Below are 576,716 nucleotides of genomic sequence, written 5' to 3'. Positions count from 1 at the left end.
AAGAGAGCAGCTATAACCTTGACTGCTCAAAGCACTGCTTTCCTAGCCATGTGTGTTCTTACTGCCTCTAAGCTGCAGAAGTAAAGAGGTAAACCAAAGGGAGTAATGCCTGCATTTCACTTACCCACCCCAATTGCAGCAGCCCCTTAGAGCAGGGTGGAGAGTGGTCAGGACTGCAGACATTTGGGTTCAGAGTCACCTCCATGCCCTTTTTACTTGTGGTTCAGAGTCACCTCCATGCCCTTTTTACTTGTGGTTCAGAAACCTCTGTGCCCTCATTCTCAGAGCCACCACCACCAATGGGAAATAGTCAACAGATCTAACGCAGCTGACACCTGATGCTTCTATCTTTTTACTATCTGATGGAAGAACCTCTAAGACTAAGGCAGAGAAATGATCCCACGGCAATATATTGAGAAGCCAGAAATTTCACGGCGTAGGTGTGTGAATATTCAGAGAACATCTGAGAAACCAGGCTCAAGATAAACACTGCTCATGTCACAGTCTGTGGACATGTCTGGAGATAAATCAGATGTAAAATATGCTCTGTAACATCCAGAGGGAGAGTATCTCACAAGGCCTGTCTCAAGTACTCTGAGGAGAGGAACCCACTCATGACACGCAAGGAAGAACAACATCAGGCAGACAAGCTAAAGGATACCCTAGGCTGTGACCAGGAGTGGTGGCAGGATGATGTCACAAACCCCACATATGTACCTGCTGGTGACATGAAAGCAAAGTAGCTTTGGAATCATTTATGTTACATCATTGGTGTATTAACCTAGACCCAAGGTGAGATGTTTGAATGAACACAGGACCCATGCTTTCAAATGCATCTCTGTTTCATCTGACCCAGTCCTGGGTGTTTCAAAAGCAAAGACTTCCCCTCCCAGGTCGGCCTGCATGAGAATCCATGGGGCTAAGGGAGAAGGTAAAGATCACCATAAGATACATGTGGAATGCTTCAGCTATGGAATCTGGATGATCCCTATAGCAGAAGGGCTGAGACTGTCCTGCAGAAGCCAACACTCAGGAACATCAGGCATCTTGCAGAATGTGTGTGCAAGCATAGCAGAGGCTGGGAAGCTCAGCGACCTGCCCAGCCACCTTGTAAAAGCAACACAGCCATGGACAGTACCATGCCCATGTCCTCATCCTGGCCTCCCATACACACAAAAAACTAAAATAATGAAAATTGATGTAAAACTCTGCATTGCATGAGAACATTTTCCTATGTAGAGCAAAGCTGAGGGTAGGGTCAGGAAGAGCCTTAACTCATGGTGATTCCCAAGTATACAGGACATTGTCCAGATGATCTCCCCTGAGAATCATGAGCCGAACAATGGCTGAAGAGAAAAACTCACCGAGCACACATCTGTGAACAAAATAGAGCCAAGATGCCATACTACCGGGTGTCAGGAGAGAGAAACTGAGACACAGGCAGTGCCCAGTATCATAGGCTAACCACGACCAAGGAGCTGTGCAGAATCAACTTGCAATGTCCACCTGCAAACGTTCATGCAGGGCTTGTCCCTGATGATGTACAGTCCCTGATGGCCTGTGCCAGACAGACAGAATTAAGGTTGTTGAAATGCAAAGCCCCTAAGGTACATCCTTCAGTGTAGAGGTAGGAGCCCAAGACAGGTCCTTCACACACCCATTCCTTCAAAGACCTTGCAAGTCAGAAGACCCACCCAGTATAGCATTATAAATTAAAGGCAAGCACTCTAGCAGGTAGAATTGATTGGTTGCACGTGGATCAGGAACAACCCGCATTCCTTGTGAATATACAAATACCAAAGACAAAGGAAAAAATTAGAAGCCCTCTGGACTGCAGGGTGTTTTGCTTCCCCACAGCAGCAGACCAAGCCTCACTCTCTCCCCATACGCAACTCAGCTCCTCATCCATGAGCTTCCTGAGCTTCAGGTCAAGAATCTGCGAAAGGCAGACCCAGTCTAAACTTGCCCATTCCCACCTCATCATCTTAGAGCACAGCCTTCAGAAAATGTCAAAACTTTCTCCTATCAAGTGATGCCAGGTCCCAACCTGAGCACTCAAGACCATACTGTCACTTTCCATTTAAAGTGTTTCATAATATCAAGTTGATGTCTGCAGTTTTACAGCACGTACAAGGGTTAAAGGGGATGGTCTAGGAAGAAAATTCTTTAATGGAACAAACCTGTTTCACTCAATATATACGCCTACAACCCCCAGAAAATTTCATGATGAAGAGCAACAGTTTCCTGTAGCAATTTTTCTTGCCAGAACATTGGCTTCAAACATCCATGGTTGAAGATCCTCATCCAAGTCTCCCCCTAAAGCATTAACAACTGTAATAGAAACCTGTTCTTCCAAGGTAGATAGATGATCCTTCTGACATCCTTCTGGAAGGTTCATGTTAAGCAGACATCTCACTACAGTGCAATGAAGCTAGTCATATTACCCCATGGGCACAGTAGGCCCCATACGGTAATCATCCCAGAAAAGTTATCAAGACAGACCAGCCAGGGCCTTTGTCAGTGTTAACTCTCAGATCACTAGATGAAAGCAGTCTGTATGTGTTGATAAAGGAACTGTTCCCCTTGTTGCCTACATTAACTACATATTTATGTCTAGAATAGTTACGTCTGTACTGAATACACTGATGTCACATGAACTATGCCCTCCTCATCCCCTAAATGAAGCAACTATGTTCAAAACATATAAAGTGTATTAGGGACTGTAAGTAATCCAGAGATAGCTTAAAGGATGTAGGATTATGTGCACAGGTTACATGCCATTTTATACAAGAGACTTAAGCACTTGAAGGTCCTAGAATTAATCCCTTGCAATACAAGGCAAAGGTACTCATCTTATTCTGAGGGTTTAAAACTGGACTAGTCATAAGCAGTAGAATCAAAGAACAAAGATCTAAAGGTCAGATGATACTTAAGCTAGTAACCTTCCACCCTAGGACAGTACATAGAGATGGATTCAGCTAATTGGGAGGTAGAGAAATCAATGTTATTCACTTATGAATCATGGGGACCCATGTGCTCTCTTAAGTTTTGGAAATACAGACTACTCTTGGCAGCCCCTCCCAACCTCAGGCTGCCTCCTGCTGTAGTCCATTCCTGAATCAGCCTGTCCAGTGCAGATGTATGTGAAGAGCACTCAAGGGGGTGTTCAATCCCACTACATTAGTGAGAGACCACTTAAGTCTCCTGCGTGGAGATACAGATAAGTAACTTGTCACTAGGACCATCTTTTCCTTGTGGGAATGGTTAACCTTTCCACGAAGTTTCCTTCCAGAGTCCCAAGTGGCAATGAGAAATAAGGGAACCCCCAAGGGATTGTTCAATTCCACTACAGCTCTCTTTAGTACATGAAATTTTCTGTGGGTTGTAGGTATATTGAGTGAAACAGGTTTGTTTCATTGAAGAATTTTCTTCCTAGACTATACCCTTTAACCCTTGTACCTGCTGAAAAACTGTAGATATCAACTCAGTGTGTTGAAATACTTTAAATGGAAAGCAAGTATGACCTTCAGCGCTCAGGTTGGGACCTGAAATCACTACCAGCTACTAAAGGACATCCAACTAGGAAGGAAACCACACACTTCGACTTTGTGGGGAGAAACAGGACCTTCATCACTACTTTCATGTAAGATTCTTGTCCTCAAAGGCAGAAATTCATCTCAGTCTTCTGCAAAGAGATCATTCTTTCATCATTGATGTCATATTCATGGAAGATGGGCAAGGAGAAATGGTCGTCAGCTCTCTTTGACCAAGGGATTTCAAGCAGCAGCAAACTGTTCACATGAAATGAAAGCACAAAATCCTCCCTAGACTGAGGGGAGGGTCCTTTTAAGGCTGTAGTTATGTCACCAAGGTACCTTCAATGATAATTAGAAGGTAGGGTGAGAAAGGTAAGGAAGAGCAGCTGAATCCATGTAAAGAGGAGAAACATCACTAGTGCTAACTTTTCCCTGCACGAGTGGTTAAGCTTTTCAGGAAATGTTCCTTCAGAGTCCCAAGTGTCAGAGATAGAGGAGCACCCAAGAAGGTATTCAATTCCACGACAGCTCTTTTTAGTGCATGAGTCACACAAGAGACTTAAGAGATCTCTCACTAGTTGGGGGGTCCAACAGCCAAGGTCATATGCCAGGTAACGAACAAAGTTTGAACTCTAAGGCTACATCTACAAGCCCAAGGGATGATCTAAGACAAGATGACATCAGCTCACTTCTCCCAAAGCAGCCACATCTCCTAGGAAGAAATCCCCAGATGCTCAAGACTGGTAGAAACAATGAAAACCAGCTGTGTTCAAAGTCCAACATGGATCTGCTTCCCATGGACTCCTCTGATAGGAATATTCAGGAAACTGTTTTGAGGCTGGGCACGGTGGCTCACACCTGTAATCCCAGTACCTTGGGAGGCTGAGGTGGGCGGATCACCTAAAGTCAGGAGTTCAAGACCAGCCTGGCCAACATGGTGAAACACTGGTGGTGGGCGCCTATAGTCCCAGCTACTTGGGAGGCTGAGTCAGAAGAATGGCATGAGCCCGGGAGGCAGAGCTTACAGTGAGCCGAGATAAAGCCACTGTACTCCAGCCTGGGCGACAGAGCAAGACTCTCTTAAATGATGAGTTAATGGGTGCAGCACGCCAGCATGGCATATGTATACATATGTAACTAACCTGCACATTGTGCACATGTACCCTAAAAGTTAAAGTATAATAATAATAAAATAAAATTAAAAAAAAAATAGCTGGTCATGGTGGCATGCACCTGCACTCCCAGCTACTTGGGAGGCTGAGGCACGAGAATTGTTTGAACCCAGGAGGTGGAGGTTGCAGAGAGCCCATATTGTGCAAAGGCACTCCAGACTGGGTGACAGAGCAAGACTGTCTCAAATAAAAAATAAGCAAAAACCAAAAAACTAACCTGTTTTGGGCAGTAAGACCTACATCATTCTGGGGATGTAGATTCCTGCCTCTGTGTAGGAACTGGGGATGTGTTCCTTGCTCTCCTACTTCCTGCTGAAAGTTCCCAAAGGCCCATTCCTTTGCCAGCTTTAAACTAAGAAATAGGACTCTTGTCTGCTACTGAAAAACAGATTTCAGAGACCAAGATGGGGCAGGACCCAACTTCCAGTTAGTTTTCCCTGTGGGACTTTCTTACCCTATAGCAGGAGATGACTTAGTTTCACCCTCAATGTGCCAGAACATCAAGATCAACAGTCACCAGCAATAGGATCCAAGAATAAGTGAGGTTGTGAGGAAGATGAAAATCCAGGGTGAACCTAGTTGAACCTGCCCCAATTGTTGCAGGACAAATGAGGTGCCAGCAGGTATCCATGTAGAAAATCAAGTCAGAACAACTTTATGTTGAAGTCCCCAATGGGAGGCTATCATCAAGTCTGGGCCATTTTGTCATCAACTGAGCCCAATCTGACACAAACAGGCTCACTGCTCTTTCCTAAGGAAGGAAGATATGGAATACCTACTACAGACCAGGAAGAAGATACAAGTTCAAACATCGGTCCCCATGGAGATGAGCAGCTTGCTATCCTCCTCTGCATAGCTGTCCAGGTTTCATCGGCCTCACCTCTGGAGCAGGAAGTACTCACCACAGAGCACCCCGGACTCAGACTTATCCCCAAGGACCAACACACCTCAGTGGGTCCCCTGGCTGCATCCTCGCCAGCATCACTGGCAGAGTAACCAAGACGCCTGAGTGTTCAGAATCCCCAGCCCGGGAGCTCCCTGGGTTCACAGAGCTGTTTCTCAGCATCAAGGATTAGTGGACCTGCATCTTCTTGCAGCTCTGCTGACCAACGATGCTTCCTTCAGGGTCAGCCACTCAGACAATACACTAATTCCTTATAAGGGGCAGCCTTCTTGCTGCTTGCTTACTGTAGCCAACCTTCAGGGGGGCTGTGACCCAACAGCAGCAGGAAAGGATCTCTGAGAAAAAGCCAGATCAGAGAGAATACCTGCAAGACATGACCAACAGCTGCCTCCCCCACCTACAATACGGTGATAGTGAGCTGGCTGTCAGTTTGGGGACAGGGTCGGGTCACCACAGCAGTGCAAGCATGTGGGACTGTAAAGGTTCCAGAGATCAACGCCTTTCCACCAGAGTCGTCCTGGGTGCCCAGAGAAGGCACAGCATTGTCCACAATGACCATCATCCCATTTGTCCCTTGTCTGTAACAACTTTTATTGGTGCCAATGGCGTCCAGAGAAACTACAGGGAACATCCAACCCCAAGCTTCTAGTGTTCAGATGGCTTGACGAAAATTTCAGGAGCAGTACCTGAATCCTAACAGCTTCGGAGAAAACACAGATGTATGTCAAAACCTTCAACCTTGATGAATGTCCCCTCAGCCTGTTACTGGAAGGAGGGCCTTGAGTGAACTGTTCAGGTCCTTGGCGTTTTGAACACAACACAGAAGCAAAGTAACAAAGGAATGAAACACAAACGATGCAGCAAAAGCCAGTATCAAAGTGAGAAGGCATCCATGGGGTGGGAGTGGGCCTCAGCAAGTGGCACAAGAGCCGGGTTACAAAGTTCTCTGGGTTTTAAGTTCTCCTTTTGAGGTCCCCATCTGTTACCCCTTATCTGGATAAAGGATTTGGTCCATGGCTAATTAAGGGCTGAGGTGAACTGGCACCCTCTGCAGATAAACAGATGGTCCCTGCATAACCTGCATCCAAGCCAGGACACTTCCTTTCCTCTGCCACGTGGTGGACAGGGGAAGATGGAGGGAGAATAGCCTTGGATCCTATGCTACTCTTGTGGGGGAGATGGGGTTTTCCCTTGGGTTTAGCTTTAGGAAGTGGTTAATGGGACCTAGGTTCCCTGACCGCAGACCCAGGTGTTTTCCTTTTGATGCAGCTTTGGGAAGTCAGCACAGATTGAACTCAGGTTCCCTGCCCCCACGACCTTGGTGTTTTTCCTCAATTTAGCATAAATTACTTTAAGTTACCTGCCTGCAAAGGCCGTTTCTCCTGCCTCAAGCCAGTTAGAGTACAAAAGTGATCCTTGATAGACGTTTCCTACCAAGAGGACACTGTTGTGTAGCAACAGTAACACATAGAACTATAAAGTCCTAGTCATTTAAAGGGCACCGTCCCTTTAAGCTTTACTCAACATAGAGAATTATTAAAAATAAGGTAAAGAAACTGACTTACATAGAATTGATACTTTTCAAGATAAGGGAGCAGACATTAGACAAACAAAGGAGCACCCTGAAGTCTTAACACAGATGAAAATGTGCAGCCAGCATACAGTGTACCATAAACCTGAGAAATACTGGAATGAATGGCAGAAGATCACCTGGAAACTTCGTGATGATTAGAGGAAAATACCAAGGCTAACAGGAGGATAAGGAGATAGAGTATTGTCTTATATCAAATATACTTCACCTCGACCCCAAAATGCAAGCTGAGAGGTACAGGACTTTTAGGCATATGGGTTCAGGGTGCCCTCCACAACCCAAGACATGAGCTTCATCTATAGACCACCCCCCCCCCGCCCCGCTCAGACAGCTCATCCAATTGTGTGACTTACAGACATCACCACGAAGAACAGCAGTGGTGAATCGAACAGTTCTCTGCATTACTGATTTAGGATATTTATGACTACATCATCCTTAGCAAACACAATATAATCTTAATCCAGATTAAGTTGAGAATTCCGGATACCTACAATTGGCTTTTGTGAGCACTAAGAGTTAGAATATGCAGGGTTTTAGTTTGGTCTGGTCAGCACTGAAGCATGCCATGCCACTCCCAGAATCCAGGTGCATCTAACAGCTGATTTTGGCATCTTGGCAGGACTCTGCACTTGTGGGGCTGTATGATGGAGTTGCAGATATAACAAGTTTAAGTTGTCTCTCCATCCACTTTAACAAAAGGCATCACAAGGGGGACGGACCTGCCACACCTGCCACGGCACACACTGTGTGACACTTGTCCTGACGCTACAACTCTAGGGAACTTGATTTGGCATCCTAGAAAAACATGAAGCCAAGTTTCCCTGGCTAGCCAGATACCTCTTCTTTCTTGGGGTGAATAGGTTGAAGGGCATCAGCTGCTACATAAAGAGGACACATTGCCAAGACCGGGGGGCTCAGCCTACTGTCATCAGGAGGAGGGAAACATTGAGATGGGACTGCCAGTCCTGCAGCATGGATATTTTTCTGGCCTCATAACCTCCACCCCACAACACAGCAAAAGGAGCCCATGACAGAGAAGTCTGAACACCACAGACCTAGAGCCCAGGGTAACAGACTGCAGTGAGCCAGGCCCACGCCTGGAGCCAGTGCCCATGCCATCCACATCCAGTGGAACCTCCCTGTGTGTAAAGCAGAGCAAATCTCCAGCAGAGGTGATCAGTGGTGAGAAACCTGACCAGGAACATTCCAAATACTCATTTGACAATGACCATCATGTGCACAGATGGAACAGCGGTGTCAGTCATACAAGGGTCAAAGGACAACCTAGGCTGCGTGGAGAGGCTGAGGTAATTGAAGTAAAAAGCCACCTGCAGAGGGTAGCACAGTTAAAACCAAACATTAGCCAGCAGCTTCCAAGGGCAGACAGCATCGGGTATGGGAAATTCAGGGACGTGGCTTAGGCCTGCCAAGAACTGCAGGCAAGAGAAGGGGTGCACATCAGTTCATTCTTCCTTCTCAGTCCCCCAAATTTTACTTGGAAGCCAGAGTTCTTTTTGGCTGGGGTCACAATCTGAGGGAGCAGAAAAATCTACGATGTTGGATGAGGAGAAAAATTCTTCACAACTAGAGCTGTAGTTGCTCTAATTCAAATGGGATGCCAACTGTTCTTAGAAGCTCAAATACAGGACAAAAGCACACCTTAACAAAATGTAACAGTTTAGATCGTATTTGTTCTCAAACAAGGTATGGTATGTGGCAATGAAAAGCAATAGGTGACATACAATACGCTTCATGTGGCAGTCTAACCGATAACCTGCATTATACCCCCAATGAGTTTTGCACATTTCTACAGCAGTTGTCACATTGGCAACATGACACACAACAGGAGGTAGATGAAGGTTTAGCTCTATTTATACAATCTCACCTATTTTCTGTGGGGGGAGAAAGTATGAGATTTAAAGACAAGTCATTCATCGAACAAGTTAATCTTTCTCACTTTCTGCATCCTGAGATATTTAATAGAAACAGACATTGCTGGAGACAGATAAAGAGCAAAGGGTGAATGAGATATGGGGGTGTATGAGCAGCTCTCCCAAGGAGGAGAAAGTCCCCATCCACAGGAAGATGGAGTGGGGAGCTCCTTGCTGCAGTAGGTACTGAGCTTGCCTGTCTTCTGCTGAGAGGGGGAGACTCAGGCTGTATCCCATTCTACTTGAATGACTGGGCTGCTCCAGGCCACATCCTCACCCTCTGGGTCCATGGTTTTCACGGAGAGTCATAGCTCAGTAGCTCAGGGGAAAGTGTTACCCTAGGTCAAGGGGAAGCTTCAACAGAGTTGGTGGGTAACAGACTCTTAGCCCCAAGACAGATATTCTGCATGCAGTATTCATGGCTCCTGCAGGTTCCCCCCATCATGATTGAGCCTTGGTCACTGCTAAGTGACCAGCTCAATCCTGTCCCATTAGAAGCTGCTATTGCCACCCAGTCACCGATTCGCCATTGTCCTCTGGTGTTCACGGCATCAGTTCCAGGTGAAGTGCCAAGGAAAGCGGCCAGAGACAGTCCTCTAATGCCCATGTCCCCATCCTCGGAACCTGTGAATACATGCTACACAGCAAGGGTGAATTAGGACACAAGGCATTGGTTTGTAGTCAGCTGACTTTAATCACCTTGCTGACAGCGGGCCCCCTGGCCAAACCCACGGTAATCTTAGCTTAACATGATAAAGAGGAAGACAGAGAATTGGAGGCAAGAGTCAGAAGAAAAAAATCAGAGCATGGTGCTGACTCAACATCAATGAAGGTCCTGACTGAGGATTAACTAAGAAGCCACAAGTCATGTTTTATATGGGGTCTAAAGTGAGGAAAGTGATCTCTGAAGCAGCCAGAAAGAAATACAACCTTGCTAACATCTTTGTTTTCTCTAAATGAAACCTATTTCAAACTTCCGATTTCTAAAACTGCAAGAAAGTTGATTTGAGCTCCTAAGTCATTTGCAACACCATACAAAATATAGCACCTGTCAAATTTAGTTTCAACATTCATGGAAATCCAGAATCGTCTTTGTTTTTCCTTGTATTTTATATAGGAGCCCTCAGATCTGTTTCTCTGGCAACCCTGGATCAAGAAAGGCAGGTAAAGAAAATTGTAATGAATCTTAGCATTCCAAGGTAGAGATATTGGAAAAATTTAGAGTAGCCATTTATTTGTCAAATGTGTCAAATAGAAATGCCTTAAAAGATACAGATTCAAACAAAAGAGAACAGATTTTCAACGAAGGAAGCTAAATCAAAATTTCCAAGTTTGCTCTAGGCCCAGGCCATTTCCAACTAGATTCTACCACCAGCTAAGGTAGAAATATATAATATGCAGATTGTTTCCAATACAAGTCAGACATCTTAAAAACGGCATTCTTTCCTAACTAGGTGGATTTAGATAACTGGCTGCTTAAATTCTCCATCCTAGAGAGGATCCCATTTCAGAGTGGGCCACGAGGTCCCTACTGTTCATGATCTGTAAAGTCAGCATAGCTCCCATGAGGCAGAACATTCCTCACCCAGCACCCAGGATAGTTGTCCTGACACATTGCTCCAAGCTTCCTCCACCCTCCCCTGTGGCAGCCACCTTCCAGGCTCTGTGAAACACCTCCCCAGAACCTGAAAATAGCTAAGACCTGGAAAGCAAGACCAGCAGCTGCTTCCACATCACGAGAGCCCTTTGGTTCACTCTTGGGCCCCAGGAATGAGACAGCCAAGCACTTTCACACCCTGGTGATGGGCATGGAGTCAGAAGCAGGATTCTTGGATTCAAGACTACCGAGCCTTTCTTGTGCAGCAAAGCTGCTGACATGACCACAATCAGCACTGCACCCAGACTTTGTGGAACAGCAGATTTCAATGGTTTGCACAAGCCGTAAGAAAAGCAAAGATTTCCAGCACCACGCATTCTGCGCTCAGTCCTTCACCACCTCTGGGTGAGTTTAAGCTGTCGCATCTATCATTGACCTTTCTGAGAAATTGCCAGAGCAGGTTTAAATCACTGGATGGAACTACTTGTTCCTTTCAAGGTGAAAAATCACTCAGGAGAATGTGTTCTGCTGAACAGTCTGTGGGGAAGAAACAGAATCAGATAGCCACTCCATGTGAGCATGGGTCAAATAATTAACACTGAAGTCACAACAGTCTCCAGGCATGAAAGGAGTGTCTGACTTTACTCTACAGTCCATGAGGTCCAGATGTGCCATCTGGATGGCAGGCCATCCCATTTTTAGTTCTCCTTAACCTTAGATAAGCAGTGGACCAGCCCCAGTGACATTGACAAGGCAGCTGTTCCTCGTCCAGTCATAAAGGAAGGGTTTTGTTTTCAGCTCTCACCACACACGGTCACTTCCAGCCCAAATGAAGCTGAAGGTTAGATGCTGGGGTTAGGTACAGGCCTCACAGCACCGGCAGCTTGCAGTGAGTTATCCTTACAGTGGACTCAGTCTCTGGATCGGTGCTAGATTCCTGGCCCCAGGCTGTGGAATTATCCTACATAGATGAAGCAGCCTGGAAGAATGAGAACATTCAGGATGAAACCTGAGAAGCACCTGCCAGTGTAGAGCTGCTCACTGGATGCTGGGCAACACTCAGCAGGACCCTGAGGAGGTGCCATCAGGCTGGCTCTTAGCCCCAAGCCTCACCTGGCCCTAATAAGATCCCAACATGGGTTACCACTCGTTATTGAAGCAGGATAGTTTAGTTGCCAAAATATATATCATGCTTCAGGTAGAACTGCTGAGTCTATTAAAATTCTCACTGTACTGGCTCTCTAAAATCTCCCAAGGCACATCAGCCTCAAGCACCAAGGTACACGTCTGCAGTATGAAAAGAATACTACCCTTAAAGATGTAGGATGGACGTCGTAGGCAATCCTAGGAATGAGATTCTGGGACATCATTTTCCACGTGGGTTTTTAGAGGATTCCCAGGGAGACTGAGTTGCACACAGCATAGAGGTGACCTCTTCAATGCTCTCCCAGGTCTGGCTGCTCTTCCTACCCTGTCTTCATTACTCCTTCATGCTTCCTGGAGTCACTTTCACAAGCCTTTCTACCTCAAACATAGGTCTCAGGATCTGAATTTAGGATATCCATATGCAGATACTCGGGTCTCACTTCAGATAAGAATCTTAACTATTCTTCTACTGGCATGATTCATCCATTTGAAAATGCCCAATTATTTCTATCAAGAATAAAGGTGGGACTTGTTTTACAGTCTCTAGGGGAAGTGCATATTATGAACTCCGTTCAATTAATCCATTTTTTCAATGTTCTTAGCAAGATTGTCTGAAATCGCAGGAAGTAGGTGTAAGATATACAGGTGGCCCAGGGAACCAAATGAATACAAAATTAAAACCTCCCACCAAGAGCACTCTAGGAGGCCATTATCTTAAGTGAAACAACTGAGAAACAGCAAGTCAAATACCTGTTCTCACTTGTAAATGGGAGCTACATAATGTGTACATATGGACATAGGGTGTGAAATTACATACATTGGAGACTCAGAAGGGTCATGGGGTGACGGGTCAAGGGGTAATGGGAGTGGATCATGAAAAACTAATGGACACTATGCACATTATTGGGGAGATGGATACCCTAGAAGCACAGGTTATCACTATACCTGTAACGAAATTGCACTGTACCCCTTAAATGTGTAAGAAAAAGCACCCTAGGCCATCACCTTCTCCCCTTTTATACTAAAGAACTTCAATTAAAAGAAATGCACATTATTCAAAAATTTCCAACCAAAAGTGGTCAAAGAATTTCAACTGTTATGGGAGAGACCACATTCCACTGGAACGTTGGGATTAGAAGCAAATCTCTGGGTAAGACACAGAAGCAGCCTCACTCATGCTATTTGCTCAGATCCTGATAAGCTGTCCAAACCATCTCCCCGACTCTGAGAATCATCAATTGAAAAAGGCCTGAAAAGGGAACTGAGAATCGACCTAAAAACCGAACCAAATACAGCGCCAAAAGGCCCCATCATACAGGATCAAGCTGGAGAAACTTTTTTTCTCAGAGATGCAGGCAGTGCCCAGTATCACAACCACGAGCCAAGAGCTGTGAAGGAAAGGTCATGTCCATTTTCAAGCATTGTCCCTCAGCAGTGCCTACCCCTGAAAGCCTATTGTCCCTGATGGATGGTGCCAGCCACGCAGGATCATGCATCCTTTCGAATACAGGTAGGAACCCAGAGATAGGTCTTCACACACCCATTCATTCACCAAAAAGACCCTGCAATGTTGGCCACCACCCAAGAGCAGATGAAATGTTTTGGTTTGCATATTTTACAAGTTAAAAACAAGCTCTACAGCAGGTAGAGTATTTCTGATCACTTATGGATCAGGAATAAGCTGGAGCCTCTGAGATCATGCACATACAAAGGAGATAGAATCTAGTTGCACTTGCACAGAGCAGCCTGCCAAGCCCGACTCCATCTCTAGACACTTCAGTTAGTTCTTAACTAGCCATAATATGAAGCTCAGCACACTCAAGAATCAGAAGAAAGCACCTCAACTTCCCATTCCCACTTCATCTCCCTCAGCACACAGCTTTGAAAGATCTAGAAACTTATGTTTGATCGAATTATTTCAGGTTCCACTTGGCACACCAAAAACTCCTTTCTACCTGGATCTTCCTGCTCATCCCCATCACTACCTATATATATGTGGTGATCTGGGCTTGGCATATCTCCACAGTGTGGGGCCTGTGTTCCAAATAATGACGCCTTAGGTGAAAGCAAACACAGAAGCTAGCCATTCTCTGCAGTTAAGATGAGAATTGCCAAAGGCCACTGTGGCCTCCAAGACAATGACCAGGTAACAGTCCTTGGGTGAATACCTCTTACCTGAGATTAAAATGGCCAAGAAAAGTGAAGAATGATCCTTTTCCATGGTGTTGGTTTGTCATGCTTCCTACAGGTGATATTTTAGGCCAGCAACTTAACATTCTTGGAGTATACTTGAATTTGAGGTTTGAACTCAAAGATATTGATGCTGCTGCTTTAAAACCAAATGCTCTACGCTCTTCTCTAGTGATTCTTCCACAAGACTGAACTCAGAATCACATGAAATGCAGCAAATCTCCTTCCAGAGCTCAAGTGGAAAAAGACAAATGCAGTCTTCTAGTTAGAGATCAAGTCTCTGCCTATAAAATCCAATATAATCCCCAGAGAATAAAACTTACTAGTAATCCACAAGAAGGATTTCTAGTGTGTTGTCAGTTATGTTGGCATTAACATGGTAAGTTGGTTTTTCCACACGAGCCCACGAACTGACCCTGGAAAGACCTGGCAGATGAGCAATCTCAGTTATTCAAACACACATTTCAGTGTCAGTCCTGGGTATCATCCACACCACCCCAAACTCTCGTGGCTTCACTGCTGTCCTCCACCTCCCCACTACAAGAGATGGTAAGAATTAACCACCAAGACAGCTGGAGATGTGTCTCCAATATGCCAAAGTGTGTGAAATGCAGGCATAAGAGATTTATTTTTTCTTCAGGCTCTAGCACTTACAGCAAAGAAAGGTCGAGAGGAATCAGACGTGTTCCCACCAAGCAACTGTGGGATAACAGCATTAGAATTTCTGCTCTACAAGATTATTTACGCTTTTATTAGATTTTTGTCCCAGATTATTATTATAAGGGCTGTATCAGACCATTCTTACATTGCTATAAAGACATACCTAAGACTGGGTAATTCTTAAGAAAAGAGGTTTAATCATCTCATGGTTCTGCAGGCTGTTAGGGAAGCACAGCACTGGCATCTGCTTCTGGGAGGCCTCAGGAAGCTTATGCTTATGGAGGCAAAGGCGGAGCTTGCATGTCACATGGCAAAAGCAAAAGAAAGTCAAGGGGGAGGTACCACACACTTTTGAATGACTGCATCTTGTGAGAGCTCACAATGGTGAGGACAGCACCAAGCCATGAGGGATCCACTTCCATGACCCAAATACCACCCACCAGGCCCCATCATCCAACATCGAAGATTACATCTCAACTTGAGATTTGGTGGTGATATCCAAACTGTATTTCAGTGCAATATAGGGAAATATAAAAAGCAAATATGCATCTCAGGATCTCTTTGTCAGAGTTGTCAGTGAATATTTAGTTAAAAGGAGGCATTGGGACTACCATGGAGAATCAAAGGAATGAGAATGAGACACCTCTACCCACGTGGTTAAGAGTCCTCTCAGATAGGGAGACTCACAGACTGATATTGACCACTTTCTATGCCACTAGCATGGCAGGCAATGGCAATCCCTCAAAGACCACAGGAGGGAGGGAGAATGAGAAACCCTTTAAACTACAGAGGCTTCAGCTTCCATGGAGCAGCATACAAAGCCTCACTTCATCTCCTAACCCCTTAATTTGCTCATAATTCCAACCCAGATCTTCCTGTTCATCCCATCCCTACCTAGGTATTGTTGATCTGGGATTGGCATGTCTCCGAAACACATGAGGAGTGTTACAAAAGTTATAGCTCTTCAGGTGGCAACAAGCACAAACCTACCAAGCCTCTGTAGGAGTTTTCATGGAAGGCTGCTGTGGCCTCCAAGACAATGCCCAGGTGACACCCCTTAGGTGAATGTCTCATACCTGAAATTTAAGTGGTCAACCTGAGTCAAGAATAATCCTTTTCCATGGTATCAATTTGCCATGCTTCCTATAGGTGATATTTTAGGCCAGCAACTTGAATTCAAATATACTCCAAGAATGTTGAGTTTGGGCCTCAAAAATACCCATGTTACCCCTGTAAAACCAAATGCTCTGTGCTCCTTAGTGCTTGAACCGCAAGACAACTTGGAACCACATGCAATGGAACAGATCTCCTTCCAGAGCTTGAGTGGAATAAAGGAAATTCAGCCTTCCAGTTAGAGATCAAGTGTCAGCCTTAAAAATCCAACATAAGCCATAGAGATTAACACTTGCTAGTTAGAAGTCCACAAGGAGGATTTGTGTTCTCAGTTACAACATTGGTGTTATAAACATGGTAAACTGGTTTTTCCCAATGAGCCCACACAACCTGATTGGGAAGATACTACAAATGAGCAATCTCAGTTAAACACATACTTCAGTCTCAGTCCTGGACATCATCCACACCATCCCAGATTCTTCCTTCACTGTTCTTTACTTCTGTAGAGGTGGTGGTCAGAATGCCTAGATCAGCCACCAAGACAGTTGGAGATGTGTGTCTACATGCACAAGTGTGTGAAATATAGGCATAGTTGAGATTGTTTTCCAAACTCTGATGCTTGCAAAGAAAGGCTGAGAGGAGATCAGACATGTTCCCACCAAGCAACTGTGGGATAACCAAGAATTAGGGTTTCTGCTCTGCAAGATTTAAGCTTATAGTGAATTTTTGTCCCAGAATATCATTTTAGGGGTGGTGTCAAGCCATATCTTGCATTGCTATCAATACCTAAACTTGGTAATTTGTAAGAAAAGAGATTTAACTGTCTCACGGTTCTACAGGATGTAGGGCAAGAATAGCACTGGTATCTGCTTCTGGAGAGGCGTCAGGAAGATTTTACTTACAGTGGAAGACAAAGGGGAAGCTTGCAAGTCATATGGTACAAGCAGAAGAAAGGCAAGGGGGAGGTGCCACATACTCGAATGACTAGCTCTCATGAGAACTATGGTGAGGACAGCACCAAGTCATGAGGGACCCACTTCCATGACCCAAACACCTCCTACCAGGCCCTACTGTCCACCATTGGGATTATATCAACATGAGATTTGGAAGGGATATCCAAACTGTATCAGGGGCAATATAAGGAAATATATAAAAGGCAGATATGCATCTAAAGATCTCTTGGTCAGAGTAGTCAGTGAATATTTGGTTAAAAGGAGGCATTGGGACTATCTTGGGGAATCAAAGGAATGAGAACCAGACCAGCTCAGATAGGGAGACTCAGGCTAACATTGACCACTTTTCCACACCACTGGTGTGAAAGATAATGGCAATCACACAAAGACCACAAGACAATGAGAATTAGAAACCCTTTGGAGGACAAAGGATTGAGATTCCACAGAGGATTGAGATTCCACAAACCCCCACTTCTCCTGACCCCATAAGTTTTCTCATGCTTCCAACTTAGATCTTCCTGCTCATCCCATCCCTACATAGGTATGTGTTGACCTGAGCTTGGCATGTCTCCACACACGGTATGAGGAGAGTTATAACTTATGGCTCTTCACATGGAAACAAGCACAAACGTAGCAAGCCTCTGCAGGTGAGAGAATTTCCAATACTCCTCAGGTGAATGCCTCTTACCTGAGATTTAAAGTGTTCAACACGTGAGTCAAGAATTGCTCTCCTTTCACTGTATCAGTTTGCCATGCTTCCCGACAGCAACTTTGTAACATTCTTGGAGTATATTTGAATTTGACTGTTGGACTCAAAGATATTGACGATGCTGCTTTAAAACCAAACGTTCTGAGCTCTTCTCTAGTGCTTCTTCCATTAGACTGAACAACTCAGAACCACACGCAATGGAACAAACCTCCTGCCAGAGTTCAAGTGGAAAGAGGCAGATGCTGCCTTCCAGTTAGGGAACAAGATCCCAGCCTATAAAATCTAACATAAGCCCTAGAGAATAGAATCTGAACACACTAGAAATCCTTGAGGATTTCTAACTAGTAAGTTTATGTTTGTGTTATAAACATGCTAAACTGGTTCTTCCAAATGATCCTGCCATACCCAAAGTGCTCATCTGCACTACCTTTCCAGTCTCAGTTGGAACACATTCCAGTCTCAGTCCTAGGCATCATCCACACAATCCAAAAGTTTTACTTCACTGTTCTTTACTTCTCTACTATTGATGGTGGTAAGATTACCTAGATGAACCACAGACAGTCGAAGATGTGTCTCTCCATGTACAGGTGTGTCAACTGAAGGCATAATACTGAGATGTTTTTCAGCTTCCGGTACTTAAGGCAAAGAAAGGCTGAGCGAACTCAGGCTTGTTCACACCAAGCAATAGTGGGATGACACAGCAGGATTTCTGCTCCGGAAGATCAATTTGCTTTTCAAGCCTGTATTGAATTTTTGTCCTAGGATCGTTTCATTTTTGGGACAAGAGGAGGAGATATAGAAAATCAAGTATGCATCAAGAAATGTCTTGATTAGAGCAGTCAGGTAATATGTAGGTAAAGGACATATTGGGACTGTAATGGAGATCCAAAGGAAGGAAGGAAGAAGACACACCTCTCTACCTGTCTAAGCACACATCTTCTCCCAGATATGGAAACCCATAGGCTAATGCTGACCATCTTCCATACCAGCGTGGCAGGTGGCTGAAGACCATGCATACTGGGCACGTGAGAATTGGTGCTCTAGAGGGACCAAGGTAGACTTACCCATAAACAGGTCTCTGAGCTAGTGGTTATGAACACTCTCGTTCCACCTTCAGGACTACCTTCTCCCTACACAAAGGTAGGTGAGACTCCTAAATGGGAGGGTATTTCTGAGATGTTATAGCCAATGCAATACCTCTTAGAGAAAGTGTACCAGCAATGCACCAGCAAGAACATGCAAGCTACACTCCTGCTTTCCCACTGCCATGCATTCACACAACAGTTCACGCTTGGTTTCAGTGTTAATGAGGAGCTCAGGAAAATAAAAGGGAAGGCCATCTCCTTTTAAAGGGCGAGATCTTGATGTATCAATGTCACATTTCTCAAATGCCATGGTCACAACATATTTGCCTGATCCCAGCTAATGAACAGCAAGAACATCAATTCATATGAAGTTGACTCATGAAAAATTAAAGTGACCCTGGAGTAGTTATTTGCAGGCATAGACCTCATTTTCCATGTCCCCCTCTATAGATAAGGTGGCTCCACATTTTTCTTCTGGAGCAGGCCGACAGGAAAGTTGACCAAGAGCTCTTTATGGCCAAGAATCTGGACTATATACACAAAATTCTCCAGTCCTATTCAGAGGAAGATTTTCATAAGGCCACAGTAATGATGCCAGGGTCATTTCAATAGGGAACAGGCAGGGTATAATCAGGGATAAGAGAAAAATGACCTCCAAACAGAAGCCAAACATATGGTTTACCATTAGTGCTAAAATGTATGAGTGAACTCAAAATTGAGGTTCTCCTTCAAAAACCTAAGAAAAGGAATGAGGGCAGACTCAAGTTCCAATGCAGAGTCATGCTTCGAAGATGGCTATTCCATGTACAATGTTTCAAACTTGAGTAGGACGTGTACAAGATGGCATGAGGAAATGTAAAGGGTTCTATAACACAGAAGAATTAACATTCCTCCCAAGTGTTCCAAAATATCAAGTTGGCTCATCACAATTAGAAGAATGAAGCAATAAGATTGTGTTTGTCCAAGGTCACTTAACACACCTCAGAACCCTAGTGCAGATAGAACTTAGTTACATACAGAGCTAGCAGGGCAATTAGCTTTATTCAAGTTGACTTATGAAGACTCATGTGCCCATGCAAGAAAACTTGAGAAAACAGGCTCCTGTGAGGCCCTCTCCGCAGGCCAGCAACCTCCAGTCTTCTCCTAGGTCAGGATTCTCAAGGCAGATTGGCTAACAGCAGCCAAAGCAGAAATCCCACTGTGGAACAAACATCAACTGCTGTGAGAATTTATGAGGCGACACATAACCCTCATTTATCTGACCATGTGGGATCATGGTGCTTAGAGGAAATTGGTCTCTTCGCAAATACTTTTCAAAAAGACTGTTTACTCTCTCTGTGTCTATGTTATATTCATAGAAGATGAGGGGAGTGAGAAGGTTCATCATAAGCTAGGTAAGACCAAGAAAGATTCCAGAAACCAACAGATCACCAGAGGCTAAAAGCATAAGATTCTCATGTCTTATTAGTGGAGGACCCTAGTATGACAAGGATAATATCACCAACATATTATGGTCAAGACCAGGTAGAGTGAAAATTGAGAGGGACCAGGTATATCAGTGTAAGAAAATGTTCTTGATCATTAGTGCACATTTGTCTTTGGAAATGAAGGTCTCTGTGAGGTGCTCCTTTAACAATATAAAACGGCAGAGGACAGCATACTTTTTTATTTTGCTTTTTTTTATACTTTAAGTTCTAGGGTACATGTGCACAATGTGCAGGTTTGTTACATATGTATACATGTGCCATGTTGGTGTGCTGCAAGCATTAACTCATCATTTACATTAGGTATATCTCCTAATGCTATCCCTCCCCCCACCCCACAACAGGCCCCGGTGTGTGATGTTCCCCTTCCTGTGTCCAAGTGTTCTCATTGTTCAGTTCCCACCTGTAAGTGAGAACATGCAGTGTTTGTTTGTCCTTGTGATAGTTAGGACAGCAAATTTTTAAAGCCTCAGGAGAGGTTCACGCTATGAAAAGAGCTGTAGTTGGTACACCATCACCTTGGGTGCTCACCTAACTAGCTGCGAAGCCACAGCCAATGGCAAGATCCCAGAAATATACAGAGTTTAAAACTCTGAGGCCCCACTGATGGGTCTATGGGATAATCCAAAACAAGGTGGCATGACTCCCCAGATGCTGAAGAGAGGTAACAGGACTAGCTATGTTCTGTAGAGACCAATGGGAATCTGCTCCCACAGTGAATTCCTTTCTGGTTGGGATGATAGGGATTTTAACATTTATGGAAGGATGAGTTTAGCAGGCTCCTATCTCTGGCCTCTTCCCTGTAACTAACAATCATGGAGTGTTCTAGAACTGGGTTATTTCTACAGTAACTCACAGACTTCCTTTAGTCCAGTATTGAATATCTCTCAAGCAGTGTAAGCATTTCAGCCGACACTCCTAGGAGTGCAGGGTAGTGATATTTAGAAACTGGAAACATGTTCCCTGCTCTCCTACCTTCCTGCTAAAGGAGCAAGCAGACTTCCTGCCATCACCAGCTTTCAGGAGAATGAGGTGGTGTTAAGCCCCCTCACAAGTTTCAGAGAATGAAATGGGAAAAAGGTTCACAAACTTCCAGTTCATTTTTAAGAATTTCTTCATTCAGTACCAAGGGAAGATTAGCTTTTAATCTTTCACATGTCACACTGTTCAGGTGACTAGTTACCAGCTCTAGGATCAAGTAATAAAGCAAATAATGACCAAGATGAAATAGCCAGACTCAGGGTAGTCTGAACCTGATTCCATCCCTTCAAGAGTAATGAGCTTGTAGCAAAGAGAAGCAAGTCACATTAAAGGACCTTACTTTGATCTAGGCTGGACAGCATTGATTGGTGCTATACCCTGCTGAGGCTTCACTGTAATAAGCCACCACAGAAGAGTGTTCCAAAAGGCTTAAATGCTCTGCTCTCAAAAAAAAAATAAACATTTGGAATACGTGAGCAAGTCATCACAAGCTCAGAAATCTGTTCCGTTGAGAAGTTAAACTCCGGCTCCAAGGTTTTTCAGGCTGAACTGACCTCACCCCTCCAGTCACAGTAATCCTGACAGCATAGTGCATGCAATGGGCTCATGGTTCAGGACCCAATAGACTGAGTCCACTGGTTGAATTGGCAACAGCTTTGCTGCCAGAGTAACTAAGATGCATGAGTCCTTAGAATCCACAGCTGGTCCATGAGCTCCCTGCTTGTCATGTGGTTGTCAGCAGAGCTGCTAGAAGAGGCAAAATGCTTTCCCGCACACTGACAAGTTCTTTGTGGGGGGAAAAAAAGCTCTAGAATTACTTATTTTCCTTATTACAGCCATGGCATAGGACCCTCAGCCATCCTTTGCAAAAAAGCGTTGCCAAGAACAAACCAGAAGGCAAGGAATGACTAGAAACCATGACTAACAGCTGCCTCCCTTACCCAAAAAGGGTCTCTGGATCAGTTTTTGCCCAACATTCAAATCCTGCCAGTGGGATGCTTTCCAACTGAAGGTTTCAAAATTCTCTGCTTGTCTTCCAAACAGGCTCTACCTGATCAGAGAAGAACAATTCTCCCAATGATGATCACCATTACCCACTTTTCCGTGACAATCAAAATTCTACTAGGGCCAAAGGTATCACAAGACAGGCTGCAAGGGGGCATCTAATTCAAACCTTCTAGCATTTCAGTTTAGCTCCCATTGGAGAAATGTCAAGAGCAGCACCTCGAGCTTCACAGATTCAGAGGACATCCAGCTATCTTACAGAATGACATTCAAACCAGGTGGCCATCAACTCAGCCAGTTAATGTACAATTATTTCTTGACAGCGACTGTAAGAACCGACAAGACAAAGAGCAGTCACCTACAGGGAAACATTACCTTAATAAATTAGAACTTACACTCAATGAAGTTACTAAAATAAAATTAGTAAGTTTTTTTCAGATATACGAACAGGTATTGATGAATTCTGGAAGAAGGTATCAGCGAATAAAGTAGACAAATGTTTGGCAAGAAAAGAGTACTATATTTGAACATAAGGCAAAAATCATTGGCAGAAGATCACAAGGAGATTTTTGATAACCGAAGGGAAAGACAGACTAAAATAAGACACAGTGTATTTGTTTCCCAACATCTTTGAACCCCGGGGCCCTCAAAGTATGTGAAGTGAAATACAGGACTTCCAGACCTTGTGGTTCAGAGTATTCTCTGCCTATGGACATGTGGTTCAAAAATAATCTGTGTACCCTGCTCTGCCTAGACAGTTTGGTCTGAGTTACAGAAGTCAAAGATCAGCAAGAGGTAACAGAACACTTTATTATTTAGAAGGTAAATTTCTATCTGCATAAAGTATCCTCAGTAAATGGAATGTGGATTTTCACCTGGTTTCAATTAGGAATTCAGGATATCAAGATTGCTTTCTCTGGACTAGGAATGTCCTGAATTCAATTCCTGTTCTAGTCAATGCTGAGCCATGTTAATAAAGAGTTCACAGGATCAGGAAATGCTAAAATAGGTTTTATTTTCTCTAGATAACCTTTATCCATGCAATCTGTCCAGTAAAACTTTCAGAGGGAACAGTATAAATGAAACCCATTGCCTTTAATAGAAAGCACATTAAGAGGCAACAGGCTGATTATGCATTTAAGATACAGATTTGTAACACCTGTCATAGGCACAAACTGCATACTCTGGAGGCCAGTAGTTTACAGATCTAGATTTATACATCATTGTAAAGCCTCAAGTGAAGTGTCTTCTGATCTGGACAATTTGATTTGCCTTCAAACAACTCACTTCAAAGAATGTAACGGTTGGTGCCGTAAAGAGGCTACACCCATGTTAAGACCCCTGGGCAACTGTCTGAAGCTCAATCTAAGGTCAGAGTAGAAGGGAAAACACTTGCCTTGTCCATTGTACGTACCATCTACCAGAGGGTCAGCTCTGCACACAGCATGGACGTCACTGAGTTCTTAAGCTCAGCCCTTCACAGCCAAGGGAGCCTGTGGCACATAAGGCTGAATACCTTAGATATGAGAACCATGGAGCCTGGGGACAAACACCTTAGTGACCCGGGCTCACAACAGACATTGTCCATGTGATCTATACCCAGTGGGGCTTCCCTGGGGGTCAAACAGAGGGCATCTCCCCCACAACACTTAGGTGGTGAGGATCTTCATGACTCTGGCTTGGGAACGACTCATGTGGACTTATAAGGAACAGGAGTATCAGCCTACATCATGTTTTGACCCTTCCATGTCCAAGGGGCAGAAACAATGAGGATCAGACCCTACAACAGAGTTGGGAAGAGTCAAAGCTAAACATGAGCCAGGAGCTTTCACTTAAGGTCAATACTGTTATCAATCCAGGCACATGGGTTAGAGCTGCCAGAAGTGCAAGCAGGAGGGTTTCCAACACTGTCATTCTTCTCATGCACTCAAAGGGGTTTTAAATGCATAGGCAGTATCAACTAAAATAGGTTCCCTAAGATTTATGAAAGACTACAAGCAGAATGTCTGAAGTGTGAACAAATTCTTCACACTAAGGAGCACCGATTTTTCAAAGTCAAAGGAGATTATATTCACTTTAGAAGTCAAAAATTGAAGGGATCTCTTACAAAAATATAGGGAAAATAAAGACTTCAGATCATATTTTACTGTAAACTGTATAGAGGTATATAGCAATGAAATCCAATACTTAACATATTAAAATGTCCACAGAAGTATGGATCTAAACCTAGTATTCTTTACTGCCCTATAAGGCACAGTGTTAAACTATCATATTTTGAACTCAGGATTACATAGAGCTGATATATAATCAAATTTTAGATCATTAAACATACTCAACATTTGTGGCGGAATGTATGAGATGTAAAAGGCACATCCTTCATAAATACGTTATTAGAGTTTTGGCTTCCTGATCGATCAGGAAGATTTCCTCCTTGAAGAAAAGCATCTCCATCACAGAAAATGGAAGAAAAAGTTCCTTGTTGCAGCAGGCTCTTATCCTGTCCCTTTCCTGCTCAAAGACACATCCAGGTGTCTTGGCATTTGGTTAGAATGACTGAGCTGCCCCAGGTCACACCCTCAACCTCTTGGGTTACTTGTTTTCATTCAGAGCCATATACAGCAGCACAGAGGGATTGACTCTACTTGTGCAGAACAATCCAGGGCAAAAGAAAACAGGAGTCTTTCATGCAGGTTCCTAGGACAGTGCCCAAATCATTTCCCACTCAGACTTCCCAACTAAACAGGAGCAAAAGAGTCCACTTACAAACAGGACCTCACATGGCCAGCATACCATACCACACAAAACTGATGAAGTTTGTCTCCCAAAATGCATTCTCAGGCAGAGAAATCATAACTCATGATATAAAGAACCAACAGACCAAGGAAAACTATCCCTCACAAGTTACTACCATATAAAGACGCAGAGCCTACGGGGACAATGGTTAGAAGATGATCTCCTGTGCAAAGTGGATTAAAGAGCCTGAAATCTCAGCCCAGTGTGTGCAACCTCTTGGGGAGAGTGTGGCCAGGCTTATCACTGTGTGTCAACATCCTATGATCATTTAGGATAAACTGATAAAGTTTCTTCCAGGGCATCAGAAAGGTGAAAAACTTCACTGCACGATTCATACTTCTAATAGGAATGGACCCCTATTTTGACACAGAAGGAATAAGAGCATCAGGCAGACAAGCTGAAGAATTCTCTTTGTAGTCTCAACACAGAGGCAGCATTATGAGAATCACACTAGATCCATGTACACAGCGGATAATGGAAAATGGCCTTGGAAGCTTTTGCCTTGGTGTATTAACGCAGTGTCCAGCCTAGCCCTGTCCCTCTGCAGGGAACCCAGGTAGATGAGGGTTTCCAATACATCCCTGGCTTCCTTCTCATGCAGCTCTTGGAGGATCCAATGGGAAGGCAGTGTTTCCTTATCAGGCCTTGTTACTCCTGCGAACAAGCCCTAAGCCTGTCATAAACAGGCCTTAAAGAAACTGGTCATAAACAGGATTTCTGCAGCAATGTGACATGCTCGTGATGGCTCTCACGCACAATGCTAGCAGTTGTTGGTTTACTGGAGCAGGGCAAGGAACGCCTGGCCCATCCAGAGTGGAAAATGGCTCAAACCACCAATAGCATGAGCAGCCTGTGCCTTAACATGTTTTTGCTGCTGATAATCAGCCAGAGCCTGTTTCTCTGCTCCTCATTAAGAATGCTTTGTTTCTTGTAAGAAATACTTTTAGTTAATCTATAATCTACAGAAGCAATGCTTGTCACTGGCTTACTGTCAATATGTATGTAGCTCACACTCTTTTCGTGACTCTCAGCTCTGAAGGCTGTTAGCCCCCTGGATCCCACTTTGCACTCAATTTCTATGTCATTGTCTTCAATTCCTCTAGTCCTGCTGGGCTGGGGTCTCCATGACTGGAGCTGGTCTCAGTAAGTGGCATCCAACGTGGGGACTCAAACCTGGGTCAAAGGGTCACCAAAGTGATAGTTGGAGAACACAGAACTATGCTGGAGGACACCCGAGTACTCTTAAGCAATCCTCGTGGTAAGAAGGCGAGCCTAGAAGCATCAGGGTAACAATGGGACAAGAGTTGAGCAGGCACGAGGCTTATTTGAGTCTGCTTCCGCATCTCCTCAGAAAAGGAGGAGTGAAGGTTAGCACCAGCTGACTTATGCAGCTTTTTATTGCGGTAGAGAAATACTGCCCCTGGTTTCTGGACCGAGGAACTATGAACGTAGAGGTCTGGGAAAAGGTAGGCTAGCACACTGAAAAAGGCATAAGGATGGTGTTGAGGATATTCCTATAACTGTCTGGTCAGTGTGGGGCTCTGGTTCATTCCACCTTGGAGCCTTTCCACACAGATGACAAGGAGGAATCAGAGGAAGGAGGAGAGTCTAATGAAGTAACAGAAGAGGTGCAGAGCAGGTTTGCTTGCCAGCTAAAGTGGCAAAGGAGAGAGAGGTTTGTCCCTACCCTCTGTACCCACTCATTATTTTGAAAAAAAGGAGTGGCCTGACCCTCCAGATCTTTCTTTTCCAGAGGACACTGGGCAAAAAGTAGTTGCCCTAGTGACTGGTCAAGCAGTGCCTCGAACAACCATTCCCAGTTCTACTCACACAGGAATCCAGCAAGCTAGACTAGAGGGTGACATGGATGGCTTGGCAGTTCCCTGTTAGAATACACCCACCTGATCAACAGGAGAATATCATAGCTACATTTGAGCCTTCTTCTTTTAAAATACTTTAAAAATTTAAACAAGCTATCAATATGGACCAGGTTCTTTTGTAATGGGACCATTAAAGAATGTTGCTGTCTCCAGTCAGATGATGCCAGCAGGGACTGTAGGATTATTTCTAGGTAGGTCTAGTTTAAATTTAAAAGGAGTACAAGTACATACAGGAGTCATTAATTCAAATTACAATGGGGAAATTCAAATTGTTATATATCTACTTCTGTTCCCTGGAAAGCAGAGCCAGGAGAGTGTATAGCACAGCTCCTGATTGTGCCATATGTGGAAATTGGGAAAAGTGAAACTAAATGAAAAGGAGGATTTGGAAGCTCAAACCAACAAGGCAAAGCAGCTTATTGGGTGAATCAAATTACTGATAAACCTTCTGCCTGTGAAACAGCTATTCAGGGAAAAAAATTTAAAGGATTGATAGATGCAGGAGCAGCCATTTCAATCATTTCTCTACAGCACAGGACAGAAAGCTGTCCATGTGGCCAATTCAACCCACTCAATTTAACATAGTTGGAGTTGGTAAAGCCCCTGACATATCAAAACAGTTATATTTTGCATTATGAAGGACCCGATGGACAATCTGGGACTATTTAACCAATTGTAACTTCTGTACCTATGAATTTATGGGGAAGAGATTACAGCAATGGGGAACACAAGTGTTAATTCCAGAACAATTACACAGCCCTCAAAGTCAGCATATGATGCAAGAGATGGGGTATGGGACTCGCATGGGATTAGGAAAAAATTTACAAGGTTTAAAGAAACTGCTTCAAGTGGAAGGACAGAATTCTCATCAAGGTTTAGGATATCATTTTTGATGGCAGCCATTGTTAAGCCTCTAGAACCTGTACCTTGACAATGGTTAACAGATAAGCCAATTTGGATAGAACAATGGCTGCTGAGTGAAGAGAAACTGGAGGCCTTTGAGAACTTAGTTACTGAACAATTAGAAAAAGAACACATAGTTCCAACATTTTCCCCCTGGAATTCTCCAGTCTTTGTTATTAAAAAATCAGGTAAATGGAGGGTGTTGACAGATCTTAGAGCCATTAATTCAGTTATACAACCTATGGGAGCACTGCAGCCAGGATTGCCTTCTTCTGCTATGATTCCAAAAAACTGGCCTTTAATAGATTTAAAAGACTTTACTATCCCCTTAGCTGAGCAAGACTGAACTGTTTGCATTTACAATTCCTGCTGTAAACAACCTGCAACCTGCTAAGCATTTTCACTGGAAAGTGTTGCCACAAAGCATGTTAAACAGTCCAACAATTTGCCTGACGTATGTAGGGCAAGCAATTGAACCTACTCGTAAAATATTTTCACAGCATTACATTATTATATAAAAGATATTCTTTTGTGCTGCCTCCACTTGGGAAATATTACTCCCATGTTATGATCACTTGCAAAACTCGATTTCTCATGCCAGTTTAATTATAGCTTCTGACAAAATTCAGACTACTCTTTACTCCTACTTGGGAACCTCAGTAAATGACATTACAATAGTGCCACAGAAAGTAACCATATGTAAGGATCAATTGAAAACATTTAATGACTCAAAAATTACTAGGGGATATTAATTGGATACTACCTGATCTAGGCATTCCTACCTATGCCATGAGTAATCTATTTTCTATCCTTAGAGGAGATCCTAGTCTCAACTAACCCTCTGCAATTAACAAAGGAGGCTGAGGCAGAGTTACAGCTAATTGAAAAGCAAGTGCATAAGGCTCAAATAGAATAGATCCAGAGAAGATTCTAGATTTGCTATTTTTTCCGACTCAACATTCACCTACTGGTGTTATTGTTCAACAGCAAGACTTAGTAGAATGGCTTTTTCTTCCACATGCTAATTCACAGACTAACTCCTTATTTGGATCCAATTGCTACTCTGATAGGAAATGGGAGAACTCAAATTGACAAATTACATGGATATGACCCTAGAAAAATTGTCCCTCTTACAAAGGCACAAATACAACAGGACTTTATAAATAGTCTTACTTGGCAAACCCATTTAGCTGATTTCATAGGTATTCTTGATAATCACTTTCTGAAAACAAAATTTTGATATCAAAAATTGGATTCTCCCTAGAATAACTAAATTTGAACCAATTGAAGGTGCTGAAAATATTTTTAACAAATGAGTCTAGTAATGGTAAAAGCTTCTTATTCTGGATCAAAAAGTTAAAGTTTTTCAGACACCCTATACTTCAAGCTCAAAAAGCAGACACTTGTAGCTATAATTGAGGTGCTGGCTGCTTTTCAGATGCCTGTCAATGTAATTTCTGATTCTTCATATGTGGTCCATTCTACATAGTTGAAAATGCTCAGCTACGATTCCACACAGATGAGCAACATGACTATTTGCCCAATTACAAACCGCAGTTAGGAATAGAATGCACTCTTTTTACATTACTCATATTAGAGCTCATACACCTCTTCCAGGACCTTTGACTGCAGGGAATCAAATGGCTGATCATCTAGTTGCTACTGCAGTATCTAATGCTGAACACTTTCACAATTTAACCCAAGTTAATGCCTCTGGTCTCAAACACAGATATAGCAATACCTGGAAAGCAGCTAAAGCTATTATCCAGCGATGCCCAAGTTGCCAAAAGGTACATTCCTCATCTTTTATAGGAGGAGTTAATCCTCGAGGATTGGAACCTAATTCTCTTTGGCAAATGGATGTCACACATGTTCCCTCGTTTGGGAGACTAGCTTATGTACATGTGTGGACACCTTTTCTCACTTTGGGCTACATGCCAATCAGGAGAGTCTTCTGCCTGATGTTTAACACTGCACAGGCACAACCTTTTGCAGTGTTTTGCAGTGATGGGCATTCCAGCTTCTATTAAAACAGATAATGCCCCAGGCTATACTAAGCCAAGCTCTAGCTACATTTTTCTCTATATGAAATATTAAACACATTACTGGCATCCCATATAATTCACAAGGACAAGCCATTGTGGCAAGAATGAATCTCCCCCTGAGACAGCAATTACAAAAACAAAGGGAGAGAGAGTGACTACAGGACCCCACACATGCAATTGAATCTAGCATTATTGATTTTAAATTTTTTGAGCCTGCCTAAAGGCCAGATGCTATCAGCAGCTGGAACCAGTGGCAAAGACAGAAGCAGAACAACTGGTTTGGTGGAGAGGTCTGATAACACAAAGTTGGGAAATATGTAACATAACTTGGGGTACAGGTTATGCCTGTATTTCTCCAGGCCAGAATCAGCAGCTGATTTGGATACCATCGAGACACCTGAAACCTTATCATGAGCCAGATGCTGAGGAAGAGACTTTGGGAAGAACCCAAGGACTGCAGCCATGTCTAGACTGACAATAAGGAAGACACCAGTCCTGGCGAGCAACACTCATGGTGGCACAGCCACCCACCTGAGGCCAGATCAAAAAGTTGACACAGATGGCAGAAAAAAATCTGAAGAAAGTGGGACGACCAGTTACAATGAGTAATCTAATGGTAGCTATGATGGCTGTGCTCACCATTGCCATATTCCCCCAGTAACTGCTGAAACAAAAAACAATTACACTTATTGGGCAAATATTCCACCACTTCTACAGCCAGTAACATAGTTAGACCCCCCAGCAGAGGTATACACTAATGATAGTTTTTGGATGCCTGGTTCCACAGATAATAGAGGCCCATCTCACACCCAAGAGGAAGGAACAATTAAGAATATCTCATTGGGATTTGATCATCTACGTATTTGCATGGGAAAAGCCAATGGGTATTTACCTCCCAGTCTTCAATCTTGGCAGGCAATAGTACCTTAATGTAACGTCTTTGTGGCACAATCACTTATGCTTTCTGGTCTTAGTATTTATTACAATGATTGTGCTCCTGTAGCCAAAGTTTACCACCCTCAAAAACCTATCTGATAAAGTGGATTGGACATGGTCAGAAAAATGAAGGCATTTGCTTGGGAAGATTGTATAGCAAGGCAGGCAGAGGTGTTGTGTAATTGTTCATATGGAGTCATTATTGATTGATCCCCTACCTAAAGGTGCATTTATGAGGCCCACCTCTCAATCTGCAGGTAATGCTCACCCTGCATCTAAACAAAATAATCAGATGGTGGACACTATAAGAAGTACAGCAAGAGTTCCTATTATTTTGGCATATGGTGGTATAGTGGCACCTCAACCCCAAATGATATGGCCTGCTGTAGGAGCTAAACATAAGGAGTTGTAGAAAGTATTAATGGCACTAAAAAGGATAAAGATTTGGGAATGAAGATATACTAAAGCCAACCCCATGTAATCTTAATTATGTTAGAATTGGCTCATGATTCAGTCTGGATACAGAGTTGTGTCCGTCCTCCTTTCCTGCTTGTAGTGGGTGATTTAAAACTTGATCTCCCTAATCATGTGACTTGTCAAGAATGTAGTTTGTTTTCTTGTGTGATTTCTTCCTTGTATAATACTGATCATTCTATTTTAGTGGTAAGAGCCCAAGAAGGAGTACGGATACCTGTAAAGCTTTCCCGTCCTTAGGAAGCCTCTCCTGTGCGTATTATTACTGAAATTCTTCAAAAGATTTTGAGGTGCTTTTGGCATTTCATTGCCACTGTAAAATCATTATGGGATTGATTGCTGTCACAGCTACTGCTGCAGTAGCTGGAGTTGCTTTGCATTCCACAGTACAAACAGCAGACTATGTAAATAATTGGCAGAAAAATTCTACTCTAATATAGACCAGAAACTAGCTAATCAAATCAATGATCTCCACCAAACTAATGTGGCTAGGAGATCTAGTAACTAGTTTAGAGTATAGAATGGTTACAATGTGACTGGAATACTTCTGATTTTTACATTACTTCTCATCTGTATAATGAAACAGAACATGAGTAAGAAACAGTTAAGAGACATTTAAAGGGTCATACTGGAAATTTATCTTTAGATATTCCAAAACTGAAGGAACAAGTATTTCAAGCCTCTCAGGCACATCTGACGCTAACGCCAGGAAGAGAAGTGCTTGAAGGAGCTGCAGGCAGATTAGCAGTTATTAACCCATTAAAATGGATCAAGACACTTGGAGGCTTTGTGATTTCAATGATTGTGCATTTAATCTACGTCATCTTCGTGTAGTCTGCAGATGCGGATCCAGAATCCTGCGAGAAGTAGCCCACTGTGACAAAGCTGCCTTTGTCTTTATTGCTTTGCAAAAGCAGAAAGGGAGACATGCTGAGAACAAGCCCTAAGCCTATCATAAACAGGCCTTAAAGAAACTGGCCACAAACAGGATCTCTGCAGCAATGTGACATGGTCATGATGGCTATCACGCACACTGCTAGTTGTTGGTTTACTGGAGCAGGGCAAGGAATGCCCGGAGCAGAAAACTGCTCAAACCACAAATGGAATGAGTAGCCTGTACCTTAACAACATGTTTTGGCTGCAGACAATCAGCTAGAGCCTGTTCCTCTGCTCCTCGCTAAGAATGCTTTGTTTCCCATAAGGAATGCTTTTAATCTATAATCTATAGAAGCAATGGTTATCACTGGCTTACTGTCAATAAATATGTGGGTCAAGCCCCCTGGATCCCACTTTGCACTATTTCTGTGTCTTTAGCGCCACTGGGTTGGGGTCTCCATGACTGAGCTGGGTCTTGGTAGTTACAATTCATGGAACTGGAGGAAGTTAAAATGGCAAGACAGAATTAAGGTTAATCCTTCATAAGTGATTAAATTGCTTACATTCAAGTGAGAGCTATACTATTTTAGGCATTTAGAAACAAACTTAGTTTATAAAATAAAATGGTATTATGTTAGATAATCTTTCCCCTGAGCAGTAATAGAATGATGAGTGTATTGTCAGAAAAGCATTAATTGCCAGTAAAATATCCCACAGCAATAGAAACCTAGGACTTCTGGACTCATATTCCTGTCTGATGTGGGATAACAGGTTCATTTCTACCACACTGTCTTTCCATGACATTTACCATCATTTTCACAGGAAAAGAAATGCAGAATTCAAGTGTGCCTTAAAGGAAGCTGGGGTTAGAGTGGGAAGATATTTAGCTGAAAGACAACACTGACCAACTTCTGGATCGCAAGGAAGAGAACAGACCCAATCTTCCCCATCTTGGGGAGGCCTAGAGCTCATTTTCTCAGATGCTGCTGCTCAGAGACTCACTGAGCCACCTTCTATTCCACCTGTGAGTCGGGTGCCCGAAAGCTACAGAACTTGGGGTTGGTAGCGGTGAGACCAATAGACTATCCACTGAGAAGTTCTTGAACATGTGGTTACAGATTCCCTCCTACCTCCGTCACCATTTCCTCAAATATAGCTTAGGACACAAATAGGAAAGCAGTTCATTAATGACACGTACTAAGTTAACGGTCACCACTTAGAGGACACAGCAGTAAGAACGCACAAGGATCATGGCTCTACCTTTCCTCTGCCATTCCTTTAAGGGATTGCTCTTGAATTCTGACTCAAATAACCACAGAGGAAGAGGGAGGGGAGGCTGCATCCTTCTAAAAGGTAGGTTCCTAAAGGTCAAACACCACATCTGCTTATACCCCAAGGCCACATTTATTATTACAGGAAAGTGATGGGAATCTGCCTTAACTGTTCATGTGGACCTCAACTCCATATGACTAATAGAACTTCCTGGTATAACCACAGTGGCTGTGAGCTGTTAGCCCACTGACATTGCATACAGATCAAGGCACTTATCAAGCAGTATACCTACAAGAAACCACCCATTTGGTGGTGGTTTCCAGTAACGTGGACTTTGAGATGATAGAAGCACTGAGCATCACTTAGGAGGTGGTCTCCAAGACAGTGTTCACAGGAGTCTTGACCAAGCCTGATCTGGTGGACAAGAGCACTCAACGTGAGGTCACTCGCGTGGTACCAAACCTCCTGAGCCACCTGAATGACTGCATGATTCTCAAGCACCCAAGTCATCAGGATACCCAGGACTGGTTCAGCCTTGCTGAGGTTCTGCAGAATTTTAATGCCACCCACCCTTCAGGAATCTTCTGGAAGACGGGCTAGTTTCCTTCCTTGCAGGAGGACGACCAAATTTATTATGTTTATGAATCTCTGCCCTCGTTAGAAAACAAAGACAGTCACCAGAATATAAGAAGAGTCCTAAGTTGGGCATCAACATACTCAATAAACTTGAAAAGTGATCTGGTAGAATTAGTGCATTTATCACAGAATTATTGCTTTAATACAGAAAGTAAAAGGGAAGGAAGATATTTGGCTGTTTGGCAAATATCAAGTTGAGTTCTGCAAATGCAGTACTGTAATTGAACATATTTTCCGAGAAGGTAATAAGGCTGTATATGGAACAAACTGGCAGTTTGAAAATCAACATCTTCACAGAGAGGATGCCAAGACTTGTGAATCATAGGGCATTAGAGACTACCATAAAACAGCAAATCAAAGCACTGGAAGATCCAGCTGTTGATGTGCTACACATGGTGACTGACAGGGGGTCTAACTCACCTTCACAAACATTCCAGAAAAAAGGTTTTAACCTCCATAGAACTTCCAAGTCTAAAGTCCAAGCTATTAGACGTGAACAAGCTGAAAAACTGTTCTGACATTACCTCTTTATTCCAGAAAATCAGAAGGAAAAGTCCAAGAAAAAATTTGTTTCTTCATTTTTAAGGCAGATTCTTCCATAGCTGAAATCTGTAAGCACTCTATCTGCTAACATCAGGCCATCAACCACATGTACAACCTCGTGTTGGCCCATAGGATTCTCCAGGACAAGCTGAGGTCATCTCATTGCTCATGGGTCCCAGGTGCTCCACGTCTCTACAGAAAACACTGGGGACAAAGTCTATCCTCTCCATGTGCAACAGGAAGCACCTGCCACTGACAACTCCCCAACTATGACAGACTCTTGAAGACAGACTTCTACATTTTTCACCTTTAAGAGACATACAAGGCCTGTTGTCACCTAAACCTAGGTTTTTCCATGGCATTTGACAAACCACTTTTGTTCCAGTACAAAAGCATCAGATTGGTGGAAAAGAATTTCTGCAGACCCTTGTAGGGATGTGAATGAGTGATAACAAGTGGGGACAGGGAATGTGGTTTCTGTTCTCTCATCCTTCAGGTGAAGGACCAACTGTTTCATAGCCTGCTCTAGTTTCAGAAGGACCAAGGCCCCTTATTTTCCATAAGGGATTTCAGAGAGCAAGGAAGGCACAGTAAAGTCTTTGCATTTCATGTTGACTTTAAGACCTCACCCTGTACCAGAGGGCAACAATTTCCATTTCAAGATGTCAATTTCAAGGAGACTGTTCACCAGCAGAAAGATCAAGTGAGAAAAAAAATGACAAAAGTGAAATAGAATGAGTTCTCTGAACATGCTGCCATTTTTGGACAAGGAATAACGTGCCAGAAATCTCAATAAAAACAATCTTCGTACCAAGCTGGACACCATTAGAGGTATAACATGGCAAGATTTTATGATGGCTTACCAAAGACAACACAAGCTGCATGACAACTCAGATCTGTACGAAGTGGGGAAAAATGGAACATATACAAGGACACCATTATGAACTCAGAAATCTGTTTCCATAGGAATAACCAAGTTAAAAATACCTCAACAGAACTGTCCAGGCTGAGATGACCACTTCCCTTTAGTGGCAGTCATGACAGAGCAGCCTAGACTCATAGGCTCATCTCAAGACCAGGTAGATTTACCACATCTGCTGATTGAATACTCAGATTTACTAGAAGTTGGTTCACTGTGACGGGGAAAAATAATCCAGATGTGTTTTATTTTCTGCACCCAATCATCCATTACTAAACAAATTTGCTATTATGGCAGAGAAAAATCAAACAGATCAGGAACAACCTGTACAGCCTGTATGAGCAGAAGGTGTTAGGTTTTGGAGGGAAGGTGAGGGTTAAAGACGCACAGAAAGAGGGTGGCTCAACAGCAAATGCAGGCTTTATGTCCAGCATAAAACCTACAGAAGTCAGGGACCAGCTTAATGTCAGAGCCCACCACTGCTTACAGGCTGGGGGTACTTATAGGTATGGGCAGGAGAGGTCTGAGCAATATGGCTTGTTGACCAGCAGGATATTGTTAAGATGTTCCCATGATGAGGTGGTTCTGGTCCTTGTTTCATTGGGATGTCATCGTGATGTTCCTTGGAACTTTGTCCAGCAGGAAATGATAGGGATGTTTCTTTAGTTCAGCCTTTGTCCACCTTGTGGTCAAGTGGTTAGGCAGGATGTTTCTCATTGCCCAAACCCCCATGAACTATTTCACTTTGACCAAGATCTGCAAAATAGCAGGGAGCTTACAGAATGGTGCAGTTTAGACTAACAGAAGGTACACATCTGCGTTGCACTCACGAACTTTCAGAGGGCTCAGGACATGCAGTAAACATGGTCCTGCCTACCATGGCTGTCAGACAGAGCCTGGGCAAGATCTCATTCTGGAAACCCTAAGGAGTTGCCCTTCCCAAAGGCAGTGGCATTGTCACAAGATGTCCTCTATTATTGGGGCTGAAAAAACTTGTTTATGATGATAGGTGAAGAGACAGTGTCAGTCATTGGCCTTTGAGATCAAGATTTCAGATGCTTCAGAGACAGGAAGGAAAAAAAGTCACTGAAGCCCAATATTGCTAGCAAAGGAATATGAATCAGTCATAAGCTAATCCTACTGAAGATAGGTCCTCACATATCCAGTAGACCTTCCTGGTACAAGGAGTGTATTATTCATTCAGCCTGCTCACATTGAGTGGTAAAGGAAGGCACTCATCAAGAGGCACATTCACAAGCAAGAAATGATCCACTTGGTGGTCATCAGTTACATGGACATTTTTCATCATAGGGGTGATGAAAATTGCTCAGAAATTAGGCCCTAATACAGATAGCACCACAATAATCTTGACAAAGCCTAATCTGGCAGCCAAAGTACCAAATACAAGATCCTTCATGTGATATGAACCCTGGCGTTCCACCCAGGTGCTGACTCCAATGGGCTCACTGCTGAGGACCAAGTAAACTCAGGAGTTCCACTAAGTTCTCACCAGCTTTACTGCCAAGCTAAGACACATAAGTCTGAAAACTTCAAGGCTAGCCAATGAGGTCCCTGTTCCACACTGCTATCAGTCACTGTGCAAGGTAAAGGGTTTTGCATCTGCTCCACAGCCAACATAAAATTCATTACAAACGAGCCCCCATATTCTCTTCGTAGAGCCATCCACCAGGACTACTGAGCTATTCTCCCCAGAAAAGCATCTCCAGAAAACAGAAGGGTTAATGACTGGCAGACATCACCAAGAGCTACTTCTCCCATCTAAAATGGGTCACTGGCTCCGTACTTTGGCATGTGGCCAAAGTAGGCCAAGCTACAAAGCAAGTTACCAGTAGCTTCCACTAGAGAAGGTAACATAACACTGCCAGGCTTCCACAAGTCATGGGAGCTCAAAAAATGGTGTATGTCAGGAGAAGATTCGTTGAATTAAAAAACAGCATTAATAGTCCAGTTAAAATGGGATGTACATTGAGAAATGGGATCCAAAATACTTTGTTCACATGTAGTTTTATAAGGGATGTTTTTCTCCTTTTCAGAACTTGTAAGTACAGTGAAGTATATAGCAAGTAACAGCAAGAGGGAATAAACATAATACCCCTGTGTGGAGGTCCAAGCTTCCTAACCTCCACTACACTTGAGAGAACAAAGAGAGTTTTGCCCATTACCTGCAACAATCATCTTAGAACAACTAATGACGTGTAGAGAAATGGCAGAAGAGGTGGGTCTAGTTTTAGATCCTTGAATATGTTAAAATCCCACGTATTTTTTGAGTGAAAAAAGGCAGGACATTTAAAAAGACAAGCCATCCCTTGAAAACAATGAGACTTGGTTATTCAATGTTTACATTATCAAGTCTCACTTATTGCATTGCTTATTCTCTGCCTGTGCCAGCACTGAGCCCATCCGTCTGCACAAAGGGACTTCCAGGTGGTTTGCCATTTGATTACAATGATTGGCTGCCCTAGGCCACACCCTCAACTCGATTCACTTATTTGCATGCAGCATCACATCTCGGCAGCCCAGGGGAATTGATGCCACTGGAAGAAACAATGATCATGGCAGATAGAGCTTAAGGGTAAACTATCCAACTTGTTCAAGTAGGGAAGACATTCCTGGAGACATTCTACAACTTCCTCACAGAGAACCCAGTGATATGGAGCCCACTCACCTACTTAAGTGACCAGGTAGATTCCGATTCTACCCATTCAGTAGCTGTTATGCCCCACCCTACATTCCCTGCACCACCCCCACCACACACACACACACACACACACACACACACACACACACACACACACACACACACTGGTTCACCACCTTCCTCTGAAATTCCTAGGATCTCTTTAAATAAATGTCAGGTAGTGGCAAATAAGTGACCCCTAGAGATATCCTTGTCCTAATGCTAATGCTTAGAACCTATTAACATGTTATTCAACATGGCAAGAGGGAATGAAGGGAACACATGGAAATAATATGCTCCCCTGGATGATTTCTGTATCTTCAAGTCAGCTAATTGGCCACCATGTTATCAGAAAGTCAGACTAAGAAGAGGGAAGCAAAAGTGCAGGTGGGTGAAATAATTGAAGATACACATTCATCTTTGAGATGAATGACGATTCTAACTTTGAACAATAAAGGGGCCACAAGACAAACAGTGTAAGAAACCACTGGACAAGTCAGTCAAGGAAACAGTGTCCTTTAGAGAAATAATAGGAGCCCAACCCTACCATCTTGATTTTATCAAAGTGAGAACCATTTTGATTTTCCGGCCAAATATGAAAACAGGCAGCAGTATCATGACAGAGCTGCCAGGATTTGTGAATTACAGTTGAGTTGCTACTTTATGATGTTCAAGGCATCAGAAGAGCCAAGTGTTGATAGGCTGCACACAGTGACTAGAAAGGTCTGGATTGCCATTATAGATACTTCACAAAAAATTGATTTTAACTGTTGTATGGCAGCCAAGTCCAAAATTGAAGACTCAAGTTAATTTTGAAGACATTGATTCAAACAGAAAAGTTATCAAGTTGACTTTACTTCATCACAGAATGACAAAACAGCAGAATACAGGGAAAAGGCTCTAAAAATCTAGGAAGCCATTCTTTTAACCCATTTCTTCAGACTCTTACATGGCTGAAATCTCAGCTGCTGATCCCCTGTCCACCAGGAGGGCAGCAACTGCATCTCTAGCCACATGCCTTTCATTGTGTAGTTCTCATGTCCAAAAACTGCAGAAGGGCAGTCTGCAGCTACTCCAGATCAAGGATCTGCATCTGGCCCCTGGAGGAGCAGACACCATAAACAGGAAGAAGTTCCCAGAGAAGAGGCTTTCATGGCCATCCTATGATAGACACCAACTCAAATTCCCCTGTAAACTAGGCTCTCTGTCCAGCACTCTATCTCCACAGCAAGTCTCCAAGGAGAGGAAGCGCCATAACTCTTCCAAACTGATGACACAGCTAACATAGTAATGGGACTGTTATCAGTCTCCACTTAACCATTCGTCCCTGAGGAATTAGTATAAAAGCTGTGGTAGCAATTTGATTTCAGCACTAAGACTAAAGTCCTATTCTCAGAAGCACAAGTTATAGTTGGAACATCATCTCCTGACTGGGAAAGATTGTTTTCAAACATCGGAGTCCTCCCTGCTCTCTGAATTATCCCATTATCTTCCAGACTGATGAATAGCAAGTATATTTCCTGGTTTTGGTATTATCTTATGAACAAAAGTTTCAGGAGTATCAGTATCAACCTGCATGAATTCTCTTGGAGCCAATGTTATAACCACCTGTAATAAATCTGTTTATACATGATCATGAAGAGAGCAAGAAATGCAGTGGTTGAGAGATATTAGTCACCCAGGAAGGAAACCTGTGTATTTTTCACTCCATCCAGTAAAGAAACATCGAGATTTGTCCCACAAGGTTTTGCCTTCATATTTCCTGTTTTCATAACAACAACAAAAAAAAACATATATATATATATAGAAAAGATGTTCATTTAAGAAGCCTTAGTCTGAGCACTGAGTCATCTTAGTTAGAAGGAAACATGACAAAGTTCAGCATCACAGGAGAGAGAACAAGACAGAACTTCTATACCTGTCTGGGCAAGCTTAGAAATCTCTCAGATGAGGCTGTTCACCATTGAACTGTGAGCCACGTCCCATGTCTTCTGGGTGGAAGATGTCTGAAGACAGCTCAGCTGGGCACATGGAAATGCATGCTCTTGGAGAAGCAACATGCATACTCAGACATCCTTGACCAGGGGTGGGATGGTTACAGAAACAATTCTGGGAACATTTTTGTCTTTCAATGGTAGGTGAGGGCAAAGAATGTAAGTAGCTCTTTGCTGGGAGGGGCTACTCCACTGTACACCTCTTACAATACAAGGCATCATGATGGTTCAAGACACACCGTTTTGTTCTAACTACTTCCAGAGAGGGTAACTATTAATCTCCATCCTAAAGACAGTGAGAAATGGAAGGTTCAGAAATAGCACTTTTACTTTTAATCTGTCAGAGAGAATGAAAGCACATCACTAAAGCTAAGTAAAATGGAAGAGACAACTCCTCAAAATTCAGCTTCAATGAAGACAAGACTTTTCAGGGTAAGTACAAGATTAACTTCTGTGGCCCCCCCTGCATGTCAGCTATCAGCACAGGCATTTTCTGGGATCAAGCATCTCCATGCAGTTTAATAAAAAGGCAGCTCCAACAGAAATCCAAGGAGGAAAAACCACTATACACCTGTTATCCCCTCTTTTGAAAACTCCTGGTATTCACTTGCTTGTCTTCAGTGCTGTAGGGTTAAGACAATGTCATTTCAACTTCACTAAGGGACTGCTATTCTTTAAGGAGTTTGGTCACTTTTCACAAATGTCTTCTGCAAAGAGGCCTTTTAACTTCTACTTCATACCTCTTCAAGGTACAAATGATACTATCATAAGCTATCTGAGTAAAGAATTCCAGGAACATACAGCTCCTTAGGGCCATGAACCCCCACCTATGGGCAATATTCTCCCCATTTCATTTAGTAGAGGCTCATAATGAGACAGGGATGAGGATGGCAATTATCCTTCAAGAGTTTAACAGGTAGCATGATATCATGGTATCATGGGTAGTGATCAAGAGTCTTTTGTTGGCCAAACTGCAAGGCCTCCTAGCCTTCTGAGATGCCCCACTCTGTACTTCCTTATGAAGTACAACTTTAGTAAACAACCCTGTGAAGGCCATTTTGCAAAAACCTCCCACACACTTGACAGCCAATTATTTTCAATATCTGATGAGGTTCTTCCACCATCTCCCAGGTGATGCCTGATATTCCCAGCTGGTCCTTAGCATGAATCCTGTCAGTTTGGCCAGCAAACCCTTCTCTGAACTTTATCTGGGTAGTTTTCCATCAACTGACCCCACACTATTTCTTGACTATAAATTTCTATTTGCCTACACTGTACTTTAACAGGTGAGAAGGCAGCCAAAATTGTATTTAAAATACACTTTGTAGAAGTTTGAGTTTACATTTCAACTTTCGACTTTTAAGTAATCCATTGTATTAGTTGATTTAGAGATGAGATCCCCTTTGACTATTTGAGGGCACTAATCTGTCATGAAATTAAGAATTCTTCCCCTCTATTAATCTTTTACTGTTACAGTGGAAACCAAGGCTGTGTCGCTGTCACACTACATGAGATTCTCCAGGACAAGGTGAGGTCATCTTACTGATGGGTCCCAGGTGCTCCACATTTGCAGAAAACAGTGAGAACCAGCTGTGTCCTCCGGTGCCTAACAGAACTCTGAACACACTCAACTATGACATGGGAGTTCTTTTGAAAGAACTCAGCTTCTGTCTGAAATGTTCTATCTTTAAGGAACCTACAACCTGTTATGTGTCTCCTAATCTTGGGGTTTTGTCAATTGACAGACTACTTTGTTCTGGGACAAAAGCATCTGTTTGGTGAAAGAATTTTAGGAAACCTGTGTAGGAATGTGGGTTAGAGTGGTAAGTGGGGACTGGGAATGATGAGCTCCCTTCTCTCCCATCCTTCTGTTAAAGAACAAGTTGTTTTTCTTAACTCCCTCCAGTTTTAGACAAGAAACAGAAGCCTTTATTTTCCAGTGAGTGGAATGCAGGCACAGTTAAAACCCTTACAGTTGATGTTGACACAAACCTCCACCATGTCAAAAGAACAGTTTCCCCATTGCTTGTTTTTCTCATTAAAAAGTCAGGAAACAACAGGTGCTGGAGAGGATGTGGAGAAATAGGAACACTTTTACACTGTTGGTGGGACTGTAAACTAGTTCAACCATTGTGGAAGTCAGTGTGGCGATTCCTCAGGGATCTAGAACTAGAAATACCATTTGACCTAGCCATCCCATTTCTGGGTATATACCCAAAGGACTATAAATCATGCTGCTATAAAGACACATGCACATGTATGTTTATTGCGGCATTATTCTCAATAGCAAAGACTTGGAACCAACCCAAATGTCCAACAATGATAGACTGGATTAAGAAAATGTGGCACATATACACCATGGAATACTATGCAGCTATAAAAAATGAAGAGTTCTTGTCCTTTGTAGGGACATGGATGAAACTGGAAACCATCATTTTCAGCAAATTATTCATCATGTTCCCTTCCTTGGGCAAGTAAAGATGACCTACCAGAAAAAAACCCAAAGACTAAAAGCACCCAATTTCATGTTAAACTGGACACCATTCATTAGAGCTGTAAAATGGCAGGATCTCATTGTTACAGCCTGTAGTTGACCCAGACTCACTTTGCTTTCTATGAAAGGCGGCAAAATTTGGAAAGTACATAAGGAAGCAATTATGAGCTCAGAATTCTGTTCCCATGACAATGACTAGCAACTTAAACTCCCCTTTAGCAAAGCTAATGAGTCTGAATTGACCATACCCACCAGTAAAGGTAGACAGGACAGAGCACCCCAGATTCTTACAGATTCATGTTCGAAGACTAAAAACAGACACCCAAGCCATTGAATTCTCATTGGTTTTACTAGAGGACAGTTCATTCAGAACCGAAAATTGCCAAGTGCGATTCAGCTTCTGCATGCAACCTCAAATACTATATGGAGATGGTGATATGGCAGAGAAAAATCAGGATACAGGGACCAAGAACCACCTGAACAGCCAGCAGAGACAGAAGGTACATACCTGCACTGACCTCATCTACTCACGAGAGCCCTGGGCATGAAGGAAGGCCTGGTCCTATTGCACAAAGGGGATCAGAGCCTGGTCCAGAGCTCTGTGATGGAGGCTATCTGGGGAGCAGTCCTTCCTAGAGGCAGTGGTATTGTCAGAAGATGTTCTTTGGTGCAGAAACTGAAAAACTTTTGCATTAATCTCAGTATAGAGGAAAGGTAATTTTCAGGACACCCAGATAGAGATGTTTTGGACACAGATCAATAAAGCTCAACATGTCATTGCTGGGAAGAGATGGGAATTAGTCATGAGCTTATCAGTCTAGAGATCAGCTCCCAACACTAGACATTCCTGGTATGAGTCAAGTGGCTTGGGCTATCAGCCCACTGACCTTGCACATCAGATCAAGGCACTCGAGGATGACCTCTGTAAGCAGGAGACAATCCACTTGGTGGCTGTCCTCAGTTACATGGACATCCCCACCACAGAAGCACTAGAATATGGCTCAGGAGGTGGACAGCAAAGCAGGTAATACCATAGTTACCTGGACAAAGCCTGTTCTGGTGGACAAAGGTGCCAAAGTCAAGTTCCTTGATGCGGTATAAAACCTGGTATACCAATAGCCATGGGCTCATCACTGAGGACTAGATAGGATCACCAAGTCTACTGGTTTAGTGTTACTCCCAAAGTAACTGTCACATATCACAGCTAGACAATAAGGTTCCGGTTTTTCACGTTTGTCAGTGTGCAGGATCAAGGGTTCTGAACCTATTGGCAGCTGTACTGACACTGACCAACAGCTAGTTCATCACAAGAAGAGCCCTAGCATAACTTATTTCCCTTAGTATAATTATTCCAAGACTTCTGAGCCACTCTCCAAAAAAGTAAATCAAGGGAAAAAAGCACAACAGGGCTAATGACTGGAAGGTATCACCAACAGCTACATTTTCCACTCTGAAACACATAGGCTCCATGTTTGAGCCAAAGGTCAGTTAATCTGACGATGACACTGCAGACTGTAATGGCTTCAAAATTGTGCTGTCTCCCAACTGGCCCTGTCTATACTCAGGGTAAGATGCAATGTTGCTCATGACAAGTGTTCTTTCCACTTGTCTAGGACACTATTGTGTCTAGTGGTTCTAAAGGCATCTAGTGAAGACATATCAGTGTCCAGCTACAACCTACTGGCATTTAGGTCTTCGCTTTATGTAGGGGAAATTTGGGGGTAGCATCCGAGACACCACAGCTTTGGGGGATATCCAAGTACAAGATACCATGAGCCCATTGAGTATAGGGGGACATAATTTTAGCCAGAAACACAAAGTACTTCTCAGTAGCATCCCCACCAGTCTATGTTCAGGTAGGAGAGCTTCTACATGAACTCACAGGACAGAGAACACTCACCTAACAAGGCACCATGGTTTTTAGAACACAACCTTTGCAATGGAGACTAAGATCAAGAAAGTAGGATACAGTTCATATCCTCAAAGATCAAGTGTCAGATAGCAGCGTATCAAAGAATGAAGTCAGGAAACAGGTTAAGACATGCCACACCACTTAAAGTACAGTACTCTAAAATATGAGATCATTTACATGAGAGGTAGGATACAATTTTCTGATACCCTCAATCACAAAGAAAATAGAAATACTGCAATGCAGAACAAGTAGTTGTATTTTAGTCACTCAAACTGTTCTTATTTTGATTCCACAAGTGTAGCATAGAAAAAGACAATGCATTAAGGCATTTGGTTTCTGGATACTATCCATGGCACAGGCCACATGGTTCAAATATGGACTCTTCTTTTGGGATGGTTCATCTGTCAGAGGTATAGATCAACATAAGGAATAGCATCTCATGATGCAAAAGTAGCATAACGGACTGCAGAAAATGTCAATACTACCAGGAGGTAACAGCACACTTATTTTCTGCATCATATTTAGAATATAATTTCTATCATATCATCCTTATTAATCAGAACATTAAGTTTCATACAGAATTATTTTCAGTTCTAGACTTCCAAAGAGTTCTCTGTTGTAAGGGCTTGAAGAAAGCAGTCTATCCAGTGTTGAATTCCTGATCAAGTCAATCTTGAAGCATGCTAGACAACTCACAGTAATAGGAAATGTTAACGAGCTTATTTCTAAGCAAACCTTTAATCCAGTACCACTGTGCAATTAAGACTTTCACATGGAACAACTTCAAATGGAACCTTTTGACAGGCCCCAGCCCTGTGATTGCTGCCAGGAAATTATGCTGAAGAATCACTCTGTAGCCTTCTAAAGTATCAAACAAAAAGTCTTTCTGATTGGACAAATCCCTCAATTCATCGTCAACCAACTCTTAATTCTGAGCTGTTCCCTAAGAAGGAAACCTGTCTCAACTTCCAGGAAACCATGTTTGAAGCTCAACCTAAGACCAGCAGAGCACAGGGGACATGCTCACTTTGTCAGATGTAGGTTGTGCCAGTGGGTCAGCTCTACGCACAGCACGGAGGATGCTGGGCCCTTGAATGTGATCTTCACTATCCAAAGGGAGTCCATGGCAGAGAAAATGGAACACCTCAGATCTGAGAACCATAAATGTGGGGGCCAGGGAAGTGGGGAAAGAGCATGGTGACCCAGGCCCAGTCAATCAATATTACGTATGTAATCCACATCCAGGGGAACCTCCTGGGGTTAAATGAATGATCCCCACAAGAACAGTTTGGGATGGTCCAGGTAAAGTGTCCCACCACCTAAATCTGGTTTTGAAATGACCCTTATATGGATAGAAGTAACAAGAGTCTTGGCTACTTGTGTCCATAGAAGGGCATGGAAATGACCTAGGTTATATTAATCAGTGGCTCATATCATGGGGATCAAATGACAGAGGTGGGTAAAGCCAAGCCAAATCCAAACATGTCTGGGAGCGGCTTTCCCCTAGAGGAAGCAGCTTGACTTTGAGCTCCCATGATTCAAGAGAGCCTACCTAAAGTGATTCAGAGAATGGATACCTTTCACCAGAAACAAGAGTATTAATCCTCCAATCAAAGCGAGATGCACACTATTCTTACCAGCTCGAACTATGAAGAGGTTCTTTATGCAAGTAAGGGGCAATAGAGTATTTTAGATCCCTACCTCCCTAAACACATGAGGATTGTGGCAATGAAAAGCAAAAGGTGATAGACATTACAATATTCACACACATATTCACGCACACGTACCATGTGTGAATATTGTAATGAGATATCATTTGATCAGAGATCAAAACCTGCTGACCTCCACGACCCTCAAAAGGAAGAATGAGAAGTATCTCAGTCAGCTTAGAATAAATCATGTCATGTAAAGAAGATCTGACAAATGAGTCAGGTCTTATTTTAGAACCACAGGCATGCCATCGTATTCAGTTTTGTCAGAAAAAGCTCAAGATTTAGAACGAGTCAACTTTTCTTGTGTTCAGAGAAAAGTTACTGTCTTATGTTATTCACTCCCAATATTGCATTAATTATTCCCTATGCCCCCAACAGGCACTGAGCCCATTCTTCTGCACAAAGAGACACTTAGGTGGTTTGCTATTTGATTAGAATCGCTGGGCTCAGGGGCCATGTTCTTACCCTTTGTTCACTTTTTTCCAAACAGAGCCACATTCCAGCAGCACAGGAGATAAATGCCTCAGAAGGGGAACAGTATGATCATGGCAGGCAGAGGTGGGGCCAAAGATTCAGAGTCTTATCCCTAAGGAGAGACATTGTGAGATACATTCCACACCTCCCCAGAGAGACCTAAGGATGATTGGGCCACTGTCTTGTCTACATGACCAAGTGACAACTACCCTTTCAGTGGCTTCTAACCTTTCAGCAGTTCAGCATCCCACTCTGGGCCTCCAGAGATCACGTCCAAAAAAGACCAGATGTAGACAAATCGACGTCTTGATCCTAATAGACTCTGAGCGTGTTAAGAAACATGCCAGTGGCACATTTAGGGAACATATTGAAATATGGTTGAAATCCAACTGAATGTATAATTTAGATATCATCCAGGAGGACTGTCATCAAAAGAGGGACAAAAGTTCAGATGAGAGTCCAAGACAGATTTAAATATACATGCTATTTTGAGATTCCCGAGTGTGAAACTCAAAGTCCACAAGAAAAGCAATGCAAGGGACCCTGAAAGGTAGGTAAGTCACAGAACCACTGTCCTCAGACCAACAAGATAGGAACCCAACCCTGCCACCCACTTGACCTCATCCAAGGGACAGCCATTTCAAACTTGGAATTCCCAAGTGTAATATAAAATTGTAAGCCCTAAACATTATTTGTTAGGGCTTTCATTTCAAAGAATAAAAACGTATGTCTTCAAATACCCTATTCTCCTTCACGGTATACTTTTCCAAAAGCCATACCGAGTCACTAATTTGTCCTCATTATTAACAAATGAGAAGACTCAAATATTTTTCCTGGGAAGTCTAATCAAGAAAAAAAGAGAGCTGCGTATCCTTCTTGCCCTTACAATATGAAGAGGTTAAGATTATAAATGTTGTTTAAATTTCAAATGACATGCATCAATGCTATAGAATTACTAAAATATATTCAAGAAGTCTGAAGTCATATTGATGAATTTTTCTATGATGTATACAAGAAGTCTGAAGTCATGTTGATGAATTTTTCTATGCAAAAAAATAGTACACAATTGAAAATCTTCCTATATAGTGTTCCCTGGCCAGAGACCTTACTTACTGGAAGCTATGCTACCTACCCATTAATGAGGAAATACACATACCATTTTCCATTTATTCCACACAAGATAGAAACCTGGGAAAACTCAGAATGCCCATCTTTCCTCAAGAGCCAACCTTGCTGACCAAAAGCAATGGATACATTCCTCATCCCAGAGGGGCTAAACTGCTGACAGATCTCACACTTCAGGAGACCACAGGGCCCCTGCTTGGCAACGCCCAGGTCAACAAAACAGCAAGAAGAGACAGGCCATTTCTTACCTTCACAGACACACCACAAGGCCTTTCCACAGGGAGCTCTGACCTCCGGACCCCCCTAGTGGCAGCCATTGTTCTGGTTCTGTGACCACCCCCCACAAGGAAACATCTCTAAATACAAACCTGAGAGGGGTTAGGCACTGGAGAGCAAGACTGGTAACTGCTTCCACATCACAGGAGAGCACTCTGGCTCACACTTTTACCCCAGAGGAGCCAGGCAGGCCTAGCAAGGAGACTATGGATTCTGAAATCCTTTCCATCACCTTCCTGAAGATTCTTGACCCCTTCCTTCCTTCCCAGAGAAGCAGCTCCTATTGACTATACAGCTGGAAGTCTCTCCCCTCCTCATTTGACAGCTTTGGTACAAATAACATTGCTCCAGAAAGTCTGAGAAGAATACTGATCTTTCTACGATCAGTCCTTACTTCCTCAGGGTGAATTCCCAAAAGCTACACCAACCATTGCATTTTCAGGGAAGTTTCCAGAGGAGATTTAAGTCTGCTGCCCAATGGAAATACCTGCTCCTTGCAGGTTGGACTGATTCTATGTCCTTCTCCCTAGACTGCTCAGCAGGACATGGACTCTCCTGGGTCAGAGACCCTTTCACCGTAGTTACTAGGACAGGGGTCAACTTATTTCTTCATTCCGAGTAACATGAGCTGAACAAGGCCAAAACAATGCTCTAACTCACCAGAACCCACATTGCCAACAGGGTCCAACATGGCCAAGGGACCACAGAGCCAAGCCACAGAAAGCCCCTCTTAGCTCCTGACATGTTCCAGGCAGTGCACAGCAAAGATAAGCCATGCACAAGCAACTGGCAGGACCTACAATGTAATTCTGGTTTCAAGCATGTGTCCCAGCACAGGGCCTCTCCCATAAACTACATCCCTGATGAACTGTACCAGAAGTTCAGGAGTACAGCTGGGAAACTCAAAGGCATTGAGGCATACTAACCCGAGCAGAGGTACGAACCCAAAATAGGTCTACACACACCTATTTCTTCACCCAGTGAAACCCCTGTAAAGAAGCTGCAGACCCAGCCATGAATGTAGACAAAAGGTCCTTCTACCTATGGGCTGCATAGCATCAAGACGATGTCAAGAGCAGGTACGTCATCCACTCAACCATGAATCATGCCCAGTCTCTCAGGACAAAAACACAAAGAACCCTGGAAACCCTCTGGAATACAGAGGTTCGAGCTTCCACACAGCAGCATACAAAGCCTTGCTCCCTCTCCACATACTTCCGAGTCTAACTTGTCACTGACTTAAAGCTCAGCACACTAAGGGAAATGGACAGGATGCACCTTGTCTCAGCTCACGAGGCCCATCTTATCTTCCTAGCATGCAGCTTTGAGAGCTGAGAAAATTTCTGTTTATTCCAGGTCCCCCTGAGATACCACGATGCTTACTCACACTCCCATCTAGATCTTCCTGATTATATAAGCCTACCTAGAGATATGTGTTGACCTTGACTCAGGTCTCCAGATATGGTACAATGTGTTTAAACACAGGTAACATCGTCACTGCTGGAAAGCAGCACAAACCTAAAACCACCTCTTGATGTAAGATGAAGATATCCCACCAAAGGACCCAGCCTCCAAGACAATGCTAGGTAGCAGTGGTCAGGTGAGTGCATCCACCTGAAAAGTTGTGATCAAATAAGAAATAATCTCATCCCTTGCTGACAACTGGCCTTGCTTCATGGAGATTATGCCTAAGGTCAGCAACCTTATGACCTTCTTGCAATACATGTAAGTTGTTATATGCAGACTTTGATTCTTAGGGCAGTCTATTCACTCTAAGGCACTTCCAGCAGAAACGACCAGAAGCAGTGGTCATGAAAAAAATCCAAGAGCCTCTTTAATCCAAGACAGCTAAAACATGCTCCCCAGAAAATCATCAACATGAACCAGACAGGGGTTAAAACCAAGATGGCATGAGCCACAGTAACACCCTCAACCCAGAGAGATCATTGCCTCATGCTTTTCATCTCACTCAGTGATGTCTGCAAGATGACATTGGCAACTGCAACATACTCAAAATCCTCTTGTAACCTCCAGACAGGGGCCCTGGCTGCCCAGAGAACCTGCCACCGACGACCATGATGTGCACTGTCCTCAGCCTGTCTGGGCTGTCCCATCTCTGGTGTTTCCAAAGGCAACAAGACAAGGTCAGGGGCAGCTGGCTTCCACCTCCTGCCTTCAAGTCTGCACTTTGCATTTGGAAGTTCAAGCAGCAACATGCAAACAGACCACAGGTCTGCTGGGGAATGATAAGGACAACTAACCCAGGTGGATCACCTTTCGAGGATCAGGATTTGATACATTTCTGGGTGAAGCAATCCTCAGCAAACTAACACAAGAACAGAAAACCGAACACCGCATGTTCTCACTCAGGCTAGGGGAGGGAGAGCATTAGGAAAAATACCTAATGTACGCAGGGCTTAAAACCTAGAGGACAGGTTGGTAGGTGCAGCAAACAACTATGGCACATGAATACCCATGTAGCAAACCTGCACATTCTATACATGTATCCCAGAACTTAAAAGTAAAATTAAAAAAGAAAATGTATTCTCAGGCAGACAGCCTAAAAGCAGTAAAATAAAGACCCTGCAGTTTAGCTATGGCTGTGTCTGCAGTTAAGACCATGAAGGCATTAAATTCATTACTAATGAAAGCAATGGTTGTAGAATCCCCTGTGGCCACAAAACCTAGATCTCAGAGCCCAGGTTGTGCTAGCCTTGGGGATAAACCCAGGCTCATAAGGAACACTGCCCACGGAGTTGATATTCTGAAGATATTTCCAGAGAAAATACTAAAGCTGAAAATTCTTCCAGGGAAACAGGATGGTCAACAACAAACAATCCTAAGTGCATTCTAATGAGAATAAGTCCATTTGGGAATGTAAAGATTAAGAGCACCAGAGAGACAAGTTAGCAGCATTTATAATCTCATCCGAAGCTGGCAGGATGAGGTCACACAAAACCCACCCTAGACTTCTGTGTGCATGGAAGACAGCCTCCAAGCCTGTCTTCGTTCATCAGTGCAAAGTCCAGTCGTGCACCTCTGAATAGACCTGCAGGTAGGTCACCACTTCAGACACATTCTGTGCTAATGTTTCCATTTGCAGAGGATCGAGTGGGGAGGTGGCGTTTCTCTGTCAGGCTTCACTACCATCCATGAGCCCGAAGATTTTTAATATTGAGGACAGATTAAGCATATCTTTACACAAGAAATGTTTAATTCTCACTTAAGTATGAGAAATTAGACAGAAGTTTAAAAACAAACAGCTTACAAAAACAAAATGGTAATAAGTTAACTTTAAATCCTCTTCCCCCTAAACACAGGGACAAGCACAATGTTGGAAACGCATTTACTGACATTAAAATAACCACATGAACAGAAAACCAAGACCTCAGCATTCATTCCACTCTGATGTGGGCCACAGTGATTTCTCTGGATATTTTTCCTATTTCCCGGTTTCTTGTGACAGCAGAATGAAACAAACAAGCATGCCTCAAAGCTTTCCTCAGAATGGGAAGGTCCTATTTAGCTGAGGGGCAACTTGACAAAATTCAGGATCCCAGGCAAGAATAAAACAAGCCACCCCTGTCTGCTTGGGGAAAGCCTAGAGCTCTCCCTCCCCATCACACCCTGATGACGCTCTATGCTGCATCACTCTGTGCTCTCTTCCATCCCACCTGCAAGGCAGGTACCTGACAACCACACGCCCTGGGGTTGGTGAGAATGGGTGACCTTCAGGGATCAGTACACTTATCCATTGATGGATCCTTGACAGAAGATTCAGATTCCCTCCTTCAATTTCTGACCATTCTCTCCCCTCAAATGTAGCTCAGGGCCCACGAGTGGCAAGGCAGCTCATTAGTGACATGCTATAGGTTAATGGTCACCTCTGAGAATGTGTAACAACCAGAAGGTTCAAGATCAGTGCTACTTTTTCTCTGCCATGCCTCTAAAGGGTCCCTCTTGGCCTCACTGAACAGTAGCCACAAAGGAAAGCAGGGGCCAGCCACATCCTTCTGAAAGGCATTGGTCTTGAGGGTCAGCCACCATGCCTGCTTAAACCCCATGGTCAGAACATAGCCCATGATGACAGCTTACTCAACATAGCAGAGAAGTCATCTGTATTGATGTTGTCCCATGATGAACAACCCTGTCAAAGTTACAGGAATGGCCTCTCCTCTGCTGCCCACTCCTTAGGTCAGTAGCACCCAGATCCTCCCATATGAGGAATCAGAGGCTGAGTCAACAGGCAGTTCGAGAGAAATCCACCACAGTACAGGACACCACACACTTACCATTTTTCATGCAGACATGTCTCAATTGTAAGGTTTCACTCAAAGCTACTGACTGCGGGTAATAAAGACAACCCATTTCCACTTCAGTAAAGGATTGTGTCAGAGGGAACAGATCTCTTCAGAGAGGCTGTTCTCTTCCAACATTTATTATGTTCATTTAGTTTGTGAACAGAGGGGCAAGTGGTTGTCATATCATCTCAAAGAAATTCTAGAATCAGATTTATGGCTGCCAATATGGACCATATACATAAGTTTTAACATGTCCTCTTTAGGGAAGATACTCATGAAGCACTGGTATGGGTGTGGAGGTCATTTCAATCAGGCAGAACAAGAAGCCTGTCAGCAGGAATGAAAGAAACCACAAAGCCAGCCCAACATGAGGCTTGTCACCAGTGCCAAGTTCCACTTGGCTGACTGAAGTCACTGTTGAGGTCATTACTCTACCTAAGATGATGGAAAGAGAGAAACTCAAGTCCCGTTGAGGACGTATGCTTTCAAAAATGATTCTCTTGTATTTTAACACCACGTGTAATCGTTTAAGCCAGATACAATCTACACACTAAGGTGAGCCAGGCAATGTGAAGTCCAAAGTAATGATGTTCTGTGCCTCCCCCAAAATTGGATGTCAAGTCAGTATTTTCTCCCACATTTGCGTTTGCTGTTTGGGCCCCTTTCCCCACAAAACCTTAGTGTACACCAAGATAATCCACTGAAAAGGAACAGTACTGGAGTCAGGAGTAAGATCCTGAGGGCCAAAGCCACATGCTTCTACCTCAGCCCAGTAGATGCAGAACTTGACTCCTATCCCTGCTTACTGACTGCAGGGCAGTCAGCTTCCCCAGGTTGAATCATGAGGACTCAATCTGCCTTTCAATACAAGAGGGCAGGCTCCTCTCTGCCCCTCTTCCCTCCAGGTTCACAACCCCTGTACCTCCTAGATCAAGCTTTACAGAGGAGATTAACTAAATGTAGCCAAACAAACCCAAATGCAGAACAAAATACTGCTTGACACCTGATTTTAGGAGAGGCACAAGACATCATTGCTTTGGACACCACATTGTATGTGAAATCTTCCACAAGGGCCTACACCAAAGCAACCCAACTGTGCTAGTCTACAGAGGCTTGGTGGTAGGAAAGGGGAGAGTGGAATGGTGCAATGATGCTTGATGTGGCACGTTTGGAGGGTGTCACTCAGCAGTAGCACAGGCCATATGGCCAAATTTCAAAACGCTTTCCCAAGGAGATACAGGCAAGGCCCATTGCCTTAAAACAAATGAAGAGATTCAAAACCCATGTTTTCCTACAGTGTATGCCAAGGGCATTTAACGAGCAACATTTGCAGCCCTCCATTGGAGCAAAGCCCCCATTTCACTTCTACATGATGTGGACAAGAAGCTGCGGAGGCCCACTGTTGGAAAACTTGCAACTATACCCAAAAGTAGAGCTTTCTCATTCAACTGCTGTAGGTCTAGCATGGCCCCAGATTTCCACACAGTAACCCCCAGAACAGGCAAAGATGACTGTTCCAGCCTTGTGAGTTTTTATCAGATCATCACAGTTCTGTAACTTTCGCATTTGAGCACCTCATCAACGATTTCTAGTTGGCGGTAAAGTTGTCCGCTGTGGGATTTAGGATGGGATTGTTGTGCTTATGTAAAAAAGCCATTGGTCTCTTCCCAGATAGTTTCTGCAAAGACAGTTATTCTCATATTCATGCAAAGTGGAGGAAGGGAAGGGGTCATGAGCTGTGTCTACCAAGGAAGATTCCATAAACAGACCACCAAGAAGGAAGGGAAAGCATACTAATCTTTGAGTCTCCTTTGGAGAAAGACAATGTAACCAAGCAGGTTGACTTCCAACACAAGCTTTTTGCCTCTTTCCCCCTAGTCTTAAGATGTTACCTGCGAGCAAACTACAGAAGTCTTTTCCCTCAATCTTAAAATAGACTCCATGTGTCTCCCTTTCCCACCATATACTTCTTTTGCATTTCACTATATGCTAGTATCTAATTATGTGCTTACTTAGCAGTTCCAGGAGCTCATCTTTGGACAGACAGGCCAAGCATGGAGGCCCAACTTTAAAATTTGTGATTACCTCAAGGCAGCTACTCAGCAATCCCACCATTGACATGATGCCAGCCCGTGCTCCAGGTAGACTGAGCCTGAGATAGCCACTGGAATGAGACAGAGCGTTTGTACTCAGCACAACTCCTGCATAAATGCCTTCCCTATCAAGTTTTCCCTTCATAAACCCTTGCCGCCTTCTCCCCAGAAAGGCCAAGTGGCTACTTTGGATTGCAATCGGGCCAGTTCTCCATTACTAGTTTTGGTTAATAAAAAACCACTCTACCATACCTCACTCTTGCCACTGGAGTCTGCAAATGGTGAGTGGCTGATCTGTGTTTGGTTACAATGGGAGAGTGGTAATGTCACCAAAATACCTTCAACAACCAAGAGCAGCCAGGATGAAAGTAGGTGGGAGCAGCTACACCAAAACAAGGTGAAATATGACTTGTCACTATTGCTTACTTTTTATTGTGAAGTGGTCTGAGCCTCGGTGAAAGGTTCCTTGAAAAAAATAAACAAACGGCAATGAGAATTCCTGAGTCTCATGAGAGGCTCATGCTTTGAAAACTGCTTGTAATTGATAGACACTGACCCGGGGTGCTCACCTCCCTAGGTACCAAGTAACAGCCAATGGCAAGAGCCAAGAAATGGACAGGGCTTAAACCCCTCAGGCCCCACCTATATGTCTATGGGATGATCTAAAAGATGACAGCTCCTTGCTGCTCCCAATGAAAATATGTGTCCTGATCCCATAAATGCTCAGGTGCTGTGTGAGTGGAGGAAACTGAAAAGCAGCTGGATTAACAATGAACCCCACCGATTAGGGTGATCTGGACTGTCTACTGGCAAGACTGACTCAATGCTTGTACTTTCATGTATTTAGTCAGGACATCATTGCTTTGATACATGGTGAAGAAATCATAGGGGGGAAAAAATCACTCGTCTGTTTTGTATAATGGGTTCTGCATTAAGAAGATTATGAAGTTTTATATCAGAAACTGTAGAAATTAGGCAATCAGTATTTTGGCAGAGAGCTGCCAAGATTTATGAATCACAGGCAATTTGAGACCATCATAAAACAGTAAAAGCACTGGAAGAACTGCTGATGTGTAGCACACATGGAAGGATATGGCCCAGTTCATTTTCAAAAATGTTACAGAAAATAATTTCTTAGCTTCCACAGAACCATCAAGTCCAAACATGAAGACATTAGAGACTAAGTCTACAATGAAAACCTCACCACAAAGTATCAGGATTTAGATATCTTTACTGAACGCTACCCACCAGTAAAGGTAGAAATAATCATCCAAATTATTCCAGCCAATGTAAGAAATATTCTCAGACTGCCCCTTCCCTGAACAACCAACTAAACTGATCAAGACCCCGGATGCATTCTCAACATCCTCCACCCAGAGGCTGCACTGCTCCAACAGGGCTCCCGTTTCAGAGGGGACCAGGAGGTTCCTCATCAGGAGTTTTAGTCAGCACAGCTGCTGGCAGAGGCAGCACACTAACCACCTGCACACGTAGACACACGTACACGTAAGTCTTTTCACAAGCAGCTGTGAACCTCCTCCATGGGCAGCCACTGTTCTGGAAGTGGTCTGAGCCAAGAGAAGACATCTGCATATAGCATTCTGAAGTGGGCTCAGACCTGGAAAGGCAGACCCAGCAGCTGCTTCCACATCACAGGAGCGAGCTCTGGCTCATGCTTTTGCCCCAGAAGAGCCAGGCAGGCCCAGAACTCAGACAACATGGGGACAGGAATGCTTTCAGAATTGTGCCCTTTAAATCCTGAGTCCTTCCTGCCCAGAGAAGGTGCCATTAGTGACTGTGGAGCGGGAAGCTTCCTGCTCTCTTACCTTTGGAACAAATGAAACATCTCAGAAGCCTAGGGAATACTCACCACATATTCTACAGTCAGTCCTTTATTCTCTCATGGTGAATTCCAAAGCACTGCCCCGAATATCACATTTGTGGAAAAGTTTCCATAGCAAACTGTGACCCAGAAGAGATGCCCGCTTCTTAGAAGGTATCCTGTGACTCAGGAGAGGTCATGCTCTCCCCAACAGTCCAGAGGGAAAAGAACAGAGATAGAGCCTTTCACAGATGTTCTAAAGGACATTGCCCTTGTCCTTTTCCCACTAAGACTTACAAGATGAACAAAGCCCATAGACTTGTCAATTTTACCAGAACCCACTCTCCAGGAAGAACACAACCAATACAGCACATCAGAGCCAAGCTGGGGAACTTCATGGTGGGCTCCAGACATTCCAGGCAGGAACTAGAAGACCAAACCACATGTATCTCTTCAAACATGTCTAGTGCAGAGCCTCTCCTACAGTACCTCATCCCTCATGGACTGTGCCAGAGTGGGACTGGGGACACAAAGGTTCTGGAGTATATTAACCACAGGAGAGGTAGGAACCTGAGATAAGTCTATATACACAACTCCTTCATCCAAGGAGGCCCCTAGAGAGCAGCAGACACACACAAGAGTAGAAAAAAAAATGACGTTGAGTTGATAGGTTTTATGAGACAGAGACAAGGTCTAGAGCAGGTATAACGTATGTGATCAGCCAAAGATGGGCCCAAGCTCTGTCTCTTGGATGGGGGTGGGGCACACAAACAGATGAGAGCCCTGGAAACCCTCTGTGGTCCAGAGACTTGAGCTTCCACACAGCAGCATACGAGGCCCGGAGACCTCCCCGTAATCCTTTGAGTTGACCTTGTCACCGACTTGAAGATTAGCACACTAGAGAAAATGGGGACAACACAAGCTAAATGTGCCATACCCCACTTCTCACCATTCTTTTCCAGGGCATAGCTGTGGAAGATTTAAATATTCTGTATGGTCACATTTCTCTTGGTTCCCCCACTGGAGCACAGAAGTCCATACTCACTTCTTCCTAGATCTTCCAGCTCAAGCCATCCCCAAATACATGGCAATCTTGACTCGGATGATCTCCAGGTACAGCAAGGTGAGTGTTTCATACGCAGGCCATGTTTTCACAGGTGAGTAGACGCACACAACTAAATCGGACTAAAGGGAACTGGAAGATTTCACACCTGAAGCCACTGCAAGACAATGCCCAGGTACCAATCCAAGTGAGTGCCTCCACCTGAAAAGGAGGTGATGGTCAGTCAAGAATTCATCTCATCCCTTGGTGGCTGTTTGCTCTGCTTTCTGGACATAGGATGTGCAAGGTCAATAACCTCAGGCCCTTCTTGGAGTATGATCATTTTTTGTGCACACTGGAAAAATGAATAGAATGCTGTAAAATGAAATGCTCTCTGCAGAATCAAAGACCAAAGTCATTAGCAGAAAGCTGCACAAGCAGCAAAGCTGAATGGAACATCCCCACGATTGTCTGATCAGTTGAGATCCAAGGTTGGTATAAGAAACAGCCTACAATTAAAGTCAAGCGGACCCAGCTGACTACAATGTTAAGAGCTATATTTACATGAAATACAATCACAGCCTACGTTAAAGTACCTCTGCATATAGAGGAAGATGAATTTAGGAAAAACACCTTTGTATCTGGAAAACTATTTCCATGCATCTAACAACGATTGTAACTTCCCCAGAATAAGACCTGAAGCTGAAAACATCAGACTCCCTTTTCAATCCAGTGTTGACATAGCACTCTGGGCTCATTTGTCCAAGGAAGGTGGACACCCACAGCATAGTTTCATGCTCACCAACTTTCCAGCCAGAACAAGTGAGGCTTGAGGGGAGTTCTGACATTCAGAGCTGCCAGTGAGGTGCCTGCTTCACACCAGACTGAACGGCAGCATAGCCGCCCTGATAGGCCCCTTCTCTCCACGCACACCAAATTTGTTTCATACAAAGCTTGAGCAAATTGTTTTCTCTGACATCACTCTGCCATGTGTGAAACATGTTCCCCAGAACAGCACAAAACAGTAGCTAGGAAAGAGTTAAGACCAGGAAGGCGGGAAGAACAGTTTCCACCATGCTAACACCTCTATGCTGCTGCCCATACCTGATAGGGTCAGTGAATCTCTGCAGGGCGACACTGGGAGAGACTACAATAGATTCAAAATTCTGCTCCAGTCTCCAGATGGGCCCTGTCTGCCCAGAGACCATGCTGCTGCTGGCCATGCTGTGCACTGTCCTCACCCTGTCTGCAGCTGTCACATCTCTAGGAGGTACCTAAGGTGTCAATAAGGAAAGCTCAGGAGGCAGCTGGCTGCAAACTATCTGCCTTCAGCCTTGCACTTCCTATTTGAAGATTCAAGCAGAAATATGCCCAAGTGTAGGAAACCACCCATCTGCCAGGCACTATGGATAACAGCCAACCCAGGTGGATGCCCTTTCATCCAGGACCAGGATCTGATACACTCTGCGTGAAGCACATGCTCCTAAAATGTATTCTCAGACAAACCCTAAACCCGTCAGACAAAACCCACAGATCAACAAGTGTCTCTAAAGCTACTACTATCTAAAGTTACTGGTCCCATGACTCATGAAGACAAGTTTTGGAAGATGATGCCCTGTAGACTAAACATCATATGAGAGCCCAGGTTGTGCTGGCCTCGGGGGAAGATCCAGTCTTACAGGGAACATTGTCCATGGAGTCACCACTCAAAAGATGTTTCCAGAGATAAACAAGCTCGAATTCCAAGAATATCTGGATGGTGGAAGACGGACGATCTCAAATGCTTTCTAGTAGAAATAAGCCCATTTTGGCGAATAAAGATTAAGAGCATCAGGGAGCCAAGATGGAAGACAACCTATTATGTCCGCCATTAGAGGCTGGTGGGAAGAGGACCACAAAACCCACGTATACCACACTAAGGGTAAAAGACAGCCTGGAAATTCTTTCCCTTGGAGGGTCACAGTGCAGTGTCCAGTCCAGCCCTGTCCCTCTGATTAGCCTTGTGGGGAACACAGATAGATGGTTTCAGACACATCGCAAGCTTCCAATTTCATCCACAGAAGATCCAGTGCAAAGCCAGTCAGGCTTCACTACAATCCATGGGCTGAAGATTTGGCATATTGAGGACAGATTAATCTTTTTTCACAATATTCACACTCGAGTAAGCCAGTTTTTAGACACTTAGGAGAAAGGTAGCTGGTAAGAAGTTGTTCCATTTAGATTATCCTCCCACTGAGAAGTGCAGGGATGAGCATACTGTTGGAAATATCGACAGACATTAAAACAGTCACATGAAAAGAAACCTAAGACCTCAGCCTTTATTTTACCCTAATGTAGGCAGGAGAGACTTATTCCTCCTGTTTCCATTATGTTTCCCACCATTTTTATAACAGGATGAAACAGACAAGCTTGCCTGAAAGGAAGCTTTCCTCAGAGTGGGGAGATATCGTTTAGCTCAAAAGCAGTATTGTGACCCTTCAGGATCACAAGAGAACAGAGCCCCTGCCCCTATCTGGGGAAAGCCTGGTGCTCTTGTTTTCTGATGAGGCTCTATGCTGGCTCACTCTGTGCCACCTTCCATCCCACCTGTAAGACAGGTGCCTGATGATGAGTATCAATTCTTTATTCACCTACAGTGTGTTCTATGATGTCTGTGTGTGCACTTGCTATTCTTGCTATGTATTATAACCTTTATTAAAGCATTTTCATGCTGTGTGGGAACAAGCAAAAGACCATCCCAATCCCAGGCTTAGAAGTCTCCCTGATATGGACACACAATGTCCACAGCCCAGGGTCAGAGGATGACTTAGGTTGTATACAGCATGGGGGTCCAACATACACCACGGAAGTGGGCAAAGCCAAGCCAAACACATCTGGCATCAACTTCCACTCTATGAAGCAATATGACATTGGCAAGTCTCCCTCCCATTATGGGAGCTCAAGGAAGTGACAGAGGGGAGAAGTCCTTTCAATAGAAGAAGCATTAACGGTCCAATTAAAATGAGATGCACACCTTTCCTATGAGCTCAGAGGATAGAGAAAAGCAGCCCTCAATCAACCACATGTGCACAAGATATTTCACATACCATTTCCTCCCCTAACATGTAGTGAGGTGTATGCCAATGAAAAGCAGTAGGTGATGAACACTACAATATTCAAGCATCTTAGAGCCGTTCACGTGTATCTCAGCAATTTAGTGCTATTTTCACGTACAAGGCCTTCCTGCACTGGTACACAGGTGAGGGCATGGAAGAAACAAAGTTCGCCGAATCCAAGAGCAATGTGAATCAATGACCAGAGCCTGAGTATCAATGGTGATAGAATGCCAGGTGCAGAGACCAAAAATTTCTAACTTCCATGTTGCTCAAAGGAAGAGTGACAATTGTGAATATCTTCCCATAGTCATCTTAGAACTATCCATTAACATGAAAGGGACATCTGGCAAATTACATAAGCCTATTTTAGATACTTCAGTACACACTCTCACCTGTTTTGGGGTGAGAAACCAAGATTTCAAATAATGAAACCTTCAGTTCAAGTTAGCTTCAGTTGACTATCGACTTACTCAGTGATTGCATTCATTATTCTCAATGCTTCAGGAGGCACTGAGCCCATCCTTCACCTAAAGACATCCAGGTGGTATGACATTTGATTGGAATGAATGGGCTGCCTGGGGCCACACCTTCACCCTCGTTGGTTTTTCAGGCAGTGACATCTCAGCAAAAGGCAGTTAGCTCATCTGGAAGAGAAAAATTCCAGTGACCTGGCTTATAGAGGTGGAGAGTATGCTCAGACCCCTGTACTCATAAAGGAATACCTCAGCGTTCTTCCTATCCTCAGCTCTCTGCTTCTATTGTCAGAAACTCATTGCTAAGTATCACAGAAGGTGATTTTACTGGCCTTTGTAACATCTTTTCACACATCCAGTGTTTTACAGGCATCAGTTCCACGTGCGTGAATGCTTTTAGGAGCCATATCTTACCCATTTGTAACAAACTCACACCTAGAAGACCAAGGATAGTGCAATGAGTCATTGGCAAATATTTAAACAGTTATCCAGGAAAGGAAATTGAAGCCCTCTGGAATATTCCACTCAATGTATACAAGAGATATGGTTGAGATTTGACCCATAATATTTTGGCTTCATATCCCATTGTTTTCATAACAAAGAAACAAAGATGCCTCCCAGGAAACCTTGATCAGAGTGCCAAGATCTTACTTAAAAAGGCAGCAATAAAGCCGCTACAACATTTCAGGAAGGGTAACATCACACAATCTTTCTGTCTGGGCAGGCATAGATGCCTCTCCCAGGTGAGGTTGTTTTCAAGCCAACTGAGCTGCCTTCTTCCATTCCTTTGGCATGGAAGATGTCGGAAGGCTGTACAACCAGATACAAGGGAATGGGTGCTCTGTAGGAACGTGCATACACACTGAATCGTCCTCGATCTGAGGCCTACAGACCCATTTACCAGACCCCAGGCCTACTTTAATGGGAGAGTACTCTTTGCTGGAACGTCATACCCCACCAGTACTTTTATCTTACACAGGTGCCCTCAAGGAGGTTCATACATCACATTCCTCCTCTGAGGTCCTACTATTCCCAGAGAGGAGGGACTCAGTCAAAAAGAGGACAGTGGAGAAGAGGAGGGTCACCTTTTTAAGGGCATGATCCCAAAGTTCACATGTTGCTTTCACTTATGAACTGTGGGACAGAATGAAATTAGGTAACTACAGCTAAGTGAAGTAGACCAGACAGATGTTTCCCAGGATTCCACTTGAGTAGACAGAGCTACCATGACCGACTTCAGGGTAAGTTCAAGAACAGTCTCCTACTGCCACTCTTTCTGAAGATCAGCTATCAGGACTGACACTGTCTGGATCAGGCATCCCCAGTTTAATAAAAAGGCAGCTTGAGCAGAACTCCAAGGATGGACACACACCCCACACCTGCCCTCCCTCCTTGCGGACCTCCCGATATTGAGTACCCAGAGCCAGGCTGCAGTGCTTTGGGGGTAAAGATCATAACCATCATTTCAGCCTGAGGGATTTCTGTGCTTTTAAGCAGCAGCTGTGTTCACTTCCCAAAAGAACGTTCAGCAAAGAGGCTGTTTACCTTTTCTTATCAGCCTCCACCTAATTCAAAGTGGAAGAGGTAGAACCATCATAAGCTGTCTCTAAGAGCTCTAGAAAGGTACAGCTGCTTATGACCATCAAACCAAACCTAAGGACGAAATTATCTGCATCCCATCTATTGGAAATATCAGAAGAGACAGTGGTAAAGACAACTATTCTTCAAAAATTGAACAGCAGGTAGAGTGATCAAGATTCTTTCCTTGGCCAACTGGAGGCAGACTGAATCTTTTTAGGCCCATCTGTGTACGTCCTTGTAAAATCCAGTTTCAGCAAAGAACCCTAAGTCTGTTTTCCAAACCTCTTACCATTTGATATTTCATCACAGTCTGACCCAATACTACTTGGCTATCAATTCCCACTTGTCTATACTGTGTGTTCAGATTTGAGCCCATTCTTCTGTTACAAAACCTGGTTGCATCAGTCCCCTACCTATCTCAATGATGACGTACAAAGTGTTTCTTACTGTGCTTCCATGAGCACTAATAATAGCATAGCCTCCCTTATCAATAACCTCAAAGAAAATGGCAGACAGTGGCCAGACCAAGAATATGAAGTCATTACACACTTGGAATATTCAGCTTAAGATATAGTACTTGTTAAAATATGAACACACTATATCATATTAAGAGTATTTTACAGACATTTTAAAGGCAATTTAAAGATTATACTAAAATTTAATACAGTCAAGTTTCTAACAGTGTGAGGTGCAGAGGTAGAAATGGCAGCCCCTTTCACATGAAACAACTCTACTCCTGGGATGGATTAAAGCTCAAAAATGATTACAGCAGAAATTAACCACAGTACTCATAAGTAACCCCTGAGAAAATATACCAGCAAATTTAAAAGGTTCAAATTCTGATGCCGTGTATGTTGGCCCTTGGGATTCTCCAGGATGAGCCGACGTCATCTCACTGCTCCTGGGTCCCAGGTGCTCCACACATCTGCAGAAAGAGCAAGGACCAGCCCTGCCCTCCCCATGCTTGACAGGAAGCACCCGCCACTCTGAACGCTCCCCCCGCCCCAGTATGGTATTGGAACTGTGCTTTGGGGAAAACTCAGGCTTCTGACATTTTTAGTCTTAAGAGACACAGTCTGTTGTGTGTCACCTAAGCCTCGGTGTTTGCCATGGCAACTGACAAACCACTTTTGTTCTGGTACAAAAGCAATGGGTTGGTAGAAAAGAATTTCAGGAGATCTTAGGATCCATTTCTCCTGTTCCATGTCCTCCACACCTCAGGAGCTCCCGGTGATTTTATCACAGCCTCTGTTGCCCTGTGATCTGCAGGTCCTGGGAGATGCATAGCTAAGTTGCCAGGACATCCTGGAAGCTGGGAAATGACACATTGGTTATCAGCAAATCAGATGCTGATATTGAGGAAAGGCAGAAATGATTCCCACCCTCTGGATTTTTTCAGATTTGTGAAGAAATTTTTTCCAAAGGAAAACAACCCATCCCAGTAAGGCAGTGCAAGAGCCTGCAAAACAAAATGTATCTGAGGCCCACAGTGGGAAGGAATCTCCTGATATGTTCAAATGGGAGTTGCTCCAGTTTCCTGATACTTGAGTGAAGAACATGTACGTAGGTCTAGAAGCTCAAACTGATAGAAACTGTTGACATTCAGGGATGGGGTCATAGAATTCTCTGGAGGAATGGAAATACCTGGAACCCTTCTCAGCAGGCTTTGCATAGTCAAGTAACAATAGAGGACTACAAAAACATGGTCTCTGGGTCTTGCCATCTCCATGCTGGACCTGGTAACCTTTTTGGAGGGAAAGGAAAGAGCCCTGGAACATGAGTGAGGAGATAGTAGCCATACAGCTAGTTCTGGGATACATGTGCAGGATGTGCAGGTTTGTTCCATGGGTGAATGTGTGCCATGGTAGTCTGCTGCACCTATCCACCCGTCGCCTAGGTGTTGGGCCCCACAGGCATTAGTTATTTGTCCTTATGCTCTTTCTGTCAAATCCCTGATGGTGACCCAGGGCCCCAGTCAATAATGTCCATATAATCCACATCCAACATGTCTTCCCTAGGTAAGATTGAACAGGTCCACTAGAACTATCTGGTGATGAGAAACCTCATCTGGATCATCCCAAACTCTGGCTTTTATATGATCCCCCATATGGACACACAAGCAACAAACACACTGGGCAAGCAAGACTCAATGACCTGGGTCGTATCCAGCAGTGTCCCAGATCATGGAATTATCAAGCCACAGAAGTGGGCAAAGCCAAAGCCAAGCATACTTGGCAGCAGCTTCCACTAGAACTAGCCCTGGCATGGGAGAGGCTGGGGTGGGTGGTGCTATCATCAACTCTTACAAGAAAGTTCTAAGAATGTCTATCTCTTAGGGCCAGCAGCCTGGACTACCTGCATAAAATTCTCCATGTCATAGTTAAGGGAGGATTCTCATAAAACACGTGTCACGTGCCAAGGCCATTTCAGTAGCACACTACAGGGAGCCTGTAGTGTGGCATGAGTAAGCAACTACATCAAAATAGGAAAGAAAATGTAAGCCTCATCCTGAGTGCTGACTCCTAACTGACAAGTTTGAGTCAAAGCGGAGGTCCTCCAAAAATCTAAGATGAGGGAGAGAAAAACTAGTCCCACTTGGGAATCATGCTTTAAAATACGGTTTTGGTAGAAATTCATGGTTGTCTTTCGAACTAGAGGATAACATCTATACACTGACATGAACTATAACGTGTACAGGTTCCCTACAAGGGAGCATTCACTTTCCAACCTGAGTGTCAAAACATGTTGACCAGTCATAGCAGCAGAGTCAAGGCCAAGATCCTGAAGATGAAATGCCACTCAAGGCTCTACCTCACAACCCAAAGCAGAACTTCTGTCCGCAGTGTACTGACCACAAGGCAATCAGCTTTCAGGTTGAATCATGAAGACTCATCCATCCCCAAGTTGCAGGAATTCGAGCTCCTCTCTGCCATCCCTCTTCAGCATGGACAACTCCAGGCTTCTCCTGGAGCAAACTGCACCAGAAAGGTTAACTAAAGGCAGCCAGACAAATCCAAGCAGAAAACAGATGTGTATCTATCGTGTTTTGAGTGGATGCACACAACCCTCATTTTGTTGCTATGCCCTTGGACATCTCACGTACAACTTGAAGTGCAAAGGGAAAACTGCATTGGCCTACAGCTGATGGGTGGCAGGTGAGGGGAGAATGGAGCAGGGCATTATTTATGCAGCAGTTCTGCAAGGTGGCACCCAGCAGTGGTGCAGGCCATATCTGGCAAATTCTAACACAAACCTTTTCAAAAGAGATACAGTTAAGGCCCATCCCTTCAATGGCCAAATGATAAAATTCCAGCCAGTGTCATCATACAGTATATGCCAAGAACATTTTGTCAGTACCACTTATAACCCTTTATTTGAACAATGCCCCCACTTCCAATGTCTATACTAAATGGACAATGGGAAAGTGCCAAGGCCCTAGGGCTGCAGCTACAGCTGCTTTGTGCCTAGGAGGAAACAAAGCACGTACATGGGCTCCTGTCCCAAGCTGAGCATGCCTCAACTGCCAGCTCAGACAGAGCCTCATTCTGGGAAAATTTACCAATAGACTTAGGAGCAGAGTGTTCCTTATTTGTTACAGGTTAATGGTGGCCTCAAAAAATTTTATATAGTAATCCCGGTAACAGGCATAGGTAAGGATTTAAGCCCCAAGAACTTGACTATTGCTCATGTTTGCTATGTGTCTTATTAGCACTTTCCAGTTGTCAAGTTCTCAGCTGGAGATTCAGGATGGGATTGTTATGCCAACGTGAAGGAGATACTGGTCTCATTCAGAATACTGTTCTGCAAAGAATTATCCTCTCATTTTACTCATAAGAACATGGAAAAGGAAAGTGCTTATCATGAGCTGTGTCTGAAGAAAGATTCCACAAACAGAATAGCTAAGTCATACATCCCTAAGTCCTATTTCGTGGAAGAACCCAGCAAGACAATGGTAATGTCACCAAAGCACTTCAGTAAGAACCAGTGGTGGAAAAGTGAGAAAGCAGCTAATGATAAATCACTAGTGCTAACTTGTCATTGTAGGAGTGGTTTAGGCCACAAGAAAGGGCTCCTTGAATAATCTGAAAATGGAGCGAGAAATGAAGTCTCAAGAGCAGCTCATGCTTTAAGAGGTATCGTTGGTACACCACCACTTTGGGCGCTCACCTACCGTAGTTGCTAAGCAACAGCCAAAGGTAAGAGCCAGAAAATGGACAGTTTAGCCTGAGGCCTTAATGATGGGTTTAAGGGATGATCCAGAACAGAGCACTTTCATTGGTCCCCAGATGCTACATGAGTGGAGGAAACAGGACCACCAACGTTCTGAGGCCAGCAGCAGTCTGCTCCCACAGTGAACTCCTTGATGGGGATAATGGACCGTGTTTTTGGAAGAGTGACTTAATGCTTTATCCTAGAAACCTTCTCTAGGATAAGTTAGTGTATGTGATCAGGACATCTTGGCTTTAGTACAAGGGGAGGAAACCTTAGTGGAGAAAATACCATCTGTTTAGCAATCTCTATAATGGGTTCTGCAAATGGAGTGCTGTGATTGAAAACGTTTAGGAAGATCAAAAGATTTTTTGTAGAAAAATATAGAAATTTGAGGATTAATATTATGAAAGTTGTCAGGACTTAGGAATCACAGAATATTCAAGACTATCCTAGAACAGCAAAGCAAAACACTGGAAGAGTCAGTTGTCATGAAGCACATAAATGACATGTTCTGGCTCCTTCTCAGATTTCAGAAAATGCTTTGACTATAACCTCCACAGAACTGCCGAGTACACACGTGAAGGCTTTAGGAACTAAGTGCACAACTGAAATCTACAAGGTGTTCTCTGGGCCCAGAAGACTGTTTACTTGGTTCTATCCACCAAAAGGTAGAAATACAATCACATCCAAATCATTCCAGCCAACAAAGATGGGAAAACTCACAATTTTCATCTTCCCTGAAGAGCCCATTGCACTGACTCAGGCCACTAGAAGCATTTGCAACATCCTCATTCCAGGCCAGTGATGCTGCCTCACACTTCACAGGGGACCATGAAGTCCCTGACTCTCATGAGCTGTGGTCAGCACAGATGCAAGAGGCAGGACATTTCTCACCTGCACATACCCCCAAGTCAAGCCTTTCCACAGACGGCTGTGAACCTCAACCCTCCCACCTAGTGGCAGCCATCGTTCCGGTTTCTGACCACCTCCACCAGAAGACATCTGCCAGTACAAATCTGAAAGGCTAAGACCTGCGAATCAAGACCAGCAGCTGCTTCCGTGTCACAGCTCTGGTTCATGTGGCTTTTACCCTGGAGGGACCAGGCAGACCAAACATTCAGGTAACAAGGGGATGGAAAGGATTTTAGAATTATGCCCCTCAGATTGAGCACCTGCTGCCCAGAGAAGCTGCCTTGTTGACTATGGAGCTAGAAGCATCTCTTCTTTTTGGGTACTTATGGTAATAATGTCCTATCATGAAGTCTGGGTTGATTACTATTCATTCTGGAAACATTCTTCTCATCGTTAGGGGAATTTTCTAAGCCATGGCACTGTAAGTTTTCAGGGAGGTTCCCAGAGCAGATTTAATCTGTCACTATGTGGAAATACCCACACATTACAAGGTGTACTAAGACTTTAGTCCATGTTCTGAACAGTCCAAAGGGACAGAAAGATTCATTCACTGGGGAACCTAGCAGAGTGCCCAAGTTATTTCCCTACTCTGGGGTTTACCAATTCAACAGGGCCAGAAGCATGATTAAACACACCAGAACCCGTGTACAGGCTGGACCTAATACAACACAACCACATCCCCAGCCAGGCAGGAGAGATTCACTCTGGGCTCTGAAGACATTCCAGGCAGTGGCCACCATCAGCAGATAAGACATTAACAAGGAGTTGGAGGGACAAACCATGTGCATCAGTCTTCACAGGCCCATTCCTAGGAACTAAGCCAACTCAGTTTACAGGTTGCTTTCTCACCAGATTTACTAGAGGATAGTTCATCCAGAAGGGAATCTCAAAAGGTGATTCACCTTTTCTAACCAACCTTCTATTACCAAATGGAGATGCCAATAAGGCTGAGAACAATGGGGACAATGAAATGAAGAACCACCTGTAGAGCCAGGAGGTAGAGAAGGTACATGCCTGCACTGACCTCATCGACTCCCCATAGACTCCAGGCATAAAAATGTGACCTTCCCCACTTTCACTGTCAAAGACCAGATCTCATGCAAGAGCCCCATTCTGAAAGCTATGGGGAGAGTGGCTCTTCCAGGATGCATGGTCTTATCACACAATGTCTTCTGGTGTTGAAACTGAAAAAACTTGTACACAGATATGAGCAGAGAAGCAAGGTCACTCACCAGGACTTTAAACATGAGATGTCAGATGCTTTGGAAGTAGAAAGCAAGTCAATAAAGCCCAGAATGTCATCACCAGTAATTGGTAGGAGATAGTCATGAGCTGATGAATGTGCACATCAGATCCCCACACATCTAACAGGCCACCTTAATACAACAACCTGAGTGGTTTATGGGCAATCAGCCTGCTGCTACAGAGGCATTAACCACTTCTCAGGAGGTAGACCCTGACACATGTAGCATTAGTCACATTGACAGACTCATCTGGTAGACAAAGGTACTGAAGACAATCTGCTTTTGCTGTGGTATGAAATTTTATATCACCTAAAACGTGTAAACTACGATGGAGTCATTGCTGAGGATGAAGTAGCCCCACCAAGTCTGATGATTGAATCCTCACCAGCTTTACTCTCAAGACAAACAGATATGCAAGTCCTCAGGGCTCCACAGCTGGCCAGCGAGTTCTGATTGTCATGTAGTTCCTAAGTGCAGGAGGAAGGGTTTGCACCTTCTGGCAACTCTACTGACCAACAGTAAGTTGGTCACAAAACTAGCCCAAGGTTTATTTTCTCATAGCCATTCCCCAGGACTTCTTAGCCTTCTTCCCAGAAAAACAAAGAGGCTAGTGACCAGACGAAAAGAACAGCTGTGTGTTCCACCTAGAACTCTTCACTGGCTCAAAGTTTGGGCCAAAGGTTAGCTCATCTGACAGTGCCACTGCAGACTGATGGTTTCAGCGTTGTGCCCCATGTTTCCAGCCTCCACCTGTCTGCCCACAGAAGGTGCACTGTTGCCCATGGAAGCACTGTCTCTATTTCATTTCTAGTCGTGCCTAAGCCATCCAATGAAGATGTAAAGAAGTGGGGTTCCAGCTCTTGTCCCCTAGCATTTAGGTCTTAGCATCCTCAGGGCAATTTGAATAACAGATGTCACAGCTTCAGAGGACATCCAGGTTCAGTACATAATGACCTTCAACACGGATGGAGGTCACTTCAGCCAGTTAGAAAAAACAAGTGTTTCTCAATAAAGCCCCTCTATCAGTTTATAAGTTCAGGCAAGAAAGCCACTACAAGAACTCACAGGATAAGGTAGTCACCTAAGGTACACAATCATTTTCAGAAAACTAAACTTATAGAGCAAGAAGGAAATTAAGTTCAAGAGAGTTGATAACTTCAAAGACAAAGCAGCAGATGGTGGCCAGAACAAGAACATGAAGTCAAAATATCCATGAAAGCATTCAGCTTAAGATATGGTACTTATTAAAATATGAGATAAATGGGTTGCAAATAGCTTGAAGATAAGGAAGAAAGTTCCTACACCCAAAAGCACAGAAAAGGGGAGGCTAACATGTGGAGGAACAAGGGGCTGATGTGTTCGTCAGTCATTCCTCTCATTTTAGCAGTCAAGTGCACTATGGAAAAAAAAGATGCTCAGGCATTTTGATTCAGGATACCATCCATGATCATGGACATGTGGTTCAAAGACTCTTCCACTGGAACAGCTCATCTTTCTAACTTATGAGAAACAAGCAATAGGACTTGCTGATGCCACAGTAGGTCTGACTCCAGAAGTCAGTAAGGCTTGCAGAAGGCAATGCAATAGTTCTGTTATTTTTAAAATAACTTCCATTAGTATCATCCATCATCCCTACTAACTGGAATGTAGACATTGATCCAGAATTCTTTGAAGTTCAGGACTTCATAATTTCTGAGGACTAACACAGATCAGAAATATCCAGTGTTGAATTCCTGAGTCAATCTTGAAGCAACTTCAGACGCTCACAATGACAGGCAGTGTTAAATGTTATTTTCATTTGTAGACAAATCTTTCCTCCAGCAGGACTTAGGAGTTAAGTATAACAATTTCAGATGGAACCCATGGCTTTCAAAGAAGGGGGGCAACACATATGGCAACTACCCACTCACGAAAGTTACAATGATATGCAACATCTGTCATAGTCACATGTCCCGTGATTGTCAGGAAACTAGAAGGCTATACGCCATCCTTCTGCAGCATAATAAAGTATCAAGGAGTTCTCCTAGTTGGACAAATCCCTCAACTCACCAATTTCACCACAGGAAGGAAAAGCAGGGATGTTCCCTAAAGAGGATAAATTTATGTCAATCTTCTAGAAACCATGTCTGAAGCTCAACCTATGATCAGGACAGAGGGGAAATGCTTGCCAGATAGCAGAACTGCCAGTGGCAACAGCATTCATATCTTTCCAGGTCCTTGACCTTAGGTTTTCACCACTCAAAAGGGACCCCACAGAGAAGACTGAAATCTTGAGGTCTAAGAACCATGGATGTGGGAGCCAGAGGAAAAGACCATGGTAACCCATGTCCACCATCAATGGTACCCATGCTATGAAATCTCCCTTGGGGTAAAAATCTCCACCAGAACACATAGGTGGTGACAAATCTCACTGGACCATCCTAATCTCTGGATTTAAAATGACCTCCTTATGCATCCATAAGGAGTCTGTCAAAGGTCAAAAGGTGACCTAGTTTGTATCCATCAGTGGCCCAGATGGCAGTGATCAAACAATGGCAGAAGTAGGCAAAGCCCAGGCCAGTGTGATTGGCACCTGCTTCCACTAGAGGAAGCAGTGTGACATTGGCTAAGCTCCCTCAAAACATGAGAAAGTGATATCTGCAGAAAACCAAGTCCTTTCATAAACAGGACATTAATCGTCCAAGTAAGACAAGGTACACATACTTCTTACCAGCTCAGAGAATGACAAGAAGCATCCCTTACACAACTACCTATAGAAGAAAAAATTTCAAGTCCCATTTCTCTGTAATGGAAGAGTGGGGCACGTGGCAATGAAAAGCAAGAGGCAGTGGATATCACAGGAGTGAGGATCAGAAGTTTCTAGCCTCAGGGAAGTATGAGGAAGGTTTCTTCACTAAGCTCAAGGTGAGGAAATCAGTTGTCTGGGCCTTAGGTCCTGCGCCCTGAGGCAGGGAGCTCCAGTACTGAGATACTGGGGCTGCCTAGGGGCATGTCCTTTGGGCTTGGAACCAAATTTAACTGCCTCCTCCTCCCCCATACGGTGGAGAGAAGGAATGGAGGAAAAGCTACCCTCAGGCAACAGGACACTTGGTATAGCCTGGCTCCTTCAGGTTTAATGGTTTCAACAGTGTCAATGGAGCACACATGGAGCTTGAAGAACAAGCAGCAAGGGTTCTGTATTCTAAGCTCTGGAGTTTTATGGCTGTAGCTACATCTGCCTTACAATTGTTCAGCCATTTATCTATCAGCACCATGCATCAGATGACAGCAAATTCAGATTCTTCTAAGGAAGGCAGCACTGTTTTCTTGCCAGCAAGCAAAGAACAGTGGTCAGTGTGCAAAGCGGAAGGAGCTCATGTGGCTTGCCTCGTGAAAGCACTCAAGGTGAGGCTGCAACCACAGTGCTGTGTTCAGACTTAATGGACACGAGGGTAAAAAGGCATTTATATTGGAATACTGATGCTGCCTGATGGGGGAAGAGCTTCAGGTAGATTTCCTGAGTCATGTTCCCCTTACAACAAACAACTTTGCTCACAAGACACTCCTGAAGTTTACTTTTTGTAACATCAGAAATTCCTGCTAAGTGGATTTCAGCATCATGCTCGTGGCTACAAGTTTCATGAGCACTATAGCACTAAAGTACCCACTAGGCACGTGGGCTGGAGTAATATCAGACAATTCATTTCCAAACTGGCTACAGTGAGGTCCCAGCACTACTTTCTTTGACAATGTATCATACGTGACAGTCTTTCCCGGATGCCTGTTAGTTCCCAACAGACATTCTATACCTCATGCTTTCATATTCAATTCCTTCAGCCCCTCTGAAGGTTTCCTCTCCCAGAGAGAGGGGTGAACATCTACTCTTCATGTCCACGTGATCAGCATCACCACACCTGTGGACAGGAGGATGATTGAGGATGCAACACCAAGTCACAGTCAATCTGCCTTCCCTTCACAGCCCTACCCCAGTGGTTCCAGCCACCTCAGCCCAATGAGCTGGTCCACAACCCAAACCCCTGTGCCAGCACACAAGGAAACTCACTGAGCTCTGGGATCCAGGAGAAAAAAAAGTTAGACCTCATGGACAGATCCATGTTCTTCTGGGGAAATACAAGCCCATATAGTGGCACGCTCTGCTTAGATCAGGTCAGGCTCTATCAGAACTGTTTCAGGTTAAATGGCAGAGGCATTGCAGTCAAGATCCTCCAAGGTTGTCAACCTGACCCCCAGAGCAGTTCCAGGCCTTCAGAGATGAGGTGGCTGTCCTGAGCAGTGTAGGACATGTGGACATTCTGCTCTTGTTGGGGTTCATGACACAGGACAACCTGGCATTGTGACCCAGTGCTGTGAAGGCAGCCTCTACAGCTACCGGCATGTCCAGGAGACCAAGTTTCAGACATTCCAGCTAATTGACATTGCCTGGTAGACAGCTCAGGGAAGGGACTAGTTGCATGCAGAGAAGATCATCCACAGAGACATAAAATCCAACATATTTCTCCATGAAGGCCTAATGGTGTGAACTAGAGACATTTTGGTTTGGCAACAGTTAAGTCGCACCGAAGTGATTCTCAGCAGATTAAGGGAACCCACAGACAATGGCCCCAGAGGCGATCTGAACATAGGGTAAAAACCCACTCAGCTTCCAGTCCCATGTCAATGCCTATGGCATCCCATTTTATGAGCTGATGGGAGGGGCACTTCCTTTCCCCCACATCAACAACCCCGACCAGATTATCTTCTTGACAGGCTGGGGGTATCCCCCACTTCCTAGATCTTAGCAAGATACACAAGAACTGCCCGAAAGCAATGAAAAGGCTGGTAGCTGACCCAAAAATGCCTCTGAAAAACACCAGTTTTTCCTGAGGAGCCAACTGCATTGACCAAGACCATTGCATGCATTCAACATCCTCAGCCCAGAAAGGCTTGCTGTTCTAACAGGCCCCATGCTTCAGAGGGGACCACAAAGACTTGAAGCTGAGGTCTCATGAGCTGAGGTCAGCACAGCTGCCAGCAGAGAAAGACTGTTTCTCACCTCCAGACACAGTAAGGTGTTTCCAGACAGTTCCCACCTCAACCCTTCCCTAGCAGCACCCATTGTTCAAGTTTCCCGACCACCTCCACCAGAAAGTATTTTTAAGTATGAATTTGAAAGGAACTAAACCTTGAAGCCCAAGACCAGCAGCTGCTTCCACATTACAAGAGTGCTCCGGCTCATGCTCTTACCCTGCAGTAGCCAGGCAGGCCCAGCATTAAGACATGCTGATGGGAATGATTTCAGATTTCTGTTCCATGGATTGAAGAATCCTGAGTCTTTTCTGCCCAGAGAAGGAGCAATTGTTGACCATAGAGCTGTAAGCTTCTCTTTCAATATGTCTGCAATGAATCAAACATTCTATCATAAAGTCTGTGGATAGTACTGATTATTCCTACTATCATTTTCTTCATCAGAGTGAATTATGAAGCCTCTACTCAAACCACAGAGTTTCCCTGAAGTTTCCAGAACAGATTTAAGTCTTGCAGCATGGAAACACCTACTTTACAAAGTATACTGACATTTAGGAGACTCGACGCTCTGCATAGTCCAAGGAGGAAATAAACAGTTACAGAAAAAAAGAGCCATTCGCTGAGGTTACTAGGACAGTGCCTAAATAATTTTCCCACTCGGATTTAACAAATGAACAAGGCCAGAACAGTAATCAAACTCACCAGATCCCACAAGGAAACAGGACCTAACATAGCCAGTGCACCACATCTCCAGCTGAGCTACAAGTCACTGCAAGCTCTACAGACATTCCAGACAGAGCCCAGTGTCAGAAGATCAGCTGTAAACAGAGCAGGAAAGAAACTACGTGTTTCTGGCTTCAAGCACAAGTCCAATGCTGGGCCTCTTCCCTAAGGTACATCATCCTGACAGACCGTTCCAGAAGCACAGGAGTGGGACTGGAGAAATGCAAATGTATCACAGTATATTCAGAGAAGCAGCAACCTCAGATTGGTCCACATGTATGTTTTACTCAAAGCTGCCTCTACAAAGCTGCTGACCCACCCAGAGTATAGAAGAGAGGCCCTTGTACCACCTATAGACTGATGGATCAAGGCAAGGTCTAGAGCAGGTACAATGGGTTTGGGAAGCCATGGATTAGGACCAATCTCAGTCCATTGAGATACATGAATAAGAGCCCTAAAACCCCTCTGGAGTAGTTTTGAGCTTCTACACAGCAGCATAGCCTCTCCCTTTCTCCATATTCCCGAGTCCAGCTCATCAGTGATTTGAAGCTCAGCACACTCACAGAAATGTGGAGAGCAGACTAGAAAGTCCACATCTGAGAACCCAGTGTGTGAAAGCTATGGGAAGAAAACCTGCATGGCCTAAATTCACCTAAATCGTCTTATGGATATTTGCAGGGCAAACTGAAGCAGAAATTTCTTCCAGAGCATCAGGAAGGTACAAAACCTCCCTGGACAGTATGAAATACTTTGACAGGAATGAACTCATTTCAACACAATAAGACCAAGAGACACACAAGCTAAAGGGCAACCTACTACACAGGTTCACAGAATGAGAAGCACAAAACCCACATAGACCTCTGTGGGCATGGGAGACAGCCTTGGAAGGCTTGGTGGGTCAGTGCAGTGTCCAGTTCAACCCCACACCTCTGATTAGACCTGCAAGGCCACACAGATGATTTCAAATATATCTCATTTCCTTCTGATTCAGGCCTCGGAAGACCCCAAGGGGAAGGAGTTCTCATGGGTCACTATAATCCATGAAGCTGAAGTTGAAATATAGAAGGCAGAATTAAAGTTACCATTTTTTTTAAACACCAGCTATGGTTCTTTCAAAATTGTACAAGCTGTCAGTATGACCTGCACATGAGCAATTTAGTCTTTTGGAGGAGTGAGAAATTTAGGTCTTTTCCCTAAACAGTAAGACAGTGAAGACTATTACTCATTAGTTTCAGTGTATTAAATGCTATTAAAATATTTACAGAAAGAAAACTAAGACCTCAGCATTCATTCCACTCTGCTGTTGCTAGACAGATGGTCGATTTCTCCCCTACTAGGGATCAAGGTTCAGATCCTCCAACAATCTAAGATGGAGGAAGATAAGAAGTCTCATTGGAGTTATTCTCTGGGAAAACGGTTCCAGCAGAAATTAACTTCTCAAAATAGAGGATGACCTCTACCCACTGACGTGAACAAGGAAATGTACAGGGTTTCCTACAAAAGACAATTCACTCTTCATCTTCAGTGTACAAAAGTATTTAAGTTGAGCAGTCATAAGCAGTACATCTGGAACAAGATCTTGAAGGTCAATTTTAACTTAAGCTTATACCTTATAAAAGTAACAAGGGAGGGGAAGCCTCACCCATTTAAAGGCACGACCCTGAAAGGTAAGACGTGACTTCTGCATATACTTCATCAAGAAGTAATGTGGCCATAGCTAATCCAATATAGCAGACAAATCTTATTTAATTGAATTAACCTACAAGGAACTGTGACCCCGTTAGTGGAAGCTTCAGAAATACTGGGTTCTTCTCTGCTGCCCACTTCACAGGTCAGTGACCCTCTACACCCTCTCCCCTGTACAAGGCAGTAGAGGCCCGATGACCAAAGAGGCATCTTAGAGGACAGCACCCACCCATCATTCTTCTTGCAGTCATGGCTGAATTTTAAGGATTCACTTAGACTACTCTGCTATGATTTCAAGATTGTACCACCTGATATAGTTTGGCTGTGTCTCCACCAAAATCTCATCTTGAATTTTCATCCCCAGGTGTTGAGGGAGACTTGCTTTGAGGCGATTGGATCATGGGGGTAGTTTCCCTCATGCTATTCTCCTGATAGTTCTCATGAGATCTGATGTTTTTTTAAGGGACTCTTCCCCTTCTCTCCTCATGCTTCTCTCTCCCGCCACCAGGTGAAGGTGGTTCTTTGCTTCTCCTTCCACCATGATTCTAAGTTTCCTGAGGCCTCCCTAGCCAAGCTAAACTGTAATTAATCTTTCTTTTATAAATTATCCATTCTCAGCATTTCTTTATAGCAGTGTGAGAATGAACTAATACATCATTCATTTTTCACTTTAGTGGGGGATTGCTGTATGCATGAAGACAGAACAGTTCTCTTCACAAATACTGCCTTCTAAAAAGACTCCTCTTTTCATCTACGTTATTTTTCATTCAGTTTGGGAGGCAGGGTGGGTGGTGGTATCACAAGATATCTCTGACAGAAAGGAATTCTAGAGCATCCAGCCATTAGGGCCAGCCACCTGGACTATAAACAAAATCTTCCATGTCCTATTGAGGGGAGTGATCTTCATGAGACATCGGTATGGTGTCAGTTCTTTTCAATACAGAAGAGCGCATCTATAACCAGAGGGGCAGAGCAGCTACATCAAAATGGAAAACAAAATGAGGCTCATCACCGGCACTAACTACTTAGTTGTGCAACTAGTTGAGGTCAAGATTCAGGTCGTCCTTAAAACCTAAGATGGGGAGAGGGAACATCCCCATTGGGGAGTCACTTTCAAAAATGGCTGGGGGGAAAACGAGCCACACAGTATATTGTGTTATAGACTAGAAGATGTTCTCTACACACCGACAGGCACCAGAAGCTGTGCACGGTTCTCTGCAAAGGAGCACTAGATTTTCTTCCCAAGTACAGCAGGTCATCCCATTGACCACTCACAGCAGTAGAGTCAGGGAACAAGATCCTGAAGGCTGGATGTCACTTTGCCTGGACCTCATAACTTAGTGTATAGAACTTATGTCCCTAGCTTACTGACCATAGGGCAATCAACTTTCTCAGACTGAATCATGAAACTCTTCTACCCTTACATTATAGGAATGCAGTCTCCTCTCTGCCATTCCTTCTCAGGACTGACAACTCCAGTCTTCTAGAACATAATACACAGGGAGATAAACTAGTAGTGTTCAAAACAAATCCAAGTGTGGGTAAAAACATCACATGACCACTGGTTATAGCAGCAAGAGGAAATTAATGCCCATTTCAAGATTTCTCAGGTTTTACATTTAGAATAACAGACTAGGTGATAGAGGTTTACTTTGTATTTCAAATGCTGGGTCTCGTAGTCTGTGTAATTCTAATCATGAAAAAAAGTAGTGAATAGTGGCTTCTCTACTTAGCATCACAACTTAGAGATGTTAAAGAGTGTTGAGTTTATGTTTCAAATGTGTAGTGAGAAATGCCATGGAATACTCAGATTGCAACTTAAGCAGAATGTATAGAATATTCAGAATTTTTCTCTACGCAATTAAATACATTTCCCAAAAATATTCTGGTTTTACCACTAATTCAGATAAATATACACCAATCATATGCACAAGCAATGCAATCGACTCAGAACTGGACACATTTGTTGCTTTTCCACAACTCACAGTGGAGTACTGGGGCTGTTCATGAGCTGCCCCATCACTCATGGGGGAGGTCAACATCACTCCCCCATGAGATAGAATGATAGCACACTCTTCCTGAAACACAGCTCTGAACATTCTCTACCCTATTGGCTCTTAATGACCTCCCCAAATTAAACAAGTGGGGAACTACAAGTGTCAAGGGGCTCAGACCTGGAAAACACAAGATCAGCACCTGCTTCCATCTCACAGAAGAGCTCTGGGGCTCACACCTGTGCCCAGAGGCACCTGGCAGGTTCTGCACTCCGAACCGTGGCAAAGGATAGGATTTCAGAATCCTGCTCTGCATTGGAAACTGAGCCCTTCTTGCCCAGAGGTGGTGCTGTGTGGCCATGATAAGGGCTAGCCAGCAGGTCTTCTATAGGGCAAGAACCATGGGTGGTACCCCAAGGCATCAAAATAAAAGCAGAATCATCCAGCACCATGCTTTCATTATTCAGTTCAACACCACCTCTGGGTGTGTTTCCAAGGAGCTCTACCAACCTCTGAGAAACTGCCAGAACAGATTTAACTGTCACTATGAGGAACTACTAGATCCTTACAGGTGGAAAGGTGATTTAGGAGTTCAAGATCTAACAATCCAAGGGGAAGAGTGACAAGCTCCATGGGGATACAGGTTACACAGTTAATATTGAGGATACATCACTTCTCAGACAATTAGGGAGTGGTCTCCTCCTCCTGTGGGGTCCACTAAGAAAAAAATCACATTTCCTCAGTGCTTCTTAGCCTTCTATACCCACAGTAAGCAGGGGTTACTCAAAGCAGCTCCTCCTGGTCTAGTCATAAAGGAGGGGTTTTGTTTTCAGCTCTCTTCATGCACAAGTAACTCAAGTCAAACAGAATTGAAGGTCAGAGGGTGGGTTGAGTACAGGACTCAGTGCAGGCAGCCTGCAAGAACAGGGAGTTCAGTCAACAACAAATTCAGTCTCCAACGTGGATGGTCAGAGGTTAACCTATGACAGGCAATGGGATCATCATCCTGCACATCTCAAGCAATGCAAAGGGGAGACTCTCCCATGGCTAAAATCTTCAGCATCTGATCCCCTACCAGCAGGGGGGCAGGAACCACATTCTCCAGCCACATCCCTTTGATCATCCAGTTCTTCATCCTTATAGCTAGGACCTGCAAAAGGGCAGGCTGCAGCTCCTGCAAATGCAATACCGCACGTAGGTGCATAACCCCTCCAGGACACCTCTGGCTCATGGAGGGCCAGAGACAACCTACAGGTTGAAGTTCCTGGAGGAGCTGCTTGCATGGCTGGTCCAGGCTTGGCACCAGATGACCCATGTTTAACACCAGTTTAACAATTTGGCAACAAATGCCCAAATTGACAAATGGGATCTAAACTAAAGAGCTTCCACACAACAAAAGAAACTCAGAGTGAACAGCTGAAATCCCCTCCATAAATTGGGCTCTTTGTCAAGCACCTACATCTTCATAGCATGTCCCAGAGATAAGAGGCTCCAGTATTTCCTGGATTAAAAGATCACTAGTGCAGCAGACACTTCATTGCTTAGTATTGAGACCTTCTAGTCAGTCTGTGCTTATCCATTAGTCAATGAGGACTTAGTGATATCAAACTGCTACCACAGGTTGTTACTAAGACTGAGCCCCACCCTCAGAATGACATGATAGATGGAGTGATGCCATTTTCTACCATCAGAGTGGTTCTCTGAACTCCTCCATTGTCTATCAGAAACCAATTCACTTCTAAGCATCACAGGAGCATCACTTTATGGTTTTTGTAACATCTTTTCACAAACCCAAAGTTTAACACAAGTGTCATATGTAATAATGTGGAAATCATATTTCATCTGTATGAAATAAACTTCTACCCAAAAATGCAGAAATTGAGATATTCATGCACAAGTGGAACATTAAAACCTCTGCGTTTATTCCACTAAATGTAGCAAAGGGACATCATCTTGTCCCACCACATTTTGCCTTGACACTTCCTATCATTTATGGTAAGAAAACGATATGCCTTCTAAGAAACTTGGCTCAGTGGCTAGATCTTAGTTAAAAGATATGAGAACTTCAGCATCACGGGAAAGGTAAGATGCCCCCATAATGTCTCATCTATGGAAGTCTAGAAACCTCCCTTGCAAGTAAGACTGAGTCACCTTCCTTTCCTTCTGGGTGGTAGATGTCTAAGAACTACAATTAAGCACGTGTGGATTTGTCCTCTAGGTAGACCATCATGCATACACACTGAGATGGCTTCCATCTAGGGAGTTACAGACCCAAGTTACCTACCCCTTTTTCAATTCCAGGACCATTTTCTTCCTTCACTGGTAGATCAGGGCAATGAATGGAGAAGTATCCCTTTGCTGGATGTGCCATGCCACCGGATGCTTATAGAACGAGCCATCAAGAATCTTAAAGTCTTTCATCCATCTTGAGTTAATTTTTGTGTAAGGAATCCTAGGCAATACCATTAAGGACATAGGCATGGGCAAAGACTGCATGACTAAAACACCAAAAGCAATGGCAACAAATGCCCAAATTGACAAGTGGGATCTAATTAAACTAAAGAGCTTCTGCACAGCAAAAGAAACTACCATCAGAGTGAACAGGAAACATATAGAATGGGGGAAAGATTTTGCAATCTATTCATCTGACAAAGAGATAATATCCAGAATCCACAAAGAACTTAAGTTTACAAGAAAAACAACCCCATCAAAAATGGGCAAAGGATGTGAACACTTCTCAAAAGACATTTATGCAGCCATAAAACATGAAAAAAAGCTCATCACTGGGTCATTAGAGAAACGCAAATCAAAACCACAATGAGATAGCATCTCACACCAGTTAGAGTGGCAATCATTAAAAAGTCAAGAAACAACAGATGCTGGAGAGGCAGTGGAGAAATAGGAACGCTTTTATACTGTTGGTGGGAGTATAAATTAGTTCAACCATTGCAGAAGACAGTAGCAATTCCTCAAGGATCTAGAACCAGGAATACCATTTGACCCAGCAATCCCATTACTGGGTATATACCCAAAGGATTATAAATCATTCTATAAAGACACATGCACATGTATGTTTATGGCAGCACTGTTCACAGTAGCAAAGACTTGGAACCAACCCAAATGTCCATCGACGATAGGCTAAAGAAAATGTGGCACATATACATCATGGAATACTATGCAGCTGTGAAAAATGAGTCCGTGTCCTTTGCAGGGACACGGATGAAGCTGAAACCATCATTCTCAGCAAACAAACACAAGAACAGAAAACCAAACACTTCATGTTCTCACTCATAAGTGGGAGTTGAACAAAGAACACATGGATACAGGGAAGGGAACATCACACTCTGGGGCCTGTTGTGGGGTGGGGGGCTAGGGGAGGGATAGCATTAGGAGAAACACCTAATGTAGATGATGGGTTGATGGGTGCAGCAAACCACCATGGCATGTGTATACCTATGTAACAAACCTACACATTCTGCACATGTACCCCAAAACTTGAAGTAATTTAAAGAAAAACCTTAAAGTCATACTCCTCCCCTTTTGTTCTAACATTCCCAGATAGTTGGGGGTGGGGGGGCTGTTGGTCCCATCATGATGACAGAGGGAAGAAAAGTTACCTCCTTTTTGTTTCTGGTTGTGTCTGTAAGGGTGTTGCCAAAAAACATGAACATTTGAGTCAGTGGACTGGGAGAGGCAGACGCATCCTCAGTCTGGAAGGGCACCCTCTAATCAGCTAACAGCATGGCCAGGACATAAAGCAGACAGAGGAATGTGAAGAGATTCAACTGGGTTAGCCTCCCAGCCTACATCTTTCTCCCATGCTGGATGCTTCCCGCCCTCAAACATCAGACTCCAAGTTCTTCAGCTTGGGGACTTGGACTGGCTTCCTTGCTCCTCAGCTTGCAGAGGGCCTATTGTGGGACCTTGCAATTGTGGGAAGTAATGCTCCTTAATAAACTCCCCTTTATATATACATCTATTAGGTCTGTCCCTCTAGTGAACCCTGACTAATACAGATAGTGACAAGGCAGCTGTTCCTTATCTAGTCATAGAAGGGTTTGTTCAGCTCTTCTCATGCACAGGTACTTTGCCAAGTCCTGATAGAATTGATCAGGGGGTGGGTTGGGTACAGGCCTCTATGTAAGCTATGTGAAAGGAAAATAAAAACCCAGGACCCCAATTTACTATGCCCCCTCAAAAAAATTTAAGCCGATAGCCAAGTCACGCATGATTCTGTGGCAGGCCAATTCTCCCTGACCGCCACATGGATGGGCCTGTGCAACCAGCAGACAGGCCTGTATAACACCCCAGTTAAAAATTTCCACAGCACTGCTTTAATATAAAGCTAATTAAACCCAGGGAAATGGATGCCCATGTATTAAAGCCAAAAATGAAACATATGCCCTACACAGGCTTCTCCCAAACCTGGAGCAAGCCAAAATAATGGAGACAGCCTTGCATTTCTTCTGCCAGGACCTGTCTCGGGGTCGATGAAATCAAATGAGTCAAGTTAACAGAGGCAGCTGTGTGAACAGATGTATTGGAGAGTCTAAGGCAGCTCTCCGGACCAAACTGCAAATGAGGTAAAATAGAAATAATCACTCCGGTACCAAGGTCCTCATTAAGTAGAATTTAGGGAGACAGGCCTTGAAGGTACCGGGGCCCTCACAGCTTGATCAGACTTGAAAGCATTTTTTTGGCCTCTGACCTTCTAGTTGAAACAATTAATTACCCATAGAATTAGGTGAATGCCACACCGCAGGAAGGCAAATAACCCCAGCCTATACAAGCGCTGAGAAAACTGTAACACTGAGTTGGTCTGGTGAAATTATCTCCAACCTTCTCCCTGTAGCCAGTTACAACAATAAATTCCAGTCTTTCCTAGTCAGTCTGCTTCTCACTGGGGGGCCATGAGAAAACGCAGCTGAACCCAGCTTGGTTCCGGGAACAAAGCTGCCTTTCCTTTTGTCCCTAAAAGCAGATAGCTAGAGATAACAAGGTAAATCTCTACACAGGTACCTATTCTGTATTCATCTTGTCATATGTAAAGTGCTGATTTACTGAGTCCAAGAGGGATGTGCCATTGACTATCCCCTAAGCTGCTCCTTTTCTCTTACAACGTATTGATTACCAATACCCTCACCTTTCTCCCTCCAGCCCGCTTTTCCTCTTTCAAGAATGGCACAGACTGGAGGTTGTGAGTCTTTCTTCCTCCTGGGCATGTCTTTAACCTTGGCAAAATAAACTAAGTTGACTGAGAATTGTCTCATACTTTTTGGTTTATAACTGCAAGGAGTGGAGCTTCAGTTGATTCAGTCTCTGGAACTGGGCTGCCGAACATAGCCTGCTGCAGGTGGAGTTATCCTGCATGTCTGGAGCAATGTGAAACAGTGGCAACATTAAGGATGCCCTGAGCACATACCCTTTCACTGCAGAGCTGCTCACTGGAAGCCAAGCAGTACTCTACACCAGGAGGCTCTGAACACCAAGGACTCATCTGGACCTAATGAGATGCTGACGTATGTTACCACTGGTTTCCAAATGAACAGGTGTTTTAGCCACCATATTCTCGCAGTAACTTTATATAGAAGGGTATTGCTAATTCTGTCCAAAATAAATTCTTAGTATGCTTGGTCTGATTAGAAGTTCTCATGGCTGGACAATTGTTATCAGCCCAGCAGGACAGGCACAAACCAGAAGTGCAGCTCCCAAAAACTGTGTGGTGGTAAGGACTTCAGACCATCTTCCCCCTAAAGTAGTAAGGACTATAGCAGAAAGCATAGCATTAGGAATTCAACAACTGAAATTCCAAGGTCCAGAGACCCACATATGGCAAGAATCTTCTATGTCATCCCATGGCAGAAGGGGGACAGCATGTGCAAAGGAGGGCAAGAGAAAGGGTTCATTCTGAAGTGCAAGTCAAGAAACATCCAGCTTCTGCATCCAACCATCCATTACTACCATGGAGATGTCAATGTGACAAAAGTCAGTTCATGGGACCAAGAACAACAGACAGCCAAGGTGAGGAGAAGGTGCACATCATGCATTGACCTAATTATGTGGACCTGGGTGTGGAGCAGGACTTGGTCCTACCTATTCCTCATCGTTGGGAACCAGATTTCAGGCAAAAGCTATATGCTGGAAGTGCTGTGAAGAGGAGTCACCCTTCACAGAGGCAGTGGCATTGCCACAAGTTGTCTTCTGGTGCTGAAAGCTGAGGAAGTGTGTGCATGAAGATTAATGCAGAGACAAAAAGTCACTATGACTTTGAGATCAAGATTTCAGATGCTTTGGAGGTAGAAAGAAATCAAAGCCAAGAACACCATTGTCATCACTGGGGAAGGGATGATAGGAAGTATCTGTTGTTCAAATGAGTGAGACGTGGACTGTTCTTAGAGCTCAATTTCTGGAGGAAATAAGAATTAAGCTTAACAAATTACAGACTTCAGATCATTTTCCCTTAAGCTGTATGGAGGTACACAGTAGTAAGATTCAACTGTTGCTATATATTAAAACATTCACACAAGTGTGAAAAGTCACCTCCTTGTAGAGTGCCAATGGTAAGTAGGCAGATTCTTGACACACACAGACACCCTTGTCCTAATCCTTAGAACCTATGAAGATGTAAAGAGACATGCCAAGGGGGAATTTAAGGGAACCTATGAGAACAGTTTGCTAATCAACTGACTGGTATTCAGGTGTCATCCAGAGGGTTCCACTCATCAGAAGGGCAATTGATGACAAAGGAGAAGAGGAAGGTGCAAGTGCAGGAGACAGATTTAAATCCTCCCACGTTCAGTTCTGCACTTCTTACACGTCCTTTCCTGTATGCCCACCTAAGATAGCATGGCTTAAGAGGGCATCCAGCATCAGCTTCAAGTGTTGGATACTCAACCAAGGTGAATGACACTTTAGCCAGGTTCAAAAACTGGTATATTTTCAAGGTACATCTCTGAAAAGGCATTTTCTGACCAAGCAACCAGAACCAATGGAATAAAGATCAAAGGCAGGCAATTCCAGAAGGTGTCAACCACATTAAGATAGTGAGCCCATGGCTCATGAAGACCATCACTGGGAGATCTTCCTATAGAAAAGCAGAATGAAGTTGCTGAGATCTGAGAGCCCTGGTCTGTGAGCCTTGGAAAGAAGACCTTAGTGGTCCAGGCCCACTATCCTGGGGACATATGCAAGTATAAGTTGGAGTGCATGTCTCTTCCAGGACATCCAAGAGGTGAAACATCACTAAGCTATCTCAAATACTTGCAGATGAAAATGCCTCATAAAGGCATTTGAAATATAAGGAACAAGAGTCTCAGACAAGTCAGGATGACTTAGGCTGTCACTATCAAGGGCAGGCAAGATGAGGATCACATACCTCAGACTTGTGGCCAGAGTCAAAGCAAGATAGCCTTGGATACCTTCACCTTGCTAAGTGTTGTGTCAGGTCCACTGTGCACTAAGGGCTCATCACTGCCAGGAACACAGTTGAAAGGTTTCAGGCACATCTCACGCTGCCTCCTTATGACTGGGAGGATCAAATGAGAAGGCAGTGTTTCCAGGCCTACAGATGGGAAGTCAGGATGGCAACAGACATCGCTCCACCAAGGCCTAAGTTGATCATACACAAGTGAGAATTAGACCATTCTTAGACTTCAGCTGGATCATCCCAAGTGTTCTCAGAAGGAACACTTAAACAAAAGGAATGACATTATCAGGCAGATGAGGATGAAAGGACAACCTAGGTCATCCAGCAGGAGCTCAGATGGTGGCCACCACTGCTCCCCATGCTCACACCCTCCTTTGGGAAAAAGAAAGCAAACTAGCTTTGGAAGCACCACCCTTGGGAGATCAGGACAGTTTCTACAACACACGTGGGTGAGGCTCAACCAAGGATTGCAAAGCAAGGTAGAGCTGAAGAAAATGTCATTCTCTACTTTATGATTTAGCCATGGGGGATTTCCATGGAAAAACAGCACGTTCCCAGCCACATGTCCCTACAAGGAATGTGAGCCTAAGGATAGGGTGACACATCAGAACTGTTCCCTCAAGAGCACGTAGATTGCTAAGAGGAAGCGGTATACTATCACAAGTGCAGTAACTCACATGACTTATATAGGTGTGATGGTATCATTGAAGGTTAACTTGATTGAAGGATGCAAAGTATTGTTCCTAGATGTGTCTGAGGGTGTTGCCAAAGGAGATTAACATTTGAGTCAGTGAAGTGGGAGAGGGAGACCCACCCTCAAATCTGGGTGGGCACCATCTAATCAGCTGCCAGCATAGAAGCAGGCATGGAAAGGGCAGACCGGCTGAGTCTTCTAGCCTCTCTTTCTCCCGTGGTGCATGCTTCCTGCCCTCAAACATCAGACTCCAAGTTCTTCAGTTTTTGGACTCTTGGACCTACACTAGTGGTTTGCCTTCAGCCACAGACTGAAGACTGCACTGTTGACTTCCCTACTTTTGAGGTTTTGGGACTCGGACTGGCTTCCTTGCTCCTCAGCTTGCAGACGGCCTGGTGTGGGACATCACCTTGTGATCATGTGAGTCATTTATCCTTAATAACATCCCTTTCATATATACATCTAACCTACTATTCCTGTCCCTCTAGAGAACTCTAATACAGTAGGTGTAGAAACCCAAAACTTGGGCAGGCATTTTGTCCCAGTGAACAAATGAGTTGGGACTTCTTCCAGCATAGGACTTAAGTCTCATGACATCCAAGGTACACCTAGTTATAGATCTTTAAACACTCATTTTGTGGAGTTTTAAGAAATGAGAGACAAAGTAAAACAATTCATTGAAAGTAGAATATTCTCCCATTATCAGTTTGGGGACACTTGATTCCAGCCAACATTTCTGGGAAGCAGAAATGGAGAAACAAAGCCAAACGGGATATGACATCTAAGCAAGTCTCTTCCCAGAAAAGCCTCCATCACAAGATGATGGGAGCTGGGAACTTGGCTGTGGCTTCTGGGTAGCCTTGCTGTAGTAGGTACAGAGCCACTTCTTTCTCCTCAAAAGAACCCAGGATGTCTGGCATTCTGGAATGATTGGGCAAGCCTGGCAGAGGCAGGGGATATCTCATGCCACATTCCTGTGCCTACTTATTTTTCTGGCACAGTTGCAAAGGACTGCACTATGTCAGTTCCCTGCATCCCACTACAAGCTCCTTCTCCTTCAATCTGTTTATCAGCACTTGGGCTTTCCCCAAAGTCTCTGAAGGCTGCTCAGGCTCAGGCACAAAGTTTGTCCCTCTTAACCCACCTAGATTCCATTGATAGGAGCTAGAGGCAGAGGAAACAGCCCACCATAAAGAACACCACATAGCTTATAGCTCTGATCTCTCAAAAACATTGGGACTGAACTGCGAACCAAGCTCAACTTCTAACCTCATCCCATGGGACTAAACAGCAACCTCAAATCCTTGAGAAAACCTATCCAGGCTCAGTTCATCTGACTTTCTGTGGGGGCAATCAGGAGCACATAGGGGCACCCCAGATATACTGTGGTATCATCACTGAGGAGATATACTAGATCCACTGGTTGCATTCTCAATGACTATAGATAGCTCTAGGTCATGATCCTGCCCCACTAAAAAGTCAGTTAAGCCCAGCTGTTGATACCATAGTGATGGCTTTACAATTGAGACTTGATCTCTTTCCCTGTCTCTGAGATGAGCCCCCACTTCCAGGAAGAGCTATCAGCGTTAACTATGGTAAGCCTGGCGCTCAGTCTGTCTGGGACTTCTACCAACAGCACCCCAGGTAAAAAATGAACTTGCAAGATACATCTAGTTTCAAGATTTCTGCATTCAGTCCTTTACTTGCTCTGTTAATTCTCAAGATCTTGCCCTTGAGAGTCCCTCAGATGTGAGGACCAGAAGTTAGGGAGCCTTGGGGAGACGACTTTGGCGACCCACTCTCTACGTAGTCAATATTTAGTGTTTATTATCTGAAGTTAAATTGGAGTGTTCCTTTTTCCCACAGCTGCTGTATGGAATAATACCCTCACCATACCAAGTATTTTGGGGTGACAAGGAACCTATCTAGATAAAAAGGAATGTGACACAGATGAGAAAACATTTACCTAAGCCATAACCAGTACAGTCTCAGATGATGTGCATCTCACATACTCCAACGTACACAGACCTGTGGTCACAAGTTAAGGCAGAAAAAACTTTGGAACAATTTCCCCTTACAAGTGTTCACCCTATAGAACTTCCAGAATGGCAGTAGGAAACTCCAAAGTCTCTCCCTATAGAAAAGCTATTAGCACACTGACAAGATTGTCAAAAGTAAACTTTCAATACTCTGGATATCAGCCAAGCACTTGCAACAATCTTAGGGCAGTAAGTTTGTGGCATTTTAACTTGTCTTACTCCAATCTTACTCTCCCCAGCTCTTTAGTACCTTTGAAATCCCAAGTTTCACAACCATATTAGCTGTGATGACAAGCCGCCTACCAGCCACTGTTGGGGGCAATTTGGACCTCCTTAAAAAGTCCTTGCTCCCCCACACAGACTCTTGTTTCATTTGTCTGGCACCTTCCAGAAGCAGCCCTGTTCTCAGGTTGTCTTTAGTTGACTTACCTTAGAGCACACTCATTGGGAACAGCCCAATCCCCACTTTGTCAACAAAAATAAGTCAGCAGCCATTGTTTAACATCAGATGCTCAAGGCAGTATTACTATTACTACTAGGGGGAAGTGAGAGGCTGACCAAATAGACCATGAAAGCAGATGTTCAGGGGGAGCTTCGCCAAGTTCTAACATTTCTGGGACCTTCCAAGGCCACGTACATGTGCATGGCTACGTGCACGCCCAGGAAAGACCTGAGAAGCTTCCAATATCATCTCCAGCTGAACTCGATCCACAGAAAAAGGCTAAGGGAAAATTGAAGGTGCATCCCAACAGAGTCCTTTGGTCATAACTGAGACTTATTGGTTCAAAGTATTGGGCCAAGAAGGAAATATCTACTAAATCATCGACTACCAAGATAACCATGCAGAGGCTTCAGTGGCCGCACATGAAGTGTAGAGATCATGGTATTAGAGAACTCACTTAACAGCCAGCAACAAGTCCTGGAAGTCAGGCAGGGGAATCTCTAACTCCAGAGTTGTCAATTATTTCAGTTATACAGTAACAGAAAGTGAGGCATGAAAAGAAATGGCAAAGTATGGCCCATAACACAGGTTCTAAGTAGTTGATAGACCCTGTCCCTGAGCAAGCCAGAACAGCTGGACTTCCTAGCCAAACTCAGTTGTTTTAAATACCTACAAAGTAAAGAAAACCATGTCAAAAGGAACTAAAGAAATGGAGAACAACGTCTTAAAAATATCAATAGAGTTTTTCAAAACCCCATATAAATTCTGGAATTTGAAGTACTGTAACAGATTTAAAATTTACTAGAGGGGTTCAAGAGCAGATCACAGCTAGATGGAATCAAACTTGAAAATAAATGTGAGGGTTATTTACCACCTGATATTCAGTATGAAGGGTTTTAGTCTTCATGTAATTCTATTGCTTTCAGTTACATATAGCAATAAAGGACTGGTGGTTTTCCCAACATAGTATCTGGGCTGGTAACGTTTCTCTCTACAAAATAGAAGCCTTTGACTTGAAAGGGCTGCTTTGAGGATCTACCAGACACGGGACATGTTCTATTAGGCACTTTTGCTGGTTCTCTTTCCTATGAGAGCAGGAGTGGGAGGAGGACTGCTGATAAGTGCATTTTACAGACATTAAGTGTTACACATAAATATAAGTGAGCAGTAACTCATCCATTCTTAGGGCCCTCTATGGCCAGGATGAAAGTCAGTATCATACTCCTGGAATACAGGGATGGATGAGAACATCTGTCCAAAATGGGCTGGGGCAGTGGTAGGCTGAGAAATGTCTGAGACATACCCTTGATACAAACAGAATTATGACCAGCCACTCTGTTCTTCCCATGGGAGGCAAAAGGTAAACAGATGAACAGCCAAACCTCCATCGTTTGTTGGCAGAAGTTTGTAGACTGTAAATGGAAAAGGACTGAAGAATAAAATCCAAGACAAAAAATAACAAGCCAGTAGAATTCAGAGTGCCAGAACTCAAAGAGAATAGCAGTTGTAAATGCTCAAATGGGGCAGATGTTTTCACTGAACCCAAACTGAAATCCATGTAAAGCTCTGATGTTTTTAAGCATGTGTAAAAGGGACATGTTCTAGTTTTAAATCCATGTTTGGAACAATTTCACTGTATTAACGTGTTCTGGGGAGTAGGCTCCATCTATGGACACGTACCAGAACAAGAAGTCAGAAGGGTGAATTCTTGACCCATGACATGCATTTTCTGCCTTTGAAAATCGAAGCTCCTAGTTCTTGAGCCCTCAGCCTCAGAGTGGCAGTTTCACTCTCACCTTAGGTTTTCAGACTCAGGCTAAATTACGCTACCAGCCTTACAGGTACTCCAGCTTGTAAATGGCATGTCTTTGGGCCTCTTGGCCCCCATAATTACATAGGCCAATATTTGTAACTCATGGATTCTATTGGTTTGGTGTCACTGGAGAACACTGACTAACAGTTTTTTCTGACTGAAACGTCTCACCATTCCAATGTAGACTTTGACCTATGGATCACCTTGAATAATCATGACCATAACCTATGTTCATGAATGTTTATGTTTGAGAGCTCCAAGGAGACCAAATGGTACTTGGGACAGAGCCCAAACAATGTCATCGTGACCTATAAAAACAGCTATTTCTGTAAGAGACCCATGCTCCCAGGGGGCTGTTTTGACAGCAGTTCTGGGTCCCACAGTGTTTTGGTCTAAGTGTTTCTGAGAAATTCAGATGCCAGAACTTAACCCCAAATGGGATATTAAGGGATCCTTTAGGAGGTGATTAGGCTCTGCCCTTATGATGGGATTAGTGCCTATAAAAAAGAGGCTTGAGAGAGGCTGTTTCTTCTACCAGGTAAGATACATATGTATATGAAGACCAACACATGAGGACAGAACAACAAGGCACCATCTTTGAAGAGAGCAAGCCCTCAGACACCAAGTCTGCTGGCACCTTCATCTTGGACTTCCTGATCTCTAAAACTGAAAAATTTATCTTGCATGTTACCCAGTCTAAGGTACTTTTGTAGCAGCGGCGTAAATGAAGTACAAGAAAGTAAATGAACCATAAGATGGGCAGATAAATAAGAGTTAGTGGACAAGAGGCTATCCATTTCTCTTGTATCTCAGGAGAGAGGTTTTGAAACAAATGAGTTTTTTTTTTTTTCATAGAACATAAAGTTGGTTTCAAAAGAAAAATTTGATGACATACTCTCCATATAGCTGCATTTTTCCATTGCTTCCTTGAAACCTGTGCTCCTACATGGCTACAAAGCTGCTCAATATTCTCCTTCACCAACAGCATCATCATCAGCACATTAAGGATGGAAGGTTCTAGAATAACAGCTGTCCTGTAACCATCTCCAGAATCTCGTTTCAAATCTTCATTGAGAGATTCAAGCTCTGACTCAGATCTACAAACTCAGCCATCTAAATTAACTTGTCTTGGCAAAACTGATTTACCCACAAGTAACCCACGTTAGAATTCCTGGACAGGATGCTGGCAGCTGCTACCCCTCAACAATTGACATCCACTGAGGTGGTAAGACCCTCAGGCTTACACTGGGGCAATGTTTCTGTATACGTTTTAACAGATCAGTTTTCAGAAGTCATAAAAATTAACTCAGATTCATATTACATAGGTTGCCAGATAAAGTATTTCTAAAAGATAATAGAGATGGATCCAATTCTATGGATAGCAAATCATAGGAAAATACCAGGAAAAAAAAAATCATCAGGAAGCCCAAATCTTGATTATATACTAGCTTCTAAGAAGAGACATTCTGGCATTTTGAGATTCAGAAAAATCCTTTATCTGGTATTCATCAATAACCTCTGGAACAAACAATTTGGGATCAGCATTCAGATTCTTAGCTCCACAGCTAAGGTTTCTGCATGATTCTGCCAGAGGAAGTCTAAGCTGCAGGTAGCCACTGCCTGCTCAAAAGCAAGACCAACAAGAAGCTCCCACTAAAGATGCCTGCTCCTCCTTCTGAGGAAAGAGTAAACTCAGCAATAAGTTCTGCAGTTTGTAGCAGGCAATGGTGTTCCAATTCCCTTAGATCCCATTTTACCATGAGCTATGTCCGGAAACCACTGGAAGTCAATGAAACTATTCAATGAGCATCAAAAGTTCCAGTTACATGTAAGTTCTAGAGATCCGAACTTGTGACTATGTAGTTAATTCCTACTGTGGACTTAGTTTGTTGATAGAGTAGAACAAGTGTTCTTACCATACCACAACTTAAAAAGGTCGATGAAAGGAACCTACATGTTGACCTAATATTGGATAGAACTTCACGTAGTTGGTCCATTACATGTGTACCTAGGACATTGATGTATTTATCCTTGCTAGTGCAAGAGAACACTGAGTTAAAGAGACATGTAGATGCTTATTGTACCTCCTAAATATAGTCAAGGAACAGAAGTGAGAAAGATTCTCAATCCTGTAAGACAATGCTGAGAAATCTTAAGCTCACTCACCTGTTATAATCCAGGTGACAAGTTATAAGACAGAATAAGGTAAGGGACTATATCAAGGGTTAGTTTGTGACATTCTTCAACATAGTTTGCTTTCACTTGGCATGGCCAACAACACACCTTCACTAAGTTCATGGTTATACCAACTGTCCTGCTCCATCACAATGGAGTCATCACAAGTGTTTGTCTTGATATCCTAGGGCCTTCTATACTGTTCCATAACATTCAAGGCATTGTTTGGTTAAACTTGGACAGAAAGAGGCAAGCACCCTAGGTGACAGACAAATGTACTGCCATGAAGTTAGTACCACAAGTTAGAATATAACTACCCTTGAAAATGTTAGGCCTGCCTCAGTGGCCTGGGTACATCAGAACATCTCTTCTACATTGTATTTTGTACCTACTCACCAGGAAGTAGGTGGCCCAATACTTAGTGCATATTTTAGACTTTGGAGGCAACAGAGACCATATTTGTGTACTGACCAGACCCACTTGCCAGGTTACATATAAGTTGCCAAGATGAAGTGGAGCCCAGAATAAGAGTGGGATTGACCACAGATACAGCCTGCCCTACTACCAGGGCCTTATGGTGTAGTATGGTCAGAGATACTGATGTTGTCTACGCTCTCTGCAGCCTTACAGTCATGAAAATCCTAGCTGTCTAGATTGTGGTTAAGTCCATCTCCTATTCTCCTGAAAAAGTCTCTGGCTTGCTGCTGGGCTCTGCTAGAGACTGAAGCTGACTGTAGGAAACCACATGACCGAGAGATTTGGTGGCTCAAGTAAAATCCAGTTTATGACAGCCAGCTCAGGTCACAGTATTAGGCATCGTGATAGTGCATCATGAAATAACAAAGACCAATTCTGAACTCCGGGAGGCACAGTGTATCTCATGAGCAAGCAGCTCAGAATCCCATGGTAAATTTTGTTGCTTTGCCAACTCTCAACCCACCTGCTGCCTTTAGGGATGTTTCTGATTAACTCAAGAAGTGTGCAAACCTGGGTACAGATGGATCCTGCAGAGTATGCTTCTAATACTAAGAATTGAGAGTTACAGTCACAGCCCCATACAACAGTGAGCCTGAAAGGGAATGGGAAGCCCTCCCAATGGGCAAGCGTTCAGACAGGATATTTGTCTACTTTGCATTAAAAAATATGTGAATTATCACATCAATGTATGCATTTTCATGAGTGGTCACCAAGTATGCTGTTAGAAACATAAGCCAAGATCGATGACATCAGAGCCTGACTCTCACAAGCCACCCCATGCTTGCTCACTGGGATGACCAAGGTGGCAGGAATGCAGGCTGCCACAGGGTAGGTTCCCTAGGAATCAGACCGAGATGGATATTCTCATGCAGCATGTTTATTAGGCCATGCTTTCTGGATGATCACCTGTGGAGGGAGGGAAGCAAGCAAGATTGGACAGAGGTAATAGTTGAGCTAAGATGCAGTGTGAGGGCCTCAGCCAACCCTGGAGGGCACTTTCAAGTAGTGTGACCTTTAAGGTTCTTCCAAAAGTTAGGGTGGAAGGACCAGGCTGTCGTATTTCCACACTGAGTAGGTGCTGGCTAATGAGTCATTGCCCGTTTTGAACAGAGGCAAGCACAAATAGAGGGTTAGCGTCTGAGGCTGTCTGCTAAAAGTATTTCCAGAGGTGGAGGGAACAAGCCTTCCACTGTTGAGATGGGATCTAGGCAGCACATCACTGTGCCCACCACAAAACTTTATTATGTGGGCCTCAAAACAGCTCATACTTTACACCTCCATTCTAAGCCCTGTTGGGATTCATGGTCTCATGATGTTGCATGAGATTCAGAGCAGTCCCAGCGAGAAGATAAAGACCCGGTCTTGCTGTTTCCAAGACTAGCCTACTATCTGGAGTATGACAAATATTGTGGGAGAATTCCAGAGACACTTATGTCAGATTGTTATTTATGAATTCATAACAGCAGCATTATGTTCTACTCGGGTCTACACTGCAGGTCTCAGAAATATCCTGAGATTGCACCCTGTGGCACTACTAAATGACATTGTTAAAGATGATTTTAATCCTAACTTTGAAATTTATTACACCATCTCTTCTCTTCAGTTCTTCCTATAACCTCAAACTCTTCAGCACTGCTAAAGCCAGGTGTCCTATCCATGCTTCGTTTTACTTGACCCTTTCCTTCCTTTGAAACCACTTTCTGGAGTTTATTTCTAGGGCATCACACCTTCTTGGCACTTTCCTATCACATTGACAACTGACTTCTTTGTACCATTTGCATTTTTTTGCTCCAGACGTTTTAGTAGCCATAAGCATGGAATTCAGTCTCGCTGAATAAAGACAAGTCTACTTTTGATCTGATCCCATAAGAAGAGACAATTTTGATCTGATACTGAAGAGAATCTCATGCTCAAACTTTCACATCGTGTGAGAATATCTGAAGTTGTTAAAATGGCCTATTTCATACAAAAACCCTGTAATGGGATAGCTCACTGTTAAGATCTAAGTTCGAGTTATGTGCATACATCTTCTAGAAACGTTTAGAATAAGATGGAAAGTATTGTCTCACACTTTTGAAGTTTTGCATAGGTGAAAAGGTACTTTTGGAGAACTACATGTGGCATTGTCACTTTTTCATTTTGTATAACATCTAAAAACCTCTCCTGACCCACCAGTCCTTCAGAACTGCTCTGTTGCCCTTTTTCCTAAGACTTCTATAGAACCGTCATTACATTTGCAGCAAGATCATTTCTACTTTTTGACTACTTGAGTTATAAGATCCAATGCACAGATGTAGCACTTGGCCTACTTTTAATGAAGACTAACAAAAATGATACAGGCTTACCCACGCTAAGTGTTAATCTTCTAAAGATTGCCACCTTAACATGTGCTGAAGAGGCACTGCAGAACAAGGGATGTTTATCTCTGCAATTCATTGGCCAAACTAAACCACCCACCAAAGGAATGGCCAAGTCATTTTAGCTAGGAAATGCTGGGCATCGGAATTACTTGCAAACAGCTCTTTGGAAGGTATTCAGTTCTCAAATACTTTTGAGATTTCTCATGGGTAAAAAAAGTACTGTCAAGGAACTAGATATAATCTTCCTGTTACTTTCCAGTGTAACTAAGAATATTAAAATTCATCAGGAAATGGGAGGGATGACATCCTTACCAGGTTCAATGCTCACAGAACCTCGTGGTGAGGAGGAGCAAGTAGGCCCTTTAAAAGGCATTGCCCTCCTAAACAACTAGCTCCTGGCTAATACTGGAGTCCCAGAATTCCTGAGTGTAGAGAAGAAAGTAATCCACTGCCAGCTGGAAGCTTCACACTCCTGTACAACCAGATTTCATCCTGGGCCATAGAGTGCCTATGTATCTAATAGTCCCCTATACCCACAGCCTGTCTCACTTTGGTGGACCTTCACAGGAGTACATGATTTCAAAATGATCTCCCCTTCCTCAATAGTGGTTTTCTGTCATTTTTTCCTAATTTGTTCATGAAAGTGTCAGTCTCTCATACTGCCCTCTCTGGGGAAGCGTTTCTCTGTCTATAGCCATTTTCTATGACAAGGCATAAAATTGTAAGCAACTGTCCCAGACCCTGAGGAACACAGATTTTCTCATTCAGGCCATCTCTTGTGGGGAACCTGCACCTGCAAAACCAATGATGCCTGTGAGTCTTAGGTCTCTCCTCACTTCCATCATTGTGGATGAGAATAGTCCTGCTTCATCTGTTCAAAAGCCCAGGAGCCGCAAACCGGTTAAACAATTAAAAACTCTTGTCTATGTTCATAGATCAGACCGATCTTGAGATTAAGGACACCATGACTGGGAACTCGCCAAGTAGTACCAGGGTAAATAAGGTTGTACACACCTCATGGATTGCCCCCTGAGGTGAACAGGAAATGTTTATACAGCTATGGTTTCTGGTTTGGAAACTTGTGAGATACTTTAGGGTACAGAATAAAAAGTGATAGAGCCTACTCTGAGAAATCCAGACTTCACATCCTTTGCCAGAGTGATCTAGGTCAGAGATCAGTGAACCCAGATTGCTCAGGATACGCATTTTTCTCTAGTTGAAATATACTTGTGGATACAGGACTTGTTTATCTTTGGGGAGTCTGGACCTCAAGGACACCTGAAGACCATTGGGTATTAAGAGTCAACAAGGCCTGGTAAACAAGGAGTCAATTCCTGAACTATACAATGAAATAACCATGGTATGTGTTTTAGTCATGAAATTTCAATGGAGCTGACATTGTCATCTTAGTAAAGGGGTATTTCAAAGGGACCTCAGGAGGAAGTCTTTCAGATGAAACCACCTCAAAGAGAAGCCATATGGAAGAGATGAACAAGACTTAGCATTAGTGCAGCCCTCAATAGACTCAGTGTTGGGTGTGATTAAACTCCATTAAGAACCTGGTCATTTGGTGCTGTCAGTTGGTTTTAAGGCAATCAATGGATCTAACGACTGGAAGTTCTTATAAGTCAGATAAATTGGAATGTCAAGTCCCAATCATGAACTCCTTACCATATAGCAAATCAAAAGAATAAACATGCTACTAAGTCAGATTCTTTTGCTTTAAAAGTTCCTACCACATAATTTTAGAAATAGAACGAGTCTTGAGTTTCACTGTTAAGTCATTCCTGCAGAGGAAGTGTGGCTACAGAGAGGCCATAGCTTTCAACTGTTTCAAAAAGAAGCCCTTGGCCACTCCTGCTAACAAGGAAGCTCACCCTAGGCAGTCCTTGTCCCTCAAATAGGTGGAAGCAGAGATAGCTGGACCAAGTTCTCAAGGGATTAGGAAGCCTTAGAAGCTGCCTTATTTGAGGAAGGAGGGTGTTAAAAGAGGAAGAAAGGTGTTACAGGAAATTTCCAGCAGAAATGATGGCCTAGTAAGGTGGATCAGATGTCTTTTGTCTTGTGATATGAGGAAGTTCATACCAAATTATGAAGTTGTTTCACACTTACGTTAAAAGCAGCTTTTAAAGGTAAGAGTAGCTGAAGACAATGGCAACTACCAAAGTCTGTATATCTCCCAATATTTCCTCCAAAGTCAACATAGAACTAGAACACATGAAAATCTTAATAACTCAGTAGAAAAATGCCCCAATTTTTGCTTTTGGTTTTTAAAATGTCCAATGCCAGAAAGCTGTCTCATGCTACTACACCTACTGCAAGCCTCTATAGTGAGCAAGCATGGGCTCAGAGAAACAGAGGGGGTAAGCGAGGGTTTAAGTGAGGGGCTAGTAACAGTCCCAGGGTTGATGTAAAGCCACCACCAAAAAGCTTAGGTCTACTTAAAGTATGATCAGACTTAAAAGTGGCCTGGTACATCACAACACAGTCTACAGTACATGATTTAAAGACTCATTTTTCAAGATGTCCAGCTCTTAAAGGAAAAAAGGCACCATTCGGCAACTGAGTGACAGAAAAGCAGCACCGTGTACAGTAGTGAGAAAGTATTTTACCATGTCACCTCCAGATTTCCCATGGACTTGGTTGTAAAACTCTGACAGCTGTACGAGTTTTCCTGGCTTACTTTCCTCCTCTGTGGTAGGCTCAGCCCTATTGTTTTTGGAGATACTGCCCCAGGGCACATGGACGCCACCACTTCACTAGTCAGGTCACCCATGATCCAAAGACTTCTGTTCTTACGCTCCTGATGTCACAAATATATATATCTTTGTGAAGAACATCAAGGTTAATATAGATTTAGAAGTGGTGATCAATTCAAACTGAAGGAAAGGAATCTCTAGAAAGCAGCCCCGTTCTAGCACCGGAGAAAAAAAAACTTAAGTAACGTCTTCCCTCTGGAACAAGACAGCTAGAAAAAAATTCTGAACTTTCACATCCAAACTTCTACTCCTGGTTCAGTCATTGCAGGTATGATTTTTCATTGGTGATTCAGAGGATGTCACGTACAGAGGGCAGCAGTATAGCAAGTTCCGATCATAGTTGTAAAACGGAGGCATTATCAAATCCTACTCCTAGGAAGGACTTTAGTGTCCCAGCTGCTGGGAGTGCCACCTGCAGTCTTCAGTCATCAGCTCTTCCAGGTATTTCTTTGCAGAAAGCTGTTTTACACAAGGTCACTCCCTCTGGGGATAGATCTTGTCCAGCACCCTATTAGTGTAGGTATATAAAAGCCATGCTCTCTCAGCCTGAACTTCTACTCAGGCAATTTCAACTCCAGAACTGCCTCTGGGATCATCTAAAGCTTGGGCCACACAACCTACCAGATTGTGTTATTAGGGTTACCGGTAGTTTAAAAAAAAAAAAAAATGCCCTGTGGACACTATGAAATACCCCAACTGGAAAAAACACAGAGTCCACACAGGTTTCTGGGGCTCAAAGCATGACCAGGAAGAGTTACCTTTTGTAAAAACAATCCCTAACATGCAACTAGACATTCATAGAGGGAGAATGCTCAACCAGAAAGCAAGTGATAATGCAGCCACAGCTTTACATCTGCTGGGTTCCATCAGACCCACCAAGACAAGGTTGGATGGGCCTAGCAACCTATTCTTTGGAAATTGCCCACATGGGACTAGCATGAGCAGGACCAGACACATTTAAGCTGTACCACGTGGCTGTTACACCACCTCATGCCCAGGCATAGGATCCATTAAAGATCACTAAAGGAGGTAAAAGAAACTTAATTTCCAATGAGTACAAGCCTAAAAAGGGGGGCCCACTGCCCCAGAGCTTCAGTCAAGGGTAGCTTGGAAAGACAATGACAAAGATCTTCCCACTGGGCTGCACTTCCAAAATTGTCTTGGTTATCTACTTTGTGTGGAAAGCTGGGTGTCCCAAGGTCAGAATATATATGCATTCATGGGCAGTGGCAAATACCCTGGCCAACTGGGCAGGGATGCAAAAGAGAAAAGATTGAAAGACAGGATTGAAAGACAGGGCAAGGAGGTCTGAGGTGGAAGATCAGCGGACACATGAGTTAGCACAAAGTAGGAAAATCTATCACACATTAAGGCCCAGAGGACATCAACTGCAGATGTCATCGTAAAGAATGAAGTAGATAAACATTGCTAGATGACATCATCCAGCCTTTGTTCATGTGTCCATGCCAACAGCACAGGGTGGCTGAGGGCACAAGGGCCATGGTTGCAGTTGAAGGTCATGCATGGTCACAACTGCAAGGGCTCTTGCTAGTGCTGATCTAGCTACTACTGCTTCCCTATCACTTGCCAGCAAGTGGGATCCATGCTTAGTCTTCATGGCAGCCAACCAACTGGCCAGTGGGTATTAAGTTCACTCCGGTGGGATCTTGTCATCATAAAAGGGCCAGTGACTGGTTCTAATAAGGGAAACACATTCCCAGTACATAAATTTTCTGCCCACAGGGGCTTAGCCCGTACTTTTATCTGTGGTCTTAGAGCATCCCATCCACCAATGATATTCCACTGAATACTACCATCAGACCAAGACATCCACTTCAGTGATTAAGGTACAGACATGGCCTATAACCACGGAATCCACCATTTCTGTCATGTATCTGGTCAGTGGATGGCCCAAAAGAGTTAAAATGATCTGTAAACCATATTTAGAGGCCCATCTCAGAATGCTCTATGGATGGAATGCCATCCTGTAGATTATAACATGTATTTTGAGTTGACTAATTTTATATGGCACTGTCACTAGTCAGAATACTTGGTACCAAGAGGCACAACACAGACCACTTGCCAAAACTCCCAGTGGTCCACCTGAAGACTGTGTACTTCCTATTCATGCAGCTTTGGGGATCAAGAGCTCTAACTTCACAAAGCCCAAAAGGGGAGTACTTGTGTCAGGGAACACTGAGTTCTTTGTGTCCAGGGATGAGCAGGTAGAAAGTATAATCACCATTTTGTCATAAGTATTTGACTGTGGTTAGGAGAATCTAGGGATACTGAACCATGATCGGGACAGGGAGAAGTGTTTGCACAGATAACCCTCTTGGGCACTTCTTTCCTAGACATGATAGTAAACGAGTAAGGGCAGCAAGCAACCTCTCTCCGAAAAGGACATGGGGGCCAATAGTGCAGACTTTCCAGAGATTTGAGTCTACATTATCCCACCAGAAGTCAACCAGATCAACAGAAGTACTAGCCAAGGGGATGGGAATTGAGACAGGATGGTGGTGGTAAGCAAAGAGTCATCATGATCAAGAGACAAGAATATTGGTGGAAAGCTTGAGACCAGCTGGAAAATACTCGTCTCCCTAACCATGCTCTTGAGTTTTCCCTCAGGAAGAGGAATCCATCCAAATCATGGAGGAACTTCATTGAAAGTATTTGAAGTAGATCAGACATGGCCCAAATAATGGATTTTAGTAGACAAGGAGATACACCACCAAGATCCCCTTTACGGATTTGAGTGACTTGTCTCCACATGTGGGCATGTAATCAGCCATTTGCAAGGGCCTCAGCTAGAGAACCACCTCAGTTCTAGGTCATGCTTTTCCAGCAGAAGCCCACATCCAATGACTGATGGAGACAGGAGTATCAAAAAAAGGCCTGGTTTTGGCCCAGTTCATCACAAGTCAAACCATTTCTCCAGAGCTCCCCTGTGGGGTTATCTGAGGCTATCAGAGCTTCCCTGCAGCTCAAGTTCCTCTACCCAGTCCTGCTTTACCGGTCATACAGATATAGGTCCAATGATACCCCCAATAAACATCCTGCTTATTACACTCGGTCTACTTCCTGGAGAGCTCCAATAATGCCAAGGACTGAGGAACATACTACATCATTATTTGTCCTCCAGATCTTCAAATACAATACATGGAATGCATCTAAGAAACTTTCCCTTATGTTACTGAATCTCACTTTATAAGAGTGACCCAGGAAATATTTAATATGGCAGAGGGGTCTATTGATATAGCCATAGCAATGGCAGTATTCAGATAGACCCAGAACTATCCCCCAAGACAACTGTTTAACTCAATTCACATACTTGCTGTACTGTCATTGTGCTTTGTAGACATTTTGTTGGACCGTATTTGAGAATATCTAAACTCCAGTGCAAAGAATCCAATACATCCGTCAATGACCACCTAATCCACCCAGACATTCTGTGCTTAGTTCATAATCCCATTGTCCCCTGAGAAGTTACCTAGGGACTAAAAGGGCCTGTTGCCCAGTTTTTCCATTAGGAAAAAACCATGCCATTCAGCACTCATCTGTCCCCCTAAACCACAAACTCAATCTCTCTTAGATGCTAAGACATGAAAGAGCAGTCAATCTATTAATCCTCCATCTCTACTGGGTCTATTTTAGCCAGATCCATCCCCAGCCTATGAGGTACACATTCTGTTATCTGGCAAGACCTATCCGACCTACTGGGCAAATCTCTCCCTAGCTCCATGTGGAAAGAGTCTCCATCAGTTGTGCCTTGAACACCTTGTCATCAACTCAGCTTGTTGCAGAGTTGCCCTCGGCTGTAGCTGCTTAGGAGTAGAATTGGGGTTCTGCCCAGCCTCCTGGGGCTCCCTGAACCAGACACAAGCATCGGGCCTTTATAAAACAAAGCTTCGTGCTGTTCCCAACTGAACGTGTGGTGTTGAAAGCAGTGGAAAAGGTATTCACCAGGCAGCACAGCCTGGTGGTGTGGAAGAAGTCATCTGATAAAGGGTGCTATGGAGTGTTCACCCCCCAGGAATTGTATGAGGGGAACCCTCATCTTCCTGATAGTGTTAGAAAATGAGACCTTTGGAAGGTTGTTAGACCCTGAGTAGAACTGCCTTGAGATTAGCACCTGTATGAGAAGGGACACCACAGAGCTGGCTCCTGTCTCAAGCCATATGGGGATATAAGAAAGCAGCTGTCGATATAAGCTAAGAAGGCAGGCTTGGACATCAGTCATGTGCAGCTGCACTTATCTTGAACTTCCCAGCCTCCCAGACTGAGAAATAACTTGCTGAAGCCACTCAATGTACAGTATTTTTGTCCCAACAGCCTGCATAGACTAAGGGGTTTGACATCCAGAGTATGATGTGAGCCCTCCCCAGCATGACCTTATATAGGCCCCATGTTCCATGCTTCTCATGGGTCACAGGCGGGAATTTCCTTGTTATTGCTGCTGTGTCATAGCAGTGGAGCCTGGTTTTGTTCACTGCAATAGAAGGCATATAGGGATACAGCTAAGTTGCAGCTGGTGTGTTGTAGCTCTACAGTTATGCCAAGGGTGCCTAAAACCATGACGCTGACCTTGGCCAAGGTCAGGATCTAGGTAGTGTTTTTAATCTTTGAGACACCAGAAAGCTCCTATTCCAGCTTGCCTATGCTGTATTGAGAATGCATCGATCAGTCCACACCTCATTTACCTGGTTACTCAAAGTGTTGGTCATGTCAACAGTAGGGTATATAAAAGACTCCAGTTAACTTGTGCCTCACTTCCCTGAGACCAAGATGTTTTATGCACACTAGCTGCTGGTGATACAGAAACAAAGCACATCTATGCCACAAAGGACCTAGGAGTCTACATCTGTGTCCTTTTTCCCCTCAAAATTAGCACTTGTAAGGTCACTGCCGCTTCTTATGGGGCAGGACAGGCAGGTGTTCTAGTCACACCTAGAGAGTCAATTAATCTATGACTTAGATTTTAGCCACTTAGGTTTTAACAAACAAGCTACAGAGTAGGTATTAAGACTTCTGGAAACATCCAGATCACCCCCCTCTCAGGTTCAGGGACTCCCAGTATATGGGTGGAACCTGCACCAAGCTAAATAGGAAGCAGCTCTGTATGCATACGGGAAAGCCTATGCCATTTCCCCAATGACCCACACTCAAGACCATCGTACTGATGACTCTTCAGTAAGGAGTTAAGAAAAGGGAACAACCCAAACACTCGTTCAGAGTTATTGGCCAACTTAAGAGGGTATCATTAATCTGGTTAAATAACTCGATATAAGCCAAAACCAGGACCCAAGCCTTAAGGCAGGAGCCTCTGCAGGCCTCACCAGCAACACAGGCACCAGATCTGTCAATCCTGGGCTGTGGGGTGGTGAGTGGCAACTTGGACTACTTTCAGGTCTGCCACACAGGTCCTCATAGACCCTCGTGGGATCCATCTGGGATACTGAGGCCAGATGTCTCCACCTCTGCACAATTCATCGTGCCTGGAAGTTCCCTAGTAATTGATTAAACTGGGCGGGGAAGTGGACAGTTGGAGAACACATTTTCAAGTCCAACCATTACAAAAGAACACAAATTGGCATGAGCACATCTATGTAGAAGAATCATCAAGCAAGCATTGGAAGAAACGAGAGAAGTTTGATGTAGACATGAGATCCTCTCCAGCCTGGATAGCAGTAAAGAGAAGAATCATCCTTCTCCCTAGGGCTGGATAATGCTGAGAACACAGAACACTAAGTCTTCCATGCAGCACTGAATGCTGCCTTAGTATTTGTTCTTGGTTGTTTGTGATCATTTGATGGCACTAGAGTATTTGTCTTATTTTAGTAATATCACCATCACCCTAACAATTGCCACCGCTGCCCTACCTGAAGCTGAGCTGTGCTGTGGTGTGTTCAGACCATTTGTACAAGCTGGCACCCTACCTCACTTGGCCAGAAAAGGGAAAATAACTTTCTAAGCTGATTCTGGGCCTCCAGTATCTTGGAATGGGACCCTTGAGGTTCTTCCAGACAAACCTGTCCATGTACTGTGGATACTGGTTGCAGAGACTGAGTGAACTACCTGGATAACTGATGCAAGTATCCATGGTGACGGTCTCTTCCGATCAGACCAAATGGAATTGAACTGCTAATGGAACCTGTTTTCTGATGCTGAGCCTAGACCTGCATGCCATGTTACAATTCCTGCCCAAAGCTGTGAGACAAATGGATATATCCCATGAAGCATGGATGGCCTCCCTAACATTCCTGACAGACAACTTGGGAACTCCTGAAGCCTTCTCAGGCTTGTCTGTTGACTTTGTTACATATCTGCCAACTCCAGCCGTGGCTCTTGAAACTGGTCAGCGTCAGACGTTCAGCTTTCCAGGCTACTTGCAGTCTGAAGGTGATATACCCATTTCAGCAGAAGCTCTTCAACAGTGACCTGGCAGGCCAACTCCACGTATTTCCTCCTGGTCCACACTGCATAGTAAAGCTGTTAAATCAGTAAGTACAGCTGCCTTCAGAGAGGGGCCATACCACCTCCTCTTGGGAGCTTACTGGACAATGATAAGACGGGTATGGTATTACACAGACCTTTGGGACTGAAAACCAACCTGCTGTGAAAATTCAGGTTTCTGCCCAGCCCAACCCTGGGAATGACACATTGAACTTTCTAGCAGCAACCCTAAGAGAACCTGGTTGATTTACCCTCTGGCTAGCAACCTGGCCAAGAGCAGACCTAGAGGATTCAGACTTAATGTTGGTTAGGTTTTGTGAAAACGCTTTTGTTCTTTAGATCTGGCTCTTTAGAAGACAAATATTTGGGGATACAGAGGAGGGGGTAAGAGGTGAAGTCTATCTACTGGAATGGGACACCCTGATTTTGTGGCAGTGGCTGGAAAACAAAACCCCAGGAACATAGCAAAGGAAGCACCTCAGACCCTGGGAGTTGTGGGGAAGGGCATTCATCTTTCAGGATAGGCTGAGCTTTCTTCCTGCAGAAATGTGTGCCTACATTTCCCCTAAACTGCTGTAAACACTAGAACCTATCCAACTGTTGAGTCTGCCATACACTGCAAGAAAGCTTGGACCAGAAGACAGGATGCCTCTAGCATCCTTCCACAGATACCTCCAAGATGCCACCCCAGACCCCATTTGCAGCCCTTCTGTAGGACAGATGAAAATGACTCGATTCAGTTTCTCGGACTGTGAACCCTGGAGCTGACCAGCTGGTGAGTCTAAGCTCTTGCTCACCAATGTCTATCCCAAGGGGAATCCAGTCAGAGGGGTGGGTGTGCAACTAAATTGTTTCCAGGGATCTACGTATGTGATTCAGGATTGTACTTACATGAAGGGCTTTAAGCTTCCTTCCTTCATGAAGACACTGATTTGCCCATTTTGGAGGTAGGGGATGGGTGGCAAAACTCATTGGCCCTTCCACAGCTTGTCTCAATAGTCTGAGGGTGAAAAAAGTATAGCAATATGCTTCAAGTTAATACTTGTTCTTAGCTCTCTGTGCAAGAGATATCCACACAGTCCCATCCAGGGCAGCACAGTTGCATGCACAGCAAGTTCATCCTGTTCAGTACCTTTATATGTTTCCCACCAGAGACCACAGGAATTAGAATTCCTGTGAAAGCTCAGGATTAGAGACAACTCACTAGGAAAACTGCACTTAACTATTCAAAGATAAACTTCTCATTGGCCAAGCATAAGGGATGTGTCTGTAGAAGGGTCAGGGAACTATCTTGGATCATGGCATGATCTTGGGAATAGAAGATCCTTATGGTGAACCACAGAAAAGTCAGGGTCTCCTTTACTGCAGAATGTTATACCAGTCTTCTATCCAGATTTAAGTAAAACAAAGTTTTATCTTGCTTTTGATAAAAAGATGGTACCAGAGTCCCATCGAGATTAAGAAAGGTGGTCTTTCCCATCCACCCTGAAGTTGGTAAGAAATGAAGACTTCTAGTAATCACTAGGGTGAGAAGTCTCAGGCAGAACAATGCCATGTGGAGGCACATAATTTGATGCACAAGGAGACAACCTCCAACATCACAGGTAAGACCTTTAAGATCGGCATGTTCACGACATACAAGCATATCAAGATGAACAAGCCCTACCTTCATTGTTAGAGCTTGTTCTCAGAGCTAAGTCATCTTTCACCTCTCTGCAAAGTATCCCCAAACAACTTTCTCACACACGCATTGCTAGTTAAGAATATATTCATACACAGTGAAGACAACTTGGCTTCTGTTTCTTCCCTCCGGGGGCATAGTTTTAATGATTTTAGAAAGCTAAAAGCAGGAAAGGAACAAGCCAATCATTTTTCCCACTGAAAGTCAGACATGACCATTGGGTACAAGACCCAAACCCCAGAACTATAGCTCTGTGGTCCCATCTAGGTTCCTTTTCTGTGCTAAGCTCTGTTCACCATGCATTTTTTACTCAAATTAGAAGCAGAACAGCCTGATGAAAGCCAAAGGAGTAAATTCAAACTAAGCTTCATTAGACCAGGGCACCCATGAAAAAAGACTCAGATCTTAGTTTCAATTGCAATTGTTAATTTAACTCCTTCCCTTTACAGAGGCCAAGAACACTGGGTCTAGGTACCTCTATGGCAGGAGACACCTCAGCTGTCCCCCATGTGGCTGGTATCTTGCAAGTTCTATAGGCAAGCCACATGCACAACTGGAAGTGTCCCAAGTGGAACTACACTGGTCAACATAGCCCAGGATTACAGGAGCATTGCTTGGGGCAAATAATCTAAAACTTGGTGACAATGTCACACTGACACCTAATGAGGTTCAGACTATTTTACAGGCAGCTAAGCTGGCTAGAAGGCGTGCACAACACACAGCAGGATAATGGGGAAGAGCCCATCCTGTAGGAGAGTAACCACAGAGCTCTGCAGGAGACTACCCCAAGCAAACTTGAACAAACTCCCTCCTCCACTTAGATTCCCTTGCATAAGTATTTATGCTACCTAAAATACCATGAATACCTATAGCAAAAGCCAGGCACATAGTGATTCTCAAGTATTTATTGACTAGAAGGAAGGAAACCAAAAAACCATGGCCTTAAGGGCAATGCTCACCATGGCCATGTCTTCCTGGAAGAGAAGACATTTCTAAACCTTAGTTTGTCAAGGATATACCCTGATCAAATAGCTCAGATTTTAGCAGATCTATGACCAGTTTCCAAGCTGACACCTATATACAGCCAGCCTGGCCACCAGGGCTACCTCTCCCATAAGCAAGAATGGACAACTCCTTCTAGCCAGGGCTTAGGGTAGATGTATACCTGTTACTAGCAATCTCAGAATAAGAGGAACATCCCATAACAAGTACAGAAATTCGTGACCATGGCAAGGACAAGCAGAAAGAGGTCTTAGGACATTTGTATCTGCAGATGAATTACTTGATTAGAGATGAGACTATATAGCTCATTCTTATACCTTGAAGCCCAAATGAAGACCACTAAGCTGTTCAGAGAAAATATGGGTTGTCATCAGAATTGATGAGTTGGATGTGAGGGCATGCTGATTTTCCAGTTACATCAGCCATCTCCCAAGACCACAGACACAAAGAATTCTAGGCACTTTCTTAAGGATGAGACAGTCTATCAGACTACTCTGGAACACACGAGGCAGGAAGAGTAATTTTTCAATTCTATAAACACTAGCTATTGTGGGATAGTCAAGGGAAAAAGCAATGTCTAGTCTACAGTTTTATGTCCCTGGGATTTGGCTGATCCATTGGTTTACCACCAAGTTGCCTATATGTAATCACTTAGAATGTGGCAGTAGGAGATTGGATTCACATACCTAGAGTCCCCAGATAAAGATTAGGGCACAAAAGATTGGGAGTATCCATAGAAACAAGAGTTCCCAAGAATATCACTCAGGGGAACCCCTGAGGGGAACCAGCTCCCTTGCTGCCAGCTGTTGACCATCTCATATGGACAGCAGAACCAAGTCCACAGTCATACACAGTTGAGCCTTTGTCCAAACCTGCAGCTCATAGACTGAGCTTCCCTTGGTAGGTATCTGTTATGGGAAGTCAGGGACCCTGAACAGAGGGACTGGCTGTAGCAGAGGAACATAAATTGTGAAGATTTCATCTTAATATGGACATTTATCAGTTCTCAAATAACACTTGTAATTTCTTATGACTGTCTTTAATCTCTTAATCCTGTTTTCTTCATAAGCTGAGGATGTACGTCACCTCAAGACCACTGTGATAATTGTTAACTGTACAAATTGATTGTAAAACTTGTTTGAACAATGAAATCAGGGCACCTTGAAAAATAGTGATTTTTGTGGAACAGGGGAAGACAACCATAAAGTCTGACTGCCTGCGGGGTTGGGCAAAGAGCCCTATTTTTCTTTTTGCAGAGGGCCTATAAATGGATGTACAAGTAGTAAACATATGCCTAAATTGTTTTCCCAGCAAGGAATATTAATACTCTGGGAAAATAAAGCGTCCCTGGGTGGAGATCTGTGAATGGCTACTCTGGGAATGTCTGTCTTGTACAGTTGAGATAAGGACTGAGATATGCCCTGGTCTCCTGCAGAACACTCAGGCTTACTGGAGTTGGGAAAACTCAACCCTGGTAAATTTTTGGTCAGACTGGTTTTCCGCTCTCAAACCCTGTTTTCTGTTAAGATGTTTATCAAGACAATACGTGCACCGCTGAACATAGACCCTTACCAGTGGTTCTGCTTTTGCCCTTTGCCTTGTTCCCTCAGAAGCATGTGATCTTTGTTAGACCCTTTATCAGTGGTTCTGCTTTTTCCTCTTTGAAGCATGTGATCTTTGTACCTACTGTTCTTATACCCCCTCCCCTTTTGAAACCCTTAATAAAAAACTTGCTGGTCTGAGACTCAGGCAGGCATCACAGTACTACCGATATGTGATGTCACCCCAGCAGCCCAGCTGTAAAACTCCTCTTTGTACTGTATTTCTTAGCTGGCCGACACTTATGGAAAATAGAACCTACGTTGAAATATTGGGGGCATTTTCTCCCATTAGGTATCTGTGGTACTGAAATTGAGGAATTCAGAGTCTGCTGGGATGCAACAGAAACCTCAGATGATGAGGATGACAACAGATCCCCAGGGAAAGATCACGGCCAGGATTTTCCTGTTCCTAGAAAAACACAGGAAACACCTCCTTCCAGAGATAGGTGCCACACTGTGCCACTGACGATGCCTGGAATGCAAGCTCCAAGATATGCCTCCTTCTCCGGGGATGGCTTTGTTCCAATGGAAGCTATTTTCAGCCTATTTCATGCCACTTCCATGGGGAAACCACATTCAAAGGCTTCATCAAGGAATAAAAACGCCAGCCAGGTAGGTCAATTAATAGCTCTAGAGGCCACCCTAGCTAAAGAACTTCTTGTGGGTTGGTCAAATCTTCTACTGCAACAGCCCCACAATTTCACCTCCCTCTCTCAACCATGCTTTATTTTCTTCCTTTCCCATGCAGTTCCCAAGCCCACTCAGCACTAAATCTAATGCCTGTGTCAGTCTGCATCTCTCAAACACAAACTAAGACACTTAGCTTTTCACAAACACATTTAATCCGAGTTACAAGTGATACAGGAAATCAAAGATTCTTGATCCTAGAAGAATATGAGAACTAGTGTAAGTCCTAAGTTCACCAGGATGAACTAATGATTCAATTATTGGCAGCTAGAGATGATTCAGCTGATAATGACTAAACTGGGGAAGTTCCAGGGACTACTCATAGCCTTCCCTATGAGACACTCCGGGTCATCCTGTGAGTTTCTTTGTACATTGAATGATTTATGTCCTTTAAGCCAGTGCAGTTAATCTAGAACATGTTATAAAATGAGTTCTTATTGTCATCCTGGGTCCTAGGTACTTTTGTTTCAAGAGGGAATGAGAAATTTCCATGTTGGCCTCAAAAAGCAGAGGCTTTGTAATGTGGCCAGCACAAAGGATTGACCTGAAGCAACTAAGGCCTCATAGGCTGGGACTATTTTGAGAAGACATGTCAAAGCAGGGGTGGACAGCTAAGCCTCGGTGGCCAGCTGCCTCCATGTCCCAGGACTGAGGACACTGGGGGATGAAGAAGAAAGTTTTCCAGACATGGCATCCTTTTCTCCAACCCTGGCAGAAGACTGAAAGAGCCATCACTCAAATGATGCTGGTGACGGAGAACCATCTACCACTTTCTTTGGTCATCTGACCATGGCATTAAGGCTGCTTGGAATGTTTCTAACACTGCTAAACCTGTGGGACTGAGGTCTCCATCTCCTGTTCTTTGGTAAGCTTGTGTCATCCATGACATGAAACCTCACCTTTGCCTCAATTCATGCTTGCCATCCACCTCAGAATTGACCTCAACAAGGACCTTCATATGATTTCATATGCCCCTTTACCAGATTACTAGGGAATTTCAAGGAAACAGGAAGCAAGGAGTCACGAAGCACCAACACTGCCCCCAACCCCTGGCCCCAGCTCAGAAATTTGTAGGAGAAAGGTCAACACTATGATCTTGCATCTCACAGATGCTCTCTGCACCGAACCCACAAGTCACTACATGAGGGCTCTCCATTCTATTTTGCTCCAGGTTAACTCATTCCCGTGCATCCCATGGACGCATGGGAATGAAGTGATGTTGAAGCTCTGGACATAAGGGATGCCAGCATTTGTAGACTCCACTACAAGCACCAAGAGCTCATTGCTCTCCTGCGAAAAGCAGTCCTAGTTTCTACAGGTGACCCCAGATATTCTGAAGAGTTGAAGTCAAACTGCAGTTGTTAGGGTGCCTTCTGATATCTACAGAAGACTCAGAATATACCTTTCTACATAGAGATTTCAGGTTCTAGATCAAGTTAATGTAAAGCAGATCCACTCAGTTAAACAAGGATATATTCTTCAACTACACCAAGTCAGAATTGTGGTAGGCATTTGTGGGTCCCCTAAGATCAGCTTCCCAAAAATTGTTGGACCATGGTAACAATGTCAGATTAGAGATTTAAGGAAGTTGGACATTCACCATGACAGTTTCATTGGCATTTCCCACTGATCTATATATTCTAATACCTAATATATATATATATATATATATATATATATATATATATATATATATATATATATATATATATATATATGGGATATGCTTCAAAGTGAAAAAACAATCATCTACTGTGAGCTCTGTCACTGAGAAAAATGCAGCTGTGCTTAGAATACATTCAAATCTTTTATATTATACATGGTCCCTTGGGTGACACTCAGATTCTGCTCTTAACACAAGTTCCTGAAGATTTAGGGTTGTGTAGAGCTTAATGGCTAGAGAAAATGGGGTCCTTAGTGACCACCAGAAATATTTCTACACAAATGGGCATCTTCCCCATGATAAAAGTCCTTTCAGGCTCTTTGTGGCAGAAGACAAGAGCATTTTGGACACTATAACCAGGTTGAACAATGTTTTCCACTTCTAGATGCCTAAGTTGTATACTTCATCTTAGACATGAGTAGGGAAGCAGCCTTCCCCTTTCAAGTCTGGCTTGCACACATACCAATACGAGCTACAAAGTCACTGAAGTAAGTACCCAGACCTTTCCTGGCAGTGAGTGTTCACACAGAGGAAACGTTCGAGTCATGTTTCATAAAACAAAAGATCAACTGACAAAGGTCCCTTCTCCATGTGAGCACACAAGCTGGGGTCTATCTCCCTCATCTTCAGGGTCTCAGCTTTCACAGACCAATCCCATAGTAACTACCCTATCATGTGTGACTCAACCCCAGTGGTATTTATGAAGGATGTAGGCTTGAATTCAGTTAGAATGATATACTGCTCTCGTTACAAGTCCACTCTCTAAGATTAACACTCCCATCTACCCAGGGTTATGCCTGCCATCATCCCCCTGAAACTTCATGTTGTGTTCCTCATGCTGAAGATTGCCTTTAAACTTCAGGAGAGCTGGCACACCCAAAGGTTTCAAAACCTTGGGTGAAAGCAGAGATAAACATTTTATTGACAAATAAAAAGGTGGAGCGTTCAAGGTCATTGTGGCCTAGGAAAAACAGGAGACATTGCCAGGAAACGGAGTCATCAAGAGGCCTCACATGAGCAGAGGAAGATGCCAAGCACAGCTCAAGGACTTTTGTTCTGGCCACTCCAGTGCTTGCCCAGCAGACACCCTGGTGCCCAGAGAGCCCATCATACACACTTCCACTGTCAGAGGAAGCTGAAGACTTCTGGACCCAGTCTCCTGGGGGTGATGGGGTATCACCTCCAAGTGCACTCTTATCAAATGACTGTCTCTTCAGCTCAGAAAGGCTGGGCTGTACGTCGAGTTCACTCAGATCAACCATGAGAACCTTAGTCCCTGAAGCATTACAGGTCGTGAGAAATTAAAGCATCATTTATTTTTAAATGGAGGAATTTATACAACTTTCTATATCAAGGGACAGGTCACAAAGGATAAGGACACCAACAAAGCTAGAAGCCTATCAATGCCCTGCGAGTGTGATAAGCCCAGAAGTATCCGCTGGTCCTCTGACACTAGCCCACCATGGCAAGAACAGCTTCATGTCACAGGGCTCACCGTGCACTATCACAACTCCTCAAAGATCGACAGCAGGGTCTATTTCCCAGTCTACATCCCTTATCTGTATTATTGTTCTTGGGGGCAAGTAGCTACCCAGACACCACTAACAGATAAGCCTAGATCTTTTTCCCCAAAATAGGCACCTAACAGGAGGATTCTTGGGTTTCAACCACGGCCCAAGTCCAGGTAATAAAGAGAACAGAAGACTTAAGATGCAGAGAGAATTGAAAGTGTTATGATTCTCTTTAGATCATTCTATGACCAGAAAACCTATCACTATTGCACCTAATATTAAAGCTTTATTGGAAAAATAAAGTTGCCAACATTCGTTTTGATCATGAGACATTTGTCCAGTGATTTTAGTGATTCAGCCTTACCCACTGACAGGTTGGCCAAGGAAGGTCCCCTTCCCCATCCTGTCTCCCTTCACAAGTCTGAAGCATCTAATCCTGGCAAGTGGACCTCACATCCCAGTCCCCATCACTCCAGATCAGCCAGGACCCAGGTAGGACCCCTTGCTGCCCCCATCCCACCCTCTTGCCCCTGTGCTCTCTTTGGGACTCTGCAGGACCCTTAATGAACCCACAGCCAAGAACACATCTCTGCTGGCAGAAATCCAATGACCAGCTGCCCCAAACACCACAGGACCTCTTTTTCCCATGCAGCCCAGCCTACCTAGGACCTGTAATTAAGGGTTAAATATGAAATAGGCAGAAAAGTTCTGTATCTTCCCATAGAGGGAAATTCACAAACCTTCCATTAAAAATCCTTAACTTTCACCTCTAAGATGGTTTTTCTGCTAGGATTAGGGTTGCTTTAACTCAAGTAACAAGCAACAGGTCAGGTAAACTAAGGAGATACCAAGTCTGAGAAGACAGCATTAGAACAGCAAGTGACGTTAACACCATCCACATTTCTACAATGTCACACAGATTAGGGTAATATAACACAAGGACATTAGGGAGTTAAGGAAACCATTCTGTGGTATGGATCAATTCATATCTTGCAGGGGTTAAGTCAACTATTTACCTCCTCATGGCTAACAGTTGCTCTTTAGAGAGCCTCACTCACCTGTCTGCTCTGTAAAGGGCAAGGACTGTTGCTAACAACATGCTGCCTGCATCCTGAACCTCCCAAGCATCATACAATCCTACAGGTAGACTTGTGAACTTGATCTCCGTTCCTATCTGCCACCGACTGAGTAGGGACAGGTGTGAATGGAGGAGCTTCAATGATTTCTGTGGCAGTCAACATTAGGATAAAGGACAGAAATTTAAGGAACAGTTGAAGACTGGAGTCTGCCACAGCTTCTGGGCATGAATGTAGGTGACTTGGTACCTTGAAGATCTTGTTGCATACCAGGGTATAATCAAGACACCTGCAGATCATATTGGGGCAATACAAGTATCAGGTAACATCAAAGATCATAGAAGTTAGAAAAACATCCAGTGAGTTTTCCCCCTGAAATTATCTTTTTCAAGCCCTATGATAAGACTTGCATACATTGAGTGGAGGTGGCTTACTGAACCTAAGCTCTGGAGTGTTCATTCCTAGGCTCTGCCTTTTCCCTCCATCACTGGCTTGAGCATTCAAAGTCATTCTAGCTATGAAGAATGTGTGAAGACTGGCAGAAGGACCTACTTCTGGCAAGACATTTCTCACAACTGGAGGTGGTGGATGGATATGGCATGTTCATGAGGCACCAGACCCAACAAGAAGTCCTGCTGCTGTCATTGTCAACTCTCCCTGTGGTTGCTCCTGGCATCTCACAGGCCTGGGCACTGGTTAAGGGAAGCTAGTGGGTCACTCCTCTACTGTTCATCTAGACAGCATCCTGGGCTAGGACACCACTTCTAGAGAAACTTGGATTTCTATGTGAATGTTTTTATACCAGTAAAAATACCCTGCTCCCAAAGTATTGGGACAGCTGCTCCAAGGGCTCAAAACAGTCCTAGAATGGTCCCTCTGAAGCACTTGTTACTTGGACTTGGGGTCAGAAGAATGCCAAACACAGAAAGCCTCACTGATCACTGGTTCAAACTGAGTAAATCAGTGGGCAGGGATCTTCTTTCATGGGCCTATTCTGGAGTTTTAAGTATGGAAGGGATATCATTCTATATTTGACTGCATTTTTGAAATTGGTTTTTAATCTTCTGGAGTCCCATGTCAGATGGGAGTGTACTATGAAGTATTTATTATGGCTTTCATGCAACTTATGGTTTATCTTGGTGAATAACTAGCCCTTCTGACATTTAGTGCCATTCTGGAAAAACACATTCTCTCATCCTCATTGAGGGTCCACTATCAGTTTTCTTTTTAATGGGAAAAAGTATACATTCAGTCTCACTCTCAAGGTAACTCTCCTCATCTTTGCCCCAATATCATTTGCAGAGGTCTCAATTATGCTGACTTTCCACAGAAGAGCCTGCTGGGTCACTTACTGGTATCACTTAAGTCAGACCTGGGCAACAGGAAAGTTGGAAGTACCCTGGAGAACACCTGTGTGGCAGAGACAGGGAGAAACTTGTAAGCCCAGGGGCTCAGTGACATCACTGATGTTTTTAGATATCTAAGGAATGCAGGGACGTTACTTCCAACTTCGAAATTATGGGAGAATTTCTTGCATCTTTTTCTCCTACCATGAAGTGTACTTTCAAAATAGGTAGGTTTTTTTGGATTTCAGAGAAAGCATACGTCACACTTGACTACTCCAAACCATTTTTCTGGGCTCAAATGGCTAAAAGTTCTGAGGAGGACTGCAAGCAAATGAGGGCTCCACAGCTAGTTTTGGTCTAAGCTGTTGCCTTGTCTCTTATGGGATTACATCCATGGTAGGAGAGGATGTCACGGGTGCTCTCTAGCAGACTCCATGGCAAAAGGTATACTGCACACCCCTAATATACTAGCCTAAGTCTACACCTTTTTCAGATAAGCCTTCTACTAGCTATCTCTAAGCATGTTACTGGGCCTAAGAAAGTGAGCTCCTGGCTATGAAACATCAGGTAACTGTTTATAACTGCTCAGTACGAGCTAGGTGCTGTGAAGTCCCATCCAGGCAAACGTTCCAGTAGGCACAGAAACAGTGTTATAAAGTATTTGTACAGAAAGGCCACATTTAAGTTAGAAAACCAGGTGGCTCAGATTCCCGTCATCCCCCACCTCACACTGGGCCCCTTGCCATCTGTGACAGTGTAGGATACTCAATCCACAGCTACTGGCAGGTTTCTACACAGGGTTCTAACCACCAACTGTGCAACACCATTCTCTTTCCCATGCAGGCATTCCTACGTTAGCAAAGACTTCCGGGACAAAGACAGTTCTGGCCTTAGTGTTTCTACTGTATGCCGTAAGAAAAACATCTGGGTTCTGCACAATACAGGGCATTTGAGAATACCCGCAGAAGCACTGACCAGCACTAGGAGTTAGAAAAGCTGTTCTTGATCAAGCTTCCCCTTCTGACTATGAAGAAGCCAAGAGGCAAGGAGTGAACTCCAGAAGTCAAGGGGAAAAACATGGAAATCCCAGATTTAAACAAGTGTCAGTAGAAACTGAAGAGGGACAGCAGGCTTCTAACTCCCAAGCACAACTGCATTACCAGGAACATCAGTGAAGGGGACTAAGAACTGTCCCACGTGATGATGTTCTCTGCGAAGGGAATAGGGCAGAAGGCAGTGACAGCCCAAAATCTAGCATACCAATTCCCCCATTACCCTTAAGACTGCCACCAGTTAACCTGCTTCACCAGGACATACTGCAGGCCCAGGTCCAAGACCTGGAGCTGACCAGAGGCCAGAAATTAGATGTGCAAGTGCCTGCTTGCCTTTACCCTAGCCAAATCAAGATGTATTCCCAGCACAGCTGAGAACAGAATCCAGAAGTCATTACAAAGAGTCAGGTGGACAAGGGGTAAATGTCTGTAGGTTGAAGAGATGGATCCTCCTGAAGTGGCTCTTCTGAGTTGTCCGTCCTGGAAGAGTTCAGTGCTCTCTCCTTGAGGGAGTTCATACAACTGTGGTGGCAATGTCTGGTCTAACATGGCAATAGAAATTCCTGAAGATCAGCTCAGGCAGAGCTGAATAGCTAGAGAAAATGGAGCACTTAGTCACCCACTAGAAAAACTATGCACAAGTGCATATCCCCTTCCCTAACAGAAAGTTCCTCTCATCAGGCTTTTCAATATGGCAGGAAACAAGGATTTTTGGCATTACGACTAGGGTAATAATTGGTTTCCACTCCAAAGGGTAGTCCAGATGCCTCCCTAAGGATGTACTTCATCTTACTCATGGGTAGGCCAGAAGCCTTCAAGTTGACCCCATACACCTGCCAACAATGACACAGTCATGGCAATAAGTACCCAGAACCTTTGTGCAAGTGTGACTGTCCAAATGATCAATGATGTACTTTGAGTCATACATTTTGTAAGATGAAAGGTCAACTGTCAGGTCTGTGTGAGCACACAGCCATCTCATTTGCCAGTACAGTCAGCTATTATGTTCCAAGTGCCACTGACTATTCTGTATGTACCTCCACATAACTCTCCTGGTGCATGTAATGTATGTCTGCTTGAATTCAGATGGAATGAGATGTACACCTCCAACTGTGAGGTGATCTCAGCTGCAAGTTTGACATTCCCATGCATTTGGGATTATTTACATTTACGTCTGTCATTTCCTAAAACCTTAAGTTGGATTCCTCAAGCTAAAGGTTGCCTTTAAGCCTCTGAAGAACTGGGAAACTTGAGACTTGAAAGCATTCTTGAGTGAAAGAGTAAAGAACTAGAATGAGAGGTAATGTAGTTTACTATCCCAGGTTATGGTTGTCTCAGAAGTTGAGGCAGATGTTGACATGGAACAGAGCCAACTAGAGGCCTCACAAGAGAGCACACAAAGCAGGACACAGTCATCCTGCCTGCCCCAATGCGTGCCCCCAAGCAAACACCCACAGGTTCCCATACACCCACTGTCAGTGAGCTGCCAACACTTGGAACGCAGCCACCTGGCGATGGGGTGTCACTTCCAAGTGTACTGCTACCATATTATAGGCTCTAGAACAAGCTCAGTCACTGAGCAGCAATCACACATGAGCCTTGGTCCCTGAAGAACTGCCCATGGTGTGAGATTACAGTGCCAGTTATTTTTTATGAAGGGATTTGTACAACTTGTGTGAAGGGACAAGTCATGAAGGATTCTAAAAAAACCACAGAATCCAAAAGTATTCTCTGCAAGTGTTGCAGAAGCCCGAAGTATCCATGGCAATGACACATTCCAACCAAAAGTCTCATGCTGTATTACTACAGTACCTCGGAGCAGTTGAGTCATTTTCTCCTACATCTGTCCTGGTCTACATTCTCGTTCTTGGGGTAAGTAACTCCTTGGACATCAAGGAGTCATCAGGAGATCTCGACTTTCTTCCTTAACAAGGCTTTAAAAGATACACTTGGCAGAGGGAACTAAATAAAGGACTTAAAGCCAAGAAAATCTGTCATGATTCCCTTTTAAGAGATTCTATGACCAGAGAAAACCCTTCTGTGCTGCACCTAGTGTTTGAACTTTGTTTTGGTCATGAGACATTTATCTAATGATTTTTTTTTTATTACTCAGGGCCTTGGGGCCCACAACTGACATGGGTTAGCCAATGGCTGTCTCTTCTTTTCTAGTTGTAGCACAAGCCAGTGAAACCTCCAGTCCCACAAGTAGACCTCTCATCCCAGCCCCCACACGACTACAGTTCAGCCAGGACCCAGATAGAATCCCACACTCAACCACACCCACCTCACACTGGCCCCAGTGCTGTTGGGGACACTGCAGGACACCTGATTGAGTCACAGCCCAGGAAACAACCCTGTTGGCAGGAATTTCTGATGACCAGTTGTCCTAGACTCCACAGGGCCCCATCCAGCCCTGCCTATGCAGGATCTGTCATTAGGGTTAAATATCCAATAGACATATTCTGTATCTTCCCCCTAAGAAAGAAGCAATTCACAAGCCTTCCATAGTAAGTCCTTACTTCCCTCTTTTCCTCAGTCTTTCCTGCTAGTATTAGAGTTCCCTTCAAATACCAAAGGTCAGCGGACTAAGGAGAGAACAAGTATTGGAGACAGCATCACACTTGACTCAAGTGATGTTAATACCAATCCATATTGCCACAGGTCTGCACAGATGCACGGAAGAACAATCAGAGGTTAGAATACCAGAAAATCAGAGCAGCTCAAAAAAAAAAAAAAAAAAGCACTCCGTGGCCTGGAGCAAGTCATATCATGGAGGAGTTCGGACAACTCTCACTGCCTCCTCATAACAAACAGCTGCTCTTCAGAGACCCTTCACTAGCATGTCAGCTCTGTAAAGGGTGAGGGCTATTGCTTAATCAAAAGAACATGCCAGCATCCTGAACCTCCCCAAGCATAATCCAGTCTTCCTCCAGAACCTTTGTGAACTTGATCTTCGTTCTATCTGCCAGTCTGAGGAGGAAAAGTGAGTGCAGTGTTAGGAATTTTGTGACATTTACCTCCTTCACGGTCAAGGGACAAGTTTAAACAAGAGTTGAAGGCTGGAGTCTGGCACAGCTGGGCACGTGAGAATAGGTGATTATACAATGGTATGCAGCAAACTTTTCCATGTCAATTTTATCAATATTCCTGCAGGTCATATGGGGCAGTTCTAATCAGGCAACATTTAAGATCAGGTAGGTAAACTCATCTGAAGCCAACTTTCAAATACTGAAAAAGAGGTTTGGGTACACAGAGTAGAGGCAGCTCACTGAAGGTAAACTTCAGTCTTTCAATGCCCAGGCTCTACTACTCGTCCACCCCCCACCCCAACTACTGGCTTGAGATTTTTAAGTCACCTTACAAAAACATGAAAATTTGCAGAAATTCACAACTTGACATGGTAGATGAATGTGGCATGTTCAGGAGGCAGCACAGCCCACAGGCAACCAAGCTGTTCACCCATAGACACCCACGGGAGAACTGCCAAGACACACTTGGGGGTTCCTTGAGGAACCTAATTTGCTGTTCAACTGTGAGATTTCTCTTCCCAGGAACAGCATGACATGTCTAGACATTTTTGTCAACTCAGGTGGTGCTAAAGACATCTAATACAACAGGTAATCATGCTGCTAAACATTTTACAATGAGGACAGCCACCCACAATGAAGTATCTAGAAAAAAAAACTCAGTACGAAGCTAAGAAGTTTGACCTGGTTAGCAGCTTTGACACCAGTTATGTATGTAATATGAAGCCTTTGCAGGCTTTTGTGAACACAAGTAGATGCTCAAGTTTAAGGTTCTTCTGGCTGAAGCATAAAGCCTCACCATGGCTGCTGGAACTCCTTGCCCAGAGCTGAGAAGTGAGCCACCTTCAACCCGTTCCCTCAGTCTCCTAAAACACTGCCCTTTGCTATCCACCGTTGCCTACAAGGGTCTGTATACAGACATGAAGATAAGTGAGTTTGGTGTTACTATTTCTCAACTGGGGACACTAATACAGGGATCACATGGTGACATCTTGCTAACTACAGTTGGGAGACGAATCTGACCCCTCTTTTGACTTGGGGCCACACCCGATGTGTTGGGTGCTGGAATGAAACCCAGGAGCCACAGTAGTATGACTTGGGTGAGGACTGTTCCCCATAGTCAAGGGCAGTCCAGGTGTGTCCCGAGGATGTACTTCACCTTAGTCATAGGCAGGGGAACAGCCTTCTTCTATCTTAAGTCTAACCCTCACACAAGCCAATAAGAACCACAAAGCCATTGTACAAAGTACCAAGGCCTTTGCTGACACTGAGTGTGCACAAAAATGGAAGTGATATCCCCGAGCCATACAACACTCACATGAAATGAAATCTAGAAGCCTCACAGGAGCCTAAGATACAGAGTAGTTCAGGCACTACTGCCCTGGCTTTCCCCCATGCTTGCCTCAGGACACTCTAGCCCAGAAGCTCCCATATCGCACTTCTACTCAGTGAAGGATGAGGATACCTGGGACCCACCCACCTGATGGGGTGTCACCTCCAAGCACACTGCTACCATATGTTTGGCTCTGTACCTACAAACAGCTGGGTTCTAGATCCAGATCACTCAGTAGAGGTCAGACAGGAGTCAGTCTCTGAAGGACCTCAAGTGCCATGAGATTATCAGTGTTTTCATGGAGGAATTCATATTACTTTCTACATTAGGAACAGGAGACAAGGAAACCAAAGCAGTCAATACTGTATTCATTCCCTGCAAGTGTTGCACAAGTCCAGAAGTAACCCTGCTCCTGCTCCTGAGTGACAGACACACTAAGCAGCTGCAGCAGTTGAACCTTCCACCGACTGGGCTCCTGGCTGCATTGCCAGACTCTCTTAAACAGGTTCAGAGACATGTGTTTCCCATCTGGGTCCTTTGTCTAGATTCTTAGGCTTAAGTAGCTACCTCAACACCACCAAGTGGGAGACCTAGGACTTCTCCCCAAAGGAGGCACCCTAAGTTGAACATGCTAACATTTAACTCATAGGCAAAGATGGCTAACTAGTATGACGAGTTGAACACTAAAGGGTTTGGAGGATGAGAATTGTTATGACTTTCTATAAACCATTTTATGACCAAGAAAAAAAGCCCTCTCCTGGGCTGCACTTATATTAAAATATCATTTGAACAATTTTCCATGATGTTGCTGAGATCCATTTTGGTCAAGAAACATTTATCCAATGAGTTGCTTGTTACAGCCTGATCTATCACCGACATACCAGAAGGCAGCTGAGGGCCATCTCTACCATCTTGGCTCTGCAAAAAGCCTGCCAAGAGCCTAGTCCCATGAGTAGACCATGTACTATCACTGCAGATCTGACAGTATTCTGGGCTGGGACATCTTGCCTAGCCACACTCACCTCACAGCCACTGTGCTGTCTGGGACACTGCTAAATACACTAACCCAGACCCAATGGCAGGTTTCTCTAGACAGGACTCCAACCACCAGCTGTACAACACTGCCATCCTCTTTTCCATGAAAGCCTTCCTGCATGAGCAAAGACTTCAGAGATAAATACAGGTCTCATTGGGGTTTCTACCCCAGATCATAAGAAAAGCACCTGGGTGGTGGACAATACCTGGAGATTTAAGAATGCCTAAAAGAAACACCAACCAGCATTAGGAGGTAGAAAAGACTTTCTTGTTCAAGCTCTACTTTTGAGTATAGAGAAGGCCGGAAATAAGTGGAACTCCAGAGACAGAATAAGCAAATCCCAAGTTCAAACAAGTATTAGTAAACACCAAAGAGGGTCAAAGCAGGCTTCTAATCCACCAAGCACAACTGCTTTACCAGGAACGTCAGTGAAGGAGAACAAACCATCCAAGATAAAGCACTCTGCCCAAAAGCAGAAGGCAGTGAGTACCCCAAAACCTTAGAAGACTCCAATTCCCCCATGACCCTCAAAAACTGCTAGTTAACCTGTTTCATCTGGACACTGAAGGCCGGTTACCCACAGTTACAGCTGAGCATCAAAGGCCAGAAATTAGATGCATAGGCACCTGTTTGCCCTTGGCCACCCAAATCCAAAAAGGATATTCCCAGAAGTCATTACAAAAGAAGTCTGTAGTGCACAAGGGGGGAAGTGTCTGAGAAGTTCAGAGGAGACAGATCCTCCTGAAGTGGCTCTTCTGAAAAGGGATGCCTGCCCTGGGTAGAGTGTGCTGCTGTCCTTGATGGAGTCTGCACAATTGCAGTGATGACTTCTGCCCCAGAGGTTTTGCTGGCCTCCCGGGACAGAATCACAGCAAGGGCTGGGGAAGAGACAGTGCAATCTCCAAAGGCAGCCTATGGAGTCAGATGGTGTGTGGTCTGCAGAAGTCTCCCTGCAGGCAGAGGTGGTTTTGTTTACCTCCAGCTTCATGGTAGAAGAGCCTGGATCCAGAAAAGCAGGAAGGGCACATCAGTGCATTCTTCTTGACCCCTGTTTGCAATTTTCCACCCCTATACCTTGAAGGTAATATCTAGTTCACCAAGTGAGTTCACAGAAACAAGGTCTAATAAAGCTTCCTATGGAAATAGAGCACCAGGACCAAGGGCACATGTATGGTACTTAATGGCAGAAAGACTCTGTCAATGCACTGACCACTGACCTCTGGTCATCTTCACCCTGCTTACAGGCCATGCACGCTGATGGGTTTGCATGTGTTAGCCTAGGACCCTCAGCCAGTGCCTGCTTCGTGGATTGAGATAGAGACTCATGTTTGAAAATGGAAACATTTCAGTTACCATTAATACCAGTTAATATCATTAATATCTCTGCCCCAAACACATAATTTTTAACATTCAAGACACTTTTCAAAGTTCTTAATAACCTGAGACCTTTATGGGTTGACTCTGGGATAGAAACCAGTCACTTTGTTTCCATTTAGAATTGTTTTGTCTATTTCTGCTGTTTCAAGTGTTTAAGGTTGCTTCCCAAATAGTGTGTTAAGTATGTGTATGTAAAAGTTAAGCTAGTGTATATAGGGAACCATTTTAATCATGAGCAAGCACAATTTTTTGCATGATCCATTTGTTTTACTTGGTGGTATGGATTGGTTCATTTGGCTTTAAAACTACTTCAGTTAGGCATGACTAACATAGAAAGCTGCATATTTAATGCATTCAACTGATTTTTTTGTGTACTTCATAGATTTATAGTTCTGCAAGTCTTGGAACACATTTGTCCTGTGTTTAGTCAATATCCAACGCTGTTCTGTGACAACTGTGGGCTTTTTTGCCCCTCTAATGAAAGCAAGAAGTAACGCACTGGAAGGGGTAGTCAAGTTAGCAGCTTTGTAATCATGATATTGACTAGAAGAATCCTCAGAAGTATAAAGTGAGGAAAGTTTGGTGAAAAGCAGGACGTTTTCATGGTCTCAGTGTTGTTGCCCCCTGTTCATTGCTGGGTGGTCAGAATTTCAGTGTCACAATGAGATGCCATCTCTCAGAGTGGCTAAGTCAAAAAAGAAGATGCTGGCAAGGATGCCAAGTAAAGGGAGAGCTCATCCACTGCTTTTGGGAGTCTCAGTGATTTCAGCTTTTATGGAAAGCAGTGTGTGAAGTCCGTAAAAACTGGAAACAGAATTGCCATTCAACCGAGCAATCCCATTATCAGGTATACCAAGGAATACAAGTCATTCTGAGGTAGGAGGGAGGCCTCAGTTCTGGAGGCAGAGCCTGGACACAGTACCTAATGGAGGACTAGCTGAAACAGGGCAGAAGCTGCTTTCCATGAGACATGCCTGCTATGCCATGTCAGTTTACCATTGCCATGGCAACACCCAGCAGTGGCCATCCCTTTCCGTGACAATAGCCTAGCACTGAAAGGTAAGCCCCGCTCCACAAGGACCTGTACCTCTCCTGCCGCTGTGCACTGCCGTGTCAATAATGTTGCCATCTACCACCACTACCAGCTCACCCTCAAATTCATTCCTAGAAGCTAGGAATCTTCCTGGGCTGTACCCTAATTTTGGGGCTCATCTGCCCTGCACCATTTCTACCATAATGACCCATGCGTATGTATGTTCATAGCGAAAGGAGTTAGCTTGCCTTAGGTAGATAGTGAAGGGAAGGGAAAGGAAGCGTCCCCAGAGAGCCCTCGGCCTATGGGTCAGTGGCTCATCCCCATAACAAAAAGCAGCCGGGGAAAAAACTCAAGCCGCAGGTACCGATAAGGGAACAAGCACAGGGTGTTGTGCCTGGAGACATGCCCACAGCTGCACAGAAAGACCTCTGGGCCCATTTGGATAAAAACTTGTACGAACCTCCAGAATCACTCAGATACACGAACAAGGCTTAGCATAGAAATACCTTTGTCCCATGGGCAAAGACTTCATGACTAACACCAATAGCAATGGCAACAAATGCCCCAATTGACAAATGGGATCTAATTAAACTGAAGAGCTTCTACACAGCTAAAGAAACTATCTGAACAGACAATCTACAGAATGGGAGCAAATTTTTGGAGTCTAGCCATCTGACAAAGGGCTAATGTCCAGAATCTACAAGGAACTTAAATTTACAAGAAAACCCCATCAAGAAGTAGGTGAAGGACATGAACAGATACTTCTCAAAAGACATTTATGCAGCCAACAAGCATGAAAAAAAGCTCATCACTGGTCATTAGAGAAATGCAAATCAAAACCGCAATGAGATACCATCTCAAGCCAGCTAGAATGGCGAACATTAAAAAGTCAGGAAGCAACAGATGCTGGAGAGGATGTGGAGAAATACGAACGCTTTTACACTGTTGGTGGGAGTGTATATTAGTTGAACCATTGTGGAAGACAGTGTGGCGATTCCTCAAGGTTCTAGAACCAGATTACCATTCGACCCAGCAATCCCACTACTGGGTATATAACCAAAGGATTATAAGTCATTCTACTATAAAGACACATGCACATGTATGTTTATCACAGCACTATTTACAATAGCAAAGACTTGGAACCAACCCAAATGCCTATCAGTGATAGACTGGATAAAGACAATGTGGCACGTATATGCCACAGAATACTATGCAGCCATAAAAAAGGATGAGTTCATGTCCTTGGCAGGGACATGAAGCTAGAAGCCATCATTCTCAGCAAACTAACACAAGAACAGGAAACCAAACACCATACGTTCTCACTCATAAGTGGGAGTTTAACGAGAACACATGGACACAGGGAGGGGAACATCACACACTGGGGCCTGTTGGGGGGTGGGAGGCTAGGGGAGGGAGAGCATTAGGAGAAATAGCTAATGTAAATGACAGGTTGATGGGTGCAGCAAACCACCATGGCACATGTATACCTATGTAACAAACCTACACGTTCTGTACACGTATCCCAGAACTTAATGCTTTTGTCCTTTGTATCGTCAGCAGGTTCCCAGGAAAAAGTTTTTGTGGGCATAGGCACAGTGGGCTCTGGTGGGCCCTCTCCTTTTTCTGGACCATAAAGTCAACCTTTATGAATCACTTCAACTCCTCATAGGTCCTGGGCCAAGCTAAGCAGCCTCTGTGAATCATCACTTCAGCTCCTGATTGGTCTTTGGCCAAGCTTTGAGTGGTCCCAGGCCAGGGTCCCAGGCCAAGCTAAGTCGTAAGTTCTCCAAGATGGCTCACAGACTAAGCACATTCCCTTCCCCTTTCTAGTCCATAAAAACCCTGGACCCCAGCTTTATTGGGGGCACCCTGTTCAGGACCCCCCTTCTGCTGACAGAGGGCTTTTCAACTTATGAAACTTTTGCTCCAACCTCACCTGGTGTCCATGCTCCTTCACCTTCATGGAGGTAGGACAAAGAGCTCAGGGCCTTATTCTCAGAAAAGAGACTCTTATACCTTGGTGTGTGGTTGAGACTACAACAGTAGCAGACACATGGAATCAACCTACATGCCCATCAATGATATCAAGCATATTTCCAAGAAGGTTCTTAGCACATAGTTTAGTCAGTGGAGAAAGTGCTATGTCAGCAAGTAAACCATTGTATATATCAAGTTTCTTGAAGACAGGTTTGAAAGTGAAAAGCAAGCAGCCTGGGATAACAGCCATGCATGCATCGGTCAGAGCAGGTACTCAGACCTCCAGGGATTCACCTTCAAGCAGCATCGGCAGAATCTCACCAAGCCTCTACCCAGACAGGCAACATATGATCTGATAGCATCCTACAGGAACACACAAAGACCATTCAGACCCATGCTGGGCTGTACCACATGGGGACATGATGACTGTGGTCCAAGTTCCAAGATGTAACCCAACAAGGAGAAAAAGATATCCCCCTCAGTAATAAAAGAAAAGAAAGGCCATACTCAGAAGCCCCAGGAGCTCCGTGTTTAGGAAACATGTTCTCGGAGGCAGGGAGCCTGTTCTCCTGGCCTCTGATCCAAACTACCCTGACTCTCCACAGTTTGAGAGTTGGAACCATTGCTCTGGCAGCATCCACACATCTCTCCTGTGGAGAAGCTCAAAGGCCTTCCAGTGCTCCTGGGAGAGATCCACTGAGCTCCCCACCACAGTGGGAAATTTGACCTTCACAACCCAATCCCCGCCCCACTCTTTCTTGCAATGTAGGGAGACATGTATGAAATATTGCCTCCTACCTATCTTGTTGGCTGCACTGGCACATGCCTTCCAGCCAGAACGCAGGATGAACAGATACATCCTCACAGTGCTAGAAGGCTTGCGGGGACACGCCATGACACCGAGCATGCAAGTGTCCAACGTTGGCACAGACCATGACAATGGGTTATGCCATCTGGGTACAGGGACTTCTGGATTAGAGTATTAGAGGACGGGCCTGCCCGGCTCATGGTCACAACTTGAGGGCCAAGGGACCGTCATTGAGTTCTGTTCAAGGCATGCACAGATTTTCAGCATTAATTTGGGGGTGGGGTCAAACTGATTTCAGTTATAGCGATCGTCTTCCAAATCACCTGGACTTTAAATTGATGGTAGGCAACTATTCTAGAAATTTTTTCAAGGTAATTTTAAGATGGGAGTTCTGGGCCTTTATTCTGGAACCCATTAGAATCAACTTTCCTGGGATGTGTCTGACCCACAGAATCACTGCCCTGTTCATTTTAGGTAATCCTGTAGGAGGTGAATGGCAGTAGGGGCTCACACAGCTACCAGGAATCCCCAAGTGAAGACTGGAACACAGATTAGGGTATCTGGACACAGGTTGGAGGTCTCAGTCAATTCAGGGGAGCCTCTCAACACATTCCTCACCTTCAGTACCACTAGCTTCTTCGCAGCTGGATGCTTCTGTAAATCTCACAAAGATGGCAGAACCAAGGCCAGGAGCCTCCTGTTAGACTATGGCTCATCACTTGAACTTCATTTGGTACCGATCTGTGGTCTTGGAGTTAAAGAACTCAGAGCCCTGCTGGGATGCACAGGTAACCTCACATAACAGACCTTCAGGAAGAGATCCTCAGCCAAGATCTGTCTGTTCCTAGGAGGACAGGTGATACCTTCCTTCCTGAGATTAATGCTGCACAATAGCACCAATGTCTGGAATATGAATTCCAAGACCCTCATTCTTCCCTGGGGGTAGCTTTTGTCCCAACATAAGCCATTTCAGCCAAGGTTATGTCCCATCTCCGGGGAAATCACATCCGAAAGGATTTGTGAGGAGTACAAGAGCCCAGCTGGGTAGGTCAACTCATAGCCCTGGAGACCACCCTAGCTACAGAGTTCTTTGTGGGACTGGGTCAAAGCTTCAGCTGTAAAAAGCCCACAATTCACCTTCCCCTGCCCAACCATGTTTTTCCTCCCTTCCCAGTGTGATTCCCAAGCTCACTCAACTAGTAAATTTTAATGCCTGTATCTTACAGTCTGCTTCTCTTCAACCCAAATTGGGGCTCTAGGCTTCACAAACCCCTTTTTTTAATCACAAATTGTAGATGACATAGGAAATAGAAGATCCTTGATCCTAGAGGAGTATGAGAACTAGTGTAAACCCCCTTGATTTACCAGGACTAACATATGATGTAATTATTGGCAAGTAAACACTCTTTAGCTGACTACAATAAACAGTGTCAGGGACTATACCACCTTACCCAGGCAATACCCTGTGTCACCCTGTACATGTCTTTGTACATTAGATGGGTTACTTCCTTTAAGCCGATGCAGTAAATCTAAAGCCTGTTACCTAATTTAACAGTTCTTTCATATTGTCAAGCCTAGATCATACATACTTTTGCTTAGAGGAGGGCTGAGAAATTTCAATACTGGCCTCAAGACGACACTTTGTAATGCTGTCAGCACAAACGACTGACCTCAATTGGTAAAGACCCCATAGGCTGGGACCATTTCCTAAAGGCATGTCTGGAAGCAAGACTAGAGTTGATGAGCCTTAGAGGACAGCTTCCTTGACATTCCAGGACCCACGATACTGGGAGATGGAGGATAAAGCTTTCTATAGGTATGGCATCCTTTCTCCAACTCTGGAAGATGGAGAAAGGAAAGAGGAATGAAGAGCCATCACTTGAATGATGCTGGTGATAGACAATCTACACATTTCTTTGGTCATTTAACAAAGACTAAGATCGCTTACAATGTTTCCAACAGTAAACTTGTGGGACTGTCTCCATCTCTTTTTGGTAAGCTTATGTCATGCATTAGGAGATGGAGCCCTCACTTTTATGCCAATGCATGCTTACCATCCAACTTGGAATTAACCTCAAGGACCAAAAGGCCATCAATTTGGTATATTCCTGTACCAAGTTACTAAATAGAGAACTTAAAGGAGACAAAAGTCCTACAGTCAAGTACCCCCCTTTCTCACATCTGCAGGGAAAAGGTCAATATCCTTCGATTTGGGATCTCACTGATGCCCTCTGCAATGACCCAAGTCACTGCATGAAGCACTGTGTTCCATTTTGAGAGTAAGTTAGTGTCCATAGGCATGAGCTGGCATTAGAGCCCTGGACAGAAAGGATACCAGCATTTGCAGACTCTCCAACTCACTGCAACCAGGAGCTCTGCAAGATCGCTCTTCTCAGGGAAGCACCCTAGTTCCCACAGTTGAGTCCAGATAGAGAATATGCTGACGAGTTGAGGTCAAACTGCAGTTAGGCTGCCTTCTGATACCGATGCAGGACTGAAAACAGACCTTTGTACCTAGAGATTTCAGGTTCTACATCAAGTTAATGAAAAGCAGATCCTTGCAGTTTAGAAATAAAGCCTTCTTCCACTATACCAAGTTAGAGTCAGTGGCAGGCACGTTGGATCCCCTAAGATCAGTTTCCCAAGAATTGTTGAACTATTATGAAGATGTCAGATTACACCCAGACACTCCAGGAAATTCGACATCTACCATGACAGTTACATTCCATCTCCCACTGATCTGTATGTTATAATGCCAAAATATACCTATGCAATATGCTTATAAGTGACCAGACATAGATTCATCTGCTCTGAGCTGTCACTGAGAAAAATGCCACTGTGCTTGGAGTACATCCAAGACTCTTACTTTTTACACCAGGTCCTTTGAGCAACACTCACCAATTGCTCTTAACACAGGAGTAGAAAAGTTTCTGAAGATGTTGGGTTGTGTAGAGCTTAATGGCTAGAGAAAATGGGGTCCTTAGAGACCACTAGAGAAACTGTCTATATAAATGGCTATCCCCCCCCCCCCAAAGTGACACAAGATCTTTCCAGGCTCTTTGTGGCAGAAGTATGGATGCTATTTGGCATTGTGTCCAGAGTGAGCAATGTCTTTCACTTCTAACAGCAGTCCAGAGGCCACCCTAACAGTGGCATACTTCATCTCAGTCATGAGTAAGGGAGGAGGCGCCATCTAAAGTCTACCCTGCAAACAAGCCAATATGAGGTACACAGCTACTGAAAAAGCACCCAGACCTTCCCTAGCAGTGTGAGTGTTCCTGCAAATTAAGGAAGTGTTTGAGTCATGTTTCAGGAAGCAAAAGGTCAAGTGAAAAAAGTCTCCACGTGAGCACACAAGCTGGGGTCTGTTTCCCTCATTCTCCAGGCCATCAGCTCCCACAGCACAAGTCTCACAGTAACCATACCCTATCATGTGTGACTCAATTTCTGTGGTATATATGGAGGATGTAGACTTGAATTGTTAGGATGAGATGTACCTTCTAGCTACAAAGTGATCTCAGCCCCCTAAGTTCTAGACACTCCTATCTACCTGAGATTTACAGTTGTTCCTGTCATTATCCCCTTAGAACTCTGGGATTCTTCAAGCTAATGATTGCCTTTAAACCTCAGAGCTGGAAAACTTGGGAATGATAGCTTGAAAATCATCTTGAATGAAAGCATCAAGAACTAGAATTTTCTTGATTTAAAGGTGGACCAAGGTCATGGTGGTCTTAAGATAAAGGGAGTACATTGATGGGAAACAGTCATCTAGAGGCCCCACAAGAACAGGAACACACAAAGGTGAGCTCAGGGACTGGTGTTCCGGCTGCCCCAGTGTCTGCCCAGCAGACACACTGTAGCCTAGAGGCCCTGTCATACACACTTCCACCATCAGAGGAAGCTGAAGTTCCTAATTCTCTTTAAATCATTGTGACCAGAGAAAGTCTTATCAGTATTGCATTCGATACTCAAGCTTTATTGGTAATAAAGCTTCCAACATTCATTTTGCTCATAGACCACACATCCTATGATTTCAGTTACTCAGCCTTGCCCACTGACAGAATGACCAAGGGCTGTTCCCTTTCCCTTCCCCGATTCTACCAAAAGCCTGTGAAGCCACCAATTCTGGGAGTAGACCTCACACGCAGCCCGCATCAGTCCAGATCAGCCAGGACCCAGATAGGATCACTAACCAATCCACTCACCTCAGTGGTGCAGTGCTGTCTGGGACTTCATAGGGAATGTGGCCAACTCACTGCCAAGAGCACCTAATGGCAGCAAACCAGTGACCAGCTGCCCCAAATACCACAGGTCTCCTTTTTCCCATCCAGCCAAGCCAGGATCTGTCATTAGGGTTCAACATGCAACAGGCAAAGGTATTTTTTTAATCTTCCCCTAAATAAAGGGCAATTCACAGACCTTCAATTAAAAAATTCCTCACTTCCTTTTCTATTAGTGTTGGAGTCCTCTTTATTCACATCAGGCAACAAAGATCAGGTAAACTAAGGAAAACACAGCCAGTAAGTTCTGAAGACAGCATCCCATCTCAAGCAACATTGATACCATCCACATTTCCACAAATTCACACAGACTAGAGAGAAATAGAGTAAGGCAACACAAGGCCCTCGGAGAAGTTCAGGAAAGCATTCCATTGCATGGAACAGTTCATACCACGCAGTGATTAACCCAGCTCTGACTACCTCCTCATGGCAAGCCAAGTGGCTCTTCAGAGCCTCACTAGCATGCTAGCTCTAAAAAGTAAGGGCTGCTTCTTGATCAGAAGGACATGCTGCCTGCATCCTGAGCCTCCCAAGCATCATACAGTCCTCCAGGTAACCTTTGTAGGCCTCATCTCCATCCTATCTGCCAGTGAGGAGGGACATGTGTGAATGCAGCTGTAGTCAGTGACTTCGATGGCTGTCAACTTTAGTCAAAAGATAAAATTAAAGTTGAAGACTGACATCTGACATGTCTTCTGCACATTTGAAAGTAGGTGACTTGATACTTTTAAGATCTTTTTGGATACTCAGGTATAAATCAACATATCTGCAAGATCATGTTGGGGCAATACAAGTGTCAGGCAATATAAAGATCACAGAAGTTGAGACAACATCCAGTGGGTTTTGTCACCAGAAGGTGAATATACTACAAACACTAAAAGTTGGGTACCTTGAGTAGAGATGGCTTACAGAAAGAACCCTAGGCTCTGGGGTACTTTTACTCCCAGGCTCCACCTTTCCCCATCATTGTCTTCACATCTTGTAAGTCACTGTAGCTATAGAGAACATGCATACAGGCAGAAGGACCTACACTTCTGGGAAGACAATTCTCACAACTGGAGGTGGTGGACAGATGTGGCATGTTCATGAGGCAACAAGTCCAGTGGGAGTCCAGCTGCCATTACCGGCCCTCCCTGTGGTTGCTGCTGGGAACTCCCATGCCTGAGCAATGGTTAAGCTAATGACTTAGCCATGCATGAGCAATGGTTAAGCTTGAGCAAAAAACAAAGCTAATGGGTCACAACTCCTTGGCCTGTCCACCTAGCCAGCATCCTGGGCTAGGACTCCAGTTCTCCTAGAGCAACGGAGATTTATCAGTAACATTTGTGCCAATAAAGATAACCTGCTCCCAAAGTACTGGAACTGCTGCTTTCAGGGCTCATGTTTAATGAGTCAGAATGATCCTAGTTTGGTCCTAAAGCACAAATGTCAACTGAATAGGAGGCCAGCAAGGCTTCCCAGCACAGAAAACCTCACTTTGGCCACTGGTTCAAGGTAACGAAATCAACAGGGACCTTTTGAACAGTTGCTCACTTTGTCTGCCAAGTATGGAAGGGATGACATTCTGCATTTGAGTATATATATTTTTTTGAGATTGTTTTTATTCACCTTTTGGAGTTCCACATCACGACAGTGAACTACCATATGTTTAACATACCTGTCATGCAACATATGGTATCTTTGCTAGTAACCACCACCACTTCTGACATTAAGTACAGAGTCAACAATCTGGAAAATCCGTTCTTTCCAAACCTCCTCATCGAGGGTCCAGAATCAGTCTGCTTACTCATGAGAAGGCCAGAAGTATACATTATCTTGTCCTCAGGTAATTAACTCTTCTGGTCTGTCCCAATGTCATAGGCTAAAGTCTTGATTGTGCTGGCATTTCACAGGAGATCTCGTTGGGTCACTATTATTTGCATCACACAAGGTAGACCCATCAGCAGGATGGGCCTGGAACATACCTATGTGCCAGAGGGAAGGAGAAACCTACCAAGACTCAGGAGCCTATGCACATCCATGGTACTTAAGTATCTAGGGCATGCAGGGACATCACTTCCAAATTCATGGACAGCTTTCTGCATTGTTATCTCCTGCCATAAATTAAGTGTACTTTCAAAATAGGCTTTTTTAAATAGGGTATGTCATGCTTGACTACTGCAAGCTATTTAGTGGGCTCCAACAGGCACAAGTTTTGAAGAAGCCTCATCAGATGAGTGCCCTGCAGCTAAGTCTTGGCCTTCTAAGCTGCTGCCTTGCCTTTCATGCAACCGCCTTGGTAGGAGGGTGCTGTGGAAGATCTCTGGAAGACTCCATAGGAAAGGTGTTCTACAGACTCCTAAGATTCCAGCTAAGTCTGCACCTTCAACTAGAAGGCTAATTAACCCAAGTCAGCTCCAACCATGTTACTGGGCCTTAGAGACTGAGCTCGTGGCCATGAAAACCTAGTAACTTGAACTTGGTTTAGAACTGCTCAGTATGCACTAGGTGCCGTGAGAACCATAAAGGCATAAGCGCTCCCATGGGCACAAGAACAATGAAGGAAGCAGGAGCATGCAGCCATATTTAAGTTACAAAACCAGTTGACTCAGGCTCCCATCCTCCCCAAGCTCTGTAGTACTTCTATGTCCTATCAGCTCAAACCTATGGCCTCATGGGTAGGTCCCTATGACCAGTTGGCAAAAAAGGGAAAACTACTCATCCTAGTTTACATATGGATTGACTCAATATGAGAGCTAACTGAGTATGGACTGCTGTGACACTAAAGAGCTCCTTCAAGGGTACCCTAAGAAGTCATTGAGGAAAAATGCCCCCCACCGGGCAGAAGTTCAATCCCACTTGGTCATCTCTTATGGGATAAGCAGTCTAAGGATTAGTCACGTGCATTAGCAAGTGGACTGGCTGGCCGGCCAGCCAGACCCTGGGAGGTGATTAGAAGATCAGAGATGAGATCTGGAAAAGCAACACATAGAGGAACCTACAAGTATAGTCTTTCAGATTCCAATTCTTGCAGTACAATGTCCCGAGTTATGCATAGTGAAGACACCAGGGTGTGGAGTTGCAAGCTGTATCACAATACTCGGTGGTAAAGAATTCTTCGAAGTGAAGACAGCACAGGTAAATTCCAGGCCCTAGGAGCTACCTTGAGGAAATCAGAGTTCACCTCTGTGGAGGCACTGTTCTGCCCTCTCCCCCAAATAGTTTATTCTCCCATTTGAACATCATGGAGAAGATGTACAGGCATCCAGTCTGTAAAGTGACCCAAGACACACCTGGGAGGTTTTGAGGAACCTACTCTGAGTTTTTAAGTGGTAGATTTTTCTCCTCAGGGAAGACAGGATGTGTAGACATTTGTCATCACAGCTCAGGGAGTGCTACAGACATCTAGAAGAACAGGTAGGTAATGCTGCTAAACATCCTACGGTGCACAGGACAGGCCTCTTACAATGAAGCATCCAAGTGTCAATATGAAGCTGAAACTTTCTGACCAAGCTGGCAGCTTCGACATCCATCATGTATGTCATTTGAAACCTGAGGATTCTGGGAACACAGGTAAATGCTCAAATTTCAGATTCTGCAGGCTGCAGCCCTGCAAGCCTTACCACGGCTGCTGAAATGCCTTGCTCAGAGCTGAGAAGTCAGCCACCTTCCAACTGTCCCCTCAGCTTCCCAATACCCGGCCCTTTGCCACACACTTCTGCCTGCAAGGTCTATATAGACACTAGGGCAACATTGAGAGTTTGGTGTCACCGTTTCCCACTGCAGACACTAACAGCAGCCACATGGTGACATCTTACAAACTATGATTTGGGGAGAGCCACCTGCCCACTCTTTCCACCTGGGGCCAGATCTGATGTGTTGGGCACTGGACTCAAGCATAGAATACAAGGATGATCCAGGTGAGGAATGTTTCCCATATCTAAGGGCAGTCCAGGTACCTCCCCGCTAAGAAGGTACCTTCATCTTAGTCACAGGCAGTGGGGGGCAGACTTCCTTTAAGTCAGCCCTGCACACAAGCCAACATGAACCACATAGCCACTGCCAGAAGTACTGACACCACCTTTTCCAACACCGATTGTCCAAAATGATGGAAGTGATGTCACAGTCATACGCTTTAGAAACAGCTTTATGCTGTCAAAGGCCACTCTGAGCTGCAGACGGTGGAGTCCAGACATCTCACATTCACCAGGGCAGTCACAGTGCAAATCCCATCACAAATACACAGTATCACATGTGACTCAACTGCAGTCCAAGGAAAGGATACATGTTTGAAATCTAGCTTGAAATGAGATAGACCTCTGGCTACCTTATATTACCAGCTCTCCAAATCCCAGATTTAAGGTCCCTCCTGTAATTTACACAGTTATGCCATTTATCCCCTCAAACCTTGTATCTGATTCCTCATGCTAACAACGGTCTTTAAACCTTAAGATGGCTGGAAAACTTGTCAATCATTTGAAACCCTTTAGTGGAAGAGTGAAGAACTTGAGTTTTTAAACCTAACAGATGGATGATAATATGGACAATCCAAGGTCACGGTGGTTTTATAGTTGAGAAAACCGACACATAACGACACCATGTAGAAGCCACACAGGGCAGTTCTGGCACAGCTGTCTTGGCTTTCCCACACTTGCTCCAGCAGACACCCTGGAGCCCAGAAGCTCCCATCATACATACTTCCACTCAGCAATAGATGAGGACATTTTGGACTCAGCCACCTAGTGACAGGGTGTCACCCCCACTGCACTGCTGCTTTCCTATGATTGGTTTGACAGCTCACAATGGCTAGGTTCTAAGATTCAGGTCAAATATGAGTCTGTCTGAGCAACCTTAAACATGGTGAGAGGTTACAGCACTAGTTCATTGTGGAGACATTTGTACAACTTCCTGCATTAAGAACAGGGGCACAACAGAACAACAAAAATCAAAGCAGGTAATACTGTATTTAGTTCCCTGCAAGTGTTCCACAAGGCCAGAAGTACCTTCTGGTCCTCAGTAACCAATGCGCTAAGCAGCTGCAGGAGTTAAGCCTTCCACCCATGGGGCTCATGCTGCATTACTGTCTCTGAAGCTATTCACAGAGCCATGTGTTTCCCAATTAGGCGCTTTGTCTAGATTTTGGGAGTTAAGTAGCTACCTGGACACAACCAAGTGTGAACCCTAAGACTTCTCCCCAAAAGAGGCACTTAACTCGAGCATGCCTATGTTTATAGCATAGGCAGAGATGATTAACAGGTATCAAGAGTTGAAGACTGAAGGATTTAAGGACACAGAACAAGAATAGTCACGACTCCCTATAAACCATTTTACATCCAAGAACAAATCCTTCTCCTGGGTTGAGCTTAGTATTCAAACTTCATTGGAACAATTTTTCATGAAGATGTCAAGATCCATTTGGGTCATGGGGACATTTATATCCAGTGATTCATTAGGCACAGTATGACCCATCACTGAGAGACCAGAGGTCAGCTCAGGGCCATCTCTTATCTTGGGCTCTGCAGAAAGCCTGCTAAGAGTCCACTCCCATGAATAGGGCTCTTGAGCCCATCCACCATCACTCCTGATCTGCCAGCACCCTGGGCTGGAAACTCACACTCAGTCACACCCACCTCACACTAGCCTCTCTGCTATCTGGGACACTATAGCACATCATAGGACACGATCGACCCACAGCTAATGGCAGGTCTCTGGAAAAGACTAAAACACTCATCCAGGATTGCCATCATCTTTTCCATGTGGGCCTTCCTGCTTTAGCAATGACTTCTGGGACAGATACAGGTTGGCTTTTATGGTCTATCTTATGCTGTAACATCTGGGTGGTACACAATACCTGGAAGTTTGAAGAGAATGCCTACAGATACACCTACCAGCACGGCGAGTCGGAAAAGGTGTTCAAGTTTGATTTCTGAGTATGGAGAAAGCAAGGAGCAAGGAACAGAACAGACACATCAAGGGGAGAATACAGGAATCCCAAATTCAAACAAATGTCAGAAACTGAAGGACAGCAGGCTTCTAATCCTAGCACAATTGCCTTACCAAAAAAAATCAGCAAAGGGGACCCAATGAAGAATCTGTCACAAGTGACAGAATGCTGTCCGAAAAGGGCAGAACCCAAAGACAGCCCAAAATCCTGGAAGACAGCAATTCTATCATCCTTAAGATTGCCACCGTTAACTTGCTTCACTAGGACATTGACCCCAGCATGAAGATTTAGAGCTAGATATAGGTCAGAAGTTAGATGCATAAACACCTGATTGTCTTCACTACCAAAAGGTGAAAGGATGTTCCTAGGACAGAAGAGACCAGAATCTGGAAGTCATTATGGAAGTCTGAGATGGATGAGGTGGAAATGTCCCTGCAAAGGTCAAAGGATTCTCTACAGTGGCTCTTCCTCAAGGTGGTGTTGACAGCCCTAGACCATTCTGCTGCTCTCCTTGAGGGGGTTCATACAGTTTTCATGACAACTTCTGCCATGGAGGTTTTGCTGGCCTTCTGGGACACAATCAGCCAAGAGCTGGACACCAGAAACAGCAGAATCTCCACAGGAGGCCTACAGTGTCAGAGGTTGTGTAGCACACAGGAGACGTCTCCCTGCAGACACAGGTGGTTGTTCACCTCCAGTTTCACAGTGGACAAGCCTGGGTTCCAGGAGACAGGAAGGTAACAACGTACTCTTCTTGTTCCCTGTTTTCCACGCCTATACCTTAAAGACAGTATATCATACCCTAAATGTGCAAGGAATGAGGTCTTAATGGAAAGCCTCCGGCAGGAACAGAGCCCCAGGAAAAGGGGCCCATCTGCAGTACTTAATGGCAGAAAGGCTGTCCATTCTGCAGTGCCACTGACCACGGACCTGCTGACAAGGCCATGCAACAGGCACTGCTGAAGGTCTTAGGCTAACATCTGCAACCCACCAGTGTGCTTTATGGTTTGAGACACAGACTCATGTTTGAAAATGGAAATACTTCAAGTTCCTATTAATTCAGGCAGGGAAAGTCACTCAAATTACGTCCCCTTCTAAAGTACAAATGACTTTAACAGCTTTTAAGGGGGTACCTTCCCTCAGCTAAGCATTGTGAAGGAGTCAAATGAAGCAATATTCTGACCAGCACGGGCAAACTGCTGACTGTGGGAATTGCACCATTCCAGTTAAAATACATCACAATTTGAAATTTACAAGGCATAAAGAAGCTATTAAGTCTTTCCCTCCCCCTCAAAACACACGATGGTTAATATTCAAAACACTTCAAAATTTCTAACCTGAAACCTTTGTGGTTTGACTCAGGATAAAAAACCCATACTATTTCCACAGATTCTTGTACATTTCTGCGGTTCAGTGTTTAAGATTGCTTCTCAAATACATAGCTTGTGTATATATAAACGTTTTCATCATGTGCAAGCATGATTTTCTTTTGCATGGTCCATTTTAATTGGTAGTATGAATTGTTTTTTAAAATTACTTCATTTAGGCATGACAAAGCTGCTCATATTTGATGTATCCAACTGAGTTTGATTTGTGTACTTCCTAGATTTCTAGCCCTGTCAGTCTTGCAACTGATTTTTATTTGTTCTGTGTTTAGTGAGGTTCCAACATTGTTTTAATTACACGTAGGGATTTTTCCACCCTCCGGAGAAAAAAAATAATACACCAGAGGGAGTTGGAAAGCTTGTAATCATGATATAGACTTACTAGGTTGGGGGAAGAATTCTTAAAGGTAAGTTTGTTGAAAAGCAGGATGTCTTCATGGTCTCAGTGTTGTTTCCCGTGGCCATTGGATTGTGGTCAGAATGTCACAATGAGATGTCATCTTATACCAGTCAAAATGGCTGTTAAGTCAAAGTAAGATACTAGTTGAGATTGTGAGTAAAGGGAACTCTTATCCACTGCTGGTAGGAGTGTCAATTACTTTATTGTGGAAAGTAGTGTGGCAATTCCTCAAAGAACTTAATTACCCTTCAACCCAGCAATCCCATTTAAGTACATATCAAAGAAATATAAAATCATTCTGAGGCAGGTGATGGTGCTCAGACACTGGACCAATTTCAAGATAGGGACAGGGCTAGCAGAAGCAACTTTCCAAAAGACACCCCCAGTGTGCCATGTCAGTTTACTGTTGCCAAGGCAATGTCCAGAAGTTAGCACCCCTTTCCGTGGCAACAGCCTAACCACCTAGAAGTTACCACCCTTTTTCCTGGAAATTCTGTGTAATCCACCCTTGATTTGCATATAGTAAAAGGGGGTATGAGTACAGAAGTGCCTGTGAGCTGCTACTCTGGGCTCACTGCCTATGGGATAGCCCTGCTCCACCAGGAGCTATACCCTCTGCCACTGCTGTATCCTGCCACCTCAATAACAGTAGCTGTCTAATACCATTGGCTCACCCTTGAATTCTTTCCTGGATGAAGCCAAAAACCCCTCCTGGGCTAAGCCCCAATTCTGGGCCTTACCTGCCCTGTATCAGTTCTGCCATGAAAACAGGCCTGTGTCTATTCATTCCAGCATTATTTTCAATACCAAAAACACAGAATCGACCTAAATGCCCACAGATGGTAGACTGGATAGAGAAAATGTGGTACATATACACCGTAGAATACTATGAAGCCATAGAAATGAATGAGGTCATGTCCTTTGCAGCAATATGGAGCTGGAAACCATTCCTCTAGATGTGCTAACACAGAAGTGAAAAAACAAATATCATATGTTCTTTTTACATGGGAGGCCAAACAAGATGACCACAGATACTGGGAGGGGAACAACATACACTGAGGCCTACTTGAGGGTGGAGGATAAGAAATACCCACTGATATTACATGTATTACCCAGGTGACTGTTATCTGTATACCAATCCCACAACACAGCTTACCTACAACATGTCCTGCACATGGACTCCTGGACCTAAAATAAGACTAGGAATTCTTTAAAGATTAGGAATTCTACAAATGTCAGTGTTAATTTAGTCATGATAAATGTCTATCAACTAAGCTATGTAGTATGCTTAAGCATGTTTCCTAGAAGGCTCTAGAAATGTAAAGTCTTAACAAAAAGTGCTATGTTAGTAAGTGGAACTAACGTATAGTCAGTTTGACATGTTGAAGTCAAATACACCCTGGGACAGCTGTCAGCAGTGCAGGGGTCACAGCAAAGGAGCCAGCAATCGGTCCTCCAAGGACTCACCCACAAGCAGCATCAGGACAGGTTCTCTCAGCCTCTGCCCAGATAGGATGCTATTGGGCCACATGTAGCCTATGTGAAGTCATGAAGGCCACTCAGACCCACACTGGGCTGTACTGCATGAGGACACGATGGCTGTGGTGCAAGTCCCAGGACATAATGGTGAAAAGGATGTCCCTCAGTGACAGGGAAAGAGCCAGGACATTCAGAAGCCCCAGGAGCTCATTTAGGAAAAATATCCACATATGCACACTTTCCTACAGGTTAGAGAATAGTGATGCAACACCAGGACCTCATCAGAAGAGTTCAGGAAAGCATTCCTGCCCGGAGCAGTTCATACCACGCAGGGATCGAATCAACTCTGACTACCTCGTCATGCAAACTCAGTTGCTCTTTGAAGGTGAGAATCATGAGTAAGGGAGAAGCCTATCTTAAATACACTCTAAACAAGCCAATGAGATACACAGCTACTGAATTACCTAGACCTTTCCTGGCATTGTGCATCCACACAGATGGTTTGACTCACAAGTTTCAGGCAACAAAAAGATCAGGTGACAGACATCTCTCTCCATGTCAGTGCCAAGCTGAGGTCCATTTCTCATTCTCCAGGGCATCAGCTTCCACAGCACAAATTCCATAACTGCACTCTTTTGTGTGACTCAGTTCCTGTGATGCATATAGAAGATGTAGTCCTGAATTCAGTTGGAATGAAGTGCACCTCTACAAGATTATCTCAGCTCTCCACGTTCTAGACACTCGTGTCTACTTGCCGTTATTTACATTTATGTCTGTCCTTATATCTCCCTAAACCTTCAGGTGGGATTCTTCAAGCTAAAGATTGCCTCTAAACTTCAGAGCCAGCAAACTTGTGAATCTTAATTTGAAAGCCTCCTTGAGTGACAGTCATGAACTAAAGTGTTCTTGGTAGATAGAAGTGGAATATGCAAACTCATGGTGGTTTAAGAATGGGAGGACATTGACAGGAAATGAAGTCATCTAGAGACCTCAACATGAGCAGAGGGAGATAAGAGGAGCTCAGGGACTATTGTTCTGGCTGCCCCAGTGATTACTGCAGCAGACACTCTGGAGCCCAGAGGCTTCCATCACACACACTTCCACTGTCAGAGGAAGCTGAAAGACTTGATATCCAGCCAGCTGGGAGTGGAGTGTTAGCGGTATGGGCACTGCCACCATCATGAGTGGCTCTCAAAACAGCTGGGTTCTACATCCATTTCAATCACTAAGCAGACAACCATGAGAACCTTGGTCCCTGAAGGATCTCTGCATGCTGAGAAATTAGTGCCAATTCTTTAAGAGGAATTTCTATGACTTCTTCCTGTATCAAGGGCAAAGGCATAAGAGATAAGGAAAAAAACCAGAAGTGTGTCAATTCCCTGTAAGTGGTCTATAAGCCCAAAATTACCCCCTGGGTCCCCAGAAACCATAACTGACCACAGCAACAGTATATTCAAACCACAGGGCTCATGGTGCATTATCACAGTCCCTGCAACAAGGTTGATGGGGGTCTGTTCCCCAGTCTACATCCCTTAACATTGTTTCAGGTTGCCACCAGGACACGAGTGAACAGGAGGCCTAGGCCTTTTCCCTGAAAAGGGAACCAAACAAGAATTCTTAGGTTTAAGCCATGGCCAAGATCACTCAAGTATAGAAAAAGATGAAATATGTAGGGAATTCAAAGCATCATGATTCTGTTTAAGTCATTCTATGACCAAAAAAAAAAAGCCCTATCACTGTGGTGTGGCCAAGTATTCAAACTATTTGAAGATCATAAAGCCTCGGATGTTTCTTTTGGTCATAGACTACATATAACCAAGTAACTATCAACAGTTCTCAGTTACTCAGTCTTCCCCATTGACAGGTTCACCAAAGGCTGTCCCCTCTTCCCTCTCTGGTTCTACCAAAAGCCTATGAAGGATCCAATTGTGCAGGTAGCTCCCACATTTCAGTCCCCACTCTAGATCAGCCAGGACTCATGTAAGACCACTTGCATATCTATATCCACCCCACACTGGCTCCCCAGTGCTGACTAGGACTCAAGGACACATGACTGACTTATGTCAAGAGCACATCTCTGCTGGCAGGAATACGATGAACACCTGCCCCAAATACCACAGGTCCTGTTTCTTCATCTAGCTCAGCCTACCCAGGATCTGTGATTAGGGTTTAATGAGACTGGCAGAGAGGTTCCTGTCTTCCCCTAAGAGGGCAATTCACAAGCCCCCATAAAAAGTCCTTCCATGCTTTCTTCTAGTATTGAGATCCCTTTCAGGTATTAAGCAATGAAGATCAGGTCAACTAAGGAGACAGCAAGTTTTGAATACAGCCTCACCCCTTCGTAAACATTGACACCATCCACATTTCCAAAGTTACAGATTAGAGAATAGTCAGAAAACACAAGGACCTTATCAGAAAGGTTCAGGAAAGCATTCCTACCACCCAGAGCAATTCACACCATCCAGGGATTAAATTGACTGGCTCTTTATGGCAAACTAAACTGCTTTTCAGAGAGCCTCAGTAGTCTGTCAGCTCTAAAAAGGGTGAGGGTTGCTTCTTGATTAGGAGGACATGCTGTCTGCATTCTGAATCTCCCAAGCATCATACAATCCTCCCAGTAAGGTCTTTGTGAAGTTCATCTCCATCTTATCTGCCACAGTCTGAGGAAGGACAGATGTGTGAATGAAGCTTTAGTCAATGACTTCAGTGGCAGTTGACTTTAGAGTTCCAAAGGACCAATTTAAACAAGAATTGAAGACTGGAATCTCGCACATCTTCTGTACATGTGAGAGTAGGTGACTTGATACCTTAAAGATCTTTTTGGATACTCAAATATTCCCACAGATCATATTGGGGTAGTGCAAGTTTCAGACAACAAAGAGCATAGAAGTTAAGGAGAAATCCTGTGAGTTTTGCCACCAGAAGCTAAATGTATTTCCAATACTAAAGAATTGGGTACACCTTGAGTGGAGGTGGCTCACAACCTAAACTGGGGAGTTTTCCCTCACTGGCTTAACCTTGTACATTCTAGCAATAAACATGCAAACTGGCAGAAACACCTACTTCTGGGAAGACAATTCTCACAAGTGAAGGTGGATGGATGTGGCATAGTTCATGAGGCATCAGAGGCCCAACAAGAGTCCAGCTGCCATTGCAGACACTCCCGGCATGGTTGCTGCTGGGATCTCCCATGCCTGGGCAATGGTTAAGGACAAGCTAGTGGTCACTCCTTGACCGTCCATGTAGCCAGCATCCTGGACTAGGACCCCAGTTCTCCTAGAGAAATCTGGATTTTTAGGTCAGTAATGTATCTACGCCAATAAAGAATCTGTCCCCAAAGTATGGAAACTGCTGCTTCAAGGGCCCATGTTTTCTGAAAAGTTAGAATGGTCCTAGTTTCATCCTCAAAACACAAGTGTTTTGAATTGGACACGAGGCTACGAAGGTTTTCCAGCACAGAAAACCTCATTTTGACCACTGGTTCAAGGTAACTCAACAGGGAACCTTTTCAGCACCTGTTCACTTGTCTGCCACATATGGAAAGGATGTCATTCTGCATTTGACTAGATTCTTGTGGTTTTCATCTTTTGGAGTTCCATGTCACATGACAGTGAACTACCATATATTTGATTTAGCATAGCCATCATGCAACATATGGTATCTTTGCTAGTAACCACCACTTCTGACATTGAGTGGAGGGTTACCACCATTCTGGAAAATCCATTCTTTCAAATCCTCCTCATTGAGGTTCCAAGTTCAGTTTGGCTTATTCATGGTAAGGCCAGGAATACACATTGTCTTGTCCTCAGGCGGTATTAACTCTCCTGGTCTGTCCTAATGTCATAGGCTGAAGTCTTGGTTTTGTTGGCATCTCACAGGAGATCTTGCTGGGCCACTTTATTATTGGCATAAGTCAGACCCATCAGGAAGCAGCCAGTGCTCTGGAGCATACCCAAGTGCCAGAGAGAGGGGGAAACCTACCAAGACTCAGGGGTCTATCCACAATGCTTAAGTATCTAGGGCATGCAGGGACATCACTTCCAACTTCCAAATTCAAGGACAGCTCCTTGAATTATCTCCTACCATAAACAGTGTACTTTCAAAATAGGATTTTGTGAATTTGATACAGCGTATCACACTTGACTACTGTAAGCCATTTTTAGTAGGCTCCAACAGGTATAAGTTTTGAAGAGGCCTCATCAGATGAGGGCCCTGCAGCTAATCTTGGCCTTCTAAAATGTTGCCTTGCCTCTCATATTAGATCCATGGTAGGTGGTGGTCATGGGAGGCATCTGGGGGATACTTTAGTAAAAATACTACAGACCATTAAGATTCTAGCCTAAGTCTGCCAGTAGAAGGCTGATTACCCTTCAGGTCAGCTTCAACCATGTTACTGAGCCTTGGAGACTGAGCTCTTGGCCACGAGACAGCTAGTAACTTTTAGAACTTCCTAGCCTGATCTGGGTGTTGTGAGACCCATAGAGGCAGAAGCTCCATGGGCACAACAAGGTTGTGAGGGAAATGAACATAGAACTACATTTAAATCACAAAACTAGGTGGCTCAGACTCCCATCATCCTCAAGCTCTGTAGTACCTGCATCAGTCAGCTCATACCTGTAGCCTCAAGGGGAAATCTCTATGACCAACTGGCAAAGGGTAAAGTTCTGGTTTACGGATGATTGACTCAGTATGTGATAGCTGAGTATGAACTGTTGTGACACTAAAGCTTCTCTGAGGGCACCCTAAGTCGTCATTGGGGAAAAAATCCTCTCATTTGGCAGAAGTTCAATCCATAAACTTGATCATCTCTTATGGAATAAGGGATTTGAGGACAATTGGTCCCATATATTGGAAAATGGACTGACTGGTCCGACCCCGGAAGATGACTAGAGATCTGGAAAACACATATGTGGAGGGGCCTATGGGAATGGTCCAATTCAGACTCTTGAGCAGTAAGAAGCCCATGCCAAGACACGCACAGTAAAAACATAAGGGTATGGACCTGCCAATTGCATCCCAAGACTCGGTGCTGAAGAGGATTCTTCAACCTGGAAAGGAGAACAATTAAATCCCAGGCCCTAGGGGCTACCTTGAAGGGATTTTTTCTGGGAGAGTTCACCTCTGCGAAGGCATTGCTCAGCTTCAGATAGTCTGTTCTCCAATCTTTCAAAGATCATGGAGAAAACACACAGGCATCTAGTACTCCACACATGAAGGTGCCATGAGAGAACTACCCCCAAGACAGCTGATGGTTTCTTGAAACCTAGTTTGGTATTCAAGTGGTCAATACTGCTTTCCAGGGAGAAGTGTCTAGATGTTGATCACAGCCCTTCAGGAACTGAAGGGAATTGCTATGGGCACCTAGAAGAAAAGGTAAATTGTGCTGCTTAAAGTCCTACAGTGCACAGGACAGCCCCCAATGAAAAATTACACAGGAGCATCCAATTAAAAGTTTCTGATCTAGTTGACAGGTGGTTATCAGATATACATGTAATTTGAGAACTTTGGAGGATTCTGGCAGCATAGGTAGTGTGTTAAGTATTTCAGATTCAGGTTGAAGCATGCAGAAGCCTCACTATGACTGTTGAAGCTTGTTTTCTGGAGCTGAGAACTGGTCCACCTTCTACCTGTTCCCTAGCACCTGGCCCTTTTGCTATGCATTTACCTTAGTGTCTATATACAGACCTTTATAGTCAACAATGAGTTTGGGTGTTAACATCTCCTACTACGGACACTGGTACACTGATCACATAGGGACATCTTGCAAGCTGTGACTGGAGGACCAACCTTCCCATCACTTTCCACTGGGGCCAGACCTCAAGTGTTGGGTCCTGGATGACTCAGATCCAGGATCTAAAGTAGTATGACTTGGGTGAGGAATGCTTCCCACATCCAGTGGAAATTCAGGTGCCCCCTCTGAGAATGCACCTCATTTTAGTCAGGGGAACAGCCTTCCTCTATCTTAAGTCTCCCCTGCAGACAAGGCAGTATGAACAACACAACCACTGCAGAAAGTTCCAAGGCCTTTTCTGGCAGTGTCAGTGCACACACAGTGAAAGAACTAGACTTGAGCCACACATTTCATGAAACAGGGTAAACTACCAAAGGTATACTAGGTGCAGAGACTGGGGTCCAGCCATCTCCCTCATGTTCACCAAGGCTGTCAGTTCAGTGCATATCCCAGCAGAAAACGATCCTACGTGCATCACTCAGACACCGTGGTATACGGAAACGTGTGTTTCAGTCTGGTTTTGGATGAGATGGATCTCTAGCTACATTATAGCCCAAGCTCTAAGGGCCAAGAATTCAGACTTAAAGCTTCCATTCTGATGGTTATGTCATTGTATCCTCCGATGCCCTCTAACCAGATTCTTCATACCAATGATTCTTGAGGCCTTATGACAGCCAAGAAGTTTATGAATGATTTCAAAACATTGAGTGAAATAACAAACTGGAAGTTTTACTTATAACAGATAGCCAAGTGGGCAATCCAAGGTCACAGTTGTCTGAAAAGCCGAGTAAGACATTGACATGGATCAAAGTTGTCTAGAATCCTCAGAGCAGAGGAAGGTACAAAGGGTAGCTCAGGCACTATTGTACCTCCTGCCCCAATGCTTGCCCCAGAAGACACCCCAGAGCCCAGAGGTTCCCATCACATGCTTCTCAGCAAAAGATGACTCTTGGGACCCAGCCACCTGGTGATGGGGCATCACCTTCAAGTGTGCTTCTAGCATTGTATGATTAGCTCTGCAGCTCAGCATGGCTGGGATCCATGAGCTCAGCCACTGAGCTGAGGTTAGGCCTAAGTCTTAGTCCCTGAAGGGCCTTAAGTGTGGAGAGGTTATGGTACCAGTTCTTTATTTTTAATACAGGAAAAGCTGTACAAATTCTTCCATTAAGGGACATGACATAAAGGCATAAGGGAACCAAAGAAGCCAATAACATACTAATTCCAAGTATTTCACAAGCATAGAAGTACCTCTGGGTCTATAGTAACTGACGCTAACCAGCTGTGGCTATGACACCTGTCAGCCATAGGGTCTCACACCACATTACCCATCTCAGACGAGATTCACAGACCTTTGTGTTTCCAGTCTAGGTCTTATTGTCTAGATTGTTCTTTGGGGTTAAGTAGCTACCTGGACACCACTAAGTGAGAGGTCTAGGACTTCTCCCACAAAAAGCACATAACTTTACTACACTTCAGTTTAAGTCATAGGCAAAGATGGGTAACAGGTATGAAGTTGAAGGACTTAGATAACAAGGGAAGAGTCATGATTCCCTAACAAACCATTTTATGACCAAGAAAAAAATCCCTCTCCTGGACTATGCATAACATTCAGTTCACTGTGACAGCTTTCCATGAAGTTGAGATCTAAATTGGTCATAAGACACTTTCATGGTACATGGTAGAGCCTGATCCATTATTGAGACCATACATCAGCTGAGGGCCCTCTCGAGTCTGCAAAAAGCCTGCCAAAAATCTACTCCCAGAATAGAGCTCTCAAGTCCATCTGGCAACAGCCCAGATCTGCCAGCACCTTGGCAGGACTTCTCACCCAGCCATACCAATCTCACACTGGCCCCTGTGCTGTCTGGTGCTGGTAGCAAGCCCTAACCCTGTCAAACAGGCCTTAAAGAAACACCACAAACAGGATTTCTGCAGCAACATGACATGCTCATTATGGCTATCACACACACTGCTAGAGGTTTACTGGAGCAGGGGGCTAGGAAAACCTGGCCTGCCCAGAGAGGGAAAACTACTCAAACCACTAACAATAGCAGGAGCTGCCTGTGCCTTAATATGCTTTTGCTGCAGATGACGAGCCAGCACCTGTTTCTTTGCTCCTTGCTAAGAATGCTTTGTTTCCCCTAAGGAATGCTTTTAGCTAATCTATAAAAACTATGCTTATCACTAACTTTCTGTCAAATGTGTGGGTCAGACTCTGTTCATGGCTCTTAGCTCTGAAGGCTGTCAGCCCCCCGATTTCCACTTTATACCCTATTCCTGAGTCGAATTCCTCTAGCACCATTGGTTTACGGTCTCCACAAGCAAGCTGGTCTTGGCAAGCAGTGCCCGATGGGGGGGCTCGAATTCCAGTCGAAAGGTCACTGGAGCAACGGCTGGAGAACGTGGAACTACACTGGAGCACACCCGAGTACTCTTTAAGCAATCCCTGTGGGTAAGAAGAGGAGCTCAGAAGCATCAGGATAACAATGGGACAAGGGTTGAGCAGACATGAGGCTTGAGTCTGCTTTGGCATCTCAAAAGGAGGAGTGAAGGGTAGCACCAGATGACTTATGCAGCTTTTTAGTGTGGTAGAGAAATATTGCCCCTGGTTTCTGGACCAAGGAACTCTGAATGTAGAGGTCTGGGAAAAGGTAGGCAGTGCACTGAAAAAGGCATATAAGGATGGTGCTGAAGATATTCCTGTAACTAGTCAGTGTGGGCTCTGGTTCATTCCACCTTGGAACCTTTCCACACAGATGAGAAAAAAAAGGAAGGAGAGTACAATGAAGTAACCGAAGATGACAGAGCAAGTTTGCTTGCCAGCTAAAGCGGCAGAGGGAGATGTTTATCCCTAACCCTCTACACCTCCCCACCCATTTTGAAGAAAGTGGCCTGACCCCCTCCAGATCTCTTCTGGAGGACACTGGGTGAAAAGTAGTTGCCCCTGTGACTGAGCAGCGCCTCGAGTGACCGCTCTCAGTTATATTCAGGCAGGAATCCAGCAAGCTAGATGAGAGGGTGATATGGACGCTTGGCAGTTGCCATGACAATACAACCACCTGATCAACGGGAATATTATGGTTACATGTGAGCCTTTTCCTTTTAAGTTAAAGAATGTAAACAAGCTATTAATCAGTATGGACTAGGTTTTCCTTTTGTAATAAGACTGTTAAATGTTCTCGTCTCCAGTCAGGTGATCCCTAATGACTGGGAGGCTCTTACTCGAGCTTGTCTGACTCATCCTCAATTCTTACAGCTTAAAACTTGGTGGGCACAGGAAGCTTCCATTCAGGCTGCTCACAATGCCCAGGCCCAACCTCAAATTTATGTAACTGCAGGCCAACTTTTGGGGATTAGCGGCTGGGCTGGTTTAGACGTGCAAGTGGTCATGCAGGATGATGCCATAGAGCAGGTTAGGAGTATGCATTAGAGCTGGGGAAAATCACTTCAGAATACCCATCTTTTAGTGCTGTGAGACAAGGACCAAAAGAACCATATGTAGATTTTATAGCCAGGTTACAGGAGTCTCTTAAAAAGGCGATTGCAGATTCTGCTGCTCAGGATATGGTGTTGCAGTTATTGCTTTTGACAATGCCAATCCTGAGTGCCAAGTTGCTCTGCCACTTAAAGGAAAAGCACATTTGGTCGACTATATTAAAGCTTGTGATGGTATCAGAGGTAATCTGCATAAAGTTATCCTACTAGCCCAGGCAATGGCAGGACTGAAAGTGGGTAAAGGAAATACTCGTTTCCTGGAGCTTGTTTTAACTGTGGGAAGCATGGTAATACTAAAAAAAAAATGCAGGGAAAAAAAAAATCAGCAAGTCAGGCTGCCAGTTCGGGGGGAAAAAAAACTGCTGAGCCTGGAATATGTCCAAAATGCAAAAAAGGAAAACACTGGGCTAATCAGTATCACTAAGTTTGATAAAGATGAGAACCCGATTTCGGGAAGTGCCATGAGGGTCCGTCCCGGGCTGCGTTCCAAACCGGGTCATTCCTGGCTCAGGCCACTCTCTCACCCCTGTACAATGCCTGTCCCCTGCCACAGCCAGTAACCGCCACAGATTTATGCTGCACAAAAGCTGCGAGTCTTCTGCCTGGGGAACCCCCGCAAAAGGTGTCAACAGGAGTGGAGTGGACCCCTGCCAGCGGGGACAGCAGAATTACTTCTAGGTAGGTCTAGTTTAAGTTTAAAAGGAATACAAGTACAAACAGGAGTCAGATTACAATGGAGAAATTCAAATTATTGTATCTACTTCTGTTACCTGGAAAGCAGAGCCAGGAGAGCGTATAGCACGGCTTAGTAAATGACACTACAATAGTGCCACAGAAAGTAACCATACGTTGGAATTGAAGACATTGACTTTCAAAAATTACTAGGAGACATTAATTGGATATGACCTGCTCTAGGTATTCCTACCTATGCCATGAGTAGCCTGTTTTCTATCCTTAGAGAAGGATCCTAGTCTCGCTAGCCTTTGGCAATTACAGGAGGCTGAGGCAGAATTACAGCTAATTGAGAAGCAAATACATAAAGCTCAAATGGAATAGATCAAAAAAAGACTTTAGATTTTTTCCAACTCAGCATTCACCTACTGGTGTTATTGTCCAAGAGCAAGACTTAGAATGGCTTTTTCTTCCACATACTAATTCGCAGTCCTTAACTCCTTATTTGGATCAAACTGCTACTGATAGGAAATGGGAGAACTTGAATTGTTAAATTGCATGGATATGACCTTGGAAAAATTGTCCCTCTTACAAAGGCACAAATACGACAGGCTTTTATAAATAGTCTTACTTGGCAAACCCATTTAGCTCATTTTGTAGGTGTTCCTGATCACTTTGAAAATTATTTCAATTTTTAAAATTGGATTCTCCCTAGAACAATTTAAACCAATTGAAGGTGCTAAATATATTTTTACAGATGGGTCTAGTAATGGTAAAGCTTCTCATTCTGGATAAAAAAATTTTCAGACACCCTATACTTCAGCTCAAAAAGCAGAGCCTGTAGCTGTATAATTGAGGTGCTGAGTGCTTGAGATGCCTGTCACTGTAATATCTGATTGTTCATATGCGGTTCACTCCACACAATTGAAAATGCTAAGTTACACAATTTCATACAGATGAACAACTGATGACTTTATTCACCCAACTGCAAACAGCAGTTAGGAATAGAATGCACCCTTTTTACATTACTCAATTAGAGCTCATACACCTCCCCCTTCCAGGACCTTTGACCGCAGGGAATCAAATGACTTAACGCCTAGTTGCTACTGCATTATCTAAATGCTAGACACTTTCACAATTTAACCCTTAATGCCTCTGGTCTCAAATGCAGATACAGCATTATCTGGAAAGAAGCTAAAGCTATCATCCAGCAATGCGCAACTTGCCAAATGGTGCATTCCTCATCTTTTACAGGCGTTAATCCTCGAGGATTGGAACCTAATTCTCTTTGGCCAATGGCTGTCATATATGTTCCCAACTTTTGGGAGACTAGCTTACGTGCATGCATATGTAGATACATTTTCTCACTTTAGGCTACCTGTCAAACAGGAGAATCTTCTGCCTGTGTTAAGTGGCATCTTCTACAAGGCTTCACAATCAGGGGCATTCCAACTTCAGTTAAAACAGATAATGCCCCAGGCTATAGTAGCCAAGCTCTAGCTACATTTTTCTCTATATGGAATATTAAACACATTACTGGCATCCCATAATTCATAAGGACAAGGCATTGTAGAATGAATCTCTTCCTAAAACAGCAATTACAAAAACAAAGTGTGGGGTTGGGGGTAACAGTGACTATGGAACTCCAAATATACAATTGAATCTAGCATTATTGACTTTCAATTTTCTGAGCCTGCCTAAAGGCCAGATGCTATCAAGCAGCTGAACAACATCTATAGAAACCAGTGGCAAAGACAGAAGACGACTGGTTTGGTGGAGAGGTTTGATAACAAAGTTAGGAAATAGGTAAAACAACAACATGGGGTAGAGGTTAATGCTTGTGTTTCTCCAGGCCAAAACCAGCAGCCAACTTGGATACCATCAAGGCACCTGAAACCTTATGAGCCAGATGCTGAGGAAGAGATTTGGGGAGGAACCCGAGGACCCCCGATTGCAGCCATGTCGAGACTGACAATAAGGAAGACACCAGTCCCGGCAAGCAACACTCACCAGGCACAGCCACTAACCTGGGGCCAGATCAAGAAGCTAATAAAGATGGGAGAAGAAAATCTGAAGGCGGCGGAATGACCAGCTATGATGAATAATCTAATGGTAGCTATGATGGCTGTGCTCACCATTGCTATGAGTAATCCGCCCCCCCCCCTCCCAGTAACTGCTGAAACAATTATATTGGGCATATATTCCTTTTCTACCACTTCTACGGCCAGTAATATGCTTAAAGCCCCTAGTGGAGGTATACACTAATGATAGTTTTTGGATGCCTTTTTCTACAGATAGACACCTGTCTCACCCCCAAGAGGAGGGAACAATTATGACTATCTTGTTGGAATTTGAGCATTTACCTATTTGCTTAGGGAAAGCCAATGGGCGTTTACCTCCCAATCTTGGCTGGGGATAGTGCCTGAACATATCTCTGTGGCAGTTACATATGCTTTCCAAGCTTAGTATTTATTACAATGATTATGCTCCTGTAGCCAAGGTTTACCACCCTCAAAAACCTATCTGTAAAGTGGATTGGACATGGTCAGAAAAAATGAAGGCATTTGAGACGATCATATCGTAACGCAGGCAGAGGTGTTGCATAATGATTCATATGGAGTTATTGATTGGTCCCCTAAAGGGGCATCTATGAGGCCCACCTCTCAATCTGCAGGTAGTGGTCACTCTGCATCTAAACAAAAAATAATCTGATGGTGGACACTAAGTACAAGCAAGAGCTCCTATTATTTGGGCATATGGTATAGTGGTACCTCAACCCCAAATGATATGGCCTGCTGTAGGAGCTAAACATAAGGAGTTATGGAAAATATTAATGGCACTGAAAAAAAGATTTGGGAAGGGAAATATATTAAGCCAACCCAATATAATCCTAATTACATAGTAGAATTGGCCTAACGATTCAGTCTGGATACAGAGTTGTGTCCATCTGCCTTTCCTGCTGGTAGAGTGGGTTTTTTAAAACTTGATCTCCCTAATCATGTAACTTGTCAGCAATGTAGTTTTCTTGTGTTAATTCTTCATTGTATAATACTGATCATTCTATTTTAGTGGTAAGAGCCCGAGGAGGAGTATGGATACCCGTAAAGCTTTCCTGTCCTTGGGAAGCCTCTCCTGTGCATATTGTTACTGAAATTCTTCAAAAGGTTGTCACAACTGCTGCCACAGTAGCTGGAGTTGCTTTGCATTCCACAGTACAAACGACAGACTATTGTAAATAATTGGTAAAAAATTCTACTTTGCTGTGGAATTCCCAAATAGACCAGGAACTAGCTAATCACATCAATGATCTCCAACAAACTAATGTGGCTAGGAGATTGAGTAGTTAGAATATAGAGTACAGTTACAATGTGACTGGAGTACTTCTGATTTTTACATTACTCCTCATCTGTGAAATGTAACAACATTTAAAAGGTCATACTGGGTATTTTCTTCAGATATTGCAAAACTGAAGGAACAAGTATTTCAAAAGCCTCTCAGGAACATCTGACGCTAATGCCAGTGCTTGAAGGAGCTGCAGATGGATTAGCAGCTATTAACCCATTAAAATGGATCAAGAAACTTAGAGACTGATTTCAATGATTGTGCTTTTAATCTGTGTAGTCTGTAAGCCTACAGATGCGGATTCCGAATCTTGCGAGAAGTAGCCCACCATGACAAAGCTGCCTATGCCTTTATCACTTTACAAAAAGGAAAAGGGAGCCGTGCTGGTAGCAAGCCCTAACCCTGTCATAAACAGGCATTAAACTGGCCATAAACAGGATTTCTGCAGCAATGTGACATGCTCATGATGGCTATCACACACACTGCTAAAAGTTGGTTTACTGGAGCAGCGCTAGGAAAACCTGGCCCACCCAGAGCAGGAAAACTACTCAAACCACAAACAATAGCAGGAGCTGCCTGTGCCTTAACATGCTTTTGCTGCAGATAATCAGCCAGGGCCTGTTTCTCTGCTCCTCACTAAGAATGCTTTGTTTCCCATAAGGAATGCTTTTAGCTAGTCTATAGTATGTAGAAACTATGCTTATCACTGACTTTGTCAAATGTATGGGTCAGACTGACTCTCAAGCTCTGAAGGCTGTCAGCCCCTTGATTCCCACATTTCATTCCTGTGTCTGTCTTTAATTCCTCTAGCGCCACTGGGTTAGGGTCTCCACAACCAAGCTGGTCTTTGGCAGTCTGGGACACTGAAGGACACTTGATCAACCCACAGCCAGTGGCAGGTCTCTGCTGACTGGACTCCAGGCCAGTTGCCTTACACTGCCATCTTCCCCATGGCAGGCCTTCCTGCACCAGCAGAGATGTCAGGGATACCTCTGAGTTTGGCCTTGGAGTTTCTACCTCATGCCTTAACATCTAGGTGGTGGACAATACCTGGGGGTTTGAGGACGCTTACAGAAATGCCAACCAGCATTGGGAGACAGAAAAGACTCTTGGATCAACCTCCACTTGAGTATGGAGAAGTCAGGAGGCAAGGAGTGGAACCTTCAGAGAGATCGAGGAAGATAATCCCATGTTTGAACAAGCATCAGTAGGAACTGAAGAGGGACAGCAAGCTTCTAATTCACCAGGCATTACCATGTTACCAGGAACGCCAGCAAAGGAGACCAAACAGAAGGTCTGTTACAGGTGTCAACACTTCACCCAAAGAGAGCAGAGCACAGTAACTGACCAAAGCCTCAGTATACCAAGCTCACCGATTACCATCAAAAACCACCACCGGTTAACCTGCTTCACCAGGACATTCTGTAGGCCCAGTGCCAACTATTAGAGCTGAGCAAAGGCCAAAAGTTAGAGGCATACATATCTGCACCTTTGCCTACCCACATCAACAGGATGCTCCCAGCAGAGCTGAGACTGGAATCCAGACATCACAAAGGTTGTCTGAAGTGGACAAGGGAAACATCCCTGTGAAATTCAGAGCAGATTTATCTTCCTCAGAGGAACTGCCTACCCTGGAAGAGCCTGCTTCTCTCAAGACGATTCATACAATCGTGGTGACAACTTTCACCTCAGACTTTGCTGCCCTTGCGGGGATAGAATCACAACCAGGGCCAGGACACCAGAGGCAGTGCAATCGCCACAAGAGGCCTATGGAGTTGGGTGGTGTGGGATCCACGGGAGAAGTATCCCTGCAGACACAGGCGTCTGGGTTCACTCATCTCCAGTTTCGTGTTGGACACACCTGAGTTCCAGGAAAGCCAAGAGGCAACAGTGTATTTTTGCTTCCTGCCTCCAATTTCACCCCCATACCTTGAAGGTACTACGTTGTGCCTCTAGTGTGTTAAGTGAGGTCTTGATGAAAAGCCTCTCGTAGGTATAGAACATCAGGAAGAAGGGCATATCTATGGCACTTAATGACAAAGCCTCAGTCGATTCCATGGTGCTGACCTCTGAAGTCCGGTCTTCATACCTTAACAGGCCATGCACACACCAGTGGGTGGCAGATGTCAACTTAAGACACCCCCCCGCCCTCCACAGCAGTGCCTGCTGCTTCATAGGTTGAGATACAGAGCCTCGGTTTGAAGATGGAAACATTTCCCAAGTTACCATTAATTCTAGTTAATAAGTAGAACAAGTCATAGTCCCAAGTGTCTACTCTTCTAGACATGACTTCAGCAGCTCTCAGCTGGGAACTTCCTCAGCTGACCATTGTAAAGGCGTTGAGAGAAGAAATAGCCGTTTGCTCCTGTACTGAATTTCTCAGAATACTGCCCTAAGAACTGCTTCACTCTAGTTGTAGACTTCAAGTGTAAGTGTTAAGTCAGAGTCCTTTAATTCTCCTTCCCAGAAATTGATAGACAAAGACAACACCTGCAGCGGCACTCAGACTAACATTCAAGATGTCCCTGGATCCCAAAGCAACTCCATGAAGGGACCAAGACTACAGGAATCCAAGGCTCTTGGAGGATTCTTTCAAAGTCATTGCTCCTGCTTTGTCATTGGCTATATCTGAAGAAGGAACTAGGGTGGAAGCAGTTTGAGTATTTGACACTCAGGCTTTCGTGAATGAAATGAAAAGCAGACAAAAACAATCCCTAGTCATGAAAGCTGTGACATGCTAAATATCAAGGAAGTGAGATCAGTTGGCTAGAAAAGTTGATACTGTGCATGATGCCGTTGAAAACTTTAGTTAAAAAGCAAACTCAAAATGCTCAACACCAAACTTGAAACGTTGCTAACAAGCATCTCAGTTATGCCTTTTTGACCTATGCAAGATATTCCGTATATTGGAAAGATGTATCCCACTTGGCCTCCTAATGCTTCTAGATCTACCAGCTGTTAACTGTGGTTTCAGCTTCTCCCGCTTGTATTTCTGATCCTAACAAGGAATGGAGTGACTGGTGACTAAATGTGTCCTGCAAGTGCAAAGTTACACAAAACCTACCTCACTGGTCAATTCCCTTGCACTGGAATGGAAAGCTCATTTATAGCATCACTGACAACTTCTGACCAGAGCAGTTTAATGCAGTACTGGAACAATGATCGACCAATGAGAAAAACTCCCTTTGCCTTCCAGAGCATTTACAGTTTCTCTCATCTAAGCACGAGGACAACTTACAGACTAGCATGTTTACATGTTATGAATTTCAGAGAGCCCTGATGAACGTGACTAAGAACATCACCACTATGCCAACTCAGTGGGCACAGAGCTCAGCCCCATTGCACAAAACAGCATCAACTCCCCTACTTAAAATTCTCTTTCCCAAAAAACATTTTTCAGGATATTCGAGTTCAATAACCTGAGGCCTTTATGGTTTGTCTCCAGGACAAACACACAAGGCACTTTATTTTCCACTGAGTTGTGGTTTTTTGCTGCTTTTTAAAGCTTTTAAGGTTGCTTTCCCACTCAAATTGAGTTTTAAGTTACCTGATGGATTTAAGGAACCATATTCACAATGTGCAAGCATAATTTTGCACCATTTTAGTTGAATTGGATCGTTTTTAAATTTAGATTTGACATAAAGCTGTACATAATGTATCCAGCTAAGTTTAGTCTGTGCTTCCTAGACTTACAGCCTTGCCGTGGATCTTTTTCACTTGTCCTGGGTCAATGAGTTTCCAACTTTATTAGTAGGGAATTTTTGCTTTTACTGAAGACAAACTGGGAGGAGAGGTGGAGTAGGAAGGTTTGTAACCATCATGATACAGACACTAGTTTTGGAGAAGAATCCTCAAAGACGAGGTGAAAAGAAAGCTTGGGAAGCAGGGGATTTGTGGTTCGTTGCTCACCCCTGCCCCCAACTGGCTGTTGGTCAGAATTTCAGTGATAATACCCATTTCTTCCTCAGACATGTTCTTGTCCAATTGTCTTTTCCCAAGACACCAACCAGGAATTGAGTTTAATATCCAGAGGATGTTCAGGAAGTCATTCAGGCAATGAATTTAGGTGTTTGCCCAACTATGAAGTGTAGAAGTTTCTTGCCATTGAATTTGAGGCCTTACTGCAAACTTCTTTCAGTGAGTTGAATATATGTGCCAATTAGGTGTTAATGTCAAATTTTCCACATTTCCTAATTGTTTTAAACATGTGTTCACTCAAGGTAAACTGCCCACTATAAGCCATACAGTTTTGTTTTTTTTTTTCAGGTTAAGATGTAGTTTAAAGTCTTAGTGGATAAAGTTATATCCACAGGTAAAACTGAATAAAGTATGTAGCAAGATTCTTGAAGGTATGTTGGAACGTAGAAAGCCCCCTGGGATGATAGCCAGCCATACATGGGTCATGGAGAGGGAACAGGAACTCAGTCCTCCAAGGACTCATCTGCAAGCAGCATCAGAGCAGCTTCTCAGCCTCTGCCCAGACAGGCTACATGTGACCCGAGAGCAGGCTACAGGAAGGCACAGAGGTCATTCAGACCCACACTGGGCTGTATACCACACACTATGACTGTGGTGCCGGTCCCAGTCCCAGTCCATAATAGGAAAAGGATGTCCCTAATCAAGAGGAAAAAAGGCAGTATCATAAGCCCTAGGAGCTCAGTTTAGGAGATGTGTTCTAGGAGGTAGGCAGTCTGCTCCCCAGGGAATGCCCCTGGCCTGACCCAAGCTACCCTGACTCTCCACACTGAGAATTGGAAGTAGTCATTTGGCAGCAGCCATACATCATCTCCCCTGTGGAGAAACCCAACGGCCCTCCAGTGTTCCTAGGAGAGATCCACTCAGCTGTCTTCCACAGGGGGGATTTTGACCCTCACAACCCATCCCTGCCCAGCTGTTTCTTGCAACACAGCGAGACACCTAATACAGTATTTCCTCCTCTACCTTATTCCTGGCTGGCTGCACTTGCACACGCCTTCCAGCCAGAATACAGGATGCACAGATACATCCTGCAAGCAATGTGAAAGGGCTTGGGGAACACCAAGCATAGAACTTCCCAACCCGAGGATAGACAACAGGTTATGCCACATAACTAGAGGGACTGCTGGCTTAGAGATGGGCCACTTGGCTTATTCTTATGGCTTGAGGCCCAAGAAAAGGCCACTGAGCTCTTTGGGGGCATGCACAGATCACCAGCATTGATTTGGGGGTGAGGCCGTGCTCATGTTTTCCAGTTCTATCTCCCAAATCACCTGGACTCAGACTAAATGAAGGTAGATTTTAGCAACTGCTTAAGAACAGGAGTTTGAGGCATTCTTCTGAAACACATCAGGTAGAGAGAATCTTCCCCAAAATGAGGGGGGGAGGGGGACCACCAGCTACTGTAGCCTAGTCCCCAGGGAAGAAGCCAAGTTTATAATAAGCAGGCACAAGGCCCTGGAGTGTGGCCAGTCCACAGCACCACTCCCCAGTTCATCTGATGTCACTTAGGATGTGGCAATACAGGCAGGGGCTCACAGCTAGTCCCCCCTAAGTGAAGAATGGGGCACTAGCAAGATTGAGGGCATCTAAAACATGATAAAGGTCCCAAGTAGTCACTCAGGGAAGCCCCTTAAACACCACCCCCACCCAACCTTCAGTACACACAACCAGCTCCACCAGCTGTCAATCTCACAATGATGGTGAAGCCAAGTCCAGGGTCACCTAGGAGCCTCCTTTCCCACCCTGCAGCTCATCACCTGAGCTTCCCTTGGTAGGTGGATCCATGGTCCTAGAATTGAGGAACTCGAAGCCCTGCTAGGATGCATGGGAAACCTCAGCAGTTCAAGGATAGGTCCCCAGATAAAGGTCTCAGTCAGGATCTGCCCTTTTCCAGAAGACAGGCAGTACACCCTCCCTTTCCAAGGAGCTGGGTGCTATGCTACACCCAATACCTGGGCTAGAAGTTTCAACATTCTTCTGTGGACAACAGCCCTCGTCGTAATGCAAAGCTGCTTGAGCCAATGTTATGCCACACATCCCTGGATGTGGCCACTTCCAATGGCTACAGTGTGAGGAGTACACAAAAGCCCAGCCAGGTAATATTCAAGGCTAGCTGTGGAAGCTACTCTGGCTCCAGAGATTATGGCCTCATTTAAGCTTCTTTTCCAAAACTAACAGTTTGCGTCCACCCTGTTCCAGTTTGCTTTCAGGTGTGAGAGCTCACTTCACCAGTAAACCTAATGCCTTAAACAATTTCCATCTCCAAGTCTGCCTCCAGGAAACAGAAGTTGACTTCACATACCCAACTATTTCATTCTCAGATCACTGTAGAAAGTCAAACAACCCACTTGGCTCCTCCAGTATGGAAGTAGGCAGAAGCCCCCTGGGTTTGCTAGTACAGATTGGTGTTAGACTGGTTGTTATAAACTTAGTTGTGTAAAGTCCAAGGTCCACCTGGTCTTCCCAAGAGGACACGTGTGTCACCGTGTGACTTTTCACATTGCACAATTGGTGTCTTAAGCCTATGCCATGAACCTAGAACACATTACAGAATTCGTCCATTCACATTGTGTGTCAATCTAAAAACTTAAAGACAAATTTAAATATAGATCAAGGAGATACTTTGTAATGAGGTCAGCACAGAAGGTTTAAGGGAGAGGGCCCACTGGCTGGAGTACAGGAATGCCTTTTTTGTATGCTCTGGACCTCTCCACCAGGCTCAGCAAGACTGACAGTCTTACGTCCCAGTCTGACTTCAGCCCCATCCTGCCTTTCCCTTTTCATGGGTTTTAATCTGAATATTTTATACAAACTTAGTGTTGGCTTAAAGTGTCCTTTCCCAAGCGCTCAACTACCCCACCACAAACCACCCACGGAAGTAGTCTCAGCCTGGTTCAAAGGAGGGAACAGTCAGGCTTGCAACAGCCTCTTCCGTAGCCTGCCTCAGTTCACCAGCAGTTTCAAGAGACAGTTTGCTGCCAGGAAACAACCTATGACAAGCACAATGCACTCCAGTTGCAGTACCTACTTTAAACCAACAACCGTTCTCTGATGCTTCTCCCTTATTACCCACAATGACCCCGGATTGTGAGTTTAGAAGGTATGTACTTCCCAAACGTAGGTCCAAGCAGACCTCGACAGTGTAGCTCCAGATACTTCCAGAGGACCCAACTACACTGCCAGGTCATGTTTGGCTCCTTTTGCCGGAAGGTGAGCAGGAACTGCTGCTACACTGGGCCATTTCTTGGTGCCCCCAATGCCTGACGGGTCAGGAGTAGCTAGGCCATTACAGCAAACATTGCCTGATAAGGACAGGCCAGCAGGGGCTCAGACATTAGGTGGTTGTTTGGTCACCTTTGAAACAAGCAACTTTGACAAGTATTGGCCATGTGTGAGGGACTCTGAGGACTGACATTAGGAAAACAGATAATCTTATGGTCCTTCCAGACCAACTGCAGCTGCAGTTTAGGATTTGAAAATCATAGCTGCCCATCAACTGACAACCATGCCAACCTGTCAGCCATTTCATCAGACTTGCTGTCCAGCTGTGGAGTGTGGTTACCCAAGGGCTCCAAGCTCTTTGCTGTTATTCTTGGGATGGCCCCAAGCCAAACTGAGTCGAGCCATTTCTACCTCATGTGGAATTCCTGAGTGAATCCTGCTCTAGTGCTCCCTACTGGACTGGCAGGACTGGCTGATTCACATTATGATCTGACAGCTTCCCTCTTCATTCTAGGTCTTTTGCATTTCTAGTTCTCTCAGCATCTACTTCCTGGACAACTCAACAGCAAAGCCACCATTAAACATCAGTAGCAGTAAATGCAACATGGTGCAAGGAGGCGGAGAGAGATTTGGGACCGCCACCTCTGTAGCCCAGCTAGAAATTTGGATCTCCTGGTGAGAGGTAAGCACACTAGCACAAGGATGGGGAAGGCACACTGACAGAATGCAGCCTCACTTTCTTGTGCTGAGCACAGGTCCTGTGCACACCTGTCCATCCACTTCTGAGTCAGTAGGCTCCTTTTTCCAAGTTTGAGTCTCGGACAGTGAGTCTGGTTTCCCAAGGAGTAAGAGCAAGAGGCAGAAAGCCAACTTGTGTCTCCACACATCAGAGAAGCAGCTCAGAATTCTTTAAACAAGTAGGATAACTTTGCTATGTGTAGGTATTGTCACTAGGCCACACACATGAGCATGTGGTAATTAGCAGTCAAGCCCAACAACGCTGTGGGCCTGTCAGCCTCAGTCAGGATCTGAACAGAAGATCTCTGAAGATAATCCCAATGAAGAAACATGGGGAAGAGGAAGTGGAAAACCAAAGCATAAGTTTATGAAGAATCAACTAAGAATATTTCAGTCATTTAATACTTCAGTCATTTGCAGAGAACCCTTACCCCGATTTTACAACCAAAAAAAAAGTGGCCAGCGAAGTCTCTTGTCCTATGTAATAAACAACTGGTTTCAAAACAAGAGCCATACTACCACCTAGAGGCACATACGATCTACACTGCCAAGAAACCATGATCCCTCTGCCCAAGTCACCTATTTTTAATCCAGAAACAACAGGTGGAATCTCCCACTGATGACACCGAGCAGAACTCTCGTGCCCAGGAAGTTCTACTGGGTGGAGCTGGCCACTCTTCTGTAGTAATACAGGGGAATCTCAGCAAATAAGATAGCCCAAATAACTGTAGCCCCATGGGTTAAAGAGGATACCAAGCTGGGATTTGGGATATCCAGGTGACAGAGTGGCCTTTCTAGATGTCAGTAACGTTTCCTTATCCTTCTGCATCTCAGTATTCTCAAGCCTGAGATGCAAGAAAGCCAGCATGCAAGGCCCTTCCCTCTTGCACTGTGTTCATGGTGTGCAGGTAAAGAGGCAGCAGGAGCAACTAAAGGGCTTCTCTCACCATTTCAAGGACAGCAGAATGGGGATGTCATCCCGAGCAGCCTCAATTACCAGCAGAAGCTAGTCTTTCAGGAACAGGTTCTAATGTATGAGTCACAAGGATTGAGGGAAACAGGTACCTTCACTTCAGTTCCAGCATCATGGCCAGTGTTTCCCAAGTAATGGAGAGTTCTTATGCTCTCAAATTGTGGCATATACCTTTGGCAATAGTGATCTCATCTCCACAAGTGCCCCTTGGGCAAGATATGCAGCAGCAAGCAGCTGCAGAGCAACCCAGGTCTCAAGTCCAGCAGCTTTGGGATGAGAAGTCTGCAAAAGTGTTTACTCCTGGGGCCAGGAATGCAATTCTAGGAAATGGTGCTGGGCTTCTGGGAGCACTATCCCACAGGTCATCCCACAGCCATCCACATGAAGCTGGAGAAAAAGGACTCTGCAGAGCTTGCACATAACAATGCTGACCTCAGGAAGACTGTGAGCTACTGGTCTCTTCTGATAGGGCAGTGATGTCCTGAGAAGGCTGAGCTAGAGCACACAGCACAAGACAAGCACCAAAGCAGCAAGAACAACTCCCAAGTGTCAGCCATTACCAAATCCGAAGTAATCTGTGCTTCAGAAGACAGAGGTTCTGGCACAGTCCTTGCCTGAGACATTGTCTCCTCCTCAGCAGATATAACTAATACAAGAATATGAAGGACCCCACTGCTCAGCCTTTGTATGAAGGCGTCTCTAAGGCAGCTACTACAAAGTCATCTCCACGGACCAGGACAGCATCTCTGGACACGGCGCATGGCCTGCCACGACAGCAGCCATATATCCTTTCACAGAAAGCCCCACCAGACCTTGATGGAAGGGCATCCCAACATCTGCCTGGCCTGCATACACTTAGGGCATAGTCACCTGAGGCTTCTCCATTGAAGATAGGAGATGTCAAGGGAGATGCAGCCCCAGCTGTTGCCCTGTCAAGAGCCCCAGGAGGCCTGTGTGCTGGAGCAAGTGTGCAACCCCCACCACCTTTGCTGAGAGCTGCCTGGGACTAGTGTTTTGAATGAGTCGCCGGTGGACATGGACCCACAGAATCTGAGGGGACGCAGAGGAGCAGCTGAATGGCATGGTGGACCTGCATTTTTGAAAAAAGCCCCAACTTTGACACAATTTTCATGATTTTGGGCTTTAGGATGTGGAATCATTTCTCAAAGTATCGTGGAGAGTTCTGTCGTTTCGAGCAGGTCCTGCTAGCACTGCCATACACAGCTCATCAGGCCACCCTACATAACTAGGAAACACCGCTCGCACAGCAGTGCCAGCCTTCTAGGTGAGCAACACTTCCTGAAAGGCAGAGTTGCCTAGGAGGTGCTTTTATGTAAAAGCATGCCCACCATGGTTTGTGTTCTTTCCACTTTACTTGACGATACCTAATGTAGTTACAAAATGTTATAATTTAAGCAATAGAGTTACCAAGTAAAAACTTGGTCTTTTATTCTTGTTCTCAGTCCTGAAGACTATAAACTCATTGTATAAATTATGTTGTAAGGAGTTTAAGTCTGTTGGATGTTTTTCAAGTTTACATTCTAACCAATGTCATGTGATACTAGTCTACAGAACAAAGCAGGCTTTGTACGTATTTCCACGGCAAAAAAATAGTTCATAAGCCAAGCTGATTGTGTTCATGTTTTCCGTGAAAATTACTGCAAACAAACTTGGTACCTGGGATCACGTGATTGTAACATGGGATGCTCGCCTAATACTGAGGACATTTGCCTGCTTAGCACGGTGCCCGGCCTGGTGGGTGGGGGTGGGGGTGGGGTGCGCAGAGCAGCCTCTATGCACTGAGCTCAGACTCCTGCCAGGCAGGAGATCCTGGGCTCTCCTGCTCATTCATGGCTGCCTCCCCAGGCAGGAATTGGCCACATTTCAGAAGCCATTTGTTCAGGGGGATGGCATTAGTTCACACAGGATCCAGACGAATCTAATGAAAATGATAAAAGTAACAAGAACTCCTCCCCCAGTGTATTCCTCAAATCCGTCCAGGAGTTCCAAGAGCCATCAGCTTGTTTCCATTCTGGCCCTTGGCTGAGGGTCCTTAAGCACCACCTGGAGGCCATGAGGCATCACAACAGACAATGAAATCATAAGTTCTTAGGAACTTAGCATTCTGACATCACCCCACCCAACAAAGATCATGTGCCCTAGCAACAATGGAACTTTATTATTTAGAAGTCACCCCGTCTCCTAGGAAAGGATAAAGATATATCACCCATGCTCAAAGAAAATGAGCCAAACTTGAGTTTAGGAGATGGCAGCCACACACAGCAGGCTGTCTTGTAAGGGGCACAGCAGCAACCCCAGGACACTGAGGGCAGAGCCTCCAGGACCCATCACTGGAGATGACTGCCTGGGAAGACTCACTTCACCGTTAGAGAAGTGTGGCCTTCCCTGGTGGCTCTAGGTTCACAGTACACAGAATTACCTGCTTTGAGGCAACGCTTCTCTTACCAAGTAGTGACTTAAGAAACAAGATGTATGTAATACTAGTGCCTGGGAAGGAACCACCACCAAGTATGGAAGAGATCAGTTATGACAGCAGACAGGCTCTTTCACAAAGTATACTGAAGGATTCCTGAGTCACCGCCTAGGATGGCTCCTCCAGCTGCAGTCCAAGGTAAAGTATTCCCATCAGATCCCTTTATCCCTAGGGTCCTCAAGGCCACCTCCAGGAACCCAAGGCTTCTGGTCCTTTTCCCAGGAAGCCAGGCTGGCTCCTTTGTCTACAAGCATGATCACAGCAGCCCCAGGAGCCATTTCTAGAACAGGACAAGTGCTGACTGCCAGTGATCAGACACTGAACCTGAAAGCTGAACCCCATCTTCCTGTCATGGAGTTTGCTTCTTCCCTGGTCTCCCCCCCTGCATCGACTTTCATCCAATGCACCTGCTGCTGGCTCAGTCCTCCTGGGGCCACATGTAGCTCCTAAGGATTAAGACATATCAACTCCAAATTGGAAATGCTAAGAAACAGTTGTCCAGATCAGGCTCCCCTTGTCATGCGACAACAGGATATAGTGGTTTCTGTAGTTCAGTCCCCTTCCTTTAGGGATTAGAAATAAAAGATGGGAAATGAGGCAGAGCAGCATTCACTTTCCATTCCAAGGTGTCTTGACAAGCAGAGATGGTCTAGTTGGAAAGCCCATAAGCTCTTCAGCTGGGAGAAAGCCGACAGTTAATGTTTTCTGAGAATGGCTTTCATTGTATTTAAGCCACTAAAACGTACTCAGTAACAGCATAGTCAAGTAACAAGCGAGTTCAGGTGATGACTCCTATCTACTTCCACCTGGAACAGACGAGACATTTGTCTAATAGAAAACATCACAGCTTCTATAGTCTTCATTGCACATTTAAGTCAAAGGATTTTGTACAAGTTTAGTCTTTCCTCACAATTCACCATGCAAGTTCAGAAAAGCTGAACTGATGTGTCAAAGGATGTTAGGAAAACCCTGGTTGGCCCGGAAGTTGCTTTTGTAGTCCCACCCAGCCAACCATCCTTAAGAGGGGAATCACACAGCCCAGCCTCAGCACAATCAGCACTCCACTGCAGAATTCTAGGCATCAGGCTGGAGCCCAGCGGCGGGCACTGGAAGAAAGTTAGAGTCCTACGGGCCCCGCCCCCACCCCACCCATGACTGCTTCTCCCTCTGGGAGGGCAAGAGATTCAGTCCCTTCTTCCGTCTCCCTGGCAACAGATTCATCTCCCCTGGGCACTGCAGCATGAAGATTGTCAGCCCATTCTCTCCAGTCCAAAGGCTGCTTTTGAGGGATCATTCTACAGGAGCAGATTCCCATCAGAAGGGATTTCATCCTAGGGAATGCACTAAACACCAAATCCTTGGAGATGCTCTGGTCCTCCAGGCAGTACGTGCCCAGAAACTGATGTCCCCAGAAGTGATGAGGGCACCCTATAGTCCTAGGGAGGAAGGGGTAGATGAGCAGGCCATAGGAACCTTCCCTTTTCTGCATGGCCACTTATGGGCCCACTCTGCCTTCAGATGAGCACATGGAGCTTCTAATTCCCAGGGTGGCCCAGAGAAAGCAGACCTGTTTTTAGAAGGCTCCTAAGTTTAGGACACCCTGCCTCTATTAGCAGCTGCCCGCAATGACTATCAAGTTATCTTGGTCAGAAATACTTCAATGGCTTCCACAGCCCTTTCTGGGTCCTCTTCTCACCAGGGAAGATAAAGCTTGGGACCACTATCCAAAACCTCCCAGTTTCCCCCGAAACATTGCCACCCAGGGAGGTTAGGATGTCAAGGACAGGGTTTCATCTGCGAAGATTATGGAATATGCCCCTCCTTCCCGATAACTAGGCAAGGAAGGTACGCCTTCAGCAGCTAGTCCATCATGCCTCCCAAAAAGTGGGAGGAAAGCACTCAAGCCTAACTTCCGAAAGGTGGGATGAAAAACTCCTATTCTGTTGGTTCTGAACAGTCAGATCCCTCTGAGGATGTCTGGATGAGGGAGAAGCGGGGGGGGAGTGGTCAGACCTCAGCAGCCCACTTTCATGTTCCAGGCCCCAGAACACCACGAGGAAGAGGGGAGAAAAGCTCTTGATGCTAAGTCCTCTTTCAACCCCAGCAGATGAAGGAACAAAGGAGATGGAGGAGGAGCACCACTCACTGAATCCTGCCAGTGAGGGACAGAACAATCCGACATTCCTCAGTCATTTAAGACACTAAAGCAGCTTGTTACGTACCACAAAATCCAAGTCTAAATCTAGAACAGCCTGTGGGACTGAAGCCTCCATCTCCAGTTCCTTAGTGAGCTTATTCTTAAGTGCATACAAAAGCCTCACTTTCCTCCACTGCATGTGCAATGTGCTACTCAATTCATCTCAAAACCCTTCAGGCCATTGAAGGGTATTTTGTATATCCCCCCTACCTTCCAGTCACTCCTGTGGAGAACAGAGTAGCCAAGGGGTCATGAAGCAGCATCCTCTGCTCAGAAGCCTGCAGGGGGAAAGCTCACTGCTACATGATTGAGATCTCACCAGTGCTTCATGCTGAGCCACAGGTCAAGACAAAATGTGTTATGCGACATTGTTCATCTGTAGGAGAAAACCTGGATGTTTGTTCGTAGGAATGAGCTGTTCCTTAGGACAGACATGACAAGGCATACCAGCCTTCATTCTATCTCCACTAAATGGGATTTTCTTGCTCTTTGAAGAAAGCCCCCCTAGTTCTTAGAGATGACCAGTTGATAGCATTCTAGATACCTAAAGTCAAGCAGTTGTCAGGGTACCCCTTATGATACTTGATCAGGAGCCAGGATAGAACAGCTAGAGCATCCAGGCACTCTCATGTTAATGTAAAGGCCCATTCAGTTTAAGAGAAATTATTTCCCTATTTCATCAAGGCACTTTCTGGAAGAATTTGTGTCCCACAAGGTCAACTTCTGAGTGTGAGTATGACAAAATGTCAAGTCCTGGATTTAAACAGACTGGAGACGTCCACTGTAGCAACTGCACTGGCATCTCCCACTGACCCGTAACTTCTGATGACTATAAAAACATGGGATATGCTTGGAAGAGGCCAAGTGTACAAAAGCTATCTGCTGAGCTCAGCAACTTTGGCTTGGATGTACTCTAAGCACAGGTGCATTCCTCTTTTGTTATGAGGTCATTTGGGCAACACCCACTCCAGTTCTGGTCTAACAGCAGTGGAAGTCCTCATGGAGACATGTGGGTCACCTAGAACTCAGACAGGACATGGGCCACTTAGTGACCACTAGAGAAGCTTTCTGCACAAATGAACGTCCCTCCTAACATCAAAGTCCTCTCAAAGCTTTTTGATTTGAGAAGACAGGATTTTTAGCAGCAAGACCAGGGTGAGGAACGTTTCCCAAGTCAGAGGGCAGACTCTGAAGATCCAGTACATCCCTTAGGGGGAGGTCTTAGTCATGGGTAGGGGAGAAGCCTTTCTCCATCTTAAGCCTGCCCTGCACATGAACTAGTGGTAAACCTCACATCCCCTGGAATAAGGTCAGATGTCTTCTACCAATCGGATTTTACCCAGAAGAAACTTTCATAAGACACGACTCAAAGGACATCAAAAAATGTACAGCTATGAAAGGTCCACCGAGAGGGATGTCCAGACATCCACCACATTCACCAGGTCCCATATCAGCTTTCACAAGGCTAATCCCATGGTGATTTTGTAGCACCATAACTCAGGACCATCATTATATAAAGGATGTGTTTTCGTTTGGTTTGGAATAAGATGAACTTGATAGTTCATGGAGAACTCCTTGAGCTAGCAGTGGTACCCTAAGTCAAGCATTCAGAAGTGAGCTCCACCTAGGGTTACTTAGCCTTATGTCACTTTCCCTAAAGCCTCACATAGGACGACCTTCTTTAAGCCTCAGAACCGTTTAGAAATACTAATTACAATTTGAAATACTCGAGTTAAAGTGGAGTCAACTAGAACGAAGAGATGGGAAAATCCAACGTCATATCGGGGTTTACCAAGAGGCTGACATGAAATGGCATTGTCTAGAGACCTCAAGGGAAAAACAGGAAGATACAAAGGGCAGTCCAGGCACTAGTGTCCTGCTTGACCTAGCAGATACTCTGAAACCCAGAGACTCATTACATACTTACACTGTCAGCAAAAGGTGGCACCTGGGACCCAGCCACCTGGTGGTGGGGCGTCACCTCCAAGTGCACTTCTACCATTATGACTGGCTCTGCAACTCAGAATGGCTGCATCCTGGACCCAGCTCAAGTGTCAGACATGAGAATCTTTGTCCAGGAAGAAATTCACATGGTGAGGTTGTGATGCCAATTCTTTGTTTTTAGTCAAGAAATTTGTACAACTCTGTGAAGTACCATGTCATGAATAAAGACATTGAAGAACAAAGTAATTGTCTGCAAAATTGCACAAGCCCAGAATATTCATAATAACCACCTGTGGCAATGTCAGTTTCCAGTCCTGGTTCATGATTCACTGAAAGTCCTTTCAAGGAAGGCTTGAGACTTACCCAGTCTGCATCCCTTATCTGCATTCCTGTAGGTAGGCACCTAGACACCATTCAACAATGGGCCTAGGCCTTCCTGGAAAAAGACACCTAACATAATTCATGCCCAGTGAAACCCAAGTAGTACAGAGAATTGAAGATTAAAAGATTTAGTGAAAGTTATAATTCCATTTAGAACATCCCATGATCATGAATGCCCTGTCACTGACCTGTGCATATTTCACTGGAACAATTTTACCATGAAGATGCCAACATTCATTCTGGTCATGGGACCTTTAGTAATTCCCATTACTCACAACACGGCTGCTTATTGAGCAGAGGCCAGCCGTGAGCTCTCTGCTCTGGTTCTCCAAAAGTCTGAGGTCCACCCCCGAGAAGCCTCTCACATGCAGCTCCCCTCACCCTAGATCAGCCAGTACCCAGAGTTAGGACCTCTTGTTCAGCCAAGGTCATTTCCCACTTGTGGGACTCTGCAGAACACTTGATCCCCAATAGCGAGCATCACATTTCTGAGCAAGAATCTTCAACTAGCTGCCCTCAACTCTACAATCCTCTTCCAGTTGAGGCTTTCCTGCATGAACAAGGATTTCAGGAACAGGAATTGGACATCAGTAGTTTCTACCTTGTGCCGTACAAAGTGCACATGGTTGATGTATAATACCTGGAGGATTAAAGGAATGGCTGCTGACTGAGCAGTGTTAAAATCAAGAAAGTTTATGTCACTGCCCTGTCCAGAACAGATGCCAACTAAAATGCTCAGTTTCCTGAAGACGGACAAAAGTCATCCAAGGATGGCTGTTGGCAGCTCAGCTCAGCAACCGAAGGAGCAAGCAACTCCTGCCTTTTGGGTGGGCAGTATCCACAGGGCAGGTTTTTGGTTTTTGTTCTGCATTTGCCCAGACAAGCTAGATGTGATCAGATGTCATCTTAGATGACAGGTCCCTGCTTGGTGATACGACATATTGAGCTACATCGTGTAGGATGTAACCCTTAAGATTCCCATATAAGAGGGGATAAATTCAGGCAGTTATTGGAAGCCCTAGAAGCTAAATTTAATGAAGAAAAAGTCAACCAAGGAAGCAGAAATCCTGTTCTCTTGGAGAACTCCCTTAAGCATCTGAAATCCCTATAAGCCCCTCACCGTTACTTTTTGGAATCAATGAAGACTTCCATTCCATCATCCAGCCACCTGCCATTATCCGTCCTTTAGAAGAATTGCTGCAAGATACCCTCCCACTATGCCTAACAACTAGCTCAGCCTTCCTGTACTGGGTGGCTATTTGCTCCCCCACAAACTGCTAACTTGCTATGGACAGAGATATTTTTGGTTTCCCCAGCTGGTGGAAGGGTACACATCAATAAGAATTCAGGAGTGCTGCTGAAAATCCTAGAAAGCAGGGTATAGCCCACACAAAGAAACAGGAAGCCCAAGAGGGTCTGTAGTCCTGAGATAGAAAAGTCAGAATAAGCTGGTAGTTTTAGGAAAGATCTGAACTTGCCACAGTGCAGTCTGTCCAAGAGCACAGGTAAGACCTTTTGGGTTTTGCAATATTCATGAACCAAAGGGGTGCACAGATGATCAAGCTCAACCCCCAACTGTTCAAGCTTACCTCCCAAAGCAGAGGGCACTATGACATCTTCCACCTGGCTCTTCGGTTTCCTCAAGAAGCCTACCTCTGCCATGCATCGTTGCCTTCAAGGGTGTGTGCGTCGATGCTGAAAATTGGCTTTCCCCTTATTTCTCTAGGGACAGAGAAGACTACTTTGCCTTCAAGAAATATGACTCGAGGGCCAACTGGCCCATCCACTGGATGCCAGTCCTGATGATTGGGTGCAGGACTCACACCTCAGGTCCCTGAGCTCTGCACCCCACCCAGGTGCTCCTTCTGTGCTGAGCCCTGTCCACTCTGCATTAAGTTAGAAGCACATCTGCACTGATAAAGCCCTCCAAGGTGCTAATTCAAATAGCTTGAGTAGATCAGGGCATCCATGAAGTTACTCATATGCCCTAGCCTCCTCTAACTGGCAAGCTAATTCTCTTTCTTCATGCAGAGTAACTTCAGGAAAGCCCTACATCCTGACCGTTTGTGACAGGAGCCACCTCTGCCGCCTTCACATGGCTGGTGTCCTCAAGTTCTATAGGTGGGTCACCTTCCACAAACAACTGAGTGCACTGAGTGGAAGCTTCTTGGTCAGCGTGGACCAAGGTTACAGAACTGTTGCTGGGGGTGCAAATTAACCATCTGCATGAGCTCAGTGCAAGTATGTTCTCCATCTCTGGTGAGGCTCAGACTACTGCACCCAGATGAGCTGACAGATGCCTCCAGCTGCTGTATTTGTCTCCTTCCCATACACCCCCAGCCAAGTCAACCCTGCTCTCCTAACCACTACCAAAATGTACCAGAGCTATGCCAGCAGACACCGGAGACCCTGAGCACCCAAGACAGGTTGCTACTAAACTCCAAGTCCTGACAAGCCCCTGACCTTCCTGTAGAATTTCAGGCCCCAAGAAACCCCAGATTTAGAGGAGAAAGCCTGCTCAGGGCTTCTCAACTGTCTGCTCCTCTCAGCCCTGACTTGCCGACCTTTGTTTCCCCAGCCTTTTATTCTACTGTTCCATTGTATTATCATCAGTTCAACTGCAGCTGCCCTCAGCAGCACTGAGAGCTGACAGTGTGAACCAGCAGCCCTACCAAGGGGAGCATATTGTGACCTTGGAGGAACAGCCACATAGAATCCACACCAGACCCTCCTGGCCTGGGAAGGGCAGCAAACAGCTTGATGATGCACATGGCAGTGGATATATTCCATGTCTCAGGTGAGACCCAACCCTAGAGAGCTGGGCTGAGGATGGGGCCTGTCACTGGCCGTGTGTAACAAAGGCCACATTCAATGAGTAAAAATGGTGACTGACACTTCCTGGTCTGCTATCACCTAGCACAGGAGCAGATGGACCACACACAGACAGCTGCTTTGAGTGGGCTCCTAAAAGCAACGCAAGCCTGAGTGTCTATGTTCTGCTTGGGACTATTAGACATCAGGGAGCATTCAGGAAGCAGCATGACCCAATGTGCAAGAGCATTCATCCTACCCAGGGGTCCCCAGGAGGCGCAAGGCCAGACTGGCAGGCCCCAGACTCTGTGGTCCACCTTTCCTGATACTCCATGCAGGAGACAAAAGGAAACCTTTGTTCTGAGTTTGAAAGAGCAAGTATGGCCGAGCCTGGCACATGGAGATATTGATTGGCAGATGAGGGGACATGGAAAAGGAGCCCCACCTTTTGAGAAGTCCCCACCCTGGCCATGCTCTCCTGAAGTCAGAATATACCAGAGCCTTCCAGGAAGGATGTATCCTGATCAAATAGTAGGACGTCTATGGCCAATGCCTGCAGGCTTGCCCATCTGCTTCTCACAGCCACTACAGCAGCCTACTCCTGGCCACAGCACAAAATGGAAATATTCATCCTGTAAGCAAGCTCTAGAACATTCTAGGTCAGCAAGTACAGAAAGCTCAGGCCTCAGGAGAGCAATGACCAAGACAGAAGCCATCTGTCTATACACGGGGAGTGCTTGATTAGAGTCCCACCTGGATCATACACTGATTCAACTACAGGCCATGGAAGCCTGCCATAGGGTAACCCCAGCCACAGACATCACCATCTTGAGGGGAGGAATCTAATCCATTCCCAGCACCAGTACTGCATGGGCCACGTATGAAGCAAGCAACCTTCATATGCGTTCCCTGCCGAAGGAGAAAACATTACGCAGTTCGTCCTTCCCGATGGACTGTCCCGCAGAGTTCCAGCTTGGCTGACCAGGCCCCACCACCAAGGCAGCCTCCTCGCAGGTCTCCTGTCCCTGGTGAAAGCCTAAGTTCTGCAAAAGTTATACTACCTCCCCTGATGGTGGACAAAAGTCATCTCGAGCATCATTGGTTCAAGGAAGCCAGTTCAGGGCCAGCCCTTGTGTCACAGCCAGAGACTCAGGTCACAGCAGTAGCAACAAGGCACACTAGCATCTCAGCATCTTCACAAACTGGATATGAACCAATGTCCCACAGGAGGACATGGAGGCACAATTCCGACCCCTGAGCACCTGAGTCCACTCATGTACAGTGAGGACATGACCTTGAACTTCAAGTTTCATGCCAAGACTCAGGAATCCTCCTCACCATTTGAGTGAGAAGCGCCAAAGCGCTGCAAGTCACAGGTCCTAGGACCTGGACTGAGGGAACATTTCCAAGAAGGGAGAAAGTGAGCTTCTATGGGGTGTCTCCTTTCCAAGATATTCTCTCCCAGCCTTCTAAGATTATGGGGAGAATACAGGCATCCAGCACTCCAACCCATGAAGGTTCCCCATTGCAGAACTCCAAGGCACCCTTCAAGGTGTTGAGAGCCACTGAACCAAGTTCCTCGTTCAGGGGAGATACTGCTGCACCACAGCACTACGGCAGTGTCTGGAGACATTTGTTATGAACGGGAAATGCTTCTAGCATCTAGGAAGATTAGCCCATAGGTGCTAAACATCTTATAGTACACAGAACAGCCCCCCCACCCCCAACCCCAGTGAAGAATCATCCAGCCCAAAATGTCAATGCTAATGAGGTTGAGGAGTTCTGATCTAGCTGGCAGCTTTGACACTAAAAGACCAAAGAATCAGCTTTTGGAAGCTTTATAGGAGTAGAGGCAATACCTGCAGAATTTGATTCTCTGTGCTGGTGAACCACCCAGCAATGAAGAACTACCACTCTGGTTGCTGAAGCTCGCTCTCAGCTGAGGGGTGGGGCCCCCTCTGCTTCAGTTTTCCTGAGGGCCCCCACTCCCTGCAATGCACTGCCACCTGCAAGGGCCTGCAGATAGACATCGGAGGCAGGAGTGAGTTTGTTTCCCACTCCGATACTGACATCATAGTGGCCAGTTAGGACATCTTGAAAGCTACAACATCCACTATTTTACTTAAGTTGTGAGACGGAATCTTTGTTCCCTCGCGAGTATGAGTTAGCCTAAGTCCCTGGGTTTACCAGGACAGACGTGATTTGCAACTGACTATTCAGCTTATAAAAGTTGAATTCCAGGGACCACCCAGTCTTCCCCAGGCAATACCACCTCACTGCGGGCTTTTCTTTCTATGTTGTATGACTGGTGTTTTCACCTAGGAAGTCTAAAACTTGACAGTTCTTTAACCAGAGTCATAAGTACTTTTCCTTAAAGCAAGAAGTCTGGGAAGGTCTATAATAAATTTGACAACAGAGGCCACATTGGATGGGACTGTTTTGAGGATAATGTCTGGATAAAAAAAGGGGATGGCTAAGCCTCCCCCAGCTTTGTCCACTTTGCCAGATTCAGAACACCATGGGGGACTAGGGGGAGCTTTCTGTAGTCATGGCATGCTCTTTTTATCACCCTGAGATGGATGAGAACAAGTATGTTCAGATAACAGTGGTGGACGACAATCCACCACTCTCATCACTTGACAAAGGCCATTTACAATGTTTCCAGCCATTGAGCCAGTAAGACTGAGGCCTCCATCCCCATGCTTTGGGAAGCTCCATAATGAGGTGAAGACCTTCACACCAATACACGTTCATCATCCACTGAGGAATTAGTCTCGTTTAGACAAGAGTTGAAGACTATAGAGTCAGGCACAGCCTCACGCAGCAGTAAGCAATTTTGCTCACTGAACCTATGCCTGCAGCCTTTTCACTCCCAGGTTCTACCTTTCCCCTCCTGCTGGCTTGACAGTGAAGTCACTCCAGCTGTAAAGAGACTTGCAGAGGATCTACTCCGGGAAGAGGATTCTCATGACATAAGATGGATAACGGCATGTTCATAAGGCCCCAGGCCCAGTGGGAGTCCAGCCATCATTGTAGACCCTCCCCCCTTTGATTGCTGCTGGGATCTTCCATGCCTGGACAATGGTTAAGGAAAAGTGAGTGGATCATTCCTGCCTTTACATCTAGCCATATCCTGGGCCAGGACCCCAGTCCTAAATATGAACGGGCTTTCTAATGTCTGATGCTCCAAGGGCTCATGTTTTAAATTATCCTGGAGAGTTCCCTCAAAGTACAACTTCTATTCTGCCCCAAATGAGTAGAAGCCAGGAAAGCTTTCCAGCACAGAAATCCTTACTTTGGCAGCTGGTTCAAGTTGACTAATTGATAACAGACCTCATGTCTGATCTTTACTTGGCCAGTAAAAGTCCACCTGCCTTTGACCAGAGAATTTGAGACAAGATCTTGCTCTATCACCTGGACTAGAGTCCAGTGCCAGTGGTGCAGTCTCGGCTCACTGCAACCTCTGCCTCCTGGGTTCAAGAGATCCTCCTGCCTCAGCCTTCTGGGTAGGATTACAGGCATGCACCACCACACTTGGCTAGTTTTTGTCAAAACCTCTACCCATTGCTCAGGCTGGTCTCAGACTTCTGAGCTCAAGTGATCCACCCCCTTTGGCCTCCCAAAGCACTGGGATCACAAGTGTGAGCCACTGTGCCCCACACCAGGGTCTTGTAATTTTTTAAATCAAGACCCATGCCAGATAGCAATAGACTATATTTCAATGCTCCAAAGAGGGCTAGTATCCATTTGCTTTTTAAATAAGATGGAAAGGCCATCAGTACATATTAATAAGAAGGCTAGCAATGTAGTCTTTGTCCTCAGGTTAACCCTTCTCATCTCTACCCCCATCCAATCCACAGGAATCTGGATTGGCATTTCACGGGAGATCTTGCAGGGCTATTATTGCCATAAGTCACACTTCGCAATTAGGAAGTAACAAGTGTTCACGGGATAAACACTCCTATGCAAGAATGAGGGAGAAGCCTGCAGAAACCCCAGGGCCTACAATATTAGTGACATTTTCAGGCGTTTGATTCCCACACCAACTTCTGTTGTACCTACAACCCCTCTCAAAGCTCATAGCTCTAACCTCCTTGGGAGTTCTTAAACAAGTTAGAAAAGGAAAAGTTAGAGCCGGGGTTTATAGATCGATTTGGCTCATTTTGAGCGCTAAATATAAACCACTCCAACACTATGCAGAGGGCACCGTAAGAAACGGACCAAGTCTTCCCATTGAGGATTTAAATTCACCTGATTGTCTCTTATAAGAAGTTTAAGGAAAGATACTGAATCATATGCATTAAACAGACTGGCTGTCCAGGCCCTAGGAGATTAGAAGATGACTCAAGATCTGGAGAAGAGGCATAAAGAGGAACCCATGGTAATGGGCAGGAAACCTATGTAGGCCAAGTCATAGGTCAGAGCCTGGCATGAAGCTCCCACAGGATGCATTTAGTCAGGTGCATGGGATGACTTATAGCCAGGTGTAACTCAGCCACCCACGTGCTCCTAGAATAGGCCCATTGACAGCCATCCACTCCATAGTCCTGACCTGTAACAGACTTCAATTAAGACCTCCATAAAGCCACCATCCCTTAGACAAATCCACCACCCAATCCCTATTCAAGACACAACATGCTGCTCAGTAGGGAGTAGCAGTCCTTCCAAGGGCAGCCCACAGCCATGAACTAGCCAAACCAGCAGTCCTACCCATCTGTGACCTGGAACCACCTTAATGAGATGCTGCCTCTGGAGCTCCCCGACAGGCTCAGTCAAGCTTTACATCCTAGTCTGACCTCTGCCCCATCCTGCTTCCTTCCCCTTTTCACAGGTTTTAAATCTGTTACACGTTTTAGACAAACTCTTCCAGTCTCGACTCAGCACCTCCAAGAGCTCAACTGCACCATCTCCATGAACTATTCCACAGCCGACCCAACCTGGCTCAAGGGGGAAAGGGGTCTGGCTTGTGATGGCCTCTTCCATAGCCTACCCTTGGTTCACCAGCAGTTTCGAGGCAGTTTGCTAACAAGAAACCCAGTCTGGAACTAGCATATTTGAGTTGCAGTATTTATTTTGGGCAGATGTCCTATACTATTTATCTAGTAGCAAGAGTATAGGTCTGGATCCAAGGAGAAGTTTCTCCCTCACAACCCACAATGACTCAGGAGGGAGACATTCATGGTCCATCCCTGCAAGATTAGTTCTGGCAGGCTAAGACACTGCAGTCCTAGACACTTCCACCAGGGAACAAAAGCAGTGCCACCAGGTTATTCTGAGCTCCTTTGCCTGGAGATCAGGGGTTGCTGATACATGGAGGAAAGCATATGGGATGTGGGTGAGTCACTAGGGCACTTTTTGGAGCTTCCCAGTGGCTAGGCCTCACAATGGCCATAACCTGACAAGACCAGGATCTCAGACCACTTAGGAACAAAAGACTTTGGTCACCTAAACAAGCAACCTAAACCAGTCAAGTGTTGGCCAGCTGTGATTTAGTTGGCAGAAGATACAGTGACTATCAACTACGTCTTAGAATGACAGTCCTTACAGACCCGATTTGAGACCATAGCTGCCCATCACTTGCAGATCTGGCAACATGTCACACACCACCTTCACAGAACTGTCTGGCTGTGAGCATGCTTACCTAAGGGCTCTAGCTGCTAGCTCATGTTCCTTTTGGGGTGGCCCCAAGCCAACATTGAGCTGAGCCATTTCCACCTAACGTGGGATTCAAATTGAAGATTATCTTGCTCCAAAGCTCCCTGCTGGACTGGCAAAATTGTCAGGTTCAATTATGATGGGACAGCTTCCCTTTGCTTAAATCCTAGATCTTTTGTATTCCTAATTTAGTGCATACACTTCCAGACAATGCAACCACACAACCGCCATGAGTGTCAGTGGATGTAACGTGGTCCAAGCTGGGAAGTCAGATTCAGCACTGCCTCCTCCCCTACCAACCTGGAAGAACTTTGGCTCTTGGCGAGCAGCAGCTGCTAGCACAAAGATGGGGACCACACTGACAAGGCAGCCTCACACCTTCTGACGCTGCACATGGGTCCCCTGCATGCCTGTCCCTCCGTGAGTATCAGTAGGCTCCCTTTTCAAAGTTTGGACGTCACAGTGAGTTAAGTTCGAGAGGCAGAATCAACACCAAGACAGACTGTCCTGGGGAGCAGTGAGGATATGCTGTCACATTCCAGCGGTTGACTCCTTTACTGAGACTCATCTGTGTGAAATGAGTCGGTGAGGAAGATCAATCAGCCTCAACCAATACAATCTGTACAACCTAAGGTGATCTGGCCTATTCTGCCCAAGCAGTTCAGTCATGAACCACTTGAAGTGGAACCACCAACTCAAAGTCAAGATTCTTCACGTGCTCAGGAGAGAGGACGACGGAGCATCTGCAGCTCAAAGCCCTGAGCTGAAAGCTGATTGCCAGGAACTGGTTCAAAGACTGGGTATGAGCATGGAGATGATCCTGATGTGAAGGGGATGTGCCTACTAAACCCAGAGCCTGGGAAACTGCCAGAAGGTGAAAAGCAATCAGCGTTAAAAGACATGCTGAAATGATGCAGGCTGCTATGATGGGAATTTGTTCATTAAAAGTTCAGTTTACAGCCTTCCGGGAGGGGGGAAAAAAGTCTCCAGGAGGAGCTGCCCTGTAGAATTTGCTAATGAGTGGGATAATTTATGGTACGCATAGATATTGTCACTTTTCCACAGCATTAACCATTGTGGTGGTTAACACTGAAGTGTCAACTTGAAGGATGCAAACTATTGTTCCTGAGTATATCTGTGAGGGTGTTGCCAAAGATAAAAATTTGAGTCAGTGGGCTGCGAAAACCAGACCCAACCCTTCATCTGTTGGGCACAATCTAATCAGCTGCCAGCAAATATAAAGCAGGCAGAAAAAAACGGTGAGACTGACCTAGACCCCCAGCCTACATCTTTGTCCCATGCTGGATGCTTCCTAACCTCTCAAACATCGGACTAAGTTCTTCAGTTGAGACTTGGACTGGCTCTGCTCCTCAAGCTTGCAAACAGCCTATTGGGGATCTTATGGTTGTATAAGTTAATAAACTCCCCTTTATATGTGTGTATCCATCCTATTCTGTTCCTCTAGGAAACCCTGACTAGTATAGCCACCATTATGCGAGTGGTCACTGACACTTTGGATTTTCAGTTAAGGGAGAGAAAGCTAGTATGTTTAGATAGAACGGCAAGTGGCCAGAGGCATTCCCAAACATTCTGCAGAGACTATCCGGATCCTTTCTTGTTATCCCCTAGACTTGGGTCAACTGCTCACTTGTCCTCACACCTGAGGATACTTTTATGGTGCCCTCAGGCAGTCAGTGAGATATCAGCCTACAGCTGTTTGCCAAATTCTTGGCAAGGATTCCCAACACCTTGCCCCTCAGGCTTCTAAGGAGGTCTCACCCATGGAATCTTGATTGAATTTCCAAGGCAAACTTCCCATGCTTGGATCTGATGTAAAGATAGTCTTCCAAGCAAAACCAGCTGCCTGGCAAGTTGAACTCAAGTCTTCAGAGATTTAGACCAACAGTAGGGGAACTCTGGATAGAAAGACCCAGATCCTTGCAAGAGCCTGGGAAGTGAAACCTAGGTGTGGGCCACTGTGCAGCATGCTTAATCTTTTATGTCTGAAAGGTGTCAGTAACTATTTACACTTGATTCAGATCACTACTGGAAGCCAGTGGTGTGGACAGTCAGTCGAAGTCGAGATTTTGTGATCTAGCCCTATAGACACTAAAAGATTCATAACCAAGTTCAAGTGTGGCAACTACCTTATGTATGGCCACACAAACTCGAATATGATCACTTGGAGTCACCACCCCTTTACTGCATGTTTACTTCTGCCTTTGCCAAGTGAGATTTTACACTCCTGGCTCCTATGTTTCTGAATTAACATGTTGAATAAAAATGTGAAACACCTGTGCCAGAGATCACTTAATATTGAGATATGCATGCAACAAGACCAAGGAAACGCATTTCTACTCAGCAGAGCCCCTAACCCAGGAAGCAGAGACACCCGAGTGTGGAGCTCTGGCTCACGTGGGCCAAGGTGCCAGTCTCTCCTGCTCAGTGATGTCACTCCCAAGTGGGAGTCACTGCCTGTGTCTCAGGATACAGGCCCCTCTTCTAAAGGACAATTAGACAGACTCCCCAGTGCCATCCTCAAGATCCATCCTTGAGTCCCCAGAGCGCTAGGGGCTTTCTTTCCATCCTGGACACTGGCTGAGGGGAGTCCTTTGGCGCCCCCACCTGGTGGCCACGAGGCAGCACATCAGACAAGGAAATCTGCTTGGGAGCTTGACAGTCTGAAAACCCCCACCCCTCCCCCAGGGAGGTCCTGTGCCCGTGACAAAGATGTAAATCTTTGCAAGTCAACCCTTCTGGGAAAGGGGGCACAGACAACCTGTTAGAAAGTGAGCCAAGCTTGAATTTCGAATAAGGGATGGCAGGGCCACACAATCAGCATGGGTAGCAGGCTGTGGCTCAGAAGGGGCACAGTGACAGACACGGGTCACAGAGGTCAGAGCCTCCAGGACAGATCACCAGGGGCTCAGCCTGGAAGACTCCCTTTTACCATCAAGAGGTCAGGAGAGGAGTTATTGCCTCTGTGGCTATCTCTAGGTTCACTATGCACAGAATTGCCTGTTTCCTGATGTAATAGCTCTTAGTAAATGGTGGTTCAAGGAAAAAGTTATGTACGGTTATGCTAGTGGGGGAAGGAATAACAAAAAGGTCGGTTGTGAGAGACAGGCATTGATTGAAGTATACTGAAGAACCCGACCAGAGTCACTTCCTGGGACAGCTCCCCCTATCCCCAGTCCATGGTCCAGCATTCCCATTAGATCCCTTTATCCTGGTGTCCCAGAGCCCACCCTCCAGACACCCAGGACTTCTATCCACATTTCCTTGGAAGCTGGGTGGCTCATTCACCTCCAAGTACAATCAGACTCCTGAGCTATTTCAGGAGCAGCACAATTGCTAACTACCAGTAACTGAACACTGAGCAAGTTTGAACCCGTTCTTCCATCTTTCCGCGTTTGTTTCTCCTGGTTTCCCCCATCGATACTCATCCAGCACACCCTGCTGCTGGGTCTTCCTGGAGTCTCAAGCCAAAAGAATTTCCAAACTTGAGTCAGCAATGTGATATGTAGACCAAATTAAGGACTCGCTTTTAAGCAGCTCAGTGCATATGTCTAAGTGTTTCTAAGAGAACCTTTAGAATTCATCATGAAGCAGATGTCAATGCTTAGACATCTTCCTTAGGTTACAAATTAAAATGGATATATGGAGACAGGTATTCACACTTTCCCTTCCAAGGTGTATGAGCAAGTAAAAATGGGCCAGTTTGAAAGCCTATACCACTTTCAGAATTATGACAGCTCAATGTACAAGAATGGCTTCATCTTTACGGCACTAAGACAGTCAAGCACATGAAAGGAACAAGCAGCCAGGAGACAGTTGTCAAACCCACTGCCATTGGGCTTAGATGAGAAATTTCAGTCTGATAAAGCCATGCTTGAGTTCATGCTTCACAGGTTTTCTTCAGTCACAATTCATGCTATTGCAAATTCAGAAAAGCAGGCCTGATGTATCAGATGATCCTGATAAAGAAAATCCTGGTTTGCTTGCAAGTTGCTTTCATAGCCCTGCCCAGCCAACCCATCCCTACAAGCAGAACCAGAGCCCAGCCCCCAGCAACTGGCCCTTGACTGCACAATTCTGGAGCTGAGGCTGGAGACGCGCAGGGAGGCTGGAGGGAAGTTACCATTTGTGGGGCCCAAATGCCCCCCCTTCGGCAAGGGCAAGAGGCCGAATCCTCTTCACATTCCCTGCCAACAGTCTATCTCCATGGGACATCCTAGCACAAGGACTGGCAGCCCCTTCCCTGCAGTCCAAGACAGTCTTGTGAGTTCTATAGGAGCAGATTTCAATTCAGAAGCGCTCTGCAAGTCTTCAAGCCTCCCAGAAGAGTGCTACATACCAACTCTTTGGAGATACTCTGGTCTACAAGAGGGGTACATGCCCAGGAGCGATAAGGGCACCCCATAGTCAGTCCTAGGGTGAAGTCAACAGGGCCATAGGAACCTTCCCCCTCTTCCACATGGCCGATCCTTGTGGGCCCACTGTGCACCTTCAGATAAGCACATGGAGCTTCTTACCCAGGGGTGGCCACCAAGAGAGGGGGGCCTGTTTCTAAGAAGCTCCCATGTTTAGGACATCCTGCCTCTAGTAGCAGCTGCCTGTCAGGCTGAAAGTGACCACCCAAGATGCTCCTGGGACCCCCGGAGTGTCTAGGGGAGTTAGGGTGTCGAGAGGCCTCCACCCACATATTTTAGAGACACCCTCCTGTAAGAAAGATAAGCCTGTGACACCACTGGTCACTAATAACAACACCTAAGTGCACTCAAAAGTTGAGGAGTGGGATGAAAACAGACTCCCCCACCCCCAGGATTGATGACGAGGCCGAGAAAGATCCAAGAATCACAAGGACAAGCATCAGAGAACCACTCCAGGCTTAGGAACAGCTAAGTAAACTGCACACTGCCCAGAAACTCCAAGTCTAGTGAAGCCAGGTGCCACCTGTTCAGTGCAGAAAAGAGGGTCATAAGTAATGAGAGACACTGAGTAGACTCAGCCTGTTCTGTTTGCCAATGGATAATCATCCACGTCAAAATCTGAAGTCACCGAGTAAGGACATCTGAGAATTCACGGCCAAGTTGGGACCTGATTCTCAAGTCTGATCCTTGAGGTATCAGATCTGAGGACTGATGGATCCTTTAAGGTATTTTGTTACCAACGATTGAGTCTTACCATGAAGTCAGAACACACCTGAACAATGCAGGTGGAGGGTTGTGAAGCAGATAACCTCACCTTCCCTTCTAATTTCAATCATGTAACCGCCACATGGAGTGCAGATGTGATAGGGGATTTTACTCAGCAGCCTCAGGAATAAGTCTTCCAGCTATAACCACCTCCAGAAGCAGTACCTCAAAAACCTAAGAATTACCATATGATCCAGCAGTTCCACTTTTACCCAAGATAATTGCAAACAGGGATTGAAGCAAACACCTTCATATGCCCAGTGTTCACTGCAACACTATTCATGACAGCCAGAACACGGAAGCCAACCCAACGTCAATACCAGGAAGAAAATGACATCTCCATGCAAAGGATTGTTAATCAAAAGCTGTGATACGCAACAACGTGGATGGAAACTGATGAAAACCAGAGAGATGATTATAATCTTATGTAATATATAGAGTAGGCAGATTTATGGAGCTAGTAGATTGGAGGTGAGTGGGGGTGAAGGGAGAAGGAAATTACTACTGCTTAGTGGTTGCAGTTTTTGGTGGGGTGAAGAACTAGTTCAAGTGATAGGTGCACAACATTGTAAATGCGATTAATGCCACCGATTATAAAATTCAACACGGTTGAAATAGAAATGTTTTGTTCAGGTTCATTTGAGTATAATACTTTGGAAAACGCATCTCACCTACTTGGTGATGACGCGGCTGAAGAGGAAACCCACCCGGATGTGATCAGCAGGAAATTTTCCAGACGAGGGTTACTGTCTGATATTTGTAGAGCTTAGAATTCATCCCCCTCTTGACAAGAAAAAGGTTGAACCAACCCGTAAGTAAACCACTCTCAAGAGCCAAAGATGAACAGGGCAAGCTACTGCCCAGGAAGTACAGAGCCAGACAAGAGGACCCTGTCACAGCCAGCAGGGAGAAGTACCTGCAGGAACAGCTTTGACTATCTGAAAATGAGTATAGGCTCAACGTAGTCAAAATGAGTTCAGGCTCCAGGGACGGAAATGACTTGGGCTATTTCCAAGAGCCCCACACTTAGTCTCAACTAAGGATGGAAGAATCTCACGCCTCTGGCAGGGGAAAGTATTTTGAAATATACCCAGGACTCTCCCTAACAAGGATTGTGGGCTACTTTACCCAGGCCCAACCAACCTGGAAATGGGAACATAAGCTCTCGCTCTCTTGACCCGTCCTGCCTCATCTGGGAAGTATTTGAGGTAATGCTAACCAGGAATTTTCCAAGATTAGTGACAGACGCCAAACCAGATCCAGGAAGCTCAAGTGCAGGTAACATGAGCAAGACATCTACACCTACAACATAACTGCAAAGAAACCTAAGAGCAAAACCTGACATATGACAGGACCTAGCCCAGGACAGAGGAGCTGTGGAGCCTACATTCCCCAGGGCCCAGCAGGGACTCCCCATGGGCTGCTGTATACCCTTCGAGGCCACACAACCAGAGGCAAGAAGTGCTCAGATACCAGGAGGACCAAGACATCCAGAAGGCTCCTTCTGGAGACAGGTCGGCATAGTAGTTCCAAGAGCCACCTCCCCACACCTTAGGCCTGCATGCTCTTGACCCATTCCATTATTCTCGGGCATCATTTGTCTACCTCCAAAGGTAGTGAATGGCAACAGCATCCACAAAGGACACCCCAACATCTTGAAACCTTAGGGAGGGGCCGCCTCAAAATCCTGGCATGCCAGTCCCCAAAGCACGTGCCCTTTATGTTCACGGTGAGGTGGGATGTGGTCTGTTGGGAATTCGTCTGGCAGGACCCGAGTACATTCCACAGAACACCCAACTGCTGAGGATAAGAACACCCCTGAGACAGGAAGCAGGCACACAGAATGACGGCCTCTGGTGGGTCCATCAGACCAGAGACTAACAACCTCTCCAACCCTAAGGCTGCATAGGAACTCTTGGCCATGGATACCTCAGGTCAGGCTCCACTGAGATTTGCAAGGGAAGAAAGGGTTGAAGAAAACCTCACTTCCTTTCAGTCACTGCTGCAGTAGTATCTCGAGTGAGGACAGCAAACAAGGCCAAGGTTAATCCTATCTGATGACAGGGTATTCAACAGACTACAGTAACCCCATTGGTACAAAGACCACACTGACAGGTGTGCCTTCCTCTATTCTCTTTGGCAACATCCCGGGACAACACTCAAATAAGAGCCCCATCTACTAGCTCAGGGACATCTGTGGACAGCTTCAGGCCTCCAGTGGCCATACAGTAAGGAAAGCCCATGAATAACCACCATCTTCACCCATATACCAATTCTGTTGCCATAGAGAATTAAGTATCTCCATGGACGTAGCTTGAATACCAGTCTGATGTAAGAGGTCAGGCGAAAAGCATGGAGTTAAAGCCTAGCCCAGTGAAGACTAGTGGCTGGAGCTGGCATGAATGAAGTATCTTCAGGAATCTACATGGGATTATGAAGTCAGTGCAAAGCCACTATGATGAAACCATTTAAGTAGTATAGATACCCTATGGAAGAGATCAAATTCCTGTCTTAAGATCAGTTCAGCCAGAAGACAGACAACTGGTGAGTTTATAGCCACCTCAGGATCAAGGTCATTAAGAAGTCTGGAGCTTGGGTATCGAAGTTGTGAGTCATTTGCCCCCTCTTCTGAGGGCCAAATCTGTGACCCACCCCTCCCCTCCCCCTCCTCACTTCCATCACCTTTTCCTGGTGGTCTTGAGATGGACTGCATAACTGAAAGGATGGACTGCGTAACTGAGAGGAGGATCAGCAGGGGTCTGGAATCCAGGAACATCCCAGACACAGACAGGTGGTCACCCAGGAGCTGATAACCTCATCCCACTCAAGGTAGATGAGTCAGCTCTTGAAGGCCCTCCATTGAGGACTCTGTCCACCATGAAAGATAACCAGAGGAACACAGCCCCTCCCCATGGGTCCCTGGTCATTTGAATCGTCACCCTGGTATACTTGGAATCCTGGGATCTAGTAGTATGTTATGTTATTCGGCTGTACTTCATAGGAGACTGAACCCTAACCCTCAACACCTCCATAAATAGTCGTGGGATGTTTTTAGATTCTAAACACTGAGACAAAAACAAGTCATCAGCAATACACTCTCCCAGCCTTGAGCTCCCAGTCAAGCAGCAACTACATTTAACAAGGTACAACTCTGACATTCACCAGGTGAGAAAAACCAGAAAGCTGGAATCAAGGTCACTCACATGGCAATCCTTGCATAATAGGGGATAGGGTGCAAGTTCCAGGAAAGACCTGCTTTGATGGGATTCCTGCTGCATCCTGTGTTTAAAGCCCCTCTCCCCTCATCACCCAGGACCACCTTGAGAATGCTTCTCCTAGCCTGCAGCACAGCCTAGAAAGTTGGCTGGAGATAAAGCCAACTCTCCCCGGAAGCCTGAAAATTTTGATCCAAGTTAAGGACCACAGGAACAGACCAGGAAGCAGCATTGGAAGTAACGTAATATAGCAGACTTCAAGGCTGCTGGGATTGTTGGAAACTTGACAGGCACCAAGTCTCCTCAGTTCTGACTGTGCTCAGGGCATAATGGAGATTGTCATGTTTCCCGTGATGACAGGCTTGGGCTCCTGCCAAGGTTCCTCTCCCGAGCTAGGCAAGTGACCTCCTGGTGTTTCTACCTAGCCTGTCTGCCTTAGGAAAAATCTCACCTGAATCTGCCTAGAAGGGGATCTTTCTCAGCATCAGGAGCTGGCTTCATATCCTTCATGGGAAGGGGCCATCCAAGCCCTACACCACGAGCTGTCAGTTTTAGGGACTTAGGCATCTGCATGCCCAGAGCAAGATTTCTGGATTAGGGCATCCCCTGGCTCAGCAGACACCTTAGTCATGCTGCAGCTGCCCCACACCCACCCCCACCCCCCTCAGGCTCCAAGGCATCTCACTTTAAATGCAGACAAGCACAAGTGGGAAAAATTCCACATCAATTGGGATGCTACCCCCAAGACCTGCCATGATGCCCCCAGCACTCCCAACCCCAGACAGCTGGCCAGCACCACCCATAGAAAGATACCCTTCTTGGTTACCAAGCCACAACGTCATCGGTCATGGGCTGTCACTCCAAGACATCAGGCAGTACACCAAAAGATAACAGAGCTTATCACTTATCCCTTTCCCAAGCAGGTTCAGGAAGCCCTCAAGGTCTACAAGCCCGCCCCCATGCTACATTCAGCCATCAGGGTTCCACAGGAAGTGAGCAAAAACCCCCGCTTAGCTTGAGAACTCCAGCCTATGTGTTTCACAAATGGGGGCAGCAAGGCTACCAACCAGGCCTGAGCACCCCACAGGACAGTCATCCTCCCACAATGGGCTGAGTGCCGGACTCGTCCTGGTATGATATTCCCAGTTATGTACTGCCAGTGAGATCAGGGTCACATAGGACATCTTAGTAAGTCTTGTCCCCCCATGTTCCACCACGTTACCAGGATGGCTTGGTTCTACGTAACACATTCACTAGCATATCATTCCATGGGGAAATATATCCCATTACACCCCAGAACTGAGCAGACCTAGCACCCGTTTTTCAAGTTTAGTAACTCACAAAAGTGAACTCCCTTTCAGGAACACAGATCCTGCCCCTTGGTGGTACCCCCCACCACTGCATCCCTTTGCTAGCAGCTGCCCTGCCTAGAGAGCCCCCGTGTCCACCTGCCTCAGGCCCTCATTGCCAATCACAGTAGGCCAGAAGTCCAGGTTTTCCAGCCATTATGTTCCTCAATTCCAGAACACGTTTCCATGTGAGGCCTGGTAAGGGCACAGCTTGGCATCAGCTCAGTCTCAGTCACCAACTCACATGAGGGTAGGCAGGCTCAGCACAGAGCCTACCCAAACACTAAGACTCCAGAGGGCATGGATGTGGGTGCAGGCATTTCCTAAGTGAAATGGGAAGACAGCAGCTTGCCCCCTCTTGCCCAGGTGCCCCAGCTCTCCCAGGACAAGACTCCAGTTGAGCTCGTCCCATCGCAGTGCAAATTCTAACCTTGTTAGAGGTGTTGGTGGTCCTGGCCACTTCTGTACTGAACTGACTGCTCCCCACTACTGGCTCTGCCTAGCTGTGTCATCAGGGCCCTAAGTCCTGTCTAGGGCTCTCCTTCCACCCAAGATCTTCAAGAAAGATGACAGTTCAGAGGCTGAACATTTCACTCAAGCCTTTCAAGCTGGTGGGATCCAGATGCCTGCAGCTGGACGCATTTGTGTTTCTGGATCTCTTGCCTTCCCACTTCTTTGGACTTGCAAACATCAGGTCACATTTGGAACAAGGATACTGGCAGACAAACCATGTATCCTGAGTAAGAAGGAAAGCTGGGGCAGGTCCCTGCTCTTCCAGGCCACCTTGTGTCCATCCCCACACCTCTCCCAGACCATCTCCTTCCAGCACAGCCTTTTTAACTGACATTTGACATAGTCTTGCAAAGCCCTGGCAAAGAATTGGAGCTTAAAGCAGAGCAATGCAGCTCTGCCTTAGTCTTACCAGCACAACCACTGTCCCCTTACTCACAGACCTGACCACTAAGTCCCAAAGCTGCCCACATCCAACTCCCAGAGTCCCAGCTTTGTTCCTACCTTCTGTACAACGTGCTGCAGAGCGAGTGTGGCACCCTGAATGTGATGATTCTTAGCCCATCTAAGAGGCCGTGAAGGATGAAGATTGCCTCCCAATGGGGCATAGCTTTCAGAGGCAAACGATCTAGTGGGAACTTCACTGCCATCGTGCAGGCAGAACTAAATCTGATCCAACTTACAGCAAACAAGAGGTGAACACGTTAAACCCCAGCAGGATCTGAGTCCAAACTGAAAGGTAGAGGGCATCCCACGTGTCTTGCCTTCTATGTTGCCCTCCAGTGAGGGTTCTGGTGAGGGCTCACTCACGTTTACCACGTGTTGCATGGGGAGGGTTTTTTGCGTGGGAGACTCAGGTTTTCCCTCAGAACAGGACAGCAGACAGCTTTTCCATAAGGATCTGCACACTGGATAACCATCTCTGAAGGGATGGCATCATTCCAGATGGTCCTGCAATCCTGGCCTTTGGAGTTTGTCCCAAGGCAGCCCCATCCCACATTCTCCCATGTTCCTTTTTTCTCTGTCTGCAGCCCCATCCCACATTCTCCCATGTTCCTTTTTCCTCCGTCTGCAGCCCCTAGGATGTCGCGGGATGAGTGCTTACTACTGAAGGCTGTTCACACTGAGGACATTAAAGGATTTCTCCCAATAGCAGCGACCTTATGTTTACAGGATAAACTGCTGGAGTCTGTCACTAAAGGTCCTTCCTAGTCTGACTCACAGCATGGGGGGTGAGGGTCAGACTTGGTCTCATTGAGCCCCCACCGAGACCTCATTCTGGAGGCTCAAACGTCTCTTTATGGATTAGACGGAGAAAAGCCCAGCAAAGCCCTGTTCTTTTAATTCCACAGCCACTGCCCCCCCCACCAAAAGCCTACTGATTCCTGTAACCAGCTGATCAGCAGCCCTGTGTGGTGGAGTCTTAGTGACAGGCAGGGTCTATGTATACCCAGACATAAAGGAATCAAATAGTGGATGCTCAGGATGACAAGTAGGGTCCTGTGACAACCAAGTCAGCTCCCTTCACTGTGCTGGACAGGAGAGAACACCCAGAAGTCCCAGATTCACGAGGCCAAGGCTCGAGAGTGAGGTTTACAGATTCAACCCGCTCAGAGTGCAGCATCCAGAAATTAGCCAGCCTTATATCGGAGCAGATTCTCTAGGTAAATGCCGTCACTGGGGTCAGCCCACGTCACTGGGGTCAGCCCACGTCACTGGGGTCAGCCCACGTCACTGGGGTCAGCCCACGTCACTGGGGTCAGCCCACGTCACTGGGGTCAGCCCACGTCACTGGGGTCAGCCCACGTCACTGGGGTCAGCCCACGTCACTGGGGTCAGCCCACGTCACTGGGGTCAGCCCACGTCACTGGGGTCAGCCCACGTCACTGGGGTCAGCCCACGTCACTGGGGTCAGCCCACGTCACTGGGGTCAGCCCACGTCACTGGGGTCAGCCCACGTCACTGGGGTCAGCCCACGTCACTGGGGTCAGCCCACGTCACTGGGGTCAGCCCACGTCACTGGGGTCAGCCCACGTCACTGGGGTCAGCCCACGTCACTGGGGTCAGCCCACGTCACTGGGGTCAGCCCACGTCACTGGGGTCAGCCCACGTCACTGGGGTCAGCCCACGTCACTGGGGTCAGCCCACGTCACTGGGGTCAGCCCACGTCACTGGGGTCAGCCCACGTCACTGGGGTCAGCCCACGTCACTGGGGTCAGCCCACGTCACTGGGGTCAGCCCACGTCACTGGGGTCAGCCCACGTCACTGGGGTCAGCCCACGTCACTGGGGTCAGCCCACGTCACTGGGGTCAGCCCACGTCACTGGGGTCAGCCCACGTCACTGGGGTCAGCCCACGTCACTGGGGTCAGCCCACGTCACTGGGGTCAGCCCACGTCACTGGGGTCAGCCCACGTCACTGGGGTCAGCCCACGTCACTGGGGTCAGCCCACGTCACTGGGGTCAGCCCACGTCACTGGGGTCAGCCCACGTCACTGGGGTCAGCCCACGTCACTGGGGTCAGCCCACGTCACTGGGGTCAGCCACCGGAGCACGCTCCTGGAGGTCACCCTGCAGCCACACTGCACCCCTGGCACCCTGAGAGAGAGGTCAACCCCTGTAGTCATACTGCATTCCCACGCCCACCTGTGCCCTGCCCTCTCCAGGTCACCCTGCAGCCACGCTGGGCTCCTGTGCCCACTCGTGCCCTCTTATCAAGTCTAAAACTGCCCCTCCCAAACACAACTGCAGCCTAAGGGCAGCATGGCTCCTCAGGTCTCTACACTGCTCAGTGTAGCTCCTTCTCTGCACCACCAGGCTCCGGGTGTGTCCTGGCTTCCCTGCCTCCTCCCATTAAAGCCTCTTTAGAACCCAGAAAAGCAGCTCTTGGCTGAAATTCTGAGGTCTGCTGAGACAGAAGATTTGGACCAGTCTAACTTTGCTTTAACACCTAAGGAACCCCTTTTGAGTCCAGCTGCAGCCTTGGACCCAAGCAGCCCTCCAGCAGAGCAATGTTTAGTACTCCAGCTGTTGGGGAGAGCCCATCATGGCTTTAACAGGTGACACCTTCAGCCAACTCAGCCACAAGAGTTTTGCAGCCCACATCTGCTAAAATAGACTTAGCAGACACTACTCTAGCTAGCCCAGGAGGCTTCCTTCTCCCAACATATTGGGGTCCTGCTGCGATAGATCATTAAAACAATGCCTGTGGTGGCCAAGTAGGAAGCCTCTGACAGCTTGAAATTTCAGCCAGGTTCTCCCCATCAAGACCCCAAGGGGAGGGAGATGAGGCACCGGCCCTCCAACACAAGCACAGGAAGCTCCACTCAGGGGAGTGCACGTGAGGAAGTACACTGCAGGGCACCACTTCAGGGCAGCCACGCAGACCCAACGCCACGACAGAAGCTAGGACAGGTAGGAACTGGCTTCACTACCCAGGCTAGCCTTTACTTCCTAGTGATGAGAACCGTGAAGATTAAGAGGGCAAAGTCCAAGGTCAACACAGCTCCCCCCGCTCCAGAAGGGTGGGTGAACAGTCCACCCCCATCGAAGAGGTGAGTAGTTATCCCTTCACCCTAACATCCCTGAATAATTTCTCCATAACAGAGCAGCTTTTCCTAGGGCCCAGTACACACCATCCAGACTCTGGCACCAGATTTCCAAAACACATCCAGAAACAGCTTGTCCTGTCGGTCAATCAACAAGCAGCTTAATCTATTCTCAAAAGCCAGCACAGTTGTGCTGAGAAATGTCAGCATCTAAAATGCCAGAAACAGCTAGGCTGTCTAAAATGAACTGTGATTATCAAGTTTGGCAGAGATTTGATCTTCACACGAAGTAGAGAGCTATGATTCAATAAACAAGAACTGAGAAGATCTAAGTAAAATAAGACTTCATGAAGTTAAGGGTTCAAGTTCTTAAATACTCTTGGACTTGTGGTTTTAAATGCGGCAATTCAGTCATCTTTTCCACGTAATAACTACGGTTTTACAGAAGTGAAGCACTCAGCCAGTGTCAAGTCTTAAAATACCCGGACTGGTCTGACACTGGCCAGTTTTCTCATCTCTACACTGGAATCACAGTGGCTGCCCAGCACGGAGTCACTCAACCGAAGTACTTAGAATTAGCTTGAGAAGCACGAGAAATTATGCCGACAATTCAGAGAAGTCCCTGTTATCTGCCAACTTGAGCTTGGCAATCACCACGGCAGAACAGAGGCCATCCCCTCTTGGACTCAGGACTTAGTTTTCCTGCAGATGCAATTCACTAGCAATGACCCCTGATCCCTGCTGCTCCATCTGCATAGACCACATAGCACAGCTGCCAGCTGGATATCCTAGGAGAACAAGCATTCCCCACAAGCTCTTTGCCCATCTGTGGGACTGAATGACATATGAGCCAAACCTTTAAGCAATAGTCTCTGGTGAATTTTCCCTGCCAAGAGGTCTCAAAGGCTTCCCAAGGACACTCAGTAAGAGCTGTAATGCCTTGTCTAAGTCTTGAAGGCCCCAATTGCATCCCCCCACCAAACCCTGTGGGGTATGCTTTGACGGCCAGCCCTCTCTAGTAAGTTCCCTCCGATAGCCCCTGGCACTGTGACTCACTGGGTGTGATGGTACTGAGTGTCAACTTGATTGAAGGATACAAAGTATTGATCCTGGGTGTGTCTGAGAATGTTGCCCAAAGAACATGAGTCAGTGGGCTGGGGAAGGAAGATCCACCCTTCACATCCGGTGGGCACACTCTAATCAGCTGCCAGCTAATATAAAAAGCAGGCAGAAAAACGTGAAAAGGAGACTGGCCTAGCCTCCCAGACTGTATCATTGTGCTGTGCTGGATGCTTCCTGCCCTCGAACACTGGAACTCCAAATTCTTCAGGTTTCTCCAGGGTTTCAGAGCTATCTGACTGGCTCTCCTTGCTCCTCGGCTTGCAGACACCCTATTAAGTACTAACTTACATGATCACAAGGTCTTACAAAAAACTATAGTGTATCTTTCTCCCTCTGGAGAACCAATACTGGGCTTGCACACTTATACCTGCAAAGCAGTAGTCTGTTCCACCTGTGGTCTCCATACTTCCCCTACCAGGGAAGGGTTTTTTCCATCCCTTCACTCAATATAAGATGGAACTCCAAAATGCCACTTCTGCTAAGTCCTTCCAGGTCATAAGGGGTAGGGGAAGCACCCTCTTGCATCTGAGCTTACCCCCATTCTCAAGTTGGTTCAAGATTACCACCTTTTCATCTCCCCACACAAGTAGTCAGTGCCTTAACTCAGGGATATGACATCGATCTTACACTAGGCCATGATTCTCTACACAGAATAGTTGTGACCATGGACTTGGGCACATGGTATTCCTCGGTCGGAAGTCCACCTTGGCCTTTCAGCCGAGACATCTTGGGTATTTGGGTACTGTAATACCTACAACGTAGTAAGAATTTAATAGACACGTTTCGTCCCATGCCTGGAGAACACATTTCCTTTGCAAAGCATCTTGATCTGTCTCCCAGTCTCAAAATCCAGTCCTGCCAAGTTGTCCGTTTTTGTAAGTGAGGTAGACTCAGGTGTCGAGCAAAGCTAGAGCAATTGATACCTTGGTGTCTTTTTACTGATAGGTCCAAGACTCACCCACATTTATGCCCTGTGTTCATCTGGGTAAAGAGCTTTTCCATCTGCAAGACTAAATTAAAAGCTTGTTCCAGATCAGCTCAAAAGGACAGAATGACAAGGCCAAGTCTACTTAAATTTTGTGGGGAGAAAGATCAGATTGTTACTTTGTGTAGAAAGTAGACATAGGAGACTCCATTTTGTTCTGTACTAAGACATTTTTCTGCCTTGAGATGCTGTTAATCTATAACCTTACCCCCAACCCCGTGCTCTCAGAGACATGTGCTGTGTCATCTCAGGATTAAATGGATTAAGGGCGGTGCAAGATGGGCTTTGTTAAACAGATGCTTGAGGGCAGCATGCTTAAGAGTCACCACCACTCCCTAATCTCAAGTACCCAGGGACACAAACACTGCGGAAGGACGCAGGGACCTCTGCTCTGCCCTAGGAAAGCCAGGTATTGTCCAAGGTTTCTCCCCATGTGACAGTCTGAAATACGGCCTCGAGAGAAGGGAAAGACCTGACTGTCCCCCAGCCCGACACCTATAAAGGGTCTGTGCTGAGGAGGATTAGTGTAAGAGGAAGGCATGCCTCTTTGCAGTTGAGACAAGAGGAAGGCATCTGTCTCCTGCCCGTCCCTGGGCAATGGAATGTCTCGGTATAAAACCCGATTGTATGTTCCCTCTACTGATAGGGGAAAACCGCCTTAGGGCTGGAGGTCGGACATGCGGGCAATAATACTGCTCTGTAAGGCATTGAGATGTTTATGTGTATGCATATCCAAAGCACAGCACTTAATTCTTTACCTTGTCTATGATGCAGAGACTTTTGTTCGTGTGTTTATATGCTGACCTTCTCTCCACTATTATCCTATGACCCTGCCACAACCCCCTGAGAAACACCCAAAAATGATCAATAAAAGGGAACTCAGAGGCTGGCAGGATCCTCCATATGCTGAAGGCTGGTTCCCTGGGTCCCCTTATTTCTCTGTACTTTGTTTTTCCCAAGTCTCTCGTTCCACCTAATGAGAAATACCCACGGATGTGGAGGGGCAACCTGCCCCTTCAAATTTCAAAGACTGCATGCATAAGTGACTTCAAGCAGCAGCTGATTATCAAGAGTCGCTACCCTCAAGTGTTCTAATTTGGTATCCTGTCAAACCAGTTTTGATCACGTTAGTGATTTTGTTAGAATGGAAATTTGTATCTTTATGGCCAATACCCCCCCACCTTAAGCGTAGACCTAATTTACCAACACTAGAATTTATGTACTATCCTAGTATGTACTATCCTAGCCCTGTTACTTCAGCCAATTCCCTTTAACACGAAACACATGACTTAGAACTCATCCTCAAGCCAGAGGAAACCTGTTTGCTACCTAGTCAGATACAGCACTGTGGGAACTAACTTTGGGACTAATGCCTCAACATTAAGATGAGGACCTCACAGGAGTTTTTATTCACGTGCAATTAAAGATAGCTATGTTAGTTGTGCATCCTAAGTCCAGGATGTTTGTGCTGAGTGGGGAAAAAGCAGGAGACACGGGACATGGTTCCAAGGAGACAATCAGGGCCCACCTTGTAACAACTCAAGTAGAAGTGGTCGAGCTGCTCAGAGTCGTTAGGATGACAGATCCCTGTGTAGTACACCTGATCATGCCATCACCTTGATATCCGCAGCTAACAGCATGATGACCATAAACCCACATTCTCAATACTTCTGATTCTAACAAAGGAACTTGATATACAATATATCTGTTGAGGAAAGACTTGACTGCAAAGCTTTCTCAGAAACAATGGTCCAACTTGCATGTAAGTTGAGAGCATCACTGTTTAACATGCAAAGGGTTTGGGAAAGTTACAACTTAAGTATTACCTGAAGCCACCAGCTACACACCCAGATGTTTCACGTACAGTGGTATACGGCTTCTGGGAGTACGAGATTGCTGATACAGAAGGGACAATTCTAATAGTGCATGCAAAGGAGGCAGTCAGATCCCTTGCTGCTTGGCTTTGCTTTTAAGTGACTGGCATCACCCACCACCCACCCTTATTGTCCAAACCATAGGCTCATTATCCCTGGGCTCCTTTCCTCTGACATCCAGGACAATGCTGCTTGTGTCCCCTGCCTGCACATGTCAGGCTTGCTACCCTGCATCCTCCGTAGGCCACCACTCACAAGGGCCCAACTCCAGTGTCCCAGCTGGTCCATTTAACCCCACCCTCCACAGTGAGTAGTGACCCCAACAAGTCAATCTGATCCACATCACGCTTGACACATCCTGATGGCATCTGATCGTGAGGTCAGTGGGGAACCTCCATGAAGCAGCCCCAGCCACTCGCCCTGGCTCCAATTTCCAGCCCTACTTCCATTCCACACGGGTATTCAGGGAGACTCCATTCCTTTGCCAAGCACATCAGATACTACTCTATGCTCTTCACATCCTTCCCGTATCAACTTTAGAGTCCTACAAGAGCCTCCCTGACCTTCACACAGAAGAGTCAACATGTTCCTGTTTTCCATAGTACCTCCAGCCACCTAACATGTACATGACATTCGAGCACTTCTAATATGACCAGGCCTTAACAGCCTGCATTTTATCCTTATAACGCACCAACAATTTTACAGAGTGGGACAAGTGACTAGGCACCAAGCTCCAAAATACTGCATTCTTGTCTGACCCTTTGGTGTTCGATAGACATGTCATGCATATATGACTCTAGATGTTCACAATCCCACAGGTTGTGATAGTCCACATGATCAAGGTGTCCTGCTACGTTGGCTTCACAATTCCTCCCCGGTCGAGATTGATACCCAAAAACCCTTTGCTTGGAGGCTCCTCTTGATGCTGGGTATTGATGTGGAGTGGGAGAACATTTGGCAGGGCTGAAGTAAGCTTTGTGAACCAAATAGACACCCAGTGGCTGACATCAGCTCTTATGACTGAGCACTTGCAGTTTCCAGGTTTCAAATATTTCAAGGAACACAACGTTGATTTCACCACCCAGCATTTTAAGACCATTCCTACAAATCATATGGGGAACAATTAGAGACCACTTTCCTGTACTACCTAAGATGGGATTGAGAATCATTTAACATCCAGTATGCCAGGCAAGCACTAGGTATGTGGCTGACCTGCCGACACTATACTGCCTCGGTCATCTTTCATCTGCAGCAGGGCCCGGTCTCTCAGGGTCCACCCTCCCTGTGTCCCATATGTGTAGAAGCCTCCACTGTGGCCACAACTGCAGCATCTTTCCCAATAGGACGACATAACTACCAATTTAACAGCTGCACCCAAATGTACCTCGAAAAGCAGACAAAAATTAAAATCCTTTTACAGAGTCCATGCCAGTTGCCAGATATTCCAGAATGTGTCGTGCTACTCGGTCTATCAGCTTCATCGGAGTCTGAGCTCATTCATCTAAAAACTTCCCCCTTTGATGTTTTCCCTTAATGAGAAGCCTCATTCTACATGAACCTGAGTTGCCTGTGTATGGGAGGAACTTCCTGTCCAATCCCAGCAATGCCATCGGGAATGACTGGAACCCTCCCAGACCGGAAACAAAGGAGACCGGAAACAAAGGGGACCGAGGTCCTTGTCTACACCTAGGGCCCAAGCCAGGGACATTGAGACAGCACCCGCTCCTGGTTGCTTTGTGGCCACCACCATCCTCCGGGTCATGCCTAGAAGCAGGAATACTTTTATAGCCACAGCAGCCGAGCTAAAAAAACAGGTCCCACACTCCCCAAAGGCAGGGGGGAGATGCCAACTCAAATGCTCCAGTGGTTGTTTTCTAAGGCAGCCATGTGTTTTAGGCCGCTTCATTAGAGCATTTTAGGATGAAAGCCAGAACCAGGGGCATGGGTAGGGAAGCGCTTTTCAGTCACTTCCTCGGTGATTCCTTTGCCAGGCAGATGTACTGCAGGCACCTAGCCTGTTGATCCAGGTTGTGCCCTAAGTCCAGTTTCCCCAAGGGCTGGTGCCCCAGAATGCGTGGCAACACTTTACAGTGTGACCACTGCCACTGTTAACAAGGTGGGTCACCGCAACTCAACTGCCTCTGCCTTCTCCCCAAGGCGCTGAGAGGCTGGTGGTTGGGGCTTTAGGGCTGGGAGGATGACAGGGCAAGCCCTACCTTCAATATAGATGAAACTCAGCCGCCACATTGAAGTATTTTCTCTGTGTGTGACCTTGTTTAGAGACAGGGTGGCCTGCTGCTGCAATTAAGATGAAGTAAAACTCGAACTAAGTGGGCCCTACTCCGATAGGACCAGTGTCCTTTAAACAGGGAAGCGGAAACAGGCACAGGGAGAAAGCATTGAGGATAAAAACAGGGATGGGGTGGTGGTCCCACAGACTAAGGAGCAGAGATTGCCAGCAGACCATCAGAAGCTAGAGGCCTGAAAGTCTTCACAGCCTGGCAAGGAGCCAACCACGCCCCACCTCTTGATCTCAGATTTCCTGGCTTCCAGAAGAGCATTTCCGTTGAAACCACCGAGTTCATAGCAGTTTGTTATGCCAGCCCTAGCAGAGCAGTACAGCTTCCTAGCCACATGCAGATCTCAACGACCAGATCCCCACTGCTGGGATGGGCAATGTCTACCCAGAACCACCACCCACTTGGAGGGAGCAGATCAGAGTACCTGTTTACCACAGGCAGGCAGAGCCTGAGTCAAAGGAGCAAAGGGCTGAATGACACATGTCCAAGTTCCCTAGGCCCATCCACAGTGAGATTCCCCCCCTCCCCCACAGGGAGGCATGAGAACTGAGAGGCAGGGCCTGCAGCTGGTCAAGTGTCTCCATGGCAACAAATACAACAGCCCTCCTCCACTAACAATCTATGCCCATCCTGTTTTGCAGAAGAGCTGACCCTTTGGTCCACGTGTTAAGGGAAGCCGACTATAAAGGCAGCTAGTAGCACAAGTGTCTGGAAATGGCCGGAGGCCGCCTCCAAGGAACCAGGAACAGCATTGGGAGGTGCTGGCAGGAGCTGTGATGGATTTGTGGCTGTGTCAGGGCTCAAAGATCCTCAGCACTCCCTGGAAAAGAGGGCTGGGATCCAGTTCTGTTTAACAGTCTTGAACACTCACAGGGTGTTGAGATTAGAGTTTCTATGCTCATGGAGCAGAGGAAGGACCCAAGCCCACAGGCCAATGGGCAAGAAGGCCACACCACAAGGTCTGTACAAGGAGACTCGCTGCAGCTAACAGCCTCATAACCGGAAACTCCATGTCAGCAACAGGCGCTGGCACAGCCCTCAGACCAGACCCCCACGGCACCACAGGATGCCCAGTCACCACGTAGCCAAGCCCCTGCACTGTGGGCACAAACGAAGCCAGACACCGGTGCTCAACAGCCAAACACGTTAGCTCTGACCACACAACTGGAGGCCAGCAAAGACCCAGACACTGTGGACTGAGTCGGAAGGAAAAGGCAGAAACCCTAGGACGATAAGTAGTTGCCCTAAGACAAAGCTTTCAACTGGAGAGCGACTGACGCTATCCTTGAACTTGGCTGAGAGCATGCCAAGATTCTACCTTCACTAGAAAAGTTGGTTATTTAGGGGCACAATTAAAACTTGCATATCTGATCTATCCATTTCAGCCCTTTCACGTGTAAGGGACAGCTTAGACTCTGAAGAGTAGACCCAACCTGTTTAACTCCTGGTTGCATTCACTTGCTTTTCAACTCGGTAAAGTTCCAACCCAAGTTCCCTTCCCTGATATAAGATGAAGGGCAAGGGCCCAGAAACCCAGCATCTGGCTCACCGGAAGTGCTCGCAAGTATGAGGGTAAGTAAACGTTCCAGGAAGGGTCCCGGCAAAGGACAGGCCGGGGCTGTCACCAGGCCTCACAGCAACACACCAAGTCTCAGGCAGCAGATAGACAGAAGCAACTGTGTTCTATCACTTATGGGAGTTTAAGAGGAAAAAATGGGACAGGGGAATTGTGTAACTGTCCCCAGAGTTCCTTTGCAGCTACAGGAGCTTCGAGGCAGTTCAAGACACGGCCTTAGGTCCTCCAGTCTGGAGGCTCAACTCCAGCCAGTTACCACCCCCTTCACCGGGATCTTGGAAATGATCAGACAGCTTTCGTTGCCTGAAGCTATGGTTAAGAAACTAGAGTAGATAACCCAAGTAGGATATATTCCTTGTACTGTGTTACTGAAGTTATGCCGTTCATTAGGTGTTTAGAAGTACATCCTTCAGTAACCTCAAACTGAAAAGTTTTTGCCCCAGCTTCCATGACTTGCAGGGATTTAAAGCTGCTGCAGCATGCAGGTGTTAGATATTTGCTTATTTGCAAAACCCACTTTCCAATGTGCTGCTCAACTGGAAAGAAAGCTATTTACAACACATAGGCCCCCCAAGAAGGGATCTAGTAACGAGTTCACTGAGGGTTGCAGATAACTCATTTTTTGCCTTGGCAGAATTCATTGGGTTAACCCCTTTTGCGTAAGGTTTATGCTAGCAGGTTAAAGGCTTTGTTACCAGTCCTCTGACAAAGGCATCCAGCACTTCTGGCAAGGTAGGCCTGTTTCCAAGTTCACTTTGGAGGGACAGCCCAGGCCCCACAACCCGGATTTTTCCAGGTCAAAAGGTGGGTACCAGTAGCTGCTTTTGCCATGCATTTCACCACCCTCCCTAGTCACAGCTAGTAATGGACTATGGACTCGATCCAACCAGTAAGATTTGAGAATTAAAGATCTGAAAGCCTGACAGTGTAGCCAAAAGCGTTACACATTAACTCAGGCTGTGGGCAGCCACTTCCCACCATGTCTCAGACCCTCTAGAGGCCTCACTGGCAATCACTCCAACTCCCTGTGCAGATGGGGAGGTGGAGGCAGCGAGACTGGCTTGAGGTGGTAGATAAAGGTGATTTACTCCAGGGACACTCCGGAGATTAAGCTTTGAGTAGGACTTGAGCTTATGAGACAGGGACAGGCCTGGAAAAGGGACTGAAATTCCTAGAGCAGAAAGGCTCCCCCCACTGTACCCAACAGTCCTTTGTGGAAAGGGCGGGGGTTCAGTCCACAGGGTGAGCTAGATGCGAGCAGCGCTACCCTTGCATAGGGCCCTTCCTAGGGGGTTGATACAGTTTAAACAACAGTAAAGAGAAAGCCCCCCTTTTTCCTGAGCCTGGACAGAACCCATGAGGGTTGAAAGAGGAAGCTTGACAGAGCTTTCGAGAGAAGTTCAGAGCTGTCCTGTGGCTTTGCTCCTCCCCAAAGGTTCCAGGAGTATAGGCCTCAACACATCTGACCTATTTGCAGTTTGTGGCTCTAGAAGCCAGGACTCAGAGCGTGCTCAGAGGACAAGGTGCATTCCAGGAAGCCACACGCCCCCAGTGTTTGCGTTACGTGAAGCGTTCAGAACCCACTCCAAACTTGTTTTCCCTGAGTGGAAAAGCTGTTAAATAGCTCCTTTAGCACCTGAGGCCAATTAGCGGTTTGCCCGAGTTACCCAATTGGAGCTAGTTTACCCCCAAAGGTAGTCGAACAGTTCTCTGAAGTATCCTAAGCTGCTGCTGCTCTTAGAAGTTAAGAACACATTGTTGCCACTTTATAATTAAGTTCAGGTAATACTTATGTTGCTCGCTCACACAGTAAAAGGGGGAAAGAATTGCCACTGTCTGAAAAGCATGCCGGTGTTCATAGATCTAGCACACCTGCGTTCTGTTTCAAATTGTCTGGGTGGGCCCCTGCAGCAAGTGCTCGAGCAACAGCGTCCCTGCTCTCATCCCTAGAAAGGGGAGAGTCGAGACGCTGATGAACCCCGTAGTCATAAGCAAACCCAGTGTGCAACAAAATGGAATTGTAGCTTGAGGATGGAATGGCCTTAAACTGAGGCATCAGTGAAGACCCAGAGACAGGTGCCAGAACAGAATGACCCAGGAAACTTGCTCCTTGAGCCAGGCAGAGCCTCAGCACGCCAGTGTCTCAGAGGCCCAGGGAGGATGTTCGGTCTCAAGATAAAAACCTAGGCTACCCAAGGCTCAACAAGCTTTTAAATTTTCTCTGGCTGCAGTGAGGGGCTCCAAGCAGATACAGATAAACTGGTCAGGAAGAGATTAGAATAACCCAGGTTAACGAGCACCAAAGCAGGGCTGTGGCTAAAGAAAAATTCGATACAGAGGTTCTAAGCAACTAGATTTAGCGAAGGCTTTAACGTAAGTGGGGGGTGAGATTTCTGGTCAGTGCAGTTGGAGATGCAAGGACGCTGGTCACTATCGGAAGCAGCACCCCAAAGAAATCAACAGGGAAGGGGAAGGCATAGTGGTCTTATTCTGGCTGTCGTTCGGTTCGAGTAGGTGCCTTTCAGACCCTTCCTACGGAGCTCCTAGTAGACAGGTTCCCGAAGGGGCCAGAGAAGTAGCTGGGTCCTCAGAGATGTGAACCACTGGTGTATGCAGACCTCAGGATCCCCATCCTATTAGGGAGTTATGACAGCTGAAAGCAACTCAAGTATATCCTGGCAGAGACCCTTACACGCTTGACACCTGATAGCGGCTTAGCCACACTCGGAGTGTAGGTGTACCTGATCTGTATCAACTGCTTTTTGAAGTGCGATTCTGTCCAGCCGGCTGCTCTGGACCACTCTGTATTCAAGTCCCCTCCATACACCGTATATGTTCGTTAGCTCTGGGTCGCCTCGGCTTCTAGAACATGGTGCCATCCCTATTGAATTCAGTGCAGGCCCAGCACAACAGGATACACTAGAAGGCATGAGTGGCGACTAGGGGAGCTCAACGAACAGGCTGGACCCCACAATAAACACGGCTCAGGTGTTAAAGCTCCCACAGTTGAGTACACCAAACTGAGCTCGCCACACAGGGAAAATCCTGGAACACCCTGGTGTTCCCCATTTCCTTTCAAATCCTTCAGATCTCCTGCCACATTCATATAGACTCAAGTGACTACGAGCAAACAGCTCCCCCACCACCACCGTAAAGCCTCTGCAGCTCCAACATCTAACTTTCAAGCTAAAAATAAGCTGTAGAGCCCAGCAGCTGGGGGGTTTGGGTATGTTTTACTCAAGTTCGACTGTTTAGTTTTCAGTGTCAACTCCACCAAGGCTTTATGCACACGTGTAAAGATTACCAGCTTGCAGAAGCTTGAAGTTGGTCTTTAGTTTTCTTAATCTTGTTACATGAATGCACTACCTGTGAATTCAATTATACCATTTATTTTAAGGGTCTCAAGGTAGCTTGATGAGTTCTAAGTTATCAAAGCAGATGCAGCGGCCTACAAGCCAGGCCTGCGTATCTTACTTTAGGAATCTGTTTTGTACATTCTCCACGGCTCCTCAGTTCGCAAAGCTACTTTCATATCCGTTATTTCCTGATTAACAGTTGTGGGTGGGGAGTGGGGTCATCCCTAGAAGCATCTCCCAGGTGTCAGGGTTATTCTTAAGAATCGGGAAAAGTTAGGGAACGCGGGAATGAGAAGCAGTGTTTGCAAGGGGTTGAAGTTGCAATTTAGAGACAGCTAACACTCAAACGGACATGTGAGCAATTAAGTACTTCTAAAGGACACAGGAGTCAGCCAAGTAGATCTCAGGTAAGTTTCAGGAAAACAGCCTCCGAAGCCAGTACCCAAAGCAAAGAAGATACAGATGAGGAGAGGCGGACAACACGGAGTCTTTAAGGGAGCCGGAGACTGTCATCCAGGGCCGTAATGGGCCGTTTTCAAGACTAGCTTCTACTTCATGAAACTCGGAGCCCCCACAGACAAGGTAAGTAATGTTTTACTTCGGATGGATCACTCAGCTACCTGGAGAACACACAAGGTTAGGAAGGATAGGAAACAGGCAACATGACCACTAACCCAGATGAGCCACGAGACTGCTCTACGGAAGTAGGTACTAAGAGAATAAACTTGATACAACCTTAAGCAAAATAGACCTTTCAGAGAAGCAGGAACCGCTCAGAACGTGGGTTTCACAATATTTAGCTACCCGCAAGTACTTTGGTTTCTCCCACTTTTACCACCCTCCTAGCCCCCAGAGCCCCAATGGGAAGCTTGTACCCACGCTACTGAAAAATAATAGAAGCCTGGACACTTCACATTCCCTGCTCTCCCACAACTGAGCCACTGCCCTGGTTTTAGAAGTAGAGCTTGTTTTGCTCTCAAGTAACCCTTAACGTCCTTAGAAGTAGCAGCTCCCCACGCGTTTGCGTTTTAAAAAGCTTAACTTTTGAGAGAAAGAGAAACAGCACAAGTTCAGGCACAGCAGAGTAACCCCTACGTTGTTGCCAGCAACTACTTTAAGGGCAGTTAACCGTGGTTAAAAAGAGACGCCAACAGCATCCCTCTCCCGCTTAAAAGAACATTCAGCTACCCCCTACCCACGTACTTTGCTTTCTCCCACTTTTACAACCCTCCCACCCCCAGAGCCCCGAGAGAAAGCTTGTACCTATTCTACTGAAAGATTAGATTAGAAACTTGTACACTTCACAGCCCCTGCTCTCCAACTGAGCCACTACCCAGGTTTTAGAAGCGGGGCTAGTTTTGCTTGCTTAGGAAATCACTTGTAACTTCTTTAAAAGCAGCAGCTCCCCCACCCCCCCCCACTTTTGCCTTTCAAAAGCTAAACTTTTGAGAGAAAAAGCACGAGTTTAGGCCCAACATAATAGTAACCCCGACGTTCTTGTTGCCAGCAACTACTTCAAAAGCACTTAACCGTGCTTAAGAAGAGACGCCAACAGCATTCCTCTTCCACTTACAAAAACATTCAGCTACCCCCCCACCCCCCGCCAAATACTTTGCTTTCTCCCACTTTTACAACCATCCCAGCCCCCAGAGCCCCGAGGGAAAGCTTGTACCCATCCTACTGAAAGATGAGATTAGAAACTTGTACATTTTACAGCTCCTGCTCTCCCGCCACAACTGAGCCACTACCCTGGTTTTAGGAGACTTGTTTTGCTTCGCAAATAACCTTTAACTTCCTTAAAAGCGACAGCTCCCCAACCCCCCACGCCTTTTTTGCCTTGCAAAATCTCAACTTTTGAGAGAAAAAGCACCAGATGAGGCCCAACAAAGAGTAACCACTACGTTCTTGTTGCCAGCCACTACTTCAAGGAAGGACACTTATCCGTGCTTAAAAAAGACATAAAAAGCAACCCTCTCCTGCTTACAAAACCCGAGCAGAAGGACTAGCGGCTGGGCAACGCCCGGGACCGGTCAAAAAGGAGAAGCCGGGAAGCACCCGCCACGCAACACAGCTACAGGTACAGAGAGGTTTTTCCAAACCCCCACCAAAGCCCACCAGTACTTTCAGCGTCTTTAAGACCCCCCCGCAAATAAGCTTCCTACAGCCCAGCTTCTCCTACAAGCTAGAAGCAGAAGAGCGCCCACCACCCAACTCCCAGAAGCATTCTGACGCGGCTGCCCTTCTGCGCCGCCTTTTCAAGGGCCCGCGGGGCGTGCGATACGTCACTTCCGGGGCGGGGAGGGCGGGGCGAGCAAGGCGGGGGCGGGGCCGGGGCCGGCGGGGGAGGGGAGCGCCAGGTCCGCGCAGGCTCGCCGGGACCGCAGCCGCCGAGCCGAGCGCTTGACTATATATGGTCAAAGCTGGGGGCGAGCCGCGCGCGGGACCGCGCTTCCGGGTTCGGGGCGTCCGCTACCGCCGCGCGCAGGGCAGGCGCGAGCTGGCCTCTGAGCCCCGGCCTCGGACCGCCCACTCCACGCCCCGCACGCCCGGTGCCGCCTTCCGGCTCCAGTCCCCGGGCTCGGCCTCGGCGAGGTGTAATTTGCAGCGCGGGCCGGCCCCGGAGGCTCTCGGCGAGCGCGGCGCGGTAACAAGTGGGCGAGGATGCCGTACGAGATCAGTAAGTGCCGCGGCGCGGGGCCCCCGAGCGGCCGCCGCGCTGCCCCGGCCCCTCGGCGCCGTGCGGGTGGCGGGGGAGTCCTCGGCGCGGGGGAGGGGTGCGGGCGCCGGCCGGAGGCGTGGCGGGGCCGCCCTCGGGGGTGCAGGGCGGGACCCCCGACGGGGGGTGCGCCCCCAAGTTAGCGCCGTGGGCCGAGCCGGAGGAGCCCCGCTGCCCACAAGGGCCTGGCCCGGGGCGCGGACCAGGAAGTCGCGCGGTTCCTGGCGCTCGTGGAAAGTGGAGGCCGCCCTCCCGGCGCAGTCAACAGGTGACCGGCCGAGACCGGTCCGGGGCTCCTTCTCCTCCCTTCTGTCCCCACCGTCCCCGCCCTGCCCTGACATGCCCCGCCGCATTTGTGTTTCCGCAGAGAAGGTGTTCGCCAGCCTCCCGCAGGTGGAGAGGGGCGTCTCCAAGATCATCGGCGGCGACCCTAAGGGCAACAATTTTCTGTACACCAATGGAAAGTGCGTCATCCTAAGGAACATCGACGTGAGTACCCCCTACCCCGGGCGCGGTTCTGCTCCGGAGCCACCTTGGGATGGGATAATTCGCCTTCCTCTCCACCTCTCACCTCCTGCCCATTGGCCCGGGGAGGGTGAGGGCGCCACGCCCCCTCTATGGGGAGCCACACCTCGGAGCCCCGGAAGCCGGCCTCAGATTCACCCAGGTCCTTGTCTGCTCTTTCTTGATGACGAAACTGAGTCTTAGTTCGTTTCTGTCTACGGTCATAGCACCCTGAAAGCGCCGGATCGCCTCTGATTTTGGAAGCTAAGCAGGGTCAGGCCTGGTTAGTACGTGGATGGGAGATAAGATTAGTTCATTCCTTAAAAGCAAGGGCTCCGGATTTGAGGGATCAGACTGACCCGGTCGGCCGCTGCGTGACCTTGAGAAGATTGGCGATTTGGGCATCTCTGAGCCCCAGTTTCCTCGTCTGTAAAACAGATGATGAGATGATGACCACTCTCGCTTCGCCTGCTGGCTGGGCAGATGGAATGAATGAGCTGCTGGCGTCCCTTGAGCCCAGCGGTGCCTGGTGCACTTTGAGCCCTTGCTGAATGGAATGGCACTCAGCTAACTCGCTGTTAATACCCTGGTCTTCCAGTGTGGCAGAGCCCGGAAAAACACCCGGGCCTCTGGGCCGGCCTGATCTGCCACCATGGATCTAAGCCCCAAAGCAAAAACAGGAAGCAGTGTTTTCCCATGAATCATTCTCTGCAGGCCTCCGGTACCCAGGCTGAAAAGGCTTCTAGAGCCAGCTCCTTGGGAAATCCTTGCAAATTCATGTTATTCCTCTGTAATTGTTGGGGTGACCCAGTCTGTCAGTCTCCCTCCCTTCCTGGGTTACACGCTTAAATTTTGCTTTTCCCTTCCTCAGCCTGAGTGATGGAATTGGTGGGGTGGGAGTTGGAGGTGCCGGCCCGGCCATTGGGTGATTTCTCCTGTGCTGTGCTTAGTGGGGGCGGCTGGCACAAAGATGTATGTTTTGATTGATGCCATAGGCATACAAGGGTTGTCAACTTAAAGTCAGCCTGATTTCCCTTGGTAGGTTGGGACTGTTGATCAGACACACTTGCCCTCCAGGAGGCCAGCAACTGGCTGAGGGAATGAAGGGGTCTCTGGGTCTCAGTTTCCTTCTCTGTGAAAGGAGAAGCCTCTTGGTCCGAAGAGCTGCTGGCTCTGCCCGCATCTGTCTCGTTAAGCCAGGCAGTCGCTGCTGTTCCTCTGATGGAAGACAGAGCTCTACCTGCCCTGGATTGCTGGGCCCCTCAAATGAGGGGGTGGGTGGGTGTGAATGTGCTTTGAAGGTGCTAACAACTTGCTAGTCACACAGATTCCTAGAAAGCCGAAGGGCCTTGCTTAGAACTGGAGAAAATCACCAGGGATCTAATGGTAATGATCTGGAAGTCTCCGAAGGCAGGTCCTGAGGCTTTTGAGAAAATAAAAATTGAGACGACCCTAAAGAGATATTTAGTAGTTTGGCAAATAAAATCCACTAACACATCCTCGGATACAGAGCAGTAGGATATTTGGTTTTGCCCCTAACCAGGCCTTCCCTGTCGTTGCAGTCCACATTGACTTCCAGGGAAGGGGCCTCACATAAAGTACCTGCTGTGCATCTGGCCCTATGATAGCTTCTTAAACTGTAGCATCTCTTTCCACCTCACATGGGTCCGTTACTCTAAAGAGGAGTCAGACTTAGCAAGGTGAGGCAGGCCAGTAACTGGAGCTGCTTCTAACGGAGTGGTCATTCAGGGACAGGCACCCCTTTGCAGAAAGCATTTCCCAGCTTGTGAAACCCATTCTGCCTGTTTCTGAGCTCTGTATTCTTACCCCTTCCCCGTGGTTTGACATTTTCTTCTCAGGGGTTACCCTGTTTCCCTTCTCATCTATTTTTAAGTTTCTGCAATGCCAGGTCAGCACGAGATGCTACTAATATAGCCCTCCCTGGGCTGGATGTAGATCAGGCACTGAGTCTCTTGTTAGTTGGATAGGTGGACTGGGTACTCAAGTAAAGGTGGGTACGATTTTTTTTAGGGCAAAGTACTCTTGGAAAAAAAAGTGACATGAATTGGCATGACCATTCAGGAAGGATGATGATCTGTTTGGAATGCAGGCTCAGGGAGGGAAGAGGGAAGAAATGGAGGACCAGATCATGGAAGATCTAACATGTCTCATTGACATCTCAGACTCAACATACGTACTTCAAGCCAAATTTGGGTTTCCCACGTGCTCTTCCCCTAAAAGGGAACACCGTTCCTCCAGCTGTTCAGGCCCCAAACCTTGGACTCCTGTTTCACTCCCTGCTTCGCTACTGCGCCACATTTTAATTTTAGTAAATCCTTCTGACTCCACATTCAAAGTATCTTCAGAATCCAACAGATTTCCCTGGCTTCCTCTGCCTCCACCCACAACTAAGCTATCTTCCCCCACCTGAATTATTGCCCCCCAAACTCCCTAAAACCAAACAGGTCTCCTTGCTTTCACCCTTGTTGCCCCGGGGGTCTGTTCACAACACTGTCGCTGGAGTGGCTGAAACACAAGACAGGCCTCTAGTGGCTTCCCACCTCGGTGAAAGCCAGAGTCCTTACCGTGGCCTCGGCTCCAGCATTCTTGCCTCCTTGCTGCTTCTTGAACATGCCACACATCTGTCTTGGTACCTGCTAGTTATTGCCTTTGCCTGGACGTTTTTTCAGATAGCTGCAAGTCTTGCTCCCTGTCTTCTCTTTGGTTTTTCTTTTTTAATTTGAGGTGGAGGCTTACTGTCGCCCAAGCTGGAGTGCGGTGGCGTGATCTTGGGTCACTGCAACCTCCACCTGCCGGGTTCAGGCAAATCTCCTGCCTCAGCCTCCCGAGTAGTGGGGACTACAGGTACGTGCCAATACACCTGGCTAATTTATGTATTTTTTTAGTAGGTAACGGGGTTTCACCGTGTTGGCCAGGCTGATCTTGAACTCCCAACCTCAAGTGATCTGCTCGCTCGCCTTGGCCTCCCAAAGTCCTGGGATACAGGCGTGAGCCACCACGCTAGGCCTTTCCCTTTGGTTTATACTTAGATGTAGTCACCTTAGTAGAGGGGTGTCCCCGGAATAGAATTTTCCATCCCCGGCCTTCTGTCTTTCTCATTGCTGACAATAAGTAGGAAGCAAGCTAACAAGCAGCAGGCTACGGCTGCCTACAAGTGTACATAGGTATCTGCCTGTCCCCCTAACTGGGCATCAGCTCCAGGCCAGCAGGGCTTTCCCCTCTGTTTCAGTCACTGCCGTGTCCTCGCCTAAGAGAGTGTCTGGCACACAGTAGGTGCTCAGTGAGTTACTCATTGATTGAAAAGCCTGGAAAACCAGGCTGTGTCGTGAAGATAATAGGCAGCCACTGAGGTCTTACTGCATGAGAACAAGGAAAGCTCAGCTCAGTGTAGATTGCCTGACCTAAATTTTGTGGAATCGCCTTTCACACCTAAGAGGAGAGCACCGTTGCCAGCTTTGCACTTGGAGCCCCCTTTGTCATTTATTTTGTTGACTTAAAAGCTGTTTTGTGAACCCAGCATAATGGCCCTTCTTAAACTTGTAGAAAAAGGGTGTTTCTTACCTGTTTATTTCAACACGTCCGGTTGCCTCACCTGGAGAGGCAACTCTCCTTTGTAGAGTGAAAGACTATAATGGTGGCCATGTAAAAACTAATATTCCAGAAGGAGAGAGCTCCAAGAAGGGGATTCCAGTGAACCATATGTACACTGTGTTTGACAGACGTTAGTTCCCCACGGAGAAGGGATGGATAGTCTGTGCTTCGGGGGTCTAAGGAAGGCTTCCTGCAGGTGCTGGTACCTCCTTAGGTCTCGGGTGGTTCCTTCTAGGTTTCCTTACCCTGCCTGCATCACCTCTGCCTCTTATGACCTCTGTGCAAAGACTGGGAAGGGTCACCCCCAATGGCTGTGAACGAACCTGTTTGTGATTCTAAACAGGGCACGGGACCATCCTACAATAAAAATTACCCAGCCTAAAATGCCAGTAGTGCCAGTAGTCCCTGTTTAGAAAAAGAAAAAAAAAAAGCAACTTTTGCCTCACAACAGAGGCCCTCTTGTGTGCTGCCAGGCAGCCAGCAGATTTGCTATGCAGGCAAGTTTGGGGCCTGGTTTTTAAAGTATCCAGTTCCTAGATTCCAGAACTAAAATACACATTTGGAAAAATGATGTCTATAAAATTGAGTTTCCGGGAGTGCAAGGTTTATAGCAATTTGACACTGCTGGGAACCCAGGCGCAGTATCAGTGGACTTTTCTCCTTGAACAGGGGGCAGACCAAGTGGGGGGTTGGGGAGGGTATTGGGCTCACTCTTGGTTTCCCTTGATGTGAGCTGCCACCATTCACATGCAGAGGACTCACCTGTGTTTCCTGCGGGTTGGGGGTAATGGTGGCATGACAGAGGGCTTGAGGACTGACCTAGCTGCTTCTCCGGAATTGGACGCCTGCTGACTACCTGCGTGTATCCAGATGGCCATTGGCCTGTGGGGGTGCAGGATGGAGGCCCTGCCCACATGGAGCTCGCTGTCCTGGGTGGGAGTGAAATAAACTAGGTGTCAGAAGGAAGTGGTGCGTTGGATTATCACCTGGGTACAAACGAGCTGGCAGCAGCGCCTGCCAGGTGCAGAGCCAGGAACCTCTAGGCCTTCAGTCTGACCACCTGACGGCAGGGGAAGCAGAGGGTGGTGGGGGGCCTTCATCTCAGGAGAATCTGAGTGGCTGCAGGTGCCAGTCAGGACGCTGGGCTTCTGCAGATGGGACCACATCTGGGAGGACCGAAGGGCCGGGTGCTTATGGGCTGTTACTGTGGCACTGAGCGTGAGGGGAGTGGACAGGACCCAGGCTGAGAGGTGCTGGTGTGCAGTGGTGGCAGGTGCCTCACACAGCCCTACCATAGCGCAGCCCTGCTCTGAAGGCCACTGGAGCCATTCAGAGGTCTCACAGACAAGTAATCAGATCCAGCCTACGGTATGGAGAAGTTCTGTATCTGAGATCTGAGGCAGGGAAGCCAATTAGGAAGCTGCTCAAAGATGAAGGCGGCGTCAGCGCAGGTTCCGTTGCGTGGTGCAGCCATCTCTGGCTCTCACGTTTCCCACACATGTTCACTAAGCCCCTGTCTTGGCAAGCCATACCCTAAGCCACAGAGGACCAGGATTAAAATCAGTGATTTTCAGGTAGGGGTGGTTTTCCCCCACCTCATTCCCCTGAGGGATATCTGGCAACGTTTGCAGACATTTTTGTGCCACTGGTATCTGAAGTCAGGGATGTGGCCAAACATCCGACAAGGTACATGGCCGTCCTTCCACAAAGAACTGTCCAGCCCCAAATGCCAGGGGTACCAAGGTTGAAAACTGGTAAAGAGCCTTCGAAGGCACCAGGTTAAGTGCTTCAAAAGAACAATGCCCTGGGTGCTCTGGGAATGTGAGGGAAGAGCCAGCTGTGCCACAGAGCGGGGACAGCTGCTGGAGAAGTGGCACATTTGAGTTGGGTCTTGAAGGATGAATAAGAGTTCTCCAGGAGGAGCGTTGAGACACACGGCAGAGGTGGGGAGAAACCAGGCAGGAAACAGCATGTGTACTTGGGTCCTCTCAGCCCCACTGTGGCCTCCTGTGGGTTGCTTTTGGTACATTTCTTGCCCTGTTGGAGGTAACGGGAGGGATACTGAAGCCATCTTTGAGGTAAGAGAAGAGGTTTAGCCTCATGCTTAAGAATACTGGAGAGATGGCCTTGCCCAAGAGTAGTTGGAGATGCTTCTTTGGAGAGTGACCTCCACCTTCTGCAAGGCCCTTGTTAGGGACAGCTGTGGACACAGGAAAGGGCCCTGTGTGCGTCTCTTCGCCGTCTCAGTGATGGGCGGGCACTCCCTGCCCTGGCGATGTGCCTGCTCCTTAGACCTGTGGGTCCTTAGCTTTGGTCACCTTGCTTGTCACTTCTACGTATGGGTCCTGCCTGCTTTCCAGGGAAAGGCCAGTATCCCACCCCTACCCCCGCCCCACTGTCCAATCCACTGTATACCCCTGAGCACCTCTCTGTTCTTTGCTGAGTGTATTTTGTGCTGGTCTGTGGCTGACACTTGGTGTGCTTGCCTCTTCTGTTTCCATGCCTGCGAGAGTGGGAGGAATGTTATCATGGGATCAGTGTAAGATTTACCGGAGCTAATTCGTAAAGCATCTTCAGAAGGTTGTCTGGGCCCTGGCAGGGACCTCTGCTTTTGTCTTCATGACTGCCCTGTTGAGTGGATGCCCTCATCTCTCTTTTGAGAGGTGAGGATGCTGAACCTCTGGAAGGTGCTGGAATTTGAACCCTGGGAGCCACCCCCAGGTCTACCTTTGCAACTCATCAGTTAAGGCCCTGGTGGGCCCTGGGTGGGGAGTAGGAGAGGGGAAGACTGAAAACGGAGGTGGTGGTGTCCTGCTCACACGTAGTCCAATGAGGGGTGCTGCTGTGCAGGGCCACACGGTGAGTACCCCCAGGCCTGTTTCAAGGCATCTGAGGCCGAGCTGGGAGGCAGGAGGGGAAAGTCGTTCAGGGCATGGCGGCCTGTGAGTGACCACCCCGTCCTCAGCCAGCTCAAGGAGCTGCCTGTACACTGTTTGGAAGCACACAGCTGGTTGGCCAGTGCAGACTTTATTCTCTGTATTAAAGAATCACACTAACATTGAGACCAACCGTAAGGAACAGAACAAAACCACAGGGAGGAGTAAAGGCCGCCACATATGGTCCCTGATTTGCAGTGACGTGACCTGGGATTGCGTGAAGGTGTTGAGCATTTGTTACCTCCCTTGACTCACCGTGCTGTTAGTTATATGCTCATAACCCAGGTGAGTCAGGAGCAACTGGCCCTGAGTTCAGGTCTGGCGCTGCCACTTAACAGCTGGGTGGCCTGGGGCATATCGCCCAGTGTCTGCCTTGGTTTCTTTGTCATGTGGGATTATGAGGTTACCTTCCTTACAGCAGGTGTTGTGAGGTTTCAAAGAGAATCCACTGAGGGGCCCACCCAGGGCCTGTCTGAGAGTGAATAGTACGTGGCCGGTGGGAATTTGTTTCTTGATAAACAGCTGCCAGGCTCCAGCCAAGTTCTGGTCTTTGTCGGTATTTGGCAGCTGCTGTGGTGAATCAAGTGTGAACCTTCCCCACTCTGGTGTCCACGTAGTGCAGAAGGCAGGTGGGGCGCAAATGATGTGTAGTCCAAGGTGGAAAGTAGTGAGGGCAGTGGGGTGGGAGTCAGGGAAGGTGGGGGTTCAGGGTGGGAGAGATGATTTCTAGCTTGGAGCATCAGGGAAGGCTTCTTGGAGGAGAAGCCCTTTGCCTGGGCCTTAAAAGATAATTAGGAGAAGGCATTGTGTTGCAGAAGTTTACATTCCTGCTTTGGAGCTGAGGTTTTTTGCTGTCATTCAGCCTTGGCCTTAGTTGTAGTCACCAGTGAACATAAGGGCCCTGGCCAGTTATATTTGCACAGGTCAGTTACAGCAGTAACATCTTTCAGCCTCTGTTGCTTGCAGGAACTTGGAGTATTTGCAAAGCCAGTGCCCTGACTGGAAGCTCACGCTTACTTGGCCTGGGTGGACCATGGAGGACGCCTGAGACTTTCTCTGGGGTTCCCGGGGACAGTTGGCAGCTAAAGGAGAGCACAGCAGGCCCCTTCATCAGTGTTGTGTCGTCATCTGCTGAAATGTTTTTTGCTTGGGCAGGTATCTCCAACATTCTAGCATGTTCCATCAGGTTCACTGTGGGCCAGGAGCTGAGATACCAGTGCCAGGCTTTGAGACCCAAGCCCCAGGACCCAGGGTCATCACAGCCTACCTGTAAATTGGAGTAGTGACCTCTGGCCCCTCCGTCACCCACCTGAGACTGGGAGGACATAGGAAAGTAAGAGAGCTTTGAGGGGCTCAGGGCTCACTAATTGTAAGTGTTGCTGCCTGGGGCATAACAGAGTTACGGAAATATCGCTTCTGTGTGCTTGTTTGCATGACCTGTGTATTATAGCCAGTCTCAAAGGCGGCACAGAAATTGTACAGGTGCCGGCGGGGAGTTTGTTTAGGTTTGCCATTCAACAGGATTCTCAGAAAAAGACCAGCTCTTCCTGGGCAGGATGCCTCAGTGCACAGGTGGGAAGTGGGGGCTGGTGGGACCTGAGCATAGTGTGACAGAGTAGAATGGCCTCCCGGGTCAAGTCCAAAGCTTCTGCTTCAAATGGGCACCACTGGGCCTTGAACCAGGCCCTGTGTTGGCAGGGCTGGGTGCTGTTACATGCTGTCACTTGCCGAAGTCCGTGGGTCCTGGGTCTGCTCGCGTGTGTGACTCCTTGATTGCTGGCTGGTGTCCTTCATGTCCTCAGAGGCCCCCGGACTCCTCCAGGGGTGGTGGCAGAATTCTGGAGCTTGTCTCGAGGTCTTGTCCCAGCCCCAGCTCTGGCCCTCACAGGCCCTAACCCCCAGGTGTGGAGGCCACTGGGGAAGGGGTCTGGGGCCAGCAAGGTAGAGGGGCTGCACCTGTTCTGTCCTCAAGGGTTGGGGTGAGGGGCCATGGGTTGGGGTAGTCAGCCCAAGGAGTGGCTGGCAACGTCAGGGCGGCAGCAGGGTAGCGACGAGTAGGCTGAAGCCTGGAGGGAGCTCAGGAAGGGTGGGTTGCAAGCCGGACCGTGAGGTAATCAGGGTTGGGATTTGAAGACTACCGGCTTGGTGGAGGGTGGAGATGCATTCCAAAGCAGTTATCGCTCTTCCCAGGAGGAACAGGAGGACTGCATTGAAAATGGTGGAGGTAAAAGAGAAGATGGGTTGGGAGTTGGCAAGGAAAACTGGGCAGGCCTGTGGTGAGGACTGAATGACAGCCTCCCACTGCCAGAGCTGGCCCAGCCTGCAGCAGCATGAGAAGAAAGCCTGGGAGGAGGGGTGTCCCTGAGTGGGCAACTCCAAGGCTGCTCATGGTGGTCTCCCCCAGGCCCCCAGGGAGATGGGGAGACAGAACTTTTGCCTACAGTAGCACTGGGGCTCCTGCAATTGGCTTCCTGCCCTCCCTGTCTCATTTTCCCCATTCCGGAGTTTTTCCCCAAATAAGCTTCTCAACCCCCAGTCTCATTCTTCTTCCCCAAGATGGAAGGAGGGGGAGGAGGCTGGGGGGACAGGGTCACACTGAGGGTGTCAAGGTGCCATCTCGACCCAGCTGATGGGGACAGAGCCTCACAGGCCGACTGACACGTGGGGGTGTGAGGTATCTTTCTGGGTGTAGTAAGCAGCCTCCCTCTGCGAGCTGAGGAGCTGGGGAGGAGGCTGCTCTGACTCAGATGTAAGTCATTATCTGCAGTTTGGAGTAGCTCAGCCCCCACCGCTGACCCAGTTGTATTTAGAATACAAACGAGAGTGAGTGATTCATCAGCTGGCAGGATTCTGTTGCCCTTTGGGGTTTTTACACACAGCCTTGACCATTTAGGGGAAGGAATTTTTAGGGGCAGAACTTCCTCTCATGCCCCTGCCCAGGCATCTTCCATCTCTGGATGCCCTCCCCAGCGGAAGGCCCATGGGAGCCCCACCCTTTCTACGGCAGCACGGCCTGGGGAGGAGGTCGTCCAGGCTGGGAGAGCCCATGAGGCCATCTGTCTGGCGGGATGGGCAGGTGCCCCTGTATGTGAGCGTGAGACCTCTCCCATCCCCAGTCAGCTGTGAGTGGACACCGAACAGGGTCTTGGAGGGGCTGCCTGTTAACTGGATCATTTTCTTGCCAGGTGCTTTGGGTAGGGATTTGTCAGTGTCAGAATATGAAGGACTAATTGGAGTGGGAGAGGGTTGGATTGGGCAGACATTTAATAAATAGCCAGCATCTTAGTTTTATTGAGGTGTACTTTAGATACAGTAGAATTTGTCTGTATTCAGTGTGTGGCTTGGATCTTGACAGATAACCTATATAGTCCCATAAGCACCACCCCTGTCATGACAGAACATTCCTGTCACTCTGGAGGGTGCCCCCTGCCCCCGCCACCCCTTCCACCCTCACCCCCAGCAGCTGCTTATCTGCTTTCTGTCATTGGGGTTGCCTTTTCTAAAATCTTCTTTCATATGAAGTGAGAGGCAATGTGTAGTCTTTTCTGTCTGGCTTTTTCACTTTGCATAACATGTTGGCAATTGATAGCTGGTGTTGAGTGCATTTGCACTTTGTTCCTTTTTATCACTAAGCAGTGCGGTGTGTTGCATGTTTCTCTCTTCACCTGTTGATAGATATTTGGGTATTTCCAGTTTTTGGCCATTGCAAAGAAAGCTTCTGTGAACATTGCTCCTGTGTCTTTTGGTGGACACATGCTTCCATTTCTCCAGGGCAGATACCTAGGAGTGGGGTTGCTGGTGTTTGGTGTGAGTAGTGTCTGTTTAGGTTTATAAATAACCTGCCCAACTCTTTTCCAACTGTACCATTTTGCATTTCCACCAGCAGTGTGAACATTCCAGTGTCCCCACCCCTCTACCCTTGCCAGCACTTGGTGATGTCAGTCTTTTCTTTTTATTGATTCTAGTGAGTATGGAGTGGTATTCTGTTGTAGTTTTGACTTGCATTTCCCAAGACTAATGACACTGAGCGCTTTTTCATGTGCTTACTTGTCATTCGTAGTATCTTCTTTGGATAGACACCTTGATACATTCTAATTTCACTGGTGAACGATTATCCCAAAATGGATTAATTTATGACTGGTGTCTATTATATCACGTAATGCTGTGTTAAGTCTTAGGGATGAAAGAGAAGGTCTGTGTGTACTTCTTTTTTTCTCCCCAAAACCACTTATTGAGATGGCTAGTGAGATAAAGGTCATGTTAAGCAGGGCACAGCAGAGTTGGAGGAGATGGACAGGAATGCTAGGGACTATGATGTGTGTTGTGCCATCCCGGTGGACATGTTAAATGATCTGGAAGCACAGAAGAGTTGATACGGATAGCTTGGGCCATACTTGGAGGCTTCATGGAGGAGGGAACGCTTCCGTTAGGCCTGATGGGTGAGTGGGTGTCCGCAGGCAGGGAGAGGTGCTGGCCAAGGGCACAGACTACACACAGACGTGGAGCTTAAACAGGATGGCAGAAGGTGGGCAGGAATCAGGGTGTGTACTTCTGTGGTCTCAGTCTCGTGAGATGGGGGCCCCTCAGGTCTTGAGGAGGGGTCTAAGGGAGATGAGGGGTGGGGTGGCAGCAGGTGGGGTCATGCTAGGGGTGCCCGGGCAGCCTCACAGGAATCTGATCTGTCCTAAGCCTCATGCTGGCGGGAAGCTGCCTCTTTCAAAGAGCACTTGGTTTGTAAAAAGCTGACAGTAGGTAGCAGAGATTAGATGGCCATGTCTTTATTCCCTCCTGAAAGAAAGCTTCACTGTGGAGACAGATTGAGAGCAGCCCAGTGTGTGTGTGTGTTTCTGTTTCACTGAGGCCCTGCGTGTGTGTGTATGCCGGGAGGGAGGCGCAGGGATCTACTTTTAGCACATTACATGTTGAAACCTCATTGCTGAAGATGCTTCTAGTCTCAAATGTTGGCCCCATTTTTGCCACAAAGTCCACGCAGCCTTTGATCTGTGCTATGAAAGGGAGTGGGGAATCGACTTTCCTTTCCAAACCCAAGTTTTTGATAGAGAGGGCTCCCACAGCTTGTCCTGCTCTGCTCCTGCACAGCACAGCCAGGCGCTGAGTTTGGGGTCCAACATTGATTGGCAGCCAGGAGAGCTGGTCCTAAACACGGAAGAGAACAGAGCGCTGGAATGAATGCAGCTTCCCACAAATGGGAGGGATTAGAACCAGGGCTTCTTGCTCTAATCCACCTTTTGTGTATGTGTTTCACTGATATATTTGTTCTGTATTATGGAAAGTACAGAAAAGCAGAAAAGGAAAAAAATCACCTTGTTGTACAGTCGTAGACTAAGGAGAACGAATTAAAGTAACATGAAATTCTATCACCCAGAGATAGGTAGGCAGGCAGTAGATATGTAGGCAAGTGGTATGCTTCTGTGATTTTCTTCATGGTTTTAGCTTCAGTGTTTCTTTGTACACCCCTTTCACCCCATATCTGTTGATGTGGAGAGCTGGAAGCTTGACTGCTTCTCCATTCCTTCTGTTCATTCCGGGGTCTCCTCCTGCAGAACCCAGCCCTTGCTGACATCTACACAGAGCACGCCCATCAGGTGGTGGTGGCCAAGTATGCGCCCAGCGGATTCTACATTGCCTCCGGAGGTACTGTATGGGGGCAAGGCTCGTGGACACCTGTGGGGGCCTGGGTGGCACTCAGGGCCCAGGGCCAAGCTGGGCTTCTGGCCTTGGGAGAGTGGGAGGAGGGAGGTGGGGGGTGGGGGAGCAGGCTGGGGGTGGTGAGTTAGTTGAGGGGAGCCAGTATAATTAGTTTCAGCTGAGGCTGACAAGGAATGTGTAAGCCAGCCTTGTCCAACCGGTGGCCCATGGGCTGCATGTGGCCCCGGACGGCTTTGAATGCAGCCCAACACAAATTCGTACACTTTTTAAAACGTGAGGTTTTTTTTCTTTTCTTTTTTCTTTTCAAGCTCATCAGCTATCGATAGTATTAGTGTATTTTATCTGTGGCCCAGGGAAGCCAAGAGATTGAACACCCCTGGTATAAGCTACCAAAATGCCCCTTTTCAAAACTGGCCTTAGTTCTAGAACAGAAAGGACACTTTCTAGTTTGTAGTGTTACAGTTAGTTCCAGCTTGGAGGTCAGCAGAAATGCCACCATGAGGTTGGCCAGGGACCTTTTGCGGGAAGCCATGGCATGGTATGTTGGAGCCCGTGTGGGCCGTGTGTGTGTGTGTGTGTGTGTGTCTGTGTGTGTGTGTGTCTGTGTGTGTGTCTGTGTGTGTGTATGTGTGAATGGATGTTTTGTTTTGTGTCATCTTTACCCGCTGCTCCTTTCCCAGTGCTAGCACAATGCTGGCCTCCAGGCCAGCGCTCACGTTTTATTTGTAGACTGGGCCTTTGCTCTCTGCAGCCTGGGCTTTTGTGTGGCTCAGTGGGAGGCTAGGCAGAGCCAGGGGTGGAGAGATCTTTCCTCTTGAAGGATGTTTTTTTATTTACTTAGTTCTTTGACGCAGAGCTTTTCCTGTACACAGATGGGAACAAGAGGCACAGGAGTGAGAGTGGTACCCCTTCTAGAGTGGTGGCCCACTCATTCATTCACTCACTCATTCATTCATAAGCTCAACAGATACTTACTGCCTGCCTTGCCTAGCCATCTGCAGCCCAGGGAGGCCAAGTGAGTAAGCTGATGTGGGCCTCGTCAGCCTCTCTGGAGAGTGACAGCTATGACCAAATTGCTGAGAGAGCTAAGCACCAGTAGGGGAGGGCGGGACTCACGCACGCCGTGGCCCTATGCTTGTACCATCCTGCGTGTGCACAGCAGCCTGTCCTGAAGGGTGTATGGAAGATGGTGGGCCTTGGGGTTGGGGAAGACCTGGGTTCGGCTCTGTCTTAGTATGCTTTGTGCTCACAGGCTGGGTAATTTACGACTAACACAAATGTATTGGCTCATAGTTCTTGGGGCTGGGCAGTTGGACAGCAGGGGCAGTTGGACAGCAGGGGCCGTTGGACAGCAGGGGCCGGTATCTGTCAAGGGCCTTTTGCTGTGTCAGTCCATGGCAGAAGAACAAAGAGAAGGCGAGAGAAGAAGAGGGGCTGGGCTTGTCCTTTTATTGGGAAGCTGCTCATGTCATAATACCCATTCCTGAGGGCAGAGCCCTCCTGGCCTAATCACCTCTCCATAGGCCGCCTCTGATGCATTGGGGATTAAGTTTCCAGCACATGGTTTTGGGGGTCACACTCAGACCATGGCAGCCTCTTACTGGCGGCGTAGCCTTAGTTGAGTAACTCACCTTCCTGGGCCCGAATTTTCTCTTCCAAACTGGGGCTGCTAGTGCCTGCCTCTTAGGGTGTGAAGGAGCCAGTAAGGCAGGGACATGCCCAGCATGGCTGTTGCACTAATGGGTATTTACCCCTGGGTGACCCGTTACCTGTCACAAAACTGGGGCTCTGTTCTGATCAAGCCAGGCGGCCGGGTGAGCTGGCTGACTGCTGTTGGCGGTCAGCTGGGGTCACGGTGAAGGGTTGGGCCCGGAGTCTGGCTCATAGTAGGCATTTAATGGTTTTTGTGTTTAGATCTTCTCCAGCTCCATCTGTAAAACATGCTCTCATTTACATCCCATGATTTATTTAGCTCTGTGATTTATTTTTTCCCCAAGCCCTGCTTGCCAGCAAAAGTCTCTTCATTTAAAGCCCCAAGATTTGGCCCGAATGTCTTTTACATGTTTAACATGGAGCCGAATGCTCTGAGAAGTGTCTTCTTAGGAGAGGAATGCAGTTGGCAAGGGCCTCCGCTCCTGCCTGGCACATTGTCCGTGCCCTGTCAGCTGCAAGCTGAGAACCTGCGGGCCCAGGCCTGCCCTGTCCCCAGTCCCCAGAAAGGTGTCCAGTGAGACAGAATTCAATGGAAGGCTGTTGCGGAGACTGTTGCAAAGGACAGACCACATAAATAAGTGGCCATCGTGGGACGCTGTCCTCCCTGAAAAGTGCCCTGATTTTGTAGAGGAGCCAAGGGAGTTTGGGGCCATCCTCAGGTCCAAGTGTTCTTGGGCGAGATCATATTTTATGTTTCTAATACATTTCTTTGAATAGAGCGAAGCAATTGTTAAGGCTTACATTGGAACGTTTGCTGCAGAGATGAAGTGGGGCTAAAAATAGTGTGGTAGGGGGGTGGTTTGGAGAAGGGGGCTGAGAAAGAGCCGTGCTGGCCCACTAAGTGGGTTGCCTGGCAGCTGGCCCCAGCCCTCTGCAGGATCTTTAGACCCTGTCAGTCTGACTGGTTCATGACTGCTGAAGTATTGAACCTTGGGAAGGGCTCCGCACCTGGGAGCCTCCGGCACTAAACACAACAGTCAGTCTGCCCTCTGGGAGCCCACATTCCCATGGGGCAGTCCTCAGTGCACAGGTCATTTCGGGGGCAGGCCCAGGCCTCCTTTTCCTGAGGTTATTTTCATGATACTGTTCTGTCTGCCTTGGCGCTAGGGCCGTGGTTCCAGGCTGCCCTTGGGAGTCGGCGAGGGCCATGTGACAGGCGTGTGGTTTGGCCTTACGTAGGCCCAGGGCAGGCTTCCTGGAGGAAGGGACCTCTTTCAGGGTGGGACGCCCTCTGCCTTGTCCTGAGAGCATTGTCTTCTCCATGGGGCAGCATGGGCCCTGGATGGGCCTGAGCATAGCAGACCACGCGGTCACATGTGCATGTGTGGTCATGTGTGCATGTGTGGATATGTATGCTCCTGAGTGTATCTGCAAGTCCTTCCTGCACACACAGTGCTCCCCTCCGATGCTGCCAGCCTGTGGTGACTTCCTCTTCTGACCCCTTCTTCCCCCCCGGCCTGTTTTATCAGTGAAAGGACTTAACTAAGCAGATCTCCAGGTCACCTTTGGAACTCAGCTCAGGTAGCACAGCAGGTGGTCTTCCTGGACCTTGTGCAGAGAACTGGGCCCTTCTGGGACTCCCCTTAGTTACTGCTGTTCACTGGATTTGGCATCACCTCTTGCCTGTCCCCGCAGCTGGACTGAGAGCAGGACAGTCCTTACGTGCATCTCCTTCATCTCAGAGCATGGCTCAGTCTAGGCTCGGGCTGTGTCTGCCCACAAGCAAGGCATCTTCGTAGCCTGTGTAGAGCCTCAGTTAATTCGTGGACTCGTTCCACCTGACTCGTAACGAGCTCTTGCTGTGCACTGAAGACTAGTTGGAGACTTCGCACGTGTTAACTCGTGGAACCTACAGCAGCCCTGTGAGTGGCTCTGTTATTTCCCCTCTTCTGGATAAGGACACAAGCCATGTTGCTTGCTGAGCCCCACAAAGCTTGTACGTGGCAGAGGCTGGATTTGAACCCAGGGCCCCTGCTCCCAAGGCCTGGCTCTTAGCTGCTGCCCTCCTTTGAGCTGCTCAGTTGCACCAAGAAAACAAAAGCTCTTTTCACTGGAAGCAGCTGTAGAGCTGTGGTGGTTGTTAACGTGGCCTGAGGATCCTCTTAAAAAGGCGCCTTTACCTGCTTAGCGGATGGGGCTGAGGTTTTAAAGCGTGAAGCCTTGAGAGTTAGTCTAGAATGCTCCCATTTCTTCACGCCAACACAGTGCTCATTTGGAGAGGGTGTGTCGGGATTGGGACTTGGTACTTGGTGACAGGATCGTGCTGGGGGATTGGGGGTACGTGGCCCCCAGGGTTGCTTCTGTTACAATTGGCTGCCCACGCTCCGGTGAGAAGAGAATCAGCATCGAGTTCTGTGTGTAATTCTCCTTCCTCCGCAACACCCACCTGCTACTCTCACAAAAGAATCTTACGCTTGGATTCCTGTGCGTCGTGGAACTGCTCGGTGTGTGAGTGAGGCTGCTGATTTGCCAGGCAGCAGCACGCTGTTGGGAAGCTGCACAGGAAGCCCGGTCTGCAGGCCCAGGTGGAGGCCGCCAGGCCACGCCGAGGCATCGCAGTGGGCAGCACGCTGCACCCTCACAGCTGTGCACCTCGTTTCCAGAAGTCACTGCAGCAACTGCAAAGGAGAGGCAGGTGTAGCCAGTGTCGTCCCATTCCACAAAGGTGGCCTGAGGCCCACACGTCATTCTGATGCCCCTACAAGAAAAGAAACACAGTGAGAAAACTAAACCACTTCCTGGCATATTGGAGTTTGCCATCATGTGTCCCTGGGCTTTTTCTGATGCCTAAGCAGGGTTTGTTATCCAGATGATTTCTGGCAAAATGCAGAGGCCCAAATGGCAGGCCTCTGGATGCCACGGGCTCTGACTTAAGGGTGGCTGAATATTGTTGCCCTAAGACACGTTCTCTTCACTAGGCCTTTTCCTCTAGAAAGCCTAAGCAACCAGACGTGGTTCTGAGTGGGCCTATGGCCACGTGGCCCTGGCCCAGCAGTGACCTGTGGCTCTCCCCCTGCCCCTTACCCCACCGCCGCCTCCCCCCCTCCCCCGCCCGCTGTGCCCCACAGATGTGTCTGGGAAGCTGAGGATCTGGGATACCACGCAGAAGGAGCACCTGTTGAAGTATGAGTACCAGCCTTTCGCTGGGAAGATCAAAGACATTGCTTGGACTGAAGACAGTAAGAGGATCGCCGTGGTCGGGGAAGGAAGGGAGAAGTGAGTCACTCCTCTCAGCCCCTCCCTGCCCTGTTCCTGTGGCTCATGGGTCCATGTGCCATGACCCTGGGAGGGGGATGCGCTGATGTCTGTACTAACTTGGACTCGTGAGGGTTGAGCTCCCAGTAGGTGCCGGGCCCCGTGAGGGCTGGCTGCAGCCCCAGCTAAGGTAGAACTCCACATCACACTGGGTTTGTCACCAGGGCCCAGCACTCATGTATTTCCTCTGACGTCCTGAGTGCCTTGCCTGCTAGAACCCCAGCTCTCATGCCCACCTGCAGGCAGCAAGAAGGGGACAGAGTGAAAGAGCAACACCACTTCTATTCGGGGTCCCTCACAGCAGCTGCCCCATGAAGCTGCCAGGGAGGCTGAACTGTTTCTTCCAGCTGGGCACCTCCCCCAAGGGTCTCTGATGGAGGAGGGAGGGGCAGTGGATGCTGGCTGGGTGGCACTGGGTGGCTACTGACCTCAGGGGCCTAGTGACTGGTGAGGTTGGTGCCGAAACCCAGGTTTTTTTAATTCAAGAGAGTCAGAGTCCCCCCTGCAGCACCATGGCTGGCCATAACCCCTTGAACTTGACAGTGGCATGTCTGTTCTTCACTGAATGGCACTTTCTCGTACATGTTCTAGTAGGTGTTTTTCCATGGCTTTTCAAGTCATTCCTGTTGGTCTTAATTCCTTCTTTTTTCAGTAGCAAATAGTAACTAAAACAGTGTTTTTGTTGAATGCCAGCCAAGAGCAGGGCATCTCATTCCTGTAGGGGATGGTAACTGTTCCCTCCCAATAGAACTGTAAGGAGAACGGTGAAGCTGTAAAGATAGCCCTGGGCCCTGTGCCGTGGGGCCCCACAGACACACACATGCATCCCCTTCCCGAAGGCGCCGGCTTGCCCCATCTTGTTCTTGGGTCCTTCGGACAAATGCCTTGTGGAGCCAGAACCCCAGTGCTTCCCTCATTTGTCCCTGTGGCGTTCTGAGCTGCCTGCTGACAGTCACTCCATCCTCTGTGCACTGGCAGCTCAGCTATCAGATTGCTTACCAGCCTTCTGGGATTGATTTTTTTTTTTTTTTTTTGTCTTCCACCTGTGTCATTGGGTCAAGGTTTGGAGCAGTCTTCCTGTGGGATAGTGGCTCTTCTGTGGGCGAGATTACAGGACACAACAAAGTCATCAACAGCGTGGACATCAAGCAGAGCCGGCCATACCGGCTGGCCACGGGAAGCGATGATAACTGCGCGGCATTCTTTGAGGGACCCCCATTCAAGTTCAAATTCACAATTGGCGTAAGTGAACTTACTTTTTGGGTGAAATTTGTGGTTTGTACATGAGGCTAGCAGAGGCTGAGCCTGTTTAGATGCTGATGGCAGAGACCACAGCACATGCCACGTATGCCATGATACACAGAAGTGGGCTCCCAGGGGTGTGCAGAGAGAAGGAGGGCTCCCCCACCCAGCACTCATCCTCCCCAAGCCCTCAGCTGGGCATGGATGGTTCCCACAAGGAAGGGCCCTGCCCTAGGATGATGTGTGCCTGTCGGGGATTGGGGCAGGAACGTCCCTGAGGCCGTGTAACCAGGCAAGCATCTGGGGCTGGAGGTGCTCATTAGAGAGGGGAGCCTGCAGGGCCTGCAGTTAGCTGAGCCACCAAAGTGGCAGAGGAAAGGAGCTTGCGGGACATCCAGATTGGTCTCTCCTAGAGACAGTGAGGGCAGTGATGCGCCTGCAAAGTGACAAACGGTTAGAAGACTGAAAGATACTTTGTGGAAGAAATGTGCCAGAAATGCGGCAGGCTTTGGGTGTAGCTGGCAGCATCTCAGAGGCCCATGCCGTGCATGCGCCCCGCCTTAGACAGGCACCCAGGCCTTGCCAAGCCTCCTCACTTCTCCCTTCTGCAAGACGGGGGTGTGCCGGGGCCGGCAGCATCTGAGGGTTTTGACTATGAATTTTAAGTAGGAGAGCCACCTGGCAGGTCTGGAGCATCTGTGATGCCCATTTTCCTGCCCCAGCTTTGTAGGAGTGAGGGGAGGAGCCCAGCAGCCGGTCTCAGCACAACCCCACGGCTCTGCCCCGGCTTTCCCCATCCCGCTTGTGCTTGCGCTGAGGATGGACAAGAACAATGGACCCGGAAACGCACATTTTAGGGACTGTTGATGTCTTTGGAGGAGGTTGTGTTTGCAGATTGGACCAAGGTCTCCGGACTCCTTCTCTTGGAACCGTCAGTGGTTTCACTGTCTGCCTCATGGAGGATTAATGAGATCATGTCCTTAAAGTGGCTCAGTGAGGAGCACTGTCCATTTTAGTGACATCATGCCATGAATCATAAACAGCCTGCGCAGTGCAGCTGGAAAGGGCGAGGACGGGACCCACAAAGTGAGCAGAATTTCCAGAGACTGTTCTTGGCTTAGGGTACAGGAGGGGCTTTCCAAGGATGCCCCGTTCGTAGTGAAACAGGCTTCATTTTGTCACGGAACCGCAGGCTGAGCTGGGCCTGGCTAGGCAGGTGAAAGCATAGGGAGGCTCCCTGTATGCAGCTGAACACGCGGCAGCTCTCAGACTCTGCTCTTGTGGCTACCACCTAATGGGTAGGTAGTGGAGACCTGGCTATTTTGGGAGCTGTATTGAAGGCTGTGGCTTCAGGCCATGTTTCTTCGCTAGGGTGGAGGCACTGCAGAGCAGGGTGAGTAATGCTGAGTCAGCTGCACACCCCATCTCAGCCCAGGGCAGGAGGAAGCAGCTCAGAGACTTCTGTGGTAGCCAGAAGCCGGCTGTGGGTGGGGGCTCCTTTGCCTGCCCTGGGAGGGATCATTTCCACTCTGCAGCTGTGCATTAAACCCAGCACAGGGTGCTCAGCAGGGTCAGGGGCACCAGTTTGTTCCAGGGGTGGGCTGGAGCCTGCCTTCTTCACCAGGCTGCTGTGCCCCTGTGTGCTTGCTTGGGGACTTGGCCAGAACATTCTTTCTCTTTAGTTGTCCTTTCTAACTTCAGAAAGGACTTCACCCCACTGCCCTGGCCCAGGAGTGTTGGGTACAAATGTCTGCCCAGCTAGCCCAGCTCCAGGGTGGGTACCACCATGTGTCTTGAAGTCTTTTGTGGAACCCACAACCATGGGCCCTGCCTGAGGACCTGGGAGAAATAGAAAGGGCTGTGGCCTGGCACAGAGCTAGGTGGCTATGCCCCCCTCGGGTGAGTCATGACTCTGGGCCCTCCCGGAAACAGGGTGACAGTGACCCTTGCGTGCTGCACCCTCAGCCACAGGGAGGGTGTGAGAGGCAGCAGTGACCATCCACATGCTCAGGAGACATGTGCGGACTCAACTGCCCACGCATAGGAAGGACAGGAAGGGTGCTCAGGGACCCCACACCTGCCCCCAAATACCTTCTGAGTTGCAGATACACTTTGGTGTGTATCTGCACTTAAGCCCTCCGGACCCCAGCGGAAAGCTGCGGTCGTGCTCTCCATGACCAACCCCAAGACGAAGGGAGCGCGTGCAGGCTGGGGGAAGTGAGAGGAGGTGTGAGTGCTAACATGAGGCCCAGCCACAGTCAGCTTTGAGGACATGGTGGGCTGAGCATCGTTGGGCTTCCTCCCATATGTGGGCTCTTCTGATGCGGTCGGAAAGCCTGGGATGTGGAAGTTCTCAGGAATTAATTGAGCCTTTTATAGTAAAAGATTTTAAAACTATATGTGGGCATTTTTTATTTTAGAGGGAATTAAGTTCCACTTGCTGTGAAATCCACATAGCAGTGGTCTTTTTTCCCCAGATCTTTCATTCTGCAGCACGTGACGGCTGAGTCTGGGCTGCCTTCGCCTCCACACCAGCGCTCAGGCCGTGGTGGCCTTGCCTGCCGCCCCTCCCCTCCTGAGAATGAGCAGCTGTGGTGGCAACTCGGGCTTGTCTTCATCTGTGCCTGCTGCACCCACTCCCTGCAGAGGCCCCCTGTGGCCGGGACCAAGAAACTGCCCTGAGCTTGGGGGTGCAGAGGTGGGGTGGCAGGTGCTTCCCTAGTTACCCAGGTGGGAGAGGGACTGGCGTATGACTGCAGAGGGACCAGCTGGGTCGTGTTGGAGCTGCTGCCTTGAAAAGGAACAAGGCATGTTCTGAAGGCGTTTCAGTACAAGCTGAAGCAGAACTCCATGATGCTGTGCCTGAGCTGAAATGCAAGCAGCATTCCCTGTGTGCCCCTCGTCCTGAGGGACCGTAGCCCAGCTTTGGTCTTCATTTGCCTGAATGAGGCTCCAGGAAGATGGGAGTGGAGGAACATTTGGCCTGGAATAAGCCTGGGTGCCGGCTCATTCCTACCCAGTGACATTGAAGACGCGGTAGGTGACCTGCGGAAGTAACTTCCGGGATCACAGGAGAACGGTTCTGAAAGGAGACCTTGGGCACCGTGGTCTCGGGTCTCCAGCGCTGGCATTTTGCGAACCCAGGGGTAGGTTCCCCTCAGAGGGTCTGACCGTGGCCTGAAAAAGGGAGGGTGGCGAGACCATCTCCCTGCCTTCCCCCATCTCACCCATGGGGATGTCTTCATGCCAGGCAGGCTCCTGGGATAGGTACTCCTGGATGGGTTTAAAGGCCCCACTGAGTTTCTCTCTGTTGTCTGCCTTCGCCATGCGCATTACTTGGGCCAGGTTCTTTGCCTCTCTGGCCATCCGCTTCCTCCGGTCGGGTGAGCAGTTGGTTTGGTGGTCTAGGATGACCACACGCCCCCTCTGGAGTGTGGCTCACAGCTGTGTGCATTTCCTAGGTCCCAGGAGTTGGTGGTGCACTGGATAGTTTGTGTCTAATGAAATGGTTACTTAGAGCAGCATGTCATCCTGGGGGCTCAGCCTTATGATGCAGAACTGAGAACTCACTGCCAGATCTAACAAGCTGTGATTGTAGGTGGAAAAATGTTCAGCACGGAAGACTTCTGGGTTCCCTCACTGGGGTGCCACTGCTCCCTCTGTTCCATTGCCTCTGCCCTGCGGGGACCTCATACCTCACATAGTTGTCCCACTTGAGGCTGGAGCCAAGCAGGGCTGGAAACCTCAGCTGTGGCTGTTAGCGGAAGTGCTGCCTTCCTGATAGATAAGGAAAATTTGAGCTCTAAACAGGCAAGGTTTCTGGTGGTTTTTCTTTTTCATATTTCCTCACTCAAGACAGGGCAGAGAGCAGATGTTTCAGCCCTTCTAGCATGTATGGTGGCTGCCTGGGCCATGCCCCTGTGATGGGCATGCAGGACCCCCTCCCTTATCTTCAGCACGTGCCACCCCTCCTGTCGACTGGCCTTGCTCTTCACTGGGCTGATGGCTGACTCCTGAAAACTGGGGGCTGACAGCAGGGAGGGTGACCTGGCCCAGGTCACGTGGCCAGTAGGTGCCCCAAGGACGGTTAGTTAGGATGAGCCTCTTGTCCCTTCATATGGTCCTTGTTCTCCAGGGAACATGGTGACTGAGCTGACCCGTCCCGGGTGACGGGAGAAGCAGGTGGGTGGGTAGCTCCTTCGTGCCCCTCAGCCCAACTAAGTGGACCGGGCTGCAGGGCTGCCCCAGGGCACTTTGCAGGGAAGTTTGCTGGGGGGGATGGGTGGGCTGAAGGATGGTCCAGAGCCAGCCTCGCAGGTCACGGTGTAAAGGTGTTTTGGGAACACCCATTGACCAAGGGTCATGGAGGCCCGTGCTGGGCTTGTGTGGGGTGGGACTGGGCACAGGGGACCGAGAGCCTGTCCCCTTCTACCAGCTCATAGGCATGTGAACAGCCTAAGGGTGGGCTTGTGGTCCTCTTGTGTACAGGGTCAGCTGAGGCTGGTGGGGGGAATGGGGTGGGCTCCCAGAGGGTTCCTGAGCTGACTAGGTAGGTAGTGAGCGTGTGTGTGCTGGAGACAGGCCAGCTGGGGCCTGCAGCGCTCTGTCGCTCTGTGATGTTGACATGGGTGTGGTACTTAATTATGACCTCAGTGCTTCAAGCCTCGGTTTCCTCGGTGGTGAGAGGGAGCATATTGGTGGGAGGGAGTGAGGACTGTGGGGAGGGGGGCTCGTTGATACAGGTCAGTCTTGGCTGTGTGTTGGCTGCAAGGGAGGACAGGCAGGAGTGTGGACCGGACACCGTCGGTTGTCCACCAGGGATGAGGCTGGACTGAGACTGCTGCAGCCCCGCTGGTTGGCTGGGGTGGGACAGAGGCAGGGGGCCGGTGAGGGCAGCCTCAGGAAGCTGCTGCCCCTGAACTCCCCGGGAGGTTCCCCAATCCCTCTCCCTCTTTGTTCACTGGCCGGGCCTCCGTGTGGAAAGGCCTATTTTTAGCCCTCGCTTTTTTTGGTTAATGGGCTTTTCGCGGCTTCTCTCTTTGAAGGGGCTATTTCAGGAGCAGACATCAGTGTCTGCATTTGGACTCCTTGGCTCGAGGTGCAGGAAAAGGTGATGGGGATGAGCTACTCGAGGGGCATCTGTGTCCCTGGACTGTGCCGGGCCCCTCCCTTGCCCCTGCTGGGTTCTGGGGCCAGGGAGGGACACATGACACCACCCTGCCAGAGCCTGTGGGAGGCGTCGGCAGAGGTGAACCATAGACTTGGATTTGGGGTCCTGGGGTTTGGGCGAGCAGGAATGTCCTCGCTTCTGGGACCTGGAACTGGAGTAGGAATGTCCATGTTTTGACCTCAGGGAGCCACTGAAATGGGCACTTGTAACAGGTTGGAATTGAACAGTGGCTGAATAGTTTCCTCCATTTTGTAGCAAGAGCCATCAGCGTCCACTGTCCCACCCACTCATCTGGGCTTGGGTGATTCGGGCATTTGGGGTGAGCTCTTTTCTCTTAGTTCTTAACTCATTCGTCAGAAGGACCCAGGGGTCAGCCAGGCCCAGCCATCTCCCTGGCCCACTGCACTTCAAGGAAGCTCAGGCTGGCTTGGAGGAGCCAGTGCGAAGTCAGCGGCAAGGCGGGGCTGTGCTGGCCAAGGAAGCGGAGTTCGGCAGCGAGAGAACTTGATGTGCTGGTCAGAGGTCTAGGATTCGAGCTGTGGTTATGTCATGGTCAAGGTTGTGTGGCCTCCTCTGGAAGGAGTAGTGGTGCATACACCCCTGTCCACCCCCCCGCCCAACAGGGGGTCTAGAAGTGCTTTGCCTCAGGCCCTCCCACCACTGCCTTCACTGCAGCCAGCTCCTTCCTGCAGCTCTCTCGGGAACTGCCCTGTGAGGCCCTTTGACACAGGGAATGTGGACCCTATGGGCTGACATGGACAAGGGACCGTGGGCCATGTTGACACAGATAGGAGGTGGACCCCATCGGCTAACCCCGACGGGAACAGGCCCTCAGTGCATGACGGCTCCCTCATGGTGGGTAACAGCAGAAGGGGGGATGCAAATGGGCCTGCGGAGTTAGGGATCTGACCTCTGGGATGACTCTGGGCTGGAGCACCCCCAGGCTTGCTGAGCAGCTGCCCAAGGCCCAGGAGCCAGCGCAGCTGAGACGAGAGCTCTGGACAGGAAACTGGAGACCAGATTCGTGCAGGTGATGTGTCTTTGAGTTACCCGCTGCTCCAGGCCTGGTGTTCTCCTGTGAAGAATTTGCCCGCAGGCTCTCCATGGCCCCTCGGGGGTAAAGCGTCTCTGGAGGGCCCTGGAGCCCCATCTGGAAAGTTGGTTTTCACTCTCAGCAGCTGAGTGGATCGGGCCTTCTGGGGAAACTGCTTTCCCCAACTTCACATACCTAGAAGTGCTAGGAAACTTAGAACACAGACCATTTAATCAAAGAAGACCAGCCTTAGAACTAGTGAAAAAGGTACAAAAGGAACTAAAGAAGCAAGATGCAGAACTGCGCTTAAACACAAGGAAGGGTGACCTCTAGCACCAGAGCCAGAGACGACCGTGCAGTCCCGTGTTCCCCGTTCCATCTCCTAGTGAGCCCTCGGCCCGCCTGGGTACTGCACGCCTTGTAGTTTGGCACTGCCTTGCCTGGCCAAGCCTTGCAGCACCCAGGTGCGGGGGGCAGGCAAAGGGCTCGCCAGCCCCATCGCTCATGAGCTGATCACAGACCTGAGCCCAAGTTCAGACTGAGCCAGCCTGGTGCTTCCATCCCTGTTCTCGTGGGCGGTGACCACAACCTACAGAGGACGAGCTCTTCAGTCATAGAACGGAATGCAAGCACCATGACAGCACTCCCTGAAATGAGGCAGGGAGGACAATCTGCTCATCCACTGGGATGGAAACGTGACTGTCGTCGCCCTCAGTAGCTCCCGAGGAGCACTGGGACTCCCCTTGTCAGAATGTGTGATTTCTCTGGCTTTCATCTAAGTTAAAACACGGCTCATTGAGGTGGGAGATCCTGGTTCAGGTGCAGGGCCAGGGCCTGCTGGGCCTGTGTCCAGCCTGACCCCAGCCGTGAGCAGGTCTTGGCAGCACCCTGAGGAGGGCTTACCTGAGGCAAGCAAGTTTGGGTTGTTGGCTGGAGGAAATGGTTTAATCTTTGAAGTGCAGGAAGCCCAGGGTTGCTTTTGTGCCACAGGTCTGGGGTCGCATCACTCTTGGGCCTAGAGAGATTTCTGGGGCTGGGAGTGGCCTCTCTACGAGAACTGCCTGCCCTGGAGACATTGCCAGACTGAACGGTGTCTGTATCTTCTGCTGACTCTGACGGACTTTGTGGGGACATCGATTTCCTTGAGTGTGGCCCTTGGGACCCCCAGGCACCTGATTCCTCTTTCTGGGTCTATGTTTCCTCATTGTTGAAATGGGCACAGCTCACCTTGGTGGGTTATTACATGAGTGTCAGAGGCAGCATTGATGACGTGTTAGTCTGCTGCAGCTGCCATAACAAAGTTTGTTAAGCCACAGATTGGGTGCCTTAAACAATGGAAATTTATTCTCTGGAAGTCAGAAGTCTGTAGTCAAGGTGTGGGCAGGGACGCACTCCGAGTCCTTCCTTGTCTTTCCCAGATACTGACAGCCCTGGGGGTTACTTTTTGTGAGCAGAACTCCCATCTCTGCCTCCAGCTTCACTCCAACTCTGTATCTGTGTCCAGATTTCCCTCTTAAAAGGACACCAAGTCCTGCTGGATTTACAGCCTGCCCTAATGACCTCATTTTAACTGGACTGCATCTGCAAAGACCCTATTTCTGAATAAGGTCTCATTGGGTCCCAGGGTTGGGACTTCAGCGTGTCTTTTGGAGAGGCACAATTCAACTGAAAACATTACACAATCAAACACATGCAGGTCCCCCACACAGGTAGCTCATGCTTTAAAATTAAGTCCGTGATTTACTTAGAGCGCGGGGCAGCTTATCCGCCTTGGGGTTGAATTGCTTTTCCGGAAGGTTAGTGTTCGTACCTGCTGAGCAGCGAGCCCTTCTTGTGCCAAGAGAGTTGTTAGCACTGGATGTGCATTTGCCGAGTTAGCGCCGCCTGCAGGTGGGCCGCAAGAGGGCAGGGCAGGTGTTGGCAGCTTTACAACTGCTTATTTAAGGATCAGTCTCTGATACAGACTCTTGTTGACTGCGGAAAGAATGCATTCATTTCCTTATTCGAGTAACAGAGTCGCCCCTGGAAGTCATGTCATTTCCCTTTAGTCACTCAGGCTCTTGTTCTTGATGAAGGTCATGATCATTAACTTTGTTTAAAAGTTAATTATTGGCCGGGCGCAGTGACTTACTCCTGTAATCCCAGCACTTTGGGAGGCCAAAGCGGGGAAACATGAGGTCAGGATATTGAGACCATCCTGGCTAACAAAGTGAAACCCCATCTCTACTAAAAATACAGAAATTAGCCAGGCGTGGTGGCGGGCACCTGTCGTCCCAGCTACTCGGGAGGCTGAGGCAGGAGAATGGCGTGAACCCGGGAGGCGGAGCTTGCAGTGAGCAGAGATTGTGCCACTGCACTCCAGCCTGGGCAACAGAGCGAGACAGGGCTGGGGCCTCCAGGAAGAGGCCTCCTGGTCTCAGCCATCGTGAAGCTTAAGGATCGGGGCTTGAGCTCTTTCAGAGCCCAGAGGGAAGAGGGCGGCTGCTGGGGGCACCTCACTGTGGGGGGCATAACTGGAGGTGGTCTGCCTTCGCTCGGGCTAATCAGCTTTCCCAGCAGGTAGAGCGGTCAGCATGACAGGCAGGCTGGAGCAGACTCCTGCCCCTCCACTAAGGGACTGCCCAGGATGTTTTTTTAAGCTCTGAAATTTTCCAGTGGACTAACAGTTCACACTGATGAACAGCTGGAGCTGCAAGCTGTGTTTCATAGAGAGCATTCTTGAACCTAGAGTCAGGCCTGCGGCCCCTCATCAGGCAGGTAATTGTTTTCCTGCAGGACCACAGCCGCTTTGTCAACTGTGTGCGATTCTCTCCTGATGGGAACAGATTTGCCACAGCCAGTGCTGATGGCCAGGTAAGAACTGGGATGGGTTTTGGGGTGGGGAATGGCTTGTCTGCCTGCTCCCGTGACTGCTCAGAGCCGCAGGCTGCCTAATGCTAGTCCTGACATGCAGAACTTAGACGTCGCCCTCCCCACGTCTGCAGACTCGTCGTCAGAGCCCAGTAAATGCATGTCTGCTTTTAAACCACACTGGGAGCTTAGTCTGTGAGCCCCGGTTTTCTAGAGCCACAGTCCATGGAGAAACTGCTTACTCCAGAGGGTGTTCACACACACATGACCCACATGTTTTTATTTCTTGGAAGATATACATCTATGACGGGAAGACTGGGGAGAAGGTGTGCGCGCTGGGCGGAAGCAAGGCCCACGACGGTGGGATTTACGCAGTGAGTATGAGCGTGTTTCCCGGCCTAGTGGTGGGAATTTGGCCGAGTCCATGTGTCAGTCCATCCATACTCACTCCGGAGTTAGACAAAAACTTGAAATGAGGGGCTACAAGTCGGGGCGGTTTTATGTCTGCCCAGAAAAGCTTTAAGGTCGCAGTGAGGTGATAGGAGAAGGTAGTGGCTGGAACGGGAGACCTGGAGGCGGGTGTTGTTCTTGGCCTCACTCATGTCCCACCCTCTCTCTGGGCTCCTTCTGTCCTACTCAAACAGTCGCAGTGGACAAGCTGCTTTTTGGGGTCTCTCTCCAGTCTGTAGTCCTCTGGCACATGACACACTGCTTTTTTCTGAATAGATTAGTTGGAGTCCCGACAGCACCCATTTGCTTTCTGCTTCTGGGGACAAAACTTCCAAGATTTGGGACGTCAGTGTGAACTCCGTGGTCAGCACATTTCCCATGGGCTCCACGGTTCTGGACCAGCAGCTGGGCTGCCTATGGCAGAAGGACCACCTGCTCAGTGTCTCCCTGTCCGGGTACATCAACTATCTGGACAGAAACAACCCCAGCAAGCCCCTGCGCGTCATCAAGGTAAGGCCTGCCCTGGGGAAGGCTCTGCCCGCTGGGTGGACAGGGAAGAGACCAGAGTGGCCAGCAAGGAAGGGGAACCGAGGGGAGGCCAGGTGGAAGCTAGAGAGGTGTCCTCAGGCCTCCTTGGCCCTTGGGGTTTTGGTGGAAGGCTGGGATGCTGCTTGCTTTCTTGGGACATGAGTTTAGCCACGGTGGCAGGCCAGGTGCCAAGTTCCCCTTGAGCTACTGTGAGAACTGGAGAGTCAGGGCCTAGTGATTCGGGGCAGTGGCCATCACCCCCAGCTGTTGAGAGCGGTTACTTCCTGCAGGGCTCTGCCTTCCCTGAATTGGGAGTGCACAGCCTGTGCTTTACCCGACTGCAGGCAAGAGCAGAAGCTCACTGAGCACCAGGGCAGGTGACGTGGCATCACTGAGGTCCAGGGGCAGGAGGGAGGAGCAAGAGCAGGTGGCCTTGGGCCTGGGCCTTGGCGCTGCCTGGAGTTTGAATGTGGTGGGCAGGGTGTGAAGGAGATACTGGAGTTCCATAAGGGAGCGGTGGGAGCAGGAGGAAACGGAGTTAGAATCATCCATGGGTCCCAGGTGTGAAGGCCCCAAATGCCAACCTGGGGAGGAGCAAGGTGGCTGCTTCTGAACCCTAACCCGGAAGGGTTCACTTGAGCCAAAGGCTCCCTGTGTTCCATTGGCTGGGGGGGTCCTGCCTTCTCCCTCCATCCACACCAGCCAAGTTGACGCCTCTGGGAATCTCGCAGCTGGACAGGAGCCAGAGCAGGGGTCCCTTCTGTATCCTCAGGTCCTGCTCTCACAGCAGCGCCCGCGCCTGCTTCCCACACTGCATCTGCTGGGAACTCCAAGTCAGGTTCCCCCAGTGCTGGTGGCCCAGGGTGGGTGACCCCTCCTGCTATTCTAAGCTGTAATATCAAGGGAGGTGGACAATGCACTTCATCCCAGCAGCCCTTCTCGGGCTCCTGCTTTAAGCCACTCGGGGAGACAAACCCTAGCACTTCCCTCACCCATTGCATCCTGCTGCCGTGGAGCTCTGGGGGACCAGCCTCTGCAGAGGGTCTGAACCCCGCAGGGCTAGTGTGGGCCAGCCTGGAGCAGCCCCCGGGCCTGTGCACTCGGCCCGTGCTGTGCTGTCAGTGGCTCCTTCACACCACGGCTTCTAGGAGGGGCTGCTAGAATCACCAAATCCATTCTACATGGGAGTTTGCCCACGAGGAAGGGGCCTCGTTAACGTTGTGTGTGTGACTCCTAAGGACCAGGTCACCTCAGCGCTCATGCATAGAGTCACGGTTCCTTTGTGCCGGGGCAGTGGGGGCAGCAGCACTGCTGAGAGGGGGAAGGCTGAACCATAAAGGTTCACTAGACGTGGCCTCCAGGATAGGGGGGAATCGGGAGCGCCTCCTTGCTGGGCTCACAGCCCAGGGTGATGAGTATAAAAAGGAAGGCACGCACAGCATGGGGCCGAGGAGGTTGTTGCCTGGGGGAGCTGAGGGCTCTTGTCGAGACCATGCTCCAGTGGGCCTCCAAGTGGGATGGTGAGAAATTGTACACGGGTGAGTAAGGCTTCGCTACTGCCCAGAAAAACAGTTTCCCATGAGCCATCCCCGACAGTGTTCTCCAGGTGTCAGCCCTCAGGTCTGCCGTCCCGTTTCTGTTGGCAGGGCTGCCCTGAGAGTGCTTTTCCTAATACCACTGCTGCCAACTGTCTGGGGCCAGTGCACCCGGCCTGCCACCGTGGCTAAACTTATGTCCCAAAAAAGCAACCAGCATCCCACCCTTCCACCAAAACCCCAAGGGCCAGTTGTCAAAACCCCCATGTCCCAACTCTCAAATGCCACACCTGTGTGACTCACACAGATGCTGATGTTCAGTGCTGATCTGGGCTGCAGTGGGATTGAGCAGCAGGTATCAGCCCAGGCTGCATGTTAGAACCACCTGGGAGCTCTAAAAGCGCTGGCTGCTGACACCCCCAGAGGCACTAAGTTTACAGGGAAGTCTCAGGGCAGCAGGAGCTTGCAGGCCTCCAGAAGGAACACCTGTGGGCATCTGGGCATGGCTAGGAGTGTTTCTGGTAAGTTCAAGGCATTGAGCCTGCACACAAGTCTCTTGGCCTCTTGCCGAGTGCACGTTCTGATTCGGCAGGAAGGTGGGCCTGAGCCCTGCTGGTGGGGGCTGTGCTGGTCTGAGGTCCGCGCTGTAAGGGACTGGTGGGATGCCACATTGGAAGGAGGCAGCCCAGCTCAGTGTCTCTTACTGGGGCATGTGATGATTTTTCCCCACGTCTCTGTGGAAAAGATGGAAGTAGCTGCATTCGTTGCCCATTCTCCAGTCCCACTGGTAACTGTGTACCTGTCTCCAAGGAGACCTGCATCCAAAGATCTGTGCCATATTGTGGCAACATGTGGCATACCACAGAGATCAAGAATTCCTGCGGAAAAGCCCTGAGCTCAGAGGAGAGGGGCCAGCCAGGAGCTGGCCTCCCTTTGCAGGAGAAAGGCATGAGGAGCCTGCACCCTAGCTGTTATTTTTGTCTCAGGCTCAGATACAGGGGGAGCTAAACGCCACCCTCTGGAAGCAGCTGTCTGGTTGTGGACCAGCCTTGTGTGCCCTCCACTGCAGCAGTCAGGGAGGTTAGGGTAGGAGTGTCAGCGTTCACAGACAGCCTTGGGCTTTTACAGTGGTCAGAGAGACCCCTGCCCTCAGCAGGGCCAGCACTCCTGGGCAGGGAGAGAGAAGAAACCTCACAAACCAGGGCCTGAAGCGAATGTGGCCAGCGAAGGCCTCCTGGACCGACCCCCTTGTGACTCCCCCCGACGGGTGCTGGTCGGCGGGGTGCAGGCCACGTGTCTGCACACGTTAGGTGGTCAGGTGCTGGGCCTTGGTCAGACGCAGGTCTGGGCCCAGGTCTGGGTTAGGTACCTTGGAGGAAGGGGAATGAAGGGCAGGGTCTGTAGGTGACTGGGTAGCTTTGGAAAGGTTTCTTAGGGCTCGTGGGCCTTCGGCATTAGGGCAGCTGGGGCTACTGGGGCCTCAGAACACCTGCACTGCCATGGATTGAGGGGTGTCTGCTCCCTCCGTTACCCAGAAGCTTCGTTGGTGGAAAGCGGGTGGCAGAGGGCAGGGCAGTGTGTCCTCAGCTTACCCGCCCAGTGTGTCTCCTTCACAGGGTCACAGTAAATCGATCCAGTGTCTGACGGTGCATAAAAACGGCGGCAAGTCCTACATTTACTCTGGGAGCCACGACGGACACATTAATATCCTTTGACTCAAAGAGCTGGCTCCGGAGCCGGTGGCTCTAGGGGGTAATTTCCTGTTCCCATGGTGCCAGAGGCCAGGCCAGCCAGGTGGCTCCAGCTGCAGCCACAGCCACACGCTCTTCTGACCCGTGTGGCTTCTAGGGGTGGCCTGTCTGTACATGGGGACAGGCAACTGTCCCCTGGAGTTGTCCTTGGCAACTCCAGGGCTTATGCTGAGGAAAAGCCATGGGTGGCTCCGACCTGATCAGTCCCTTCTTGTCGTGCAACCCTGAGAGTGTGGCTTAACGGCCCTGAGCTTGGGCTGCCACTCCCTCTGCCAATGGCAGCTGGCACCAGCCTTGGCCCTACTCCACATGGTGGGTTTCTTGATTCCTAGAATTCACAAGCACCTGGACACCCTTACGTTGGGTCCCCTTGTTTTAAAAATAGGAAAACCAGAGCCCAGAGAGCTGATGCGCCCGCCCCAGAGTCATGCAGCCTGTGGTCCACAGAGCCAGGGCTGGAGCTCCTGCGAGGTGCCTTGTGGCCCTTCGGTGATGTTCCCTGGAGGTGTTTCTGTCCCCCTTATAAGTCCTTGTTTGGGTTTCTTTAAATGAGTCCTGGTTTCTCCCTGATGATGGGGGCTTCTGTTGTGTTTTTCCTGCGTGGCCTGGGGCTGGTGACACCCTCCTCACGGGTGTGTCTTGAACCTTGGAGCCACCATCTGCAGAGTGCCTGGGCAGGGATGCCCACACACGTTGCTGATGATGGCACCTGCTGTGCGTTGTTCTGCTGCCCTCCCTGAGCACCGTGCTGTGTTAGAGACTGCCTTTTGTGTGGACAGCTCTGGTCTGCATGTGCTGTACCTCCCAAAGGGACTGTCCAGGACCCAAGGAGGTCCCCCCAGGCTGGGAGAGGAGGGCAGACATGCCACCCTCTGCCCCCAAAACATAAAGAAATGTGGGGGTAGAGGGGTGCGCCTACCCGATAACTAGTAGCAGAGGAGACGTCGGAGTCTCCCCAGCTTGCTGGTCCCCAGTGGGCCTTCAGCACGGCTCCCTTTCTGCCTCATCCCAGTCCCTATGTGGTGCACCCACACTTCAGATACCCCTTCCTAAGAATGTGTCAACAGTGGACACTGCAGGCTTCCCAGGGGGAATGGTTATGTCCGTTTGCAGCGAGATTCTCATTCTTGATGTAAATGGAGAATCTTAGGACTGAAGCCACACCTGAGAACACCCAGCAGTCCCGGGAGCCGGGCTTTTCCTTAACCCCACCCTACATTACTGGGATTCAGAGACGGGGGAGAACGACTCCTTCACTGGGAAAGGCCACACGAACCAGGTGTCCAGGATGACCGTGGATGAGTCGGGGCAGCTCATCAGCTGCAGCATGGACGACACCGTGCGGTACACCAGCCTCATGCTGCGGGACTACAGGTGAGAGCACTCGGGTCTGCGGGGATTCCGGATGAGCCTCAGCTCCCCTTGGAGGGCTTGTGCCCTCCAGCAGTTCCTGTTCTGGAGGACGCCTCACTTGCTCCTTTCATCTCTCCCACCCCGTCCCCAGCATTGTTCTCCTGTTGTTGGGCCCTGAGCCCAGCACTGTGTTACAGATCCAGGTGGTCTGGGTAATGCTCTTGCCCACAGACAACGACCAGGTGTGGACTCTGCCCTGGAAGCAGGGGCAGCAGATCACAGCCCTGTTCTCCAGGAACCTGCTGCGGTCTCTCCCTGTCTCCCTTTCCTCATCAGTAAAGGCGGGTACAGTGGAGCCTGCCTCAGGCTGTTGTGGATTAGGTGAGCCTGGCACAGGGCAGGTGCTGAGTACAAGACAGCATTCCCCTTCTGCTCAAGGGTGAGATGGGCACACAGTGACCTGGTTAAAAGACAATGTCTTGTTTGTTTTTGGTCTTGGGCCTTTGATTGGCAGTCAGTGGAGCTAGGAGAGTAGCAGTTTGCAAGTGATCTGAAGTCCTAAATGCAGTTGGAGGGACTTGAAATGGAAATGTTCCAGGACCTGACGAGGCCACTGCACATCCAGTGTCCCCATGCCCAGGTCTGACCCCTCCTCTGGCCCTACATTTCTTGTGTAGACCCCTTTGTCACCCGGTAGTCCTGCCTAAGTCGTGTTGCCTGGGAGATGGGGACTCCTCGGGCCTGTTGATGGGAGCCTGGCACAGGGTGCAGCACGCAGCTCCTAGCAGGTGTGCCATCCTTGTAGGTAACACAGGCCCTGCCTGCCTGGCAGACTGGGCATCTGTAGGTAAATTGGGCCTTCCGATGAGTGGCAGAAGTGGCCCCAGAGCCCAGGCATCTGGGCCCTGGTCCTCTTTCTACTGCCCTGTGGTGACCCCACTCTTAACACGTCCCATAAAAGGGTCTTCCCTGGGCCAGATAACCCAAGGCAAGGCCCTTACAGAGCCAGCCTTGGCCTGGTGACCTTGCTGCAGAGCCTTTGGGGATGCCACACTTGGCCGAGTGACACAGAAATTTCCTTGATTATCTCAGTTTTCAAGAAGTTTGTGTGTATTAGTCTTTCTAGAACAAGTTTTGATGGCATTGGCCAAGGCTAAAAATAACATGATTTTCACCCATTAAAGGTAACGGATTATTAAAAGTTACCCATCCATTTTGGGGAGCAGAGCTCAATTCTGTCTGTGCTCAGTAAACTCCAGTCTTTAGCCAACAGACAGGGGGACAAAAGCCACATCTGGGTGTAATGAGGGCTTACCACAGATAAATAGGAGCATAATCAACGCCTTTCACTGCCTCCCGCCCCTCCTTCCTCCCCCCCGCCCCTCCCCCTCCCCGGGCCCCCATTATGATTTATAATCTCTTTGCACCAGAGTCATGGGTCGTTTTTTCGCTACCATCCCATATTTTAGCAAGTCTCTCCAGTATAGATGGCAGTAGAATTGCCTTCTAAGGAGCAAAACTGTGGTTTAACAGTAAATATGTATGCATACCTACCCTGAGCTGCTGCATTGTCGAAGTAATGTGCTTCCTTTCTCTCTAACAGCGGACAAGGAGTTGTGAAACTGGACGTTCAGCCAAAGTGCGTAGCTGTCGGCCCCGGGGGATACGCCGTGGTCGTGTGCATTGGACAGGTAGGGACCTGACTTAGTGTTTGGGTCGGAGCCTGCAGCTGTGTGGTGCCTGCTTGCTGAATTTGACTCATGTCCCGCTTGACAGTTGCTCTAGCCAGTGTTTTGGTTGAGTGCTCATTTGCACTGACTAAGGGATCTCACATATTTAATCCTCACCACCATCACATCAGTTGTACAGATGAAGACATGGAGGCACGGAATGGATAAGTTGGTTGTCCAAGGCCGCAGCTGGTCGGAGGGCAGAGCTGGGATTTGTCTCTAAGCCTCAGACCACGCTGCCTGCCTGTCAGCCTGTAAAGTCTATGAGATACCCTGTGGGGTGGGCCTGCCTTTGCTCCTGTTCACATCCCAGCCCTGCTGCATTGTAGCTGTGTGACCTCCGGCATTTACCTCACCCTCTCTGAGCCTTAATTTCCCATCCCCAGCACTCAGAGATCCAGGTGATTATGAGGAAGTACATGTAAGTCTCCTTACACCATCTTGGTTCCTCTTACAGATGAGGCTGAGGCCTAGAGCAGCTTGGTACTTTCCCACATGCAGAAGGGTGGCACCTGACTTCCCGGCCTGGCTTCTAACCCCAGACAGTGGGGCCACCTGCACACCTTTGGAATATCTGGACCAAAGCCACCTGAGACCCAAGCCTGACCCACTTTATACAGAATTCTCCCCTGCAGAAGATATTATCTGTTGGCGGGCCTAGGCTTGCTGGCATGTAGACCGGGGAAGTCAAGGGGCATCTGTTGGCACGAGTGGCGAGCCCTGCTAAAGAAAGCTGCTTTCAGCACCCTCTGGCCCTCCTTTGCCTTGTGAACTTAATTGCTTTAGGGACAGTGGATTTCTCTGTGTCCTAGATAATAAGAAATCCCTGCCAAGTAATTATTGCAAACAGCCTGGACAGCCAGTGGGGGTGGGGAGGTGCAAAGGGAACCCACACATGGAGCGCCTCGGGGCCTGGGGGAAACGCTACAAAGCGGAGTTCTAGAAGGCTGGCAGGTGGCCTATCTCTGTACAGCAGGGCTCTTCCCAGCCAAGGGGTCTGCACATGGGGCTTTGTGGGTGAGGGGATGAGGCCTAGGGCAGCGTGCCCTGTGTCTCCAGACCCAGGTTTCCTCATCTGTAAAGTTGTGGTCATCATAGGCCACCCTTTCCCCTGAGGCTGAGAGGATGTTCAGACTGGCCCAGCTGGCGCCTGCTGCCCGGGAGGTTAGAAAGGACCCCGGTAGGGTTGTGGTGTGCGGGGGACAGGCTCCAGGTCTCTGCACCTCCTCATGTGGCATTTCTCTGTGATCTGCTGTTACCCGATCCTCCCAGGGCATCTGGAACCCCTGCTCTGGGTCAGAATTTTCTGCAGAGCTCCCTGTCACCAGTCAAAGGGTTAGGAGGGTGCTAGGAGGGGCCTGGGATTTTAGATCAGGAAACAACCAGGTTCAAGTCTCATGTCGGACGAAGCTTCAGGCAAATGCTTAGGCCCTCATTCTTCACCTGTGAGTAGGTAAGGCCACCTCCAGAGCCGGGCAGATGACAGAGGTGCGTCTTCAGTAGTAGGTTTTAGTCAGGGTGCTGCTACCATTCATCGCGATCCACCCACAATCCACGCAGAAACAGAAGCCCAGAGGGTAGGGGCGGAGGCTGCCTTCCCTCATGACAGCTGGTGGCTTGGGTAGGGGCACACTGGGATAAAGGCAAAACTCAGAGATGAAGGCCACTGTCTGGGAGCAGTTGAGTAAGTTAGAACCGGAAGAATTGACAAGGAAGGGAGATGGAAGGAAGGCCCCCGCTGCAGAGCCTCTGCTGCATGTACCAGAGGCAAAGGCTCAGTGCGGGTGCCGAGGCTTGGATTCTGGGCGAGTCCCGGCTCAGCCTGTGGGAACTGGAGCCTTGGGCGTGCAGCATAAGCACCGTACCCGATTTTCTTCTCTGAAACGGGGAACCCGATCCCTGCCTTGTGGGGCTGGAACACTCGCAGCAGAGCGCTGGCACGTGCCCAGGGGCTGTCGCTGTTTTTGTTTACTGTTGTTAGTACCTTTCTTACCCTGAACGTTGATTCCCATCGAGGCCAAGTGACTTTCCAAGAGGTGGTGCTGTGGTGACTGCCTTGGAAGTAATGTAGTGATGACAGTAATGGTCACAGTTAGTTGTGTTTCCTGCCCCACCTGACTGAGGGTCACAAGGCTGGGACTGAGTCCAGGTGGTGTGGCTCAGAGCCCCAGGTGGCCCTGCAAAGAGATTGGGGATGGAGCCAAACCCAGCTCCAGTGAGCCCCGACAGGGACGCGCCCCTCCTACCACTGAGGGTTTTGTCCCGAAGGGCTGGACCGCCTGACCAGCTGCCTGTGTGTGCCACAGATTGTGCTGCTGAAGGATCAGAGGAAGTGCTTCAGCATCGACAACCCCGGCTACGAGCCCGAAGTTGTGGCAGTGCACCCCGGCGGGGACACGGTGGCAATTGGGGGTGCAGTAAGTCGCTTTCCTCTCCCCCGTGCTCTCTGTCCTTGGTATCTGGGTGATTTGGGGACAGCGTGAGCTGTGTGAGTACCGGGGCTGTCTCAGGGAAGGCGAGGGGTCAGGGGAAGGATGGGGGCAGTGGGGGCGAGGGACCTGCTCTGGGGCCCAGCCACGCCATCTCCTGCCACCTGGGGCTGGAGCCTTCCCCTGCCCTCCTCGGCACTTCCCCCACCTCACTGCCCGGGTGCCCACAAGACTGTGGACAGTGAGGTAGAGGGAGTGCCGAGGAGGGGACAGCTGGGCCTCAGAGCCAGCCCCATGAGTGGCAGCAGGAGGGGAGCGCAAGAGGGTAGCAGGTCAGGAAATCAAGGAATGGCATCCCCTGGGGCTGGGCTCGGCTCACAGGTTGAAGGAAGAGTGACAGAAGTTTCCCAGCATCTTCAAGGTGCGGTACTAACCAGACATTTTACAGTTTCCCTTGAGTTCTGCCTCGGCATAATTCTCATGCCCTTGAATTTGTGTGTGTGGTCTGGTCATAGTGTGCCTGGCCAAGTCCTGAGTGCTCTGTGGAAGAGCTCATTTCCCCTCTCCAGCCCAGGAGGGCAGCCCTCTGATAACCCAGTCCTGCAGCAGGCGTGGCAGTGCCCTCCATGCTAGGGGCTGGGTGGGTCTATGTGCTGCCGGGTCCTTCAGGTGCCGGATGTGACCAGGGCATGGAGTGGCTTCCTCCACCAGCCAGCTTGAGGGCCTCATGAGACCAGCGGTGCCCCAAGGTACCAACAGCTGTTTTCATAGAGCTGCGTAGGTTTCAGGCCCATCCACGGGAAGAGCCATGCCCAGCTCCTGGCATGGGCCCAGCAGAGCAGCAGTCAGTGGGAACGGCACAGTTTCTTAAGCCCTCGACCACCCCCTTCACAAAGGGTGGGTGTGGTGTGTGTGTTCAGGGGTGGCTCACTTCCTCTCTGTCCCTGCCGTAGGACGGCAACGTCCGCCTGTACTCCATCCTGGGCACCACGCTGAAGGATGAGGGCAAGCTCCTAGAGGCCAAGGGCCCCGTGACCGACGTGGCCTACTCCCACGACGGCGCCTTCCTCGCGGTGTGCGACGCCAGCAAGGTGGTCACAGTGTTCAGCGTTGCTGACGGCTACTCGGTGAGTGGCGGCGGGCTCCTCCTCTGTCCCCGTGCTGGGCGGTGCAGGTGGCAGTGGGAGGTTATCCGTGACTTGGTGACCTTGAGCTGAGCCTGTCTGAGCTGTAGTTTTCTTGCCTCTACAAGTAGCAGGTGCCTCGTGCCATGCTTCTGAGGAGTCAGTGGGTTTGCAGGGGTCGCTGGCATAGAGTTAGCGCCTGAGAAACCCTGGGTCCTTATTGTCGCCATGAGGGATAAGCGAGGTGATATGGGCAACTGCGGCCTGAACCTGACCTGCCACCTTTCTTGTTTTCAACCTGCAACTAGGAGAACAATGTTTTTTATGGACACCATGCAAAAATCGTCTGCCTGGCCTGGTCCCCAGACAATGAACACTTTGCCTCCGGTGGCATGGACATGATGGTGTATGTTTGGACCCTGAGTGACCCGGAAACCAGAGTCAAGATCCAAGGTGACTTCCGCCCCCAGGCCTTGGCAGGGACCACCCATGGTTCGGGGCTCCATGGGCCACCTCACAGGCTGTCCCCTGGCTCCAGTGCCCAGGGCTAAGTAGCCTCTGTGCTTCTAGACAGGTGGCCCGGAAGAGGTGTGGGTCTCCTTCCCTCCAGCAAACACCAGCTGCGCTGCTGGCCGTACTGAGGGACCACGGGGGCCCCATGCACAGGACACCTGCTGAGCTGAGTGAAGGCCTCACTTTTGACATCTTCACTTCCCCCACTCACCCCTTAAATCCCACCTGGGACCAGGGTCTCCCCCTCCCTAAGACAGCCACGTCCAGTTTATAATGTGAGCCTCATGTGGCGTTGAAATTTCCGGGTAGCCACATTTAAAAAAGAAACAGGTGAAATGATTTGTAACAGTAGATTTTATTTAGCCCCGCATGTCATCATTTCTCCCTGAGGGGGTTGTGATGTCCCCGCGTGGCCATGCAAGTATTGTAAGGCAGCTCTGTGTTGTCCAAACCCTCCCCTCCCCGAGTGCCCCCCTACCACTCTCCTCCTAGTGTGTAGTCAAGTCCCCTCATCCATTCTCCTTGAAGACATCCTTTTGTGTTAAACATTAATGGGGCCCTTTCCTATTTAAAAATGTCTGAGCCCACCCGCAGAGCCCATTCCCCAGCTGCAGGCTTCAGGTGCAGGACAGGGAAAGAGGGAAGGCAGCCCGGTCTGGAAGGGAGGAGAGACAAAGCAGGTTTCGACGTCCGTCCTGGTTTATAAGGCAATCGCCAGTCTGGTAGTGAGAATCAAACAAGTTCATGAATGAAATGGATCCAGAAAAAAATACAGCAAGAGCTAGTCAGATAGAGATTAGGAGGTCGGGGTCTGTGTCTTCACTGTGAGGTCACAGGCCACCAAACATGAAGTGACCTCAGCTTCGGGTTCTCGTGCAGATAGTTGAGTTCTACATCTGGAAAAGAGCCAGCCTGGTGATGTGGACAGAGTGCTAAAGCCTGGCCTCACAGCCAAGTCATGCTTGGTGGTTGAAGGTGCTCCTGGGCACCTGTGCCACCCGCAGGCCAAGGCTTCCTGCATCAGGGTGTATGCCGTGCCAGGCAGGGGTGGGGGCTGAATCTCACCCTGTCTAGGTGGGGCTGCAGACCTAGAGGCTGGGGGCCACCCGGACCTGGAGAGCAGAGAGCTGGTGGGAACCCCCTTGCCTGCCGCTGGGAGCCTCCCTGGGCTTCATGGGCAGAGCTAGCCACAGAGGAGCCATAAGCGCACAGGCACCGTCTCACTATTGGCATCTCGGTTGGGTGGAGGCAAGATTATGGGGAATCGAATCTGTTCACCCACGGTGTGACTGTCACAGAGGGGAAAGTCAGTGGCCCCCCCAGTCCTGTGTGTTCCAGCCTCTTACTGGTTGTCATGCCTGCCCCATTTTAATAGGGCATGGATACAGTGTAGCTGTGTGTGTGGTGTCTGCATGTCATCGCTTTTATACATAAGAAGACATTGTTATTTCACTCCTGTGGAACTTGGTTGTCAAGACTTGGAGAGAGGGAGCCACTGGCATCTGTAGGTGGAGCCAGGGATGCTGCTAATTACCCTGCAGCACACAAAAAAGAGGTACCCGGCCCCGGGGTTCAGGAGTGTCACGTGGAGAATTCAGCCACACTGCCACTGTGCCAGACTCCTGAGTTACAACGATTCGTGGCCATTTTCTTGGCCCTGGAGATGATTTAGGCACAGGTTGTCCCATCTTCCTAGTCCAAGATGTACATAGATGCAGAGAAGTTTGGCTTTTCGTTAAATTGCACCCTTTCTTCCCAGATGCACACCGGCTGCACCATGTCAGCAGCCTGGCCTGGCTGGACGAGCACACGCTGGTCACGACCTCCCATGATGCCTCTGTCAAGGAGTGGACAATCACCTACTGAGGAGCCCCACCCCCGCCTCTGGATGGACCGAATCAGGGACTAGAGTTTAACTGCAGCGGAACATGTCATTTCTCTATTTCTGTGACGCGCCCCCATGCCCCCACCCCACCACAAGAGGCAGGAGGGCCCAGTCATGACCCTCGTCTCTGCAGGGTGTCTGTACACGTTCTTCTGAAAGCTTTAGACAGGAACAGTTTGCACATGAAAAATAAAGCGAGCACCTAAACAATGTGTGGAGCATAACTAAAACCCACAGCCCAACCAAACCTTGAGAATGCGAAACATTCCAGAGGCAGTAGCCTCCAAAGCACACAGAGCCCCTGGCCCCGCCGCGGCTCTCACTGTCTGTCAGGGGAGGTTGTACAGGTGAATGAGCCGGGGGGCTCATGTTCCTGCCTGCAGAACATTTCTGTACTGGTGAGAAGAGGGAATATGCATTGCAGTTCAGCAAAGCCGGAATTCTGTGTTGAACAGATGTCTGTCTCCCTAGTGTGTGACTCACACCTTGTGGCTGCCTTCAGAGCGCCACCTCCAGATCAGATGGGGACACACAACCCCTGGATATGTTTCATTGTCAGATTTTGTGCTTGATTTTAAGAATGGAATTGTGGGTTGTTTTGGTTTCTTTCCTTTTTTTTAATGTATCTTAACTGTTGCCTGTCAGTGTTTACAAACTAGTGCGTTGACGGCACCGTGTCCAAGTTTTTAGAACCCTTGTTAGCCAGACCGAGGTGTCCTGGTCACCGTTTCACCATCATGCTTTGATGTTCCCCTGTCTCTCCCTCTTCTGCTCTCAAGAGCAAAGGTTAATTTAAGGACAAAGATGAAGTCACTGTAAACTAATCTGTCATTGTTTTTACCTTCCTTTTCTTTTTCAGTGCAGAAATTAAAAGTATAAAGCACCGTGATTGGGAGTGTTTTTGCGTCTGTCGGAATCACTGGTAAATGTTGGCTGAGAACAATCCCTCCCCTTGCACTTGTGAAAACACTTTGAGCGCTTTAAGAGATTAGCCTGAGAAATAATTAAATATCTTTTCTCTTCACTGTGGGTCACTGACTTTGTGTGATGGGGGTGTGTGGGGCGGCTGGGTGGGGAGGAACGTTTGTGGGATTTTCATGGCTTTAGAGGTCTTACCAGTCTGCAGCCTCAGGCAGGAAATGTTTGGAACACAGGATTGTCAGATCCATCATGTGGTGGAAGGGAAGCCCCAGAGAAGGGGCTGGAACCCTCGGTTCCTGCTCCCAACCATACCGCCAGATCACCCTCTGACCTGGGTCACATCCCTGCCCTTCTCTGAGCCTAAGTTTCTTTGTCAACTGAAAACACTGGACCAGATGATATCTGTATCCCATCTACTTCTCAAATTCTTAGCAGCCTGTATAGCTTTCAGGTAAGGAATAGCATGCATTTAGATGTTAAAAATCAAATTCCCAAACATCCAAATTCATTGCAAAGTGAAAGGCACTGTTCTTTGAAAGTGCCTTTTGTACTTTTGTAACAATTGTAAAGTTGTCTAAATTTGCAATCCCAATTAAAAAAAAAGTCTTCGAAGAGTCTAATGATACTGCTTCTTAGAAAAGTCAGGGGATAAAATGTTAGTCTCTAACATCTGAAGCTGGGGCTGCCTCTTAATAAAGTCCACAAATGACTTTGTTCCTATGTGTATTTTGGGTTAGGAAGAAGGTACTTTTCACATCAATGGGAATGGTGAACCATTCAGTAAATGGTGATGATAAAACTGGGTGACAAAAATAGTCTTGCTTACCTTGTCTTTGCAGCAAAAACCGTAAGAGGGCAAGAAAATACTGAATTGAGTCACACAAACGCTAGTGTTTCTAAGAATGACAAAAATGGTAGAGAATAGAAGTGATATATTTGACTATGTATTTTTAAAATCTGTTGAAGAGGGAAAAACCACCAGTCCCAAAATCAAAAAAGACAAATGGCACAAAAACTTTCAACATGTACTAGACCAAAGGGTGTGTTTGTTTAACACCTGACATAATTTGTCTTTAATACAGGTTAAATTTTTTTATCTTTAGTACAGGTTAAATTTTTTTCACGGATATTATGTCCATACATGGGAAAGGTTTCAAAATATATGATTAAAAACTAAGTTACAGAATAATGCAGATAGTGTGGCTCCATTTTTGAAAAAAAGCCACAGACTCAAGGTAGAAACAAGGCCCTGAGGCTTAGAAGATCCATGGCAGAAGGGAGGTACCTCTTGTTCCTTCATGCAATGAAATTAAAGGCTTAAAAAAATCTCTACCCAGGATCTGCATCAGTTTCAAGGAGGAAGATCTTTATACTCACAAGTACACTTTAAAGGAGAAAACTAAAGCCACCTTTTATCCCTGGAGAGAGAAGAATGCAGGCAGCATTTTCAAGCTAATCGTTTATTGGCAATCTGTGATCACAAGGCTGAGCACCAAATCGGAGTCATTTTGGGAGAGGAGAGAAGCTGGACTGCAGGCATGACCCAGACGGAGCTGATCCTCACACCTCCGTTGAAGGCAGAATATCTTTGTGCACATCAGCTTCATTCTGCAGACCAGTTTTGGCTACCTGGAACACTGTTCAGGATTCCAAGACCTCGGGCTGCAGTGGAACAAGACATTGATCTGAGATTAATTAGCAATGACCAGCAAGGATCAACACCTGTGGATGGAGAGGGGAGGGGAGGGTGCAGGCATCTCCTGTCATGCTCATTGGCCAGCTTAGAGACTTGCAGACCTGGCACTCGCCCTAGAGGAAGCAGTGTAGTGAGAAGAAAGCCAGACTTAAGGGATGTTGGCTTCTGTTTCCAGCTCTGACACACCGACCTTTTGGTAAGAAGAAGCTCAACTAGAAGACTTAGATCCTAAGAGCTTCTTTGGGATGTAGAACAAAGTCTGCTTCCATTAGGGCACTGCCCTTTTGAAATGATCATGTAGATAACATGCATTTGAACAATTGCATCAGTTTTTGAGAAGTGAATGTGTGTGTGTGTGTGTACGCCTGTGCAGACTGACAGGATATGGTGGAATCGAATCCCTGCTGCAGAGTTTTCACATTTACAGCTGATCACTGCATTAACAAAAATGTATTGATCACCAAACTGACATTGTTTAGCATAACAATTTTTCTTCAAATGATTACTGTGTTAGCAAAAGGATCTCTTGGGTTCAACCTTAGGCCAGTGTTTGACCCTGAGCCTGTTAGAACCTCATGTGTCGTATCTGGACCTCTGAGAGCTGGGGGCCGCTTTGTGCTGTAAACCAGTACAATGTGGTGCTCTTGACACTAGGAAATTATTGAATACCCCAAAGAGCTTTTGGTTATGTATCTTTCCAAAAATGGAAAGACAAAAAATTTTAAACATTTATTAATGTCTCTACCAATTACAAACCCATTACATGTTATCATAGCAAACTTTAAAGAAAAATCTTTTTCGAAACACTAGTAGAAGAGTAACATTGTTTTACATTTTGGAAAATCTTTCACGTCTGCCTTCTCCATTCAATGTGTGAAATACATTTTTTTTTTTTTTTTTTTTTGGAAATACATAAAGAAAATGGTCTCCCACAGATTCACAGTTGGAAAAGGAATAAGAACTTGAATAGCGTTTTCAGAGAACTGGATTTTTATCCTTGGCACTATACCAAAATCCAACAAGTGAAAATTTCTTAAAGGTTCATGCAGTGTGAAATCTGAAGCCCTATCAATGAATCTTTAGCCCCCCTGTCAAAATCCACTTGGAACACAACTTTTATCTGTGCACAATTTTGTGCCATTCTTTGATTATTTGAAAAAAAGTGATTCATTGAGTTATGCTAATCTTTCAAATGTGGACAAATTTCGGAAAGTATTTTTAGAAATCACATTTCTACAGGTTACCACCAATCTCGACAGAGACATCATTTAACTGTTAAGAACCCACTGGGCTCACGGAACTTGCAGTTCCAAATCAATATTCCAGGTCCTGGGGTGTGTCTGTCCTCATGCTTTCCCATCATCTGTCTTGTTTGCCAGGCTGAGGCTGAGTTGCATCTACATTTTGATTTGAGAAGAGGCAGAAAGTGAGGCAGAGGCACACGTGCAGTCTTCAGGGCCACACCCCCCGCCATGTCCACTCCCATTTTAGGAGGAACTGTTAGTCAGGTGAGCATATCTACCTTGGAGGGGCAGGTGGCTGGAATAGGAGGCTGGCAGCCCCTGGTTAGGTGGCCCCAGGCCCAGCCATGACTCCATTGCTCCAGGGAAGAGAAGAGAGCCAGCCCACTCTTCATGAACCAAATTCTAATATAATACATCCTTGACACGTTAATTTGCCTTGCTAAGCTTGAGTTGCTTTGGAAAAGATCTGGGAATATAATTTTTCCTGACATCTCTATTAACAGTATCCTTGGATTGCAAGGTGAATTTTTAAAAATCTTTTATCAATTGCAAGTGCTCATCTGCCCAAACCAAGATTTTCTCAATGCAGTTATACTGCAGCAAAAACAAAATGGAGAAATGCTTGATTGCTGAAATGGACATGAAATTGCTGAGACTGACACAAAACTGCAAATGTCTTTGATAGGAAGCTTCAGTCCCAGTCTGTAATCTAAACTGATTTAAAAATAAGGACATAATTATTTTGATGGGTAAAAGATAAAAGGTTTTTTCAGCAACTTTGGGGATCCACTCGCTGCCATGTCTTGGTCACCTGCCTCTTCTGGCAGTTCCTTTCACTTTGTTCCCAATGCGATTTGGAGGAAGGAACACTGGGCTCGAATCAAGGACACTTAAATTCCAGACTCTCCTCTGCCATTGTCAGCTGGGCATCTTTCGCTGCAGACAAAATGCCTCTGTGGTTTTCAGTTTCTCCATTTGTTCATTTCTTTATTCATTTTTGCTGTTTTTTTGAGCATTATGTCAGGTATTGTTTTAGGTTAGGGGTTAGTAATATGGGAATTACAAATTATAATAATATTAGCTTCTACTATTCACTAGAGGCTAAGTAATGTGCAGACGATGTGCTATGCACTTCACAGATATTTAGGTTCACCCGATAAAATACAGGATAGGCTGGGTGCAGTGGCACACACCTGTAATCTCAACTACGTGGGAGAATCGCTTGAGCCCAGGAGTTTGAGACCAGCCTGGGCAACATGAGTGAGATCCTCCATCTCAAAAATAAATAAGTAAATAAAGTAATAAAATACAGGACATCCAGTTACATATCAATATCAGATAAATAATTTTTTAGTACAAGTATATCCCAAATATTGCACAGACATACTAAAAGCATTGTAGATCTGAAATTTAAATTTAACTGGGCATCCTGTGTGTGTGTGTTTTTTAACAAAATCTGTCCATGTTGCATACATTGTTATTCCACTTTATTCTCACAATAGTTCTATGAGGAGTAGATGTTATATCCCCATGTAGCAGACAATGAAACGGACAATTACCAGCTGGGTAATTTTGGGCAAATGATTGAACTCCTGCAGGAAGTAAATAAAATAGAGACTTGAAATTAATTCTGCCTGACACTGAGCCCTGATGGAAGTTCTTTGTTATTTCAGATGCAGAAGACGTAGGAAGACAAGCCACAGTTGTATGGTTGCTGCCTGTGAAGCAGTGAGCCACCTGTCCCTGTGTGCAGCAAATGGATGGCAGCTCAAAGGGTTAAACTGAAGATAATTGAATGAAGGGACCCTTTGGAGAGGCGCAGGTAGGATTAAGGAATCCAGGAAGGGGTGGAAGCACTCAGAAAGTAGCTCAGAAGGAAGTCGTTCCCAATGCTGGGCCTGCAGACACAAGGAGGGGGAACCTGTACCCACCAAGAATGGGAGCCAAGAGTGTGAGCCTGGGGTATATCTTGGAGCCTCCCATTGGCCCAAACCCAACAGGAGCCATAGGAGGCCCTGGTTCACAGAGCCCCTCCCCAGCTTTGTAGCAGCCACCGCTTGGCAACTGCCCTTAGGTGCACAGCAAGACTGAATAACCACAGTGTCCCTGCAGATGGGGGCAGTCCTGTGCACGGCCTCCATGAAACCCTCACTGTCCAGCTCCCGTCCTGTGGCTCCACCAGCTTCAGATTGCATCTTTTGTCGTCATGCTGCTGCCTCCACATCCCATTTGGGCAGCTCGCCCTCCAGGATAGCATCTGCATTCTGGGAAGGAAAGCTGAGAAGGGAAGGTGGAGGAGGAAGGGGTTAGTGCTTAGAGTAGCAAAGCTTTTTTTGTTTGTTTGTTTAGACGGAATCTCTCTGTCAGCCAGGCTGGAGTGTGGTGGCACAATCTCGGCTCACTGCAACCTCCGCCTCCCAGGTTCAAGCAATTCTCCTGCCTCAGCTTCCTGAGTAGCTGGAACTACAGGTGGTGCCACCATACCTAGCTAATTTTTCCTCTTTTTAGTAGAGATATAGGGCTGCGTGGGGATTACATGAAATACTCCAAGTAAAGCCCTAAATGAATACTTGACCCACAGCAAATATAATTAATATTAGGAATTATCATTGTTTTAGTAGATGTGAAAGAAAGGCTGTTATCAAACTATAAGTAATGTATACATGCTAGTTACCACTGTGAACACAGGACATGAAATAAGTATCCAATTAGTGATAATATACAATGAATTGTGACTGTGCTCCCAGAGAAGCCAGGTGAAGGCCAGGGGAAATTCAGAGGACCATCTCTGGCTGGGACATCAGGGCAGGCTTCCTGGAGCAGGAGGTCCCTCAAGACTGGAGAGGACACTTTCAGGAAGTCAACCAAGACTGAGGATGTGACTGACATTCCTGGAAAATATCAAGGTGGAATTTAGTATCTTCCAGTGTTCTTACATGGAATCATTTGTTCATTTCTCCTGTGGAGATTAAAAAACTACAAACCTCACATTCTTTACCATAAAAATCTCCCATTTTTAAAATTCTTATATTTAGTCCTAGATTTCTGTGAGTCTTCCTCATTTGCCCCTGGCTATCATCATCCTACATAAAATCAGGGATGCTTGGCATCCTAACTGGCAGCTACTAGGAAAAGGAAACTGAGAGAAGATAGGATTCTAAAGGTGCCACTGCCTGGAAAATCTTGTTAGATAATGATACAAGTTAGGAGCATTGATAACAACACGTTTTTCACTTACTGAGGTCTAAGTTTTGGGTCATCCAATTATCATCCTACTCTTTACCTTGTCACCACAAAAATGTTCTTGCTGGGTGAGTCGGAATGTATTAATTACCTATCAAACAATTGAATATTCTATCAATAAATTATGTAAATATTAATATTTTAATAAATAGCAATACAAATTAATAGTTCATGTGATTAATTCTTAATCAGCTAATTAATTTTAAAAGGAAAAAAGAATCTTAGATGAAACATTCCAGAGACGTCCCGAGACATTAGATACCCTATGCCAAGGAGGCACGTTTTCTTGTCCCATGAGCCAGGCTAGCCCCAGGGACCCTAAACTGGGTCTTTTCACTTAGATTCTGTTGCAGCATTTTGCGATTATAACCTGATCTGGTACAATGACCATTCCACTCTTCCACTCCCCTATTTATTTTTTTTAAGAAGGATAAAAACCTCCTTGCTCATCATACTAGTATCTTACATATAAATGGCTATCAGGGTTTGTGCCTTCATAGGGACTTGAAGATGGCAAAGCTGTTCAGTCACACAACAAAATCGGTTGTCCCCACAGGCCCTGGTGGGATGTCAGCATTATCCTTTCCATGTTTTGGTGTGGGAAATGGAATTGCAGGGAAGCTAGGTTTAGAGTAACTTGTATCCCTGGGATGATGGAAATGGCTGCAAGACAAGAAGCCCGGTTCATAGCCCAGCATCCCTGATGGACGGGCCTCACTGCTACTGCAGTAGGACAAAGTAGACTCTGAAGGGTCTTCGCAATAGCAAAAGGAAGCAACCACAGGACTTGCTTTGGTGGCCTTGAGGGAGCCAAGATGGCCGCAGTCAGACACATTTAAGCTTGATGCAAGCAGATGCGGGCTGAGTGGCCAGTATAAACTGAAGTGCACTTTCGGGGCCCACCTTCTACGTTAGGCACCATTTGGACACTGCCATAGAGATGTGTGTTGTCTGATGAAAAAAGCACTACCCTTGTGAACAGAATAGCCTGGGGTCCTGCACCTGCTTCTCACCCACTGATTAACCTTGGACAAGGTAATCATAGACCCTGAACCCCCATGCATAAAATGGCATGACACGCCCCCACCCCAGCATATGCCACCAGGCTGGTGAGATGAGTAAAGCCACATTTGGGGGGAGTTTATTAGCTAGGGTGGTTTAGGCACACAGGCAAGGAATGAGTTCTTAAGAACGTAACTGAGGGCTTGTGCTCTTGTATAAGAAATACTTTCGTTTGAACTAGTGCTGCCTTCACAGAAGATCACATCATGCAGCCAAAAAATTAAAAGGATTGTAAGGGATAATGCTGGCTGCAACCGTCAATGTGGCCCCATTGAGAGCAGGATGAGGACGTTTACAGATGGAGACAGACACCATTTCACTGGCAATTGAATTAGAATCATCAGCTTAGCTCGCTTCTGGTCCCATCACAGATTAATCAAAATGGCACCCCAAGGAGACATCATTTTTTAAGCAGTTTGGGATTAGAAAAGGTCACACTTCTGAGAACGCTCCAGAGAGAAACACAGTGGTACCACTGTCTTCTGAATTCTAGCTTACCCTGATTTTGTTTGTACTGCATAAAGTCAGGTCAAGCAGTATGCCTCAAATAACTTGGATTTTTGACAATTACGCCTTCTTTCATGCCTGCCTTCCTGCCCTCCCTCTTTCTATTCCTTTCTCTCTCCTACCTCCCTCCCTTTCTTCTTCTTTCAATTACAGCCTCTAGTTCATTGGATTTGGAAACAAAATGAATATTATTTGAAGATTGCAAAGTATTCATCAAAACTCAGGTTTTGCCAAATTAAATGGCCACAAACAAACCACAGTCTTTGCCCTGGGAGGAAAGCTGCCTTGATCACTGTCTCAGCCACAAGAAACAAACACATTCTTGGGTTTAGCTGACATGTCCCATAGAGACCTCATCCGTTTCTTCACTTTATGGCACATGGATGTACTAGTTATTTAGCTTTTGCTCATGTAACTTGTAAAACCTTCTCTAAGGGGCTTAAAAAAACTTGATGGGTCCCACTCTGTTGCCTAGGCTGGAGTGCAGTGGTGCGATCATGGCTCTCTGCAGCTTCAAACTCCTGGGCTCAAGGGATCATCACATCTCAGCCTGTCGAGTAGTTGGGACTACAGGCATGCACCACCATATCTGGCTTCTAAGTGGCTCTTGCTCTTTTCAGTTATTCCTTTCTTTTCTGGTTTTTTTTTTTTTTTTGAGATGGAGTCTCGCTCTGTTGCCCAGGCTGGAGGGCAGTGACGCAATCTCAGCTCACTGCAACCTTTGCCCCCCAGGTTCAATCAATTCTTGTGCCTCAGCCTCGCCAGTAGCTCGGATTAACAGGCACATGCCACCATGCCCAGCTAATTTTTGTATTTTTAGTAGAGACAGGTTTCACCATGTTGGCCAGGCTGGTCTCAAACTCCTAACCTTAAGTGATCCGCCCACCTCAGCCTTCCAAAGTGCTGAGATTATGGTGTGAGCCACCGCGCCTGGCTCTTTTCAGTTTTTCAGTCTTTGCTTTCAACTGGAGCACATTCTCAGCAGCAGCTTTTGCTGTAGCAAGCAGTGTCGACAGCATCCCTCTGGCAGGTGACTTCCTTGAGTTGGCTTCCTCAAGCTCAGCACAACCAACTACTCAGATTTCAGGTGGGACAGTTCTTTGTGTGGGGGCTGTCCTGTACATTGCAGGGTGTCAGCGGCATCCCTGGCCCCCATTAGATGCCAGTAGTACCCCCTGCCCCAGTCGTCACAACCAAAAATCTCTCCGGACATTGCTAATTCAGAAAAGAGTTCCTTTTTATTTTTAAAGAGCTAGGTTTTTGTTGCTGTTGTTACAACTCTGTGATCTTAACAGATTAATTTTCTTAGGAAGAAAAACCATGACTGAGATATTTAGCTTCTTCATTATAATTCAAAATTCACTCAATCATTTATTCACTCATGTAATCAACTGTAGGGGCAGCAAAATTCCACTTCCATACTCTTAGGGTCCTGCCTGTGCTGGAGAATTTAACTGACATAAGACAGATGAACAGGAGGAAAGCATGCACATTTTTAAATACAAGTTTTATGTAGCACAGGTACCCTCATAAGGAAATAAAGTCCTGAAGAAGTAGTCAGATATACTGAATTGGACAAATAATAGCAAGTTGTGAAGAAGCAACTAAATGATGTGGGGAGGCTTAAGAGGTAAGAGTTATTTGCACAAGGTTGGTACAGAATTCTTTCCATCTTAGCTTCTCATCTCTGAGAATAAGACTGTTGCATCTTTCACATAGGGATCTCATCTTTTGCTTTTAACAAATGGCATGAAGGTCAGAGTGATCTTCTTGCATCTGCTATTTTTCTTTTTCTTGTTTTTTTTTTTTCAAGACAGAGTCTTGCTCTGTCACCCAGGCTGGAGTGCAGTAAAGCGATCTCCGCTCACTGCAAGCTCTGCCTTCCGGGTTCACGCCATTCTCCTGCCTCAGCCTCCCGAGTAGCTAGGACTATAGGCGCCCGCCACCCCGCCAGGCTAATTTTTTTTTTTTTTGTATCTTTAGTAGAGACAGGGTTTCACCATATTAGCCAGGATGGTCTCGATCTCCTGACCTCGTGATCCTCCCGCCTCGGCCTCCCAAAGTGCTGGAATTACAGGCATGAGCCACCGCACCCAGCCACACCTGCTATTTTTCAAGTGGCTTTAACTTAGTGTCAATATGCCCGCGTGGGGTAATTTCACTCCTTCACAGCCAATGTTCATTGGTCATTAACTAGGCCCAGACACCTCACTTGGCTTTGGGGACACACGCAGCTTTGAGAATAAAACAGACATAGGTTGTCTTGTGTCACTGCATTTATTTTATTTTTTAAAGACAGGGTCTCACTCTGTCACCTGGGCTGAAGTGCAGTGGTGCCATCATAGCTCACTGCAGCCTCAAACTCCTGGGCTCAAGTGATCCTTCCACCTCGGCCTCCCAAAGTGCTGGGACTACAGGCATGAGCCACCATACCTGGAAATTTCACTACATTTATAGAGCAGTGGAGAAGACAGTAAACAAGGGATTCCAGAAGTGCCACGTTGGTAAAGAATGCTCACACAGCTGTGGGAGCCCGATGAGGGACATGAGGTCCAGCCTGGCATGGATAGGAATTATCATCCTACCTTTCTGGTTTCCATGAGGTCCTGATGTACAGAGCCTAGCATACTGCCATGTCCTTGAATGCCCATTTCCCATTCCTCCTGCCAGCCTTGATGTAGAAGTCCTTCTCCTGCTTTCTGGAGGCCTGCATTGTCTCTGGTGTCTGAGGTCCCTGGTTGCAGTGCTCAGCTTAAAACAGCAGAGAGCAGCTTCAGATCATGGCTGGGCAGAGGCTGAGTCAGCCTACAGGATAACTGGCTCCTAGCAGAGGCGCTAAGGAAGCCTGGTATGGGCCAACAGACCAGGCAGGCCCTCCTTCCAAGCCTCGGCCAACAGGAACCCATTTCCTGGCTTTCAGCCCTCAAAGAAACTGCCTGGGTCTGTTGGCTGAAAGGGACATTTTCCCCATAACTGGCACTGGTTGTCAAGCCTGCTGGGCCCAGCAGGAGGAATGCCATCTCTTTTATCTCACCTTCTTTGTTAAGAGGATGGGCTGGCAGGGAACCGCTTTGCAATTATCTTGTTTAAGATGAGCAGAGGAGATAGTTGCTCCCTGCAGGGATAACCCAGGTCCCCAAGCCATCTCCTTTTACCAGCAAATAAATGAGCATTATTCTAGCTCATGGCCAGGGTGGGAGGAGGCTTGGTTAACTGGACACAGTGGCCTGGTGCCTCACTCTCCCTATCAAATCCTATCAAAGCTTCTCCGTTCTCAGCTTCTTTCTCTTGGGCAAAAGAGGTAAACTGCAATAATTTGTTCCGAAGGGGTGCTAATGGGTGGCACTCAGTTGATTTCTCATTCTCCCCACTTCCCCAAATCACTTAGCTGGTATCTCCGTATAAACAAGCCCTTCTCTACTTGAACTGAGGACTAAAGGAAATATATTTGTCCATATAATGGGGCTTTTACCCAAGAAGCATTTCTCAAAGTGTGGTCCAAGACCACCCCTATCTGTAACGACTTATAAAAATATGGATTTCCTTCAGCTCAGCTACATTGCCACAAATGACAGGATTGTATTCTTTCTCGTGGTCAAATTTGTATTCCGAGGTGTATGTACACTTTCTTCATCCACTCATCTGTTGATGGACACAGGTTGATTCCATATCTTGGCTATTGTGAATAGTGCTGCAATACACATGGGAGTGCAGACAACTCTTTGGGAAACGGATTTCCCTGCCTTTCCTTTGGATATATACCCAGTAGTGGGATTACTGGATCATATGGTAAGTGAAATAAGCCAGGCACAGAAAGGTAAATACCACATGTTCTTACTTGTATGTGGAAACTAAAAACGTTGAGCCTATAAAAGTAAGGAATAGGTTGGGTGCAGTGGCTCATGCCTGTAATCCCAGCACTTTGGGAGGCCAAGGCCGGCAGATCACGAGGTCAGGAAATCGAGACCATCCTGGCTAACAATGAAACCGTGTCTCTACTAAAAATACAAAAAATTAGCCAGGCGTGGTGGCACGCACCCGTAGTCCCAGCTACTTAGAATGCTGAGGCAGGAGAATCGTTTGAACCTGGGAGGCAGAGGTTGCAGTGGCTGAGATCACGCCACTGAACTCCAGCCTGGGTGACAGAATGAGACTCCATCTCAAAAAAAAAAAAAAAAAAAAGAAGAAAAAAGAAAAAAAAAGTAGAGAGTAGAACTGTAGCTACTAGAAGCTGGGAAGGATGATGGGGAGAGGAGGATAGGGAGAGGTTGGTTAATTGTTACTAAATTACATCTACATGGGAGGAATAAGCTATAGCATTCTATGGCCCTGTAGTTGATAATTTGTTTTCAATAATGGTTTCAAATATGAGAGAATTTTGAATGTTTCCAGCATAAAGACATAATAAATATTTGAGGTGATGAATATGCTGACTACCCTGATTTGAACATTATACCTTTGTATACATGTATCAAAATATAATATGTGTCCCATAAATATGTACAATTATTATGTGTCAATTACAAATAATTTTCAATTTTAAAAATATGGATTTCCACTGTTTGGCAGCGTCTACTAGAAGTAGACATATGCCTATCCTGCACCCATCAATTACATGTCTAAGAATGTACAGGAGAATGGAGCATTTATGCCCAGCCAAAGATATGGTTAGGAACATTTGAGCGGCACTGTTCAATAGCCCCAAACTGGAATCAACCTAGACGTCCATCAACAGGAGAATGGAGGAGCAAACAGATTGTGGTTTATCCATATTGGGCAATAAAAGTGAAGGAACTACCAATACAGGCAACATGATTAATCTCATAAACATGACATTGAGCGGGAGAATCCAGACATAAGAGTATTGGCTGTGTGATTCCATTTATAGGAAGCTCCAGAACAGGCTCAACTACTCTGTAGGGCCAGAAATTAGAATAATGTTACCTGGAGTGGGGCTGGGAGTTATTGACTGGGAAGGGGCATCAAGGAGGCTTTTGGGTTATTGGAAATGGTCAATATCTTGACCTGAATGGTGGTTATACACGTACTTATGTAAAAATGCACTGAGCTCTATACTTAAGATCTATAAACTTTACTATCTGTAACACACACACACGCGTGCACACACACTTCCCAGCCTTATTCCAGACCTACCAAACCCAAATCTCTCTGCGAATCTGCATTTTGCATCCCTGATGGTGCCAATGCACATTGACTACCAGGGTTGCAGGTGGTGCGATTGTGAGGGGGTCATTTTGTCTACCCCCAAATCACACCAAACCCTATTTCCCATCTAGGGTGGAACATCACAAGATTTTCATACGTCAGTCCCTAAGGGAATAAGATTGGTGTGAGATTTCCCACCTGTTAAGATTATGGACAAGGACCCTGTGAACAAGATTGTCACAGTCCCTACCAAGACAGAAGCCACACTGTTATGGAAATACAGTTAGCCAACACTTTCACTTCCTTTCAATTGAAAGTTTAAAACAATTACTTCTATCCTTCAAACTTTTTGTGGACAAACATGTATTTTAAATTTAGAATCAGTCTATATGTAATGTTTGATCCTGTCCCTTTCTCTGTGTCACATCATCCCATGTTCAGCGTTATTAGCAAGAGGAGGCAGGACACGTTTGTCAAGTGTCTGGAATAGGCAAGACTTCCTGTATTTAGTCATCTCATTGGAGCCTTAAAACAAACCTATGAGCAAAAATACTAGGCTCATAAGGATTAAGCAACTACTGCAAAGGTACACAGCAAGTAGGTGCATAGTGGGGATTTGATCCTGATCTAACACCACAAAAAACTCTCTGGTGCTAACAGTCTACTACAGGATTCCAACTTTATTTTGTTTTAACTTGTGGCCATGAGTTACCTCTCTCATTAAAAACTATGAGTAAACCTCATCTTAAAATATCTGCATCTTACCCAACTAGTAAACCATTATTTAATTATTCCCCTAATTTCGACATTATCTCCATGTTTGCCAATCAAATGTCTTGATAAATATGTTTTAACAGAAACCTTGTATTTAGGATTAATAGATTAGGAGAGATTATTACAAATGGAATAACCAGGACAAAGACTATGCACATTTGAAAGACAGGAATAATTTTACTGAACTGCTCTCCAAAAATATTCTATTAATTTGTGTTCCTTTCAATGGTCAGCCTGTCTCATCCCACCCTCATCAACTTAAGGCATCATAACTTGAAACAAACTTTGCCAGTATGGCACTGCAATTCAATTTGCATGGGCGAGTTTGGTCGTTTTTTTGTTGTTGTTGTTTGTTTTTTATTTTTTTTGAGACAGAGTCTCACTCTTGTCCCCTAGGCTGGAGTGCGATGGCACAATCTCAGCTCACTGCAACTTCCGCCTCCCAGATACAAGCGATTCTCCGGCCTCAGCCTTCCAAGTAGGTGGGATTACAGGTGCCCGCCACCATGCTTGGCTAATTTCTGTATTTTTGGTAGAGATGGGGTTTCACCATGTTGGCCAGGATGGTCTTGAACTCCTGACCTCAGGTGATCCACCCGCCTCAGCCTCCCAAAGTGCTGGGATTACAGGCATGAGCCACCGCACTCGGCCAAGTTTGATCATTTTTAATGTATTTATTATTCGGCTATGTTTTTCCTTACGTAAATGTCTTAGACTTTGAAGTGTGAACTCTTCATATGTGTATTCAGGAGCTGGTACTATTTTATATTTGTCATAAATATGCCTCATGGATTAAATTTTGTTTTCTAATAATGTTTAGGTTGCTGACTGGTAAAATGACTTCAATCTTTGTGTAGTCAAATCTATCAGTAAATTTCTTCATGACTTTTTATTTCTTTTAAACTTAGAAATCTTAGAAAATTAATTACCAAGTCAGAAGAATATTCACGTTTATTTTCTTTTGTGTTGTGATTTTACTTTGTCCTTATCCATCAATCAGCCATGAATGTGGAAGTGTGTGGATGTGTGACACTGTGTGTATAAGTGTGTGTGTGTATGTGTGCAGCCACAAGCACACTGTGAGGTGAAGATTCAGCTAGATATTTTTAACTTGCTACTTCATTAAAAAGTCTTTTTTATAAAAACTATGATGTCACAAATAATTTATAGTAATTTTTCAAGATATTTTGTCATCACTATTTTCAAGGTCAATTTCAAAGTCACATTTTCAAGTTAAAAATTACCCCACTGACCTTTTAAAAAATTGCTACGGTTAGGTTTGTGCTTGATACTCATATTTTCAAAGCAAAGCATATTCTATTTAGTGATACTTACATAGGTATTAAATCTATAAAGAAAAGCAAAGGAACGATCAAAACAAAAATCAGGATAGTGCTTGCTTCTGGGGAGGAGAGAAGGAGCTGTGATTAGGAAGGGTACATGAGAGAGTCTAAAGTGTTGGTAAAAGTCTATTGCTTAACTTGAGTAGTGGCCATATTATTGATCTTTGGTGAATAATAAGATAACAAATAATTTAGCAAATGAAGCAATAGATGTTTATAATCTCACATTTTCTGTGGGTCAGGACTCTGGGCACAGCTCTCTGCAAGGCTATAATCAAGATGTTGGTTGGTTGGGCTGCAGTTTTATCTGAGGCTTAACTGGGGAAGGATCAGCCTCCAAGCTCATGTGGTTGTCAGCACCATTTGGTCTCTTCCCTGCTGAGGACTGGAGGCTGCTCCTCAGTTTCCTGCTACGTGGCTACCATATAAGGTGGCTTACAACATGGCATCTTGCGTCTTTATAGCCAGCAAGGGACAGAGAGTCTCCAGCAAGACTCATGCTACAATCTTTTTTTTTTTTTTTGACTGAGTCTCTGTCTCCCAGGCTGGAGTGCAGTGACGTGATCTTGGCTTACTTCAGCCTCCACCTCCCAGGTTCAAGCAAGTCTCCTGCCTCAGCCTCCCAATTAGCTGGGACTACAGATGCGCACCACCACACTCGGCTGATTTTTGTATATTTTTAGTAGAGTCAGGGTTTCACCATGTTGGCCAGGCTGATCTTGAACTCCTGACCTCAAGTGATCCACCCACCTCAGCCTTCCGTGGTGATGGGATTACAGATGTGAGCCACCACACCCAGCCAAGACTCATGTTACAATCTTATGTAATGAAACACATAATCACATATGTGGAACACGTACATCCCCTCACCTTTACCATCCCCCGTATGACTAGAGGCAGGTCACATGTTCTGCCCACACTCACAGGCAGGGGATCCCAGAACACAAGAGTTTCAGATTTCAGGGGCTCTGTGTTCATTTACATGTGTTTGTTTGGTAATTGTACATATACATTTGATAGGTATTTCTAAACCTATGATAGGTTTCACAATTTAAATATTTTAAAACTGTGACACAATTATTGTAACTGATTAATTTAGATCTGAGTGCACCCACATACATCCAAGCAAAAAGGATCTCACTGCCATTGATGGCTGAGTCTGAAATAAAATCTAGAACTGACTCAGGTGCCCAGGATGACTGACTCCTCATTTCTGAGATATTGGCAGTTGCCATGAACTCAGAAGGCACTCTTTATATTGTACTTGGAAATTTTCACATTGTTTAGAAATTACTACCATGCCCAACTTTGATTTGGAAAAAAAAGAGGAATTCGTTTAATCTATAGGTAATTTTAAAAGAAATAAAATTTTTATAATATTTATGATGTACACAGACCGTATCTCCAAAGGTTGAATCTTCTTTGACCCCTTAATAAAGTTTAGTAGTTTTATTCATTCACGTACTACACCTTTCATGCCAAATTTTTCCTATATTTTATTTTTGTTCCTATTGTGAATGGGCTCTTTATTTTTAGATTTCTGTGGACTGGGGCTATTAACCAGGAACATGACTGAGTTTTGGATATGCACCAAGTCTCTTGCCACTGTGCTAAACTACCATTAATTTTCCAAGAGTTTGTTTTTTTTTTTTTTTTTTTTTTTTTTTAGGGTTTCTACGAACACAATGGCAAGATCTGGAACCTATGCCAGTTCTTGTTTCCTCCTTTTCAGTGGCCATAACCTTGATTTACATCTCAGGGACCCAAGTTCCATAAAAAGCTTTAGCGGTCAGAGTCATACATCTCAGACTGTCAGCATCTACTGCAGGCCAGTCGCTTAACCTCTCTGTGCCTCAGTTTCCTCATTTGGAACGTGGAGCCATCATGGAATCTTCCTCGTTGAGTTATTGTGAGGGTTAAATAAGACAATACCTGCTTTAGCACAGTGTCCAATTCAAAGCTCAATACGTTTATTGATAAAGCATCATCATTGTTATATTTTAACAGGAACTTAAAAATGAAAGGGAGGAGACCCCAAGTTGTTAACACCATGCGGGGTGGCAGGAGCAGGCAGCAGGGGACAATGACACCTACCAGGCCTCCTTCCTCCTTGGGGGATGGGGCTGCATGCATTCTAGGCAGCATCTTATTTATCAAGAGTTTCAGGGAGGTGAAATGGCAGTACCAGCATCCCATTACTAACTTGAAGTGAGACTCAAATCCAGCCCACCTCCCTGCAAAGCCCATGCTCACCTTCCCAAGTCACCATCCTGGAGGGAGGATTTGCTCGGCTCAGAGGTTCTCAACCCTGGCTGCATGGAGGAACGTTGCAGGTTCTCTAACAATCTCTATCGATGCCTGACCCCACCCTGGACTAAATGACTTTGACGCTTTGAGGGTAGCTTGACCTCAGCATCTTTTCACAGCTCTCCATGTGGTTGTCATGACCAGGGATGAGAATCACAGGTGGCCTCACTCCGGCATCTATAACACTGACGTTTCAGGCAGTAACTATGGAAACCTGGCCCAAATTCTAGATGAACTCACACACACCCCTCTCTTGTTAATAAATGAATTTGTCCATTGCTGCCTATGATGGTTATTTTTAATGTATCAACTTGGCTGGGCCACAGTGTTCACATATGTGGTCAAACATTAATCTGGATGTTTCTGTGAAGGTTTTTTTTTTTTTAATGAAACTCACATTTAAATCTGTGGATTTTGAATAAAGCGGATTGCCCTCCATAACATGAGCTGGCGTCATCCAATCATTTGAAGGCCTTACTAGAACAAAGACTGACCCTATCCTAAGCAAGAAGGAATTCTGCCAGCAGATAACCTTTGAACTTGGGCTATGGGTCTTCCCTGGAACTCCAGCCTGTCTTACAGGTTTTGGATTTACCATGCTTCCACAATCATGTGCACAAATTTTTCTTTTTTGAGACAGCGTCTCACTCCTGTTGCCCAGGCTGGAGTGCAGTGGCACAATCATGGCTCACTGCAGCCTCCACTTCCTGGGCTCAGATGAGTCTCCCACCTCCACCTCCCCAGCAGTTGGGACTATAGGTACACTCAATCACACCTGGCTAATTTTTTGTATTTTTTGTAGAGATGAGATCTCACTATGTTGCCCAGGCTGGTCTAGAACCCCTGTGCTCAACTGATCCTCCCTGCTTGGCCTCCCAAAATGCTGGGATTACAGGTATGCGCTGCTGCACCTGGTCGTGTGTGTCAATTTCTTAAAAAATCTCTCTGTACATACACACACACACACACACACACACACACACACACACACACACCCTGTTGGTTCCATTTCTCTGGAGAACCCTGACGAAACACAACCATGATAAAAACTGGCCTCTTACTCAGCACAGTCATAAACAAAGCATCCCACTTGTATTAGTCTGTTTTCACGCTGCTGATAAAGACATACCTGAGACTGGGAAGAAAAATAGGTTTAACTGGACTTACAGTTCCACATGGCTGGGGAGGTCTCAGAATCATGGCGGGAGGTGAAAAGGACTTCTTACATGGCAGCTGCAAGAGAGAATGAGGAAGGAGCAAAAGCAGAAACCCGTGATACACACATCAGATTTCATGAGTCTTACTATCACTAGAGCAGCACAGGAAAGACTGGCCCCCATAATTAAATTACCTCCCCCTGGGTCCCTCCCACAACACGTGGGAATTCTGAGAGAGACTGCAAGTTGAGATTTGGGTGGGGACACGGCCAAACCATATCACCACTCTGGCTTGTTTTGAAAACCCTGAGTAGACGAGTGTCACAGAAGCACAGGATATTCAACCTTGCCAGGGGCAATACAGAGCACCTGGTCTAACTAAAATAGAACACTAGAGTTAGAAATAACCCTGGGGCTATTATGCCCCCCAGGGGGCGTTTGGCAATGTCTGGAGACATTTTTGGTTGTCACAACTGAATGGGGGTGCTGCTGGCATCTGGTGGGCACAGGTGAGGGACACTGCTCAGCATCCTAGAGTGCATAGGACAGCCCCTGCAACAGAAGTATCCAGTCTAAAATGTCATGGTGCCAAGGCTGAGAAACTCTTGTGTTAGGAGGAGGAAACACTTCGTCATTGTGGAACTAACTTCTCATCTCACAAAAGGGATCTCACAAAAGGTGATTTGGAGGGAGCCCTAAAGAGGCAACAAGAACCTTTTTGTGTTTTTTTGTAGAGATGGGGCCCCATTATGTTGCCGAGGCTGATCTCAAATTCCTGGGCTCAAGCGATCCTCCCACCTCAGCCTCCCAAAGTGCTGGGGTTACAGGTATGAAACACCGTGCCTGGCCAACAGGAACCTTTTTGATGAACTGGAAAAAGAGCTTGGGGGAAAATATTACTGGCAAGGCCAGAACACGTTGGAGAAATTCTTTAGAAACCAGCTTTACCTTGGAGGTAGGACCAGGAGTCTAGCCAATGGGAGCTTCATGGACATGAATGTGTGGCTTAAATTACATTGCTGTGTGGGCATGAATCAGACGCTCTGCCCATGAAGAGTTCTAGCACCAAGTCAGTGCAAGACCCGAGGTGGTGAGTGGCCATCTGTGTTTTCTTGCTGCAGCTGTTGTTGTTGTTGTTTTAAATATCAGGAGCAATCTGATAAACTTTCTGGAGGAGCCCAGTACAGAGAACTAGGATGCCAGACTGGCTGTCTCTCTGCTAAGAATTATCCTATTGTTCTGACTATAAGATGTGCATGACTTCACATTTTAACCTTTTGAAAATTGGGACACATCCAGGCAGTAGCAGTCATGTGTGATGTTCAGAACACAATGCCTCGTTTCCTCAGTAAAGGTTTACTAAAAGAGTTCATGAGTAAGTGGGAAAAATGAATTAGGTACTAAACAAATAAATAATATTTTTGTTTCTTCATTTGTAAGTGGAGAGATTACAACAAAGTTGTATGAATCCATGGGAATGACATATTCAAGTGATTGAAAAAGGTTAAATTTCCTTTGATGTTCTTCTCTCTTGCTTTTCTTCTCTCTTGTCTTTGGATGATGTTAAAAAACAAAGAAAAATGGAAAAGTAGAGCTGCATTGAGATGAATGTACCTTAACCTCAGGAAAGCAAACACACACTCAACCAGAGGCACAGAAGCGGGTTGGGCAACACGTGGCTCTAGGGGCACGTGAATTTCCAGTTGAGCATCTTACTCATGTATGACCGATTCCATACGAGGCAAGTGCAATGTGGCTACCTTGAATCAAACTAGTGAGTCCTCTGGCTATCCTAGTAGGGGCACTAGAAAGGAGAGGGCAGATGTGGCTCCACTCAACGGCATGGATGGGCTTGGGCCCCTTGGACACCGCACACTAGGACAGACACAGAGGTTACAGGGGCCCTGGCTGATGTGGCAGGGTCCCTCGCTATTGTCTCCATTCATTCACTTATTCATTCCTTCAGCAAATCATTGTTAGTGCTGAAGTAGTTTCCTGTGGCTGCTGTAACAGATTCTGACAAACTTGGTGGCTTAGACAGCACAGGTTCATTATCCTACAGCCCTGGAGAAATGAGAACTGTGTCTCACTGGACTAAACAGGATGTCAGCAGGGCTGTTCCTTTCTGGAGGCTCTGGGTGGGGTCTGTTTGTTTGATTTTTTAGTGCTTCTAGGGGCTGTCTGGGTTTCTTGGCCTATGGCTTCTTCTATCTTCAAAACCAGCAAGGGTGAGCTGGGTCCTTTCCATGTCACATCTTTCTGACACATCTCTCTGACTCTCTTTTGTCTCCTCTCCCACCTTTTTTTTTTTTTTTTTTTTTTGAGACACGGTCTCACTCTGTCACCCAGGCTGGAGTGCTCGGCCATCACGGCTCACTGCTGCCTTGATCTCCCAGGCTCAAGTGATCCTCTCACCTCAGCCTCTGGAGTATCTAGGACTACAGGCATGCACCACCATGCCGAGATAATTTTTAAAATTTTTTAGGGGCGGGATCTCTGTATGTTACCCAGGCTGGTCTCAAACTCCTGGCCTCAAGCAATACTCCACCTCCTAAATGCTGGAGTTACAGGCATGACCACCAGGCTGAGCTCCTCTCTTGCTTTTAAGGGCCCTTGTGATGACAGTGGATCCACCCAAATAAACCAGGATGATCCCCCTGTTTGTTGTTTGTTTGTTGGTTGGTTGGTTGGTTTGTTTTTTGAGACGGAGTCTTGCTCTGTCGCCCAGGCTGGAGTGCAGTGGTGCGATCTAGGCTCGCTGCAAGCTCCGCCTCCCGGGTTCACGCCATTCTCCTGCCTCAGCTTCCTGAATAGCTGGGACTATAGGTGCCTGCCACCATGCCTGGCTAATTTTTTTTGTATTTTTTAGTAGAGACGGGGTTTCACCATGTTAGCCAGGATGGTCTCGATCTCCTGACCTCTTGATCCACCCTCCTCAGCCTCCCAAAGTGATGATGATTTCCCTGTTTTAAGGTTAGCCAATTTACAACACTCATTCTCTCTGCCACGTTAATTTCCCTTTGCCAGGTATGGTGACATATTCACAGCCTCCTAGGATTCAGATGTGGATATTTTTGGGAGCAGGTGGGAAGCACTAATATGCCTGCCCCACCAGTTCCTAGGCTGTGCCAATATTGTGCTGATTATACATGGGGCAGATCAGAGGAGGTCTCTCCTCCCACAGGGAGTATGCATTCTAGAGAGGAGGACAGCTCTCCAAGAGTAGTTATATATATCAAGTAGTACTAAGTGATACAAGAAGACATCATATGGTCCAGGGATAGAGAGTTAAGGGGTGTAGTGTGATTGTTTTTGAGAGCATGGTCATGGAAAGCCTTTCTGTAAAGGTGATAACAGAGCAGAGACCTGGATGTTGAGAAGGAACCTCTGATCTGGGGCAGAATAATCCAGGCAGAGGGGAAAGCAAGAGCAAAGGCCCTGAGGCATGCGCAAGGAATTGCCAGAAAGCCAGCCGTGTTGCCGGGGCAAGGTGAAAAGGGGGTCAGAGAAGGGAGATGATGGTGATCAAAGCAGGGATCAGATTACTGGGACGTTATGGGCCAAGTGGTTTGGGATTTGTTGTTGTTGTTTTGTTTTGTTTTTTGTTTTATTTTGTTTTTTGTTTTGTTTTTGTTTTTGGAGACAGAGTCTCACTGTGTCATCCAGGCTGGAGTGCAGTGGTGCGATCTCGGCTCACTGCAGCCTCCGCCTCCTGGGCTCAAGCAATTCGCCTGTCTCAGCCTCCCGAGTAGCTGGGGTTACAGGCACGCACCACCACGCCTGGCTAAGTTTTGTATTTTTAGTAGAGACGGGGTTTCGCCATGTTGGCCAAGCTAGTCTCGAGCTCCTGACCTCAGGTGATCCACCCACCTCACCTTTCCAAAGTGCTGGGATTACAGAGTTGAGCCACCACTCCCGGTCCCTGGGTTTTAATTCTGAGGAAAATGGGAAGCCACTGGAGGGCTTTAGGAAGGGTGGCAGCACGCTCTGATTGACACTGAAAATGATCACCTTTGTTGCTGAGTGCGATCGGTTTGCGGGGGACAAGGGTGGAGGCTGTGAGAGCTGGTGGGAAGGCATCTTGGCTGGCTGAGAGTAGAGTAATGAAAACAGGCAGCCGCGGGATCTGTTTTGTGGTGGAACCCATAGCGCTGCAGACAGAGTACATGTCAGGTGAGAGAAATATGGAGGGATCAGGGAGGATTAGACTCTGCCTGAGCCAACAAAGTCTCCTTAAAGGGAAGGGCTGGTTAGCCTGGAGCAGAGACCATTTGGATCAGGGATTCATGAACACTCCCTTGAAATGCCTGAATGCCTGTCATGGGGGAACAGATTCTCTTGATTCTCTCCGCCCTTAGATGTGAAAACAAAGCCCAAATGAAGGACAGATAAAGAGACGGAGATGTCAGCTAACCTAGACATCTCATATTGGAAGTGGCATGAGCTGCGGGGCCAGAGGAAACAGCATGCAACCCTGTCTCTGCTGTTCCAGTGCTGGGATTGGGACAGGTTATCTGAAGTCTCTGACATGACATTTCACAATCTCTAACGTGATAGAGGTAATGTTACTATAATACTAAAAACAACAGCAAATGCTTCCATATCTGTGATTTGTGATGTGATAAGAAGTATATTTTGATCTCTGCTCTCAGTTCCTGAGATAAGAGTCCTAAAACCCTGGTAGATAGGGGTGCTAGGAGAATCTTTTGTTCTAATCGATTTAGTCTTTTCCTCTTGGTTCCTGACACACAGCTCCTGAATCCCTTGGCATTTCCAGGGTGATAGGGGCATTTCCTCTTCTAATGATGTGACTCTTGGTGGGCTCCTCGATAGCCCCAGGGTGGGGGGCTGGTTGCCAGGGTAACCAAGCATGTGAGTAAAGGGCTGGAACTTTCATCCCCATCCTTTGAGGAGAGGAGATGGGCTGGAGGTTGAGTTGATTACCAATGGCCAGTGATGTCATCAACCATGCCTATGTAATGAAGTCTCCATAAAAACCCAAAGGGACAGGGTTTGGCGAGCTTGCAGGCAGCTGAACATGTGGGGATGCCTGGAGGTGGGGAGGTGCCACCAGTAAGGGCATGGAAGCTCCCTGTCGCCTCCCCACACCTTTTCCCACGCATCTCTCCCATCTGGCTGCTCATCTCTATCCTTTGTAACATCCTTTATAATAAATGGGTCATCGTAAGACAAGTGTCTCCCTGAGTTCTGTGAGCCACTCGAGCAAATTAATCAAACCTGAGGAATGGGTCACAGGAAACCCCAATTTATAGCCAGTTGGTTAAAAGTACAGGTCACAACCTAGGGCTTGTGACTTGCATCTGAAAGGGGGGCGGTCTTGTGGGACTGAGCCCTTAACTTATGGGATCTGACGCTCTCTAGGCAGACAGTGTCAGAATTGAATTGAATTAGAGGACGCCCAGCTGGTGTCTGCTGGAGAATTAGTTACTAGTGAGGATAAATCCTCATGCATTTTTGGTGACCAGAGGTGAGTGGTGTGTGTGGGAAACTAGGAGAGACTGGTTCTTCCTGTCTCTCACAATAGCGCTTTTAACATGTGAAACACAGTTCTAACAGCTGTGTGTGTGGAAACTCATTCCTCACAGCAGCCTGAGGTCACAGGTGCTCCTATCATTGCCATTTTAGAAAGAAGGCACAAGGAAGTTGAGTTATTTGCTTAAGGTCACACAGCGAGTATAGGGCACCGTCATCATACATCATACAATCATCTCTACAAGATACGGACTGCCTGTCCTTCACCTCCACCTATCAAACACATCAGTCAAAACATGGCATGTGCCATTATTAACTGTTTTGTGATGACACAATGCTATTTAGTTTCAGGATCAAAATTCAGCATGCTCTCAAAGTCTGGAATTGTGGCTGGAAGCGAACACGTTGGCATATAAAGTGGATAAAAGGCAAGACAGTTCTTCCTTTAGATTCTAGATTCAATCACGCAAACTCACTCTATAGCCCTCAGACCACAGCTGGAATGTTTTTCCCCAATGGTGATGATCCTTGGGGGCTGCGGCTGACCAAGGGCCGCGGCTCCTCTGCAGAAACTCCAGGATGGCACCATGGTGGACCCTGGAAAAAAGGTGTTCTCAAGGGGGGCACCTCACTAGGCTGTTTGCCTCTCCTCCCTCTGGCCTCTTGCACTGCACTTCTGGTTGCATTAAACTTCACAACCCACTATTTTGGAAACATGGAATAAAAGGGCTTCAATCACATGACAGTGGCTGGTACTGTCCAGATCTGCGTGTTGCACAAGAGCGTACTTTGGTAGTAATTCAGCCATCCTTTCGTTATATGTTAAGTCCTAAGGCATTGAGATTTTATTGAGTACTTTCTAAGAGCTGGACACCACTAGGGATACAACAGTGAATAGGACAGACACAGTTCTGCCTCGTGCTGAGCTTTTGTCAACAGACAAAATGATTGTCAAGAGTGACAAATACACCATGCGCTGCCTGGAGCATGAAGGGAGGACATGGTGGAAATGCAGATTGTCCTCCAAGTTCAATGAGAAGCACTGAGGGACGATCTGGCAGGAGAGTGATGAAGGCTGGGCTGGGAGTGGCAGCCAAGCAGGAAGAGAGATAGAGCTGAGATACAGCTTGGATCAGATTCAATACCAGATTGATGGATGGATGAGGTTAAAAAGGAAGCAGAAGGAATCAAAGGTGATGCTGAGCTAAACAAGGAAGCTGGTGGGGTCATCTACTGAGATATTGGGGCAATCACAGGGCCAGTGATAAGAGAAGACTTTGGGGAAGAAACTCAAGGGTCTGTGAGTCACTAAGTGGTTATGTCAGGTACACAGCTGAATATGCAGGTCTGGACCTTAGTTGAGCTGTCTGGACTAGACATTCTGGTCTAGTTTTTGTCCCCTGTAATGTAAGCTACTTCTGATCTCCTTTTCTGAGAGGCATGGAATTTAAAATTCCACTTGCCAATCAGTGGCTACACTCAGTATGCCTCAGGCTTTGTTAATCTGCACTAGAACAGACACCACATCAGGCAGCAACTGCAGGTGGGGCTACCACTTGGCTATGTTTCTAAAGTTCCAGGGTCTTCTGCTATGATCCATATAATTTTCATAGGATCGGGCTAGTGAATCAAATAGCATATGAGAGGCACCACTGCTCCTGGATGCTTCCAGACTCTGAGGATGGCACTAGCCCTTGCCATTTTCCTGGGATGCAATATCATTCCTCCTTCTCTTAGCCAAGTAAGAGAAGAGAAGAGAAAATCATTCCCTATCTTGGCAGGAAGTTGAAATTCCAGGGCTCCAGTTGGTCTTTTCTACTGTAATAACTTTTACACTGCAGGTCAGGGGCAGAGTGAGGGTCCTCCCGATGGCTAAGAGTGTCCTTCCTACAAACATTTAGGGCCCAGGGAAATGAGCATGGGGTGGGTTTGGGGACTCAGTGCACTACCATGAGACACACCTGGGCTAGAGTCTATTTGCTACCTGACTCCCATGTGGCCAATGATAACAGGGGAGCCTGGGTGATGTTTTGGATTCCTGGATACCAGCATCAACCCAGACCCTGTATCGAACAGCACCGGAAACATCTGTTACTTTCCCCTAGTGCGTGGTTACTTGAGTAAGTGGCCACAGGGTCTTTAGGGGTATTAAATGAGGAAGTCGCTACTGTCTCTACTTCATGTTCTACCTTGAGGCAAGGGAACCTGCCATTTGCGCCCTTGTATCAGGAAGTCATTGGCCAAGCCTGAGGTTGGTGGCCTGCCCGGTAAGGCTTCCTGTTGGCTGGGGGCTGTTCTGCGGAAAAGGGAGCAGCTGTGAGATTCTATCAGCACCATTTCTAGCAGGAAGGGACTGGGGTATGGACTAACAGAGGGGCTGCAGGTGGAATATCAGTAGCATTCGCCAGTCATCTGCTGAGGGCAAGAGATAGATGGGGAGGTTAGAGAATTACAGAAAACAAAGGAGGCTCAAGAAACACTTTTTAGAGAATGAGATTTTGGATAGCATGCCACCCATCTGAGCATGGCAACATGTGTCGTGATGGAATCTTAGAGAAACAGAACCAATAAAAAGATAGAGAGAGATACATAAATTTACTATAAAGAATTGGCTCATGAAATGATGGTGGGCTGATAAGTCCCAAGGTCTGCAGTTGGCAAGCTGAAGACCCAAGATTGCTGACAGTGTAGTTCTAGTCTACATCTGAAGGCCTGAGACCTAAGAGAGCCAATGGTGTAGTTATCTTCGGAAGACCAGTAGGTGCAAGACCCAGGAAGGGCTAACATTTTTGTTCAAATCCAAAGGCAAGAAAAAGACCAATGATCCAGCTCAAAAGCAGTCAGGCAGGAGGCATCCCCTCTTATCTGGGAGAGGGTCAGCCCTTTTCTTCCAGTCAGGCCTTCAGCTGATTGGACAAGGCCCACCCACAGGGGAAGGGCAGCCTGCTTTACTCAGTCGGCTACTTCAAATGCTAATTTCATCCAAAAAGACCTTCACAGAAATGCTGAGAGTAGTGTTTGACCAAATGTCTTGGCACCTTGTAGTCCAAGCACATTGATGCATAAAGAACCATCACATTAAACCATCACAGAATCCATCTTCCGGGCTGGCCTGTCCACAAGGCAGAAGAGAAAGTGGAGAGTTGGAGCCATCTCGGCTTGGAATGCTGCCATAAAACTGTGAAGAAGGAAGGGAGGCGGAAGAGTTTAGAGTAAGGGTGGATATTAAGGTAAAATCTGGGATCTGGCTTAAAAGAGGAGAACAGAGAGGGCTGGTGAACTTGGGAGAAGCTAAAGTGTCAGTGGCTCATCACAGTCACGGATGGAGCAAACAGAAGCAGTATTGGATGAGGTCACTAGGGTTGCTGTAATAAAGTCTCACAAACCAGGTGGCTTCAAATAGCAGAAATGTATTCTCCCACAGTGCTGGAGGCCAGAAGTCCAAAATCAAGGTGTTAGCAGGGTCATGCAACCTCTGGGTGGAATCCTTCCTTCCCTCTAGCAGCTTCTGGTGGTGCCCATGGGCCCTTGGCATCGTGTGGCTGGCAGCTGCATCACTCCAAGCTCTTCCTCTGTCATCATATGGACGACACAAGGAGAGCTCCCTGTGTGTCACAGTCTCCTTTTTATAAGGATACCAGTCATACTGGATTAGGGCCCACCCCAAATGACTTCATCTTAACTTGATTACCTCTGTAAATAGTCTATTTCCAAATAAGGGCACATACATAGGTCCCGGAGGTTAGGACTTTAACATATCTTTTCAAGGAGACACAGTTCAACCCATAACAGGCATAAACTCTAAACGTCATGGCTTACCATGTGATATGATTTGGCTCTGTGTCCCCACCTAAATCTCATCTTGAATTGTAATCCCCACACGTAGTGGGAGGGGCCTGGTGAGAGGTGATTGGATCATGGGGGCAGTTCTCCTATGCTGTTCTTGTGATGGTGAGTGAGTTCTCATGAGATCTGATGGTTCGAAAGTGTGTGGCACTTCTGCCCTCTCTCCTGCCACCACGTAAGATGTGCCTTGCTTCCCCTTTGCCTCACTCTATGAAAGTAAATTTCGGCCAGGTGCGGTGGCTCACACCTGTAATCCCAGCACTTTGGGCGGCTGAGGCGGTTGGATCACCTGAGGTCAAGAGTTTGAAACCAGCCTGGCTAACATGGTGAAACTCCATCTCTACTAAAAATACAAAAATTAGCTGGTCGTGGTGGTGCTCGCCTGTAGTCCTATCTACTCAGGAGGCTGAGGGAGGAGAATCACTTGAACCCAGGAGGCGCAGGTTGCAATGAGCTGAGATTGCACCACTGCACCCCAGCCTGGGTGACAGAGCGAGACTCAGCCTCAAAAAAAAAAAAAAAAAAAAAAAGAAAAAAAAAAAAGTAAATTTCCTGAGGCCTCCTCAGTCATGCTGAACTGTGAATCAGTTAAACTTCTTTTCTTTATAAATTACCCAATCTCAGGCAGTTCTTTACAGTAGCGTGAAAACAGAGTAATATACCATATTGCTGTGAAAATTAAATGAGGTGATGAATGATAAGATATTTTTGAAAGGAAAAAAGCACAGCAAATTATTGTTTCCTGTACTGGTTAGGTCACTAGTAAGTCTCTTGCTTGTCTTGGAATGGATAGTCATTCAGATGGAGATGATTAGTCAGGCTCAAGGTAGAGACACTTTGAACTGGAAGATTCTGACCTATCGGCATTTCTCCATTTGAAATAGTTCCAAAGACAAATGATTACAGAAACCACAAACTCAAGGGTCTTCTGAGCCATAAATGAAATACCATTCTTGGAGTCAGCAACATGGAATGTGTTAATTATTACTGAGATGTGGAAATATGTCACAGCATTGACAGTGAGCTTTATTCATTCAAACCTCCTCACTTGGACTTTGTGATATTCCAACCCAGAGATTTAGTCTTTTTATATGACTATCTCATAAAAAGGCGTGTTTACTTTTTTTTGCTCTTTTTTATGGTAAAAATACAGAAAATTAAAATTAACCTTCTGGCCGGGTGCCGTGGCTCACGCCTGTAATCCCAGCACTTTGGGAGGCCAAGGAGGGCAGATCACCTGAGGTCAGGAGTTCAAGACAAGCCTGGTCAACATGGTGAAACCCCATCTCTACTAAAAACACAAAAAATTAGACAGGCATGGCAGCGCATACCTGTAGTCCCAGCTACTCGGGAGGCTGGAGGGGAGAGAATCGCTAGAACCCAGGAGGCGGAGCCTGCAGTGAGCCGTGATCATGCCACTGAACTCCAGCCTGGGCAACAGAGCGAGACTCCGTCTCAAAAAAAAAAAATAAAATAAATAAATGAATAAATAAATAAATACAAAATAAATAAAATAAAAAAATAAACTTTCTTAACCACTTTTATGTGTACAGTTCAGTAGTGTTGAGTATATTCACATTATTGTGCAACAGATCTTTATAATGTTTTCATCTTGCAACCATGAAACTATATCCACTAGACGCTACTTCCCCTTCTCCCTTCCCTCTGGCTGTTGTTAACCACCCTTCTGCTTTCTGTTTCCATAATTTTGACTATGTTAGATACTATAGAGTTAAAATAGATCCCTACAGTATCTGTTCTTCTGCAGATGGCTTTTTGTGTTTAGCATAATGTCTTTGAAATTGTTGCATGTTGTAGCATGTGACAGGATTTTCTTCTTTTTAAGGCTGCATAGTAGTCTATGGTATGTATATACTATATTTTCTTTATCCATTCATCTGTTGATGGGAATCTAGGTTGCTTCCACCTGTTGGCTATTGTGAATAATGCTGTACTGAACATATATGTACAAATATCTTTCTGATACTCTGCTTTGAATTCATCTAGATATAAACCCAGAAGTGGGATTGCTGGATCATATGGTAACTCAATTTTCAATTTTATGAGGAACTTCTGTATTTTGTTTTCTGTCTTGTATTTCCACTAACAGTGCACAAGGGCTCCAACTTCTTCACATCCTTGCTGACACTTATTATTTTCCATTCTTTTGATAGTGGCCATCCTGATGGATGAGGTGACAATACATTATGGTCTTGATTTGCATTTCCCTAATGATTAGTGATATTGAGCATCTTTTCATGTGCTTATTGGCCACTCATATCTTCTTTGGAGAAATGTCTATGTAAGTCCTTTGCCCATTTAAAAATTGTCTTATTTGTTTGTTGTTGTTGTTGTTGAGCAGTAGAAATTTCTTATATATTCTGCATAGCAATCCCTTATCAGATATATAATTTTCAATTATTTCCTCCCATAGGTTGCCTTTCCACTACGTTGATTGTTTCTTTTGATGCACAAACGTTTTTGAGTTTGGTGTAGTCTTATTTGCCAATTTTTGTTTCTGTTTCCTGTGCTTTGGGTGTCATATATAAGAAATCATTGCCAAATCCAATGTCCTGAAGCTTTTCTCCTATGTTTTCTTCTAGGGGTGTAATAGTTTTAGGCCTTACATTTGGGTCTTTGATTCATTTTCAGTTGATTTTCATATCCGCTGCAAGGGAAAAGTCCAACTTCATTCTTTTGCAGGTGGATATCCAGGTTTTCCAACACCATTTTTTAAACAGACTATCCTTTTTTCACTCTGTAGTCTTGGAACTCTTGTAGATTATTTGCCCATAAATGCAGGGGTTCGTCTCTTGGCTGTCTGCTCCTGCCATTGATCTATATATTGATCTTTATGCCAGTACCACTACTGTTGCTTTGCAGTATGTCTTGAAATCAGGGAGTGTGAGGCCTCCAGCTTTGTTCTTTTTAAAGATCATTTTGGCTATTTGGGGTCCTTGTAATTCCATATGTATTTTAGTATTTTTTTCCAATTTCTGCAACAAATGCAGTTGGGATTTTGACAGGGATTGCATTGAATGTGTAGATTGCTTTGGGTAATGTGGACGTTTTAACAATATTAATCCTTCAAATTAAAGCGCATTGGATGTTTTTCCATTTATTTGTATCCTCTTTGATTTCTTTCACCAATGTTTGGTAGTTTTCCATGTACAAGTCTTTTACCTTGGTGGTTAAGTTTATTCCCAAGTATTTTATACTTTTTGATACTATAGTAAATGAACTTGTTTTCTTAAAAATTTCCTTTTTCAATTGATCGTGGATAGTGTATAGGAACACAATTGATTTTTGAGTGTTGATTTTGTATCCTGAAATTTTGCTAAATTTGTTTATTCATTCTAGCAGTTTTTTGGTAGGATCTTTAGGGTTTTCCACATATAAGACTGTGTCATTTGCAAATAGAAATAATTTTAAGTCTTCTTTTCTAGTTTGTATGTCTTTAATAATTTCTTTTTCTTTTCCGATTGTTCTGGCTAGAACTTCCAGTATTATGTCAAATAATAATGGTGAGAATGGGCATCCTTGCCTGGTTCCTGATCTTAGAGGAAAAGCTTTCAGTGTTTCTCCATTGGGTATGATGTCTGTTGTGGGTTTTCCATGTATGACTTTTACTATGTTGTGGTAGTTTCTTTCTATTCTTAGTTTGTTCAGTGTTTTTTTATCATGAAAGGGGGTTGAATGTTGTCAAATATTTTTTTCTGCATCCATTGAGACGATCAGGTAGTTTTAGTCCTCCATTTTGTTACATTGATTGATTTTCATATGTTGAACCATCCTTGCATTCTAGGCATAAATCCCACCTGGTCATGGTATATGATCCCTTTAACATGCTGTTGAATTTGGTTTGGTAGTATTTTGTTTAGGATTTTTGCATCAATATTAATCAGGGTTATTATCTATAGTGTTTTTTTCTTGCTGTGTCTTTGGTTTTGGTATCAAGGTAATTCTGTCCTCATAGAATAAGTTTGAGAGTGTTCTCTCCTCTTCAATTCTTTGGAAGAGTTTGAGAAGAACTGATGTTAGTTCTTTAAATGTTTGGTAGAATTCTGTAGTGAATCCATCTAGTCCTGGGCTTTTCTTTGTTGAGAGCTGTTTGATTACAGCTTCAATCTCCTCACTAGTTATAGATCTGCTCAGATTTCCTGTTTGATTATGACTTAATCTTAGTTGGCTATATGTTTCTATGAATTTATTAATTTCTTCTAGGTTATCCAATTTTTTGGTTTTTTGTTTTGTTTTGTTTTTGTTTTTGATGGAGTCTCGCTCTGTCACCCAGGCTGGAGTTCAGTGGCACGATCTCAGCTCACTGCAAGCTCTGCCTCCCAGGTTCACGCCATTCTCCTGCCTCAGCCTCCTGAGTAGCTGGGACTACAGGCACCCACCACCACCCAGCTAATTTTTTTGTATTTTTTAGTAGAGACGGGGTTTCACCATATTAGCCAGGATGGTCTCGATCTCCTGACCTTGTGACCCACCCACCTCGGCCTCCCAAAGTGCTGGGATTACAGGTGTGAGGCACCACGCCCGGCCATTTTTTGGTATTTTTAAGTCTTTAAAGTCATGTATTATCAAGGCATATATGAACATTTTATGCCAAATATAATTATCATAATGGTTTCAAAACGATTGTTGAAGGAAATAGAGTGTAACCTGCTTTGAATAGAATTAAAGGCAATTTGAATGCTGCAAATCATTGTAAGCACCTTATTTTAAAATAGTTTAATTTTCACTTCAAAATAATGTTTCCATGATTAGAAAAACAATTAGAAAAAAACCATGAAAATTTATATGGAATCAAAACCAAACACATTCCTAGAAAATACTGTGAACATTTTTCTTATTTTCTTTCTAACTTCTTAAGTGTGTGGCTTATAATCACTCATTTATTTATCAAGCACTTTGGCTGCACCAGAGAGTAAAAGGGATACAATTATTACAAACCACCTGTTTACTTCAGTCATGCCCCTGCAGATATTTATGAAGGGAAGACTGTTCTTGGCAAGAAGAAAATGGCATGTCACTAATAGCTTTTACTCAAATTGTTCAGTTGTCTGCAAATTCTATGGCCTTCTGGCCTGCCTTGCCCCATTCCCCCTTCTGCCTGAAAAACCAGGTCTCATTGCATTTTCCTTTTTCAATTTTGGCCTTCTTGGGAACCAAGTGAAGGAAAGGTCAATTCCTGTATTTGGAATGATCGGTCTGGTTTTTGGTTGTAATGAGAAGACCCAGCAGGTGTTTCACCAAAAACCGGGGTCAGAAACGTGGGGTTTGTTGATTTTTGCCTTGGCATAGGAAAGCCAACCACCAATAGCTATGGTAAGGAGCAGCGGCTCCAGGGGCTGACACCCCCAAAGGGAGAAGTGATTGGCAGTACTTCATTCTTCAGCACACAGAGAAAAGAGCCTGGCTTGAAACCTGGGTCCCAGATGCCATGAAGTTAAGGTGACACTCCCTGAGTGTTGTTTGCAGTGGGAACTTCCGCTACCTCCCACTCAAGCCACAAAGCGGTAATGACTGAAATCTACTTCACTGTGGGACAGAAGATTTTTGAGCTGAGATTTGTCTGTGGCTAGGCCAGCAGTCATCAGATACTGTATGTCAGGCAAGAAGCCTATTGCTTAAAAAAGACTCTAGAAGGCTGCTCACCAACACAGTGGAACTAATCTCCAGGCTTCTGATACTAGAGATTATGTTCTTTTTCTCTGGATTCTTTGGACATTCGAATCTCTAAATGATCAGGAAGCTGACCCTCCAATGTTCCCCAGAGCTACTTCCCAGCTCTCACAGATAAAATCCCCTAAGCTTCAGAAAAGGAGTGTGGCTCTGCGGTTGCTACTGGGTTGATGCAGAGAGCACAGAGCAACTGCACAGCAGTTTCTCTTGTGTCTGGTGGATAGCTAAGCATGGGGAAAGATCAAGGGCATGGGGGCTGCCGAACTTCAGTTCCAGGTCCTGGCTGTGTGACCTCAGGCAAGTTATTTGACCTCTCTGAATGTATAAAATGGGAATGGCAGAGCTTCTGTATCACAGGAGTACACAAGACAACACATAGAAAGCACTTACACTAACAGGTAATCAAAAGTCAGTTTTCTCCCTGGGGATGTGAGCAGCCACCTGGAAAGAGGGTTACTTAATGGCATAGCGCAGTGTGAATCTCCCTTTCTGTTTCTTTGCTTGGCATTACCCGATGATTAATTTTGAAAAGTTACTCAAACAATTACAATTCAACTTGGTCAACATCAGTTCTCACAAATAGAAGCTGACTGTCATTTATTCACTCAGTTCCTGTTGGCTGAGTGTTGGCTCTAGGGCTGGCACCAGGCACTGGAATTAAACATTCTGGACTCCAGAGGGGCATGAAAACTCTTCCTGAAGGAGATGCAGAGGAAGATTCGAACTGGAGGAAAACCCTAAAATGTGAGTAGGAATTGGTCAGGCCAAGAAAACAGGCAAGGGTGCTCCTGGTTGGGGGAATGTTGAATGCCAAGGCAACGACGGGAGCAGGGCAAGGTGTGTGAGCAAAGTGGAGCTCTCTATGCTGGGAGCCGGTGGTGTCTGCAGGTCATGTGCCAGGGGCAGGTGGGTGCAGAGGAGATGTCATTGGCACAGTGCTGCCCTGGAACTGGCGCTCATTGCAGATGCTTGCAATTCCCTCCTCCCTTCCTTTCTTCTTTCTTTCTTTAAGTGAAGGCTTAATCTATAACTGAGCAACTAAAAGCCATCTAAGGGTTTGGAGCAGAGAAGCAATGACACTGCCTGCTTTTGAGAAAGATGAGTCCAGGGATGCTGTAGAGAATTGGACTGGAGAGTGGAGATTGGCCATGGTGAGACCAGTCAGCAGGCTGATGTCCAGCCTGCTGGAGAAGACAAGGGCTTGGACCAGGAGGATGACAGTGGGGATGGAGGGGACCAAGTTAGAACCATCTTCAGAGATAGAACCCCCTGAATGTGGGGATCCAGGAGAAGGAAGGCAGCGAGGAGGATGAGGCAAGTTATTTAGGCGTCACCTAGCATAAGCAGGAGGGAGGTGTTTGATGTTATTGTTCTTGAAGATAGAGAATAGCGGAGGACGAGGAGGTGGGGGAAAAGAAGTGTTCACTTCATGGGAAACTACAGGTTTTGTTGGAAATGGCTTTTGCATACCTTCCAGTTTCCTCTGGCCCTTCACGTCCCATCTTGCAGTATCTGCTGTTGAGCACAGATGGACATTCATTCATTGCCTCCTCCATGCACTGGCCCTCCACCAGCTTCCAAAAGGCTCACACTGCGTGTGCATGAGGGTGCTCCACTGGGCACTGTTAAGTGTGTGCGGCACTTACACTGTCAGAGAAAAGTTCTGAGTAAGGCAGTTCTACTGAAAACTGTTAAGGGACATTCCAGGCCCGTTTCTGCAACAAGCATGAAGTCGGAGATTCATTGAGCTCACATGAACACTCTAGAGCAGGGTAGCAAACTTTGACTCACATGCCAACTGGGCCAGCTCCTTGCTTTTTAAAATAAAGCTTTACTGGAACACAATCATGCACATCTGTTTAACCATTGTCTATGGCTGCTTCTACACTAGAACAGCAGAGTTGTGAGAGCAACAGAAATTCCATGGCTAGCTTAGATGAGACTATTTAGCCACCTAGCCCTTTAAGAAAAATGTTGATCCTGCTCTAGTGTGCTGCCATCTCTGTTTGGTGTGAATGAGTGTTTGACAGTGACTGAGGGACCTTGGTGCTCTTTGCCTAAAAGCCCTCCATGCCTAAGAATCAAGTTCGGGATCCTTAGCTTGCCGTCCGAGGCTCTCCCGGGATGTGAAGCAGACATGCTCCATGTCATTGCGTAAAACCTTGGTGTAAAACATCAAGATCCATCAAGCAACTTTAAAATGTCCATTGCATTTAGTTCTTGTGCCTTGAATTTGACACAGTAGTTCCATTGATTGAAATCTATTTTAATGGAAGAATCCAAGTGATAGAGGAACACTTTGTTCCCTGGCCTGGCTGTACCCACTTGTCTGAACTAATTTTTTTTTTTTTTGAGACAGAGTCTTACTCTGTCACCCAGGCTGGAGTGCAGTGGTGCTATCTCGGCTCAGTGCAACTTCCATCTCCTGGGTTTAAGTGATTCTCCTGCCTCAGCCTCCCTAGTAGCTTGGATTACAGGTGCCTGCCACCATATCCACTAATTTTTGCATTTTTAGTAGAGACTGGGTTTCACCATGTTGGCCAGGCTGGTCTTGAACTCCTTGACCTCAAGTGATCCGCCCGCCTCGGCCTCTCAAAGCACTGGGATTACAGGCGTGAGCCACTGCACCTGGCCTGGACTAATTTTTTTAAAGGCATCACCCCTCACACACACTTCACAAATATACACATACTATGTAAGGGACTCACAAATGCAGAAAGTCTTAGGGAGAAAAATCAAAGCAAGAAAGAGGCCCAGAGTGCTGAGGACCATTTTCCAGACAGTGTGATGGGGACACCTTGTCTCAAGGCCAACTCTCTTCCTGCCAGACTCACCTCACCCACCTCCTCCTTATCACAGCTACCGCGGGTCCTGCCTTTATTTATTTATTTATTATTTATTTATTTTTGAGACAGAGTCTCATTCTGTCACCCAGGCTGGAGTGCAGTGGTGCCGTCTCAGCTCACTGCAACCTTCGCCTCCCAGGTTCTAGCGATTCTCGTGCCTCAGCCTCCCGAGTAGCTGAGATTACAGGCATGCGCTACCCGCCTGGCTAATTTTTTGTGTGTTTTTAGTGGAGACAGGGTTTCACCATGTCGCTCAGGCTGGTCTTGAACTCCTGACCTCAAGTGATCTGCCCACCTTGGCCTTCCATAGTGCTGGGATTACAGGTGTGAGCCACTGTGCCCAGCCCCTGCCTTTATTTAAAATGTTGACATTTTGTTTGTGATAAAGTTAGTTTTTTTTCATTCATTTTATTTTTTTAAACTGTTGGATTAATTATTATTTACCTTGATGACTGAGTTTTCAGTATTCTCTTTAATTTTGATTCCCAGACAACTGCCTCAGTCACTTCACCCCAGTCTCAGCTCTGGGAGGAGCAACTGAGGAAGTAGAGAAAATGGAAAGAGCACTGTGTCGAGGAGGCCAGGAGAAAAAGGTTTGCCCAGAAGAAGGCTAATGCGACAGGATGAACATCAAAAACATGACACTAAGTGAGAGAAGCCAGATACAAAAGGTCATATACCGTACCGTATGATCCCATTTTTATGAAATGTTCAGAAAAGGCAAGTCCGTAATCTAGAGAGGCAGAACACAGTTCAGTGGTGGCCAGGGGCTGAGGTCTCATTCTGAGATGATGACAACGCTCCAAAATTAGATTGTCATCATGGTTGCATACTGCTGTGAGGGTACTAAAAACCGTTAAATTGTACTCTTAAAATGAATGCATTTTATGGTACATAAATCACACTTCAACAAGTCTATTAAAATGAAAGATGGCTGAGTAAGCTGAGGATTGGGAATTAAGCATTGAATGACTAAATAAATGAGTGAATGACTCAAAGGCAGTATTTCTGAACAAGGTTGTGCAGCAGGATTCGAGAATGTTAAGAATTAAGTCTAGAGGCCCCGGTTGCTCCTTAGCAAGCCCAAGGAGGAGCGGTGGGCCACACAGCCTCCTGATACTTACCAGGGTGGAAATCCCAGACTAGAATCCTTTTTGGAACATGAAAGATCAATACGCATCAAGAGATTTAAAAGCATGCACCGCCTGTTGTTTCTGTGCATTGCCTTTTGATACAATAATTCCATTTATTGAAATCTGTGCTAAGGATAGAATCTGGATGATGGAGGAATGATTTACCCATACGTGCTCACTACAGAGCTGTGTGTAGTATTGGAAAAAGGGAGAAAACCCAAATGACCGACTGGTTAAATGAAATATGGCCGAGTAAAAGATAGAATGTTAAACAGCCATGTAAAATGATGCTAATGTTGAGGAAAAATACACTGGAATGGAAACTGGAAAAAGCAGGACAACAAAGGGTAAAGAGAATATTGAAACCACCACATGGAATTGTGTGTGTAGCGTAAACACCCAATAGCAGCACAGCCACAATGTTATGGAAGAGCGATGGCCTTATGGATTGGTTGAATTTTACTCTGTGATATGCGCTTTCAGCACTGTGATCAGACATTTCGTACACTATCTCTTTTCATCTTGACCCAAAGTCTGGGACTTAGTTATTCTTTTTTCTTTAGTCAATTTCACAAATGAGGAAACTGAGGCTCAGGTTTACGGAAATGTGTATGGGGTCACACAATTTGCAAGTGATGGAACCGAAGCCCAAAGGGGTGGAACTGGGCCTTCTCAAGTGTAGTTTACTCAGGGTTCTCCAGGGAGGCAGAAAACGTGTTATAATCTGTTTATATACACAGGACGTGGACAGCTAACTAGCTAGATGGATGGATGGATGGATGGATGGGATTTGTTATGGAATTGGCTCACATGATTATGGAGGCTGAGAAGTCCCTCGACAGGCCATCTGCAAGCTGGAGACCCTGGGATTCTGGCAGCACGGCTCAGTCCAAATCCAGAAGCTTCAGCACCAGGAAAGCCAATGGTAATTCTCAGTCTGACGCCAAAGGCCTGAGAACCAGAGCAGTGGATGGGACGCTAGTGCAAGTCCTAAAGTCCAAAGGTCAGGGAGCTCGGAGTTCTGACCTTCAAGAGCAGGAGAAGAAGAGTATCCCAGCTCCAGGAGAGAGACAGACAGAGAAACAAAACAAACAAACAAAAAAAGTGCCTTTTTTTCTGCCCATTTTGTTTGATCTAGACCACCAGTCAATGGATGGTGCCTGCCCCCCACTGGAGGGCAGATCTGCTCCCTTCAGTCCACAGACTCCCACACCAGTCTCCTCCAGAAACGCCGTCACAGACACACCCCAAGTGAGGCTTGACCAGCTTTCTAGGGATTCTTTAATTCAGGCACCTGAAATTAAGCATCACACCCAGGATCCATGCAGGTATCCCTTCAGCCAGCCCATGAGGTGGGGTTCATTGCCCTTATTCCACCTTCGAGATGCAGAAGGTGAAGTCTGGAATGGTTCAATTATGGCTCAGTGCCAAGCAACCAGCATTGAGAGGAGTTGGGATGCCTGTGGGTGGCCCAGGATGAGCTCCTGAACATCTTACGTCCCCCAGGAGGCCAGAGCATCCCTGATCTGAGAGTGAACAGAAGGCCTGGCACCAGGCCAAGGGTCGAGGCAAAGAGGACTTCGCTCCACTTCTGTTGAGAAGTGTTCTTTGTACCCAATGGTACAAAGACCAGGGGTTTTGGTGACACAGCAGCCCGAGCCCAGCCTGGGTGCCTAGGATGCAGCTTAGCCGGTCAACTCTCAGTACTACCAGGACTTGGCCCTTGGAAACCTGAGGGTTGGCAGTGCTCTACCAGGAGGGGGCCAACTCGACAAAACCAGAGAGGGTGAAACGTCCTGCACCAGAGAGTTTCAGACATCAGCGATGGACTGGTTGATTGGTAGTGTTTTTGCTGAGACTGATGGTGGACTCCCCATCTGAGAGATCCCAGATTCCTTCAGGTCAAAGGTCAGCAGCTACACTGGAGCTTTCCTGACCCCCATGTCCAGGTACAAAGAAAACCCATCACCTGAGAGCCAATGGCCTCCAGAGCTAGTGTGGCAGAGGGGGCTTGGCTCACATGTCATCCTGCTTCTTTCTTGCTGTGTGACTTTGGGCTAGTAGCTTCACCTCTCTGAGCTTTGATTCCCCCACTGATGATCAAACATTTCTAGTGCCAGGTGCTGTTCTAGGAGCTGTGTACCTACTGTTTCAATCCTCATAACACTCCTGTGAGGCTGGCATCATTGTCTGCAGACCTGTTTACAGATGAGGACACAGAAGCCCCATGAGGGGAAGGGATTTGCCTCACGCCACAGTGAACAAGGGGAGGAGGCAGGATCGGAACTCAGGGAGCCTGGCCGCGAGTCCTGCACTGCTCACAACAGGCTCCAGCTGCCCTGGTATGAAGACAAGGGCTGTAAGGATGAAGGCACACAAAATGCCAAGTGAGAGCTCTGGCTACAGTCCCTCTCACCATCTCCCAAGGCAAACCCTGCTGCTGTGGCCTTGGCTTTGCCAGAAACTGATTCCATGCTGCTCCCCCAGGGGACCTCGAAACTGCAGGTGTGCCAGGACATTCCTGGCTGACAAGTGCGGGGTCGCAGGAGGGCTGGACGGCGTGCCTCTGTGTCCATCAGCTCCTTGTGTGCGTGCGCTCATGTACAGGGTTTAATGAATGAAATGATTAAAACCTGATAAAATGTGTATTGAATGTATGCTTCAGTTTGACTCCATACTTTTCTTGTTTCTTTTGAGTCATGAAATAGTTAATAGTTCTCCAGATTTGTTACTTTTCTTCTTTTGATTCCCCCAAGGGGATTTAGGAAGCCCATCCAGCAGGGGACGTTCTGTGGTGTATATGTCAGGACTGGCTCAGATCAGGGAAGATTGGTGGGTGCTGGGGGTGCTGCTGAGGGGAGAGAGTCAGTCAGAGAAAAATATCCCCGGGGACAGAGTAGGAGAAAAGGGGCTGGCGGGGGAAGCCCTCGAAAAGGGCGGAAAGCTCTGCAGGGCAGAAGGGCTTGGGATGACATTAGCCCTGGGGCTTAAGGACACAAGGCCCATGTGGTTCTTTAAGGGAACAGTTTGGGTGGCCCTCGCCCTGGATTTCGGACACCACCACCGGGATGACAACCCACGAGCACAGCGAGACCCGTTTCCCACCTCAGCGTCCCCAGCCCCACCCAGGTCGGCCAGGCAGCTGCAGGTGTTGCTGAGTGAGTGGGTAAGCAGGCGAGTGCAGAGAGCTTGCTCACTGAAGCAGAGAGTGGGCGTATTGGGGTAACTAACACGGAAGTCTGCCCCTTAGACATGGACCAAGGCTTCAGCCACACAGCTGCTTGTCCCACATACATATTTTAAGCGGGCCAGATGCTCAGAGGAAGCCAGGCTGGGATATCTTAGTCCAGTGTTTATAAAACACTGTTCCTCATCCAGATGATTTCTGGGTAGATATTGAAGATTTCTTGGAAAAGGCAAGACCGAGGCTAAGTTTTGAGGGGTGAGTGTGTTCACAGAAGCAGAGCCGAGGGGAAGAGGGTGTTCTAGAATCATGCTTCGGCTGCCGGGAAGCCATCTGAGTCAGAAGGAAGCCGCCTGGGAGTAGATAGATGAGCCTCCAGTGGAGACAGGAAGGTGGGAAGCAGCCAGGCTGATAGACAGTGGGGGTGAGATACCGAAGCTCTAACTTACTTATCCCATCTGTTGCAAGACAAACAACCTTAGCTCTTTCCTGTAACACAATCCCACATAACACACTCGAGCAAGTGATAATAAGCCATTAAGAGCAGAAATTTGATTTTCATGGAGCCCTGGACAAAAGGAGGAAATTGAGTTAGACCCTCAGAGACTCCTCAGCACGTGAAAGGGATGAGGGAGGAGTCTGCACATAGGTGGAGTTTTGGGGAGGACTAAGGTTTAGTGAACAGCTCGGCAGTGCCCGGCTTTACATGCATCTTTTTAATTGCAGCACTCGACCTGCAAAGAGAGACTCAAATTTTTCTTTATGAACAAAGAATTGGTGACTCAGCTTGGTTACATAACTTGCCCATGGTCACGATTAGGTCATCAGAACTGCAACCTCACTATGCCATTGAAGCCAAAGTTCACTACCTTCCCACAAGATACTTCCTGGAGAGTTTTGAAAGAGGATAAACGTCACCTGTCCAGCAGGGTGTGAGAGCTGCATGGGCTGGGTAATGACAGTAGCTACACAGGTCTCCTGTTGACCATGGCCAGGAACTGTGTGCATGGAGGACTTGGCAGGGCTTGTCTCCTGTGATCCTTGGATTAGTGTACTATTAGTAGACTTGACTTGGTATAAGCATCATCTTTTATGTGGGCCAAATTTGGTCTCTGCTTCCACCTTGTCACCATCCCCCCATTCTCCCCAACCCTGACAGCCCAGCAGCCAGCAGCTCTTTGTAAAGAGCTCCCCTGATCATCCTCCAACCCCCTTGCCCAAATATAGAAACCATCTAGATTTCCCATGGCTCTTAGGCTGCAGTCCCACATCCCTAACCACGTCACAAGACAGGCCTTGACAACCCCACCACACCAGTCCCTGAAACCCTCACACACAAGCTCTTTCCAGCCCTGGCCCTTGCTGCTCCTTCTGCCTGGACCCCCACCCAACCCACAACCCCACATCTACAGATGTTCAGTTAATTCCCACTCCTCCCATCACATCAGAATTTCCTGATATTGCCTCTCTCATCACCTTACACTGCTTTCTGGAGTTTGCTATAATGGTACCTGAACGTCAATTTAAGTGTGTTGGTTAATTAGTCTGATGCCCCACTTGGTGTGAGGAGCTGGAGATGGGACTTTTCCCACCTTGTTGGCTCTGGGTCCATAATGCCTAGAATAGGGTGGGCCTGACACAAGGTAGGTGCTCAATATACACCATCGGATGAATAAGTGAACGCATGAATGAGTGAAGCTAAAACAAACACGCTGCCTCCTTTCCAGCGCCCTGTTTTGCCTCTGTCAGAGCACAGATAACAATATGCAGGAATGTTCTTTTTATGCCTGTGACCTCTTGGTGACCCTCATTCCCAGTGCATTCCCAGGGGACAGTGGCTAAATCTTAATCAGCACAGTATTTACAGTGCTCGGGATCAAGAATGGGGTCAGTCTCAGGACATGGGACATCCTTCTCCAGCTCTGCTAACTGGCTGCTTCACTCAGTCTCGGTTTCCTGATTTCCACAAGGCAGGAGTTCTGCAACGGAGTCCTCCGGCCCCTTCCTGGCTAGGACTAACTTTCCAGAATTTCATAAGCAGAAACATTCACTCTTTTTTGTTTAAAAATGAAATAGATTTGGGGGATCCCCTCTAGCATCCTACTGTGCCCATTAAGACGATGCTTTGGAAGCCGTCAAAGACTCATCTTCTGACTACAGAGTGTCTTGGGCTGCCCAGGAGCAGAGAGGCCTCCTTACCCACGTGGGAGAACACACAATGCATCTCATTGATCTAAAGCTGGTCTGGGAATTGCAAGCTAATTCGATTGGATCCGTAAATAATGCAGCCTGTTTTCAAACTGTGTGGCACTTTCATGCAATTAGGCTTTGCTGGGAATGAAAGGTCATGGGCCAGCCTGTTGGCCATGCAAACAATTGAATAATGAAAACTCTGATCATTACAGTGCTGATTATTAAAGCTGGACCTCTCTTATATGAGTGAAACTCTATCCTTTTGTGTCTCATGTTGGAAGAAATCAAAGGGAGGAAATGGCATGGGTGACAGTGCTAAATCTGGACTGTCTGCAGAGTGACGTGCTCATCTGAGCATTCCTGGTCCCTGGTGCCAGTCCTTTGGAAGGCCTCTGCTTAGCTGATATTACAAACCAGTAACACAAATGGAATCCCAGCTCCTCAATCTAAGCCCCCTGAAAGGCAGGGCCACTCACTTTTCTGCTCCTGACATGACAGAAAGCAGAGGCGTGCAGCTGGGGTTGAGTTCTCTGCAGCTAACTTCTTAGTTTTAGAAGACTCAGCTTTGGGAGCCCCTAAGCCCCAGTTTCCAGGTCTATGAAATGGGGCTGATCATGACCTCTGCTGAGGGCTGCTGCTAGGCGCCATGCCATCACACATGCAAAGCGGCCTGGTGGGGTCTACTACATAAGAGGGGCTCGATAAGAAGAATCCTGTCATTTCCTAGATTTGGACCAGAAAGATGGGAAAGGCCTTTTAGCATCTAGTTTAGAGTTTCTCAAAACACGAAAGCCAGGATGACTTTTGGTTGGTTGTGGATGAGCACGTTTTTGTTTTTGTATTTAGAGGAGCTTTACGATAGGTTCACAGAAAAATTATGAGGAAGGTACAGAGATTTCCCACCTGCCCCCCCACACCCACACACTTGAATGGCCTATCACCCCCACCCTGAGCAACATCCCCCTAGGATGCTGCATTTATTACAATGTAAAAGGGACCTATATTGACACATCCAAATTACCCAAAGGTCATTTTGTACATTAGGGTTCACTCTTGGTATTGTACATTCTGTGAGTTTGGACAAAGGCATAATTACTTGTATTTACCATTATAGTATCATACAGAGTATTTTATTTATTTATTTATTTTTGATTGACAAATAATTGTATATATGTATGTGGTACAATGTGATCTTTTGGTATATAGATGCAACATAGAATGATTCCATCAAGCTAACTCATCCCCTCACCTACTTACTGGTTTTCTGTGGTAAGAACATTTAAAATCTAGTCTTGCAGCAATTTTGAAATATACATTATTATTAACTATGCTCATCATACTGTACAATAGATTAGGAAAACTTATCCTCCTGTCTAATAGAAACTTTGTTCCCTTTGATAGACATGAACATGTTTTGGGTATTCATATATATGCATGTGTTTTTATGTATATATTTTACCATTAGATTTCATGCATATCATTACTTAAGATAGTGATTACTTTAAACAGCACCACACCTTGCAACGGCCCAAGGAGCTTTAAAAAAAAAAATTCTCTCTGCCAGCCATGGTGGCTCACACCTGTAATCCCAGCACTTTGGGAGGATGAGGCAGGTAGATCACCTGAGGTCAGGAGTTCCAGACCATCCTGGCCAACATGGCGAAACCCCATCTCTACTAAAAAAAACAAAAACAAAAACAAAAACAAAAATTAGCCAGGCATGGTGGCGGGTGCCTATAAACCCAGCTACTCGGGAAGCTGAGGCAGCAGAATCGCTTGAACCCGGGAGGCAGAGGTTGCAGTTAGATGAGATTGTACCATTGCACTCCAGCCTGGGCAACAAGACCAAACTCCATCTCAAATAAAATATAAAATAAAATAAAATAAAATAAAATAAGATAAAATAAAAATATAAAATAAAATGAAATAAAATAAATAAAATAAATAAAATAAAATAAAATAAAATATTTAAAAAAATCCTCTTGTCCAACGAGGAGCCTGGCTTTGGGATTTTATACATTGTACATTTATACATTAATGAACAGCCAGGATAAGAACCCCTGGCTTAGGACATAACCAAGTAAAAGGATAGCTAAGGCTACCTAAAGCATCCCATCATCAAGGTGGCAAGCCGAGGCTAGAGTCTGGGAGGCACTGAGAAGCCAATGGTTTGGTTGGAGACTGTGCATCGGGGATAGGGCAGATTGGTGCTTGGTGAAATTCAGATGCCCTGCCCCATCTCAGATCCATTAAATGAGAATTCCAAGAGTTGAGCCTAGAAAATCTATGTCCTCGTCAGCCAACCTCGTCCTAGTCGTCTGGAAGGCATTCAGGAGCCGCTCATGTTACAAAGGTCAAGGCCACACCCAGTTAAAAACAGAGACACCCTGTGGATCTGTCCAATAGAGGAGACTGGGCAGATGTCAGCCGTCTGAGGATGTCATCAGGCATTTGGACTTGGATGACTGGAAGGGATTGAGCTGAAGCTTCACCCCAGGTCAGTGAGAAGCACAGAGACTGCAGTGCTGGGAGCACTGGGTGTGCTGTGGGGGAAGCTCCGTGATTAGTGCTTCAGACTTTGAAGGCTGGAAGGGATTGGGCTGAAGCTTCACCCCAGGGCGGTGAGGGGCACAGAGGCTGCAACGCTGGGAGTGCTGGGTGTGCTGTGGGGGAAGTTCTGTGATTAGTGCTTGGGAGGCAACGCTTCTCTGAGCCCATCCAGCAGGTTCCCTAGGACAGGAAGGAGGCCGAGGCAGCCCCCTGATCTAATGCCAGGGTGCCTTTGGCAGGAATGTTCCCTGGGCAGCATCTTGCAGGAAGGATCAGTTTAGACAGATTGCAGAATGGTAAGTAACCGCCCCCCTTCCTAGAAGGCACCATGACTTAGGATATTAAAAGTCTACAATTTACAAGTCTCTGCTAGGTGCTGTGTATGATGTCCATGCATTATTATTGGTCTCTATGCAGGGATAATGTTGTCCTTCCTGTGATGCAGGTAGGGAAGCTGAGCTCAGAGAGGTTAACTCAAGTGGCCTGAGCTCACACAGCTGGCTGGGGACAGACCCAGGGTTGGAACCTCAGCCAGTGTGGATGTCAAGGCCTTGTCTTCCTTCTTAAATCAAACGAGGAGCCAGGATGAGGGTCTGAGTCTTAGAACATCCAGCTCCACTTTTCAACCACTGAAATTCTGAGGGGACCTCGAGTGCTGCATTCGCATTTATGGGCTTTTCTCATGAAAAGGGAGTCACGTTACTCACAGTCATTTCTTTACCCAAGTTGTCAAATCCATGTCAGGACTGACCCACTGTGAAATTGCTTGGTCCTGTGGGACCCCCGATAAACCAGATGAGGGAGCTGAGGGCAGAGTGGCCTGGTGTGGCAGCTTGAAGGGGCTGCTTGGGCAGCTGGGTTCCTGGTCAAAGCAGCAGAAACCCTCCTGGAGGGGCCCAGGCAGAAAGGGAATTTAATGGGAGGCTCGTGAGCAAATCAATGGGGAGGCTGCAGATCCAGGCTCTGGAAGTGTGCAGAAAACAGCCTGGAAGAGAGGTGGATTCATGGATACAACAGAGGGAAGAAATAAAGCCTGGTGTTCCGTAGATCAGCAGGGTAACTATAGTTATTAATCAACCGTACATTTCAAAATACCTACAAGAGGAGAATTTGAATGCTTCTAGTGTAAAGATAAAGATGTAAGGTGATGGCTGTCCTAATTACCCTGATTTTCATTATACGAATGTATCAACTTGTCACATGTACCTCCCAAATGTGTACATCTAATATGTATCAATAAAAAAAAATGCCTGGGTAGGCAGTTCTACCCCCATTACCAAAGGACACTCGGCCCCAATGCCCCAGACTCAGGAGGCTGCCACCACTGCAACAGAAGCTGCCACCACTGTGACAGAAGCTCCATGGCACCACCGCACCACCAAGAGGAGAGGTCAACCTCACTGAAGATGCCGGGAGGTTGTAGGAAATTGACTGTTGGTTCTGGCAAGATGTGGCTTGTTAATGAGCTCATTCAGAGCAATTTTAATGGTGCGGTGCTGAGGGGAGAATGGAAGCTGGGGAAGTGAGTTCTCTTTGGGATCGTTTTGCTGTAACAGGGAGCAGGAAAATGGGGTGGTAAACAGGAGGCGACGGGATCAAAGACACGTTTTTTTCTAAAATGAGGTAAAATCACATAGGGAAAAATTAACCATTTTAAAGTAAACAATTCGGCAGCATTTCCTACATTCACATTGTTGTACAGCCACCATTTCCATCCAGTTCCAAAACATTTCCATCACTCCCAAGGGCAACTGCTGCTTATCTGTGAGGCTGCTGCAGCCACTGACCCTTCCCCCAGTCCTGGGCCACCGCTGATCTGCCTTCTGTCTCCACGGATTTGCCAATTCTGGACATTTCATATAAATGAAATCATAAAAGATGTGGCTTTTTGTGTCTGGGTTCTTTTTTTGTTTGTTTTTTTGAGACAGAGTTTCACTCTGTTGACCAGACTGGAGTGCAGTGGCGAGATCTCAGCCCACTGCAACCTCTGCCTCCTGGGTTCAAGCAATTCTCCTGCCTCAGCCTCCCGAGTAGCTGGGATTACAGGTGCCTGCTAGCACGCCCGGCTAATTTTTCTATTTTTAGTAGAGACAGGGTTTCACCATGTTGGCCAGGCTGGTCTTGAACTCCCAACCTCAGGTGATCCACCCGCCTCGGCCTCCCCATGTGCTGGGATTACAGGCATGAGCCACCATGCCCGGCCTGTGTCTGGGTTCTTTCACTTGGCAGAATGTTTTCAAGGTGCATTCATGTTGTAGCCTGTATCAGCGCTTCACTTCTGTTTATTGCTGAGTAATTTCCCGCTATATGGATAGACCACATTTTGCTTATTCATTCATTCATTGGAGGACACTTGGGCTGTTTCCACCTCTCGGCCATTGGAATATCATTGCTGTGAACATTCGTGCACAAGTTTTTCTTTGAGCAGCTGCTTTCAGTCCTCTTGGGCATCGATGTAGTGGTGGAATTGCTGGGTCATGTGGTGATTTTATGTTTAGAGAAACAAGCAAACTTTTTCCCACAGCAGCTAAACCATTTCACATTTCCACTAGCAAAGACAATCCTATACAAGGGTTCCAATTTCTCCACATCCTTGCCAAAAACTTTTAGTTGATTTTTTTAAAAAAAATATGGGTGACACTAGGACATTTTTGTACATAGCCCGGGGAGATCCAACACAGAGAGATAAATTGATGATGCAGAAGAGGAATGGGATCATTGCTGGGGGGAAATTTTTGGAAGGTGAGGGGGACACAAGACCCTCAAAATGGGGGATGCTCCAGAATGAGGTGTCTACTTGGACACTGGACTGCCCAAAGGAAAAAGAAAAAGATCTCTGACACCAAGGCTCTGAGGCTTACTCTGGTGAGCTCGTCCCCTCCTGGTAGGGGCTTTCCCATAGAGCAGCATAAATGGAGGATGGGGAGGAGAAAGGTAAGAGCAGAAGACTCTCTTTAAACCTCGACTCTCACGCACAGATGTGGTGCTTTTGGGCAAGTGGTATAACCTCTTGAACCTCAGTATCCTAGGCCATTGAATAGAGATAACAAAGCCTTGGTGGGCTGCTCTAGGATTCAATGAGGCTGTGCACATGTGTCTGGCATTTAGTGGGTGCTTCCTAAATGTAGGTCCCTTCCATCAATTCCTCCTTTAGGCTAGCTTGTGAATTACCAGATAGAAATAATAGCTTTGCCCTTCTTTGTGGCCTTTTTAGTATCTAGGGACAATGTTAGGCACATGGTGCTCCATAAACATTTGAAAATAAATCAATAAACAAAAATTAAAATAATGATAAAGAGATTTCCCAACAATCGCAGCAGCAGCAAATATTACTGAGCACTTGCTGTGTGGCAGGCAATCAAAGGACAGCGTCTCCTTTGATCTGAACAACATGACCTAGAGGTGAATACCCCTTGTCCCCACTTTGCAGGGGAATGACTTGCCTGCTGTGGCATGGCTGGGGAGGGGCAGGCTGGGATTTGGAACCGGATGTCTCACATCAATTCCAGTTAGTCATTATAGTATACTATTGTCAACCTAAATAACAGAGGCTCTGAGAAAAAAATATATGTTTATTTGGAGTTATACCCTTGCAATGAGAATCCACATGCCATAGTACACTATGTGCATATTCAGGGAGGTAAAGGAAGACAAAGGTTTCTTAAAGGGAATAAAATAAGAGGATTACACAATTGTTTTGAAAATAACTTATTGCACCTAAAAAAGATGTCAAGAAAGAGGTTGGTTGACCATGTAAAGAAAGGGTGTGGGCACTAGCTGGATACTTAGGGAAGATTTGAACTTCCTGGAAAAGCAATCCCTTCGCCCACAGGCAGCCTCTACCTCCCTGTGTTTGCCTCTCCTTAAGCACAGCTGACATCACCCTGGGCACAGAAATGTCATCTTTCGAGGCTCAGGTGGTGTCAGATGTTGGAGGTTGGTTGATAAAGACATTTCACATAGATGTCTCCTAGGGCTTGGGTAATCTTTCTGCTCCAGGTCACCCCTTTGTCAACATCAGCACACGAGGGAAACATAATTAGCCATGACAAGGTTTCCCGACTGCTCTGAATCAGTGCCAAGGAATTGGAGTGAGCTTTTCCAGGTTCCTGAGAGAGTGCTCTCACCCAGGGCCTAAGCTTGTGCCTGAGTTGGCACAACCTCCCTTTCCCACAGTACCCATCTTTCTGTGCTCCTCCCAGAGAACCCCCTGCCCTTCACTTCCCATGCCCTCACCTCCTTCACTGCCCAGGTCCAAAGGAGGCTTTTCAGCCCGTGCCTGGTTGGATCTTGCCCTGGACTGCCCAGCAACACTCCCAGATCCTTCACCTGTTTCCATCCCATCTCCCTGACACTCAGCCCTCCTTTCTCTCAGGCTGCTGCAGAGTGCGAAGAGCTCGTATGTGTGTAGCCCTTTGAGCTAGGGAAAGAGGGCAACAAGGCACTGATATAATTTAACAATGACAGTGACCATGAGCATAGCATTTTCCGAGTGATGGTGATCAGCTATTTTCCCATAGCTGACTTTCCTGCCACATGAACTAAGCAGCAAGCGCCAGCCTCTTGTCCTGCTCATTTGGATGTAGGACTCAATCCACCTACTTCTTGGTTCCTGCTTTACCACTCTTCCATGTCACTTATTTGATCCTTCCCTCAGACCAGGCAGGTGGGCCCTGAGCTGGGCACATCCTCATGTTAAAAAGAACGGATCTCACCCCCAGGGAGGTGAAGCTGAGGTGAATCCATTAGTCAGCAGTGGTTTTGCTGACATGCTTCTGCCTTCGGACTCCCAGTCCAGAATATGCTGATGCACACCTGAGCATGTTTGTAATAAGCTGAACTAGCCATCAATAGTTAGCCATTAATCACTTATCAAGATGGGCATTAGAAAATGTTTACAGTAACAGCTGGATGGAGTTTAATCAATGTTGCTTTCCTTGACAATTTCCCGGATTTACATCTGATTACATTGACAGCCCATCTATATAGGAAACGTATTCCATTTGCTCTTTAGACTAGAACAGGCAAGGGAAACCCCAGGAGACAGGTCAGTCACGCTCACAGACCTGGGTCTGCTTTAAAGAGGATTTCAAGAATTACCGAGATTGTAACAGAACAGCAGGAATGAGAGATTTGAAAACCGAGGGATTTGAAATCAACTTTACAGGATTCTGGTGAAGATTAAGGGGGAATACACACATAAAGTGCTTAGTGTGGTATCTGACAAGTGTTAATCCAGAAAACGAAGTTGATTATGAGTGATTATGGCTACAGTAATTATTCCAGTGTCTGATAATCTGGTAATCACTCTCTCTTTTTTCTTTCTCACTCCACTCCCTTTATTCCTTCCTTTCTCCCTTTACCTCTCTGTCTTTCTTCTCTCCCTTCTTCCTCCTCCTCTCTCTCCTCTCTTCCTCTTTCTTCCTCTCTCTCTTCCCTTTTTTCTTCTCTTCCTTCCCTTTCCTTCTTTCTTTTCTCCCTCCCTTCCTCCTGCTCTTCCTCCTCTCCTGCACCTTACTCCCTCTCTCTCTCTCCCCCTACCTTAAAGCTGCTCTATTTTTTACATTCACTTTCAATTTCCTGTTTTGGGATCCACTTTAGTTTCATGCCAAAGTCAGCAGACAACCCTGAAAATTAAGAATAAAGTCACAGCCAAGTGTGAATCAGAGACCTCGGGGCCCTGGGTGTGTCGTGGGGTTCTCTGTCCAGAGCTGTTGGCCAGCGACTTGTCAGATGCACATGGCTTTGCCCTGAAGTGCCACATCTTAGAGTGGACAGTGTCCGAGGCAGTGACTGCAGGCACTTCAAGGAAGTGTGATCTCCAGCTCGCATGAACCAGGATTGGGAGAACAAGTCCACATTTGCAGTTTGCCGACATTTGGGTACACTGATGCTCATCAGTGTCTCTTCTTCATCTTGGTCCTTCTACCCAGGCTAGAACTTCTGGCAAGGCTGATGTTGCCTGCAGTCTTGGTCTGAAGGTGGGAAACACAAGCAGAATTTCTGGGTTGCAGTCTTGAGGCCAAATCCTTCCTCTTCAGGGGACCTGAGCTTTTTCTCTTAAGGTCTTTAACTGATTGGGTGAGGCTCACCCACATTATGGAGAGCCATCTGCTTTACTTGACGTCAGCTGATTGCAAACATTAATCATATTGAAAAAAATGCCTTCACAGCAATATCTGGACCATTCTCCAGATGTTTGATCAGACAATTGGGCACCACAGCCTAGCCAACTCAACACATAAAATGAACCATTACAAGTAGGTGCCAGTCAGTGGCAAGGACACAGATGACAGAACAGTCAGTCCATACCTTCTGGTTCCTGCTGGGCTAATTGATATGCTGTGGGATGCACAGGAGGAGGGATTCAGATTTCCAGAAGGGACAAATGGACAGAGGAGGTGAGCCTTGAAGGTGAGACAGAGAAAGGAGCAAAGACATTCCAGCCCAATGGTGCAGCCTATGCAATGGAAGGCAGGCCTGAGAAGCACATGGCTTCCGGAACGTGGAGGTCCAGAGGCTGGTGCACCCCTCACATGCATGCTGAGATATGAGGGGAGGGGCTGGCCCCTCAGTTCAGGGCCTTGAATATCATAGTAAAGTTTGGCCCCAGTGGTTCAGCAACCATCATTCTTGTCAGACCAGCTGAGCCTAAATCAGTAGCTCAGAGCCCATCATACTGTAAGAAATGGATATTCTTCCGGAATTGTATTTTCTGCCCTAGGAAGCAGGACATTCAAGCATTATTTTAACTCTACTTGGCTACCTTAGACTTTAAGGGCTTAAATCTTACATCAATTTGTTTTCTTAATTTAAAGCAATTAAAAAACTTGTTTAGTTATAGAAGTTTTTTTTTTCACTGCAAAATATTAGAAAACTATAGGAAAACAAATAATAAGATAAAAATTGTCTAGAATATCCCATCCAAGCAGTAACTGCTATTAATGGGTTGGTCTGTTTCTTGACAGTCTATTTTCCATGTTCATAAATATGCACCTGTCCTCTGCTCATCTCCATGGCCGGTCTCTGCTGCTCTCCAGTCCTGTGCTGGGCCAGGCCTCTCCATTTCCACTCATCCATGCATAGTCTGTTTGCTCTTCTGAAACTACCTCTTCTCCTAAAATGTGAGCTCCATGAAGGCAGGGCAAGGTGTACCTTCCTCAGAATTGTATCCCCATAGCCTAGAATATGAGGCACTTAATATTTGTTGAATAAATAATTTAACATATAAATATGATGTTTTAGGTTTAAGCAAAGAGACACATGAACATAGTTTAAGTACATATATTCTGTGAATCTATTAGTAATTGCATCTATTTTTAATGTTGAATAATGTTTGTTTATATATCTTCCTTTTTCTTGTCAAGTAAGAATTTATTATGAGCATTTCCCCCTCACATCAAATATTCTCCTATAACATAATTTTTTTTTTTTTTTTGAGACAGAGTCTCACCCTGTCACCCAGGCTGGAGTGCAACTGTGCAACTCGGCTCACTGCAACCTCTACCTCCTGGGTTCAAGCGATTTCTCCTGCCTCAGCCTCCTGAGTAGCTGGCATTACAGGTGTGCGCCACCATGCCCAGCTAATTTTTTGTATCTTTAGTAGAGACAGGGTTTCACCATCTTGGCTAGGCTGGTCTTGAACTCCTGACCTTGTGATCTGCCCGCCTCAGCCTCCCAAAGTCCTGGCATTACAGGCGTGAGCTACCGTGCCAAGCCTACAACAATTTTTAAGGACTCCATAAGATTTCATCATATCGATGGATTGCAATTTATCCACAGTTTTCTGCTAGATATTTTTTATCCTATTATAAATACCATTTTTCTGACATGGAAAATGCTGCAATGAACATCTTGACCTTAACTCATTGTGCACATTCCTGCTTTAGAATGCATTTTTATAAGTGTAGTAGTTGGGCCAAAGGGCAGAAATCTTTTTATGGTTCTAGAAACATATTTCCAAACTCCAGAAAAGCTATGGAATGTTCTACTTCTGCATGCCAGCGATTCAGAGTATGATTTTGGTAACTGTTTCCAATTTGACAGGTGAAATTGGCACTTTGTTTTAATTTGCACTGATTTTATTTTTACATCTTGGAGACAGCTAGCCTAGTGTTTTCAAAATGTGCCTCATCATAAGAATTACCATCTGAATGAAAATATTCCAGAGAGCAGTCTGTATTTAATAATCAACAAGGCAAGTGTGGGAAGCCCTGCACTCAAAAATAGAGAAACTGAGGACAGAGGAGAGCAGGGAGATGCCCAAGCGAGGATGCTGCTGTGTCCTATCCTGGCATCCCAGCCAGAGCTCCTCACAGCAAACCTTTCGAAGACTGCTCCAGGCCACCTCCCCTGACTTGCACATCTGAGAAAGCAGCTGTCTAATGGCTTCTTTCTTTTTCTCTTTCTCAGAAACAATAACAACAAAAGTTCAAAACCTGAAAAGTGAACCATGAAGCTCAGTAAAAAGGACCGAGGAGAAGACGAAGAAATTGATTCAGCGAAAAAGAAATTGGTCAGTCCTTTTTTTTTTCTGTCTCCCTTATATGATTATTCCGGTCACCCAGGGGGTAGTACCCCTTTCCCCTGGGTCAGTGGGAGGCTGTTAAGGTGAAGCTGGGCAGAGAAAAGAGTGAGCAGCAACTGAAAGCCAAGTTCTATGGGAAGGAGCCATGGAGATTGTAGAGTGTCTGGGATGAGGCTCAGAAGAGTGAAATTGACAGTCCTGATCTGCTGGTGACTTTCTGGGCTTGGGGCAAAAGTCTCCATTACAAAGGTCATTTCTCAACAAGGGGACATTGATGTTGACAATGATTATGTCATCATCATTAAAGATACACTAAAACCCACCCCTTAATCCATCACAAAGCTTAGTCGACCTGCCCCTTCCTCCAGGAAGTCCTCAGCTCCTATTAATAGAATGACTTTCTCTCTTCTTGGGACTCATCAGATGCTCTTTTTAAACCTGATTCAAGAACCAACAGCCAGAGAGTGCCTACTCTGTGCTGGACCTTTACATAGGGCTCCCATTTAAAGAGAGACTCTTTACATGGTTCTCTCTGGATCAAACCATGCTGAAGGCATCACTGGCCCTATTTTACAGGCGATGAACTGAGGCTCAGAAAGGGATGAAGCCACTTGTCCAAGGCTATGTGGCTAGTACAGGTTTGAGCCCTTCTTAAACCTTGGATTATCTGTGCCTCATCTCCTGTGATGGGTGTGGAAGCTACTGTGACTCCAGGGAAAATGTATTTGTATTTATAATAAACCTGTATTTGGTAGGACAGAGATCAACACAAGTCCATTTACCAAGTTGTCAAGAAGGTGTGAAATTGGCAAGCTGAACATCATTGTCCCCACAGAGGTGTGAAATGGAGGATAAGGGTGCAGTCACCTGTTTGAGGTTACCCAAGACCCCACGCCAGAATAATGTCAAATAGACAGCAGTTCCCTCTAAGTGGACGCTATATCTTTTCTTGGTGCTTACATTAGGTGAGTCAAGGATCTACTGTCTAAGTATTTGGTGTAATGAAGGAAGGGATGTAGTCATTTCAAACATTCTGCTTAAATGATACTCAATAGAAAACCCCCCTTCTTTTCCAACTCTTCCCTGCTAGAAAACTTCCACCTTGTCCAAGACAAATTTTTAGCCTTAGGAAATCATCTGGAGGACAGTTTAAGGTCAGTTCCAGAAGTGATGCCTATCTACTGGACCCTGTCCCTGAGCCAGGCTGAAGGAAGTCTAGGAATACAAAGAGGCTTAGGACACTGTGGGTTTGCTGGGGCTGCCAAGACAAAGTCCCATAGACTGGGCAGCTTAAACAACAGAAATGTATTGTCTCACAGTCTTAGAAACCAGAAGTCCAAGCTCAGAGTGTCAGCAGGTTAGTTCCTTCTGAAGCCTCCCTTCTTGGCAGACGTGGCTGCCTTCTCCCTGCGTCCTCACGTGGTCATCCCTCTGTGTGTGTCTGTGTCCTCATTTCCTCTTCCTATAAGGACACCAGGCATACTGGAATACAGCCCCATGCATATGACTTCATTTAACCTTAATTACCTCTTCAAAAACCCTATCTCCAAATACAGTCACATTGTCAGGTACTTGGGGTGAGGACTTCAACATGTGAATCTGAGGGGACACAATCAGCCCATTGAGACGCACACCATCCCTGCCCACAGTGAGCTCCCGTGCAGAGGGGAAGGCACACGTGAGCAGCAGCACACGTGCAGAGGGGAAGGCACACATGGAGCACAGAGGCAGCGAGAGGTTGGGGAGGCTGCTGGGAGGAGGTGGCGAGAGAGTTAAGTGCTGAAGGGTGAGCACAGTTCAGGGCAGTCAGAAGTGAGGGCCTGAGCAAGGTCAGGAGAACCTGAATGAGTAGGAGCTTCATAAAGACAGGCAAGTAATGACTGAATGAAGGAACCAGTGAGTGTCAGAGCAGGCGGAACGTGCCCCAGCCCAGAACATCTGGGGATGTTTGTCTTATGACTTCGTCTGTGATAGGAGTCGCTTCCTTAGCAGTTGCCTGCAGTGCAGGGCCGATGGCCCTGTGGAATGGGGAACCAGCCCTCGCTTTGGAGGCAGGCTCCTCCATGCTCCCCCTGAACTTCAGTTGCCCCAAAATGTAGGTCTGATAGTTCCTCTGAGGACTAAACGATATCATGAAGGTGAACACACTTGGGAAAGCCCTGTGCACATGTAACATGAGCTGTGCACATGTAATATGAACTGAAGGTGAGGCAAGTGATCTGGCTACCAGGAACCCTGGTTAGCTGCCATCTGGATCCGGGAGGGACCCATCCCTGCTCTTTTACTTTCTGTCCAGCTGTAGCTGCACATTCATGGCCACTGCCTAATTTCTGGTTCCTTTTGAGTTTTCAATCCCAACAGAGGACTACGAAGCAATTTTTAACGGGATGAGGGGTCACCTGATCCAATTTGAGCTTTAGCAAAATCTGGTGAGGTCCCCACTGTTAAAGATGAGGAAACAGGGAGGGTATAGAGAGGGGAGTCACAGCAATGGGATGAGGAGGGGTAAATGAGATGATGAAAATGCAGTCCCTATCAGGACAGCATAGGGGCAGAGGGGCCCTCCATGCACAGGGATGCAGCTGTCCCTGCCCCTCCTCTGCCCATCTCCTGTACTTCAGGCCCCAACCATGCTTCACTGACAATTTCACTTCCTCCCACACACTGCAGGCATCTGTGCCTGCAGGCCTTGGCTCCTTGCCCTCTCACCCCGTATCCTTCTCTGTCTGCTCAGAAGCCGCCTCTTCCAGGGGGGTCTCCAAGATCCAGCTGAGATTGATGTGGTGCCTCCTCCACACTGTCCTGGGGAATCCTCCGCCTTTTTAGGTCATGTTATAATTAAGGATTTGCACATCAGAATGCTGCTCTAGGCCCACCATTCAATGAGGAAACCAGGCTGCATAGCTGAAATCCAGTTCAAGAAACAGCCACTTCTCCCGGGGCATGCCTGACTGATTAACACACAGAAGGACGATTGCACTGAATGACTGGCGTGCTCAATACATCCCCAGCCTAACTCCTGAGGGTGGTTTTCCTCTTTGGAAGTCTTGATTCCCCACTTGCTTTGAGCAGCCACATTCCCACCACCATGCATGTCAGGGCTGGACGTTTCCACGTGCGTTTCACATTCCAGGTTCCTGGCATGTCTGCCGTACTCCACACCTTTTATTTTATTGTGTGCTTTTTACTAAACGTACTTTGCTAACTTTTCGGTCTCTCTTTTGTGGACTGAGCCCTACCTTGCCTCCTGGACGTTCTGCATTCACCAAGCCTGTCCCTGGCTCTGGCCCAGCCTCTGCACTGCTCTCTGCTTCTGGGAGCAAACTGTTCTAGCCAAAATTGAAGGTGCTTCTCTGGCGTCTGAGGCAACATGGCCATGTGATGAACTGATTCCCACAACCTCCTGGTGTGCATGAGGCCCTTGCCTTCTCAGTACTGTCCTTGAGCCAGCCTGGGGCTGGAATACAGGACATGTCCCCTCAGCCAGTGCTGAATGAGCAGGACAGAGTAATGACTAAGAGGCAAATTCTTTTTCTTCCAAACCCACAGCCCTCGCCTTTGTTCTAGGCTACAGGACAGCCCACACTCATTTACAGCACGCCACTTGGGGCTGGCTGTTTTCTATTTGAGCTTCAGAATAAGTCTGCAGGACAGTCAGAGTGGGGTCAATATTCCATTTTGCAGTGGTAGAAGTTGCAGCTCAGAGAATAAAGTGACTTGCCTGAGGACACACAGTTAAAAAGTGGAGGAGTTGGCCAGACATGGTGGCTTACGCCTCTAATTCCAGCACTTTGGGAGGCTGAGGTGGGCAGATCACCTGAGGTAAGGAGGTCAAGACCAGCCTGGCCAACACGGTGAAACACAGTCTCTACTAAAAATACAAAAATCAGCCAGGCGTGGTGGCACACGCCTATAGTTCCAGCTACTTGGGAGGCTGAGGCAGGAGAATTGCTTGAACCCAGGTGCGGAGGTTGCAGTGAGCAGAGATTGCATCAGTGCACTCCAGCCCGGGCAACAGAGCAAGATTTGGTCAAAAAAAAAAAAAAAATTGGAAGAGTCAGGGGCAGAGCTGTATGCAGGCTTCTGAGTCAAAGTCAGCCATCTCTCCATTCTGTTCCAAGCATTAGGGAGGTATCCTAGGTTAATGGCAGTCACCCTGCTCCAGGCGTTGTTACGAGAGAAAAATAAAAAGATGCTAAGAAAAAAAAAAAAAAAATTCCACCCCCTGGGTGGCAATCCTGGAGAGGACAGATTTCCCTTTTTGGACTGTTTCATTGCTGTAATAACTTAGGAGCAGAGAAAAAAATGTTGCCCCGTTGCCTGTTCAGGCATGATCAAATTGCCACACTTCCTGTCAGGAACTCCCGCCCTCCTTCCAGTGGACTCTGCCTCCTCGCTCACGGATATGCCTTGGCAGAGTCTGGGGTCCCTGGACTGAGCCATCAGCTGGGTCACTGAGACCCATGGCAAGGAAACAAAATAGGAATTCCAAGGAACTGGGCCTAGTTCCCCTCACAGATGACACCAGCCACGCCGGGCCTCCAGGGCCAGGGAGGGCACTGCTGGAGTGTGACCACCTGAGGAGTGGGGTGCCAGGTGGAAGGAGAAGAAAGGTAACTACGGACAGCTTTTCTGCATGGCTGGCGGGCTGTGGGGAAGGCAGGCCTGGGTGGCAGCCGTGTGACAGTGCTCAGCCCCAGCCTGGCAGCGTGTAGCTGGGGGATCTGGGGCTTTGAGGCAGGGAGGCCCCAATTTGAGTTGCACTTCTCCATCTGTGTGACTTTGGCATGCTCTCTCCAAGCCCCAGCTGACTGGGCCAACAGCGTCTCTGGTAGACTGGGTGTGTACATGGAATGAGGCTATGGTGGCAGGCTGCTCTGCCCCGCACTTGCATGGTGGTGTCCCTCTTCTTACCCTCCCCAGGGCATGGCACGGGCAGCAGCACCGTCGGTCAGTGGGCACCCTCTGCCCGTGCAGTGAGTGGGGAGCAGGTGGAGGGCACAGGCGGGCCACACAGGCAGGGGGCTCCAGGGAGCACAGCTGAGGCAGGAGAAGATGGCCCCCACCTGCCCTTCACCAGCCTCTGGCAGGGGCACTTCACACCAGGTGCTCCCAATCTGATGGGGTGCAGACCAGGGAGGAGTTTGTGTCCTCTAAGGTCATCGGGGCTGGGAGCAAAGAAGGCACAGAGCACAGAAACGATGCCCAGCACAGCCCAGGGGCTCAGAAGAAGTGGTATCTGTGCCGAGACTCAGAGGATAGGTTTAAAGAGAAAGAGTGATAGAGAACAGGCGTTTCATCTGAAATGTGATTCTGTTCCATCAGGGATCCCCATTCAGCTCAAGCTCCTCTCATTGCAGAAAAATATTCTGGTACTACATTTCAATTGGCAGCACCCATCCCCAAGGCTTATAAATGTTCCCTCTTGCCCCCGCATGTGATCAGCAGCCTCTACGGAGCACCTCCTCTGCAGCAGGCTCCTCAAGAACATATGTGGCCAGTGCTGCCATTAAGATCCCATTTCACAGGTGGGCAAGCTGAGCCCCAGAAAAGTCAAGTCACTTGCTCAGACTCCTACAGCTGAGGGGACCGGCCCTGGAGGTAAAGCTGATATCACTTGGCTCAAAGCCCCAAAGCTCTATCTCGTGGCTGGTGGCACTAGAGGAGACAAACGAGATGGGCAGAGCAGCTAAGTGGGCATCAAGAGACCCGCATTCCCTTCCAGACGGGATTTGACTGATATGGGTCCCTGAACCATGGATCCATATGTCTTCTTCACTGTTGCACCCCCACAGCTTTGTCAGGGCCTGGCGCCTACAACACACACACACACACAGTCACAAATATGTCAAATGATGGCAAAGAAGGTGCCTTCCGGAGCACCTGGCCCCTGTCCACTTGGCCTATATTCCCTGACCAGCTGAGGACAGCCGTCCCTCCTGCCCTGGCTCATGCCAGCTTGTCAGCCTTTGCCAGGGATCCAGGTGTTTCTGCCCTATGGCCCTGTACTGGTGGTGGCTGTCCTTAGATGGGGCTGCAGGGCAGGACAACACCAAGGCAGGCGCCCTGTTCTCTGTGCCAAACCTTGCATCTCTATGTCTGCAGGTCCTTGTCCCGAGGCTTGGACCAGCCCCTGTAGTTTGACGCCTCAGACTGGAACAGTATGTGCATGTAAGCGTGTGTGCACATCTGTCTGGCTGTCGGCAGTCTCAGGCCCTTGGACAACGCACTCAGGTGACGGGTCAGCAGGGGACAGTGCAGTGGTGACTAGAGGGGCACTGCAGCCAGGCCACCTGGACTTCAGTCCCCATCCTAGACAGCACCAGCCACGCTCCCTGCCCCTCTTTCCTCACCTGTAATACAGGACATAACAGCGCTGATCTAAGGACTCAGAGACAATGCGCAGAAAAGTGCTTAGAATCACGCCTGGCTGATAGCGCTTGGAGTCTGGCTTTGCTTTTTTCTGTCTGGGTCGGACTCTCGCCAACTTCGCTGAAAGGATCGTGTGGAGCTGCCCAGAGTAGCTGCTGAAAACTGCGTTTCAGGAATCCTCACGCAACCCGGAAGGAACGCAAGGGCGTGGCCGCTAAACCTGAGGGCGCCCGGCCTGCGCACGCGGACCTGGACTGGAACCCTACCTGCAGGTCCCCAACTTGCGTCTCTTCTCTCTGTCTCTACCCCAGCCAAGGACAAAGACTTCTACCCCGGAAGGCCTCCCCCAGCTGAGGGAACGTTCCAGGTCTTCCCTCGGCCCTGGCTGCGCGCCCGGTGCCGGCTCTGACGTGGTTTCCTCTCCCCTCAGGACTGGTCCTGCTCGCTCCTCGTGGCCTCCCTCGCGGGCGCCTTCGGCTCCTCCTTCCTCTACGGCTACAACCTGTCGGTGGTGAATGCCCCCACCCCGGTGAGTGCGCGCCAAGGCCCGGCAGAGGGCGCTGCGGCCCTGCGGAAACCTTCGGGTGCGCAAGGGCCCTGGGCTCCAGCGCCCCCTCCTGTTGCGCTCGCGGCGCGGGACACCGCGGGGACAGAGATTAGCCCCCACTCGGGGGAGAGGGGAGGCAGAGAAACAGACAATGATGACACGGGGACAGGGGCGGGGGATGACAGTTCTTGCGGCTGGAGGGCGGGTGTCCTGGGAGAACGTTGGGAGACTAGATGAGAGGGGGCTTCGGAAGTCCCGGGGTGGGGTGGGGGGCGATCCTCTGGCCCCTAATGCCGGGGAAAGAAGCAGGAGGGGCCTTATGCATGGAAACTTGGACATTTTCTTGATTTGTTTTGTTGTTGTTGTTGTTGTTATCTATCTATCTATCTATCTATCTATCTATCTATCTATCTATCATCTATCTATCTATCATCTTTGAGATGGAGTCTCACCCTGTCACCAGGCTGGAGTGCAGTGGTGCGATCTCGGCTCACTGCAACCGCCGCCTCCCACGTTCAAGTGATTCTTCTGCCTCAGCCTCCCGAGTAACTGGGGCTACAGGCATGCACCACCACACCCGACTAATTTTTGTATTTGTAGAGGTGGTGTTCCGCCATGTTGGCTAGGCTGGTCTGGAACTCCCAGCCTCAAGCGATCCGCCCACCTTGGCCTCCCAAAGTGCTGGGATTATAGGCTTGACCCACTGTGCCCGGCCTGGTGTTGTTGACTTTAAATTACAACCAGAGGCCACTCAGGTATCTGCTGGATAAGACCCATCTTTGGCTTGTGTTTTACTCTGAAATCAGATCCAGGTGCAATTCTCCCAGGCCCTCTTCACATTGTGCCTCTGGTTTGCAGTTAAAGGTTGGGTACTGCCTACCTAGGCTGTAAGGTTTAGATGCTATCCTGTGGGTGCTGGCTTTGGCTTTGACCTACCACCACCCACAGGCAAGGGCAGGTTGGAGGCTTGAGGGAAGCTTTCCTGCAGGAAGTGATGCCTGACTAAGTTTGGAAGGTGGAGTGATGGATGGGGGGCCAGGATGTAGGACACATCTGGGGAAATGCGGGGAGCTCCAGGTTCTTGGAGCACAGGCCGTTTTGGAGACACGGATATAGGACACATCTGGGGAAATGCGGGGAGCTCCAGGTTCTTGGAGCACAGGCCGTTTTGGGGACACGGATGTAGGACACATCTGGGGAAATGCGGGGAGCTCCAGGTTCTTGGAGCACAAGCTGTTTTGGGGGCAGACAGGAAGCAGGCTGAGGACAGCCCTGGGTGCCTTCCAGGCTTTTCCTTGCTTGGGAGTCCAGCATCCTTGTGTACAAAACATAGGGGAAGCCTGGGTCAGTGAGTTTCAAAGGTTCCCATGAGCCCTGGAATTTTGCAGAGGTGCCTCACGGATCTAAGCACTATTTGCGCAGGTCAGTTCTATGTTTAAAAAGTCTGTTAATTATTTGACATTGTTCATTTCTGTTGCTAAAAACTGTTTGAAAACCAGGGGGCCTAGATGGCTTCAGTAAGCACTGCCAACAGTCAGTGATCTTTGATTTTGTCATTGTGACGTCATTCCAAGATGGGGATCTGGCTTGTTGATATTTGTCTTTGAAAGAGGGCTAGGAATTTGGACTCTTGCTTCATCTTGAAAGTTCATCAAAACATCCAGGTGAGAGGTGGGGGAGAACCTTTGCACTCATGGCTTGTGGAGCAGAGTTATGTGAAACTTACACCTGGGATAGAATGATATGGGTTCAAGCACTGACTGTGGGAACATGAGGATGGAGCAATCCCATTACTCACTTATTCATTCAGCAAGCATTGTTGACAGTTTATGATGTATCCAACTCTGGGGATCAGGGAAGACAGCCTGGAGGAGGTGGTATTTGAGCTGAGCCATGAGGGATGTGTAGAATTTCCACAGGTGTCAAAGGGAGGTGGGGAGCTGAAGCACACACACAGAGGCCTGGCTGTGCCCACATGGTGGCATATTAGGAAGTTAGTAGCGTGTGATGTGCCAGTACCTAGGGGGAATGCAGAGCTGGGATGAAAGAAGAGGTGGAAAAGCAGGATGGAGTCAAAAGAAGAGAGCCTAAGATCTTAGGCTGAGGAGTAGGATTTTAGTCTTGGGCAGTAGGGAGCCATGGCAGATTCATGGGGGTGGGGGTTTGCAACTCACATTTTTTTAATTAAAATTTATTTTTCTTTAACCATGACACACCCTCAGGAGGTCCTGAGAACACGTGCCTCCTTATTTATTTACTTATTTAGTATGCTCACTGTTTTTTAGAAAGACAACTTTGGTGTCAGTGAGAAGGACAGGAGGGGCCAGAGCTTAGAGGTATTTAATGGGAAAGACCATGGTAAGCCAAACAGAGAGAGTTTAACGTGCCCTCCCTCCATTTCGGGAAAGGAGATTTCTGAAGACCTACACAGCAAGGGTGGCCTTTACCTTTCTTAAGATGAGTGACACATATTATGGCAGCATCAGTAACAGCACAGATGGAAAAAGCCCTCATGAGGTGCCGGCCCTCCTCCATGTACTTTTCATGCGTTAATCAGCTCAGTGCACCCTCATGACAGCCCTGTGAGGTATGGATCATCATTATCCCCATTTTACAGATGAGGAAACTGAGGCACACTGTTCACTGACTTTCCCACAGTCACATAATGAGTGGAGCCAGAGTTTGGCCCTGGGCGGGCTTCTGGTTTCCCAGGCATCAGACACATTTTCAGTCATTTTTAAAACAGATCCTTTCTGTGCCAGGCAGTGTTAGGCCATGGGACTTCTTGTTTGGGATATCGGAGCTCTACCTCTGTGGCCAGTATGCGCAGCAAGGTGTTCAGTCTTGAGACATCACAAGGCGCTTTTTAGCCTGGTGTCCTTTGAACCTCGAGACCACGGCTCGTCATGCATACTTTAGAGGAGCCCAGAGCAAGCACCCCGAGGAGGCCTTGAGTCCAGGACTGAGCCATCTGCCCAGATCCACGGCCTGGGAAGTGTCATCCCCAGTTGGGTAGCTACTTCCCAGCATGTGCTCTCTGCCTTTGAAGAGGAGCAGAGACTGTGATGGCCAGCTCATCAACTCTGCCAAAATGTACTGCATGCCAGGCGCATTCCATTCTCAGAAATACAGAGACGTCAGTGTCTTTGGCTGTAACAAAACAGCACAGCCTGGGGTCTTCAGCAAGACATTTATTTTCCCATACATCTCCAACCTGGAAATCCAAAATCAAAGTGCCGGTGGATTCGTTGTCTGGCAAGGACCTTCCTTCTGGCTTGCAGATGGCCTCTTTCTCACTGCCTGTACATGGCAGAGGGAGGAAGAGTGCAAGGGAGCAAGATACTCATCCCACCATGAGGCCGCCCCCATGACCTCTGCTAACCCCAGTAACCTCCCAAAGGCCTCATCTCCAAATACCATCACATCGGGGTTAGGGCTTCAACATGCCCTATCCTTGCAACAAAAATGTCATGCAACATTTTTGGAGGGGACACAATTCAGGTCAAGGTAGTTAATTACTGATGTTACCTTCATTTCATGAACAAAGAAACAGAAGCTCAGTTTAAGCAACTTGCCCAGGTTCACACAGCTGGGAGGTGGCAGTGTTGGAATTCAAACCCAGGTCTGTCTGAATCCAAGATCCATGCCATGCTCTCTGCCTCTCCTTCCTGCCCCTGACCACTAATGGCAGGCGCCAACAGTCCAGCCATGGGGGGAGTTTGGCATGATCAATGAAGTCAAAGAGGAACAAGGGGAGATGGGAGGAGCCACAGCAAGCCCAGGGCTGCTTACCTGTCCATCTACCAACCAAAAGACAGGGCAAGGTTTCACTGCAACAACCCTAGGGGCTCAAGCATAAGGTGGATGATGCTGCCATCGTGTTACAAGCAGGCACCTGTGATTGTCTGAATCCTGTCCCAACCCCTCCCTCCCTCGGGGTTCTCATAGAGCAATTCTCATAAAGGACCTGATCTAACTGAGAAACCAAAGACAGCTTTATTATTAGCTAGAATCATTCCCCAAACTCTTCCCCTCCCTATGGGGTTTGGGGTCATGTAACCTCTTCCTGCTCTGCCTAAAGGTCCTGATGTTTTATGTTTACTTGTGTTGCTTTGTGAGAAGAGAGGGGTAGCTGTTCAGGCAATCCTTCAGTGCCCTTCCCTGGGTGTTGACCTTGCTGTTTCTGGGGTAGAAAGATGAAAACGACACACATCCATGTCCTCAAGGTGCCCCAAGACCAGCAGCAGTGACAGAGGCTCAATAAATAATCACCAGTGAGGCAGGCTGCATGGAGCCACAGGACAGCTGAAGGACTATATTCTACCTGGGGAGGTCAGTGGGGCCTCACTGGGGCTTGAAAGAGAGAGCTCAAGGCTTTCTGGGAATGGTGGAGACCTAAGGGTAGCTGGATGTGGGGTCCAGTGGGGTGGAGAGGTAGAGGCTGGAAAGGGGAGCTGAAGCCAGATCAGAAAGGTTGCAGAGGCCAGAACAGGAGCATGATCCAGCATCACCCAGGCTATGAGCAGGCTGAGGGCCAAGGCTCGCCCTGGGAGGCCCTTCCGAGGTGGAAACTGCCCTGAGTGTGAGCTGAGCAGGCCTGCAGAGAATCCCAGCTCAGAATCCTGCAGAGAATCCCAGGCACCATGTAGGTGCCTCTGTAAAGGGCTGGTGTCGAGCCCCTTGTGAGGTCGCTGCGAAATGAAAGGAGATGTGATGCTGGAGGAGCTCAGCCCAGCGTCCAGCGATCACCTCGAATTCTCTCTTCTCCTTGCAGTGGGCTTAGAAACGGGTGAGTGAGGCAGCCCCAGAACCAGGGAGACCAGGAACAGAGCAGAGCCTCTAAGGAATGGAATCTAACACAGGCTGGAAGGACCCAAGCCTGGCAGGGGTTTAGGGTGTGAGAGCTAGGCTTCACCTGGGGTGCTGGGCTCTCGAGAAGGAGAAAGAAACCCTTGGAACAGAAGAGGTGCAGATATTAGTGCTGCTTTGGAGTGCGGGGAGGGTATCTGCTCACAGAGATGATGAACAAAGGCTGCCACCAGGGGGTGGTGTGTGGATGCTGCCCCATGGGAAGGGGTGCTGGCTTTAGCACTGGCCCAGGCTTGTAAGTCCTCGGCCCAGCCAGCTTCGCCTTTCCAGCTGTTAGATAACTGGGGGCCCAGGTGATCGGGGCACAGACTCCAGGCAGTGGGCATTTACCTTCAGGGCAGGCAGCTTGCACTGTTAGAACAATCCATGCAGTAGCTGCCGTTGGCCCTGCTGCCACCCAGCCTCAACCTTAAAAACGCTCAGTGCTCCTCTCTCCTCAGATATTTGGAAACTTTCTGTAATGCCGAAAATGAAAATAACTCGCCTCTGGGCACCAGCTCTGCACTTGGCCCAGGTTCAGAATTGTGTGCACACTGGATCCTTGTTATAATATTGCAAGGCAGCTATCACTAACTCCCTTTTAAAGGCGAGGAAACTGAGGCTGAGGGAACCCAATACATCCAAGTTTCAGGGGTGGGACACTTCCTAAACATTCCCACTGGCTTCTCCTCAACACAGTCACCTGGATGTGCCTCCTGGCCACCCAACTTTCCAAGAATCCCCAGGATCTGACTACTTTTCATGCCTCATTTGGAAGAGAACACCTGCACCTCGTGCATCCACAAGGGTCCTTGGCCAGCTTGGTGGATGGGATGTGAACAGAGGTGCTGACAGGCCACATGAGGCCTGGTTTATGGCAGCATCCCTGGTTATGGCAGCACTGAAGAAAGATCTTCAGTCCTTTCTTCCCCCAGATGGCAGAGAACTATTAAACGCACACTGGACTTTGCATGAACTGGCAAGAGGTTCTTATTGTCCTTAGCTGTTGAAAATCAGGGTTATCTGTGCTGTGCTAGTGCGTTGATCACCAAGATGAACACCACAGTAGCTAGGCTCTCTTCATTCTCTACACTAAACCCTAACTGGTTTCTCTGTTTCCACTCTGGTTCCTACAGTTTAGTCTCCACCCAAAGGCCAAAGGGATCCTTGACAAATGAAGCAAGATCATATTGTCCCTCCGCTCAAAACCCACTATGTCTAGAAAGCAAGCCAGACTGTGGTGACTTACACGGTACCTGGGGCCGTGACACATGACACATGACAGATGTGACCACTGTGTCATCATCATTTCCCCCCTCACTCCCTCTTCTCCATTTACGCAAACTTCTCCCCACTTGCTGCCCCTCAAACACACCGCACGCTGGAACCTCAGGGCCTTTGTGCGTGCTTCTCCTGCTGGCTGCAGTGCTCTTCCCTTGATTTTCCTGTGCACTCTCCTTTGATTACTTCTCGCCTCTGCTCAGACGTCCCCTCCTCAGAAATGTCTTCCCTGACCAGCCTATCCAAAATGGCACCCCTCCATCACGCTTTAGCCCTCACCGAATTTATTTCTCCTCATGGTATTTAACACTACCTGAGATATGATATATTCCTTTACTTCTTGTCCTCCTTCCCTTCACTTTAGAAAGGTCCTTGCTTCTGCAGTGCCAGCACCTAGAACAATGTCTGACACATTGTAAGCATTTATAAAAAATATTTGCTAAATGAGCAAATGGATAAATTTAAATTTAAAGTGAGTCCAAGGCAAGTCCTTAGGTCTCTTCACTCTCAAACAAATTGCCAGCTGTGAGTCTGTCCTATGGAAAACTTCTGGGACCACCTCCACCATGTTCACAGATGGGGACTTGGACCCTGGTCTGTCTAATTCCTGAGTATCCCTTCTTTCTGTTCCACTAGGCTGATCTGCTGCATTCTGTGAATCAGCAAACATTCTGTGAAGGTCCAGCAAATGTTCTGTGGAGGTCCAGATAGTGCGTGGTTTTTCTTTGTTGGCCATATGGTCTCTGTTGCAACTACTGACTCTGCTACGTAGAGATAAAGCAGTTATAGATGATATGTAAATGAATGGGCGAGGGTATGTGCCAATAACATTTTATTTACGAAACAGATGGTGGTCTAGGGTTTCCCTTGCTGGCCAATTGTTGGCTAACCCCTGTGCTAGAGGTTTTAGAAAAGGGAGGAGGCTCTTGTAGATTCCTTGTGTCATTAGTACCTCTGGGCAGAGGGCTGGCTGGCTGAATAATTAATCCACAGCCTATGCTGCATAGCATCTAAATAGGAGCACCTAAATCTTCCTGAAGATGTTTGCTTTCTAATCTCCTTTCTTTTGTTCATGCATTGCTGATTGTCTAGGCTTTGTCCTTTCTGTTTCCAGTGACTAGCTCCAAATGGCATAGTTGTATCTTTCTGTCTATCCATCTACTTACTTACCTGTCTGTCTAAAACATCCTGAAGTTATTGTAAAAGACTGCCAAATTTAGGGCTAATTTGCATACCAATCAAATGTAGCCTGAATTTTCAGACATTCATGCATGCAAATGTGCTAATCTGCATCCTTGCAAATGGCTTCAGATTTATGCCATTGTAATCGTTGACCTTTAGTAGGAAAATGTTGCAGTGCCTGGAACCTGCTTCATTATACTGCTAGAATCATCTGGGATGATTGCCAGAGTTGTGCTGAAAGATGTCCTCTTGGTACCTGTGAGCACCCAGTGTCTAGAATCCACCTGAGAGGTTGTTAAGGGCTGGATGGAGACCCACAGACTGGAGTGGGGGATTCTGAGCCCCAAGGGACATTCTCTGGGCACTGAAATGGGCAGACAGGGCTGATACAGGCCTGGGTGGGATGGTGGTGCCTGGGCAAAGCATGAGTCAAAGCTCCTCTTGCTGATGGGTGTTGTCCACAGAGCCTACAGGAAGATTCTGGAAGCAATGTTCTAAAGAAATGCAAGGTCTGTGGCAGGGCCGACAGTATGGAGCCCAGACTTCAGTCCAAAAGGGCCCAACCAAGACAAAAAACAAGCCAAAGGGTGAGGGGTTCAAGAGTAGCTGATCCATGAGAAGCAACTATTGAGGTGATGGACCTGGATGGATTCCTGACCTGGGACTCACGCACTTCCTATGATTGTAGGAGGATCCCACATTGCAATGAGCCCAAGAGAACAGTCAGCCTAGGCAGAACGACCACTGGGGGATGGACATTAAGAAAAGTCGCCAAGAAAAAAGGACCAAAGTTGAGATAATGAATGTGTTGAATAGGAGGTATGAATGAAAATAAAAATTAGAAAGCAAACAGGGAATGCAGTGGTTGGGGGAACAGAAGGTGAGGTGGGCGGGACAGTTCAGGGCTAATCAAAAGGATAGACAGTGAACTTGGTGCCTGTTTGTGCAGTTTCTGGCCTGTAGCTTGGGGGAAATGCTTGGAGGCTTGGCAAAAGTATAGCAGTCAGGATTGTACAGATCAAAGTGTCACCTAAAACAATACTGTTCATTTGTTTCCCTGGCGTCTATCAAAGTACCTCGCACACAGCTTCGCCATGACTCCTGATGCTAACTAGCCATTTAGGCCAAACTTCACAGGTTAAGAGCACAGCCGTTCACAAGACTGGCCTTACTTCAGACACCAGCGACAGGCTCAGGGGTTCCGTGAACATATGGTAACACATTTGGGGGTTCTCACTACCCCTTCTGGTTTGATAATTTGCTCAAATGACTCACAGAACTCAGGAAGTGCTATGCTTAGAATTACAGCTTTATTATAGCAAAAAGGATACGAATCAGAATAAGCCACAAGAAGAGATCACAGGGCAAGGTCTGGAAGGATTCCAGCTCTGGTGTTCTCTCTCCTCCCACAGAGTGTTGTCTACCAGGGAAGCTCACCCAAGCTTCAGTGTTCCAAGTTTTTATTGGGGTTTCATCATGTAGATGTGATTGATCAAATCATTGGCCATAAGGTTGAACTCAATCTTTGGTCCTCCTCTCTTCCCTGGAGGTAGGGCTGATGTCACTTGGCTCAAAGCCCCAACCCTCTATCACATGGCTGGTCTTTCTTGCATGGCCAACCCCCATCCTGAGTTATCTTGTTAACATACACTATCAAGGGATTCTGAGAGGTCTGCCATGAATAACTCAAGAAATCCCAAGAATTCACAGGCTACATCCCAAGAACCAGGGACAAAGGCCAGCCAAACTTTATTATACAATTGTCTACTGTATATATAAGATTTACATTACACAAATGCATATTATAAACAGAAAATACTCAAAAAATGTTTGTAAAATGAATGAGTGAGTGAGAGAAGGAAGGAGTGAGAAAGAATGAATGAGAACTTAACTTTAGGAGTCTAACTCATTGGCCCCACACCATCCAATATAAATCAGGACTTATTTGAAACAACACTGGCAGCCACACAAATAATACTGAATGGCTTGGCTTTGATAAGAAATTACTCACCTTTCCAGTGGTTTTTGAGTTAGCAATGTTTTGTCTTCTTGGGAGGGGAGACACAGACTCTTGTCCTTCATGGTGTTAGTATTTAAGCCCAGGGTTTCTGTAGAGCAATTAAGTTGACTCAATACATTTCCCAGCATAAATGGTATATTCTATTATTTTCTCCTGTCTGCTCCTTCCCTAAAGGCAGATAAACAAATGATAATAAAAAGCAAAATCAACATTTCCCTCTATAAGGGTAGAGCTGCCCAATTAGCCACAGATGTTAGAACCTGATCAAACAAGATTCAAGTGAACCAACAGAGAGAGAACCCAAAAGCAAGTTCTGGTGCTTTCAGTTAATCCCACCCCACAATGCCATCTTAGCAGGCTGCTCTGGGAACCCAGGCGCTCTTAGAGAAAGAAGCATGTCGCCTGGCAGGTGCCTCTGGTGTGGCCTGAGACCCGTTCTCAAGGAAACCAGGAGGGAATGATGAGCAGAGACTGTGTCAAACGACATAAGTTCTGGTTGGGGTGAGGGGGAGGCATAGCAGGGCTCAAGACTTTGGTGGAAGAGGGCTGAGATTACAGGAGGACCCTGTGCATTGTGTCACTGCAGAAACAACGGGCAATTATGTATATGAAATGGGTATCTCTGAATCCCAGAGTTTTGTCCCCTCACCCCCCGCTCTTTTCATTTTACTCTTGCTTTTGTCTCACTTTATCTCAGTAACTATAAAAGCAACAGACTTCCATTAGAAAAAAAAAAAAAAACCACAGCACAGAAATTTGATAATGAAGCTACACATACAAACATTCTTCTGTGAGTGAGAGATGATCTCTCTCATTTGTATACCAGCCCCACATGGCAGATTTATGCTGATAACCCCGTATTACAAATAAAGGAGAGATTGAGTGACTGGCCTAAGGCTACCTAGCTAATAGATGGTACACTTGGGCCTGAACACAGTCAAAACCCAGACTCCATCCAGAGGCCGCTTTTAATGTGTCATCTAAATCCACTCTTTTTTCTGAAGATCATCATATATACTGTTTAATACTCTCTTTTTTGGCTTACTATTTATTGGTAAGCACCTTTCTATGCTATTGGAAGTTCTGCATCACCAGGATGTTTAACAGCAGTGTGGAGCTGCCTCCTGTGATGTCCTATCTTCCTAATGTGGGCCTCTGAGGTTGTTTCCAATTTTTCTCTAATATGAGATGCTGCTGCATTGTTTAAATTGGGATCTGTGAGTCATTGTTTGGTTTGGTTTGGTTTGATCAGAGCCAGCACAGCTGCTGACTGATGAGGGCCCAGGGACCTTTTCCAGCCTGGGGCGTTGGTGTCCAGGTGTCCCAGGCTGTGGGTGCCAACTCCCCCTGCACCATGCCCTGGAGGTCCCAGCGATTAGAGCTGGACAGCCTGCCTCTTTGATATAGAATTTTCTCATTTCATAAAGTTTCTCCAAGAAAAATGCCTTTGTTGAGCCAAATGGGGAAAGGAACTCGGTCCCGTCAAATCTCCAGGAAGCTCAGCTTAGTGCAGTGGGGGCAGTGGTTGCTCCAGCCAGAGAGCTGGGGATAGCTGATCCAGCAAGATGGGAGGTAGGGAAACTTGGAGGGCTGTGTTGGAGTTGCACAGCTGGTGTGAACAAACCAGACAAGTGAAACTAGAAGCACCCTATTTCTGACCCATAGGGGAAGACCCTGAAATTTATTGAGCACCTGCTGTATGCTGACATCATGCTCGGGACTTCACACACCTCATTTCATCCTTCTGGCGGCCTCATCTACAAGCTAGGGGTTCTTATTCCCATTCTATAAATGAGTTATTCCAGAATTGATGTTGCAGACGGGGCCCCTGCTACCTCAAGCAGCCAGAGGTGAATTGACTGGTAATGAAAACAATTTGCCCTTTTCATTCCGGCCAACCGGAGGATATGCTAAAAGGAGAGCAAAATATCATCTCAAGTCTGCGTAAATGCACTGTTCCCTGTAAACACAGCTATGCAACCTCTCAGAAGAATGTTCCAGCAGGAGGAAGGCTCAGGACTGTGATTGGATAAGAATAATATTGGGAGTGCATTCACTTCTCTGCTTCTGCCTGGGGCCAAATAGACAATGAAACTTACCTTCTTTATGTTTCATCTAATTAAACCCAAGCATTTGGCTGCCCCCTCACTGCAAAGGTGGCTGAGGGGAAACCCAGGAGGCTCTGAAAGCCTTACTTGCCTGGCTGTTGCTTGTAATTGATGTTTCCTCTTTCATCATGTTTCATTTCATTCTGAAAGCTAGCTGTGGGAACAAAATAGTCTCAGGTGTCTGGAGGCACAGGAGCCTCTTTCCCAGTGAGTCAGCCAGGCTCCTCTGGGAGGATCACTTGGGGAGGAGGAAAAAACACCACAAACCTGCAAACCTAATGCTCAAGTCAAGCCAAAATGGGAGCTGAGTTTTTTCCTTAGGACAAGGGAGGTGTACTGGGGTCACCCAACACCACCTTCAGGTAGGATAATTCACTGGCATGAGTCACAGGCGTTGGCACAGGAATGCGGTAGTACTCACAGCTATGACTGATCACAGTGGTGGAACACAATGCTAAGTCAGCAAAGGAAAAAGGTGCAGGGGTGAAGTCCAGAGGAAACCAGGGGCAAGCTCCAAAGAACTCTTCTAGCAGAGCCTCACGGGACGCGCTTCATCCCCACAGCAACAAGTTGTGACAACTCTTGTGAAATTTGTCTAACAAAGAAACTCATTAGAGACTCGGAGTCCAGGGTTTTTCTCGGGGGGTGGTCACATAGGCACTGTCTGCTTGGCAAGCAGAGAATTCCAGATTCCCAGAAAGAAAGCAGATATAAACCACACTGAGACAGCATAAACCACACTGTTTGCACAGTTTAGGTACAGTGAGTCACTCTTACCAGATCTGGGAACGGTGGCAACCCTTCCAACATCCAAGTTCCCAGATGCAAGCCCGGGGCTTACCCTGTAGCAGGTTTTTCTAGGAAGAGAAGTCTCAGGCGTGCTGTGAGAGCTCTTTTCTACACAGGAGGCCTTACCTCGGGGAACCAGGCGACATTAGGTAGCACTGCTGGGATTGTGGAATTTTGTTCTTGTGGGGCCCTAACTTCAGAGGGCCTGGTTCAACAATGGGTACTTTTTTAAGGACTTCTGGACTGCGTTCTTCCCTGTGCCAGTGTGTTCAGTGGTGCAGACTGTCTTTATAAAGCCCTAAGGCATTGTGGCATGACTTCCTCTCTTATGCAATGGTGTGTGTACTCTGGCCCAGCTACCAAGTGTTACTTCCGTGTATTTTTACAGGACTCCTGAGAATCGTTCCAAGTGAGTTTGCGGGAGGCTCTGTGTGAATCAGTAAGGCACATTAATGTTGTTAAACAGGCTACGAGGTAATTTGCCTCCCATTGTCTGGCAATTTCTTTTATTATTTGGAGATGCTCTAAGCCAGTGTTGGCTGGGAATTGCAGGGTTCAATTTTATGTCCAGAGGCTTGGTCCCCAGGTTCCTGGCCTGGGAGATAATGGTAAGTGATTCATGGATTCTTGAATCTGACAAATAAATGAGCCTAGGCCCCTTATTTTACAAATATAGAAGTAAAAATATCAACAACACTACCACCAACCACCCCAACTTCCGGTTTTTATTGTGTACTTCATATTGACCCAGCACTGTGCTGTATCTTCATTCTCTCATTAAATCTTCACAGTAACTCTTCAAGGAGGGCAATGATTTAACAGATGAGGAACCTGAGGCGCAGAGAGGTTAAGTAACTTACTCAAGGTCACCCAGCAAAGAAGTGGCAGAGCTGAGAGTGGAAAAAAGCCAATTCCAAGTACCTTTAACATTGACAGCACTGCCAGAGAGGCACACAGATTGCTTAAGATCACCCAAGGCCACAGAAAGACTCAGTGATGCAAGCAAGTGTTAAATCCAGAACTCTTGGCTCTTTCTTAAGCTTCCTTTGCTTTAACCATGTAGCCTTTTATTCAGTTGTTTGCAGTTTAGGCTATAGTTAGTACTAGCCGTAACATCAATGCTTCTGGAGCAACTCATAACAATTTTGATCAGACTCATCATCTCATACCAGTTGCAGGAGCTTCCTAACAGGCCTAGCAGCCTCTAGTCTAATCCCTGAAATGTCCTTCACACTGCACCTATGAAGAACATTCTTAACCACAAATTAGAGCTATCAATTCCGTGCTAAAACCCTCCAATGGCTCCCCAGTGCCCATGGAATTTTGTGTAGACTCCTGAGGCTGGCAGGCAAAGCCAGGTACAGGCAGCCTCCAACCTTCTACTGGGCCACCTTTCAACCCACTGTGTCTTTTACAGCTCCTGTGTGGCAACCTGTGGTCTCCGGTTTCTGCACCTTCAAGAATTCTGTTAACTCTGCCTGTCGTCCTGTAACTGAGCCCACTCCGTCTGCCCCTCTTGCTTGCTTGACTTTGATTCCACAGCCTTTCTTGGCTTCCTACTGTCATGGCATTTTTATTCCATGTTATAATTGTATGTTTACTTGACTACTGTCTCCACTAGATCTTGAACTCCTTGAAGGCAAGAAACAGCAGAATTTGTATCTAGAAGAAAGGATGGGAAGCTGGGCCCCTGGTAGTGAGGAAGCAGACCTGTAAAGTCAGATAGAAAGATACAAGAATGTGCCTCGTGGTTGTTGGCTGAATGAGAAAGTAAAACAAGGAATCCCAAGTAAGATAGGAATGAGTGAGATGTCCCAAAGCAGGCCTAGAGGTTACCTACCACAGTGGTCTTAAAGCAAATTTTTATTGCAGATTGTTTTCTTCAAACAGGATCGAGTTCTCCCAACACATAAAAGGAAAGCTCTAGGTAAAGGTTTCTATCTCCAAGCCTTCATGACTTGGCCTAAATCTCTCCTCCTTCTTGAAGCCTCAGGTCACAGTGCAATTGTGATGGCATGGGCTCTGTAGTTAGGTTGATTGTGTCAGCAGGGCAAACTTGCTGCTATAATAAACAAGCCCTGTATCTCAGTGGCTTAACACAATGAAAATTCCCATTTATATCACCTCATTTGAAGGAGATGAGCAGGAACACTCTGCTCCATGAAGCCATTCAGGGACCCAGGTTCCTTAAGTGAAGTGGTTCCACCATTCTCTAGGACTTTGGAGTCCTCTGCTAGTTCCTCTGTGGCTGGCCAGCTGACAGGAGCAAGCGTGGAGCAGGCAAACACATTCTCAGCGTCTTGGTGGAGGTCACACATGTCCCTTGTACTTACACTCCTTGCTTGAGAAGTAGTCATATGGCCCCACCTAGATGCAAGGAACTGGGTAAGGTGGCCTGGCAGTATGTCCAGGAAGAGGAGAGCACTGTGAGGTCTAGCAGGCCCTGCAGTTCTACCATCTTTGGCATGGCTATGGGATGTGTTTCTCCACTCCAGACTTCTCTGTTGTGAATGAAACCTCTCAGGATGGCTACAAGGGTTGAATGAGATGAGATATCCAAATGTCTGATACATACTCAGCAGTCAACCAATCTTCATTCCATGTCTCCTCTTCTCCCCTAAAACAGAGGTATTGATATCATCATCTTTATATTTTCTACACTTAGAGTTGGAAAAAAGTAATGGTTAAGAGATGGACTCTGGATCCCTGCTCCCTGGGGCTGAGTCCTGGTGACATCGCATGCCAATGGTGTGAGCTTGGGAGGGCCCCTTGTGGCTCTGTGGCTCAGATACCACATCTGCCCAAAACAGAGGTAACAAATAGTACCCTTGTGGAGGGTAAGAAGTGAGTCAGTATGCTTCCAGTTCTTAGAATAGTACACAGCATATTGTAACTATGATGTGTGGGTTACCTGTTTTATTATATGGTTACTGCCACACAGCAGAAACTCAAAACGAATTCTTATTTAAGCACCCATTCTGTATCATGCATGACCAGTCATGTTTTGCCATAGGTGAGGTTCACAAATCTCAAGCTTGGGGAATGTTAGTGCAGTGAATTCTCTGAGCAAACTTCATCACTGGCTTCAGCCTTGTGGTAACAAGGCCTTTCACCTGGGCTATTGCTGAATTCAGACCTGGAAGACAAACGTTCAGTTGCCAAAAGCATTGGCTTACAAACAGCTTTCAGGGAACTTTTGAGAAAAGTGTTCCTGCAGGGGGCCTAGGCTATGCAGCAAGTCTTCTGGCCCCTCCAGAGTCTATAGAGGCTTCTTTCAGCCATTTCCCAACGTCACAGTAAGAAGCTTCCACAGACTCCCAAAGCAATGCTTGGTAGTGGGTGAGCTGAAAACCCTCTCTTTTCCCACCAGGCTCCTGAATGCAGTGCAACACAAAGGAAAAGACAAAATTTCCTCCCAATCAGCATCCTTTTCATTTCCTTACATTAATTCCAGGAAGCCAGTCATTACTGAGGTCTTCCAGGGTGGGTATTAGCCTGACTCCTTGCAAGACAGCTGCAATTGCTTGAATTACTATAAGAGTGCCATGGGGAGTGAGTTCCCATGCAAGAATGACCTTGCACATGTGGAGGTCTCCTGTTTATCAGGTGGCAGGAGGGGTGTCTGTGAAGTCCTGGATACTCATTACTTATGCCAGCTTCTCTGAAGGGTCTTTACTCTGTACATACTTGCAGTAGTTCTTGGGGCAGCCTCTACCCCCTGTCTTGCTGTGGCCCCTCTAATCCTTGCGCTTAGCAATCATCACCGTTTCTCCCACTAGACTCTGTGCTCCTTGGGGGTGGTTGCTGCTGTATTCACCACGGTCTGACGGAGTATCCAGCCCAAGCAAAGGCTTAGTTGATATAGTTGATATTTACTCTTTTTTTTTTTGTTTTAGATGGAGTCTCGCTCAGTCCCCCAGGCTGGAGTGCAGTGGCGCAATCTTGGCTCCCTGCAACCTCTGCCTCCAGGGTTCAAGATATTCCCCAGCCTCAGCCTCCAGAGTAGCTTGGATTAGAGGCGTGCACCACCACACCCAGCTAATTTTTCTATTTTTAGTAGAGATGGGGTTTCACCATGTTGGCCAGGCTAGTCTCAAACTCCTAACCTCAGGTGATCTGCCCGCCTTGGCCTCCCAAAGTGTTGGAATTACAGGCATGAGCCACTGCACCCAGCCAATATTTACTCTTAAATCAATAAATGCACCATTAGGTTTATCTGCTTAACTTTCACATCTTAATCATAAGTTCAAGAGTTCAGTTTGTGGAGCAGTTGTATTTGTGCCCTGAAGTTTGGCAGCTCCACCACAAAAGCCTCCCAGTGCATATAAGCCGTGACTGTGGGTGGGTTATATAACTCTCAGGCCCCTTGTTTATAAATGAGGGCTTTTACCACTAGGGTTGTCGTGAGGGTGAAGTGAGATTATTTATATGCTTTGCTAGAGTTTCTGTATTTCCATAGTTGTAAGGAACAACTAAAGCCAAAAAAGTTGTTGAGAAGAGTGGGTTGCTCACAGGATCAGTGGGAGGGCTGGAGAGCCAGGCCTGGAAGCTCTGTAGCTGGAGATACTACCCTAAATCACTCCCAGAGCTGGTCCTATGGGCTCCGCTGCAGCCACCACTGCCATTGACTGCACCGCTGGCACAGGACATTGCAGCTCCCCTGCTGCTGCCCCCAAACCCAATCCCAGCAGAGCTCCCTCTGCTGCTGGAGAATCCTCCTCAGCCCCATGTCTTAGCCCCAGTAGCACCTTGATCAAAGTTCCAGCATCTGATTGGCTGAGCCTTGGTCACATGTCCACTTCCAGCTGCAGAGGATGCTGGGAGAGCGGGTGTCTGGCATGTTTGGCTTCTGTAGTTATGTGTCCTCTGTTTCCCCACTCAGGATTCTGAGGCAGGAAAGTCTCCCAGGCGGGAAGAGGGCTTCTGATGCTGGGGAGCCTAAAAGGCAGATAAATGTCCAATAGAGGACATAAAGCCTTGACATTGACTAAATGGTCAATGTCAGGTAAATGTCCAGCCACTAAGAAAGAACATAGTGGCCATTCTGCAGGCTGCTGGTAGCACCCTGATGAAGGCTCAGGAATCAGTGTCCTGGTAGCCCCAGTGAGGGGATGGCAGTTTGGACCGGTTGAGTGGTGGAATGGTGGAAGTGGTGAGAAGCCTTTTGGAAGCTAGGCAATATATTACTTTTCTAGAGCTGCTGTAACAAAGTACCATGGACTGCGTGACTGAAAGAACTGAAATGTGTTATTCCATAGTTTTAGAGGTCAGAAGTCCAAGATCAAGGTGTTGGCAGAGTGGATTCCTTCTGAGGGCTTTGAAGGAAGGCTCAGTTCCAGCCTTCTCTCTCTGGCTCACAGATGGCCATCTTCTCCCCATGCCTGTTTACATCATCTTCCTCCTGTGCCTGTCTATCTCCACATTTCCCCTTTTTATCAGGGTACCAGTCATGTTGGATTAGGGCCCACTCTAGTGACCTCATTTTAATGTTATTTGCTTTGTAAAGATTGTCTCCAAATAAGGTCACATTCTGAGGTACTAGGGGTTAGGACTTCAACATATGAAGTTTGGAGGGGAACAAAATTCACTCTGTACCAGTGTCTGTCTTTGTGTCCTCTTTCTATAAAGGACACCAGTCATATTGGAGTAGGGTGGGCCTTACTCCAATATGACCTCTTCTTAATTAATTATATCTGCAATGACCGCATTTCAAATAAGGACCCATTCTGAGGTTTGGGGAGTTAGGACTTTAGTATATAAATCTGGAGGTGTGAGGTTAGATACAATTCAACCCTAACAGTCAGGGATGAGTGAGGGTGGATTAGTTGAGGAGATTGGATCAAGGGCAGGAGTTAAGAATGACTTCGTGGTTTTTGGCTGAGCAACTGGAGAATGGTGGTCCCATTCACTCAGGTAGGGAGGAACAGATAAAGGAAAGGAATTCAGGGGCAGAGGTACAGGCTGATGGGTCCCATTCCACACTGGTTTAGTAAGGGATCTGTGCCCCAACTATGTCCAGCAGGACATAAAGAGAAGTTTGTTAGAAGCTTCCGGGAAAGTTCCTCTTAGCACCAAGAGACCTATGAGAGGCCAAGCTTACTCTCTTCAGTCATGCATGAATAGAAAAGCATGTAGCCAAAACTGCTACTAGGAGCCATCCTGCAATTGTGAGTGCATGCTGTCTTAGGATGAGGTCAAAATTATGGAAAGCAGAGTGAAGCAACCAGATGGCACCTGGATTCTTGGCCATTACTGAGTCACCAAATGGGCCATCCTTGAAGCTCACCACTCCTGTAAATTTGCATTTCTGTAAGTGTCCTCATTGTTCAGCTATTTTGAGTTGAGGTTTCCTGTTACTTGCAGCCAAGAGCATCCTTAAATGATACAATGCATTATCAGCTCCAGTGGATGGAAGATCTTTGAGATCCAGGGTTATATTCCGTTTATCTCTGTGTCTAGCTCAGGGCCCAGTACTCAGCACATGTTTGTTGAATGAGTCAGTGGATGATGTAGATCAGTATCTTGCGCACTGAGGTCTGGAAACTTCATCATCGATAGAAATAGCTGTAGCTATTGATAATATATTCTATCCTCACTCCATGCTATGAGTAAGATAGTTGTGAAGCCAGAAAGAAAGAGAAAACAGAAAGAAGATAAATACCTCGCAAGCAGAGGGTGTCTCCCCTCCTCACCTCATTTCCTTCCATCAGACCATTTGCTTATGTCTGAAATCTGGGAGTCTTCTGTGATCTTCTTTCACTTTCTGCAACACCATCTGTTCTCAAACCTGGAGCCAATCACCCAGGAAGTCCTACCTATTCTACTCTCAAAATATATCTTAAATCCATCCACTTCTGTCCATTTCCATTGCTTAGTGAAGTCGACCATGATCTTTGGACCACTGCAGTGCCCCCCAAGTGTGCCTGGCTTCCTGTCTAGCTCCTCTTTCATCCACTTGCCAGAGGGATCCTCTGAAAATGCAAGCCACACCATGTCCTCCCCCTGCCAAAAACCGTCCAATACTTTCCCACTTCATCTAGAGTAGAATCCAAGTAAAAACCAGGCTAACTTCCATGACCTATCAGGCCCACATGACCTGCCCTTTCTTGCCCCTCCAACTTCATCCAGCCCACTCCTTCCCTTTCTGGTCCTGTTCCTCCCCTATTGGCCTCCTTGCAATTCCATGGCCACCCAAGCTTTCTTCTGTCCTGCTGTCTTGGCATAATTCTCCCTCTGCCTGGAACACTTTCCTACCATTTTTCTTTTCCATGTTAAATGGCAGCATGTATTGTGCATACAAAAGAGTATATAAAATACACACATATGCATTATGCCTGTGTGCCCGCACACACACACACTTTAAAGACTGAGTATAAATCTAACACTCATGTTACAATCCAGGTTAAGAATAAAAGGTCCGGGGAGGCTGCAGCGGGAGGATCGCATGAGCCCAGGAGTTTGAGACCAGCCTTGGGGAACATGGCGAGACCTCCTTTGTACAAGAAACAAACAAAAAAAATTTATCCAGGCATAGTGGCACATACCTGTAGTCGTCTGTCTCAGCTACTCGGGAGGCTGAAGTACGAGGACCTCCTGACCCCAGGGGATCAAGTCTGCAGTGAGCTGTGATCATGCCACTGCACTCCAGCCTGAAAAAAAAAAAAAGAAGGACCTACCAAGTGCCCCTCCCCAGTTATTTCTTCTGTCATCCCCTGAGATGACCCCTGACCTGACATTTGAAATAATTCTTTCTTTGTAGTTTTACCGTCTATATATAATTCTCCATAAAATTTTAATTTGGCATACTTTTGGGTTTTACACATGGAATCAGACTGTGTATATTTTGTTTTTGGCTGCTTTTGGTTGGTGTTATTTTTGCCAGGTTTTACCATGTGTGTTTGGACAGAGCTATATTCATTCATGTTTGTGGCTGTGATGTTTCATATGATGATGATTCTGCAATTTGTTTATCCCTGCTACCGACCATGGGCACCTGGGCTATTTCTCGTCTGGAGTTATTATGTGCAATGCTGCCATGGACATCTGAGTACATATATCCTAGGGCTCCCCGGAAACAGTTTTTCAGGGGAGTTTTCTAGAAGTGGATTTGCTGAGTTGTAGGCTACAGGCATCTTCCATTTGACTAGATGATGCCAAAGCTGTTTTCCAAGATGGCTATACAAGTCAAACTCCTACCAGCAGACAACGCACTGCTTGTCACTCCTCAGTCTTACCAGATCTTTTAATTTTTAGCCTATGTGGGATTGTGTAAGCTCCACTCAAGTACTGGCCACTGCTTCAAGCTCTCATTTGACCCTCACAACAGCCCTGAGAGGTCAATGTCATCATTCCCATTTTGCAGATAAGAAAACCAAGGTTCAGCTGATTTAAATCATTACCAAGTTGTTGTGCTGGGATTTGAGCCCAGGTCTGAGCGACCTGAACCTAAGCTTTTTCTGCAGTGTCATATACTGGCTCAGCTGAGGTTTGCGGGCTCACGTTGGGTAGCAACAGGGAACTCTAAGTACCTTGGGGACTGAACTCTGTTTGGAGCTTAGTGCCATGGACCTCAGTCTTTGCTGTACATCAGAATCACCTAGTCCCTGTCCTAAACACACTGAATCAGAATTGGCAGTGATGAGACTCCAGTGAATGTGAAGTTGTATTTCCTTGTGGTCTCATTTCTCTGTTGACTAATGATGTCAGGCATTCTGTCATTAGTATACCAGTCATTTGTATTTTCTCTGGAGTCTGTTCAAATTTTTGCTCATTTTTAATTGTATCATTTGCCTCCTTTTTGACACGTTAGAGTTCTTTGTATATCGTGGATAGGATTTATTTGTAGTTCTATGTGTTGCAAATATGTTATCTCAGTCTATGGGTTGTCTTTTCATTTCTGAATGACGTCTTTGGAAGAGCAGAAGATGTTAATCTTGATTATATTCAAATGAGCATTTTTTTTTCTTTTATGGCTAGTTTTTTTGTGTGTGTTGCATTTTTGCCTATTTTTTTTTTTTGGTTAGGTATGTGCCCCCCCACTTTTCTTCTGAGACAGGGTGTCACTCTGTCACCCAGGCTGGAGTGCAATGGCGCAATCTTGGCTCACTGCAACCTCCGTCTCCTGGGTCCAAGAGATTCTCATGCCTCAGCCTCCGGAGTAGCTGGGATTACAGGTGCATGCCACCACACCTGGCGAATTTTTGTATTTTTAGTAGAGACAGGGTTTCACCATCTTGGCCAGACTGATCTCGAACTCCTGGCCTCAAGTGATCCACCCATCTCAGCCTCCCAGAGTGCTGGGATTACAGGCGTGGGCCTCTGCGCCCACCCGGTATGTGCCCTTTAACACACCTCCACGGCAATGCTGCGGTGCACTAGAATTGGAGAAGCCCAGCTATGAAGCTCATCATAAGCTTGGGGTCAGATCTGAGTCCAGCTCCCAGGTTTAGCACTTACCTAGCAAGTCACTCTGTCTCCCTGAGCCTCAGTTTCCCTATCTCCAAAATGAGGTAAAAAGAGGAAACATTTTGTTACAAAAAAAGTACCTTGGGATAGGCAAAGATGCAAGAAACACAAAAAAACTAGCCATAAAAGAAAAAAAAATGCTCATTTGAATATAATAAAGATTAACATCTTCTGCTCTTCCCAAAATTTGTTAGAAGAGGCCAGTGAGATAAAGCTCAAACAAATTAGCAAAGTGCTATGCATGGAAATGCTCTGTACACGCTGTTTTGTTTTGTACACTGGCTTGCTTCAAGCAGCAGGAGGGAACAGAAGGAAATAACATGGTTTGTTGTTTATTTTCAGTACATCAAGGCCTTTTACAATGAGTCATGGGAAAGAAGGCATGGACGTCCAATAGACCCAGACACTCTGACTCTGCTCTGGTCTGTGACTGTGTCCATATTCGCCATCGGTGGACTTGTGGGGACGTTAATTGTGAAGATGATTGGAAAGGTTCTTGGGAGGTCAGTAGGAGGCTGTCTCTATCTGGGGGTGCCCTCAATGTTCATAATATATCTGTATCGTTGTCAGGGTCCTGACAGGCAACAGAACTCCACTCAGGCAGTTCAACTGGAGAGATTCAAATGCCCAAAGGGGAAAGGGGAAGAAATCAGAGACCAAGGCCCAAAGATAACTGAAGCCATGGACTGCAGGCTGATGAGCAGCAGCAGAAGCGTGTAGGGACTGGGCTGTGTCAGAGCCACAGCACCCACATGGGGGAGGAGCAGGGAAGAAATGCCCTGACCCCTCCCTCCTCCCACTCTCCATCCTGCTGCAGAGGTGCACACTGGTCACACCCATGTGAAAGCCAGTAAACCAGGAAGTCATGTTGCCATCCAGGAGATGCTCCCGGGGTATAGAGCAGAGCAGGGAGGGGAGGGGAATTGATTTGGGTGTTGGGGCTAATGGAAAACACAATGCAGTGCCTTGGAAATTGTTCCACGTAAGTACATACAGATCTGCTTTTCCAGAAAATGGACTGCTTAGACAGTCTTCCACTATATGGCTGTCTCATCATTTATTTAGCCACACTCCCTGACTGAGAGACATTTAGGTCATTTCAGATCGTTTACATTACAAATAAGGAAGCAGTGAGAATCAAAAACTTCATATCAGCCTTTCCTACCCAGGCCCTCTCCAATCAGCTCACTTGACCTTGTGAGCCTCATTCCTCACTTATTTTAGACAGGAATCCTTCTCTCAGAGCAGATTGACTTATCAATGAATCCCCACAAACAATGCTTTCTCTGTATTCTTGTTCATAACAACAGCATCCTGGGAGCCAGTGAGCAGTGTGTGGAAAGAGTAGAGCTTCTCCAAGTGATGGAGGAGTCGTCACATCAATCTGATGGGGCCAGAACATTCGTGTCTTAACTTGAATCATGTGTCTTCCACTTACTAGCTGTGTGCCCTTGGCCAAATCATTTAATTTATTTGAGCCTCAATTTTCTTATCTGTAAAATAGGGATGATAGTTTCTACCTGCAGGGAACGTTACAAGAGTTAGACCAAATGAATGGAAGGAGAATGGCCATGAGTTGTAGCTGAATAAATAAAAATTCTTGTTATTGACCACACTATTTGGCATTTCCCTCATCATCACCTTGACATCACTACCTAGTAAGTACTCGACTAACCTCCTTGTTGCATTGATGTGAGTTGAAGAGGAGATTTATCAGACCCCAGAAAATCTCCTCAGACCATGGGATTACAGAAACCCTATTAAGAAAGAGCCCATTTCACAATCTGAAATGACCTAACCCTTTACATTCTTCCTCACAGCCCAACAAGGAGAAAACTAGAGTTGACAATGTTTCAAAGCAAGATTTCTAAAAGATGGGACAGGAAACCACCCTGAAAACATCCAAGTGGTGCTTATGAGGGTCTGTGATACCTGTGAGGTAGGGGAGGTGCTGACATTTTCCTTGTCCCCAAGCCCACTTTCAGAGCAGTAATTAATGGGAATTCAGGGCCTGGAAGTACAACTACTGCATGATGTAGTGAGAGATGCCATTGTCTGAGGTCCTTCAAGGTTCCAGCCACTCACACATTCTCTTGTTTAATTTTCTATCCGCTGTGGGGTCTGTAGATGGGGAATGGGAGGTCAGAGAGGTGAGGGCATCTGCACAAGCTTAGCTAGCTTGCACTGTGGCTGAGCTTAGGCTGGAATCATGATCTTTCCACTATGCCAAGCAGATCTTAGTTAGGGGCCAATTCCCAATGCTGGGAATGTACTGTAAAACCATGACTGTTTGACAACACGCTGGCACTCAGATTGGCATCACTGGCCAGTGTCCCTGAGGCATGGTCACTAAGCCTCCTGCCCAAGCCAGACCCTGCCCATGGTCCTCTTGCTTGTCCTAGTGGGATGGAGTCACTCCCCATGCCCCAGGATCTGGCCTGTGATGTCTCCTTGCTTTATACCTGACCGTGGCATTTATACCCCAAGGCTGCTCCTCAAGGAGGCTCTGAACCCAAGCAGATGGAATAGGAAAAGGAACACTGGAATCGGGTCAGAATGCCGTGGCTCAGCAAGTCCTGACTCTGCTGTGTATCAGGTGTGTCACAAGGGACTTTGACACCTCACTTCTCAGCCAGCATTATTCTTACCTATAAAATGAAGGCAATGAAAGTAGCTTTACTACCCTCACTGACATGGCAACAAAAAAAAAAAAAAAAAAAGGAAAAGGAAAGCAAAAGAGAAAACAACTTTGAAAATACCTTCAATCTCTAAGTAATGGAGGAGTCATAAAGAAGTGAGGATGCAGAAAAAGATCAGATCAAAGGATGTGTTGGTTGTTATGCCCCAAGCAGCTGCCAGTTTCCTTTTCATCATTATGAGAGTAAAAGTTCATTTGGGCTGAAGTTTCAGCTTGAAGAGCAACTCTGCTGGGGAGAAAAGGAGCAAAAATTGAAAAAGAAAGCTACCATCTATTGACCTCCTGCCTTGTCCTTGACATCCCATATATGATTTACTTCTTAAAACTCCATGTTTGCATCATTACCTGCACTTTTCAAATGATGAGTCCAAGACCCAGTGGGCAATTGGACCAAGGTTACAAAATGGAGTTGAACTGAAGTTCAGATCTGCATGTGTTTGACCACAGGCCAACACTCTTCCTGTGACATGATGCTATTTGAAACGCCTTCCTGATGCTCTGTTATTCCTCTCCCATGGGGATTCTCAGGGAGGGAGAGGAAACTGCAATGGCAGCCTGGGAGGCCCAGTGGAAGGTGCTCAAAGGTATAGCTGGGGGAGACATTCCAGGGAAGTGGGGAAGAGTTCCGATGGGGCTGGTCACTGGCTGCTCCAGCAGTGGGGCTGTTCCTAGCTAGGGAATGTTGAGCTCGTTTGTGACTTGGGTGACAAAGGAGGGCAGGGAAGCAAAGGGGGCCAGGAAGAGTCTCTGGAGATGGGCCATACCACATGACCTGGGCCTCACACAGATGCAGGTTCCTCACCTCTTGGAGTCTCTGGCTGAGGGAATTCTCAGCGATCAAGAATTCTGGTTGAAGCTCAGTGACCCATTTAGCATCCTCTGTCCTCTGCTTGCATGACCATAGTGACAGGACCCTCCTTCCCTCATGAGACAGGACAGTGACTATGTTTGGTGCACAAACACTAGCTACAGGCCCAGCTTCAAGTCTGGGCTCTGATACACACAGCTATGTGTTTCTTAAACTCTTTGATCTTTACTTAGTTCACGATGATATGAAGATAAAGAATGGCCATGTCAGAGGGTTGTTGTGAAGATTAAATGAAATGGTGGATGTGAAGTGTTCATCCCTGCAGTTGACCCAGACTCTTCGCCCAGCCTTTGTTCACTAGTGTCATCATCATCAACATCATCATCATCTTCACCATCACCAACTTCATTGGCTTTATTTGAGACGGGTCATTCCATCACTTGACAAAGTCAATTGTGCATCTGTTCTTTCAATTGCACTGAAATGATTCTTCTTGCACATATCATTGGATCTGGTTCTTCCGTCTGGAGCAAAGCAGAAAAAACATATAAGAAACTATAGGAAAACACACATGGGCTTTGAAATCTGATCCTGGGCCAGACTCTTGGACAAGCCACGTAACCATATTCATCTATCCAAACAAACATTTTTGAGCACCTACAAGGAGTAAGGTACTGTTTTTGGCACTGGGGCTTCAGTGAACAAGAAAGACACAACATCTGGGGCTTAAGGTGATGCTTGGGCAAAGGAGGCAGCCCCTGAGTAATTCATTATGTAAGTCTTTATGATTCTGAGCAGTGCTGTGCATGGATGGTAGAGATACAAGAGGCAGCTGCTATGCCCTTTAATTTTTAAATCTGTAAAGTGCAGATAAACAAACCCACCTGAGGGAGCAGCTATGAGGGTGGAACGAGATCAAATTTACAGTGTCTCATGTCACTAAGGAGGCTTTTTGAATGCCTGTGACAGGAACCCAAAGCAAACTGGCTGAAGCCCAAAAGGGAATTACTTGGCTCACAATAACTAAAATATAACTTGGTTGAATCCAGTGGCTCAGATGATAGCTTTTAAAAAATCCAAATCTGTCTCCACCTCTCAGCTCACCTTGCTTTGTGTTGGCTCCATTGTCAGGCAATCTCTCCCGTGGAGGTATAAGATGGGCCCAGCTTAGTGGAAATTCTCCTTCCAATAGTTGTGATTAAAGTCCCAGGCATGAATCTCTTTAACTTGAGCGAGGTTGCATGCATTCAAGGGTTCTCAACCAGAGGGCAATGTTGCCTCATCAGGGGACATTTGACAATGCCAGGAGATGTTTCTGATTTTCATAACTCAAGGGTGCTACTAGCATCTAGGAGAAGCCAGGGATGCCTCTAAATATCCTACAATGCATGGGACAACCCCCACAGCAAAGAATTTTCCAGTTCCAAATGTGAATAGTGCCAAGGTTAGAAAATCCTGGCAAATAACATTCTAACACTCTGGATTAAGTGCTTTTAAAAAAGCACATCTTAAATGCCTTGAGAATGATGAGTGATTTTATGTTGACTGGCCAGGCCTGTACCACGCATCCACTCCTGAAGCCATGGTTAGGTGGAGACAGGCAGGAAGGTTTCTTGGTGGAAATTTGAGGAACTCCTCCCAGAAGAAGGATGGAGGTTTGGTGAGCACAAACAACAGGCATCCCATACATCACTCCAGGGAAATAGCAGGTTCTCAAAAGGACTATTTTTGCTTTCATCTTTTTCTACTTCAACCCTTTAAAAGGCATCTGTATTTTATAGTAGTAGAAAATAACTGTGTCTCTCTAGGTGCCTGCTGGAGGAGCCTGCAGTGTATGTGGCAAGCATGCATTGGTTAGCCCAGGCTGCCATATCAGAATACCACAGATGGAGTGGCTTCAGCAAACAGACATTCATTTTCTCACAGTTCTGGAGGCTGGAAGGCCAAGATCAAAGTGTCGGCAGGTCTTTTCCTCCCGAGGCTTCTCTCCATGGCTTGCAGATGGCTGCTTTCTCGCTGTGTGCTCCCTGTGTGTGCGCATCCCTGGTGTCCCTTCCTCTTCTTACAAGGACACCAATCATCCCACATTAGGGCCGCTTCCTTGTGACCTCATTTTAGTTTAATTATCTCTTTAAAGGCCCTGTCCCCAAATGCAGTCACATTAGGGGTTAGGGCTTTAACAGGTGAGCCTTAAAAAAATCCAAATCTCTCTCTTTCTCCACCTCTCAGCTCAGCTTGTTTTTTGTTGGCTTCATTGTCAGGCAGTTTCTTCTGTGGAGGTGCAAGATGGCCCCAGCTTGATGGAAATTCTCCTTCCAATCATTGTAGTTAAAGTCCCAGGCATGAATCTCCTTGGCCCGAGCGAGGTTACATGCGTTCAAGGGTTCTCAACCAGGGGGCAGGAACATAGTTTAGTCCATGACTGAGCAACACACCGTGCTGCTGACAACCTCTTCTTTCAGGCTAGAATTGTCTCAGAAAGTCAATTGCCCAGAAGCAGAGCCTGAGGCAGGGATTGGGATGCACACATGGCTTGTGGAGGAAGGGCTCTTCAGGAGTAATCTTTAAGGTGGGGAAAGCAGAAAGCAGCAGGGGAAGGAGCCAGGCAAGGCTGCACTCCCCGGTCAAGTTTAGCCTCACTTGGGGGAGCTCTGGGGCATAATCACACCACAGAGTCACCCAACTTGAAGTAAGGGGGCTGCACCCACCCCTACCACTCATCTGTCACTCGCTGCAGGCAGCACTGGGAGAGGGGGATCCACCTTCAGAGCCAATGTCAATCTTCTGGAGAAGAGTCAACCCTGAGCCTTTAGAAGCCAGCATTCATTGAGCTGGGGGAATCCCTGAGGGGATAGGGAGATACCAGCCAGCCAGGAAACCTGATCCTCAACCCTGCTTCTCCCAGCCTTAGAAGACTTGACTAGTCTTCTAAGCATAGTGAGAATGGCAAGAACTCTGGAAGAAGGAAACTTGGGTTCATGATGGGACATAAGGAGAAAGCCTGGGCATGGTAGATAAGACCAGAAGACTTCGGGACGGCAGGGTTCCAAAGTGTAAAACAAAGAGTCAACACATCCAAAACAAGAGGCTTCAATGGTACAAGCTGTCCCTGCATCACTGGTTTGTTTTATTATGGACACAACCCCTTTGGTATTACAGACGCATGAGCCGGGAAAGCAGGGTTAGAAATCATAAGAAATCTTCACCCCCATCCCCCACTGCCTAGGACATATCTACCAGAACTAAATATTAGCCTTCTCTGAGCTCACACAGGACTTTCAGTTCCCTGTGTTACATCACTTGGCATTTTGGGTTGTACTCATTTCATTATGTTCCCGTCTCTTCCCTGATAAGGGAGCCCTTCGACGTAAGAACCATATGCATTTATGGCCTCTAGCACCCAACACAGCAGCTTGTACACAGCAGGCAAGCAGTAGACATTTGTTGGATAAATGGAAGGATGGGTGGAAAATGCTCGATGCTTGAATATTTCTATCACATCTCCCCAGTGTGGCCATCCTTGCTTGCATCTAAGCATCCTTGTATGCTTGCACACTTTCCGTTCCCTCATCCGATTATTTACTCACCACATATCTGTTGAGTACTTTCTATGTGCCAAGCACTCAGGCATGAGCAAAGCTGCCAAAGTCCCTGTCCTCCTGAAGCATGCAGCCAAGCGGGGAGCACAGCCAAGTAACAAGCATGCAGACTGTGCCATTCGGCCTGTGACAAGGACCAATGCAGAAAACAGAGCAGCTCAAGGAGGTCAGAAGATGCTGGGGAGGGTGAAGAGCTCACCACTTTGTTCAGAGGATTCTCTAAAATGGTGACCTGTGCAGGGAGCACTGAAGGAAGCAAGGGAGTGAGCCACGCTCATCCCTGGGAAATAGCTCTCCAAGCAGAGGAGGCAGGAGGTGCAAAAGCCCAGGGGCAAGAAGAGGCTCCACTTCTTTGAAGATGAGAGTGGAGGTCAGTGTAGAGATAATCATAGGAGGCTAGATGGGATATTTGGAGTCAGATCCTGAGGACTTTGCAGGCCAGGGTTGAGACTCTTCCTCTGAGCAAAATGGGAAGTCACTGGAACGTTTTAAGAACTGATCTGACTTGCATTTGGAAAGGTGTGCTGTTATCAGGGGGTCTCAGAGCCTGGTTGGGAGAACCTTGCAATAGCGCAGGTGAGAGAGGACATGGTTTGCACCAGGGTTGGAAAACAAGGGAAGGCAGGTGTCTGGGCACAGATGCAGGTGCAGAAATACAAGCAGAGGGCATGTGGGAAGGGTCTCTTGGGATTGCCTCTGTGTTCTCAGTGAAAAAGAAAGCATGGTCATCAGCTGAGAATGATAAAAAGGGGATTTGAAGAGAGAGAGAAAACATATGAAATAGTCCTCTAGGAGAAAAGGGTGTTGGATGGACCAGGAATCTGTAGACTCAGTGCAGGGGAGCCTTAACCCTTCTTGAGGTTGGTGGTCATGAATTTCAGGTGAGAAAGGAGAACACAGCCATATGTTTTTCTCCAGCCAAGCTGAGCTTTGTAGATGCCCAGTAGACAGAGATTTAACCAGCTGGGGTTTTGCCAGGCATATGTAATGAAAGGGGGTGGATGGGCATATAAATGTTTAAAGGGAGGAGCCAAGGAATTCAAGCTGGGTATGCAGGAACGGATGAACATGAGGAGGGTGAGGGATGTGGAAACAAGGCATGATCTTGGCTTATAGGCCCAGTCAGGCTGAAGATTTACTGGAAAGGTCTGTGGAGAGATACATTATTTCCATAGGTTCTCTGGTCTACTAGGGTTTAATGAAAAGTACTTTCCAAATTCAAACTGAAATAGAATTCCCTATGTCTTCCCCCAATCCGTCCTGGTGCTCTGCACCAAGTTAAAGCATGGCATGAAGGAAGGTGGCTCTCCTGCTTTCTCTGACCTCTTGTCCAGGCGAAATGTCTCCAGCCCCTTTGACACTTCTGAAGGGACATGCCCTCCAATCTCCTCATCACCCTACCATGCTTCCTTGTATTTGGTCTTTTTTTCCCCTTGAGAGCTGATGACTTTCTGGGTTTCATGGGGAAGATTCTACACTATTGGAGAAGCTAAAAACAATGAATCAGGCATCCTAGGTGGAGTTCTGGGGACACTGGAGTTCTGCTTTCAGAATTGATCTCCCTTGTTTATGTTGCTGTTCATCCACAGGAAACAAATGGAAACAATGATTAAAGTCCTGCTCTGAAGCCCAGTGAGTCAGCTTTGCAAAGGATTTGCACACATTTCCATCCTCACTGCAATGCTGTCAGGCTGAGGGTTATTTTGGGAAGGAATATATTAATGTGATAAACTTGCCCAGAGAGTGTGCAGTTCCGTTTGCACATGTTTCAAGTCAGACTTTCATATAATTTTAACATTCTCACAAACCTTTCATGCAATTTTAAAATTAGTACAAAATACACCATCATGTCCAAAGTAAGGGTTCAGACCAAAGCTTTTGGAGGCATCCTTGGCTCCTCTATGCCTCTCCACCTCTGTCCAGTCCATCAGCAAATCCCACCAACTCACTCTTCAAAATATGCTAGGATCTGACCACTTCTCACTAAGTGCACTGCTCCCAGCCTGGTCCAAATCATTACCAGTGGTTGACTCACCTGTTGTGGTAGCTCCCCAGCTGGTCTCCCTGCTTTCACACTTGTCCCCTGCAGTCCAGGAGCAACAGAGAAGACAAGATGGAGTGATCTTGTTCAAGTATTACCCGGTGTCATTCGTCTCCTTGGAATCTCCCAGTGGCTGCTATCTCCCCCAGGGGGGAAACCCTAGTTCTTATGGTGGCATAGAAGACTCTCTGAGTTCTTCTTTTCTCTTCTCAGCTTTCACCTTCTACTGCTTGCTCCCTGGCTCCCCGCTGCCTCCAGCCAGGCTGGCCTCACTGATGTTTCTTTCTTTCTTTTTCTTTTCTTATTTTTTCAGGACGGAGTCTCGCTCTGTCACCCAGGTTGGAGTGCAGTGGCATGATCTTGGCTCACTGCAATCTCTGCCTCCTGGGTTCAAGCAATTCTCCTGCCCCAGTCTCCCGAGAGGCTGGTTTAGAGAAAAAAACTTATATTTTTATAAAATGAGTATAATAGCATCTGCCATGACTGAGTCCCGTAATTTATGACAAGAGGCAATGTTAGCTGGTGGGAAAAGCGCAAGTTCTAAGATCAGAGACCCACTGGGGCTCTATTGGGCAAGATAATTTTTTAACCACAATTTACAAAACAATTTAGTATCTGTTAACTCATTGAGTCTATAGGAAAAAAAATAAGCTGTAAAGGGCTAAGATGTTTCCCCAACTCCTTGACTCACTGACTGTATGACCTAAAACAAGTTTCTAGGCCGGACACAGTGGCTCACGCCTGTAATCCCAGCACTTTGGGAGGCTGAGGCAGGCAGATCACCTGAGGTCAGAAGTTTGAGATCATCCTGGCCAACATGGTGAAACCCCGTCTCTACTAAAAATACAAAAATTAGCTGGGTGTGGTGGTGCATGCCTGTAATCCCAGCTACCCAGCAAGCTGAGGGAGGAGAATCACTTGAACCTGGGAAGTGGAAACTGCAGTGAGCAGAGATTGTGCCAATCCACTCCAGCCTGGGTGATAGAGCAAGACTCTGTCTCAAAAATAAAAATTAAAAATAAAACAAGTTTCTAGCTTGCCAGCAACCTAGTTAACTTGTTTATAAAATAAAGATTATAAGAGTACCTATCTCTTTGGGTCATTCTGAGGATTAAATGAGCTACTAATGCAAAGTACTTAAAGCAGGGTCTATCCTATAGCAAGAGTTCAATAAATGTGGGCTTTTAGGATCATTTTGCAAAAGTGAGGAAAAGAAAACACAGAGAAATGAAGTTCAAAGTCTCCTAGCTCCTGAAGGATAGAGCTGGTGCAGGAATCCAGGTCCCCAGGCCTCCAAACAAGTCAGGTATTTGAACCATGAGGTCTTAGGCATGTGTTTATAAAAGTGATGGCAGTCCTGACACAGAGCTGTTAATAATAATTATTGCCATGGAAATTTCCCTAATCTTGTTTGAGAGGATTAGTCCAGCCATTCACTTAGTACTGTAGTTCATCAAATCTAAGATGCCATTGGGTCTAAGGAGTATTGTTATTTTATGAGCCACTGGAAAGGAAAGGAAATAAGGAAGAACGGGAGGGAGGGAGGGAAGGAGCCAACTAAAGTTGTAGAACGCTACGCTGGTTGTCAAGCTGTTGTCTCCCAGCTCCACACTTACCGTTCTGGGCTCTCTCTCTCTGATGCTGGGGCTGGGGCCTGCACCCCCATTTGTCCTTTGCCAATAGGGGCACTAGAGGAAAGAGAAGAGACTAGCTTTTTCATGTTTGTCTGAGTTTCCTGCCAGTCCCAGTGATGACATTGGCAGTTGATTCCAGCTTCCAACTTTTGTCCATTTCCAGAACCAGAATCATATTGCTCCTCAGAGGAAACAGTCCAGTGGACAGTGCCCACTCTCAAAGGTCTTTGGGGCCCTCCTCCAGGCCCCTGAGGTGTCAGCACCACATGGGAAACACCCCTTCTTCAGAGGTCTTCCTTTTGGACATCTCGGTTCTCCAATATCCACTTAACCAATTCCCTATGTTAAATTCTCTCCATTAAAATACCTAGAGTGGTTTCCATTTTCCTGCCTGGACCCTGACTCATGAATTGTAAGATGACCACTGACTTCAGAAATGTTAAATGATAGTCTTAGAATTAAAGCAATAAAATACTACCACAGAGAATTCATAGATGTCAAGGCTGATGGTGCCTTTGGAAGTGACCTAGTAGACCCCAGGGCTGAACCTAGTCACACAGCCAGAGGTGGCAAGGCCAGTGCTCCCTGCACTGTGCCTGAGTCTTGCTCTACTCACCCTTCAGAAGGGCCTGGCTCCTGCTCCTGGGATGGACAGTTCAGTGACATGCCTCATGGTTAGACTTCTTCATCAAATCTTTCCTTTCTTTCCAGGAAGCACACTTTGCTGGCCAATAATGGGTTTGCAATTTCTGCTGCATTGCTGATGGCCTGCTCGCTCCAGGCAGGAGCCTTTGAAATGCTCATCGTGGGACGCTTCATCATGGGCATAGATGGAGGTGAGAGTTCACCATGACGGGGAGGGAACAGTAACATACTCCTTGGGGGTGTCCCAAAATGTGAGCGGTGTTTGGGGCTGTCACATGACTGGGGCTCTCTGCTGGCATTGACTTGGCAGGGACCAAGGATGCTGGAACTCTGCATAAAGTGGGACAGTCCTGTGGGATGAACCATCCCATTCATGATGCTCTAGCCCCTAATTGAGGAATGCTGGGCAGGGTCTGCAGTCTACCCCAAAGACCTGGATGGTCTTCAGCATGTCATGCCTTCTGTTTGGTCACCTTCATCATAATGTTAATATTCCAAGGTTATTTGTGGTTTTCATGGGGCTTTTATGAGGATGGGGTTTCTTCTCTGGGCCTCTGACTCATTCGTTGTTTCATTTACTCGCCAGGCATTTGTAGAGCACCTGCGAGGGCTGGCACACTATAGGATGGAGACACAATGATTAACAAGACCCTGTCCCTGGAGCTTACATTCTAGTGGGCAGACAGATACATAAGGTAGATAGTAGCATGTCCTAGGAAGAAAACAAAGCAGGACAGGAGGGTGGTGAGGGCTGTTTTAGAAAGGCCAATCAGGGAAGACTGCTCAGAGAAGGAAACCTGAGCAGAGACCAGAGGAGCCAAGGGTGAGAACTGTTCCCAGCAGAGAGAAGAGTATTATGTCTCAGAGGCGGAAGGAGGCATGGCACGTCTGGGAAAGAGCAAGGAGATGTGTGGGTGCTGATGACGCCAAAGAGGAGCTGGGGCCAGATCACATAAGACCTTGTAGGCCACGGCGAGGACTGTGGGCCTGTGCCAAGTATGCAGGGAGGGTTGAGATGAATGTGACATGGACTGGTTTGTTCCATTAATGGAGTATGAGGGGAAGCCAGGAGTGGAATCAGAGGAGCCAGCTGTTCAGGGGAAGGGACTGGGCTAGGCAGGGAGCTGCAGAGAAGGGGACAGATCCTGGCTATGGGAGTGAGAGTAGGAGACTCAAGATATATTGTCAGACAAACTCTGCTCTCTTTCTAAATAGGCAAATCCATAAAGTATCACTTTTAGGCATTTGTGGAAAGATTGCAAGCCTTAGGATTAGAAATCCCTGAGTTTGGATCTCAGTTCTGCTGCAAGTTACTTAATGGCTCTGAGCCTTGGTTTTCCCATTTGTAAAATGGTGGTAATAATACCTACTTCAAAAGGCTATAATAAGGCTGAACGGAAACACACTCTCTCTCTCTCTCTCTCTGTCTGTCTCTCACACACACATATACACATATGTACTGCCTGGAACCTAGCATGAGCTTCTTAAAGGCTAATTCCCTTCCTTGTCGATGTCTTAAAAGCTGAGGGTACCAGGTTGTTCAGCTGAGTGAGATGAACAATAAAAATGTCTCAGGGAGAGGTGAGCAGGAGAGTGGGGGCCTGGAAGTAAGGTTGAGAAGAGGAGGCTTCACTTACTTTTGTTGCCCTGCTGGAGGGGAATAATCTAGGCCTCTCTAATAGTCCAAACTCAAGATGAAATGAGTCCTCAATCATTTGTCTATTCATTTGTCTATACTACTTGAATAGACTCCTTCTATTGATGGCTATTGAGAGTTTATCCGTAAGAATAATGGCTGGTGTCTATGTAATGTTTTATAACTGACCAACTGTGTTCATGCTTTTCATCTTTTTTGATCTCCTCCTGTAATGAAAGACTTTTTTCATGTTCATTTTACAAATGGGGGCCCTAATGCTCAGAAAGCTGGAGCAGGAAAGTGGTTAAGGGTGAAGACTATGGAGTCAGACTGCCTGAATGCTCTCACTTGCTTCCATTAATTTCATTAATTTATCTGTATAGGTTAGGTTTGATGCATTTAAAAACCCCGAAACTTAAGCCATGATGGCACCACTGCATTTTAGCCTTGGCTACAGAGCGAAACCCTGTCTCTTAAAAAACAAAACAAAACTTAATGGCTTCAAATAGTAACCATTTTCCTGTGCTTTCACTTCTGTGGGTCGGCTGGGCAGTTCTGCTCTGGGCCAGCTCTGCCAATCTCTGCTGGGCCTTCTCATGTGTCTGTGGTGGCTTCAGGTTGGTCAGTGGCTGGGTGACCTGGGATGGTCTCATGCCTGCGTTTGGGTGTTAGCAGGTGGCCTGGTCTCAGGGGCTGTCAGTGGGCCAGCTCATTTCTTGGCTTCCCACCCTGGGCCAGGGGGGCCTGGGCTGCCTCGCATAAAGTTCTTGGGCTTCCAACAGCAGCCAAAGGAGAAAGTCCCAATGTGCACAATGTGCAAGCACTTTGCATGCACGTTTGCTGGTGTCCCTTTGGCCCAAGCAAGTCCCATGGCCACGTGCAGAATAAATGTCAGAGAGGACTAACTCCCCAAGGATGTCGATCCAGGGAGGGGGTACAAATCAGGGACCACTGCAGCAACCATTGACCTCACAGTCTTGGCCTCTTTCCCACCTGGCGTGGCAACTTAGCAGTAAGGTCTCCCTTGTTGGGTGATGTGAAAATTAAATGGGCCGGGCACGGTGGCTCACACCTGTAATCCCAGCACTTTGGGAGGCCGAGGCGGGCGGATCACCTGAGGTCAGGAGTTTGAGAGCAGCCTGACCAACATGGAGAAACCCTGTCTCTACTGAAAATACAAAATTAGCTGGGCATGGTGGCATATACCTGTAATCCCAGCTACTCGGGAGGCTGAGGTGGGAGAACCACTTGAACTGAGGAGATGGAGGTTGCGGTGAGCCGAGATCACCCATTGCACTCCAGTCTGGGCAACAATAGCAAAACTCGATCTCAGAAGTAAATACATAAATAAATAAATAAATAAATAAAATAAACGATGTTCTACGTATGTGAAGTACTTAGTGTAGTTCCAGGCACTTAGTGCCCCACTCCAGGAATGCTGATGGTATTATTGTCATTGTTGTTATTTGTGTTCTTAATTAATAAAGTACAGATCTAGGATTTGGGTTTCAGAGGCCCTGCCTGCTTTGGAGAAAGGCTGGATGAGGTTGCGGTGGATCTTCTGGGAAGTCCTTTCCTAGTGGAGGCAACTGAGATTCTCTGTTTGGCAGTTTTATATTTTATCCATTATCCCCTTTCTTGTTGCTTTGACTAATCTGGGGAGTTGACCCTTCGAACATATAACTAATTGATCTCTGAATTTCCTAAACTAAAAATAAGCTGCATTCCAAGATGGACCTTTTACAAAACCACAGAGATAGAACAAATGTCTTTTAGACCCTTTTTCCTATGAGCTTTCAAAAAGAAGCAGGAAAGAAAGAAGAACAAGGAGGAAAGAAAAAACTTCAGTCTTTCTGACTTGTGGCACGTGGCCCGTTGGAGTCACGCCAGGACTTGGAGACTTCATGTCATGTATTCTCACCAACCCTCTCAAAGCAGAGAGAAGAACTCGAGGGCACTTAAGGTGAGACAATTGGTCAGAAAGAAAGGAATATTGCTGCTATTACCTGAACTGGCCGATCTGTTTGTAATAAAGAATTTAAAGCCGGTCCGGGCGCAGTGGCTCATGCCTGTAATCCTAACACTTTGGGAGGCCAAGGCAGGCGGATCATCTGAGGTCGGGAGTTCGAGACCAGCTGACCAACATGGAGAAACCCGTCTCTACTAAAAATACAAAAACTAGCTGGGCGTGGTGGCGCATGCCTGTAATCCCAGCTACTCAGGAGGCTGAGGCAGGAGAATCACTTGAACCCGGGAGGTGGAAGTTGTGGTGAGCCGAGATCAAGCCATTGTGCTCCAGCCTGGGAAACAAGAGTGAAACCCCATCTTGAAAAAAAAAGAAAAAAAGAATTTAAAGCCAAATGATAAACCTGAAGGATTTTGAGATGATAGAAGGCTCTAAGACTTGCTAATCCAGCCAGGTTCTCCCGGAGTATTTGAAACCATAATAGGACAACAGGGCATCTTCCTGGAGTGTTCTTCATCTAGAAGGTTTAGAGAAAAAAACTATTATATTTTTATAAAATGAGTATAATAGCATCTGCCATAACTGAGTCCTGTAATTTATGACAAGAGGCAATGTTAGCTGGTGGGAAAAGCGCAAGTTCTAAGATCAGAGACCCACTGGGGCTCTATTGGGCAAAATAATTTTTTTAAACATCTCTGGACATTACTTGGTGATTTAGGCAAGTTACTCAACTTTTCTGTGCCTCAGTTTACTAATCTTTAGAAGAGAAATAGTAATAGTATATTTAATTCAGAAGACTATTGTTAAAAGTAAATACGTTAATACATATAAAGAGATGAGAAGGATTCCTGTTACTTGGTAGCCACTATGTGTATTGGCTATTATCGTTGTGACCACCATCACCACCATCACCGTCACCACCACCACCACACCATCACTATCACCACCATCGCCACCATCACTATCACCACCATCAGCACCACCACCATCACCATCACTATCATCACCATTACTACTACCACCACAATCACCATCATCATTGCTACAACCATCATCACCATCAGCACCACCACCATCACCATCATCACCATTACTACTACCACCACAATCACCATCATCATTGCTACAACCATCATCACCATCAGCACCACCACCATCACCATCATCACCATTACTACTACCACCACAATCACCATCATCATTGCTACAACCATCATCACCATCAGCACCACCACCACACCATCACTATCACCACCATCGCCACCATCACTATCATCACCATCAGCACCACCACCATCACCATCACTATCATCACCATTACTACTACCACCACAATCACCATCATCATTGCTACAACCATCATCACCATCAGCACCACCACCATCACCATCATCACCATTACTACTACCACCACAATCACCATCATCATTGCTACAACCATCATCACCATCAGCACCACCACCATCACCATCATCACCATTACTACTACCACCACAATCACCATCATCATTGCTACAACCATCATCACCATCAGCACCACCACCATCACCATCACTATCATCACCATTACTACTACCACCACAATCACCATCATCATTGCTACAACCATTATCACCATCAGCACCACCACCATCACCATCATTACCATCACCAGCACCACCACCACCACCATCACTACCATCATCATCACCATCACCATCATCATCACTATTGCTACCGCCATCAACATTACCATCATCATCACCACCATCACCATCATCACCATCATGACCATCATTACTACCACCACCACTATCACCATCATCATCATTGCCACAACCATCATCACAGTCATCACCACCACCATCATCATCATCACCATCATGACCATCACTGCCACCACCACCATCACTACCATTACCACCACCATCATCACCATCACCATCGCCATCATTACCATCACTACCACCACCACCATCACCATTACTACCATCACCACTACCATCATCATCACCATCATGACCATCACTATCACCACCACCATCACTACCATCACGACCACCGTTATCACCATCACCGTCATTATCACCATCAATACCATCACCTCCACCAACACCATCAGCTGTGTCCTGTCCTCTGAAATGCACCTCCAGTCATACTTTAGTATTAAATTTATAAAGTTCATGGGAAAGCTTTGGCAATTTGTGCTAAGTGCTGGGAAAAATGCCGTGGCTACAGTGCTATTTAATGTCCAGGGCAAAGCAGAGCCAAGAGAGGCATTGTAACCAGAGTGCGGCTCCCCCAGGGAAGACACCTCTCTAACTGCTGCTATGCTTTCTCTTTACAGGCGTCGCCCTCAGTGTGCTCCCCATGTACCTAAGTGAGATCTCACCCAAGGAGATCCGTGGCTCTCTGGGGCAGGTGACTGCCATCTTTATCTGCCTTGGCGTGTTCACTGGGCAGCTTCTGGGCCTGCCTGAGCTGCTGGGAAAGGTGAGTGTGGCTCCCTGGTCAACCGCATCTGCTCTCATCTCATGTTACCACTGCAGGAAGGAGCCTTTTCTCCAAAAGCTGGTCCCTGTATTTTGCAATTTCTGGTATTCAAGCTTCTTACTTATTATTGGAGAAAAGTTGTGGAGTTCCTTTGAGTTTATTTTTTTAAGGACATAAAGAATACATAACAAATTGAAACCTTATAGAATGTTTAAGTTCACCCACCCAGTAATTATCATTAATAGCTCAATTTGTGATTGTTTAGGCATCTTCTGTGCTTTAAAAACCTATATAAACATATATAGTTTATTGTGGCTTTGATGGAATTATGCCATACACATTGTTCTACAACCTGGTGTTTTCATTTAATATATTTTGGGCATCTTTTCAAGACGTTAGCTTAGCTCTACCTCATTCTTTAGTCTCTTTTTTCCTGAATAGATAAGTAGAGTCTTCCGGTTTTGACTTACTGTTTTGGGAGCAGGTAGGCCTGAATTTGAATCCCAGTTCGATGATTTACTTGCTGTGTGGCCTTGGCAGGGAGAAAAGAAACATTTCACTCAGGTTGAATGGGGTGGGGTAAAATCAAGGAAGGCTTTTTAGAAGAGGTGGCCTCTAAATGGACTCCTGAAGGGTAAGCAGGAGTTAGGTAGGTGATGATGGGGATTGGGAGAGAGGATATACCAGAGAAAGGAAATCAGTAAAGAAAAGGCTCAAGATGGGGCACAGCCCTGGGAAAGAACTCAGATGGCTGTGGGGCTGAGGAGAAAGCAGGCATGGGGAGGGTGAGAGATGAAGCGTCTGTTCACTGAGCCACCACAGACTTCACCCTGGGGGAATAGGAAGCCCTGGGTGGCACTGGAGCTGGAGGGTGACATGGCCAGATCAGTGTTAGAAGGTGGCTCTGGGGTGGAGGCGGTGGGTGTAGACTAGAGTGGGAAGGGTGGGGAGGAGAGAGGCAGAGGGCTGCTGCTATTGGTACACATGGTAAGGGAAGGATGCAGCTGCGACTGAGGTGGTAGACATGGGGATAAAGAGGCCACTGGACTTGCTAGGATTCCTCCCAGGGGATGCCTTCCAGGGATGCAGGGGCGCTGCCTTCCCACTCACACAGGCAGGGCAGGAGGGCAGGCAGAGATTAAACCACTAATGATGGTCGAATGCCCACTTCATGCCAGACTGTTCTAGGCACGAGCAGTGCACAACAGACAAACAGCTCCCTGTGGAGCTGAATTCTAGCAGCAGGGGGCAAACATAACAAATTCGCACGTCCTAGAGCAGTTATGTAAACGACTCGTTTGTTATGCTGCTCAAATCCTAACAGCTACTTTGTGAGTAGCTCAGATATGCAGCCTTGGACGCAAGCAGAGAGAGGTAAGGGACAGAGCTCTCACAAACAAGGGCATATTGGTGCTGAAAGCAGAACCCGAGTCTGTGTGCTTTCAAAGCCACGTATGGGTTGTGTCTTATACATCCAAGGATGGATCACACTGGTGTTTCTGGGAATGTGGGCGCTCTGGAGAGAAGGGGCTAATTCTGTCCACAGGGTCCTTTCTGTCCCAGCTACTGAGCCTCACTGACTCTAGGGCCAGCTCCTTTCTCATTCAGTGGAAGGTTTTATAAGTGGAGGAATCACTGTATTCCATTTTTAAAGCAAATTTTAAATGTTTTGAACATTTTTTTATTGTAAAATCCACATAAAGTTTACCATTTTGACCATTCTTAAGTGTACTTTTCTGTGGTATTATAAGTGACTTTTTATATTTCAGCCAATCGAGGTCACCTTAGAGGCATCTGCTTCTGATCTTTTATTATGACCATTCTGGGTTATTACGGCTATGACTTTAGTTTCTTCTTTTGCAAAAACAGAAACAACTCACATTTTACATTTGTGGTTGTCATATGCGTGACGATTTCTATAATTAATTGTGAGTGTGTTAGAAACAGTCTCTCAACCTAAGTGAGGTTCCAAACTAAAGAGACTCTTTTGCTTTTTGTTTCTAAAGATATTTTAAAATTCTCAAAATATCCACCACATATTGATAATAAAAACAAGATAACAGCCTCAGCTCCCTAAACAAAAATACATTTAAAAGTCAATGAAGAGTGCTATTGTCCTTTAGGAGTAAAAAAAGTAAATAAATATTTACCTCAGTAGAGCTAAACTTTTCTCTTTGGGGATCATTTCCAAATTCCACTTTGTTTATAAATCAGTATCAAGTTCTTTCTCCTGCTTGAGTCCGTAAGGTCTGTCTTCAACCTCTGTCTTCATCCTTTATTTATTCATTCACCACATTTGTTAAACATTGAGTTGATGCTGGAGCTACAGCTTTGAGCACATCAGGTACAGCCCACATCTTTCTTACTCAGACTGCAAGGACTTTGTGACCTTGGGAAGGTCGACTCACCTCTCTGACCCAGTGTCCTCCTCAGTAACAGGAATGGTTGCAAGTCCCAAATTCCCAAGCCCCACTCAAGCTTGACTTCCTCTGGGAAAACATCGCTGGCAAATAGTGACTGTTCAGCATATCCTAGGACACCGTGCACCTGTGCCTCTCCCACACTGATTTCCGTTTGCTTCCGCATCTTGTCCCGCCAGTCGATGGCATCTTACTTGCATGCACGCTAACCCAGAGGCGTCAAGTTTATCCAGTCATTCAACAAATGTGTAGAAAGCTTCTATTGTGTGCTAGGTATTGTGCCAGGTATTGGGTTGGCTGCTGGTGGTAGAGTGGTGAGATCATGAGGCTAGCCCTGCCCTTGGGAGCTCACAGGAGGGCAATTGACCAATGGCCACAGGTGATAGGAAAATAGGCACTGACCTCTGGTAGGGCATCGGGGGTGGTTTTCCTGCAGCAGTGACATCTAAACTCATGGCTTGAGGATGAGTAGGATTTATCTGGGCGGGTCTGTAGGAAGACAGAGGCAATGGGGGTGGGGAGTTCCAGCCAGAGGTAAGAGTATGGGGGAAGGCCCTGGCATTTGTTCAGAGGCAGAAGAACTCAGGTGTCAGGAGCAGGGGGAGGGGGAGGGGGGAGGGAGAGGGAGAGACCACTGGCAAGGCAGGCAGCAGAGAGGGCCACACCTATGCTGTAAATGAGCACAGGGAAGGATGGGCAAGGTGAGAGGTTCCCAGGACCTGTGGCTGCTTGAGGGACAAGGGCATCTCCTACTGTTTCCATCACAGACACTGGCCTAGAGATGACAGATTTTCTGATTTTCAAGAGACATTACAAATCCAGATTTGTCATATTTCATAATTTGTAAATATTGGAAACTGACCTTTAAAAAACAAAAAACGTCCCATCTGTGGGCTGGGTCTAGCCTTAGGGCCACCTTTCACACACCTTGATGGGGAGTGTGTACCTGTGAAGGCTTATTTGTACCCCAAAGCAATGGGACATCATTGAGGACATGATGAGTGCTTCAAGAAGGCTTTTGGGCTGCAGCATGGAGAAAGGATTGGATCCCAGCCAGGACTGAAGGGGTTGACTGGTCCAGTTATGAGTTGGGTCAGAGTAATGGCAGTGTGGATGGAGAGAGGCAGATGAGGTTGAGTGAGGTTAGTGGTGATGGGATGTGGTGTCCCAGAGAGGAGGAGTCAAAAATAACTCTCAGGCGTCTGGCACATCAGCCAGATAGAATGGTGGTACCAGATGCTAAGACAGGGAGCTGTGAAAGAGGAGGAGTAGCTCTGCAGGGGAAAAGGTGACAAGTTCACTGACGTGAACTGTGCATGTCTCAGAGCAACTGGAAGGAAGAGCTGATTCGAGGACCTGGGTACCTAGATTGTGAGGCTGGGACACTCTCTCCCAGGAACAGGGCTCATGAACATGATACCAGCCAAGGGGCACAGCTGCCCATGCCCACCTTCTGGCTTTGAGCTAGCCAAAAGGTGTACCATTGGTTCCTATAGGCTGTCTCTTCCCATCAGATGGGAGTTTCCAGACAGTCTTGGCCCTGGCCAGGAAGATGGGTGAGGAACCCTGTAAATATCCTTCTGTTTTCAAATGTGTGCTCTGGGAATGTGGATCTAGGGCTTCTGGTCCAGGAAAGAACATCAAATGGGAAATTTTTATTCATGTCTCTGGGGATTTGCAGTGTTACAGCCAAGTGAAATTCACAGTTATTTCACTAAGTGTCAGAATTTCATTTTCACTATTTTAATCATATTTCCCATTTACCTTCAAAGACTGAGACAACGAAGCTTTGAAAAAAGAGAGAGAAAAACTGGGCTTCAATGCAGGCAATTGCTTTGAAACACAGAGGGTGAAGGAGGGTTAGCAAGAAGGTAGCTATTTATTTATTTTATGACTTCAACTTTTATTTTAAATTAAGAGGGTACGTGTGCATACTTATTTCCTGGGTATATTGAGAGATACTCAAGTTTGGGGTATAATTTATCCCATCACACAAGTACTGAACATACTACCCAATAGTTTTTCAACTTTTCTCCCCTCTATCCCTCCCCTCCATCTATCCCACTGTCTCCAGTGTCTAGTGTTGCCATCTTTATGTCCATGAGTACCCATTGTTTAATTCCCACTTATAAGTGAGAACATGCAGTGTTTGGTTTTCTGTTCCTGTGTTATTTCACTTAGGATAATGGCCTCCAGCTCCATCCATGTTGCTGCGAACAACATGATTTTGCTTCTTCTCATGGCTGCATAGTATTCTACGGTGTATGTGTATCACATTTTCTTTATCCAGTCCACCATTGATGGGCACTTAAGTTAATTTCATGTCTTTGCTATTGTGAATAGTGGTGCCATGAACATATGAGTGCATCACTCTTTTTGGTAGAATAATTTATTTTCTTTGGATATATACCCAATAATGGGATTGCTGGGTCAAATGGTAGTTCTAAGTTCTTTGAGAAATTTCCATACTGCTTTCCATAGTGGCTGAACTAATTTACATTCCCACCAACAGTGCATAAGTGTTCCCTTTTCTCTGCAGCCTCATTAGCATCTGTTGTTTTCTGACTTTTTAATCACAGCCCTTCTGACTGGTGTGAGATGGTATCTCATTGTGGTTTGGATTGGCATCTCTCTGATGATTAGTGATGTTGAGCGTTTTTTAATATGTTTGTTGGCCACTTGTATGTCTTCTTTTGAGAAGTGTCTGTTCGTGTCCTTTTCCCATTTTTTAATGGGGTTGTTTTTTGCTTGTTCAATTGTTTAAGTTCCTTATAGATTATGGATTTTAGCCCTTTGTCAGATGATAGTTTACAATTATTTTGTCCCATTCCATAGGTTGTCTGTTTACTCCATTGATAGTTTCTTGAATTGAAGAGCTCTACAGAAGCTCTTCAGTTTAATTAGATTCCACTTGTCAATTTTTGTTTTTGTTACAATTTCTTTTGCAATTTTCTTTCCCAAGGCCAATGTCCAGAATGATATTTCCTAGGTTTTCTCATAGGATTCTTATAGTTTGAGGTCTTTCATTTAAATCTTTAATCCATCTTGAGTTAATTTTTGTATATGGTAAAATGTAGGGGTCCAGTTACATTCTTCTGCATATGGCAAACCAAATATCCCAGCACCATTTATTGAATAGGAAGTCCTTTCCCCATTGCTTATTTCTGTCAACTTTGTCGAAGACCAGATGGCTGGAGGTGTACAGCTTTACTTCTGTGTTCTCCATTCTGTTTCATTTGTCTATGTGTCTGTTTTTGTACCAGTACCATACTGTTTTGGTTACTGTAGGTTTACAGTATGGCTTGAGGTCAGGTAATATGATGCCTCTGGCTTTTGTTCTTTTTGCTTAGGATGGCTTGGGCTATTTGGGCTCTTTTTTGGTTTTATATGAATTTTAGAATTTTTTTTTCTAGTTTGGTGGAAAATGACATTGGTAGCTTGATAGAAATAGTGTTGAATCTGTAGATTGCTTTGGGCAGTATCGCTATTTTAATGATATTGATTCTTCTAATCCATGAACATAGAATGTTTTTCCATTTGTGTCATCTGTGATTTCTTTCAGTAATGTTTTGTAGTTTTCTTTATTTAAATCTTTCAACTCCTCGGTTAATTATTTCCTAGTTTTTTTTTTGGCAGCTATTATAAATGGGATTGCATTCTTGATTTGGCTCAGCTTGAACATTATTGGTGTATAGAAATACTACTGATTTTTGTACACTGATTTTGTATCCTGAAACTTTCCTGAAATCCCCTGTCAGTTCCAGGAGACTTTTGGTGGAGTCTTTTCTAGAGCATCAGTGAAGAGAGATAGTTTGACTTCTTTTCCTATTTGAATACCTTTTATTTCTTTCTCTTGCCTGATTGCTCTGGCTAGAACTTTATTGCTATGCTGAATAGGAGCGGTGAGAGTGGGCACCTTGTCTTGTTTCAGTTCTCAAGAGGAATGCTTTCAGCTTTTGCCTGTTCAGTATGATGTTGGCTGTGGGTTTGTCATAGTTGGCTCTCATTATTTTGAGGTATGATTGTTTAATGCTTAGTTTCTTGAGAGGTTTTATCATTAAGGCTTGTTGGATTTTATCAAAACATTTTTCTGCATCTATTGTGGTGAATCACCTATATTGATTTGCATATGTTAAACTAACCTTGCATCCCAGGAAGGAAGCCTACTTGATCATGGTGAATTAACTTTTGATATACTACTGGATTCGGTTTGCTGGTAATTTGTTAAGGATTTTTTCATCTATGTTCATCAGGGATATTGGTTTCTAGTTTTCTGTTTTTTTTTTTTTTTAATACTTTAAGTTTTAGGGTACATGTGCACAACGTGCAGGTTAGTTACATATGTATACATGTGCCATATTGGTGTGTTGCACCCATTAACTCATCATTTAACATTAAGAATACCTCCTAATGCTATCCCTCCCCCCTCCCCCCACCCCACAACAGGCCCCAGTGTGTGATGTTCCCCTTCCTGTGTCCATGTGTTCTCATTGTTCAATTCCCACCTATGAGTGAGAACATGCGGTGTTTGGTTTTTTGTCCTTGCGATAGTTTGCTGAGAATGATGGCTTCCAGCTTCATCCATGTCCCTACAAAGGACATGAACTCTTCATTTTTTATGGCTGCATAGTATTTCATGGTGTATATGTGCCACATTTTCTTTTTATTGTATCTTTGCCAGGTTTTGGTATTGGTATTATGCTGATTTCAAAGAATAAATTAGAGAGGAGTCCCTCCTCAATTTTTTGGAATAGTTTCAGCAGGATTGGTACCAGCTCTTCTTTGTACATCTAATAGAATTTTGCTGTGAATCCATCTTGTCAGGGCTTTTATTGGTTGGTAGGTTTTTTATTACTCCTTCAATTTCAGATCTTGATATTGTTCTGTTCAGGGTTTCAGTTTCTTCCTAATTGAATCTTGGGAAATTGTGTGTTTCCAGGAACTTATTCATTTCCTCTAGATTTTCTAGTTTGTGTGCCTAGAAGTGTTCATAATAGTCTCTGAAGATATTTTATATTTCTGTGGAATCAGTTATAATGTCAACTTCATCATTTCTGATTGTGCTTATTTGGATCATCTCTCTTTCTTTTTTAATCTAGCTAGTGGTCTATTAATATCATTTATCCTTTCAAATAACGAACTTTTGGTTTCATTGATTCTTTGTATGGATTTTGGATCTCAATTTTGTTCAGTTCTATTCTGATTTTATAGCTGTTTCTTTTCTTTTGCTAACTTTGGAGTTGGTTTGATCTTGTTTTTCTACTTCCTCTAGGAGTGGTGATAAGATTATTAATATGAGATCTTTCTAACTTTTTGAGGTAGGCATTTAGCACTCTAAACATTCTTCTTACCACTGCTTTTGCTGCATCTCAGCGATTTTGGTATGTTATATCTCTGTTTTCACTTATTTCAAATAATTTGTGATCTCTGCCTTAATTTCATTGTTTACCCAAAAGTCATTCAGGAGCAGGTCATTTAATTTCCATGTAATTGTGTGGTTTTGAGAGATCTTCTTGGTGTTGATTTCTAATTTTAGTCCACTGTGGTCTGAGAGTATGGTTGGTATGAGTTTAATTCTTTTGAATCTATTGAGACTTGCTTTATGGCTGAGCCTGTGGTAGACGAAGGTGGCTTTTAGAGTAGGCTGCTAGAAGGCAGGAAAGGGAAATAAATGTAGGAATTAATGCTGGTTCCATGAATTTAATCAAAGATACATCATAAAACAATTGTCGTGGCTGAACATTTATGTGACTCCAAATGATATATATTTTTTAAAACAAATCAATTAGCTATTTCTCTTGCAAAGATAAAGAAGAAATAGACTTAGATGAAAATTATAGGCAAAAGTATGAGAAGAGAGATTAGGAATGATGTGAGGCCGTAAAGGAACGATTTTATATACTCAGAAGAACATTTATGTCAGATAAGAATGATTAAGTTTGAGCTCCCACTTTTCTTTCCTCTCAAGGAAAGAAATATACTAATGGTTGCAAATTTTTTCAATCTAAATAACAAACAGGGAGACTTTCTAAAAGAAAACAATGTTTTTTCAGGAATGGGCATTGCAATTGGCATAGGTATGCCATAGTAAACCATGTGCATATTCAGGGAGGTAAAAGAAGACAAAGGATTTTAAAGAAAAAATGAGACGAATTATGTAATTGTTTTTGAGATAGTTATCTTTGAATAGAAGGATCAATAACAAGGGTGGCATCAGTCCAAGGTTGGACAGGCAGTTGCTAGGCAGGTGTTCTCGCAGCAGTATTTTCTCGTGTAAGGTTGTAGTGGCCTTTGTGCAAGGTTTTTGCAGTCTTTTGCAATAGTTTTTGCCAGCAGGCATCTGTATATGAGAATCTTCCTTTCATGACCTTCCCTAGCTTTACTTTTCAGGGGTTTGCTTTTATTTTTGCTTTTTAACACAGGTGAGTTTATTTTTATTCTGACAACTTTCACATTTCCTTTTTTGATCAAGATTTTTAAAAAAAATCACTGGTTAACCATTTTGTAGTTAGGTTTTGATTATCCCTAGGTGAGGCAGCTGGGATCAACCTGTCTCACGTTGTTGGTTGGTCCTACATTGGAAGGCGTAATTGGAATTAGTGTCTAAACTCTTTTAGCTACATTTGAGCAACAAGAGGGGTTTGGAGAGAGTGGTTCTCAGGCTACATCTACCTAAAATCAAGTGTTAAGTTTAAGTTTTTGTCTATTCTGTAGGCATTTACTATTATCTAAAAGTGTTGGGCCAGTATTATTCTGTGAAGATTTGTTCTGTAGAAATTTAACAAGTAATAGGTACAAGGTTTAAAAGAAAAATACAAAGTAAAATTAATAGTAATATGACAATCTCAGCTTGTATATTAGTTGTGATCCATGAACTTAGGTTTAAAAGCAACCAGTTAAATAAATTAAATTAATTAAATTAATTAAATGATCATGACAAATTAGGTGAAACTTGTTGTTGTAGCAGGATGAACCACAGACAAAACCTCTCAGACACCGAATTGTAGAAGGAAGGGCTTTATTCAGCTGGGAGCATCGGCAAGCTACTGTCTTAAAATCCGAGCTCCCTGAGTGCACAATTTCTGTCCTTTTTAGGGGCTCACAACACTAAAGATTTTACATGAAAAGGTCGTGATTGATTTGACCAAGCAGGCGGTACATGACGGGGGCTGCATGTACCGGTGGTCAGAGTGAAACAGAACAGAATGGGAGGTTTCACAATGTCCTTCTATATAATGTCTGGAATCTATAGATAACATCAGTTGCTAGGTCAGTGGTGGAATTTTAACTACTAGGTTTAGGCCAGGCAGGCCTAGGCCTGGTTTTGGGTCCGGTTTTGGGTCTGGCGCCTGGCGCTGGGCTGCCTGCCTTTGGTTTCGCTTCCTTGTTTTTTTCTTAAAACAGGTACTGAGTATAAAACAATATGAGAGGGTCTCTTTCTTCTCTCATTGTAACCTGCATTTTTTTTTTTTTTAATTTTGTGTCTTTGAGTCTTAACTCTTCTAGGGGAATTTATCCAAGTATAGCATGTAGTATTAGCAACAGCACAAACTCTTTTTGTTTGTTTAACCCAGCTAGCTGGGTTCCAGGAACCTTGCACTGAGAACTCAAAACTGCCACAGGCTATAAGCTTTCCCCACCCAGACAGAAACTGTGGTTTTCAGGCTGTGCCCCTCCTGGTCCACCCCAAAGCAGGGGTGCCCAGCTTCTGTACTTGTAACTACAGTACCCCCACTTGCCCCTTAGTTCTGGCCAAGGGAGTTCATCCCCACTCAAGATTATGTCGTGAATCACAGTTGAGACCTTCTCTCAACCTGTGACTGCCACCTGAGTTGGCTGGCTGACTTCTGCAAGGCTCCCTGTGAAGTAGAGTCAGGAATGTCTTCTCTCCATCCCCACTGGAGTCTAGGAGTGCACGCAAAGCATGTCCGATGCTGCTCCTTCTCAACATTCCCCACCACTCAGCTCCAGTGCTGGGTGGGGCCAAGGCCGTCCCCCATGGCCTATATTATCAGGTTCCCTAGCGGGAGTGTGTGTCACAGAGGCAGTCTCTCCCACTGCCACACTCTGAGGACTCACAGTTTTCCACCTGGCTTATGGTGTAGGCTGCTGCCACCACTTCTTTCAAAGAGTCTGTGGTTTCTTTCAGTTTTCTGGTTAAATGCCTGTGGTGTTTCTTGGGAAAAAAATTATAGCCTGAGTCTCTACACACTATTTTGTCTTTCCAAGTATGAGAGGTGATATGGTTTGGCTTCATCTCCGCCCAGATCTCATCTTGAATTGTAGCTCCCATAATTCCCATGTGTTGTGGGAAGAACCCAGTGGCAAATAATTGAATCATGGGGGTGGATTTTTCCCATACTGTTCTCATGATAGTGAATAAGTCTTATGAGATCTGATGGTTTTACAAAGGAGAGTTCCCCTGCACATGCTGTCTCTTGCCTGCCGCCATGTAAGACATGCCTTCATCTTCTGCCATGATTGTGAAGCCTCCCCAGCCATGGGGAACTGTGAGTCTATTAAACCTCTTTTTCTTTATAAATTACCCAGTCTCAGGTATGTCTTTATCAGCAGCATCAAAAGGGACTAATACAAGAGGCATGCTAACAATGCCTCTAATCTGCCATCTTGGGGGGAAAAAAACCACATTGATCTTAAAGTTTTTTGAAACTTGTATTTAAGAGTACTTGTCAAAGTCTTTGTAATGAATCTAATTGCAGATACCTTTAGAGAAAAATTTAAAATAACTGTAAATGACAAAAATTTAAAACTACCATAGTTGAAAATAGGATAAAAGTTCCCCATAACCAGAAATTTACAAGGAAATTTAGTTATTTTGTGGCCTACAATATAATAACCAAAATTATGACTGATAACATAGAAGATTTTAAGAGTTTTATTACCATTTTAGAACATATATACCAATAACATATCCATAAATGTAACTGAAAGAAGATCTAGTATCACTTAGCATTTGATATTTCCCATATAATTTACCAAATAAGCCTAATTATTTAATATCTCTACAAGATGAGAGAGAAGTCCTTTGAGGCTTTCTAGGGGCCTGACTGGAAAATCTCAAAGTTAATTTTATGTCAAAAAGATTTAATTTAGCATTTTGATGCTGGGGAAGTCCATCAAAGATGCCAAAAGTTTTAAAATACCTGATCAAAACAGTATCACAGGGCACTGTGTGATAGTCATTTATTTAATTAGAGTGATAATTATAGATCTTAAAAGCAATACAGAAAGTTATATAGATATTAAAAAAACTTTAACCCTTAAAGTCTCCATTTTTTTAAAGTAATAAAAAAATTTAGTAAAGGCAACACAGGAAATTATCTTGATAAAATATAAAATATTTGTTTCTTAGGCCAGTTACTAAAAAGGCAAAGAAAAACCTCCTTCTATGTGATTGGTTCACCTCATGGGAAGCCTGTTTAGACAACCTGATGAAAAAGTACTTGTATGTATTCAGAATGTGTATCCAAGGCTATGACTGTACACTGTGGAACATAAACAAGAAAGGTATTACTTTAAGCAGGGGGATATATGGCTCTTAGTAAAAGCATGAGAAATTCCCTGGTTTCATGGAACAATGTAGACACATGAAGAAAAGCTAAGTACAGAATCAAGTTATACTGGAAAAAAAGAAACATTACTTTTCTAGGTCTTTGAGACAAACATTTTTAGTGTCAGGCCTCAATAGCTGTTAGAATGAGAGGAAGAAGTTATAGGAGCTAACAAAGAAGTTGAAGGAGAAAGTCAACATTCCAGCCAAGCAAAAAGATGTACCTTCTCAAGGGAAGAAAGTGAAAGAACAGAAGGCAATGTAGTATGAACTGCACATGCTATGCCGTGAGACACATTAAAATTGAACTTCTGAGATAGGACTCTGAGAAGCTTCAAGACGAAAACTCCACCTTGAGAAATGAAGATACCATTTTTAAGAAGAAGATAGCATTTTAAACTAAAAACTAGTTAAATTAAATGGAGACTATAAAACAAACAAAAAAATAAGCTACAGTTTAGAAAGTGGCTGAAAATTTTTAGAATTAAAAATCAAAACTTCTTGTAAATTTTACTAAAAGCAGATCATTACTTCAAGAAAACTTTGTTGCTTTAACATAAGGGACCAAATTTTTAGTTTTGTATTGGTGTATTTTTAATATCAAAACTCAAACCTTAGAAAGGCTTATAAATAATTCCCTTTTAAATATAGTCAACTTGATCACATACAAAATTTCTTTTGTAAATTTATCCTTTTCAGACCTTTTACAACTTACACAGACTTTCGTAACTTTCATAGCATGCTTATAATTTTTGTTTTGTTCTATACTTTCTTATTTTTAAATAACCAGTCACTTTATTTTAGGAAAAAACATTTACCAGGCAAGATTTTTTAATGTAAAGTTATTTTCTTTTCTTAAATCTTTCTTACCAGAAATATATCTTTATTCCCATAACTTTCTTTATATCTCTTTCTATTTACTGGATTCTTTTTATTTATATTTTCTTTCTAAATCCATATTTTGACACAACTTTTAATAACCTTTTAATTAAAAAAATTATTTTTAAATGAAGTACATATTTTGTCTTATAATTTTTTAATTAAAAACAGTTCTTACTTTTTTGGTACATTTTACATAAAGAATTATATGTAGAAATCAGAATGTTTAACTCTTATTAATCTTAATTTTTAGTGAAAATCTAGAAAGAAATTTTAAACTATCACATACAAATATTTTATAGATGAAATCCTTTTTTAGTTTTATAAACATGTTTCAACATAACATAATTTTAATGTGTATTAATAGGCCCAATGATATTTAGTCTTTTATAAAATTTAAGAAGCACATAATTTGGTTCATTCCATTTATAACTTTTTGTATTCTGATTATTTTGCAACCTGATGTTGTGAACAAATCATTAAAATTATTTGCTGTGATAGTTTTACTAATTTTATAATGATAATAATGAATTTTAAAAAACAATCTCAATTGCATTCAAACTAATGTATTCATTCAATACAATTTCAATCAAAAGTTCAATGACATTTCTGTTTGTGATGGAAAATGAGGAAAGAGTTCTAAAGTTCCCACAAGAGAATAAGCAAGTGTATGTTTCTGACATAGTTTTGAAAATGGACGCTAGTGAGTACATTAAACATGTAATAAAGTGACAACAATTAAAACAATGCAGCATGGGCACAAGAATGGAAAGATCAAAGGCACTAAGGGATGGCCAGAAGCAGAAAATTCATTTCTATGTATGATTTTAATGTGTGCAAAAGGAAACCTCAAAAATCAACAGAGGAAATGTTGTTTGGTTTAATGAATAGCTTAGGAAAAAATGGGAAAAGGGTAGGAAAAAAGACTAAAGCAATGCTTACATTACACCATATTTTAATAATTGTACTAGTTTCTATTTATGAGTTATAATTTGTTTCATTTTTCTTTTATTTGCTGGACATTTGGATTGTTTCCAGTGTTTGTTTGTTTATTTAGCGACACAGTCTTACTCCATCGCCAAGGCTGGAGTGCAGTGGCTCGACCTTGGCTCTCAACCCCCGCCTCCCAGGTTCTAGCAATTCTCCTGCCTCAGCCGCTCGAATAGCTGGGACTACAGGCATCCACCACCACACCTGGCTAATTTTTGTATTTTTGGTAGAGATGGAGTTTCACCATGTTGGCCAGGCTGGTCTCGAACTCCTGACCTCAGGTGATCCACCCGCCTTGGCCCATCAGAGTGCTGGGATTACAGATGTGAGCCACTTCACCCAGCCTCCAGTGTGTTTATTACTGAAAAAGTGTGATTTGTAAACTTCAGATGAATAATCTTATACATTAATCATTATTCAAATCTGTAATTATTCATGTAGTTTAGTGTTTCAGAAATAGAAATAACAGGTTAAAGAGTGTAAATTTTTTTAAGGCTTTTGTACGTATGAGCAATTTTTTTTCGGATAGTCTGCTTCAATTTCCATTCCCGCTGGCAGGGCACAAGGGCATTGGTCTCACTCTGCCCATGTCATCCCCAAGCATTTAAATGAGGCTTTGGTATTTGATAGGCAAAAATAATAGATGAGAATTTCTTATAAGTATATTTGTTTCCTGTTGATGCTGTAACAAGTAACCACAGCAGAGACAGAAATGTAATTTCTCTCATTTCGTTAGTTGATAATCAAAGTATTAAAAGACCTCACTAGTAAAACCATCTCACCCTGGAGTCTTTTGGGGAAAAAAATGCTTTGAATATCTTTTAACTACTTTTGTAAAAATCTATTTTTATTTTCTTTTGAGTTGATGTCATTAATTTCTGTCTTTTCAATAAAGTCACTTATGTCATCGAAACTTTCAAATTTGTTAGCATACAACTATATAAATTTACACCATTTAAAAAATAACTGAAATGATTTTAAGAATCAAATGTAAAAACAGATACCATAAACAACACACAACTGAATACAGATTAATTATTTAGAACAATGTTTTCAATTGGGATTTTGGGATTTTGTAGATGGGATTTTGTTATCCTCATTCATTACCAGTTTTGTTTTATTACATAAAGAAAGGTCATCCATAAGTTTCTTCTTTGGGGAACATATGATAGTTTATTCTGTGGTCAGTTTGTGATCATCTTTTGTTAATATTCCATGTTTGCTTAAGGATGGCAGCTCTTTCTTAGCACTTACCATTTTATAATGGTAAAAAACAGATCCAAAATTACAAGTGATTTTTATTATATCACAATAATTATGGTTAATCCGTAAAATACAGAAAAATTTCCCATGAGATTAAAAAAGGGTGATAATGTGTGATTCTATCAGAGAGAAATGAGCTTCAAAGGGAAAGGCCCAAAACAGCCTCTGCAGGGCTGTGTAGTGGGCACCTGGGCCCTCGTGCCCGACTGCCTGGATCTGCATCGCAGCTCCCCACACCTCTCACACACACACTTGCTGTGGGACTTTGGGCAAGTTGCTAACCTCTCCGAGCCTAATTTGTTACCTATACAATAGCATTAATAATGGGACCTCTTTCGTGGGGATTTTGTAAGGCTTAAGAAAGAGAATACATGTTCAGCACTTGGAACAGTGCCTGGAACTGGTGCCAAATTGATGTCAGTCATCGCGTCATTTGTGTCATGTGGCAGTACTTAGAAAAGATGTTATGAAATTTCTATTTTACAGATGAAAAGCTCAGTCTCAGAGCGGGGTGATAATTACTCCGAATGTCTGCAGCAGGGAGGCAGTGGGACTTGAGCTTCCTGGTTTTGCAGCCCATAATTTCTCTGTGGTAGGACCAACGTCCTGACTTGTTGATGGAGAGGCAAGAGGGCTGTCCCCAAAGGTTAGAGTCTGGTATAGGAATTTGAGCAAAACAGTCCTTTGCAGCCTCATATTTTTCTCATCCAGACCCTAAGTGTTTGAAAGCACTTGTTTTCTGTGAACTTTTTGACTTAGAACTCTCTGGACTTCATTCAAGTCCAGGAAGAGAAGAACTTTTGATTTTTATCAAGAATATTAGAAGAAATGTACTCATCTATTTTAAAGTGATTTTAAGCCCCAGCCACCCAGCAACATCGTCCTTATCCTCCACTGACCTGTAAATCCTACCGTTTCTCTTTGAAAAGAAGATTCATTTCGGGGCACGACCCAGGCATTTTCTGTAGCCAGAGAAAATGTTCAGATGGGTTGAAGGCCATTGCATGATGAATTTCCTTTGAAGGGAAATAGGAGAAAAGAAGATTAGAGATTGTCACCTTTGCATTCTTCCTGCCACTTCAGAGTCCCTCACAGGTTAATGCCTGAACTCCTTTAAATAACAACCAGAGTTCTCAAAACGTGTTCCCAGGACCAGCAGAATTGGCACCAGCTGGGAAGGCACTTGTTAGAAATGCAAATTCTCATCCCTGCCCTGGCCAATACCTGTTGAACCAAGATTCTGAAACTTACACGACATGTATAATTTCAGACTCTTTTGTATACCCGGGTGCATACAAAATTGGCTTTAATAAACATTCAGCAACTCTTTTGTAAGAATTCTCAAATGTCTCCCCCTCGATATTCAGTGTTGACTCCCTGATTTCCCTCTGCAGGGTTTAGACCTCCCAGGATGGTGATGTGCCAGGTCCGTATGACCTGGCTCCAGGCTCTTTATCTCCACCCATCCACCCCTCCACCTCACAGAGCAGCTAAGCCCAATAGACAGCACATTGGAATTAACAAGTGTGTTGGGTGTTTGTTAAATGAGACTTCTCAGCCCCATTCCAGACCTCAAGATCTGAATCTTGAAGCAGGTGGTTCCCCAAGAATCTTCATTGTTTATCAGACTCGCTGGGTGTGATTCTTGCACACACAAAAGGTAGAGGATCCCACTGTGACTCCACATCCCATTCCAGGATCCCACAATGCGGGTCCCACCTCCCAGCCTCTGCCTTTGCTGTTTCTTCCTCCCAACCTCCTTTTTCTACATTCCCTGACTGTTGTCATCCTGCAAAACCCAGCGAGCAGGGGCCTCTTGAGAGGCCCTCTCTCCTGCCAGCCACTAGAATCAGCTGTCCCCATCTCTGCCTCCCACAAACAGTACTCCTCTCTCACAGACTTGCTTTGTTCTACATAGTGGTCAGGTGGTCATCTGCGTGTCCACCTTTCCCTGGGACCAAAGTCCAAGTTCTCATCTTTGTATCAACGTAGAGCTGACCGTGGGGTCTGTAGCATTGAGCTACCCCCTCAATGTGGAGGGAAGGTACACATTTCCCTTGACCTTGGAATTATGAAGAAGACCCTGATTAGTGAATTTTTTAATGGTCCTGAAATGGCTTGGCTTTATCCCTACCCAAATCTCACCTTGCATTGTAATAATCCCCACGTGTCAAGGGCAGGGCCAGTTGGAGATAATTGAATCATGGTGGTGCTTTCCCCTATACTGTTCTCATGGTAGTGAATAAGCCTCATGAGATCTGATGGTTTTAGAAATGGGAGCTCCCCTGTACATGCTCTCTCTTGCCTGCCACCATTGCAACATGTGACTTTGCTCCTTCTTTGCCTTTGGCCATGATTGTGAGATCTTCCCAGCCATGTTAAACTGTGGAAGTCTGTTAGACCTCTTTCCTAATGGCCCTAATGCAGCGAGAGAGGGCCACGGAAAGCTTTCTGGAGAAGGTGGCATCCACCTTGGGGTCTGGAGGACAATTAGCCAAATGAAGGGAAGAAAAACACCATTCCAGGCACAGGGAATAGCCAGTGCAAAAACAAAAAAAGAACAAGAGGGAGCTCTGCACATTTAGAAACTGAGAGTGATTTAATAAGAGTGCCAGAGGTGACAACAAGTGATGAGGTGGATGGTCAGCTGGGGCCACACTCATCCACTCCCTGCCTCTGCACACATCTGCAGTTTCAGTCACACCTGCCCAAACATCTTCCTTTTTTAAGTTTTATTTTAAGTTCTGGGGTATATGCGCAGGGCGTGCAGGTTTGTTACACGGTGTCATGGTGGTTTGCTGCACCTATTGACCCATTGCTTAAGTAGTAAGCCCAGCATGCATTAGGTTGTTTACTGTCCCTCCCCCTGCCCAGGTCCCCCGACAGGCCCCAGTGTGTGTTGTTCCCCTCACTGTGTCCGTGTGTTCTCATTCTTCAGCTCCCACTTATAAGTGAGAACATGCAGTGTTTGGTTTTCTGTTTCTGTGTTAGTTTGCTGAGGATAATGGCTTCCAGCTCCATCCATGTCCCTGCAAAGGATATGATTTTGTTCTTTTTTATGGCTGCATAGTATTCCATAGTGTATATGTACCACATTTTCTTTATCCAATTTATCACTGACAGGCATTTCGGTTAATTCCATGTCTTTGCTATTGTGAATAGTGTTGTAATGAACATACACATGCATGCATCTTTATAATAGAATGATTTATATTCATTTGGGTATATACCCAGTAATGGGATTGCTAGGTCAAATGGTATTTCTGGTTCTAGGTCTTTGAGGAATTGCCACACTGTCTTCCACAATGGTTCAACTAATTTACACTCCCACTAACAGTGTAAAAGCATTCGTATCTCTCCACAGCCCCATCAGCATCAGCTGTTTCTTGACTTTTTAATAATCTCCATTCTGACTGGCATGAGATTGGTATCTCACTGTGGTTTTGATTTGCATTTCTCTAATGATCAGTGATGTTGAGCTTTTTTTCATATGTTTCTTGACCACATGAATGTCTTCTTTCGAGAAGTGTCTGTTCATGTCCTTTGCCCACTTTTTAATGATGTTGTTTGTTTGTTTGATTTTTATAAATTTGTTTAAGTTCCTTCTAGACTCTGGATATTAGGCCTCTGTCAGATGGATAGATTGTAAAAATTTTCTTCCATTCTGTAGGCTGTCTGTTTTCTCTGATGATAGTTTTTTGTTTGGTTTTGTTTCTGCGCAGAAGCTCTTTAGTTTAGTTAGATTCCATTTGTCAATTTTTGCTTTTGATGTTTTTGTCATGAAATCTTTGCCCATGCCTATGTCCTGAATGGTATTCCCTAGATTTTCTTCTAGGGTTTTTATAGTTTTGGGTTTTACATTTAGGTTTGGGTTTTACATTTAATCCATCTTGAGTTAATTTTTGTATAAGGTGTAAGGAAGGGGTCCAGTTTCCATTTTCTGCCTATGGCTAACCAGTTCTCCCAGCACCATTTATTAAATACAGAATCCTTTCCCCATTGCTTTTGTCAGGTTTGTTGAAGATCAGATGGTTGTAGGTGTTCAGTCTTATTTCTGAGTTCTCTATTCTATTCATTGGTCTATATGTCTGTTTTTGTATCAGTACCATGCTGTTTTGGTTACTGTAGCCTTGTAGTATAGTTTGAAGCCAGCCTCCAGCTTTGTTATTTTTGCTTAGGATTGTCTTGGCTATATGCTGCCCAAACATCTTTCTAGCACTGTGCTTTGGCTGGGACACTCCAAGCCTTTCTGTGGGAAGGGGCATAGCATGACGGAAATTGCTCTGACTTGGAAGTTAGGAAGTTAAAGGTTTGAATTCTACCTCTGCTGCTTTCTAGCTGTATGACTTGAACAAGTTACTTCATTTCTCTGAGGCTTAGTTTCTGATTCTGTAAAATGAGGACAATAATATTAATACATACTCCATGGAGTTAATGCAATGATTAAAAGAGACACTATATGTAAAGGACTTTGTACCGTTTCTGCAAATGGGAGCCATCCAGTCAAACAACAGATCCTGTGTCCACCAAATGAAGGCCTAATCCCTCAGTCTAGCCTTGAAGGCTCCTGAACTTGGGTTCAGTCTCCAATTTTAACCCATTCTATCCTCTAGTGCCATTCAACTGCCCCCATTTCCCTTCTGCTGACTATCATCCCATAATCCTCATGCCACTCCCTGGGCCTGGAATCACCTCTCTCATCACCCCTCTCAATCCATGTCACTCAGCCTTCAAGAAAAGCCTAATTCAAACAACAGCAACAAAAAAGAAATAGCATTTTCACAGCCCTTCTGAAAATGGAAATGAGAAGAGATGCTGAATGCCACGTGAGCTTTGGCTCCTGACAAAAGCTTTCTCTTCCTCTGTTGAATTTTCACATGCTGTGGGTGCCTTTGATCAGATAGGGGTACATGGGGAGGAGCTGTGTCTTCTTGCTTCCCTCTGACTTCACCTTCACTGTAAACCCTTAAGGGGCTGGGCCACTCCTGTTCAGATTCCCCTTTCTTCCCTGGCACTGCCCAGCATAGAGTAGGCATCATTAATATTGTCCACCAACTTAGGTATTTGATGGGGAGAGTTAGGCAGCATTTTGTATTAACTTACTTGTATAGAGGGTGATACCTGGGGCTGGTGAAGGGGAACTTATTTTCCAGGCAGAAAGGCCTATTTTACATCTTTAGTGCCAGTCTGTGCAGTTTTAGCGGAGCCTGAGTGACTTGGGTAGGCTCAAGGCCCTGGAGAGATGTAAATTCAAATGCTGCACTTCAATAACTGGATGAGACAGATGGTGCTTCTGGCAGATTTCAAATTCTAATATTTGGAACAATAAGGCTCCTCTCCTGTATAACTTCCTTGACTTGCGGCTTTTCCAAGTAATGCCCACTGATAATGATTCCTTTCCATGCTTTAAACACTGGGGGAGAATATAACCCAGTTAGCCCTGGTTCCTGCCCAGAAGGGCGTGGTGTTGAAGTGGGACAATGCTTGGGAATAAATTATCTCCCTGCCTACCACCAAATTCATCTAGCAGTCAAGTCGGACCCTGAATGTGACTCAGCCCCTCCCCGAAAGCCAGAACATCCACGTTTCTTAGGCCCAGGATACAGTCTGGTTGTGCAGCTCAGTCACAGCAAATGGAGCCTGAGAGTGTAGACCAGGGATTCACTACCAAAAACAAATCTCAAAGGGGCACTTGAAACTCCAGAAAGGGAACCCCAAAGGAAAAGTATTCATATTTCAACTAATATTTGTCTTAAATTTTAAATTATTTTAGTCAAAACAATGCAAGCAAATGATTGAAAAAATTCAATACTGCTAAAAGGCTTATAGTGACAAACAGAGGTCCATTGTCCCACCCCCTCAAGCTCCCTGTCTGCTCTCCAGAGGCAATCTCTTACAACTCTTTTACCTGTTATTTGATAATTGCACCATATTTTAAAATAATTGATGATAGAACTTTTAAATTCATTTTCTTTAGATATTATCCATTGATGTCTAAGATTGAGACATCAACCTGATGATTGAGGCCTCAGTATTCTTTTTTTTTTTTTGAGACAGAGTTTCGCGTATCTCCGAGGCTAGAGTGCAGTGCAGTGGCACAATCTCAGCTCACTGCAACCTCTGCCTCCCAGGTTCAGGTGATTCTCCTGCCTTAGCCATCAGAGTAGCTGGGATTACATGCCCCTGCCACCACGCCTGGCTAATTTTTGTATTTTTTTTTTTTTTAGTAGAGATTGGCCTAAATCTCACTAAAGAGATTGGCCAAGCTGATCTCGAACTACATTGGCCAGGCTGATCTCCAACTCCTAACCTCAAATGATCCACCTGCCTTAGCATTCTTCCAGCACCATCCCTCCCTTCCCCTTCTCTAACCTACCAATACACATATAGTACAATTTTTTATTAGTTCACTGGTTAACATTTATATTGGTATGACTATTTACCGATTACTTTCCTTTCTCATACAACCTTTTGTTTTTCCTGGAGTTATTAATTTCATCATTGTTTTTATTTTCTTATTTGCTTAGTTTTCTAACTACCTACAATTAATTTTTTCAAATTCTCCAACATTAAACACCTGGTAATAAATTTACAAAATTCTTAAGTATATCATAGATGTTCTATCACTTTATTTTTGTACCTCAGCCCTCTAGCCTGTTGCTTTCATCTAAATGGGTCTTTTCTGTACAGGTCCTGGTGCAGAACAGTCCTGGGATTCTTGCCTCTCTCCTGGGTAGAAACCACTGGTTCCTGGATCCTATGTCCTCCTCTTCTTGTTTTTTGTTTTGTTTTCAAATTATTATTGTACTTTAAGTTCTGCGATACATGTGCAGAACATGCAGGTTTGTTACATAGGTATACATGTGCCATAGTGGTTTGTTGCGCCTATCAACCCGTGATCTACATTAGGTATTTCTCCTAATGTTATTTCTCCCCTAGGCCTCACCTCCAACAGGCCCCATTGTGTGATGTTCCCCTCCCTGTGTCCATGTGTTCTCATTGTTCAACTCCCACTTATGAGTTGAGGACATGCGGTGTTTGGTTTTCTGTTCCTTTGTTAGTTTGCTGAGGATGATGGTTTCCAGATTCATCCATGGCCCTGCAACGTACATGAACTCATCCTTTTTTTCTTGGTTTATTTTCTTGTTTTGCTAAATCATTTCCTGCCGTACTTTCCTAAGAAGAAAACATGCAGTGAAGACAAAGCTTTTGAGACTTTCCATGTCTAAAAATGTCTTTATTCTATACTTATACCCAATAGATAGTTAGGCTAGATATAGAACTCTTGTATGAATATAATTTTCCTCAGAATTTTGAAGGCATTGCTTCAGTGTCCTGTAGCATCTGACATTGCTGATGAGAAATCTGATGCCTTTCTTATTTTTGATCACTTATATGTGAACTGTTGTTTCTATGTTAACTTTTAGAATCTTCTTATTTAACCCTAGTTTTGAAATTGTATAATTACTTCCATAGGTGAGAATCTTTCTCTTCAGTTGTGCAGAATTCTCAATACTCATTTCCTTTCATTCTAGATCATTATGTTACTTCTTTGATAATTTTCTCCTAACCTCCCATTTTTCTATTCTTGCTCCTTTCTCTGAAACTCCTTGCAGTCAGATAATAGGCTGCTCTTCTAAGTTTGATTTTAGTATTTTCTGTCCTTTCCTTCATCTCTTTATCATTTTGTTATTTATGGAACATTTTCTCAAATCCATCTTCCAACTTGTCGACTGTATTTTTATTATTTTATCATATTTTTAATTTCTAAGGGCTTTCCCCCTGTCCCCGTTCATTTTACATGGAGTCTTGTTCTTGTTTTTTAGATATAATATTTACAACTATATTTTAGAGGGTATTACTGATAGGGTGTATTGTCCCCTGCATTTGTTCTGCTGCTACATTTTTGTCTCTTTGCTCCAGATTGCTTTATCTTTCTGTTGGTTTCTTTTTGCCTTTCTCCTTTGTGTTAGACACTTTTTCAAAAGTGTGGTTCTCCCATTCATATTTAAAAAGAAGGTGAGCAAAAGCTGTGGGTGAGGGACAAGGCTTCACTCAAGAGTGATGAGAGCGTGAGCAGGATTTGTATTGGGAGGCCCCACAAGTCAGTGTGTGAATGCCTTTTCTCTTTGGAGGTTTGGATTCTCCTCCAAAGAATGGGAGATGCCTATTCTGGGAAAAGATTCACTGCTGATTACTGAGGGCTCTGAGATTTATTTTCATGTTTTTGGCCTCCTGTTTTGCTGCTGTATCTGGTATGTCCAAGCCTGCAATGACTGTGGTTCCATTGATTGTGAGAATGAACCCCATCTTCTGGTTCCCATCAAGAAGTGGATAAAGGGCATGGGGCTAAAGGCCTGCCACCAAAACTCTGTTTTCATTCCCACCCTCACCCTGTCTTTGGTGGGTCCTCCATGCTGAGCCACCAGCGGTCTTTGGGGCAAATGTCTTCACTTCCCTTCAGTGCCCCCACAGAGGCTCCAAGTGCCACTTCCTCCACTTTGCTATTCCATCTTCTAAAACTGGGCTAAAAACCTCTTGCTCACCATTGCCATTTCTTGCATTCCCATGTCCTTGTGGTTAATACCTTTGAAATGTCTGTACTGCCACGTTTAAGGAATGGATAAGATAAATCGGCATGGACAATCTGCCTTGTTTATCAAGAAGTTTTAAAAAATTTTTTCGGTACCCAATACACAAAAGGCACCCAGGAAACTTCAAATGAATAAATTTTAGAATGATCACAATTTGAAATGCTAGCCCTAGAAAACCCTTTAAGGAAAGCCTGAGACATTCATATTATAAATGGGAGACTGAGACTCAAATAGCACCCAGGCTCTATGTGAACGCCTCTGGTAACAAAGCTCTCAATTCCTCCAGAGAAGCGGCTCATAGGCGGAGGTGGCTGTGTATCAGAATGGCCGATGATACTTTTTTTTGTTTTTTTGTTTTTTGAGATGGAGTCTTGCTCTGTTGCCCAGGCTGGAGTGTAGTGGCACGATCTTGGCTCACTGCAAGCTCTAACTCCCAGATTCACGCCATTCTCCTGCCTCAGCCTCCCGAGTAGCTGGGGCTACAGGCTACCATGCCCGGCTAATTTTTTTTTGTATTTTTAGTAGACATGGGGTTTCACCATGTTAGCCAGGATGGTCTCGATCTCCTGCTTTGTGATCCACCTGCCTTGGCCTCCCAAAGTGCTGGGATTACAGGCGTGAGCCACTGCACCCGGCTGATGATACTTTTTAAAAATCCAGATGCTCACCGGGTGGATCATGCCTGTAATTCCAGCATTTTGGGAGGCCGAGGCAGGTCGATCACCTGAGGTCAGGAGTTTGAGACAAGCTTGGCTAACATGGTGAAACCCCATCTGTACTAAAAATACGAAAAATTAGCCGGGCATGGTGGTGGGTGCCTGTAATCCCAGCTACTCGGGAGGCTGGAGCAGGAGAATCGCTTGAACATGGGAGGCAGAGGTTGCAGTGAGCCAAGTTTGCACCACTACACTCCAGCCTGGGCAACAAGAGTGAAACTCCATCTCAAAAAAAAAAAAAAAAAAAAAAAAAAAAAAAAAAAAATCCAGATGCTTGAGCCCTACCTCAGACCTTTTGAATAAGAATCCCTAGAGAATGTCCAGTGGGGCTCAAAAGGTTAATACTGACCCAAATCTGGAATCTTTGAGAGACAGAGGTGTCCGCGGCAGCAAATCCATACAGGTCTGCAGCAACCTCAATTCTTGCCTCCTCAGAAGAAAAAATTTGACGAGGGGCATAAGGCAGAGGGAGAGACTGAGGCAAGAGTTAGAGCAGGAGTGAAAGCTTATTAAAAAGCGTTACAGCAGGAATGAAAGGAAGTAAAGTACACTTGGAGAGCACCAAGGGAGCGACTTGAGAGATCAAGTGCACGGTTTGAACTTTGACTTGGAGTTTTATATGTTATGCTTCCAGGGGGTTGCGTCTCCTCTCCCTGATTCTTCCCCTTGGATTGGGCTGTTTGCATGCACAGTGGCCTGCCAGCACTTAGGAGGGGCCGCACACGCGGTGTGTTTACTGACGTTGTGCACATGCTGACTTGAGGCGTTTTTCCCTCACCAGTCAAAAGTTCCCAGAGGAAGGCCATATACCAGGTAAACTCTGCCATTTTGCCTCTTCGTGCATATGCTTGAGCCCACTTGCCCAACTCCTGAGATCTTGTCGGGAAGCTTCTGATCACCAGTTTTAGGTTTTTTTCTATTGGGAGACTGCCTTTCCCAATAATTGCCAGCTGTGACCAATTATTATTTTAGAGAGACAGTTTGACAACTGCCTGACCATCACCTGATGGCCACCTGACATTCCTGGTGGGGAATGCCTGACTACCCACTATAACAGAGGCAGGGGTCAGACACTACCTCTTTTACTCATCAGGGGTCATGGTAGGTCCTGGCTAGGTGAGCAGGAAGCAGGTCTTGTCTGGGCCTTGCACCCTCTACCCAAGGGAACATTTGGGACTGTAGAGTCTGTAGACACCCACTCACCCAGGGCCGCTACCACACCTAGATCCAGAGGAAGAGGGAGAAAAAGGTCTCACCCCCTGCATGTATGGCTCCACATGCCAGCCACCAGCCAGTATAGACCAATGGCTGTCACCCAGTAACCCCATAAGTAACTCCATCGTGAAGTTAGGGCAGAGCAGGAGGTCAGTAGTGTGTAGGCAAAGACTTCTTTATGTAGCCCAGAGGAGTGGGGAGCAAGGGTTGCCCCTTCCTGCCCAATCTAGGTCCAAACAAATATAGTTTCAGACAAGTCTTCCAGTGGGGAGCCCCATGTCTGCGGCCAGGCCCTTTGGGCTGTGTGAAATGGTAACAGTGACAGCTGTTGAGTGAGTGTTACTAAGAACTGGGCATTGGCTGGGCACATTGGCTCATGCCTGTAATCCCAGCACTTTGGGAGGCCAAGGCAAGTGGATCTCTTGAGCCCCGGAGTTTGAGACCGGCCTGGGCAACATGGCAAAACCTCATCTCTACAAAAAATTAGGGCTGGGCGCAGTGGCTCAAGCCTGTAATCCCAGCACTTTGGGAGGCTGAGGTGGGTGGATCACCTGAGGTCGGGAGTCAGAGACCAGCCTGACCAACAAGGAGAAACCCTGTCTCTACCAAAAATACAAAATCAGCCGGGCATGGTGGCTCATGCCTGTAATCCCAGCTACTCGGGAGGCTGAGGCAGGAGAATTGCTTGAGCCCAGGAGGTGGAGGTTGTAGTGAGCCAAGATGTTGCCGTTGCACTCCATCCTGGGCAACAAAAGCAAAACTCCATCTCAAACAAACAAGCAAACAAACAAACAAACAAAATTTAGCTGGGCACGGTAGTGCATGCCTGCCATCTTAGCTGCTCAGGAGGCTGAGGTGGGAGAACCACCTGAGCCTGGGAAGTCAAGGCTGCAGTGAGCCATGATTGCACCCCTGTACTCCAGCCTGGGTAACAGAGTGAGACCCTGTCTCAAAAAACAAACAACAAACAAAAAACCCCTAAACTGGGCATTAGGCTGAGCACTTTGCATGTAATCTATTGAATCCCCAGCACAACCAGTAATGCAGGTTTTATTATCTCTATTTTATTGATAAGGAAAGTGAGGCTCATAGAGGTTAAATTTAAATTTGAGGTCCAAAATGACCAAGGGAGCAGGCAGTGCAGTGAGGAGAGGACTCAAACTCAGACGGGCAAGGCACCAGTGCCCACATCTGGGCCCACCTGACCCTCAGTGGCTCCAGCTCTTTAAGCAACAGCATGTGGCTGAGATTTGAGACAGGCAGATGATACAGTGTGGGACCTCTCGTCACTGCCCAACGATGTTACCTCAGGAGAAGCACTGGCTCTCTGGGCTTTGGTTCTCTACCTCCTACCCATGGCCAAGAGGCATAGCGGGTTCAGTGGGTATTTGGAAAACAGCACAAGCTAAGCTTGCCCCACTTTGCCCAGTTTCCAGTCAGGAATGACCAAGATGCGAACCGAACCTCCTAAAAGACTTTTAGGATCTGAAGAATTAAAGTCACAGAACTTGTGAATCAGAGAAACTTGGATATAGAACATTAAAATCACAAGTGTGTGATTCTAGGACTTTTGCAAAGCATCTTACAACACAAGAATTACAGCTTGTTAGAGTTATAGGACATTCAGATCACAGAATCTGTGAATAGAAATTCACCATAGCAGAAAATGACCCAACCGCTTCTGGAATGCGGTAATCTCTTCCAAAACAGCTCTGACATTGTTATTTCTATTATTTATCAAACATTGTATTTGGCCATTCTTGCAGGGCTGTAAACACCTGACTCACGCCGGTAATCCCAGCATTCTGGGAAGCTGTGGCAGGTAGATCGCTTGAACCCAGGGGTTTGAGACCAGCCTGGGCAACATGGTGAAATCCCATCTCTACAAAAAATACAGAAATTAGCTGGCCTTGGTGGTGCATGCCTGTAGTCCTAGCTACCGGGAGGCTAAGGTGGGAGGAGCCTAGGAGGTTGGGGCTGCAGTGAGCTGAGATTGCGTCACTGCACTACAGCCTGGGAGACTGAATGAGATCCTGTCTTTAAAAAAAAAAAAAAGACAGACAGATCTGAGACAGGGTAATTTATAAAGAAAAGAGGTTTAATTGGCTCATGGTTCTGCAGACTGTACATGCATGGCACTGGCACCTGCTCAGCTTCTGGGGAGGCCTCCAGGAGCAGGCACATCACCTGGCAAAAGCAGAAGTAAGGCTGGGGAAGGTGCCACAAATTTTAAACAACCAAATCTTGGGAGAACTCATTCACCATCATGAGGACAGCACTAAGCCATGAGGGATCCAACCCCATAACCCAAACACCTTCCACCAAGCCCCACCTCCAACATCGGCGATTATAATTCAACATGATATTTGGCAGGGACATATATTCTAATTATGTCAAGCACTTATAAAGCCCCTACTGCATGTGAGGTCCTCCTCTGTGGACTAAACTTTACGGATGAGCAAACTGAGGAGTAGAGGGGTGAAGTGGTTTATCTGTTATCTCACAATCAGTAAGTGGCAGGACCAGGGTTCAGGACCCAACCTCGGAGGTGGGCCAACTCCAGAGGGCACTCTCTTTCTTGGCTTCTGTGGCATTGGGAGTCTTATGAGCTGAGCCGTGGCAAATGGAAGCCACAGTGCTTTAGCCTCTGCCTTCCAGGCAGTCAGCTTAACCCCACTGCTTTGATACCTACTCTAATTCTGCAACCATTCATCCAAACATTAAATGAATCTTTTGTAAATTTCCTGTCCTTTTCTGACAATTTTACTTTTCAAGCTTTTTAAAGATTCCATATCAAAAACTTTCATACCACCTTTTTCCATTGAGAATAATGAGGAACATTTATAAAATTTGATTTCTCACATCTTTATTAGCTTATTCTTCTAGAAAGAAGTACATTTCCTTTAGACAGAAAGGACAGTTCTCAAAAAGCCAAATTCCTAAAGATGATTACTGTTTTTTTAAAAATAAACTTTTCTGATTCCATATTGACATTTTGACATTTACTCCTCAAGCCTTCCTAAGTGGGATATGGCAATTATAATTCTTTATTATCTGTACAAATTTATGGGGTATGTGTGAAATTTTGTTACACATATTTGTGTGGTGATTGAGTCAGAATATTTAAGGTATCCATCACCTGAATAAAATACATTTTTGTTAACTTTAGTTATCCTACCCTGCTATCAAACATTGGATTTATTCCTTTTTATATCCTTTAGCGTGCTTCTCTTTATCTCACCCCACCACCCTTCTCTGTCTCTGTTATCTATCTTTACACTCTCCACATCCATATGATCAAATTTTTTAGCTTCCACATATAAGTGAGAGAGAACATGCAATATTTGTCTTTTTGTGCCTGGCTTATCTCACTTTAGTTAATGCCCCCCAATTCCATCCACGTTGCTGTAAATGACATGATTTCATTCTTTTTAATGGCTGAATAGTATTCCATGATGTATATATACACCAAATTTTCTTTATTCATCCATTGATGGACACTTATGTTGATTCCATATCTTTACTATTGTGAATAGTACTGCAATAAACATGTGAGTACAGGTATCCCTTTGACGTATGAATTTCTTTTCCTTTGAGTAGTACCCAGAGGTGAGATTGCTGGATTGAATGGTAATTGTATTTTTAGTTTTTTGAGAAATCTCCATACTGTTTTCTTTCACAGCTATACTAGTATATGTTCCCATGAACAGTGTTTAAGTTTTCCTTTTTCTCTGCATCCTTGCCAGCATCTGTTATTTTTTGTCATTTAATAATAGCCATTTTGACAGGGGTGAGATGATATCTCATTGCGGTTTTGATTTCCATTTCTCTGATGATTAGTGATATTGAGCATTTTTTCCCATAAGATTGCTTGAGAACCAAGCAAGGCAGAGGACATACAAACCCTTTGAAAAACAGAAAATGTTTTAGGAATAGGGGAAGGAGCATTTCTTGAAAGATGACCCATGGTGGGGCTCTATGTGGGTGCTTCTCTCACATCCAATTCTCAAAACCACTTTTTGTGTGGTGAGTGTTGTAGCCTTGGAAGTTCATCTCATTATTATTTCCAACAGAGAAAAATGAGAGGTAATCACAAAAGCCCATGTTCTTGAGATACCTGTTATTGTTAGTGTTGAAATAGAATCAGAGCATGAATGCGCACCAAAAATAGCAATTCTAGAACAACATATTTGCTGCAATGAATTGAGCCATCTTACTATCTGGCTTGTACTCTGTGGGGTCAGGTGTGGAGAGGGTGACATTGACCCTCATGCCCAACAGGTAAGGTTGGTAAGGCAAACACGACCAGCCACATGCTCCCCACCCCAGGATTTAGTAAAGCTTTGGCCAGCAGGGTCCTTCCCAGGAGGCGGTTGTTGGGAGGGACGGTAAGGTCAAAGAAGCTCCATGAACATTTGCTGGCTGTCACTATTTCCCTGTGAGGCCCCACTGCTAAACAAGCAGGAAGCATTCAAAGATGTAACAAAGCAACCCTATGGAATGTGAGTGCAGGCTTCACTATCTTGATGTTTTTGTAATAGCATGAGCTATTGGAGTTGAGCTTGAGTGATCACCGATGAGTTCTGTATAGGACCTGCCATAGAGGAGTATGACAGGTTCAGCCTGATAGAATCTGCATATAAATTCCCTATTCAGCTAGCAGCTGCCACCATGAGGGAAGGGAAGGTGGCAAGGCAGCAGTGCTTTGCTCCAAGAACTGCAGATCTGAGGAATAATGTCAAGGAAAGAGCCCCGTGCAGGGATCAGAAGAGCCAGGCTCTTGTTCTGCCAGACCCCCTAATTTCTCATGTGCCTTGGCATGAGTTACCTGACCTTTACAGGTCTACATTTTCTCTTCTGTGGACTAGAAATTATAATAATACTTTGTGGGAAAATATTATTTATAATACTATAAAACATCAGCCCTCTAATAGGACAACATATAGGACAGTTTTAGCATTTTTATAAAAAGTATTTTAAGAGCAGGAGTGTCTGTCGTTTCAGGGATTTCTGTATCTAGCTGGAGCATCTCTTATCTGTGCTGTCATTCATCCTCCCCAACATGCATTCAGTAAACAGGCATTTACTAAACACCTGCCTTTTACCTGGCACTGGGCAGATAAATAAAGGAACAGGGCAATGGGTGGCCCTTCAGGAGCTCCGTCTATAGGGAAACACACCCATAAAAAGCACATTGCTATGCAGAATAACAAGTGCTTTAATGGAAATTGGTACCAGATAGAGAAGTCATCCACGGGAGGGAATGCTATAATGTAAAGGATGAGTAGATAGATGTGCTGCAGAAAGGGGTTCTTGCTAAAATGGCCTAGGAGCGTCCTTCGCTAAAGCTGTATTTTACAGGGAAGTACACAGATGGGCCTAGGAGAAGTTTCAATGGGCTGACTAATGTTTGGCCAAGTAAATAATTTTTGTCAGATGTGTGGATGGACATGAAGATTTGGAATCATGGGCCCATAGACGTGTCTTAGGTTGAGTTCCCCAGAAAAGAGACCCTGAGATGGAGATGTGGGCAGGAAGCTGATTGGAGAATGAGCTCAGATCAGTGCCTGCAGGGGAAGAGATGGGACCAGGATTCAGCAGAGGGAAAAGGTGAGCAACCCTCAGCACAACAGAGGTCTCAGTTGAGCCCACAGGGAGCTCTGGAGCTGGGATGGCCCATCAGAGTGGGACAATTTGGAGGTGGGGGAACAGAACTTTTTGCCCCCACATCAGTCAGCCATTGGATGCAGTTTGTTCTTGGGGAGGGCTGGGTAGCCTTGGTGGGGGAAACATCCTTCAAGGGCAATTCCAGAGGACAGGCCCAGCTGTGGTCCACAGCCAGTAATGCTCCCAGCAGCTATAAGTCAAGCTTGTCAGTTCTGGGCCATGCACCACCATTCACTGCAGGTGACGCAGGTGTGGGGGAAGCCCTAGGACAGTGGCCGTCAAATAGCTCTACATTAGAGTCACCTGGAGAGCTTGAACAACCCCAGCACCTAAGCCACACCCCCAGACCAATTAACCCCAAATCTCTGAGAGTAGGGAATGAGTATCAGTAGTTTGTAAAAACTCTCCAAGTGATTCCAATGGGCACCCAAGTTCAAGAATCACTACCTGGGGGATGTGTGTGAGATGAATGAGAGGAGGGCTTGCCTCAAAACCTTGGATAAGTATCCCGAGAAGCTGGAGGAGAACCAGGGAGAGTGTGTCATGGAAGGTAAGGGGTCGGGGGGGTGGTGTTTAGAAAGAAATAAGTGGCCACCTACAGCAAGAACATACATGCCTGAGTGGGAGGGGCAACCAGCTGTTCTAAAATTTACCCAGAATTTGTATGAATCCTGTATGGCGAGGTGATGGACATGGAGGCAACCTTATTTGAAAGAAGAATTTATTACTCACAGTTCCCTAGAGGAGGGGACATACCACGCCATGCAGGACCACGCAGGGAAGCACTGGGTCAGTCAGGAGGCAGAAAGAGGGAGGGGACAGCCTGCACCAGAGCCTTTATTGTGGCCCCATGGCAGGAATGAGTGAGCAGGGGAGGCAGGCTTGAGATCATGTTGCCAGGCTCTGGGCTACAGCGCTGTTCCCTAGTTGTCTGATACCTGGCTTGGAGTGGCCTGTGGGAGGGGAAATGTTGGCTCAGAGTGTGAGAGTTTGATAAAGGAAGTGATTGGAGTATAGACTTTGGATTGGTGGGTTTGCATACGAAAGGCCTGCTCTCAGGCAGGTTGTTTACTAGCTCTAGGAATTATTAATAGCTAGGGAGCTGCTATTAATAACTGCTCGGGAAAGGTCGGTCTCTCTGAAATCAGAAAGGTCATACAATATGAAAGCGAAATAAAATACAGAACACATAAAACATGATTAATATTAATACACTAACCTCATGGCCACCTAGGTTGGGGTCAGAGTGGGCTGGATTTAGCCTCAGCTCACCCCCTTATCAGGGAGCTGAGTGCTCGGTGCACCTTTCACAAATACGCAGAGCAGCCTTGACCCTGGATCCCTTGAGCTGCAATGGAGAGACAGAAAGAGATGTACACCTTGCAGCAGAGACAGAGAAAGAGCACCTGCAAACCTGCAGGCTAGGACAACTGCAAGGGCGAGTGGGTGGTCCCAAGGTTGGGACACTCCGGAACCCTCAGAAAGTGCTCATGAGGAAACAATATCAGTTTTACACATCCATTGGCCCCAGAGTCCCAACGTACAGCCTCACACACTTGGTTCCTAGAGGGGTCAGACACTGGCTAGCAAGCCTGGGGAAGAGGGGTAGGAAGGAGGAGAGAAATAGAGAAGTCAACCATCTACCTCCTACCCCAGCTCTTTCCACTGCAGGCTTCTAGCCTAAAGCAGGCTTGGAGGAAGGGGTATGGGAGATGGAAGAAGTGTCAGTCAATCCATTCAATTCGGTTGATTTTGATTATTATTTTGTACTGGCAATTCTGATGTCTAAATTGAAATTGTGATTCTAGGATAGGACTCCGCTCAGTTTCAGCAGAAAAGACATGAGCCCCTAGAATGGGGCAGGGAAATAAAGCCCCAGGGATTAAATTTTAGAGGAATAAGGAGACAAAGATCAAGGTTGTATTTAGATGACATTCTGGACTGTTCTTATGTAACACAAGGTTACATTTGTAACACACTTAGCAGGGAGCTGGGCATGTGGAGCCCACTTGATCAATGTAAGCCATTATTAGAATAAGAGCCTAAATATGAAGAAATATAAAGAAGAGCATTTCATTTAATCCCCCAAATAGCTGTGTAAGGTAGGGCTTGCTCTTCCCCTTTCCAATCCAGCAGCATGGAGCAATGGCCACTTCTGGAGCCCTTTTGCTGTCAGAGGCATAAGTGGCCCAGCCAGCATCAACCCCCTCACCGTGCTCCCTTGTCTGGGGGCCATGAGCATATTGGAACATCCTTTATAAGAACTTGACTTGGGGTAAGAGTAATGCTTTCAACTCTACTTAAACATTTTTTGCTGATTCATCATAGTCCAGGATGATATTATTTATGGACTAAAGTAGTCTATAGCTTGGGGGAAATATGACCTGGAAGTCTATTTAAAACATGGAAACCTGCAGATTAAAGAAGAAGATAATAGAGTTATTGCAAAGCCCATTCGCCTGACCTGACTGGGAGTTAAAAATCACCTTGGCCGACAAGACTATCCTTTTCTTTCCTCCTGAGTGAAATAGCAGGTGCAAAGACTGCCTGTGTTCTCCTAGATGGACGCTCTAGGGCTTTACCAAACCCAGCAGGCTGGACCGACACCACAAAGACTCATCTTTGAGGTTGTCGTTTGGTGGCACCTCATGGTCTTGTGTCAGGCGAGTAATATGCGGTTTTTTAAAACATGGCTTCCTTTTTGAACAGCCCCTGAAAAAGACACTCAGAGGCCACTGTCTGAAAATGGCAAGGGCTGTTTGTGAAAGGGACCAGTGTGTAGGAAAGCCCTTTCCCACGCTGATTTGCTCCTTCAATAGACATGTATTGAACCACTACTGTGTGCTAGCAGGTCTCTGCCTTCAGGCCATGCCCATCTAATGTAAAACACTGAGGCCTCAGCTCTGTGTTGGGACCAAGTGCCCAGGAGCTCCATGAAGGGCCACTGAGGGTCTTAGGCCTGGGTCAGATGGTAGAAGTTCAGACCAAGCTCTCCTGGCCCTTCCCCTGAGTCTGGTGGTCTGGTGGCTCCTCTCTGGTCACTAGGTATGTCTTATCAGGCCTCCTGGATTTAAATTCAGACTCTGGGATCCCAGATTTGGCTGCCAGTCATGCCTCTATGACCGAGTTGTGGCCTCAATGAGCCATTGAACCCCTCTGTGCTGCAGTTAATATTTCTGTATAGTGGAGATAATCACAGGCTCTCTGTCTGCGAGCTGTTGTGAGGATGAGAAGAGATGAACTATCCAATGTGCTTGGTAATAAAAGCCACTCTTTCCTGTTGAACACCTACAGTGTGTGCAGGCCTGTGCTCAGCACTCCTGACATCCATTCATGGACTAAATCCTCCCAACAGAAATCCTCCCTAGGAATACGTGTTGTCACTGTCCCCATTTTACAGGTGAGAACACTGAGGCATAGGCATTTCGATAACTTGCCCACAGCACAGTGAGTGGGGGTAGAGGCAGAATTCAAATCCAGACAGCCTGCAAGAGAGCTGTGCCCATAGCCACTCACTAGGTTGCCCTGACCCTGGCTGCAAGCCCCTGCTCAGTAAGGGTTGCTGATGGCGATTACATCTTTACCACTGTCATTGGGAGAGAAGACGTGCATGTTCATTGTCAGAAATTCTTCCATAAAGCACAGGGCATAGCAGAGCCTTTATTGTGGCCCCACGGCAGGAATGAGTGAGCAGGCTAGGCACTTACTCATCGAGATGACGTGTGCGCAGGTCATCCTAGCTATTTTTATTATTTGGGTGGGCCACATGTATAATATGGGTGGAAACACTTCATTCAACACACACCCTACCCACACACCCAGTCACACTTTTCTTGGTAGAAGGTGAGGGGAATAATCTCTCCTAACTACAACACCTCTCCCTGCAGCCAGCTAATATCTCCAGGAAATCTCTGAACACTTGCTGGAAAAAGCCAGGTTCAGACTCTTCTGCTGGCTAAGCTCAGTCCCTCTGGAGTAAACTCTTATCTGAGCTCCACTCTGGACACTCCCGACCCTCACCTTTTCCGCTGTTCACCCCAGGGATGTGTGCAGAGTGGCCACTGCCATTGTCCTTCCCCAGTTCAGAAATGTTGGCATCCCAATCCGGGGGCTGCCCACCCTGAGGTTTAAAGAATCCACCATTTCTCCAGAGGTAGAAATAAGACCATAGTCACCCATGCGACCCGCCTTAAGAAAGAGTCCACATGTCCTTGTATTTAAGAGACCAGGGATCAAAAGCTATGCCATAAACTTGATAACAGCCTTTCAGGAATAAGTCATGCAGTGTGAAACATACCCACTGATATAAGATTCCAAAAACACTGAATTGTAGATTCAAGGAAATAGAGAGTGTCCATCTCAGCTAGTGCATAGACCCCTCAAAGGCTCCTGTTGTCCTCAAGCCAAATCCAAGAGCCATGGAAAGGCAGCAAAGCCACCCATGACCTGACCTCTGCTCAAGGCTCCAGCCTCAGCTCCCACATCTCCGGCATCCCCTGACCTTCTGTTTCCACTACAGTTGTTGTTCCCCAATGAGCCTGGGTGGATCATGCCTCTGTGTGGTTATACATGCTGTTCCTATGCTGGGGGTGCCCTTCCACCCAGTGGCAGCTCCAAAAACACCACCCCTGGGAAGTGCCCCCACTGTGACGATACTGTGGGAAAATATTAGGCTTGATTTCCACCTGTGTGGCTCCTGGCTGGGAGGCCCCAGCACAGGAATCACCTGCCACACCTTTAACATGCAGCAGTATTGCTGGCTGTGTGTGGGGCTGGCGGCTGTGCGGTGGAAGGAGACAGCCATGGGAAGGGCTCACACCACATCTGGCACGTGGTAGGAGCTTCATGGGGTTGGTTCCCTAGTGTTTTCTCAGATTCTGTTTTTACCCTTACTGAGACGGCAGCCAAACCCCGAGAGAAAATAAAATCAACACCACCACACACAGGCCTAGCGAAAATTCCACTTCTCTGTATGTTGGGGTTTTTTCTTCCTGGTCTTTCTTTTTAATCAAACTATGACACACATATCATAAAATTCATCCTTTTAAAGTATACAGCTCAGTGGGTTTTGGTATCTTCACGGAGTCGGGCCACCATCGGCCTTCCCTAATTCCAGGGTATTTGCATCACCCTAGATGAAACCCCACACCCATGCGCAGTCACTCCCCACTCCCCTGTCCCTGGTCCTCCTGGGCCCCCAACAGCCCTAGCCTACCCCTCCCAGCCTTCTAGCGAGAGCTCCTCCTGAAACTGGAAAGCTGACATTGGCCTTGCCAGTTCCTCAAAGGGCGATGGAAGGGCTATGCTGGCTGGCAGAACCAGAGGAGTTTTGTGAATAAAAATTGTTATTAGATACAGAAAAGGGAATCAAATCTAAGGCACCCCTTAGATGGAGATGATGATTGGACCAGCTGCTGGCTGTGTGCCCCTGGCAGGCCACTTCCCCACTCACTCTGAGCCCTGGGGCCCTGCTGCTCTCCCCTCATGGGATCCTAGAACTTGCAAAAGTCTCTGTTACCATGGACCTCAGTAGGGAGCGAGTCTTGGGAGAGCAGCAGAGGGAAGCCCTGCCTCCCAGCGGGCAGCTGAGGTAGAGGTGGGGAGGCTGTCCCCAGGCCCTGCCAGTTCTGATGCCCCAGGATCCTGAGGGTACCTTCCCATGGGCCCCACCTGAAGCCAACAGAACCTCTGCCTATCATGTGAAGTCTTTTCAGGTCTGAGTGTGTCTTATTTTGCCCTTGGCCGTCTCCTTGTACCTTCTTGGGAAATAAACGTGTCAAGGACGTGGCATTGAGGACTTGGTTTTTCCTCCTTCTCATGATCAGAACTGCATTGTGAGCGGGATTCTCTTCTTTCAGTGGCACAGTGAGAGCCTATTTGTAAACTTGGGTAGGAAGAAAGCAGGTTAGGACGAATACTACCTTGATGGGCATCGTAACGTGTGCTCTGGGCTTCATTTAAGCTGCACTGCAGGGGATGTCACTGCTTGGAGTGCATCACTTGCCTCTTGAATAGTGCGTGTCGTAGGGATCTGTTTGCCTTTCATAGCTGGCTGGAAAGTGAAAGGCCTCCTCTCCCTAAGGGGTAAGCTGTGCCCCACCGGCCCCCTCTTCCTCACTCCCATGGGGTCTGCAAGAGCTCCAGCTGCCCTTCTTGTGTCCTCACTGAGAAGACAGAGATGGTTGAATGTCGTGGGCATCTAGATATCTAGCGGTGGTGCCCATGTCACCTCCACATGCAGGCTCCATTCTTGGGGCAGCCTGGGAGGCAGCCCTGGTGTTGAAGAGAAGGATACCCTAAGATCCCCCAGGCTCACCATGGTTCCCCAGGGAGTGGGGTCAAGCAGCCCTTGAGTGGCCTTGGCCAACCAGAGCCGCCTGCTTTTCAGAGCTACCATGCAGGTCACTATCTCACAGGGGACTCTTGAGGAGTCTCTGGACTCATGCATGGAAAATGCTATATACATGGGACTGGTGCCCAGCCTGGCTCAGTTCCTTCCCTCAGCCTTTGTTCCTGGGGATCATGCTGGGCAGGAAGACCTTCTGCAGGGTCGAAACCACCTGGTCCAGTGGCCCAGTCCCCTCAACAATGACCAAAGGCCACTGCACTCAGCAGCATCTCCTTCTCCCGCAGGAGAGTACCTGGCCATACCTGTTTGGAGTGATTGTGGTCCCTGCCGTTGTCCAGCTGCTGAGCCTTCCCTTTCTCCCGGACAGCCCACGCTACCTGCTCTTGGAGAAGCACAACGAGGCAAGAGCTGTGAAAGGTGAGGGCCCTTCCCTTTCCTGCACAGCTCCAGCCCCTGCATAGATCATCACTGCAAGGCATGCTGGGACCTGGGCCAATGGGCACAGGAAGGGGTGTTGTCATTGTTCCTTTTTGCAGGCACTGGGCTGGGTATCATAGGGTACCTTCTCATTTCATCTTCCCAACAGCCTTGCTGGGGGACAGAGAGGGGACACAGAGTCACCCAGGGAGTCTCCCAGGGAATCTGGAAAAGCCAGAACAGACAAGATAAGACGCAGGTTCCCTCACTTCTGTACAGTGTCTCACTACCACCTCTCTGGTTGTTCCCAGCCACAGAGATGAAGCCATCTGAAATTTCTGAGTGGCTTAGGTGCATGGCGGCCCTCCTTCCACTTCTTCTCCCTTCACTGACTTCCTCTGTCTTAATATTTACCTGCCAGGAAAGGAAAAGATGCAAGCACAGAATGAACACCAGATCCCACCAGGCACTGGTCTGAGTGCTTCTGCACAATGACCCACAGGACCTTGCCAACAGTCCTTCGAGGGAGGAAGGAGTATACACTCATTTTACAGGGGAGAAAAATAAGGCTCGCAAAGGGGCTTGGGAGTTGTCTCATGTAGCTTTCTTTAAATGCCCTAAATGGGGGGATGCTGAGTCAGATTCAAATCTTGGCTTTCGGAATCAGAGACATCTCTCTACAGAGCCCTGAAAAGGCAAAATTATGTTGCCTAGAGATAGACAATGCAGAATGAACAATCACATTCTGATTCTTTTAGTTTTATAAAATGAGATGCAGTTGACAGCACCATGGTTAGTTAGGCATGTGAAGGTAACCAGCACTACCTTCACATCCAGCTCTGATGTCTGACCTTGAGCAATTTTTTAAACCTTTCTGAGCCCCAGAACCCTCATCTGTAAAAAGGAAATGACATAAACTTCCCTCATGGGGCCATTGTGAGGACTGAATTAGATGGTGCGTATAAGGTTCGTAGTATTATCTGCTATCATTATTACTGAGAACTCTGTGCATTTTAGTTCTAAATTTCATCCATGTCCAAATCCAGGAAAAGACTTGAGAATTATATATACAATTTGTGCAACATCTTTTGAAATTCACACTACCTAAGTATTTTCTGAGTTAACAAATGGCATAATGAAATATTAACAATTACCTATATTTGTCTGGCAGTTTATGGATCAGATTCATTTTCTCATTTATAACATTTCTCTAAAGTGAAGTCAGAGAAGGTAATTGTTATTACCTTCATTTTGCAGATGAAGAAACTGAGGCTTACAGGGACGAATTCCATTTCCCAAAGCTGTGGGTTTTGGTTTATAGAGATTTATAGAGGCTTTTGAAAATATGATGGAAATGATAGTGTTTTCTTCAATACAGTAACCATATACACAAAATTCTGCCTATGGTTTGGTGATAGACCTGGGACTTGAGCCCTCTTTTCTCCAGAGGACCCTGGTTAGTAACTCCCACCCCCAATCTTAAACCCATTAGTAACCAAAGGATTGGAACCCAAAGAAGATTTTCCTCTAACACCCCTCGTGCACAGAGAGATACCAGGAAATGGAAGTAGTGGCTATTGTACCTGGTGACTTCCCATGTGGCCAGTGAGGAGAAAAACCACCTAAAAGTTTGGTTCAGATGATTATCAGATGGCAGAGTCTCTGGAGTAAAAAGAAGGTGACTAAGAGAGAGAACCAAGGGGATCTGATTCTAGATGCACCTGGGCTGTGCATTATTGGAAGAGGGTGAGGCCTCCAGCTCTGTCTCTACTGGCCTGGGAGGGTAACCCTCACCCCCTCTGGCTCTGCTCAGGAAAAACACTTGAGAAATGCTTCAATTAAGTACAGTTGGAATGAATAGTGCATGTCAATGCCAGACAGTGAAGAAGGTTTTAAAGTTTTATTTCATAGCACAGTAGGGAGTGAGGGAGAAGTACAGTTACAAAACGTGATAAATATTACATGTGCACTCTATAAAAAGAACAAAGATATTGGCCTTAAGTTGAAATAGCTTATTGAAATTTTCATCTGTACCTATAAAAGTGCTAATTTTACTCCAGACATTCAGCAAGCAATGGATATTTAGCATGTTGGGTGTTCTGCCAGGTGACAGGGTAAGACAGTGGTATGAGATGACATTCCTGCCCCCCCAGGAGTCAGGGAGGGTGAAGGTCTAGTTAAGGGAGATGGACAGAAACACCCACTAATGGCTCATCTGTATTGAAAACTATTTCATTCTAAGCACTTCACATACATTAGCTCATTAAATCATCACAACAACCATAGAAAGTAGGTAATATTTTTATTCCCATTTTAAGACCTAAAAAAAAAAAAAACCGAGGATGGGATAACTTGGCCAAGGACATAAAGCTAGCCAATGACAGCACTGAAATTTGAATTCTGACAGTCTGGCTCTGGAACTTATGAATGTAAACAAAATGCACTTTATTACTTAGCACCATGCTCGGCACTGTGGGAGATACCCCTTCTCCAGTCTGTTGATAATTTGGGGAAAAGAGGCCCTGTGTTAGTCAACTATTACTGTAATAATGCTGCATAACAAAACACCCAAAACACATTGGCTTTAGATAATAGCATTCCCCAGTTCACAAACCTATAGGTCAACAGTGTTGTTCTGTTAATCTTAGTAGGGCTTGACCTTAAAATCTTTCTTGGGGCCAGCTGAAGTTCACTCGCATGTCTGTTGGTCACCTGGCTGACCTAGGTTGGCCTTAGCTCTGTTCAGTGTACCTCATCCCCAGCTGGCCAGCAGGGCACATTCTCATGGTAATCAGAGAGGAAATGGAAAACACAAGCGTTTTCTCTAAGCTTGAAATCTCCTAAAATCCTATTGGCCAAAGTAAGTCACATAGCTAACCCAAAGTCAGAGTGGAAGGGGGCTTCAAAGTTTTAGGGTAGAGGACATAAACGTAGGGAGGCCACGAACTTGGGCCATCAACACAATCACCTCAGACAAGAGGCCACTTTCGGGATGTTCCTATCCCCACTCCATCCCCACCCCCAGTTCATAGTGGCAGGGAATGAGTCCCAGGCCCTGGGTCTTATTTATTTATGCCACCCTTGTCAGTTTAGGAGAATCCCAGCCTCCAGTGCCTGCAATACACATGGTGCTTTGCTTCTGTGATCTCCAATACGTCTCCAAAACTTTGCAGACAAGGAAATGACCACTCAGAGGCTGAGTAGCTTGCCTAAGATACCACAGATAGTTCATCACAGAAGCGAGATTCTAACTCAGTTTGTCTCATTCAAACCTGAATTCACTGAAGTGCAGGGTGCTGCCTTGAGCGTGTGTGTGACTCTTATTTATAAGACATTACGTGCACATAAAGACAACCATAATAGCAAAAGATCGGCCAGGCGCAGTGGCTCACGCCTGTAATCCCAGCACTTTGGGAGGCCGAGGTGGGCAGATCATGAGGTCAGGAGATCGAGACCATCCTGGCTAACACGGTGAAACCCTGTTTCTACTAAAAATAAAAAAAATTAGCCGGGCGTGTTGGCAGGCGCCTGTAGTCCCAGCTACTCTGGAGGCTGAGGCAAGAGAATGGCGTGAACCTGGGAGGCAGAGCTTACAGTGAGCCAAGATCGCACCACTGCACTCCAGCCTGGGCAACAGAGCGAGACTCCGTCTCAAAAAAAAAAAAAAAAAAAAAAAAAAATAGCAAAAGATCATTAATCCATGGGTTGGAGACACAGAAAATTTCTCCTGAAATATTATGACTTTATATATTAAGCCAGGGTTAAATTCCAGATTTGCATCCATTTCATCTAAGAACAGTTAGATAAGTAATCGTGTATCTGCTTAAAACTGAAAATGATATCCCAATGCCAATTTAATTCACTTATTTAACAAACAATTATAGATGATTGTAGCATTATGAAGGCATGCTTAGGACATAAAGTTCGTGGGGGAACAAAGAGAACATAAAAAGAATCTGTGTGATCACAGAAGTGTAGACATCATAGATACGGGCAGGCCCAGGTAAATGCAGGCACAAACGGAGGCCGCTGATGCTTGAGGGAGCTGGGCTTTGTGCTTTGTAGGCTCTTGCTGAGGGAGGGGCAACAGAGGTAAACTCCTCGCTTACTCCCTCCCCTGTGCACCAAACGCACCCACCAACCAACGCAGAACCCAGGAAGGAGGCCATGGGGTGATCAGCTGGCTCTTCAGGCCCTGCTGTCTGTGGTGGCCTTACCTGGAGGCCCTCAGCTCACCTATACCCATCTGGAGATGGCTGAGGAGAGAAGAGGGGCTGTGTAACGTTCCATGCTTGCCCTTGTGAATGATAAAGATGTCCCCATCTCCTAAACCGGGCAGAGGGAGCTGGGCAGAGGGAGGTGGGGACGCACTGCCTCAGAGGTCTTCTCTCGGTCTCTGCTGGCAGTCACCTGCTCCCGGAAGACCAGCGACCTCCTCCCTCACTGTTGCTCTGTTTCATTTCTAAGATGTGAGCCAAGATAGGTGGCCTCTGAGAGTCTCCTCATTTTGGCCCATGGACTAGCTAAGCCCCAGGACTCCCTTTTCCCTGGCTAGAGAGAACTTGTTGGGACAGGGTGCTGAGTGAAGAAACAGAGGCCCACGGAGATAAATGTCTCCTACAGAAAACCCAAGGGCCAAAAAGGGGCGGGAAAACACAGCTCGGAAACCACCCTACCAAAGCCTCCAGCCCTCAGAGCACGAAGTCGTTCCTAGAAATTGCCCACACACTTCTTCGTTTTAAAGAGCAAGCAACTCTTGCTGTAAGGACCAGCCTCACTTTAGATTTAGAGAATTGCTGAGGGTTTTGCTGAAGCAGAGGATGTTTTCTATGTTATGCCTGTGATGGGTGCCATTCCCGTGCAACCTTTGAGATTGCTGGAGGTCTCTGTGCCCCTGAGAGCTGGGAGGAAGCTCTCAACTGTACCTTCAATTCCACAGCACAGGGAAGGAAGTTCAACATTTCTTTACCATTCAGAGCATCCCTGTTCTTTGAGTCTCCTCTGCTTCTTGGGGACCAGTTCTATTGCTCTTGGGATGACATGATAGTCCCAACTTGAAATTCAGTACCTTCTTTGGTTTTCTCAAAAACAACAGCACCCATGTACAACAAATCACCAGAGAGTTTAGAGACCATATCAAAGATTTCAGGGTGGTGGGGGAGTCGCTCCATCCTGCCACTCACAGCCTCCTCTTTCCTCTCCCTGTCATCTCTGCTCATCATCCCCTCTGCTTTCTTAGGTGCCCCTGGAGCCCCGATTTCTCCTCCCTCTAGCATGTCGAGCGCCTTCCCGCCCCTTCTGTAGCTGGAAGCAGCACACATGCAGACATTCAGCAGACACCTGCTGCTCCAGGCATTCATCTAAATATTTTTCTTAGCCATGACAGTGCTTGAGAAACATTCTGGTGTCAGCCGTGAAGTTGACACACTTTTCTTCCCCTCTTTGTACCTGGTAATGTTGCTGCTAGTATCATCATGCTCCGTGGCTCTCTGGAAGGCCTACTGTGTGTCACAGCATGTGGCCCAGGGTTAGCTGAGAGTTAGCAGAGCTGGGGTCCAGCCCCGTCTTCCCCATACCACAGCTGTGTGACTCAGGAAAGCTGCCCGTTATCTCAAAGGCTCAGTTTTCTTGCCTGTGAATGCTTATCTCTAGGGCCCAGAGAAATGATCATATCAGATCATGGATATCAGAGTGCTTTGTAATTCTCTTTTATAAAGGCGCGAATCCTGTTCGTAAGGATTCTGCCCCCCCGACCTGATCACCTCCCCAAAGGCCCCACCTCCTGATACCATCAGTTTGGGGATTCATTTTCAACTTTTTACTTCTGGGGGGCACAAACATTCCACCTATAGCAATGGTATTTTGGCAGAAGGGCTCCAATTTCTCGCAGGAGGCAGCGTAAGACAGCTGCCTCATCTGGGGGCCTAGGGTGAAGAGCTGCTATGCTAATGAGGAAGGAGATTCATAGATGTGCCTCCCAGATGTGCCTGGTGTGTTCAGACACAACAGCTCCCAAAAATCCCTTAACCCATTCTTCACAGGCTGGGCATTTCATGAAATGGCAGCAGTGCTCATTTTAATGTTTTATGAGCCACAGAGATTCCTGCAGGAAAGAGTGGAATGGAAACTGTTAAGCCCCCAGCGTGAGGTCCTGGGACCCATCAAGTTTGACTGGGTGCATCTGCAGGCGAGACGGTGCTGGGAGCATATGTTCAGGGGCACACGTCCTAAAACAACATGCAGCATCTCCTGGGCTTCCTCACCAATGACTTCTTGGACAGCAATCTTGTTGAGTTCTTCCACATGGCAGGTGCAGAGAGACTGTGGGATCTGAGTGTTGACACTGGGCAGGGGTCAGGAGTTCTGGTTTGGTCACAACACCTCTCTGGGCTGTGTTTCTCTACCTGCGCCATCAGAAGTAGAACAAGATGCTCTCTAAGAAACAGCTCAGCTCCAGGTTCTGAGGTCAGAACCAGGGCATATAGGGGCAGGGACTAGTGTCAGGCCCAAGGCTCCTGGAAGCAGGTGTTCGGGCTCTGCCACCACCCACAGGCTCCCACAGCAGGTGTTTATAAGTGTCATTGCTCCCCCTCCGAGGGACAGTGAGACAGCACAGAATGAGCACTAAGTGGGCTCAAAACCCCCCAGTAAGAAATAGGAACACTTTTACACTGTTGGTGGGAATGTAAATTAGTTCAACCATTGAGGAAGGCAGTGTGGTTATTCCTCAAGGATCTAGAACCAGAAATAACATTTGACCCAGCAATCCCATTACTGGGCATATACCCAAAGGAATATAAATCATTGTACTGTAAAGACACATGCGTATATATGTTTATTGCAGCACTGTTTACAATAGCAAAGACATGGAACCAATCCAAATGCCCATCAATGATAGACTGGATGAAGAAAATATGGTACATATATACCATGGAATACTATGTAGCCATAAAAAGGAATTAGATCATATTCTTTGCAGGGACATGGATGAAGCTGAAAGCTATTGTCCTCAGCAAACTAACACAGGAACAGAAAACCAAACACCGCATGCTCTCACTCATAAGTGGGAGCTGAACAATGAGAACACATGGACACAGGGAGGGGAACAACACACACCAGGGCCTGTGGGCAGGGGGTGAGGGGAGGGAGAGCATTAGGACAAATAGCTAATGCATGCAGGACTTAAAACCTAGATGACAGGTTGATAGGTGCAGCAAACCGCCATGGCAGACGTTTATTTATGTAACAAACCTGTACATTCTGCACATGTATCCTGGAACTTAAAGTAAAATAAAAATTAAAAAATTCCCCATGGTAAATCCAGCTCTGCTACTAACTGGCCATCATGCATCTCTCCAGATGACTGTTTCCTCATCTGCTCATGGCTAGGATAGTGCTGGATGGTACCAAAGGGCTCTTCCAGCATCAATCCCAGACCTCTGTCAGGATGGAAACTTCCTCCAAGAACAGTGAGGATTCTTGTTCTGCCATCAGACAGTGTCTTAGGGACATAGCTGTTTTGGGACACAGGAAGCAGGGCAAAGTAGTTTGAGAAAAAATGAAAAGCCATCTGTGGTCAAGAAAGTGTCCAGCTACCCAGGGAAGCATCTGCTCCAGTGGTCCCAATAGACACATAGTGTCTTCATCTACTTGGCATCATTTCTGTGCTTACCCAGGTGGAGTGGTACAGTGGGCAGACAAAGCTGTGAATTTTGCTTTGTACAAAGAGGGGATTTGATTGGGAGATCTCATGGCTTCCTTTGTTTGAGTTCCTCTTATATGCTAGTGTGGGAGGCAGAATAATGACCTCCACACCCTGAAAGATGTCCACTTCCTTCTTCCCAGAACCTGTGAATATGTTAGGTTACATGATGAAGGAATTAGGGCCACAGATGGAATTAAGGTCACAGATGGAATTAAGGCTGCTCATCAGCTGACTTTGGAATGAGTACTCCTGGACTACCAGGGTAAGCCCAATGCAATCACAAGGGTTCTTATAAGTGGAAAAAGGAGGCAAAGAGAGAGAGAACCAGAGAAGTGGCAATCTGAGAAGGAGTTGGCCCAAGGTTGCTGGCATTGAAGGTGGAGGAATGGGACCAGGAGCCAAGGAGTGCAGGTGGACCATAGGAGCTGGAAAAGACAAGCAGGCAGATTCTCCCTAGAGCCTCCAGAAGGAACACAGCCCTGCAACACTCAATTTTAATCCAGTGACACCTGCTTCAGATTCTGACCTCCAGAACTGGAAGATGATAAATCTCCATTGTAATTTGCTGTAGCAGCAAGAGGAAGTGAATAGAGCTAGGTACATGGCAACCATTACCTTAGTCCTCACCCCCCTAAAGTCTACACATTTTCTACCTTTTGCTTTATAGATGAGAAGACTAAGACTCAGTGAGGAAATGTCAAGGTCACAGAGCTAGTGCATTGGTCAATGTTCCACCCAGGAAAGTGGAAATAATATTTCAGAGAGGCACTGGATGCCAGGAAATGGTTACAGAGGTGCCAGTAGGGCTGGGAGAGCAAAAGGAGTTGGGCAGAGTCACCCTGGAGCCCGTGCGTTCACCCTCCCTCCCCTTTCCAGGAGAAAGGGCTCAGTCCCAGCTCAGCCACTGGCCTGCCCAGTGGCCTCAAAGTGCTCACCTCTCTGCAAAATGAAAGAGTTGCATTGGCATTGGCTCACTTCTAATTTCTGAAGCCTAAAAGAAGGTCCTCTTTGCCGAGGCTGAGTTCAGCTACTCTCCTCCAGTCACATTCCATTTGTGTCAAACTTTGTCCTCCTTTTTGGGCCACACCATGCATATCCCAGATTCTGTGGTCTTACAGAGCCAGTTTTGATGCCAGGTGAGTTTGGGTTCAAGAACTGATCCCATCTCTTACTGACATTGCTGGAAGCATGACCGTGGCAGCAGGGCAGATGCTGGAGCTGCTCTCGTTAACGTGGCTGATGTTCTTGGCACAGATGACGTGGGAACCACAGCCTCTGAGGCTAACCAGGAGCCACAGCTGATGGTGCTGGAACTTTGACTAGCAGAAGAGGTCCTTTCTTCCTCTAACACTCAGCCATGCATCAGTGCCTCTCACTGCTGGAATCTAACAGGACTCTGCTAGCATGGGAGTAAGGAGATGTCATTTATAGGGAGTAAGGACAGGCAGTTTGTAGGCTGCTAGCCCCCATGACACAGAAGAGTTCTAAAAGGGTGGTTGTGGGGCTGAGTCCCAATAGGGCAAATGCAACAAGTTCATAAGTAGTGGGATGCTGTCAGCACATTTCATCTCAGCACCTGTGCACTGGCTCCTTCGCCTGGAAGGCTCTTTCCCCAGATGTCTGCATGACCCACACCTCCCTCACTTCCTTTAGGTCTCTAGTGAAATAGCATCTTCTCAAAAACATCTCCCCCAGCTGCCATAGCTCAGTGTCCCCTCTTCTCACTGCCACTTACCCTGATTTATTTTTCTTTTTAGCACTCATTATGACCTGAAATGATATGTTTATAAATGAATTTGCTTAGTATCACTCCCCTCCATGAGAATGAAAAGCTCCATGCGAGGAGGGACACTTTTCCTATTTTACTTATTGCTGAAACCCCAGCACCTAGAGCAGTGCCTGGCATACAGTAGGCATTTACTTACTAAATAATTGTTGCATGAATGAAGAAAACCAAAGTATACCAAAGGCTGAGTACAGTCTGTAGCACGCTGCTGCTTAAAGCTCTGTAGTACATTCTTGGAGGTGTTTATAGCAATCGGATGGAGACTTACTTGCTGTGGGAACATGAAGCAATTTCACCCAGAGGAGAAGCAGGCATGGAGAAAGAGAGAGAGAGTGCCACTTTTACAAGGGAAATATTTTAGATCATTGCTTTGGGCCTTCTGTGATGTTTCTGTCTTGATAGTTTCTACCTCTGTTCTGGAGAGGTTTCCTCATGAGAGAGATTTTCCAAGTCAGGCAAGGCATATATATATATATATATAGTGAGAGAGAGAGAGAGAGAGAGAGAGAGAGTCATTCTCATTTCAGGTCTCCCTGCAGTCACTCTCCATGTGGCATCAAGCCCCACCAACTCAAGTGGTAGTGAGTCGTGTCTGTCTCTCACTAGAGACCTCCTGGGAGCAGAACCCGTTCCTTGTTCTTCCCTTAACACAGTGGATCTTTGCACGCCATCCCAGATGCACAGCAAGCTCTCACAAGCTGCTGGATAATGGCAATGAGCTGAATTTGGCTCCTTAGCCTCTCAGCCCTGAGATTTCTTGTGAGGTGTGTGGAAAGAAAGATCAGACAGATCTAGGTCAGAGCATGAACTCCTCACTATTACCTGGGCGAACATTGGCACATTTCCTCACCTCCCTGAAGCTGTGGACTGAAACACACTCACCTTGAAGGGCTGTTTCTGTAAGACACCTCGCACAAAGCCTGGCATACAGTAGGTACACAATAAACCTTAGCCTCTTCTCCCCTGCTCGGTGTCTCTTGACTCCTCTTGAATAAAGTTGAATCTGTAACTGGGGCAAGATCTGATTATGTAACAGCTCCCTCTCCCAGCCCAGGAGTTTGCCATGCTACACAGAGGTTTTTTTCCCAGTTGGGAAATGCAATTTCTCATTCCTCTTTCAAGTTCTTTGGGGTTAGTGATTAGAACATGGCTAGGAATATGCATGAAGTATGAGCCACAGGAAGCCCTCTTACTTTCAAATTGAAGGGAGAATGTGGGGAACATGCATTCAGGGGGTAGAGCTTGGATGAACTATTTTTAAATGACTTGGAGAGTGAAGAGAATGAACTCCTCTGAGAGAGTTACCTTCCATAAGCTCATGTAATTTTTAAATGGGCTGATAGATAGCAATTTCCCAGGCCATTTCCTCTCTCTCCAAGGGCAGCCAGTTTAAACTGGAGGTATCAGCTCTGTCCCCTCCCACCCCATGGGTGACATTGCCCCATCTCCTTCCAAACATCTACACAGCCTGCACACATCTGGGGTTCTGGGCTTGCTTTAGAGACCCTGTTGTTCATCTTCCTCTCCAGTGCCTGGGTCCCTTCCACGATATGATTGACAGGTGGTCACCAGGCTCCTCTTGCACACCTTCAGGGGTGGGGAACTCACTGCGCAAAAAACACGTTCATCCTTGGACACATCCATCAGGCAGTTCTTCCTTGTGGTCCCACACATCAGAGCTCTTGCCTGGGGCCCTTGTTCTGACCTCAGAGCCAAGGAAAGCAAATCCAATCCAGGCATCTCCTCTTGGGAAACTCTTTTCTGCAGACTAGACATCTGCAAATATGAGTAGGGTTCATTACCTTCATCCAGCATGCTGTGAGCACCTCTGCATTCTAGACCCAGAGGAAAACCAACCTCTTCCATGAAGCATCTGCCATGAGCCTTCCCCTAGTGCAAGCGCTGCCCCGAGCTGACAGGACTGTGAGGACAGGAGCCAGCACAGGTGTGGCCACGTACCAATCACAGCACACCCCCAACACTGCACTACAGGCAATCGCAAGTTTAGCACCAATTCTGTGACATGCTGGAAGCACAGAGAGGACTTTCTGGCTCTCCCTCCTACCCTCTTTTTCACCCTGGGCCTGTGAAGAGCTACATTTCCTTCCACCCGTCTTTAGGGGAAGACCTGGCATTTGCTAAACTTGCAACACAGATATCCGTCTTGCTCTGGTGAAAGTGATGGTGAAGGGAAGGTTGGGTGAAAGCCAGAGAGCATGATGAGTGTCTTTCAATTTCAGATGAGACTGAGAGAGAGAGGAGGAAAGGTGGAAGGGAGGAAGGAGAGGGGAGGGGAGAGAGACAGGCAGGATTTGCGGGGAGGACAGCATTCCAAAGCTCTGAAGGGTCTGATTCTAAGTTGCTGTCATGGTCTGAATGTTTGTGCTCCTTCACCACCCCTAATTTCTATCTGGAAGCCCCAGCTCCCCAGAGTGATGGTCTTTGGAGGGGAGTCTTTGGGAGGGCTGGATGAGGTCATGAGGGTGGTGCCTCCAGAGAAGTGAGAAGGCAGCGTCTACAGCCAGGAAGAGGCTTTCACCAGGGAGCTGACTCTGCGGACACCCTGGTCTTGAACTTCTGGCCTCCAGGACTGTGAAGCCTGTTGTCTAAACCACCCATCTGTAGTATGATGTTATAGCAGCCCCAGCTGGCCGAGCTTCCAGGAAGCATTGCTGGACATTGGGAAAATGATACGTCTGGAGCCCCGGTGTGGGTTGTAATTCTAGCTCCTCCGCTCCCCTGCTGAATGACAGCACTAGCCCCTTCTAGTGTCCCCCTCACACCCTCCCTCTGCCCACTCTAATTTCAGCCTTGCTGCAGCAGACAGTCCATGTGGGCTCAGGTATGGGCCAATGTTTGCCCACCTTAAGCACAGCACGTGCCTCTCCAAATGCTCAGGCCCTCTCCATGGCCAGGAAGCTGCTCAGCCATCTGCAGCGCAGTGTAGACATTCAGGGAGTTAATACCCCTGGGGGCAGGAGCTGGCAGATAAATGCCCCATCTTCCCCTGTGGGACAGTTCTGGAGGTATTCCATGTGCTGCTCAGAAGCCCCGCAGAACTGATGCCCTTTGCCCATGGAAGTCTCCCCGAGATGCACCTTGGGCTGCCTTGCTCTCCAGCCGGTAAACTTCCCACACCCAGCATGTGTCTCAGGCTCTGCTGCGAGGGCATCCAGTGTCACTGCCCATGTGCAAGCTTCTCCATCTTCTCACCTGCAAAGTGGGAATACTGACTGTGTCTACTTCAGGGGATAGTTATACGAGAATTAAATGAATAAGGGCACATAAAACACAAGGGAACCCTTAGCAAGTGGTGACCAATGTTATTGCAACGTGGATAGCTCAAAAATGAACCTCATTAAACGATGTAGCTCCAAACAGAAGCAGGTGACAAGGCTGGCTGAACTTGATGAAGTGGCTTCAACCTGTAATCCCGTCCATCAGGAATGAAATGTTTTGGGAGTTGAAAATGCAGGCCAGTGAATTTCCATCTTCCGTAGTATCAACCACTGTCCTTGCTGAGTAGTAAGAAGTTGTTGCCTTTTTATATTTTAACAATAATCATTTAGCAAAACCTACTGAAACTTTTCATTCGGAATATTTTTAAACAGAAAGTTTTTTAAACTGCTTGCAAGTTTTTCTTTTTGAATGTGCAGATCCGAGAGTTTTTTGTTTGTTTGTTTGTTTGCTTTTGAGAAGGAGTCTTGCTCTGTCACCCAGGCGGGAGTGCAGTGATGCACTTTCGGCTCACTGCAACCTCCATCTCCCGGGTTCAAGCGATTCTCCTGCCTCAGCCTCCACAACAGGCACCCGCCACCACGCCCAGCTAATTTTTTTGTATTTTTAGTAGAGATGGGGTTTCACCACGTTGGCCAGGCTGGTCTCAAACTCCTGATCTCGGGTGATCTGCCTGCCTTGGCCTCCCAAAGTGCTGGGATTACAGGCGAAAGCCACTGCTCCCAGCTGAGATCCAAGAGTTTTTATTGGTGATCCATGTATATAACTTTGTCTACCAAACCACATGACAGACACATCTCTTTTTATGGAACAGTTTCTTATAAAAGGTTGCTACTTTCTCACTCCTGTTAAAATGTCATCTTTATCCTGAAGCAACAGATTGACTACATCTTGAATTTGAAAATCTCTGTGAGGCAGCGTACTGTCAATGGTCATTGAGGCTAGCAGCAGGGTTGCACCTGAAATGGAGATAGCGGGTTCCACTATTGATTGTCCTGTCTTTCTTTGTGTGGGAGTTGTTAGTTTTACCTTTAATTTGTGGTTTCTTTTTTTTTTTTTTTTTCTTGAGATGAGGTCTCACTGTGTTGCTGAGGCTGGCCTCGAACTCCTGGGCTCAAGAGGTCCTCCCACCTCAGCCTCCCAAAAAGATTAGTTGGAACTACATACAGGCATGTACTACTATGCTCAGCTTTTGGGGATTCTTTACAAGCCAGCTGTACATTCATTGGGGTTAATTCAATTGAAACCAAATACTACCATTTCCAAATCTGCTAACTGGTAAATTGCACAAGTAAACAGCAATATGTCATTCAAAAGACAGATCGAAGGCACCCTGTCAGCTTCTCCACATGGTGGAGCCCTGATCCCCAGTCACATAGGCCATGTGAAGGCTCCAGGTTCGGTCCATAATAAAACGTTATAAAGCTATAAATAGGAGCTCCAATATCTCCTCCTACACCCCTTGTTACATACCCTACCTTGGATCCAACTGCTGTCGGTAATAAAAACACACTGAACCTAAGTTAAAAACCCAATGACTTCCTCCTCTTAAATTCCATTAGTCATTGAAAAATAAATGCTTTGATGAAATCTCCTATTTTTAGAAGCATGAGGCCTGCCCTGTGTAAGGGAGAACAAGCTCAGTGCCACTCTGGGCATGGAACTTATACGAGGCTATTGCCCTATGCTCCACGTGAAGTCCCTTTGCCTGTCTCATCCCAGGCCCCCGATCACAAGAGGGAAGAGGCCTCCGGGTTGTTCTGTGCTTTGCTCTAGCAGGAGGTGATAAAAGAGGTGACAAAGTGTGGCTGCTGCCATAACAAAGTGCCATGAGTTAGTGGCTTAGAACAATAGAAATGGGGTTGGGCGCGGTGGCTCACGCCTGTAATCCCAGCACTTTGGGAGGCCAAGGCGGGTGGATCACCTGAGGTCAGGAGTTCGAGACCAGCCTGACCAACATGGTGAAACCCCATCTCTACTAAATACAAAAAATTGGTCAGGCGTGGTGGCAGATGCCTGTAATCTCAGCTACTTGGGAGGCTGAGGCAGAAGAATCACTTGAATCTGGGAGGCGGAGGTTGCAGTGAGTGGAGATTGCACCACTGAACTGCAGTCTGGGCAACAAGAACGGAACTCTGTAAAAAAAAAAAAAAAAAAAAATCAAACAACAGAAATGGATTCCCTCACAGTTCTGGAGGCCAGAAGTCCAAGGTCAAGGTGCCAGCAGGGCCATGCTCCCTCTTCTGGCTTCCGATGGGGACCAGCAGTCCTTGGTGCTCCCTGGCTTGCAGCTGCATCACTCCAACCTCTCCTCCGTGAACACACGCTTGCCTTCCCTGTGTGTATCTATCTGTGTCTCTTCTCCTCTTGTAAGGACAAGAGTCATATTGGATCCAGAGTCCATCCTCCTACAGTATGACTTCCTCATAACTTACATATTAATTATATTGACAAAGGTCTTATTTCCAAGTAAGTTCACATTCACAGCTACCAGGGGTTAGGACTTCAGCATATGTTTATGAAGACACAATTCAACCCACAACAGAAGGTTATAGCATTTTGTACCCTCTACCAGGCTAAAGATGAAAGGGAGAGGGAGAATGTAGCAAGTACCCCACAGTGATAGCACGTATATTCATAATGCTCCTTGCTCATCAAGAGCCAGATACCGTTCTGAGGACTTTGTGTGTGCCAACATTGAACACTGGTTACACCACCAATGCTATTATGTTTATTTTACAGACAAGGAAACTCAGGCATGGAAACATTAAATACTTCACCTGGTATCATACTAGATGGAAAATGGTGCAGCCAGGATTTGTTTGCATTGGTGAGCACCCATTGGCCCCGAAACAATGTGTGTTTGCATTGGTGAGCACCCATTGGCCCTGAGACAATGTGTGTTTGCATTGGTGAGCACCAATTGGCCCAAGACAATGTGTGTTTGCATTGGTGAACACCCACTGGTCCTGAGACAATGTGGGTTTGCATTAGTGAGCACCCATTGGCCCTGAGACAATGTGAAGCCCAGGTTTCTCCAGCTCCAAGACCTGCCCTCTCCCACTGTACCACAATGTCCCTTAAGTGGCTCTTGCTCAGGGGGCACTCCCAGGTGTGGGCTCAGCAGGTGTACAGACACCTGGAGGGGTCTCCAGGCCAGGATGGCACCTGTGCTAACAGCGTGGCTCTCTGAGGACCCCGAGGGAGGCTGGCAGGCTCCATCTCATCTGCTTGCAGTCGTGTGTGGGCCACCCCCAGATGCATCAGTGTCTGTCACTCTGCTGTGCTCTGAAGGTGTCTGAGGACCATGGGGAGCCTGCCATTGGAAAATCACACCATGCCTGGAACAGTAGGGAGAACACCGAACAGATACTGGCCCCCCTGCTGATGCAATTTGGTTGACATCTAGCATAATTTTCCTCTGTTCCTGTTTGCTCAGCCTGCCCCCGCTTCTGTGTTTATAACATGCTCCTTCTCCTTCCCTGTCACCTGAGTCTTGATTTTTACTATTTCATTCAAAACACATGGGTTGGATGTACATTCTCTGCAAGGCTCAACAGAGAGGAAATAAAATAACAATAATTGTTTATTGAACACAAATTATGTGCCAACACTTAACACACATTGATTTTATTCCCCAAAACAACCTCATAGGTAGGTTTTGTTATTTCTGTTTCATGGAAGAACAAGCATGGGGCGGGCAGAATAGGTAACTAGTCTGGGGTCTTTTAGCAGAGACAGGGCTGGGTGTGAAGCCCAGGTTGCTCCGACTCCAAGGCCCACCCCTTTCCACAGTAACACAGCATCCCTTAAATGGCCCCTGGTCAGGGGGCGCTCCCAGGGGTGGGCACAGCAGGTGTGCAGACAGAACGCCCCAGACAAGAGTGAAAGTGCCCAAGAGAGACAGACACAGGTGCAAGAGCGACCCAGATGAGAGGGTAACAGTGATTAGCCATCATGGGGGCAGGGAAGGTCTCCAAAAGATGTAACTGCTGAGGGTATCCTCGGAAAAGGATGTCCTAGGCAGGCAACAAAGTGGCAGGGTGTTCTGGACACAAGGAACAGCATGAGCAGGGCACAGAGGCAAGGCCATGGGGGTATGTGGGATGGAGGACGAGTGCCTTTTCCAGGGCAGCAGCCAAGAGAGATGGGGGGAGCCTCCAGATGCCACAGGGACCGTGGGAGGAGGCTCTGCATGGCAGATGAGAATTTGGACTGGATCCTGCTGGCAGGGGCAAGACAGCACAGGTTGGTGTGCAGAAGAGTGGCCCGATCATCTTCCTGGGGATTAGCCTGGGGATAATGAGCCCAGTGGGGAGAGGCTGAGGCCTGAACTAAGGCAGGCCTGGGCTCAGGCAGAGAGGAGCACATGGACTGTAGACGCTGAAGGGGCTTAGTCACTAGATCAGACAAATCAGACACGGAAAGCAGTGTCTGGGTTATGTGACCACAGGCATCCAGTTTAGGTGACTTTGTGATTGTTGTCAGGTGCCCCCAAAGCCTGAGTCAAGGTTTTGAAGATGGGAAGTTTATTTGAGAGGTGACTCGAGGAAGCACCACTTGCCCAGCTGGGAAATGGGACAGGGAAATGGAGGATGCAACTGAGGAAGCACCACTTCTCCAGCTGGGAAATGGGACAGGGAAGGAGAGGGTACAATTGAGGAAGCATCACTTCCCCAGCTGGGAAATGGGACAGGGAAGTGGAGGAGGCATTGAGGTTCAGTAATGAGCAGGTGTCAGCTGTGGGCAACTGGGACCCCACCCACCCAGTCACCTCTGGGGGACAGCGTAGGACTCACTCAGGTGTCTGCGAGGAAGCTAGGTATACCTCTGTTAACATCAGCTTTGTCTTAACCGAGGGCTGCTCCTGGGGGTGTTAACTGCTGAGGGCTGAGCACACACCTGTGCCCAGGGAAAGCCGCAGGCAGAGAGGCACGGGTGCTGGGTGTAGGAAGCTGTCCATGTGCAGGAGAGACATGGGTGGCATGCAGTGCCGGCTACAGGGACACAAGGAACACGTCAGCAGATTGAAGCACCAGGTTCTGTCTTTGTTCCTTGTTGGTCATAAGATAATGAGGCTGGACCAGAGGATGGGATAATCTGGGTTGTTTTTCTTTTTTTAATCACCATATGCCCAGCTCCCAAGCCCCATGCCTGGCACCTTCAGGGCTCTCAGAACTATAGGTCTTGCCACCCCCTGTGACCTGTGGGCAGGAACTTCATCTCCGTGCAAACACTCAAGGCCCTCCTCGGCTTGCTCCTCCCTTGTCGTCCAGCCGGGAAAGCATCAGAGAAGGCTTCCTGGAGGTGTCTGAGATAAGGCTGAAAGAACGAGGCGAGTAGCCAGGTGCAGAAAGGTCAAAAGAACATTCCAGATTGAGGAAAGAGCCAGATATGCAGATGAATGTGTCAGGTTCCAGCCCCAACTGAGGCCCAAGGAGGGTGGATGGATGGACAGGTAGCTGAAAAAACAGTCGGGGGGCCGTAAGCAGGTGAATATGGTTTTACTCAGCAGCTCTCATCAGCAGCTCTCATACACTGTCCGTTCTGTCTCAGCTGCTTGAGCCAGCTGCTCCCACGCTCAGCTGCACGGCCAGCTCTCCCTTGCCTTCAGGGTCAGCAGCTTACCTCTTTCTCTCTCTGGGCACAAGCGTGAGCCGTGCCATGCCGTGCTGTGCCGAACCCTGCCCTGGCTCCCCTCTGTCCATCTGCAAGATGGACGGCTCTGGTTATCCCTCTCTCTCTTTCTCTGGGTGCCAGCAGCTGCACAAGAGTCATGTGGAGCCATGCCCAAGAACCCCCGTACAGTGTCAGCAGGGCAGTTATACCTTCCCAAACAATAGTGGCTCCAAGCCAAGTATGAACTTACACAAACAGGTTATATAACAAGTGGAGTATGCACCTGTGCACCTAAACTCACTGAGTCATTCTGGCCTGGATGTTTGCCTCGGCCTATTCCTTGACCAAAGCACATCCATGTACCCCTCAGAATGTCTCTTGCTTTTCCCTAGTGCCAGGAATAGGAGACAACTTTCCATCCTTCTGCTTCCTGCCCAGAGTGCCCCTGCCTTCTCTGGCAGCCTGAAATGCCCCCTCCTTGGTGCCCCCTCAGGACTCCAGCTCAGTCTTCTATGTTTGCTATTTTCAAAAGAATATCTGTGAGCCCTCAGCCAGAAAGGGTGCATGTGGAATAGGGAGGACTCCAAGCCCAAATCCCAACAGGCCGTTGTTAGGAGTGATTGAAAATAGTGAGGGAGTCATGGAGGGGTGGGGGACGGACTTACCTGGCAGTTAGGGAAATAGAAGGCTGGCGCGCTTGGGCCAGGGTCCTGCAGGGCACTGAAGAGGCAGGGGCTGAAGGGTGTGGGAGGCGCCGGCAGGTAACTCCTTGGTGCAGGTTTGGGTTCTCCTGGAAGCAGGTCTGAGAACGAGTTAGGAGAGCAGAAGTTTCAATGGAGAATAACACATGGAAAGTGACAAGGATGGGAGAAGAATTGGGCAGGAGGAGCTATCAGGCCACAGTGCCCCTGGCAAAGTCTCGGCAGGTCCAGGGGAGAGCTCTGGAGAAACTCATGCATTGCAGGAGGTCCCCCACTGGACAGAAATGGCTGGGCCCTTGGACTGCCTCCTTGCTCATTCATAGGCTGGGGGTCACTGAAACAGTATCACCCACTTTATGAACATATATACAATAGGAAGGTTAAATTGAAGCTTTAAGAAAAGATCAGAATTTTTTTTTAAATTTTAAAGTTCCAGGATACATGTGCAGGATGGGCAGGTTTGTTACATAGGTCAACATGCGCCATAGTGGTTTGCTGCACCTATCAACCCATCACCTAGGTATTAAGCCCTGCATGCATTAGCTATTTTTTCTAATGCTCTCCCTCCCCCCACCCCACCCCACAAGGGGCTCTGGTGTGTGTTGTTCCCCTCCCTGTGACCATGTGGTCTCATTGTTCAGCTGCCACTTATAAATGAGAACATGTGGTGTTCGGTTTTCTGTTCCGGCGTTAGTTTGCTGAGCACTGTTCACAGTAGCAATGACATGGAATCAACCCAAATGCCCATCAATGATAGACTGGATAAAGAAAATGTGGTACATATACACCATGGAATACTATGAATCCATAAAAAGGAATGACATCATGTCCTTTGCAGGGACATGGATGGAGCTGGAAGATAGGAAATTTTAAGAGAAAGAAGAGAGATGTTTTGTTTCAGGAAATTCTGTTAAGGGCTAAACATTGCATTTGTCTGAGAGCTTCCTGGCAGCCATGGTGAAAAGAGAAAAAAAAACATAGGTTATGAAGTTATCCTTATTTTATAATAGAAAATATGTATGTCATGAAGGAAAGAAATAGTTTTCTACCCCAGAAGTCTAGAGTTATTTTATCACATAGATGTTGCATTTTGAACTTTGAGGAAATAGTAGAAATATTATACTTAATGCATGAAACAGAAACATTGCTCATTCAGCTGCTTTTCTCATTTACCCTTAATAAATGCTGGGGAGAGCATTAAATTATGGTTCATAAAAAAAGATATTCTGAAGCAGTTTTTAGTACCCTGCTGGAAATAACACTCCAAAGCCTTCGGAAGGGTTCTTGCTTCTTGGAGAATCTGGAGCAAGTTTAATGGCATTTGCTTAAGAAGAGCATTTTCACACGCCCTGAGGGGCGGAGCCATGTTTTAGGGATGCTGCCTGCTGTGTCTGGAATGGACTGTCCGCAGGAGCCAGCACAATAGCCACCTTTCCCTGTGGGAGGAAGAAAGATCAGAGCACTGAGCATTGAAATCTGTGTCCAAAAGTGCACCCCATGATCTGATTATTGTGCTTTCAGGGATCTAATCAGTCAGCCCGCCTTCAAGCACACATTCATAGAGGTTTGCACAATTAAGGTCTTCATTTAAAAAAAAAATGATGGGTTCTCTGAGGCTGGAAGTTTGCAGTGTTCAACATGGAAAAGGCATAAATCATGAGGGTGGGTTTGAGTCCTGGTAAGATTCACTCTTTGGGACTATTTCCACTCAAGTTTTCTTGTATTTCAGAGGATCACATGGAAGGGGCCTTGCAGTCGTTAAGCTCAATCCTTCTTTTCACAATAGCATGGACTGCAGGGCATCCTGGCCAAGTGACATCCTACTGGTCTCCGGACACCTGCAATGAGGATGAACTCATGAGCCAGGCAAACAGGAGGCGCTTAGTGAATATTCAGCAAACGAACTCCAGTGTGGGAAGCTCCGAGCCATGGTTGAATGTATATGATATCATGCAATTATTACAACAGCCGTTGGAGGCAGGAATGATAACAAAAGATGAACAGGGACACAACTGCCCAATGTTATAGACGGGTTTGAACTCTGGATGTGCTCTGCCTTGCGTTGCGGACAGTCAAGAGACCCACGTTCTCAGCTTTTCTCCCAGCCAGCTGGGTGATGTTGGGCAAATCATGGCATCTCTCTGGGCCTCTGTTTTCCCATTTTTAAACAAGGGCTTTGGACTCCATAGTTTCGAAGGCCCCTGCCAAGTTCCGCCCCCAGCTAAGATGTGTGGCTAGGAGGTGGGACCCGTCCCTGCAGGGCTCAGCATTAGACATGATGGACACTCTAATCCCTGCTGAAAGTCCATGTGTGCCTCTGTTTGCAGCCTTCCAGACGTTCTTGGGTAAAGCAGACGTTTCCCAAGAGGTAGAGGAGGTCCTGGCTGAGAGCCGCGTGCAGAGGAGCATCCACCTGGTGTCCGTGCTGGAGCTGCTGAGAGCTCCCTACGTCCGCTGGCAGGTGGTCACCGTGATTGTCACCATGGCCTGCTACCAGCTCTGTGGCCTCAATGCAGTGAGTCCTGGGGCCCGGTGGGCATCCTTGCATGACTGGAGGGATCAGAGGGTGGGGAGGTTCAGGGCTTGGGCCCCGGACGCCCAGGTTCAAATCTCAGTTCTGTCATTGCCACAAACTCTATGCTGTTAGGTAACCATGTAACTTGACTGATCCTCAGTTTCCTCATCTATAAAATGGGATCACATAATATGGAAAGACACAATCCATGCAAAGTGTTCAGTTCAGCTGCTAGCCACAGAGATATCCTATAATAAATACTATCACTAATTATTCCTAGACATGTCTAAAAGTTATATTTCTTTAAAAAATTGATATTAGGAAGTCAGAAGTGAGAGACATTCAGATGATTTTCATAAAAGTACTCTGGGCTGTCTTCAACTCACAACTTTGGCTTGAAAAAAACCTCAAGACTTTAAGTAAGAAATGTTCTGGGGCTTGAGCTGCTGCAGGCAGGGAAGTCTGAGGAGGTCTCTCCATGAGGTTCCCCAGATGCTTGGATGTTCACAGCAGTCTCCTCTCCCTTGAGGGCACTCAAAGGTGGAATTCCCGGTTGGAGACTTAGGGAGGCAGAGTCTGGATCTTTACGGTTATTGTTGCTTCTGACAAATGGAGTGGGTTGCCTCTAGGGGTGGTGATCTCCCCATCTATGGAAGTGTGCAAATAGGCTGGCCAACCACTTGGCAGGGGAGCGTAGAGGAGATTCTTGCATAAAGCATCCAAACTGCCTCTGAGGTCACTCATGTCACTTGGGAGGAGACTGACTGAACCCAGAGGGAGGGAGAAGGGGCACCCGCCAGCACCCTTCCAAAAGGCCCCAGGTAAGACAGCTTGCATTTATACTAAATAAGCGTGAGACCAGCACCCCCCAAGGCGGGCAGGGAGGGCGTTTGGGGGTGTCTAGGGAAGGTGAAGTGAAGGGGAGTCATTCCTGTCCAGAGAAGGAAAAACAGCAGCATAGAAATCTACAACCACAGTGTTGTTCCACCTCCTTTCAACAACTGTTGGTTCTATTTTCGGAAACACTGGGATGAAATGAGATCACCTTGCTTCTTGCTTTTACCTTTCTCCTTGGTCTGGTTAAAGTCAGCAGATTGAGCAGGCGCCTGGGTCAGTGGCTGTACCTACATTAACTGAGTGATCCTGGGAGAGTCCTGTTGTCTCTTCCTGTTGACGAGACCGAGGTTTTGCCAGACAGTCTGAAGGAGGCGCTGCTTGTTCTCAGAGAGAGAGAGGGGAAGTGAATTGTTTCTTCAAGCTAACACCTGAAGCCTTAAAGACCGAATATGGAACCTGTAGTGAATGAGGCATTTACACTGAGAACCATCAGTTCTAAACAGAATTCAATTCTCCACAGGGACATCATTTTCCCATTTGCATCCCCCGTATAACTTCATAAATTCCTCTATGGTGTACCTGCAAGCCGCGCTGACTAAGCACCTGATGAAAAAAAATCTCAGCTGCTCCCAAAGCCAGCAGTCATGAGGCCCCATCCTCAGAGTGTTCTGCCCTCACATGTTGATGATCTTCAATCTTTAAGTCGGGATAATATTTCCAGCTGAGCGTGCTTTACCTGACCTGGAGCAGAGCTCTGGACCAAGAGTCAGAGGCCTGGCTTCCCATCTCAGTGGGACACACCTGCAGTGAGAAACCCGGGCCAGCTGCTCCCCGTCGCTTGGCCTCCACCTACTGGGCTGCAAACCTCATCAAGTGCACATGCATGTAGCACTCAGAGTGGGCCAGGAGCTGTCCCCATGGCTGCCCTGTGAGTTAGGCCGCACTGTTAGGCCCAAAGACATAAAGAAACTTTTCCAAGGTCAAACAGCGAGGAATAGTAAAAGGATTTGAGCCCTAGCTATCTGGCCCCAAGGTCCCCCTCAGAGCACCCCCATGCATGTCACTCAGGCTGTGTCCCCAGGCCATCCCTAGGCAGCCATGGGGACAAGTCTTCTTCCATGTTACATACAGAGAGACCCATGCTGTTTAGTGGCAAATGCCAGCATCACAGCCACGCTGTGGTCCAGCTCTCCCCTGTACCTGCTGCCTTGTCATCCAAATTCACGGGACAAAGAGAGCTACCAGCACCAGCAGGTGTGACTTTTTCTGTGCAGGCACCACCCGTGGGATCCAAAACTTCAGCTGCCTTGGAAGACTTGCTTTGTCTTCTTCATTATCCCAGACATTATTTGGGGGACATGACATGTCACTGGAGACATCCGTAAATACTGCCAGGCATCTCTGTGTTTGTCATCTTATTCAAGCCCCAAACAGCCCCACAGGGTAAGTGGTATTGTCCCCATTTTCTAGATGAAGAACGTGTGACTCACAGAGAGTCAGGCGTTGCCCAAGGTCCCAGGGGTGGTGCCTGCACAGACAAAGTCACACCTGCTGGTGTTGGGTGCACTCCCTGGACAGCCCACCCAGGCACTTTGTACCAAACTTGCATTTCTCAGCCTCATATCTGTGTACCTTTTGAGCTGGAAAATTCATTGTCATAGGGGCTGTGCTGTGTGCCTAGGCTATTCAGCAGCCTCCCTGGCCTCTTCCCATTAGGTACCAGTAGCACCATCTGCCCCACCAGCTGTGACAACCAAAAATGGCTCCAGACACTGCCAAACATCCCATGGGAGCAAAATTGCCCCTGGCTGAGAACCTCTGTATCAAGCAAACATCACAGATGGCTCAGTATATTTATGCTAAGGAGCTGATGAATGTTTTTCACATACTTTAGAAGTCACTCAAAATTTTGCTGGGTGCAGTGTCTTGTGCCTGTAATCCCAGCACTTTGGGAGGCTGAGGCAGGCGGATCACCTGAGGTCAGGAGTTTGAGACCATCCTGGCCAACATGGTGAAACCCCATCTCTACTAAATATAAAAATTAGCCAGGCATGGTGGCAGGCACCTGTAGTCCCAGCTACTCTGGAGGCTGAGGCAGGAGAATCACTGGAACCTGAGAGGCGGAGGCTACAGTGAGCCAAGATCGCACCACTACACCCCAGCCTGGGAAACAGAGCAAGACTCCATCACAAAAAAAAGAAGAAAAAAAGAAATTATTCAAAAGTTGGGATAACCAACATTTATTTATTTATTTCTAAATTCCTTTTTGGTGTTGGATTTTTTTTCCCTCTGCCTCACACAATAAGCTTTCAAATTCCATTCTCTAAAATTAGACCTGTCGCTTAAAGTGACTTATTTTAGGCAGCTGCCTTCCTTTCGAGCAGTTTGTCCTCAGCATGAAAACCAGGCTTCAGTGTGAGTGTCAGTCTGTTGCCAGTGTGAAAGAGGCTCCTGGCTTTAGGCCCATCCCCGTCCCCATTGCTGGGGTGGCCACAGCAGTTCCTGCCCCTCCACTGTGCTCCCCTCACCTGGAGAGAGCTATTAGTGGGTCTCCATCCTGGAAGATGGAGGCTGCATCTTATCAACCCTGTGTCTCCAGCACCAGAGCAGCCCATGCCACATGGTGGGCACCTGAGTGTCTGGGGGAGAAAAGGAGGTGAGGGCAGGAGATAGGGAGTTCTTGGGCTGAAAATTGGATCAATACCAATTGTCAAGCCCAGTGTGGGGAAGCCTTCATTTTCTTGAACCTTCCCTTATCTTCCAGAATGCCCAGGGTCATGGTGGTTCTCTTATCTACTTGGGATGACCCTTCCTTCCTTGGGATTCCTTCTTTCTTAAACACAGAAGCCAATCATAGTCACTTCCCTGGGCCTCAGTCTCCCATCCTGAAAAATGGGGATGATAATACTCAGTTTGCACAATTGCTGTGAGGAATCTGTGGAATTATGTAAAATATCTCACAGGTGGCAGCTGCTCAGCTTGCATGAACCTCCTCCCAACCTTGCTGTCATCAGCACGACTGTTTCTAGCATTGTTTCTCCTCTCTCAATGCCATGCAGTTTCAAAATCTGCTGCTTCCTGATATGCAGTCTTGGTTGGGAAACAAGACACCCAAGTGTGTTAGAAATAGATGTAAAAGAAGAGCAAAGAGGATCAGAGTGCCAGCTGTGAATGAGCCATATGGGCCTGGTGACATTGGTTCTGGGTGCTCACCGGCGGTGGACTGCTGCCTGGGTCTTTGCACTTGGTGGGATACCCATGCATTACAGGGTTCCTGGTGTGTTCCTCTAACCACTTAGTTGGGAAATCGTTGTGTACTCCTCCCTTCCTTGCTAGACTAAGAGGTCTTCTAGGGTAGACGAGGACCTGTGTTGTCTGCTGTCACCTTAGTGCCTAAGAGAGTCCCAGATTTCTTAACGCTTTCTCTAAACAGTTGAGTAGAAGGGAGGGAAGGGAGGTGACTGGGAGGAACAAGGGGAAGGAGACATGAAAACTTTAGATGTGTTTACAGAAAACTGCGGTACTTTCCCCCTCTTTTGGCCTGGAACCACATGAAGGTCCATCTGATTTGTTGAACCATCATTAGGAGTTCTGGAGCCCCAATCAAGTTTTGTACAAAATCTCAAATTACAATTTCAGAAGCAGTTATTAATAACTTTGGTTTTGAAAAGATTCTCCTGAAATCACTTCCTAGATCAAGTTGGAAGAATCTAAAATGTTCTGTAATCATAAAAGTGGAGACCATCTCACTGCAGCAATTCGCTATGTCCTGATGAATAGGGAGAAAGCTGAGAAGAGACCCTCCATATGGCCACCCTGAACTGTGGTCAAGAGTGCCAGGCTTGGGGGTCATCTGCCTGCATGCAGCTTGCAACATTGAACTTTTGAGTTATGGGATCTTGGACAAGTTGTCATGACTCCTCCGTGCCTCAGTTTCCCCAGCTGTAAAGTGGTGGTGAAGATAGATGAAAGGATGCATTTAAAGTTCAGCAGCCGGGCATGGTGGCTCACACCCGTAATCCCAGCACTTTGGGAACCTGGGGTGGGCAGATCACTTGAGGTCGGGAGTTCAAGATCAGCCTGACCAACATGGAGAAACGAGTCTCTACTAAAAATAGAAAATTAGCTGGACGTGGTGGCACATGCCTGTAATCCCAGATACTCAGGAGGCTGAGGCAGGAGAATCGCTTGAACCCGGGAGGCAGAGGTTGCAATGAGCTGAGATCGCGCCATTGCACTCCAGCCTGGGCAACAATAGCGAAACTCTGTCTCAAATAAATAAATAAGTTCAGCACGGGGTCATTCACATAGGTGATGCTCCATAATCTTAGCTATTATTTTGTTGAAGGAACCCCACACTGAGACCACCAGGGAGGCTATGGTTCCAGCCCACATCCTCTGACTTCCCAGCTTTGTAGCCCTGGGTGAGACACTTCACCCCTCTGAGCCTCAATCACTCATGTCAGAGTTCAAAGGAGACCAGGCCAGAAAGGTGGTATCATTCATTGAGCTAATGGCTAGGTCAGTGTGAGGTTAGATTTTTATCCGTAAGATGAGAAGCAAGACTGGGTGATCCAACACTCTTAGAAAAGCTTTTAAAAGCAAGCATTTTCTGGCCACTCTTAAAATTTGAGTCCTTACTTTGTATGCTTCTGGATTTTTATAAAGAAAGACAGTGGAGGTCAGAGAAGGAAGCAGCCTTTTACTGAGCATGGACCGGCTGTTGGGCATCTAGATACGCCGTCCAGTTTCATGCTCACATGTGGTCTAAGGATATAAAGCAAGGCCGGGGTGGTTGAGATCTGCATTCACGTTCTCACCACCATAACAATTGCTGGGGTCAAATCCCTTCTGTCCAGCCCACAGACTCCCGTCCCTCCAAAGAATAGAAGCTCACAGAGAGGGGACGTTAGATGGTCAATTGCCCTGCCTTGGAGATTCAACCACCAGGGGCCAGAGCTTCAAGCCCAGCTAGCCCTTCAAGGCCAGTGAGTGACCCACAGGTCCTGTTTTGTGAAGCGTAAGGTGCGCAGCTGTAGTCGGGGCGCAACTGGTCCCAGTGAGAGATGTGGGAGAGTCAGCTCATTCCTCTGCCTCCACTGCCAAGCTGAAGCAAAGTCTGATGAGAATGGGAGCTGACATTTGCTTGGGGCTGTGGATGAAGCAGCTCTGCTGAGAGAGAGTGGGCTTCCATACATTGCCGTGAAGCACACAGCCTGCCCTTGGTGGAGAGGGTCTTGCTTTGCTTGGCAGCTGCCGGTAGTGATTCATCCCTGGCGCCCCCATTTCCTCTCACCTCTCGGGTAATTCCACTTGCCCTGCTCCATAGGACTTAGCACCCTCCCCTAGCATCTCTGGAAGGAAAGCAGATTCCTTCTCACCCAGAGGTAGCAGAGGACAGTAGAAATGTTTGGGATGACCAGGGCTGGATCTCAGCTCTGCCACTCATAGCTGGGTCACCCTTACCTGGCTGAGCCTCAGTTTCACATCTGTTAAATGGAGCAGTGATAGCTCCCTCACTGGGCTGTGCTGGGAATGCAGTTAAGTCATGTAGGGGATAGGTTTGGGGATTTACAATAGATAAGCCCCCTTCTCTGAAATTCGGAACAGGTTAGAGAGGGGGAGACAGAGAGAGGCACAAGAACCAGATGGGGATGAAAATGTTAGCTCTATTTTGAGTGGAGCTGGATTAGACAGCATGGCTTCGTAAGTGGCAGTTAGTTCAGCACCTCTAGCTTTAAGATGCTAGACCAAGCCACAGGCAGAAGGAGCAACCCCAGACCCCTCTACAGGGCAAGCCCCTCCTTGGGTGGAGGCAGCAGACACGTCTCCAGCTTCCTGCAGGAGGCAGGTACAGAAAGAGTCCAGGGGATGCAAGAGGGCACTCCCTACCTCCCTGTCCCTTGGGTTGAGAGGGAGGTATGTTCCCTAGTGGATGCTCCCCAAATGGAAACAGGAAATAGAAGGGAAAGGAGGTCCCTGGAAACAGTAGGTGAGGCATCGGCACAGTTCCTGGAACACAGTGTTTAATAAATGGGCAAGGTCTTCTCTGTCTTCTGTACTTCAAGATAGATCCTATACATCACCATTTGTCTGTGGCGGCCACCTCTGTGTTTACAACTCTCTCTGTTTCTCTCTTTATCTCTCTCTATCTGTTTCTCTCTCTCTCTCTGTCTCTCTCTCTCTCTCTCACACACACACACACACACACACAAACACACAGGAAATGCATAAATGCATAATATATATTAATTATATCTTTATCCAGTATATATTAGTTTTCTATTGCTTCTGTAGCAAATTACTGCAATAGCTTAGCTATTATTTTGTTGAAGGAGCCCCACCCACATGGTGGCTTAAAACCACACCAATTTATTATCTTACAATTCTGGAGGCCAGAAGTCCTAAAATCAAGGTGTTGGCAAGGCCACATTCCTTCTGGAGACTCCAGAGGGATCATCCACTTCCTTGACATTCCCGACTTCTAGATGGCACCTGCATCTCTCGGCTTGTGGCCCCTTTCTGCATCTGCAAGTCAGCAGCATGGCATTTTCAAATATTTCTTCCTCTCTGACCTCTGCTTCCATCCTTACGTCTTCTCTCTGAATCTGATCCTCCTGACTCCCTCTTTAAAGACCCTGGTGATTACATTTACAGCTCACCCAGATAATCCAGGATAACTTCCCCATGTCAAGATTCTGAACTTAACATATCTGCAAAGTCCCTTTGGCCATGTAAAGTAAGATATTCTGGGGTTCCCAGGATTAGCATGTGAACATTTTGAGAGCAGGGGGCTGTTGTTCTGCTCACCACATCCAGAAAGCATAAATTAAACCCATACTCTTTGTCAGCATCACCTTGTTCTAGGCAAAAGTAAATGGGATGTTTACTCTTATGGACCCTTGACTGATCCTTAGACATGCTGCTTTCTTAGACATGTTGGGCATCCTTAGGCATGCCCAACTGTGGAGGGGGCAAAAATGATTATGTATGTTGCACTTTGTCTCTAAAACACTATGACGTGAGTTAAGAATGAGAGCTTCAGGGCATTAAGGGCAGGGACTTGAGAAGACCCAAATTCTTTCCTGCTGCCCTTACCCCCACACCTGCCACCTGCACAGTTCTTCAAAGCCCCATCCCACAAGAAGGAGGCTGAGAAGAGACCCAGAGGTGCATTCCTACCATGGCATATGTGCCACTGTCAGATGCTCTTCTTTTCTTTTCTTTTTTATTATTATTATACTTTAAGTTTTAGGGTACATGTGCACAATGTGCAGGTTTGTTACATATGTATACATGTGCCATGTTGGTGTGCTGCACCCATTAACTCGTCATTTAACATTAGGTATATCTCCTAATGCTCTCCCTCCCCGCTCCCCCAACCCCAGAACAGTCACTGGTGTGTGATATTCCCCTTCCTGTGTCCATGTGTTCTTATTGTTCAATTCCCACCTATGAGTGAGAATATGCGGTGTTTGGTTTTTTGTCCTTGCGATAGTTTGCTGAGAATGATGGTTTCCAGCTTCATCCATGTCCCTACAAAGGACATGAACTCATCATTTTTTATGGCTGCATAGTATTCCATGGTGTATATGTGCCACATTTTCTTCATCCAGTCTATCATTGTTGGACATTTGGGTTGGTTCCAGATGCTCTTCTTAACCAAGAAGCAATCACATCTCCATGGAGAGACAGAACCTTCTAGAATGATACCTACAATTTGTTATATGCCAATTATAACAGGTGCTGTCCTGGATGATTTCTTTTATCATCATTAAAATTTTTACAAGAACCCTGAAAGACGAAGTATTATTACCTTTCTTTGGAGAACAGAGATTCCGAGATGCAAAATTGCTTGCCTGTGGTCACGCAGGTCATGAGAGGCAGTGCTGGGGCTGGAATCCCCACTCTATGCCTCCAGAACTGCTGCTCCTGCCACGCTGCACGGGGAGGCTAGGGGCAACCTGAGAGAACAGAGTTGTGTGGTGAACAAGGTCAACACAAAGCACACACCGTGGGGGTGGGGGGGCTCCGGGGCAGGATGCACTCTTAAGTTTCCTGAGTGCTTTCTTATTTTACAGTGAACTCAAACTGTCCAATCAAATAAGCTTCAGTGTAAGCAGAGGTAAAGCTGAAGGCAGTCACCTTCCCACTCTATCAGCTGGTGTAGGGGGAGGGCAGTGGCTTCGTGGCACAAACAGATTAAGACTGGCACTGTGTGTAATGTCCAGGCCTGCCCCGGGGCAGACAGGGCCAGCCTGGCAGGACCCCTGTAGCTCCTGGGCTGCGGGAGAGGATCTGTGGGCTGATTTCTGCTTTTTGATGCGTGAATGAATATAAGACTAAATATGGCTTTTATTGCTTTATTATTATTATTATTATACTTTAAGTTCTGGGATACCTGTGGAGAATGTGCAGGTTTGTTACATAGGTATACACGTGCCATGATGGTTTGCTGCACCCATCAACCTGTCATCTGCATTGGATATTTCTCCTAATGCCATCCCTCCCCTAGCCCCCCCACCCCCCAACAGGCCCTGGTGTATGATGTTCCCCTCTCTGTTTCCATATATTCTCATTGTTCAACTTCCACTTATGAGTGAGAACATGTGGTGTTTGGTTTTCTGTTCTTATGTTAGTTTGCTGAGAATGATGGTTTCCAGCTTCATCAATTTCCCTGCAAAAGTTATAACTGTCCCTCACTGAACTTAGAACTTTATGTACAATGACTCTCTTCACTAACCTACTAAGGGACATCTATAGCAGTGTCTCTATGGGGAGAATTGAAACCAGGGAAGACGGGTTGTGAGGGGTGAGAGGAGCCAGAAGGAGGTGCTGGCCACATCATAAGAGGATTCACATTAAGTGGGATCTAGGGCTGGGACCCTCAGGACCATGAGCTGGTCAGGCCATGGGGATCAGAACCACGGCTGTGAATAACACAAATGTCAGACACCTTCACATGGGTGACAGCCTGGCAGCCTGAGGGCATTAAGAGGGTCCCTAGAGAATGCTGGCCATTGAAAATCAGTGAATTTGGCTGATGACTAAGAAAGGCTGTTACACTTCTGAAATCCAAACCTGACAGTGCACTGGGGATCATAGTTACCTTCTAAAGGGGAAGGAATTGTATAAACATATTCAATGGACACAGAGTTTTCAGGATAATGTTATAATGTCAGCTTCTGTCACAGCCCTGAGAACAATAGGAATTAGTGGATTTATTAGGCACTACCTCTGTACACCATGGATGTGACAGCAAAGGTTCAGGCTAACGATGGAGTCTAACGTTCACTCAAGTGAGAGACAGGTGCAGAACATGAAGGTTCTTGTTTTACACAAATATTAAAACCTATTTTTGCCAATAGATGGATGTATCCATGCCTGCAAGCTCGAGGAAATGGGTGTCGTAGTTTTCACTGGCATCTCTTGGTATGCCCATAACTTTATGGAGGTTTACTTTCTTCATAAAATTTAACCATCTGTAGATATAAGTAGGTCCTATATCTTCCCCCCAATGCATGAATAATTTTTTCTAAAAACATCTGGTAATAAGACAGATCTATAGAAACAAGAGCTTCATCCAGAAACAAAGAGCAAAATGCGAGAGTGTGGCCAGCTAACGTTGGACCTGACAGGTTATGAACAATGTGCTCTAACACTTCTGCTGAATAGGTATCAAACTGTTCATAAATGTTCATAAGGTCCTTTAACGCAGGGGGTTTCCCCATCAGAATTCATCAGTTAGGACAATGTGGTTTTCTATCATTCAGCTAATTCTTGGTTTTAAAGAAATGGCTGGGATGGGGAGAACCCAGACATCATTTGTGTCCAGGCTAAAATCCTCAAAGTGAATACTGAAGAGTGACAATTCTCACCCAGTTCCTGACACCTCATGGGACAGGCAAAATAAGCATGGTCATGTTCATTTGACTGGGGAGGAGTAGGAATCTCCTCAGGGCAGGGTGAATTGCCTGAGGTCACACAGCTAGTTCAAGATGGAGCCAGGTCTCCAAACTCCTAATCAGTTCTTGTCTGATGCCATGGGCATCAATTAGGATTTAGGTCTAACCTCATGTGGCAGGTACCCCAACAGAGACCTCAACAAGATGGAAGGTTTTCAGTCTCACATGAAATAAGTTGCGAGGGCTGGTATAGCAACTCCAAGACCACACATCCTGGTTTTCCCAGGACACACTCAATGTAAGTGTGTCATCCTAGCATAATTATCAACACTCAAAAGTGCTCATGTTTGGATAATAAATTACAGAACCAGTGTAGTCAGTAAGGGCACAGGCTAACTCTTTCTAACTTCCTGGTCCAGCATCTAAACAAGTAGCTTTTATCCCAAGGCAGGGGCTCTATGTATAGTTAAACAGGTTGTGCATTACCCAACTCTGGGGAACATCTTTCACCTTGTATGCATTGTGGATTTACTATGGCAATTTTTCAGTGGATGACAGTAAAGCGTTTTGTGCAGTGGGGACCTTTTCTGGTTCTCATAAAGTTACGATGGAGGTTAATGGCAGTGCTGTTCTGAAGTCACCTAGTAATCCAAAAAAGGCTGCTGAGGCTCCAGCCATCACCTCCACCATCCTGACACAGAAAGAAGGAAGGGCAAACAAAAATGGAAGCAGACCTCCTTGATGAAAAGTTCCTTTTAAAAAAAGGAAACTTCCTGGGAGCCCCACCAACATTACTGTTTCTATCTCGCTGCCACACTTGGCTGCAAGAAAACTGGGAAGTGTAGTCTTTTAGCTGGACATTCCCAGTAGTGCAGGAGAACATCACACACCGGGGCCTGTTGTGGGGTGGGGGTAGTGGGGAGGGATAGCATTAGGAGATATACCTAATGTAAATGACGAGTTAATGGGTACAGCACACCAACAAGGCACATGTATACATACGTAACTAACCTGCACATTGTGCACATGTACCCTAGAACTTAAAGTATAATAAAATATATATATAAATAAAAAATAAAATAATAAAATAAGGAAAAAAGTAATGAAGAAAGGGAGAAGGTGGGATGAAAATGAAAAATGAGCATCCACGCCTCTCCACCTTGGGACTCTGAGTTTAATCCAGAGACCACCTGATACCCAAATTTGATTTAGAAAATAGATTAAGTCCTTCCACTGACCATTCTCTCTTCTCATTCTTTCCTGCATTACAGATTTGGTTCTATACCAACAGCATCTTTGGAAAAGCTGGGATCCCTCCGGCAAAGATCCCATACGTCACCTTGAGTACAGGGGGCATCGAGACTTTGGCTGCCGTCTTCTCTGTAAGTCAACTGAGGGTTACTCCTGAGAATGCCACAGGGGGTTACAAAGCACAGTGGGAATGTTCATAAAGTCCTTTAAGGCATGGGCTTTCCCCATCAGAATTCATCAATTAGGACAATGTGGTTTCCTATCATTCAGCAAACTCTTGGTTTTAAAGAAATAGCTGGGATGGGGAGAACCCAGACATCATTTGTGTCCGGGCTATTGATCCAAAACCTCAAAGTGGATACTGAAGAGCGACAATTCTCACCCAGTTCCTGACACCTCACGGGGCAGGCAACACTGCACTGTGGGAACCTCAGGCAACAAACAGGCATCTCTATAGAGGAGCATGTCCTTTGTCATGCCAAAGGGGGCTGGATTTTAGGAGGTCATCATGCAGCTCTTCACTGACATTTTACCCATCTAGAGAATATTCTTCACTGACATTTTACCCATCTAGAGAATATTCTTCACTGACATTTTACCCATCTAGAGAATATTTCCTTCCTATATTTTGCTTCCCTGTCATCTTCCTTTTAATAAATAACTCCATCCTTTGAATTCTCACCTAGTCACAAATGATGAAATATGAATGCCCTGTGAAACAGGGCCATATTGTCCCCAGGAGTTCGGATCAGAGAATTGGCTTGAATCTCCAATCTCTTACCTTGACATTTAAAATGTTTCAAAACCATTAGCAGTCATCTCATTACCCCAGACATGTGGGAGTTTGCAAGGCAAAGGAGAAAGGACATTCAGTTGACCAGTATAATAGAGAGGAAGACCTTAATAATAAGCCAATATGTTCAAAAGAAGGCATAGAGTTCGTCTCTGTTTCTCAACCTCCAATATGCAAAACAAACATCTGGTGGAGGGGAAAGTTGGGTGGCTTCAGAACCTAGTAGAAATTTCCAGATCTTGGAATCGGATCAAACTGGATTTGAATCCTGGCTCCGGCACTTCTTGGCTGTGTAGCACTGAGCAGTGCACTCAACATCTCTGAGCTTCAGTTGTCCTCTTTATGAGATGCTTGTGTCTCTTCTTTTTTGTAGCTATGTCTGTGCCTCACATTTTGGGCACACAGCACACAGTTAGGCTCCCTTCCAAACGGAAAGAGAGGGCTAAAATGAGAGAGTTATATTCTCTGACCTTGATGGAGTAGTTCATTTATTTTCACTCTTGCTCACTGATTTGCACTGACAAGATTGATGCCCATGCAAACAGGCAGAGGCTTGCAATTGTCTTTCTGACTTCTTGTTGACAGAACATTTCATTTTGTACCTTGCACTTAATGGGTCATTCTAACAAGATGCTTTTAAAAAATAGATACCATAAAAAATGTAGAGGAATGATGTTTTGTCTCTTTCCCTTTCCACTTCGTGGTCTTTTTATTAGAAGAAAACATTTCAACGTTTCACATTCTGGAAGTTTCACAAGATTCATTCTTGTTATTCTCAAGTTATAGACTGCACCCAGTTTTGTTTATTTATTTTTACTTTGAGCAATGGAAAAACACAGTCTGAGATGAAACTTATGGGGAAAGTACGGGAGATGTTTTTTGTTTTTTGTAAAGTATTTTATTGGTATTGTGAAGAAATCAATACCAGCTCATTAGGGCAAATTTGTAAAATTTGGAAAAATAGAGAGGAACAAAGAAGAAATTACCTACAATCATACTACCCAAGGAAGTTTGGCAAATTCTTCCCTTGTCTTTCTATGCATAGATGTATATTTCTTACATAGTAGCACAGTAATCCTATTCTAAATACGAGCTCTAATCTGCTTTTGTTCACATAATCTTATGTCAGAATGACTCTCCATTTTTTTATTTATTATTTTTTTGTTGAAGTGTATCATATATGCAGAAAATCATGTAGATCATCACCTTCCCTGAATTAACACTAGTGTTGAACGATTTATCCTTCTCCAGTAATTTTCTGTATGATAATTTCCTTAACCATTGTCTGCGGGTGAGGTTGTTGAATGTCTCTGCTCAGAACCTGATGGCAGTGCCATGCTTTCTGGGTTCCAGTCCCAGCTCTGTGTCTTTTTATTAGCCGTGTGACCCCCAAGTAAGTTATTCAGCATCTCTGTGACTCAGTTTCCCCACTTCTAAAGGCCATCATCCCTGCTTCATAGGGATGGGCTGAGGATTGTACCAATGAATATACATTAAGTGATTCCAGCAGTGGCTGGCAAATGGTATACACCCAGTAAGTGGTAACTATTCTTGTCCTATTTAGGTAGATTTCCATAATGTGTGATTTTACATAAGGCTACGATGGACATCCTTGTGGAGAGCAGGATTTTACAGGGGCTCTTGCTATCTTTTGATAGTTGAGGAAACTAAGACCAAAAGGAGTGACTTACTCTGGGTCACACAGTCAGCTGGCTCAGAACCCAAGAGGGTGGGGAAAGAGAACATCATGGGGCCCCTACTGTCCCTGCCACCGACACCCCAAAGTGTTCTACATGGGACCTCATGAATGCTCACATCATGCCTGAAAGTCCAATGATTGCCCTTGTTTGAAAGAGGGGCACACTGAGGAAGTGGCTACACTTCTTCCCTTGGTCCAAGAAGACTTCACGGGAAGCCATTCTTATTCATTCCAGACTCCAGAAGCCACTCCTTCTCATCCCGATGCTCTGGCAGGCAGATCATCTTCCTTAAAAGCTGACAATTTTGGGCAAAGTATTCCTTGGAAACCCCAGAAAGGAGGGTAAATGACTTCACAGTCCTGGAAGGGAAGGAAGATTCCTTTCTAAAATCAGAACTCAGAGTCGCAGCCTCTGGATAGTACTCCTGCCACTGCCTTTAAGTTTGGACCCAGTGGATCTCAGTCATCTGGACCATGGCCAGTTGGTACCCCGCCATTTAGCAAGCTCTTGCCAGCTCCTCCCATGGTCAGGCTGTTGGCCCTGTGCTGGGCTTACAGAGGGCCTTTGCCATGTGCCTGCCTGTAGGAGCTCACAGTCCAATGGAGGAGGTTGACTATGACCCAAGGATAAATGATGTTTTGCTGTTCTAGAGGTTCAGGAACCTCTGTGTGGGAGGTTCCTCTGAGCAGGAAGTGATGCTTCAGAGCTTGGGTGGTGGATTCTTTCATACAGGCATGCATTCATCCATTCCACAGACACCTAAGGTGCACTCATACTGTGCCAGCTGTCACAGGTGAAGTTGCTGTGATCTAAAGAGAAAAGCAAACCTGGAAACAATTACCACATGCAACACTGAGACGAGCTTCCCTCTCAAATAAGGGGTTCTGGGAGGGATTCCTGGAGACAGGGACCTGGAACCTGAGAGCTGAGGGCCAGCAGAAGTTAGGTGAAGTGAAGTGCATTGGGTAGTCTGTCCCCCTTTCATCTTCTCAAAGAGCTGGAGATGCAAGGATGGATGCAGAATAGTCCATTGGAAACAGTCCTTAAAATGGTAGCATTGACCCCAATTCCTGGAAAGGCATGAAACTAAATTCAGCATGAGGTTGAGAGTGTGGAATAGAAAAATGTTCTGGGGAGAAACAGCTTTGGCTTTAGGATGAGGCTACTCTGAATTCAAATCCTGATCACCCATTTACCAGCTAAGTGGTCTTGGGAACATTGCCCAACACATCTGAATTTATTTGCTTATCTGTAAAATGGACATAACCATTCCCACCTGTGGTAGGCAAAATAATGGCTCCCCAAGATGTCCACACCATGATTCCCAGAAGCTGGGAATATATTACCTTACATGGCACAAACGAATGTTGCAGGTGGGACTAATCTTGAGATAGGGAGCTAACCCTGGATTACCCAGGTGAGCCCAATATTATCACAGGGTCCTTGTAAGTGAAAGGGGGAGGCAGGAGGGTTAGAGTCAGAGAAGGAGATGTGATGGTGGAAGCAGAGGCAGGAGTGACGCCATTGCCAGCTTTGAAGGTGAGGAAGGGGTCACACGCCCAGGAATGCAGATGTTCTCTAGAAGCTGCAGCAGGCAAGATTCTGCCCTGGAGCCTCCAGAAGGAACCAGCCCTGCAGACACCATCGTGTTTGCACTGCAAGATCTATTCTAGACTTCTGATTTCCAAAAGTATAAGATAATCCACCTGGGTTGTTTTAAGCCACAGAGTCTGTGGTAACTCGCTACAGCAGCAATAGGAAACTAATACAGCATCTGACAGAATTATGGAAACAAAATCTAAAGTGTGTGAAAGCCACTCCCCTGTTCCTCACAGAGCATCAATATAAGGTAAGTTCCTTGCACTTTCCAAAGTTATGTATATATAAAAATATCATATTTATATAGGTTATATATATAATAATATGCATAATATATTATAATGTTTATATATTATGTATTTGAAAACAAGGAAATAAAATATGTAGATATATTTTATATATTTATATATTGATATCAAATATATAAATATATAAAATTTATAATATATAAAATATATTTTATATATTTATATAATATACAAAAATATATATAACTTGAAATATATTTGAAAAGAAGGCAATAAATATATTTATATATACAGTTACATATGTAATAAACACACAAATATATATACATATATTTCATCCAGCCCTTTGAAGTGATTGCTTATCCAAAAAGACTTTCCAATTTTTTTCATTCCTCTTATGAGATTTTGACAGTCTATTAAAATGGCTCAGGAGGCTAATAAAGTTGAGAGGGGAAAGACGTCTTTGCTCATTTGATCTGCAATTAATTTTGGCTCAGGGCATCAGTCATCAGCTTGGGGAACTGTAAATAATTGCCATCTTTCAGAAACAGCTGGTTTTCCAAATTGATTTGCCTGGCACAGTGTTAACTCTCTGATGAGTGAACTTCCAGTGAGCGTCATTCAGGCCATGTGGGGCAGGGGCTTTGTGGGGTGAGGGCTCACTCTTGAGAAGCACAGACTCTGTGCTTTTACAAATCAGGGGTCAGAATTCACAGGAAGTCATTCTGATTCACTGCAGTACATTTTCATAATTAGCAAGAATGGAATATGCTCTTGACTTGTAGTAAAAAAAAAAAAAAATCCTTATGGTTTCTGTTGCCTGTAGTCTCCATTGCTTCCCAATAAATTCAACAATTTCAGAATCAAAGGCCTCAGAGTTTACTGCTGGAACTCAGGACACTGGATCCAGCCCGTGTGAGAGCAGAACGTGGTAAAAGAGAGAAAGCAGGGTGATAGATCATCTGGGCTCTGTTTCATACTGGCCCCGCACCTGCTAGCTGGGTGACCTTGAGCTAGTCACTTAACCTCTCTGATACCCATTTTTCTCTTAGTGAAAGTGGCAATAATAACAGATCTAAGCCTTAGCAGGTATTGTCATGGGAATCATACTGTAATTCACAGTGCTTGGCATAGAGAAGATACTCAATAAATGTTAACTATTGTTATGGGTTGAATTGCACCTCCTCAAAATGCATATGTTGAAGTCCCTAGTACCTCAGAATGTGACTTGAATTGGAAATAGGATCATTGCAGTTGTAATTAGTTAAGCTATGATACGGTTATACTGGAATAGGGTGGGCCCCTAATCCAATACGACTGTCCTTATGAAAAGGGAAAATTTAGATGCAGGCATACACACAGGCAGAACGCCCTCTAAAAATTAGAATTGTGCTGCTGAAAGCCAAAACACACTAGAAGCCAGGAGAGGGCCCTGCAACAGACCCTTCTCTGGCACCTCCAGAGGCAGGGCCCTGCAGACACTTTGATCTTGGACTTCCAGCCTCCAGAACTGTGAGACAACACGTTTCTATTGCTGAAGCCACTCTGTCTGTGGGACCTTATCACGGCAGCCCTGGGAAACTCACGCAGTTACTCTTGTTATTAATATCCCTGAAGAGAAGCAGACATGGAAAATGCCGAAGCTGCCCTGCTACCTCTCAAAGACTAGAAGACGAGCCCAAGGCCAGGGTGCTTCTTCCTCCAGCACTCAGCAAGTGCTCACTTGGGCCCCTGCTCTGTGCCAGTGGACAAAACAGACAAAGGTCTCTGCTGTGGAGAAGGAGAGCTCCTCATGGGGTCACAGACAGTGTAACAAGGGAGTACCCCACACAGTGTTTTAGAAGGTGAAGGATGTTATGAGAAAACAGTAGAGCAGAGAAAGGGGAATGGAGAGACGGGGGCAGTTGCCATTTTAAATATTGTGGTCAGGCTCCAGGTGAGCCCAGCTGTCTGGGAAGAGCATGTCAGGCAAAGGAAGCTGCTGAAAGAAAAACCTTTGGGAAAGAGGGACACAGTGAACCTGAGCAGCTCGAAGGCTGATTAATTCAGGGCAGCCGAGGGCATGTAGGGTGGGTACGCCACCTATCAGGACCTGCAACCTTTGATAGAGGGACAAAGCCAGGCAAAATGTCTCTGTAGAAAGTGAACCAAGAAACCAACCCTTGGCCTCATTCTCTTTCTTCTGCCTTCTGATTTCTGACCTCTGATTTCTGATTTCTGCTGAAGCCGCCTAGAGGTCAGAGGGCAGGGAGCTTGTTGATTTGAGCCAATGGGTCTCCCTCTAGGACAGACAGCAAGAATCTGAGAGGTGACAGGGATGTCTGCAGCAGCCCAAGGCCGGGGCAAGGATGTGGCTGCTGCTTGAGGGGCCAAGGGGCTGCTGGGGGGGCATGGGGCTTGAGGGGATTCAAATATGGTTTGCAAATCTTTTCTCCCATTTTGTAGGTTTTCTCTTCACTCTGTTGATTGTTTTCTTTGCTGTCTATAAGGCTTTTAGTGGACAGGGGTGTTAAAAGGAGAGTGCCAGGTCATGCTTTAAATCCCTCTGACTGCTGTAGACAAAATAGATAATGGCAGAGGGTGACAAGGGTAGAAACAGAGAGCGTTGTCACAAGGCTTGGAGAGAGGCCGGTTTTCCCTGTGAATCATCACACTGACATGTGCTCTAGAACTGACCTCGAAAGGACTGAGTTCAATTAATTTCCCTTGACAGACATTCCTTTTTCATTGATAAATAATGATTCTATGGCATTTCTATAGATCACAGACTAGAAAAAACTACACCCTTCCTCCACTAAAATACTAGATCAAGTCCCCAGTTTATTTAACAAATGTTACAGGACCTTAGGAGAAATGAGGGTTGTAGCAAGCAGAAACAAAGCTAGATTTTCCCCTTGGCTCCCAACCCAAACCCCTGGGGGCCTGAGCTCAGTCTGAGCTGGGTGGCATCCCCAGATCTGAGAAGTTAAAACTCAGGCTAAATGGCTTTTCATGTTCAGAGCTTAGATCAGAAGCATTAGTGTTACCATTGCCTGAGCAGGAAGCAGGCAGAGAAATGTGGACTCTTGTTGATATGGTTTGGCTCTGTGTCCCCACCCAAATCTCACCTTGAATTATAGTTCCCACAATCCCCATGTGTCATGGGAGGGACTGGTGGGAGGTAATTGAATCATGGGAGCAGTTACCCTCATGCTGTTCTCATGATAGTGAGTGAGTTCTCATGAGATCTGATGGTTTTATAAGGGACTTCCCCCTTCACTGGACACTCATTCTTCTCCTTCCTGCCACCACATGAAGAAGGATGAGTTTGCTTCCCCTTCCACCATGATTGTAAGTTTCCTGAGGCCTCCCCAGCCCTGTGGAACTTTGTCAATTTAACCTCTTTCCTTTGTAAACTACCCAGTCTTCGGCAGTTCTTTATAGCAGCATGAGAATGAACTAATACTTCTGGTTATGACAGGTCATCCTCATGGGGTGAGGACTGGGTGGGGATGAGGAAGGGAAGAAACAGAGTCAGTGCCCCAGCATCCCCAAGCAGAAAAGGTGGGGTTTTGCCCTGGAAGCACATTCCCCTGCAGTTTCCACTCCCACCCACCCCAAGCTCTGAATAATATCTTTTAAGTAAGTAGCTCTATTTTTGAGTTTGGCCAAGGACATACCCACAAGTCCGTTCCTGCAGCTCACCCTCTGACTCTTGGGATGTGCTCCTGAGTCTTTACTTCCCACCAAATTTTCCTGATTTACTCCCCATCCCTCTGATAACATCCTTTGGCTCCCCTGTGTCCGGCCCCACCAGCTTCACTCACCAAAGGAAAGTGCGGATGTGGCTCATGGGGTGCAGGGTGGAGACAGCATTTACCATCCCCTTGTGTCAGTTCTAAGTGGCGGCTGTTCCCACTGCCCACTGCCCTCTGCCAACTCGATGCTCCTGCTATGGAAGCCCTGACTCCTAAGTCATCTGGACATCCAGTGTCTCTTTCTCTGCTCCTTGAAGAGCTAATTTTTTTTCTACTTGCCCAAATTTCCAAGAACAATATGAATGTATCCTCACAAACCTGTTTAGAACCACATTTTGCCTTTTTTGAGAAGAGTAAGAGCATGAGGGGGAGTGCTTCACTTAGAAACTGCAGAAGCTACGGCCTCAAGCCAAGCTTGTAAAGTGACCCAAGTGGAGGAGACATCCACAGGACTGGAGAACTTGGAAAAGCCTGTCTGCTGCCAGCCTTTCCTTCCATCCCAGTTGGCATGGGATGGAAGGAAAACCCATGTCTGTTTTGCGCTTTGGCTGAAATATCTCAAGACATTTTAATTTGTTATGCTTAGAGATCATGGGCGGCCACCCTGGGATGATCATTATTTAAAACGCAACTCTCATTTCTCACACCTTTGGCCCAAACAGATACACCGATACCTTTTATGCACATTCATCTTTTAAGCAGAAATTCCCAAAAAAGTTTGTTTCATTGAATTATATTCCGTTTTTAACTTAGAGAGAGCCTGTCCCAAGCAGAAAATTGTTTCTGGCACTGTGTCCTCTGAACATAAATTTTAAAATTTCACTAACTTGCAATAACCACAGCTTTCCAAGGCCTTGGCTTCTTTTTAGAGAGATTTGTGAAAGTAAAGATTAGCCTTTGCATGTTTAAAACAGGATTGCCAGCAGCTAAAAGTAATACTGGAATGTGAAATTTCTTTTCATGCAATGTACCTTGGCCTTCTGTTCTCTGCGGAGGGAGCTGCGTCAGTGATAATCACACCATTCTCTGCTCCTTTCTCCCATCCTTTTGCAGATTATTTGACAATAATCCGACTTCTGACTAGAAAGTCACCAATTGCTCATGTGCCAAGGGTTCCTCAGGTATTCCTCCATTCCAACATGTCAGGATTAGGAAACAGCTGTTTGGGATGCCTGCGGGGTGGCCCTCATCTGGGCCACATCTTGCCCCAGCATTTACATTTCTCTCTGAAAGAGTCTCAGTTGTCTGCACCGCTTTGGCTGAGTTATCAGGGGAAACCTCATAGAGTTGCTTTAAGATGTAAATTTGAAAGAGAGAAAGAGAGAGAGACAGAGGGAGGGAGGGAGAGAGAGAGTGTGTGTCATGCATCATGTTTAAAGAAATGGCCATAGTAGTTGTCATGCATTCAATACCATTAATGGTTGCTCAACGGAGTATGGCTCTAGTAAAGCCTGTTGAGGAAATCACACCAGCTGACTAAAGAGGGAGCTCTTGCCTTTGGCTGGGATCCCTGCAGGGAGCAGTCAGACAGGACGTCCTGAGGGAGGCAGAGCCCAACCAACAGGGCTTCCTCCTGGTAGGCTTCTAGGGCCCCTGCGCACAGTCAGTCCACACGGCCCACAGACCCAGAAACATCAAGCCAGGCAAGGATGGGGATTATGTAAATCAGAAGGATTTAAAAAGGCCCCGGCCTGGAGTTGGACACAGAGAATGCGGCATCTTCTACGACCAAAAGGCTCACCCTGGCACAGGAAAGAACTCATGTAGGACGCTGTAGTCCCTGAGAAAGTCAGGAACTCCTGCCATGCACGGAGTACCGCATGCAGTTTATATAGAGAGATATACACATTGAATACAATATAGACAATGAACGATAAATAAAGTGTATATAAAGTAATGTATGTGAAATAATATGAAAGCACATTACATCAGATTTGGATGCTTTAATTGAGATAAATTTGAAATAAATTAAATTTTAGGCGATATTTTCTTGCCCTCCAGCTCTTCCTTTTTAAAATGTTGTTTATTGTCATATAATAGTTGTACATATTTGGAGACTACCTTCCTTCTTTTTTTTTACATACATTCAATCATTTAGCAGGCAACATTACAAGCCCTGCCCTCCATCAGGTGTTAGCTCCTTGTGTTGGTTTGCCCAGGCTGCCAAAACAATGTGCCACAAACTACGTGGCTTAAACAACAGGAATTTATTGTATCACGGTTCTCAAGGCCAGAAGCCTGAGAGCAAAGCATCAGCAGTGCTCATTTCTCCTGAGGGCTGTGAGGGAGAATGTCTCGTGCCTCTCTCCCAGCTTCCAGGAACTTACAGGTGATCTTGGGTGTTTCTTAGTTGGCAGAAGCATCATCCCAACCCCTGCCTCATCTTCAGATGGCATTCTGTCTGTGTATGTCTTTTTTTGTTTTTGTTTTTTCTGAGGTGGAATGTCTCACTCTGTCACCCAGGCTGGAATGCAGTAGCACAATCTCAGCTCACTGCAACCTTTGCATCCCAGTTCCAGCGGTTCAACCTCCCTCCTGCCTCAGCCTCCCATGTAGCTGCGATTACAGGCATGCACCACCACACCTGGCTACTTTTTGTATTTTTTTTAGTAGAGACAGGGTTTCATCATGTTGGCCAGGCTGGTCTCGAACTCCTGACCTCAAGTAATCCACCCATTTTGGCCTCCCAAAGTGCTGGGATTACAGGCCTGTGTGCGTGTCTGTCTCCGTGTCCACAGTTTCCCTTTTCCATTGGCTCAAGGACACCAGTCATCATGGATTGAGGCCCATCCAAATGATGTCATTTTAACTGAATCACCTAAAAATAAAGACCCTATTCCCAAACAAGGTCACATTCTAGGGAATAGGAGATTAGGATTCCAATATTTCCTTTTTTGAGAGAATGCAATTCAGCCCATAAAGCTCCCCAAGGGCAGAGACTCCTGGCTCTGTCTTCTCTGTGCCCCAGTGCCAGTGCCGTTGGAGGCTCTCAGTGACCTCAGGCAGCTCACACAAATGAAGGGAGAAAAACTTTGGGAGCATGTGCATATTCTTTTGATAAATGTGAATGTGTATTTGCCTCAGAAACACTGGGGAGAGGAAGTAGAGCACAAAGGTTAAGAGCAAGACTCTGGAGCCGGAGTGCCTAGACTTACTGACTCACTGTGCAACCTTAGCCAGGTTGCTAAACCTCTCTGAGCCTCAAGTTCTGGATATAATAGTGGATGATAACAGCACCTACCCCAAGAAAATGTAATCAGAGTTAAGTTATTAATATATATAAAGCAGCCGGAACCATTCCTGGTACATAGCAAGGATTGTAACAATGTTCAAACATGGGAATAAAGACAGCATGAGATTGGCATAAGGGCAGCCCCACAGATCAATGGAACAGAATGGAATCCAGAAAACAAAAGGTTGCTGAAGTAATTCAATGAGGAAAGGATAGTCTTTTCAACAAGTAGTGTCATAAAAAGTAGATATCCACATGGAAAAATGTGAATGGCAACCCTTATTATACCATACAAAAAATTAACTCAAAATGGACCACATATCTAGACATAAAAGCTAAACTCTAAAACTTCTAGAAGCAAAGGAGAAAGTTTTGCAACATTAGGATAGGAAAGATACAGAATCACAAACCATTTTTCAAATGATACATTGGATTTCATCAAAATTAAAAACTGTGACTATTTAAAAGGTATTGTTAAGGAGATAAAAAGGTAAGTCACAGACATGGAGAACATACCTATAAAACACATTTGAGAGGGGACGTGAATTCAGAATACATAAAGAACTCTTAAAACTCAAAAATAAGACCAACTGCCCACTTGAAAATGAGCAAAATATATGAACACATGCTTTACCAAAGAATAGTTCCAAAACATCAAAAAGCACATGAAAAGATCTTCAACATTGTTACTGTCACCGGGGAAATTAAAGCTAAAACCCACAGTGAGATACCATTGTTCACCAAAATGGTGACAAAAATTTAAATGGTTGATATAATACCACGTGTTGCCAAGGATGTGGAGTAACAGGAAGGCTCATCCACTGCTGGTGGGAACGTAAAATGGCACAACCCCTTCAGATAACATTTTAGCAGTTTCTTATAAAGGTTTTACCCATCCAACTCAGTCATTCCACTTATACATATTTACCCAAGAGAAATCAATGCACAAGTCTACATGAAGACTCCATAATCATAATGGTTTTATTTCTCAGAGCTGAAAATTGGAAACAGCTATTGGGTCAACAGCTGAATGGAGAAACATATTTTGGTATATCCATGCAATGGAATACTGATCAGCAATACAAAAGAACTGTTGATATGTACTACAAGAAGGATGAATCTCAAAAACACTGCAATAAGCAATATGAAATGATAAATCGAATCCTTGTGCTGGAAAGCAGATCGGAGGTTGCCTGGAGTTGGGGGAAGAGACACAAGATAATTCTGGGAAGTGATGGAAATGTTCAATATCCTAATTGTAGTTGTGGTTATAAGGTATATACATTTGTCAAAACATACAAGACTGTGCAATTCAAATGGGTACGTTAGACTGAATGAAAACTACACCTTTATAAAGCTGCTTCTTAAAATCCTAACCAGAACAAAAGGTTCCCATTATTATTTCACCAGAGGTCCCAGCCCTGTGGGGAAGGGCACTGGGTGCTGGGTGACTGGCTGCTGAGTGGATGGGTGACCCCATGGCTCCAGAGTCCCCAGAGGGGGTTTCCTGGGAGCATTAGGATTTTGACAGTCATCCCCAGCTGACATCAGTAGCCTTCAGTCTGCTGTTCGTCTGAGTTAATGTCTTCACTCATGATTTTAATGTCAAGTGGAAATACCACGTTCGCTCTAATCCCTTCCAACAGGCTGCACTTTAACTGGACTTAAAGGAGAGGGGGAGGAAGAACAGAGCCGGGAGACTGATTGTCAGATGGGAGGGTTGTTTTTATCCCTTCTTTCTCTTTCAAAGCTGTTTCCCTAGTGTCTTCCTAGACCATCTTTAAAGATCATTTCCAAATCAGGGAGAATGTGTTCAGCCTTTCATTGGCTCAAGTTACTGGTTCATCAAGAGACTTCAGGGAAACGAAACAAAAAGCCACATGTCCCTCACCCCACCCTTTCCAAAGCATTTGAACGTCAGCATCATGGTGTAAGATAATGGTTCTCAACTGACTTTTGTAAGCACACTTTCTGACTCTGAAATTGTGGGTGGTGCACTTGAAACTCTTTTTTAAAAACTTCAAAATACTGAAATCAGTAAACATATATGTTAATTTCCATAAAACATGTAACACATGATGAGCTTAGTGTAACAATATAACACATATTAATCTCATTATAACAATGTAACACGTGCTGATCTCCCTATGACAATGTAACACATGCTGATTGCAGTGTAATAATATCTCCCAGCAACTGTGATGCTCTTCCATGGCACATTCTGTTGTCATTTCAGCACCAGGTCACTGGATACTCTAATCCAACTCCCCTAAGAAGCTTAGGAGACAAAGTTCCTGCATATTCCAGTTATGAACAACCTTCATTTTCAGCAACAGCTTAACTTTTGGCTCTGTCCTGTTAGCCACAAGAAAAGCTGTGACATCTTTAGATTGTACCAAAACCATATTTTACACAGTTATGAAAAATTGCCAGTATGGGTATTGGAAATATTTGGTGATTTGGAAAGAATAAAGACATAATACAGGGGACAGAGATTTGCATCCAACACTTCAACTAAATCTACTTTTTGGTGTTTTTAAGTCAAAACTCTCCGGAGAAAATCAGGAAAACTGACAGACAAATAAAATAATAATCACATATTCCCCCAACCAGAGTTAGCCATTATAAACTATTTCTGCATATATTTTTCCAGGGTGTATTAGCTTAACATAATTGTAATTGATATTATATAACTACATGTTTTAGTATATACAGATTTATGTCCTACTCTTTTCGCCTAAGATTGTACCCTGAGAATTTTTCTGTACCATTTTACAATTCTTTAAACTATGTTAATTTCTACATATTTACCATCTAAATATTCCAGTATTTATTTAACTAATTGTTGGTGGATTTCTAGATTATTTCTATTTCCCCAGTAGTATAAATAACACACCAACAAAGATCCTTGTCCACGCATCTTTGACCAAACATCTATTTCCTTAGGATCAATGCCCAGAAGGTGAGTGACTGAGTCCAAGGGTGTGGACGTTTGCAACTGCCCCTTGGTGTAAAACAGCATCTATCCCACTTCCTTCTCTCTGAATAGTTAGACCTGAGTGACTTTTGGTAAATCCCATAATCACTCTTGGCCTCTGATCCTGGGCCCAGATCTCTGAGAGTGCTACACCAAGATTAACATGTGTTGCGCTGAGATTAACATGTGTTGCATTGTTACACTGAAATTAGTATGAGTTACACAGAGATAAGCATAATCTCTCTGGGCCCATAATTTCATAATCTCTCTAAGCCCCTGATATCTCTGGGCCTTTTCTCCCATTACCTTTGCGGGGGTCCCTCCTGGCACTAGGACCCAGCTCCCTTGCCCATGTTGCACTGGACCTGGCACAGCAGCCCCATCAGTGTCTCCTCTTTGATGAAACCCAGCTCATGAGGGCCTAAGAGGAAGGGATGCTTTAAATGCAGGTTTCTCTGTGTCTCCCTCCCTCCCTCACTCCCTCCCTCCCTCCCTCATTCTCTCCCTCCGTCCCTCTCTGCCTCCCCCTATCTCTCTTTCTCAGAAGCTGTTGGTCATTGCTTCCCTCCTGACTCTCACTGGGCCTGACTTCCCTCCCCGCTTCCCACCAAGTGAAGTTACTGTCCCTCAGTATTCTCGAACCTCACTGCCCTCCCCGCCCTCCCCCTGCAAATGAGAATCATTCTGCCTGCGTTATAAAGACAGACCTTCCCTCCCTCAGCAAACACTTACGCCACACCTGTCAGGTATTCTTCCAGGCTCTGGGAAAGCAAAGATGAAGGCTCCTAGCCTTCAAGTGAAGAAAGAGAATCAGAGAGCCAGGAATGCGGAGGGGGGAGGGGGTGGGGGGGGCAGAAAAGTGATCAGTGCCCTTGTTCGGGTCCGGGAGCTGGACCAGGTGGGACACTGGGCTGTTACCAAGTGGTGGCATTGTCTGTTTCTAGTTTAATGTCAAGAAAATGTAACGTCACAACAACAGAAAAGATTTTGTAGGTGATCCCTGCTTTGCCACTTACCAGCCATGTGACCCTGGACAAGTTTCCAAAGACTCTGTGCCTCTGTTCTTTTACCTGTAAGATGGAGCAAATAATAGAACCTACTCAAAATTATTGTCAGGATTAAATGAGTTGCTGCATGAAAAGTGCTTAATACAGTGCTTGGCACATAGTAGGTGCTCAGTAAATGATCATTAGCTATTGGTATCTAGACTAACTCCATTATCATCAGAAAAGATGAGAAATTAAGACATGGAAGGGTTAATTAACTTGTTCAAGGCCACACAGCCAGCTACGGGTAAGAGTTGGGACCAGATCCCCAGGGCGCTCCTTAGTTAAAATGAATAATATATTTCCTGCCATTTATTGGCAACCTCTTTTGTTCATGAGTCTATTTCAGGCATCGTGAGTTCTTTCGCTTTATCTCACAGCTACCCTGCAAAAATGGTATTATCATTCTCATTTTCCAGGTGGGGAAACTGAGACTTGGAAAAGCTGAATAACCTGTCCTGGGTGCAAAGAAGGCTAAGTGGCAAAGCCAGGAATTCAGCTCAGATCGCCCATCTTCAGGCTTTTGTGCCCCTGGATGTCACCTGTGCTCTGTTCCACTGGGCCAGGTTTCTAGGAGGCCAAGTTTAAAGGCTTGAGTCTGCCCTTCTTCCCTAAGCACCCAGGAGAAAGGCATTTCTGACCAGAAGTCTTGGATGCTTTTAGAGACATGTGGTCATCAGCCAGGCACATTTTCCTCCCAGGCCTCTGACTTTCTGGGCCAGCACCCTCCGTTCCCCTCAACATTCATGCCCAGGTGACTGAGAGGTCCATGGCCCCAGGCAGCACTACATGGCCGGGGTGCTCAGCTGACCCACAGGGCTATGCCCTTCGGACAGGCAGCTGTCACTCACCCCTCAGTGCCGGCTCTGCCCAGCAGAACAACAGCCCATGCTAAGCTTGGGGGAGAACGCCCATTGCCTAGACGGCTTCTCACCTGCCTCCCTCTAAGGAGCAGGGTATGAGGAAAGAGGAACAGGTAGAGGGCACTGGGGTCCCTGCAGCTGGGTTCCATTGTGGAGAAACCCTGAGGCTTTGGGGAAGGATTGCAACTGTTCGTCTCAGTGCTGCGACCTTCGCACTGTCACCTGAAGCTGGCAGGCAGGAGCCATGTGTGCTCTGGCTTCATGGCCCTCAGCAGCGTCACTGCTTCCCCTTGTCCAAGCCAAATGACTGTCGTGATGGGGACCATCCAGCCCCAAAACCTTTTCCCCCACTAATCCCTCTGCCTGACAAGCTCTCCACATCTCTGTCTGCTACTGCCTCCTCCAGGAAGCCTCGCCTGATTGCCTCATTGAGAAAAGCCATGGATTCTGATTCATTCTGGGCTCAATTTCTGGCCCTCTCTCACCTACTTGCTCTGTGGTGTCTGCTGTTATCTCACCTCTCTGACCCTCCGTGTTCTCTTTTTGTGATATGGAGCATGAGAGGAGGATACCTCACATAATCCGAGTACCTAACCTGTGTGTTGAGTGCAGTCTCTTATTTAACACACCTTTCCACTCCAGACACTCTTGTTGAAGGATATTTTGATTCTCTTGTCACAGATAAAGGCCCTGGGGCTTTGGGAAGTGAAGTCACATGCCAAAGTTCGTGCATCTGGAAAATAGTAAAGCCAGAATATAAACCCAGGTTTTCCTGTCTCTGACATTCGGCTACAATTACTCTTTCAGTCATTGGCAGTTGAGGAGCTGTTTCCTGACCAAGTGGACAAGGGGCACAGGGGCCAGCCAGATGGAGGTCAGTGACAGTCCTAGGCCGAGGGAAGCTGGCTTCGAGGACACAGCTTTAGGGACTTCCCCAGGGACTCCCCACATCACATCCCACAATGAAATTGACTTCCCCAGACACAGGCAGACTGGAAAACGACATGGGCTTCTCTGCCTACTCCCACCCCTGTGCCCCGCTGTGGGTGCCTACCCCTATGAAACCCACAACATGGAGACACAGAGGAGTCACCTTCCGTGCAGGTTGCCTCTGAAGGAGGAGAAGGGCTGTGGTGACCATATCCATCCAGTTCCTTCTCCCAAACTCCCTGTTGGAGGAGTCCACCATAGCAAGGAAGATTCGGAGGAGAGTGCTCGTTATTAATGCTGTAGGTGCTCAAGAATTGTGACTTTCTCTCCCTCGCTTTTTCCTTTCTCATAAAGAGCATTGCTTCAGGGCTGTGGCCATAAAGAAGGTGGCCCAACTGTCTCAGGGTCAAAGCCGGTTTTTAATCATGATGCCATTGCCGGTTCCCAGTGCCACATTCCCCTGTTGTGGTTAGAAATGGAATAATAGCTCTCTCTCTCTCTTTTACCCTGGACTAGGGTTTGGTCATTGAGCACCTGGGACGGAGACCCCTCCTCATTGGTGGCTTTGGGCTCATGGCCCTCTTCTTTGGGACCCTCACCATCACGCTGACCCTGCAGGTGAGACGATGTGCTTGTCACATTTGAGGGACATAAGCATGGAGCTGACTTCTGGCTTCATCGTTTTGGGGCCTTTGATTTGTGGGTTCATACTTCTACAGAAAACACTTGTGATAAAGCTCTCCCCGGGGGCATCTCATCTCTGGAGCTGCTGAGGGTCTCAGTGAAGAGGGTTTGGTGAGGGGTCCTTGGACTGGGAGATGAGAGACCTGACTTCTGGTCCTGTCACTCCTGCTGATGAGCCGTGTGATCTTGGGCAAGACACTTTCCATCTCTGAGCCTCAGTTCACCCATCTATGGAATAGAAGAGCTTGCACTAGACAACCCTAAGGTGCTCCTTCCAGCTGTCACCTCCCAGCATGAGTGCCAGGTACTGCATATCAGCCACTTCCCCAGTTGTCACAATTTTAGGAACAGTGGCTCTGGAGCCAGACAGCCTGTGTGGACCCTGGCTTTTCCTTACTTGTAATGAAACTTTAGCAAGTCAGCTCCTCTCCGGGCCTCATCTCTAAAATGAAACAGTCGTCCCTTCATCCAGGAGTGTTGTGGGATGAAATGAGAAAATGCACTGAAAGCACTTGGAACAAGCACTCAGTGGATGTGCATGAAGGAGGAGGGGTGGCGATGTACTTCATCCTTACAACATCAGTATTTTTTTGTTTTATGGAGATAAGGAAGCTGAAGGATAAATATAAATAAATAAGCTTCCCAAGGTTACACCACCAAAAGGTGGCAATTAGATCCCCGGATCCTGGGCTTCTGCCCCCTGCATGGCTCAGGGCAGCTTGCATTAACTGAACACTGCCTCAGTACCTCCAACTCATCTTGGTGCCATGGGAAGCGTGAAGCAAGGTTGCAGCAATTGATTAATCTTTGCATTTTTCAAAAATGCATCTGGAAATTGATAGGTGCATGTTTTGATCACTTGTCAAATGTCTTAGTGGCCCCAATGTTTCTAGAAGAAGGCACTGTTAGCATGGTGGTGGCTGATGGGTGCCCTTTGAAGAGGTGGGGCTGGCAAGCACGCTGACCGGCAGGAGGTGGAAGCATTGCCTTCAGGGACAATGCGCTGGCAGATGCAGTTCCTTCCTGACAGCCAGGCCCAAGCTGTCCCAAGCTCCAGCATCTTTACAGTCCTTCAAAGTTCTCAGGAAGCCAGTTAGGCGATGTTCCAGGCCATTGTCTTTCTGAAACTTGTGTCAGAAGTTTAAAAGGAAAGCCTGAAGCCCACAAACCCCATCTAAGCCTCATTTCACAAGGTTTCAGAGCTGTTCTTGGCTTGGCCACCCTTGTCTCCTCCAGTGCCCCACACCCTGCCCCCGGCAGCTCCTCAAGGAGCCTGGCAGTTTCCTCTCCTAGGGCTCTTCTGTGCTTGGCTAGCTTCTCCTTGCTTTCTGGACTCAGGAGGCCTTGGACATTCCTGGACACCTCTTCCTGCAGGAAGCCTCCCCTTGCTTCCAAGTCCGGGTGAGGTGCCCTCTCCTGTGTTCCCATAAGCCCCAAGGGGGAACCCTGTGAGATCACTTATCACATACCATTGACTTTCACTGTTGGCGCATCTCTCTCTCCCAATAGACAGTGACTGAGTTGTGTAGGGCAAGGGCCTGGCATGAACCATATCGCATTTCCACCTCCCATCCCAGTGCCTGGCATCCAGCAGCAGCTCAGATCAATCAGCTGAATTAGTGAGTGAGTGAGTGACTTGGTACAGAAGCAAGCCATACAGTGTACAAGAGTCCATGAAGCTCCTCTCAACCCCTAAAGCTAATGGATTTGGACACAGAACAAGGGGAAGGAGGGAGTTCCCCATTCCTCTGTCTGCCCTCTGTACCCCTCGCCCTCCACTCCAGACTGTTTGCAGCTTACCCCCCCCCCCCATGGTGCCCTCTTAGGATTCTGTGCCCTTGTGTATGCTGAACCCCCTACTGGAACCTCTTTCCTTTCCTTTCCCACTGGGCTGACTCTGGCTCAGCCTACAGAGATGAACGCAGGCTCTTACCTTCCCTTCAAGTCAGGTGGCCTCTCCTGGGGCAGCCCTGGCACCCCCACAGACTCAGAACTGGTGACACTGTGTTCTAATGCTCAGCTGTCCAGTCTGCTAGAGCAGGAGCAATCCCAAAACATCCTTTTGCAACCAGCACCAAGCCACCCACCCCCCGGATGAGTGACAGCTTCTCCAGACACATTCCATGAAATGAATTAACGCATCTCACACCTTGCAAGATGGCAGGGGTACAAATAAAGTCCTTTATGTAATAATATCAGAACTAAGATAACTTCTTTTAAGCAAAATATAGAAGCCTTTAAAATGTATATGAGGAAACATTCATATATATACACACATATGTATATATATACTTTAAGTTCTGGGATACATGTGCAGAACGTGCAGATTTGTTACATAGGTATGCATGTGCCATGGTGGTTGGCTGCACCCATCAACCCATCATCTACATTAGGTGTTTCTCCTAATGCTATCCCTCCTCCAGCCCCCCACCCCCCGAACAGGCCCCAGCATGTGATGTTCCCCTCCCTGTGTCCATGTGTTCTCATTGTTCAACTCCCACTTATGAGTGAGACATGTGGTGTTTGGTTTTCTGTTCTTGTGTCTGTTTGCTGAGAATGATGAACTTTTATAAATGTGATAAAGCTGTGAAAATTGCTCATATTGCTTGATGCCAACTAAGCCCTCAATCAATGTGAGTTATTGATTTATTTACCACTTCCTGTATGCCAGGACTATGTCAAACTCATCACAGGCTTCATCTGATTTCATCATGGCTATAAAATAAGCAGATGGAGTGACCGAAGGGTTATCATTGTTCCCATGTTATAGATGCTGAAGCTGGGGCTTGGGGACATCAAGTGACCTGTCCAAGGTCACACAGATGGATGGAGGAGGAGCTGGGGTGGGAACTCAGGTCTTCTGGACACACCATCACCTCCTCACCTGACCACTCCCTGTTCTCTCCCAGGACCGCGCCCCCTGGGTCCCCTACCTGAGTATCGTGGGCATTCTGGCCATCATCGCCTCTTTCTGCAGTGGGCCAGGTAAGGCACCCCTCCCTCCCCACTGCCCCGTCCAGGGACTCATGGCATTACCAAGCTGGGGGGCTCTCCTCATACAGATGGGGAGCCCAGAGCCCAGAAGAAGCAAAGCCTGACTGGGGATGTGTGTCTGCTGCCTTTCTTTTGGCCCAATTTAAATGTAGCTGACTGTCTGCAGTCTATCCCACAGAAGGTGAAAATGGACTCACCTGAAGATGAGTGGGAGATAATTTCCCACCACACAGCAAGAGCAGTTCATACGTGGGAGGGCTCTGAGCCAGAGGTGACACTGGTTTGTGATGAATCAAAGACAACCAAGTCACAGTCTATGCCTAAGCAGTTATGGTCTATGGTGAAAGATGTGGCAATAATCATGTCTAAGACATATTGTTCATTGATTTTGTGTTATACTTGGCTAAGAACTTGACCTGTGTGAGCTCATTTAAGGCTCAGGACAGTTCCAAAGAAGACAGAGATGGAAGGTGACTTGCATGAGCGAGTAGGTGGAGTGGCCTGACTGCCAGGCCCAGGCCCCAACCACCAGCTTACATGGTAGCTGTGTGAGTGTGCAGCTGGAGTATCCCAGCCTCAGTTTACCCGGGACTCACTTCTAGCCCTGCTGTTTGCTAGCCATGGGTCAGTAGGAGAGACTTCTTCTCTTTGTTAGCCTCAGTTTCCCCATCTGTACAACGACAAGGATGCAATGCAACTGAGGACCCTACCATTCCCTGGCTCTGTGTCCACGTCCAGCAGGGACCTCCAGCAGAGTCCAAGGTCAGACTGAGAAGGGGGGCTCAGGGCAGGGTCTGACACAGCCATGTGCTCTCTCATGGGATGATATTCATGGCTGTTCTTTGGTTGTGTTTCTTGGTGGATGCAAACAGTAAGTTTCTATCAGAACAAAGGGAACTGAACTTCTGTTTCTCCCTTTGTGTTGCTGATTCTCGTGAGCCATTACATTCCAGGTTCTATTGCATTCATGGTGGATGGAAAGTGTCCATTCAGGACATCGGGATATTATAATAAGATGGCAAGGTGGCAAGATGGGCTATGGAATGGTCGGGGAGGGCATCAGGTGCACATACATGCAGACAGCACGCACGCACACACACACACACACACACAGACACACATAGTGCTATGAGGGTGGTCAGAACGGCTGCAAGAAAAAGAAAGAAAGCACCTCCCAGGCAGGGCAGCGAATTAGAGGATGAACACACAGCACATGTTGTAGTTTACAGTGGACGCGAGGAGTAAATGTGTTTAGTCTTCCAGGGCATCTGCATCACAACCTCACATCCACATCTTCACATCAGTGCTCTGGAGGTGTCCAGCCTGCGGCCCTATGCTAGCCTGGGGACATGCATGAGCAAACCAGACAGGAGCAGTCTCTGCTCCCAGAGGGGCTTGCCTCTGGTGTGGAAGTCCCCTCTGAGATGTCAGCTGCTCAGTGAGGCCTCTCCTGGCCACTTATTCTAAAACCAGCACACACACATTTACTATATACACTCACACACACATGCACACCTACCCTCTATCTCATCACCCATCATAGCATTGTTCATAGGCATGTTGGTTTCCTGCGTACTCATTTGTTTAATGCAGACATGGGAAGATTTTTCCTGCAAAGGGCCAGGTGTAAATACTTTTATTTCACAGACCATGCATTCTCTATCACAACTACTCACCTCTGCCTTGGTAGTGTGGACACAGCCATAGATAACGAGTAAATGAATGGACTGCATGGTTGTGTCCCAGTAAAACTTTATTTACAAAAGCAGCCAGTGGGCTGCATGCAGCCTGTGTGCTGCAGTCTGTCTTTAATGTGTGTCTCCTCCAGGCTAGAAAATAAGCTCCATGAAAGGACCTGGTGTGTGGTTCACAATCTTATCCTGATAACCTAGAACTGTGCTGAAGACATAGTAAGGCTCCACAAGTACTTGTTAGAGAGGAAATAAAATAACTGAGCAAAGGCTGGCAGGGAAGATGTGTGGTTTTGTGAGCAGTGTAACACGGGAGCCTACCCTGGCAGCAGGGTTTTTCAAAACAAACCTTGCAGGAGAGAAGAAGTGGAGAGAGCAGACCCCTTGTCCTGCAGTATCCCTGAGCTCCAGGGAAGAGGCAGCTGGGGCTTAATGATATCAGAAAAATATGAAGGTGGCACTAGCCAATTGCATGGAGCAAAAGGATTAGTCAAGCTAATACCAAGGTTCTTTTCAGAGAAAGAACAAATATAAGGTTGAATTCCATTCAGATCAATTTCTCAAGCCTTTATTGAGCACCTGTTGTGTGCCAAGCTGGAGGGAGAGGAGAGCAGGGGGAGGCAGGAGGGAGATAAAATAGAACCAGATTTTTTTTCATGGGACACATGTTGCTTTTTTATTTTAAGTTCTGGGATACATGTGCAGGACTCACAGGTTTGTTACATAGGTAAATGTGTGCCATGGTGGTTTGCTGTACTTATCGACAGCAATTAAGGTATTAAGCCCAGCCTGCATTAGCTATTTTTCCTGATACTTTCCCTCCCTCCACTCCCACCCCAGACAGGCCCCAGTGTGTGTTGTTCCCCTTCCTGTGTCCATGTGTTCTCATTATTTAGCTCACACTTATGAGTGAGAACATGTGGTGTTTGGTTTTCTGTTCCTGTGTTAGTTTGCTGAGGATAATGGCTTCCAGCTCCATCCATGTCCCTGCAAAGGACATGATCTTGTTCCTTCTCATGGCTGTGTAGTATTCCGTGGTACATATGTACCACATTTTCTTTATCCAGTCTATCATTGATAAGCATTTGGGTTGATTCCATGTCTTTGCTATTGTGAATAGTGCTGCAATGAATATATGCATCCATGTGTCTTTATAATAGAATGATTTATATTCCTTTGGGTATATACTGAGTAATGGGATTGCTGGGTCAAATGGTATTTCTGAGAACCAGGTTTTTAATACCTTAAAGTCAAAACTGAAGGGTTTGTCTATTATCACATACATTCTCCCACACTTTCCTCCATCAAACAAATACTCTGTTGCACAGATGGCCAATGGCTTCTTAATTGCCAACCCCCCAAAAAATGGTCTTGTGTCTTCAAGCCCAACTTTACTAATTAAAAAAAAAACATTTCTAGCCAGGTGTAGTAGTGGAATGTACCTGTAATCTCAGCTATTTAGGAGACTGAGGCAGAAGGCTCACTTGAGCTCAGAATTTTTAGGTTACAATGAGCTATGATGGCATCATTGCACTCTAGCCAGGGTGCTAGAGAAAAAAGCCCATCTCTTTTTTAAAAAATTGTTTAAAAAAGTAACATGCTCCTGAGCAGGCACCTTGAATGTTTCACATGTGCAGTCTGAATTCTGAGTCACTAACAGCATGTATCAGTCAGTGTAACGCTAGCTGCCTAACAAATATGTCTCTGAATGACAGAAGCTTCACACAATAGAAATCCATGTCTCACTCATAGAACCACCTATGGCTAGTGTCCCAGGTAGATGAGCACATGCACCCAGTTTCCTCCTGGGCTGTGGCTCTGCCAACCCCGAGTGTCTCTGGTCTACTGCATCCAGTAGGTGAAAAGGAGAAAGACTGTGCAGAAAGCTTCTTAAGAGCCCTGACCTGGGGTAACACCCTCTTCTCCACTCATATTCCAGTGGTGATGACAAGTCCCATGGCCAGCCCTGGATGCAGAGTTGGCACTTTTACATCAGCCTCTCCTAAAGTGCCCAGTCCTGGCCTGACATCTAGAAGGTTGTCAGGACATATTTGCAGGTGGTTTAATCATGACCAGGGAGCTCAGATAGAAGGGGCTGAGTAGGCACTAAGCTGTAAGATGTGGACTGGGAGGTGCTGAACCCACAGGGCACCCTTAAAGTGATTGGTTAAACCCAGAAGCAGTGGCTTAGGGCTTCCCAGGCTCTGTCCTGTTCTTTGCCCGGTCCTTGCCACACTTGCTCAGTTTCCACTCATAATGGCATTCAGCCACTAGCCTTTCTTGAGCATCAACTTTAACTTAGACACTGCACCAGCTGCCTTACATACATCACCCCTACTGTGCAAGATGGGCTTGCAAATTAGGATTACCACTCCCATCTACAAATGAAGAAACTGAAGTCCATAGGGGTTAGGGGCTCCCCTGATAAGAAACAGCTAGTGAGTGTTGGAGCTAGGATGTGAACCCAAGTGTTAAAAATCTATGCTGTTTTCGTTCCACGACAAACATAAGAAATTCACCTCTACACACTACCCTGGACTTTCCACAGCACATTCACGTCTGTCCCCAAATCCAGTCTCTGGTAATAACTTTTATTGATCACTTACTCTATTCCAGGCCCTGTTCTAAGTGCTTTAATTTTCACAAAAATACTAGGTGAATATAAGATAATAGAGTCAGATTTTCAAATCTGTGTATGTGTGTGTGTGTGTGTGTGTGTGTGTAGATAGCTTGCTGTTCTTCTTTGCCACATTAGGATGCATAGTTGTCCAGATTTAACATATGAGAGCTCTAAAAAGGACATACATGCATCACTTCCATGAAAGAAGCTATTTTCTGCATTTTATATTCAGACAATTTTTCAGCTAACACTGACATTTTCCAGCAAGCTAGCCCCATAGCTAAACCTTACCATCTAAGTAGACCAGGTATAACCCACTAAAAGCATTGTGTATATAAGGACTCTCCCTTATTGTTCTGCTAATAAATACCATCATGATGTTGGGGTAGGAAGTTTATGTGGAGAATGGACAAGGCCATTTATTTCCCTGGTTTCTGTCTGTCTGTCCTAGAGGATAGAAGATGGTTTATAGATCAGCTGCTAAATCCTTCCTTCCCAAACTAATCCTTTTTTTTTTTTTTTGAGACAGAGTCTCACTCTGTTGCCCAGGCTGGAGTGCAGTGACGCGATCTCAGCTCACCGCAAGCTCCGCCTCCTGGGTTCACGCCATTCTCCTGCCTCAGCCTCCCAAGAAGCTGGGACTGCAGGCGTCCACCACCACGCCTGGCTAATTTTTTTGTATTTTTAGTAGATATAGGGTTTCACTGTGTTAGCCAGGATGGTCACGATCACCTGACCTCATGATCCGCCTGCCTCGGCCTCTTATAGATGAAAAAACCAATATTCAGAATGATCCAATAATTTTTCCCAAATCACATAGCTAAGAGGCAAATGCTAGATTTAAATCTTCACCATCTTGTCCTAGAACCTCAGCTCTTTGCTAAAGATTGAGTGGAATTATGCCCATTTTGAAGTTTACTTGCAAGGTTAAAAACTATTCCAAGGAGAAATGGCCTACACAGAGAATTGAGGATAAGGGGAGGGGACTCCTGCTTTTATCTTCCCGGGATGGGGTCACTCTTGATCCTCATAAATCAGTCCTATTTGTGTCTACGTGGGAAGAAATACTTTTGTCATTTGTTTCTAGTTGTCAGATCAGCTTGGCTGAGGATGAATTAAAAGCATGTTGATTTTCATGGTTCCAGCCATTCCTGCTTCAGGTATTATCTCAATGCAGAGGTCAAGAACAATCTTTGGTCTTTGTCTCTTAAATTCAAAGACACCTAAATCATAGCACTTGGTGTTGAAATGAAGTCTGTGCTGACACATGCAGATCTTCACAATTAACTGAGGCGGAACACGACATGGGAATGACTTCAGAGCTGGAGGGAGGTCATCTGGCAGATGAGGAAACCTTCCAGGGGCTGAGATGAGTTAGAATTAAGGCATCCCAAGTTTGGAAAAGACCGTAAAGATTTTCTAGTTCAGTCATTTATCAGAAGCTTAAGTCCTAGTCATGGTTTCCCTGCCAGGAATTCCTTCAGCCATGGCTTGATTGCCTCTATTGACAGGGAACTCACTGCCTCACAAAACAGGCAATTCAATTGTCCACAGGTCAGATTTGGTCCCTGGCCTAGTTTGTGTGACCCAGCAGCAAAGAATGGCTTTTGCATTTTAAAAGGGGGAAAGAAAGAATGCATGCCAGGGACCACATGTGGCCTGAAAAGCCTAATATATTTTCTTTCTAACTTTTTATTTTAAACATGTGTCAACCCCTGCTACAGTTCCGCAGCTCTGAAATTTGGAACTTGGGAGAGTGGGCTAGCTGGTGAGGTAGGGAAGGAGGAATTTCCAGGCAGTGAGAGCAGCCACTGCCAGAATATAGGAAGAAGTTCATGTCAAACGAACCTTAAATAAACCACCAGAGCCACAGCAGTGGTGCTCAAACATTGCTCAGTCACCTGGGAAGCTTTTAAAGCCCTGGTGCTCAGGCTGCACTGAAGGCCAACCAAGATATAATCTTGGAGGGCTAGGGCCCAGGCTTGGCATTTTCTAACTCTGCATGATTCCAAGGTGCAGCCAAGTTCAAGAACCACTGGGCTAGAGCAGTTTTTAAACCCTGGCTGAATATATTACCATCACCTGGTGGCTTAGAAAGAAAACCAAAGCAAACATTGATATTCAGGCCTCATCTGATGACAGCTAAGTGCTCGTCAGGAACCACTCCCCGGAGTGCAGGGTGAGACACAGAGGAAGAGTCAGGAGATAAGCTAGAAGCAAATCTCAGAGCGTCTTGGCTGTTGCACTAAGGATTTGCGGTTTTATGGAACTCCCTAGAGGTCTGTTGGGGAGTCTGTGTGCATGAATTTCACAGGGCAGACCTGCAGTGAGAAGAAACTGGAGGCAGAGACACCAGCCAGGGGCCTGGAGCAGCCAGCCCAGGGCAGTTATCTGGGACAGTGCCACCCCTGCAAAGGTGTGGGCATTGCCACCATGATAAGTGCAGGTCATGAGGGCAAGAAAGCTGTACGTTTCATGGTGTGATTTAGTGCTTCTCGAGTTATCTTTTTCCATAACAGCTGTTTTCCCGGAAGAAACAGTAAATGTCAGCATTGTATCTGAGTGAAAAGTTGACCTTCTTCCCCACCCATGCACACAAATAAGCCAGATTGGACTCATCTGCATATCTGCCTGAAGTTCTTTGCTAACCAAAAATCACTAAGCTTAGCCTTCTCCGTTTTTTTTTCCCAAGCCCTCCCAAGACTTTTTGCAATGGCCCTGATTCTGTTCCAAGTGTTTGCAACTGTGGCTTTCTTTTGACTGTAGAACATGCTGCATTTCCAGGGCTTTAAATGCTGGGCTCCCCATCAGTGTCTATGGGACTCCCTGGAGGGAAGGCCACCTGCACCTCCCAATCCCAGATCACCTGTCAGCCCCTGCCCTCTGCTTCCCCAATCCATCTTCAACCCCCTGTGTTGACCCAGCACCTGGGCCTCGCTGGCTAGCAATGACTTTAGCCACAAGATTGACCAGGGTTTAGAAGCTTCATTTAAACTCACATTGACAGTGTACAGTTTAAAGCCTCAGGGAACTTACCTGTCTAAGAAAAGCTGCCACTTAGACCATGAGACCATCTTGCATCTTCCTAAGTGGACAGGGAAGAGCAAGTCCCCAGGGGAGCCACCCGGGAAAGTGTGGCAGGAAGATGCTCAGAGCTGAATGGCGGAGAGACTCATGGGCCTGCTCTCCATGATTAAAGAAGAGGGATGGATCTCCCAGGAGAGGGCCAGGAGGCCGCCTGAGGCAGCTTCTGTGAGGAACAGGTCGATGTAAGAAGACTTGACAAGGAGTTGAAATTAGGTGAAAGCAAAGAAAGAAAACAAGAGAGGGAGTTTCCTGCTGCATATTTTATTTGTGTGCATAACCCCAAGGCAGTGGCAGGGAAGTCTAATAAATGAGGCAAAATAAAAGAGCTTCACCTTTTAAAAAAAGAAGATCGTTGCCAAAATGTGTCAATTCCAGTTTTAAAAATCACATGAAGCCCTGAGTCTGTGCCTGGCACCAAGTTAAGTCCTCTATGGGGAGTTTGTGTTTAAATGGAGTGGACAGATGCAAACAAGATGGAGCGGTAAGGCCACTGCCATTATCAAGGTGCGAATTAGGGTCTGAGCACCCCAGAAGATGGAGCGGTCCTGATGGAAGATGCCTCAGCACATACCTTGCTTGGAAAAAGGACCCCTCTGGAAAGACTGCAGGGGCGTATCAGCATTTGACAGAACCTATGTGGTCGTCTCTGCCTGCCCTGCCTGCCCTCCCTCTCTATCCCGCATTCTCCCTGCACTGCAGCCATCTGGAGCCACAGGCAGCTGCCCCCTGCCCCACCCCCCCACACACATACACACATAAATACACACACACACACATGCTTCATGGTCTCAGCCTTTGCATGTGCTATTTCCCCACTTGCAACAACCACCCTTATTCATCCATTTGAGGTGTGGCTTCTCGTCTTCAAAAAGTCAGCTCATACTGCATCTTGAGACTTTCTTAGAAACAGCCCGCCCCTCTGGGCTCCCACAGCCCCCTAGATTAACTCCTAGTGTATCCCCACCCCCACCCCATTACAATGGCCATGGTTGGTCAGTCCTCCTAACATCAGGGACTGCTTCAAAGACAAGAACCTTGTTTCTATCACCTGTATCCAAACACACAGCCTGACAGTGGGTCAGCACTCAATAAATGCTTATATTTTTCATGAATTCATTCAAAACATACTCATTAAGTTCCTACTGTGTGGTGTGTGGTGTTTTCTACCACCACAGCTCACACCAAATGTGTGTGTGTATTTTGACACCAAACACATGTTTTCCACACCACCTCTTCAATTTGTCTCCACCAACAACTGGGTGTCCAACAATTCAACTCAATTCTGACACTGCCTCCCCAGAGTGTCAGAAAGGGTTAAAGGGTTCAATCCCACAAGACTGCCCTCACTTCAGACACCAACCAAAAACAGAGTCCCAGGGAGCCGGCACTTCTGCTCTGCTGACTACAAATTCAGGGGTTCCCAAGGCTACCCTCAGGTTTGATAATTATTTGCTAGCATGACTCCCAGAACTCAGGAAAGTGCCCTACTTACAATTACAGCTTTATTATAGAGGCTGCAACTCAGAAACAGCCAAGTGGAAGAGAGGCATACAGAAGGTATGGGGGTGCATCACGGGGCATGGAGCTTTCATGCCCTCTGTGGATACACCAGCCTCCCAGCACTTCAGTGCATTTACCAACTGGGAAACACCTCAACCCCGTCATTTAGACGTTTCTATGGAGGCTCCATTATATAGGCATGATTGATTCCATCACTGGCCACTGGTGACTGAACTCAGCCTGCAGCCCCTCTCCCTTCCTTAGAGGCTGGAAGATGGAGCTGAAGGTTCCAACCCTCCAAGCATGGCCAGCGCTGCCTTGAAACCATCTAATGACCCACCTGAGTCACCACATTAGGGGTTCATTATAAATGACAAAAGCCACTCTTGTTACTCCAGAAATCCCAAGGCTTTTAAGAAATCTGGGCCAAAAACTAGGGACAAAAATCAAATATATATATATTGCAATTTTATATATATATATGTGTGTGTGTGTGTTATGCCACAGTGCCAGCCTTGGGCTGGGAGCTGAAGATAAAAGGATGAGCAAGACAGTGTCTCTACCCCCACAGAGGAAGAGGAGAGGGACAGGGCACAGTTGAGAATGACCACTATAGACATTCTATAGGAGGAAGGGGGCTGGCGCTCTCAACTGCATTGGCTGCTGGCCCCGGCTGACCCCGAGGGGGAAACCCTCCTGCAAACAGTGTTGAGAATCCCAGCCAGGCTCTTAGGATTGCACACAGCAGGTGTGCCCCAACAGGAGCCTGGTGAGATCCAGAAGGGGTAAAGGCTGTGTCCAGCAGACCCAGAAGAGCCTGGGACAGGAAGATGGCAGGAGCATCAGATAACATAAGGAGTCAAAGCCACCCACTTGTATGACATTATCTCAATGCCAGGCCTGCACCTGCAACATCTGGAAAGAAGAAACCATGAAACATCCTGGCCCTGCCCTGCAAGTGAAAGGGCTCAGTCCTTTAACTCCTCCTATGCTGGAGGAGCCCACAAAAGAGACAGACCTGGGAATGAATAAGTATTGCTTACTGGATTTACAGGAGGCAGGAGAGGGAAAAAAGAAGGAACCCATGTGTGTCAAATGCCTGGGATTCGTCCAAACATTGTTCATACGTGATCCCTTTCAATTCTCTCATGCCAGCAAGGTTGAATCCATGATCTCAAAAGAGGCAAGATGGAGTCCAGACTCAACCCTAGATATGTCTGCCTCTGAATCTCATGCCAGGGGGGCAGGCACTACCCCAAGTTGGGTGAGAGGGCTCTGTGCACCAGCCTGCACTGCCCCAAGAGGGAGCTCAGCCAGCAGACAGCAAGGTCTCCCTGCCTGGGATGGGGTGCTTAGGCAGGTATGGGCACATTCTTACTTGTTGAATGAATATACAAGTGAATGAACAAATAATAAATGAAAGAAAGAACCCTATCCGTGGCCTTGGCCTCACCCCAATTACCTTAAGTATCCCAGCACTTTAGGGGGAGTCGAATCAGATGACTCCTTTCCCCTCAAAAGTTAGGGAATTGTGTGCAAAGCAGAATGACAAATTGCTTTCTAATCCTCCTGACCAAGCAGAAAGTATTGCATAGAAGGAATAAATATATGCATATTAAAATAACTATAGCTATAAGTTAAGAGACATAATGACACCAACTTGGCATATAGTCATAATTTTTGAAAAACTGTTTAATGAAAATTAAATGGAAATGTCTCACAAATCTAGACTGAAAACTAAATAGTAGCCATTGCTCAGGACACATCGATGTCTCTGAAATGAATTTGTACAGAAGGTGAGAATTAACTCCAGCATTGGTGCTAGTCCCTGTCTAGAAACAGAGACTCAGACTCCACACCCATTACCACACAGGCTTTTAGGGAAGGGACTTAAAAGATGAGCTATCTAAAACTACCCTGTGAACTCTAAACTATTATATAAATGTGAAATTTCATCCAGGTCCAGCAGGAATCAGGGAATCAGGAGATACAGTCAAGAGGGTTTTATTTGTTTGTTTGCTTGTTTGTTTGTTTGTTTTAGAGATAGGGTCTCACTCTGTCACCCAGGCTGAAGTGCAGTGGTGTGATCATGACTCACTGCAGCCTCCACCTCCTGGACTCAGGCTATCCTCCCACCTCAGCCTCCTGAGTAGCTGGGACAAGTGCATGCCACCATACCTGGCTACTTTTTAAATTTTTTTGTGGGGATAGAGTCTTACTATGTTTCCCAACCTGGTCTGGAACTCCTGGGCTCAAGTTATCCTCCCACCTTGGCCTCCCAAAGTGCTGAGATTACAAGCATGCACTGCCAGGATTTTAAAAGCAGTTGTGTGAATGGACTATTTATAGCCCTGTGGGCAGGGATAGGGAACCAGAGAGAGATGGAGGCACCCTGGGACGAACAACAGTGGGAAGCTGCAACCACCTCAGGGGTAAACTAATTTTCATTAAATTTCTCCATAACAGAAGAATATAAACAATAAGAAGTAAGATTTCATCAGGTAGGGCTAAGCTTTTGCAGCTCTGCAAACCATTGTGATATTTAAGACTTCTTGCCACCTCCCAAGAACCAGTTCTCACCCCTGTCGACAAAGCATGGCAGAGATTCATTTCCGCTTTTATCGAAAACTATTTTGAGATTCTGAGAACCAAACAGGCAAATTCAACAATGTGATGTGCTCTTGCCTATGGCTTTGTTGGGTGCCCCATGTCAGACCCCACACTCTGATGTCCTTTTACAGGGCAATGCCCAGTGCCAATGGAGGTTAAGTCAATAACATTGTAATTAGTCCTTCAGCCCTGGGAGCACAAAGAGGAATAAGAAATGTCCCAATCAGGAGCTTGGAGTTCAGTTTCCAAGTAAAGAAGAGGAAGAACTAGTCATTGGCTTTGTCACTGGGGGGGAAAGGGGAGGTGGATAGAGGAAGTTGAGACTCAGAGCGGTTAAGAGCTTTACCTGGATTACACAGCAGTGAACCAGAATTCCACTTCCTATCAGTTTGACTCCAGAGCCAGAGTTCTTAAGGTCTACAATAGGCAACTAAGCTAAAGGCAGGTCCCAGGTACTAAGGGAGCACAGAGGAGATGTGTGTCTGGGTGAATGGATGTCAGGTTACCTAGAGGAGGTACAACTTAGACTGATTTCTAAATATCGAGTCAGAGCAAGCAGAGCCACCAAGTATGGGTTCTCAGGGTGTGCACTGCACAAGAAGACATTTCTAAAGACACAGCATCCCATCTTAGACAGAGAGTAACCTATGGCCATTTCTAAAGACACAGCATCCCATCTTAGACAGAGAGTAACCTATGGCCATTTCTAAAGACACAGCATCCCATCTTAGACAGACACTAACCTATGGCCATTTCTAAAGACACAGCATCCCATCTTAGACAGACACTAACCTATGGCCATTTCTAAAGACACAGCATCCCATCTTAGACAGAGAGTAACCTATGGCCATTTCTAAAGACACAGCATCCCATCTTAGACAGAGAGTAACCTATGGCCATTTCTAAAGACACAGCATCCCATCTTAGACAGAGAGTAACCTATGGCCATTTCTAAAGACACAGCATCCCATCTTAGACAGACACTAACCTATGGCCATTTCTAAAGACACAGCGTCCCACATTAGACAGACACTAACTTATGGCCATTTCTAAAGACACAGCATCCCACCTTAGACACTAACCTGTGAGAACATGGGTGCCGATGTGGGGATGTGAGGTCTCCCAGCCAGGTTCTGACACAACAGGACTGCACCATCTCCTACATCAACTCACAAGCAAAACAGTCATGCACACAGCTGGGATTACACAACATGCACATATACTGATTCACACACATGCACATACACACATATGCACTCCGTTCTCCAGATGGCCTCTGAGCTTCCTTTCTAGCCCACTCTCAGAGGCCTGATTCTCATCCTCTGCGCGGTTCCAAAACTGGCATGGTGCTCCACTTTGTAGGAAGGGCACAGAGCTTAGGTGTACACTGGCTCACGGGTGGGGTAAGCAGACAGCTGTGGGGGTACACATGTGCATCTGCAGGGCTGCTGCCATCAGAGAGGGCATCTGGAGAACTCCCCTGGCAAGGCTGGGCCTGGCCACAGGGTGTGATCATTCTGTTTATTCAGTAATGCACTAACTTGTAAAATATTTTATTTGAGAAAGGGGCATATTTTTTTTTAATAGCAAAAGTGCCATTTGAGCTAGAAGTGGACCTGGAGGTAGCCAGCTAAAGGGAAAAGGAGGAATGTGTGAGTAGAGGACAGACATCAGAGAGGATGCTAATGGAAGCCTAGGACACATGTAAAACTGGAGAGATGCTCTGGAGTAAAAGGGCCTCAGGGGACATCAGGGTGCAGGGAAAGTGGTGGCCAGATCATCGTGGGCCTCACAGGCTGAAATAATTAAACTTTGTCCTTGTGGAAGTGGGCAGCCACCAAAGAATTTTGACCTGGGACATAGCATTATCACACTGGTGTTTAAAAAGTCTGCAGAGGAGGGAATAAACCAGAGGTAAAATGTGGAATATTGGAGAGGCTTGGGAAGAGTGAATTCAGAAAGATCACTAAGGAATTTGTATCGGTTAGCTATGACTGTGTAACAAATAACCGCCAAGCCTCATGGATTAAACAACAACCAGTTATTATTGCTCGCAAGAGTTAGTCAGTGTGGCAGTTTTGCTCTTCTGGCCCAGGCTTCTTTGATCTCAGCTAGATGATTTCCTCCTATCTACATCCAGCTGGCAGGTCATCTGGGCACCAGCTAGTCCAAAGTAGCCTCACTCATTGGTCTGGCACTGAGAAGGGTAACTTGACCACATGTCCATCACTGTCCCACAGACTAGACCAGGTTTGTTTTTATGATGGTGGCAAAGTTGCAAGAAAAGAAGGGGAAGTGTGCAAAACTGCCTGAGGCCTGGGCTTGGAACTCCACACTATTTCTGCTGCATTCTATCAGCCAAAGCAAGTCACAAAGCCCGCTCAGATTCAAGGGATGGGGAAAGACTTTCCCTCCCATTGGAGGCGCTGCAAAGAACTGTGGCTATTCTACAATTGCCCAGAGGCAGTAACTGTAGAATAGGCAAGAGATGAGAATTATGGGCTTTCCTTCACTTACCCCCATTCCACAAATAATCACTGAGAGCCTACTAGAAAGTGGGCCTCCTTCTAGGCCTGGAGATGCAATGGAGGAGCAAACACACAAACACACACACTCACATGCATGTGCACACACATAGAGTCTCTGCCCTTAGGGATCTTACCTTCAATAACAGTCATGGGTCAGGGTCCCCACTGGGAACATATGGTACACTCAAACTGGAGTATTCTGAGGAATGTTCAAAAAGGACACAAATTGCTATGGTGCAAGAAGGCTATAGGGGAATGTTGAAGACCTTGACCATTCCAGCAGTCTCAACATATTATGGTCATTTCCAAGGGTCCACCCCTCTAGCTGTTAGCTGTGAAGAAAACAAAGCAACTTAATGAAAGTTAATTCATCAAAAGTCAATGCACTGAGAGGTCACATTGCTGAAAGTCAAATCATAGAGAAACACAATTTGCTGGATTTACCTTATCTCTTTTAACTATTTATGAACAATGTACATTTTTGTGCATAGAATGGAATGGTTCTAACAGCTTTGATCGGTTTCTAAGTTCTTCATCATGTCTGCGTAGTGAATTCTGTAGAATTTTTTTTTGTTGTTGTTCCTTCTGCTTCAGTTCCCTGTTGTTATAGCTGGAGGTTAGTAAACAGAGAGAAGCCTCAGCCAAGTGGCATAAAATATACTTTTATCCACAAAAAGAATATATATATCTTTCCCTTTCCAAATCCATTTTATTCCAGAAATTTATACATACAACAGGAAATAGGATTTGGATAGCAAGCGATATAGCAACACATTTATCGAATTTATTCATTCCTGCGTTTGGAAAACAGGAGTCTGGGTAGCAAAGGTTCAGATAGGGAGAGGGATTCCTGCACATTCACAGATTGGGTTTCTTTTGTTAACATATTTTTATTCAAAAATGCATTTACCAGTCTTTGCTTTTTGATGAATTGACCTTGAGCTGATAATGTGACTTTCATTCATGGCATTTCTGAGCCCTCATTCCTGGCCAGGACACAGAGGTACCACATCCCACTGCACCCTGCCCCAACTCACAGGAGAGATGGTCTGGGATGCTCTTGGAATCTTGCTGTGACTTTCCCAAAATCTACAGTAAGTTGGACAAGTCCCTGTCCCTCTCTGGCCTCAGTTTCCCCATCAGTGAAATGAGGGGATGAACCAGATTAAGGGCTCTCTAACTACATGGCTGCACTTCAGAACCCCCTTCCCTGGGGAAACATCCCCCACCCGGGTCCCTGGATGAGGAGGGACCTCATCCAGGTTCTGCTGAGGAGGCCTAGGGACAGCATTTCCACATATTTCCTGAATGATTCCTCAGCAGCCATCCCAGCCCAAGCCACTTTCCTGAGCATGGAAGCCTCCAGAATTGGTGGCCAGATCTACCAACCTTGTGGCTGTGCAATCCACCTCATTCAATCCTCATGGCAGCCCAGGAGACAGACCATCTTATTCCCACTTTGCACATGAAGGGCTGAGTTTCTGAGAGGTCATAACTCATAGGTTTTATGGGGCAGGTGCCCCTGAAGTCAGTGGGTTGGCAGTGTTTGTGCTCTTAGCTACTGTAATGGGTTGAGTAGTATCCCCCAAAGATTCTTGTTCTCTCAGAACCTCAGAATGTGACCTTGGTTAGAAATAAGGTCATTGCAGATTACTCAGTTAAGGATCGCAAGATGAAGCCATCCTGGATTTAGGGTGGCCCCTAAATTCAATGTCTGGTGTCCGTATAAGACAAGGAGAGGACACAGGGAGGAGAAGGGCATATGAAGGTGGAGGCAGAGATTAGAGCGAGCGATGCATCTAGAATCAAAGGAACACCAAGGATTGCCAGCAGCACCAGAAGCCAGGAGAGAGGCGTGGATGGTTTCTCCCTCAGAGTCTGCAGAGAGAACCAACTCTGCCAACACCTTGATTTTAGACTTCTGCCTCTAGAACAATGACAGAATAAATTTCTGTTCTCTGAAGACCCCATGTTTGTGGTGATTTGTGACAGAAGCCCTAGAAAACGAATATAGCCACTAAGTTGGCAGGAAAGTATTTCCTAATCCCCTACATAGCTGTAGATGCAGGGTACCAGGGCTTTGGAAATGAGTGATTTCCACCATCTGACTCTTAATGCCAAACAATGGTGGGTGGGCAAGCTGCCTGCCAAGGTTATGGTGCACTTTCTGCTTTTTCAAGAAGACCAGGGAACTTTTAAAATTAATAATATTATCTTCCAAGCCAGGCACAGTGGCTTGCACTTATAATCCTAATGCTTTGGGAGGCCAAGATAGGAAGATCTCTTGAGTCCAGGAGTTGAAGGTTGCAATGAGCTAAGATTACACCAATGTACTGCAACTGGGGTGACACAGCAAGACCCCACACACCCCCCAAAAAAATCTTCCTAAGTTAAGCACTTGGTCAGCACTAGATACTTGGCCACACTCACCCTAATCCTTACAAAGTCTCCGCAAGGAGACCCTCCTCTCCCCATGAGGACACCACAGCTCCAGGGAGCCCTGCTTGGGCCACATCTCATGGCACATAGTTTAGGTGGCCCAGCCAGGATTTGAACGCATGTCTGCCCAACTCCAAAGTCTCCTTTTTCCAGCCGTTCTCCCTTGCATTTTCACATGTTCGGTTTTAGTACTTATCACTTTCCCGCAGCCTATGGCAGAGTTAATTAGTGAGCTTATCACCTGAAACTTGAATGCGAAAACGTGGAGTGTTCCTTATGATTTTTTGCCAAAACCCTCCAGAAAACCTCTCCCCTCAGAAGCAGTCCAAGCAAATGCTGCTCTGAGAAAGATTTTGAGCCCTTCAAAGTTTTGGTGCGTATGCTGGGGTTTTCAACAGAAATGTAGAAAACCTCAAAACTGGCTCTGCAGTCCTTGAAATCAGTGACACCTGTCAGGCTCATAGGTCTTTCTTGTGGTTTCTGTCAGCAGCTGTCTTCCTCTTCACTGTCACTTGGGCAATCCCTGGGAATCCAGGTGAGGAATTTGTCACTTAATTATTCCTTGCAGCTGCTGAGATGGTGAGAACACAGTCCTCTGTTGGGCTGTATCCATTTCCTGTGGCTGCTGTGACAAAGTTCCACAAATGACAGCAATGTGTTCTCCCACAGTTCTGAGGCCAGAAGGCAGAGATTGAGGCTTCAGTAGGGATGCAGTGCCCCTGCAGAGGCTCTGAGGGGAGTCCCTTCCACATGCCTCTCCTGGCCTCTGGCAGCTGCCAGTGCTCCTTGGCTTGTGGCCACATCACTCCACAGTCTCTGCCTCCACCTTCACAGGCCTTCCCCTATGTGTGCATCCCAAAACTCCGTCTTCCACACTCTTACAAGGACATGTGTGATTGCATTTAGGACCCAGGTCCTCCTCTCAACATCCTTAACCTAATCATATTTTTGCCATTTGAGTAATATTTGCACACTCCAGGATGAGGACATGGATGTATATTTGTGGGGCCACCACTCAGCCCACTGCACTGGACTAGAGATAAGCATCTGTTTTCTCATATGCTTTGATAAACACTTTGGCCTCCTCTACCAAAAACAGTTCATTCAAGTTAGATCCTAGTCTATTGGACACCTACTTACTGTCTGCCAGTCACTGTGCTAGGTCTAAGCTACAGAGATGAGCAGAGGACAGCCACCAGACCCTTGGGAGAAAGATTGGCGTAAAATCAAATAAGAGTAATAATTGACGTATTGCCAAGCCGTCCCATCTGCCTGGTGTGTCAGATAAGAGTCCCAGAGCAGGAAATGGTTGGCCGTGGTCTAGCAAGGTGAGCAGGGAGGAGTTCACTGGGCAAATGTGAGGAGGGGGCATTGTAAGAGGAAGGAGGAGCACAGGAGCCCAGGGCCAGAGGCAGGAGACTGACACTGTGCCTGGAATTGGGAACCAGCAGCTGGTGAAAGTGCAAAGGTAGACAGAAGTTAGAACACAGAAGGCCTTAATGTGTAGAACTGCCCTGAAGCCAGTGGGAAGCTACTGTTGGGTTTTAAGCAGGAGGCATGGACTGACCAGGTTTGCATGTGAGAATTGATTCTAGAAGCTGGGTGGAGACGGAGGTTGATGCTGAGACCTGAGGCTGGAGACCACTCCCCCGTTCCATCCACTTCTCAGCCTCCGTTTTCTCTGTGGAAAAGTCCAGATCCTGACTTACACTGTCTCTCTCTTACGGATTAGTGTGAGAGTCAAATGAGATCATTATTGCCAATAGGCTCTGTCAATACATAGAATTTAGTTGACCATTTTCATTGTCTTCACTTGTGGGTTAAATAAACACTAAAATAAAAACATCAGGGATCCTGGCTGAGCAGGGAATAACCTCTTGGAGGAAGGAAAACATTCCCCTTTATATGTCAGCAACTTTGACCCTAGAGGGAATCAGAACCCATGCCTTTGGGGGGTGTTCCTGCAGACACAGAGCTGTTCTCCCCCTGGGAACCTCACCACTGCTCAAAATGTAATGCAAACATGAACTGACTTAGTTATCTCAATGTTCAAACTTGAAAATAAAATAAACATTATGTTCCAAAATCTTCAGCATTTGTCACAAAATTGCTGAGGGGAGAAGTTCTGCTCTGGGCTTATGAAGCGCTCAGTTAATCCCACAGGTATGGGGGTTCCTGGGGTGACAGAGGGAGAGCTTCAAGCTGGCTGTCAGCTCCACAGACAATTGACTTCTCATATCCCCTATATATGAGCTCCTCAACAGGTGACAACTGGGGTGCAGAGGACTCTAGGGACTTTCTTGTTTAGTTTATGCCATTTTATGAAGGTGCAGGTACCCATTGAAATAAATGGGTGGATAGCATTTCCCCTTCAGGGTAGTAAACAATTCTGGGGAAGAAGCCCTGGTTAGCTGGATGCTTTAAAGTCAAGGGCTTTACAGCCAGGCAGGAGTTGATTATTATCAGGTCACCTGGCTTCTAATTACATGACGGGCCACCTGCCCAAGGGAGTTTACGGGAACAGCTGCCTGCCCTGCCACAGTGGCCTAGTGAAGGCACCAGGCTGCACTGCCAGGCAACTCTGAGGTCAGAACACTCCTGAGCCCCTGCTCTGGGCATGGCCGCATCAGAGATGAGTGGCGCTCTGGTAAGGGAGACAGATGGAACTTGACTAATGCCCACCAGAACAGACCACTTTCTCCAGCAGGAACATAGCAGAGGGCTTGGAGGACAACAGAGGAGGGCATGGGACTATCCCGGGTCAGGCGCAAATCCACCACTTGGGGATCTTTCAGCTCCAAGGCTGAAAGAGGGGAAAGACATGCCTGGTGGAGAAGTCAGCATGGGCAGAATTGCCAAGGTGTGACTGTGCAAGGCACGTTCTCAGAGGCCTGTAATTGAGTGTGTCTGGGCAGTGCATTCCAGGGCCTCGGGTCGGGGGGGCACGCATGTGAGTTGCATGTGTGAATTCACTCCCACCAGTTCACAGAATGGGATCAGCATGCAGAGGCTTAATGTTTAGTCCCCTGCATAGGGGGGCAGTCCATTAGATCTCAGGAATATTATTTCAACCCCTACATCGTTTTAAGCAGTTGATCATTAGCCCATCTCTCTCCCAGGCAGTCAGGCAGTCAGACCTCCATCCACGGTGTCCCCAGCTCTCAGGGGGTAGTGTGAGTCCCTCTTCCCAGGCTTGGGTTGAGTGAGGCTCCCCTGCACTACCCATGATGGGGCGAGGGAAAGGGGCTTATGGCTTAGCAATAGCCGCCCCTCTATCTCTACAGAAATCTTCCCTGCTTCTCCGCTTTCTCTTCCATTCCTAATGTCAAAATAATCATCATTATCATCTTCTTCATCATTATCATCATTATCACCAATACTATTTATTGAGTACTTATTATGGGCCAAGCATGGAATTAAGTACTTTACCTGCATTATCTCCTTTCACAAGAAACTCAAGAGTTAGTTGAGAAAGAAAGGGAGGCATTCTACTCCAGCCGCCTCAGCTGACATGAGAAACCCAAGTGGCTGCAGAGAGTGCAGGCTGGGTTGGGGGGCGGAACCAGGCCTTGAAGGAAACACTGCTTCTACTTACTTTCTTCTTTAGCAGCTTTAATTACCAAGCTCTTGGGGAAGCTGAGGGAATTGGCATTAACTCTGTTTTAATTTGTACTTTTGCAAATGAGATGTAGTTACATGACAATGATTCACTTCTGTGAGGTGTCAAAAATAAACTGCTAGGATGGAAAAGTGCCCATTGCATTCACACGCTGCCCATTGTTTTTCTGTTAAACTGAGGAAAGGCAAGATTCACAATGACAAAAAGTTCTTGAAGGACTACTGTTCGTCTCCCCATATTGGGAGCAGTGTGACCAGCATTCAGGAGATTCTAGGCTCCAAAAGTGGATGTGTAAAGAACAAAAGATGATTTTCCCGGACAGCCAACGTGAAGTGGGGAGGACTGTGAGCTCAGAGTCCACCCACCGTGGTTGGAATTCTCCATGCAACCAGTACAGTGGTGCTGGCCTGTTCCCACCCTCATGCATCAGTTTACCCACATGTAAAATGGGTGCTAGGTGCTGTGAGGAGACAACATACATGAAGCGAGTTAGATGCAGCTCACACGCGTGGATGTGGAGTACGTCCAAGGTGCTGGCTGCCACTGCTTTCCTCACAGCTCCTGCCTTAGGAGGAGTAATGACAGCATCGTCCCCATATCCATGGATGTGCCATTTTGCCTGGGATCCCAGGTCTCAGCCCCATCTTCCTTCCCCAGTTCTCGGGTTGTCACTGACATGAGCATGAAGACTGGGCAGTTCTAGAAAGAACAAGGAGGCACGTGTGACTGGAATGGAATCAACAGGGTCAAAGTGAAGGAAAACCAAGTCAGAGAGCAGGAAGGAAGCAAACTCCATGGCCACAGAGCTTGGTCAGTTCAGCAGCTGGATTCCAAATGCAATGGGAAACTCTTGGCGGGTTTGCATCAGAGGACAGACTTCATCTCAATTCTATTTCAAATGATCACATGGGCTGTTGTGTGGATTAACATATTGGAGGAGGCGTGCCCAGAGTGTTCTCAACAGAGGGGAGCTGCCCTGAGCCAGATCTTTCAATAATAATAATAATAATAATGGTATAATAATAATACAATAGTAATTAGCATCCATGTTCATATCCATTCTGTTGGATCAGTGCACCCATTTTACAGATGAGAAAGCTGGGGAATAAGTAACGGGCCCTGCATATTGCAGTAAGTATCAAAGCAAGGACTGGGGCCCTTTCCCCCATGCCACAAGTCCCTCCTTGCCCTCCTGAATGGCTTGAGGAATGAAACCACTACCTGGAGGCAGAGGGGTCCTGGGTGAAGTGCTCGGCTGTGCCTCACTTCTCTGTATCACATCCTTGCGTCTGGGAGCCATATGCTTTGAAATGCTCTGTTTGCCAAGATGGCAAATCATGGGCCCCAGGGCCAGATTCCTGCAAACCAGTGTTCCTGCAGGGACCTTGGGCTGTCTCATCAGTCCAATTGTGGCAAATCTTCAAAGACCGTCAAAGAAAACCAGCTCCTGCCCACTCCCTTCCTTTATGTCCTGGAAAGGGTGGGAAACCCAGCCCTGCCATGTGGCATCGAGAGAAAGGCATGAGCTTGGGTCAGACACAGGCTACACCTCCAGCCATGTGTGATGTCTTTGGAAAGTCACCAGCCTCCCTAAGCCTCCACCTTGAGAGCTATTATGCAAGAGGAACTATTTAAAGACTAAGCGATATGTATGGTGCCTGGTACACAGAAGGTGCTTAGTGAGTTTGAATTTCCTTCTTTGCCTCCTTGCCTTTATTAAGGCAGATTTAAATGTACTCTGTAACAATATAAATTATAAATTCAGAGTTCTAGAAAGAAATGATAAATGGTCTCATACAAATTTGTTTTGTTCACAAACCCACCAAAAGGATGAGCACGTGATAGTTTAATGATGCCATTGCATGACTTACTAGAGAAAAATCTATGACAGGGTCTCTCGACTTCAGCACTTCTGGCATTTGGAACTGGAAAATATTTTGTTGTTGGGGGCTCTCCCGCGCATGGTCTGATGTTGAGCAGCATTCTTGGCTTCTGCACATTAGCTGATAGGTGCACCCACCTTTAGCTGTAATAGCCAAAAATGTCTCCAGACATTGCCAAATGTTCCCTGGGGGCAAAATCACTCCTGGCAATGAACCGCTGTTCTAACCTGGTGTTTTGGAAGAAGCATAGGCTTGGGACTCAGACCAGTCTGGCTCCACCTCCTTCTTAATGTGTGATTTTGGGCAAGTTGGTCTCAAACCTTGTGGGCTGTGAGTCAAAAAGTGGGGTACTCAAGTGTTCATGCTCACAGCTCAGAAGAGGTGGAAGCAGGTGGTACTCCAACCTTTCTCCTGGCTTCCAGCCAAGACCTGGCCAAGGCACCATGTCCAAGGCACCAGAATAATCAAGGATAATCTTCCTATCTGAAGATCCTCGACTTAACCACATCTGCAAAACCCCTTTTGCCATGCGAGACAACACAGGCACAGGGTTTGGGGTTATATTCTGTCTACCACAGCATCCTTTATGCTCTAAGTATACAAGGACAGGAAGAAAATGGAAATATGAAATGGCATTTTCTCTCTTTTATGCTTCCCAGATGGATAGCTTGTAGAGAAGCTGCAGAATTTGTACTCTTCCAGGCTTGGGTTTGGAGAGCTGGGACCCTGGTTAACAGCTGTGTGACCTTAAGCCAGGTCCCATCTATAGTATGAAGATGATGCACAGTTTGCAGGGTCTGAGTTTAAAACAAATCTCTGTAAGGTGGACAATAAATTTCCAACTCATAGAAAGCACTCAAGAAATGGCGACTATGATAAGAATTTCCCTAAGCTGTGTTTCTGCCTTCTGTCTTAGGGAAACTAACCCTGATGGAATCGCCCTTGGAGAGCAGAAGGCTGTTTGGGGCAGCTCCCCTCCAGCTCTACAGCTCTGGGCACTTGCAGGAGGTCACTTCTGCTGTCAAGAAGCTTTGGGGACATGAGTGTCTTGGCTAAATCAAACCAGCCTTCCAGAAGAAAACTGGTTCTGAGAGGGCATCACACTGAATGTGCCAGGGGTTGTTTTTCTAAGACAGTGGCAGCCTGTTTCTTGAAATGGCTGTGTACACAAAGCAATCCCCAAATGGCAAAGAAGAAGCCAAGAAACCAAAGAAAGGGGCAGACAAGTCCAGTCTGATGGTATAGGGTGATTTGTTAGGGGAACTTGCAGACTGAAGCTTGGTCTTGGGAAGCCACAAGACAGGTAGATCTCTGTATGGCAACCCCCCAGTCCCAGGGCCTAGATCTGGGGAAATAGTGTATGCACTCTGGGAGGAATGTGTAGGTGGCTGCAGGCATCACAGTCTTCGATTTCTGCAACAGCATCAAGAGTTGTTTTGGAGGAAACTTACAGTGAATAGATGTTTCTACATAAAGAGCAATACATCAGCTCGACTTCTTGGAGGCATTCCTGGACGTGGGGTTAGTCAGAAGTTACATGGTGGATTAGCATTTAAAATAAAGTCACTCTTGTTCCCATGTAGCCTCTGATGGAAATTCTCACCCCACTGTGAAGTCTCATTCGTCAGGTCTAGCGAGCAAAAGAGTGGTCAGCGGACATGCATTCTCTCACCCCTTAGGTGCTTCCCTTTGCATGCCCAGCTTCTTTATTGAAACAAAATATAGATTAAAATATAAAATCAAGCTTGTCAGAATTATGCCTTAAGAGGGCCTATGGGGAGGCTGTCTTAATGAGGAAACTAATGCATGTGCTTTAATGCAGGATTTTCTGAAATATATGCTGATCATTCACAGTCATTTTTCCCCTTTTATATATTCTCAGTCATGCCCCAAATTAATTCATTCAACAAAAGATTTTAGCTGGGCACAGTGGCTCTGATACTTTGGGAGGCTGAAGCAGAAGGATTTCTTGAGCTCATGAGTTCAAGACCAACCTAGGCAACATAGCAAGACCTCATCTCTACAAAAAATTTAAAAATTAGCCAGGCATGGTGGCACATGCCTGTAGTCCCACCTACTTGGGAGGCTGAGGTGGGAGGATGGCTTGAGCCCAGGAGATCGAGGTTAGAGTGAGCCATGTTCATGCCACTGCACTCCAGGCCGGGTGACAGAGTAAGGCCTTGTCTCAAAACAAAAAAAATTTTTGAACACATACTATGTATCAGGTACTACACTCTGTACTGATGACACAGAAGTAGAGTCAGAGACATTTCTCGGTCCCCGTCAAGCTCATAATCCAATCAAGAAGACGTGTACACTGATAACAGTTGGCCTCCCTGGGCGGGGCACATTCATTGTGCTTTATTGTCCAATGCAATAGAAAGGAGCTGGAAAAGCAAGGTTGATAGGCAAGAGCATTTGTTAATTAAAAGTATTAATCAAGCACTTCTTATGTTGATCCAGGCACAGGAGATACCCCAGCGAATGGCACAGGCCACTACAAATGTATATTTATAGAACCATTACTGGTAAGCTAATAAATATTGAGGATTACTGACCAGTGCTAGGAAGGAATAAACAGGGTAAGGGGCTAGGGTGATGGGAGGAGAGGACTGCTTTTGTGATATGGACAGGAAGGGCCTCCGTGAGAAGCTAGCGCTGCAGGCAGGACTTGGGTCTGAGAAAGAAGCCACCCTGTAAGGATGTAGGGGAAGAATGTGCAAAGGTCCTGAGGCAGGAACTCGCTTGGAAGGCTCAGGAAAGGCTGCAGTGTTGTTAGCATAGGGGATAAAAAAACATATTTTCTTCAACCCTCGTAGGTCCTTAGTTGAAACAGACCCCTGTAACAAAAGACAGACTAACACGAGAAAAAAAATACATAAGTTTATTAACATGTATATTTCACACATACATGGGAGACACCCAGGGAATGAGTAGTGCTCAAAGAAGTGGCTTTAAATTCCAGCTTCGAGAAAGAACAGTAAATGTTGAAAGAAGCAACAAGACAAAGGAAAAGAACGTTGAGTCTCTAGTGACAGCAACTTGGGGGAAAACAAATAAATAGCAGATCGAGGTGGGTTAGGGAAACTGGTTCATGTAGGTTCCTCTGGTGTAAGCTCCAGACCTATAAGCATCCAAAGTTGTCTTCAGTGGTTACCCTTTGTTCTCCCTGGCAGAAGAGGGTGGGAGCAGAATATCTCTTGTCTTTGTAAATCTATGTCCTGCTTTTAGGCAAATAGAGGGAAGGCAGAGAGCCTTCCTGCATCTACTTCTTTTTAAATGCCTTCAGCTCAACAGTCCTTCGTGTTTGGGGGTGGAATATTATGATGTTCCATATTAGCAAAGGAAAGAGATGAAGTTGGAAGGATAGTAGGGGCCGGAGGATAGAAGATCTCATAACTCCGTGGTAAGGAATCAGGAATTTTACTTTCAATACCATGGGAAGCCATTGGAGATTTGAAGCAGAGGAAGGATTTGATCAAAATGTGAAAGATGTGTCTGTACTTTAATCATTAATTCAGCAAGTAGTTTTTAAGCACCTACGACATACTTGGTTCCATACTAGACCCAGGGGATGCAAAGATGAATAAGACTCTCCTGATGAGGACACAGCCAGATTCATTCATTCATTCATTCATTCACTTATCCATATTTATTGAGCCCCTATACCAGAAACTATTGGTATAGAGGCCCCATATGCCAAGAGGAGCCCCTATATGGCAGATAATGTTGTAGAAATTGGAGCAGTGCATGGAACAAAACAAACAAACAAAATCCCTGCCCTCAAGGAATGGACATTCTGTTGAGGGAGGCTTATTGTAAACACATGAAAATATAATGTAATTATATGGTTTGGAGTTGTGTCCCCACCAAATCTCATGTTGAATTGTAATCCCCAGTGTTGGAGGTGGGGTATGGTGGGAGGTGATTGGATCATGGGGATGGATTTCTCATGAATGGTTTAGCACCATCCCCCCTGTACTGTCCTTGTGATAGTGAGTTCTCATGAGATCCCATCGTTTAAAAGTGTGTGGCACCTCCCCACCCTCTCTTTTGTTCCTGCTGCCATCATGTGAGACACCTCACTTCTCCTTTGCTTTCCACCATGATTGGAAGATTCCTGAGGCCTCCGCAGAAGCTGAGTAGATGCCAGCATCATGCTTCCTGTACAACCTGTTGGAACCATGAGCCAATTAAACCTCTTTTTAAATATAAATTACCAGTCTCAGGTATTTCTTTATAGCAATGGGAGAACAGACTAATACGTGTAGCAATAAGTGCTCAGAAGAGAAGTCATGCAAAATGAGGAGGAGAATGATGGAGAAAATGCTATCTTAGGGTAGCCAGGGAAGGCCTCTCCACAGAGTTGATCATGGAGCAGAGATCGGGAGACAAGAAGGAGGCAGCCACGCACACATCTGCGCATGAGCAATCCAGGCAGAGGAGCAGCTGGTACAAAGGCCCCGTGTGTCATTCAGCATTCATGATCGCAGCTCCAAAGATGCATGCACCAGCCTCAGGCTTCAGGGAGGACTTCCCGGGGTTGTGATATCTGATCAGGGGCCTGGGAGACAATCGATACTCAGATTTGGGCTCCATCAGAAAACTGGACTCTCTGTCAAAAAGGAATGAGTTGCCCATCAGTTGAGGTGTACAAGGGAGCCAGGCTGGCCTGGAGTCCAGCCCTAGATGGGAAAGGTGGGGCCCTGAAAGGGACAATGTCACTCCTAAAGGGACGAAATGAATGAGTCTTGAAGCCAAGTTCAAAGTCAGTCCTGTCCTGGGGAAGGCAGGGTTTCAGCTCATCAGTTCTTGTTCCTTCACCTGTTCGTTTGTTTACTGGGTCAGTCGTTAATTCATTTCTAAATACTCCTGTTCATGTGTTCCCACACCCATCCATTCATCTCCCCATCTTCATTCAACACCCTCACAAAGTACCTCATCTGTGCCAGGTCTGTCGCTTCACCACTCATGAATCCATAAGGATGACAAGTAGTGTCCTTCTGTGTGCAGGAGGCTGTGCCAGATGGCTGGGCAGGGGCTGTGGGAACAGAGGAAGACCCCAACAGCCTCGAAGGCAGGGAAGAGGTAGTGATGTGCAGTGAATTGAAAAAGTTGAGTCATTTTTCAGGCAGACAGGGAGGGAGGAGAAGGAGGAGGAAGGGCATTTCCCACAGAGAACACCTGGTACTACCCAGGGGGCAGAGAGATAGCAGGTGCCATCCAACAGGAACTGCAGGCTGTTCTCATTCCCTCTGCTGTGAAAAGATGAATTTCTCCTGGCAGGAAGAAGCCAGGCTGTGGAAAGGGGCCCAGACTGAGCAGCTGTCAGGGCTCAGCAGGAAGGTTTTTGCTCTCCACACCCTCAGGAGCTGGGGGCTGAGTGCAGCCAAGGGGTATTCAGCTTTTGGATCTGGAAATGGTTCGGCCTTGCAGAGGCCGCTTGTCACAGCCAACTGGGGAAAGATAGCACACCTGGGGCTGCCGGTTCTGCAAAGAGAGCAGGCACTCCCTGACTTCCAGCAGGGGCTTTGATATCAGCATTAATATATGTGGCAGCAATAGGAGCTGCAGGCTGTGCAAGTTGGAGGAAGACACCTGGAAAAGAAAAATAAGCTCACTTTTCACTGGAAGAAACTTCCAAGAGAAGTCAGAAACAGTAGCAAAGGCTGATGAGGTCACTTGTGCACAGAGTGCTTAAAGCGGGCCTCACTTCACCTATTCTGTCACCCTCAGGATCTCCTGTTTTAATCTGAACAAGGGCTTCAGTCTCTATGCTCCCTCACTTGGCCTCATGGCTGGTATAGGAGAAAAACCATTTATCAATTTCTATCTCTACCACAAATTAGGTGAATGACTTTAGGCAATCCATCTTTCTGGGCCTTAGTTTCCTCATCTGTAAATTGGAGATAAGACCACCTATCTAGAAAGAGTCTTACCAGTCAATATAGCTCTGCATGGAAGGCCACACTGTGGGTGGTCAGCACATGGTAGATGTGTTTGTTTAAGGTGTTCACCTTGACGGAGAGGACCCCGTGGACAGCCCAATAGACCTGGCTTCAAATCCCACCTATAACAGTCAGGGTTCTTTAGAGGGACAGAGCTAATAGGATAGATGTATATATGAAAGCAAGTTTATTAAGGAGAATTAATTCACATGATCACAAAGTAAAGTCCCATGATAGACCATTTGCAAGTTGAGGCACAAGGAAGCCAGTGGTGGATCAGTTCAAGTCCAAAACCTCAAAAGTAGGGAAGCCGACAGTGCAGCCTTCAGTCAGTGGCCAAAGACCCGAGAGTCCCTGGCAAACCACTGGTGTAAGTCCAAGAGTCCAAAAGCTGAAGAGCTTGGAGTCTGATGTTCAAGGGCAGGAAGCATCCAGCCCAGGAGAAAGATGAAGGCTGGAAGACTCAGCAAGTCAGTGCTTCCATCTTCTCCTGCCTGCTTTATTCTAGCAGCACTGGCAGCTGATTAGATGGTGCCCAACCAGATGGAGGGTGGGTCTGCCTCTCCCAGTCCACTGACTGAAACGTTAATCTCCTTTGGCAACACCCTCACAGACACACCCAGGAACAATACTTTGCATCCTTCAATCCAGTCAAGTTGACACTCAATATTAACCATCATTCCACCTCTGCCTCTGCCTTACTAGCTGTGGGACCTTAGCTAAGAGTTTTTGCCTTGTGCCCTCATCAGTAGTTTGCCGGGGACACTCTCAGATTGTGCCTGACATCCTGACGTGACTATTAATACCATCCCCCCTTACACTCTCAAAATGTCTGATTTTGGAAAGTAAACAGCGTAATGTCTCTACTCATCAATAAAATGGACAGTGCCACACTCAAGGACTTTTATGAGGGAGAATGAAGGGAATGCAAAGGAAAAACCCTGATAAACATGGAAATGCCACCCCTTTCCACCATAGCAGCCTTGATAAAGTGCATGCATGGAAACATCAGTCCATTAACAAAGAGAACCCCAGACAGTCACAAAGACACTAATGTGGAAATGCGTTCACAGCATCAATTAACCTCAGCATTGCTAAAGTATCAAGCTACCGCCAAAGTCCAGCTCCTGCCCACTCCATGCCCCCAGGTCTACTTCATATTTGAACCTCTGTACCTTTCCATCTCTCACCTTCCCTCTTTCTACTCAGTGCTTCCCTATGCAGATCAATTTAGTGTCTCAGAACCATTTACAACTCAGTATGTTCTTTCTCCCCATATCATAATACAATAAACCCTTTTAGGTAATCAAGAAATAATTAAATTGTGATACTATTAGAGTGACCAACTGCTCTGATTTGCTGACTCTGAAGGGGTTTCTGAGACATGGGACATTCTATTTTTAAAGCTGGGATAATAAGTTTGTTCCCCTAGGTACCATGGCAGTGTAGATTAGAAACCAATAGGAGTCCAGTAAAGGGCATGCCAGAGTAGGCTTCAGTGGAGGGGATAGCAGGACTTTGAAAAGCTGGGAAGTGTTTCTCCAAGAGACCCTAAGACACAGATTCCAGTGAAGGCAGTCTGTTTGGGGGGTGATCCCAGGAGACATCAGGAGGGAGTGGGCACTGAGTCAGGGCAGGGCCAGGCAGGCAGCCATGGAGTGCATTTCAGGGCAAGTTCCTGCTGTGGGCACCTGCAGCGTGATCCTCTGGGGAACTCTGGGAGACTGTGGGGGAAGACAACTGCATCATCTCACAGGAAGCATTAGGGCATCAGCTCTCTTCAGTCCACCCTGGGGAGAAGCTCTGTCAGCTCCACAGCCCTTCTGGCTTGTGAAAAGCCAACAAAAGCCTCTGCCAGGGATGCCAGCCGGCAGGTGGATGTGGGACAGCCTGAGATGGTGAGGGAAGATGGAGTAAAGAACCAGTCATCCACATCTGCCCCAGCATTCCAGGGTCTGAGCCGGAGAACAACAGAACTGCACAGGATTTAAGACACTGTCTGGCCCAGGGACCGTGGCTCCTTCCGGGCTCTATCTTCAGTCTCCAACCCTGCACCCCCTCCAAGCAGGAACTCAGTACTTTTTGTTCACTGAATGAACAAACAAATGCTCTGGAGCTGGGAAAACCAAGACCTAGACTGAGGGTGCGATGGCTTCAAATCACAGGAATGAGTGGGAACCCAGGTTCTGAGCTATGTCCCCTGGATCCTTTTACCCTATTTCAGGCAGCCTTATAACTCCAGCACCCATACAGAGAATGCTTTTTTCTTTTTTTAATTTTTCGTTTCAGGGGTACATGTGCAGGTTTGATATATAGGTAAATTGCATGTTACAGGAATTTGATATACAGATTATTTCATCACCCAGGTAATAAGCATAGTATAGTACCTGTTTTTTCAGTCCTCACCCTCCTCCCATCCCTCACCCTCAAGTAGGCCACAGTGTCATTTTTCCCTTGTGTCCATGTGTGCTCAATGTTTAGCTCCCACTTATAATTGAGAACATGTGGTATTTGGTTTTCTGTTCCTATATTAGTTGACTTAGGATAATGGCCTCCAGCTCCATCCATGTTGCTGCAAAAGACGTGATCTTTTTCTTTTTTATGGCTGCATAGTATTCCATGGTGTATATGTACCACATTTTCTTTATCCAGTCTACTGTTAATGGGCATTTATGTTGATTCTATGTCTTTGCTATTGTGAATAGTTGCTGCAATGAACATACACATGCATCTGTCTTTATGGTAGAACAATTTATGTTCCTTTGAGTGTGTACCCAATAATGGGACTGCTAGGTCACATGGTAGTTCTGTTTTAAGTATGTCTTCTTTTAAAAAGTGTGTGTTCATGTCCTTTGCCCATTTTTAAATGGGGTTATTTGCTTTTTGCTCGTTGATTTGCTTAAGTTCCTTACAGGTTCTGGATATTAGACCTTTGTCAGATGCATAGTTTGCAAATATTTTCTCCCATACTCTGGGTTGTATGTTTACTCTGTTTATAGTTTCTTTAGCTGTGCAGAAGCTCTTTAGTTTAATTAGGTTCCATTAGTCAATTTTTGTTTTTGTTGCAATGGCTTTTGGCATCTTTGTCATAAAATCTGTGCCAGGGCCTATGTCCAGAATGGATATTTCCTAAGTTTTCATCCAGGGTTTTTATAGATTTAGGTTTTTACATTTAAGTCTTTGATCCATATTGAGTTGATTTTTGTATGTAGTGTAAGGAAGGGGTCCAGTTTCAGTCTTCTGCATATAGTTCACCAATTATCCCAGCACCATTTATTGCACAGGAAGTCCTTTCCCCATTGCTTGTTTTTGTCAGCTTGTTGAAGATCAGATGGTTGTAGGTAGGTGGCCCTTTTTCTGGACTCTCTTTTCTGTTCCATTGGTATATGTGTCTGTTTTTGTACCACTACCATGCTGTTTTGGTTACTGTAGCCTTGTAGTATAGTTTGAAGTCAGGTACCATGTTGTCTCCTGCTTTGTTCTTTTTGCTTAGGATCTGGGCTATTTGGGCTCTTTTTGGGTTTTATATTAATTTTATAATAGTTTTTTCTAATTCTGTGAAGGATGTCATTGATAGTTTGACATGAATTGCATTGAATCTGTAAATTGCTTTGGGCACTATGACCATTTTAACAATACTGATTTTTCCTATCATAAGCATGGAATGTTTTTCTATTTGTTTGTGTCATCTCTGATTTCTTTCAGCAGTGTTTTGTAATTTTCATTGTAGGGATCTTTCGCCTCCCTGGTTAGCTCTATTCCTAGGAATTTTATTTTGTATGCTTGTGTGGTTATTGTTAATGGGACTGAATTCTTGATCTTGTGCTCAGCTTGGATGTTGTTGGTGTACAGAAATGCTACTGGTTTTAGTGCATTAATTTTGTATCTTGAAACTTTGTTAAAGTTGTTTATCAGATCAAGAAGCTTTTTGGCAGAGACTATGGGGTTTTCTAAGTATAAAATTATATTGTCTGCAAACAGAGATAGTCTGACTTTTTCTCTTCCTATTTGGATATCTTTTATTTCTTTCTCTTGCCTGATTGTTCCAGTTGGGACTTCCAGTACTATGTTGAATAGGAGTGGTAAGAGTGGGCAGCCTTATCTGGTTCTAGTTCTCGAGGGGGATGTTTCCAGCTTTTGCCCACTCAGTATGATGTTGGCTCTGGGTCTGTCATAGATGGCTGTTATTATTTTGGGGTATGTTCCTTCAATGCCAAGTTGTGGAGGGTTTTTAACATGAAGGGATATTAGTTTTATCAGAGCCGTTTCTGCATCTATTGACATGATCATGTAGTTTCTGTTTTTACTTTTGTTTATGTGATGAGTCACATCTATTGATTTGTATATGTCAAAGGAATCTTACATCCCAGGGATAAAGCCTACTTCCTCATAGTGGATAAGCTATTGGATGTGCTGCTGGATTTGGTTTGCTAGGATTTTGTTGAGGATTTTTGCATCTATATTCATCAAGGATATTGGCCTGAAGTTTTATTTTGTGTATGTATGTGTTTCTGCCAGGTTTTGGTATCAGGATCATGCTGGCCTCATAGGATGAGTTGAAGGGGATTCCATCCTTCTCAATTTTTTGGAATAGTTTTGGTAGGAATAGTACCAGATCTTCTTTATGCATCTGGTAGAATTCAGTTGTGAATCCATCTGTTCCTGAGCTTTTTCTGGTTGGTAGGCTTTTAACTGCCAATTCAATTTCAGAACTTGTTATTGGTCTGTTCAGGGTTTCAGTTTCTTCCTTGTTCAATCTTGGGAGGTTGTATATTTCCAGGAATTTATCAGTTTCTTCTCAGTGTTCATAATAGTCTCTGAGGGCTTTTTGTATTTATGTGGGGTCAGTGATAATGTCTCTTTGTCACTTCTGATTGTGTATTTGAATTTTCTCTCTTTTTTAATTAGTTTAGATAGTGGCCTATCAGTCTTATTTATTCTTTAAAAAAATCAACTCTTGAATTCATTGATATTTTGTATTTTTTTGTGTGTGTGTCTCAATTTCTTTCAGTTCAGCTCTGATTTTGGTTATTTCTTATCTTCTGCTAGCTTTGGGATTGGTTTGCTAATTCCTCTAGGTGTGATGTTAGGTTGTTAATTTGAGATCTTTCTAACTTTTTGATGTGGGCATTTAGCACCGTGAACTTTTTTTTTTTTAACACTGTTTTAGCTGTGTCCCAGAGATTCTGGTATGTTATATATTTGTTCTCATTAATTTCAAACAATTTCTTTATTTTTGCCTTAATTTCATCATTCACCCAAAAGTCATTCAGGAGCATGTTGTTTAATTTTCATGTAATTGTATGGTTTTCAGTGATCTTCTTAGTAAAGATTTCTATTTTTATTGCACTGTGTTCCAAGGGTGTGGTTGGTATAATTTTATTTTTTTGTCAATTTGCTGAATATTGTTTTATGGCCAATTTTGGAGTATGTGCAAATGAGAAGAATGTCTATTCTGTTGTTTTTGGGTAGAGAATTCAGTAGATGTCTGTCAGCTTCATTTGGTCAGTGTTAAGTTCAGGTCCCAAATATCTTTGCTGGTTTTCTGCCCTGATCATCTGTCTGATACTGTCAGTGGGGTGTTGACATCTCCTGCTATTATTGTATGGTTACCTATGTCTCCTTGTAGGTCTCTAAGAACTTGTTTTATAAATCTTGGTACTCCATGTTGGGTACATATATATCTAGCATAGTTAGGCATTCTTGTTGAGTTGAGTCATTCATCATTATGTAATGCACTTCTTTGTGTTATTTATTTTTGTTGGTTTAAAATCTGTTTTGTCTGAAATTAGAATAGCAACCCCCTGATTTTTTCTGCTTTCCATTCGCTTGGTAAATTTTTCTCTATCCTTTTACTTTGAGTCTACGGGTGTCACTGAATGTGAGATGGGTGTCTTGAAGACAGCATATAGTTGGGTCTGGCTTCTTTATCAAGCTTGTCACTCTGTGCCTTTTTTTTTTTTTTTTTTTTTGAGAGGGAGTTTCACTCTGTTGCCCAGGCTGGAGTGCAGTGGCACAATCTCGGCTCACTGCAATCTCTGCCTCCCAGATTCAAGTGATTCTCCTGCCTCAGCCTCCTGAGTAGCTGGGATTACAGGTGCACACCACCACATCCAGCTAATTTTTGTATTTTAGTAGAAATGGGGTATCACCGTGTTAGCCAGGCTGACCTTAAGTGATCCGCACACCTTGGCCTCCCAAAGTGCTGGAATTACAAGCATGAGCCACCACACCTGGCCTCTGTGCCTTTTAATTGGGGCATTTTGCCCATTTACATTCAAGGTTAATACTGGTATGTGCAGATTTGATTCTGTCATCATATTGTTAACTGGTTATTATGCAGACTTGATTGTGTAGTTGTTTTATAGTGTCACTGGTCTGTGTACTTAAGTGTGTTTTTGTAGTGGCCAGTAATGGTCTTTCCTTTCCAAATTTAGCACTCCCTTCAGGAACTTTTATATGGCAGGTCTGGTGGTAATGAATTCCCTTAGCACTTGCTTATCTGAAAAGCATCTTATTTCTCCTTTGTTTATGAAGCTTAGTTTGACTGGCTACAAAATTCTTGATTGGAATTTCTTTTCTTTAAGAATACTGGATATAGGCCCCCAGTATCTTCTGGCTTATAGGGTTTCTGCTGAAACATCCACTGTTAGCCTGATGGGGTTCACTTTGTTGGTGTCCTGCCTCTTCTCTCTAGCTGCCTTTAACATTTTTTCTTTCATTTTGACCTTGGAGAATCTGACGGACTATGTATCTTGGGGATGTTCATCTTATATAGTATCTCACAGGGGTTCCCTGCATTTCCTGAAGGAAATTTTCATGGACAATATCCTCAAATATGTTTTCCAAGTTGCTTGCTTTCTCTCCCTTGCTTTCAGAGACACCAGTGAGTCATAGATTTGCTCTCTTTACATAATCTCATATTGCTCAGAGATTTTGTTCATTCTTTTTATTCTTTTTTCTTTATTTTTGTTGACTGAATTATTTCTGAGAACCAGTCTTCAAGCTCTGAGAGTCTTTCTTCATCCTAGGCTATTCTGCTGCTAGTACTTGTGATTATATTATGCATTCTTGAAGTGAGTTTTTCAGCTCTATCAGATAAGTTTGGTTTTTTCTTAAAATGGCCATTTCGTCTTTCACCTCCTGTATTGTTTTATTGAATTCCTTAGATTCCTTGGGGGTTTTGACTCTCCCAAATCTCAGTGATCTTCATTCCTATCCATATTCTGAATTCTATGTCTGTCATTTCAGCCATTTCACTATGGTTAAGAACCATTGCTGGGGAATTAGTGTGGTCATTTGGAGATAAAAAGATACTCTGGCTTTTTGAGTTGCCAGAGTTCTTGCACTGGTTCTTTCTCATCTGTGTTGACTGATGATCCTGCAATCTTTGAGGCTGCTGACCTTTAGATAGGGTTTTTTGCTTTTATCTTCTTTGATGCCCTTGGGGGTTTGATTGCAGCATGAGGTGGGTTCAGTTGACTGTCTTCATTTCAGGAAGATTTTAGGGAGCCAACACTCAGCTCAGCACTCCTGGGTTGCATGCTCTGGCTCTGGGGGACTGACATTGGGCCCCTAGATTTGTTCTCTGGCCCCTCAAGGTTAGGAACCTGCTACGCTGAATGGGCCAAGGTGTTCCCAGCCCAGTGGCCACAACACTCCGATGGGTGTGCCAGCCAAAGCACTTCGGCAGTGGGATCCATGCTCGCTCACGTGTGCCAGCAGCTGCAACAGTGCAGTGGGGTGCACGTGCATTACCTGGGGTGGGGCACCAGCAGGAGTTGGGTGGTGGTGTTCCTGCATATAGCTGTGCCAGTGATGGATGGCAGCAGCACAGCAGGGGTGGGATACTGGTGGGGGTGGGGTTGCCAGCACCTGTGCTAGCCCTTGCACCAGTGGGGGTGGGGCACTGGCAGGGGCAGGGTTGCCAGTGTCCATTTGTGCATTCATGCTGGCAGTGGCAGCATGGCAGGGTACCCATGTATCAGTAGGGGGCACAGCAGGGTACGCACATGCCAGCAGTGGTGGCATTATGTGATGCATGCACACACATGTGCTGGAAGAGGGGGAGGCAAGGTCCACTTACAGTGCACCAGCAAAGCGATGTGGGATGGCGGGGGAGTGGGGCACGAATGAGTGTGCACCAGTGAAGGGAGGCTGCGGTGAAGGGAGGCTGTGGGTGAGCTGGTGCACACCAGTGGGAGCCAGTTTGCTAGAGTTCTTCAATGGTCTGACATGGTCTGCTGGCAAAGAAGCCATGAAGAGGGTCCCAGGGAAGCACCCTGGTTGGGTATCTGATACTGCCCACTGGGCACAACCAGGCTGGGGCCCCAAGAGAGTCCAGCAGATGGGGGGCATTCAGAATGTACCGGCCTCATCCCACAGGCAAGGCCACCCTGCTCTGTCCAGGTCTGACAGTCACACTCCTAGAGGAGCATGGCAAGCCTTGGGGAATGGGCATCACTGGCCATGCTTCACTGCAGATGTTCCCACACCAAACCCTCTGGGCAACACACAGGCTGGAGTCCTGCCCCTGCCACCTGTCTAAGCAGTTCTCCCTGTCGTCTCAAGTGTCTGTGGGGGTTGTGGGGTATCCTGCTGCTAGGATTCTGGAGGTCCATGGTGAGAGCGGGTCATTCCTCACCTGTTCAACTCATCCCTTCCCCAGGAGTCGCTGGGGGCCAGGAAACAAGTCCCATTGCTCAGCAGCCCCGTGCAGGGTTCCCAGACTTCCCCACTTCAGCCCAGCATCTGCATCCTCCTCTATCCACTCTCAATGCCTTCTCTCTGAGGATGTGGCTTGAGTGAGCCAGTCTTCCTGATGTCCCGGTCTCTCGGTGGGAGATGTTCCTCCTAGCCCGACCGTCTTTTATCTAGTCACTCTTGCTTTTCTATTTCAACACCCCCTCCCAGCCCCATGCTCATCCAAAAAGGAAGAATGTTAAAATGCGCCCATGAGAACCTACCAGCAAGACTGCTGACCTCCGTCTCTATTGAAACAGAAACTCCTCACCAAGCTTAGAAACAGGTCATCTGAGCGTGCTTAACTCACCACCATACAGAACACATCACTGTAGGTTTGTTCTGATAGACTTTAATTGTGTTTTCTTACCTGCTAATTAACTGTCCATACTCATTATGCTGTAGCAGCTTCCTCTTTTTAATTAGAATTAACAGTCAGTTTGGCCTTTCATGGCCCGTTTGCTCCTGAGACTCTTCAAAAACATCCTCTCCCCCAGACAGTCCAGGATGGTAATGTTCAAGCCTATTGATTCAACTAAAGAACACTGATTTTAAATCCCACTGGAAGAAAGTCTATATCAAAACATGCTAATTGATAGTCAAGAGGAAGAACCACTTTACATTTCCCTAGAGCAGAGTTCAGGAAACAATCTAAGTCTTATGACTGATCCTACACAAATTCAAGTTAGAATCACCATGTATGGTTGTTAACAATGCTGAGAGGCACGAACTTCTTTTCACAAACAACTTCCCTTTTGTTTCTGGAGTTCTGAACTACTGTTTCCTAACCAGTGTCCCAGTCTGCCTCCACACCCTCCCTCTGCTGACCCGTATCCCACTCTGCATCAGGGACACTTTTCAAATCACAAATCTGATCCTGTCTTTCTCCTCCTAAAACCCTCCAACAGGCCTACAGCTTCTGCCTGCAAACTCCTGCCCCAAGCATGGCCTCCTAGACACCCTAGAATCCACCCCTGCTGGCCCCTCACGAGATGCCTCTCCTGTCCCACCTCCCCCTCGCAGCCCAGGCTCTCACCAAACCTGCACCCTGGTTAGCCCTCCATCTCCTCAACTGCATAAAGAATTTCTGGCCGGGCACGGTGGCTCACGCCTGTAATCCCAGCACTTCGGGAGGCCGAGGCGGGCGGATCACAAGGTCAGGAGATTGAGACCAGCCTGACCAACATGCAGAAACCCTGGCTTTACTAAAAATACAAAATTAGCCGGGCGTGGTGGCGGGCGCCTGTAGTCCCAGCTACTCGGGAGGCTGAGGCAGGAGAATGGCGTGAACCTGGGAGGTGGAGCTTGCAGTGAGCCGAGATCGCGCCACTGCACTCCACTCCAGCCTGGGTGACAGAGTGAGACTCGGTCTCCAAAAAAAAAAAAAAAAAAGAGAGAATTTCCACTCATCCTTAAAAGATCTGTTTAACTGTCATCATTTTCCCTTCATCTGCACATTCAGCAAACATCTGTCAAGCACCCAAGAGACAGACATGATTTGCTATGGGGGAAGCAACAGGGAGAAAAAGAGACAAAATGCCTGCCTTCAAGGAGCACAATGAACAAGCAAAAGATAAATGCAAAGATGATGATGCAATCCATGGAAATAAATAAACATGAGGCTGTGATCGAGAATAAGGTAGTGGTGGAGGGACCTGCCCCTTTTGCCTAATTAATACATGCTCATGTCTCATGCCCATTCCTGGAGAAGTCTCCTTTCCATTTTTTTTTTTTTTTTTTTTAGAAAACACATCCCATGTGGTGAGACCACAGGCTTGCGTAGTTACTTATGCTGGCTACCTGGTTGGGCTGTGTAGAAGGGGAAAAAGGCGCCATTGCTTCTTTATCCTATACTGGGAGCCAAGCTCATGTGAAGTAAATTACCCATATCGTTGTGTGCCTTGAAATCTTTCCAAAGCTCAGGGGCATTTCCAGCAGTGGGAACAGTCTAAGCATGGGTGGGCACCAGGAATTCCTAGGGAGGACACAGTAGAGCAGTCAATCAGGCTAGTTTGGAAGTCCTGGATCCTACTCCTCTGAAAGATTGGGAGTCTCACTCCACCTCTCTGGCCTCAGTTTCCCCACCTGAAATATTGGGTTGGGGCTGGCCTAGGGGGTCCCAAGATATTTTCTGCCTCTAACTTTTGCAGTGTCCCTGGATACAACAGGAGGAAAATTCCTTTGCTCTTTCAGTTCAGACCAATGACTCCTGATAATTTGATCTTCCTTGCCCAAGATCAACAATGTCTGATGCCATATCTGATGACATTTTATCACTCCTTTTCTAAAATAATTAGAAACCCTACAAAGGGAAAACCTTTCAAGAACACATAGAAAGTGCTTAATAAATTTTAACTATTTTTATTATTACTGCCCAATGAAGGAGAACGTTAATCTTGTGCTCAGGGCTGGTTTTCTTGACTCAGTGGACCTCAGATGCTGACGGCTCCTTGAAGGCAGAAGTTGAATCAGCTTTCTGCCACCATTGATGCCCCAGCATGGGTTCCTGGCATGTAGTCCGTTCCCAGCAAACACTGAGGGGATTAATGACAGGTAGAAGAGGAATCGCCGTAATCATTGATATTGATTGGGCCTTTGCCAATATGGTTTGGCTCTGTGTGCCCACCCAAATCTCATGTCAAATTGTAATTCCCATGTGTCAGGGGAGGGACCTGGTTGGAGGTGATTGGATCACGGAGGTGGTTTCTTTTATGCTGTTCTCATGATAGTGAGTGAGTTCTCATGAGATCTGATGGTTTAAAAGTGTATGACATCTCCGCCTTCACTTTCTCTCCCCTGCTCCACCACAGTAAGATATACTTGCTTCCCCTTCCCTTTCCAGCATGATCATAAGTTTCCTCAGGCTTCTCCAGCCATGCAGAACTGTAAGTCAATTAAGCCTCTTTTCTTCATAAATTACCCAGTCTCAGGTAGTTCTTCACAGCAGTGTGAAAATGGACTAATACAGCCACACATTAAACATGTTGCTAAACATTATCTCATTTAATCCCCAGTACAGACCTAAGAGGCAGGAACTCCTGTTCTGTCCTCATTTTATGTACAAGAAAATGGAGAGCCAGAGATACAACTTACCTGTGGTTACACAGCTTGGAAGTGGAGAGGTGGGAATTTAAACTGGGTTAAACCTGGTGACTAAGAGAAAATATATCTAAAGGATTAAGTGACATATGGACACACTTGTGGAGATTTTTAAGGAGATTTCTAGGCATTTGGGGGGGCTTTAGAAGTTGATAATAGTGGTTCCACTGGAATAATTTTAATAAATATGAATTAAGGAAAAGTTTGGGTGTGCACCTTATTTCTTTTATGTAAAAATGAAATTACCGTTGAGCTTTCTCTGGTTACTTGGGCAAGAGTTAGTGCCAATGGTCTTAGCTACTAGCCTGGCCACCTCCACATGGTAATAATTTGCCATGTGCCAAGTAAGCACTATCAAGGTTTCGACTTTACTGAGATTTTAAATAGCTCATTAAGTGAGATTATAGGCAAGGAAACTGAGGTCTAGAGAAGGACCAAAGCCTGTCACCTGGTGGTCAGCAGAGCCACAGGAGCCCACTGAGAGTCAGGGTGAGTCAAGGCTCTGCAAGGAGACCCCAGGAAGCATCTGCTATACCTCCTCATCCCTGGTTGCTCAGCAGCCTCCCCTGCCTCCCTACCTAGGAAGCACATGCCTGAGGAGGTGGGTGTCTAAGCTCCTCTCAGAAATGAGAGGACAGACCTCGCATACATCCTGTGAGGGGAGGAGCTTCCTGTGTGCACTCCAGTCCCACCCTTTCCAACATGCTGCAGGGCATGAGTTCTAATTGCTGATATATCTTGGCTGTTGTCATGGAACACATCTGTTTGGGAGCCTGTGCATTTTCAAATTCTCAAATGTCTCTCCTAGAGAAAGGGCAGAGGAGAGAGTCTCTTACCTGGGTCCGGATCTCTTGATTTTGGAGCCAAGTCTATCATTTACTGCTCCTGCCACCTTGAGCAAGTCACTCTCTACTCTGGGTTGCAACTTCCTAACCGTTAAATGGAGTTAGAATAACTGCCTCCCAAGATAGTTCTTACATCAACTAGCAGAGTCTGCAAATGCCTAGCACAGGACTTGACATGTAAATGTCGGATGGAAATGGATGAACAAATGGATGAACAAGATTAAGTCTATTTACATAAACAAAACAGAATGCCCGTGAAGAGTTTTCAAAATGATTATATTTCAATGAAAGAAAAGAGCTATTTTTAAACATGGTGCTTAACGGAAAATTTATTTGAAGGATTAAGTGACATATGGACACACTTAAGGAAATTTCTAAGGGGGTTTATAGGCATTTTGAAGGGCTTTAGAAATTGATGATCGTGGTTCCATTGGAATACTTTAATAAATATGAATTAAGGAAAAGCTTGGGCAGTTGTCCTTTATTTCTTTTATTCAAAAATAAAATTAAAATTGAACTTTTGGCTGGGCGTGGTGGCTCACGCCTGTAATCTCAGCACTTTGGGAGGCCGAGGCAGGCGGATCACGAGGTCAGGAGATCGAGACCATCCTGGCTAACACGGTGAAACCCCATCTCTACTAAAAATACAAAAAATTAGCCAGGTGTGGTGGCGGGCACCTGTAGTCCCAGCTACTCAGGAGGCTGAGGCAGGAGGATGGCATGAACCCGGGAGGTAGAGCTTGCAGTGAGCCAAGATAGCGCCACTGCACTCCAGCCTGGGCAACAGAGTGAGACTCTGTCTCAAAAAAAAAAAAAAAATTGAACTTTTTCTAGGGTACGTGGGCAAGAGTTAGAAAATAGAGAGGAGGGAGAAAGGGCCTAAAGATAATATGTAGGAAACATTGCTGGAAGCAGAAATAACAAAGCTGGCTTTACAGAAATACCACAGGTGTGCATTGCTAAGCACAGTCTCATTTAATGCACAAAACAAAACTAAGTAGAAACTATTGTTATCTTCATTTTATAGATGAGAAAACTGAGAACCATAGATACATGTGGTCACATAGCTAGTAGGTAAAGTGATGGGAATTTATATCAGGTTTATCTCTGGAGAAAGAAAGGTAGCAGATTGTTCCTCACTATAGACACCAGGGCGCTGTCGCCACAAGACAGCTTGGTTGTTAGACCAGCTGAGCTGTAGCACAGATTCACAGAGAACAGAGATCTGGAGGAAAAGTCAATTTTCAAAAAGTAATTCTCATATGAAGAACATGCATAATTCAATTCCTTTTCACTTGAACATAACTAAATATAACTATTAGGAATTTGCCAATGAGGGGGAAGAATATTTCTTTGCTTGTGAACATTTCTGAAGGAAAAATAATGGCATTACTAATGAAGTAGATAATGTCTCAAAATTATTAGGAATATTTTTAGGATATCTACAGAATTTTTTAAATTACTTGGCAATTCTTTACATAGAATACTCAATTAATCAGCACGTATTTTCTATTTTCCTGGCAAGAAGGGAGAAAAATGTGTGGGGGAAGGAGAGATGGGGAGAAAGAAAGAGGGGAATAAAGTAATTTCAAGGTGAGGAACGTATACCTCAATCCATATCACCTCTTGATATTCTGTAAAGAAAGGAGTCAGAAGGATTTTTTTTTTTTTTTTTTTTTTTTTTTACTAAATCTGGCTCTTCCACCAAGTTTCATTACCTTGAGCAAATACATTTCCCTCTCTGAGCTTCATTTTCCTAATCTGTAAAATAAGAGTTTTTATTTTACCTAGAGTCCTAGGCAGTATCCTAGGATTCTGTGCCTCAAATGCATGGATTCAAATCTGGCTTCCTTTTCCACAGTGCATGTGCTACTAAGGCAAGAGCAACTATATGTTATTGGGGAAGGCCTTTTCTGCCAAAGCAAATTGGTGGGCAAACCACCCACTCAGGAAAAACAGTTAGTCAACAAGTGTGGCTCAGTGTGCATGGGATCCAGGAGCCAGGAAGCTTACTCAGATCACAGGATTAATATTCTCCTGGAACATGCTTCTTCTGAATAATAATCATCATCATTAAAAGCTATTGAGTGTTCATCACACCTCAGACACATTTCAATGTGTATTATCTGCATTAGGTCCTTTAAGCTTTGCAATGACCCCATAAAATCAATTCCATTGTCCTTGCTTTACAGAGGAGGAAAGTCGAGCCAGAAAGGTGAACTAATGTGCCCAAGGTCACATAGAGCCTGCAAGTGGCAGAGCCAAGACTCTAACCCAGATGGTCTGATTCAAGCAGCATGCTCCAAACTGTAGTATCAGACCCCCACCCAGGCCCCTAACTATAGTGTTACACCCTCACCCCAGGCCCCTAACTTTAGCGTAAGACCCCCACTCTGTGATCCTAATTAGAGTGTGGGACCTCCACCCCATGTTCTTAACCCTAGTGTTATACCCCAACTCCTGAAACTAGTACTTAGGTGTATATGATATAAACATTTTCTTCACTGTTGTTATTAGTAATGGCTACCTGATTATTGCAATAGTCAATGAGAAGTTAAATACTTAAGGAATAGATGGCATAGCAAAGATTCTTGTTATCTTCCCCAAATCCCTTTGTCCACACCCCTTTGTGATTCTCAGACAGACCTACAACTGCTCCCGTATGTGGCTTTTTGCTTGAGGACTTCCCCAGCTCTCTCAGCCCACATCGTGGCAGGCCAAAAGCACTGCTCAAAGTATAACACTCAATGAGTGACTGATGAGACATGGTGGATAAATAATCCAGCCCTCCTACCCCTCAGACTGGGTAACTCTGAGATGTGTTTTCCACAGTTTCCCGAGGGTCCCAGTTGGATTAAAATGTGACTGCCCATGGTGGTGTTGCTAGTAACATAGCCCTTATCCACCTCTTTCACCTCCCTGCACTCTTCCCTGCATTTCCTGGGATCAACTGGCACATAAACTGCTTCTCAGGGTCTGCTTCTGGGGCAATCCAGAATAGGATACTCAAACAAGATAGCAAAGAAGACTCTAATAAGATAACAAGATGAGTGGACCCACATACATAATTATTTGGGGCTAATTTTCAAAGTTTAAGCTATATTGGACTGTTGGGCAACATATATTGAGTACTGTGATATGAAGAGTACCCTGTGCAAGACACATTGGATACAGACATGACACCTTCCCCATCTTTCTGTTCTTTTGAAATGAGAGGTGCCATCAAAAGGACATGGTCAGAAGACCCAACTTCATGTCCTATCTCTTCCAGTCACAAGCAGGACTAGTAACTGGGCAAGGCCCTCTATTCCCTGAAATTTCAGTTTCCGAATCTGTAATTACAATTCATAATTCATAGTTTGGTCATGAAGAAAGATTTGATGAGATAAGGTGTGCCAAGTATTTTTATGAATAAAAAAGTCCACAAAAGTAAAGGTCGCAAACCACAGAATTTTAAAGAAGGCACTCTCTTGGCAAAATCCTTTGTAAGAAGGGATTGTTTTCACTTGCTCTTTAATTTTGAAGCATATGATTTTCAGATGAGCAGCACCTACACACCTACCACAAGAAATACCAATAACTTACCTTTGAAAAGCTAATAATCAAGGGATTTTAGGTAAGTATGGTCATGTATAGACTTGTTACAGAACCTTCCTCCTGCAAATACCTAAGAAAATGAGCAGGAAAAGAGTCGTTAAAATCAATAACAATACCAACAAAGCAAACCTTTACACAGATTGAAAAAAAATGGCCAGCAGTAACCAAACAAGGAAATATATCACATACCTAGAAAACTAGCAGCCAATAAAGGATAATTCTAGCATAGGAGATTCTGTCTCCACTCTTTAGAAAACAGCACTGACCAGAGAAGGAGATTTTATGAACCCTAAGAACTCTTGCTACGACCTTGATTTAATGGGGGAGACAGAGTGAGCAGGTGAGTCAGCAATTGCAGAGAAAGATCAAGAAGATACTTCTCCCCAAACAGCCCTCTCAAAGGGTCCTGGGGATTGCCACTTCCTAAGACTATGTCCTAATTTGAGGAAACCAGTTAAAGGCCACTGGAGTAGAATATGCCCCTGACCACATGGAATGGGTTCCAGTGCATGTCACTTTACAAAATCTAAGAAGAGAGAGAGAAGAACCCAGATCCTCCATAAAGGGCTGCTGACAGCCCTAACCAATTTTTCTACCCACCCCACCCCTGCCACATTTTCCCATAATTTATTGAAAACTTACTGAAAGTTAGTACTCAGATCTCAAACTGTGATGTGAAAGCCAAGATAAACTAGAAGATAAAAAGAAAAGGTGTCAAAGATCGGTCTTCCATCATATCACAGCAGGTGGCAATCTGGACAAAGTAGCTCACTCCAATAAGGATAAGAGAAATGGAGGACAATGCACAGGGAAAGAGCCAACCTGGGAAACTAGAACAAAGAAGAAAGGAAAGAAAGGGAGAGAAGAAGGAAGAGAGAGATTTCCCAGAGCATACAATATCTATGCAGAAAACAAGAGAACAAAGTCGCTCACGAGATGGCCAATAGGAAAGGGAAACAAAGCTGATCCAACACAAGGATAATTGGTGTCTCTAAAGCAAAGAATCCAACATGTAGAAAATAAGACATTTTCAAAGGTATAACATAAGAAGTAAATGAAGAGTGGATCTGCAGCTCAAAGGGATATGCTATGTTCTACAAAAAGTTGCTATAGGAAAATCAATACCAGAATATGATTTGGTTCTGTGTCCCTACCCAAATCTCATCTCGAATTGTAATCCCCACATATCAGGGGAGGGACTTGTAGGAGGTGATTGAATCATGGGAGTAGTTCCCCCATGCTGTTCTTGTGATAGAGAGGGAGTTCTCACAAGATCTAATGGTTTCAAAGTGGAAGTTTCCCCTGCTTTCTCTCTTTGTCCTCTTTTGATATGGTAAGACGTGTCTTGCTTCCCCTTTGCCTTCCTCCACGATTGTAAGTTTCCTGAGGCCTCCGCAGCCATTTGGAACTCTGAGTCAATTAAATCTTTATTCTTTATAAATTACTCAGTATCAGGTATATCTTTATAGCAGTGTGAAAATGGACTAATACAACCAAAAACATCATAGTTAATGAATTTCAAAGATAAAGAACAATTTCCTCAGGGTTCTAGGTAGAAAAAGGCAAACACCTAAAAGACAAATATCCCAAGTAGCCCCAATCTTCTTCACAGAACATTTAACATCAAAGCTAAATACCAAAATACAAATGGAGATCATCTCTAGGTGGAAGGCTTAGAGGTAATTTTTGTTTCCTTTTTATACTTTGTCATGTTGCATGCTTTAAAAAATTATTTTACATGAGCAAATATTATTCATGAAAGTCAGAAAAAAACAATAAAACTATTTTCATTCTTAAAAACAAAATAAAAATAAAAGAAGGCCTGCCTGAAATTCATTCTGTTTCTTTATCAAACCCCATTCTTTCTCATTTTACCTTGGATTGGAAGAAAGAGACCTTAAAAGACTCTTAGGAAATCAGGCCACCAGTGCCTTCAGTAAGAGAGACAAATGAATTGCAGGGTTTGGGAGAGCATTCAGATAAAACTATGAAGATAGCTAAGTTCTTTTCAAGTATTTTAAGTTTTGTTAGTATCTTAGACTTGCTTGGGGCCCAAGGGAGTAGTTAAAACTCATGCTGTGGAGTTACCCAGAGTCACTGAGTTTGCAGCTTACTGGTGATGTGCTCTTGAAAAAATTACTTACCTTCCACAAGCCTAAGTTTCTTTGTATAGTAAATGGAAAAATAATAGCAGTAACTATCATAGTGATAATTAAATAAGATAATATATGTAAAGTGCTTTTTTAAACTTTTATTTTTAAGTTCAGGGGTACATGTGCAGGTTTGTTACATAGGTAATTGTGTTTCATAAGGGTTTGTTATGCAGATTATTTCATCACCCGGGTACCAAGCCTAGTACCTATTTGTTATTAATATTTTTCCTGATCCTCTCTGTTTTCCCACCCTCCAGTAGGCCCCAATGTGTGTTGTTCCGCTCTAGGTGTCCATTTGTTCTCATCATTTAGCTCCCATTTATAAGTGAGAAAATGTAATATTTGGTTTTCTGTTCCTGTATTTAGTTTGCTAGGATAATGGCCTCCAGTTCCATCCATGTCCGTGCAAAGGACATGATCTCATTCTTTTTTTATGGCTGCATAGTATTCCATAGTGTATATATACCACATTTTCTTTATCCAGTCTATCATTGATGGGCATCTAGGATGATTCCATGTCTTTCCTATTGTTAATAATGCTGCAATGAACATACACATGCATGTATCTTTGTATTTGTATTCCTTTGGGTATATACCCGGTAATGAGATTGCTGGGTCGAATAGTAGTTCTGTCTTTAGGTCTTTGAGGAATGGCCACACTGTCTTCCATAATGGTTGAACTAATTTACACTCCCACCAACAGTGTATAAATGTTCCTTTTTCTCCACAACCCAGCCAGTATCTGTTATTTTTTTAGTTTTTAGTAATAGGCATTATGACTGTTGTGAGATGGTATCTCATTGTGGTTTTGATTTACATTTCTCTAATGATCAGTGATATTGAGCTTTTCTTCATATGATTTTTGACCACATGTATGTCTTCTTTTGAAAAGTGTTCATGTCCTTTGCCTGCTTTTTAATGGGTTTTATTCTTGTAAATTTGTTTAAGTTTCATATAGATGCTGGATCTTTGTCAGATGCATAGTTTGCAAAAATTTCTCCCATTCTATAGGTTGTCTGTTTACTCTGTTGATAGTTTCTTTTGTTGTGCAAAAGCTCTTTAGTTTAATTGGATCCCATTTGTCAATTTTTGCTTTTGTTGCAGTTGATTTTGGTGTTCTCGTCATGAAATCTTTGCCTGTGCCTATTTGCCGAATGGTATTGCCTAGGTTGTCTTCCAGGGTTTTTATAGTTTTGGGTTTTACATTTAAGTATTTAATCCATCTTGAGTGTATTTTTGTATATGGTGTAAGGGAGGAGTCCAGTTTCAATCTTCTGCAAATGGCTAGCCATTTATCCCAACAACATTTATTGAATACAGTCCTTTCCCCATTGCTTGCTTTTGTCAGGTGTGTCAAAGATCAGATAGTTGTAGGTGCACAGTCTTATTTCTGGGTTCTCTATTTTGTTCCATTGGTCTATGTGTATGTTCTTGTACCAGTACCATGCTGTTTTGGTTACTATAATTCTGTAGTATTGTTTTAAGTCAGGTAGTATGATGCCCCCAGCTTTGTTCTTTTTGCTTAGCATTGCCTTGGCTATTCAGTCTCTTTTTTGGTTCCACATGAATTTTAAAACGGTTTTTTATGGCTCCGTGAAGAATGTCAATGGTAGTTTAATGGGAATAACATTGAATTCATAAATTGCTGTGGGCAATTTTAACAATATTAGTTCTTTTTATCAATGAGCATGGAATGTTTTTCCATTTGTTTGTGCCATCTATGATTTCTTTAAGCAGTGGTTTGTAGTTCTCCTTGTAGAGACCTTGTAAAATGCTTTTCATAATGCCTGCCACAGTTACCGTCATCATCTTCACCAGCAGCTACAGAAGCACCATCGTCATCATTACCATCATCATCTTCTTCATCACCATCACTTCTTGCTAAGAAACCTTGCATATATTACTCCCCTTCTCTTAGCTTCAGCTAACTCATCATAAAATGGGGGATATAATGGAGAGGAGTCTTGATTATTATTATTATAGTATCTAACACCTATTGAGTGCCCTTCATGTGCAAGACTTATATTAAGTGTTTGCATTTAGTAGTTCATTTCATGCTCACAAATATCCCCAGTAGTAAGCTCCTACTCACTTTACAGGTGAGAGAATTCCATTCTAGAAAGATTTAGCTGAGATAGGACTTAAACCTGATCTTACTAACACCAAAGCCCAAGCTCCAGTCCACTGTGCTTTACCACCTTCTCTGGTTGTGAAGATCAAGGGAGATAATGGGAGTGAACACACCTGTGTACAATGGAGCTGTGCAGGCTCCTCATGGTTGCTTAGGGCTTGGTCTGAAGGCCTAGTGAAAGAGAGGATCTGATATCAATGTACCATGAATTCCCTGGCATCCTAATTATTTGTTCTTTCATCAATCCTGCAAACACTTACAGAGCACCTGGTATGTGTTCAGCACTGTGTTAGGATCAGGAGTCTTAACCAATAAACAAGTCATGGCCTCAAGCCCTGAAGAAACAAAGAGATGTACCAGGAGGCAATTTGTCAGTGTTCTACTGCATTGTATATTGATGTACCGCATTCCATTGTACCAGCATCAGAAGTACTGAGTTATCCACAGGTGCTTCCAAAAACACACCTAGGAAAGACACAGAAAGTGAAACATCATCACCTAACCCTGTTCAGGCTTCAGAATTGCTGTGAACTGATTCCCAGTGGTGTTAGCTGCAGGACCAACTGAGTGTGTGACACAAACACTTTCTGACAATGAAATATTTTGCAGAACCAAAGGCTGGTTTCATTACATTTCAGTGTGTAACCATTATTCTCACACAGTTCAATAGATACCTTTAAGATATAGAGTCTAATATTTTTGTAGTGAACAGCATATCAAATCTTGTCAAAATCAACTTTTGAGCATTTAACTTATGTAAGTAAATATTGATGGAGTATCTACTCTGCGGGAAATGCCAGACAAATGGAGATAGTGCCTGATCAGAGGGGCTCACAGTGTAGTGGGAGGTGAGGGGACGCTCCATTCCGAGTTGTTTTTGATTGGTTGGAGTGCAAGCCTTGCTGGCATCATAGTGGGGTGATAACGGTGAAAGGTCTCGAGAGATTCAGACTTGAGTTGGCCTTGGCTTTGTGGCTTTGTCACCCTGGGCTGCTTGGTTGGGTCGGCTTGCTAAGTGATTGTGTATGTGCAATGTTTACCTTGAAAGCTTTACCTCAATGGAGCAATTGTCTTCAAATTCAGCCCCTTCCTTTCATCTCACCTGCCGTGATCTGAGCCCCCCTAAACAACCATTGCCTCCTCCCTGGACTGCCCCAACAGCCCACTGCATCCTCTCCTACACCCTCCAGGCTTTTCTCCAAACAGCAGTGACCTCTGTGAAATGCAAATTGATCACCTCAACTGCTGCATAGCAGCCCAAAGTGGTTTTCTTCAACTGCAAACCCCTCTCCATGATCTACAAGAGGCTGCTTCATTGGCCCTGCTCACATTTGCTACCTCACCCCATTCCTCTCTGCCTCCTTCAGGTGTCTGGACAGATTGGCCCCTGTTGTAGACTTTGGCCCAATCCTTTCACCTGTAGGACTTCTGCCGGCCCCTCCCTCCACTCGGCATGATCTTCCCCAGATCTTCAGGAGCCACCTTCCCTTCTTCAATCCACATCTCCACCATCTCCTCCCCAGAGCATCCTTCTCCACCCACTGCCAAAATAGACAGTGCATCTCCTCCAGAATGCTTATCACATTTTGTATTTATATGTATTTATTCATTTGCTCACTCCCCTTTTTTATTTTTATTTTTTTATTTCCATAGGTTTTTTTGGGAACAGGTGGTGTTTGGTTACATGAATAAGTTTTTTGGTGGTGATTTCCGAGATTTTGATGCACCCATCACCCAAGCAGTATACATTCACCCAATTTGTAGTGTTTTATAACTCACCCCCTTCCCACCCTTTCCCCCGAGTTCCCAAAGTCTGTTGTATCATTCTTTTATCTTTTTTTTTTTTTTTTTTGAGAGGGAGTTTCACTCTTGTTGCCCAGGCTGGTGTGCAATATGCTTGATCTCGGCTCACTGCAACCTCCACCTTCCAGGTTCAAATGATTCTCCTGCCTCAGCCTCTCGAGTAACCGGGATAACAAGCATGCACCACCACGCCCAGCTAATTTTTGTATTTTTAGTAGAGATGGGGTTTCACCATGTTAGTCAGGCTGGTCTCAAACTCCTGACCTCATGTAATCCACTGGCCTCTGCCTCCCAAAGTGCTGGGATTACAGGTGTGAGCCACCGCGCCTGGCCCCAGTTGTATCATTCTTATGCCTTTGCATCCTCGTAGCTTAGCTCTCACTTTTGAGTGACAACATACGATGTTTGGTTTTCCATTCCTGGACTCACTCCCATTTTAATGAACAAGTCATCCCAGCAGACAAGGGTTCCGCATGAAAGCAAGGACATGTTGCTTTTGACCTCACTGTTGGAACAGCCCCAGCACCTAAATAATTGTTGGATGTTGACACAATGAATGCCTCCAGCCTAGTAATTTCCAAATTGTGTTCACTGTCTCTCTAGAGTTTAGTAAAAGTCCCTGAGGGATTTCCCATCCATTACCCACTCTGTCTTGTCTGAGAAACACCCAGGTGTAGATCTCATTGGCAGAGTGGTGACTCCAGCTGGAGATGGGGAGGTTCAAGTGGGATCCCAGCAGTCATGCTGAGCCTTAGGTCCTGGTCTGGGCACAGGGTGTGATCACTGGTCTCACTGTACAGGATATGGTGGAAAGGAAGGGTATAGACCTGAGACCACATGTGAGTTTGGAAATGTGTAGGGGTGGCTTGGGTTGTGGTGGTGACTGGAGGCTCTCCTGGCATCAGAAAGTAAAGGGTAATAAATGCCCTGCAATTGCACAGGACAGTCTCTCAAAATAAAGACTTGTCCCACTGCAATATCAATGATGTCTCCACTGAGTAACACTAAGCCACCAGGGCGACTCAGGAACTGGGGCCCACTACACATCCAGTCAAGGGGCAGGGGTGGGGGGGTTCTAAAGTGTGGCAGATGGAGATGGATGCTGGAGGCATGACCTTCTCAGAGTGATTAATTCCATGTCCTGGCTCACACACTGCAGGTGGCATCCCATTCATCTTGACTGGTGAGTTCTTCCAGCAATCTCAGCGGCCGGCTGCCTTCATCATTGCAGGCACCATCAACTGGCTCTCCAACTTTGCTGTTGGGCTCCTCTTCCCATTCATTCAGGTATGACTGACAAGGCGTCTTTTGCCCATGGGGTTCCCTTTGATTCTGCAGCACTTGAGGGGTGATTCATAGAGCAGAAGTTGATCTCTCTCCTCTCAACTGGAAACTCATGCTATTTTCCTAAGGAAGGAAGAAACTATGCTTTGGGCAAAACCTTTCATCCCTTTCTCTTTCCTGTGCTTTCCTAGAGCTTCCCTAAATGCTGTGGGCCGCTTCAGAGGGTGTGGGCTACCCATTGCTGATGGTATGCAAGGACTCCTAGGTTAGCAACTCAAACCTACAACCTACTTATCATTTTTACAATGTGCTCATCACTGTGTAAGACAAATTCCATCTAATAGTTCCAGTGCACACTGCAAACCACCACCCATTTAACATCCTCATTGTCATCATCATAACCACAGCTAATGGGATCATTGTCCCAAGGGTGACAGTGATCAGTAGGAAAATGCCCACATACTCAAGAATCAGATACAAGTCTTTTTGGGTAGGGAAAGGATCTGTTCATTGGAAACCGAATTCATTAATTCAACACATATATATGTTGAGTCCCAGCTGTGTGCCAGGCACTTTTCTAGGCAATGAGGATACAGTGGTAACAAAGCCTGTGCTTCCTGGTTCTGGAGCTGAACGGGGAAACAAAAGAGGCATAAGTGCTATTTTAAATGGGGCAATCGTGAAGGGCTCTGGAAGGAGGTGACCGTTGCGCAGAGGCCTGAGTGAAGTGAGGGAGCAGAGCTGTCTGGGAATGGTGAAGTCCTGGCTAGAAAAACAGCAAGTGCAAGGGCCCTTAGGCAGGGCTAATATTTGGCCTGTGTAAGAAACCACCCAGAGGCCTATATGACTGAAACAGAGTGAGCAAGAAAGATGGGTGAGAGAGAGGATCAGATAAGAGGGTTATCTGGGAGCAGGAACACAAAAGGCTTTGCAAGCCTTCTGCACAGAGCAAGGGGCCCAGAAGCATTTGCAGAAGGAGGATGAAGCTTCCCTGCTCAAATGCCCACCAGGGCTCCCTGCTGCCCTCGGTGCTGGGTGGTACCACCTGCAGGAGGTAAGAATCCGTCACATATATCACCACCCATTCTCAGGAGCTATTTCAATCCTGTCTTCCTCCCCTCACCAACTATTCTGGACACTCAGTTCTATGTCCGCCTGCTAATTTACTAGTGCCAAGCCCAACACATCCCAGAGATTCTGCTGCCAGCTTGGGTGAGCCAAAGGTCAGTATTTGCGGCACTCCAAGCCCCAGCCACCCCAGCATGGTGGCTGTTCCTGCATTCACAGTTACGGAGCAGTTGCTCTGTGCCGCCCCCCTCCCCCATGCATGGCTTTCTGTGCCCACATCACCCTCACACAGTCCTGAGCTGGAGTTTCTGATCCTTGCCACTGTATAGGCAAGGAGGTCCAGGAAGCAGACATGGTCAGCCCAGGTCCCACAGTCAGCATCAAACCCAGTTTCTCCACTTCACCACCTTGTGCTCAACTTCCCTCTCCATCCATCACTTGCTACAGCCTCCTCGTCTCAGAGTTAGAAGGCTGCCACACCCTGTAACTTTCAAGACATCTTTGTGTTTTAGCAACAAACACTATTTCTGAAACGTAAGTGCCGTTGGGGGCTCCATGAGCCATGGAGTTAGTCAAGATCCCACACTCATTTACTCCCATCCTGGGACACCTTCACGTGGCTGCAGTCAGAACATAACAAGTATCTTTTCAATTGACTTTAAACCTTAAGTGGCTTTTTACAGTTTGGCTCAAAGCCAGCAGAGCCAGGTGTCAGTAAAATCCTCATTATTGTGGCAAAAGTTAACTTCAAGCTGCTTCTGTCAACATGGTTCCCCCATCACATTTATAAATTAAGTGGAGAAGTTCCAGCACCTTCACATGGCCCAGTACTGAGATTTGTATGTCCGAGAAGCAGGCCACTATCTTCTGAGCCACTCGGGGGTGTGGGGTGTGAAAGACCTTGCTTGCCTGCCACAGTTTGAGCATTAACAGCACCAACATGCCACTTTAGTATAGTGTTCACTGAACGCTTGCTGTGTGCCCAGAGTGCTCCACCGCTGCCTGTGCTAGGAGGTAGTGCCTGTATCACTCCCTTTGACAGGCAAGGGGATGAGCTCAGAGAGATGTAGTAACTTCCAAGGTCACTGCACTTCCAAACCTAGATAATTTTTTGTATTTCTAAAAACTGGAATCAATTCTTTGTTTTGTTCTTGCTTCTCTTGCCTGTCATTTATGAGCCTTTTCTTACGCCTGTGGGCATTTTCGAAACAAATCCCCTCTGGAAACAGTTCCTGAGAAGCTGGGTATGTCCAGGGTGTCTGGGTTTTCAGGGGTCATTCGGGAAACATTGCAGGTGTGACTGTTGATGAACCTTCATCGGAGCAGGAACAGCCAGGCTGGACATACAGATGGAGACACTGGGCAGGTAGCTACGTTTAGTATTTTGTGAAATGTCAGCCTCCTGACCCAAGCCTGGGAAGGCACCCACGGTTAATTTCCTTTCCGGAGAGGAGCTTAGCAAGTTAGAGAGCTGGGCTCAGGGGGCTGCTGTGAGCAATGATCAATGCATTAGAGAAATACAGGGCTAACAAGTTCTGAGTCACATCCCCCAACCCCAGCCCACCACAGCCCCACTCACGCCCGCCCATGGGAGCAACGTGTATGTGTTGTAGATGCCATACATGAACCATTTCTGACCTACCTGCCTTCTGAAAACCAGCTCAGCCACAATCAAGAGCTACTGTGTTCATCTACTCGGGCCTCGGGCCGCCATGACCAAACAGCACAGACTAGGGAGCTTCAACAACAGAAATTTACTGTCTCACAGTTCTAGAAGGTAGAAGTCTGAGCTCAAGGGCTTAGCACGGTTGATTTCTTCTGAGGCCCCTCTCCTTGGCTTGTAAATGGCTGTTGTCAAGTTCACAACTACACCAATTGTTATCCCCAGGGTCAGGTTCCAGCTCATGCTGAGGTCCGAAGGGAGTGGGTGGATGAGCAGACAGCTGGAAGAACACTCAGGGGGCCGTAGGCAGGTGCAATGTAGTCTCTCACGAGAAGCTCACTCACACTAGTTCTCTCACACTGTCCACCCTGTCTTGGCTGCTTAGCCCAGCAGCCCCCACACATGGCTGCACTGCCAGCTTGCCCTTCAAGGTCAGCAGCTTAACTCTTTCTCTGGGCACCAGAACTCGAGCTATGTCCTGGCTCCCCTCTTTCCATTTTGCAGATGGACAGCTCTGGTTTTCTTTCTCTTTCTCTGGGCGCCAGCACAAGAGTGCATGTACAGCGTCAGCAGGGCAGTTATACCTTTTACAGACAACAGTGGTGTAGGGCCAAGGGATGCCCTTCCTATGTTATGGCTACATGGCTGTGATAACAAGTAGAGTTATACACCTGCCCTCTAAACTCACTGAGTCACTCTGGATGTTTACCTCAGCCTACCCTTGACCAAAGCACAACCATGTTCCTTGCAGCTGTCTTCTCCCTGTGTCCTCGCATGGTCTCCCTTCTGTGTCGATCTGTGTCCTCTTCTCCTCTCTTATGAGAATAGCAGGATATTGGATTAGGGCCCCACCCTAATGACCTCATTTCAACTTAATCACATCCTGAGGTGCTAGGGCTTAGGACTCAACGTATGAATTTCAGGAGGGATGCAGTTCAGCCCACAGCAGCCACCAAGAGAAACTACTCACACATCTTGATTGTTTCACTTATTCCAATAAGTATCAGTGGCAAATGTATTCTAGCCCCCAAACAGACCCCTAAGAAGCCTGGGCTTCTTCCTCAGAATAAAATGTCTGAGCCAGTAGAGCCACAGACAACGGCACGAATCACGCCTGTATTGAAGCCCATGTATTAGCGGAGGGCCCTGAGCATGCTCCTCAAGCATGGGTTTCCTCTCCAAGCCTGGGTTTCCTCACCTGTAAAACAGGGAAAATCCTTAGCCTTCTCATCACCAACAGAGAAGAGAGGCAACTGTGGTTGTGGGGAGGAGCCCACATCCCTTCATGCTCACCTCCACACTCTGGCTCTGGGATCCTGTTGGCAGCATTTGCTGTGGTCAGCATCAGTGTTGCTTGGGCCATTTGTTATAAAGCCTGCGAAAAACACTCTCCAGTGTGGAGTGCCAATACTTTCCGATTCAGAGAAAATTGCATGCAAATGTATGCCTCTTTGATTCTACTCGAGTTATAAAATGCAGTTTGAGCTCAATAAATTCTGGAAAAGAGCAAATTATTCTTCTCAACCTGAAGAATATTGGGTCATATCCTGAGTGCCTCAGCAGAGTGAGACGGGCAGGGCTAGTCAAACTTTTTCTGAGCTTTTTGTTTTTCTTCAACTTTTATTCTAAGTTTGGGGTACATGTGCAGGATGTGCAGGTTTGTTACACAAGTAAACACATGCCGTGGTGGTTTGCTACACAGATCAACCAATCACCTAGGTATTAATATTAAACCCAGAGTCCATTAGCTATTCTTCCTAACACTCTCCCTCCACCGCAACCCCCCGATAGGCCCCAGTATTGTTCCCCTCAATGTGTCCATGTGTTCTCGTTGTTCAGCTCCCACTTATAAGTGAGAACATGCAGTGTTTGGTTTTCTGTTCCTGTGTTAGTTTTCTGAGGGTAACAGCTTCCAGCTCCATCCATGTCACTGCAAAGGACTTGATCTCATTCCTTTTTATGGCTACATAGTATTCCATGGTGTATATGTGCCACATTTTCTTTATCCAGTCTATCGTTGATGGGCATTTGGGTTGATTCCATATCTCTGCTATTGTGAATAGTGCTGCAATAAATATACACATGCATGTATCTTTATAATACAATGATTTACATTCCTTTGGGTAGATACCCAGTAATGGGATTGCTGAGACAAATGGCATTTCTGTCTCTAGGTCTTTGAGGAATCACCATGCTGTTTTTCACAATGATTGAACTAATTTAAACTCCCACCAACAATGTAGAAGCATTCCTTTTTCTCCGCAAGCTCACCAGCATCTGTTGTTTCTTGACTTTTTAATAATCGCCATTTTGACTGGTATGAGATGGTATCTCATTGTGGTTTTGATTTGCCTTTCTCTAATGATCAGTGATGTTGAGCTTTCTTTCATATGTTTTTTGGCCATATGAATGTCTTCTTTTGAGAAGCATCTGTTTGTGTCCTTTGCCCACTTTTTAATGAGGTTGTTTTTTCTTGTAAATTTGTTTAAGTTCCTTGTGGACTCTGGATATTAGACCTCTGTCAGATGGATAGATTGCAAAAAGTTTCTCTCATTGTGAAGGTTGTATGTTCACTATGATGATAGTTTCTTTTGCAGTGGAGAAGCTCTTTAGTTTAATTAGATCCCATTTGTCAATTTTTGCTTTTGTTGCTCTTTTTTTTTTTTTTTTGACATTTTTGTCATGAAATCTTTGCCCGTGACTATGTCCCAAATGGTATTGCCTAGATTTTCTTCTAGGGTTTTTATAGTTTTGGGTTTTACATTTAAGTCTTTAAGCTATCTTGAGTTAATTTTTGTATAAGGTGTAAGGAGGGGGTCCAGTTTTAATCTTTACCTCAGTCTCTCAAGTAGCTGGGATAACAGGCGACTGCCACCACGCCTAGCTAATTTTTGTAATTTTAGTAGAGATGGGGTTTCACAATGTTGGCCGGGCTGGTCCTGAACTTCTGACCTCAAGTGATCCACCCACCTCAGCCTCCCAAAGTGCTGGGATTACAGGTGTGAGCTACTGTGCTCGGCTGAGCCACATGTTCTTGACTGAATTTTGTGAAACTGTGAGAATAATCCTCACGACACCCATCACGTCCCTTGGGAAAAGAAAGCCAAGCAAGAGGCATCTGTGTGGGTGTCAGAGAGGTCCTAGGAAGCCCTGTTTGTGGCCTGGGATACGGCAGGAAGCCTCTCTGAGCCTCAGTCCATCCATCCACTCACTAAGATACTCAGAGCATCTACTGTATATCAGAGACTCTCCGGGCTCTGAGAATACAAGAAAAATGATGACTCCTGCCTTCAGATAGTTACCTCTTGGTAGGGAGAAGGTTAATAAACAGGCAGTTGCACACTATAATGCTGCATAGTGATGAGTGTCTTTGAAGGCAATGAAGCAGGGCTGGGAGGGGCTATTTCGAAATGAGAGTCAACGAGAACCTCTCTGAGAAAATGACCTTTAAGTCGGATGAAGAGGAGTAAGAAAGCAGGATATACAGAGGCCTAAACGAAGATTATTCCAGCAAGAGAGAACAGCATGTGCAAAGATTCTGAGGCCTAATACTGGAGGGAAATCATAAAGGCAGTGGAGTTGGGGCAAAGAAAGTGAGGAGAGTAAGATCAGAGAAATAAGAGGGACACATGGTCGGTGGCCTTGGAGGCCATGGTGAGGACTTTGGCTTTCCTGCAGGTGACTTAGGAAGTCATGGTGGGTTTTGAGCAGAGGAGTGACAAGTTTTGTCCTTTGTTTAACAGGATCACTCTGGCTTGTCTGTTAAGAATAATCTTAAGATTATGCTTAAAGTGAAAAGCAGGGAAATCAGTTGACAAGCTACTGCAAAAATCCAAGCAAAACATGATGGTGGCTTGCACCAAAATTAGGTTACAATAGAAGTGATGACAAACCCTCAGATTTGGAATACATTTCAAGGTGGAGCAACATGATTTCCTGATGGAGCAGATGTGGGTGGGAGAGAGAGAGAGAAGCTCAGCCTGCCTCCAAGTGTTTTTGTTGGCATAATCAATCAGAAGGATGGAGGCGCCATCAGCAGAGATGAGGAAGGCTAGAGCAGGCAGTTTTAGAGGCTCCACTTTGGACTTGAAAAGTCAGATGTCCATTCCGCCTGCAGATGGGGGTGTGGAGGATGTTGAATGCAAAATTGATATATCTCATTTCATCTTCAAAACAATGTGTGGGTATATGTCACCATGTTGCAAATGAGGAAACAGATGCTCAGTGGATTGAAATTCTATCTTAAATGGCACATCATAAGTGTTAGAACAACATGTGAGTAATGGGATCAGGATTTGAATCCCACTCGACTGGCTTCAGAGCCCATACTCTCCCCCTTCTCCACACTACTCTTGAAGTCTTTGTACGAGCAGAAGGCACAGTCTCAAGAGCTAAGCACCCCCAGGTGTGGAACATTTACTGCATGTGGCACTTTAAAGGGAATGTCTCATTTAATTCATACAACAACCCTACATGTACCATGATTATCCTCTTTTTCAATCATGGAAACTGAGGGACAAAGAGTCTCAGATTTAGTAAATGGTAGATCTAGGATGTGATCCAGGGATCACGCTTAAGCACTTTGCCGTTCTCCAAAAATAAATGTTTGTCAAATCAAAGAATAGAATGGAATTGACTAAAATCTGGATATTGCTTCTTGGGAAATATTATTCAAAGACAGTGTCACCTTATCTTTGGATCAGTAGATGTTTGTTGCATATAATAGTCACAATCCTGACAGCTGGGACCCAGAAAGTCTTTTATTTCTGGAATGGTGGCTTATGCCTATAATCCCAGTACCTGGGAGACCAAAGCAAGCAGATTGATTGAGGCTAGGATTTCAAGTCTTTTATTCCACAAGTATGTCCTGAGTACCTCCTATAAGGCACAGGAGCTACAGAGGTGACTGAGTCACTGAGAAGCTCAAGGTCTAGTGCAGTTGGCAGGGTTATTCTAGTCCAAGCACTAATCAGGATACATAAAACGGAGTGATTGCATTGAACATTTCTATTTTTTCTGATTTCTCTTATTTGTGCAAGGCCGCCTCAGAGTATCAATTAGTGAGTTAGATCATTTGCATATTAGAAAAAACTGGCATTACCTTGGCCTATTCTGTGCTCCACATTCTTCCTATGAACTAAGGCATTTATCTTCCCTTTTGATTTCATTCTTGTCTCATGTGTATAGTAGAAGCAAGGAGACAATGTGGTTAATTGTAAATATAAGCTTAAGCTAATATTCAGCAAGCATTCCATTTTGCTTTCGTGATGATTAATTTTTAAATGCCAAATTTGCAACAACAACAACAAAAAAGTGCCATTTTCTCATCTTTCCCAGAGTTTGAAGCTGATTTATTCAAGCCTTATGTGATAACACTTCATGTAGGGTACACTTGCCTTATAGAGCCAGCATCACACATGGTGTTTTGTCTAGGAGTATTGGTATATGAATGTGGAGCTATTTTAAAAATCTGTGTAGAGATGGTTTAACAGCAAGTTTACTGATTATCTATTTGAGGGTTTTTGTCTCTGCCTTTCCACAGAAAAGTCTGGACACCTACTGTTTCCTAGTCTTTGCTACAATTTGTATCACAGGCGCTATCTACCTATATTTTGTGCTGCCTGAGACCAAAAACAGAACCTATGCAGAAATCAGCCAGGCATTTTCCAAAAGGAACAAAGCATACCCACCAGAAGAGAAAATCGACTCGGCTGTCACTGATGGTAAGATAAATGGAAGGCCTGAACAAGTTTCCTCCTCCACGTTGGACAACTATGTCAAAAACAGGATTGTCTACATGGATGATCTCACTTTTCAGGAAACTTAAAATTTACCCATTATTGGGAGGCTTAAATGAATTGAAGCTATGCAAGTCTTTTATATTATTAAATATTTAAAAGTAAACCTGTACTAATCTAACATTGCAACTGTGTTAGCATTATTCACAACTGAATCTCCCAAACCCTTCTGGAAGCTGCAAGGAATCACTCTATGTTTCAGTAGACCCAGCGTTCTTCTATATAGGTTGATGACCTGCCTTCTTCATGACTCAACCCATGATTTCAAAATGAAATTGGGGAAATAGTAGGTTAATGCTTTATCAAAGAAAAATCAATTTGGTCTGATAGGGGACTCAACGGATTAGAGATCACAGACTGAGGTTCTAGTCCCAGCTTTACCACAAGCAGCCTTGACCTGCCCTCAACCTGGGTCCCAGTGCCTCAATGACCCTAGGCTTCCATCCCTGATATAGGCTTTCAGAAGTCAGTGGAAAGATTCTTCATAGTGCCTAAGAAATGCCTGTTTCCAATATTTGACCTTGTGGATCTCAGGCTTTGGAGAGCCTAATACCAACACACCAGCCTGCAGATTTTGTCTTTCCCAAACTGTGTTCCAGGAATGGGCTCAAAACTTCAGGGCTGACGCTGTCCTCACCCCAGACTATTAGAGTCCTGTGTGCTCACAGAGAACATGAAGAAGAGCAATGTGTAGAAGACTTAACTTTCTCATAACTGCAGCAGGGACTGAAAATTGACCTCCATCCAAATGAAAAACAATGTTGAGGATGATTCTAAAGCTAAACCTAGGCTTGGTGGGGAAAAAAAAAAAACATTGTGATTAATTGGTGATCTCTGCCACAAGTGTGGGGCTCAGAGTGTCAGCACATGTACCTCATGTTTACCAAGTCTAGAAGAGATTTCTCTGAAAAGGTAATGAGCTGTATTGAAAAATGGGGAGTTCACCATCACTCAAAGTGCTCAAGGGAAGACTGGGTGATTACTCATCTTGACTGTTGCTAAGAAAATCTGTGTCAACTTTGGAGGAAGGTGTTTGGAATAGATATGTTGAAGGGCTCTTCTAACTCTTACATGCTAGGGTTGTTTGAGTAAGATCTACTTACAGCCTGCCATCGTAATGTGTGGCTTGTGGTTTGGGCGATTTCCTATACTTGCTTCTAAAATGAAACAACGTGTCCTAAAGTAAAGTAAAGTGCACTTGAACTAGCACCAGTGTGTTTGAATTTGGTATCTCATAGGAGTGGGGCCAGAGAGGACTTGACTTAGCAATACCACTAGAATCCTTTCGGCCATAATCCCTTGGGTTTGCTCAGATCATTCTTGACCATGGCAGCCTTAGGCAAAATTTGAGTTCAGTTTTCCTTTTCTGTGGAGTATTCTTTCATCACTGGGCCACTCCTTTGGTTAATTGCCAACTCAATGCACCATGCCATCCAGCTTTGGGTTGGCTGAAAAATTTGGACAGTGTTTGTCAAGACGAAGAGAAAGTGAGGTGTGGGTTCCAAAAGTGCCTGAGACCAAAAGAGCCAAAGACAATGTAAAATAAAAGTCTTAGCTTTTTGGTGTTCTCTTTTATTTGGAGACTTGAGAATTTAGGCAATAAATATTTATTAGGTACCTATCATAGACAAGGCACTAGCTACATACTAAAGATGTATCAGTAAGCAAGAAAATATACTGCCCTCACCTGCAAAAGCCCATGTCTACCAGAGAAGATAGAAAATCAAAGCATTAACTGTAAAGTTGTCATCAGTACTGTACTTTATAGTACAGTAAATTGTCATCAATACAGTGATATAGAAACATGCCACAGGGATGACTGGGGTGAGAGGTGAGAATCAGGAAAACCTTCCCAAATAAGTGACAGAAATAGAATGGGGAACACTATGACTGTCAGGCAATAGGCCAGGAATTATTCTTACATGTTATTTTATTTGAAAAGCTCATAGAGCCATTTCTCACTCCATTTTCTACTGCTTATAACAGAATACCTGAAACTGGGTAATTTATAGACAAATAAACTTTTTTTTTTTTACTGTTCTGGAGGCTGTAGAGTTCAATGTCAGGGGGACATCTGACGAGTGCCTTCTTACTGGTGGGGCCTCTTGCAGTCCTGAGGCGGCAAAGGGAATCACATGGTGAGGCGGCTAAGTGTGTTCACTGGGGTCTCTCTTCTCTTTATAAAACCACCAGTCCCACTCCCATGATGACCCATTCATTCATTCACTCATTAATCCATTAATTCATGAGGGCTCTCATGACCCAACTACCTTTTAAAGACTCTGCCTCTCAATACTGCCACATTGGGGATTAAATTTCAACATGACTTTTAGAGGGGACATTCAAACCACAGCAGCCACATTAAGGAAATTTTTGAAAAATAAAACAATAAGACACCCATAATCTCATATCCTTCACTCCCCCAACATAAGCAATTTAATTTTTAGACAGCTCTGTCCATTTCTTGCTTATTATTCATCCAGTTGGAATCACAGAATACATGAAACACAATTACAATCATCTTGTCTCTTATCTTCTATTTTTTCCACTTTGTATTAAATCAAATGCATCATCTCAATTCCAAACCCTTTTGTTTATACTCTGATATTTACTCCAGTGAATTCTTCATGTATAAAGTTGTTTTTCACAGCCACACACTTGTACCACAAATCTAGGGGATATTCTTTCTTTTAGTGTCCTTAATATTGTATTAGTTTCTAATATTCACACTTTAACTTTACAAATGAGTAGAATGGAATAGCTGTGTTTCAGTACAGAACTTTTTTCTTATGTTTGCTTGGGCCTTCCTCCTCTCTGTTACCTATGTTGATAATCTAGGATTTGTTGTCTCACATTTTTCCTGATGTTCATATGATATTCAATGAAATAAAATACATGTGACACAAAAAAAGTTGTTCTCCAGATACCCAAATATAATGGGGAGTGGCGAGTCAGAGAGACAGACATTTTCATGAGCTTTGCTTCACAGGCTCTGGTTCTTGGCTGAAAGGTACCAGCCACTTACAGCACCCTGTATCCATTCACAGACCCTAAAAGAATCTCTAGTCAAATTAACAGGTCTCCTTTCCTAATTCCTGACCAGGAGTTGGGGATTAGGCCCTTGTCTTACTATTTTTCATATTCTCTCACCTCCAAGCCATGGAGGTTTATATTTCTTCTTTTCAGGTTCACTAAAAGTAACTCTTCCAGCTGCTAGTTCTGGCTAAGTAAGCACACTCCACCCTATTTCTCCCACTGATCATAACTAGCAACCCTGGGCAGAATCTTAATGAAAACATGTAAGGACTCTGATAAATAAATTATATCAGGCAAATTGAAGAGAGAAATCAAAACCCAAAGGATAGTTAATATGGCAGTGAGTATCTCCTGGCTTATACTCCAGGACAGGGCAGTTTTAGAAACTGTGCAATGGACATGGACTGAAAAAGCTGCAGGAGACATCTCCTGCCTCGATCCCTTCCCAGAGTGACAGGAAAGGGGTGGCCCTTAGGGGAAAAAAATGTGATCAAACTGATGAAAATCAAATATAAAGGAAAAAATCTTGAAAGGCACCTTAGAAAATCAAAGCATTACACAGAGTGGAAAATGATTTGCATGACTTTAGATTTCTCATCAGAAACCAAATAAGCCAGAAGAGACTGGAACAATATCTCAGTATTTTTTTAAACACTGAAAGAACTGTCAATCCAGTTTGAATTTTTTGAAGGCCCATCTGTATGCTATGTACAAGAAGCCCACTGTAAACATAATGATATAGATAGGTTAAAAGTAAAAGAGTGAGAAAATATATAGTATGCAAATGCAAATCAAAAGAAAGCTGGCATATTAATAGTAGAAAAAGTAGATTTTGAAACAAGAGGAATTACCCATGATAAAGAGGAGATTATGTAGTTATAAATGGGTCAATTGAGCTAGAAAGCTCTCAAGTAATTAATATAAAATTTCACCTTAAGAAACTAGAAAAATAAAAGCAAACTATTCAAAAAGCAAACACAGGGAAGAAAATAATAAAGATAAGAATAAAAATATATGAAATCAAAAATGGAAATATATCAAAAACAGGACAAGATAAGAAAATCAATGAAACCAAAAATTGGTTCTTTGGAAAGATCAATACAATTGATAAACCTCTATCCAGGCTAACCAAAAGAGGGAGTATGGAAGAAGTGATGTTGGGGAGATGGAGGGAGAAAAAGAGAGGATAAGAGAGATAGGACACAACTTGCCAAGAGCAGTAATGAAAGAGGCAATATCCCTACAGACCCTACAGATATTAGAAGGGTAATAAGGAAATGCTGTTAATAACCCTGCCTGTAAATTCAACAACTTTAAATGAAATAGATAAATTTTCAAAAGACACTATCAAAAGTCACTCAAGAAAAAATAGATAACCTGAATAGTCCCATATTCACTTAAATAAGCAGAATTCTTAGCTAAAACTTTCCAACAAAGGAAATTCCAGGTCCAGATGGTTTCAGTGGAAAATTCTACCAAATACTGAGGGAAAATATCTACACAATTTATCCCAGAAAATTCAAAAGGGAGAAATGCTTCCTAACTCATTTTATGAAACTAACACAAACCTGATACCAAAATAATACAAGAAAACAGTACAAGAAAATAAAACTGCAGACCAATATTTGTCATAAACAAAGGCACACAATTTCTTTTTTTAGATATACTTTAAGTTCTGGGGTACATGTGCAGAGCATGCAGGTTTGTTACATAGGTATACACGTGCCATGGTGGTTTGCTGCACCCATCAACCTGTCATCTACATTAGATATTTCTCCTAATGCTCTCCCTCCTCTTGCCCCCCAGCCCCTGACAGGCCCCGGTGTGTGATGTTCCCCTCCCTGTGTCCACGTGTTCTCATCGTTCAATTCGCACTTATGAATAAGAACATGCAGTGTTTCGTTTTCTGTTCCTGTGTTAGTTTGCTGAGATTGATGGATTCCAGCTTCATCCATCCAAAGGCACACAATTCCTTATCAAATATTAGCAAGTTAAATCAACAATATAAAAAGGATAATACACCACAACAAGGTGGAGAAATGCAAAACTGTTTCAATGTTCCAAAATCAGTCAATTTAATCCCCCATATTAACTGACTGAGGGGAAAAGAACATATGATTATATCAATAGATACAGGGGAAACATTTGATGAAATTCAACATCCCTCTATGTTCAAAACACTTACCAAACCAGGAATTGAAAAAAGCTGCCTTAACCTGAAAAAGAGTATCTACAAAAAAGATACAGCTAGCATCATATTTAGTGGCGCAAAACTAAATGCTTTTCCCCTAAGATCAGGAACAAAGTAAAGATATTTTCTATCACTGCCTCTATTCACTATCATACTGGAAGTTCAAGTCAGTGTAACAAGGTGAGAAAAATAAATAAAAGGTGTACAGATTGAAAAGCAAAACATTAAAAATAAAACTGTTTCTATTCACACACATTATTGTTTACATATTAAATCTCAAAGAATCTACCTGAACTAAAAAGTTAACAAGGTTACAGAATAGAAGTTCAACACACAAATATTCATTGTATTTCTCTGTACTACCAATGAACAATTAAAAACTAAAACATAAAAAAGTTGCTCTTCATAATAGTTCCAAAAACAAGAAACACTTGGTTAAATATCTAACAAAACATATTTATGTTCTTTAGTTTTCTGCCGAAAACTACAAAACACTGATGAAATAAGTCAAAGAACGAATAAATGGAAAGGTACACTGTGTTCACTGAATGAATGACTTTACTAAAGTTAAAAGGTCAATCTTCTTCCATTTATCTATAGATTTACCACAATCTCAATCAAAATCCTAAAAGAAATTTTATAGAAATTAACAAGCTTATTCTAAAATGTATACGAATGGCAAAACAGTTTTTTAAACAAAGAATAAAGTTAAAAGACTCATACTACCCGATTTTAAGATTTATTATAATTCTACAGCAATCAGGACACTACAATATTGGTGAAAGTATAGACACAAAGATCAGTGGAATAAAATGGAGCATCCAGAAATAGACCCACACAAAAATGATCAATTGAATTTTGACAAAAGTGCAAAGGCATTATCTTTTCTACAATGGTTCTGAAATAGTTTAAGAAAATAAATTCCAACCTATATCTCACTCCTTAAAAATGAATTCAAAATGAATTCAAAATGAATCATAACCCTAAATATAATATATAAAATTAGAAAAAGTTTAGGAAAAAACTTAGGAGAAATTCTTGTTAAATTTAAGCAAAGACTTTAGGATATAACACCAAAACACAATCCATAAAAGAAAATTCGGTAAATTATACTTCATTGAAATTTAAAACCTTGTTCTTTGAAAGATACTGGGGGTTTTTGTTGTTGTTGTTGTTTTGAGACGGAGTCTCGCTCTGTCACCCAGGCTGGAGTGCAGTGGTGTGATCTCGGCTCACCACAACTTCTGCCTCCCGGGTTCAAGCGATTCTCCTGCCACAGCCTCCCAAGTAGCTAGGATTACAGGCACGCATCACTGCACCCAGCTGATTGTTGTACTATTAGTGGAAATGGGGTTTCACCATGTTAGCCAGGCTGGTCTTGAATGCCTGACCGCAGGTGGTCTGCACTCCTCAGCCTCCCAAAGTGCTGGGATTACAGGCATGAGCCACCACACCGGGCCAAAAGATACTGTTAAAAGAATGAAAAGACAAGCTAGAGGCTGGGATAAAAATATGTTCACATATTTTTCTCACACACATATCCACCAAAGAACTTGTATCAAAAATACATGAAGAGCATTCAAAACTCAACAATGAGAAAACAACTCAAAAGCTGGGCAAAAGCTATGAACAGGCACAAGGTATACAAATGGCAAATAAGCATGAAGAAAGGTGGTTCATGATTAGTTATTTGGGAAATCAGAATTAAAATTACAATGAGATACCCCAAACCTATTGGAATGGCTAAAATAAAAAATCCTCATAGTACCAAGTGTTAGCAAGAATGTGGAGCAGTGGGAACTCCAATAGATGGCTGGTGGGAATGAAAAACAGAAACAGCCAGTGGAGTAGCGGAGTGGTGATCAAACTATTGTTTCTATTACTGACTGAAGCTGTACTGGAGAAAACATCTTAGGCATATTTCCTAATATTGAACTCCTGAGCTGACTGTACCCATCAAGACCTGTATACTTTTTTTTTTTTTTTTTTGAGACAGTCTCGCTCTGTTGCCCAGGCTGGAGCGCAATGGTGCAATCTTGGCTCACTGCCAGCTCCACCTCCCAGGTTCACGCCATTCTGCCTCAGCCTCCCGAGTTGCTGGGACTACAGTCACCTGCCACCACACCTGGCTCATTTTTTGTATTTTTAGTAGAGACGGGGTTTCACTGTGTTAGCCAGGATGGTCTCGATCTCCTGACCTTGTGATCCACCCGCCTCAGCCTCCCAAAGTGCTGGGATTACAGGCATGAGCCACCGCACCCGGCCCAAGATCTGTATACTTTTCACCTGCCCCCATCCCACACACACTCACAAGGGCTAGACCATCCCTGGATGGAGGAACAGAGACTGTGTCAATGCTGTGGCAAGCAATTCCCAGGACAAAGAAAATAATAATCGTGACAGGGACTTCCTCCTTGACCAAACTCTAGTCCAGCTCCTCTGAGCACTCTTCCCCACTAGGCCTTGGCCTTGGCCAGCAGCCCCAGTGTTAGCGAGAATTCTGCTAAGCCAGTTTAGTGAAAACTCCCTGCCCCTGGATCATAACCAAAGTTCTCTCAGTAATTTTCCATCCACTGACTCCCTCACCCTGCTCCTTACTATAAATCCCCAGCTGGCCATGTTGTAATCAGAGTTGAGTAGTTGAGTTCAAGCTGTCTCTGCTATTGCAATAGTCTTGACAGCTACTGCAATAGTTTTGAATAAAGTTCCCCTTACCTGTTTCAGTCTGTCCAGTGAAATTTTTCTTCGACAATACTCACAGCTCTATACTTTATCCAAACAAAAACTTGAGCCAGAAGATTAGTCCTCCTTGCTTGGGGGAGGAGTGAGTAAAAAGGGCAGAAGTTCCTGTTTAACAGATCCAGGAAGAAATAAGAGAAGGACATAATGGTTGGCCCCATACAGCGTGTCAGATGGAGATGAAAGTCTTGCAAAGGACACCCGCTCAGCATGGCTAGGGTCATCCATGATCCAGCATCCATCTCTGGAGTGCAGACAATAAAAGGAACTGAAGATGCTGGGCCTCCGACAAGGAGGTGACTAGTGAACCTATAATCCTCAACCCCAATTTGTCTTACAGTTTGGGAAACTATAAGTAATGTAGCACTGGAAGGCAGTCACTCAAAATAGTGCCTAGCCACGTACTCACTGGTCAATCCAAGAATGCGGCACAATTGCCCTGCCAAACACCAGCAAACAGGAGGGAGAGACAAAGCCAGTGATTGGTCGAGCGTGGCCTCTGGCAGCAGGGATTGTCTGCTGCTCTTGCAGAACAGGATGGAGTCACCCATGGCTTCCAGAGAGATTAGGGGGCTGAGATTATGAAGACTCAAGTTTGGTAGGGCAAAAAATCTCCCTGCTTTTTATTGTTTAATAAGACTGAGAATTAGGAGAGTTGCATGGAGAGTTAGGAGTGTTCCCTTATAATGAAGTCCCATTCATTTAGCAAAAGGACTCGGAGTGGACATTACATGAACAGAAAATGTTTCTAAAACACGTTTTAAACATTTACAGTAACGAGGACACTCATACAAATGTGACTATGTGAGTGGATGTGTTTGTGCATGTATGTTAAGCATATGAAACATTCCTCTTCTATTATTGCATATGTTGACCCATTCTGGGCTGGATCAGTGGTGCTCATCTAGAAAAATGAAGAACTGCTTCAGGAGGGCAGGAGTCTTGTCTGTTTGATTCTCCACTGTATTCAGCCAACATAGTACCTGGCACATACGTAGAAGGTGCCTGACAAACATTGACTGAATGAATGAGTTAATGAATGGGTAGTATGTCAGGCAGCATCATGGCCCCTTCAAAGATGTCCAGGGCGTAATCCTAAGAACCTTCGAGTATGTTAACTTACAGGGCAAATGGGGCTTGGCTGATGTGATTAAAGTAAGGATCTTGAGTTTGGGTCATTAACATGGATGACTGGGTAAACCCAATGTCCTCATAAGGACACAAAGGTCCTTATAAAAGGGAGGTGGCAGAGTCAGAGTCAGAAAGGAAGTGATACTAGAAGAAGAGATGAGAGAGAGAGAAAAAGCTTTGAAGATGCTGCACTGCTGGCCTTGAAGACGGAGGAAGGGGTCATGAGCCAAGGATAGCAGGCAGCTTGTAGAAGCTGGAAAAGGAAAAGAAATGTATTATCCCCTAAAGATTCCAAGGTGTTGCGTCTCTATGAACACTTTGATTTTAGGATTTTTGATCCCCAGAACTGTAAGATAATAAATTTTTGTTGTTTTAAGCCACTAAGAGGGTGTATGTGCGTGTCATCTTTTTTTTTTAATTTTTAACTTTTTGTGTTGAAATACTTTCACACTTACAGAAAACTTATGAAAAGAGAAAATCACCCAGATTTCCATTTTTTCAGCTACATTGAAGTATAATCAACTGAGTCACAAGGGCTAGACATTTAAGATGTAGAACTCGTATATCTGAAATTGCATACATCTAAGATGTAGAACTCAATGTTTTGATATTAGTATATGTTATGAAACCATCACCACAATCAAGCTAATTAACATATCATCACCTCATATATTTACCATTTTCCTTTCTTTTTATGTGTGGTGAGAACACTTAAAATCTACCCTCTTGGCAAATTTCAGGTATACAGTACCTGAAACTGTAGTCACCATGCTGTTCATGAGATCTCCAGAACTTATTCATGCTGCATAACTGAAACTTTGTACCCTTTGACTATCATCTTTCCATTTCTCCCCTTCCCTCATCTCCTGAAAACCACCGTTCTCCTCTCTGTCGAGCCATAAGTTTTTAGAAATTAGTTACAGCAGCAGCAGAAAACTATTACAGACAGCCTAGAGCAGTTGTCTCCAGAGCAGGTAATGAGTGAGCAGAGCACAAGATTCTTTATTGTGATGTGAGAAGAAAATGTTAGAAATTCTATTTATTTATTTATTTATTTATTTATTTATTTATTTATGTTTTGAGACAGGGTCTTGCTCTGTTACCCAGGCTGGAGTGCAGTGGTGCAATTTCAGCTCACTGCAGCCTCTGCCTTCCAGGCTCAAGTGATCCTTCTGCCTCAGCCTCCTGAGTAGCTGGGATTACAGGCGTGTGCCACCATGCCCTGCTAATTTTTGTATTTTTAGTAGAGATGGAGTTTCACCATATTGGCCAGGCTGGTCTCAAACTCCTGACCTCAAGTGATCCACCTGCCTCGGCCTCCCAAAATGCTGGGATTACAGGCGTGAACTACCGTGCCCGGCCTCATTTTTTATTTTAAAGTAAATATTATTGGATTTTATTTTACATGATTCAAACACTGTCCTAACCCAGACTAGCCATGACCTTGCTTAGACACCTTGGCTGCTGCTCTTTATAGACATTTTGAAGGACTTCAAAACTCTGAAGGATTCTCTTCCTTCAGAATCCCAAGATGGCTGACTTTTAATCCCACACATGTAACACCTTTTACTTTCTTTCTAGTCCATCGTAGGAACCAGAAAATTTGCCTTTGTTGGAGGGAGGAACAAATGAAGCATGCAAATGTAGTGACAGGCTCACTGGCCACCCTCCTTAATCCATGAAACTGAAGGCCACACCCTAACGGCACAGGCCAGGGAACTTTAAGGATCTTGGGTCTGGACTTCATGGAGCAGAGCTTCTGTAACAGCTGTGATCTGCCTACCTCTGCCCTGTGCTTGTGACAGTCAAAACTTCTGTCTAGTTTAAGCTACTCTTACTTGGGTTTCCCTTACTCATGAATAAACCTAAACTCAATCCATACAGGTTATGACAGGAAAGGGCACAAGGCAAATGAGAATATGTGAAGTCAACCCAATTCTTTAGACACTTGACAAGTTGTATCTGTGGGGCGCAGGTGCCTCCAGGTTAAAGGAGCATGGATTCCTAGTCTTGGATTCTCTAGTCACAGCAGCTTTGCTGGAGTTCTGGTGCTTTCCCTGGTGCTGGCGTGGGCTTTCCACCTAGCAGTGCTCATTTATCTTCAAGTTTGCATAAATATTTTCACACTATTGTGTATGATGCTGGAGACAACCCATGAAGTAAATATCATTGGGTTATTTTCTGTGATTCAAACCCTCTTCTTCCAGTTTCCAATCCAGTCAAGTTTAGTGTTCCTATCACTACACCACAGGACCTCTCTGTCTCCAGAGTGATGACTCTGATCTGTTTCCCTACCTGCATGTACCACATCCATTTGTTAATCCCTTTCACCGTGGCACTTTGACATCTAGTAACCTTGTGGTCTTGGTGGACTGTGCCCCCCAGTACATGCCTACGTGTAATCCTCTACTGCATTGTCTCTTAGCCGTGCAACTTTCTTTTACCACTGAGACATCAGAAAATGCGATACAAGCAGAAGTTGATAAACACCTTTGCTCTAGCGCTTTCTCTCAGAATGCTGATGTCATCACATGAGGAAGCCCAATCTAGCCTTCTTGAGCATGAAAGACCACATAAAGGGAGAGCCCAGGTGTCTCCACTGTCCCACCTAAGCTCAGATCCAAGTGACCCTCCAGTCAAATACAAGTGAGCCCAGGAGGAAGTAACAGAAGAAGAGAAGAACACAATCAATTTACAGAACCATGACAAATAATAAATTATTGTTGCTTTAAGCCACCAACTTTTGGCATGATTTGTTAAACAGCAATAGATGGCTACTACAGACCCACTGTTTCTGGCCATGTTTTTCTCACCATTCAGTGAGTTTTTTAGCACTTCTTGGATCCCCAAACAAGACCAGAATTAATATTCTCTGGATTAATGGTTAATTCATTCATCTACCAGACGTTTTTTGAACATTTACTTTATGCTTGTGCTAGGTAATTGGAATATAAAAATAGCTGAAACAAATACCTACCTTCAAGAAGTTGAGAAAATGGTAGGTAAGACAAACCACTGATAGCCAGAATGAGTCTAGTGTTTCCTCTGTGTAGAATGTCCTTCTCCTCCTCTTTACTTGGATAACTTCTATCCATTTCTTTTTCATTTTTGCGATGGAGTCTCACTCTGTTGCCCAGGCTGCAGTGCAGTGGCACAATCTTGGCTCACTGCAACCTCCGCCTCTCAGGTTCAAGTGATTCTCCTGCCTCAGCCTCCCAAGTAGTTGAGACTACAGGCATGTGCCACCACGCCTGGATCTTTTTTATATTTTTATTTTTTACTTTTTTATTTTTATTTTTACTTTTTTTGTATTTTTAGTAGAGATGGGGTTTCACCTTTTTGGCCAGGCTGGTCTTGAATTCCTGGCTTCAAGTGATCCGCCTGCCTCAGCCTTTCAAAGTGCTGGGATTACAGGTGTGAGCCACATCACCTGGCCCATTCATTCTTAATTACTATACTGAGGCACCCTTGCCTCTAGAATTCTTTCTCTGACTCCCCAGTCTGTGCTAGATTCTTTCCTTTTGACTTCCATAGAAGCCTGTGTTCACTTTTATTGATGGATTTATCACTGCTTTAGGATTGTTGTGATTATTTTTCACTTGCACATCTCCCATGATAGACTCTGGGATCCTTAACTACACTGGATTTTTCTCAGGGTTCCACTTTTCTGGCACCTCGTAAGTGCTCCTTACATGTTTACTGAACAAGTGAATACCATCATAAATATATAAAGACAGTGTGATGGGTGCCTTGTGAAGGGAATGAATGTGGCTCCAGGTGACCAGGGCAGGTGCAGATGCAGATGTGAGCTGCATCTCCAGTGAGGATTAGGATTTCATCAAACTGCGAAGAGGGAAAAAAGAAATACAAGACCAAGGGCTGAAGACATGGGAGTGAACAAGTAAATGGAATATTCAGAGAATAGCAAACTGTTGGTATGGACAAGTGTGGTGGCTATGAGAGTAAAAATGAGAGATGAAACTGGTTGATGGTTTTGGTCTAGACTCTGAAAAGCCATGAGTATCACACCAACACCACTTCCTAAATATTTCTGCAACCCGCCTGCCCCACATTTTCCATATATGGCTGAACATAGGTCTATGCAGAAAAAACTCAGTTCTGATACTGCCTCTTACTTGAATAAGTGTTGAGGCTCTGGGAGTTCAGATCATTATAATCAGCCTTCTCATTTTGCTTTCACTAAACATTCATTAGTTGGTTATGAAACCGAAAGAACAGAGGTCACACTGAGTGACAGGGACTCAGCAGCTGCTCACAGTGTAAGATATTTGCTATAATTTACACTAAGATGTGAATGTAATTATCCTTATCAAAATCACTTCCCCTGGCAAATTTGTACATTAAGTCGAGTAAATTTCCTCTCATTAAATCACAGCATTTGGGGACTGCAGTTTGTCTCAGCCAAGAACTAGAGCTTGGAAGTAATAAAGGCAAAGAAAAAAAAACTTGGGTTCTCAGCAGGAAGTGTGGGTGGTGAGGAGAGAGGCAGTATTTCAGAGTGTGTCGAAAGCCCAAACCTCTAGCAGTTCCATGACTATGTGTCTCTTGAATTTAGAGCAGTCTTTAAAATGTGGCACTTCTCAGCTACCTACGCATTTGGCAAATTGAGCATGTTGCATCTAGATGCAAGACCTAGATGCAGAAAGGACATCTAAAGACAGATATTTTTAGTGATGAGAGCAGGTATGTTAGAAAGGGCTTATAGTTTCAAACCATGAGGAAAAAAAAAAACATGTTTATGCTGGAACTATGTTAAGTATTTTCACACATATAATCTTCTTTGGTTTTCACAACAAGACTGCAGGATAGGATATTCACACTCTCGTAATGCCCATTTCTTTTTCTTCTTGGAATTTAACACAATTCTAATTAAATAACTTTAAGTGGAAGTTGGGAACACTGGATATGTCATTTCCGGCTAAATCTCCAGGAGTTGCCGCAGTTTCTACACATAGTAAGTGCTAAATAAAGTGCAGCTGAATGAATAAACTAATTCAAGAATAAGATAATTTTTAAAAATCAGGGATTGTTGAGAGATATAGGAACTAACTTTAAAAGTGCTGAAAATCACCAGGCCAATAAAATTTGGCTGAAACCGAGTTGCATGTAATAACACACTCAATAAATGAATGTTTATTACTTAGGACTCTTTCAGTTACCAGTGACATAATCTGGACTCACAGTGGCTTTAACATAAAAGAAGGAAGTTTCTTATTTGCTTAACTAGGATGTCTTGTAAGGCTAATGTACAGCAGGGTCGTGTCTTGTCTGGCTTCAGGGACTCAAATAACATCTTTCAAAATTTCAACTCTGCCTCCTTTATTTTTTCCTTCTGCTTTTCTCTGCTTGGTTTTATTCTTCAGTTTCTCAAGATGGCAGCCTCCATATCCTCAGCCTTGTGTCTTCTCAGCTTGGCCACCTCAGTGAGGAAAAAACTTCTCCCTCCCAATGTATCAGTTATCTATTGCTGAGGAACAAAATATCCCCAAAACTTAGTGGCTTGAAAAAACAACCTTTTCTTTCCTTACAATTCTGTGCATCAGCAATTCAGGCTCAGCTGGGCAATCCTGTGGATCCCTGTGGTGTCTCCTGAATTTAATCAGTCATTTGTGGCCAGGTGGTGTCAGCTGGAGGTGATTGGTCTGAAATGGCTTTATTCACATGTCAGGGGACTCAACTGGGATGGCTAGAATGGCTGGGATGTCTCTCCCTCTTTCTCTTCTCTCAATATGGTCCCTAGACCAAGTGTTACCATCTCCAAAAGGCCCCAGCCTGACTTCTGACAAAGCAGCAGTGTTAGAAAGGAGAGCAGGAATAGAACCTGCAAGGCCTCTCAAGGCTGAGAACTCAGAACTCATACAACATCTCTTCAACTGATCAAACCAAGTCATGGGACCAGCCCGAATTTAAGGAGAGGGGAAGTAGAATTCAGCTGCTGATGAGAGGCCCCCAAAGTCACATCCCAAAGGGGCATGCAGGATGAGGAGTTACTACGGCCAGCTTTGCAAACTGTCTACCACCCCCAATGTCCAGACTTCAATCTCACGAAGATTTGTATTGGCCCTATTCAGGTCATTTGTGTATCCCTGAGTCCATCCCAGTGGCCCAGGAGGGTTAGTTACTCTGATTGGCCAGCTTGGTCATGTGCTCAGCCCAGAAGTGGTGGACAGGGGAGAGGGCAAGAAGTAGAATAATCTCATGGACAACTCTTTCAGAGCCACCTAGAATCAGGGAGGGAATCTCCCGCAAACCAGAAAAGGTTGGAAAAGTTTGTTTGGAAGACAAAATTATCGCTAGTGTGGTTCAAAGCAGGCTCTGTTCATCATAAGGGGATGATGATCAGCGGTGAGAGCCTAAAGATAAAGTTCAGGGTGTCAAAGGGCATTGCCCACTGGCTCTTCCAGGATGAAAATGCCCCAGCTTACAGGCTCAACCTGTCCGATCTCTCCTTCCTTTGGAAATGAATGCATAACTCTCCAAGCCAACTGCCAGAAATGGCAAATACTTATGTCAGTTAACCCATGTGCCTTTTTCTCATTCCATAATCCCTCAGCAGCTTTCTGATTATAACTTGGCTTCCAGCAAACTGGTTAGGCCAATTTGAACACTGACTTTTCTTAATGATACTATTTTTGCAGCAAAAAATAGTAAATGCTCATGCCTGGCTCATATATCAGTCTCTCGTGAGACTAGTAGGTGTGATTCATTTGCCAGTCCAACTAATTATCAGATACTAAGGAAGATTTCATCTTGAAGGCTAAAAGACACACCATGGTGAATTTACCAAAATCTCATCCCTTAAAGGCTCTCCCTGAGGCCTGGCTGGAGATGCCTGAGCTCATGCTGCACCTGCCTCTAGGTATTGTCCCCACTTCATCTCAGAGGAAATTAAGGATAAGAAAAATGACTTGCCCACAGTCACAGCTGGCAACCATAAAGCAGAAAGAGGCTCTTCACCACTCATTCAATACAATCCATTCATCACAGAACACTTAACTGCGGCTCTACTGTGCACTCGGTAATGTTCTTGGTGTTGGACATATGGTGGTAAAGAAGACAGAAAATGCCCAGCCTTCTATGAGGCTGACATTCAAGTGGAGAAACATGGGAAATAATCAAATAAATAAATAGACCACCAAATAGGTCAAATGGTGATCAGTGCAATGCCAACAATTAGAACATGGTGATGTGCTAGAAGTGTCTGGATTGTGACTTTAGATTGGATGGCCAGAGAAGAATAATATAAGAATAGCATCAAAATGTTACTCGTGGGCTTCAGGTGCCCACCTATAAAATAGGTTACCTGGACAAAATGATTTTTGCATGCATCTGTCTAGACCGGAGACCTGACTTAATATATCACATGAATTTAAAAAAAAAAAAAAAAAAGAAAACTTGTTTATGGCGGCTAGATTAGGGTTGTATAGGTTGGGATTAGTTAAAACCATTGATAGTAATAGCAATATCCATAATTTATTCGGGACTCTGCTAAGTGCCTAAAATGAATTATCTCAAATTCTCACAACATCCCTGCCAGTGCAGGTATTGGTCTCACTATTTAACCAGTGAGGAAACTGGATTCACTGAGGTTAAATAACTTATCCCAAGAGAGGCTGGGAGAAGGTATGTCATGGTGGGTCCTGCAGGCCAGGCTGAAGGGTCGTCTGGAATGTGCTAAGCTGTTTGCTTCTTCTCTCCAGCCTTTCCACGATTCTTCCTCTTGTGCCCGGGCCATTCTGCTCCCTTCTCTCCACCCCAGTACACACAAGAGACTAGAGTCAGGCGCCCTGTGGTCCACAGAGTATTTCTGTTTGAATGGAAAAGACAGTGGGCTACCCATGCCCAACCCTGTTCGCTCCAATCCTCACTAACTAGGTGCTTTCCTGGCTTCAGAGCAACACTAACATTCCCATGACCCCAAGCAACCAAGGCAGCTGGGCTGGGGACAACAGGATATGATACCCAGGGACATCTGATCCACACACTCTGCTCCCACCAGGAAACTTCCAGGCTGGGATTATCTGTCCACTTTTGTCCATTTGTATAATTAAAAATCGAGTCTGACATCTGTGACCTGCTCAAGATTTCCTAGAGCCTACCTACTCTAAACCTTAGTTTAATGTACATTCTACCAAGCCACATCATGTCGAGAAAATGAACAGATTTTCCCAACTAGGGCAAATTAGAATCATTCTTTTCCATTGCATTAGGGGGCTTCCAAGAAAGGCCAGTTGACTCAAACACAAATGTTGCCCATTTCCAGGGCTGCAGCGAAAATCCTGATGTCTGATTCAAGAAAGAATTGATGCCTCCCAGGTACAGTCCAAGCCAGAGTCATTGTGTTACACCTTCTTTTGTGCCTTCTTTTGTGTGAATGGTGCCCCTAGAGTTGTGCAGGGCAGCTGTGACCCCAAGTCCACATAGGACAGAGGAGAGAGATTCCTAAGCCAAAAGACAGTGTTCTTTCTGGTTCACACTGCTGCTCACTTTGGAAGCATGTTGCAAAAGGGAGAGACAACCTTTCTCAAAGACTGGATCTATGAGGCATCATCCTGCATGTAGGCAATCTTTATCTGTGGGTGCAAGATGCTGGTGGAAGAATTCCAAAGTCTCTCTTTTAAATGTGGAACCATACTAATAACAGGTTAAATAATTTATCCCAAGAGGCTGGAAGAAGGCTGGTCCCAGTAATAGTTATTACTACTATTATTACTATAAATATAATAATTATTATTACTGATAATTCCAGGGACTGAGGAATTGCTAGCCAAGCCCATCCCCTCAACAAGAGGTCACCACCCAATGGCCCCTAAAGGCTGACTGCTTCTCACTGTGGCCGACGCAGGCAGAGTACACCAAAAGCAAAACCCGCACTTTCAAGTTCCAGTGAGATCAAAGGCAATGTAATGACAGGCATAGAGTGTGTGATTAATTACCTAGGGTACCAGGGTGAACTGGGGCTGGCCCCAGGGGAGAAGAACCTCATCAAAATGGAAACAAGTTTTCTGAGAAGAGGCCTGGCCAGTGGAAAAGGGGGCTTGTGCACAGCTGCTAGGAAAAGAATGAGCACAAGTCCCAGAAGTCAGGTCCCTGCTCCAGCCAAGACACCGTGACAGCCCTGCCTGCTCCTGGCCAAGGATAGAGCTGTGGAGCCAGCCACCCAGCCCAGAGATGGCAATGGGGCTTCCACGATGGCAGTGTTATCTATGGCTCCATCATGACTTAGAGCCAATCCAGCTGCAAGGTGGCAAGACATGGTGAGATTTCAGGAAAGAGCAAATAAACAGGCCTGGGGCCGACTATTTCAGGGGGCTCGCTGAAACCATGTCGTCCACCTTCACTTGCTGGGACAAGGAGGCTATGTTCTAATTCCATTCTAGAGCCCTGAGAGTCACAAGAAACACGCATTTGACCAGCCTCAACTGCATCTCTCCTTAGAGAAACCGTCCTTGGCCACTGACAGCTGGCCAAGGATTTGGGAGATCTTGAATTCTAGCCAAATCTTCCATCAAGCCTAAGGTCCACATGGGGTAACCTGGCCCGTGTATCTCAACAAATCAGTCAGATTCCTGCAAATCAGTTACTTGAGCTTGCAGAGTCCAAGTAAGTGGCTTCTCAGCAATGCCATTCAGTTGGTAAGTATCCATCACACACTGATGCTATGCACTGGAAATGCAAAAGGCAAGAGGCCCGGCCCAGCTATGGAACAGCTCAGTTCAGCAGAGGAGAGAGCTGATAAACAGACAGGAAGAGTCTGTGGCAAGTCTCAACATAAACCATGGAAGCTCAAACAAGAGGCATCTGGCCTAGGATTAGCAGGGAATATGGGGGAGATCACGGGGTAGCTTCCTGGAGGAAGAGACATTTCAGCTGAACTTTGAAGAAGCATAGGGATCTATGAGATAAACAAGGAAGAAAGGGCATTCTAGAAGAAATAAAATGAGCAGGGGCATGGGAGATGTGACACAGCATGGTGTGTGCCAGGGACATGGTGTTTCAATGTGGCCACAGCCCTGAGTGAGGACCATAGCAAGTGACAAAGGACAGAGGGGTGCACCTGAAGTTGATCCCTTGTGGAAGTGTCAGCCCCTCTTTTCCATAGTCACGGCATCTCCTCCATCCACATGCCAGCCAGCTGGATGGCCACTATGTCTGGGATTACTTTTAAGAAACAGGGTCCATTTTCTGTACCCAGACCCCAAACCATGTGAACACCTGAACAACCAGAAGGCAGGTGTCAGTCAGCTGGAAAAGTGGGCTGAGAAGGGGACTCAGGAGGAAATCGATGAGTTTGGTATCTTTCAGTCTTCAAGAGTCTTAAAAGCCAACCAGATGCTCCTCTGGTCAGTTCAAGTGTCCTCTGGAGAAGCTATTTTGAGTTCAAGCATATCCCCCTTGAGTGACTGTCACAGGCGCTGAGAGCCAGGCAGCAGAAAGCCATTTTTCCAGCCTAAAGAAACATTATGCAGGGATTCGAAAGCTGATGTTTCCCAGGTTGCTGTGAAGCTAGGCACTCTATATTGTGCTCCCCAACTACCCCCATTTCTCCCCTCCCACCCCCCGTGCACACAGCCTTTATTCCAAGGGGAGGGCACCTTCTCCAGTGCCCTCTCGAGTGGAGCCAAATGCCGAGACCAGCTCAGTCGTGGAGACCCTAACCCAGCAGCGCTAGAGGAATTAAAGACATACACAGAAATATCGCATGTGGAGTGGGAAATCAGGGGTCTCACAGCCTTCAGAGCTGACAGCCCCAAACAGAGATTTACCCACATATTTACTGACAGCAAGCCAGTGATAAGCATTATTTCTATAGGTTGTAGATTAACAAAAAGTATTCCTTACGAGAAACAAAGGGATGGCGCTGGCTAGTTATCTGCAGCATGAACACATTCTTAAGGCACAGATCGCTCATGCTGTTGTTTGTTGTTTAAGAACGCCTTAAGCGGTTTTCCCTGTGTGGACCAAGTGTTCCTTGACCTCATTCCGGTAAACCGACAACCTTCAGTGTGGGTGTCAAGGCCATCACGAGCATGTCACAGTGCTGCAGAGATTTTGTTTATGGCCAGTTTGGGGGCCAGTTGATGGCCAGATGTTGGGGCCTGTTCCCAACAGCCAAACATGCAGGTGGAAAGAATTTACTGAGTGTTGACTGCTCCCAGCCTCAGGCTAACACCTTCTCTGCATTCTCTCCTTTGAAGTACAGCACAGAAGAGCAATCCCTGGAGCCAGAGAGCCTAGGTTCAAGTCCAGGCTCCACCGCATACTTGCTGTGGGACTCTGGTCAGGTCACTTAACCTGCCCTGCCTCAGCATTCTTCACCTGTGAAATGGGGAAAATAGTAAGAACTACTTCTAGAATTATAGTGAGAACATTAGTTGCTACATGGAAAACCCCCAGAACAGTGCCCAGCAGTTAATAAGCACACAATAACTGTTGGCTATTGCCATTACTATTCATCCACAGAGTAGTTATGGAAGATAGAGTGGATGCTTCTTTATCAAGATCAAAGGGGGCTTTTTTTTTTTTTGAGACCAAAAAAAAAAAAAACTGACACCCTGCCACACAGGCTGAAGTGCAGTGGTGTGGGCTCACTACAACCTCCATCTTCCAGGTTCAAGCGAGTCTTGTGCCTCAGCCTCCTGAGTAGGTAAGACTACAAGCACCTGCCACCATGTCTGGCTGATTTTTTTGTATTTCTAGTAGAGATGGGGTTTCACCATGCTGCCCAGGGTGGTCTCAAACACCTGAGTTCAGGTGATCCACCCGCCTCAGCCTCTCAAAGTGCTGGGATTACAGGCATGAGCCACCTCAGGGTTACACTTCCTTGATGAGTTTAATTCAGAAGTGACCAGGAGGTTTTGCTTAGCCAATGAAACACGGATGGGCATGATGTGTGTTGCGTCTGAGCAGAGGCTTTTCGAGCCAGCTCATGGCTCACCGCCTTTCTGTGGTCCTTCTGCTATGAAATCAGCAGCGTCCCATGGAGAGGTTGACCCATCAGCCTGGGTTCTGGAGTGAAGCACCACTGGCTACACTGCAGCATGAGCAAGAAAGTAAAGCTTTGCTCTTGTAAACCACTGAGATTCAGGGATTGTGTGTCACGTGGCCTAACTCAGCCTAGCCCAGCTGACTCAGTCAGTGGGAGACACAGGCAGGAGATCTGCAGGCAGGCAGAGGGCGAGGCCAGGGCAACTCTACTTCAGGCAGAGTCTCTTTCAGGGGCCACATTTCCCCTGGGGCCCCATCATCTCCTCTTTTTGTCCCTCTGGCTCTAGGGAGGATAGAAGCCTCCTGCTATCCCTAACAACAGGGCTGTCCCCACCCCTGTTAGCCCTCTCAGCTCTTCCAACTACTTCCCCCTGTTAAAGTCTGTCTTTTGAACTTCCAAGCCTGGGTTCTGCTGTCATGAGTGGACTCTACCCTAACAAAGTGGCGAAGCTGGAATTAGAAACCGCATCAAACTACCTCAAAGCCCAAGCAATTCTCTCCTGTCCGTCCTGCTGCAACTCTTAAAGACTGTAGTACTGATGTGGCAGATGGGAGGATTAAACAAGAGTGATTCCAACACAATAATAGGAAAAAATGCAGCATTTGGCCAAAGACAGGATATAGCCTCAAAATCCTAGTGAGAGGAGAGGAGGGGAGCAGCATCACAGTAGGCAGGCAGGTAACTTGCCTGGCATGTGGTGGGGAGTCAGCAAATGGGAATAAATCAGTGGCCTATAAAGAGGGTCCTACCCCTCACCATCCTCCCAGAACAGAAGGTGCTTTCCACAGCTCACAGCTGCTCTGCTCAGCTGAACAGCCCATGGGTGAAGGAAGTGAGGAACAAAAGTCAAAGAGAAAGGCAGATGAGTTGAGGGCCATTTAAAGAAGTTGTGAACAGTAAACCAAGCCCCGATGAACTCTACATGTGTGTTGACCTCTCTCAACCTAGACCTGCTGGCACTACCCTGGAACCATAAAAGTTCATGGCTCCTGAGTCCACTCAGCAAATCCCTATTCACCCAGGAACATTCATCACCTTTCTTCCAAAAGCTTTCATGACACCAGGTAGAGCTATTTTCTTCTCCTCATACACAGAGTTTCTAGTGATTTAAAATTGTATTTTTATCATCTGTTCATGTATCTTGCTCTCCTTATAACTATGAACTTCTTGAGAAGAACATGCATGGGTAAAACACCTTCAGATCACTTTGCAGAGCACCAATGGTTAAATTAAAAAGTGCTTGATTCATATTTTGTTGGAAAACAGGGAGGGTAAGAAATGAATAGATATAACCTTTAGACAACTTCATCTAAGCTTTATCAAAACAAAAACACAATCTATCTTGGTGATTATTGTATCAGAGGATCTAACATATCCCCTAGCACATAGGAGGTATTTAATAAGTATATCCTTCATTCATTTATCCAACAATTCTTTATTGAGAGCCTACTGCATCCGCTGGGTTCTAGGCACTGAGGACACCATAATTAAAGGACAATGAAGAACTCAGTTCCTCTTAGTGCTGACATTCTATGGGGTAGGCAGACCACAGACACATAATATCAAGTGATAGCAAGTGCTACTGAAAATACTTACAGTAAGAGGTCAGAGTGTGATAGAGCATGTCTCCATAGCTGTCAACGAAGGTTTCCTCAATCTCTCCTGGTGGATAGTGGACTACTCTTTTAGTGGCAAAGAGATTTCAGGCTGCGATGGGATCCTGGCTTTGCTGTGTACTGGCTTTGGGACCTTAAGAAAGTGACATAAATTCTTTGAGCCTCAGTTTCTCATCTGTAAAATGGGAAGAATATTGCCTATGTTAAGCATTGATGTGAGGATTTAAATAAATAATTCATTTAGCACAGTTCTTGGTAGATAAATGACAATGCATACTGCTAGAGGATGTAGTAAAAATACAGGCACAAAGTGCCGTATATCATCACCATCAAAATCATCATCATCACAGTAACAACCTCAAGCTCATATTGTGTTCAGGCTGTTTAAGAATTTCCCATGAACTCACATTTAATCTTCAAACAACCCAACTGTTATTAGCCTTATTTAATAGATGAGAAAACAGAGAGAATTAGACAGACTGAAACCTACAAAGGCTAAGTGGTTTGCCAAGGACAAATAGCAAGATAGTGCCAAAGTCAGGCCCAGGTCCAAACCTTCCAATTCCCAGGCCAATACACTTGCCAAGCAAGTTTCATCTCCTCTGACACCATATATCTATCAAGAAAATGGGTCTGAAGTGAATTCCTGCAGTCCAGCATCTACAAAGTATTCTGGGGGAGTTAATTGGGGTCTTCGGAAAGGGTTCTGTGATAGAGTACAATTGGGAAATGTTCCTGGGTAAGGCAGGATTAGAAAACTCTTTACCCAGCCAGGCGCTGTGGCTCACGCCTGTAATCCCAGCACTTTGGGAGGCCGAGGCAGGTGGATTCACCTGAGGTAAGGAGTTTGAGACCAGCCCAGCCAACATGGTGAAACTCCATCTCTACTAAAAATACAAAACAAAATTGGCCAGGCGTAGTGGTGGGCACCTGTAATCTCAGCTACTTGGGAGGCTGAGGCAGAATTGCTTGAACCTTGAGGTAGAGGTTTGCGGTGAGCCGAGATCACACCATTGCACTCCAGCCTGGGCGACAAGAGTGAAACTCCATCTCAAAAAAAAAAAGAAAGAAAGAAAGAAAAGAACAAAAAAAAAGCTCTTTACTGCTCACCTTTTGGAAGAGATTAATATGCTAATTATGCTAATGAGCATGGAGATTCACCCAGTCCCTTCCTCCATATCATATCGGCCACAGAGCCCTTCCTTCCCAAGTATGGCTCTGGCTGTCCCTGAATGTCCTGGGGAGGCGCTGCAGGGGCCAGCCTGCAGACCCAACATTGTATTTTCCACATTGCCAGGATCCACAGGTCACTACTTCTTTGAAATTCATTACTTCTCATTATGAGCTCTAGTTTAAAAAAAAAAAAAAACAGCATTTTTCAGAAACATTTCTCCCAAACCCTTTAATCTGTAAATGCCCTGTCTCTAATCAAATATGTACACATACATCCCTATTTCTCTGCTGGAATGGCCGTCTAAAAGGTTCGGTACCGAGTAAACAAGCCTGGCTAGTAAGCACTTGTCTCATGCTGATAAGCCCATCATTGGAGAAGCAGGAACAAGGCCACACTTGGCAAAGAAGGTGGCCTCCTCCAGGGGGCATCTCAAGTGGGATGGAGTAGAGCTCCCAGTGCTGCAGCCCAAACACAGCTGCCCAATCAATCAGCTGGGAGTCCATCTTTTGCTCACCCTTGCCTGAAATGTTCACCATTAAGTGATCCCCTGAGTTAGATTAAGAAAAGCCATTAAAATGCATCACATTCAGCAGTTTCACAGCACTCCCAAACCCATTCTCTTTGGCCGGTCTCCCTATCCTGTAACCCCCTTGTTTCTTTGCATTGTCCATGTTACAACTTAGATAACTTAGATTCACCACGTGCAGGAGATGCCACTGTAGCTGACTGCAGCTGCTGCTCAGAGGGACAGTTCCTGGGCACCCTGATGGCTTCTCATCTCAATGCCCTCTGAGGCTCAACTTTTCTACCTCAACTTCCTCTGAAGCTAAGGAAACTGGCTCAGCCCCTAGCCCAGCAGTTCAGGAGAGTTAATGTCTGCGAGAACCACCCTCAACGATGGGGATGAGACTCACTGGGTTAGTCCCTCAGCCACTTATGCTTCAGAGCTACATTGTTGACTGCATTCTCCACAGCTCACTAGGGTCTCCAACGGGGTTGAATTTATTGTGTAAACCAGCTCAAAAACACACGCTCAAGTGGCTTTTTCTCTATGAGGTTATAATTATCCTCAGTTAGCGGTAGCTACTGCTGGAAGAAACCACTCCCCCAAATTGTATTTAGCTTGTAAGTTTACCAGGCAGCGGCCCAGGAGGGGCTCTTCTGGGCTGAACTAGACTGATCTTGGCTGGTTTTGCTCACATGTGTGTGATCAGGTGGTAGCGAGGCTGAGAGACAGTGGGGAAAGTCTAGGATAGCTTTGCTCACCTGCCAGGTGGTTGACTGCCTGTCAGCTGGAGGGAAAGAAGGGACTGAGCCATGTGTCTTTTTTTTTTCCTCCTGACAACAAAAGCCACATTCAAATGAGCCATGTGTCTTACACATGTGGTAGAAGCAGGGTTTCCAGAAGCAGCCAACACCAGTCTGCAAGTGCCTTCCACACTTCTGCTTGTGTCATGGTAGCTGGTGTGGCATCCATGAGAAGAACCTGGCAGACCTCCAACTCCAGGGACTGCGCCTGACTGCATGAGTGTACTAGGATGGCTGGAACAAAATACAGTTGTCCCTCGGTATCCATGGCGATTGGTTTCAGGACCCCAAGGATACAAAATCCACAAATGCTCAAGTCCCTGATATAAAATGGCATAGTATTTGCATATCACCCCACACATCCTCCCATCTACTTTAAATCATCTCCAGATTACCTATAATACCTGATGCGATGTAAATGCTATGTGTAAATAGTTGTTATACTGCATTATTTTTATGGATGTATTGTTATTTTTAGTGTTCCTTTTCCTGAATAATTTTGATCCGTGGATACTTAAATCCAAGGATGCAAAACTCACAGGAAGGCTGAGTGTACCACAAAGTGTATGGATTAAACAACACAAAAGTATTTTCTCACAATTCTGGAGGATAGATGTCTGAGACCAAGGTGTCATCAGGGTTGATTTCATTCTGAGAGCTCCCCGCTTGGCTTATAAATGGCCACTTTCTTTCTGTGGCTTCACATCATCTTCTATACATGCCTGTGTCCAAATTTCCTCTTTTGATAAGGACACCCATCATATTAGATTAGGGGTCCACCATACTCCATAGGGCTTTGTTTTAATTAATAATATCAGCAAGGGCATTTCTAAATAAGGTAACATTCTGAAGTACTAGGAGTTAGGACTTCAACATATGAATTTGAGGGGGAACAATTCAACCCACGTCCATGACCTAGAGCCCAGCTGCAGCACTCTGAAATTCAGTTCTGCACTGAGTTCAAGCTTCCCACAAGCTGCTTCTAGCCAGTAACTGAGCTTGGCAGGGATACTGAGGCAGGCCCTTTCCTGGGAGAAATGGGACTCCAGAAGTCCTGGACCCTCTCTATTTCTTTTTATACCTGCTTACAATTTAGCCAATTCTTTTCTGAGCTCATCTCTTTCTTACAGTAGTGACCAAGGGATGTTACTAATGTTCAGTTTCCCCATCTTTTCACCTTAAGCTTCAAGTTCCCTCAGCACATCATCCGCCCTTGAAGTTATTCCTACAACAGCTTTACCAAATATTTCACCACTGCATAAGATAGATTACCATGTTTCCAACCCTCAGTAACGGTTCTCTTGCTGACTGCCATCTGGCTCTAGAGCCACATATTTTAGGGTTTGTGTTTTGGCCACTGCCCACTCCTGGTACCATAACACCATCTATCAAGTCTACCTGTAGGTCACGAGATTACATAGGGCTTCACCAAAACTGGTGTGGAAGTTGGGGGGCGGGGGGGACAATTGGAATGGAGCTCAGAAACCTGCACTTGCAGAGTCATTTACGTAAGACTGAGAGTGTGCTGCTGGTCCACATCAGAGGATGGAGATTACTATGGTCTGAATGTCTGTGTCTCTCCAAATTTCATATGTGGAGATTTAATCAAGGTGATAGTTTTAAGAGGTGGTGCCTTTAGGAGCTGATTAAGGCATTTGGGCAGAGCCATTCTGAATGGGATTAATGACCTTATAAAAGAGATGAAGATGAACTTTTGACCCCTTCCACCACATGAGGACATAGCAAGAAGGCATCATCTTAAAGCAGAGAGCAAGCCCTCACCAAGACACTGAATCTGCAGATGCCTTGATCTTAGAATTCCCAGCCTCAGAAACTGCAAAAATAAATAAATAAATAAATAAATAAATAAACGTCTGTTGTTTATAAATTACCTAATCTAAGGTATTTTGTTTTAGCAGCTCAAAGGAACTAAGACAAAGATCATGGAGACCATTGGGTGAGTCTCAAGACTTCCCCCAGCTCTGCTTGGCTGGTCTCCTGCTGGTATTTTCTGTCTGTAGAGAGGAACAAGAACTTCAATTTTATCTTGCTTACCTGCACTTATGAAAAGTCAAACTGAGTCATGTTGAGAGCCAGGGAACATAGGAGTCAGTTCTTCTGCAGCAGCACTCAGCCAGTTGAAGGCAATGTGGAGTGATGGAAGGAGAGCAGTGATGCAGTGATGCTGGCACCAACTCCTTTACTATGGCATCCATTGTACCAGCTGCCATACACCAGGCAACTTCTACACTTTATCTCTAATCATCCTAGAATAAGTATTAGTTTCCCCATCTTCTAGAAAGGAAAACTCAGACCCAGAGACACTAAGCAAGTAGCTCAACATCACACACGTTATCTGTGATTAAGCCTGAGTTAGAAATGGAGCCTTGGATTTCCACATTTATGCTCTTTTCATGAAGCTACCTGACTTTGATACTCAAGTTTGTCCATCTACAACACGGGACTGCTGGACTAGAAATCTCTAAGTCCCCTTTACCTCTGGATTCTGTGTCTCTAAGGATGAGAATAACAAAACTCCTTTGCCTCTAGCACTTTCCAGCTGAAGGCCCTATCACGCTCATTACATCTAATCACTGCAGCCAGAAGCATTAAATAAAATGGATGGATTGACATTGGGGGTGGGCGAGGCAGGGAAGTTGGGGGTGTGGAGAAACAACTCTCTTTACATAATGATTGCTACTATGATTTGGTTATAAGTAACCCATGAAGACAATCAGGCTTCTCTGGCAGTCCCTAATTGTAGTGAATGTTGGAATACAGTGACCACACAAATGCTCCAGACTGATTGCGAAGGTGCCACTTCTAAATCAGCTGGGCAAGTGCATTGCATAAGCTGAGTATTTAGCTTAATGATTGGAGCCAGTTGATGAAACACAAGAATATGGAAGCCTCCTACTACTTCTCAGAAGATAAGACAATGGCATTCCATCACCAGTGTTTACTGTGGTACCCAAAGGGAGCTCCAGTTACTTTCCTCTGTGCCTATAACCCTTGGATCACCTGGTTGCACCAGACCCATCCTGACTAAAATCCCTCCAAAGGACCAAAGAGGGGATAGGGACAAAAATAAAAAATAAATCTCATCTGCTCTCTTTCCTAAGGACCCAGCAGCCTCTATCCATCCATCGTTCATTCACTCATTCCACACACTTTCATCTAGCCCCTGCTGAATGCCAAGCACTGGGCTGGAACTCTGGGGACTGTGGAGGTGGAATAGGAGAATATGGGCTTTCTGTGAGCAGTATTTGCCTAAAATATATACATCAAGATTGTAGGATCATGTGCACCACTGCACTCTAGCCTGGGCGCAGAGTAAGACCCTGTTTCAAAAAAATAAAAAAATTGTAGGATCATGGAGAAAGTGTCTTAAGTGTTTGGTGCTGTGGACAGGCAACACAGGCAGAAACTGGTGGCTAGGGAATCAGAGAAGTTTTCAGGAGGGAGCATTTGACTTGGGCTTAGACTGAGCATCGTAGGGCAATATAGAAACAAGTTTATGGATAATTCACTGAATTGGTGGCAGTTGATAACTTGAATCTTCCTTCAGATGATTGAAGTTAGTAGCCCAGCTATGAAAGTCTAGGTTACAGATGTCTCAGCCAGAGCTTGCGTATGTGTGGATGAGGCTCATACATATGCAGACTTGGGCTCCTGCCAAGATATGAGAGTTTTGGTCAGTCTGCATCTCAGTTCTAATACCTCTGCCTAAATACTTGAGTCCAGAGTGGTCATGCAAAGAACAGAACCCTGGAACAATCACACCAAGGTTTGGTTCTAGGCTTAGCCATTTTCTAGCCATGGGAACAAAAGAAAATTACTGAACCTCTCTGAGTCCCAGTTTATTTGTCTGTAAAATAAGGATAGTGATACTGGGGTTACGGGGAAATTGTGAGAATTAAAATAGTTCAGGAGAGGTTAAGTTGTCCTGGGGCCACCTTTGTCCTTGCAGTGACCACAGTCTCTAGTGAAGGCACCCTTGAGAGCAGAGAGCAGAACTGCTATGTGATTCATCTCTAGAATCCCTGGTTCTTGGAACACTTCCTGAGAGCTATTAGGCACTCAAGAAATGTTAATGGTAGATCACAGTATAATGGTAGATCATAGTATTGTGGTAGATCATAGTATTGTATTATTATTCAGCAAACATCTGTTTTCCCTCCTTTCCATGGAAGTGGTGTACTTCCCCACCCCACTGACATTGGGCTTAGCCATGTGACTTGCTTCAGCTAATGGAATGTGAGTGACTCAGTGAATGCCACATCCAAGCAGAGGCGTTAAACATTCCTGCATGGCCTCTGGTGATCCTGTCCTCCAGCATGAGATGAATATGCTTCAGATAACTGCTACTACTTCCCTGGATCCTCTCATGACAGCCAAGTGAAGCAAATAGGAAGCCAATTCACCACCCAGATCCAGGTCCATCTGAATCTAGCCAAGCCCAGAAGAGCCCTGTAGAACCACAGCTGACCTATGGAAATGAGAAGTAAATGTTTGTTGCTGGCATTGAGATTTTGAGATTACTTGTTATGTAGCATCACCACAACAAAGCCTGACTAATACATTGTATAAAGTTAATTGAGTACTAACAACACACCAGGTATTGTTCTAAGTCCTTTATATAAAGAATCTCATCTAATCCTTACAGCACTGCATAAGGAGGCATGATAAGTATCTCCCTTCAACAGATAAGAATTGAGGCATCTTGTCAATCCCATTCATGTTATTCCTCCTCACTTCCTGCATCCAAATGAACCAAGCCTCCTGTGTTCATTAGAACCACAGACCAAGACTGCTAGAGAAAGATAGGGCTGTGGAGATGGGAATGAATTGGCAAACAGCTTTGGGATGACAATGTTAAGGTCAGGCAAATGCGCTCAGTAACCTCAAAAGGGTGTTGATGTTCATGAGGGCTGCTCAAAAAAGACACAGAAATTGACGTCTTTTATCTGAGGACCCTTCCTCAGCCTCAGGACTTAAGTCTATGGGAGCGTGAGCCACATAGCCATGAGAGGCAGGGGGTTCAGTGAGAAGAATAAGGTCTAGAGTCTCACTTATGGGTCTGAATCTCAGCCGTGCCACACGTACTGTGTGATCTTGAGCAAATCACCGGACCTCTCTATTCCTCAATTTTGTCACCTGTAAAGTGGGACTATTACTTGTACCTACAACCTGGATTTGTTGGGACAGTAAATGAGTTAGTGTTTCCAAGGTGCTTAACACAGAGCATTTGCATGTAGCAAGCACCCAGTCAATGCCCGTGACCATGACCCTCTGCTCATGCTGCTCTTTGGTTCCCCCTGAGGTCTTTTGTGGACAGAGAGTGTGAAAATGCCCTCTACCCACACAAGGAAACAGGACTCAGGGACAAAGGACCTGTGCCCTGACCAAGGCAATGCGTCCCTCACCATATATGCAGTGGTGCATCCTTTCCTGTTGACTTTTTGATCAGCAATTAAGACTTTAGTCTTTTTTGTTGGTGTGCAAAGTTATTTTCTTAATGGCCCTCCAGCCCAGCCATCACAAAAATGCTTTCCAGCTCTCAGGGAGAACATTTCTGATGCACGCTGAATCCAGAATTCAAATGAAGCAAAATAAAGGCACCAGGGACTCTTATGAGACTGAGTGACTCAAAATAGAGGGAATGTGGGGACTTGGGGCATAAGATTGATCATGAATCACCAAATAGAAAAACCCTGGGATGGCTTTCAAGAAGAATCCTCCTTGAGGTTTTAACTTTCACCTACAAGCAAGTTTTCTCACTGCTCAGTACAGCAAGGTAAGGACAGCAGCCTCACAGCATCAGTCTGAGGATAGAATGGGTTAATGCAGCCGGGCACAGTGGCTCATGCCTGTAATCCCAGCACTTTGGAAGGCTGAAGCAGGTGGATCATGAGGTCAAGAGATCGAGGTACCCTGGCCAACATGGTGAAACCCTGTCTATACTAAAAATACAAAAATGCTAGCTGAGTGTGGGGGCGTGCACCTGTAGTCCCAGCTACTCGGAGGCTGAGGCAGGAGAATTGCTTGAACCCGGGAGATGGAGGTTGCAGTGCGCCAAGATTGTGCCACTGCACTCCAGCCTGGGTGACAGAGTGAGACTTTGTCTAAAAAAAAAAAAAAAAAAGGATGGGTTAATGCCTGAGAACTCTTTGGCACAGTGCCCAGCACAAATTCAGCAGTCACTCAGTGTTGGCTATCATCTTTGGTGATGTTGGTCCCAAACCCAGACCTCTGCTCTGGTCCTCGGCTCATACACCCACCTGGGTAGCCCATATGCACTTTAAACATGAGTCCAAAATGGAATCCAAAGTATCAGATCCCCTCGTTGCCACCACCAGGTTTGCTTTCTTCTCAAGCTGCTGAGGGATCCTCAGAAGCAGAGACCATGATGAGAACCCATCTTTAACTCTGGGTCACTAGCACAGGGGCAGAGTAGGCAGTCACTACATCTTCAGAGCCTGTGAGTTTTATTTTGCTTTGTTTTGCAATCTGTCATCCCCACACTCTTACTATATAAGACAGTGCCTAGCCAGACAAGCATAGGTTTAAATCTCCACCTTGTCACTTCTTAGCTGTGTGACCCTGAGTGAGGAGCTTGAGTTCTCTGAGCCTCAGCACCTTTAGCTGTACAGTGAGAATGAACAGACCTCCTTACAGGGCTGCTATAAAGAATTAACAAGGCCAGGCATGGTGGCTCCCGCCTGTAATCCCAGCACTTGAGGCTGAGGTGGGTGGATCACCTGAAGTCAGGAGTTTGAGACCAACCTGACCAACATGGTGAAACCCCATCTCTACTAAAAATACAAAAAATTAGCCGGGCGTGGTGGTGGGTGCCTGTAATCCCAGCTACTCGGGAGGCTGAGGCGGGAGAATTGCTTGAAACCAAAAACAGGAGCCAGAGATTGCAGTGAGCCAAGATCGCACCATTGCCCTCCAGCCTGGGAGACAAGAGTGAAACTCCATCTCAAAAAAAAAAAAAAAAAAAAAAAAATGAATGAGATCGCTCTGCACAAATCCTAATGTGGCATATGATATGGGATGAGTTCTAGTAAATGAGCATTTTTTACACTCAAGATATAAGCATGATGGTTTCATTATTAGAGATGAGAGAACCAAATTCAGAAACGTTTAATCATTTACTTAAAATCACACAACTGGGACTCATACCCAAGCCCTTTTCTTCCTGGTCTGATGTTCATTCCTTGTTGTCTGAAATGTCAAATCATTTTATCAGAATAGCAGGGGAGAGAGGGACAGAAAGTCGCTTAAATTATTGATTTTGTTTTAGCGGCCTCTCATCCTGCAGGAGGGGCTTGCAGTAACAAAGGCCTGGCACCTTTGAATTTGTTTTCAGTCCATTTTTTAAATCTTCATTCCCTTTAGCTCTTGTTGAAAGTGGCTTCCTGCCACTTTGCACAGAAAAATCTCTTTCATGAAATACCAAAACCAAACAAAAAACAGGCCTTTGAAATGCTGTTTTGCCGCCTCCTAAGAGCTAACATTTGCCAGTTGTAAATTAGCATTCCTTTCGCTTCTTTCAATAGAAAATCAATCAGGGCCCTAAAATCCCTGCACATCTGTATTTAATCCACAAATAATTCAACAATGTTCTATCTTAATGGGATATTATGAAAGCATAAATGTCATCAACTTCTTTTATGTGGAAAGAACAATAGGGCATGAACTTGTTTGTGCTCCTGATGTCCTTTGGTAATGAATTCCCAAGGACCAGGAGTGTTCTCCCCACCGACGGTGCACAGTGCCACAGCAAGGACAGTCAACTGGGAGTTGGGAGACCTGGACTTCAGTTCATACCACTTTGCTGGCGTACTTAGGCAAGTCTCTCAGGGCCTCAATTTCCGCATCTGCACAATATGGGGAGTGGTCAACATGATTTCTGAAGTCTCTAGCCAGATTTCAAATTTGCTTACAGTACACAGAAAATTGCTAAAGAGAAAAATCTATAGTGGCCCTTTCTGTTCAGGCTGCAAAATCTTATGCACTATTTACATATTTAGGTATGAACTGTCTCAAAGGGTCTTTCATTAAAAAATGACCAACATGGAGAAACCCCGTCTCTACTAAAAATACAAAATTAGCTGGGCGTGGTAGCGCATGCCTGTAATCCCAGCTACTCAGGAGGCTGAGGCAGGAGAATGGCTTGAACCCGGGAAGCAAAGGTTGCTGTGAGCCGAGATCGCGCCATTGCACTCCAGCCTGGGCAATAAGAGCAAAACTCCGTCTCAAAATAAATAAATAAATAAAGAGGATGTAGGCTACAGCCATATACCCTGAACATGCCCAATCTCATCTGATCTTGGAAGCTAAAAAGGGTCAGACCTGGTTAGTACTTGGAAGGGAGAAAAATGAAGGTGGAGATAATTCTTTGTGAAGACACATGTGTGTGCTTATTTGTGCACTTGTGTGCTCGCAATTGCATCTTGGGCACATGTGTATTGTGGAGGCATCTGTGTGCCTGTGGAGTGTGTGTACATAAGTACCTGATGTGTATTTGGCTGCAGAGGCACAGAAGGTCAGCAACAGCAGGTGGCTGCATGCAGGGACACTAATAATTACTCATTTTGTACAAACTCTTTAGCAACAATGTTAGCTATTCTACTGCTGACTTTATGAACAGAGAAAATGTGGCCAGACACAATGGCTCCTACCTGTAATCCTAGCACTTTGTTGGGGCTGAGGCAGAAGAATCCCTTGAGCTCAGGAGTTTGAGACCAACCTGGGTGATGTAGTGCGACCTTGTCTCTAATAAAAATTTAAAAAAAAAAAAAAACTATCCAGGTGTGGTGGTACATGCCTATAATCCCAGCTACTTGGGAGGCTGTAGCAGGAGGATCACCAGAGCCCAAGAGTTTAAGGCTGCGGTGAACCATGATTGCTCCACTTCACTCTAGCCTGGATGACAGAGCAAGACCCTGTCTCCCTGCCACAAAAAAAAAAAAAAAAAGCAAAGAAACATAGAATAGAAAACATCTCCCGGTTTGCATCCTGGAATAGAGAAATGAGCACAGACTTTCAAATCAAACAGTAGTGATTCATATCCTGCCCTTGACACTCACCCAGCATCTCTGAACCTGAATATTTTCATCCAGGTTGACTTAAGGATGAAATGGAAAGAGGTTTACAAAGTACCTGGGGTATAGTGAAGGATTCAATAAATGTTCTCTCCCTTTTCTTCTATATTAGTTATCTATTGCTAAATAATAAATTAACCCAGAACTTAGCGGCTTAAAACAGCAAGTGTTTTTCTGATAGTATCTATGAGTCAGGAGCCCAGGCAAAGCTTCGCTGGGTCTTCTGGCTCACAGTCTCCCAAAGGCTGCAATCAAGGAGTAATATAAAGCTATGGTCTCATCTGAAGGCTCAACTGAGGGACATTTCCTTTCCAAGCTCACTCATGTGATTATTAGCAGGTTCAGGTTTTGGCTGGCTCTTGGTCAGACACTCCCACAACCTCCAGTTTCTTGCTACTGGGCCTCTTCATAGAACACCCACAACATGACTGCTGGCTTCCATCAGAACAAGAAAGCAAGAGAGCCAGAGAGAGTGAGCAGGATGGAAGTCATTGTCTTCTTGTAACTTATCAGAGGTGCCGTTCATCAGTTTCACCATATTGTGTTTGTTAGGAGCAAGACATTAGGTTCAGCCAAGATGTAAGGGAGTGGAGAGGATTATACAATGGCATGAATACCAGGAGGCATGGATCACTGGAGGCCATCTTAGGGGCTGCCGGGAAGCCTGTCCTCCAGCCCCCAGTGATTCACATCCTCCACCCCATGCAAAATACACTTGGGTCCTCCCAAGATCCCTAAAAATCTCCTCCCCCTTCAGCATCAACTAAAGTTCAGAATCTCATCAAATCAGGTATTGGGGTGGGGACTTCTTGAGAATGACTAGTCACATGCAGCTCCTAGAGTACAGTTCCTCTCGATCTGAGAGCCTGTGAAACTAGAGAGACACAGTATCTGCTTCCATACACCTAGCATTAAATGGTGTAACAGGCATGGGTTAGCTCTACATCTGTCTCCTTTTTCTCTAGATGTTTAATGAGACAAGTATTTTAATTTTGTATTCCACTAATTTATTTATTCAACAGATGCTTATTAGGTACTGACTATAGACTCTTTATTTATTTTCCATTCCCATTTTGCCAACAAGGAATCTGAGAATCAGAGGCAAAATATTACATACAGCTTGGCCCACTGAATTATTTTTTCTCCTCTAAAAGGACCTCTAGGGTTCTCCATCAATGAGGACTTTCTAGTCACAGCTGCAGTGAGGTTTGAGTTTAGCTATTTAGACCATCAACCACAAAGACTATACATTCAAATTATTTTATGTGGCAGAATATCTAAGAATAATTCAAGCTAATAAAAGATCTAGAGAATAATTAGACATATTCATTGTTAATAAGAGCCCATTTAATATTGTAGCAAAGGCAAGATCAGGGCAGGATCAAGGCAGATAAATTTCAAACATGCCTAAGGATACCATGCAGACCAATGGTGTTTTTCGATTGTGGCTATATACATTCTAACACATCCAATGTTTTTAAAAAAGTGAAGCTTAGGCCCTATTCCCTAGAAATTCAGATTTAACTAATTTGGAGTGGTCCCCAGACATCAATATTTTAACTTTCAAGTGGTTCTAAGACAGACAGGTTTAGGGGCTACGGAGAGACCCAGAATGGCAAGTACTTAGAACATTCACACATCCCCCACCTCCCAAACTCCTAATAGAAATCATTTATTAACCAGGCCCCTCCATGTCATTGGTTGGAATACAACTTTGTAGTCTTTCTCATCCCAGGACTCCAGGCAGCCCCTACCCATGAAGCCAAGTTGACATATGAACGAGGGCATATGTGTTAGCCCCTACAAGCCATACTGGGCATGCTTTCCCAAATCTACAAATTATCAAGGGTGTAGAAAAATAGAGCCCCCTCCATGCTGAGCAGATCTCACTCATGTAGACAACTGAGGTCTAATTACCCATTGGAAAGGGCCATTGGAAGAGCACAGGAAAAGGTCCAAGATGGAGAGGGAATTTACAACCAAGTCTGATAATGGTTTCAGAACCTCAAAATACTTCACCTGGAGAGGACCCATGGGCAATATACACAAAGGAGCTCTCCTCTTCCTGACTCCCTCCAAAGAGTTGTGTAAAGCCCAAAAGGGGGGTTCTCCAGGAGTAGATGCTCTTCAAATCCCACTTCTATCACTTACTAGAAGCATAACCTGGCTTGCTATTGAACCTCTCTCAGCCTCCTTTTCCTCCTTTTTCAAATGAGGACAATGGTGCCTATGTCACAAGAATATTGCAATGATTGCATGAGAAAATGTATACAAAGCACCTCACCCAGTGTATAGACAACAAATGCTGGTTGTCTTCTTTATTCTGTCAGTGTTGGTGGAGTGCTGGTACTCTCAGTTCACTAAGAGTTTTCAGGACAGGAATGGTCTTAGAAGAGAATCAGAACAATATTCTGAGTGTTTTCCCTGGAACTGGCATTGTATTATTAATATCCCACAAATGGGAAACATGTATCCCTTGGTCTCATACCTGGAATATCAAAATGGTACTTCATTAACAGTGTCAAAGCAAAAGTCTGATGGCTCTGCCTGCTCTTGTGAGTAGGGGTACTCATATTCCCTTTAAGCCCTTCCCCCAAATTGGCCTAGAGGCCCAGGAGGTTCCACATGGGCTCAACATTCTCCGCTTAACTCTCCCCTCATATCAACAACTTCCTCCTATCAAGCTTGACATCTTGTCCTATTTCTTCCTATTCTAGGTGTAGGCAAGTCTAGTCTGCTCTTTAGCCACTCTATCCGTCTACTGCATATTGACTCTTGAATTATTGATCCCTAGTAGCTTCCCACACTGCCTGTAAAATGGAGCACAGAACCACTACATAGAAACAGGAAGGTTCTGCCCTGTACTCTCAGCTCTTAAGGACACAGTCACAAGAAGACCATTTCTAAATTCTCATTGTATAATGCCCTTACACATTCCACATGCATCACAGCACATAATCCTGACAATAAACTACAAGGTAAGCAACTAATTATTCCCTTTTTAATATTTTTTAAAACCTAGGAAGGTAACTTAATCTCTTTGACTTCCAGGTCTCATGAACTAGAACATTAGAGAATCAAGATTTGAACGAGAGGTGATGGTTTTTAAAATATTTCTGCTAGATATCAAAATGAATGCATGGGATTTGATATATCTACATAAGTAGGCATAGAAATAGATAGAGATGCTCACTGATATGTGTATATGCACATATGAATATGTGTGCATGTATATACATGTATCCATTTCCCAGCTCTTCTTTTAAGAGGATATAGAAACAATGTCACCCCAGCAACAATAAACACCCTAGTGCCCACATCTTGATTTCTCTGTACCATTTTCTACTAGAAGGAACCCTGGTCTCCTTGGAAAAATGGCTGATTCCAAGGCTTGGACAGGGAATATACAAGATGAGTCTGACATATCTCATGTTGAAAAGTAAAAAACTACTCAAAGAATAATGACAGCATGTCAAAAGGACACAAGAATCAACTTAAAGGGCTCCCACTAATCAAATCTAGGGCAACCTAAATATCATGATAAGTATGGATACCCCCAGTTCACTGAGAGATTTGAGGGCAGGGACAGTCTTAGAAGACAATAGAAAACAGTGTTCTGAGTGTTGCCCCTAGACTGAGCATTGTGTTAATATCTTAGAAATGGGACACATGTGTCCCCAGGTCCCATACCTGGAATGTCAAAATAGTATCCATTAACAGCGTCAAGTAAAAGATTATAACCTATTATAAAAACTAGAAACCCAGGCTGGGCATGGTGACTCAAGCCTGTAAATCCCAGCACTTTGGGAGGCTGAGGCAGGAGGTCTGTTTGAGCCCAGGAGCTTGAGACCAGCCTGGGCAACATAGGGAGTCCCCGTCTCTACAAAAAAAAAAAAAATTACCTGGGCATGGTGGCATATGACTGTGGTCCCAGCTACTTGGGAGGCTGAAGTGAGAGGATCACTTTGGCCCTGGAGTCAAGGTTGCAATGATCTGTGATCATGCCACTGCTCTCCAGCCTAGACAACAGAGTGAGACCCTGTCTCAAAAACAAGCAAACAGAAAACTAAAAAACCAAGATTCTATGCTGATGTAAATAAATATATAAAACAAATATTCTTCCTTACAGTAGAAAACCAACAATACATTTAGAAAGATTATGGAATTTTTTTAAAAAACACCATTTGACAACCACAGTAATAACTGATTCAGGGAAGGGCCACTAATAAATGCTAAAACCAATGGATGCAAGTTTGAGAAATAATAGGATATCTTCATAGTCTCAAAGTATTTCTCCAAAGGAAATACATATTAATTATAAAGAGTAAAACAGTGGACAGCACCGTAACCCCATGAGCAAAGTTAACATTGCTAGTAATGGGACTAATTAACAGCACCTGCCCCTCATGCCATGAGCTACAGGAGCTCAGCATGGCATCTGTGATATTTCTGCCCAACATACATGACAGAATCTAATCATGGAAAAGCACCAAAAAACCCAAGTTGAAGGACAATTCAACCAAGTAGCTGGCCAGGTAATCTTCACAAAGGTCCGTGTCATGAAAGACAAAGCAGCAGAAACTTTCAAATTAGAGGGGACAGCTAAATGCAACACATGGTCTTGGATTGTTTTGTTATAAAGGACATTATCGTGAAGTCTGAATAAAGTCTGTAGATGAGATGAGAGAATTCCCTGTTTTTAGGAAATATGCAACAAAATATTCAGAGTAAATGGGCATCACATCTTAGATGACTCAGAAGAAAAAGGGAAGAACAGAGATAAGTGATACAGTGAAACATTGATGTTTGGGGGATCTGGGTAAACAATATTTAGAAATTCTTTGTACCGTGTTGCAAGGTTTCTGTAAGTCTGAAACTATGTGAGAACAAGTGTTTAAAAATAAAGCATAAAATGTGAAACATCTCTTCTGCAAATTCTTTGGCACTCCTCCCATGAAGAGGTAAAGTCTGATCACCTCCCCTTGAATATGATTTGGACTTAATGACTCACTTCTAACCAACGAATATGGTGTATGGATGTGTAATTATAAAAGAAGATTCAGCATGTATCAGAACAAGGAAGTTCTGGGGCATGTGTTTTGTGTAATACACGCTCTGTGTGGTTCATGTGCCCATTGCTCAGATAAAGAAGCTGGAGCTCAGAAAGGTGCCCAAATTCAGATGACTAATAAATGGTGGAGCCAAACTTCAAACTCAGGGCACTGGAGCCTCCAATCCCAGGCAGGTAGCCTTGTGGACAGGGAGCTGGGACCTGGAGTCTGCCCGCCTGGCCAAGTCCTCTCGAGTGCTGCAACATGGGTATTTGGGGCTGGATAATTCTCTGTGCGCCAGAAGTTGTTTAGCAACATCTTTGGCCTCTACCCGCAAGATGGCAGGAGCACCTGACACCCAGTTGTGACAACCAAAAATGTCTCCAGACATTGCCAAATATCTGTGGGGGTGCAGGGTGCAAAGTTCCCTCACTTAAGAACCACTGACCTAGGGTGAACCCTGGTTCCTCTACTAATTTTCCCATGACCTTGGACAAACAACCTTGTCCTCAAGGTCCTCTGTGCCCCCATGTCCTCATCTGTAAAATGGAAAAATAATAACATGTGAGGTTAATGTGAGGAATAAATAAGAATCCAGGAAAGCACTTGGTCCATCATGTAAGAGCTACTTTGCCCATAACCCTAGGGTGCCTTCCCTCCAAACACAAAGCTGTGCACAGAGCAGGTACACAATGAAGATCTGCTGTTGTATAGCTGTGGGGATGAATCAATTAACTATTTCAGTAATAAATGAACAAAAAACTGAATGTCCTGATCTGTGCACTAGTGCATTTGCTGACTGAAGATGTTCTGGCATCCTCTCTCACCATCAAAGAGCAGTTAGGATTAAAGACTCCACGGCCAGGCTACCTGGGTTCAAGTTGAGTTCTGCCACTCAGGAGCTCTGTGACCACAGGCTGGTTATTTAGCCTGCCAATGCCTTCATTTCCTTATCTGTAAAATGGGGTAATAAGAGTGCTTACCTCACAGGGCAGCGAGAGTCAAATGAATTAACACATGTGTGTACCCAGCACAGGCTGGGTCTCCATCATGCCTGCTGCAATTGCTGCTACAGCAATTAACATTAATCCTATCACGCTCTTCTTTTATAGCCCTCCAGCCACACTCCTCCGAGGGCACCAGGAACAATCCCATTTCCAAGCCTTTGCACTTGCCACTCCCTCCGCCTGGATTGCTCTCCTTCCCAGACATTAGCAGCCCTCCAACCCTTACTTCGTCAAGGTCTCTCTTCATGCAGCTCTTTGGAAAGTCCTCCCCTGACCACCATAAATAAAACAGCAGCTTCACCACCCTACTCACCCTGGGTTTTTTTGCAACATAGCAATTACCCCTGCCTGGCGTTATCTATCCTGGTCAGTACAGCGCAGTGCAATGCAGTGCAGTATAGTACAGATCTCTTTATTGGCTTATCTCTCCCCTGACTCACATAAATGTTCCAAGACAGCAGAGAATTTGATTGACAACTATATTCCCAGCATCTAGAACAATGCCTAGAGCATAGTACCTAATTATAATGAATGGTGAGTGATATTTTACAGAAGGAAATTCCAAAGTCCTCACATAATCCATTTCCCATAACACAGAACTCATTTAAACTGGAGCCTAGAACAGTGTTTTTCACAAAAGATTTTGCTTATAGCAACTCTTGCTTTAGAACAGAATATTGTAAAGACTTCCAGGTCAGTTGGATTTGAGTTTCTCAAGTCGTGACTATGGACTTCAGAGAAACAGTAGCAGGAATTCCACCAAACAAGGTTCACGAGGTGAACAGCATTGGGAAATGATACAGAATCTTCTCCCACTGGAGGATGCATCATGCACAGGAGAAGCTCTAAGAAGTCCTATCGAGAAAACAGGTGTTGAACCTGGGTTTGCTGAACTTATTTCACCAGAGACCCCATCCATTAACATATGCATCACAAAGCACAATTGGGTAAACAGTGATCTAGTTGAAGTCTTTCCATTTACAGACACAGACAGAAAATGAGGCCCAGAAAGGTTAATTGACTCACTCAAGGTCATGCGACGATCTCCTGAATCCTAGAGCTGGGTGCTTTTCACTGCCCCTAATGTTGCCTAATGGTTCGCTTAGCTATCCATTCACAGGAGGTCAGAAACTGAACACGGACCTCAGATTCCAGTATCATTTTGACTAAATTATATATAAAAATTGATGTACTGAATAGGATTTGCTTTCAATCTCACTGTTCCAGAAATAGTCATTCATTCAACAAATATTTATTAAGCACTATGTTCCAGGAGCTGCACATTTTGCAGTGATCAAGATATGGCTGCACAGAAGACTGACAATAAAATTAGCCTTAAAGAGATCAAAATTGATTGAACTGTCCTTGATAAAACGGCTTCAAAGCAGGGACTTGCAAGAAATTGCATATTCACATTTCATTTGCTTCCATTAATAGTGCTCACATTTAGATCTGATGGTAATAATATGCTCTCAACTGGTGTGGGTCTGGAATAAAACACTCCCCTTGGCTGTGCACACTGCAGAGAGGAAAAACAAAATGATTGGAGTCAGCCGGGCTTTTCTATTGAGCACCTCGACCTACAGATTTTCCAATTTCAAGTTCATTCACATTTCATCTCTGGCTTCTACATTTTACTTAAAAAGCATTTCCCTATTTGCTATTGTCCACTAAGGAAAATGCCTATTTAAAAATAGGGTTTCTTTTTTAAAGCATCTTGATTCACACATTTCAAAGCTCTTCAGAAAACACGATTTCTCAAAAGCCATGTCATTCTAAAACATGCTACAGTTGTCAGATGGAGAAAGATTCAAGATATTATTCTACATGATCTTTTCAATGAACTGATCGCATCTGTCTAGGAGTAAGGAGAGTTGTCTTATGTTACTTCAAAAAAGATTCCATATGAGAAAAAAAACATCTGGTCTTGAGAAGATCTAATGCCATGCCATTGAAGCCAGGTTTCAGCACAGACCCAACATGGGTATAAGTAATAAAAAGAAACCTGAGAAAACAGAAGCTCCTCAAGGTCCTTTGCCCTGGTGTATCTTTAAGGCCAAACTGTACAGAGATTAAGCATGTACTTCCAGACCCAGCAGATATCTTCTTTGCATTTTAAGGATGCACTCATCGTTTCTTCAGAAGCAATCCTGAAACCCAATGTAGCAAAGCAAAGATAGTCACCCCATAATACAAATAATCTGCGTTTATTAGACACCAGAATAAATCAGGGAGTCTTCTTAAGCTATGGTAAAGAGGCCCCCACCAGCACAGAGAGAAGAAATGACATAAGCACAAAGCCACGGGAATCCAGACCCAGGAAAGCTGTGCTCCCACCGCATCACTGCACACACACAACCTGCTGTTTAAAAATCAATTCAAACACAAACAAGTGACTGAACAAGCCATTTGTTTAAAAAGGGAGGGCAGAGCATATTTTTTAAGGACCAAGTATCATTTTTTTTTTTTTTAAGGACCCAGCACCATACTCTCTTCTCTCATAGGATCGTTGGTCCATCTCTGGTAGGCTGGGTACATTTGACTGAGTTTATTGCAACTGCTTCTGCCAATTCTTTGAACTACCAATCAATGGGGTGAGGTTTCTAAGCACACGAGCTACTACACAGAAACACATGATAAAGGGAGCAGCACTGGAAAGGCATGTATTTGCGTGTGTGTGCGTGCTTGTCAATGTCTATGCGGTTATGCAGATCCATGAGGGGGTTTCTTAATGCAGTTTAATGGAATCCATTCGGGGTGAAAGGTGTTATTTTGTCTAAAGAAATCTCCCCCTCGCAGTCCAGCTCCCAGACAGACTCAGCAGCAGGGTCACCATCTGGGGACGTCTGATAGATCTGGGACATGCGATCGAAAGGACCCTCCTCCTCGTCGTTGTCCACCTCCCGGTTGCCGGGGGTAACGGCGTTGGGCATCATGTGGATGTAGGCAGCTGCGATTTCCTTGTGGAAGACGATGTCTTGATTGTAGGAGATGAGCTCATTGCTGATGTTCACCGTCTCCACCGGCATGCGGGAGCAGAAGTGGCTGCACCCCAGCAGCTGGGCAAACACCTTCCGAAAGTCGGCGTTGAAGGCATAGATGACGGGGTTGAGTGAGGAGTTAGCCCAGCCGAACCAGACGAAGACGTCGAAGGTGGTCTCACTGACGCAGGGGAAGCCGGCCGGAGGGCCTTCGGGGTGTCCACTGCAGAAAGGGACCATGCAGTTAAGGATGAAGAAGGGCAGCCAGCAACACACGAAGACCCCCATGATCACCGACAGGGTCTTGAGAACCTTGGTCTCCTTCTTGATGGAAGCGCGCAGGCTGGTGTCGGGCGCGCAGGCTGCGCTGCTCTGGCAGCTCTGCGCGTGCTCTGCGGCCCTCTCCAGGGAGGAAATCCTGCGGATCTGCACCTGGGCGATGCGGTAGATGCGCGTGTAGGTCACGATCATGATGGCCACGGGGATGTAGAAGCTAATGAGCGAGGAAGAGATGGCGTAGGTTCGATTCAGGCTGGAGTCACAGTTCTCTGCATTCACGTCGGGCTCCCAAAAGTCCTCCTCCCAGGGCGTCCAGTTGGCCAGGTTGTTTGGCAGGTCCAGCCCGCCCCAAGAGGCCGCCTGGTCCCTGTGCCAGTTGAACTGGACCGGAATGAAGGAGATGAGGATGGACAAGGTCCATGCCAGGCCGACCATAACCAAGGCCATGCGCTGAGTCATCTTGCGCTCGTAGCGGAAGGGCCTGGAGATGGCCCAGTAGCGGTCCACGCTGATGACGCACAGGTTCAGGATGGAGGCGGTGGAGCACATGATGTCGAAGGCCACCCAGACGTCGCAGAACGCTCCAAAGGGCCAGTAACCGGCCACCTCGGCGACTGCCTTCCAGGGCATGACCAGCAGCGCCACGAAAAGGTCTGACACGGCCAGAGACACGATGAAGACGTTGGTCATCTTGGCGCGCAGGTGGCGGCTCCGCACGATGGCTGCGCACACCAGCACGTTGCCCAGCAGGGTCCAGATGATGAGTAGGGTCAGCAGGCAGGCGGTGACCACCTGTGCGGGCCCCAGTGGCGGTGCCCCCGCCGAGCCCCCCACGGCGTTCCCTTGCGCCAGCTGCTGGTATAGCGCGAACTGCCCCGGGTACGCGGTGCGGTTGCTGCCTGGCGGCAGCATTTCGGGCTGGACTGCAGGGGCGGTCTGTGCGCGGTCCCAACTTCAGCCCTGCGACCCCCAGGCAGCCCCATCGGGCACCCCGAGGATGCGCCCCCTCAGCCAAGGGACCCTCGAGCCCCAGAGGGCGCTCACCATGAGCTGCGCCGGGCTCCTGAGCACGCGGGGACTTCTCTTGCCTCCTGAAGCGCCTCTGGCTCCATGGCCGTGGTGTGCCCCTTCAGTCTCTGCGATGGGGACAGGAAGCGGCTGGTGCTCGCTGACAGCCAGGGCTGTTCTCCGGAGTCTGCAGCGCGCCGGACGGCAGCGGCAGCGGCTGTGTCTGGTTCGGAGCGAGAGAAGAAAGCAAGCCGCCACTGAGGGGCTGGGGCAGGCAGTCGCTGGCGCCGGGCTGGCACTGAGGCTCTGCCGCGGTCCCTGGCCGCTCCCAGGCCCCGCGTCCCGCCCCCCGCGCCTCCGCGCTCTACTCCCGCCCCACCTGTGCCTTGGCGCCCTCGCTCACCGCCCTCAGCGCGCCAGAGTGTAGGGGCGATCCCGCAGGTCCGAGGGGCGCCCCAGCGCCAGACCCTAGTCCCCGGGCCGGGGAAAATTCTCCCCGGGAAAACCGAATGGTGCTTGGTGCATCCCTGGAGCCTTAGCCCTGGCCACGCTTGGGGAACAAGAGGTGGGGTAAGGATGAGGACGCGAGGGCTTCCGGAGGGGGAAAGAGCATTTGAAGGGTAAGCGGGGCAGCCTTGGATTACCCACAGACCCGAGTCCCAATCCGGACTTTATTCCTGGCTCTGCGACTTTAAGGGCCCTACATAACTTTACCCGGCCTTGGTTTCCTTCTCCACAGCGTGGGATAATGATTCCTACTCCTGGGACAGTGTCAGAACTCAGGGAAGCCGTCTAGGATGAGGTGTCCAGTAGACAGTGTCTCCTAGGAACAGGCTCCCGCTTCCCCCAGCCCCTCTCTCAACACCCTGAGGCTGGGGCTTCACCTGACCTCTTGGGAGATTGTCCTTTTCCCCACCACCGCCCCCAGTCCTTGAGCGATTTTTCCTTTGGGGAATAATTCGGAATGAACTCAGAAGACAAGAGGAGGAAGAGAGCCCCCCACCCCCATAGAGTTGGAGGCCTCTTCTTTGCAGGGCACTTTTACAGTCTTTCTCTTTTTCAACCTTGAGAGGGATGGATAAATAGCTCAGTGTTTAACAGAAAAGGAACTGACGGGGCCCAAAACCCAAACTGAAAAAAAGAATGATGGAAAACAATAAAGAGGGAAAACAGTGTTCCTGAGCTCTGAGTGCACCTCCCAGCTGACAAGTTGCATTTGTGAAGTGTTTCGGCCTCTACTGGCGTTAAGCTCAGCTGAAGGCAGCTGGGAGAGAAAGGGATGTGACAGCAGCCAGCTGCATAGCTCCGGCTGCGACCTGCTGGCCCAGACACCTGCAGCATGGTGAGGTCTAGAAACAGACTGGACTTTCTCCTCCCTTCCTAGTCTCCCCTTCCACCAAACGCACCTGTACCCTGGACCAACATCTGCAAGTGGCCCACCTTCTCAGACTTAAGCTGCTCAGCCTACACAGTCCCTTCCCCCAACCTCCTTCCCCCTCAGTGCTTTTTGCCGCTGGAGAGGGCAAGACCATCTGTCCAGGTGCCTAAACCTGAAACTGAAGGGCCATCCTCACCTCTGGTCTCTCCTCATCTTCTGGGAGCTGGACCACTCCTCCGGCCATGGACATCCCTGTCCAGAATTGTGCCTCCTCCATCCTGTTTGATGGTGGCACTTTCCTGGCCTCCAGTCTCTGCCCTGACCCTCTGTCTTCCCAGCAGGCAGTGATCTTTCCTGAATGTGACTATGTTCATGTCACTCCCCTGATGAAACACCGTCAGTGTGTTTCATGATCAGCTTCCTGTGGCCCCTGTTCCTGGCCGGGCATGCAAGGTCTTTTCCTCATATTGCCCTTGTCTTTGTCCACAGCTCCTGCTTCTTCTCCTTTCACTACTCCGAATACAGCCTGGATTCAAGCTGCCGCCACCACCACCGCCACCAAAAAAGAACACCCATTGTAAACGGTCATGTGGTATTTCCTCAACCTGGAATGACCTTCCCCTATCTTCTTCTCCTGGAGAACACCAAGTCATGATGTCAGACAAGAGCTTGGATTTTGGAGACATGGGTTTGAATTCCAGTCATTCATTCTTTTATTCAGCAAATATTTAACAAGTACTGACATGTCCCATATGTTGTTTTACCCACTGGTTATACAATGGGAGGGAGAGAGAGAGAGAGAGAGAGAGAGAGAGATGCTATTCTAAAAGCTTGAAGTCTAGGCTGTGCACGGTGGCTCACGCCTGTAATCCCAGCACTTTGGGAGGCCGAGGTGGGTGGATCGTGAGGTCAGGAGATTGAGACCATCCTGGCTAACATGGTCAAACTCCCTCTCTACTAAAAATACAAAAAATTAGCTGAGCATGGTGGCGGGCACCTGTAGTCCCAGCTACTTGGGAGGCTGAGGCAGGAGAATGGCGTGAACCCAGGAGGCGGAGCTTGCAGTGAGCCGAGATCACACCACCACACTCCAGCCTGGGTAACAGAGCCAGACTCCGTCTCAAAAAAAAAAAAGTTTAAAGTCTAGATAGACTTTAACCCAGGAATAATCCAAAGAAATACACAATTACAAATGTGAAAAGGGCTGTGAAGGGAAAGTTCACAGCCTTATCTAAGTGTACAGCAGTTGGGGAGGTTGGCCAAGGCAAGATGTTTAGGGAAGGCTTTCTGGGGAAATTTCTCTTTGGGTTGAATCACAGTTAAGTAGGCAAAGGGGAAGACAGAGGGAAGGGAAGTATGGCAGGCAGGAAGAATAGGCACTTACTAGCTTTGGTATATTGGGCAGGTCACTTGATCTCTCTGAGCTTCAGTTCTCTCATCTGGGAAGTGAGTTAATAATAGTCGTTTAGAAAGTGTGATGAGACCAGCCAGGTGTGGTGGCTCATGCCTGTAATCCCAGCACTGTGGGAGGGTGAGGCAGGTAGATCATGAAGTCAGGAGATCGAGACCATCCTGACCAACATGGTGAAACCCCGTCTCTACTAAAAATACAAAACTTACCTAGGCATGGTGGTGTGCGGGAGGCAGAGGTTGCAGTGAGCCAAGATCGCACCACTGCACTCCAGCCTGGGTGACAGAGCGAGACTCCATTACAAAAAGAAGAAAAGAAAGAAAGAAAAAAAAAAGAAACTGTGATGAGACCAAAACAATTAATGCATGAGTGTTCTGAACCTCCTTTCTCCCTCTGCTCTATCTGTGCAGTTTCTTGACCTGGGCGGCGCTCCAAAGAGGATTCTAGCTTGGCCTTTGTGATAGAGAATGGATACATTATTAGACCTGAAAAGCCGGAGGAGGGAGGAATGGTCCCAAAAGGAAGAAACTGTGCTTGTCTTCCCAATAAAATGCCGAGAAGTGGGGAGAGGTATTGAAAGCTGTGGGTGGAGTTTTGCAGGGAAGATTGTGTGAAAGAGGTGAGGGAACTACGATCTGGGGGAATATGGATAGGAGAGTAAAAGGGAATTCTAGAGAACAATCCCTACTGACTTCACACAACTTAAGAAATGCAAGTAAAGGGCCGGGTGCGGTGGCCCACACCTGTAATCCCAGTACTTTGGGAGGCTGAGGCAGGTGGATCACTTGAAGTCAGGAGTTCAAGAAGAGCCTGGCCAACATGGTGAAACCCCGTCTCTACTAAAAATGCAAAAATTAGCCAGTCATGGTGGGATGTGTCTGTAATCCCAGCTACAGAAAGAGAGAGAGGTGGCTGAGGCAGGAGAATTACTCAAACCCAGGAGTTGGAGGTTGCAGTGAGCCGAGATCGCACCACTGCACTCCAGTCTGCTGGACAACAGAGCAAGACTCGGGGGAGCGGGGGAGAAGGAAAGAAGGAAGGAAGGAAGGAAGGAAGGAAGGAAGGAAGGAAGGAAGGAAGGAAAGAAAATAGAAATAGAAATGCAAGTAAAAAATTTCAGTTTGAAAATTGCCTTTTGTCTACTGAACATGAGACTGCTTGGAGACTGGGCAACATGGATTTTTATAAGTTGTACAAAGCACTTAGCAATGTTTGAACCTCTCCATCCTGCAAAGCCAGCTCAATCAGTTCTCCAGAAAGACTTACTGAGTCCTCTGCACTGAACAGGTGTCCTGTGTTCCAGGAGAGCCCTGGGCTGGCTCCTAGTGCAGCCGTTATGACCCTGGACTACACCATCTTTCACATCACCGCCTGGCCCTCTAGAATCTCAGCCTCTTAAATCAAGAAATTGTGTCTTGTTCATGTCTGAATTCCCCAAGCGAACACAGTGAGTGGGTGCTTGACAAATCTTTGTTGGTAATGAGCAAAAAGGGGATTCTGTGCCCAACACCATGAAATCAATGCACAGAAGTTTCAATCAACCAAGAAAGGTGCACAGACGCTGGCCACACACACTGACATTTGTTTTCAGATGTTCCAGTCCCCCTGACTTTCACCAATCCATTCATTCATTCCACAAGCATTTTTGATGGGGTGGAAGCAAGACAATATATGGTGTGTAAGTGACAGATAGGGTGGGTTTGTATAATGAGTATAGAAAAACTTCTAGCAGAAGATGATAAAGTATATCAAGAAAGGGCTCTCTTCAAGATCACACCACTGCACTCCAGCCTCAGTAACAGAGGGAGATTCCATCTAAAAAAAAAAAAAAAAAGAAACAGAGACGGGGGCAAGGGAGCTCTTTTTTTCTAATTAGCACAAGATTGCCATTTCAGCTAGGGATTCTGCTGCAACCATCTCCCAGACCCTATTCTAGGGCCCGGGGACAGAAACAGAATTAAAAACATATTCCTTGTCTTTCTTGGGCTTATATTATTGAGGAGAGAGAAATAAACAATTTCAAAATAAACAATGTCATACAGTGCTAAATGCTATAAATAAAATCAAACAGAATAACGAAAGAGGGAGTAGCTGGATTGAAGGGAAAAGCTGCTTCAGAATGAGTTGTCAAGGAAGGTTCTTTGTAATCAGAAAGGTGAGAAGGATGTAGTCAGGCAAATATCAGGAGTAAATTATTCTTGGAGGAAAGTAAGCCCATGTAAAGGCCCTGGGGCAGAATGAGCTTATTTGATAAAGAGGTAAAAGGGTCAGGATATCTGTAGCAATAGTGGCCAAGGGAGGGAGAGGTATGAGACAGAGGAGGTGAGACCTGTTGCCATGGTGAGGGCATGAGGATTTGTTTTAAGTTCCAGATACCTGGAATTAATGTCCTCTGAACTGGACAATAACTACGAGCCTTCATATCTCAATGCTACAGTCTTTAAGCCCCTGTTATAAGAACTCAGAGGCTTCAGGGATGACAGGAAACACCAGAACGCTATGGTGGAGCATATCTAGTTGCCTTCTCCCAACTCAGACCCTTTGACTGTACAAAGACACAGGTTTCAAGGCTGAGATCCACAAAACTCTAGCAAATACTGCACAGACACCAACCAATGACAGCAGGTGCTGCCTGTCACCCTGGAGCACCAGGCAGCATTTCAAAGCACTCTTGCTGTGCCGGCCTCTGATTGCTGGTTATAGGGAGGTCTGGGGTAGTCCCAAAAGCTGGGATGCCCAAGGTAGCTGGGGTCAGTCAGGAGGCTCAGGGCAATGGCAGGAAAGTATTTTCCTCCCTGGTAGAGCAACAGTGGGGTATCCAGGCTGAATATCAGTGGCGAGAAGGACGATCACACAGCACCAAGACCTGCGGAACAAACTTTGTTGGAGCTGAATCCAGAAAAACAATCTTCTTCTAAGCCACTCTCCTGCCCCTCATTTAATTATTGTGCTTTTGAGTGTACTTGGACTACTCTGAAACATTCAGAACTCTGTCAAAAAAAAAAAAAAGAAAGACTTCTTTCCTCAGCACCTCTCTGACTTGGGCATCAGTCTTGGCTTCCTGTCTACTTGCTTTCACTTGCTGTTTGTGGCAGAGATGGCCCCCAGCAGATCCCTTCCCTCGGGTTCCCTTGCTGTCAAGTGGAGGCTAGGGAGCGAGATTATGGCCAATAGAATGTGAGCGGAAGTGATGTGAACCACAGATCTGAGCCTTAGGAACATCCCACAGGACCCTGAGCTCTTCCCCCAGCTGCTGCAGTAGCCTTGGAAGCCACGTGTGTTCTAGAAGTGTAGCTACAGATGGAGAAGGCCCATGTGCTAGCTAGTCTCCAAAGATGGTGTATTAGGCCATTCTTGCATTGCTATAAAGAAATATCTGAGACAAGGTAATTTATAAAGAAAAGAGTTTGAATTGGCTCATGGTTTTGCGGGCTTTACAAGAAGCATGGTGCTGGCATCTGCTTGGCTTCTAAGGAGGCCTCAGGAAGCTTACAATCATGAGCAGGCACATCACGTGGCCAAAACAGGAACAAGCAAGAGAGAGTCGGTGGGTGTGGGGAGGGACATACCACACACTTTTAAATAACCAGATCTCACAAGAACTCACTATCTCGAAGACAGCACCAAGCCATGGGGGATCTACCCCCGTGGTCAAAACAACTCCCACCAGGCCCCAACTCCAGCACTGGAGATTGCAATTTAACATGAAATCTGGGTGGAGGTAAATATCCAAATTATATCAGAGGGCCTTCCCTGGAAGCAGACCTCCTGGTTTCCAGGTCCCCTTTCTTGCTGCTTCTGGGCTGGTCTCCTGGGAAGCCAAGACTGCAGTGGCTCTGATGCTGCATGGGGGCTGAGGCTCAGCCATGAGGAGGCTCGCAGCTGCCACTTTGGTCTTTTGGAAACTTTGCTCATGAAAGTCTCCCCGTTGGGCCCCAGCCACCATGCTGTGAGAAGTGAGGGTCATGTGGAAACGTCACATGGAGGTTTTCTGGTCTAGAGCACAACTGAGCTCCCAGAAACAGCCAGCATCAATGGCTGGCCATGTGAGCCAGCTGGCATGGACATTCCAGACCAGTCTGTCCTTCTGTCACCTTAGCTACAGGGAAGGCCCATCACCCCAGAAGTGCCCGTCATTATGCTGAATTCTCTGGCCTCAGTGGTCCACCGAGGTGTGCAAGCATGTCTCACAAGGGTCAGATGGAGTTCTGGCCTAGATTGATGTGTAGATGCTGGAGAGAGAAGCTGGGTTTCTTTCGGCTGGGTGGCTCTGCTGGGATGTGGTGGGCCTTGGGTTTCCAGGTGGTCATTTTCCTTATTTGCAGAAGGAATGAGGCCCATATAGAGAATAGAGCAAATTAAAGGGAGAGAAAGAGAAAGAAGTAGGGAGAGAGGAAGATAGAGAAAAAGAAGGAAAAAGAAGAACAGAGGGAAGGAGAGGAAAGAAAAAGAGAAGAAAAATGAGAAGGAGGAGAGGAAGAGGAGAGAGAGAGAGAAAATGATTTCTTTGGACCTCAAAATTCAGGCATACCATGGTCTTTGCAGTTACAAACGTCAATAAGTCACCCTTTAGCTGAAACATGTCTAAGTGGAGTTTCAGTTGTTACAACTGACAAAGTCCTGCCTAGCACAAGGAATAAACAATGTTCAGCAGTGGCATGAGAACAAGGGACAGCCTGTTTGGTGGGCAGCATGGCAAATGGCTGTCCAGAAAATATGACATTTGGGCTGGAGGGCAAAGTGGAATTCACCAGCATCCAGGGTGGAAGCACGACCGTAACAGAGGGAACATCACAGGCAAAGGCTCAGAGGCAGGAAGCTTTACGTGTGAAAGGATACATTTTTAGAACACTAAACATTCTCCCTGCTTTCCAAAACACTGAGTTTCTCATCATTTTTTGGCCAGGTGTGGTGGCTCACGCCTTTAATCCCAGCACTTTAGGGGCCGAGGTGGGTAGATCACCTGAGGTCAGGAGCTCAAGACCAGCCTGACCAACATGGCAAAACCCCATCTCTACTAAAAATACAAAAATTAGCTGGGTGAGGTGGCAGACACCTGTAATCCCAGCTACTCAGGAGGCTGAGGGAGAAGAATCGCTTGAACCAGGAGGCAGAGATTCCAGTGAGGCGAGATCGCACCACTGCACTCCAGCCTGGGAGACGAGACAGAGCAAGACTATCTTAAAAAAAAAAAAAAAAAAAAAAAAAAAAAGACTGAGTTTCTCATTATTTTTTGAAACTGAGAGTTTTCTATGTATCAATAAGACCTTATGATGCAAAATATAATATAATGTGCAGCTAGGTCTCCACAGCCTTCAGTCTTTCCCTGGAAGGGCTCCATGAGCTGCTTGTCTGCTGGGTATGGTGGTTTTGAGTAAGTAGTGGGTGTCCTCTGTTACCCAGGCTCTTTCCCACAAAGAGTTGAGCAGAATTAAAAGCTACTGGAAACCAAGATCTCTCTCTGACATTGACTTGTCAGAGCTCAGCCTCATCAGCACAGGCTCTAACCAACTAAGCAGCTAATAAACTCCTGCCTCATTTCATCCAGCCAGAGCCCTGATCTCAAGGGATGATAGTGAGGAAACGATCCTTTCACATGCCTGGCTCCTGCAAAATTGTGCTAAGAGGATTTTCCTCAAACATTTTAGCACAGAGCGAGTTTTCCTAATCCAGTTAGCAAATATTCTTCTATTTGAACTCATTGACCCTCCTTCTTCTGAAGATGTATTTTAAATTGGATTTGCTTCACTGACACAAATGGAAAACTTGATAAGAAAATCGGTGGGGTTTTGCTGCACCCACTGCTGATATCAAAAGACTCAACTCTGTATTACAGCAATGAAAGCTCTGTTCTGTGGCTACAGGATACACGCTGAGCTCCCAGCCACCAGCCCTGCCAATGTGCTCAGCTTGGCACAGGGCAGGGAATAGGGTAGAGGGGAGGGGATGGGGAGGGGCAGGTGGAAAGGCCCAGGTGATGAGCCAGCCACATCACCTCAACCACAGGACCCCTGATGGTGGCCCTAGAGCCTCCTCTTGAAATCCAAAGCTCAGTCCCTCTTCGCAGTTCAGGAGCAAGGAGGTTTCTGGCAGATTAAAATGGCTAACTCAGGAGCTTGCCACCTTTGAAAGGCAGCACTGTGTAGACAGAGGCAGAAGGATGGGCTTACGAGACAGTCCTGGGTTCAAATCCTTCTCTGACTTACCAGCTCTGGAACCTTAAGCAAGTGACGTAACCTCTCTAAGCCTCAGTTGCCTCATCTTTAAAATGGCATCCCTAATGCTTACTATGAAGAGATATCATGGGTAAATGAGATGCTGTACTTACAAAAGTGCAAGTCCCTGTATTGGTCAAGTTTTTTTTTACAGCAATGCTACATAACACACAGCCCCAGGGTCTCAGCAGCTTAAAACAAGTGTTTATTTCTTGTTAATAATTTGCAGTCAGCTGGGAAGCCTTGCCTCAGACTAGGGGCCAGGCTCTGTTTGCTTCTGTGTGTCTCATTCAGAGGCTGGTGGTTCCCTGGAGCTTGCTTTTCTCATTGTGCAGGGGTGGGGTCAATGCGGCCACCCAACACCACATTCAGTTAGAACCTCCAGTCAGACCAGGCGTGCACTAACTCTGCTCATGTATCTCTAGCCAAAGCTGGTCATGTGCACAGCAAGAAATCTGCTCTGTCCTGTCCACAGGGAAGTCGCAGGAATGTGGAAAGGCCAGGAAGGATTGTGAGCCAATAATACATCTTGACAATCCACAATAGATGGAAGCTATTATTGATTCATTATCTCAAAATGGCTCCACCAGCCAACCCCTTCTATCCATCCCCAGTGCCACCTCCTAATACAGGTCCTTGATGCTTTTTGCTTGCATGGCTGCCAGAGCTGTTGGGCAGGTCTCTCAGTGCTGATGTCTTCACCCCCACTCCTATCTCCTCCATCCAACATTCTACCACCAAGGCAATCCTCCTAAAACACAACCACAGTGTTCTTCATACTCCCTATGATTCCCTGCAACCCACATTATTAATCATTAACCCAATTAATAAAAATTAATGCACTAATTCCCAGCTCCTCAGTGTGGCCCTTCACAATCTGCTTGTCCAGCCTCATCTCTTGCGTCCCCAGCTTTCCCCAGCAGACCCCTCTCCCACCCATTCCAATGCTGTCCTCTTCTCCCAGCCTAGTTCTTTCAGGCCCTGTGCCTTTGCACTTGCCCCTGTCTGAAATGTCCTTCCCACTTCTTCTTGAAGGGGGTGAGTGCCCACTCACATTTCAAACCCCACACCAATGCACACCAGGATCTCCTCAAGACTCCAGGGTAGTAGCCACCCTCTGTATTTCTGCAGCACACTGCACCTGCCTCTAGCACAGCTCGACAGCCCACTGAAGTGAATGATCTGTTCGCTCGGTGCTGACTTACCTTTCTTTCCCAGCTGCAAACCACTCAAGGTGAAGTCATCTTAGCCTCTTGGAGTCAGCCTGACTGGGATGAACCCATTGATATGTATTGCATAGATGAACATATCATGACAGTAGTGATGAGGGATCTCCAGCTATCTGTGCACTCTCTATGCTTCCCAGACTCTTTGGCAGTTGTGTTGGGTACTGGCTGAGTTCTGGAAAACAGGAATGTGAGGAGAGTGCTGCAGATCTCCTTGTCAGGAGCACCTAAGAACTGGCATGACTCTACACCCTCTCTCCTTCTGCAGTGACCTCATGTCAAGAAGGCAGACCTGCAGAAATGAATGTGCCTGGATACCTGAGTCACCAGGTGGAGGAAACTCCCATTGACCTGCATCACACTCCAGATATGAAACCCTTCTTTTTCTGCACTGTCACTGAGGTTAGGGATTATTACTCACTGCAGCTTAGCCTAGCATTAAGTTGCTTGACTAATATAAGTTTCAATAAATGTTGCTCCATTTCCCATGGCTTCTGACTGAATGCTTTGCAATATCCACAAACCATCCAGATTGTGGTTTATAAATACCACCCTTCACTAAAAGGACTCAGAGCTCCTTGGAGAAGTGGCTGATGCTAACACTGGGGTAGGGAAGTACAAGGTGAGCCCAGAGTGCTGTGTGGTTCCAGAAAGCAAGGAAGCATTTAAAAAATGGCAGGGACATGTCAAAGGACACATCAATCAACTTGAAGGGGCTTCCATTGGCCAAATCTGGGATGATGTGAGCATCCAAATTAATAATGATAATGGTAGATTATAGTCTATTGAATAAAATGAGAACCTATAGCTATAGAAAGAAAGAAAAGGGAAGGAAGAAAAGAGAGAGGGAGGGAGGGAGGGAGGGAGGGAAGAAGGAAGAAGACTTTCTTACAGTAGAATGCCAGTGAATAAATACAGAGGGAATAATAGAAAACTCCATTTGCATGATCATAATAGTTTATTCAAGGAAGAATCATCACTGAGTGAAAATTTAAAAAGGTAAAGTATATTTTCATTGTCTCATAGCACTTCCACTCATATGGTTTATTAATTGCAAAGAGAAAAAGTGGTAACTTAACAGTAGAGAAACCCGGCAGGTCCTCCCTTAATGAGCTGAACAAAGTTAACATCACCAGGAATAGGACAAATAGGTGCCAAGTGTCTCTTGATGTGATACACTGAGAACACAGCATCGCTTCTGTAGCATTCCAGTCCCCGGAGGAAACATCGGACAAACACAGATGGAGGGACCTTCAAGGACTGACCTGAACTATTCATCGGTGTCAACTCCATGATAGACAAAAAGAGGTAGAGGAACTGTTCCAGATTAAAGTAGACTAAAAAGTTATGACAGCTGGATCAGGGGAAACATGCCTTAAAGGGCATTATTGAGACTGTTGGCAAAATTTTAAGTGAACTGTATATTAGACAATTATCAAGGACTAGATGATTGTATGGCATCAACCTCAAATTCCCTGAACTTCAGCACTAGACTCTTCTTGTTCTAATGGAATATGTTCTGAAATGTTTAAGGGAGAGGAGAAGGATGCCTGCAACTGAATTTCAAATGGTTCAGGGAAAGATAATAGAGTAGAATAGACTCTATAGATGGAGAAAGTAAATGTGGCAAATAACAATTGGTGAATGTGGGTGAAGGGCATGAAAGTTCTTTGCCTTACAATTAATTCTTCTATAAGTCTGAAATTATTTGAAAATAAGGGAAATGCTTTCAGCTGTGAATAACAGAAAGCCTGACTACTTGTGGCTTTTGCAATAAAGATATTTAGTTATCTAACATAACAGGATTTAAGAGGAAGAAGGCAAGGGCTTGGAAAGGCTCAGTGATGTAGCTGAGGCCCCAGATTCCTTTTATCTTTTTGTCCAAAGGCTCCACCTTCCTGAATATTACTGCTTTATACCCTTGGAGACTCATGGTCACAGGATGGCTGTTATAGCTCCAGCCATCATGACCAAGTTCAGACTCCAGGAGCAAGATGGAGGAAGCTATGTCAAGGCGGGCTTTTCTTGATGTGTCTCTCATCTTTAACCAGTGAAGAAAATCTTCTTAGAAGGACACAGCAGACTTCTCCTTATGTCTCATTATCCAAAAGTGGACCACAGGACAGTCCCTACTGTAAACTCTTTCAAGTATCAGGCAAAAAGGAACAAAAGGCCCCAGCCTGGCTTAAACCAACCATGAGTCATCACCTGACACTGGACATTTTGTTTCTCCGGGCAAAATCAGGATTTTCTGTTAGCAAGCAAAGGAACTGCTCATGGGTAAGAAATTAACAGTGTGTGCCAAAATTCATATTTGCCACCAAGCATCTCCTCAGGCTGACGCTGTGCCAAACAAGGGATTATAGAGATGAAGACGCAGCTTCCATCCCCGAAATCTCACAGTCCATTCTCTCAGGGCAATCCCGGTAACCTCCTCATCACAATTATCCATCCAGACCATGGAAGTCCCTTTACTCCCCAAATAGGAAGGAGTGGCAGGAAAAAGTGACCTCATCAAGCTGACTTGAGTTTTTCCAAAAGCAAATAAATAAATAAATAACTTTTTAACCTGCACAGCCAAATATCAAATAAATACATGTATGTTTTTGCAGGAGTTGGGGGGTGTGTTTTTGGTTGTTGTTGTTTTTTTTTTTTTTTTCCGGAGCTTCCTGTCGTATTGAAACTATCTCCCACTTCCTCCTTTTTGTCTCAAAAGATCTTAAGCATTGGGCCAGACACAGTGGCTCCTGCCTGTAATCCCAGTACTTTGGGAGGCCGAGGTGGGCAGATTACTTTAGCCCAGGAGTTCGAGACGAGTTTGGGCAACGTAACAATAGCCCATCTCTAAAAAAAAGAATACAAAAATTAGCCAGGCATAGAGGTGAATGCATGTAGTCCTAGCTACCTGGGAGGCTGAGGTGGGAGGATCACTTGAGCCCCAGAGGTCGAGGCTGCAGTGAACCGTGATCATCACATCTGGGCAACAGAGCAAGACCCTGTCTTAAAAAAAAAAAAAAATCTAAGCATCCTTTCTTTTTAGTTCATTTGAGGATAATGATTGAGCTCCTCTTCTACCATCACTAGGGATACAGAGGGGGAGCAAACAGACGTTGTTCCTTCCTCTTGAGGCTCACAGTTAATTGGTAAAGAGGGACCACTATTCAGAAACTCCCACACATCATTGTATGATCAAAAGCTATGACAGATGCAAGGAAGGAAAGCTAGATGGTGTTGTGAGGCTTCATGGCAGGGACACTAAACCTGGTCTAGAGGTGAGGGAAGACTTCCCTGAGGCACTGGCTTGAATGGAGAGCTGAAGGAGGAGTAAGAATTCACTAGAAGAAAGAAGAGGAAGCAGCAAGTGCAAGGTCCTGCTGCAGCAGGAGGGAGCATGGCATGTTCAAGAAACACAAGAAGCCGGCAATGTGGATTACAGAGGAAGAGTGCAGCACGAGGGCAGTGGCTTGAGATGAGGCCAGAGAGGAGGGCATGCAGGACCAAGGGGACCAAGGCAAGGATTTTGGTGTCCATCAAATTGGAGGGGGCTGAGCAGGGGAGGGGTAACCATGTAATTGCCTTTCTCAAATGCCCCTCTTGCCATAGCAAGGACAGACTGGTAGAAGCAAGGGATGAACTGGAGAGATGAGTGAGGAAGCTGCTCCAGAAGACCCATCAAGAGATGATGGTGACAGAGAATTGAGTGGTAGGAATGATCATGGGAAGAGATGAGTGGAATCCAAGTATTTGTGGGTAGAAGTGGCAGGTGTGGCTACTGAAGGGAGATGGGGCTGTAGGGCTGTGAAGGTGTGAGTCCTTTACTTATCCATCTGAAGGGTCATGGCTGACACTCCTATAGCAAAAGACACATTAACAAGAGAAAAGCAGAGCAAATTTATTTAATCCAAGTTTTATGTGACATGGGAGGCTTCAGAAATGACAACCCAAAGGCCGAGGGAAAACTGTTGATTTTTATGCATAGGTTAGATGAAGAATGGACAGCCGGATAGAAATGTGATTGAACAAATGGGTATGACCTACTGGGAACAGACTAAAAGGGGACCCAGCAAAACTGTCTGCTCAGATTTTTCTCAGCCTCTCTGTGTAGGCTTCCTTCCTCCCAGGTATGGGGCAGGACCCCTACTGAAATGAGAGTTTTCAAAGGAGAAGGAGAAGATGACAGTGACCTTTCTAGGTTTTATGGTTTGCTTTAGCAGGAGGGTTTCTAGGTTCTATGACCCATCTTGAGGAAGATAAATTCTGGTTTCTGTGACTCACTTTGGAGGATGAAGGCAAGCAGAAGAGAGGGTGTGAGGAGAAGGTTGGAAAGACCTGGCTTCTGAGTTCCTTCCAATGTCCTTCAGTTCAAAATACTCAGGCTGAGGCACCATGCTTTGGGGTGTCATGTTCTGAGCCCCAACAGCATAACGGCAGCGTCAAGACAGCCTTTGCAGCCCGGCTTGCATAATGGACAGACACTGGTGCAATCCATGGGGTTGGAAATATGGAGAGATAACTGGCTGATGATGCCGGGAGCCTTGAGTTCAGTGTTGGACACATTGAGTGTAAAGTGCCTTTGAGACACCCAAGTAGGCTGTTGGAAATAACCAGCCTGGAGCTGAGAGGTCAGGTTGAAAAGCAGTGTCCGGATGGCAGGTGGGCCCTTGGCCATGAATTAGACCACCAAGGAGAGCAAAGTGAGAAGTCAAGAGGACCTAGTAGGGCCCCTGAAAACTCCAAATGGCCAAGAATAGGCAAAGAGCTACAAACAATCCTGAGAGGGGGCCGAGGGCAGAGCCACCTGGAGGGAATGTTCATCGAAGTCACACCCTTCCCCTGCATCCGCCCCTCACTCTGCAGATGGGAGCTCAAGAAGCCAAGGGGCTTGCTCTGTAACCAGGTCACCCGGCTTCATCCTGGGCAAACTGAGATCACAGTCCCCGACTCTCATTTGCCCTCTTCTCTGCTTTTGGGTTTTTTTTTTCTTTTATACTCTTTTTTGTTTTTTTCTGGGTACATAGTAGGTGCATATATATGTGAGGTACATGAGATGTTTTGATACAGACATGCACTGTGAAATAAGCACATCATGGAGAATGGCGTGTCCATCCCTGAAGCCTTTATCCTTTCTTTTTTTTTTTTGAGACAGAGTCTAGCTCTGTCGCCCAGGCTGGAGTGCAATGGCACAATCTCTGCATCTCTGCTCACTGCAAGCTCCGCCCCCTGGGTTCATGACATTCTCCTGCCTCAGCCTCCCGAGCAGCATTTTTTGTATTTTCAGTAGAGATGGAGTTTCACAGTGTTCACCAGGATGCTCTCGATCTCCTGACCTCATGATCCACCCGCCTCAGCCTCCCAAAGTGCTGGGATTACAGGCGTGAGCCACCACACCCAGCGCATTTATCCTTTCTAATACGAACAATCCAATTACACTCTTTTAGTTATTTGTAAATGTACAATTAAGTTATTATTGACTACAGTCATCCTGCTGTGTGATCAAACAGTACATCTTATTCATTCTTTCTAACATCATCCCCACCTGCCCTCAGCCCCCCACTCCTCTTCCCAGCCTCTGGTAACCACCCTTCTACTCTCTAGCTCCATGAGTTCAACCGTTTTGATTTTTAGATCCCACAAATCAGTGAGAACATGCAATGTGTGTCTTTCTGTGTCTGGCTTGTTTCACTTAACACAATGACCTCCCATTCCATCCATGCCATTTTCTGCTTTTGTACAAGGCACAAAAAGCAGGGCAATGGGACTCAATGGATTTTCCATGCTGCTCTAACACACTACTGCAAACCTGGTGGCTTCAAACAATGCCGATGTATTCTCTCATAGTTCTGGAGGTCACAAATCCAAAACGAGTCTTCCTGGACTAAAATTGAAGTGTTGCCAGGGCCCTTGGTAGAAGCCCTAGAGGAGAATCCATTCCTTGCCTCTTTGGTGGCTGCTGGCATTGTGAATTGTGGCCACATCACTCCAATCTCTGCATTCACGGTCACATCACCTTCTCTTCTGTAGTCGAATCTCCTCTGCCTCCCTCTTCACTTATAAGGACATTTTGTGATTACATTGCGTATCCATACAGATAACCCATGATAGTCTCCCCATTGCAAATCTTTGAAGTAATCTCATCCACAGAGATTACTTTGCGTATTACATTGCGTATCCATACAGATAACCCATGATAGTCTCCCCATTGCAAATCTTTGAAGTAATCTCATCCACAGAGTCTCTTTTGCCAACATCCCATTCACTAGTTCTGGAGGTTAGGACGTGGACATCTTTGGGGGTTATCATTCCCCCTTTCACAGGCTATTTGGGCTGTATACAAACCAGAGATCTGAGAATCATCTTGGCGGCCTCACTCTGTAAGCAGGGAGACGTCTGTCTGTGCTCAGCAGCAATCCCTGGAGGCAGAGACTGGAAATTACACCTGCAACCGTAGTAAGAGCTTGCCATGGGCTGGCATGGGTGCCATACCTGGAGCTGTACATGCATCCCCCACGATTCTCTCAGTGGCCCTTTGAGGTCGCTCTCTTACTGCCACCAAGGTGCAGGGTGGTGAAGGCAACTCAGAGCAGAGACCTGGCCTCGAAGCCTCATCTCCCTGGAGAACGACCAATCATCAAGAATCTGTGAACACAAGCACGAGAGGCAATCTGAGCCCTTCCCCAAAGCCTCACTGTCCATTCACTCTGGCTGGAATCCTGCCCTCCCTTCAGGGCCCAGCTTAGTGACAAGGAGCAACCACATCCTACCTCTGAGGACACAGCCCTCACGTATTTCTGCAATCCGTCTGCAGCCGATGGTCTGAATGAGCATCGTGTCATCATAGCACTTGTAAATTGTTGGAGGGGCTCCTCCACACTGAGGGAATGTGCTTGTTCAGGGAAGGGCACACTCCCCCATTTCTCCCCGAACCACACTTCTGCCATGGGACCCTGCGGACACAAGGGCCCTCCCCTTGCCCTGTTGCTTCATGTGGCTTAGTCTTGCTTAACAAACGTGCTAGGTGTGGAGGCTGAGGCCTGCGTGTAGTGTTGAGGGCAAGCAGGGACCACCTGGAAATGCTGAAAGCATTCTGTTAAAGTGGTGCCTTCCCATCATGATTGCTAGGCCCATGATGAGAAGATATTGCAGGAAAGCACAACCTGGACCATAGAAAGGACAGATCAGTGGGTGGGGCTTTATGTGCTTATCCCTCCCACCACCCTGCTGCAGACCCCGCCCACACTCAAGCTTAGCCCCTGTGGCTTAGAACCCAAGGGCACTTCTGAGCTGAGGCCGACTTCAGGGAGTACTAGTTAGGACAGGTCAGCTGCAAGTAACAAACAAACAAACAAAATACACAGGAAACTCTGACCCTCAGGGCCAAATCCAGCCCACCACCTATTTTTATAAATAAAGTTTTATTGGACCATAGGTGTACCCATTCATTTACACATTGTCTATGGTTGTTTTTAGGGTTGTAGTGCCCACAGAGATCTTATGGCACACCCAGAGCCTAAAATGTTTTCCACGTGGCCCTTTATGGAAAAAGTTCACCCATCCCTGGCTTGAACAATGACAACATTGAATTATCTGCCATCACAAGAACTCCAGAGGAAGGCGGCCCCAGGGGCACACGGAGGCTCAGCAACATCCTCGAGGCCCCAGGCTCCTGTTCCCTCCTCGGCAGGTGGGCCTTTCTTTTCGGGCTGGTTGCTTCATGGTCACAAGCCGGCTGTCACAGTTCCAGGCTTGACTGCCTCTCACAAGCACATTCAAGCCATAGGAAGGGCAGGCTTCCTCCTCACCTCTTCTTATTTAGGGATCAAAATCCTTCCAGGGTGGCGCAACAGAGGCCCCTTACCTCTCAGTGTTTAGACCAGGGGTCTATAAGCATTTCCTATAAAGGAACAGATAGTATTTTAGGTTGGTTGGGTCGTGTATGATCCCTGCAGCATATTCTCTGTGTGTGTGTGTGTGTGTGTGTGTGAGAGAGAGAGAGAGAGAGAGAGAGAGAGAGAGATGACCCTTTCAAAATGTACACTACATTCTTCTCATGAGCCATAGTTTGTCAATGCCTGGTCTGGCACTCTTCACATGCCCACTCCGTGCCCATCTCCAGCAAAGGGTAGCGGACTTACCCTTGATATCAAAGGTCCTTGGCTTAGACCAATCACCCAAAACTGATGTTTCAGAGATGCCTGCCGGAGGAGTGTGGGCAGCTGTTACTGATGTCAGAAAAACAGTTTGAGTGCCACTTCATTCTCCGGCAGGAAGGAGTGATTGGCTGCTGGTCCTCCCCTGTCCGAGGAGGAAGATAGAACCCACCCACCAAGCTGTGGAGAGGTGGACCCCACGGATCCCCTTGCAAGCCACATCTGAGAGTGAGCAGAGGGAAGAAACTCAAGCGTTTGTAGTCCTCTTTCTCAACAACCAGGCTTAAAGCGCCATCTTGTGTCTTAAAGGGGAAAGGAGGTCAGGACGTGTGTGCTAGAAGCAGGCAGAGGATCTTCACCAAAGTCTCAAAAACTAAAGAAGGAAACATGGCGATCCTCAGGGCCTGCAGAGGCCCCGGACCTTCCCATGCCCTACGATAGTCTGGTCTCATTTACTTCTTGTACTAGCAGGGAAGTTGCTGTCAAGGCCCTCAAACAGGGGGGCCATACATTAGTTACCTCATCTAGTTGTTTAGAGAGGTAGGCCACCGGCCTCAGCCAGGGCCCCACAGTTTGGGTGAAAAGTCCAGCTGCCATCTTTTCTCTCTCTGACACATAAAATGGAAAAGGCTTTGTCAGATCGGGTAGCCCCAGGGCTGGGGCTGCCAGAAATTTTTCCTTTAACTCAGGAAAGACTTGCTGTTGTTGGGATCCCCATTCCAAAGGTTCCCGGACCCCGCCCACTTTGGGACCTCATACAAAGGCTTGGCTAATACTTCAAAGTTTGGGATCCACTGTCTACAAAACCCCGCAGCTCCTAAGAATTCTCTCACCTGCTTTCTGCCCTTAGGCTCTGGTAGATTGCAAATGACCTGCTTTCTTTCTGATCCTGGGCTGCCTTCCGACCCCTGTCAGATAGTAAATCCCAAGTAAGGTACCTGCTGTCGGCAGATCTGAGCTTTCTTCTTGGACACCTTCTACGCACAGTCCTCCAGGTGCCGGTGTAGGGCATCTGTTCCCTTGGCGCACCCGACTGCCGTGGGGTGTCCCAGCAGAAGGTCATCAACCTACTGGAGCAACACACAGCCTAGGTCTCTGCTGGGAAACTTCTGGAGGTCTCGAGCCAATGCCTCCCCGAAGATGGTGGGGGAGTTCTTGAACCTTTTGGGAAGCCCGGTCCAAGTGTACTGAGTAGTGACACCTGACTCCGGATCTTCCCACTGAAAGGCAAACAGCTTCTGCCTCTCAGGGGCTAATCTGATAGGAAAGAAAGCATCTTTCAGGTCAAAGCAGGTGAACCAGCTGTCCTCAGCTGGCAGCAACCCCAACAATGTGGACGGGTTAGGTACTGTTGGATGTAAAGTCAGTGTAGCTTGATGAAACAAGTGCAAATCCTGTACCGGCCGGTAGTCCTTGGTCCGTGGCTTGGAAACAGGCAGGAGGTGAGTGTTCCACGCAGACTGACAAGGAACAATAATTCCAAAAGTTCTTAGGTGCTTGAGATGGACCTGGATACCTTGAAGGGCTTCTCTGGGGACCGGGTCCTGTTTCTGCCTCACCGGCTGGGCCCCAGTCTTACCTGGCCAATCCCGGAGGGTTGTCTTCCGCCCGTACTCTTGGCCACCGCTTAGCCAGAGCTGATCTTCTCTCTTGGCCCAGCTCAGTTCAGAAAAGTCTCCATTCCTACTCTCGGGGACCATAAGGGTCATAATGACTCCCGTTCCGGGTAACTTTGGCAGCAAAGAGCCATGCTCTGTCAAAGAGATAGTGGCTCTCAGCTTGCTGAGCAAGTCCCTTCCCAAAAAGGGCAAGGGACAGTCAGGCATGTACCAAAACTGATGAATGACTTTATGTTCTCCTACAGTAGAAGTCCGAGGCAAGCAGAAAGCTTGCTTTGCTGAAACCCCCATGGCTCCAATGATGTCAATCATCTTTTTGGATAAGGGGGCAACCGGGGCAGTTACTAGCGAATGTTCAGCACCTCTATTTACAAGAAAATCAATGTCTCTACCCCGGACTGTCATTCTGACCAGAGGCTCTTGGGGACGCTTGAGCCCGGTCTCCCTCAGTCCAAGAACCCTTCTGCCAGGTTGAGCAGGGCCCCTTCCTCCTCGTCCGGGGCCTCCTGCTCTGAGTCACCTTGTTTTCTTTTGAGCTGAGGGCATTTGTTCTTCCACTTTCTTATTTCTTTACTATAAGCACACTGGGTATGCTGCAAACTCTGACAGCCAAGCTGAGTTTCTTTCCCGGGGCCCCCCTTCCCTTGCCTCTTTGGGGGTCCCCTCTGATTGCTGCAGCTAACAACCAGGTCGGTGTTTCTCCAGGCCTGACTTCCATTCTCTTTGCCGTTTTCCTTAGGGCTTGCTGCATCCCTGTTTACAAACACCTGGCTAGCTATTTCTAGTAATTGTGATGTATTCATCCCTGCAAGCCCAGCCTGTTTCTTCAGTTTTCTTCTCATGTCTTCTGCACTTTGACGGACTAAAGCCATGTGAATCATGCACTGATTTCAGGGCTATCGGGATCAAAGGGAGTATACATACGATAGGCCTCATGCAGTCTCTTGTAGAATTGTGCTGCACTTTCTTCTTTTCCCTGAATGACCTCAGAGAGCTTGCTAACGTTTGTGGCCTTCTGAGCTCCCCTCATGAATCCTTCCAAGAGAGCTTCCCTGTCTCGGTTTAGCCTTTGCATATCCTCTCTTTCATGTGGGTCCAACTGGGGGTCGGTTCCTGGTAAATGGGTCCTTCCATACTCTTGGGGGTTTTGCTAATCAGCTGGTGCATGTTCCTCTAGCCACTTAGTTGCTGCTTGGAGGACTCTCCGCCTTTCTTCACTGTTAAAGAGGAACATGAGCAACTGGTGCCAATCAGCCCAGGTGTGGTTGTGGGTCTGGATAATAGTTTGGAGCAAATCAATTAGAGCTTGTGGCTTTTTGGTATAGGGCGGTGTATTGTTTTTGCAGTTGAGAAGGTCGACGGAGGTGAAGGGCTGGTACCCAAAAACGCCTCTCCACCACGTGACCATCCTCATCTATCCCTGTATACCGCTGCTCTCTCAGGGGAGTTTGTATCCCCGTTTTGGGTCGTAAACGAGCTGCCGAGGGAGGGGTGGAATGTGACTTACCGAAATTAATAATCTCAATTATTAATTGACACTAATAATGATCAACATTAATAACTGATCATATAATTTTTAAAATCAATACCGATAATAATGATAATTAATATTAAATAGTTATACTAACGATAACAATAAATGATTAATATTAATGATTAATGATGCCTGATATTAATAACTGATGTTGATCTTATTCATTAGAAAACAGTAATATTAGCTCCTACTAATTAATATTAATATTAATAATAGCAATATCACTATTAATAATAAAAAATGATATCAGTAATTAATGTTACTTCAATCAATCATAAGTGATGTTGGTAATAAAACAATAATTAATATGAATATTAATAACTAATATTAAAAGTGTCATTAGTATTAAAAATTAATTTTAATCATGCATAATCATACCTTGAACATAATCATTAATGATTAATAACGTTATACTATTAATTAACATTACCATTCATAATTATTAATAAGACTGATCTTTAATAATTCATAATATTATTACTGCTAATACCACAGGGGGTGTACACCTACCTGTGATATTGTTCTTAATATCCAGGGATGGAGAGCACGATATTAGTTTTCATATCGCAGTAGGTGTACACTCACCCTGTGACACCGATCCTAATACCCAGCGGGTAGAGTATGAAATGACTGCCAACATAGCAACGAACGTACAGCCACCTGGTTATATTGCCCCTAATATTCACAGAAGAAGAGTATGATATTACTCCCAATATCGCAGGAAGTGTAAACCTCTTCTGTGATATTGTTCCTAGTATCCCGAGGGGGAGAGGATGATAATAATTCCAGCATCACAGGCTGTGTTCACCCAGCCTGTGAAATTGTTATTAATATCCTGAAAGGGAGAGGATGATATTGCTGCCCATAATAGATAGATATGGCTCCCCATAATAGAGCAGGAGGGGTACACTCACCCTGTGATATGCTTCCTAATATTCAGAGGCCGAGAGGCTGATATTGTTCCCAATATCGCAGGAACTGTACACCCCCCTGTGAAATGGTCCTTAATAATATTCCAAGGCGGATGGGTTGATACGAACACATAGATGGCAGAAAGTGGACACCCCCCAGGGCTATCGTTCCCATGATCCTGGAGGGAAGAGGAGGATATTACTTTCAATATCAGAGAAGGTGGACACGCCCCCACTGATATTGTTTTTAATTCCAACGTGGGAGAGGAGGATACGACAAGCGATATCACAGAACTAGAAACATTCCTGTGATACTGTTCTCAATATTCAGGGAGGAAGATGATGATATCACATCCAATACAGACGGGTGTACATCCTGTTTACACCGAGGGTGTACACCTGTCTGTAAAACAGTTCATAATCCCCAGAGCGGGAGATGATATAACTCACGATATGGTAAACAGGCTGTGAGTCCACCGCGGATCCTAAGAGCCAGTGGGGCAAGAGGGGCTGGCTCTTACTCCCCGCGTCGCGGGGGGTGCCTCACCCCCCTGCGAGGGGGGTCCTAAGAGCCAGGGGGGGCAAGAGGGGCTGGCTCTTACTCCCCGCATCGCGGGGGGTGCCTCACCACCCTGCGATGTGGATCACCATATCCAGGGGGCGATAGGGGGGTGATATGTCTCCCCGCGTCGCTAGTGGCGTCTACCCCCCTTCGATGTGGATCGTCATATCCAGGGGTGGAGAGGGGGGTGATATTACTCCTCGCATTGGGGGAGTCGCCTGCCCTCCTGCGATGTGGATCGTCATATCCAGCGGGGGAGTGGTCGGTGCTATTTGTCTGCGAATCGCGGGGGCACCCGCCTCCATGCGATGTGTGTCTTCATATCCAGGGGGGAGATGGGGGTGATATTATTCCCAGCATCGAGGGGTGCGCCTGCGCCCCTGAGATGTGGATGGTAATATCCAGGGGGGGTGTGGAGGGTGATATTACTCCCCGCATCGCGGGGGACGCCCGCCCCCCTGCGATGTGGATCGTAATATCCAGGGGTGGAGCGGGGGTGATATTACTCCCCGATTTTTCCTAGGATCTTTTCTGTACTGCGACCCTCGGTTCACACCCTGTGACATTATCTTCCATATTCTAGCAGGATGAGGCTGCTAAAGTCGCAGGGGGTATTCACCCTTCAGTATTATTCGTAATTTTGTAAGGGAATGTTAAACGTGATGTCACAGGACTCTGCACACTGTCTTGCTATTCCCAATATCCTAGCTTTACCTTAATAATAATGTCACATTGTGTGTACACCTTGTGGTGTTATTCTCATTTTCCTAAGGGGAGGTTGCTTTTATTGTCACACGGGGTAAGTTCCTTTTGTTATTATTCATAATGTCCTAGAGGGATGTCACCCCTTATGTCACACGGTTTGTACACCTTGTCAAATTACTCGTATTATCCTCATAAGATGTCACTCCTCATATCACAGAGGGTGTACACTCTGTGATATTGTTGTCATATTCTAGGGAAATGTTACTTTTATTGTCACAGAGGATGTACACCTTGTGAAATTATTCATTATAATTTTGTGGGGTGTTACCCCTAATGTCACATGGCGTGTACACACAGTGATGTTACGTGCAATATGCTATGGAAATGTTGCTTGTAATTCACAGGTCCTGTACACCCTTTAATATTCTTCGTAATCTTCTAGGAAAACGTCACTGCTAATGTCACAGGGCATGTAGAACCTGTCATAAAATTCCTAATATCCTAGCGGGAGTTCACTACTAATTTCACAATGCGTGGACACCCTTTGATATTATTCGTATTGTCCTGAAGAGATGTTACTACTGATGTCCCAATGCAGGTACATTCTCTGATCTTATTCGTTATATCCTTGGGGGATGTTACTTCTAATATCACACGGGGTGTACTCCCTGTGTTCTATTTCGTAATATCCTAGGGCAATTTTACTGTTAATGACACAGGGGGTGTACACATTGTGATATTATTTGTGATATTCTAGAAAGATATTACTCCTAATGTCACAGGGCTGTACACCCTGTGATAGTATTCATAATTTCCCAGGGGTCTATTCTCCTATTCGAACTGACGATAACACCCTGTGACATTATTCGTAATATTCTAGTGAGATGATACTCCTCATGTCACAGGGGGTGTACAACCTGTTTTATTATTCTTACCATTCTAGGGAGATGTTACTCCTAATGTCACAGGGATGTACACCCTGTGATATTATTCATAGTGTACCAGAGGGATATTAGCACTAATGTCACAATGCGTGTACACCTTGTGATATTATTTGTCATATCCTAATGTCACAGGGGGTGTGTTCCGTGTGATATTCTTCCTAACATCCTAGACGGATATTGCTCCTATTGTCACAGGGTGTGTACACCTTGTTACCTCATTCACAATATCCTAAAACTACGCTATTCCTCAGGTCACAGGGGGTGTTCACCCTGTGATATTTTACATCATAGTTTTGTGGGATGTTACTCCTAAAGTCACACGGGGTGTACACAGAGTCACACAGTGATATGAGTTGTAATATTCTATAGACATGTTACTCGTAAATCACAGGGGCTGTACCTCCTGTGATATTATTCATAATGTTCTAGGGAAATGTTGCTACTATTGTCACGGGGGTGTACACCCTGTGATATGACTTGTCATATCCCAGCGGGATGTTACTACTGATGTCCCAATTCCTGTACACCCTGTGATACTATTTGTAATATCCTAAAGAGATGTTACTACTAAGGTCACAATGCATGTGCACCCTCTGATATTATTCATTGTATCCTCAGGGGGTGTTACTCCTAATGTCACACGGGCTGTACTCCTTGTCATATTCGTAATATCCAAGGGGGATGTTATTTTTAATGTCACGGGGGGTGACATTATGCATTAAGAATGTGTATTCAAGGCCTGTGATACTATTCCTAATATCCTAGGGGCACGCTCTTCCGAATGTCACGTGGGGTGTACACCATGTGTGTACACCTGCTGTGGTATTATTCGTAATATCCTAGGGGAATGTTACTCCTGATGACACAGGCGGTGTACACCATGTGTGTACCCCTCCTGTGTTATTATTCATAATATCCTAGGGGGATGTTTCTTTGAATGTCACAAAGAGTGTACAAAACATCACAGGAGGTGTACACGTTGTGACGTTAGCTGTAATACCCTAGAAGGATGTTACTCCTAATATGTCACAGGGGTGTACACGCTTTGATGTTATTTATAATCTCATAGAGAGACAAGACTTCAAATATCACAGTGGATGTACACACATAATGTATACCCTGTGATAGTATTCATAATATCCTAGGGAGACACAACTCTTGATATCACAGTGCGTGTACCCCGTGTGTGTACACCCTTGATATGAGTCATAATATCCAGGGTAAATATTACTCCTCATATCACACAGTGTGCACACCCTGTGATATTTTTCATCATACTTAGGGAGATGTTGCTTCTAATATCACAGTGGGTGTACCCCATGTGTGTATACTCTGTGACAGTATATTCTATATCCTAGAGAGGTATTACTCGTAATGTCACAGTGGGTGTTCACCCTGTGATATCATTCTTATTTGACCTTGCTGCCTTTTTTAACGCACCCTACAAAAGGAATGGAACAGATAAGAAGATATTGAGATTAGACCATGCTGCCATGCGGCCGCCGCAGGACACTTTTAATATCCCTGTTTCTCAGGCTGTAGATGAAGGGGTTCAGCATGGGGGTGACCATCTTGTACATCACTGAGGCCACTGAAGCCTTTCTCAGGGAAGATGACACATCTGAACTGAGGTACCCTCCAACGCCTGTTCCATAAAATGAGCAAATAACTGACAGGTGAGACCCACAGGTGGAGAAGGTTTTATACTTCCCGCCTGATGATGAAACCCTCAGAATGGAGGAAACAGTTTTACAGTAAGAGAAAAGCGTCCCCGAGATGGGAAGCCACAGAAACACGGATTCATGATGGCTGAATGATATAGAGGGTGACAGATGGCTACAAACCGGTCATAGACCATCACACTCAGGAGCATGTCTGTCTTCCATGCCTCCAAAAATGGCAAAGAGAGACATCTGAGTCAGGCGGCCTGCATAGGAGATGACTCTGCTGTGAGACTGGATGTCCACAATCATCTTGGGGACAATGGTGGAGGTGAAACCGATGTCAGGCAAGGACAGGTTGGAGAGGAAGAAGTACATGGGGGTGTGGAGGTGGGAGTCAGGGCTGATGGCCAGCATGATGAGCAGCTTCCCCAGCACTGTGACCAGGCACATAGACAGGAACAGCCCAGTGAGGACCGGCTGCCATTCTGGATCCTCTGTGGTTCTAGGAGGAGGAATATAGAGACATCCGTTAGATTCTGTGGGTCTGTAGAGATTGGACACCTTTTGCCTAGAAAAGAGGGTTGAGAAATCGGAAACAGGTAAACCAACACCCAGCATCGTGTCTGCATTTTGGATAGAAGCAATTCACAAGTCATGTTTTCAGATTTCAGAGCAATCCACACTGAGCAATATTTTGCAGTTCTGACAAACTCAATTATCTTCTAATGCTTTCATCATTGATTTCTGTGTTATTCACTTCTTGTTGTACACACCCACCTCAGAGACACTAGATTCAAGAATGTTCCAAGAACCAGATCATCATATATAACAAATTCATAATTGCTAGAAAATATAGCCTATCTTTACCAAATGAAACTATGTAATAAAATCATTCTCTTCACTTTAAGAAAAAGGTTATCCTAATTAAAGGAAATTAAGAACTCAAATGTTTTATTTTATTCGAATAGATTGATACAAATTCCCTTGATTTAGAACATCTGTAAACACTGTATAGCTGCTGAGACCATGCCATCTGGAAATGAAATGAAAGTTGATAGTTCATAAGCAAAAAATAGTTCCACAGGCCAGTTGGGTCCTAGTGATTTCATCATTCTGTTTTCTGACTTTTCTCCTTCAAGAGAGTAATTGCTTACTCAAATCGGTGGGTCTTGTTTCCAAATTCATGGAAGCTATAACTCCTGTCCTTAGCTTCGGTGGACTTAGAGTTTTCATCAGAACGTTTGGCCAGACACTGTGGCTCACGCCTCTGATCCCAGCACTTTGAGAGGCCGAGGAGGGCGAATCACGAGGTCAGGAGATCAAGACCATCCCGGCCAACATGTTGAAACCCCGCCTCTACTGAAAACACAAAAACCTCACCCAGTATGGTGGTGCACACCTGTAGTCCCAGCTACTCGGGAGGCTGTGGCAGGAGAATGGCTTGAACTTGGGAGGCAGATGCTACAGTGAGCCGAGATCACACCACTGCACTCCAGCCTTGGCAACAAGAGCAAAACTCCTTCTCAAAAAACAAAAAACCAAAAACACACACTCTATCACACTGACGTCACACTGATGACAGCCAATTTTTGTGAACCAAGGAAGTATCAATTCAATAATTCACATAGATGTTTCCTTTTGCTATCTCCTATGTGTCAAGCAAGATACAGGCTCTGGGGAATCAGAAACAAGAGACTCACTTGCTCCTCTCGCAATATTCAGTACTTACTGAGATAAGGACAAAATAAAATGTCCTGTCTGGAATGCAGGGAAACCAGAACTTCAGGTCAGGGGATATTTCCGTTGAACCGTATGGAGTTTAAGCTTAAAATATTTATGAATGTATCTAAAATTCACTTTGCCTTTACTTTATGCATCCATCATGTAGAGATCACACAGCGGGCAACCATGATTGGTTTCATCATAGCACACTTCCATTGGATCAACTAGAAATCAACTCAGATCAGAGTGCTGAGTCTCAGAGGATGGACGTCTCACCCCTTGCCATACAGAGAAGTAGAAAGGGTGGTATTGAAAATTAATGACCAGACTCTAAGTCCCGGGCACTATACTTGATGGTCTCCCAACCCTCAAAATGTTGTGGGTTCTTTTTTGTTTTTGTATTTGTTTTTTTTTTCAGACGGAGTCTCATTCTATTGCCCAGACTGAAGTGCAGTGGAGTGATCTCGTCTCACTGCAACCTCCGCATCCCAGGTTCAAGCTGTTCTCTTGCCTCAGCCTGCTGAGTAGCTGAGATTACAGGCGCCCGCCACTACGCCAGGCTCATTTTTTTTCTCTTTTTAGGAGAGACGGGGTTTCACCATGTTGGCCAGGCTGGTCTCCAACACCTGACCTTGTGATTTGCCTGCCTCAGCCTCCCAAAGGGCTGGGATTACACGCGTGAGCCACCGCTCCCAGCTTCCAAAAGTTTTCAACAGAGCTCAGAGGTCTTAACCACAGGCACATCAGAGGAGCATTTTTGAAACGCTTTCCAGCTTCCTCAATAGGAATGGAAGCCAAACCCCGAATTGATGACTCCTTTGAGGAAGTCGAGAGCTGTAAGGAAAGCCAGGAACAGGGGCAAGGGACAGATGCATCCCGAATGATCCTGTGCCAATTCTTTCCGGAATCTTTGATGTGATTTCAGCTGCCATTTCCATAGTTGACACAGTGATTGTTGCACCCACTGGTCTAGCTGTGGTCTAAAAGGAACCCCCAAAGGGAAGGGCACAGTGAGCAGGGGCATCAGCCCGAGTGACAAGGATTGGAGGGGGCAGGTTGGATGCAGGGAGAGGACTGGCCAAATGCCATGTGTCTGGCCTTAGACTGCCTGGTTCAAATTGGGCTTCACCCTTTTTGACTTCATGATCTGGTACAAGTTCTATGAAAATGTGTTGCTCCTTTTCTAGTCTGTAAAATCATCATGAAATGTGTACTAATAACTGAGAGACTACACAGATGAAATGAAACAAGCTGCATAGAGCACAGAGCTCAGAGCCTGTCCTTTAGGAAGCTTTCAGTTAAGTGTTCATGATACCGTGGTGTCTGTCATCATCCTCTTTATCCTCATCATCACCTTCATCATCTTTTTGTTGTTCTGAGGGAATAGTTTAGAGGGACTCATTCCCTGCTATCATGGGTGAGATGTCTATGAAAAGGACAACAAGTGGGGGAGGGAAGCAAAATTTTGAAGAAGATTTCTGAGACCCCCAGCACAACCAAGAACAGAAACTCCACAGTCTGCTGAGCACAGAGTTTGCACATTGGTCTCCTCCCATCTGCCCACCGCACTCTCCTGTTTGTCCTGAGGAGGAGGAAACAAAAGAAGGCTCCCGACCGTCCCTCAGCACTCACTTGAAGGGGTGACCTGCCCCTCCACACCTGTGGGTATTTCTAGTTGGGTGGGATGAGAGACTGAGGAAAGAAATAAGACACAGAGACAAAGTATAGAGAAACATGTGAGCCCAGGGGACCAGTGCTCAGCATACCAAGGATCTGCACTGACACCAGCCTCTGAGTTCCCTCAGTTTTTATTGATTATGATTTTTATTATTTTAGCAAAAAGGAATGTAGTAGGAGGGCAGGGTGATAATAAGGAGAAGGTCAGCAATGAACATGTGAGCAATGGAATCTATGTCATAATGAAGTTCAAGGGAAGGTATTATGACTGAACGTGTACGTAAGCCAGATTGATGTTTCTCTCCACCCAAACATCTCAGTGGAGTAAAGAATAACAAGGCAGCATTGCTGCAAACATGTCTCGCCTCCCACCATAGGGCGGTTTTTCCCCCATCTCAGAATTGAACAAATGTACAATCGGGTTTTATGCCAAGACATTCAGTTCCCAGGGGCAGGCAGGAGACAGTGGCCTTCCTCTCTCTCAACTGCAAGAGGCTTTCCTCTTTGACTAATCCACCTCAGCACAGACCCTTTACGGGTGTCAGGCTCGGAGATGGTCAGGTCTTTCTCATCCCACGAGGCCACTTTTCAGACTATCACATGGGGAGAAACCTTTGACAATAGGCCACTTTCAAGGGCAGGACTCCCTGAGGCTTTCCACAGTGTATCGTGCCCCTGGTTTATTGAGACTAGAGAATGGCGATGACTTTTACCAAGTATACTGCTTGGAAACATCTTGTTAACAAGGCACGTCCTGCACAGCCCTAGATCCCTTAAACCTTGATTTCATACGACACATGTTTTTGTGAGCTTCAGGTTGGGTCAAAGTGGCTGGGGCAAAGCTACACATTAACAACATCTCAGCAAAGCAATTGTTGAAAGTAAAGGTCTTTTTCAAAATGGAGTCTCTTATGTCTTTCCTTTCTACATAGACACAGTAAGAGTCTGATCTCACTTTCTTTTGCCTACACTCACTGAACTGTCCTTCCCCTCTGCTGGGCCATGACCACGGAGAACAGGTCCACTGTCCTCCCTGCGTGGTGCACGATGGAGGCTCAGACTCCGTCCTCAAGGCTGGCAAGAAGACAGGGTGAGACATGAGCCTCCTGATACAGGTGACGGGTGTGGAGCCCACAGGACTGGAACCTCACACTGCAGGGCTGGAGGCACAGACTGAGTATTTACTGTTTTGTGGCCTGGGGGGTTCAAGACACAGAGCTCCTCATTAGCCAAAGTCACCGAAGTTCCCCAGCCTCTAAGGATTTCCTCATAATAATGCAAGAAGAAGAAGAGAAAAGTGAGTGTCCATAGAAGCTTTGGGGCTCTTCTTCTAATCAGGAGAAAGCTGGTGTGTATTATTCGCTTCTTTCTCTTGCTTTTAAAGATCCAACTGCTTTAATTTTCATCTTTTATTATGGGAAAACATACCACGTATAAATATTAAAAAATTATATATATATTAGTTCATATAGAATGGCCAGTATAAACATTTACAATTTCCACTCTTTTTCACTTTACAGTTTCACGGCATTAAGTACATTCACGTTGTTTAGCAACCATCACCGCCATCATCTCCGGAACAGATTTATCTTTGAAAATGGAAATTGCACCCACTCAGCAAGCTCTCCACTCC

The 576,716-nt window shown here is 45.9% G+C and overlaps 3 protein-coding genes, 1 long non-coding RNA gene and 1 pseudogene across 8 annotated transcripts; 2 read left to right on the top strand and 3 right to left on the bottom strand.

The window, feature by feature from the left end:
- Nucleotides 1-205,527: 205,527 nt before the first annotated feature.
- Nucleotides 205,528-248,206, top strand: WDR1 (WD repeat domain 1). Of its 2 annotated transcripts, XM_055111190.2 has the most exons (15): nucleotides 205,528-205,860; nucleotides 206,267-206,388; nucleotides 218,516-218,606; nucleotides 223,403-223,550; nucleotides 224,651-224,831; nucleotides 233,810-233,887; nucleotides 234,178-234,258; nucleotides 234,611-234,844; nucleotides 238,014-238,103; nucleotides 239,368-239,522; nucleotides 241,105-241,192; nucleotides 243,538-243,648; nucleotides 244,614-244,787; nucleotides 245,093-245,237; nucleotides 247,057-248,206. In XM_055111190.2, exons 1-15 carry the CDS (start codon nucleotides 205,845-205,847, stop codon nucleotides 247,161-247,163), a joined length of 1,821 nt encoding a protein of 606 aa, XP_054967165.1. In that variant the 5' UTR covers nucleotides 205,528-205,844; the 3' UTR covers nucleotides 247,164-248,206. The 2 variants fall into 2 exon arrangements, with proteins under 2 accessions (XP_054967165.1, XP_054967166.1); XM_055111191.2 differs by lacking the exons at nucleotides 218,516-218,606; nucleotides 223,403-223,550; nucleotides 224,651-224,831.
- Nucleotides 248,207-301,950: 53,744 nt separating this feature from the next.
- On the top strand, nucleotides 301,951-549,171 carry SLC2A9 (solute carrier family 2 member 9). Of its 4 annotated transcripts, none has more exons than XM_034958295.4 (12): nucleotides 301,951-302,053; nucleotides 308,868-308,966; nucleotides 331,020-331,180; nucleotides 342,169-342,293; nucleotides 348,031-348,176; nucleotides 386,125-386,257; nucleotides 407,633-407,820; nucleotides 419,834-419,944; nucleotides 437,455-437,556; nucleotides 440,532-440,607; nucleotides 492,071-492,198; nucleotides 500,469-502,764. In XM_034958295.4, the coding sequence occupies exons 1-12, from the start codon at nucleotides 301,991-301,993 to the stop codon at nucleotides 500,751-500,753; spliced, it is 1,617 nt and encodes a 538-aa protein (XP_034814186.3). In that variant the 5' UTR covers nucleotides 301,951-301,990; the 3' UTR covers nucleotides 500,754-502,764. The 4 variants fall into 4 exon arrangements, with proteins under 4 accessions (XP_034814186.3, XP_054967164.2, XP_034814185.3 ...); XM_055111189.2 differs by lacking the exons at nucleotides 301,951-302,053; nucleotides 500,469-502,764 and adding exons at nucleotides 305,375-306,678; nucleotides 547,236-549,171; XM_034958294.3 differs by lacking the exon at nucleotides 301,951-302,053 and adding an exon at nucleotides 305,376-306,678.
- On the bottom strand, nucleotides 326,940-340,270 carry LOC130541418 (uncharacterized). Its single transcript, XR_008955472.2, has 5 exons — nucleotides 339,818-340,270; nucleotides 334,588-334,707; nucleotides 333,437-333,601; nucleotides 328,757-328,861; nucleotides 326,940-327,814 (listed from the first exon to the last, which is right to left on the bottom strand). It is a non-coding gene; the product is annotated as an uncharacterized LOC130541418 (long non-coding RNA).
- DRD5 (dopamine receptor D5) lies at nucleotides 542,337-545,698 on the bottom strand. Its single transcript, XM_003826782.5, has one exon. The coding sequence runs from the start codon at nucleotides 545,270-545,272 to the stop codon at nucleotides 543,839-543,841; it is 1,434 nt and encodes a 477-aa protein (XP_003826830.3). The 5' UTR covers nucleotides 545,273-545,698; the 3' UTR covers nucleotides 542,337-543,838.
- Nucleotides 549,172-571,498: 22,327 nt separating the features above from the next.
- LOC134730226 (olfactory receptor 7E178-like) lies at nucleotides 571,499-572,088 on the bottom strand (annotated as a pseudogene).
- Nucleotides 572,089-576,716: the final 4,628 nt, after the last annotated feature.

This window comes from Pan paniscus, chromosome 3, assembly GCF_029289425.2.
Source record: "Pan paniscus chromosome 3, NHGRI_mPanPan1-v2.0_pri, whole genome shotgun sequence".
Lineage (NCBI taxonomy): Eukaryota > Metazoa > Chordata > Mammalia > Primates > Hominidae > Pan > Pan paniscus.
This window is presented reverse-complemented; position numbering and strand designations above follow the sequence as displayed.

What these genes read in the sequence shown, in the direction of transcription:
- DRD5 (XM_003826782.5), bottom strand. Translation starts at nt 545,272, where the DNA reads ATGCTGCCGCCAGGCAGCAACCGCACCGCGTACCCGGGGCAGTTCGCG.
- SLC2A9 (XM_034958294.3), top strand. Translation starts at nt 306,529, where the DNA reads ATGGCAAGGAAACAAAATAGGAATTCCAAGGAACTGGGCCTAGTTCCC. An exon ending in CATCATGGGCATAGATGGAG is followed by an intron (nt 342,294 to 348,030) that starts GTGAGAGTTCAC and finishes TTCTCTTTACAG; the next exon opens with GCGTCGCCCTCAGTGTGCTC. An exon ending in AGCTCTGTGGCCTCAATGCA is followed by an intron (nt 407,821 to 419,833) that starts GTGAGTCCTGGG and finishes CCTGCATTACAG; the next exon opens with ATTTGGTTCTATACCAACAG.
- WDR1 (XM_055111190.2), top strand. An exon ending in AGTTCAAATTCACAATTGGC is followed by an intron (nt 224,832 to 233,809) that starts GTAAGTGAACTT and finishes GTTTTCCTGCAG; the next exon opens with GACCACAGCCGCTTTGTCAA. An exon ending in GCGTTGCTGACGGCTACTCG is followed by an intron (nt 244,788 to 245,092) that starts GTGAGTGGCGGC and finishes ACCTGCAACTAG; the next exon opens with GAGAACAATGTTTTTTATGG.